This window comes from Canis lupus, chromosome 16 (genome assembly GCF_048164855.1).
Source record: "Canis lupus baileyi chromosome 16, mCanLup2.hap1, whole genome shotgun sequence".
In the NCBI taxonomy this organism is placed as follows: Eukaryota; Metazoa; Chordata; class Mammalia; order Carnivora; family Canidae; genus Canis; species Canis lupus.
In genome coordinates this window covers 18444137-18992393 of record NC_132853.1, presented here as the reverse complement: position 1 = coordinate 18992393, position 548257 = coordinate 18444137, and the positions used below count along the sequence as shown (strand labels likewise).

At 43.6% G+C, this 548257-nt stretch overlaps 13 protein-coding genes, 1 long non-coding RNA gene and 3 other non-coding genes across 26 annotated transcripts; 7 read left to right on the top strand and 10 right to left on the bottom strand.

Moving 5' to 3' along the window:
* The first annotated feature begins 10525 nt into the window (after positions 1-10525).
* LGALS9 (galectin 9) lies at positions 10526-29555 on the top strand. Of its 3 annotated transcripts, none has more exons than XM_072779374.1 (12): positions 10526-10714; positions 13721-13905; positions 17315-17406; positions 20494-20695; positions 22021-22131; positions 25117-25152; positions 25674-25724; positions 26322-26363; positions 26810-26898; positions 27027-27189; positions 28738-28884; positions 29389-29555. In XM_072779374.1, exons 2-11 carry the CDS (start codon positions 13867-13869, stop codon positions 28882-28884), a joined length of 972 nt encoding a protein of 323 aa, XP_072635475.1. In that variant the 5' UTR covers positions 10526-10714; positions 13721-13866; the 3' UTR covers positions 29389-29555. The 3 variants fall into 3 exon arrangements, with proteins under 3 accessions (XP_072635475.1, XP_072635474.1, XP_072635473.1); XM_072779372.1 differs by lacking the exon at positions 10526-10714 and adding an exon at positions 23428-23523 and having other exon boundaries at positions 13748-13905; XM_072779373.1 differs by lacking the exon at positions 10526-10714 and having other exon boundaries at positions 13676-13905.
* Positions 29556-30952: 1397 nt separating this feature from the next.
* NOS2 (nitric oxide synthase 2) lies at positions 30953-69598 on the bottom strand. Of its 2 annotated transcripts, XM_072779370.1 has the most exons (27): positions 69456-69598; positions 67896-68068; positions 61931-62015; positions 61038-61160; positions 59410-59558; positions 55851-56013; positions 54801-54892; positions 53672-53813; positions 53437-53576; positions 51584-51758; positions 51374-51475; positions 47530-47724; positions 46261-46343; positions 45720-45864; positions 44942-45046; positions 43518-43567; positions 42969-43143; positions 41606-41738; positions 40511-40589; positions 39173-39354; positions 37824-37987; positions 36373-36580; positions 34472-34559; positions 33925-34046; positions 33491-33639; positions 32159-32353; positions 30953-31572 (listed from the first exon to the last, which is right to left on the bottom strand). In XM_072779370.1, the coding sequence occupies exons 2-27, from the start codon at positions 68003-68005 to the stop codon at positions 31453-31455; spliced, it is 3474 nt and encodes a 1157-aa protein (XP_072635471.1). In that variant the 5' UTR covers positions 68006-68068; positions 69456-69598; the 3' UTR covers positions 30953-31452. The 2 variants fall into 2 exon arrangements, with proteins under 2 accessions (XP_072635471.1, XP_072635472.1); XM_072779371.1 differs by lacking the exons at positions 67896-68068; positions 69456-69598 and adding an exon at positions 64791-64915.
* A 53281-nt stretch (positions 69599-122879) lies between these two features.
* Positions 122880-122952, top strand: TRNAK-CUU (transfer RNA lysine (anticodon CUU)). The gene has a single exon. It is a non-coding gene; the product is annotated as a tRNA-Lys (tRNA).
* Positions 122953-129469: 6517 nt separating this feature from the next.
* On the bottom strand, positions 129470-146091 carry LYRM9 (LYR motif containing 9). 3 transcript variants are annotated; one of them, XM_072779369.1, is made up of 4 exons: positions 146011-146091; positions 133514-133657; positions 131843-131935; positions 129470-130905 (listed from the first exon to the last, which is right to left on the bottom strand). In XM_072779369.1, the coding sequence occupies exons 2-4, from the start codon at positions 133637-133639 to the stop codon at positions 130888-130890; spliced, it is 237 nt and encodes a 78-aa protein (XP_072635470.1). In that variant the 5' UTR covers positions 133640-133657; positions 146011-146091; the 3' UTR covers positions 129470-130887. The 3 variants fall into 3 exon arrangements, with proteins under 3 accessions (XP_072635470.1, XP_072635468.1, XP_072635469.1); XM_072779367.1 differs by having other exon boundaries at positions 129470-131101; positions 146011-146087; XM_072779368.1 differs by lacking the exon at positions 146011-146091 and adding an exon at positions 143112-143189.
* Positions 146092-188630: 42539 nt separating this feature from the next.
* LOC140606241 (uncharacterized) lies at positions 188631-208047 on the bottom strand. The gene is made up of 3 exons (XR_012008600.1): positions 206825-208047; positions 202407-202640; positions 188631-189054 (listed from the first exon to the last, which is right to left on the bottom strand). It is a non-coding gene; the product is annotated as an uncharacterized lncRNA (long non-coding RNA).
* Positions 208048-258573: 50526 nt separating this feature from the next.
* Positions 258574-417326, top strand: NLK (nemo like kinase). Its single transcript, XM_072779365.1, has 11 exons — positions 258574-260240; positions 349133-349262; positions 358215-358270; positions 387121-387227; positions 388666-388751; positions 392785-392994; positions 396916-397017; positions 404931-405017; positions 412125-412323; positions 413231-413324; positions 415535-417326. The coding sequence occupies exons 1-11, from the start codon at positions 259783-259785 to the stop codon at positions 415587-415589; spliced, it is 1584 nt and encodes a 527-aa protein (XP_072635466.1). The 5' UTR covers positions 258574-259782; the 3' UTR covers positions 415590-417326.
* Positions 347466-347568, bottom strand: LOC140607625 (U6 spliceosomal RNA). Its single transcript, XR_012009585.1, has one exon. It is a non-coding gene; the product is annotated as a U6 spliceosomal RNA (small nuclear RNA).
* LOC140607593 (U6 spliceosomal RNA) lies at positions 393787-393894 on the bottom strand. The gene has a single exon (XR_012009561.1). It is a non-coding gene; the product is annotated as a U6 spliceosomal RNA (small nuclear RNA).
* A 15674-nt stretch (positions 417327-433000) lies between the features above and the next one.
* On the top strand, positions 433001-441187 carry TMEM97 (transmembrane protein 97). The gene is made up of 3 exons (XM_072779360.1): positions 433001-433229; positions 438865-439009; positions 439863-441187. The coding sequence occupies exons 1-3, from the start codon at positions 433101-433103 to the stop codon at positions 440120-440122; spliced, it is 534 nt and encodes a 177-aa protein (XP_072635461.1). The 5' UTR covers positions 433001-433100; the 3' UTR covers positions 440123-441187.
* Positions 441188-441292: 105 nt separating this feature from the next.
* IFT20 (intraflagellar transport 20) lies at positions 441293-447989 on the bottom strand. Of its 4 annotated transcripts, XM_072779363.1 has the most exons (7): positions 447823-447947; positions 447076-447145; positions 444345-444575; positions 444055-444183; positions 442864-442949; positions 442207-442310; positions 441293-441722 (listed from the first exon to the last, which is right to left on the bottom strand). In XM_072779363.1, the coding sequence occupies exons 4-7, from the start codon at positions 444179-444181 to the stop codon at positions 441641-441643; spliced, it is 399 nt and encodes a 132-aa protein (XP_072635464.1). In that variant the 5' UTR covers positions 444182-444183; positions 444345-444575; positions 447076-447145; positions 447823-447947; the 3' UTR covers positions 441293-441640. The 4 variants fall into 4 exon arrangements, with proteins under 4 accessions (XP_072635464.1, XP_072635462.1, XP_072635465.1 ...); XM_072779361.1 differs by lacking the exon at positions 447076-447145 and having other exon boundaries at positions 447823-447985; XM_072779364.1 differs by lacking the exon at positions 447076-447145 and having other exon boundaries at positions 444345-444380; positions 447823-447946.
* Positions 447990-448169: 180 nt separating this feature from the next.
* On the top strand, positions 448170-458108 carry TNFAIP1 (TNF alpha induced protein 1). The gene is made up of 7 exons (XM_072779359.1): positions 448170-448309; positions 451145-451462; positions 452259-452428; positions 452842-452931; positions 453008-453060; positions 453871-454066; positions 455510-458108. The coding sequence occupies exons 2-7, from the start codon at positions 451258-451260 to the stop codon at positions 455744-455746; spliced, it is 951 nt and encodes a 316-aa protein (XP_072635460.1). The 5' UTR covers positions 448170-448309; positions 451145-451257; the 3' UTR covers positions 455747-458108.
* A 166-nt stretch (positions 458109-458274) lies between these two features.
* Positions 458275-467736, bottom strand: POLDIP2 (DNA polymerase delta interacting protein 2). The gene is made up of 11 exons (XM_072779358.1): positions 467515-467736; positions 466075-466156; positions 464736-464833; positions 463725-463821; positions 463491-463566; positions 462915-463022; positions 462330-462466; positions 461515-461541; positions 461181-461306; positions 459864-459943; positions 458275-459328 (listed from the first exon to the last, which is right to left on the bottom strand). The coding sequence occupies exons 1-11, from the start codon at positions 467673-467675 to the stop codon at positions 459214-459216; spliced, it is 1107 nt and encodes a 368-aa protein (XP_072635459.1). The 5' UTR covers positions 467676-467736; the 3' UTR covers positions 458275-459213.
* A 96-nt stretch (positions 467737-467832) lies between these two features.
* On the top strand, positions 467833-477402 carry VMA12 (vacuolar ATPase assembly factor VMA12). Of its 2 annotated transcripts, none has more exons than XM_072779356.1 (6): positions 467833-468092; positions 469555-469628; positions 469955-470044; positions 470765-470807; positions 471019-471131; positions 474649-477402. In XM_072779356.1, exons 1-6 carry the CDS (start codon positions 467882-467884, stop codon positions 474736-474738), a joined length of 621 nt encoding a protein of 206 aa, XP_072635457.1. In that variant the 5' UTR covers positions 467833-467881; the 3' UTR covers positions 474739-477402. The 2 variants fall into 2 exon arrangements, with proteins under 2 accessions (XP_072635457.1, XP_072635456.1); XM_072779355.1 differs by lacking the exon at positions 474649-477402 and adding an exon at positions 471439-472820 and having other exon boundaries at positions 467836-468092.
* Positions 475503-476400, bottom strand: SEBOX (SEBOX homeobox). The gene is made up of 2 exons (XM_072779357.1): positions 476144-476400; positions 475503-476010 (listed from the first exon to the last, which is right to left on the bottom strand). Exons 1-2 carry the CDS (start codon positions 476354-476356, stop codon positions 475633-475635), a joined length of 591 nt encoding a protein of 196 aa, XP_072635458.1. The 5' UTR covers positions 476357-476400; the 3' UTR covers positions 475503-475632.
* Positions 477403-478019: 617 nt separating the features above from the next.
* Positions 478020-481005, bottom strand: VTN (vitronectin). Its single transcript, XM_072779354.1, has 8 exons — positions 480790-481005; positions 480577-480696; positions 480177-480500; positions 479957-480096; positions 479543-479699; positions 479209-479361; positions 478453-478794; positions 478020-478216 (listed from the first exon to the last, which is right to left on the bottom strand). Exons 1-8 carry the CDS (start codon positions 480851-480853, stop codon positions 478104-478106), a joined length of 1413 nt encoding a protein of 470 aa, XP_072635455.1. The 5' UTR covers positions 480854-481005; the 3' UTR covers positions 478020-478103.
* A 1292-nt stretch (positions 481006-482297) lies between these two features.
* On the top strand, positions 482298-499582 carry SARM1 (sterile alpha and TIR motif containing 1). Its single transcript, XM_072779351.1, has 9 exons — positions 482298-483124; positions 488359-488977; positions 490119-490331; positions 490586-490677; positions 490768-491003; positions 493501-493603; positions 493680-493869; positions 499177-499298; positions 499381-499582. The coding sequence occupies exons 1-9, from the start codon at positions 482655-482657 to the stop codon at positions 499508-499510; spliced, it is 2175 nt and encodes a 724-aa protein (XP_072635452.1). The 5' UTR covers positions 482298-482654; the 3' UTR covers positions 499511-499582.
* A 3292-nt stretch (positions 499583-502874) lies between these two features.
* SLC46A1 (solute carrier family 46 member 1) lies at positions 502875-510237 on the bottom strand. Its single transcript, XM_072779352.1, has 5 exons — positions 509992-510237; positions 508583-509435; positions 505812-505895; positions 503993-504149; positions 502875-503471 (listed from the first exon to the last, which is right to left on the bottom strand). Exons 1-5 carry the CDS (start codon positions 510217-510219, stop codon positions 503414-503416), a joined length of 1380 nt encoding a protein of 459 aa, XP_072635453.1. The 5' UTR covers positions 510220-510237; the 3' UTR covers positions 502875-503413.
* Between the last annotated feature and the right edge of the window lie 38020 nt (positions 510238-548257).

Genomic DNA, 548257 nt, shown 5'->3' with positions numbered 1-548257 from the left:
GTTAGTAGCCTCCTCTCCCACCAGCGCCGATCCGCCTTTTACCACAGTCTCGGCCCCTTGCAGACTCAGAACTTCCCAGGAACAGCGTTTTACAGCTGGAGCTTAATAGCCTTCTCCCTCCACCCCTACCTCTTAAATAAACATAAATCTCATTTTAACCATTTAACTGTGTGGCACCTAAGGCCCACCCCAGAAATTGCACAATGTCGCTTTTGCGCTCTGTCGGCCACAGCAAGTTATGGGCCAACCCCAATTCAGGGGCAGGAAAGGAGACTCCATCTCTCGAGGGGAGGAAGAGCAGTCACATTGCAAGCGGCATGGATGCAGGGGAGCGTGACTTTTTGGGGGCCGTTCCTGTAAGACGCTATCAGAAGAGTAGCTCTAAAGACCTGGGCTCCAGGGCAGCCTGGGTGGCTCAGTGGTTTAGCGCCTCCTTCAACCCAGGGCCTGATCCTGGAGACCCGGGATCGAGTCCCACGTTGGGCTCCCTGCGTGGAGCCTGCTTCTCCCTCTGCCTGTGTCTCTGCCCCTCTCTCTCTGTCTCTCATGAATAAATAGATAAAATCTTTAAAAATAAATAAAGACCTGGGCTCCAGCCCTTAGGATATAAGCCTTCGGAGGGAACAAGGTTTCTGATGTGGATTAATCCTGGGAAGGGAAAGCTAGGCCCTCTCTTTTGCTCCCCAGAGCAGCTTGGAATGGGAGGGGATTGGTGAGGGTGGCCCCAGGACAACACACAAAGTCTCTTTTGTTCTGATCCAAAAGTCCACAGCACCTGTGAACAGCTGTCCCCATGCACGTGTTATGTGCCAGGCCCTGCTGTAAGCACTATGCACGATTAACTCACTTAATCCTCCTACGGCTCTACTCGGGAGGTACTACTACCGTCCCAGTCTTACAAATAAGAAAAGAAGCAGACCTGAAAGGTAAGTTGTGGGGTGAAGAGCCCTCAGCTGGTAGTGTCCTCTTTAATCAGGGCTGTCACAAGCCCAGCTAAAACCCGGGCTTCTAGTGCTTGGAGAAGAGAGACTGGACATCCAGGGATGCTGAGCAAGATTCAACCCTTTGGCTCAGGGCATGATCCTGGGGTCGGGATTGGGTCCCACATCGGGCTCCCCTCAGGGAGCCTGCTCCTCTCTCTGCCTATGTCTCTGCCTCTCTCTGTGTGTCTCATGAATGAATAAAGAAATAAAATATTTAAAAAAAAAAGTTTGAGTACGGAGATGGGCCAGGGCAATGTCTAATTTCCAAAGTGGTTGCGAGAGTTTCCTTCTTCCACCCCCATCCTTACCTTTAAATAAATAATAAAAAGATCGTCAGTCATTTCAGTAAGTTTCTAGTCTGGGAGGAAGGAACAGCATTGGAGGAGTAGACCAGCACAGGCTCATTCACCTTATCGAGTAGGAACTGAGTGTCTACTTAATCTTTCCCATCTTTCCCTCTTGAGCACAGTACTGGGCCGACACCCCTTGGGAATAGAGGTGGTCAGGGCCGAGGTGCAGGGAGCCTGGGCTCTGAATCTTACCCGGCCCCTCCTTTGTTGGGTGGATCGGGCAAGCCTTCCATGGCAATGTGGAAGAAAGCCCTGAGTCATAGAGGAAGGAGCCTGGGATTTGCCACATTTCTGGAACACTACCAACCATCAATGTCTGCACCTGGGCAAATTATGATGGTTGCTGGGAGGAGGCTGAGGACCAGCTGTGACATATGGAAAGAACTATAGGATATTAATTGGTAAGAACCACTGAATGACAGGGCTGCTAAAAATAATACCATGTTAGGCCATATTACTAGAGGTAGAGTGTCTAGAAACTAGAGGTGAAAGCTCCACATGGTTATATATTGTTCAGAGATTTTGGGTGCAGGATGTAGGTCTGGACACATACCAGGAGGCCAAGGTAAAGCAAGAGAACATCGCTACGTGCCTGTTGTGTGGTATATGTCTTCTCATTTCATAACAGGCACATTATGTGAAACAAGTATTACCCCCATCTACAGAAGGAGTAGGGGACCACTGAGGAGAAGTAACCATGGTTGGTCATCCAACCATCCGTCCAGCCTCATCCGACCATGAGGAAGCTTGGACTTGAATGATTTGAAGACAAGTTTGGCTGACTCTCAAAGTGTCTGGCTCTTGCTTTGACCCCTGGGTTCCTTTTTTTTTTTTTTTTTTTAGATTTTATTTATTTATTCATCACACACACACACTGAGACAGAGACAGAGACAGGCAGAGGGAGAAGCAGGCTCCATGCAGGGAGCCCGACGTGGGACTTGATCCCAGGTCTCCAGGATCAGGCCCTGGACTGAAAGCAGCACTAAACGGCTGAGCCACCCGGGCTGCCCCCGGGGTCCCTCTGTAAATTATGTTCCACTCCATGGGAATACCATGGGAAATACCATTTCACTCCATGTTAACTTTTTCCAAGGAAATCCCTGGATACAAAAGAGAATGGATTCATTGTTCCTGTCTGTTCAGCAGAGCAGCCTCCACCCCCTGTTCCCTGCTGCCCCCTCTGGAACAAGCCCTGGATGAGAGGGTGTTGACAGGACCCAAAGCAGCACCTGATGCTCTAGGCTTCCTCCTGCCCAGGCATGGAAAATATTGATCAAAAATGAAACCAGGAGGGACTGGGTGGCTCAGTCAGTTGGGCAGATAACTCTTGATTTCAGGTCAGGTCATAATCTCAGAGTCCTGGGATGGAGCCCCATGTCAGGCTCTATGCTCACCAGGGAGCCTGCTTGAGATTCTCTCCCTCTCCCTCTGTTCCCTCTCCCCATTCGCTCTCTCTCTCTCTCAAATAAATAAATCTTAAAAAAAAGAAAATGAAACCAGGAGACAGATTCTGGCAGAGGTCTCCTCATCCCTGGGAGCGAAAACACACAGCCACACGGGACCATGTTCCCCACAACAGATGTTGGGGCCCGTGAAAGGAAGCCCGTTCTATGAAAAGGCATCTGAAAAATGAGGCAGGGCGGTGCAGGGGTTAGCAGCACAGGCTTCATTGCTGCACTGCCTAGGCTGAATCCCAGCTGCGACACTTTCTGGCTGTGTGACCTTGGGCATGTTGCTTCACCTCTCTGTGCTTTCATCCCATGTGGACTAGACATAATTAATTGCACCTACTTCATAAAGCTAATGGAGGATTAAATGTAAGGCACCTAGGTCGGTGCTCAGCACATAATCAGCACTATACCAGTGTTAAATTACCTTAAAACTGAGGGGCACTTGAGTGGCTCAGTTGGTTAAGCATCTGCCTTTGGCTTGGGTCATGATCCCGGGGTCCTGGGATCAAGCCCTGTGTTGGGCTCCCTGCTCAACGGTGAATCTGCTTCTCTTTCTCCCTCTGTGATCTCTCTCTCACTCTCTCTCAAATAAATAAATAAAATCTTAAAAAGAAAAAAAGAAAAAAACCAAACCTGTCTCTGAGCACTTCCTTGTCTGTACCTATCAGGTCTTCCTTGAGCCCAGCGCCCAGGAGAGCCCAGCACTTGGTTATTGACCATGGCAGTCATTGTGTCTTCCAAACATTACCAGTCCCCAAGCCCTTCCAGAGTCTTACTGCTCCCCACCAAGAGGTGAGGTCTTCTCCTGCTCCTTGGACCTGGGTGGGACTTTGGGACTGCCTGGAGAAGTAGAATGTGGAGGAAATGGCTCTCTGAGGCTAGGTTATAAAGTCCATCTGGGGGTGCCTGGGTGGCTCAGTTGGTTGAGTGGCTGCCTTCAGCTCAGGTCATGATTCCCGGTCCTGGGATCGAGCCCCATATCAGGCTCCCTGCTTGATGGGCAGCCTGCTTCTCCCTCTCCCCTGCTTGTACACACACTCTCTCTCTCTCTCAAATAAATAAAACCTTTAAAAAATAATAAAATAAAAGGGATCCCTGGGTGGCGCAGCGGTTTGGCGCCTGCCTTTGGCCCAGGGCGCGATCCTGGAGACCCGGGATCGAATCCCACTTCGGGCTCCCGGTGCATGGAGCCTGCTTCTCCCTCTGCCTGTGTCTCTGCCTCTCTCTCTCTCTGTGTGACTATCATAAATAAATAAAAATTTAAAAAAATAAAATTAAAAAAAAAAGTCCATCTGGCTCCCACTCTGGGGCAGAGACGAGCTCTCCCCACCAGGCGCTGCTGGAGTTCAGATTTGTGAGCCAGGTGAATGTTGTCATTGTTTGAAGCTACTCAGTTTTTGTATAATTTCACGCAGCAGATCACTAAGACGTGGACTAGATTAAGCAGCGCTGGTGGCATCGACTCAGCAGGTCAGTAGCTGGTGGCTGGTCGCTCAGGCCATCTCTTCCAGGGACACCAAAATGGAGAGAGGGGCCACTGGGGGCGGCAGGAGGAGTGCCAGACCTGCAAGCCAGGGTGACCCAGTCTTTATTCTGGTTCGGCTGCTCATTACAGGTGTGGCACGGGGCACTTCTCTGATTCTTAGATTCCTTGATGATTCAGCACGGCAAGGCCTGACAGGAGCTTGACCAGAGGTGACAGATGTAAAATCCTTGGCCCACTGGTGTCCATAAACACTGGTTCCTTTTCTGGGGCGTTCCTGGTGAATGAAGAGGGACTTGGCTCCTGAAAGCAGCGTAGGGAAGGAGGGGAGCAGGGGAGCCACGGAGAGGAAAGGCATGGGTTGGGGCCAGGAGCTATAAACAAACCAGGTTTCATCTTCCTATGGCAAGTGCCGCTGGCTGCCAGCCCGACAGCTGTCTGTCTTCCCGGCAAGTTTAGGAGCAGAACCCAGAGGTGGGGTCACCGAGAAGCTTGGACTTCAGGGTTCTTCACTGCAGAGGCAATGGGTTTGCAGGGCCACAGGCGTGCATAACATTTGCAAGAGCTAAGATGTAACCAGAAAAAAAAAAAAAAAAAAAAGAGCTAAGATGTATTGAGTGAACTGATTAACACTATCGTCTCCTTCGCCTCTGACTTCTCCTCTATCATAAGGCCTCTTGGGTCAGGTAGTATCGGAGAGGCCATATGCATTTTGGGGATCGAACTAAGAGAGTTGTTGAGTTGGGCATATGTTTATTCTAGGTTGAATGGGATATATGTATGTGGTTCACAGACACTTCGGTGAATAATTCAGTGATTCCCAGCTGTCCCAGTTTAGGAATGGCTTCTGGAACCCTCCTCCTGCCCATTGTGCCAGACCACCTGGGTCCAGATAAAAAGTTGTGGGGCCAGAAACATATCCCAATGGAATGTGTCCCAGAGTACACACGCGGTGGACTTCAAGAAGTAGATGGTCTTCCTACTTCCTTTATGGAAAATGTGTCACATCTTCATCCCACAGAGAGAAGCAAAGAGTATGCAGCCAAAAAAGTAGGAAAGTATTATAGTGCCAGGAAATTAATGTTTTTAAAGATTTTATTTATTTATTCATGAGAGACACACACAGAGAGAGAGAGAGAGAGAGGCAGAGACACAGGCAGAGGGAGAAGCAGGCTCCATGCAGGGAGCCCGATGTGGGACTTGATCCCAGGACTCCAGGATCACAGCCCAGGCCGGAGTTGGCGCTAAACTGCTGAGCCACCCGGGCTGCCCACCAGGAAATTAAATTTAAAAAAATTTATTTTTCTAGATTTTATGATGTGCAGGGTATTTGTTGACTGCAATGGTTTCAATATTTGTGTCCCCCCAAAATTTGGGTGACCACCTTCACCCATTTTGCCCACCAGGAGTTCTTATTTATGGGAGTGGTGATGGTTTTCATTTATGGTGATGCCATGAAGTTTGCTTTTATTTATTTATCTTATTAATCTTTTTAAAAATTGTATTTATTTTTTTGAGAGAGAGAACATTGGGTGGGGGAAGAGGCAGAGGGAGAGGGAGAAGCAGGCTCCCTGCTTAGGGCTCCATCCTAGGACCCCAGCATCGTGACCTGGGCTCAAGGCAGATGTTTAACCAACTGAGCCACCCAGGCACCCCTGAAGTTTTCTTTTAAAAACAAATGCATATAAGTTGATTTACAGGAAATTGGCAAGTAAGATTAGTCACACAAGCACTAAAGGCAGAGCGGTGGTGTGTCTGGCTAATTTGTTGATATGATAAGATTACTTCTGCACATCTGGTACTGCATGATTGTTCACACGGGCCCCCAGTGATTCTCCGGTGCAGCATGCTCTTCGGCTCCTTATCCCCGCCGTCCATGGAAGGGATATCACCACTGCCTCAAGACTCAGTCCAGGGGCCACCCGCAAGTACGGTATGTGAACAAACAGAATTTCAGGAGTGCTTATTCCTTGCACTGACTTCGGTGCCTCACAAGCACCAGCTCACTTGGTCCTCACAACCTAATGAAATAAGGCCCCGTGATTAGCTTCATCTTATGGATGAGGAAACTGAGGCTGACAGAGTTCAAGTAACCTGCCTGGCCTCACTCAGCTGCTGTGCCCCGACCGCAGGCTGAATATGCTTCCTTCATTGTCCATCAGTGCATTTCACAACTTGCATCCCCACCAACCCTGATGATTTATGAACCGCTGGAGGGAAAGGACAACATCTCCTTGGTCTGTGGTCCCAGAGCCAAGCCCAGCGCTGGGCATGCAGCCTCAGTACACATCCTGTGCTAGTCTGTGCTTCTTCTATGGTGTGCCACCTCACCTGCCTCTGACATCAGAATCCTCTGGGCTCAGAGGTGGGCTCACCAGCAGGCCTAAGAGGCTCTGACTGCAAGGCCACTCCTTTGTGTGACCTGTGGGCAGGGCCCCAGCAGTGTGTTTATTTAGTCATCTATTTTAGTTAAGCGTGTGTTCTTTTTCCTTAAAGTGCCTCCCAGGCTTGTAATATGGGTTACCCAGCTCGGTGTGAGGGGTCTGTTGGAAATGCAGAATTCCAGACACCTCCAAACTACCCAATCCCAGGCCCTGGGAAAGATTCTGGGCTCACTAAAGTTTGAGTATCACCGTGCTGAACGTTTCCACCCTACGCCGGCGCTGGGGTTATTTGTTTCAGGGCTCCCGGAAGAGTCATTGTTGTATATATGTACCCTCCTTTTCCTGGAAAGCTGTGGATTCCAGTAGAAGTTCCTTGAGTTCTGAGTAGTTTTGATTCCTACTTCTTTTTTTTTTTTTTTTTTTATTAGAGAGAGAGTGCAAGCAGGGGGAGCGGCAGGCAGAAGGAGAGAGAGAAGCAGGCTCTCTGCCACGGAGCAGGGAGCCTGATGCAGGGACTTGATCCCATGACCCTGGCCCGAGATCATGACCTGAGCCAAAGGCAGACTCTTAACTGCCTAAGTCACCCATGGAACACAGTTTCGATTCCTTCTTATCAGACCAAGACCTGGGCATGCCAGTGAGCGTTTGGCTGGGGCCAGAGGGCAGAAGGGGGCCCAGGCGGGGGGAAGATGTCACCCTGTCCTGCCACCATCTGTCCCTACCCTACCTCATAGTCCCCTTCCCCTCCCAAGACAAGTGTGCTTCCCCTTCTCCATTCCTTCTGAACAAGTGGTCAGTTTTGACTTCTGCTCTGGGAAGGGGTGACTCAATCAGCAGCCCCTGTGGAGGAAGGTCAAGCCCGTGGTGGAGACAGAGCTCACCCCGGGTGTCCCCGAGTTACTCCAAGGAAGCCTGGCAGCCTTTCATTTGCCCTGTATATACCCCTGGCAGAAGAGCCCACTGGAGCCTGCAAGTCCTCACCGTAAGAGACTAGGAGGGAAAGTGTGGGCTGGAGGAGGATCGCCCCCCAGGCGGCAGGGAGTCGGCCAATGGAGGCTATTCTACACTCCACTGCGCTTCCCCTTGAGCTGCCCAGGCAGTGGCAGAGGCAGCCAGGCCTGCAGGTGGTCCCCGCAGGCTAGATCCCTGGAGGGGACCTCGGACTGCTTGGCGCCGGCTCTTCCCCAGGAATGCAGTAGCGGGCCCCCCTTATCCGCCCTTTCCGGGACTGTCTGGAAACAGCAGATCCTCCTTGCGACAAACTGCCAGGTCCGCAGGAGCCTGCGCCACCTCACTCCCCTCGCTCCACCTGGTCACGCGTGCATGTTAGCAGCTCACATCACAAGAAGAAGGGGGAGTGCAATAGAATATTTTGAGAGAGAGAGAGAGAGAAACCACATTCACATGACATTTATTACAGTATCGTTGTGATCGTTCCATTTTATTATTATTGTAATCTTTCACTGTGCCCAATGTATAAACGCGACTTTGCCATCTGTACATATGTAGAGGAAAAAGTGTAGTACACATACAAGAGCTGGTACATCCAGGGTTTCGGGCATCCCTCGGGGGTCCTGGGATGTATCCTCTGGCGGAAAAGTGGGGAGGGACACCGTATATGATGTCTTTCCTGCTGACATACCCCAGGGCCTGGTTTTTGTTTAAAAAAAAGCTTTTTAAAAATTTTGAAATACACATGGAGTTTCGTTCCTTGGGCCTCTCTCAAGCTAGTTTTTAGAAACTGAGGTTTACTTTGCACACAAGTGGAAAGAACAGAATGGAAATGTATAGTTCAGTGATTTCTGACAAGTACCTACACCCAAGTGGCCCATGATCTTGTTGAGACAGAGAGCATCTCTATCACCCCAGAAAGATCCCTCCTGCCCAACCCCAGTGGGGATGCAAGCACCACTATTTGCACTCCTTCATCATGGGCCACTCGTGTCTGTTGTAGAACTTCATAGAAATGGAAGCATTCATACATTTTGTGACTGCCTTCTTTTTCTCAGCATAATATCTTTGAGCCTTACCTATATTGTGTTTATCCGTAGTTTGTTTCATTCTATTACTGTATTTGTTGTGTGGCTATGCTACAGTGTGTTCATCTGTTTTTTGGTGGATACTTGGGCTATGTGTTAAGCTGCTATGAAATTCTTACATGGGTCTCATGGGTGTGGACATATGATTTTATTCACTCTGAAGTAAACACTGAGGAGTGGAATCTCTAGGTCATAAGGAAGGTATGCTTAACTTTGCAAGAAACTACCAGAACAATTTTCCAATGTGCTTTGCAGGAATTTGAATAGGATGTGGTTACTAGGAATCTGTAATTGTGGGAGCTGGGCAAGTAGTCTTCTATGCTCACTGTTACAGTCTGAAGTCAGCAGGACAGGCAGTCAGGAAGAGGACAGGGACACAAAGGGGTATGTGCAGAGCAAGGACAAAAATGGAGCCTGTGAGAATCAGTGGAACCCACGAGGTTGTGGAACACATTTTCTCTCACTGCCTTCAAGCCTCTCTCTTTGATGATGAGCATGTCCCGGGAGAAAAGCATGAGCCTTTGATCACACATCTGAGCAGAGTCAGAAGCAGGTGAAGGAGGAGATGCAGTGGTGCTGAATTCAGGCCCCGCCGCTACCCCACGCCAACAGGACAGCTAGCAGGTGAGCAATAACACCCACAAGTGGCAACCGTCTGGGTGTGGAAGCAACTCCAGTTCCTCCTTCCAAACTGCAAGCTAAACTTGTTTTGTGGCATCCAGAACTATGCAGAAAGAGAGAATATTCAAGAAACATAGTCCCAGCTTAACTAAGAGGTCTCAATTAAAACATACCACTCTGTGAAGGGGTTTCAGAGTGCATTTACCATAGTGGGCACTGAGAAATGTATAGAATTGTCAAATCACTCTATGGTACACCTGAAGCTAATACAACAGTGTATGTGAATTATGCCAGAATTAAAAAAATACATCACTCTAGGTCTTGCTTTTTTTTTTTTTTAAGATTTTATTTATTTATTCATGAAAGACACAGAGAGAAAGAGAGAGAGAGAGAGAGAGAGAGAGAGAGAAACAGGCAGAAGGAGAAGCAGGCTCTGTCCAGGGAGCCTGATGTGCGATTCGACCCCAGGATCCCGGGATCACAACCTGAGCCAAAGGCAGACGCTCAACCTCGGAACCACCCAGGAGCCCCTAGGTATTGCTTTTTTTATCCATCATCACAATCTCTGCCTTTGGTTTGGAGTGTCAAGTCCCTCACCATTTCATGTCATCATGGATTCAACTGGGTTTAGGTTGACTAGTTTGTTGCTGGTTTTCTATTTGTCCTGGCTGTGCTTTTCCCTCTTTTCCTGATTTTTCTTTTTGGATTAAAAGGTATCCTTTAAATTCCACGTTGTCTTTTCTACATTTTTATCTTCTCTTAGCTATCCTCTGTTTTATTTTTTTAGTAGTTGCCCTAGGATTTACAATACATATCATTCAGGAATGAATCCTAGGTCTGTCTGAATGCAAGCCACGGGCTTTTTCTCACCAAACTATCTGAGAAGCAGAACAGTGACCTGGCTAAGAGCATGGCCCCTGACAGGCAGGAAGGCAGAGAAGGAAAGATAAAAGGAACTCATTTAATTTATGTAAATATGTGGAAACAGTAGTTGCGAGCCAACATCCACGACAATCTGATCTTTTCATCACACACCAAAATTAAACAATGGTCCTTGGAAAGTTTTGAGGTTTGGCATGTGGTTCGAGTCAATCTTATCTAGATCATTAAGGACACGGTCTCCCTGGGGTCACTCTAGAGTGCAAGGTCAACCTTTGGTTGCACAAGAAAGGAGGAAGAAGCAAGTTGCAAGCTAGAGTTTTGTTAAGTTTCTGTTTTGTACAAGACACCTTCCTGAGTGCAAGACTGGAACATGAGTCCCTGACCCTCACCATTGCCGAAGCTTCTCTAGGCTTCACACGGAAGTTTGTGTGATTCTCCCAAACTACACATCTGATTGTGTCTGTTATCTGCTGAAGACCTTCTAGGCCGCTAAAGGGAGACCTGTCTACCCCGCATTGCGGTGAGTCCCACAGGCACCATGCGTCTGTGCGCCAGGAGATACGCACACCACCGTTGTTCACAGCAGCTGTAGAGATAAAGCTGAAAGCCACACAAATCTCCATCAGCAGAAGAACGAATGGATAAATTATGGTTTGCCCATACAAAGGCGCACCAGGCCGCAAAGAAAAGCTCCTACACGGCCTGTTCAGTGAGAGAAGCCAGACTCCAAAGGGCACGTGCCGTTGCCGTAAGATTTCATTTATGGGAGGTTCAAAAGCATGTCAGACGAGTTTATAGTGAGAGAAGTCAGAATGGTAGTTACTGTGGGGGAGGCGGGTACTGGCTGGGAGGAGCCATGAGGGAGCCCCTGGGGGCAAGAGTCCTCCCTCCTGATGCCCCTGGTAGTTACACGCATGCAGACATCTACCACCTTCTTCCCCTCTACACTAAGGACCGGTGCACTTTACTGTTTGTAGTTTCTACCTTGATTGAAAAATCAGCAACTTCTAAAGGCTCCTCATTGCTTGTGAAGTAAGGTCTGGACTCCGACCGGCCCTGCCTTTGTGGGCTCTGCCCTCCTCCACTCCCTCTCTTGCTCGCTGCCTCTGTCCTTTCCTAAACTTGGCCGAACTCAGCTCCAGGATTTCACCTTTGCTGCCTGGGAAGTTCTTTGGGGACCCTTCCTCCCCACAATCCCCGGCTGAGAGCCCACCTCTCCCCTTCAGTCCTGAGGAGACCGACAGAGTTCCCTGGGGACCTCCTGGCAGGTGCTGCATTGCTTTGGGGCCCTGGCTCTGCTCTGGCCCTGGCTCTCCTCTCCCTCCTCTGCCCTCCCCTACCCTAGCGTGAGATTCGGATTCCTTGTCAGCTGGTCTGGTCTCCCCTGGAAAGCCCTGGAGGCCCGCCCGCCCTTATCAGTCCAGCAGGAAGTGCTTTGGATTCGGCCCTGTGAGACCAAATGGAGCAGAGACCCCACAGTGATCATCAGTTCTTGGCCTGACAATACAGACCATCAGAGTCACATTCTTTTTTTTCTTTTTAAGATTTTATTTATTTATTCATGAGAGACAGACAGAGAGAGAGAGAGAGAGAGAGGCAGAGACACAGGCAGAGGGAGAATCAGGCCCCACGCAGGGAGCCCCATGTGGTTCTTGATCCCGGGACTCCAGGATCAGGCCCTGGGCCGAAGGCAGGCACCAAACAGCTGAGCCACCCAGGGATCCCCAGAGTCACATTCTAAAAAAATTTTTTATTTTATTGTTTTAAAGATTTTTATTTATTTATTCACGAGAGACACAGAGAGAGGGGGGCAGAAACATAGGCAGAGGGAGAAGCAGCAGGCTCCCTATGGGGAGCCTGTTGCAGGACTCGGTCCCAGGACCCTGGGTGGGATCACAACCTGAGCCAAAGGGAGACGCCCAACCACTGAGCCACCCAAGTGCCCCTAAAAAAATTCTTTTTTTTTTTTTTCCCTAAAAAAATTCTTAATTGTGGTAAAACACCCATAACATAAAACTTACTATCTTAGCCCTTTTAAAGTGTACAGTTTTTTCTAAAGTGTACAGTTTGAGGGCATCGAGTACTTCCCCACTGTTGTACTGCCATTGACTCACAACATTCTTCATCTCGCAAAACTGAAACTCCATAACCATTAAACAAATCCCCATTCCCCTTGACCCAACCCCTGTGCAACCACAATTCTACTTTCTTTTCCATAAATTTGACTGCTCTAGATACCTCATGTAAATGAACTTATATAGCGTTTGTTTTTTTGTGACTGGCTTCTTTCAACTCAGTGTAATGTCTTCAAGATTCATCCACCGTTGTAGCTTATGTCAAAATTTCCCCCCTTTTTAAGACTGCATAATATTCCATTCTATAGACACACAGACACACGCATTTTTTTTAAATTTTTATTTATTTATGATAGTCACACAGAGAGAGAGAGAGGCAGAGACACGGGCAGAGGGAGAAGCAGGCTCCATGCACCGGGAGCCTGATGTGGGATTCGATCCCGGGACTCCAGGATCGTGCCCTGGGCCAAAGGCAGAGGCCAAACCGCTGTGCCACCCAGGGATCCCGACACACACATTTTTAATCCGTGTATCCAACGATGGACACTTGGGTTGCTCCTATCTCTTGGCTATTATAAATAATGCTGCTATAAATATGGGTTTTAAATATCTCTTCGAGTCCCTGCTTTCAATCCTTTATGGCACATGTGAAGTGGTAATGCTGGATCATGAAAGAATTCTATGTTTAGGTTTTTTTTTTTTAAGGTTTTATTTATTTATTCATGAGAGACACAGAGAGAGGCAGAGACATAGGCAGAGGAAGAAGCAGGCTCCCCGTGGGGAGCCCCATGCAGGACTTGATCGCAGGACCCCAGGATCACACCCTGAGCCAAAGGCAGATGCTTAACCACTGAGCCACCTAAGTGCCCTCTATGTTTAGTTTTTTAAGGAACCACCAAACTGTTGTTGCTTTTGTCTCAGCCGATTCAGTGATGCTACAGGCTAGAAATACCTGGGGTGCTCACTGACCTCATACCACTTGTGGTGAGACCCCCTCAGATATTTCCTGCATTGGAGCCAGTGTTGTGGCTGGACCAGCCCTTTGGTTCTTCTTATGCCTACAAGGCACAACTCAGCAGCAACCATCGGGGACCTGTGAAAATTCGAGGTTTCTTACTCACAAGTCATAGGGGCTGCAGGGCACACAGGGGCTACACAGGGAGGCTGTAGGGAAAGAGAGAGAGAGAGAGAGAGAGAGAGCACACCAGCACAGACCTGAAGTTCTGCCTTTATCAGGGCCCTCTGGGGGTGGCTAGGAGGGAATGAGGGTGCAGGAAGAGAAATGCAGGCTCACTCATAGGATGTTTATCTAGGCTCCCTAAGGCTTTCTGAAAGGGGTGGAGCAAAGGAGAGAGGAGGGGAAAATTTCACTGGGGTGGGGAGTGTCCCTATCCTTGCCTGGGTCATACCTCCAGCCCCCCCTCAACACGCTACTTGCTTTCTTTTTCTAGACCCACTTCCTCCTGCCCCTGGCTCCTCCTCCTTGGGTCACTGCCAATTTGCTTTGGTTTCTATTTCCCTGGTAATAACTCCTCCCAGAGCAGAGGACCGGCTGGCTGGTGTGAAGAGCATTGGTGGCCACAGAGGTGGTGTGAAGATGGCCTTCAGCAGCTCCCAGCCTCCCTACCTGAGCCCGGTGAGTTCCGGGGCTGCCGGCAGGGGTGGTGCGGGCCCCAGGATGCACTGGGTCCCCAGAGAGGTAACTCTGGGGTGGCAGCAGGTGAAGAGGGCAGACGTCCCAAAGAGGGCACAAGTGGGCAAAGTTAAGTGAGGCAATCCTGACACAACCCCAAGCCGGTGTCCCCTGCTTCCCAGGGCTGGTGGGCTGGTGATCACCGGGGGTTGTGCCTTTGACTAATGCTTACCAAGCTCCCCTGGGAGCCTGTCCTTGGTGAGGGGAAATGGGGAGTGGGAGACAGGCATGAACGATAACTAGGAGAGTGACAGTTTGTACGAACAGGGAAATAAACCGGGTTCCTGAGGGAGGCTAACAGCCCAGCGGGGCAGTTCAGTGAGCTTACTTTGGAGACTGGGTCCAGCCATTGAATAGCTGGGTGGCCTCCGGCAAGTTACTTTGACCTCTCTGGGCCTCAATTTCCACATCTGTAAGATGGGGATCATCCTCAAGCTCACCTCCTAGGGTTAAGTAAGGATTTGAGAGGCAGCATGTCTCGAGTGTTTGAACAGTGCCTGGCACACTGGGGGTCCTTGGGAAGTGTTTTGTAGTATTAGGAGTCTGGAGGCAGCAGGGAAGACCTGAGGTTTCTGCTCCCTGAGAGGTAAGCTAAGGCAGAGGCAGGCCAAGGGAGTCTGTAGAGGGGCCATCTCAGGAGTGAGAAGGAAGTGGGCTGTTCCTGCAGCGTGTGGCTCAAAGGGCTGCCTTTCGGTTTTTGTTGTTGTTGGGATCAAGTCCCACATCGGGCTCCCTGCATGGAGCCTGCTTCTCCCTCTGCCTGTGTCTCTGCCTCTCTCTCTCTCTCTCTGTGTGTCTCTCATGAATAAATAAAATCTTTAAAAAAAATTAAAATAATAAAATAAAATAAAATAAAATGCCAATTAAAAAAACCAAAAACAAAAACATGTCACCTTGGGTTCCTTCTCCATCAGACAGAGAATCCCCAAGATCCTCCCAGGCCCTGACATTTAATTATTCTGCTGACTAGTTTTTACTTTCCGATCCTTGCATCCGAGATGTTCAAATCAGAAGGAAAATCCTCCTATGGGCAACAGTGAGCTAAAACAGGGCCTTGGAGTCCAGACAAGAAATAAGATGGTTGCAGCCACCACCACCCCGCCCCAGGCTCGGGAACACCTGCCCACCCTCATGGGCACCCTCTCCCAAACAGCCCACTGACATCCAGCTGTGGGAACCTTGCTTCCTCCAAAGTGGGGTGGGAAGGTCACACGGCCAGGCTGCCTGGGGAGTCTGGCCCCCATTCCTTGCCCATGGTGTCACCTGCCACCCGCCTCACCTGGTCAGCCTTATTAGAGGTCCAGGACAGAATCTGGAACCACAATTAGAACAAGACTCAATGTTTGGTCTGGGAAGCGTTTGGTGAGCCAGGAGAGGATTTCTGTGCTTCATCCTGAGAAGCAGCCTGTGGGGCACGAGTGCTAGAGTTTCAACCCCATGCTTTTGCTGACCAGGTAAGTGGCTTTGGGCAAACTACCAAATCTTCTGTGCCTCAGTTTCCTCTGTAAAAGTGCACTAATACTGGGTAATGAGGTAATAGGGGCAGGTTAAGTCACCAAAAGGGCAGCAGAACCTCTTGGTGGGGAGGGCAGCATCCTTTGGCTAAAAGTCTCCTGCTGCCTCCTGCTGGTGAGCCCCCTCTGCCAGCTGGGTCCTCTGGTGACACGGGGCTTCCAGATGGAGGCTGCCCACCCTCACACCTGTAGAGCCTGGCCGGAAGAGGAGGAAGAAGTCCTCAGGCTCCAGGCACAGCCAGGAGTAGAGGGATTAATTCATCCTGATGCAAGCAGTTGCCATTGTCAAAGGCCTGGACACCACTGGGGCTCTCATCTAATCCTCTCAAGAACACTGTCAGGCAGTGCTATTGTTCTGAGAAGGGACCTGGGGTGCAGACAGGTCAAGTGACTTGCCCAGTAGGAGAGCTGTTAGCACAAGGAACTGGTGGTGGTGGGGGGTGGCGAACCCATGTCTGTGGGACCGTAAATCCAAAAGTTCTCTCTCTTTCTCATAGAAGTGTGCGGTTGTGCATGTGCGTGCCCCCCCCCCCCCCTCACGTGCCCAAATTGCACCACAGCCTTGTCCTGCCAGAGTTAGAACAACACAAAATTGCTTTCTTACACTTCTGGGGGTCAGAAATTTAGAAGTATCAATAAAGCTTCAAAGGAAGATCTTGCCTTGCTTGCTTTTTCTAGCTTCCAGAGGCAGCTGGCTTACCTTGGCTGGGGGTCCCTTCTGCCATCTTTACAGCCAGCAGCTTCCTGCCTCTGTTGTCACATGTCCTACTACTTACTGACTGTTCTCCTGCTTCCCTCTCCGAGGACCTGGAGGCCCACCCAGATAATCCAGGATAACCTCCCCCTCTCAGGATCCTTTACTTAATCACACCTGTAAGTCCCCTTCGCCTTGTAAGGTGACATACAGCATCCACAAAGTCTGGGGATTGGAATGTGGATGTGGGGGGCAGTGGAGTCAGCCCCCCATTCCTCCTTGGAGTCAACCAGGGTTGTCAGTGTCTTTGAATCCATCCACACATATTTCATCTATAATAAGTTAAATGCATGTTTATAGCCTCCCCCACCCATTTTTTACATACAAATGGAATCATTTCATATCAGTTCTCAAAGAATTTCCTTCTTCCTCTTCTTTTTTTTGTGGAGGCTACATCAAATCCATTTTTTTAAAAGTTTTTTTTAAAGAATTTATTTATTTATTCATGAGAGACACACAGAGAGAGGCAGGCAGAGACGCAGGCAGAGGGAGAAGCAGGCTCCATGCAGGGAGCCCGACGCGGGACTCGATCCTGGGACTGAGGTGCTACCTGAGGTGGCTGGGAGGGCAAAGTCGTGGTCACCATAGTCCCGGGGGTGGGGTGGGCAGGAGCAGGGGAGGATGCCTTCTTCCTGGCCTTGTCACGAGCAGAAGGTTTATCCTCTAGAACACATTGGTGGTCTCTGTGGTCCCTTGGGCATTTCGAGTCTCTAGCCAGGGCCCTGGAGCTTTTGCTAGGAGCTTGGCCTGGGGTCTCCCACAGCCCCCATCACTACCCTGGCTTCTTCCCATCTCTGGGCTGTGGACATGCTACTTCCTCCTCTTAGAAACTGTCATTTCCTCTCAGATGCTCAAGGGAGGCCAGTGCCCCATCACAACTCTCGGAGCCCCAAAGTGTCCCCGGAACAATTGCAGAATGTCTGTGGAACTACCTGGACTCAAGTCTGCTTCCTCATAGGCCTGGAAGATCTGTGAGGCTGAGACGCCCTTGCACGGGCCTGACACACCCAGGCCTCGCTACAAGTGCTGACGAACAAGCAGGAGGAGGCAGGCCCACTGACTGACCTGCATTTTCTCCTTGCAGGGTGTCCCCTTCTCCGGGAAAATCCAGGGGGGTCTCCAGGACGGACTTAAAATCACAATCAATGGGACCATTCTTTACTGCAATGGAACCAGGTACCTGGAACTGTTTCTTTCCTCCAGACTCTGCTCTTAGCAAACCGTGGCGGCCATCAGCTCAGGTTGTTTCACCCAACACCCCCTGAGCTGCCTGTGCCCGGCCCGGTATCGCTTCTTTCATTTCCCATAACTGCCCGGAACCCTCATTTGGCTGATCTAGATTTATTTTAAACTTGTCATCAAGTGCATTTTGGTCTCTTTCAGTTTCAAGGTCTTTTCAGGGAAATGCTAAGTTGGTTCAAAATACAAACACCCCTCTCGTGCTCTTTCCCCCTCCCCCTTTTCAAGGGAGCATCTCCAGGAACAGGGAGGAGCTTGCCATCTCTGCAGAGGCTGGAGGCCCCTCTGAAGCTCATGCAGTCGCTGTAACGACTGCAGCGTCCAGGTGGCGTGAGGCAGTGGGGCTCTTGCCCAGTTTGCATGGGGTCTGTGTACCTGGGGGATACACAGAGGACACGTGGTCCTCTCTCTTGGAAGCCCTTCTCTTGGTCCTCTCTTTGATCACCTCCCAGGGGTCTGGGACCTCCTGGATCCCTTCACACCACTCCCAGGCCCAGCTGGGCACCTCGATTCTAGACAACTTCCTCCACTGTGGCTTTCCCTGCTGGGTGGATATGGCCATGCAGATCGTGGGTCTTCTCTGAGAGACCTCAGGGCCCCCAGGAGACTCTGAGGGGAGCGAGGCCAAGAGTTCCCTACTCCCTACCAGCAGGGGACTTGGGGACCTCGGCCTCTGAATGTCCCTTTCTCCCCCTGCCTCCCTCTCCTCCAGCACCAGGATGGCTTTCTACTCCCATCCTGTCCAACAGAGACCGGCCCCACCTCTCCCCCCCACCCCCGAAAAGTTCCTGCCCTCATCCTTCCCTGGGGGCAGGGATTTTCTAAGGTGGGGATTTGTTTTTGTTTTTGTTTTTGTTTTTTTTAATTTTTTTAAAATTTTTAAAATTTTTATTTATTTATGATAGTCACAGAGAGAGAGAGAGAGGCAGAGACATAAGCAGGCTCCATGCACCGGGAGCCCGATGTGGGATTCGATCCCGGGTCTCCAGGATCCCGCCCTGGGCCAAAGGCAGGTGCCAAACCGCTGCACCACCCAGGGATCCCCCCTGTTTTTGTGTTTTTTTTTATGATTTTATTTATTTGTTCATGAGAGACACAGAGAGAGAGGTGGAGACACAGGCAGGGAGAGAAGCAGACTCCCCATGGGGAGCCCGATGCAAGACTCGATCCCAGGACCCTGGGATCACGACCTGAGCTGAAGGCAGATGCTCAACTGCTGAGCCACCCAGGTGCCCCTAAGACAGGATTTTTCTAAGCTGGAGGGAAAAATACACCCAGAGACATTTCTTTCTTTCTTTTTTTTTAAGATTTATTTATTCATGAGAGACACACACACACAGAGAGGCAGAGACACAGGCAGAGGGAGAAGCAGGCTCCATGCAGGGAGCCTGACATGGGACTCGATCCCAGGTCTCCAGGATGAGGCCCTGGGCTGAAGGAGGCGCTAAACCACTGAGCCACCCGGGCTGCCCACCCAGAGACACTTCAGAAACAATATTCTCCATTTCCAGAAGAATACAGGCTTAGACTTGCTGCTTCCAGAGTCCCTGGCAGCCTCCTTTCCCAGAAGGAGGGCTGGCTGGGTTCAGGGCCATGGCAGTTTCCTGTGGGGCCTGCTGGCTCGGAGCTACCTGGTGTTGAGGACAATATCCAGAACTCACGTTCCTCTAGCAAGAAATCAAGCAGGCTCTGCAAGAATTTAATAGAATGTCTCCTAAGGCCCACCCCTGGGCTTGATGCTGTGGGGGCTGTGGATGACAGGAGAGCACTGGGCGGTAGCTGGGGAGACCAGAGTGACCCCGAGAAGCAGGTGGCAAATGAGGCTGGTGCTGAGTTCAGGGAAGGCTGGGGTAAGACAGAGGTGCCTGGGAGGAGAACCTCAGACTGGAACTTGTTTTAGGACCAGCAAACGTTTATTGTGCCCCTTTTGTGAGCCAGGCTCTTTGCAAAGTTCTTTGTTTTAATTCCTCACCTTAGAGCCATGGCTGTACCCAAAGGTGGTTTTGATGGTGAGGGGGCTTCCTCTGAGGAGAGATAGGAACAGGCTTTTACTTGGTTGGGGGCCTCCTGAACACCGCCTCACTAAGCATCCCCAGAGAAAAGAAGTCACTCAGCTCCCAGGGTATGGTGACCTGAGAGTAGTGTGGTTCAGGATGATCACAAATGACAAACAGTGCAGAGCTGGGGTCTGATCTGGGACCAGGCCTGCCTGCTGACTTCAGGGCCACCTCCCCACACATCATGCGTGAGACACAAGCCAACCTCCATTGAGAGACAGACAGACATATGGAAAGCTCTTATGCCTGGAGCTACTGTTTAATCGATGTTTCTCTATTAGTAACTCCCTTTGTAGGTATATTTCATCAATTTCACATGTTCTCCTTCTTCTTCCCCCATTTTTTAAAAAAGATATTATTTATTTATTTGAGAGAGAGATGACAAATGGGGGAGAGGTAGAGGGAGAAGCAGACTCCCTACTGAGCAGGGAGCCCGATGTGGGGCTCCATCCCAGGACCCTGGGACCATGACCTGAGCCGAAGGCGGACGCTTAACCAACAGAGCCACCCTGGTGCCCAATTTCACACATTCTTTAAATTTGTTTTCTTCTTTTGCAATTGAGCTGATGGAGACTGGCCTCCAAGTATCAAGTTGGCATGAAAGTCACTTGCTTCTGGGCACATTTCTTGACTTCCGTCTCTGATATAAATCTGAATCCATGTTCAAGCCCTATGCCTCTTGTTGCTAGTGTCAACATTTTTCTCTACCCATTTCCTATGTATTTTTGGAAAATCACACTGTAAGGGCAAATTGCAATCACTGCACAAAAACACAGGAAGTGCAAATTAGGTGACTAGGAAGGATAGCAACCAACCAAGGACAGTCCCAAACCTGCCATACAAGTTGCACGCAGGTCCAGGTCTACAGACTGACACAATCCCAAGTCAAAAGCTCAAAGGCACAAGGCTGCCCCCTCTGCGGGCGATAAACCAGGCTACAGAAGGCTGCCCGCTTTCCCTCTGCTAGGTTTGCTGTGAACTTTCATAGTGGCCACAGCGACAGTGACATCGCCTTCCACTTCAACCCTCGCTTTGAGGAGGGTGGATATGTGGTCTGTAACACGAAGCAGAAAGGATCCTGGGGGTCAGAGGAGAGGAAGATGCAGATGCCCTTCCAGATGGGGAATCCATTTGAGCTCTGCTTCATGGTGAACAGCTGCGATTTCAAGGTGAGCAGTGACCCCCCCCCCTTTCCTGCTGCCTACCTCCCAGCCCCATCGCATGTGGTGAATAGCCTTTTATAAAGCATGTGAGCCTTCACTTTTTAAAAAAGATTATACGTATGTATGTATTGAGAGAGTGCAAGCAGAGGGAGAGGGGGAGAGAGAATCTCAAGCCGACTCTGCTGAGCGAAAGAGCCTGATGCAGGGCTTGATCCTATGACCCTGAGACCGTGACCTGGGCCAAAATCAAGAGTTGGACTCTCAACCAACTGAGCCACCCAGGTGCCTCCTATAAAGCACCTGAGCTTTTAAGTAATCACACGTGCAGTGCCATTACCCAGCAGCACCTTCCCCTTGTAGGGGTGCTTCTGGGGTTACGGTCTCCTCACACACCTTCCCTTGCATCTACAGGTACACATATCGCTTCTTTTACTCAGGAAATAAGAACTAGATACATCACCATGGTGCTTTTTGGCCCTGCAGATCTTTAAAGTTCTAGTTAATCCTATTCCTTTGCTGTAGCCATTCCTCCACTGCAGGTCCGGGATAACACTTGTTTTTCAGTAATATTGTTGTAGCCTTTTCTTCTTTCTCTTGGATAGATTTATTTATTTATTTATTTATTTATTTATTTATTTATTTATTCATTCATTCATTCATTCATTCATCCATTCATTTATTCAATTGATTGAGAGAGAGAGAACACAAGCTGGGGAGAGAGAGAGGCAGACTCCCCGTTGAGCAGGGAGCCCGATGTGGGGCTTGATCCTAGGACCCTGAGATCATGACCTGAGCCGCTAAACTGACTGAACCACCCAGATGCCCCTATATTGTTCAGGCTTTATCCAGGTTCTAGGGATGGCTTAGTTTTGTTGTGCATTGCACTGGTAAACAGAGTAGTGTATCTGGGCTTGGGAGACAGGTGGGGGGTGGGGAGTATCCCCGTGTCTGTCCTCCATGTGGGGGTGGATGTGCCTCCCACTCAATGTACAAGCCAGGGTTGCCTCTCCTCTGCTCCCCATGAACATGTTTATGCATATTTAAATAAAACCTCAGGGAAGCTCAGATTAGAAAGAGAAACTGCAATAAACAACCATAAGAACCCAAAAAGTCAAGAAGAGCCAATTAGAGACTAGGTTCAGATACACTTTGGATCTTGTTGTTGTAAGGCCATGTTCTTACAACTGGCACAGCTCTGAAGGCTGGTGCCCCTGACCTCCCAGGGGACAGATGTGAAAACCAGACATAGGTCTTAATTCCTGGGAGCAGGGGCACAGATCTTCTGCCTTGGCCTGAGACCCCTCTTCTGGAATATGCATTTGTCTTGGCAGGTGACGGTGAACGGGAGCCATTTTACGCAGTATTCACATCGCGTGCCCTTCCACTATGTGGACACCCTCTCCATCACTGGGGCTGTGCAGCTGTCCTACATTAGCTTCCAGGTCAGATTGTCCACTTGGCACTTGTCTCAGAGGCCGAGTGTGGGGCCCCATCTAGCTATACTTCCTGTTGGGTGGGCCTGATGGTAACAGCCAATCTCCTACCCAGGTGATTCTGGGGATACCCGTCCAGCTCCCCTGTCTTGTCCTTCTGTGTTCCTGTCTTTGTCCAGAACAGTCGCCTCAGTCTCTCAGACTCCCAGGCCACTCCTCTCTCATTCTCTACTTCTACCACGGTCAGGAGGCCATGTGGATCCAGAAAGAATTTGGGAATCTAACGGAATCTAGCTCAAGTCTGCACATTGTCATCCACTGCAGGATCTGAGACAAGCGACTTTGCCTCCCCCAGCCTCAGTTCCCCCATCTGTGGAAGGGGCATAGTCACTGCTGCCCCAGTGGCAATATATGTCAGAGGTCACAAAACAGCCTGTATGGGCCCACGCCAGGCTCTATTTGACCTTCTCTGTGTTTTAACGTTTTTGAATGTGTTGCCAGCATCTAAAAGATCAGGAGAAGAAGTTTCTGCATTCTGGAGATGGCTGGTGGTACCAGCCACACCATCGTAGGAATGTACTTAATGCCACGGAGCCGTACACTTAAAATTGGTTGAGATTGGAAATTTTTAAAAAGATTTTATTTATTTATTCATGAGAGACAGAGGGAGAGAGAGAGAGAGGCAGAGACACAGGCAGAGGGAGAAGCAGGCTCCATGCAGGGAGCCCGATGTGGGACTCCATCCCGGGTCTCCAGGATCACACCCCGGGCTGAAGGCAGCCGCTCAACTGCTGAGCCACCCAGGGATCCCCCGAGATGGGAAATCTTATTTACCACAATTTAAAAAGAAAAAGTCAGGTGGTATCACATGGAAATCTGGATTTCTGGCCATTTTGAAAACCAGGAGGATGGGAGACACAGGACCTATGTTCCCACAGGGCTGTAGGAGGCTGGGTGGAGCTGCTGTCACCACTTTCAGTCTGTGCTCACTGAGATGAGAAAAGCACACAGTAGGCCTGCAACAGATGCAAGCTCCTTTCTGTTTTGTCCTAATCTCTCATATTCCCTCCTTACTGGGGGGAGAGAGCAGGGAAGGAGAGAGAGATGGAGGGGAGTAGGGGTGTGAGGAGAGAGCTCGTGGCCTGCTGTCCCTCGCTGGAACCTAATCCCTGCCTCTGGCCCTCCGTGTGATCCTGAGTGCCCTCCCCTCCCCTTCCTGCCAGGCTTCCTCCCTCTGGCCCAGGCGCCTGCCCTCTAACTCCACTAATGTTTCTCTTCACGCTGTGGTGCCTTTTGTTTTAACAGAACACCCGAGTTACCATTACCCAGCCTGCCTTCTCCACGATGCAGTTCCCCCAGACTGCCTGTTTCCCACCCAGGCCCAAGGGGCGAAAGCCAAAAGTGAGTTTGATGTGGAGGCCTTGGAGGCTGAGCACTCAGCAGGAAGGACAGAGGGTCCAAGAGGCTGGTTCCAGCAGGCAGGCCCCATCATGCCCACCCATAGCTGTCCTGTCTGCACCACACCACCTGGGCTGAGCTGAGGACCTGGGGGTTGGCCCTGGCTCTCTCTTCCCCTCCTTACCCCTGTGGTGCTCCCATGCCTCTCCATCCTCACACCACTGCCTTCCTCAGGCTAGGCCATCTGACCCCTGACTACAAAGACCATTGGTCTAGTTCCCCACCCACCCCACCCACTGAGACCCTGACCCTTGTACATCCAAATCTGATTGCATCCTCTCCCTGCTTAAACATCTTAAAGGCTCCATCCAAGGTCTTCTAGTAAAGCCTGGATTCCCCAGCAGGATGTGCAGAACCCCACCCAGCCCCCCCAGTCCTGCCCCAGCCCACCTCCTGGCCACACTCCCTCACTTGAGGCTTTCTTGGGCTACCATACTTTTGGCACCTGCAGTCCCAGTGCTGACAGCATTCTGCGCCACCCCTCCCCAACCCCCCAGCTGACCTTAACCAGCCCTTCAATGTTCTGCTTAAATGTCACTCTTTTGGAGCATCTTTGGTGCTTGGAACATCATCGGGTGCTCCCCCGTGACCCCGTGGACTTCGTCCATATCCGTGCTATGCCAGCTACCACATCCTGTTGTAACTGTGCTTACATGTCTGTCCCTGTCACTCGGCCCCTCCTCCCCCACACCCACAAGCCCCTTGTGGGCTGGGACTGTGGCTTGTTCATCTGTATCCCCCCACTTTGCACAGTGCCTGAGCAAGCAGCAGGGACTCCAGGAACGTGGGGTGTGGCGTGCACAGCCAGCAGAATGGGAGACTGGCCAGGGCAAGGATAGTCTGGTGGGGAGAGGGTCAGAACAAGAAGGGAAGCAGGGCCCAGCCCTTCCTGTGGCTACTGGAGGGGGGGGGTGGCTATAGGAAGGGGTGCCTCTCTACCCAGCTTTCCATGGTCCATCGAGGTCCCAAGGGGGCATGTGCTTTCTGCCGAGATGACTTCAGGGCTGGGCAAGCTTCGGGGAGTCTTTGCAGGGCAGTCCGACTTTGGTTCTGGCCTGGAGAGGACAGGGTGTGGCAGATATGATGAACCAGAACTGGGTAGCATTTGGGATCCTATCACTTGTACCTGGAGGGGCTCGGGCAAGTGGATTGGCCTCACTAGTGAAACAGGAGCTGAGGGTGCCTCCCCTGTGAGAGCGCTGGGGCCAGAGCCTGGGGCAGTGGGGCCTTCACGAGGGCCTCACCTGACTATAAGACTCGGCATTGGATTTCGTGGTTTTGCCTCTGGGAGCTGAGGGAGGCTGTGGTCTCTCCCTCTGGAGGAGCCAATGAGCATGTCCTCGCTCCCAACCAGAGCGTACCTGGGATGGACTGGGGGGGAGAGTCTGCAGCTACTGGCTCTGGAAAGCTTGATGGGGAGCAGGAAGTAGGCGAGCTGAGTCTGGGGAGGCCTTTTTTACCACGGTTCCTGCCAGCATCGCCCCCAGAATATAACAGCAACATTAACTGCCGTTTTGCTTTTCTCATCCCGGTCAGTCTCCAGGCGTCTGGCAGAGCAGCTCGGCTCCCATCGTGAGTTTCTCGAGTTCTCCTGGGATCCCTCTCATTTTGCTTCTCCCACGTGTTAGAAGGAGGAGGCAGGGCAGGCCCCGGGCCTCTCCCACTGTGTGTGGGGGTGGGGGGTGGGGGGAGTGGTTGGCCCTCATGAAGTGGGGAACAACCTGAATCGCCACCTTTCTGCTCAAGGCCCCGCCTTTCCATGAGCAGCCACAGGAGCCCGAGGCCCCACATTTACTTATTCCTCCCGGAAAGTGGGGCTGCGCTAGAGAAAGTCCCCTGAGAAGAAAGGTGGGCCACAGGCCACAAGTGCAGCCTATTTCTTCTCCAAGTAGAAGACACCTTTGCCCCCACCTCATCCCCTTGAGGAAGAAACTTGTACTTGCCAATTCTGGGGGCCTGGGGGGGTCGGTTGGGCTGGTTAGGGGCTCCAGGTGAATTCACCTCATAGGCTGTCTGTTAAGTGGTGCCCTCTGGTGGCAGGTGGTGGTCTTCATGCTGGTGAGAGCCCATTCAAATCTGGTTCTTTCTTCTAGACTCAAACAGTCATCCACACTGTGCAGACCACCCCCGGACAGCCGTTCCCTGTAAGTCTGAAAGCTCTGGTCAAATCACAGCCTGACCACGCTTCCTCTTCACCAAGGACTGAACTCTAGTCCCAGAGGCAGGAAGAAAGCAGAGTAGCAAGGAGGATGGGGGTATTTGGGGTTGGGCCTTCTGCTCAAGAGCCATGTGAGTAAAATTCCCCTTGGGACAATGGAGATTCTGGATCAGGGTGGATTTACCCAGTGGCCTAAGAAGCAGGTCCCCTAGGGACCAGCAAGAAAACCGGTCCTTCCGTCACCGAAAGGGGAGCGCAGTGGTCCTAGCATCTGAATGTGAGTGAAGCCCTGCATCCTGGGGACAAAGCCCTGGGATGTCACTGCTGGTCACAGGCTTCTGCTGCTGCTTCTCCTGCTGCCAGCATGAATCAGATGGGAGGCCAAACTGCCAGTAGAAGGGTTGAGGGGCAGGCAGGTGCCATGATGAGGTCAGGGAACATGGTAAGAAGTCCCACCAAGACTGACTTGGGAAGGAAGGTGAAAGGGAGAAGCCAAGGGCCACACGCTAGGGCGCCCCTGCTAGCAGGTGGGGGGCTGTGTGAGTGTGCATTCCCAAACTGAACTTCTGGTCTCTTTCAACAGAATCCTATCATCCCGCCCATGGCGTACCCCACCCCAACCTATGTAAGTGGTTTCTTGGAGAGGGCGGAGGCCTTGTCTGTGTCAGGCAGAGTGGGAGGTGATGGGTGGCTTACAACATGAGGGCAGTCCTTCTGTAAGCTGAAGTTCTGGAAACATCCAAATGAATTAAAAGGCTGTTGAAAGGAGTTGTCACCTTTAAAACTGTCCCTTCGACATAAGCATCTTAGAGGGCCTTCCCTTCTTGACCCAAGTATCCTTTTGTGTCCGACTGAAGTTCTTTTCATGACAGTTGAAGCCCGTTACTTTGAGGAATGCTGGAAAGTTTTCCTTTGGCATTTCCTGAACCAAGTAATGACATCATGGAATTCTTTCTTGAAAACATATTATTCACAGGTATGGCTGTCAAACTTAGTTGACAGTCCAAATTCACAGTAATTGGCACAAAGCTCCCTCCCCCCGCAGCTGACCTGCCCCTTTCCCCACAACAGCCGATGCCTTTCTTCACCTCCATCCCGGGTGGGTTGTACCCCTCCAAGAGCATCATCGTGTCAGGCACCGTCCTGCCCGGTGCCAAGAGGTAAGCCAGGGCTCTCAGGAACCCAAGGTCCCCCTGGTCATCCCCCTGGCTCTGGGCAGGTTGTGGGGGCAGGTAGGGGCTCAGGGCTCAGGGGGCAGAGGAGGTCCACTTGAGCTGTCCACCCCCAGGTTCCACATCAACCTGCGCTCTGGGAATGACATTGCCTTCCACCTGAACCCCCGCTTCAATGAGAACACCGTGGTCCGCAACACGCAGATCAACAACTCTTGGGGGTCTGAGGAGCGAAGCCTGCCCCGAAAAATGCCTTTTGTCCAAGGCCAGAGCTTCTCGGTAAGGGGCTGCAGCCTAGAGCTCAGATGGGCTCCAGGGGCCAACAGAATGAGGGAGCGGAGGGCGTCTGGGGGCCCCTCGAATCACATGAGAGCTGACACCTCTGGGGTGAGGGCTGGGCCCCGGAGAGAAAGTGCCCCACATATTCAGGAATATTCTATTCAGCAACTATTCTTGTTGTGCCCGTACTGTCCCACATAAGGTGGCTGGTGGTACCTCCTGCTTGCAAATGGGACAGATTCACCAGTGCAGGTTACTGGCCTGAGGCCCTTTAGTCCATAAGTACCAGGTGGGACCCAACCATGAGCTGTCATTCATTTATTCACTCATTCATTCAACAATCATGAACAGATCACTGGAAATAATAGGTCTGTGCAGAAAGCAAAACAGAATAAATAATGGGATCAAGTGAGCTCTGGGGCAGGGGACACCCCGCCTTAGATGGACAGCTCTCAGAGGAGGCCACAGTGTAAGCCAAGACCTCATGGACAGAAGCATCCCACCTTGCAAAGGCCCAAGGTGGGGGGCATTCCTGATGGGCAGCTATCATTGCAAAAGCAGTCATGGCCGGGCCTGTCTAGGGACAGGGAGGTGAGGGGCTTGTACGTAGGACAGGTGTGGGTGGTGTGGCTAGAGGCCTGATCACACAGAGCAGGTGTTCTTGACCTCGACTACACATGCAAATCACCTGAGGAGCTTCAGAAAGAAAAAGCAATGTTTGGCTGCACCCCTGCCTGAACGTCCGTATTTCTAGATATGCCCTAATGCTCCTCACCCAGCGTTGACAGTGATTAACGTAGGGCCTGGAGAGCCATGGAAAGAAGTCTGAATTTCAGTGCAATAAGTCAGTGTGTTTCAAGCCAGAGAGGAGCACACTTTGATCCACAGATAGCTGTGTGACTTGGGGCGAGTGACTTAACTGCTCTGTGCCTCAGTTTCCTCATCTAAAGGAAAAATGGGGCTAATGAGAGTATCAATCTCATAGAGGTAGAAGGATGAAATGAAATAATGTCTGTGACAGGCTTGGGACAGTGGCCGGGGCACAGTGTGCCACAAGTGTCAGCTGTCGTGATGTTTTAACATGTGGCTGTTGCCTCCTGGAGAATGAGGGGGGCGGGAAGGACAAGTCAGGAGGCTGCACTGCAGCTGTGCAGGTGTGAGGCATTGCCGTGTGCCGGCCACTGAGGACAGGGGTGGCCCAGGCCGGTGTTCTTGCCCCTAGAGGCTCGGAGTCAGTGGCAGAATGGGGGTGGGGTGGGGGACACCCGACCAGGAGGGCTCGAGGTGCGGGGAAGGCAGGGGAGACTCGCTGGGAGGGCGAGGCTGAAGGGCGAGCAGAGTTACCCACGTGGGCGAGGCGGGCTGGATGGGGTATATAACAGCACAGGTGACGTGTGGAGGGAAGTGTGTCTCCCCCAGTGGGCCTGACGGCAGGCGTGAGACCTGCTTGAATGTTTGAGGAAGGCAGGAAGGCGGAGGGAGGTGCGAGCCTGCGTCTAGGTCTGAGAACTTTCCGAGGGGAGTGCGAATGATGTGGCCTCTGCCCAGGTGTGGATCATGTGTGAGGGCCACTGCTTCAAGGTAGCTGTGGATGGTGAGCACCTGTTTGAGTACTACCACCGCCTGAAGAACCTGCTGGCCATCAACAACATGGAAGTGGCGGGCGACGTCCAACTGACCCACGTGCAGACATAGGTGGGGCTCCGCGGCCCTGGGGATGACACGGCTGGGGCATGCTGCTGTCTGGATCTGCTCATCACCTTCATGTTCCCCGTCCCCCTGTCCCTGTCCCTGCCTCAGTCCTTCCCAGCCTGCTGAAGGACTTGGGGCTTTTCTGGAGAGATGGTGTCCTTGTCTGGCTCTGCTTCCCGCTGTAGCCAGGCTGGAGGGGAGGAGGCACCTGGCGGGGCTGCACCTGGGCTTCCAGGCTTCCTCGGGCAGGGCAGCACCTGGGGCTCCAGCTGCCTAAATCCTACCATCTGGGGAGAGGAGGGTGGTCTCTGCAGGCTAAGCCCTACGTTCGGTCCCCTTGGCAGAAAGGGAGAGTCCTGGGCCTTCCCAAGCTCCCAGCCCAGGCCTCCACCCCATCTGCTGCTCAGTCACATCTCCCCCCAGTTAACTCCATCTTGGCCTCAAGCCACCAGCTGTTCATTCCACAGGGGAGGCGGTCTCCTACCTTCAACCTTTCCTTCCACCCAGGTCCAACCCTACCTGCTCCAGGAAAGATACCCCGATTCTCCACTGGTCTCCACCACCAGGACCTTTCTCAGCAGGGGGCGCTTCTCTTTCCCAGTCTTTCAAAGAAAGACAAATGCTTGTTGGCACATCCACATGGATCTTTGCAGCTATTAAATATGTTTAAGACATTTTGGAGTCTCTGGAATTGGGGAGGTTCTGGGCGAGGGCATTGGGAGGAAAGAGCATGAGCTTGCTTTGATGGTGTGGTCCTGACCTCCACACCTGCTCCCAGTGGTTCCCCACAAACCCCACACAGGTGGGAGAAAGCAGGCTGGGCTCAGACTTCCTGGGCTGGAATCTGTGATGCAAGAAAGCTTGGTAACAGGTAAACCCAGCAAATAGCCTCACACTTCTGAAAGGGACCAAAGGCTGGGCCAGAAGGCCAAATAGCGGGGCTGGCTTATCAGAGAAGCCTGTGTCCCAGTGGGAGGAGGTGGCAGGTGTGGTGTCAGGAGAAGCTGACTCAGGCTGACACCTGTTTGTGTTGTTCCACTGCGGGTCCTGGCGTTCAGGGTCAGGGTGTGGTGGGGAGAGTGACTCAGTGTGTGGGTTTCTACCAGCCCCTGGGCCAGAGCAGGAGGGGCTGGTTCTGGGTCCATGTGATGTCAACCCACCCTGCTAACTCCATCAAGAATCCAGTGCCTCAGGAACCAGGCCGGGGGCTCAGGGCATTGGCCTTGGACCAGCAGCACCTGAAGCCTGTCAGAAGGGCCGGATCCCAGGCGCTGCCACTGGGTTTCCAGAATCAGTCTGCCTTTGTAACGAGATCCCAGGCGGTCTGTGTGCATCTTGGAGGGGAAAAGCCCGGGTCTGGGTGACCGTGTTCTTGACCATACGGTTCAGATGTATTGCTGGGACTCTGGCCTGCCTCTCTCTCCCCTCGCCTCCCACCTCTGAGTAGGGGGAGGGGAGAAGTGGGCCAGGGAGCCGACGAAACAGAGGCCCAACCCAAGCTGTGGAGCCTGATTTTCCCAGACTGCTCACTTAGCCCCTGGCTGAGCTCCTTCCTTATTCTAAGAGAAGGAAACATGGCTTGGCCCCATAAGCCTTCCCCAGGGAACATATGTGTCCTTCACTCACTGTCAAGTCTTTGACACGTGGTCCGATCTCACCCACTTTGTCACCCAGGTGCCCAATTAGTATTGGCCCAACTCATGAAACAGGCAGCCCCAGAGCCAAACACTGTGACTTTCTACGATGGGATTGTGGTCAAGGCCTTCACTGGGGAGTCGGCATCACAGGCAGGACTGCACCTCTAGTACCCCCCCGAAGTAGGGTGTCCCCCGGGTGAGGCACAGTGCAGGCCTGGCGGGCAAGCCTGGCTTCCTCACCCCGCTTTCGGGCCTGCGGATATGCACAAAGTTCCACATGCTGCCCCATACCTGGTGGCCATTTCTGAGAAGCAGCCTGGCCAAGCTAGTATGTCCCTCTTGGGGGGGTTTGGGTCCAGGTGGTGCCATCCACCAATCCCTAACTCTGTCGAAAGGAGCTGCTTTCCCTACAAAACACCCACACACACATACAATGTGGTTAAAATAAAATGCATTTCATATAAATATCTCCATCAAGGAGTCATACAGGGAGGGCCCAAGTGGCCCTTAAGAGAAGACTGGGTTTTTGTTTTGTTTTGTTTTGTTTTAAATACAGAGTTATAAATAACTGTACACAGGGCAAATAAATACAGGGCAGGACGACATCGTCTCCTGCTGGTCACTCAAAGTGGTGCAATCAGATGAAAGTGCCATCCTTCTCACCCATCAGCTGGGCCTGGCACTGCAGATTTAGTCTTCAAGAGACCTGGAAGGCCCAACTCTCCATTACCTGGAAAGGGTGGGCTCAAGGGAGACAAGAGGTTCCACTCAGTCTGGGGTGCTATACAGTCCAGGTCAAGTATCGGGTGTGGTGGGGAAGCAGCTGGGGAGATAGATATGAGGCTCGGGGATGCAATTTCCTTCCATCTCCCCAGGCCCTGTGCCCTCGGATAATCGAGAGTTGGTTTCATCATTCAATTCTATGGCAGCAACTTTAACTTCTTCCGTGGGCTGCTGGAACTCTGGGATCGCTGGGCTGTTTTGCTGCACCATCTTTTTTCACCTCATAGGGAAACACAGCACCAAAGATATCTTCATGATAGCGCTTCTGGCTCTTTAAGGGAAAACAGAATCAGGGTGTCAGCTCTGCTGGTCCAGCCACTTCTTGTTCATTGGGTCCAGGCTAGGATGAGCCCCTGGGGCTCCCCCAGCTTCCTTATCACACGTATACCCACATACCATCTGCCTTCACAACTGTCACGCTTAGAGTGTACTTGAATCCCACTAGACTAACTCCCATCAGCACCTGAGCTGAGGTGAACCACCTGAACAGCTTGCCAAGCCTGCCTCATGCCTGTCCCACAAGATGCTCCAGGAAACATAGGCTCTGAGATAAATACATTTGGAAAATGCTGCATACTTTCTCCCAATCTTGAGGAGTCACGATGCACGGTAGCACGGTAGAGGCTCTGAGGAGTCTTGTCATAAAGCAACGTGTTGCCTTTGTTTAATTGAGCAAGCAGACCAGGATGGGACGGGCAGGCCTTCTAACAGCCCATCTAGCTCAGACATCCAGTCACCTCTAGGATTCCTTTGAGTTTCAGGACTAGAATGAGCCTGATTCCCCTAGATCTGACTCTCCCAGTCCTGACTCCCCTGTCTGTGTCCTTGAGCTGCAGCCCAAACACCAGCTGCCATACCTTAAGCTGGAAAAAATAGTCCTCAACTTGCTCTTCACTCAGGCTCAGCTTGGCAGCCACCAGGTGCTTCAGGGTATGGGCCACATCCCGGGCCATACGCACATCCCCACAGACATAAAGGTGGCCCTGCTCCTCATGGAGCATGCGGAGCACCTGGCTGGCCAGCTGCTGCCGCAGGATGTCTTGAACATAGACCTGAAAGCAGAGGAAATGGTGGGTCCAGGTCCCCGCTGCTGGGGTGAAGCTTGCAGTCAGGCCTGATGGCCAGGAGGGGGCTGTGGGGGGCACGATGGGCTGCAGGGTGAGTGCCGTCCCAGCCAGAACCTTGCCCAGGGATCAGGCTCAGGATGAGGAGTGCGCCGGCATCCTGCCCAGCCCAGCTAGAGATGAACGTTGGCCACCACCCTGGCCTCAAGAAGCTGACCATTCAGTGAAGCTCCTGCATTTACTTTGAATTTTACCATGCTTGAGAGAGGCATCAATCAAGCCACTCCCCCGCCCAGAGCTCTGAGGCCCACCTGTGTGCATCCCAGAAAGGGAGCCTCTTAGTGCAGACTGTTCATGGAAGCTCCACTGTAACTCAGAGCAGGGCACAGTGCGCTGGGCTCCCCAGTCACACAGAAGTCTAGGAGCCTCTGCTCTTGTTCCACACAAGACACCCAGTGACCCCAGCACTGGACACAAAACACTGGGTCTGGGAGGAGTCTGGAGAGAACAAATTCTCAAGGGCTGAGGTAACGGTCTGTTCTGACTCCTCGTGTTTCACGGAGCTAAGTGCTCCCGAGGGCAGCAGGGACCATGAGCGGGGCATGGTGTTTAAGCATGAAGCCAGCCTGGGCCACCTCTTCCCAGGCAGGTGTGCATCCCAGGTGTGCATCCCAGCCCCTAACTCGTAGCAAAGCTGGGCACTGGGACTAGCCCACCACGTGACCCTGTTTATTCCTGAATGGCTCAGGGCTCGTCTCTTCTCCTGGCAGAGCAAACACAATAGCCTCACAGCACTGCTCTGATGGTTGTGTAACTGCCTCTGTTTTAGAGCTAAGATGAAGGCTCAGAGAACAAGGGCTTTTGGGGAGCCGGAGTGCACCAGTCTGTGCTCTTTTTTTTCCCCAAATATTTTATTTATTTATTCATCAGAGACACAGAGAGAGGCAGAGACATAGGCAGAGGGAGAAGCAGGCTCCCTGCAGGGAGCCCGAGGTGGGACTGGATCCCAGGACCCTGGGATCAAGACCTGAGCCGAAGGCAGACGCTCAACCACTGAGCCACCCAGGTGCCCCCAATCTGTGCTTTTAAAGCTCCACCTGCTGCTCGGGCAGCTGCCATACTTACCTTGGGCTGGCCAGGCAGGCGAGAATAGGCTGTGTGCACCTCATGCAGCACCCCACTCTGGGCCATCTCCAACATCTCCTCCCGATACAGGTGGTCCTCATCTGGGCGGCGGCACCCAAACACCAGGGTCATGCGGCTGCCCCGGAGCCCTGCAAGACCCAGCAGGCTGCAGTTACCAGGGAGGCCACCAGAGGGCGGGCCACTGCTCCAGACCTGTCCAGCCAGATACCCCCAAGTGTCCTACCTAGTATTGTCCCCACTTTACAAATGTGGAAACCCAGGCCCAGAGTGTTCTGATCACTGGTCCATACAGGCTGAGGCAAATGGGAGAGCGGGCGGAGGCACAACTCTCCAGTCGCTGTAGTTCTACTCCCAGGGAGATGCCAGGCCACCTGGTGCTCCCTCCCCGCCTTTAGGGAAGCCCCTAACTGTACCTTTGTGCTTGATGTCATGGAGCCGCTGCTGCCAGAAACTGCGGAAGGGGGCGATGCCTGTGCCAGGTCCAATGAGGATGCAAGGACGGGAGGGATCCTCGGGGAGCTTGAAGTTGCCGGCACTGAGGGGGACAGATGGAGAGGCTCAGTTCTCAGACACCCTGGGATGGATGCACAGTTAGACGGGGACTGGGGAGCCGAAGGTGCAGGGGGAAGGGGCAGTGGTAGCGTGGTGGGGGTGGAGAAGACAATGAGCTCAAATTTGACTTCCCAAGTCCTGTAGGCTGTTTCATTTCCCCTGTCCAGGCACACCCTCACCTTGTCCTGGGCTCCTTTTGAAAAAAGGCTGAACCTCATTGTACTCTGGGCCCCCACCGCTGTCCTCTCTGTCCCTACTGGAGACCTTGCCATGCTCTATTGCCAGGGGATAGAATGGAGAGGCCCCGTGGGACCCCGATGCCTTCTTAAGGGCCTAGATCTCTCCTTTTCAAACCACTGCTCCCAGGGCCAGTGGTCCTACAATGGCTGGAGTGGAGAGGGTGCTTACCTTCGTACAAAGCAGGGTACTGGGTCTTGGGGCTTCAGGTTGCTGAGCCATGTGCTACAGACACCATGGTGCAAAGGACCTTGGCCATCTGCAAGGACAACACAGACTTGACCAACATCATCCCCCACCCTCCCAACCCTTGGGGGAATGAATTGTCCCAGAGGCTCCTCCCATGCCAGTGAGCCTCCTGCAAGTGCCCATTCAGGCACTCTGTGGGTTTTAGTGAGGGGGCAATTCTTCTCCTGGTTTTGTGGTTCTCCCTCTATGCAGCCAGAGTTGGGGAAAGCTGAAAGGCACCTTAAGAAGTGTGCCAGCCTCTTCTCTTGCCATTGCAGAAAATCTCAGAGAAGCAAAGTGATTCGCACCAGGCCACTCAGGCAGTAGTCAAATCAGATCACAGCTTAGCTTCCCTGACTCCTACTCCAACGTTCCTTCCAAGAGTTGCTCCAGGGACCCTCCCAGCCCACCACTCAGCTCTGGTGGCTGTAGCAAAGAGTGGCCCTGCAGGGTGGCCATAGTCACTGCCCCACAGTGTCTTCATGAGGTAAAGCCCTTGCTGGTATGAACCCTGAGTGGTAGCCAGCCTCTTGAGCATCCTGGTCTGCTCTGACACCTCTCTCCCTAGTGGCTCCTCCTGGGCCTGTGGAAACCCCAGCTTCCTCTGGGTTACATTCCCTTTCCAAAGGCCTGGCATTTAAAGCTATCCCAACCAACCTGAGAAGTCCCTTTTTCCCTCAGAATGGGATCTGGCTCTCATAAGATGTACCCACCCCAGTCCTGTCTGAGGACTGAGAGTTGGCCTGGGAAGATGTCCTCCAGCAGAGCAGACAAAGTCTCTGCCCAGGGTTTAGAAACTGTGTGATTGTGCTTTTCACCCAACTTTGCCAACATGGACAACGCTGCATTACAGAGGGCAGGGCAAGGGGACAGTCCATTCGGACGGGAGACAAGTGCAAGGAGAAGGGTTTTGGACCATCCAGGCTATGTTAGCCCATCCCCTAACCTCTGCCCTCAGAGCATCCTATGCTTTAGCACCTGCATAATGACAATTGTCTATTTCTACAAGTCTCTCTTCACTGCCCCATCTAGACGAGAAGCTCCATGAGGGCAGAAGCTACATGTACCACGTTTCCACACCCAACATCATGACAAGCGTAGAGAGGTATGAAATAAACCACTGCTGAGTGAGTGAGTGAGCAAGCAAGGCATAATCACCTCCATACCCAGCGTAGACTATAAGGAATACTAAGACCCACTGGGCTCCCACCAAGTATTGGGTGCTTTCTCCATTTGATCTCATTAAATCATCCCGGCAGTAGCAGGACAGCAGAGTGAAGCAGGGTGGTCCAGCAATCAGACTGTGTGGGTGTGAATTCCATTTCTCTACTTGCTAACAGTGTGACTCTGGGGTTTACCCTCTTTTTTTTTTAAGATTTTATTTATTTATTCATGAGAGACACACAGAGAGGGAGAGAGAGGCAGAGACACAGGCAGAGGGAGAAGCAGGCTCCATGCAGGGAGCCCGACGTGGGACTCAATCCCGGGTCCCCAGGATCAGGCCCTGGGCTGAAGGCGGCGCTAAGCCACTGAGCCACTCAGGCTGCCCCTGGGGCTTATCCTCTTTATGTCTCAGTTTCCTCACCTGTAAAATGCAAACAGTACCCATCTCGTGTGGTTACGGATAATACATCTACAGAGGGTCTGCTTGGCGCCTGGCTCATAGTAATCTCTCTATTATTACATAGTAATATCTCTATGATTACTATAACATGCCTGCTACTGCTATTAACCCTCTGGGAGGTAGGTTTTTAACTGATGAGGAAATCATAGCTCAGAGATGTTGAGCAGCTGCCCAGGAAGTAGCAGGATTGGACTGCTCCAAAGCCTCTGCCCAGCCTTACCTCGGGTGGGGTACACGAGCACAGCCACCGTGAGGTGGACCTCCATGGGTGTGCAGTCCCTGGAGGAGCTGATGGAGTAGTACCGCGGTTTCAGAATAGGGAGCTGGGAGAGCAGGAAGCCAGCAGACACCCGCAGGGATGGGAACTCCTCCAGCACCTCCAGGAAGGTGGGACTGTTGGTTAACTTCCACTTGTTGTATTCTGAGGGCTGAAAGCCAAAGGCAGTGTGAGCAACTCGTGGCATGTGCCCCACACGGAGGCAGGAGGCTGTCACAATCCAGCATTCATTCATTCGCTCATTCACTTCCTCAACAAACACTGCCAAGTGCCAGGCACTGTCCAGGGTGCTGACACGACCAAGCTGGAGAGAAAATGGTGTCCGTCCTGGAAGAACTCAGGCCAATGAGTAGTATTTACCTAATTCGTGTGCTTAGAACTCCACCGTCAGCCACCGGTGGGCAAGAGTCACACCTTTATTATAATCTAATTTTGGACAGGGCTTTGGAATCCTACAGACCTGGGTTCAAATCCTGACTGGGTGCCTTTATGGCTGTGGGATCTTGTCCCAATCAGTTAACCTTTGTCACATGAGGATAGTGTCGTCTCCCTCATGGGGACGTTGTGAGAATGAAATAAGAAAATGTGTGCTGAGTTAGTACAGTGTGGCCACAGGATAACGGCAGTGGAGGTGGCTAGAATCAAGTTAATTCGTGAAGATGATGGTAATAATACCATCCAGTGCCTTTTGCAGAGGCATAGGCCTAGAAATTTGCAGGTGAGTTCATGCATCCTCTCATTAACTTATTAACTCTATTACCCGTCTGTCTCTATGTCCTATGTGGGACCCCGATGCCTTCTTAAGGGCCACTTTTCCACCCATCCTCACCTTCCATCCTCCAACACTTCCTAAGTTCCAAGGTTATTCCAGGCTTGGGGAATATACAAAGACAAGACACCGTGCAGGGCAAGGAAAGTTCATCTGGGGCAGGAGACAAGTCCAAGGAGACAAGGTTCTGGACCTCCCAGGCTATGTTAGCCCATCCCCTATCCTCTGCCCTCAGAGCACCCTATGCTTCTTAGCACCTGCATAATGACAAATGTCTATTTCTACAAGTCTCTCTTCACTGCCCGTCTAGATGGGAAGGTCCGTGAGGGCAGAAGCTACATGCACTGCATTTCCTGGTAAGGCTGGGCAGAGCCTACATGGCTCTCCTTTTCTAGCTAATTTTTAATGAAGTGCACATTGGTGGCATCCCGCAGACACTCAGAAAATTTCAGTTCACTTAACACAACTGTGTCCTGGATATAGAATGGGAGAGGATACTGACTTCCCACCAGCTTTTGACAAGTTTCACTTTGGGAAGCTGAGTCGGATTCCCCCTTGGAGGTTAAAGACCAGCTCTGGGTTCTGGTGCCCCCTGACTCTGGGGCTCCACCAGCCCAACTTTTACCTGGCACAGGATCTCCAACCTCTGCCTCTCGGCCTCTTCTGTGGCCAGCTGTGCCAGCTTTCGGAGCAGCAGCTGGGTCGGGGGAGTGGTGATGTCCAGGAAGTAGGTGAGGGCCTGGCTGAGTGAGCACGGAGGCAGCCGCTTGTCTCTGACCCAGTAGCTTCCTGGACAGGGAAAGAAGGAGTCAGGAGATGGTGAAACAGCAAAACAAGTCTTTCCTGCAGGGGGATAAGCCTCTGGGGAAGATACCCTCTGCCTTTCAGCTGCAGGGGAGAGAAGACACTGAATTTCTGTCTCCAGGAATAGCAAAAGTGCTCCTCTACCCAATTCATGTGCAAGAAAGCAGTGCTCAGAGGTACGGTTGCTAGGGAAGGCTGATCAACAGCCCTCTGAAAGGCCCCCAAGTTGACATGATCCTAAAAATTACGCACCAGAGTTCGGTCCCTCTCTAGTTCAGACCTGAACTAGAGCAAAACACCTACAGGTGAACTACAGACTCACAGTGACTAAATTCACAAAAGACTGATGTATTCCCCCCGCCCCCCAGGCCAGTAATTCATTTAGAAAAAAGCCCATGACTGCAGTACACTGGGGCTATGCCAATAGGTACTGGGCAAGCAGCAAAGCAGCCCAAAGCGTCAAGTCCCAAGGAGTCCCAAGAGGCAGTATGCAGGGGGTCACGGTGTGGACAAAGAAATAAAGCCTTGAGAGGTTGACTCATATGCCAATGGTAATGCAGCTAGGAAGTAATGGATCAGGGACTTGAACCTTCAAAGCCCAATATTATTACACCGTTCCCACATTTCTCCATCATGTCATCAGGCAAACCATCAACACGTCTATTGCGAGGACTGAAGAGACAAGACATGTAAAATGCTGGCATCTAATAATTACGCAGGAAATACTAGCTGCTACTGTTGATGATGATGATGGTGACAAATACTCTTGCCTATCTGCCTCCTGTACTAGGTAGTGAGCTTTCTAAGTGCAGAAACTGAGTCTCATTCATTTTTGTAGCCCAGGGCGTGCCTTGTACATAGATGCAACTGACTAGTTAAAATTTCAATGGAAAAATAAATGAATCTATCAATTAACAAAAAAGTGGCCAGGTGAGCAAAAGGATGAAAGGAAAGAGACTCCCCAGCCTGTTGGGCTGGGCAGAGAGCCCTAGAGGAGCATCCCTTCTGTTCGCAAAGCTGTATTAGCCTGGGCTTGGGTGGTCCACCCACTCAGCAGGAAGGACAGGGTTAGGCGCCCACGGTGCAGGCATGGGACCAGCCCAAACAGCGGGGTTGGGAGGCTGCTAAGGAGGCAGGGCGGATGCTGGGGCCACCGTGCTAAGGTCTCACCCCTCTCGCTGAGGGTCTCCAGGTGCACAGGCTGGTGGGGTGCAGGGCTGTCTACTACTCGCTCCAAGATGCCTTGCACCAGGGCCAGCTGGTTGCCTGGGAAAACTCCGAGATGTTCTCCTGGCAGGTAGCTCAGCTCCTGGCTGTCCTCACAGGAGAGCTCGACCAGGAGAGTGGTGCGGCTGGAGAAGGGAAAAAGAAGCCTCTGGTGACGCCACCAGGATTTCCTCCAGAGCTCCCTGAGGGGCGGGCTGGCTTCCCCAGGAAATGTGCCCTCTTTCATCTTCCTGCTTAGTTCCGTGAACACAGGTCAGGTGACCAGCCCCCACTGAAGCTGGGGTGCTCAAGAGGGCCTGTGGCCAACCAGGCCTGGGGCTTCTCTGTGGAAAAAGGGTGGGCCGCAGCCTCCCGGTGCAGCACTCCCGAGCCCAGCCAGGCTTGACTACACCCTCCATCTAAAGAGAGCATCCCCCCTGGGAGATCAGTGGCCATTAGGACAAACCCTTCCTTGTCCCCAGCACAAATCTGGCTCTCATTAGAACAAAGCCGATTTTCTCTTTCTTTCTTTCTTTCTTTCTTTCTTTCTTTCTTTCTTTCTTTCTTTCTTTCTTTCTTTCTTCCTTCCTTCCTTCCTTCCTTCCTTCCTTCCTTCCTTCCTTCCTTCCTTCCTTCTTTCTTTCTTTCTTTCTTTCTTTCTTTCTTTCTTTCTTTCTTTCTTTCTTTTAAGATTTTATTTATTTATTCATGAGAGACACACAGAGAGAGAGGCAGAGACATAGGCAGAGGGAGAAGCAGGCTCCATGCAGGGAGCCCGAAGTGGGACTCAATCCCAGGCCTCCGGATCATGCCCCGAGCTGAAGGCAGACGCCCAACCACTGAGCCACTCAGGCATCCCCAAAGCTGGTTTTCCTAATGATTGGGGCAGGGGGACAGCACAAATGAACAAAACCCACAAGGAATGCATAACACCCATTTCTCCTGGTGGGGAAATGTCCTTACCTGCCAAAATTTTTCCTAAAAGTTCTTAAGAGCCAAATGGTTTGAGTTTCTCTTGCTCTCCACCTTTGGTGAAAGGGTTTAGTGACAAAGGGCAGGTGGTAAAGCAGGTGCCTAGTTCTCAAGCTGGAAAACCAGTGTATGGTTAATGGAGACCAAACTTAAAGGCACTGGAGGTCACAGGGGTTACCAGCCAAGCTGGTCCTACAGATGGCATCATCGCTAATGCTGTGTACACCTCTCTCCTTTCAAACACTGACTGGCTCTGGTCTTTTTTTGTTTTGTTTTGTCTTAAATTAAACCGGCAGAACATCACCCAAGCAGCCCGGTAGTCTCCCCTACCTGGATTTTGGACTCTGTAGATTCCGTTGTGATTTGAGCCTCAGGGTGAACACGTTCTTGGCATGCATTCTGCTGAGGGCTGTGGGAGACAGAGATGATGAAGTGAAAAAGTGGCTCTTAAGTGCTGGTGGGGGTAGCTTCCATGTGTCTGAGTCAGTTTTACCTGGACACTACCCTGGGGGTGTCCCTCTGTGACAGTAGTGGGGTTTTCTTTTTCCCTGCTGTGTTTCTGAATCACAAATAAAGACCCTTGGACTGACAGGGGTGTTTGTGACGCTGCTAGGTGCGGAGGAAATACACTAGGTGCCCAAATATGGGCATTTCTGAGCCATTCCCATGGCCTGGCATCCGCAGGAGAGCTTAGCTGAAGTCGGGCCTAGGCTAACCATGCAGGAAAACCACAATACTGCTGTACTCATGGTACAAGAAAAGAGGAATCACAGTGTCCAGAAGGAGAGTTTACCAACGGCAGCCTAGGGTTGCCTCTGCATGATGTTCTTTGCGATAGTTTACAATTCTTGGCTGCTGTCAGAGCTGGACAGCTGGGGCTCAAATCCCAGCTCAGCCATATGCTAGGAACTTGCTTCACTTCTGTGAGCTTCAGTTTCTTTATATTCTCCTTCTCCTTCTCCTTCTTTTTTTTTTTTTTTTTTTTTTAAAGTAATCCCTGTACCCAGTCTGGGGCTTGAACTCATGACCCAGAGCTGCTCCTACCAACTGAGCCAGCTGGGGGCCCTGGTCTTTGTGCCCTTCTTGCAAGATGAGTGTCAGGGCTCACTGAGAGTGGGCAGGCGAGGAGCCCAGCACAGTGCCTGGCACATAGGAGGCTCTCAGTTGGTGCTGGTTCCCTTTGTCTCTCCACCACCCTCCCAGGGCTTCCTCCTGAAACAGCCTCCCTCAGAGATGAAGCAAGCTCTCCAGTCTTGCATGCCAGCAGGCTCTTGGATACGAGATAGAGAGAGGCCTAGCAGCCCTAAGCCAGCTGTCTCTGTTCAGAGGGTCCTAGTGGTCTCCTGGACCATAGACCCCAGGGTCAGAGACCTCCACCCCAGCAGGAAGGGCAACCAGTCTCGTGTGGTGCGGCAAAGCAGGTACCTTTGTTGAGGTCCAGAGGCTGCGAGTCCTGCACGAGCCTGTATTGGTGTGGGTCCCAGGTCACATTGGAAGTGTAGAGCCTGGGGATCTGAATGCAGTGTTTGCCTCGCACATCAAACGTCTCACAGGCTGCCTGGAAGAGGATGGAGCAGGCCGGTGTTAACCACTGTCATTGTGGTTAACAAGGTCGATGTCATCATCGGCCACCATTTTGTAGGTCCTTACAAATCAGTAAAGTGCTTCCTGTAAAATTACTGAGCACATGGATCTGATAGAGCTGCTGCAAGGACTCAAAGAAGTGGCTGGACTTAGCACACAGTTGTTACTGCTATTAGTATGGATATTAATACAGTATCTCATTTTACCCGCATGCCTGAGCTCTGAGATTTGATTACTCCCATTCTCCAGGTGTGGAGTCATGTGGAGGTGGTGTGGGCCTGGGAACCAGGTCTGCCTTGACTCAAGCTGGTGTTCTAAGTACCACTGCTGGCTGAAATGGTCTGCTTACATGAGGAGGCTTTTATTATTATTATTTTTTTTAAATTTTTTTTATTTTATTTATGATAGTCACACAGAGAGTGAGAGAGAGAGAGAGAGGCAGAGACACAGGCAGAGGGAGAAGCAGGCTCCATGCACCGGGAGCCCGACGTGGGATTCGATCCCGGGTCTCCAGGATCGCGCCCTGGGCCAAAGGCAGGCGCCAAACCGCTGCGCCACTCAGGGATCCCTATTATTATTATTATTATTATTATTATTATTTTAAGATTTTATTGATTTATTTGAGAAGAATGAGTACAGGGAGGGGCAGAGGGAGAGGGAGAGAGAGAATCCCAAGCAGACTCCCTGCTGAGCACAGAGCCTGACAAGAGGCTCAATCCCATGACCCTGAGATCATGACCTGAGCTGAAATCAAGAGCCGGGCACTTAACTGAGCCACCTGGGGAACTCCAATGACAGTTAAATTAGGGGTGTCAGGCCATAGGAAGCAAAAGTCTACTGAGATTCTGACATGGATCCAAAGGACCCCACTGCATGGTCCCTGTCCCCAGGCTCTCTGTGGTTGGGAGGCTGAAACAGGGCAAAGTCATCAAGAGGTGACCTGGACAATTAGAGGGCGAATATCTTAAACTGAAAAAGCTCCCTGAGGGTGGGAGGCATCTCAGGGCTCTTCTCCCATCCAGGGACACATGTCTAAAGTAGGGTTCTGGGGGGCTGAGGGAGAACAGCGGTGATCTGAGCCTTCAGGCTGATGCCTACAGGACCCTGCAGGGGTCGTGCCACCCAGGATGCACAGATGTCCTGGGCATGAATGGGCTGTGGCATCCTTGTCCCTGTGGTGAGGCAGCTCCAGCTACAAACTGACCTTGAAGGTTTGCACGGCCCAGCAGCGGAAGGCTTCCTCCTGTCCACTGAGCTCATCCCCTTCCCCTATTGGGGCGAGCTGAGAGGCCCCCAGATGCGATAGCTTCTGGTCGATGTCATGAGCAAAGGCACAGAACTGAGGGTACATGCTGGAGCCGAGGCCAAACACGGCATACCTGCCCGAGGAGGACACACATACACAGAGACAGGAGTGAGCCCACCCATGCAAGCACTATGTAGCACCACCCACCCATGAGCCAGCCTCAGACACTTCCACTCCAGCTGGGCACAGCACCGGCCAGTGCACGCCATCTTCTGGTCCTCTCCAGCTCCCAAACCTTATCGCCAACTCCCATGAGTTGGTCTGCAGATCTGTGAGAGGGACTTGGTTTCCCTGGCCTGACTCTTAGTACACTCTGACGACAGGATCTCTCTGTGCCTGGACATCTTGGATAAGACCCCCCACCCTTATACACAACCAGTACCCTCCCCGGAACCCTTAGGTCCATCAGGCAAGGCTTGGACAAGTGGGAGTGGGGAGAAGCCTTACCTGAACTTGTTGGTAAGCTCTTTCAGCATGAAGAGAGATTTTTTTAGTTTCTAGAAAGAGAGAGAACCACGGAGTTCTTAGGAAAAGATTAAGAAAAGCACTGCTTTACTCTTCTTCTTCTGGTAGCCCATTTAAAAACTGGCCACATCTGGCAGAAGAAGGTTCAAGACCCACAAATGGAAGTCAGTTTCTGTGTAGGGACAGTTTCCTGGGGCTGAGGGAGAAGTTCAGCCTTAGCAACTCATGCAGGCCTGTCCCTTGGTGGGGGACTCAGAACAGCCCAGCCCCATCCAGCTCTGGCAGAGGGCAGGGCTGCCTTGCGGCAGGGCATCTTTAGAGGATCTCCTGATGGGGCATGAGCCCCTCTTCCTGTTTGGAACCTGCTAAGAATGATAATTGATCCCGCACTCCCTAAGATAACCCTGATTTCTGAGGAATGGAATGTGGAATGTGACCCAACAGAAAGAATGTCAAATCACATGGTAAGAAAGTATTCTCGGGGGCAGCCTGGGTGGCTCAGTGGTTTGGCGCTGCCTTCAGCCCAGGAAGTGATTCTGGAGACCCAGGATCGAGTCCCACATCGGGCTCCCTGCATGGAGCCTGCTTTTCCCTCTGCTTGTATCTCTGCTGCACACGCATGCTCTCGCGCTCGCGCTCTCTGTCTCTCATTAATAAATAAATAAAATCTTTTTTAAAAAAAAAAAAAAAAAAAGAAAGTATTCTCGGGCAGCCTGGGTGGCTCAGCGGTTTGGCGCTTGCCTTTGGCCCAGGGCGTGATCCTGGAGACCCGGGATCGAGTCCCACGTCGGGCTCCCTGCATGGAGCCTGCTCCTCCCTCTGCCTGTGTTTCTGCCTCTCTCTCTCTCTCTCTCTCTGTCTCTCATGAATAAATAAATTAAAAATCTTTAAAAAAAAAGTATTCTCTTTTCTGTAATTTTTTAATTTATTCCTGTTTCTACTATTTTTATCATCTTTATGAAAACTAGGGAGATCCTCAGCTTGGGGCTCTTGGAGCCCAAAGACCTCTAATACTTGCCTATTACTCATTTTAAAAAACAAAGCCCACTATGGCCAGACAATAGTAGTTAGCTCAAATTCAAGAACTTTGGCTCTCATAAGATTTATTTTGTCAGCTTTCCCTTTGTGAGTGATATAAAGTTTCCTTTAGACATAAATTTTTGAGTTTAAAAAGGTGAGTCAATTTACTTGAAAATATAAAATATGCCATTGGAAAGGCATCACGTACATATGGTGAGAATTACAAAGAAGGCAGGTAAACGCTGGCAGCCCAGAGTGATCTGAGCACTCATTTCCAAATGTCCTCCTTAGGACATGCTAAATCCCCAGATCCTTTCCTTGGCTCCCTTGGGGCCTGGCATCCCCCACAACCCTGCACCCAGACCACTGGGCCCCAGGCCACCCACCTCTCCATTGCCAGGGGAGTCTCCGTTCCCAAACGTGCTGGTCACCACCAACAGTAGCTGCTCCTCCTCCAGGTGGCTCAGCTTGTACTCGTCCATGCAGAGAACCTGCAAGGCCCCGGGGGTGGACATCAGCCCTGCGTTCCCAGGCCGAGGCCCTCTATGCCATCTCCAGATGCCCTGTGCTTCCTCCCCAACCCAGGAGACCCCTTATCACCTGTTTCCCCCCACCCTGCCCACGCCCAGCACCAGTGTGGTACAGGGGTGAGGGTTCTGTGAATCCCAGTCAAATAAACCTATATGAATACCTCGCTCCTCATCCTCCTACCCCACTCAAGCCCCAACACCAACACTTCCACAAGCCCTGGAGGGCTTGCCTTCAAAATCCTGCTAAGTCCCAAATGAAAACACTTCCACTGCTACTCTGAATTCGGAGTGTGTGGACGTATTTTCCACACAATATATATATATATATATATATATATATATATATATATATATATATATATAGAGAGAGAGAGAGAGAGAGAGAGAGAGAGAGAGACTCGGATTAGGAAAGTGTTTCTCAAACTGTGTTCCCATGCAACACCCTGGAAAATGTATTTACTATGTAAATCTGGGAATCCCTGGACCCAAATCTATCCTTCTATCCCAGATTTACAATGTACTTCAGAACATCCAAGGCTCTGGGACATTCAGGGGCAGAGCAACCACTTTAACTTTTGCCAACTTGTCTGTGCACAGGCAGAGAGAAAGGCCCACATCCAGCTGAGTTCACTACCTTGGGGTGGAAGGCGCAGCTGAACAAGGCCCCTAGGTCCCGGGCTAGCGTTTCTGACTTTCCCGTCTCTGTCGCAAAGAGGATTGTGACTCTGACTCGGGATGCCATGGTCTTGCGCATCAGCATGGAGGCAAAAAGCACAGCTCTGTGTGGACAGACAGACACACACTGTGCTGACTCCACCCTCCAGAGGAACACAGGGAGTAGGGGGAGCCCAGGAGAATGGGAGAGGGACAGAGTTCAAAGTGTGGCAGGACAAGGGAAAGGAATGCACATATCTTACCAGCCACTGATGCTGACCTGTGGCCCTTCTCTTTCCCTCCCCTGCCCGACCCACTACTCAGCCCCAGGGAAATAGAGGACAGGCAAGGTTGGGCTGATGGTGGCAGGTGGTCCCCCTTGGCGTCTGGACCTCTGCCAGCCAAACTCCGTAAAGATCATCATTTCGCTTTGTTCCCTGCCCGTCAAGGCCTAGAAGGGCAGGCTGCCTGGAAGGAAGGGCTGCTGCTCAGGTGTGTCAGCTCTGGCCATTCTCACTTACTTAACCAAGACTTTAAGTTGAATCTTTCTCCTCTGGGGTCTCCGCTTCTCATCCTGCCACACGTGGGTTTTCCAGGCCTCCACCTCCAGAAAAGAAGACAAATGTGAGGCAGGTGGGCCCTGGTTCAGCTCGGGCTTGGGGATATGAGGGAGCTAGAGGATCCTTCATGCCGTTTGTGAGGTGGGGGTCTCTGGATGCCCCATGGGGGAGGACAGGGGCTCTGTGTCCCTCAGAGTCACAGCTCCAGCTCCAGTAACCAGTTTAGAGCCTGCACACACCGGGATGGAGTCAGTTGGCTTATTTTCCACTAGTGTCTCCCCAGAAGGAAGAAGCCCCACTTCACTTTCATTTTTAGTGTCTAATCACTAGGCAGGCCATATGACGTAGAGTCCAAACCGGGTACCTTTGAGAGTAGAAGGAGTGTCTGTCTCTATGACAACAGACACAAATTGTCCCAGCAATCAGTCACCCTACTTAGTGTCAAAGTAAGGAACCTCTTGCCCAAATCTAACCAAAGTCCCTTTTAACAAAAAAATGAACTGGTTTCAACAGGTAGCAGTGATAGAAGGCATTCAGGGTTGGGCATACACCAATTCATAGGATCCATACCACCTCCTATAGTGGAGTTAATGCCCAGTGTTTTTAGAGTAAGAAGAGCGGGGCCTACACGGGTGAAAAGACCCACCCAAGATCATATGGCTAGGAAGTGGGAGAGTCGCCTGCAGGCATGTCTGACCCAGGAGCCAAGCTCTTCACCATTATGGGATATGATAGGTGACGGTCACAGTGATCAACCTCAGAAGCAGAAGCCCCATGACAGCAATGGGCCACTAAAGGTAGAATAAAAGGTATTTCCTTGGGGCACCTGGGTGGCTCAGTGGTTGAGTGTCTGCCTTTGGCCCAAGGTGTGATCCCAGAGTCCTGGGATCCAGTCCTGCATCAAGCTCCCTGCAGGGACCCTGCTTCTCCCTCTATGTCTCTGCCTCTCTCTGGGTTTCTCTCATGAACAAATAAATATATTAGGAAAAAAAAACCTATTTCCTTAAGTTCCATTCTCTGTGAAAATGGACAAACACTGTTCAGCCTCTAGGAGTGCAGCCTGCAAAGCATAGGCCTCTGTGTCCCTGACCCTCCCCTGTGTGTCTTGCATGAGTTAGCATGCATACGTGCACACATCTGCTCACGCACACACACCCACGCACACATCCAGTCACACTCTCTCCATCCCTGAGCTCCCAAGACAGAGAGGAGAGGAAAGCCCTCCCTTACCTGGTAGTAGTAGAAAGGGGACAGGACATAATTTAACATCTCCTGGTGGAACACAGGAGTGATGCTCCCAGAAATTGGGGGGACCAGCCAAATCCAGTCGGCAGGGCAGCCCCCTCGGGAGCGGTACTCGCTCTGCATGTACTTCATGAAGGACTCTGCAGCTGAGTGGTGATCCATGATGGTCACATTTTGCTTCTGAATTAGAAGGAGGCAAAGAAGGAGGGTTTGATGTAAGGGATGGGGGAGTCAGGAACATGGTCTGTCAGCTGCAGGGCTCCCAAGATGGGACTACGGAAAAGCCTGGCATCAGTAAAATGTAACAGCAATTGCCCCTGGCCACCGCCTTGCTGCTAAAAATAAATACCCAAGTGGAAGGCACTTTCTGGACCTCCAAAGGAGCCCCAGAAATCACTACAGCCATGCTCGACCCACAGATCACATGGTGGACCCCTTGGCTCTCTAGAGGCCGTGTCAGCTTTTCAGGCTACACCTACAAGTCTCCCCCAACTCCCCACAAATGGCTCCCTCTTGATGCTGATAAATCTAGCCACAGAGGCTTCTTGTCACTTGTTAGTAGAGATTTTCAGGAGTCACATCCCCAAGAATGTGGCTCTCGCAGCCAAGAAGGAACTAGACATCTCTGAAGAGGACTGAGCATCGGGATAACCACAGAGTATGGAAGACAAGTCACCATAATGTCCCACATCCTAAATTTAGAAGCCAAGGGGTCTGAGCCTTCCTGGAATGATCCAAAAGAAGCAGCCACACCCCTCACTGCCCAGAGCAACTCATCTAGTCAAGTGTTCAGTGTCATGATTCAAACCTTGGCCTCTTACTGGCCCTTTGAGCATGAGCTCTTAGCTCCTGAACTTCACTAAGCCTCAGTTTCCTCATTTGGAAGATATGAGGCTGCTCAAGGGCACAAGCAGAGCACAGAACATGCGCAATAAGCATTAGCTGCCATTCTTCTATCTGCTAGGCACTGCATAAAGCACAGGCATTATAGAGGTGAAAATGTGGCCCCCTTTCTGCATTAGATTATATTCTAAGGAGGGACGCCTGGGTGGCTCAGTGGTTGAGTATCTGCCTTTGACTCAGGTGTGGTCCTGGAGTCCTGGGATCAAGTTCCACATCGGGCTCCCTGCATGGGGCCTGCTTCTCTCTCTGCCTATGTCTCTGCCTCTCTCCCTCTGTGTCTCTCATGAATAAATAAATAAAATCTTAAAAAAAGATTATATTCTAAGGAGAGGAGGCAGAGGAAGTTGGCCTTCCATGTGGTCTGCTACAAGATGTAAAGGAGGAGAGTGCGGGTGCTGTTGGGAGCCAGAGGGGGCTGAGCTCAGGCAGAGGCCTGGAGGAGAGGCTGCTTCTAAGCGGAGGCAAGTCTTGGGGGATGGGCACAAGTTGAGTGGGGGATGGGCATTTCTGGAGGAGGACACTGCCTGAGTCAGGCTGGAGGCACAGGGGGAGCCCACCAATGGAGGGCTCAGGCGGCCTTCTGAAATCTTACACATATGCAAGCAGCTCCTGGGTACCAGACCAGTTTGATGCTCAGAAGCTGATGATGGTAATAATAAATAAGAAGAACAGCAAAATGAATACCTACAGAATATTCGCTATGGGCCAGGCAGCCCAGCTAAGTGTTTTGCACGCAGTTTCACTGAATTCTTACAATAACCTAGTGAGGGAGATCCTACTATTTATTCCCATTTTACAGACGAGGAAGTTTATCCTGAAGGAAGATGATGAGGAAGTCCTGGAGACTCTCAAGCAGTGGAGGGGGGTGTGTGGTCAGCAATGGCCAGGAGACAGCCGAGGATCCGCAGATTTTCTGGGACATATCTGCATCCTGCAGTGACGGGGCTGGTGCACAGAGCCCCAGGAGCCAGGATGTGCAGTCCATAGGCAGCAGGGTCCTTCTGAGCCAGGCCAGCCCCAGCCCCAGCCCCAGCCCTAAGGGGGGTCTTCCTTTTCCGCCCCAGACCCCCCCATCCCGCTTCAGAACAACAAACACAAGCTTGACCTGCCTGTAGGGTGACCAGCCCAGGGAAACTGTGATTGTAAATATTTACTGGATGTTTGTTCAATGTCAAGTCCCTGCCCCACTCCACAGGAGAAGGGTTTTTGTCTATTTTGCTCACCACTCACATGGCCAAGCCTTATGCCTGGCACATGCAAAATGTTCAATATACTTTGCTGAATGAATAAAGGACTGTCTTCCTAGCGGTTTGGCCTCCAGGGCATCTGCAAGCTTTGTGGAGACGGTTTCAGTCTTTAAGGTAACATCTTGGGCAGCCCCGGTGGCTCAGGGGTTTAGCGCCGCCTTCAGCCCAGGGCCTGATCCTGGAGACTCAGGATGGAGTCCCATGTCGGGCTCCCTGCATGGAGCCTGCTTCTCCCTCTGGCTGTATCTCTGCCTCTCTCTCTCTCTCTCTCTCTCTCTGTGTCTCTCATGAATAAATAAGTAAAATCTTTTAAAAAAAAAAAAAAGTAACATCTTCACATATCCCCTGCCTCCTTCCCAAAAGGAAGGGGAACATTTCTATGAATAAAAGCAGCGGACAGACCAAAAGGCTCAGCCCCACACAAGAGCTGACCTGTGTGTAGGCCAATGGAGAGGGTCCATTTGCTCAGCAGATGGAAGAGCAGCCTCTGCTCATGTGGACATGCACTCTCATTCATTCATTCAGTACATATTTTTTTTTCAGTATCTACAATGGCCAGACATTCCACTACACTCTAGAGACAGAGTAGTGAACAAAAGAGACAAGGCCTGGCCCTAACAGGCAAGAAGTAGATGTACTATGTACTGTCAGAAGCTAATAAGAATTATGGGGATGCCTAGGTGGCTCAGTGGTTTAGCGCCTGCCTTCAGCCCAGGGCCTGATCCTAGAGACCCAGGATCGAGTCCCACATTGGGCTCCCTGCGTGGAACCTGCTTCTCCCTCTGCCTGTGCCTCTGCCTCTGCCTCGTTCTCTCTCTGTGTCTCTCATGAATGAATAAATAAAATCTTTAAAAAAAGAATTATGAAAAAAAAAAGAATTATGAAGAAAAATACAGAGTTAAAGGAAGAAGAGAGAGGGATGGATTGGAGGTGGAGGTAAGGGTGCCATCTTCCATGGTGTGGTCAGGAAGAGCTACTCTACGGAGGTGACAGTAGAGACCTGGATGAAGGGAAGGAGGGGGTCAGGGGATGATTTGTAGGAAGGGTGTTCTAGGCAGAGGAAAAAGCAAGTGCAAAGGTCCTAAGGTGGGACCCATCATGGTGAGTTTGGCAAACACGAAGAATTCCAGAGTAGTAGAGGATAGACCACTGACTGGAGTGGCTGGAGGATAAGGAGGTGTAGTGAGACCTTTCAGTGGTTTACCTGTAAAGGGGAGCAGGAAAACAAGGTAGTAGCTGCTGGGAGACTTATTCAATTAGCTGCTCGTTTATTTCTTTGAGGTGGGGACCATTATAGCTATTGGTCACTGATAAAAATGACCCAACAGAGAGGAAGACATTGATGAGACAGAAAGGAGGTGGAATTTTCAGGAGTACAGTCCTTGAGAAAGTGAGAGGGATCAGGACTCAGTGCTCAAGCTCAAGGACCTGATGAGTTTTGAAAGTAAGGAGTCACCTGTTGCTAGAAGCATCCAAATTTATGCTAGAAGACCCAGCGTGAGTAGGATGGCTTATTTGTTTGCATCCCCAGCACCTGGCACAAACTAGGTACTCAATACTTGTGTGATGCTTGAAAAAAAATGGACAGTGCTGTCAGGGGAGAACCAAGCCTGAGATGAGTGGTTGGACCAGATAACCTTCTGACCAGCAAGTCTCCAGACCCACAGAACACAACGTACCTGGAAACTGTGGAGTACAGCGACATTGATCTCAATGACAGCCCGGTCCTTCCAGAGTGAGGCCAGCTTGTGTGTTTCCAGGCCCATCCTTCTGCCCACTTCCTGCAGAGGCAGAGTGATGGGGTGAGTTGGTCCTCAGGGTGCATTCCCCCACCCCCACTCCTGACAGGCCCACATCTGCAGCCAGCCCTCCTGGATGGGTCTCCTTACCTCCAGGATGTTGTAGCGCTGAACATCACAGAAGTCCCGGACCCCAATCTCCGTGCCCATGTACCAGCCGTTGAAGGGGCACCCTGGGAACTCAAGGCCACCCACCTCAAGCAGCATGTTGGCCACTGCAGGCAGGGCGTACCACTTCAGCTCCAGCTCCCGGAACCACTCATACCTGGCAGGGAGGCGGAACCAGCAATGATTGTGGCCTGTACTTTTTGCCCATACTCACCCCAACCCCCAACAAAAAAGGCTTCAGAAAGAGAGTCAACCAAGAAAACTCCTTTCCAAGTGTTGTTCTCTACATTCATCCAACCCGGAGAGATGAACTGGGCACAGTAGGTATCATTCATTCACTACACATTCATTTATTCACTCATTCCTGCAAACATATGTTAAGCACCAAGTACACGACAGACACTGTGCTAAATGCGGAGAACCCAATAGAACATAGCGGTTAAGGACTCTAGTGTCAGAAAACCCAGGTTCTGGTCTGCCTTACTGCTTGCCTGCTGTGTGGCCTTGGGATGTGAGTTAGCCTCTCTGAACCTCAGAAACCCCAGCAGTAAAACAGAGATACTACCATCAAACCCATGAGCTTACTATAAAGATAACGGTATCATTTATTTATAAATTCATTTATTCCAGAAATATTTATAATTGAGCGCCTACTATGTGCCAGGTACCCTTTTAGGTGTTAGGATGTATAGCTGAATAAGAAAAGCAAGATCCGGGACGCATGGCTCAGCTGTTGAGTGTCCGCCTTCAGCTCCGCATGATCCCGGGATCTGAGATTGGTCCTGCATAGGGCTCCTTGCAGGGAGCCTGCTTCTCCCTCTGCCTGTGTCTCTGCCTCTCTCTCTGTGTCTCTCATGAGTAAATAAATAAAATCTTAAAAAAAAAAAAAGGCAAGATCCCTATTCTCAAGGAGCTTACAGACTAGAGTCTAGATTCTAGACTATAAGCAAGTAGACAGATGAATAGAAAAATCAAAACAAGATGAGGTGGTAGACAGAGGATGAGAGTGTCTTCTCTAGACTGAGTGTTCAGAATAGAGGCCTATAGAGGGGGTTACATTTTTTTTTTAAAGATTTCATTTATTTATTTGAGAGAGTGACAGAGCAAGCATGAACAAAGTGGTGGGGGGGGATGGGCAAAGGGAGAGGGAGAAGCAGACTCCCCTCTGAGCAGGGAGCTGATGCGGGGCTTGATCCCAGGCCCCTGGGATCATGACCTGAGCCAAAGGCAGATGCTTAACCACCTGAGGGGGTTACATTAAGGAAATACCTCATTGTCAAGAAATGAATCCTTTACATTTCTGAGGAAAAGGTATGTCAGGTGGCGGGAACAGCAAGTGCAAAAGCCCTTAGGTTAGGACTGAGTTCAATGTATGCAGAGGATGAAAAGTCAAGTCCAACTCAATGCCTGCTACACAGTGAGTCTCAACAGATGGAAGTATTTTTGTGATTGTGACTGCTGCCCCAGAGCAGGGGCTGAACCAGATGAGCTCCAGAAGTCACTTCAGCCATATACTTTCACCACAGTCAGGAGAGGGGCAGCTAAGAGAGTTGGCAGGAAGACAAGAGGCCTGGGCTGCTCAGTGTGAGAATATTAGAGCCTTTTGAGGGCTCCTCTCCCAAGGCCACTGCTTTCCTAGTTCCTAGGGCCCCATATGTCTAAGCCTCTGCTTCCCCTTCATCATCAACATATCGTTTTAAGTCTGAGGCCCAAGACTCAAGCCCAGGATTCCTGTACAAGCATCAACAAGGCTTGAAAGCCAGCCCTTCTGGACACCATCTGCTCCTTAAGAGAGTACTAGAGCATGCATGTTACCTCACCCCTAGCCTGCTTACTTGGGATGTTCCATGGGTACCTCGAGCACAAGGTCAGGTGGGATTTCGAAGAACTCAGGGTCTTGGCCATCAGCCTGCAGCACCAGAGGCACCACATCAAAGCGGCCGTACTTGGGCTTCCAGCCCAGGTCGATGCACAGCTGAGGAAAAGATAAGTACAGTGAGTCTGGGCCTGACCCAGGCCCCTTGACCCCTCTGGCTTCACTCTGTCAGCCACCAAGGCTGGATCTCGCACCTGGGTGAACTCCACACTGGCAGGGTCCCCCAGGATGGTGCCATCGGGCATCTGGTAGCCAGCATAGCGGATGAGCTGGGCGTTCCAGACTCGGAAGTCATGCTTCCCATCAGTTCGTTGGGGGAACACGGTGATGGCCGACCTTCACCAAGACAAGAATAGTGCCATTTACTCCTCGGTTCAGGGGGAAGGGGGCTCCCAGTCCCCATAGGGCCCCTCTGCTTCCCATCTTCCTGCTCCCCATTCCTCTGCCCCCGTGCTAGCTTAACCAAACTCCTGTAACAACACAACATGCTAGGTTCTCATGGGCTTCTGTGTAACCTGCCCGCCTTCCTGACACACCCTCACTCTCCTTCTTCTCCTTCCGGCTCCTCCCCTTCCTTGAAGACCAATTCAAGGACACCCCCCCACCCTACCATCCCTTGATCATTCCCCATCCCTCAGGCAGGGTTAACTGCCTCAGCCTTTGCCCTTGCTGCACATTGCTCTCATGAAATTCAGTTAGCCGGACGCTTGTCTAGTGCCAGGCCTAGGTTCCCAGTGGGCTGGAGCAGTGTCCTAAGTCTTAGTCACTTCTGCATTGCTCCCGCCCCACTGCTATGCCTAGTCATGACTTGGGTTCCCCTTATGTAGGTGCTTGCTACATGTTTGCTAAACAAAAAAATGAATGAATGACCAAATGGGCATTTCAGTCCTATCAGCTCTGACCTCTTTGGTTAGGGGTAAGAGGAGGGAGGTGGGGGGTGGGTACTGATGAGCAGTGACTCTCTTGGTTCTAAGAAAAATGGAGGCTTGAGCAGCAAAACCAACCTCTTGTTCCTTCTAAAAAGTGGGGAGCCAGCTGACCTCGAGCAGTGAAGATGTTGCTTCTTAAAGATCCCCCACCCCCTCCAAATGGTTCCAAGTCAGAAGGAAACCAAGGACATGGGCTAGTAAGGGGGGCTAGGCTCATGGAGGCTAGCCTCAGTACTAGGGCAGCTTCTTCTCGCCGAAAAGGCCTGCATCTTTCTCTTCTCTCTTTCTCCCTGGCTTCTCCTGGAGAAGCCTCCCCTAAACCCATCTGCATCCTTTGGCTCAGACTCAGGGTCAGGGTGGGCCCCAGCCCCAGCCCTGGGAAAGGCACACTCACCTGATGTTGCCATTGTTGCTGGCATAACGCAGGTGCCTGCAGATGTGCTCAAACATTTCCTTGGCAGTGGAACAGCTCCGGGCATCAAAGACCTGCACACAGCCCACCCAGCCCAGGCCATCAAGGATTGTGAGGACAGAGGCCTTGGGGTTGATCAGAAGCTAAGTTACAAGGGACCGGGGGAGTGACCTGAACCCCCTATCCCACCCCAAACACCAAGTTTTCTCCTCTTTGCATCGCCACCTCCCACCTCAGGGTTGCCTCATCTAGCCTTTCTTCTGCTCTCCTGGGGGATCCCAGGCAACTCCTCTTGGAAGACCCCATCAAAACCCAAATCCCAAGAAAATCTGACTTTTGAACACAAGAATCATGATTCCCACTGCCCTAGCCTAGTGCCTCCACAATGTCAGCACCTTTTCCACGGGGCTCCTAGCACATTCTTTCTTCAGCCAGTGTTGGTTTCACTGGCATTTCTTATCAATTTTCCCACCCCAGCAATTTCCATATTGCCCAGCAGTGAATGATCCCCCAAGATAAAGACAACTAGGAGGCTAGGATAAAGAAAATGTTTCCTAGGAGCCAAGGATTCAAACAGACGAGGTAAACTCTCTCTCCTGTGGTTTCAACAGGTCATTTGGTTTTATGTCTGTTTAACTTAAGAGAAAAGACCGGATAGAAATCCTGTGCTGAAATCAGATTCTAGGGGCACCTGGGTGGCTCAGTGGTTGAGCATCTACCTTCGGCTCAGGTGGTGATCCCAGGGTCCTGGGATGGAGTCCCACATCAGGCCCCCCATAGGGAGCCTGCTTCTCCCTCTGCCTATGTCTCTGCCTCTTTCTCTGTGTCTCTCGTGAATAAATGAATTAAAAAAAAAATCTTGAAATCAGATTCTAGACTTCCAGGGGGAGCCCTATGAGCCCCTATGTCAAGTTCACAAATGTGAAGAGAGAACTTGGGGAGTCCCACCGGGCGACTCAGAGCCACATACTCAGCGCCTGCTCCCCGCCCCACCCCCAATTTCCTCTCCTGCCCAGGTCTAAGGAAGGCCACCTGGAGGTTGGACCACTGGATCCTCCCGATGCAGCGGGGAGCGTTGCGCCAGGCCTGCTTGGTGGCGAAGATGAGCTCATCCCCCGTCAGCTGATAGGTTCCTGTTGTTTCTATCTCCTTTGTTACTGCTTCCACCCTGGCCAGATGTTCCTCTATTTTTGCCCTGGGGGACAGGAAGACAGCAGGAAGATCAACAATGAGATGGCCTTAGATGGGGATTAATTCGATCCACAGAAGCAGGAACTGAGCTAGGATACCAGGAGGGCAAGATGTCCCTCACCGAGACTGTCCCCTCCAGGGTCAGCTTCATAGGTGTAAGACCGTGGCCCAGAATTCAGAAGGGCCCCAGGCCTGGCTTCGCGCTCTGCTGTCCCTGTCTTGAAATTCTTAATCATTTTTGAACAGGGAGCCCACATTTTCACTTTGCCACTGGGTCCAGTTACACTGGTCCTGTTCTCACTGGCATCCTTGTTTCCAGATACTTTTACTCCAGTCATAGTCATCTCAGCTTGGTAAGCATCAACAAGGAGTGCAACCTTTCTCAGATACCTGCACCACCTGGAGGAGTACCCATCAAGCCACAGCCGCATCCTGCTTCCCGGCCACCATCCTATGATCCAGAGATGAGCAGTCCCTCCCAGGAGTGCTCCCGTGTACCGAGGAATCATTATGAGCCAGGAACTGGGCAAAGCCACTCACAGTCCAGGTCTTGCCGAGTCTGTGAGGGTGGCATTTTTCTGCTCATTTTATAATCTGGAGTATGAAGGCTCTAGCAGGTTAAGTACTAGCCTGAGAACGTAAGTGTGATAAAGAGCAATCAGGATTTACATTCAGGTTGCCCTAATGCCAAGGCCAGGCTCTTAACCTTCCACCCTCCACCCTAGGGGATTGCAAGCGTAGAGATGTTGAGGGCCCACCCACGCTTTCCTGAGCTGGGATGGGTTTTCAGGACTCAGCCTGTAGGGCCGCAGGGCCTACCCAGGAAGGAGCCCTCCACAGCACGATCCAATATCGCAGGCCCCCTAGAATATGCTTTTTCTCAACCTCGGCATCGCTCAGCCACCAATCAATCCCAGGGGAGATTTCTAAAGTGTTTCTCCTCACCCCTCCCAGGCTACAAAAATATCTCCCAGGGTGGGGATTCAGAAAGGCTTTGAGACACACACACACACACATACACACACACACACACACACACACACGCCAACCTTGAAATTTCTAATCAACACCAAAGACAATTTGAAATGGCAACAATCAAAACTATTTAAGGAATGAACTCCTGATTAGGGAGAATGGCCGACTCTGAACAAAGTGGCCTTTCTGTGTATGAAGAGTGTCTTGACAACTCTTCCTTTATTAAAGAAAAAAGCTTGGAGACAAAACATTGGGGGCTCTTTATCTTCAAGGACACTCCTGGCATAAGGACCTGCTGGGTGAGATTGACGTTGCCACACTGGAAGCCCCCTCCCTTCCCACACAAAGCTTCTAAAGCTTCTAGCAAGACTCCTTGCTCTATGTCTATGCATAGAAACAGTACCAGTCACCAGAACAGAAGCCCTAAGCACAGTAGTAGTGTTAATGTGTGGCTATGTAAAGAAAGCATTATTTTTCACATTTCTCCCAATTCCTTTAGAGTTTTATATTTTACCACTGTTCCCATACAGTCACATTTCTGAGGCACTACAGACGTTATGATGCTTATGGTTCCAAAAAAAAAAAAAAAAAAAGAGAGAGAGTATTGCTTTTGGACTCAGTGAATGAATTTGAACAGAACATTCAGCAAGTTACAATTTCTAACTATAACAATCCTTCATTCGCTAACAATCAAAACTGCCAGCCGTCTGTGACTCTGGCTGCTAGCGTAGTTGTGGATGGACCGCCATTCATCCTTTGTACCCTCCAGGATCTCTTGACGGGTTCAAGGTATGGGGTTGGGACTTTCCCTTTGTGAGAAACAACTGTGTTTGAACAGCTACCAAGAACAACTGAGTTGCTTCCCTGGGCTAACACCCACCCAGTGCCTTCTAAATACCACCAGGACCTCCCAGGTCCAGAATGAAGTTGGAATCTTCTAGAACACAGGTTAAAAGCAGGGGCTCTGGTGCCAAACTGCCTGGGTTCAAATCCCACTGCAGGACTCCCAAACGTCTGACTTCAAGCAAATGATTTCATCTGTGGCCTTCAGTTCCCATAAACTGGGGGGTTCCTACAGTTATCTGTAAAATGTCTGTAAAATCACAATAATACTCATTTCCTAGAGTTGTGGTGAGCATTACTTATAAAGCACTTACGCACGGCCCGGGATGTACTTAGTGCTCAGTAAATGTCAGTGTTGATACGGTGGCCCAACGAGGCCCATCAAGAGAATTCCTAGACCCTGAAAGGCTCATTGGCCACTGGCAGGGCTCACAGCCCAAGACCTTGAACCTCCTAGTGGCGAAGCACTCCCATAGAGGCTGCAGTTACACAGCACATGTGGCAGCCAAGCCCCAGCAGGTTACTCAGCCTGGTTCTCTCTGAGAATCGCCGGAGGAGCTTTTTGGAGAGAACACAGAGGTCTTCCCACTCCACACTTCCTGAGATCCTGAGGCCCTTGGCCAAGGCACCCCAGCATCAGCATTTTACAAAGTCCTCAGGTGATTCTATGACAGCCAGGATTGAAATCAGTGGCCGTGGAAGATAAGGGCCTTTTTCATAGATGCCAGGCTCCTTCCAGCTCAGATATTTGTAGGGTCATGGTAGAGAGGATGTGGTATCACCAGGAACCACTCTTTCCACCATGGGGGTCCCAGGTGTGCTTCTATGATTCGTTTCATGCCGCAGAGTGCTGAGTGGCCTACACCATAAAAGCCACACTCCCCTCCCAGCCCATCAAACAGCAAATCCATTCTGTCAGCCATTCTGTCTCACAATCCCTTTGTGTATTTTTATTTTAAAGTTATAAATGGGCTTAAATTAATAATCACGTATTTTATGAAATCCAGGAACACAGAACTGCACAGAGTTCAATGCAAAGAGCATGCCCTGCTCTCTCCAAGACACGTGGCATGGATTCTAGCTGGGACTGGGCTTCCCTGTTCATGTGGAGGAGTGTCTGACCAGGTGGTCCCGAAAGTCCTTCCTGCCTCAAACATTTCCTAATAAAAGGGTGCACACCAGTTCACAGTCAAGGTCACTTTGTTCTGAACTTACATAATCCTCACAACAATCTTACGAGCTGGATTCTTTTCTCACCCTACTTTTACAGAGGAGGAAGTTGACATGCAGAGAAGATGAACAGATTTCCCAAGGATACAGGGTTAGTTACTGGCACAGCCAGGATTCAGTCAAACAGCTATACTCCTGATCCGCGCTTTTCACCACTATTGCTCTGCCTCTTTTTCTTATAATTATGAGAACCTATGCTGGGCTGGGGTCTCCCCCCTTGGAAAACTATGCTTGAGCCCTGGCTCCACTGTGGATCTGGGAAGGGAGAGAGCCTGGGGTCAGAGGGAAATGACTGGAGACAGGAGAGCTCAGGGAAACGGGGAGGCAGCGACCCAGTCCAAGTGAGACTTACTCTTTGAAGGAGCTGTAATACTGGTTGACAAATTCAATGGCTTGAGGTAGAAGCTCGTCTGGGGGGGTTGGCTTGTCCCTGGGTTCTCTGGTCAAACTTTTGGGGTTCATGATGGCTCCCAGACAAGACTTGGACTTGCAAGCGAGATCCTGGGAAGGGAGAGGCAAGTGGTGAGGGGGCTGCCTGGAACCCTCAGGAAGGTGTTGATGGGCGTCTTCCTTCCCGGCCAGCTCCTCTCCTAGCCATCTCTTTCTCCTCCAGCTGCTCCAGCTTCCTGCTGCCCCTCTCCACCCCTGTGTTACCTCCTCCTTGGGGCCCACCAGCCTTTCTCACCACCCACATCTCCTTTCCTCTATTGGCTGAGCCAAGGGGGTGTGAGCTGGGGTTATTCCCACCACCTTGGGCTCAGTCTCTGGCTCTGCTCCCTGGCCAGACTCAGACCCAGGGCAAAGTCAACAGCTCAATCCCGGGGAATATCTCAACTACCTTCTCATTTAAAGAGGCTGATGTGACTCGTGGGAACACAGTTTTGTACTTAGCCAAAATGAACCGAATGGAGAGGATACAAATCCTAAAGTTAGAAGATGGCACAGAAAAAATGCTGGAAGAATGTACATCCAAATGTTAATTGTGGTAATTTCTGGAAGGTATGGGAAATCCTTCTGTTTTCATGGTCTTGAAATTTTCATTTCCTTTCTACTTTATAATCAGAATGCATTCTATAGTTAGATTAAGACACTTAGAAGAAGGAAACTTGAAGGACTCTTATTCCAACTACTCACCGGCTGCTTGAACCCCTCTTCCATCTCCCTATCAAATTTGAATTCTTCTAGTGACAGGGAGCTCACTATCTACCGATGTTGCTCAGCCCAGCTTTGGGCAGTTCTTTTAGAAAATTCTCCCTGATTAGGGGCACCTGGATGGTTCAGCGTCTGTTAAGCGTCTGCCTTCTGCTCAGGTCATGATCTCAAAGTCCTGGGATCCAGCCCTGCATCAAGCTTCCTGCTCAGTGGCGAGTCTGCTTCCCCCTCTCCCCATGCCCCTCCCCACCCTGCTTGTTCTATCTCTCTCTCTCAAACAAAAATAAAATAAAATTGTAAAAAAAGAAAACTTTCCCTGATTAAAAGAAAAGGAGGGATGCCTGGGTGGCTCAGAGGTTAAGCGTCTGCCTTCAGCTCAGGGTGGGATTCTAGAGTCCTGGGATCGAGTCCCACGTCAGGCTCCCTGCATGGAGCCTGCATCTCCCTCTGCCTGTGTCTCTGCCTCTCTCCCTGTGTCTCTCATGAATAAGTAAATTTAAAAGAAAAAATTTAAAAAGAAAAGGAAAAAGGAAAAAAAATTCTCCCCATTACTATGCTGTCTCTGTAAAAAAGACTGCATTTCTTCCTGTAATCATTCATCCTGTCTCCTGGATTATCCAACACCCATTATGGGAACTAACAGGGAGCTGGCATTGTCTCCATCCTCTGTCATTTGTGTGGACCACTGGCTCCTGTTCCCACCACCCTGTGTCCAAGCAGATAACTGTCTGGCTTGCCCAGGGGTGTATCCATTTGATCTACTAAGGGCCCTAGTGGCTCCACCAGCTTGGGACGAAGGTGGTTCTCCCTGAGCTCCAGCCTTCTCACCCCTTTGGCCTTGTGGTGAAGTGTGTCTTGGAAGGTCATCCCGTTGCCCCAGTTTTTGATCCTCACATGCCGTGGGCAGGCCAGTGGGGGCGCAGCTGGCTTGATTGTGGATTCTGGAGACGTCTAAGAGGGGGAAACATCAAGGATTTACAAATGACTCTACCCCAGGACCCCACTTTGGCTTGGGGTGGGGGACTATGAGGGGACCCAGGTCAGGATGTCAGTCTGTGTCCCCCTCCTCCTTTCCCGGCAGCCTGGCCACCTGGGCCAGTGCCTGCTAAGAGCCCCAGGTGCCTGGGCCACGGGCCAGGCTTCTCTCCTCACCTAAGACCCTGCCAAATGTTCCCTCAGTGAAATTGCAACAGGAGGGACTGAGGTTAGATGCAAGAGAGGCTCTTGTCACAGCCAGTACTGCAGAGAGCAGAAATCAGGACTTCCCTGGAGTTATTTAAGAACATGGAATCCATCTTCTCTCCCACCTCCCACCCATTTCTCTGCCCACCTCTCCAGAATGATCCAAAGCTCTTAGGAAAGATGGGACCTTTGGGCTAGAAGCTGGGAGCTGGAACTGGGGTTCAGCTGCTGAGTCTGGGATTGTGTTAGGGTGTCTGTCCCCCGCCCCCCCGCCCCCCCCCCCCCCCGGCTCCATGAATGTCCGCCTTGCATCTGTGCCTGTAGCCTGCACAGGCAAGCCATCCAGGGCCCATAGCACCATAGAATCCACCACTCCTGCTCACCAGGGATCATCCCACTCTCCCAAGGCCCTTCCTCACTACCTGTACCCCTGAGGATCCCCACTCATTGCCCAGGCCTCAGCCTCCACTAGGCTGCTCAGCCTGCATCTGCCTGGGCAAGGAAGGAAGGGGCTTCCCACACCCTTGTGACTCACTGACCTTTACTGTCCCTGTGAGGGACTGGGGGGACTCATCCCGGTGCTTGCTGAGGCTGTGACACTTGGGGTCATCCTGTGTCACTAGACTGTGAAAGGAAACAGCCATCATGAGATAGAGTATCTAAGGGCAGAGAGGGATCTTGGAGTCCCCCTTGCCAACCCTCATTTGATGGATGAGGGAACCGAGGTTCAGAGGGTGGGAGTGAATTTCACAGTTGCCACACCAGGAGTATGTGTGTATGTGGTGGGGGAGGCAGCCCACCAGACCCAATCTCCCCACCATCATCACCCTCCCTCCTCCTCCTCCTCTTCTCTTGCCTTCCCCCTACAAAACGGAGAGCTAAGACAAAGTTAGCTGCCCAAATGGTGACCCATGGAAGCTCTGGGAAGATGCCCCCCCCCCAAGGCAACTACAAATGTGAGATGAGACTAAATACAGAGAAAATGGCTCCTTTAATCCCCCCACTCCAGGACAGCAGCAGGGCCCACTATCCACTTGTTTGGGGGGGACTTAGGCTTTTTTATTTAAAGTCCTTGACTTATATTGGTTTATTTACTTATTCTAATTTTTTTATTATTTATGGTAAATGTTAAGTGTACACAGTAGAAAAAATGGTATAATAAATCTCCACAGGCCCTTCACCCAGATTTAACTCCACTCAACAAGTATCAACCCATGGCCAGTTTTATTTCAACTCTACTCTCCCAGCATCTGCCATCATTTCAAAGCAAATCTGAGCTGTCAGGTCATCCCCGAAATATCTCAGTAAGGATATCTGGAAGTCAAGAACTCTTTTAAAAGATATGTTGCTTATATTTATTTCAAAATGACAGATGTAAAAAACTTTGCCTGTCCTTTGAAGGTGAAAAAGCCCAGTAGTCTGAAATCACTTAGGAACCACTCCCTCTGATTTGGGATTCCAGATTTGTTCTCCCAGCAGATGCTACAGAGAACAGCAAGCATGTGACCTTTCTAGGCTCCTTACACATGTGCACCCCCTTAATAGCAACCCCTACACATGCCTCCTCCTAGGGTGAATCACACTATAGGAGCACTTCGGTATGAAACCTTGTTGTGGTCCATGGTCCGTGCTCTTCTGGGTATTTCTGGGGTGGACACGCATGTGCGTACACATCCAAGGGGAAAGAAGTCAGAAAATATCATAAAGGTCTCTCATTTTCTACTTTATAGATATTTGGAATGTGAAGAATGAGTATTACTTTAATTAGTGGAAAAAGTATGACTGTATATTTAAATTAACATTATATAATTAACTACACACATTATATAGTAGCATTACATGATAATAACTACAAAGAGATAGTGTCTCTTTAAGAGAACCTAAGTATGTATCAGAACACAACTTCTATCTGAATGAAGTGACTCAAACCCTACCATCACCTCTCTGGGTCAGACTGGAGGCCCCACCAGAAAAAAGCTCAAAATCTGTTGAGTCGGAGCAGGTAAGCCACCTGAGCAATTCATCACGGGGCTTCTTAAAATGGAAGTTGTTTTGAGGCTGAAGTCCTCAGTGAGGCAATGCCTTACCGCTCTTCTGGATCTTTTGCCATCATTCCTTACCTTACCCCCACCTCCACCCTGCTGGTTCTTGCTTCCTTTCACTTGCCTGTGGCCACAGGACTGGAGAAATGGAGAAGCCTACTGGTCCACAGTAACATTTAGATGGAGAAACACCGTTTTTGTATACTTTACATAACTACTGCCCCCAAATATTAAAAAGCTACCTGAAAATCCACTATCTAGGGGGTCCATAGTCAGCCTGACCCCACTGCCTATGGCTGCACATTTATGTTGTATCAGTTTCTCCACTATCATCAATAATGCCTCAAACTGTTACTGTATACGGTCTGATGCTGTGTGTGTGTGTGTGTGTGTGTGTGTGTGTGTGAAGCACTGAAAATGCCAGTAAATATTAACAGTGGCTAGCGTGATGTGATGACAGCATAGGAGATGTGAATTTTCCTTTATAGGTTTCTGCATTTTTCAACTTTCACTATGACCATGCGCTCTTCATAATTAGGATTTTTTTTTTTTCATTTGAAAAAACCAATAAACAAAGCTATGCATGGTCCCCGGCCTCCCCCAGGTAGCTAATTTCTCTGGGCTGGCTGATGGGAGACTGGGTGGCCAGAAGCCAGGTGAGCATACTAAGGTTCTGGGTACTTGTTGCCCAATTATTGCACAGTCTGTCCAGACTCTCCTGCCATTTGGCTAACCCACAGCTATGCCCAGTCCTGTCTGGTCCTTCAAGGGAGCAGCAGACCCTTAGGAAGCTGCCATCAGAAGGAGCGCTGGAGTGTAGTGCTTAGACCCCGTAACTATCCATAGCCCCGGAGTTACTGAGGAGGGAGCTGCGGTCCGTGGCTTGTTTGGGGTAACGGGGGTCCTGACTTCCCTGGCAGCTCCCACTCCCCACCACCGCCCGCCGCTGCAAACACGGGGTGGGTGGGTGGAGCGCTCTGGGAAATGGGTCTAATTCGTAAAGCAAGGCCCTCTTTGCTCTCTTAATCCTATCGGTCCTAAAGTGTGCACAGCCCCCATGTTGAAACATCCACCATTCCTGGTCCTGCCCGCATAGACGCCTCTCAAGGGTGCACGCGGGACTTCCGTGGATCGTCTGTGGCTACTGCCCTGCAACCTCTTCTGCGTCCTAAAGGAGGGAAACGTGGCGTGGAAGCAAACCCTCATCGCAATCCGACGGAGCGAGCCCCCTAACGGCCTCCTACTTTCACGCGAAACCGAGGCCCGCGGCGGGTCAGCGCCGCGCCTGGGTCGGAGCCAAGGCCCGGGTGCGGAGCCGCCCGCCCCCTCCCAGGGCGGACCCGGCCGGCGGGAGTACCTGGCTCGCGGGGGCCTGCAGGCGGGCTGCGGCCGCAGGATCCCGCGGAGGAGGCGGCAGAGCCGGGGCCGGGCGGCCTCGCACGCAGCGCCCAGCCCCTCGCGCATGGCCCGGCCGCGGGCGCAGCTCCCAGGGCGCCCCCCGCCGCCGCCCGGCCCGGCCTTTTAGCGCCGCGCGACCCCGCAGCCCCGCCCCGGGGCGGAGCGAGCCCGGAGCAGCCCAGCCCGGCTCCGCCCCGCGCCCGCCGCCCAGCCCGGCCCCGCCGCGGCCCGCGGCCCGCCCCCGGCCCTCTGCCCCCGCGGCCGCGGCCAAGTCAGCCTCTGCGGCGGCCCCGCGCTCCCCGCCCGAGCAGGGGCCTGCACGGCCGGCGGGGCTCGTTCGTCCCTCGCGAAAGAACCCCAAAGGTTTTCGTGATGACTCCCAGGGCAGGGCAGGGCGCTTCTCGTTGAGAAAGCAAACTTTCCTGTTACTTCATCTGTCCCTTACTAAATCCAGGCAAAAAGGCAGTTTTGTATTGTTTTCTCTCTCTCTTGAGAAGGAAGCTGCGGGCTCCCCTGAGAGGCTAAGGATCTTGCCCCAGGCCACAGCTCCAGCCCTCTCATCCCATAGGCGGCCCCAAGACCTGTCTGTGAGTCTAGCAAAGAAGCCAAAGGAAGCACAGGGCTGGGGGTGACGTCTCGTGGGAGACCGGGCCGGCTGCTGGTGGTGAGGTCCCCTCGGGTCCCCTCCAGGGGGCTCGTCCTCGCAGGAGGCACGGAGTCAGCTGGTTTGCCCCAAGTCAACTTACAGCTCGAGTTTCTGAATGGTCCAAAGCCCCAAGTCGGGAATAACTAACTGTCAGTGCTATATGAAGTGTGGGATTCAGGGCTAAAGGCTTTAGGCCACACCGCGGGGGGCTAGGAGAGGAGAAGGATTCAGGATGATCTTGAAAGATGGGGGTTGGGGAATAGAGTGGGTCTGGAGGAGTAGACGGAGGACTGTGCTGAGTGTGGGGACCGGGGAACTGGGCCGGTAGGAGAGGCACCCCGTCTGGGAGAGCTGCTCACACAGAATGCCATAGCCAAGCCTCCGTGTGGTGACAGGCCATGGGGAGCCACTGCAGACTCTAGAGCAGGAGCGTGGCTTACTAGAAGTTGGAGTAAGAGGTCAGAGCAGTGTGAGGGGCTGCCGCCAAGCGGCGGAGAGAAGGGTGAACTTTCTGAGATCCTGAGAGGAGTAATAAAGCTATCAGTCCGCATTTTTGAGTCTGAAATGCCAGGAAGATACCTAGAGGCTATCCAAGCCTGCGTTCTCATCTCCCGGTCTCTAGGATGAGACCCACCACAGCTCAGCCTGCCTGGTTTCCAGTGCGCTCACCTCTATTTCCAGCCACACCTGTCTCGTTCCAGAATCTGCGGTGGCTCCCTGCCTCACCTCCTCTGTGGCAGCCCGCAAGCACAGTCATGCTTGCTTCTGTCTGTGAATCTTTGCCCCCCTCCTCGCCCCCTTCCTGGAATGCCTTTGCTACTTGTCTTCACCCCCTCCCCACATTCTACCCTCTCTTCAAGTCCACCGAGCCCACCTCACTCCTCAGAAGCCCTTCAAGGGGACCTCGCCTAACATTGCTCTGCCTCATCTTAGATGAGATGCCATTTACCGAGCATTTTCTCTCTGCCAGGCACGGGGCTATTTGTTGCTTGCAAAAACTCATTTCACGGGACCCTTGGGTGGCTCAGCGGTTTGGTGCCTGCCTTTGGCTCAGGGTGTGATCCTGGAGACCCGGGATCGGGTCCCACATCAGGCTCCCTGCATGGAGCCTGCTTCTCCCTCTGCCTGTGTCTCTGCCTCTCTCTCTCTCTGTCTCTCATGAATAAATAAATGAAATCTTAAAAAAAAAAAAAAAGAACTCATTTCATTCTTACCATGACCTCAGGAAATAGGCCTTCCTAACCCCTTTTTGCAGATGAGGAAACCGAGGCTCCGGTGCTAGGGGACTTGCCAAAGGTCACAGGGCTAGTAAGTGGCAAAGCCACCTGCTTATCTCCAAGTCCGTGCTTTTAACCTTGATGCTTTTCTGCGGCCTCTGGTGGGTGCGCTCCGGGTTGCCGTGCTGCCCACCGGAGTCCATGGGAAAGTGGCTCTGGGCTGTGAGACTAGGGGGCAGCGCTGTGCAGACTAGGGCTTTGTTCTGATTTATAGGATCGTGTTATTGCACACTGACTGGGAGTGGAGTGGGAGTGTGGATGGGGATCAATGACCATCAGTCATGTGACTCCGGGGAAGTCACTCTCCTCTTAGAGCTTCCATTTCCTCATCTGTAAAATGAGAGAATAACTCACACTTCACAGAGCCGCTGTGGGAATCAGTTGAGGTGCAATGCATGTGAAATGCCCTGTATAACCCTGGCACAGAGTTACTCAGTAACTCAGGGTGCCCGGTAAATGATAAGAGGCCCTAACATTAATGGAGCTATGCTCTGTGCGAGCACTCCACTGAGTGCTTTCTATGCACACTCTTGTTTCATCCTCAACAAGCTATGAAGCGTCCTCATACTATGGGTGTCCTCATACTATTGGTGTCCTCATACTATGAGTATCAGAGAGCTTAAGTTGCCCTAGGTCACACAGCTGGTGAGAGACAGCACAGGACCAGCAAGTGCAGCCCAGCACAAGGCTTGGATACCATCTGTCTAACATCCTGGAACTCTGTACCAGATCAATATTCAAAATATCCAGCAATTTGTGAGGCGTATGCAACAGTGAATTAGAACAAACATCAGCCAGGATGCCGCCCTGGTTCTAACCATTGGGCTCCACTGCCTCCCACTCTCAAGTCAGGTATTCCATATTCCTCTCCTATATTCTTCCCCCAGGGATTCCAGAATCCTTGAGGGACAGGACTGTGCCATGTCCCTTCCTTTTTCACATGGGGTCAGGTGCAACGAGGTGTCCACTAAAAAAGAATAGCTGTACTAAATTCCAACAGAGATATCCAAGAAACAACTGGTGAGAACAGATCTCCAGTAAGAAGCCAGATGCACGGAGAGGAATTCTGAGTTGGCAGCACGAAGCAGAACGTGGGAGCCCAGGGGACACAAGCAGCAAGTGGCAGCAGGCAAAAGCTTACCTGGAGGGGGCCTGGCTGGCTTTCCCCACGTTGTTGTTAATGTCTGTTTCCTCGGTCAAGTCGTACTTGTAGGATTTGGCCTTGAACAGAAACTGCCAGGGACAGGCCATCTCTATGGTTTTGCAAAGCAGTTGGCTTTTTTGGATTTAAACTCAGAGATTCTTCACTATGGGCTGACAAAAGAGAAGGTCAGAATGTTAGGAAGAGGGGCACCTGGGTGGCTCGGTGGTTGAGTCTGCCTTTGGCTCAAGTCATGATCCCAGGGTCCTGGGATCGAGTTCCTCATCAGGCTTTTTAAATAAAAAGCTTAGGAAGAGTTTGCAGAACTGGCCCTTCTCAATATGGCTAGGTTACTATAGAATCAGTACAAAAGCTGACATAAACAGTCTTTTTTTTTTTTTTTTTGACATAAACAGTCTTAAACACCCACTTCATCTGTGCTTGCAATTTCTGTTCTTATTTTGAGGTTGGATTTGGGGTTCCATGAACGTAGATTCTAATTTGACAAAAAATCTTTTGTCAAAGATTCTAATTTGACATAACGATCTAAAGGAAAAACACCAAACCCGTTGCTCAACGAGGACAAAGCAAATAACCTGTGAGCCTCCTTAATGGGAGCTGCTGGCCCTCTGACCCAGGCAAGGTGGGGAGGAGCCCACTTGTGTTAAACACGGGGCGCCTTTGCCTGGTTCTGCAAGGTCTTCCCAGTAGGCTAATTAGCAACTGTCATGTTATGCCTGTCATTGGAGAGAGCACTCAGGTTGTAGCTGCCTTTCTTTTAAGACTACAACTGTTGTCAACTCTCCCGCCTGCTCCCTTTTTATTACAGAGCGTGGAGTGGGAGGGATGGATAATTGTGAAATTGTTTGTGGAATTGTTTGTGAAAAGAATACACTCAACTCTCAACATTTGAGATCACCTCTTTAAGAAAAAAAAAAAAAAACAAAAAAACGGAAAAGGGACACTGACCAAAGTAGAGGCCAGGTCTGGTCTGGGCTTGCACCCACCATGCCTTCTCAATGGCAAAACTCTGCACTGGGAGGCAGTGTGTGATGTGGCCCTTGGAAGAAGCCGCCAAACCTCTAAGGTTCAAGTCCTGGCTCTACTAGTTATATGACCTGGACCAACTTATTTATCTGAGACTCATTTCTTCATCTGTGAAATGGGCTTAATAATATTCATCTTAACAGAATTTGTTTGCCAGGGTAGAGGTGTCCATTATAAGGACTGGACAAGATAATCTGGGTAAAAAATTCTTAGTGGGCTCCTCCCCGCTCTCCAATCTGAATTTTCCAACAGAGTTTTCCTTGAAATGTAGCAAATCCTGAAGGAAAAAAAATCTGAGCAAGATGCTCTTTTTAAGTGGCCGAACTTCACGTGGGGCATTTCTTAGATTTGCCACCAGAGATAAACTTCTCTGTAGGCCAAAAACTCCCAAATAGGGAATTGGGCCTTCCAATTGTCCAATTCCAAATAGGGAATCTGGACCTCCCAGAATTGCCTGGGCCTCCCCAAATAGGAAAAAGCAGTAGCTTACCCGTAAATCAAAGAAAAACTTACCTCGCAACTGGCCGCACTGCCTGTTGAAGAGGATGGACAAGCACACAGGAGGATACCTGTATCTCTAGGCCTTCAGAACCACCTCTAACTTTCCTGTCCTCTCACCAGGGGTGGCTGAGAGGTCTCAGACCAGCAACGCTGAGTTCTCTGGGGTCAGAGAGTCTCAGACTCAATCTATTGCAAAGTCATGAACACACAGGCTGCTAAAGAGGTATTTATACCCACCCCACATCATTCCAGGGAGCCGTTTTTGCATAAAGGTCTCTTTTTATTTTTCCAAAGGGAGTGTCCCGGGCTGGGTGTACAGTTTGCTAATTTATGACTGGGACTTCTGGCCTGGGGCTCCTGGCCAAGGGTGACCTGACCTTGTTGTTACATCACTCTGTGTGGTGCATCCTCAGTAGACCCACTGCTTCCTGATCCCAAGTCTGTGGTGGCGGCTCATCAGAGGGGGGCAGTGGTATCAAAAAGTCATTGCAGAGCCTGATTGCCTTGGCTCTAGGATCTAGGTACTTTTTCCCTCAGCAGGGAGCTCTCTGGCTAATTCCTGTCCAACCTCTTAGTTTTCCAGTTTGTGGCAGGAATCCAGGAAGCTGGGGAGTATTGACAGCATGGAACATACTGGAAAATGCCCAGGCTACAGAAGTCCAGTGATGCTGGGTGACGCCAGTATTCCAAACAGGTCACTGAAATATTCAGCTTGTGGTTTGAGCAAGGGAAGGAAAGCCACTGGCACAGAGAGACCTCTCAGATGTTGGTGTCACCGATGTCTCACCCTTCAGCTCTAAGTAAGCTATGGTAGGATGGCAGGTAGAATTATTTTCTACAGGAGAAATATTCCTGTTTTATGACAGAAATTCTTTTATAACTTATTTTATGGAAAATTATCATTCCTTATAATTCCATTTATTATGGAATGTATTATAGTACTTCATATACAGTATTCCTGTATGGTGCGAATTATTCCACTGTGACCTCACCATCCTATCACATCACTGTCGCCATCCATCCATCTCCTTCCTGGCCACCTCAAATTAAACGCATTGTTAAGATGGATCGAATTTGTGTAAGGTAAACTGAGCCACAAAAAGAACATGAAGAGAAGCTCAAAGATCTTTGTTGAATGAATGAATGAATGAATGAATGAATAATAGGAGTAGGCTGCAATGAGTTTCAGCATAGCAAGGCTATCCTCTTTTGGCCTTTAGCCAGTTCAGTTCAGGGAAACCAATCTGCTTGAGGAAAGACCGTGAGTCCTTGGGCTCAGGGAGTGCAAAGCTTCCAGAAAAGAATGTTGGATAATTCTGGTACAGAGTGATGCTTGCAATGATAGAGGGATGGTATGGTTGAAGTAGCCGAATCTACATTGTTCAGATAAGGTTCACAGGGGAGAGGACACCAGGACAGGGTTTTGAGGGATGGTTAGGAGTTTGCCTCACTCTAACCCCTGTTCCTTCTAACTGCTTTCAACATATTCTGGCTATTTTTGCGGCAAACACATGTATTAATTCCTTTAACTCCTCCAGCGATCTTATGAGATGGGTACTATTATTTGCCATTGATGGAATCCTCTAGAATTGCATCTAGCTGGTGTCAGAGCAGCTGATTGGTTTTGCTTCAGAAGATGCAGTTATTCAGTTATTTGGCCTGTCAAACATGTGACAGTTGGGCATTGGATGGATGGGCCAGGAAGCCCCAGTACATATGTGCCTTGCCTTTCCCTTGAGGGTGGAGCCCTGACTCCATCTCAGATGCTCTCATCCCTGACAAGGAGGACCCCTCCTAAATGCAGTTCCTGAGAGTGTCTCTGTGTCCTCATTGTCTTATTGTCAACTGACCTGTGCAAAGGCCCCCCTTTTCGCGACCCCCTGAAGGGTGTGGTGCTTATACCTGCCCAGCCGCCTGTATGCTCTTTGCTGCCTTCGATTCCTCCCACCTTAATAAAATCTTTTTTTTAAAAAAGCTATTAGCCCCACTTTATAGATGGGGAAATTGAGGCTCAGTGAAGTCAAATGACTTGTCCAGGATCACATAGGCAGTGCTGAGGCTAAAACCTGGCAGGCCCAGCTCACAGGCTGGAGTCCCCCTCTGCACTTCCTGCAACTGTCAGCCCCTGCAAAGGGCAGATCCAGGACAGACAGAGCTCCAGGGAAGCAAGGCTCCTGCTCCACACCCCACAGCCTGTTTTTTGTTTTTTAAAGATTTTATTTATTCCTGAGAGACACACACAGAGAGAGAGAGAGAGAGGCAGAGACACAGGCAGAGGGAGAAGCAAGCTCCTCCAGGGAGCCTGATGCAGGATTTGATCTTTGAACCCAGGGATCACGACCTGAGAGGAAGGGAGACACTCAACCACTCAGTCATCCAGGAGTCCCTTCCACTCATTATTTTAGTCAAGAGCTCCAGCAGCCCTCTGGGAAGAAGGTACTATTATTTTGCCAATTTGACAAGTAAAGAAACTAAAGTCCAGAAATGTTGAGCAACCAGCCCAACGTCACTCAGCTCATAAAAGGCAGAGCTGAGGCTTGTCGTAGATCTGAGATCAAGGTCTTGCTGAGTCCAGATGACTCCTCACCTTGTGTGCCCATGTGCATGTACCTGCCCATTTGGCTGCATGTAAGCACACCCCAGGGGCAAGGGGAGCAAATAGCAGGGAGTGGGAAACTGAGGCTGGCTCTGTACAATATGAGGCAGGTGCAGGGGCTCCCAGGAAGAGACAGAGGAGTCCCTGCCCCATGCCCCTGCTTCATAGAAGCCCCCACGGAGTCCTGTCAACAGATCTTTGAGGGAGCTACTCAAAGAGGAGGAATCTACAGCTTAAATAGGGAAAATGACCTGCCTGAGTTAGCCATGAAGTACGAGGCAGAGCTAGGATGTGAACCCAGAACGGTCAGACTCCAAAGGCAGGTTCCTCCTATGCCATGTGTTTATGGGCTGCCTTTAGGTAGGGCTCAGCATGATGGTGGGTGAACCCATGATCCCAAAAACACAGCCCTAGTCCTCCTTACTTCCAGAATATGCATAATAATAAGGGAAGGAAGGCCGCCCTTCTCTGTACCGCAAGTTCCACAAGGACAGGAAGACTCTGTCACGCTTATCTCTGAATTTCTGTGGTATACAGTAGGTGGTTGAACATTGCTTGCATGGAGGATCTGTGTGCTATGTGCACAGTGCTTTACCTGACCTGGTGACAACTCTGCAATCCAAGTGTCATTGTTCCCATTTTACAGGTGGGGTATCGAGGGTCAAAGGGGTGGCCCACTGTCTCAAGAACCATGGATCAAAACTGGATAGCCGGACTCTGCACTGGGTTTGGAGCCTGCTTAAGATTCTCACTCTCCCTTTCCTTCTACCATTACCTCCCTTCCCTCCAAAAAACACCCAAAACTGGAGAGCCAGAAATGCAGTCCTGCGTCCTCCCTGCACTGAAGCCAGGGAGCTGTCCCCTGGGGGACACTTTCCTGATCCCTATACTGCACAAAGTGCTGAGCTGTGCTACTCAGATGTGGAGGGCACAGGGCCTCCAGGGGCGGTGGGGACTTGATAAGGTTGCAATCCTTCAGGCAAGAGGGCGCTTGAAGGACAGAGGGATTTAGATGGGCTCTCAGGCCAGAGAAGAAGCCTCAACTTCCATCACTTTTTTTTTTTTAACCTCCATGACTTCTAAGTGAGAGTGATGATGTCCGTTCCCCCAATGGAGATGCTGTATCTCTCTGGACCCAGGGGATTCCCACCATTGTCCAGGAAGCTCCAGCTCAATACCCCTGGCACCCAGTGTCCCAGTAGGAATAAAGAAAGTAGCAAGGTGTCAGCATGTAGTCATTATGGTGAGACAGAGTTCTTTCAGGGAGATTGTGTCACTTGCTGTCCGAGTGGCCAGGAGGATTGGAAACAACTCTCAGCTTTAGCTGGGCCAGGTGGCCAGGCAGCTTCAGGCAAGTGCTGTCATTGCTGACTGCCCGGTGATGGCGCTTCTGCAAGGCCCTGAGACCATCGGGCTTCCCGTCCCCATGCGGTATACATGTGGCAGTGAGGCCAGACTGGACTATATGAACCTGGCCAAGTCCCCAACCTCAGGTTCTTTACCTGTAGTGAGAGCTTTTTTTGTACAATTTTCCTGAGGATAAAATGAGATCCTGTCTACCGTGTCAGGAACCAAAGAGATACTTAATAGTTCCCTTCCTAGCAGATGGGGAAGCTGAAGCCAAGAGTATCTCACTCCTAAGTCTCACAGCAATTTGTCTTGGCTTACCCCTTCTTCCAGTCCAGAAAGCTCCTGACCTCCCTTGAGCTCATCTGCCGCACCCCCACCCCGTTTCTCCCCAGGTCCTCTGGTACCATCCCCCTTTCAGATGGTGACGTGGCTGCTTATATATCTGGTCTCTCCCTTGAGTGTCTTATAATCTCAGCATTCTGCACACAGTAGGTGCTTGATAGATATCCTTACTGATGATGCTAAAGGCAAGCCTATATCTGGGTAAACCTGGGTTAAATGACTGGTCTCCCAAAGTGTGGTCAATGCCCTTAAGGCAATCCAGAAGGTGTTTGGGGTGGTACCTGGAATAACTTAAGTTAAAAAAAAAAAAGAATTGTTTTAAGGAAAAAATATTTCAGCAAATTATAGTGTAGGTGGTATGCAGGTGTGATAAGAATTATGAGGGTAGAACACAAATAACCGCAAGGAAAATATACGAGAGGGCAGGCAAGTTTGACTTCTCAGCAGTTGTATGTGTGTGTGCACGCGCCCACCAGAGACTCTTGGTGAATCACATGTCCTAGCAGAGCGTCCCCTCCCCTCACCCGTCAGAGGACAGCACTGGGGAAGAAGCTGTGTAAGGATCCTCTCAGCTCTGATACCCTAAGGCATCCAGCCTCAAACGGGCCCCTAGCCCCAGAGCCCCACGTCATTTGTCAACTGACCACTGGAGGGCGTGAGTCACACAAATTCCAGCCACTGGGTAGCCAAGGTCTCCCTGGCTGTGTACCGCCTTGAATGACTGGGAGATGACAGAAGCAGAGGGATTTTTCCTGGAAATGCCCAGGTGGTCACCTGGGGTGGATGGACCTAAGGTGGCCCAAATTTGGATGACTTTGCTTGCTGAGTCCCTGGAATGTGACTCATACTGGCTGGCACTGTGGGTCAGGACCTGACTAGCTTGTGGGGGGGTGGTCTAGCCAGGAATTTTCTTTAAGGGTTGGATTCCTTGTTGACACTTCCCAGAACATTTCTTTCTTTTCTGCCTTTCCATGCTGCTTCCTGGGTTGAGGATTAATATGTAAAGTGGCATCCAGGCAGCCCCAGAGGTATGGTACTTTAAGAGGCAAGGATTCACTTGCAAGTAGTATATTTGGAAAGTGCAGGGGACATTGGTAAGCAAATGGAGAAGGACAGGCAGTCATCAGGGGTACACTATTTTTTTTTAACATTTTATTAATTTATTCATGAGAGACACAGAGAGAGAGGCAGAGACCCAGGCAGAGGGAGAAGCCGGCTCCATCCAGGAAGCCCAATGTGGGACTCGATTCCGGGACCCTAGGATCATGCCCTGAGCCAAAGGCAGACACTCAACCACTGAGCCACCCAGGCATCCCAGGGGTACACTATTAAGCCAGTTACCACAACAGGCAACTGGAGCTTAACCTCACAGGGAAACATAAGATGTAATGTAGAGCCCAGGCCCCAGAGTGGTCCCACCTGAGGGGCAAGGCTGCTAGCTGTTGGCCTAGCAATTCCAGAGCATCACTGGTTGGGGCTGCTCCCAGGGAGATTTAACTCCCCAAGGCCTGTTGCAAGTAAGTGGCCTTCCTTGGTTCTGGAAAAGCTCTCAGACCCAGAGATGCAGATGCTGGCAGCCTGAATTCACAGGATGGGCTGGAATGACAAATGTGGGCAGAACACGGGCTGCATGCTACAGGTGGGTAAGGGCTAACCCGAATAGAGGAGGAAGAGAAGTGTTTGGTCACTTTCTCCCCAACCTCAGCCTCTGAGGATGTTGGATGCTGATCCAAGAAGGAGTTCTAAATGCCTTCCAATCAGCTAACTGCAGCCTCTTGGATCCTTCCCTGAAAAGCTGTCCATTTTTGGTTGGGCCATGTGAGCCCTCTGGGCCTCTGTTTTTTCAATTGTGATTCTCTGGAACCTTTACAGCTCTGATAATTTGGGCTTTCAGAGTCTCCCCACTTCATGGATGTCCTGTCTCTGGTGCTCTTAGGAGAGTCCCCTTCCTGACCAGAGTGCCCACCAAAAAGCAGAACAATAACTGGCACCCCCAACTCCAGACTCTGGCCACTTGGTGCACAAAGATGTTCAGAGCACCAATGCATACAAGATGGTCATCACTGAAGAAAGGCATGCTGGCCAAGCTTTAGGGTCCAGCTTTATGGTGGGCCACAATATAGTCAAAGAAAGGAAGTATATCAAGAATTTTTTATGACAAGGAATAATGCGTGTGGTATCCATAGAAAAACATCAGATTATATATAGTGCTCAATGATTCCCACCACATAAAATAAAGGCACCGGGGGGTAAAAATCTGTGAGACAAAAATACTAAAATATTAACAGCACTGGAAGTATGAGCAATAGTTATTTTCTTCTTTATGTTTCTCTGTACTTTCCATGTGGGCAGGGGGTGGGGAAGGCCAGGGGAACAGGTAGTTTGTTTGCTGTGTGTATGGGGAGGAGAGCCCACAGAGGAGACTGACATTCCCCCACTGGAAGGAATGCTTTGCTTCCTCCTGCCTGGCTGGCTGCTGAACTTACTAGGGAGACACCAGAGGGAAACTGGGCCTTCAGCATTCAATACCTATACTTCTGCTACCTCATCCTGGTCCCTCGGGGCCCTTCAGAACCCCTTTTACTTCATTGTATTGTCACTTCTAGAAGGTTCCCCGACCTTTGATTCCCATGCTCCCTGGGGTTCCCATCTAGCCCAACACAGATCCTACTATTTTAATTGTGGCTCAATCATCTGTCTCCTTTACTAGACACAAGCTCCCCAAAGCCATGTCTCACACACACATCTTTGTGGCAGTAGCACTGTGCCTGGCATATACTAGGTACTCAGTAAAAGTCATTTATTAAGGGACACCTGGGTGGCTCTGAGAGTGGTTGAGAGTCTGCCTTTAGCTCAGTGGGTGATCCCGGGGTCCTGGGATCGAGTCCCACATCAGTCTCCCCACGGGGAGCTGGCTTCTCTCTCTGCCTATGTCTCTGCCTCTTCTTTGTCTCTCATAAATAAATAAATAACATCTTTCTAAAAAATTCACCTTTTAAAATTGTACAGTGCAATGGTTTTTAGTATATTCACAAGGTTATGCAACCATCACCACTATTCAATTCCAGAACATTTCCATCACCCCAAAAGAAGCCCCATACCCATTAGCAGTCACTGCCCATTTTCTCCTGTCCCCAGCCATAGGCAACCACTAATCTGCCTTTTGTCTCAACGGATTTACTTATTCTTAATATTGTATATAAATGGAATTATGCAATATGCAGTCTTTTGGGCCCGGCTTATTTCACTTAGCATCACCTTGTCAAAGTTTATTCATGTTGTAGGTTGTATATTCTATTGTACGGACATACCAATTTTTTTATCCATTCGTTAATTGATGGCCATTTGGGTTGCTTTTACTGTTTGGATATTGTGAATAAAGTTGCTATGAACATTTATGTACAGGTTTTTGTGTGAACAGATGTTTTCAATTCTCTTGGGTATTACTTAAGAGTGGAATTGCTGGGTCACAGGGTAACTTCATGTTTCGCTTTTCTTTTTTTTTTTATGTTTAACTTTTTGAGGACCTGCCAGACTGTTTTCCAAAGTGGTTGCTCCATTTTATACTCCCACCAACAATGTGTTCTGATTTCTCCACATCCTCACCAACATTTGTTATTGCCTTTTTTTTTTTTTAAGATTTTATTTATTTATTCATGAGAGACACAGGCAGAGGGAGAAGCAGGCTCCATGCAGGGAGCCAGACATCAGACTCCATCCCGGGTCTCGAGGATCACGCCCTGGGCAGAAGGAGGTGCTAAACCTCTGAGCCACCCGGGCTGCCCATTGCCTGTCATTTTTTTTTATTATAGCTTCCAAGTGGGTGTGCTGTGGCCAATGGCCTTTGGATGGATGGATGGATGGATGGATGGATGGATGGTTGGATATGTAAAAGTGAATGCCAGTATCTGAGCTATGAGCTCTGGTTTTCGTAGGAGAGTGCTCCCCAGTCACTGGAGCCCACACCAAGTAGAGACAGACCAATCTGCAGCCAGCCCTACACTGTGGTTCCAGATACCCACTCTGCCTCAGTCCTAGGTAGTTCAAGACATCCAGGGGGCTTGGACTCCCCTAGGCCCCTGGAGAGGCTCTGAAGGACCCTTTTCTGGATGGGGCAATCTCTGGCACCCCCTTAGGCCTCAGTTTCCTCTTCTGTGAAGTAGAAATAATAAGCCTGCCCTGTGGGATGACAGTAGAATAAGGGAATGTTCACAAACTGCCTACAGAGGACGCAGTACATGGTGGGTGTTCCTTTTTTCCAGTTGGTTTTCACAGAGGTTTGTCCAGTATGTGCATAAATGTTGCTTCATTCATTAACTACTGGAAAGGAACTTGAAAAGAGGGGGCAATGGAAGCGGGGGAGGGAGAGAGACAGCTGAGAGGTTCATACACAGCAGGAAATTGCAGGGGGGGAGGAGCAGTGGTCAGGTCACCGAGTGGGTGGGAGTGGAAGACATTCCCGAGAGGATTAGCACTGGCCTTAGGAGGGGATTTCTTCCCAGCCATTTGTATCCTCAAGCACTCCTGTTTTCCGGATCCCTGAGCTGGGGTCCTTCTATTTAGGGCCTCCAAGGGGGTGGGGAGATGGGAGGGGGCACCTGAGAAGTGCTAAATCCAACTCAGCAAGGGGGGACCAATCTTCATAGATTCCAGGACCAACCTTAATAGACAAATAACGGCTTCTCAGCACCTCAAGCTACTCAGAGCCTCATAGCATGGAGGATTTTCAGGTCCAGTAGGAAAAAGAGGCTGTGTCTGTCTCTGGCTGAGACATTATAATGGGATAGGTCATTGTAAGAGCAATGACCTGTGTTTACTGTTGTAGATCACTGTAAGATGAGCTGTCTGGGTCCCCTAAGTAATTTGTTGGTTGGGGTAGTCAAAAGGTCAGGAGAGAAAGAAGAGAAGGATAAAATAAATCGCTGAAATGACTGGGTGGTGGCAGCCATTGCTCTGCCTGCCCCCCACCCTGGGGGGAGCACTAGAATTATGGGGGCCCGCAGAGGCTGCCACCACAACCCTGAGAGTCCCCATGAGGGAGGGCTTTTAGAGCCAGGCCCACTTCGGGGAGATTCTTGGCTCATCTGAGAGACTCCAGGTGAGCGAGTTCCCTGATCCAGGTAACATGGTGACAGTGGTGACACACCTCACAAGGCCACTGTGTAAGTCGCCAGATGACTTCCAGGACCCTCGTCAAGAAGAGAAAGTTGCATGTATTGGGGAGGAGGGAGAATAATGCTCTCTGTTTTACCAGAAGGGAAACCGAAGCATGGGGTGGCTTGCGAGAGGTGGAGAAAATGCAGAGAAACACAGCCAACTTTGTGATTGCAATTTTGTTCCAGGCCCTTGTTTTGTCTATAATTCCATATTAATTGTTTTGTCGTTAATACTTAACTCCTGGGGCTCCTGGGTGACTCAGTGGTTGAATGTCTGCCTTCGGGTCAGTGTATGATCCCGAAGTCCTGGGATCGAGTCCCACAGTGGGCTCCCCGCAGGGAGTCTGCTTCTCCCTCTCCCTCTGTCTCTGCCTCTCTCTCTGTGTCTCTCATGAATAAACAAATGAAATCTTTAAAGAAAAAATACTTCTATCTGGAGAGACTCCTTCTAGAAGCATCAGGACATCTGCCCTGGTGCAGCCACTTCTGAGAGGTTTTCTGGGCCTCAGTCTCCCTGCTGGGTACGTGACCCCTCCCAGTTGACTGGACAGGTGGGCCCCTCTCCCTGGGGCAGCCAGTGGCCCTGGAGGCAACCTGGTGGGCCCCTGCCTCAGAGGGTTTGAATTGGAGTTTCCAAGAGGAGCAGCAGTTGATAGCAGGGTAGATGTCCAAAAGACCCTCAGAGAGAAGACAGAGAAGTCACGGTGAGCAGCGCTCTGAGGTGAGGGAATGGAGGGGACATGACCCCAGCCAGGCCCTGTGGACAAACCCCAAGCCCCGAGGCAGATGGCATTTGGGGCGTGGGACTCCCCGCCAGGCTGCACGACGCCAGACCATGCCGTCCAGCCCAGCTTCCTTATTGCCTAGAGAATTCTACAATAAACTCATTCCCTGAACCTGTGGGAAGGACTTGCCTTGCTCTGGCTCTTTAACAGAGCCCAGTCCTCCTTAATGAGGACACTGCTGCTGCTTTATTGAGGGAGTCTCTTGTTCCGGGATAAAAATGAGAGCAACTGTTTCACCTGCGATTGAGGAAGAAGGGGAGCTAGACTACGATAAGGTGTCACACTGGAAAGTACCCTGATACTGCATTTTCCCAGGCTCTGAGGAAGCAGAGCTTGGCCGAAATTCCTGTGGAAGGATGGGGATTAAGGAGGGCACTTGTCGCCATGAGCACTGGGTGTTGTATGTAAGTGATGAATCACTGAACTGTACTCTTGAAACCAATACTGCACTGGATGCTAACTACCTAGAATTTATTATTTATTTATTTTTATTAAGATTTTATTTATTTATTTATTTATTTATTTATTTATTTATTTATTTATAAGGGACACACAGAGAGTGTCCCTTTTTTTTTTTTTTTTTTTTTTTTTGCAGAGAATAAAGTTTACTTCATTCCACCAAGGTGGAATTTCTTAAAAAATACATTCTGGTAGCTGCTTTCCTGCAGCCCCAAACCCTGTGGGTGTTGGAACACCCCCTACCCACAGCCTGGACCTTCATAATCAGCAGCCAAAGCAGGGAAGCTTCAGGATTCAGGGTCTCAGACATGTTATAAAGCCCCAGGCCAGGGATCCCTGGGTGGCGCAGCGGTTTGGCGCCTGCCTTTGGCCCAGGGCGCGATCCTGGAGATCCGGGATCGAATCCCATGTCAGGCTCCCGGTGCATGGAGCCTGCTTCTCCCTCTGCCTGTGTCTCTGCCTCTCTCTCTCTCACTGTGTGCCTATCATGAATAAATAAAAAATTAAAAAAAAAAAAAAAGCCCCAGGCCAGAGCCAAAACAGTTCTGATGACAGAGAGGGACACACAGAGAGAGGCAGAGACATAGGCAGAGGGAGAAGCAGGCTCCCTGTGAGGGAGCCCAATGCAGGACTCAATCCCTCGGGATCACCACCCCGGAATCACCACCTGAGCCAAAGGCAGACACTCAACCACTGAGCCACCCAGGCAGGCTCCTCAAATACCTTGAATTTAAATAAAAATTTAAAAGATAAAGAAATAAATTAATTTTTAAAATGTATAATACTATTCAGTTTTTCTTGGTTTATAGAAACATCTACGTTAACGTGAAAATAAGTAATTTAGGGGCGCCTGGATGGCTCAATCGGTTAAGTGTCTGCTTTTGGCTCAGGTCATGATCCCAGGGTCTGGGATCCAGCCCCTCATTGGGCTCCCTGCTGAGTGGGGAGTCTGCTTCTCCCTCTCCCTGATCATGCTCTCTCTCTGTCTGTCCCTATCTCTGTAATAAATAAATAAATAAATAAATAAATAAATAAATAAATAAATAAATAAAATCTTAAAACTAACAAAATGAGCTGCTACTTGGCTAAAGGATGGAGACACAGCCAACACCATTTTCTGTCAGCTAACATATATTTGGTCCTTACTATGTGCTAGACATGGTTCTTTTGATGTAGTAAATCCTACTCCCTCTAACAATCCTCTAAAGTATAGTGATAATGTTATTTCCATGTCACTATGGGAAAAGGTGCAAAGAGATTAATTGCCTTACTCACTCAGTTACCCTATCCCCCCAACCCAGCAACCTCAGTTTGTTTCCTATGATTAAAACTCTCTTATGGGGACACCTGGCTGGCTCAGTGGTTGAAGTGTCTGCCTTCAGCCCAGGGCGTGATCCTGGAGTCCCAGGATTGAGTCCCACATCAGTCTCCCTGCATGGAGTTTGCTTCTCTCTCTGCCTGTGTCTCTGCCTCTCTCTCTGTGTCTGTCATGAATAAATAAATAAAATCTTAAAAAAAAAAAAAAGAATCTTTTATGGTTTATCTCCCTTTCTGATTTCATCTTGTTTTATTTTTTCTTCCCTTCCCCTATGATCCTGTTTTGTTTCTTAAATTCCACACATGGGTAAGATCGTATAATAATTGTCTTTCTCAGGGATGACTCCCAGGTTTCTAGATGCTGTGACTGAGAGGCACAGATGCCACTTACTGAGGCACTGAAGACAGGAGGAGGAGCTGATTTAGGGGTGGGATTAGATCAGAAGCTCAAAGTTGGCCTCATTAAGGTTGAAATGCCTGTGGGACATGAAAGTGGAGATGAAGGAATGAATGCCGAATGAAAACATGTATACATGCATGAATGGTCAGCCCCAGCCAGGCAAGGGCATTCACAGTATAGGAAACACAGCTCTGGCCACATGTGGCAGGGAAGCTGTAAAGCTGAAGTGTGCCGTAGAAAAGATTCACAGAGGCTTATAACAGGCCAGAGCAGAGAGTCACAGAGACACACAGCATTTGGGGCAGGTTGTTTTCAATAATATTTATCAAGTGCCTGGAATCCAGCAATGGTTTCATCCATGAGGGGCTGCTGCTATCTCTACTGGAAAGACTCCTCTGAATCTAGGAGTAGGGTTTGGGGTGGAGACCACGTCCAGAACAGGGTCTTGCCATCCCAGCACCCTGGGAACAGGAGGCATTCCTCACCAGTCAGTGCAGGGGGCAGGTAGAGGAAGATGGAGGGATGGGGAAGAACGGGGAGGTTTCCACCCTCCTCAGGAGACAAAGGGCTCTCTTCATGATTTAATTAAAGTGCCCATCAAAGGCCTCAGAAGATAGGGATTAGTTGGGATGAAATAAAATTAGTTGGAGTGAACATATTAAAGTTTAATTTCATTCTGGGGGCATTAATGGGGTTCTAATATTAGAGAGACAATCAATCCATCACTAAATTCCCATCTGTCCTGTAATATTGGGGGCATTTCTGAAGATGTCCAAGTCCTGTTTTGAGAGGCCCGGAGAGCTCCCAGGGGGTGAACACATTTGTCCCTTGTCTCTCAGTGAGAGGAGAACTATAGGAAGAGGGAAGGAAGGGAGGAAAGAGCGAAGGTAGGAAAGAAGAGAGGGACGGAGGGAGAGATCTTTGGATTTAGAATATGCCTAACTTAGAGGTGAGCCAAAGCCTTGCATGGACAGCTTTTCCTCCAGATAACCCCATGACTCATTTCTTCTCCTCCTTGAAGACTTTGTTCATATGTCATCTCCTCATTGAGGCCAACCCTATCACCCTTACTTAAAATTATAGTTCCTCCCCCGACCCTCCTGCCCTGGACCTTAACTTCACATCCTATATTTATTTATTGTTTGTTCCGTGTTTTCCCCCACTGGAAAGAAGGCCCCATGAGAGTAGGAAATTTTGTCTGTGCTGTTCATTGATGTACGCCCAGACCCTAACACAGTGTCTATCTCCATAAAAATTTGTTGGGTGAATGTATTGATTAATATATCAGAGAATAAATTATTTGTTAACTACAAATGCTATTACTTTCCAAGGAGAGTGGACCTCAAGGATGGTCCTGGGCTAGTGGAGCCCACGGATCTGAAGGTGCTTTATCCTCAGGCACAGCTGCCCCTGCAGATTCCAGGTACTCAGAAATAAACCACAAGTCAGGGAATGAAATATTCTTCTAGCATCAATTTGGGAGCCAAGGCCTCATCCCCATATCCACTCCCTGGTGCTGTGCCTACCAGCCAAGTCTGAACCCCACATACTCCATAAACAGTGAGAAATAACAAGCACCCTTCAGCCCCATCTTCCAGGTATCAAAGCAAGGTATAAAAAGTGGCTTTCTTGTCTCTCGTAAATGGTAGAAGGGCTGCCCAGGTTCATGTAACCCAAGAGAAAGCCCTGGGGAGTGGTCGGGAAAGCTCTGGACAGCCGTCATCTGTCTGGAACATATTAGTCCGAAGTTTAACATCTGCAGAACCTGAGCCTGGGACACTCTTTCTCTTTCACTTACAGAAATAAATAGTTTTGGATCTCACAATATTCAGGAGTTTCCCTAGTTACTGCTATTGCCAGTACTAATTTACTTACTTAGTCGTTCATAGTTTGAAGCCTGTTTTCTTCCAGAAGCAATAACTTGGCCCAGGCAACATGAACAGTAGTGAAAACATTTTAAAATGTGAAACCAGGTTCTTTTTTTTTCCAAGCGTGGTTTCTTGGAAATCTCATTTTTCCTGCAACAGCTGAAAACTCTTGGCCGGGTGTGACATCCTTCTAAGCATTATGGAGACAAGGAATTTCACAGACAGAGAGAACCTGCCTTATCCACCTTAGTGTTGCCCAGAGTATCTAAACCCCCCACCTCTTTCATCTCTTCCTCCTGGAGCATAGTCTGGAGACCCACACTACACGCATTCAGAACCCTTTTTTAGACTAGAGCCCAACCTTAAAAGCAGGGCTCCTATCATGGATGGAAATGGTGGTCCTTTCACTACCTGGTACCGGAAAAATGGATTTCCTTATGCAGTATTATGAACTTTGACTCCTACCTCACATCAAACACAAAAATTGATTCAAAATGGATCACAGACCTAGCTGAGAAAGGTAAAACAACAAAACCTGGAAGAAAAGGTAGGAGAATATCTTCATGATCTTGGGATAGACAGAGATTGCTTAAACAGAACACAAAAAGTACTAACCAGAAAAGAAAAAAAATTGATAAATTGGACCTCATTAAAATTAAAACCTTCTAAAAAAATTTGAACTTTCTGTTCATCAAAAGACATTATTAAGAAAGTAAAAGAGCAAGCCGTAAACTAAAAGAAGATATCTGCTATATTGATATCTAACGAAGGACTTGTCTCCAAAATATATAATGAACTTCCACAAACAACAAGAAAAAGACAAACAATTCAATTTTTAGAAATAGTAGACAAGTTTTACTTCACAAAATGCCCAAGTGGCCAACAAGAATTTGAGAAAGTGCTCAACATTATTAGTCACAGGAAAATGCAAATTAAAATCCATAACACACCTATGCAAATAGATGTAACTAAAAAAACTGTAGGGGATCCCTGGGTGGCCCAGCGGTTTAGCGCGCAGCCTTCAGCCCAGGTCGTGGTCCTAGAGACCCGGATCGAGTCCCATGTTGTGCTCCCTGCATGGAGCCTGCTTCTCCCTCTGCCTGTGTCTCTGCCTCTCTCTCTCCCTGTCTCTCATGAATAAATGAATAAAATCTTTAAAAAAATAAAATAAATAAAAAAACTGTCAACACCAAGTGTTACTGAGGATGTGAAAAAACTTTACTGGTGAGTACAAATTGGTACAACTACATTGGAATATTGTTTGATGGTATCTACTAAAACTACAGGTATGCCAGTCTTATGATCTAACAATTCCACTGCTTCCAAGCCACAGAATGAGTGCATATGTTCACCAAAACACATGGCAACAGAATCATTGTATCCAAAAGTGGGTCACCCAGGTGCCTAAAACGGGAATGGATCACTAAATATGTTGAGATATATTCACATAATGAAATTTTATACAGCAAGGATCAACACACTATGCCTCACAGGCCAGCCTGTAGCCAATTTTGCATATTTGTATCCCTCATGGCTGCATTTGAGCTACAATGGCAGATCTGAGTAGTTACAGTAGAGAATGTATGGTCTGCATAGCTGAAAATATTTTATCTGGCCCCCCCTTTTTTTTAAAGATTTTATTTATTTATTAGAGATGGAGAAGGAGAGAGAGAGAGAGAGAGAGAGAGGCAGAGACACAGGCAGAGGGAGAGGGAGAAGCAGGCTCCATGCAGAGAGCCCGATGTGGGACTTGATGTGGGACTTGATGTGGGACTTGATGTGGGACTTGATGTGGGACTTGATCCCGGGTCTCCAAGATCACGCCCTGGGCCGAAGGTGGCGCTAAACCACTAAGCCACTGGGGCTGCCCTTATCTGGCCCTTTATAGAAACAGTTTGCTGACTCCTTGCACACAGCAATGATAAAGACTAATCTCTACTATACACACAAACATGGAGAAATCTCACAAACAAAATGCTGAGCAAAAGAAGCCAAACAAAGAGTGCACCCTGTACAATTCGATTTTGTATAAAGTTCAAAAACAGGCAAAATTGGGGGTCCCTGGGTGGCTCAGCGGTTTGACGCCTGCCTTTGACCCAGGGCGCTATCCTGGAGTCCCAAGATCGAGTCCCACGTCGGGCTCCCGGCATGGAGCCTGCTTCTCCCTCTGCCTGTGTCTCTGCCTCTCTTTGTGTGTGTCTATCATGAATAAATAAATAGATAGATAGATAAATAAATAAATAAATCTTAAAAAAAACAGGCAAAATTAATTTATGGTGATGGAGGTCAATATAGTAGTTACTTCTGGTCAGGGAGTTAAGAGGAAGGGGGCACAAGGGACTCCATGCTCTATCTCTTGAAGATGGTTGTGTTCCACAAGTGTGTAATTATGCAAAAACCCATCAAGCTTCTCATTTAGATTTTATGCACTTGACCACATATACTTTCCACCTCGGTTTTTATTTTTATTTTCTTATTTTTGTGCTTGCTTCGGCAGCACATTTACTAAAATATTTTATTTACTTATTTTTTTTTTAGAGAGGGCCAGAGTGTGTGAGCAGGGGAGGAGGGGCAGAGGGACAGAGAGAGAAAGAAAAATTTTTTAAAGATTTAAAAAATTTATTTGAAGAGAGTACATAAGAGAGCATGAGCAGCAGGAAGGGGAATGCAGAGGGAGAGAGAGAGAAGCAGACTCCTTGCTGAGCATGGAGCCCTATGCAGGGCTCCACCCCAGGATCCCAGGATCATGACCTGAGCCAAAGGTAGATGCTTCACCAACTGAGCCACCCAGCACCCCAGGAGAGAGGGAATTTTAAGCAGGCTCCCTGTTGAGCACAGAGCCCACCATGGGGCTCCATCTCATGACCCTGAGATCATGACCTGAGCAGAAATCAAGAGTCAGAGACTCAACCAACTGAGCTACCGAGGAGCACCTCTACCTCAATTTTTAAAAGGGAAAAAAAAATACTGGCCTCCATATATTTACCACAGGCAAAGCACAGTGGAGGGTATTTCTTCCTTTATCCCAGAGATTAGAGTTGACCATGGAGCAGCCACACAATGGCCCCTTTCTGAATGGGGTATGCCAAGAAGAGGACATTTTTACCCACAGGCCACCATGCTTAGTATAACTTGCTCCCATCAACCTGGCTCCAAATACCTGGGTCCAACTGATGGTCCCAAAGGCAGCCTCTACACCTGGCCTCAAACTTCAGTACACCTACCAATCACCTGAGAGCTTGTTAGAGATACTGATTCCTGACCCTTCCTCCCCCAATTTCCAGTTCATTTAGGTCTTGGATAGCATTGTCAATAAGCCCTGCTGGTGAATCTGACAAAGAAGATCCAGAGACCATACTCTAAGAGATGGATGAGAGGATGCAGAGGGGAAGGCAAGAGAGCTAAATGGCTCTGGCCGAGACAGGGAAGGAGAGCCTGAGCCAAAGAGGTGATGAATGAGGTTGAGGGAGCAGGGAGATGAGGTGATGATCATGGGCAAGGGGATTTGAGGGTCTTAATGAAGCTTGGCTGTGGTGGTGTATAGTGGAAAACCTCTTTCCTATCTCTCCATCAGTGTGTTGTAACCTACCCTTTTCTTACTAACATGCTATAACATGGCCACTTGCAACATGTGTTAAAGTGCTGAGTCCAGCTTTCCAGGATAAGAAAAGAGGCTATCGACAGAGACTCGGTCACAATCAGATTTGATAACCATACAGGAAAATGTTTATCACCCTCCTTCCAGCACTTGGGTCAGTCATTCCCATTAGACTCTCTGGTTTCCTTCATAAGGTTCAGAATTAAAGCTACTTCTCCCCACATTCAGGTAGGTGTCTGCATAGATGTGTATGTAGACAGATGTGTGGACCCCTACCTGACTGTCATGGGCAACATTACGCCATATGGATAAGAAGAGTCAGCATTACACAGATGACATGAAGTGAACTGATGAAAGTCCTCTTTGGCTATTAGCAGGAACACAACAAGTTCTTCAAATACTGATATGTAATAACCTCCAATTTTTACCTCCAAGGTAAATTTTTAAGTGTAAAAAAGCAAGATGTAATAGTATCACATGACTTGTGAAAAGCCAATGAGGGAGTGATACATCTGTATATGCTTTTATGTATTAAATATCTCAGGAAGAAATACAGGAAACTAGCACAATAGTTGCCTCTAGCAGGGACAACTGGGTGTGGGAGACAATCAAGGTTGAGAGGGAGACCATTTTTATTCTATACTCTTTAGTACAGTTTGATTTTTTTTTAACCTGGCATAAATTTTATTTTTAAAAATTTTTTTAATTAAGAAAGGAAAGGAGGAATAAAGGAAGAGAGGAAAGGGAGTAAGAAACAGAGAGAACCAAGGCAGACATTGGTTCTCAAAAAGCCAGTTCAGAGTTCAGAGCTATCTCAGAGCAAGAAGCAAGCACAGACTCTAGAAGTTTCCTGCTGACTACACTGTGATGCCCACAAGCAACAAGCCAAGTCTGTTCACCATGCCTAGGGCTGCCTCCTCCACTGCTTCACTCACAGGCTGTGGTAAGAATGTGTTGTCTTAAGGTTGTGCCCACACCCTGGGTGGAAACACTGTGCTGTGCCAACATGGAATTTCCAACAACAGTTCTTCCAGCACAGTGTAGCAACTCAGAGGACTTGAAGGCAGAAGCAGGAAGGATAAAGACCAGAAGAAGCAGAAGCTTGGCAAACATACTAAGATCTGTAAAAGGGCCCCCCAGTCAACTGTCAGAGAGGAAGAGCTCAGAGGCAGGATGGAGCAGTGCTTATAGCTGTAGGCCAAGCTATCTAGAATCAAATCTTGGCTCTTCCTCTTAGAGACTGTGAGACCCTCCAAAGCATAATTTCTCACATGTACAACAACAGAATATCCCATCTAGCGTATAGTGAGATTAAATGAATTGATGTATATAGTATTTAAATGGTGCTTGGCACAGAACAAACGCCAGGCAGATATTAGCTATTATGGCTCTTGTGTCTTATTTGAATTCTAATAGTACTCTATAAGGCAGGAAGGGATTATTGGACTATTTTACTTTGATACACAAAAGATTAAATAAATAGACTTCAAAAGGGTTAGATAGTGGAGTCGCTGATACTAAGCCTATGCACCTAACATTTAGATCAGGATATAATGCTTCCAGCTCTGGAAGGCTTCTTCATGCCCCTTTCTTGTCAATCTCCTGCTTCAGGAACTGCTATTCTGATTAGTTTTGCTTGTTCTTGAAATTCACGTAAGTGGAATGATAGGAGATGAATTACTTTATTTCTGACTTTCTTAGTTCGTTGTTATATCTATGATATTCGCTGTATTGTTGAAAGTAGCAGTAATTCATTCTTTTTCATTGTTATGTGAATTTATTTGATGGAATTTTGGGTTTTGTTGGCATTTTGTTGATACTCTTTATTATAATATCAATAAAAATACTTACTGTTAGTATCCAATTTTTTTGTTAGTATCCAATTTAATGGTGAAACATTGAACACTTTTCTTCTGAGTTTGGGAACACGAAAAAATGTTCACTATCACCACTTATATTCAACACTTTACCAGAAGTGCTAGCCAATGCAACAAGTCAAGAAAAAGAAACAAAAGAAGATTGGAAAGGAAGCTGTAAAGCTGTCATTTTTTTTTCCAGATTGCATGATTACATATATAGACAAGCCAAAAAATCCATTACTGGAACCAACAAGTGAATTTAGCAAAGTCACTAGCTAGAAGGTCAATATCAAACATCAATTTCTATATATTAGCAACATTGAAAAATAAGATCTTAAAAATACCATTTACCAACAATGTGTGTGTCTGTGTGTGTCTATATACATATCTGTGTGTGTGTGTGTGTGAGAGAGAGAGAGAGAGAGAAGAAGGGAATGATAAAGCAAATAACAAAATATCACTATTTAGGGAATCTGGAAGAAGAGTACATAGAACTCTTTATACTAACTTTGCAAAATTTCTTTAGGTCTGAAATGATTTTAAAATAAAAAGTCTAAAAAAGTAAATAAATAAAATAAAATAAAAAGTCTAGGGGGATCCCTGGGTGGCTCAGTGATTTAGCACCTGCCTTCGGCCCAGGGCATGATCCTGGAGACCCAGGATCCAGTCTCACATCGGGCTCCCTCCGTGGAGCCTGCTTCTCCCTCTGCCTGTGTCTCTACCTCTCTCAGTCTGTGTCTCTCATGAATAAATAATTAAAATCTTTAAAAATAAATAAAATAAAATAAAATAAAATAAAATAAAATAAAATAAAATAAAATATCTAGGGACACCTGGGTGGCTCAGCAGTTGAGGACCTGCCTTTGGCTCAGGGCACGATCCCATGGTCCCGAGATCGAGTCCCACATTGGGCTCCCTGCATGGAGCCTGCTTCTCCCTCTGACTACATCTCTGCCTCTCTCTGTGTGTCTTTCATGAATAAATAAATAAAATCTTGGGATGCCTGGGTGGCTCAGCAGTTGAGCATCTGCCTTTGGCCCAGGGCAAGATCCTGGGGTCCTGGGATGGAGTCCCGCATTCAGCTCCCTGCATGGAGCCTGCTTCTCTCTCTCTACCTGTGTCCCTGCCTTTCTCTCTGTGTGTCTCTCATGAATAAATAAATAAAATCTTAAAAAAAAGTCTAAAAATACAGTTATAATAGTATCAAAAAACACCAGATATCTAGGAATAAACCTATTAAAAGATGCGCAAGAGGCACACTAACACCATAAAAACATTGCTGAGAAATTAAAGAAGACATAAATAACTGGAGAGATACTATACTCATGCACTGGGAAACTCAATACTGCAAGATAGCATTGACTTAAAAATTCAATGCAGTCTCAAAATCCAGCAGGATTTTATTTTTAAAAGGTTTTATTATTTATTCATTAGAGACACAGAGACAGAGGCAAAGACAGAGGCAGAGGGAGAAGCCTGATGCGGAACTCAATCCCAGGACCCCAGGATTATGACCTGAGCCAAAGGCAGACGCTCAATCACTGAGCCACCCAGGTGCCCCTCCTGGCAGGATTTTAAAAATACAGATATACAGAGAACTCTGTATCTGTATTTTTACAGATACACGGAGAACTTAGAATAGCTAAGCCTGGAGGTTGGGAAACTGTAAAGGGCCAGATAGTAAATATTTCAGACCATTCAATCTCTGTCACAACTCATTTCTGTTTGTAACACAAAAGCGACCATTGACAATACATAGATAAATCAGTATGGCTGTGTTCCAATATAGATTTATTCACAAAAATAAGCAGTAGGCCAAATTTGCCCTGTGAGTCATAGTTTGCTGACCTGTGGCCAAGACAATCATGAAGAAGAAGAAAAGAAAGTTGGAAACTGAATTTACCGGATATCAAATTTACTAACTATAAAGCTAAATGTGGCATATGACTAAAGTAGACTTTGGCTCCAGTCAGACTCAGTTTGTGTGATATAACCTCTCTTAATGTTAGTTTCTAAAATGTCAAGAATATAATAGTAATAAAATGTAACCTCTCTTCCCTCTAAGTGGTTAATATCAACAGAGAGAAAGTACTCTTTAATGGGAAACTGCACAGCTCTATGTGTGACCTTGCCCCCTTCAATATTTTTAGTAAACTCTCTAGTAAAGACATAACACCTGCTTATATTGACCCAAACCTGAGAACAATGTCTAATATATTAGGAAAGAAAATTGAGGTTCATAGAGACTTTGATAAGAATGAAAGAATCAGGTAAAACCAACCAAAAAGGGGTGTCTAGGTGGATCAGTCGGTTAACACATTTGTCTTCTGCTCAAGTCCTGATCCCAGAGTCGTGGGTTTGAACTCTGCATCGGGGTCCCTGCTCAGTGGGGAGTCTGCTTTTCCCTCTCTCCCTCTGCCTGCTGCTCCCCCTGCTTATGCTCTATGAAATAAATAAATAAAATCATAAAAAAATAAAAGTTGAATGTTGGAAAAAGTACAATCTGGTGGATAAATTGTGAAGTCCAGCTTCAATTCAGAGAGATTAAAAGAGTTATATACCAAAGTGTTCATAATAGTCTTATTTATAACAGTGAAAACAACTGAAATGTCCAATAGCAAAATGGTTCAACAAATTATAAAATAGAATATTAAGGTACAATACACTCTAAATGAAGGAATTTTATATAGCCATTATTATTATCTTATATCGTCTCATTATGAAGTGAGGGTTTGAAAAATATGTAATGTCATAAAATATATGATCTGAGGTTTGCTTGGGTGGCTCAGTCGGTTAAGTGTCTGACTCTTGATCTCAGTACAAGTCTTGATCTTAGAGCCCTGAGTTTAAGCCCCACATTGGGCTCCATACGGGGCATGGAGCCCACTTTAAAAATATATATATACACACACACATATTTTATACATATACATACATATACACAAGTACATATGTGTATATATATGATCTGAATTTTGTTTTAAAAAATTAAAACATATAAGGGGCAGCCCAGGTGGCTCAGCGGTTTAGCGCCGCCTTCAGCCCAGGGCGTGATCCTGGGGTGCTGGGACCGAGTCCCACATCGGGCTCCCTGCATGGAGCCTGCTTCTCCCTCTACCTGTGTCTCTGCCTCTCTCTCTCTGTGTTTCTCATGAATAAATAAATAAAATCTTTTAAAAAAATTAAAACATATAAATAGACAAGAAGGTAGACTGAACACTAAACATGTTAATGATTGATTTTTCTTTTTACTTTTCTTCATTTCCCAAAATCTCTCCCTCTTTTATAATCAAGTTGGGGAAATAGCAATAAACACTGTTTTAACATATCCTTGGGTGTTTTTGCTGATCATAAGCCCAGGATGAGTCAACAGTGAGACAGACACGTCTGCCAAAAAACTAATACAACTCTCAGCTACGTGAAGGGAGCAGAATGTCCTGTAAATAGGAGGTGACAACTTTTGGTCTGAAGATGGCTCATTCTCATATGGAGCCTTGTGTCCAGGTCAGGAAACCACCTTTTTAAAGAACATTGGGACACTGGGGCAAGTCCAAAGAATAACGACCAAGGTCATGAAGAAGATTTATACCATGTATATTTATTCACTTATGAGTTCATAGTTCAACCTCATAGGCACTGTGGGTGAAATGGAAGAATTGTATCAAAATACGGTTGATATATCTACAGATCCTTACAGGGGCTATGATGACAGCGTACAATATTTAAAGACCTGTGGTGTAGAAAAGAGACCCAGAGATATAAAGGTTCAAGACAGGGCAACCCAGGTGGCTCAGCGGTTTAGTGCCGCCTTCAGCCCAAGACCTGATCCTGGGGACCTGGGATTGAGTCCCACGTTGGGTTCCCTGCATGGAGCCTGCTTCTCCCTCTACCTCTCTCATTCTCTCTCTCTCTCTCTCTCTCTCTCTGTCTCCCATAAATAAATAAATAAAATCTTTAAAAAAATTTTTTTAAACAAAAAAATAAAGGTTCAAGACATCCCAGGAAAGCATAACCAGTCAAATAATTTTCTATAAGGGCGCCAAGACCATTCAACAGGGAAAGGACAGTCTTTTCAACACATGGTGTTGGTAAAACTGGATATCCTCATGCAAAAAAATTGAAGTTGGGCCTTTTCTTTACATCATATTTTTTAATTGACTAAAAATGGACCAAAGAACTAAAACTTTAAAATTCTTAGAAGAAAAGATGGGGGGAAATCTTTGTAACATTGCCTTTGACAAAACTTTTTTGGAAATGACAGCAAAAGCACAAGCAACAAAAGAACAAAGAGATAAATTGGAATTGATCAAAATTTTAAAATTTTGTCCCCCAAAGGACTCTATCAACCAGAGTAAAAGGCAACCTATGGAATGGGAGAAAATATTTGCAAATCCTATATCTGATTTTATGGAGATAGATAGATAGATAGATAGATAGATAGATTATATGGGTACCTGTACCTCCTAATCTTTCCTGGACAATTTTAAAAGATTAATATCAAAAATATATATAACTCCAATAATTCAACAAAAACAAACCAAAAAAACAACCAAAAACAACCTATTTTATTTCATTTCATTTTATCTTATTTTATTTATTTTTTATTTTTTATTTTTTTAATTTTTTTTTATTTATTTATGATAGTCACACAGAGGGAGAGAGAGAGGCAGAGACACAGGCAGAGGGAAAAGCAGGCTCCATGCACCGGGAGCCCGACGTGGGATTCGATCCCGGGTCTCCAGGATCGCGCCCTGGGCCAAAGGCAGGCGCCAAACCGCTGCGCCACCCAGGGATCCCTCTTATTTTATTTTTTTTTTTAATTTTATTTATTTATTTGCAAGAGAAAGAGCATGTGAGCACAAGTGGGCAGAGAGGCAGAGGGAGAGAGAGAAACAGACTCCTCACTGAGCAGGAAGCCTGACAAGGGACTCTGGGATCATAACCTGAGCCAATGGCAGACACTTAACTGACTGAGCCACCCAGCTTGCCCCCATCTAACCTAATTTTAAAGATTGTATTTACTTATTTTATTTTAGAGAGAAAAAGAGAGAGCATAAGCAGGGGGAGATGGAGAGAATCCTCAAGCAGATCCCCTATTAAGCCTGGAGCCCAACATGCAGCCTGATGCCAGGCTTGATCTCATGGCCCTGAGATCATGACCTGAGCCAAAATCAAGAGTCAGAAGCTCAACGGACTGAGCCACCCAGGCACCCCTCCCCCACAACCCATTTTTAAAAAGGGCAAAGGACTAGAATTTACATTTCTCCAGAGAAGATATGCAATGGCCAATAAGCACATGAAAATATCACTAATCATTAGAGAAATGCAAATCAAAACCACAAAGAAATACCACTTCACACCCATTAGGATGATGCATATTTCAAACAAACAGAAAATAGTAAGTGTTGACGAGGATGTAGAGAAATGAGAACCCTTGCATATTGCTGGAAGGAATGTAAAATGGTGCAGCCACTGTAGGAAAGAGTATGTCAGTGTCTCAAAAAGATAAACAGAATTATCAGATCCACCCAGGCATCCCAATGTGATACTATTTTTAATCTATCATATTGGCAGGTATTTATTTAAAATATATTACAGAAGCCAATGTTGAGTAACAGCAGAAAAGAAACATTCTCACATGCCAGTTGTGGGTATGTAAAATCATACAATTTTCCTGGACAGCATTTTGGTAGTACGTATCAAATGCCTTAAAAATGCCCATACACTGAGCGCCTGGGTGGCTCAGTCAGTTAAGTGTTTTGACTCTTGATTTTGGCCAGGCCATGATCTCTGTGTTGTGGGATCGAGCCCTGCATCAGGCTCCGCACTCAGGGAGGAGTCTGCTTAGGATTCTTTCTCTCCCTCTCTCTCTGCTCCTCCCCCCCAACTACTTGGTTCATGTGTGTGCACGCTGTTTCTCGCTGTCTCTAAAAAACAAAAAATGTCCATACATTAGAGCTAACTTGAAAGTATTCTCACCAGCCAAAGATGGGACAATTTGAGCATCAAAAAGAACTGTTACAATGAATCGAAAGTCTTTCAATATTTTTTATAAATCCTTAAGTGGATAATGATACTTAAAAAAATTCATTATCTTGGAGGTGGAAGCAACAAAAATAACGAGCAACAACTCATTATTCTGCTAATTGATAAAGATTATCAAGCAGTTATCTTGCTTTTCTGGTAAGAAACGTTTACAGGCAACCAAATAAATGATAAGGATGAATACAAATAATCAGTGATAACAAATGTAAAAGGAATGTTATAATTAGAAAATCATCATTTTGTAACTCCGGTGAAATGATGGATCTAAGCAATAATCATCAATCTCCATTAAAATCATCAAGTGGAGGATTGATGAGAAACTCGATAGCAAATGAAACATTCTGACATCACCTGAATTCAATGATCTCTCTTAACATAAATTAAAGTGAGATCATAGACATTATGTTCTTTCGGATTTGATGCAACAGGTAATAGGAAGAGCTGCCTATGAAGTATAAAAAAAACTTTCAATATAATCAAATCAAATCTCTAGAGATAATTATTAGTTTAAGGGAAATACTGGGGATAAAGGAAACATTAAATGCTACCACAAAGAACAATTAGCTAAATCCAGATTGTGGAAAGGTTTACAGGAGAATTGACCCAGATTCTTTAACAAATAAATGGCATAAAAATAAAGGGACATCAAACCTACCAGAATAGCTAAAACCAAAAAGGACTGGGAATACCAAGTATGAGCAAGACATGGAACAACAGATTCTCATTATGTTGCTGGTGGGAATATAAATTGGTACAACTTTGGGAAACTGCCTGGCAGTATCTTTAAGGCTAAAAATATGATCTAGCAATTCCTATACACTTACCCAAAGAAATGAAATCATGCGAAAACCAAAACATGCATACAAAAAAACGTTTATGGAAGATTTTATTCATAGTTAAATGCTGGAAACAAACCAAATGCCTATCAATTGGAAAATAAATGTGTACAAATGGAATACAACACAGCATAAAAAGAATGAACTGCAGGTTTGCAACACAACATAAATGAATCTCACAGATATATTGAATGAAAGAAATCAGGCACAAGAGAGTACATACTACATGATTCCACTTATATGAAGTTCCAGAACAGGCAAAACTCACTGGTGACAATAGAACTCAGAATAGTGATTACCTCTAGAGGAGGGAACAGACAGGGAAAGGGCATAAAAAGAATCTATGGATAGGTCCTGTCATTCCTTAGAGAAATATTCAGTCTTAATTTGGGTGTTGGCTACATAGTTGTGTCTCTATGTAAAAAATCCTCATGCCATACACTTAAAATTGGTGTACTTTATGCACTCTCCTATTAATTTTTTTAAAAAATCCAATTTAGGATCCCATATTGCATTCGGTTGTGATATCTCTGAGACTTTTCCAATCCAAAATAGTTTTTCTGTCTTTTAAGACCCTTGATACTTTGGAAGAGTACTGATCAATTATCCAATTTTAGTTTGTCTGATGTTTTCTCATGATTAGATTGAAGTCATGCATTTTGGGCAAGAATAACACAAACATGCTGTTGTGTTCTCAGCGTCTCTTACTTTCTCCCATTTATAACTGTCTTAAATATTTTCTCTACATACATTGAGAACCACATTATAGTGTTGTAATTTTTTATTCAACTGTAAAACATAATTTGGAAAACTCAAAAGAAGTAAACTATTGTATGTACCCAGAGCTTTACTCCTCCCTTTGCTCTTTCTTCCTTTCTGATGTTCTTTGTTTACCATTTCCTTTTTTTATCCTAGAACTTCCTTTAGCCAGTTTTTAGGGTAGACAGAGTCTGGAGGCAAAGTCTCTTAGTTTTCCTTCCTCTGCAAATGTCTTGACTTATTGTTCAATCCTGAGGGATATTTTTTTTTTAAGATTTTATTTATTTATTCATGACAGACAGAGAGAGAGAGAGGCAGAGACACAGGCAGAGGAAGAAGCAGGTTCCTCAGAGAGAACCCGATGTGGGACTCCATCCCAGAACCCCAGGATCATGATCTGAGCCAAAGAAAGACACTTAACCACTGAGCCACCCAGGCGTCCCCTGAGGGATATTTTCTATGTCACTGGTATAGAATTCCAGATTGACAGTTCTTTTCTTTTGGCACTTGAAAATTTTTACACCACTTTCTTCTGGCCTCCATAGTTTCTGCTGAGAAATATACTGTCATTCAAACTGTTTTCTTCCTATAGGTAAGGTGTCATTCCTTTTTTTTTTTTTTAAGATTTTATTTATTCATTAATGAGAGACACAGAGAGAGAGAGAGAGGGGCAGAGGGAGAAGCAGACCCCATGCAGGGAGCCCAACGTGGGACTCGATCCCAGGTCTCCAGGATCATAACCCGGGCTGAAGGCGGCGCTAAACCGCTGAGCCACCCAGACTGCCTTAAGGTGTCATTTCTTTCTTGCTACTTTCAAGATTTTTATCTTTTGCTTAATTTTTTAGAAGTGTGAGTATAACATATCTTGGCGAATTTCTTTAGGATTATCTTGTTTGCTATTTTTTCAGCTTCTTGAATCTATGTCTTTTGCCAAATTTAAGACATTTTTGTCCATCATTTCTTCAAATTCACTTTAAGCTTCACTCTCTTTCTCCTCTTCTGGGACTCCAAAGACACAAACGTATCTTTTGTTATATAGTTTCATAGGTCCCGATGGCTCTTTTTTTTTTTCCTTCAATCGATTTCTCTTTATTGTTCAGATTTGGGAATTGCAATTGTTCTAACTTCCAGTTCACTGATTCTTTCTTCCATAATCTCTAATCTTTTTTTTTTTTTTTAAGATTTTATTTATTTATTCATGAGAGACACAGAGAGAGAGAGGCAGAGACACAGGCAAAGGGAGAAGCAGGCTCCATGCAGGGAGCCCAATGTGGGACTCAGTTCCGGGTCTCCAGGATCATGCCCTGGGCTGAAGGCGGTGCTAAACCGCTGAGCCACTGGGGATGCCTAGTAACCTCTAATCTTCTGTTAAGACCATCAGCTGAGTTTTAAATTTTTGGTTATTGTATTTTTCTGTTCTAAAATGTGTTTGATTCTTCTTTGATCTTCTGTTTCTTTGCTGAGATTTTATATTTTTTCATTTGTTTAAAGCATGTTTGTCATTGCTTGTTTAAGCACTTTCATGATGACTGCCTCAAAGCCCTTGTCACCTCTCAAGGTGATCTGTATCACCTTGCATTGGTGTCTGTTAATTTTTTTAAGATAGAGAGCATGCAGTGTGTAAGCTGGTAGGGAGGGGCATAGGGAGAGGGAGAAAAAGAGAACCTTAAGCAGACTGCTCACTGAGCGTGCTGCCCCAAACCTGGAGCTCATGACCTGAGCTGAAATCAAGAGTTGGATGTTTAACTGACTGAGCCATCCAGGTGCCCCTCTGTTAACCATCTTGTCTCATTCAAGTTGAGATATTCCTGGTTCATGGTGTGATAAGTGAGTTACAGTTGAATTTCAGACATTTTGGATATTATATTATGAAATTCTGAATTTTGTTTAAATCTGTTTTAGGAGGTCTTCCCTGAGGCAGCATCAAGCAGGGAAAAGAGGCACATTGCCTCATCGCTTCCAGGTGAGGGTAAAAATCCAGCTTCCTCACTTAGCTTCCACTGACACTCTGGGAGGTAGAGATAAGAGTGCCTTTTACCACTCATTGTGTGGTTTCCACTGATATCAGGGTGGGGAAGTGTTGTTATCACTGGGTGATAGAGAGAGTCTTGACTCTCCACTGGGCTTTCTCTGACACTACCTCAGTGGGGAGAGGGAAGTGATCCTTACGACAGACACCAAGTGTGGGGATCTAGACTCCCCATTCAGCCTTTGACAATGGAAGTAGAAATGGGGGCACAGTTCTTTCTGTGGTATTGCCTGGAGTAGAGCAGTTTTTCTCTAAAAGTTTTCTGTTTTGCTAGGTTGTCCCTTTCCCTGTACTTTGGCTGGAAATAGTAGACTTTTCTTAGGGTTTTTTTTTTTTTTTTTTTTCTTTTTCTGTGCTCATTGAGTGTTTCTAGGCTGTCTGCACCCAGGACATGGTCTGGAATATAGGATGCAAAAAGATGGGATGCCTGGATGGCTCAGTGGTTGAGCATCTGCCTTTGGCTCAGGGCATGATCCCATGGCCCTGGGATGGAGTCCCACATTGGGCTCCCTGCATGGAGCCTGCTTCTCTCTCTGCCTGTGTCTCTGCCTCTCTCTGTGTGTCTCTCATGAATAAATAAAATCTTAAAAAAAAAAAAATTCTAGTGCCCAGGTCCCTAGCTGATTGGTCTGCCTTCTTCTCTCTACCTCTTTGAGTCTTGTTATATTTGTTTTATATATCATGTCTAGGATATTTAGGTGTACTTAAAGTGGGAGGAATTGGGAAAAGTATGTCTACTTCATCTTGCCAAGAAGTAGAAATGCAACATCATTTTAAAATTGTATAAATCTGTGTATTTCAAAAGTGACAAGAAAATAGATTTTGCTCCACAGATGATATTACCACTGAAGTAAGTAAGAAAGGGTTTTATGGTTACCAAGAATGTTGTATTAAATAAAATATCTTCCTTTGAAGGTATCTACTTTTAAGGACATTTTGTTGGTCAGGAAATATTAGGAGGTGCAGGGAACACTATAACATCATTCAATTTTTTTTTAAAGATTTAATTTATTTATTTATTCATGAGAGACACACAGAAAGAGAGCAAAGACACAGGCAGAGAGAGAAGCAGGCTCCATGCAGGAAGCCCGACGCGGGACTCAATCCCAGGACCCCAGGATCAGGTCCTGAACCGAAGGCAGTTGCTCAACCACTGAGCCACCCAGGCGTCCCATCATTTAAATTTTCAATTGAACTTTTAATTTTGAGATCATTGTGGATTCACGTGCAGTTGTAAGGAACAACAATACAGAAAGATCCCACGTACCCTCTACTGGTTTCACCCCATGGTAACATATTGCAAAACTAGTACAAAATCTCAACCAGGACAGTGACATTGACACAGTCAATGTCATATAGAACATTTAAACCACCAGAGCAATCCCTCATGTTGCTCTTTTATTAACCATGTTCATATTCCCTCCTACCCCCATTCCCCTGTCCTTGGCCCTGGCAACCATTAATCTGTTCTCCATTTCTATAATTTTGTTATGTCAAGAGACTATATAAATGGAATCACACTGTATTTAACCCTTTAGGATTGGCCTTTTTTCACTCAGAATTATTCTCTGGAGCTATGTTCCAGTTGTTGGGCATATCAATAGTTCTTTTTACTTTTTTTAATTTAAAAAAAATTTTAAAGATTTTATTTGATTATTTATGAGAGAGAGAGAGAGAGAGAGAGAGAGGCAGAGGGAGAAACAGGCTCTATGCAGGGAGCCCGACGTGGGACTCGATCCCAGGACTCCAGGATCACGCCTGGGCCAAAGGCAGGTGCTAAACTGCTGAGCCACCTGGAAATCCCCAATTTTTAAAAATTTTTTAAATATTTTATTTAAATAAATTCATGAGAGACACAGAGAGATAGAGAGGCAGAGGGAGAAGCAGGCTCCATGCAGGGAGCCCAATGCAGGAATTGATCCTGGGACCCCAGGATCACACCCTGAGCCAAAGGCAGACGCTTTAACCACTGAGCCACCCAGGCATTCTGGTTCATTTCTTTTTATTGCTAAGTAGTGTTCCTCTGTGTGGATGTACCAGTTTGTTTGGCTCTTAACTCACTGAAGCGTGCAATTGCTGGGTTGTTTCCTAGTTGTATGTTTCATTTTTTAGGAAATGGACAGACTGTTTTTCAGCATGGCTGTACCCTACATCAATGTGTGGATGATCTAATTTCTCAGCATCTTTTCCAGCATTTGAAGTTGTAAACAATTTTTAATCTAGCTATTCCAATAGGTGTTTAGTGATATCGCACTGTGGCTTAAAATTTGCATTTCCCTAATGGCTGGTGATGTTGAACACTCTTTTCCATGTGCTCATTTGCCATCTGTAAATCTTCAGGAACATGTCCCTCACGTTTTTTTGTCCATGTTCTAACTGGATTTTTTTCCTGTTTTACAGATTGAGTTTGAGAGTTCTTTCTATATTCTAGATATTCCGTTATCAGATATGTCATTTGCAAATATTCTCTCCCAGTATGTAGCTTGTCTTTTTGTCATTATAACAGTTTCTATCACAGAGTACAGGTTTTTAATTTGATGAGATTCAATTTTTCCTTTTATAGACTGTGCTCTTGCTGTCTAGCTCTTAGTGGTGCTAGATCCCAAAGATGTTCCCCCTCCTTTTTTTTTCCTAAGAGGTTTAGTTTTACATTTTACATTTAAGCCCATGATCCATTTTAAGTTTTTTTTAAAAGATTTATTTATTTATTCATGAGAGACACACACACAGAGGTAGAGACATAGGCAGAGGGAGAAGCAGGCTCTTCGCAGGAGTCCAATGAGGGACAGGATTCTGATCCCGGATCCCAGGATCACAACCTGAACCAAAGGCAACTGCCCAACCACTGAGCCACCCAGACATCCCATTTTGAGTTAAGTTTTGCATAGAATACAAAGTTTGGAGGGAGGTTTATTTATTTATTTTTCCTAAAGATGCCCAATTTTCCTGGCACCATTTGGTGAAAAAGGCTATCCTTCATCTATGAATTGCTTTTGTCCCTTTGTCAAAAGCCATTTGGACTCATTTAAGCTTTTTCTTTGTGAGCCACCCAGGTTTCACCTGGGTGCCTGGTTTCACCAAGGTCTGGATGGGCAGTCTTTTTCTTAATGCGTTCCTTCTTAACTAAGTAACTTCAAGAGGAGTATTTTACAAGGAGCCTGAGAACCTTTTATAACAAATATGGCTTTCAAAGTTCCCTTATCATGAAGCAGACCAGGGAAGTCTCAGGAGGATGCTGACCACACTCTAGATGGAGAGTTGGACTAGAACAAGGGATAGCAGCTCAAGGAACGGGTCCCACCAAGGAGCCAGGGTAAAAAAAAATGGGCCCAAATACAGAAAGAGGTCAGAGCTGCAGGGAGAGAAGCCCAGAAGATGAAAGGCAAGAAGCCCAAGTCCCCTCAAAGTAGGGGACCTGGGGAATTTGGGGAGCCAGAGATGACCTGGGGAGATGGGGTTTAAAGGGCCTTTGTGGGCAGCCTTGGTGGCGCAGCAGTTTAGTGCCTCCTTCAGCCCAGGGCGTGATCCTGGAGACCCAGGACCCTGCGTGGAGCCTGCTTCTCCCTCTGCCTGTGTCTCTGCCTCTCTCTCTCTCTCTCTCTCTGTCTCTATGAATAAATAAAAAATAAAAAATCTTTAAAAAAAAAAAAAAGGGCCTTTGTGCCTAGGCAGTAACTGACCTAAGGAGCTCCAGTGTGCCAATCAGGGAGAGGCCATTCCTCCCTTGGGGCGCATGCAGCTGCACCAAGGTTTGGCAAGTGAAACAAAGCTGAGGAAAGGGCCTTGGTGACTAAGACATTGGTTGTGCTGACCCCAGCCAGCACTAACCCCTAGTGAGAGCCAGACTCTAGGTGATGACACTGTCACAGAGGTTCCTGACCTGGGGCCCAGGCTTCAGTGGGCCTGGGATTTATACAGCTATTGCATGGTGGTCTGAGATGCTGAGAAGGTTTGTTTCTGTTTCCCCAAAACTGAGACCAGAGCTGAGAACCACAGGGACTAGATATACCATATAGCAAGGTCCATGAGCCACCAGCTTAGAAGGAAACCACTGGCTTAGAAGAAAGCCACCTTCCTACCAGGCCAGCTGAGAAGTGACCATTGGAAGCACCAAAGCCGCACCCCCTTCTCCCCACCCTGGTCTCTATAAAGCTAGAGGATTGTGGGAGTCGGGATATGTCTTCTGGGGGAGGAGAATGTTTGGGAAAAGAAGTTATCCCATCTTTTCTCTCCCTGGGGGTAGAGGGGGAGAGTGGGACTTCTGACTAGTTTTCACAGGGACAAGGGCCAATAAAAATCTGTGGATATCTGCATGATGGGGAGACTGGCACCTCCTTGTTTATTCGGATGTCTGCAGAGCCACCATGCAGCCCTGAGGCTACTGGTCAAGAAAGTACAAAGATCACTCCCTCCAATCCCAGCTTCCTGCCAGGTTCTCTCCGCAGGCAGAGCTGGGGCTATGGAGGGTAAGATGAGCTGGAGGCGAGGAGGCAAGTGTTGCTGGGCACAGAGACATGAGCAATGGGTGCTTCCGGCCGGAAGTTGGCCTGAAGATTCCAGATCTCAAGGAACTGTCAAGGTCTGCCAAAGTCCCTTGACCTCATGGCACACCAAGGGTGTGTCGTCTGCTCAGGCAGGAAAAAGTACTTCATCACTGACGTTGTTTAGTATTATCTGTGCATAATGATGATAAATGATGCAAACTGACTTTTATCAGTCTAGTGATTGCTTTTAAATTCTCTGTGGTGTCCTCACCATACTCCTCGCCCTCCCCATGTGCCACTGGACATGGATGCTGACAATGGTCCCTTGTAGCAGAGCCCTTAGCAGGCACCTCCTCTGACTCAAACCAATCCAAAGATCGGTGAGGGAGTAACCAAGGGGGATGGAGGGGTCGAGCAAGAGCAGACATCTCCCACACACTGCAAACACGCACCCCTCAGAAGAAAAGGAGCCTCCTGGTAGCCTTGGAGGAGGAGGGAAGCTTGGATCTGAACACAAGACTGAAAGCTTTAAATGGACAGAACTTACATCGTTAATATTAAGATTTAATAACTTAAACAAGACCGATTTTTACTCTGGCTTTACTGAGGTACACTTGACAAATATAACTATATGATTTAAAGTGCACAAAACGAGACTGTTTCGATGAATACAAATGACTAAGGTGTTATGGAAACAGATTGAGACATCCTTTGGCCTGCTCGTCGACAGAGGCATACCTACAGAAAAGACGGTTGGTGAGCAGACAGAAAAAGAATGCCATTCCTTGTTAAAAAGTGAGTTGGCAATTCCTCAACTAAAGCAGTCCCATTGGAATTTCTTCTGTGCTAAAGCATATACACACTTTTCTGGAGAGAGGTTATAGGCTTTCAGCATATTCTCAAAGGGTTCCTGACCCAAAGAAGATTCAAGAGCATAAGGGACTCACTAGGCTGGCTACCGACCACCCAGACCATCACCTAAAACCACTCTTTCCGATGACATTTTCTTAGTAGCCTGTGTTCAGCAGACATCTTCCTACCACTGTGTGACCTTGGGCGAGTCCCTAAACTTCTCTGTTCCTAAAGTCCCTGATTTGTAAATAAGGATAACCACCCCCACCCACCTCACAAGGCTCTTGTGAAAGTGAAATAAGTAAATGTGCAGGAAGCTGGTACATTGTCATTGCTCCATAAGAGATGGCTGTTATTACTAACATTTTTACGAATGTATGTGCTGGACCTCTTGGGGGGAACCTAGAGAATTTCTGCATGGATATTTGGCTCCCTCATGAGTGGCTCAAGTAAGCAATACCCGTTTCTGAGAAGTGGTTTTTTTGTTGTTGTTCTGTTTTGTTTTGTTTTGTTTTTAGCAAAGCGAAAACTTAGAGCCCAAAACCAAGAAAAAAAATTAGCCAAATAGCTGAATCACTTGTCTCACCCAGACAGGGGAAACCCCATGCCGCCATGCTCAGAACTGATCCAGGTGCCTCAGAATGCACCCATTTACTAAACTGGGGAAGTTGGGGAGCTCTGTTCCTGTCCTTTGACTTGACAGTGGCTTACTGTCTGTCCCTCCAGTAAGGGGACAGCCCAGCCCCATTTCACAATGCCAACTCATGCCCTCTGCTGGTCGTAAACCAGCATACATCCTCGAAAGAAGACTTACTCCTCAACCCTGCCACTCACTTGGCACCCTGGAAGGAACCTATGCCTCCCAAGGGGTACACAGTTGGAATCTGAGCTGACCTCACTGAGCTGTCCCCCAAGTAGAAACGTCCTCATTAAAAGGGATGGAAGCAGGAGATGGAATGTCTGCATTTAACCCTGTACCTATCTCCTGTGAGCCATGTTGGTTATTAATCCCAGGGAAGCTCCCCTGGGAATGGCCTACAAGAGTGATAGTGGTCATTACTGTGCTAAACACTAATACTTGCAATGCAGATGTATGCAGTTGGTTGTAAAAGAACTAGCTGAGAGAAGACAAGAAAACTAGCTAATTGAATCTCTTGCAAGTGCTTCAGAAAAGCTGCCTTTTGTGTACAAAGTCAAACATTGGAACCAGGCCAGTTAGTCTTCTGGTTCAGAAGGGAGAGCTCAGGGCAAGGATATTTGCCCTTGAGCAGGAACCACTCTTACTACAGATGCCAGGTCTGGCTTTCTGCCACCATCCCAGGAAGTCCACACTCTAGGTGGAAATGCCAAAATGGGCACAGATTTTGGGAATTTCCAATAGCTGAAGCTCCTGCTCAGTCCACAAAGTCAGTGCTATTCTTTGTATCTCCTTTGGTCAAGACTCTCCTGGTTATTTCACTTTCTCTTTTGACACATCACATGGGGGCAAATACAGTATTGGGCCACCAGTGGGGGAAAAAAAGGCATGGGAGTTTCCTGGTGGTTTGCTGGAGCTCGCTTATTTGTATTACTTGTATCAGCTGTGTTTCTAAAATCCATCTTTCTGGAAGTCAACTCATTATGAACAACCATTATGAGCAGCCATTCTGGCATCCCTGAACCAAAGTTAAACATAAATGTGACATGGGATCAGGCATTGATGCGGGAGCTTGAATATGAGTTAACTGCTCTCCTCAAAAGAGTCATCATTGATCTGTGCTTTCATGATTTCATGGCAATGAGTTAGGGGCAAATTGGGCTAGGCAGGGCTATCTAGGGGGCCATGGAATCCTGCTCACAAAAGTCCCAAAAATGTGAAGATGAAAGGAAACCAGAGATAAATAAACCAGACCATCCTGTCCCAGATGCCAGAGGTGGGGTCTTGTTATAACAGTTACTTGTGACCAACAAAGAATTACCTGACCCTAAAAAGGAAGTAAGCCATTAAAGATGTTATCACTAGTCCTTACTCAATGGTGATATCAATAAATATGTTAAAAGATTTAGGTTCCCTGGTTAGCTTCCAATAAAAGACAGACCCTACAAGCCCTCAGTGGCAACCCCGTTGGGACACCTCTCACTTTTGAGAGCATTCTCTGTATCCTCACTTGATGAACTTCTATCCCTTTATTCATTCTTTGTCCACAAGATTCATTTTTGACTCCATGAGACAAGAACCAAGCTCTCCCATATCAGCAAAACCTAGACCATTTTCACTCCCGCAAAATCACAGATAAAGATGTCTCTGAGCAAGTGATCTAGAGTCCCTTGCATGAGGCTCTACAAAATCTGATTTTCCAACCATGTAATGCCAGGTGAATGTCTTCTCCAAACAAAATCATTTGTATTGGGCAGCCCTGGGGCAGGGGGCTCAGCGGTTTAGCGCCCCCTTCAGCCCAGGGTGTGGTCCTGGAAACCCGGGTTTGAGTCCCATGTCAAGCTCCCTGCATGGAATGGACCCTGCTTCTCCCTCTGCCTGTGTCTCTGCCTCTGTGTCTCTCATGAATAAATAAGTAAAGTCTTAAAAAAAAAAATCATTTGTAGCTGCTGCTCCTTTTCTTCTCCTTCAAATGATGGTAACACTCAAATGGCCTGGGATACCTGGGTGGCTCTGCCTTTGGCTCAGGGAGTGATCCCGGGTCTCCGGATGGAGCCGGCTTCTCCCTCTGCCTGTGTCTCTGCCTCTCTCTCCCTGTGTCTCTCATGAATATATAAATTAAATCTTAAAAAAAAAAAACAAACTCACATGGCCTACCTGCCGTTTTTTATTTTTGCCTTGAGTGGTAGGAAGCTCAGAGTTAAATTTCATGCTCAACCTATTTTATCTACACTCTGATTGAATATTTCCTACTTTGCCATAACCAGCTTCTAGTCTCTCTCTTGAAATTCTTCATTTCCACAGTATTTAAAATTATAAAGCCTCTCACGTCCTTTTTTTTTTTTTTTTAATACAGAGGTAGAAAAAAATTAATTAAACCTGACTTTGGGGCAGCCCTGGTGGCTCAGCAGTTTAGCGCCTGCCTTTGGCCCAGGGCACGATCCTGGAGTCCCGGGATCGAGTTCCACGTCGGGCTCCCTGCATGGAGCCTGCTTCTCCCTCTGCCTGTGTCTCTGCCTCTCTCCCTCTCTCTCTCTCTCTCTCTCTGTCTGTCTCTCATGAATAAATAAACAAAATATTAAAAAAAAAAAAAACTGACTTTGGGAGTAAGCTCCCAGGCCACTTAAAATAGAATTGAACACCTAATGTTCAGTGAGGCTTGGTGACTGCTATTGTTCAGAAATAATTGGCTCTGGGTGGGGTCTGTGTTACCAATTTGAATCTATTTTCTTGGAGCTGATTTGAATTGATTGGTGAGGCTGAGGGACAGTCACTTCCTATACTCTTTTGTTTGAAAGGATTGTGTTTTGCATCACAGCCCAGGGAGGCAGGCAGGTGCAGTGACTCAAAACAATCTTTTCTGCTCTTGGCAAAGCACTTCCCACAGCTACACACATCCATGTTCTTATCTCTCAGCCAAACCTTGCTACAACAAGTAGCAGCTTGGCAAAAATCTCAATAGAACAAAAGGTCTCCAAGCCCTGGGGATTAAAAGAGGTCCACTTATTAAAACAATTGTCAACTAACAAAGTAGCAGAACAGCTGAAATATTTGGACTGAGCTCAGGTTTGGCTACAGGGAGGTGCGATCGTTTCTGGTTCATGGAATGAGTAAACATGAAGTATATTCGCAGAATTGTCTTAGGGCCCCATTATTTACAAAACCAAGCAACTTCAATTCAATCAATTAGAATCCTCAGTTAATTGGACTCTTATCCACCTCATTCCTAAATGTAGGTGCTCTTACTTTTTAATATAAAAAGCTAAATTACAAGAAGTTACATTCATGTCTGAGGGGTAACTAAAGTACCAATGTTCAGGGAATGTCCTCGATTTAACTCAAGTTCTGAAATAGCTGTCTGTACCCATACTGCAGATGGCGTTGCTGTACGGAGCCCATAGGTGCTATAGCATCCTCAGTCCCTGTAAGAAAAAGTATCTTCTTTCAATTTAATTTTAACAAGGGTTCAAAAGTGTGTTGACCAAAATAGAGTAGGTTTCTGTTCAATTAAACCAGAAAGGGCAAGGGCAAGATGTCATAGCAATCTCCTCCAAGAGCACTTTGGCCAAGCAAGCTTTGCTAAAATGCTTCTTTTCCAAATGCCTCTCCTTGAGGCATTAAAAAAACAACTAGGGATGCCTGGGTGGCTCAGTGATTCTGGAGTCCCGGGATTGAGTCTCGCATCGGGCTCCCTGCATGGGGCCTGCTTCTCCCTCTGCCTGTGTCTCTGCCTCTCTCTCTCTCTCTCTCTCTCTCTCTCTCTGTGTGTGTGTGTGTGTCTCATGAATAAATAAATAAAATCTTTATGAAAACAACAACTAAAACAAAAACAAGGGACACTTGGGTGGCTCAGTAGTTGAGCGTCTGCCTTTGGCTCAGGGCGTGATCCTGGGGTCCTGGGATCAAGTCCCACATCTGGCTCCTTACATAGAACCTGCTTCTCCTCCCCCTGCCTGTATCTCTGCTTCTCTTTCTGTGTCTCTCATGAATAAAGAAATAAAATCTTTTTAAAAACAATAAAACAAAAACAAAACCCAGAAACCTCCTATGTGGCCTGAAGGGTTCAATTCCTTAAGGAAGTAATTGTGTCCTTCTGGTCAACAAAAGTTACTGAGTATCTATTCTGTGTTTGGATGAAGGCAGAGATATTCATGTAGCACTGCTCTTCATCCCCCCAGAAGACACAGGGGGGCTGATGGTCCCGAGGCTCCTGTGCAGCACCCAGCAGCCACTAGCAATCCACGGTGCCCAGAAGACACAAGCAGCTCTAATCTCCTACACCAATGCTCACTGTGTACCTACTATGTGCCAGGCTGGAAAAACAAACTGAGTAAGGTGCCGTTCTAGCAGAACTCACAGTTTAAAGGAACATGCAGACATACAGACTTCTATTATAGCAGGAATGTGCCATGACCAAGATGGGTGGTGGTGTGGTGTGAGCACCAACAGTGTGCAACAGTCCTGCCCAGCCTGTGCTGAGGGTCAGGAAAGCCTCTTGGAGGCAGACGCCAGATTCAGGCTTAAACACACCACAGCAAATATCTGAGGCGCACGGGCTCCAGAGGCAGGCAAGGTAGGTTCAAACCCTACCTCTACCATTTCCTAACCATGTGACCTTGGGCATGTTGTGTAGCCTAAGCTCTCATTTCCTCATCCAGAAAAAAATAGTAGCACCCACTGCACAGCATTGCTAGAGGATGAAATTTATAGAATCCACAAAGGCTCTGCACATAGTGAGAACTTGTAAACGTCAGTCATGCACTTGACAAGTATTTACTAAGGGCTCACTGTGTGCCAGGCACTGCAATAGGTGCTTGGGTTAGAATAGCATGCAAAACACGGAGAAATCCCTGCTTTCCTGACTATGTTGGTGTGAGGACTCAGATGAAAAGAAAACAAATCAGGAAGCGCATAGTTTGTTAGGAGGTGGTAAGTCCGTGAAGGAACACAAAGCAGGGCAAAGGGTTGGAAATGTGGAGGACTGCAGTTTTATTTTTTTATTTTTATTTTTTAAGATTTTATTTATTTATTCATAGACACACAGAGAGAGAGAGGCAGAGACACAGGGAGAGGGAGAAGCAGGCTCCATGCAGGGAGCCCGACGTGGGACTTGATCCCGGGTCTCCAGGATCACACCCCAGGCTGCAGGTGGCGCCGAACCGCTGCGCCACCAGGGAGGGCTGCAGTTTTAAATTGGGAGAGCAGGCAGGTTTTCACTGAGCTGGTGACAACTGAACAAGAAACTGGGAGGCAAGGGAGCAAATCATGCTGGGAGGGGAGGGGGAGCAACCAGGCCCACAGCAGGGATGGCCAGTGCAAAGGTGTTACGTGGGATGAGCCTGGCTATGTCAGGAAGGAGCAGGGAGGCCAGTGCAGTTGGAGCAGAGGGAGAGGGAGAGTACTCTCTAGAACAAGGTGTGAGAGGTCATGGGGGCCAAATCACATGGTGCCCATGGGCCATTTTATAAACACTGGCTTTTCTCTGAGAAATGCAAGAAGTCACTGGAGGGCCTTGCGCTGATGATCTGACTTACATTTTTAAAGAACCAAACTGGCCACTGCAGTCAAAAATAAATTATTGGGGAGGGTGACAAGGACCAAAGTGAGGAAATGAGGTAGGAGGACACTAAAATCATGCAGGTGACAGACGGTGGTGGCTCGGGTCAAGAGGGCAGTAGTGGAGGTGATGAGAAGTGGTCAGATTCTAGGTAGATTTTGAAAGTCAAGCTAACAAGATTTGCTAATGGACTGATTAGAGAAAGAGGAGGAACAAATGACCCCAAGGATTTGGGCCTGAGCACCCAGAAGGGTGAAGGTGCTTTTAGTGAGAAGGAGAACATGGTAGGTAGGTCAGGAGTGGAGAAACAAGGAGGTCAGATTTGAGAACCTCCTGAGTGGTGAGGAGGAAATGCCATCCAGGCAAGTATGGTGTGCTGGAAGGTAAGTGAAGAAGGTGAGGAGGGACTCACTCTGCCAAATGCTGCCATGGGTCAGCTAAGATGGGGAGTAAGAATTAAACTTAGCAACACAAAAATCATTGGTGACCTTGACAAGTGCACCACTAATTAGTGAAGGTCACAGGCACTGCACCAAGTACCTGGGATGTGGAAGATGCTGGAAGGAAAAGCAGGCTCTTCACTCCAGCTTCTCCTGCTGGCTGAAGAGTCACAGCAGGGAGCCTCACCCAGACCTGCAACACTGTAGATTCTGAGTGTCCCATTGCTGATACCAACTAGTCCATTCGTGTGAAAGCAGATAGGTAGCTGCTGGGAGTTCAAAAGCGGGATTCCAAGTTCCCAGCCAATTCACTGGCTCCTAGAACACATACTGAATACCAACCAACCAACCAACCAACCAACCAAAATAGCTCAGAAGCAAAGCAAAATAGTAGTGGAGAGACCTCAGCAGTGACTTCATGAAAGTGCCAGAGACCTAATCTCTGTTATATCCAGAAAGAAGCAATAAGAATCATTATGTAAGTTCCCTTAGGGGAGGGACTGCTCTGCTTCACAGCTGTACCCGGTGCCTGTCACCAAGCAGACACACAGTAAATATTTGCTTATTGACTAGCTGCCATACAACTTGCATGTTATCCCATCTAATAATCTCAGCACCCTGCAATATAACAGGTGCCAATAAGAGACATACGAGAAAGACAAACATTGGGCAGAGTGAGTTCTGATGAATGTGGCCAACACAGAGAAGCGCACACCATCTAATTCATTCTGAAGTTGTGATGGTACGGAACAGGGGCAAGAGGCTATCGAGTAACGACCACACCTATCAAGCTGTGTCTAAAGTCAGCTAGGTGCATTACCAGGTGGTTTACATGTATCTGTAACTCCATGACAATGCTCCAAGGTGGGTAATATGATTCCCCATTCTACAGATAAGGAAAATGAGGCTAAATGAGCTGAAGTAGCATATTCTAGACCAGTGCTGAATTCTGGCTATACCTCAGAGTATCTGGAAAAAATATAGTAAGACCTTGAAAGTAGGGATGCCTGGGTGGCTCAGTGGTTGAGCATCTGCCTTTGGCTCAGGGTGTGATCCCGTGATCCCGTCCTGAGATTGAGTTCTGCATCAGGCTCCCCTCAGGGAGCCTGCTTCTCCCTCTGCCTGTGTCTTTCATGAATAAATAAAATCTTAAAAAAAAAAAAAAAAAAAGACCATTAAAGTAGAAGACAAACTATCATGCAGGAAGAAGTAGAATAAAATTAACCCCTTCTGCTTATGCAATTACTGTGGCTGAAGACTGCGAGTGGGCATCAGTGTGCAACAAATAGAATATAGATTTTGGAGGTGGATAAATTTGTATTTGACCCAAATTCACCATTTCCTCATTGTTAAGCTCTGGGCATTTTTACCTTTTTTGAGTTTCAACGTCTCATCTATAAAATGAAGAGGTAATAGTTACTTGGAGGGTGTTGTATTAAATAAAATGAGATGATTTACATGATTATAGATATGCAATAAAATGATTTATTTTATACTATATTCTAATACTAGAATTATTGTTTCTATGCTTTGCTTGGGTAGTTTTCAGAGTGTTATTCCTGCTCAGCATCTCTTGGGAACTCGTTAGGAATGCAAGTTCTCTAGCCCTGTATCAGAACCTCTGGGCGTGGGGCCCAGCAATCTGTTTCCAGGAGTCCTCCAGGCCATGCCCTGTGCCCTCAATAGAACCACTGTTCTATCTCATCCTCTCAGGCTGCAAGAGAGCAGTGGAGAAAATCTGAGTAGCCAGGTAACTTGGTGAGATCACAAAGTTATTCACTGGAGATACCTTTCGAAGGTGAGTCTTGGGAGGAAGAGTGCTCTTACTGGGAATAATAATTACCAATAAAACACAGACTTTTGTCATTTTGTAGGGGGAAATAGGGGAGTCTGCATCTATGAGTCATACTGATGAGATTTAGAGACTCTTATAAGGGAGTATCCCTGTTCACGTTTCTCTACCCAAATCCACGCCTGAAGGCAAGTACTTTATATATCTTCCATTCACCCACAGGGAGGACAAATATGTTAACATGTATACATATGTGTTAAATAACCAGGCTCAAAGTAAATGGGACACACACTATCAAGGAAATCCTCCTAATGCACCCACAGTGTAATTCCAGGAGTAGGGGGACTTAGCATAACACAACTGTGGAAGAAGAGGGACACTTGGGTCTTTGTTCCATGGGCTTGCAGTAGGCTCAGTATTGTGGCCATTGAATCATACATAGTTCGATGTGGGGGGTGCTCTGATGTGTATATAGCATTTGCTGATTTCTGCAATGAAATTACTCTTACTATGGAAGATTTCAAGTTACTAATAGTTGAACAGCTTGCTTTACAAAGTGTCTAAATATTTGACCTTCAGCCCTAGAGCCCGGGGTGTGTCAGCCTCGTACACCACTGTGACTGTGACGTCTGCTGTGGGTGGGCTGAATTTTGACATGGCAGGTGTCATAGTATTTTATTTATAGTGCTTGTAAGTACCTTCAGAATATTTATGATAAATCTTATGAAGATTCAATTACACTCAATGTGGTTTTATGAACCCTGCCTTGTTCTCAGAAGACCAAATTTGCACAAATTTGACTTCTTTCAGTAAAAACAATTCTTAGAACTAGAATCTCATACAATGGCACCTTTTTTTTGACTAGTACTTGTGAAAATAGAATCACCAGTATTATATTGAGTTATGACATTGAATTGAATAGAAAGTTAATAATAATATTAAAAAGATTATAAGTAGCAATAAAGTCTTTCATTGATAATCTCTTCAGAAAAAAATAAATAATTATATATATTTATATTATATTTAAAAGTTATATAAATATTAAATAAGTTTTAAAAATTGACATTGGGGCACCTGGGTGGCTGAGTGGTTGAGCATCTGCCTTCGGCTCAGGGCATGATCTCAGGGTCCCAGGATCAAGACCACGTCAAGCTCCCTGCATGGAGTCTGCTTCTCCCTCTGCCTATGTCTCTGCCTCTCTCTGTGTATCTCTTATGAATAAATAAAATCTTTTTTAAAAATCGACATCATGGGCAGCCCAGGTGGCTCAGCGGTGTAGCGCAGCCTTCAGCCCAGGGCGTGATCCTGGAGATCCGGGATCGAGCCCCACATCGGGTTCCTTGCATGGAGCCTGCTTCTCCCTCTGCCTGTGTCTCTGCCGCGCTCTCTCTCTCTCTCTCTGTGTCTCTCATGAATAAATAAATAAAATCTTAAAATTGTATTTAAAAAAAATCGACATCATTTAAAATCATCAGGAGGTTTTTATTTATTCTAATGTTGCTATTTATTGGATCACAATCATCTGGAGACATTACATGACAATCATCAAAAGGAAGGGTGGGGAAAAGTAGGGAGAAGATGATGCCAGGCTATGGTCACAAAGGGTCCAAAGAGAGTAACAACTCAAAATTCCCTGCCCCTTGTTCCATATGCTCATGTACTTTTGGAAGTTCCCTGGAGGCTTTTCCTGTGAGCCCATGGTTGAATCCTCTCCTGCTGAGCCCAGGCTTCTTCACAGAGCTGTCATAGAGCACTACCATGGCACCAGACACCACCATCTCCTGTCATAGCCAAGACCTAGGGGCCCTAAGTACTAAAATTGCAGGGTTTTCTGGTGCAGAGGAAGGGAACTTCTCTTTGCATTAAACCCTCTTTGCATTAAACTCCTTTGAGAAGGGGTGCCTAAGCAGTCCAAGAGAGGTTGGACAGGTGTGCAAATTTGAGAGATCCTCCCCTCTTTCCCTGCCTCAGTCATTCTTATGGGCTCCTTTCTACCCATTCGTCATCCATGGCTATATCACCTTCTTCACTTAGAATAAGTTCTTGGGGAGGCTCCATCCTTCACGCAAATAGGGTTCGGGAAAGTCATCTTATTGGGTCTTTGGATGCATTTGGATTCCAGATGGTATCACCATTCAAGTCACAGTCAATAAATGCCAGTAGCAGCTGTTGATACCTAGGGGGCAAGCAAGGTGCCTCCAGAATCTAAAGAAGCCCCTCCAAGAGGCAAACCAGTCAAATCGACACTTAATAGAAGAGATTACCATCCCAAAGTAGGAGAAAGGAAGGGGAGAAAATGAACATTTCTTGAGGACTGACAATTTTTAAAATATTTCATATATTTTGGCATTGAGTGCTTACAACACTTTTGGAGGTGGGTATAATCACCCCTATTTTACAGATGAAGAAACAGAAGCTCAGAGAGATCATGTGACTCAGGTTTTGTTCTCAGATATTTGGCAAGCATTAATCAATTTTCTGTCTCCATAGTCTCACCATTTCCAAAATGTCAAATAAATGGAATCATTCAGCATGCAGACTTGAGTCTAGCTTCTTTCACTTAGCATAAGGCATTTGATGTCCATTCATGTTGTTGCAGTTCTCTTCTTTTTATTGTGAAGTAGTATTTCATTGTATGGATGTACCACAGTTTGTTTATATAGTCCTCAGTTGAGGACTATTTAGGTTGTTTCCAGTTTGGGGCAATTACAATAACACAGCTGCAATCATTCATGGACAGGTTTTGTGTGGTCATTTCTGTAGGACTGAGACTTCTGCATTATATGGTAGATGTATGTTAACTTTATAAGGAAGTGCTGAAGTGATTTCTAAAGTGGCTGTAGCATTTCTGCATTGTCATAGGCAAGGTATAAGAGTTCCAATTACCCTGCATCTTAGTCAGCAGTTGTATTATCCATATTTTTTTAATTCTTATTTATTTTATTTTTTAAGTAGGCTCCACACCCAATGAGGAGCCTGATGTGGGGACTCAATCCCAGGATTCTAGCCAAAGGCAGATGCTCAACCACTGAGCCACCCAGGTGCCCCTGGTTCCACCTTTTTAACCACCTGATGCATGGCGAACATAAACACGCTATTAAACACACTTGTGTGTTAAAAAAAAAAAAAAAAACCATACACTTTGCCAATGAGAGTGTAAATTGATCCAACTTTTACATAGGGCAAATTTTGCCATATTGGTTCAAAATTACAGGTATTTGCCTTTTCACTCATCAATTCCCTTCCAGGAACTTATCCCACAAATCGACTTGCCCATGCATGAAATGGCATTTGTCTGGGGTTATTCACTGCAGTGTTGTCTATAATAGCAGAAAAATGGAAGCACACCAGATGTCTCTCAACAGGAAATCACAGAAAAGTCGTGATGCCTCCACATGGTGGACTAAAACCAACCATAAAAAAGAATAATGAAGGCTTTTATGCAATTTTTTAAAAAATTCCAAGATTTATTATTAAGTTTTTAAAAATCAAGGTTCAAGAGAGAGTTTATAAATGACTAACATTTATGTGAATTAAAAAAAAACAGGCACAGGAAAAAAATATGTACAGTTTTCTGTGCATGGTATTTCTCTGGCAGGAGATATAAGAAATTGGCACTGGTGCTTGCTTCCAGGCCTTGGGTAGGCTAGTGGGTTGGAGGGGGACTTTTATAGTGTACTTCCTGAATTTTCAACCATGCAAATATCTTACCTATTCTAGAACTAAAAAAAATTACATGACAATTATTCATTGATTACATGAATTAGGAAACTAATTTGTTAAATAAATGCCTTCTGGTCAGTACTCCCCTATACTATTAGAGGGAAAGGATTGAGGGAGTCCTGGCCCGCAGCCCACTCCCTGATTCCAGCATGGTCCACAAGGGGAATACACCAACAGAGGAGTCCTTGGGCCTTGGGAGTGGGTAGTGGGATAAAAATGTTTATTTCATTCATTTGCCATCAGGGGCCCCCCTCTGTACCCCTGAAACCAGGGTCTTGTGGCCCCACAGAGTCACATTAATTTGGGGTTTTCTCAAGCTTGTATAATTAGGTTCTTTGCTGAAAAGCTGCACCATTAATCTCTAAAGTGGCAACTGGCCTCCAGAGATGCAATCTCCTCTCCACAGGAACTTTTATTCAAAAGCCTGATATTCAGTGCTTTCCTGCATAAGATAAGCAGCACAAAGTGAGTAAGGCCAGAAGGTCTTGAGCTCCCCAACTGGCACAACCCAAAGAGTTGGTCTGTGAGTTCTGATTAAATTCCAGCAGTTGACAGCGCAGGTACATGTCACTGACCACTCAATTTCAACGCCCCAGCTTGATAAGGAAGATGAAAGGGAGACCAATGGGTTCACCTCCAGGAGTTCCCTGTTTCTCTAGGCAGGGGAGGGGGGCTCCAGGTGCTAATGAAGGAAAGCAGCTGTGAGCTCTGCCCTGGAGTCCCCTCTGGCAGGTTAAGATTTGGAGGAGACAAGAGGATCAGGGAGGGGAAGAATCATGGGAGGAGCAACAAGAGAATGAGGACAAGGTGGAATGGGGATCTTGAACTCCCAGTCTCCATTTGTGATGTAATATGGTAATTTCTCTAACAACCCTACTGAGAGAGGATTACTGTCCTCTGCTCTATCCCATTCTACAGGTGAGGAAGCTGAGGCTCAGAAAGGTACTGTAACTTGCATAAGGTCTCACAACTAGCAAGTGCCCAGGTCAGGATATGAGCCTAGGCCTCTCTGATGCCATTCTCTTGCTTTTGGGGCGATTTTAATATATCAGAAGTACCCTCTTTTAAAATCAGAAATGAACTACCTTTAAAGATCTGTGCCATTTGAGGGTGCCAGGGTAACTTGGTTGAGTGTCCAACTCTTGATTTTGGCTCAGGTCATGATCTCAGGGTTGTGGGATCGAGCCCTGTGTTGGGCTCTGTGCTCAGCGGACAGTCTGCTTGTGATTTTCTCTCCCTCTCCCTGTGTCCCTCCCACCTTGCTTGCACTCTCTCTAAAATAAATAAATAGGGACACCTGGGTGGCTCAGCAGTTGAGCGTCTGCCATTCGCTCAGGGCGTGATCCCCAGTCCCGAGATCAAGTCCCACATCGAGGACTTGCACGGAGGCTCCCTGCATGGAGCCTGCTTCTCCCTCTGCCTGTGTCTCTGCCTCTCTCTGTGTGTCTCTTATGAATAAATAAATAAAATCTTTTTAAAAAATCTTAAAAACAAAAAACCTGTGCCATTTTTCTTTTCAATGTTGCATCTCAAAATGATATTTGGCATTTGTATATTATTTCTATTCCCAAAATTTCCTTCTCATCATGAGCTGATTAGGGGAATCTCAAGTCCTTCTGTTAGTCAAAGAGACAGAGAAGAGGCCAATGGCCTGCAGAACAACATGGCTAAGTTTTGTTGTGACTACTGCGACCCATACCTTGACTCTCTATCTGTGAGGAAGATACATTGCAGTGGTAGGACACAAAGAAAATGTGAAAGACTACTACCAGAAATGGATGGGAGAGCAGGCTTAGAGCCTGCTCAGCAAAACAACTGCAGCATTTCAACAAGGAAAGATACCACCTACTCCATTCTTTGCTCTTCCTCCTGAAGGGGAACAATCCTACCTCCTCCTACTCTTTCCAGTCCTCCTTGCCCTGATATGATGCCAGCATCCCAAGGGAAATAAAGGTAATAACAGTTTATCTGCCTTGTCACAATCCATAGGGGTGGATTAGAATGGGTCTTTATGTAAATTAATGTTTGTAAGGTGCTTAGAACAATAACTGGCAGAGTAAGCACAATATAAGTGTTTGCTATTACTATCATCCTCATCTTCATAGTGATCATCTACTACCTGCTTAGAATAACACATTCTAGCCACCTAATCCAGCTTTCTCAATCCCTTGAGATAAAGTCCCAAATCCATAGCGTAGCTCTGGCTAGGCTCTCCTAGTTCATCTCCTATGACTCACTCTTGTGATCTGAAACACCTGGACTTCCTTTAAGCTTACAAATATGCCAAGTTCTCTAGACCTTGGTCCTGTTGTATTAACCACTGAAATTCATCCTTCCATTCACAGCTGGAATCTTACTTCCTCTTCTTCCTTCCTTGTATCCATTCCTTACTCTCCCCAACAATATTAGTTTGAGTCTTCCTACCACACTCTCCTCTAGCATCCTTTGCTAATTATCCTAATGGCATATAATTACTTCTCTAATGTCTGTCTTCTCACTAGACGGTAAGCCTCCTGAGAATAGGAGCCCTATTTAAAGACGCTGTGGTATCCTTGGGGCCCAACAAAATGCTTTGAATGAGTAGGAGCTCAAAAAACTACCGAATTGCATTAAACTGAATCAAGATGGATTGAAAATGATGATGACATTGATGACAGTGAAAACAATGACCTTGAAGCTTAATATACTATTATTAACTATATATGCCATGACCTATTAAAAAGTAGGACCTAGAATCCAATCAATAATAAGGATGAAATAATAATAATAATAAAAGGATGAAGAACAGAGGAAACAGATAATAGAATTAATGCTTCTTTATGCGATAGCATCTACTACTATTGCTATCTGGAAAGAAGACAATAAATAAAGCTGAAAGGAAGAGATGGGGGTCCAGGCATCAGGGATCTACCTCAACAAGTAAGTTACTCATTCCTGATTGGTCAATCCAGAGGGTATTTAACTTTGCCCTGTGTGCAAGGATATTGCCTGGTACTTCTGGTGATGTCATTTGAGGACTTTTGAGAATGTTCTTGCCAATCCAAACAAATCTGAAATGACCACCAAGGGAAGTAAAGGTAATAAGAGCTTATCTGCCTTGTCACAGTGACCATTTCTGTCTACCAAGACCCAAGGTTCAACTCACTTCCAGTCAATAAGGACCTACCCAATCCCTCTCTCTGCCCACAACAGCTCACCAAGTAACTTCAGTTTCCATTATGAGCACTGGAGGGCTTGCCTCACAGGATCCATTAGGGCTTATCCATTCCTCTCAATTTTTAATACCAAGAGCTTTTGGGTCGCCTGGGTGGCTCAGCGATTGGGTGTCTGCCTTTGGCTCAGGGAGTGATCCCGGGATCCAGGATTGAGTCCCACGTCTGGCTCCTTGCATGGAGCCTGCTCCTCCCTCTGCCTATGTCTCTGCCTCTCTCTGTGTGTCTCTCATGAATGGGTAAAGTCTTTAAAAAAAAAAAAAAAAAAACAAGAGCTTTTTACCCCCCGTGGATTAGGGGCAAAGGGTCTCCTGACACTTCACTTAATGGAAAGTGAGAACCAAATGAGATAATGATCTATGATGGCTCTTTGAAAAAAACAAAACAAAACAAAAATTACATTCAAAGGTCACAATTTAATTTTGTTAATAATAGTGATTGTTTCTTGCTCTTTCCAATTAATTTTTTCTTTCCTATTTTTAGAAAATAAAAATTGCTGCTTCCTTCTCAGGAGCATGAGAATGCTATTTAATGAGCTTTTATTTTATTTTATTTTTAATTTTTATTTATCTATGATAGTCACAGAGAGAGAGAGAGAGGCAGAGACACCGGCAGAGGGAGAAGCAGGCTCCATGCCCGGGAGCCCGACGTGGGACTCAATCCTGGGTCTCCAGGATCGTGCCCTGGGCCAAAGGCAGGCGCCAAACCGCTGCGCCACCCAGGGATCCCTAATGAGCTTTTAAATGGCTGTTTAGGGCAGCCCCGGTGGCGCAGCGGTTTGGTGCCACCTGCAGCCTGGGGTGTGATCCTGGAGACCCGGGATCGGGTCCAGCATCAGGCTCCCTGCATGGAACTTGCTTCTCCCTCTGCCTCTCTCTCTGTGTGTCTATGAATAAATAAATAAAATCTTTAAAAAAAAAAAAACAAAATAAAAATAAATGGCTGTTTATTATGAATGCCCCCCAAATTTCTTCTTTTGCACATCCCTTTTGGATTAGAAATTCCTCAGAGGATTGGCTGATGGAATGGCCTTTTTGGTCTGACTCAGTGTGGATGATGAAGTTGAGTGACTGATCATTCTGACATGGACACATAACTTTCTACACCTGCATTTCTGCCTTCTGCTTCCCTGATCTAGCCCTCTCCCCCCAAATTTTTCCTGAGTTCATCCGCAGTGTCAGGAAAGGGGTTTCAGCACTCCATAATCTCTATCAACCTGCTCTAAAACTGCCTTATGTAAACATACAGTTTATAAAAAGCAGTACGATGGCTTTCCAAATGCAGCTTCAGACCACCCCTTAGCTGCTCCCTTTCCAACCAGACTGCTCTTCCGTGCCTATCAGGGAACTATTGAGAATGCAGGGGATCCCTGGGTGGCTCAGCGGTTTAGTGCCTGCCTTTGGCCCAGGGCACCATCCTGGAGACCCGGGATTGAGTCCTGTGTCGGGCTCCCTGCATGGAGCCTGCTTCTCCCTCCTTCTGTGTCTCTGCCTCTCTCTCTCTCTCTATGTCTATCATCAATCAATCAATCAATCAATCTTTAAAAAAAAGAGAGAGAGAATGCACAACCACCACTACGACCTGTAGCAGCCACCACATGGCTGAGTAACCCAGTTCAAGTTGGCAAAACTTGACTGAGTGTTGGAATCACACAGACCCAGTGTCCATTCTGGCTCTATCATTAATGTCTGTGAGAGCCTAGACCAATCCTTCACTTCTCTGAGCCGCAGTGTCCTCATCAGCAAATGGGAACAATGTCTCCTCCCACAGTTGCTGCCAGAATTTGAGATAATGTATACCAAGTACCTAGTTCCATATCAAGTGCCCACTAAATATATGTAGAAAGGGTAAATATTGAACAAGTGCAAAAAAGGTTCTAGAGAGGGCGGTATTCTTAGGGAGAGATCAGCGTTACCCATGGATAGAAGTCAAGAAAGGCTTTGTAAAGGAGACTTAAAGGAGCCTTGAAAGAGAGGTGAGGTGTTTGGCAGATGGGCCAAGGGGAGGGCACACCAGCAGGGGACTTGGAGCCCAAAACACTGGGCCCATGTGGGCAGATAACATGATGCAGCTGGAGCAAAGTAAGAGGAGGGAGGGAGCCCTGGGGTAGGAGCCCAGGACCAGGAAAGAGCTAGATCAGAAGGGCTTTGCAGGGTTGAATTGTCAAGTTGTAGGGGATGTAGCTGGCCCACAGCATAGCCAGATTCTTGTCAGTAAGAGCCCTGTCAGGATAAATGAAGTACAATAGTGATTGGAAAATGTAATATTGAATATCATATATTCAGACCCCACAACATAAGGGTCTTTGAGCTAATGGAGATCTTTGCACCATCTGAAAAGTAATTCCTAATCAGAGAGGACGGCAGAACAATGAGAATATGGGGGATAATGATGAGGCTGGTTTAGGAGAACTGAATCCCCCAGTTGCCTCTTTCCATACTGGTGCACTAATGACTCTGTGAATTTTGTAAGTACCATCTGGTCCCAGAGGCTTGGCTGGCAAGTCAAGTCACAAGTCATAAATAACAACCTGGAGATGCTCTCTATTCAACCCTTACTGTGTTCTTACTACACACAGGGCATTGCTTTTGACCTCGGGGGCTCCAAGATGATCAAGACACAGTCTCTGTCCCCAGAAATGTAATTTCAGGGCCCAGCCCAAACTGGTACCCACAGGCAGTGCTCAAAGATGAGCACAGGTTGACTGAGGCTGGACAGGGCCCCAGAAAACCCTAAGGTGGTTAACTATACTCTTGGAGAAACAGAGGAGCATGGGCCCCCAGAGGGTCTTCTTCACTATCCTGATGCCTAAAGGGTTTTCCTCTGGTATTAGGCCCATGCTTCATCTTATCCATTCTGAGGTGGCTGTCTTTTAAATAAACATGGAGGTTTTTTTTTTCACGAAGACATATTTGACAAATTCAGAAAAATAGAAGGAAGAAAAAATTACCCACAACTTCACTACCACTATTCATACTTCAGGGACTCTCCAGGTTGATTTTCTCTACATAGGCAAGTTTGTCTGATTGTTTCTTTGTTAAATGAACACACAGTACATGCAATTTGTGTACTACTTTTTCTTGGGAGCATCACATCATAGGCATTTTTCTTTTCATTAAAAATTCTTTGGGGAATTTTTATCCTGGGTGGCTCAGCAGTTTAGCGCCTGCCTTTGGCCCAGGGCGCAGTCCTGGAGTCCCGGATCGAGTCCTGCATCAGGCTCCCGGCATGGAGCCTGCTTCTCCCTCTGCCTGTGTCTCTGCCTCTCTCTCTCTCTATGTCTATCATGAATAAATAAATAAATAAATAAATAAATCTTTAAAAAAAAATTCTTTGGGGAGCCTGGCTGGCTCAGTCGGTAGAGCATGTGACTCTTGATCTCAGGGTCATGAGTTCAAGTCTCATGTTGGGTGTAAAGTTTACTATTTAAAAAAAAAATATATATATATATATATATATTTAATGGTCATCCCTTTAAGAGCCTATGCCATTGATCACATGGCTATGTCAGAGACCACTTGGACTGGTTTCTCTCAGTTTTCTCTTCTCAGTTACGATGGAAGGTTTTCGGGAAATATTAAAATGAGTTTGTTCCCTCTGATCAGTGTAAGAATATGGAGAGAAGTCAGTCTGCAAGCCCAAGTTCACCCCAACCACCAGTGCCAAGAGACTACATGCAATTAACAAGCACAGCAACTACATTTATTGAGTGCTAGCTGTGTACCAGGCTCTAGCTAAGTATGTTCCATGCAATAGCTCATTGGATCCTCACAACCACACAGGGAGACAGCTATGATTTTCATCTCTCTTACACAAATGACAAAATTGAGGCTTACTGAGGTTAAGTAACTTCTCCCAAAGTCACTTAGCTATTAGCCCATTCTCTACAGCATCAAGCCTCTTTTTCTGGATTGTGGTGGCCATATATGAGTCAGAGAGACACCTCAGTTCAGTGCTTTTGGTCACAGAAAACACCAAGAAGACTCTAGTGCTCTCCAACCCTTTTCATTCCCTGGCATACATAGAGAGTGGCAATGTCAGTAGGCACACTGGAATGACGGGTTGAGGTTGCATCAGGCAGAGGTGACAAGCTGAGGGCATTCCAGTTAAAAACGTAGTTAAACTATTTGTAATTTAAAGTCACTTCATTTTCCCAGGTCCTTTTGTGCCTCTGAGACTTCTAAGAGGGGGTGAGAATAAAATATTTTTCAAGTATAACTTAATGGCAACTGGTTATCATCTCTTTGCACCTTTGGGAGAGCAGCCTTCAACCAATAGAAAGGACTTAACTTGGGACGTATATGTTCTTGAGATGTGACCTTGGACTGTCTTAGCCTCTCTTGGGTTGATTCTCTGAAGAAAGGTGAGAACCACCCCACAGGATTACAAGCTGAGGGCAGGGGGGTAAAGAAAGAGAAGCCCAGTAGAAAAATTCAATTTCAGACACCACTGAAGGGAGAAGATAATTGTTCCTTTCAACCGAAACTAATCAAGAAGGTGAGTTTTCTAGAAATTGGTGATAGTTTAAGTGGTACCTTCCAGATACACTGAGATTTATTTGGTTTTCTCCTGGCATTTGATTTCTTCTTGGTACTTCTTTTTTTAAAGACTTTATTTGTTTATTCATGAGAGACACAGAGAGAGGCAGAGACACAGGCAGAGGGAGAAGCAGGCTCCATACAGGGAGCCCGACGTGGGACTCGATTCTGGCTCTCCAGGATCACGTCTTGGGCTGAAGGCGGTGCTAAACCGCTGAGCCACCGGGGCTGCCCACTCTTCTTGGTAGTTTTATTAAGCTAAAATTCACTTACCATACAACTCACACATTTAAAGTGTACAATTCAGTATACACTTTATTATTTTTTAAAAATTATTTATTTATTTATTCATAGAGACACAGAGAGAGAGAGAGAGAGAAGCAGAGATACAAGCAGAAGGAGAAGCAGGCTCGATGCAGGGAGCCCAGCGTGGGACTCGATCCGGGTCCCCAGGATCACACCCCTGGCCGCAAGCGGTGCTAAACCACTCCGCCACCAGAGCTGCCCTATTTTATTTTTTTTTAAAGTAGACTCCACACCCAGTGTGGAGCCCAACACGGGGCTTGAACTTGGATCCTGAGATTAAGACATGAGCTAAGATCATGAATCAGACACTTAACCAACTGAGCCACCTCGGCGCCCCCAATTCAGTCATTTTTAAGGTATTCATAGAGTTGTACAGCCATCACCCCAATCTAATTTTAAACTGTTTTCATTATTCCAAGAAGAAACCCTGTATCAATTGGCAGTCATTCCCATTCCTGCCGACACCTGCCCCTCTCAGCCCTGGGCTAATTTACTTCTTGTCTCCATAGATCCTCCTACCGCGGATATTTCATGTAAATGGAATCGTACAATATATCCTTGTCTTTTTGTGACCGGCTTCTTACACTTAGTACAGCGTTTTAAAGGTTCATCTGTCTTGCAAGGTGTATCAGTACTTCATGTTTTTTATTACCAAATAATATTCTACTGTATGACTATGTTATATTTCATTCATTCATTCATCAGTGGATGGACATTGGGTTGTCTGCCTTTTGGTGTGTGTGGCTATTATAAATAAAGCTATGAACATTTGTGTACAAGTTTTTTTCTGTGAACATATGTCATTCCCCTGGGATATATACATGGAATTGCTGGGTCTATGGTAACTCTATGTTTAACATTTTGAGAAACTTCAAAACAGTTTTCCAAAGCAGCTGCACCATTTTGCATTCCCACCAGCAGTGCATAAGGGTTGTGAGCTTCCTCAAGCAGTGGTTTCTGACATAGCCAAGTATACAAGGGAAAGACCTAGCATCGAAGCCAAAGAGAAATCAACACTGCAGCCAAAGCGAAGAACAGGATGAGAATGTTCATTTACCTTCATGCCTGGGGGCTAGAGGCTGAGGCGGACATGGCAAGTTGGCCCCTTGGACCTCTTCTCTTGGACCTCTTCTCTCTCCAGTTTGATTATAAAGATTTATGGTAATAGAAAGGTAACAATGTCAGAAAAAAAAAAAGTGTTTTCGAAGTGATTCGCCATTTTCCAGCCAGACTTATTAGCAACAAATGTTATGTATTTGTGTGTAAATGTGGGCTAATGTCTATAAATAGGAAAATTTTAGGGAAAAAAACTTTTTCCCTAAAAAAAGGTATAAAAGAGACTTCTGGATTCCCACGGGTCTTCATGAGTGCCTAAAATGAAATCTCTCCACACATTTCCAGAAACTTTTCAGATCAATAGGGGGAGCATATTAAACCACCTTAATCTCACCTAGATGGAGATATAGATGGAATTTTTGATACATAAGAGGTGCTCAGTATCTGAGGAATGAATGAATGAATGAATGAACGGCAACATTGCAGAGGAAATGAAACTATGAAGGATGATTAACATGACAGAGGACAGATCTAACCAGTTTCTCAGTCACTATTTCGGCAGAAAAAAGGTGTTCCATGAATAAAAAGCAGTTCGTTTAGCTCACATCTCAAATAATTGTGTGCTTTCCTCCAGACAACTGTCCTGCTTGTATGTGCAATACAGGTGATTTATGTGTGCTTTTCAGCTCATCGTACAGAATAGTTTTATACTCAAGGTTTGATTTAACAAAATTAGTAATTTTGCCATTCCATCAGGGACATTCATGAGTAAGCTGGTGGTGATAAGCCCTATCTTGATTCATGCTTAGGTACTAGCAGTTTTACTCATCATTGCTTTTGCACCATCAGTGTAAATGTTTGCAGAGTGGGAACGACGAAGTCTTAGTATTATTATGAAAGTAGTTTTGACTTTGAGGATCCTATGAGGGTGCTTGGGGGGATTCCCAAGAAGCCATGGACCACACTTGAAAATCACTGCTCTTGGGGATCCCTGAGTGGCTCAACGGTTTGGCCCCTGCCTTCGGCCCAGGGTGTGATCCTGGAATCCTGGGACCAAGTCCCACATTGGGCTCCCTGCATGGAGCCTGCTTCTTCCTCTGCCTGTCTCCGTCTCTCTCTCTCTCTCTCTCTCTGTCTCTCATGAATAAATAAATAAAATCTTAAAAAAAAAAAAAAAAAGAAAATCACTGCTCTAGATATAATCTGAGTAAAGAAGATACAAGGAGGATTTTCACCTACCTTCTTCTTGATACCATGTCTTTCTTAATTTGGTCTAAGACTGCATTCCTTTTTCAAGAAACCAGTGTCATCTGATTGGTTTGCATTCAGTAGTTAACATGAAAAAAATCTTGGAAGATGCGATGCTAGGGGGAGCAAAGAATATCTTCATAGCCATAATGCCCAAGCTCAGTCTTGACAGAGAAAAGATGTTTTTTAGGTTAATAAGGTAAGCTAAGAAGGGCACTGCAGACAGGAGGAGAGCATGGGCAAATACACATGGAATGAACAGGTTGGGAATGCTGGGAGAGTGAGGAAATCTATGTGCAAGGTGCAAGGTTGTCAGACGACATCAAGGACAGGGTGGGAGTGAGGTCAGCATTGGGGGTAGGAAACCCACATCAATTTGGCAATGGGATATGTAAGACTGCTAATTAGAGGTGCCTGCTTTGGGTTTGTGGCTAAAATTGGCAGGCATAGGGGCTAGTGGGCTCAACCAATCTCAAAGTTATGAACAGTCATCAGTTTCAGAGGTCTAATGAAGCTCGTCTTGTGCAACCATTGTTCAAAGCCCAAAGAGAATGAGGTAGCTCCCAGACGTTGGTGGGAAGAGAGTCGCTGTCTCCAGACATGCTATGACTTCATGGTATTGGCAGCACCCAGCAGCAGCTAAGAGATGGAGGTAGAGGTAGCTCTTAACCTGCTAAGGCACAATTCTTGAACTTTTGGTGTTTCCCTTGAACTACAATCACCCATCCCGTTGTTAACAAGGTCATTCCCTCACACTGAATCTGCCAAATTTCATCCCGTCATTCAACAAAGGTAGTTTGTTTTGTTTTGCCCTGAGTATTCATATTAATCCCCATCTGCTAGGGAAGCAAGATGGACAGGCGGACAGGTTCATTTCAGGAAATTGGGAGGAAGTTTGGGTCTTAATTCTTGACAACCTTTGCTTTGAGAGAAATCTTTTCTCTGCCTCAAAACAAACTTCCTGGAGGATGTCTGTGAGAGGTACCCAGGCCTGCCCACCGTACAATGAGGGTAAATGTTCCCACCTCCAAGTCAACACCTGAGCATCAGTGATAAGGAGAGCTCCCCCACGCCCCCACGCACAACCAGTACTTGGCCAAGAAATAATCAACCATCTCCCAGCCTCCACCATTATTAGATAACAATAAAAATCTAAATGAAAGAGAGACATCCATTTGCCTAGTATTATCATTCTTCCATTCAACAAAATATGTAGAATTCACTACTTGGAGAGCAGGCATACAGCTGGCCCAGAGGATTCTGGGTGCATGCTCCCTGCCCTAAAGGGGCTCACTCTCTGGTAGGGGAGTTACTTCTGTGAAGACATGATGACAGAACTATCTCTTTGATCCGTGATTTCTCAACCACATCAAATAGCATGGGCGTTCCTAAGCAAGTGGTGTGGTTTCGTACTTTGCTTAAACTGTCTCTGCCTGTAAGGCCCCTCCACCCCCAGCCCCACCCCCAAGCTATTGAAAACCACACACCCATGTTCCTCTTCTCTGCCAGCAGGTTTCTTTTTTTTTTTTTTTTTAATTTTTTTTTTTTTTTTTTTTAATTCACGATAGTCACACACACACAGAGAGAGAGAGGCAGAGACACAGGCAGAGGGAGAAGCAGGCTCCATGCACCGGGAGCCCGACGTGGGACTCGATCCCGGGTCTCCAGGATCGCGCCCTGGGCCAAAGGCAGGCGCCAAACCGCTGCACCACCCAGGGATCCCTGCCAGCAGGTTTCTCACCTGTCCTAGATTCCAACCGGAAGAGGGGAGAAGCCACAACCTTAAATCAGGTTCTGGAATTCTATTTTTACCTTCAACTGGACCTTTCATTACTGACTTGAGACTGTTTTGTGACTCAAGGCAACCATATCTTTGGGCTTTTTTAACCTAAGACTGGCCCCCAAATTTTGAGGGCTGAGCCAGTTTTAATCTAGGAAGAGGGGAAGTATGGAAATCTCCAGAAAAAATATAAAGAAATAATGAGAGGGGGAAAAAACTCTAATGATAACATTTTAGAAGCCATATTTATTCAACCTTCCAGCTACCCATACCTATCCATACCTTAGATTGGGAGTGCCTTCGTGTTTAGCACAGGGCTGTGCAGAAAGCCAATGATCGGTTAAGATGGGCATAGGCACAGGGGAGGGAAATGAAACTAGATGACAGAACAAGGCAACTGTACCCCGGAGCAACTGCTGGATGTGCAGGCTGGTCCAGGTAAGGAAAATGAGGATGACAGAGAAGGAACTCACCCAGTCCCAGCACTATCAAGTGACAGAGCTGGGACCTAAACTCAGATCTGTCTGGCTCTAGAGCTCACACTAAATGAGCCTCTAGCTCAATAAGCCTTCTCCTCTTTGGCTTGGAGGCTACTTTGTAACCCTTCATCTATATGCATTTAAGAGCTGGGGCCCTGGGTAACTGAGAGCCTACCAGAACACAGGATCCATGCAGGGATCAAGACACATTCCTGTCTACCAAGGGATGCCTCTCGCCCCGATTTCAAAAGGGTTAAACCACAGGCAGAGTGGGGCTGGCTCAGCTGTGCCACTGGCCAGAAAGCCCTTTGCTTCCCCCACCCTGGACGGGCAAATCTGCACTCAACAACTGTTGTCTGGTGGTGGGACCAGTGTCTGGTCATCCCCTCTGAAGAACAGTCCCTTCCTGGGCAGCTTTCTATAGGCTTGTCTCTAAATCTTCAATATCTAGTATGACGGCACACAGTAGGTGGCAACATGTGTTTGCGAAAATGAATGAGCATAACGTTCAAGACACCAGAGCTTTCAAAAACTGATATATTTACTTCATTACTTGCTGATCAGTGAAGTGCATACAGATGTCTCTGAGTAACTTTAAGTCATATAATTCATGGCAGGTCACAAACATGCTGGCTCATCCCTCTGGCTGAGAGTCCTTGGAGATATTCAAGTCCTAGTGCGACTTTTCTGCTTTTGGCTGCTCCTTTGCTGAAAAGGGGCTCAAACTGCCTGTGCTTCCATCTCCCCATCTGCAAAGCAGGGCTTCCTCGCTGTGGTAACTGGCCACAGCCATGCAGGCAGCTCCCTGAGCCAGCTTCTGTATGAAGCCCCTCGCACGCATGAGAGCTCCATAGTCCTCACTCCCACCCTGGCAGGTAGGTGTGGGCACCACTCCACAGGAGATGGGGAAACCAAGGCTGAAGTAGGCCAGGTAAGTTCCCAAAAGCAACTCCTATGGAATTGGGACACGATCCAGTCTGTCTCTCCACAGGGTTTCAGGCTCACCATAACTCACAGGAACGCTTGCTCCCCACCTCCCTCCTTGCTTGCTCCCGACCTCCATTTTTCCTCCCAAGATGGTGGCAAAGAAGGGAAGGGCCAGCAGAACAGACTGCAGGTTCACAAGAGGTCTGTGTGCTTTAGCGTCTGCTGTAGCTGCTCTGCCTTTCTTCCTTGTTCCATGCAGCCTGCATTTCACCAATTCATGGTCACAAGAAACTCCATAAAGGCAAGGACTGGACTTCAAGGAAGGACTTCCCACCAAGCCTAGAGGAGTGGCTGCTTGATGGACTGCTGGGCATGGTGGGACCCTGAAGTTCAGGGACACCAAGCAGGGCAGGACAAGATCACAAACAACCTGGGCCCGATGAGGAACATGCCAGAGAGATGCATGGAGCACCATAGTCCAGAGGAAGGAGTGGTGGAGGATGGCGCTCCCAGGGGGGACATTTACTTGCATTACCATGTATCACATCCTGCATGAAGCTCTTCAACATCATCATATTTAATCTTCACAAAGGAGGAATCTGAGCTCAAAGGCAAGACCCTTGAAAAGTTGCAGAACTGACATTCAAATCCAGACCCGACTGGTTCGAAAACCCACACCGTGTCCTCTCAGCACAGCCTGAGGGGATGCCCACTCTGGGTCTCAAAGGACAACATCCAGAATAAATGCATCACCTTCAGAGCAAAGTGACAAAACACAGTATCCCCAAGTCCACATGGCAACTGGCCAGAAAAGCAAATGTAAGGGATGCTGGGGAAAACAAACATGGCAAGAAGAGCCAGGTGAGCAATAGTCAGCTTCTCCTACTCCTGATTTCCTGCTCTAGGCCAACAGGCCAATGCATATTCCATAAGTGCCGCTGCTGAGTAGTTCTATAAGCGAGGTCTCTCAACGTCAATGTCTTCAGGGCAACTCGTTCTCTAGGCCCTAGAGCCTCAGTTTTGTTTTTTATACTGTAAGACAGAGATCATTAGAAGTGGGTGAGGGAAGCCAGTGGGGGAGGGAGGACCCAGAAAGTCCCAGGAACCATGTTCTTGCAGGTGTTAGCTGCTTCCTGCAGGGGCTTCTCAGAGGTAGCAGGGCAGGCACCAGACAGTCAGATCTCTAGCTGGCACTGGGACCCCCTTTCTTCTTTAATGTAAAAGGAATCTGACGGGGTAAGAGGGTGCACATAAGACAGACACGGAAGCATCAGAAGGGAACACAGGCATGTCATCCTATTCTTTAAGCCGAGTCTTAGTTCAAAGGAAAAAAAAAAATCTCAGATAGAGGAAGACCCTCAGAAGCCATTCAATCCAATCACTGACTTTTAAAAATGAACCCCGGACCTCACATCTGGAGATTCTGATTTAGAAGGATGGAGGGTGGGGCATGCTCCACCCAGCTGTCTAGGTTGTTCTAACACCAATGGATAAGGACCAGCAAATTAGTCTGTATTTCTGATCCTTCCCTTCCTCTACCAAAATAGATACTTGAATGTTTCCTCAAGAACCCTGCTTCAGTATGAAGAACCCTGGAAATGAGGAGCTCACTACACTCCAAGACAGCTTCCCTGTATGAGGTACCACAAGGCTGCTGCTAGTTCTGGCACTATTGCTTCCAGAAAGCCCTTTCTCTTCCTTCTTTCTGCTACCCCATCTCAGCTTCTTCAGCACTGTTTGCTTTTAGGGACTGAGAACTCCCCACCCCTGCAGAAAACAGACACAACCAGAAGGGCATCTGCCACCATGTCTGGGCTTCTGGAGGAGAGGAGCAGGGGGCTGGTGGCACTGGGTGCCTCTGCAGCACTGGTTGGGCTCAAGCGTGGGGCAGGGGTGACCCCTGGTGGCCACGGAGATTACAGCTGTCAATCCCCTAGCTGGCAGGTGGAGCTGGGAGCCAAGCACTTACTTTGTTCATGATCCAGTCTGCATCTTCTATGGCTCTTTTAATAATCTGCTGGATTCTCTCAGGATTGTCTTCATCTGAATGAACCCGGAAACTCTAGAAGTTTAAGCATAAAAAAAGATACAAGGCAAAATTCACAGGACCAGCATCTTCAGAGCCCCAGTCATAGGCCAGATACACTGTGGCTACTTTCCACTCAGCACGGTTCTTACCCCTCGAGAGACAGAACACTACCACCTACAGATGAGGATACAGAGGCTTGGATGCCCTAACTGGCCACTGTGCATAGCGCCAGCATTCAAATCCTGGTCCATTCAACTACACAGGCTGTCCTCATGCCAGCAGAGCAGCTACAAAATGGAAGACTGGTCCCCAAGTTACCCCAAATCAAGCTGGGCCCAAAGATTATCAGGCAGCAGGAGTCCAAGGAAACTTTCATATCTCAGTTTCATTTGCTCCTCTGAGGGAGCTGCTTGCACCAGGCTGCACAATAGGAAGGAACAGGGCTTCTCCAGGCCCATGCTGGAAGGCCAAGTAGATGGTGGGCAGTGGAGGTAGTGACTGGAAACTCTAGCCAGGCCCGGTGCTGAGCAATTTGGTGCCCTTTGACCAGATGTTCACCCTTGAGAAGGAACGTGAGATTCGGGCTCATTGGTGTGGCACCCAGGGCCCTTCACAAGGGTACCTGGCACCTCCTCTGTCCCCTCACTCTCAACCCCACAGGTCCTAGTTGTCTTTAGGAGCACCTCAAATGCTCACTCTCGGAAGTCCTCCCTGATGCCCTCAGACAGCTAGCTGCTCCCTCCTCCATGTTTTCACAGCCTGTCTATTGCTACACTTTTTTTTTCCTTTCCACATTATATTTATATTCATTTTAGTTTTTTATTTGGAAATAATTTCTCATCTACAGAAAAGTTGCAAGAATATGAACGAATTGGCTACCAGAATCACCAATTGTGAACATCTTACCATATTTGCTTTATCATTCTCTCCTTATGTGAGTTTGTACTCAATTATCTGGGAGCATTTAGAAGTTGCAGACATCATGCCCTTGACCCCCAAATGCTTCAGTGTTTTAATGAGGAGATGACATAACCCATTAATACAATACTATCATCTCATCTGCAGCCCATATTCAATTTCATGAATGTCTCCAACAATGTACTTTTTAATAACTTTTTTTTCTGGTCCAGAATCCAATGCACTCATTACATTTAGCAGTCACACTTCTTTACTCCTCTTGAAAGCAGAGCAGGGCTGCCTTTCTCTGAGCTTCATGACACTGACATGTTGGATGAGCAGAGGCCAACTATGTGGGAGATGATCCCTCCATCTGGATTTACCTGATGTTTTTTCATGAGTATATTCAGGCTGTGCATTATTGGCAGGTATGCCTGTCAAAATGATGTTTTGTCCTATACTCTATTTTAACTATCCATTTAGCTGCCTTATTTGAGTCCTGGCACCAAGCTGGTGGCTAGATCACATATCTTCTGTCTTCTGAGCAGAAATCAGAGTGGTTTTTGGTGGCCTTTTATCAGACTGCCATCCCTCCCCTCCACCACCACCCAAAACATTATCCTGCCCTCTGCCCCCACCCCTGGTCCCCAATGCTGAGGCAGGCCCCCTATTATAGGGTACCCCCACTCCTAGCCCTGTATACCCTGCTCCCACCTGCCTGACAGCATGCTTGTAATGCTCCTGGATGCCCTTGGTTGGCAGCTGCCGGCAACAGCGCAGCAGGTACCGGTAGAGCTGCAGTGGCCTCTGGACCAGCTCTGCTCCTGGGAGTGGGGCCATCTGCAAGACCCTCTGTCCCTGGAAAACACAAAGCATTACTTCTAAGGCAGCGAGCCAATCCTTGGCCCTGACCCCCACAACTCTGCAAGGCACATCAAATACAAGGTGGAGGCCAGGTCCCCTTTGTGCCACACCCCACACAGCACAGACCCCGGGCTCGGTAGGGCAGTCAGTCCTGCAGAAGTCTCAGTCCAGAGCTAGCCTGCCAGGACCAAAGACAAGATGCACAGTCTCATCCTCGCACCAACTTCCGGTGGTGGGTGAGGAGGTGTCAGGGACCCGCAGAGTAGGGGAGACTGGCAGGAAGACCCTGCACTGCAAGACAGAGAAACCAGCTGACTACCAGCAGCAGAGGAGAACCACCAGAGGTCTGGCTCCACCTTTCCCTAGACCCAGCCGGCCCATCCGAGCCCTGCATCCACGGGGTTGCAGGGATTGGGGGGTGGAGGGTGTTTACAGATGGGCATGTGATGGAAGTGGTCCAATCAGGGCACATCACTCCACCTCTGCAGGGGTCACAGGAAGTCCTCGTTCCTTCCCTCTAGACTTGCCCCTGAGGCGGTTTCCTCCTCTCTCATCTTGCCTCCTCTGGAAGCCTGAGACTGGAGCCACACAGCAGCAGGTGGTGCTAATAGTATGCGCGGAATCAAGTCTGAAGAATTCACTGGAACCCTACAACTATCCACCTGAAGGCAGTCCCACCTCTAGACTTTTCAGTGACCTGAGCCAATTAATACCCTTTGCCAAAGCAACTTGGGTTTGTTTTTTTGTCATTAGCAACCCAAAGAGTCCTAACTGATGGACATGGCTCCAGCTTTAAGGAAGAGTGCAAACAGGGCAAGGCCCCTACAGTTCTCCTGCCATGAATATCAGCCTGCTAGTCTGACGACTGTACTAAAGGCTCCCCCAAAGAAAAAATCCAGAAGGGAACCCCATACAATGGGGGCAAAGACCTTCCAGGGCCACCACAGAGGACATAACACCAAAGTCCCTACCTGATGGGCAGACTCCACTGGCAGGCTTCCCCAAACTATATAAAGTGCTAATCAAATATTGTAAAATGCTAGTCGTGTAACAGATGGTTACCATCTGCAGTCTTCAAAATTAACATTTGGAAAGAGCACAACTTTGTTTCGGTAGATAAAAACCCAAGCAATACTTAGAAACCAACCCAGCAAGTATGGGCGGGAGATTATTTTCAGCTCAATTATAATACTTAGTCATTCTCAGTAATAAGTAGCAGAGAATGCATGTGTGGGTCCACTCAGAAGAGTTAAACTAAAAATGTTTTAATTTAATTTAAAGTGTGGGTTTGCTATTAAGGGGCAATGAACTTCACAGCATCCTTGCTAAAATTGTAGTCAAACTCTGCCACCCCTAATGATTGCTTGGCATATCCTGCTCTTTGCACTTGACTTTAGCCCCTCCTAGGCTCCTCTGTGAAGGCACCTCTGTCTTCCCAGGCAACCAAACCAAAAGCATCACCAAGCCAACCCAGACTCCTCTTCCATGTCACTATCTCGCTAAGTCCTATCAAATTCTACCTCTGAATGCCCCTCAAATCTGCCCCCCCCCATTCCCACTGCACATCCTTGCTTCAGACTTATCAGAGCTCCCATAGACAACTACCAGAATTCCTAGCAGGTCTCCTTATCTTCCAATCTATTCATCACTCAACAGCCAATGAATCCTTCCAAAACTAAATCTCAGCATGGAATGTTTCCCTAAAACCCCAGATCTGATATCCACCCCTACCCTTGTAATTCATGACAACTTTCCCAAAATATAGGAAAAATATGAAATTATTTTAAGCAGTATATGGACCAATGTCTCTTTATTATAATGATTTTATATTTATTTTCATGTGTAATGAAAAAAAAATCCCAGAATTTCATACATATTGTGGCTTAAACGGTTTTTAAAAGGAATGGGCATAAAACTGATATTTTTAAATGTGTCAAGCAAATAAGAATGCAGTTGAAATGTGTATATGACATAAATCATGAAAGTGGTACTAAAGTTTGGACAGCACTGGCCTTTGGAACAAAGTCCATACTCCTTCCTCCAAGGCCCATGCCTACCCCTCATCACATCTCCCACCATTCACCTCAGAGTCCAAGCAACCAGAGCTCTGAGTGGCACACTCCATGACAGCCTGTATATGTATATATATATATATATATACATAATATATATATGTTATATTCTTATACATATATTATTTATAAGGAATTGGCTCACATGATTATTAAATCTGGCAAGTTTGAAATGTGCAGAGCAGATGTCCCAGTTGGAGTCAATGTTAAACCAGGGAAAGCCAATTCCCAGGCTGAAGGCCATCAGCCAGGAGAATCCTCTCTCACTTGGGGGACAGTCAGACTGTTGTTCTATTCGGGACTTCAAGTGTTTGGATAGGCCCACCCACATTAGGGAGGGCAATCTGCTTTACTCAGTCTCCTGATGTAGATGTTAATCTCATCCAGGGGTTCCTGGGTGGCACAGTAAGTTAGGCATCTGAGTCTTGGTTTTGGCTCTGGTCCTGATCGCAGGGTTGTGGGAAGGAGCCCCAGGTTGGACTCAGTGCTCAGTGTGGAGTCTGCTTAAAAGATTCTCTCTCAGGGCAGCTCTGGTGGCTCAACGGTTTAGCACTGCCTTCAGCCCAGGGTGTGATCCTGGAGACCCAGGATCGAGTCCCAAGTCAGGCTCCCTGCATGGAGCCTGCTTCTCCCTCTGCCTGTGTCTCTGCCTCTCTCTGTCTCTCATAAATAAATAAATAAATAAATAAATAAAATTAAAAAAAAAATTATCTCTCTCTCTCCCTCCACCCCTCGCTCCCACTCTTACTCTCAAATTAATTAATTAATTAATTTAAAACATATAAATGTTAACCTCATTCAAAAACAGACTCACATACACACCCAGAATAATGTCTAGCCAACATCTGAGCACCCTGTGGCCCAGTCAAGTCGACACATAAACCTAACCATGACAGTAGATGTTTAATATTCATGTGACCAATGAATCCTCCCACTCTTGCCTACAACCTGTTTCCTGCAGGTCTGATCCTTCAACACTCAACTGTTAGGTCTGGCACCGCCTCCTGAAAGTCTTCAGTGATCCACCATCCTTGCCACCGTGTTCAACGGGAGACCTATGGGTACCTCAAACACCCCTTGTGAACCCCCCATCACTCTAGTTTAGGCTTCATCATCTGTTACCTGCATTACTGGGAGGGTATGTACCTGCCCTCAGCCTCCTTCCAGCCATGTTCCATGGCCACCACAATGCCTTGTCTAATGCCCAACTAAAAATCTTTCCACAGCTGGACAAGACAGGATATTGTGAATTATTTTCAATTATTAATTTTCTGAGGTAGAATAACAATGTGTTGTGTGGGAGAACGTGATTCTTCAGAGATGCAAGTGGAAGGAAGTATTTAGAGGTGATGTTTCATCAAGTCTGCAACTCACTTTCCCATGGTTCCACAAAGAGAAGAAACGGGGTGAGAAAGACAAAGCAAATGTAGTGAAATGTTAAGATTGTGTTTAGATGGCAGGAAAAAGGGTAGACATTGTGCTGTTATTTCAACTTTTATATATTTTGAAATTTTTTGTGACAAAGTTATTTTAGGAAAAAAACCCTTCCATGGCTTTCCCAATTACCTAGGGGATCATATTAAACATACTAGGCTATACCAACTCCTAAAGCCTTACTTACCCACCAGATCCATCCCTCATCATTCCTCCACCTGCCAGGCACATTGATATACCACCTATGGTTCCTTTAGTAATAATAACAAATAATAAGCACTTACAATTATTACTCCAGCAGCCTTACTAAATGTGTATCATGTGAGATGACACGATTCTAAATGATCACATGAATTAACTTATTTTGATTTTCACAATTAATTCTTTTTTTTTAAGATTTTATTTATTTATTCATGAGAGACACAGAGAGAGAGACAGAGAGGCAGAGACATAGGCAGAAGGAGAAGCAGGCTCCAAGCAGGAAGCCTGATGTGGGACTCGATCCTGGAACTCCAGGATCATGTCCTGAGCCAAAAACAGATGCTCAACCGCTGAGTCACCCAGGCGACCCTTCACAATTAATTCTACAAGAAGGTACCATTATGTTCTCCTTTTATAGATAAAGAAATGGAGGCAAAAAGAAGGCAAGAAGTTTGTCCAAGGTCACATAGCTGTAAGTGCAGAAGCCAGGATTTCCACCTGGGAACTCTGGCTCCAGGGTCCAGGTGGGTGCTATTCTTCCTAACTGCACCCCCTTTCCCAATTTATTTTTAAGGGATGACTTCTTCCCGTTGAGTCTAGCCTCCTGAGACTGTTGTCCGTGGCTCCATCTCTCCTGGGCCATAAGAGACCAAGTGAGTACTTCCCACCTCTGGAAATGGGTTCTTGAGCAGGGTTACAAAGAGCCTGAAATGGGACACCTGGGTGGCTCAGCAGTTGAGTGTCTGCCTTCAGCCCAGGGAGTGATCCTGGAGTCCTGGGATCGAATCCTGCATCGGGCTTCCTGCATGGAGCCTGCTTCTCCCTCTGCCTGTGTCTCTGCCTCTCTCTCTCTCTCATGAATAAATAAAATAAATATTTTTTAAAAAAAGAGAGAGAGAGCTTGAAAATGAGTTCATGCACCCCAGCAATGGAGCGTCCTGATCAGCCTCTTCCTGCTCTAAACTGTCCTTGTAGCTCCTGCCTTCTGGTCTTCCAGAAACGTCTAGATTTCTGCCCAGTTTTCCAGCCTTCTCCCTTGATTCTGTGTGTCCCTAATACTCTTCCAGAATTTCTTTTTGGTTAAGTCTTTCTATCCCCACTTACTCCCTGCACAGAACTAGACTTTCTCCCTCATCTGTTGGCCCACAGCCTGTGGGGCCTGCTTAGGTCAGCAGGAATCGCCCCGGGCTCCAAGCGTTTGCCTCCCCATCCTCCCCACCGGCCGCATGAAACTCCCATGAGGGCAGGGCCTGTGTCACATTCCTCCATCTCTGTCCTCTCAGTGCCAGCACCATACAGCCTGGTACCAAGCACATTCTTCCATCAATACTTGCTGGCTGATGAACCTCAGAATCTAGGCCCTAAGTAGTCTTGCTCATCACCTCTGGCAGCAACACCCTCCCTTTACCACCCATCTATGCCAAGCCTTTCTGGTCACCTCAGCTTCCCTCCAGCTCACCTGCTAGAACTCCCTCCAGGCAACTGATGCCTCCAGCCTCATACAGCCTGGAGAGACCATCAGGCCAGAATATCCTCAAATCCCCTCCTCCATGAAATTTATCCTTGCCTGAGAGCTGACTGATGTGCTAAGCATGGTGCTAGACATTTTTACATCAACCCTCTGACAAAAAGAATTATCCCATTTTGCAGCTGTGGAAACTGAGGCTGATCATGAACACATGGCCAGGGAGTGGTGGGGCTGGGACGTGGACTCTAGCTCTCACTCCAGTGCTCCAACCTCCCTGAGTTCTTGAAGGAAAGGGGCCCTTCCTTTTCCTTGTCTCTGTTAGGCTCTCAGAGCCTCTCTCCTGGATTAATCCAACATCCTTCTGAAATGTCTCTTCTCTAGTCCCTCTCCTATGCTCAGCCACCATGAGCAACTAAAAACAAAAATCTCATCTTTGAGACCCTTGCTTGCTATCCTTTAATGGTGCACTCAGAACAAACTCTCAGCTCATCAGTGTGTGTGTGTAGTGCGTATAGTGGTGGTGGTGTGTGTATGCTTGTGGGGGGGGGGGGGTTCAAGGCTTTCCCCAGTCAACTGCCAAGCTCTATCCCATTTGCAACCAAATTCCAAATTCCCCATTCCTTTCAACGTCTCCCTGGCTCAGCCTCCTCAGCGCCTTTGTTACGTATAATGTCTAGCATGCAGTGGTCACTCAACAGAAGGGTGTCAAACTGAACCCTTCCTCCCTGACACCTTCCAGTCAACTTTCTTGCACCCTGAAGACCAAGTGGAACAGTGGAAGCACATGGGCCTCAGGTCATAACAAGACTGATGTGAGGATTAAGACAGCACACATGCCTGGCTCACAGCAGCAGCAGCTCACTAAAGAGGGGACCCTTCTCTACCCCCTGGAAAAGCAGCAAAAGGGAAAACAATACGTCATGATGCCTTTCAGTGCTTCTATCCAAGGCAAAAATGGCCTGCTGAGGGGTAGCTGCTCATGCAAACTGACCCTGGGAGAGGTTGTGGATTTCACTGATTTAGTTACCTCTGTGGACATCAAAGAAAAAAAAATACATCTTTTTTTCTTTGAAATCGAACTAAAAAGCAGGTGAAACTTATTTAGCTTTTTCTCAAATCAGAACTAAGCTCTGGTTATTCATCCTGTAGCCTCCAATGAATTAGGAAGTTATAAAAATACCTAAGGTGGCATGGCTTGACTCGTGGCAGGTGCTCAGTAAGAGGTGTTAACTGAATGAGCAGAAAAGTCATCCAAAGTAGGGACTCTTTTAAGACCAGAGCGCTGAAGGCGACCTTTTCCCATCCAGGGTAAAAGAAATCTCTTCTCCACATCTCTGGCAGGGAGTCACCCAGCTTTTCTCCCTTAACATGCTCCCTTGTGGCGGGGAGCTCATGACCTCCCAAGTCTGAGCTCTCCACTTCATTCAGCCAGAGCTGTCAGAGTCCCTTTGGCTCTGAGCTAAAATCTGCTCTGTAAACTTTACTGTCGGCCTGAGCTCTGCCCTCTGGGGCTTAAGTCTCCCTAGACAACCCCCACCCCTACCCCCCACCCCCGCCCTGCAACCAAATCCAATCTGTCACTGTTCAGTCAATGACCTCAGCCCTGGATTCTCTTCCAGGATCCCCACCCTAAACGCCTCTCCCAGGGCCTGCCCCGTCCCACTTATGCTCCTCTGGACATACACACACCCTCATTATCAATCTCACTCTCAGATGTATTGTCCAGTGGGAAAGCCACAGTTTTCCCATGTCCTGGCCAGCTCCATGGGTTCTGGAGCTCAGGTGGCAAGGTCACGTCCCCTACCTGGCAATTCAAGGAATGCCGCTCAGGCTGCATTCTCTGCTTGGGCGCCATGTGACCCTGGCACTCAGCTCAGGGGAATCTTTTTTCCATGAACTCTTTTAAATCTGTTTCCCATCTTGTATTTTGTTGGTTCAGTCCAGAGTCACCATCTGCCACCATATCTAGGGTACCTGACCCTGTCTGTTAGCCAGCTCAGCTCAATTCCATACAACAAAAGCACAGAAACAATCATATCCCAGGCACAAATGGGGTACAAAGAGAAAGACGTTAACTCCAGCAAGCCATGTCACTTACCCATCCAATGCCGTTCAGGGCGACTAGCATCTGTGTGTCTCTGGGCTCGGCCCTAAGACCAGAGATGAATGGCCTGACATGTTACCCAGTTGTCCTACCTTAAGCTTTCTTCACCACTGGTGCCATGTCTAACAGTCTACCGCTCAGGGAGTGATCAGCCTATGTGCCAGGTAGGTGTTGGGAACTTTTACATGTGTTACCTCACGTATCCTCACAACTATCTTATGAGGTATGTATCATTAGCCCCATTTTTATAGATGATAAGACTGGAGCTCTGAGAGGTTAAGTAACTTGCCAGAGACCACACAGGTATTAGACAGCAAGACCAAGAAAGAAACCACGGGTTGTTGGATTCCAAAGCCCCTGCCCCTACCTGCTTTTAACACTACCTGCTATGTCCATATTTGAGCCATCCACAAAATGCTGCGTGGATCAGGGCTAAGGACCCCACGGAGAACTCCCCTGGGGCTCATTCAGGACTAGGACTGCATTCATGAAAGCACTTGACTGTGCTATTATCCAGTACTTATTTTTCAACTTTCTCCATAAAACTTTGCTCCATCCTTTTCTGATACCAAGGACACCATCTATAGCTTCCTGCTGCATAAAGATGAAAAAAAAAAAGTCAAAAGGCTGATGTCAATTACACAGACAAAGAAAAGGGGGCAACTAAGGAAATGCTAAAAAAGCTCTTAGGAAAGCCAAAAGAGAATATAACAGAATAAAGGAAAAGAGTGATAATAAAGCCACAAAGGGAATTTCCTGGGAGCCAAGTGTTATCACTGGTACAGATGCTGAGAGGTAGGCCTATGGCCCCATTTAACCCCACTGTCTCTTTCCCTACCCTGTGCCCTGACATAGGGCACCTAAAAATAATTGGGGAAAAGTCATCTTTTTTAAAAAAAGAAAGAAAGAAAAGAATTGAACGATAGAACATGACCAGAAATTATGTCCTATTGAGCACTGATACAAGACTAAATTAAGCCTGCACAGGCCATTGTTTAAAAATGCAATTATTTCTCTGGATGGGGAAAGTCACAATATAGAAGCAGAGTGGGGGATCCCTGGGTGGCGCAGCGGTTTGGCTCCTGCCTTTGGCCCAGGGCGCCATCCTGGAGACCCGGGATCAAATCCCACGTCAGGGTCCCGGTGCATGGAGCCTGCTTCTCCCTCTGCCTGTGTCTCTGCCTCTCTCTCTCTCTGTGTGTGACTATCATAAATAAATAAAAATTAAAAAAAAAAATAGAAGCAGAGTGGTTCTGCTCCCCCAGCTCCGGGGCTCCAGCTTGCACATGCACGTTCTCCCAAGCTAGAAACGAGGCAGCAATCCACACTCCTCCAGTCCCTTCCCTTCACAGTCAAGGCTCTTAAGACGGACACTTCCCATGCCCCCCACCCCCCACCTTGACGCACCTGGCCAGTACCTGGGCTCCCAGCTTTGCAGCTTTATAACATTGCCTTGCTCTGAGGATCCAAACAGCACTCTCTCCAGCCCAACCCAAAGATACTTCCTAAAAAACACATCATGTCACTTCCCTTCTCCAAAACCTCTGTGAAGTGTTCTTGACTCACTGCCTTCTGAAATCTGGTTCCAACTTCTCTTGTCAAACTCATCTCCTGCTATCTATATGCCCCGCATTCTAAGTACATCCTGAACTTAGCAGGTAGGTTCATGGGCTATGGGATAAGGCGTTCAAATCCTGCCTCAATCACTGGCCAGCTGGGGGTCCTGGGGATGTTTCTCAACTTCCACCTGACCAGAGTCGGTTGCACATCTGTCAATGGGGCAACTAATAATATTTCCTACACACACACACACACACACACACAATTTCCTACACAGAATCGTTGTGAGGATTAAATAATGCTCCCAAATCTAACTTAACACGGTGTCCGGCACAGACAATGTGCTTAGTAACTATTGTTTAATAGCATCTCTGAAACTGCTGTGCTCTTTGAAGTCTCTCTTTCTCTCTTTCTCCAGATCCTTGCCTCAAGAATTCCTCTGGATCCTTAAAGATTTAGCTCCCATGTCACTTCCTCAAGGCTCACCCCCCATGCTGCCCATACTGCTCTAATAAGGTCTCACGTTGTGCTGTAATCATTTCTGTACCAGTGTGATGGAAGAGCACAGAGTGGATTTTGACAACAAACGGCCCTGGTTTAGGAGCTTACCTCTGTCATCTATAAGCCATGTGATCCTGGGCAACTTGTGTGACTTCTCTACATTCTGCCTCTTCTGTAAACTGAAGAACCAAATACGTACCTCCTGGGGAGGAAGGGGTTGTAGAGATCAAGCAAGCTAATATAAGTGCCTAGCACTGGGGCTGGCACATACTAGGTGCTTGAACATCTCTTACCCTTGCCTACTCCACCTGGCTATCTGTTCCTTGCTGACTATAAGCTCCTGGAAGGACAGACTGTGTTGTATTATAGGTACCCCGCCACGGTTAACTGTATCCAGAACATGACAGAAGCTCAATAAATGCGTGTTGATTGAGCTTCATGTACCGCAGAGGAGACTAAAACCAAGACAGTGCCTATCCTGATATCACAAAGCCGGCAGGTGGCAGAGCCAGGTCTCAAACTCAGGCTCTGAATCCCTGGCTCTGGATCCTCAGCTCTCTTCCCACACCTGCTGCCTCAAAGGCTAAGGAGCCACCCTGAATATCACATTTGTCAGTTCAACCACCCTGAGCCAGTTCACCAGTTTAGAGTGAATCTGGTGAGCTATCCGAGGCAAAGCAACCTGGAAAAATCAGACAAAAGGCAAACATGCTGGTCTCAGAGCAGAGCAACCAGCAATGTGGAGTCAAACTGCTTTGTGCCAATGGCCTTCCACACACAGGCCACAACATACCACTCTGGTTTGGGGGCAAAAGAAGGGAACCATTATACACCTGCCAGATGTCAGCCACTCAGCTGTGTACTTCATAGGGGCTATTTAATCTACAACCCTATTGCTTCCATTTTTTAAAAAGATTTTTTATTCATTTATTCATGAGAGAGAGAGAGAGAGGCAGAGACACAGGCAGAGGGAGAGGCAGGCTCCATGCAGGGAGCCCGATGCGGGACTCAATCCTAGGTCTCCAGGATCACGCCCTGGGCTGAAGGCAGCGCTAAACCACTGAGCCACGCGGGCTGCCCTATTGCTCCCATCCTACAGAGGATGAAAACTGAGGCTCCAGGTCACACAGAACTAGGTGAGAGCACAGCTGGGCTCTGTACTTAGGTCTGTACCCTCCTAACATGCTCTTTCTACACACATGCAGCTCTGATCTCTTGAGCTGAAAGCTCTGGATTTATCCTCTCATGCTCTCCCTCCCTCCCCTCCTCCCTTACCCAACTACTCTTCTAGGCCCCCACATTGCTCTGCCCTAAAGGAATCCAGGTCTCACCTAAGAGGACTTCTCTGACCACTCTGCAGTCCCTTCTATCTTTCTTCATGATACTCTTCACCACCCGACATAGATTTGTCTATATTCTCCCACTGGAATGTAAACTCCATAAAGCTGCGAGTTTTTTTGTTCATGGCTGTGTCCCTAGTACAGTACAGTGCCTGATACATGGTAGGCATGGGTGCACATGTATTAAAATAGTCATTAAGGACCAACAAGGTGCTAGGGGTAACAGAAGCAAACAGAAGCCCCTGACCCCATGTAACTTATACATTAACAGAAAATTAAAACTGATTATTTGGTTATAACTAATTACTACAAAGTAGAATTCAGGCACCAGAGACTAGCTCAGGGAGTCCCTCACCCAGTCAAGGGTCAGAGGTTTCTTGAGAAAAGGACATTAAATCTGAGGTCTGAAAGAGGAGCAGGATTTAGTGAATGGGTGGTGAAGGCAGAGAGCAGTTTGCAGGAAGGCCTAAGGGAGGAAGGGACTGCCAAGCCCACAGGAGCCCAGGGAGGGGGAGTCGAGGGGGAGCAGAACAAACAGGATGCTGGCCAGGAAGGCGGGGTCAGGTCCAGAAGAACCTTGGTAAGAGCTGAGGAGTTAAGATTAGTCCTAAGGTCCATCAACTCATGATGGATAAATAAAACATGGTACGTTCATACAATGGAATATAATTTCGTAATAAAAAGCAATGAAGTACTGACACAGGCTACAAAATGGCCAAACCTTGAAAACATTACTCTAAGTGTAAGAAGCCGTTCACAAAAGACCATATATTGTATGATTGCATTTCCAGGAAATGTGCAGAATGGGCAAAATCCATAAAGACCGCATGTAGATGAGGGGTTGCCCAGGGGGCCGGGGCATGGGAGATTGAGAGTGACAGCTAAAGGAGAGGTTTCTTTTGGGGACAATATGTTCTAAAATCGATTATGAGTATGGATGCACAACTCTGAATATACTGGAAGACATTTGATTGTGCACTTTGAATGAGTGGATCGGAAGCTGTGTAAAAAACGAAATGCGGGGGATCCCTGGGTGGCTCAGCAGTTTCGCGCCCGCCTTCAGCCGAGGGCCTGATCCTGGAGACCCGGGATCGAGTCCCGCATCGGGCTCCCTGCGTGGAGCCTGCTTCTCCCTCTGCCTGTGTCTCTGCCTCTCTCTCTCTCTCTGTGTGAATAAATAAATAAAATGTTAAAAAACAGAAACAAAAACGAAATGGTCCTGAGGACTAAGGGGTTTCGGACTCAGCGGGTCCTGAAGCGTTATGCAGACGCATCCATCAAAACGTGAAGGTTGCCGTGGGCAAGCTCGCTCGGGCAGGTGGACCCCGGCGGGCCCCGTCCGCTGTCAGGAATGCACCAGCCCAGGCTGAGCGCGGGGGGTGCGCCAGGCAGCGGGCATCTCTCAGGGGTGACGAGTCCCCTGGGCTCCCCGCGGCCCGCGGCCCGGGGCCTGCTCCGCTCCCCAGAGGCGTCCCGGAGCCGCGCGCCAGGGCACCCGGCCGGCCGGGCCACGAGCGCCAACAGCGGGGCCCAGCCGGAGGCCCCACGCCCCAGCCCGCCCCGCCGCCCCGCCGCCCCGCCGCCCCGCCGCCCGCGCGGCTCCGGCCCCCGCGCGCCCGCCCCTCCGCGCCTCCCCTCCCGCCCTCCGCCGGCGCCACGCGGCTCACCCGCCTCCACTGGGGAGCCACAACCCCGAATGCGGCGGCCGCGGCAGACACGAGTGCGCCTGCGCCCCGGCCCGGCCCCGCCCCCGCCCCGCCCCCGCCCGGCGACTGCTCGCCGAGCGCCCCCTGCCGGCCGCACGGGGCACTGGGGGCTGTTTATCAGGAAACCCTAGAGGCCCGACCCGCCGGGTGCCCCTTGCCTGACCCGACCCCACCCAGATGAAAAAGAAACCTGTCCCACGGACAGCCTTCTCTGCCTTGCACACTCGCGCTTCCTTCCGACTCCTGCTACCTCGCATGTAAGCTCGGAAGGCAGGCTCTCCCCATGTACCCGATTGTTGGGCCGCCGCTAGAACATTAGGGGGGCTCAAGATTCCTGAAAAGGCTTGCTGGAGGACTTTCCGTAAAGCACTTGGGTTGATGACAGGAATTGTATTTGTAAAGGAATCTGCGTTTTGAGTCATTTCATCAACTTACAGTCCCATAACACCTGTCAAAAGAATAAATATGACAGTAATAGGCATGCTTCTTTTCAGACCCGTCTATAATTATAATTGAGGAAAAGAATACAGAATTTAAACCCAGAGCTACTGCCAGTATCATTCTTTGAAAATGAAATAATGCTGTTTTATTAAATAGGCTCTCCCCGCTCTCTAATGTTTAAAGCTAAAGTGCTTCTCTGAATTGATTTAAATACAAGTTTTATATCCTCAAAGAAATAAAGATGAGTCTTTATCTCAAGACAAACCCCCTGTTCAATGATGCCGCTGATCCTCTGCTGTCTGAAAGAGAGTTGGGTTCTTAGTGGATAATATTGCTTCTGTTCACGTCTCACTTCTCTAGGGCTTTTTAAACCCATTTGTAATGAAAAGGCTGATTTCCTTACACAGACTGACTCTATGGGTAGCTGATTTAACAGGACATTCCTTTTTTTCTCTCTCTCTCTTTCTTTCTTCTTCTTTTTTTGAAAGGAAAATATTGCTCCCTGGTGGCACCTGAGAACTTATTTTTCTCCTATTCGACTAGGAAAAGGCAGGGGATGTTTCTTAACAGAAGTGAGGGTTTTTGTTTTGTTTTGTTTTTTTAGTTTCAGCTTTTCACTCTTGTTTTTTTGCTAACTCCCTTTATAGCTTTTTCTCCCTTGTTTTTGTTTTTTCGCTTCACCTCATATACTAGCCTTCACCTAACATACAAATCATAGGGGCGTTCCTCCTGAAATATCCTGATAATAGCCTCAACCTTCTCTTTATTTTCAATATGTAGACTTGGACCAAATATGTCTGAAAGATACGATTGTACCCTCATAAATCAGCCCTCTTAGTTACACACACAGAGTCAGGGGCACATCATTAGTGAAGATCCAATCAATACATCATTAAGCTTTTAAATCCCTTATTAGGAATAATCTGCAGTATCACCATCTATTCCTGTTTTCAGCCTTGGGATCACTTGATATTTTGAAGAAATTTCAGTCTGTTCTTTGGCCCCATTTCCCTTTTTGTTCCTAGATCACTGTGTTCCTGCATCAGAAACATTGTTCTAATACCTAGATCTCATAAAATATTTAAGATGCAAGCTGTTCACTTTACCTCAGAAAGACACTACCTTCAGAATTACTTGTGCCTCTTCTGTCTACAAACATACACGATTTTACAGTTCACAAAAATTCCTTATAAACATCCAAACAACAAGCAAAAGTTAATCCAGAGTTGACTAGGCTTGGACAAAAATTTTCAACTTTTCCAAAAATAATGGAAAACCTAGTTTTTCAAAAATAATTGGATTATAATACTTTGAACTTGACAGCAACCTTAGATTCTTGACAGCTTCAGTAGTAAAACTAAAGCATTCTTTCTTACCAGGCCAAACTCACTAAAAGAACGGCACCAGGCCCATAATCTAATGAAAATCCAAACATTCTTACTATGTCAATTTTCTTTACATTGAAATTTTAGTAGATGAACACCCTCATGTCGGACAGTGCACGATATTTTACAGATAAATGGAATTGAAAGACTTACTTGAGAAATTTGTCACTCGAGAGTTGACTGTCCAGGGGACATGTTCTCACAGGGGAGTTCATCGACTCTCCTGAGAAATACATCTCCACATTCTCTTGATTTCTGACATTATGTCATTTAACCCTAACAACTGCTGGTTTGTAACCAATATTTGTAGAAAAAGACACAAGTCCTGATGCTTCTTCCAGTTTAAACCTGTTTTTAGATTTCAAAGAGAAATGATAACATTTGCGTCCTCTGGTTAAATCGGGTTATTGTCTCAAAGGTTGACCATGTAAATAATTCAAATTAATTCATCACTGTACAATAGATTTAATAAGCATAATAAACACTTTGAAGAAAACACTTAGGACCCTAGATCTGCCCTTGCTTTCACTCCCATTATCTCAGATTTCCCTGTGAACAGAATGAGTGGTGCCGTGTTGTTCCCTTCTATTCAAAATATGCAAAGTTGCTACTTACCAGTTTGCTATTTGCATGTCTCAAATCCTGCCAGAGCACAGGGTGAGGGGCATGGTGACCGGTGAATGTGCCAAAAGGGGACACCAGGGCGAAAATGGGAAACCCAATGAACAGATAGATCTTCTCCACCCCAGGCTATTACAAAACATAACCCTCACCAACTACTGAAGATTTGTTTTTAAGATAACAAAAATATTGGGTATAAAAGGTTAGGTGAAATTGCAGATACCTAGTGTCTTTTTTTTCTTTAATTGCTGTGTTGAAGAAGAGGATGAGCAAGGATTTCAAGATTTTTGTAAAAAGGAATACAAGAGGGGCACCTGGGTGGCTCAATACGTGGAGTGTCTGACTCTTGATTTTGGCTCAGGTCATGATCTTGGGGTCAAGAGATTGAGCCCCACATCAAGCCAACATGGGGCTCTTTTTTTAAAAAAAAAAAAGATTTTATTTATTTATTCATGACAGACACAGAGAGAGGGAGAGACACAGGCAGAGGGAGAAGCAGGCTCCATGCAGGGAGCCCGACGTGGGACTTGATCCTGGGTCTCCAGGATCCAGCCCTGGGCTGAAGGCGGCACTGAGCCACCCAGGCTGCCCAACATGGGGCTCTTTGCTCAGTGGGAAGTCTGCTTGGGAGTCTCTCTCTCTCTCTGCCCCTCCCCTGCTCACTGTCTCTCGAATAAATAAATGAATCTTAAAAAAAAAAAGGAGTACAAGAGAGACGAGAGAACAGTAGTGACTATTTACAACATACCCTAGGAGAGTAATTTACAGCCTGGGTTTTAGCCTTCCTGGACCTCTGTCCTGTGTTACTTTCAGCAGCACCTAAATCTAAACTTGCTGACTGGCATATATCATTCAATAACTCCTGCTGTGTTCACAGTAATATATTCACAGTGGCCACATGTGAGAACACATTGATGATCGGATGTGTCATCTCTGAATATGAGTCTGAATATGAATTAAAGGGCCAAAGATAAGAGTTAAATGCCACAGTTAATAGAAATGTAGACTGTAAGATATGAACCACTTTATTAAATAGGATTATTTGGGAAGAGGAGAGGCAGAGAGCTGCAGAGGAAAAGGTGGGAGACGAAGAGAGAAAAACAGAACAGTGGATAATGATAAAAGGTAGAAGGCAGTTATCATTTCGATGCTGTCCCAAAGAGAAAGGCCTAAAAAAGTTAAGTGGGGCGTTGTTGATTAAGGAAAACCATTATTCATGTTGGCCAGGAAATAGGGTGTTCTGGCCAATCAAATATGTAGTGAATAGTTACCTTCCACTTTAGCGAACATTTATTGAGACTCTATCAGTGTAAAGCCCTGGGTCCCCACAGAGTCCTCCGGACCCCCTCTCTTCCACTCCCCTTCTCCTTTCCTTCTCTATTTCTTGTTGGGGGCAGATCCCATCTCGACACTGGCCTGTCTCTGCCTTCTCGGTATTCTCTCCATAGATGTGCCAAACTCCTTACCTGCAGGGTCTAACCTCTTAGGCTTCACTCCGTGGTTCCAGTCCCCTGCTGCAGCCTTTCTGACCCTCAAATGCACCATGTTCTTTCTTCCTGCTCCTCTTTTAGATCCCAACTTACAGGTCTCTCTCTCTCGACTTCCCTGATGCGCCTACTCCCACTTGACCATTGGTACTAATAATCCTTTTGCCCCAGAAGAGTAGCCTGTACTTGCCCCATGGCTTGCATCACAGTTTATAATGGTAGATACCTTATCTTGGATTTCCCCCGAAGAAGACTTCGAAGCTGTCAGTGAGGGTGGCAAAAATGACACAGAGTTGATGGGTTTTACTTTCAATTTATGATCTAAACTCAAAGGCATACTGGATGCTGCCCAGGTCTCTCAGAACTCCCACCCTCGCTCTCAGTGGATGACACCATCACTCAAGAGCTTCCTCTTCTTCTCAGCCTCTCTTCTTTCCTGGGGATTTGCCTTCTGCCTTTGAAATACCAATCCCTCTGCTGGTTCTTTGGACTCTATCCTCTCTGCCTTCCTAAAATCTTTGCTTCAACAGTTATCCCCTCTCTCCTGTTCCATTAATTTCCTTTTCTTCACCTGCTCATTCTAAGCGACATATCCATGGACCAGGAGCCCTGGCCTCATTGGGAGGTTGTTAGAAAGGCAGAATCTGGGGTGCCTGGGTGGCTCAGTTGGTTAAATCTGCCTTCAGCTCATGTCATGATCTCAGGGTCCTGGGACCGAGCCCCTATCAGGCTCCCTGCTCAGGGAGAGTCTGCTTCTCTCTCTCCTTTTGCCCCTCTCCTTGCTCATTCTCTCTCTTGTGTGTACACACACATTCTCTCAAATAAATAAATAAAAAGTCTTTTTTAAAAAGGCAGAATCTTCCACCCCAGAGCAGCAGAATCAGAATCTGGATTTTAATGAGATTCCAGATATATAGTTCCTAGGCATATTAAAATTTGAAAAGCACTGGGCTATTTCTCCACTCTTCATTAGAGCCAAATTTGTATCCATCCATTCAACAAATGTGCATAGAACATCTTCAAGGTACCAAGCAGACTTCCCACATTAGAATCATATATGTGTGATGCTCTAGGGGCAGAGAACAACAAAGGAAGAAAGAAGATATGATCAGGTCATAAGGAAGACCTTTGCAGAGAAATAAAATATGATTACATGACAGTCACCAAATGGTTACTTTAGATCATTCCAGAGAGGCAACACTTAGAGATCAAAATGACAAGAAGCCATCATTAGGGTTGTCTACACAGGTAATCCCACCTCCTCACTCATTCACCCATTCACTCTTCCGGAGGTACCTTTGGCTTCCACCTTCATGTCATGGAAACTGCTTTTCGCAAAATTTTGGATGTCTTCCATATTGTCACAAACAATGGCTCCTTCTCTGCCCTTAGTCTCCTCTGCTTCTCAACAACCTTTGGTTCCACTGACCACACCCTTCTTCTTGAAGCATTGTAAGATTAAGTTAGTCACCCAAGTAACCTTTTCCTTACCATATATTGTTCAATGTAGCTATTGTTGGGGGGGCGGGGGGATGAAAGACCTTTTTTGAGAAAGAAGAGAGGGCGGAGAAGAGAAGGTGAAGGAGACAAAAGATATCCCTTTTATTCCAGCATAAGCACAGAATTCCAAATCAGAAAAAAACAAAACAAAACCATTTTATTTTATGTTTCTAAAACCCTTTTGTTATGTCAGGTGTATCTGGAAGTGAGATAGATAGCTGCTTTGATCCAGCTCACAAAGGAAAAAGCTGGTTCAACATTCCTTCCACACCTGCCTCCCTGAGCCCTACATTAGCTCTCAGGGAATCTGAGTGGGAAGGAAGGGCTGGCAGGGACTCTGGGCTCTCTTGCAGGACCACCAGTCTAAACTCCAGGCTAATTCTGGAGGGCAGATTGCTGCAGCGAGGGGCATGGGGCGGGGGGTGCAAAGGTTGAGGAGGAGGAAGAAATCACTTGCTGGAAACTATATAACCTCACGCGGGAGGTGGATGGAAGTTATTATTAGCCTGCTGATGTACAGAAAGACCTAATGTAGCACAGGGAAGGTAGCTGAGGGTTGCTAGTGTCTAGCTTATCGAAGTGTGGATTCATAAAAACAGAGGACAGTCTGTGTACAATGTTTTCTACACACATATTGTCAAAACTCTTGACCTAAGTATTTACTTTTTATTACCAAATACCATCAAGCCTATTAGGAGCGTGCAGCCCTCATGGTGCTCAAGAACTACATGCTAAAGCTTAGCCTTAGCCTAGGGCAGAGAGGCTATTGCACATTGCTGTTGTACACGTGCACCATCAGAGTCATTTGACACTCTGACTTCATGGCCATCTCCCCAGGTGGATCCAGGCTCATCAACACTTGGCTCTCTGCTTATGAGGATATGGCCAACGGTAAAGAAAAACTCACAGGTTAGAAGATATTTATAGCTTCACATCCCTGCCCTGCCCCAAAAGCAGGGTACAGTAGTAAAATAAAAAAATATATATATTTTGTGACACATAGAAATTATATGATATTCCTATTTCAGTGTCCACAAGTAGAGTTTTATTGGATCACCCATTTGTTTACGTGTTGTCTATGGCTGTTTTTGTGCCACAATGGCAAAGCTGAGTTAGCTGGGACAGAGACCGCATGTCCCCCAAAGTCTAAAATATTTACTCTCTGGCCCTTTACCAAAAAAAGTTTGTCAGTCATGTCTACAGAAAGTGGTGTGGATTCTAGGTTCTGTGGAGTGGAGGCCTGTCCTATATTCACAGCATTATCTGTGGGGCTTTCTTTCATATTTTTCCTATAATGGCTGTAGCAAGCATCTTGTTCTTCATTTAAATTTCATGCTATCCCACCTCTGTGTTTTCTTCCCGCTGTTCCTCTTGTCTGGAAACCACACCTAGTACTCTCAGTTTGCTTTTATGCCAATTTTCCCCAACCTTCAAGCAGGCCTTCTTGAATCTCTCCGCTATGATTTATTTCTCCATCTTCTTTTGGCCATAATTCTTTCTGTACTGTCTCACGACATACCAGTTTCCTACTTTGCATTATAATTATTTATGCACATGTTTTATTCCCCCTCTAGACTATAAACTCCTTGAAGAATGCATTGGCTCATTATGAAATTAGCATTCTGAGAACCCTTATTTGCATCACACATAAGATCTCTTGTCTTCAGCAAAAAGAAGTATACTATGACACATATAATTGGCACTTATCACACAAATCAATGATAATAGGGAACAGGGGCAAGATGGTTAATTAAAACCCACAGCAAATTCCTCCAAAATTCATTTTGCCTTACCATTTTACCAACGTAATACATACTGGTTTGGATTAAATGTCCTTTCCACATACTTTGTAGATGTGTAACTGCATTGGCCACCATGCAGTTAGTGGGAGCGAAAAGATCAGAAGTGAATAATAATCCACCAACTGAAATCATCAGGCGTCCGGCAATGGAAAGCTTTCGGGGCATCCTTCCAGTGAAGGTTACGAGCCTCTGAACTTTCCACCCCCAGGGCTCCATAAAGATTTAAATTTGTGTATATGCCATTTGGAACTTAGACATGGAACAATAATCTTTTAGTATGGCCTGGATGCCCAAAAGAATAGATGAATCTAAAGCAAAAGAAAAAAAAAATAAAACAACCAAGTTCCCCACACATATGCTTGATTAGGCAGGCCAAATATTCTATTGCAAACATTAATTCAACAAGAAATGATAAGGCAATAAAATAAATATGAAGAGTAGCCCTGCTTGCCAAAGCAACATATGCGTTTGGGCTGATTCTCTGCACCCATGACTAGTGTACACAAATATTGTGTTAAACCTCTCCTCCTAATAGCCTCATTTCTCACATGCTCTTCAGAGGGAAAAATGTGATGCTAATTTAAGATGACTTATCCTGCTAAGCACATAAATAAAAAATAGTTCAGAATCCAGAACATGACAGAGCTCCCCTTTCACGTCTAATTAAGTACTTTTAATTGGCAATTCAATTGGCAGACTGTATGTTTTGTACTGGAAAGTGGAAGGCAGAACAGACCCCTAGTAAGATACAAAAGAGATGTGGGCCGCGTACAATTGCTTTACCGTATGTGATTCAGGAAAGTTATGTTAGGCATGGAAAAAAGGCAGCTATCTGTACATCTGGGGAGGAATTAGCAGCAAACAGGGCAAATGCTAGAGGATCTGATCATGATTATAAAATGTCATTTAGGAAGATATTTACATTGTTAATTAAGCAATGAAGCTGATAACCGCTACTCTGTAAATTGTGCTAATTACCCCAGTGCCTTGGAAGGTTCTCTAATCAGCCAGATCAATAGGTTCCTGGTTTATGCTAATAATGCAGAGTCATCCTCCTTCTGAAGTGCTCTGCTTACAGCATTCCGAACCCAGTCCAGCTCCCGCCCACTGTCCTGTGCTACAGGCAGCTAGCATTCATCTGTCTGCCCACATTACAGCGGTGAGGCTGATGTCTGCTCACCCCCAAGGCCCACAGCGAGAAAACAAGAATCCTACCATGCACTGTGTCTCCATCAATTGTTCAGGGGAGAGGACTGCCTGAGCCTTTGTGTTTCATGAGATTTTTATGTAGTCACAGCCCCATTCTCTTCCAACAATTAGAAAGACCACATGGCCCTGAGGGAGAAGGACTTCCTTCGAGGGAAGGAAGACCTAGATTCAAGTCTCCACTCTACCATTGACTTAATGGCACGACCTTGACAGGATATGCCAACTGTTTTTGATGAGCTTGCGTGTGTGGACCAAGAGGGTCAATCTGGTTCAACTATCAGGTGGACTTTCAGGGGTTTCTGTCTGTTTTTGTTTTTCACTGAATTGAGCAGTTGTTAGTATGAATAGACTGGGCTCTTGAGCCAGAAGAACTAAACTTTGTCATCAGCTTCTCCAGGACACCAGCATGGGAAGGGATCTGAGATATGTAATACAGGCAAAGACAGGGGGATCCCTGGGTGGCGCAGCGGTTTAAAGCCTGCCTTTGGCCCAGGGTGCGATCCTGGAGACCAGGGATCGAGTCCCACATCGGGCTCCTTGCATGGAGCCTGCTTCTCCCTCTGCCTGTGTCTCTGCCTCTCTCTCTCTCTCTCTGTGTGACTATCATAAATAAATAAAATTTTAAAAAAATACAGGCAAAGACAGTTTCATGTCAAGTGCTCTCATGTTCACCTGGCTCTTGGTCATCCAAAGGAATGGGGAGAGTGTGCATGAAGGAGACCCAGAGAGAATTCATTTACCTCATTGCAATTTACAATTTCCATCTCTTTCCTCCATCAAACCTCAAACAAAAAATCACCAGCTGGTAGCCAAGTGTCCTGGTTTGAAGATTAACTTATTTGCTTTCTCTCTCATTTCTTGGTAGGTGTCCAAATGAACAGTCAAAATCCCACCTGGAAGGTAAGAGGGTAGAAAAGAGAATTAGCCAACGGCTTGGGTAACTCATGGATTGATAGTCAGCCCCCAGGTAACTGAGCTGACTACCCAAGAGCCATGATGGCAGCCAAGAGAGGGCTTGGAGGTGGAAAGCCAAGGTGAGAGGGGCACACAGCACAATTAGGGTTGGAAACAGCTGGGATCCATTTCTTCACTTGAGAAATAGAACTCCTTCTGTGCATCTCTGCATGGGGCTCCTGAGCTTTCATCACCAGCTCCCCAGCCCCCGCAGGCAGAGCCTCTGTGTTCAAGGCCAGCTCCTGTGCTGGGCTTTGGGATGGAGCCAATTTGTTGAGTTGTTTCAGTGCTTTGATGTGTAAACTAATCATCCGTCATTGTGCTCTAATTAAACCTAAGTGGTGCAATGGATTTGCTGTCATAGAGGCCAGGGCCCTTCCTGGATTGGAGGAGGGAAGGGCAGTGTCCTCTGAAAGCAACCCTGCCCCAGGAGAGCCAGAGCAAGGAAATGCCAGATATGAATATAAAAGAGCTGGAAACCCTGTCCTGGTCCAGGAGGCTGGAGAAAATGTGACAAACCAGAAATCAGGACGGATCTATGCGTTTCTGATTTCCTGGGTGATGTTGCCCTCAGTGTGAGTGTCTAGACATAACAAGCTCAGGTCAAGTGGGTAATCACAAGGTGACCTTACAGTTTGCCATGGTAACAGACCTCACGGGGGCCAGCTGGCCCTGGCATCATCAAAATGTAACCCAGTTTCATAAGGCAAATGAGCAATTTCCACTTCGACACCTAAACCAGACAACCAGAATGTACAGGCAGGACAGTTTCAGGACTCTTTAGAAAATGCTGATTTCCATGACTAGGTTCCCTTTCCCTCCAAATATTTGCATTCTAACTCAAAAGAAGTGCTTCTAAATAATGAAGGGAAGAGTGAGTCCTCCTTATAAAGGAGAGCCAGAGGAAAGGGGGAGAAGATTGTGGTGGTATGGTTGACATTGTGACATGCATCCTGGGAGTAAAGCCACCTAGTCTCAGATCCAGCTTTCCCCTGGCTTAGGTGCATCACCAGAGAGGGCAAGCAAGAGGTTTATGGCTCTCACAGTTCCAACATTTTGTGAGTCCTCACTGTGGACAATGTTGATTTATTCGTGCCCTTGGCTTGATGCAATTGATAAATCCCACTCCATAGAGAGTGGGTAATGGCATAATGAAAAAGCTCTTCTCTTTTTCACCCATGTATTCATTCAGCACTATTGATTGGGCATGGAGGTACAAGGCATGTTTAAGATCAAGGCTGTGCAAGATACAGACGAAAGAGCTTATGCTCTCAGAGGACAGATAAGATGACCACACATGATTGGACAATTGCAAGTAATTCAATGGTAAATGTACCTTGGAAAGAAAAAAATAGGTTGAGCATATCATATGGAACGTACAATAGGGCAGTAGAGGAAAAGAATGTGGCAGACACTGCTAACTATCTCTGTCCTCCCCATGCCCCATATCTGATCTCTCCTTCTCTGGTAGTCTTAAATGGTGGCTCAGATTCCAGGCAGCCCGGGTGGCTCAGCGGAACTGGGTGGCTCAGCGGTTTAGCGCCACCATCAGCCCAGAGCGTGATCCTGGAGACTCAGGATCAAGTCCCACGTCGGGCTCCCTGCATGGAGCCTGCTTCTCTCTCTGCCTGTGTCTCTGCCTCTCTGTGTGTCTCTAATAAATAAATCTTGAAGGAAAAAAATAAAACAAAACAAAACAAAACAAAAAACCCTACCTTTCCCAGACAACCTTGTAGCTGGATCTGGCCCCACAACTAGGTCCTGAGAATGGGACCTAAATGGATGTGATGTGTTCTATTTTCAGGTTACATGTTTAAAAAGAAAGCAGCCTGCCTTCCCTTGCCTCTTCACCCCTTCCTGCTGTCTAGAATGCAGATGTGGCCGTGAGCCACCTGCAACCATGCAAATGAAAGTCACATACTCAGGGCAATAGAGCTACGAGCTATTAGGATCCTACACAGCCAGTACTCTGAAGGCACCACAGCAGTTTGGGTCACTTCCAGTGTTATTCTTTCATGGAAACAATACACTATGTTATTGAAATCACTGATATATTAACTTTTGCCACTTTAGGTGTATCCAAACCAAAACAGAATGATACAAACCAAATAACAAAGAGATGCCAAGGAGAGGAAACCAACATGAAAAATATTCAGTTAGTCCAAAAATATTTTTTATCAAGTACTCATTATGTGCCAGGCCCTGGTTTTTTTTTTGTTTGTTTGTTTGTTTTTTTTTTTTTTTTAAGACTTATTTGTTTATTCATGATAGACACAGAGAGAGAGGCAGAGACACAGGCAGAGGGAGAAGCAGGCTCCATGCAGGGAGCCCGATGCGGGACTCCATCCTGGGACTGACTCCAGGATCACACCCTGGGCCAAAGGCAGGTGCCAAAACGCTGAGCCACCCCGGGATCCCCTGGGCCCTGTTTTTTCTCCGGGGATTCACACATGGATGAAGTGAAGTCCCCCACCTCAAGAAGGGAACACACAAAACAATCATTAAATGTGGCAATAGCAGCAATAGACGCCTGGGTGGCTCAGTGGTTGAGCGTCTGCCTTCGACTCAGGGCATGATCCTGGAGTCCTGGGATCCAGTCCCACTTCGGGCTCCTCGCATGGTGCCTGCTTCTCCCTCTGTCTATGTCTCTACCTCTCTCTCTCTGTGTCTCTCATGAATAAATATATAAAGCCTTAAAAAAAAAAAAAAGAAAGAATCACAAGATGTCACAAGGAAGTGGGAAGTGGACACCTATTTCAGCCAAAAAGAGCCACACATTTCTTCAAGCTGGGCCTGGAAAAACTGGGTTGGGGTTTAGTGGTGGAAAGAGTGGAGGAAAGCCTGCTTAGCAAGAGGCTGCCTCCTTGCCTGGCTTATGTTGGTTCTTTACCTGGAATGGCTGCCTGGGAGGTTCTTTTCTCTCTCCAGGTCCTAACCAATCTCGCCCGTATGGTTTCGTGGAAGACTGCTGAGCCTCCTGCACCCTGATACAGAAGGAATATCTCCAGTGACTCTGCACCAAATTCTGTGCAAGGCCACATGTCAAGCATACTTGCATGCTTGACTTCTCTCCCCATTTAGATGAAACTCCTCCAGGGTTGGAATGATGTTTTCTGAAGTTCTGAGCATCCCACTCAGCACATGGCACAGAGCCTGGAGTTGGGAGCCCAGAGCCATGTAAAAAGAACTTGGACTTTGGACTGAAGCTGACACAGGTTCAAGTCCCAACTGACTATGTGGGACCTGGAGCAAATTACTTATCCCTCTGTGCCTCACCTTCCTCATACATGAAAATTGGAATAGCAGAATTGTTGTAGCTATTGAATAAGATAATGTTTGTAGAAGTATCTAGCCAATGTCTGGCACAAAGATAATCTCTTTTCCTTTTTAAAGTTAATATTTATTGGGGTGCCTGGCTGCCTCAGACAGTAGAGCATGTGACTCTCGATCGTGGGGTCTATGAGTTCAAGCCCCATATTGGACATAGAGATTACTTAAAAAATAAGCAAACAAATATTTTTCCAAAACCAATCCTTAACTCTGCACATTATATTATTTATTAGAAACTGCAATAAACGAGGACTCTGCTTGTTCACAATGACTACATGCTGGGGAGTTTGGAAGATTCCCATAGATAGAGCCTAAATTCAACTGGTTTAAATGTTATGATCATTGCTGGTGCTAATCCAGGGAGGTGTGTGTTGAACGTGTGAGAGGCAGAGGAGGGGAGTTTGCTGGTCATTCCTGGATCTCATTTACAAAGTTGATTATTTATTAAGCCTTTAACAGTTGTCGGATTGGACCTACAAAGCAAAGATTGTTGTCAGCAGCCCAAGCTGGGAAAACAGATCCTCCATGTCCTGCGTGCCTCCTGGAGGCACTTCTTTTGCACAGAAAGGAGATAAGGCATAGTATTTGCAATTGCCTGGCCTTGAGTTTTTGATCCCTTCTTCGACATAGTCTCCAATCACTCCCCCCACTCCCTGAAAAAAAGCCTATCCCTACCCTGGACTTCTCTGTGTCAATAAATGGCCACCACCATCACCCAGTTACCAAAGCCAGGAACCCAGAACTTGTCTTTAATTCTCCTTTCCCTCATTGCATGTATGTCCTTCAGGAAGTCCTGTCATTCTATCTTCAACCCATCTCTTGAATTCATTCTCTTCTCTCCATCCTACTGCCAACCTGCTTCAAGCCACTGTTGTCTGTTGTTTGGAGCCTTGATACTCAAAGAATGATCTGCAGACTGGCAGCATGGGCATCATTCCACAGCTTGTTAGAAATACAGAGTCTCAGGATACCTGGAAGGCTCAGTCAGTTAAGCATCTGCCTTCAGCTCAGGTCATGATCTCCAGGTCCTGGGATGGAGGCCCACATTGGACTCCCGACTCAGCAGGAAGTCTGCTTCTCCCTTTCCCTCTGCCTGCTGCTACCCGTTTATGCTTACTCTCTCTCTGTCTGTCAAGTGAATAAATAAAAAAAGTCTTCAAAAAAGAAAAGAAAAGAGGGGTGCCTGGGTGGCTCAGTGGGTTAAGCATTTGCCTTCAGCTCGGGTCACGATTCCAGGGTCCTGGGATCCAGCCCTGCATCAGGTTCTCTGCTCAGTGCGGAGCCTGCCTCTCCCTCTCCCTCTGCCTATCACTCTTCCTGCTTGTACTCTCTCTCTCTCTCTCTAATGGGTGAATAAAATCTTTTTTAAAAAAAGGGCAGCCCGGGTGGCTCAGCGGTTTAGCGCCACCTTCAGTCCAGGGCGTGATCCTGGAGACTCAGGATCAAGTCCCACATCCGGCTCCCTGCATGGAGCCTGCTCCTCCCTCTGCCTGTGTCTCTGGCTCTCTCTCTCTCTCTCTCTCTCTCTCTCTGTGTCTCTCAAGAATAAATAAATAAAATCTTTAAAAAAAAAAAGTTTTTTTTTTAAAAAAAGAAAGAAAAAAAAGAAATGTAGAGTCTCAGACCCTGACTTAAACCGAGGGAATTGGAATCTGCATTTTAATAAGATCCCCTGGTGATTCATTTGCACATTAAAGTTCAACAAGCACCCAAAATCCTGCAGGAGCCTAATTGGTCTCCCCCTCTTCCTGCCTACCTCCAATCCTTAGGGCTGGGATCAGATCTGCCAATTCCCACACCACTGGGCAGAACTATTTTACTCCACTCCTCCACATGGCACAAGATTGAGATTCTAATGTTTTACAGATTCTTTTTTTCTGCAAGACAAAGACAAGGTTTCTTGTTTCCTGCCTGGTTGCTGAGGGAAGGCATTTTAGGCTCTTGCATGAGGGCATAGGGGACCACTTTGAGGGTTTCAGTTTTAAGTCTCCTTTACAAGTAGGTCCAAGCCTTGTCCCTTGTCCTAGCACTAGCAGAAAAACTCTCACTCATATCCATTAGGGTTTCCTCCAACTCCATCTCACCTCCAACCAGCCAGAATCTACTCGGGCTCTGCCTACTGTGTGTTCAACCCCCCCCCCCCCTTTAATTCTCTGACCCAAGATTATTTAGTTTTCTTTCTATCAAACTCAGCTACATAGTTCAGTTAAGCTTTGTTTAACTTTGTTTTTTTTTTAAATGAAGGCATTTCTGTGTGTTTGTAGGGGGAAGGAGGAGTGAGGGGTCTCTATTGGCCCAATTTATTGTTACCAGCCAGAGCCAATTTTTATTTTATTTTTAGGATTTTATTTATTTATTCATGAGAGACACAGAGAGAAAGGCAGAGACAGAGGCAGAGGGAGAAGCAGGCTCCCCGTGGGGACTCGATCCTGGGACCCTGGCATCACAACCTGAGTAAAATGAAATGAAAGGTAGACACTCAACTGCTGAGCCACCCAGGTGCCCCCAGAGCCACCTATTAAAAACTGAGATCAGATCCTGTTTAAAAAGATCAGTGGTTTCTCTTCATGTTTAGGAAAAATCCAAAATCCTGAGTAGGTAGTCTGGCCCCTGCCTGCCTACTCAGCTCTTCTGCCATTTATGCCCAAACACACAGCCATCTTTTCCATATCCTGTATGCCCAGGGTTTTTCAGCCTCAGGGCCTTTGCACTACCTCTGCCTAGAAAGTTCTGCCCCCCTCCTCACACTGCTGCTCCCTCTGTCCATTAGGCTCCAGTTCAGATGTCCCCTCCTGAGAGAAGGCTGTTCACCCCCACTGCCCACCATGTTCATGCTCATGTGTCCTCCAAGTCACTCTGAGGTAATTGTTCATCACAACGTACAATTACCTTGTGTATTTTTGCATGTTTACTTGTCCTCTCTAGAATGTAAATTCCATGAGGTCTCAGCTAAGGTCAGCACCTCACAGGTGCTCATATTGGAGAAATGAAGTTGTGGAGTTATGATCTATAGCTGCATTATCCTATACAGTGACCACTAACCACACAGAGCTTCTGAACACTCAAAATGAGGTCAGTCGGAACTGAGTTGTGTGCTCAAATGCAAAACACACACTGGATTCAAAGGACTTCACGTGAAAAAAAGAATGCAAAATACCTCGATAATAAATTTGTATATATTTACATGTTGAAATGACACTATTTGGGATTATTATGTCAAATAAAATATATTTTTTAAATTAATTTCCACCTTCTTAAAAATAGAGGATTATAAATGATGTGTGTAGCTTACAATATCTTTCTATTGGACATTGCTGTCCTGAGAGTGAATGAAGTCCCTGGAACCCAAGGGGATGGCAGGTGTCATTTGAACTCGTATCTCATTTCTGTTTGTTCTAGTAATACTGGATGCCTCTGGAAATCCCGGTGGTTTGGGAAGCAATTCCTTTGGCACTGAGCGACATCTGAGACCTCTGAGCTCATTCTTGACTGTGTTGAGGGATGGGCCACTAGGCGGGGGTGGGGGTGGGAGTGGGGGTGGGGAGACAACCAGCCCCCTCAGGCTTTGTTCTTAATGCTACTCCAAAGTGCTGACGACACCCCTGCTGGGTCCAGCCTCCCGGGAAACAGTGGGGAACTGATTGACAGCCATTAAGAAAATGGAATCGAACATCTCAGATCAGGCATCAAGGCAGAATCTTTATCAAGCAAGCATCAGGCCTGTTGGCTCTCCAGCTAAGAGGAGGGCTTGCCTTGAGGACCTTCACTGCTTGTGATTGTGTGATAGTCTCCCATCCTATTTAATATTCCAGAATTAGAATTGTAAAAGAACATTATTGTGTAAATGCTTGCTATTCATTAGGCGTGTAGGCAAGTTAGTTAACCGCTGTGTCCCTCGGTTTTCTCTCATGTAAAGTAGTGATAATAATTGTACCTACCTCATAAAGCCTCATGGAGTTGTGAAGACGGGAGGTACACCAAGCAGTACCCTTAGAACAGTGTCCAGTACACCCTAAGTGTTTGATAGAGATTAGCTGCTGTTATCAGGATTGCTATTTATGTTTAATATGAAAACTTATTCAGAGCCGCCTGGGTGGCTTAGTCGGTTAAGCATCTGACTCTTGGTTTTGGCTCAGGTCATGATCTCAGGGTCCTGAGATGGAGCCCTGCATTGGGGCTCGGTGCTCAGTGCAGAGTCTGCTTGTCCCTCTCCCTCTGCTCCTCCTCCTGCTCTTTCTCTCTCTTAAATAAATAAATAAACAAAATCTTAAAAAAAAAAGAAAGAAAACTTATATACCGAGAACCCTTTCCTAAACCCCAAAATCCTAAGCTAAAACTGAGAAATGTGCTCTTTATCACCCCTACAAGCCCAAGAGCCATTTCTGGAGACTGGTGATGACCCTGTCCTGAAATATTTTGCAAAAAGGGATACAAATGCAGACTCTTTTGCTGCTGTAATGGTCATTTATCATTTTGGCTGTCACACATGCATTTCCCTTCTTAATAGTACCCCAATTTTTGGGGGGGGAATAAAGTTCCCCTTGTTTTCTGTAGGTGGTAATTCCTAGCACCCCTCCCTGAATAAGTGCAGTGCCTCTCTCTGTCCAAGTACAGACTGAGGCAAGCACGTGACCTAAGCTGCTCAGCTGGACAGATGTTCTCTTGAGCACTTTGCCCAAAGAAAGAGCTGGTTCGGGCAGCCCTGGTGGCCCAGCGGTTTAGCGCTGCTTTCGGCACCAGGGAGTGATCCAGGAGACCCAGGATCGAGTCCCACATCGGCCTCCCTAAAGGAGCCTGCTTCTCCCTCTGCCTGTGTCTCTGCCCCCCTCTCTCTCTCTCTCTCTCTCTCTCTCTCTGTGTCTGTCGTAAATAAATTAAAAATCTTAAAAAAAAAAAAAAAGAAAGAAAGAGCTGATTCCAGGTTAGTCTCTGCAGCCACAGAGGGCTCACCAGGCTGTCCCTGTGGGGAGACTAATGCTAGGGCTCTCATGATCCATCTACAGGGCACTTTTTCCTCTCAGCTGCCTGCCTCAACGATATTCTTCTAGTCCTTTCCTTTCTGGGTAACTTGATGAAAATCAGTTTCTGTTGCCACCAAAAGCCCATTGACAAAACCCTTCTTCCCTTTCCTCTCTCCCTGTTCCCCACCCCAAGCTTTCCTCCTGATGCCAGAATAGAGAGCAGAGCAGATGGTCAGAGGAACTGTACTTCTATCAGTTCTTTCGTCAGAGTTTGAGGGTGAGGGAGTGTTTGTTCCATGCTCTGCCGACAGCCTGAAATCACAGGTCTTCTCACCTGCAATTGAAGTGTTATGACTGGAGCGAAAGCATCCTTCACGGAAGTCAGCGTGTGGTGAGAGGGACCTGGGTTCAGGTCTCAGCTGCTACTTCCTGGTGATATGACCTTATGCAATTACTTAATTTCCCTGATCATCAGTTTCCTTACATGTCTATACACACACACGCGCACATGATTGTGCTGGCTGGTAAGGCTGGAAACTTAGGCAGGACTTAATGTTGGATCTTGAGGCAGCATTTCTTCTCTGGAAAACCTCAGGTTTTGCTCTTCAGCCTTTGACAGATTGGATGAGGCCCACCCATATTATTGAGAGTAATCTCCTTAATTTAACTGATTGTAGCCATTAACTACATCAACAAAATGCTCTCACAGCAACACCTGGATTAGTGTTTGGGTAAATAACTAGATACTGGAGCCTAACCAAGTTAATACATAAAAACCATCATAGGGATCATAATACAACTTTATATCCTTGAGGATTAAATAAGAAATACATAGAAATTACATAGCACAGTGCCTAACATTTAGTAGGTACTTTTCCTACTATTACAGGCAGGAAAGGATAACGTCATTCACACAATGTCCTATACACCAGGCTCTGTTCTAAACAATACAAATATTAACTCTTAATTTCATCGCCAGGCAACCCTAGGAATTAAGTAATGTTCTTTAAATGAGAAACTGGAGGTTCAGAGAGGCTAGGTAAGCTGCCCAAGGCCACACGGCTAGAATGTGGTAAGCCTGGATGCAGATAACCATCCCTTTGAATCAGGCTGCCCTTGAGCTGTCTCCCCAGGATATATAATCCAACTACACTCAAAATCCCAAGATAAAGTGTCCCTTGTCTTGTCATATAAGTAAAGCTCCACCTAATCCCACAAACATGGCCAGATTTAGCTGCCAATATGTTTTAGAAAAATATTTTAAGGTAGAGTATCATACCCTGCTGCCATCCTCCCTGCTTCGCTATCACCCCCTACCCACGATGACAAAAAGTCAACACCTTTCCATCTAAGAAAACTTGGCAGCAGTCCCCCCACACACAACGAATGGCTCCTTCTGCCCACTCCCGTCAGGAGCATCACATAACAAATGAACTTTCCAAACAAAGAAATGTCAAGTCAGAAATAAAATCACTGGTTAATTGTGGTTTTTTTGGAATGGATGACTATATAATATCCTAATCAAAAAGTTGGAATCACATTTGCATTTAGATAAAGGCTTGTTTCAAAAAAAGTGATGGCAATAAAAGAAGGCTCGAAATTATGGGTACTTCTCCCAAGGCCAGTCACCACTGACAGGGGCAGGCGGCCAGTGTTGTGCCCAAGATAGCGAATCCGAGAAACCACCAAGGAGCCGACGCAGATGCAAGTGCACGAGGGTTTATTTGCAAGCTCGAGCTTGGGTCCAAGTATACCCGACCCAGTGATGCAGGGACTTGGACCTCGAAGTGGGTTATGGCTGGGTTTTTTATAGGCTAGTCTAGGGGATTTTCAGAAGGGGTGAGGAATTTCTCAAGTTCTGTTTACATTCTGATATGAGGCTTTCAGGGGCATTGAGCTCTGTTCTCATTCTAATATGGGACTTTCTACCACGGGGATGGGCTCTGTTGTCTTTCTGACGTGGGATTCCCTGCCGAGGACATTGAGGACATTCTGCAGTTTTTCCCATAAAGTTCAGCTCTTATTCACAGGGCCCTAAGATGGCTGTACTTGTGCTAATGCTAAACGTTAGGTGGGACGGCCTTGATTTTTCTCGGCCTCCACAGCCAGTAGGTGTCAAGGTGCCAAATTTTGGTCAAGTCTAGGGTTTCAGGATTCCAGAACTTCAGGAATGCTGCCTTGTGTCCACAAGTTCTTTCAGGGGCCCCCCAATTCTACTTCCACTATGGCAATTAAGGGCCTTCAAGCAGCTCCCCTACCAATTTGCTGAAATCCTCTCTCATAGTAGATGTTACTTTGTGTTTTAAGGATGTTCTGGGAATTTATAAACTAATTTATATTAATATTAATTTGTATTACTCTTCAGTCAGATTGAGTGCCATGATAAAGATGTTTAAAATCTAGGGCCAAGGATCCCTGGGTGGCACAGCGGTTTGGCGCCTGCCTTTGGCCCAGGGCGCGATCCTTGAGACCCAGGATCAAACCCCACATCGGGATCCCGGTGCATGGAGCCTGCTTCTCCCTCTGCCTATGTCTCTACCTCTCTCTCTGTATGACTATCATAAGTAAATAAAATTTAAAAATAAATAAATAAATAAATAAAATAAAAATAATAAAATAAAATCTAGGGCCAAGGTGGTGGGGCACTTGGGTGGCTCAGTCAGTTGAACATCTGCCTTTGGCTCAGGTCATGATCTCAGGGTCCTGGGATCCAGCCCCAAGTTGGGCTCCCTGCTCAGCAGGGAGTCTATTTCTCTCTCTTCCTCTGATGCTCCGCTGCTGTGCTCTCTCTCTCTGTTAAATAAGTAAAATCTTGAAAAAGAATAAATGAAAATAAATAAAATCAAGGGCCAAAGAATTCTTAACTGTGACTGCTTTTATTTGGGCAGAAGACAATTCCATATGGCAGCTGTGGGATAGTGAATACACAGGAAGACATTCCTGGGTGTTCTTTCCTCTCAGATTAAGAAAGATCTCCCACAGACCATGGGCCATGCTTGGGTGCAACTGTGAAATATAGACATCTCATCTTTGTGCAGCTTCACATTTTCTATCTTTCCTTGTTCCTCCCTGATGTCAAGCTTTTTCTCTTCTCCCCAGAACCTGGACTCAGGAGCCCCAGATCTCAGTATTGGGATTTCTGGTTGGGCAAAGAGCTCCTCTACATGATGATTCCAAAGTTACTCTCCATTTTCAGACCAAGCACTGGAGATTCAGATTCCAGGCTGGCATGATCCTGGATCCTGAGAATTAATTTGGTAGAGCTTGAATGATCCTGGTTACACCCTGGGGTTTGGCTTTTCTCTTGTCTTTATCTGTCAATGTCAGTGTCAAATTAGGGAGAAAAATGAAATAGGACAAGCCAAGGGCAGCCTTTCTGGGAGTTATGCCAGGCTGGCAAGATAAGGCAATGTGCTGGCAGGAGGTCATGACCGGGTCAGATGACAGAGAAAGAGGTGTGTACAGGGAGAGAGATGGTGCTTTGAGTCCAGAGGACCAAGCTAAGGTCGGAGGTTGTGGAGGTAAACTGGAGTCAGCATTCAGAAATCCAAACTGGACAGGAAATGTGCGATCTAAGCATGAGCTCCAGGCCGGTCACAGAGAGAAACAATCACAATGCAACTGTGTTTTTTTCCGGGCCTGGGTTAGAGAAGAAATGGAGCATGTGGATCATAAGGGAACACATTTCTCTTGTTCTCCTCCCTGTCAGCGACTTCAGAGGCACAAGGCTCCTGCAAAGACAGTCCTATCCGCCCTCCAAAACACATCCAAGGGTCCAGGGGGTTTCTCAAGTGGTGGCCTCACAAATAATGATATGGCGACCATGAAACTCTGGGCTTGCCTCTCCAGCCTCCTTTCTGCAAGATTCCCTGGTGGGACCGCCACTGCCATCACAACGCAAGCACATGCTTCACCATCACCAGCCCCCAGAGGCAGAGCAAGCTGTCCCCCAGCACGGGCCATATGCCTGGCCCTCTGTGGTAACCTCTGCAGAGCCCACTAGCTCTCCTGGGCCAGACCAGTGCAGACCACACCTGCACTCCTGCCCCTCTCTGCTGGTGGGACCCTGTTCTGCACACAGCAGGACGGCTGGAGAATTGACACCTCTGCCAGCCGCTCCAGCACCTACCCTCTGCCAGGGACTGAAGATAGCGGTGTAAATACCCTGACCTCTTCAGGCCTAGAGCAAGAGAACTTGATGGTGTGTGTTGTTTTTTTGTTTTTAAAGATTTTATTTATTCATGAGAGACACAGACAGAGGCAAAGACACAGGCAGAGGGAGAAGCAGGCTCCCCAAGGGAAGCCAGATGCAGAACTCAATTCCAGGACCCTGGGACCATGAGCTGAGCCAAAGGAAGACAACCCCTGAGCCACCCAGGCATCCTGAAGGTACGTGTAGACTGGCTCCCAGAGTCAGTAATTCTCCTCCAGAGAATTACAGTTGACTTTTCCACAGTGGTAACTCAATTAATGCATCTTTCACTGACGACCTTCCCTTCCCAGTCCCATGTCCCCACATGTGTCCTGGCCTTTCTGAGACCCCTCCTGAAGAAAATCCTTGCACTAAATTGCTGGACTCAGGCTGTGCTTCTGGGTGAACCTATTGTAAGTCACCTAGCCTGTCTCCCTGCCCTGTCACTGTTGACATAGCAACCTGAGTGGCCCCTGATAACTTCCATCAGAGCAGATCACTGCCTTGCTCAAAACTTCCTAACAGTTTCTCCTTACATCTATAATGAAAATATGGAGACCAGCTAAGGAGCTACAAATATTCTGTGCCTTGATCCAGGTGATGGCTGCATGGACATACATGTATGTAAAAATGCATTGGGTGGCGCTTGTATACATATGAGATTTGTGTAAATTATGCCTTGATAGGGCAGCCCGGGTGGCTCAGTGGTTTAGCGCCGCCTTCAGTCCAGGGTGTGATCCTGGAGGCCCCGGATCGGATTGAGTCCTGCATCAGGCTCCCTGCATGGAGCCTGCTTCTCCCTCTGCCTGTGTCTCTGCCTCTCTCTCTCTCTCTCTCTGTGTCTCATGAGTAAATAAATAAAATCTTAAAAAAAAAAAATATGTGCCTTGATAAAAAAGTGAGAAGGGGGAAAAAAAAAGAAGAGAAAGAGGGCAATAGACTGAGAATAAGACTAGAATTTTCTTCTAAACCAGCTGAATTCCCACTTTAGGCCTAATTAATATCAGAGCTGCTATGGATATTTTGGCAAAGAAGAAAAAGCTGAAGCTGAAAAAAGGCTCTTACAAGTATTTATTAATTGCACAGGGAAAATGGTAACTTTATAGTGTTTAAAAAAACAACAACCACAAAAGCTAGTATCACCAACACAGAACCAACATCATGTGCCCCCTGATATGATGCACCAGAAAGACACAGTATCACTTCACTGAGGTTTCTGCTGAAAAAATGTGGAAGCTGAATCTAATCATGAGAAAACACCAGACAAGCACAAATTTAGGTACATTATACCACATAACTGGCCTTTAATCTTCAAAAATGTCAAAGTGAAAAATACAAAGAAAGGCCGAGGAGCTATTCCAGATTAAAGAGATGTGATAATTTAATGCAGCGAGTGATCCTGAAATGCATCATAGACCTGGGAACACATCTATAAAGGACATCATGGTGATAATTGGGAAAAACTTAAATATGAATTGCCAAGTAGATGACACTCTTGCAGCAATGTAAAATTTCTTGATTTTGATAACCACTGTGGTTATGTAGTTGTTCTAGGGAAACATACACTGAAATATGCAGGAGTGAAAGGGAAACTTGCTTTCTAATGGTTTAGGAAAGAATGCAGAGAGAAAACTAATGGGGCAGAATGAGGACAATTGGTGAATCTGGGTAAAGGTCATGTGGGAATCCTTCTACTAGTCTTGCAACATTTCTGTAAGTATTTTTGTTTGTTTGTTTGCTTGCTTACATTTCTGTAAATGTCACCAAAACACAAAGTGGAAATGACACCAAAACACAAAGTTATTGGGATGCCTGGGTGGCTCAGTGGTTGAGTGTCTACCGTCAGCTCTGGTTGTGATACTGAGTCCAGGGTCGAGTCCAGCATTGGGCTCCCTGCGAGGAGCCTGCTTCTCCCTCTCTCTCTCTCTTTCTCTCTCTCTGTGTCTTTCATGAATAAATAAATAGAATCTTTAAAACAAACAAAAAACCCCACAAAGTTATTCAAAAAATCTAAAGCAAAGCATGACGATTTAATGAACAAAGCAACATTTGTCTATATAAATGTAAAGACATCTTTTAAAGAAGGGGATCATGAATTATCTGTCCCTTTCCTTTACTTGTCATGGAAAGCAGAGGGCCAAGGCTGGTTTTGTGAAAGACCTAGGAAAGGGAACACCATTTCTACCCAGGGTAACGTGACTTTCCTGGCTTGAATCAGGAAATGAGAGAGGTACTCTTTTTTTTTTTTTAATATTTTATTTATTTATTCATGAAATAACCAGCGAGAGAGAGAGGGAGAGAGAGGGGCAGAGATACAGACAGAAGGAGAAGCAGGCTCCATGCAGGGAGCCTGATGTGGGACTTGATCCTGGGACTCCAAGATCATACCCTGGGCCAAAGGCAGGCACCAAACCACTGAGCCACCCAGGGATCCCCCGAGAGAGGTACTCTTGGACAAGCAAACAGAATACATTAGACAGCCGAAGGACCAGGCCCTCAGCTTCAGGGATTTCCTGGTGATCCTAATAATACATTACAAAATTTTCTTCAGGGATCCCTGGGTGGCGCAGCGGTTTGGCGCCTGCCTTTGGCCCAGGGCGCGATCCTGGAGACCCGGGATCGAATCCCACGTTGGGATCCCGGTGCATGGAGCCTGCTTCTCCCTCTGCCTATGTCTCTGCCTCTCTCTCTCTCTCTGTGACTATCATAAAAAAAAAAAAAAAAAAACCACACACACAAAATTTTTTTCAGTAATAATAGTGTAAAAAAAAATCTCTTCAGGAAAGGACTAGCTGAGACTAAGCTCTGTCCATTCTGAAGTAACAATATCTCAGAGTATTAAAGTTACACACCTCAGAGTTGGGTCTGGGTTCAAATGCTGACTCCAACATTTACCAGATAGATGGCCTTAAGAAAGCCCACTTGACCTCTGCTGGGCTCAATGTACTCACCCTTGAGCCAAAGTTTTCAATAGTATCTACCTCTTAGGCTGTTTTGAGAAATCAACAAGAGGATGAATGAAAGGCACTCAGTACTGTGGCTGGCACATAGAAAGTGTTTAGTATGTGGAAATAAAAATATAAAAAAATAATAATTCTGGGGCACCTGGGCCGTGCAGTTGGTTGAGTCCCTGACTCTTGGTTTTGGCTCAGGTCATGCTCTCAGGGTCATAAGATCGAGCCCTGAGTTGGGCTCCATGCTTGGCACAGAATCTGCTTGAGTTTCCCTCTCCCTCTCCCTCTGCCCCTCCCTCACTAAAACAAATAAATCTTTAAAAATACTACTACTACTAATAGTCCTAAGAGTCAGATGTGTTCACAAAGCTGGTTAGGGGCTGAAGAGTTTCCTAAGAGTAACTTATATTTATTGAATATTTACTCCATGCTTGCTATATGGAAGACTTGATTTCATTTAATTTTCACAACCATCCAATGAGATAAGCATTATTCCCATTTTACACATGAGAAAATAGGACCTAGAATGGTTAAGCCACTTGCTGAAAGTCACACAGCTAACAGAGTTAAGTCCGCTATAGAAAGTTAAGGCAACCTAGCTGGTTCAAAGACAAGGGGCAGAGGGGTGATATGAGCACAACCAAATATCTGTCTCTGAGATAAGCGGGCTCCAGGGTCAAGGGGCCTACACTGACTTTTGAAGAAAGTCAGCAAAAACTATTGCCTAAGATAACCCAGCCTGGGTTCTAGAAGCTTAGGCCACAACCAACAATGACTCAGAAATGGGTCCAGCTGCAGCAGGAAATGGTTTTCTTGGCACAGATATAACAGCTCTCAACACTGGGCCCTGGCAGCCTCAGTAGAGATGCTGGCGGGCATCAGCTGTCATGTATCTTCAGCTGGTATCAGCAGGAAACACCTGGTGACAAGCTGGAGTCCTACAGCAGGAACATGGAGCTGGGGTGGGAGGGTAGGACAAGAGGACCAGATTTAGGGACACATATTAACACCACTGCCAGGGACTCTCATCACAATGAGAGAGGACTCAACCACAGTTTGGATCTCCCCATGGCAAATGGCAGGAGACCAAGAAGTCTTATTGCTTGATAAGAGGATTGTATTTTTCACCCCTAGACCAAAGAGGCTGGACGATTGATTATAGTTCGCATATCAGAAAAGAGTTCTAATGCACACATTATGTTAGCCAGACAGTAGACAATAGCCAGGCCATTTATTTTCTTGTTTCTTACATTAGCGAAAGGTTTGGGGTTTGTTTGTCTAATAACAGTCTTCATTTAGATCTTTGCAAATAGCCTTGAATGAGAAATGTCCTTATGGGTATGGGAATATCCCAGACCTGGAACAGACTTTCTTAGGATAAGACTCACCCATTGAACCTCAAATACACTGACTCCTGCCTCTGCTGAGTGGGGGGAAAAATCCCACAGACTCTAAATTTTAAAGCAGGACTTTGCTGTTTTTAAGATCTGTAATGCAGGGAAAAAGAAAGAAAATGCTTCCCCACCAGGAAATGCTTTCAAAGACCATCAGATCAGCTTCTTAACACACTAATTTTACATGCAGGCTTTCTTCTTTATATACCTGGGTACACCTAAGACCTCCCCTTACACACACAAAGTTCCAGGAATTGCTTTGTGGTCCACAGGAGAGAGAGGCCTCACACTGGCAAAAAAAAAAAAAAAAAAAAAAAAAGATTCCAAAAAAGAAAACTGATAACTTGCATTTGCAAACAGATCAAATATGCATTTGAAAACTGGGAGAGTTGGAGTATTCTGAAGAAGAAAGGGGAGCATGATGCTGAAGATCTATAACGTGGTCATGATGGTGGGTCAGAGGGACAAAATACTCAGAATCATTTCTGTTGGTTTGGTTTTAACTGAATACGTGACATGACTGATTTTGGAGTAGTTGGTTTCCTCATCCTCTTCTGTAATTCTGCACAACCAAGGGTCCATTTGCAGCCTGGATCCTAGCAGAGAGTAACTCCTGGAGGGGGATTTGGGTGTAAGATGCGTCCCCCACCACACCCGATCTCCATGGCCATAATGCAGATGATGGCAAACACCACACAGTCTTCTGGTTGGGAGCAGAGTGCTGCAAACCCCACAGCCCCAGCTGGAGGGGGTACACAGAGGGAAACAGCCTTCCAGAGACAGGGACTGTTAGCAGCCCAGTTCTTGAAGTCTGAGCATTGAGCTAGTAAAGAACCAAATGCTTGGTACTCGGCTTTAATAATAAAGGTCAGGAAGGGAGAGGCCGGGACTCTGCTCAGACAGCTCAGGGCAAACCAGTGGGAACTCAGAAAGATTCTGGCTGACTAGGAACTGCTTCCATAGCCATTCCCAGGCCACGGGGACCACCATTCTTTAGAAGGGGGAGGTGGGGAGGTGCCTGCTGCAGGAGCCACTTCAAGGCTTGATCATTTACAGCCTATAAATATGTATTGCACTCTACATCTCAGTTTCATTTCAGAGTGTGGGCTCACTTACTCTTAACAAATCCTTTTGTCACTTTCAAAAAGTCTCAGCTTAGAGAAACCTTCTCCTATTACAAATGGGCACCCAGACCCACAGAACCATGCCTTCTAGGGTCAAGATGCTGGTAGTTAAAGAGGGCAAAACCCCCCATCTCTTATCTTACAGAATATTGTTTTAACACAACTAACTTCCATCACAGTGTGCCATGTACATGTATACCACATTTTTCTTATTTTCATTTTGTCACCGGTGTGTGTGTGTGTGTGTGTGTGTGTGTACCAGTTGGGAATCTTTCAGTAGCCAATGACAGAAAACCCAATTTAAACTGGCATAACCAATAAAGGGGTTTTATTAGTTCGTTTACTCAAAAAATGTTTATGGACAGCCTACTGTCAGTAGTGTCAGGAAACTGAGACATTTGGAGGTAGTATTAGCTTCAGGCAAAGCTTGATCCAGTGGCTTAAAATGTTTCATCAAGAGTTTGGTTTGTCTCTGTCTCTTGGCTCTGCCTTCCATCTGCTGGCTCTTAAGCTCCACAGGTTAGTTATTCCACTCCTACTTCTCATCCAGGAGCTCCTCACTAGGAGCCTCACATTACTCTGTCCTGTAGATGAGAGAGTCTCCCTTGGATATCTACTTCAGAATTCAGAGGACTCAGCCTCTGTGGCCAAGTACCTGTTTCCGATGGATCAGGGTGACTGGGGTTAAGATATGCTAATTAGCCTAAACTGTTAAAGATCCACCCTCTGGGCCACACTCACCCCAATCACCTGGAGGCGGGAGGTGAATTCCCCAAGAAAAAATAGGGATGCTGTTGACTAAGGAAGGGTGAATGAATACTAGAGAAGGAAGCAACAAATGGTCATCTCTGCATTCTATCCCTGTCCCAGTTACATGGCTGAGAGTGCAAACCAGAGCCAACAACCTGAGTTAGAATCCTGGCCCCAGGCTCATGCAATGTGTGACTTTGGGCAAGTTACTTAACCTCTCTGTGCCTCAGTTTCCTCACCTGTAAAATGAGGGTAATGCTACTACTTGTCTCATAGGAGCATGATGAGAATGATAGGAGTTAGCATTTGTAAAGCAGTTAGAAGAGTGGCATTTAGCAAGCACTTATACCCGTTCGTCAAATAAATGTGATCAGAACTAGTGCAGGAGTGTGCACCCAGCAGGTGGTCCAATAAATGCCTACAGAACGAATGGAGTGAGCGACAGAGCTGGCAGGAAGTCCCACTATCTCGATTTTCTCTCCCAGCCACTTCATCTTTTAGGGCTGGCCCTCCTACCCTGGGGTCTGTTGTTGAGAAGCTGTTTTCCCAGGCAAGTGGCAGCTGGGCAGAGATGGGTGCTCTCCACCCTTCATGATTAAGATGGCCCTGCCCTAGAAGACATCATTAGAGCAGCAGCCTTTCCTATAAACTGAAGAGAAATCTGTAGGGTGGATCCCGGGGGCCCATCGAAGCACTTCTGGAATAAATGATCTACATGTGTCACGATCATCTGTATGACGATTTAGGGCTGGTTTATCCCCAGCCTGTGACTTTTCACGCTTCTCAAGCTGTATAAAAATGAACTGTAATCAGGGTGATCTATAGATAGACAGCTCCTGTTTCTGAGCACTCTGAATGAGGGTGGGTGTGTTTATACATTTGCATAAAGCTGATGGATGTAGAGGGCTATGGTGTTTCACATTGCTTTTTTAAAGAGGGGATGGGGTAGTCTCTCAGAAGTAGAGCCAGAGAAGGAGGGGTGGAAACAAGGGAGGCAAAAATAGGGAAGAATCACAGCTTTTCCAAATGACAAGGAGAGAGAGTAAACACAAGATAAAGTTTATCAATGCTTCATCTGCAAGGGAAGAACAAGCTGATTTAACAACAACAAAAAAACCCCACTGACCAACAGGTGAATGTGAGGACAGAGGAAGGAGAGTACTATCTGATTTTCCTGTCTGCTCTTCCCTGCCCTTTTCCTGTATATACATTAGGGGAAGATGGAATCGGCTCTGTTTTCTATGTACAGGGATATTTAGATATGCAAATGAGCACAGCTTGTTAATGAGCCAAGGGTGATTACACTGCGGGGAGCTGCCAGCCCTGCTGAACAATAGGTGAAGGGACACCAGGTGTCTGCGAGGGGAGGATGGATTATTCTGAACACCTTCCCCGCCCCTGCCTCAATGTCACAGACCTGTCTGCAAAATCAAAGTGGTTCCTTCTAGCTTCCAGATTCTAAACCTAATAGGTTAAGATGAGAAGTGGGAGACCAGGTAAGACTTGGTGTCTCATCAGAGAGCTGCCCCAGAAGCTACTGAACTTGACTTGCGACAAGAAGGGAAGATGGGCAGCCTGTGAAACATGAAGCTTCCTCAGCCAGGAAGAACCGCCTGCCAGGTGTGGTGGAATTGGGGCAGGAGAAGCCGGTCCCCATGGAGTCTCTTTGGACAGCACTTGGCTAAAAGATGGTGATTGGGAATCCACCTGCTTTTCAGAAGTCAGGGCAAAATTTTACAGTGGGAAACAGGAAAAAAAAAAGAGTCTGCTTTGGATTTCTAGGGTGAGATGCTCAGCATTATTGAAAAGGGCATGGACTTTGTAATAAAACAGACCTGGGTTTGTTGATCCATTAGATCTGTTTTATCCATGGGCCCTGGCTGACTAGGTGCACAGCTGACCTTCCCCTATGGAGAATATGTGGCCTGTCCCATATTACTGTCCTGAAACCACTTGACGATTACCCAGCATAGGAGGCAATTACAGAAGAATCTTGTGAAAAACTTCTGTTGCTCATGTAGATGCTCAGCCTGGACATCCTGGTCAGGAGGAGTGGTACAAACCCAGCCAGCTCAACCAAGATCTGCAATGCATTTCCAACTGTTGTTGAACAACAGTGAGCAACAAAACAGGACACCACCATTTCCTGTCAGCCTCCCGATCTCCGTGACACCCAAATAAAGAAACATGGGCTTTTTTTTCCAAAGGTGAGAAGTCTCTGCTTGAACTTTTTTTTTTTTTTTTTAAGATTTTATTTATTTTTTTCGTGAGAGACACAGAGAGAGGCAGTGACAGAGGCAGAGGGAGAAGCAGGCTCCATGCAGGGAGCCCGATGTGGGACTCGATCCCGGGACTCCAGGATCATGCCCTGGGCCAAAGGCAGGTACTAAACCACTGAGCCACCCAGGCTGCCCCTTTTTTTTTTTTTTTTTTTTTTTTTAAGTAGGCTCCACACCCATTGTGGAGTCCAACACAGGGCTTCAACTCACAATCCCAAGATCAAGACCTGAGCTGAGATCAAGAGTAGGACACTTAACAAACTGAGCCACACAGGCACTCCTCTGCTTGAATTTTTATAGATCCATGAAAGGCTTGAAATGATATCAAAACAGTGCAAGTCTTTGTTAGGGCCTCTCAAATCCCCTACATCTGCCATGTGCCTTGATTGCTGCAGGATGAGGATATGTTCCTAACCTTCTATTAAGGACATCGACTTTGCACCATGTCACCACAGCATCACTCAGCCTTGTCTATAAATATGGATGCTATGCTAACAAGACTTATTGCTAATTTAATGGCAGTGGAGTACAGGCTTGCGTGCTGCACACATACACAGAGAATGGTATTGAAAACGGGAAAGATAATTAGAGTTTAATAAATGGTAATTTGCTCCTTGCTGCTGCGTATGTCAGGGGTTGAGAAGGGATGAAATAGAGCAGGGCCTTCCAGAAAGTGAAATTTAGATGGCGGCTCTACCATGACAGCTTCATTTTGATTCTAATGTTGCCTACGATTGAAGTTAATTCTCATTTACCTACAGATCCTCTTCCCTGAAAATACCCCCCTGTGGAACATGAGTAGAGAAAACAATTAGATCAGAAATATTTATCACTGGGATCAAATCTTAACTAGAGTTATAGAATGAAGAGGCCAGGGCTCCAGAGACAAAGTGAAGCTGGGGATTAAAACAATTATCTGGATTGTTCAGGAGGGGAAAAAAAAGAATCATTTTTGCTTAAATAAGTGTCTGAATTTTCTGAATAATTATTCCCACCCTTTATTTGATCCAGTGTTGAAGACCTGGCCAATGGACCCAGTAGCAAAGAATGGAAGCTGTGAGTAGCAGAGAGAGACAAATGGAGGCTGGTTAAGCCTGAACACCCCTGGCCTCTTAGAGCATGGTGGGCAGAGGCTGGGGCAGTCAGGAGCTGGAGGGTTCTTTGGAGAGGGTGGCAAGAAAGTAGGTAAAGCTAAAACCAAGGCCCAACAAATCAGAAATGTAGCCTGAAGGGGATTGGATTTGGTGTGGAAAGTCAGGAAGTTGGAAGACCAAGCAAAACAGATCAGAAGCTCTGTGTGTGTGTGTGTGTGTGTGTGTGTGTGTGTATGTGTGTGTGTTTAGGAAGGGTAAAACAACTGTCTACACCAGAGGTTCCCAAACCCAACTGTACATCACATTCACCTGCTGAGCTTTCAATACAGATTCTTGGGCTCCTCTGGTAGACCAAAAGAAGTGGAATTTCGGGGGCAGGGGTGGACTGCTGGTGCGTAGGTGGAAGATATGGTGTCATCTGATGGGGCCTGGAAGTCTTTCCTTTTCAAAGACAGCTACTATACTTAAATGTCCAATGATCCATCAGTTAAGATTCATTCATTGCCCACTTAGGTGTTCATTTGTTAAACATAAGTTTCCCTTGGAAGGCAACCCAAGTTTCCAAGCCTGCTATGGTAATTAAGAATAGCTAATTGTGGTGGACTTAAAATGCCACAAATCATTTTCTCCTTTCAAGAGCTGGAACTTAATTTCTCCCTCCTTGAGTGTGGGTTGGCCTTAGTGACTCACTTCTAATAGACAGAAAGAATATAGCAGAAGTGACGGTGTGAAGCTTTCAAAGCCAGGTCATAAAGGGCATTGTAGCTTCTTCCTTGTTCTCCCTTTTGGGTTGCTCACTCTTGGGGAAGCCAGCTGCCATGTAATGAGAACAGTCAAGCAGCCTATGAAGATGTCCATGTGGTGAGGAACTATGAGTTTCTACCCACAGCTATGTGGAGAAGCCATCTTGGAAGTAGACCCTCCAGCCTCAATCAAGCTTTCAGATGATGCTGCCCCAGTGGCCATCTGACTGCAACCTCATGAGAGACCCTGAACCAAAACAGCCCAGCTGAGCCCCTGCTGATACCTTCAGGAACAAAGTTATCTAATAAATATTTGTTGTCTTAAGTTGCTAAATTTGGGGGTAATTTGTTACTCAGCAATAAAGAATGCACCAATCAGGGCAGCCCCAGTGGCCCAGTGGTTTAGCGTCGCCTTCAGCCTGGGGTCTGATCCTGGAGACCGGAGATTGAGTCCCACGTCGGGCTCCCTGCATGGAGCCTGTTTCTCCCTCTGCCTGTGTCTCTGCCTCTTTCTCTGTGTGTCTGTCATGAATAAATAAATAAAATCTTAAAAAAAAAATACACCAATCATAGCTAGGATTTACATCTCTATATGTTCACCTACTTAAACCTCATAGCAATCCTATGATGTAGTTACTATTATTAGCATTTTAAAGATAAGGAGACCAAGATTTTTTTTTTTTTTTTTTTTTTTTTTTTTTTTTATGATAGTCACAGAGAGAGAGAGAGAGGCAGAGACACAGGCAGAGGGAGAAGCAGGCTCCATGCACCGGGAGCCCGATGTAGGATTCGATCCCAGGTCTCCAGGATTGCCCCCTGGGCCAAAGGCAGGCGCCAAACCGCTGCGCCACCCAGGGATCCCAAGATTTTCAAAGTTAAATGTAGGGGATACTGTTAGTTCCCTTTCCTGGGTAGATGTCCCCACTCCCCAAGCTGAAAGTGTTGGCTTCTAGGGAGCACCTGGGTGGCGTAGTTGATTAAGTGTACAACTCTTGGTTTTGGCTCAGATTGTAATTTCAGAGTCATGAGATCAAGCCCTGCATGAGGCTCCATCCTCAATACAGAATTTGCTTGAGACTCTCTCTCCCTTTCCTTCTGCCCCTCCCCCACCCTGCTCTCTAAAAAAAATAATAAAAAAAAATATCTTTTTTTGTTGGCTTTTAGTGACTCACAGCTTTTCTCCTCTCCAGAGAAATATACTTGGCTGAATAGGAATAGTCTCACCTAGCCTTTTTCTCTACTGTGACAACCATTAGTCAATGACTAACTGTTGTGGGATGGGACTCTATAATGTAGGACCAACTCTATGGCACAATTTATTATCCAGAGTTACCTGTGGGGTCAGGTGAAAAACTCTAGGTGGGATTGCATCCTTGCTTAGATTTGTCTGCCACCCCTCACCTGCCTCCTTCATCCCTTTTCTCCTAAGAGCACTCTCTCAATAAATCAAATGTACTGAAATCCTGTCCCAGGTTCTGCTTTGAGGGAACCCAACCTAAGGCAAATTACCAAATTAACTAATGGTAATTTGCTCAAAGTTAGGCAGCCTGGATTTGCACCTAGACTGGCTGACTCCAGAGTCCATGCTCTTTTTTTTTTTTTTTTTTTAGATTTTATTTATTTATTCATGAGAGACACAGATAGAGAGGCAGAGACACAGGCAGAGGGAGAAGCAAGCTCTCCCGGGAGAGACTGATGCGGGACTCAATTCCAGGACCCTGGGGATCACGACTTGAGTCAAAGGCAGACGTCGAACCACCGAGCCATCCAGGTGCCCCCTGAGTCCATGCTCTTGTTAACACCTCTGGTAGAACAACTAATACCAGTAGGTATCAAATTCTGGACCTCTATTCTACTACCAGACAAACGAGTTCAGTTTGGGTTTTTGGACATGCTAGTCCTGCCTACACAACTCACACAGATCACACTATATAAAAGCCAGCCGCCTGCCCCATCTCCACAGTCTTCATCTTTTACCACCACCACTCTTCCGCCCTTACCAGTCTGATTCTTACCCTTGCCATTAGTTTTAGCCTCCTCCTTTGGAAAGGATTTAAACTTTCCTTCCTGTAATGGGCTGAATTGTGTCCCCCACAAAAAGATATGTCCCAGTCTTAACCCCTGGCACCTGTGAATGTGACCTTACTTGAAAATAGAGTCTTTGCAAATGTGATTACGGTAAGGATATCAAGATAAGATCATCCTGGATTTAGGGTGGGCCCTAAATCCAAAAACTGGTGTCCTTATAAGATAAAGGATAGACTTGAAACAAAGGGACACAGGGAGAAAGCCTGTGAGCGCAGGCAGAGATTGGAGTCGAACATCTGTAAGACAAGAAAAAACAAGGGTTACCAGACCCACAGGAGCTCAGAGAGAAGCACAGAACAAATTCTCCCTCAGAACACCAGGAATCAGCCCTGTGGATCCCTTGATTCCAGTCTTCTGGCCTCCAGAACCATGAGAATAAGTTTCTGTTGTTTTAAGCACCCCCACCCCCTGGGTTGTGTCCATTTGTCATGGCAGCTACAGGAAGCAAACGTACATCCTTTCAGGGCTCCTGGTTCAACTCAGCCTGAACCTTAGCTACAGAGTGAGCACAAGGAATTATTTTTGTTTTAAAGATTTTATTTTTTTATTCATGAGAGACATAGAGAGAGGCAGAGACACAGGCAGAAGGAGAAGCAGACTTCTCACCGGGATCCTGATGTCGAACTACTCCAGGATCAAGTCCTGAGCTGAAGGCAGACGCTCAACCACGGAGCCATCCAGGCATACCAAGCACAAGGAATTACTAAAGCCACTTGGTCTACCAAGCACACGTTTATCTCACTTGGGTCTAACCATGACCTTGTGATGTTTCTTAGGAAGATGGTGCTATTACTCTTTCTTTCTTCCTTCCTTCCTTCCTTCCTTCCTTTCTTTCTTTTTTTCAGCAGCTCAGGAAAAAGGCTCAGGAAATTTACATGATTTGTCCAAGGTCCCCCAACTGGATGGCATAGAGGCTGGAATTTGGATCTCTAGATTCCAAATTCTGACCTCTTTAGTCCACAAGAGGATACTGGAAGGAGTACAGTGGACAGTGCTGCAGTCTGTCTGTTCACTGTTTACAATCCCTCACTTGAAAATGTAGTTACTGAGTGGGGGCAGGCAGGGAGGTGGGATCAAGCTTGCCACCCTTCTGCCTTGTGCAGAATTACAATAGACCTTTGAGAGCATCTAATATCTTCCATAAACTGTGGCAGCAAAGCCTAACTGAAACATTTAAGTGACCTCTTTAGATTTTTAATGATGCTATAAATACAATGCTGGTGTGATTTATACAACTATTAAAATAAATGCTTCCACTAAAATAAACATTGCTACCCTCAGCATATGTTTACTTGCATAACATAGGCACACGCTTACCTGAATATGCAAAACCTGAAGCCATGATGATAAAGGCAGGGAAAGGGGCCACACGCAGAGGAACAGGGTGTGTGTGTGTGTGTCTTAAGGAGTGTCTTCTTCTAAGGAGAGGTGGCCTTTCAGCCTTGAAGCCCTTGCCTCGCTTTTCAGTTTGGAGAAATGCCTCCATGGCCTGTTGCCCAGCTGCCACTCCATCCATGAATTTCAAATTATGCACAGAAAAGCACTTTTAAAAATGCTCTCCCTGACCTTTCCGCATGGTTCAGCTCACACGGAGAGCCTCACTTGGGTCTTTACCATTTCTCATGGCACAGAGATGTTCTGTAGGGCCCTGGACTGCCGGGAGGTTTGGGAGCAGGGGAGGGGCATGACCAGATTTGCTAATCCCATTTTGAAGGCATGAGCTATTGGGGCTCTGTCAAAGGAGACATGACCCCAGGGTCTGAATTTAATTCATCTTCAACATTCTTGAAGTTCTTGGATCTGCTATGTTTGTTCATTGTGTGAGATAGAACATTTGAGAAGAAATTAAATAGGTTGGAGATGATGCCCAGGGGTCATAGGACTCATTGAAGGAGCAAGGGGACAGGGTTTGCTCTTGCCTGTCTTGTTTACTGTGACATCCTCAGTGTTTACCTTGGGTGTCTGGCACACAGAACCTGCTGGAAATAGTGCAGAAGGGAGGGAGGCAGAGGGGAAAGAAGGGAGGAAGGAAAGAAGAGGCAAAGGAATTCTAGATAATCTAGAGCATGCGGAGACCCAGTTTCAAGCCCTGGTTCCATTACTTACTAGCTGAGTGGGCTTTAGGAAAATTCCTTAATTTCTCTGGATCTCCATTTCCTTATCCCAAATTGAGGATAACAACACCTTCCTCTTATGAGTCTTACACAATATATCTCATATTAAAATGTCTAGAACAGTGCCTGGCACAGATTAGACACTCCATTCTATGCATGTTTGTTGAATGAAAAAAAAGGAAGGAAGATGGAGGGAAGGAAGAAAAGAGACAGGGAGAAGAAGAGAAGGAGGAAAGGAAAGAAGGAAGGGAGGGAGGCAGGAAGTCTGGTTGTTTCCCTGTGGATAAATAGCCCTGGAGCTTGGGGGTGCACCGGGTACAGCACACAGAGCCAAGTCAATCACTTCTACGGCAAGTCAGTGGAGCATTGCCTGCCTCCTTATTTATGTGCCAGATTTTCATCATTTACCATGCACATTTAGGGAATTCATTCCCGGGGAAGTGCAGCCAGTAACATGCCAGCTAGTCAGACAACACAGATAAGAGCAGTTAAGGCTGTAATTCCTATCCCATTGACAGCCCTTCAACACAAAGAAAAATAATGATTTGACTGAAAGCTTCTATTCACAGTAACAATAAGTTACCAGGGACGACTTGGGTGCAGGGCAGGCGAGAGGTGGGCAGGAGGATCGTGGGGAGTCAGCCCCCACTCTTTGTGCCAGCTGTGAAATAGAAAGTCCAGTCAAGCTGTGCACCATGAGCCTGTTTAGATTTTAGGCGAATGATTTAATTTTTCCAGTTTGAGGGTGGGGGAGTGTAAGAGCTTACTTCTTTCTTCTATTTCACTCAATACCTTTGGAAACTTTATAGTTATGCCATTTGGAATACAGAATGTTTCAGCTGCTGTAGAAAACAGTCTGGTGGTTCCTCAGAAAGTTAAACACAGAATAGTTTATGACCTGGCAATTCCACTCCTGGCAAATAAACTCAAAGGAATTGAAAAGAGAGGGCACCTGGTGGCTCAGTGGTTGAGCATCTGCCTTTGGCTCAGGTTGTGACCTGGGGGCCTGGATCAAGCCTCACATGGAGCTCTCTGCTCAGCAGCAGGGAGTCTGCTTCTCCCTCTGCCCTTCTCCTCTGCTCGTGATCTTTCTTTTTCTCTCCCTCTTTCTCTCAAATAAATAAATACAATCTTTAAAAAAAAATTGAAAAGAGATACTCAAACAAGTACATGCACACACATTCATAGCAATACAATTCACAACAACCAAAAGGTGAAAAAGCTCCAATGTCCATCATCGGATGAATGGTTAAATACACTGTGGTATATCCATATAACGGAAAAGTATTTAGCTATGAAAAGGAATGAAGTACTTAGGCTACAATGCAGATGAATCTCCAAAGCATTATACTAAGTGAAAGGAGCTAGACACAAAAGACACAACTCCTTTTTTGGGAAATATATAAAATGAAATGAAATATCCAGAATAGGCAAATCTACTGAGACAGAGTGAAGATTGGTAGTTGCCAGGGGTTAGGGAAAGAGGTAATGGGGAGAAACTGCTTAATGGGAAAGCAGTTTTACCTTAGCATAGTGGAAATGTTTTGGAACTAGATAGAATTGTTGATTGTGCAACATCACACAAATACTAAATACCACTGAATTATTCACTTAATTTTTTATTTTTTAAAGATTTTATTTATTTATTTATGAGTGACAGAGAGAGAGGGGGGCAGAGACACACAGGCAGAGGGAGAAGCAGGTTCCATGCAGGGAGCCCGACATGGGTCTTGATCCTGGGTCTCCAGGATCACACCCTGGGCTGCAGGCGGCGCCAAACCGCTGCGCCACCAGGGCTGCCCGAATTATTCACTTTAGACTGGTTATTTTGAGATCCCTGGGTGGCTCAGCGCTTTAGCGCCTACCTTTGGCTCAGGGTGTGATCCTGGAGACCTGGGGTCGAATCCCACATCGGGCTCCTGGTGCATGGAACCTGCTTCTCCCTCTGCCTGTGTCTCTGTCTCTGTCTCTCTCTCTCTCTCTCTCTCTCTCTGTGACTATCATAAATAAATAAAAAAATAAAAAAAATAAACTGGTTATTTTATGTTATATGAATTTTACCTCAGTGAATTATTTATAATTAATTAATGTACTTATTTTAATATATGCACATGATAAAGAAAATTCCAATCTCATGGATGGGTGTAAATGAAAGATAGGTCTCCCTTCCATACCTGACCTTCAGATCTGACAATTTCTAGAGATTTTTATGTTCACTTCAGAGATATTTTAAGCTTTTGCAAGTATATATATAAAATGGAAGCACACTATACACACTGTTCTGCAGTGGCAAATTTTTTTTAAGATTTATTTATTTGAGCAAGAGAGAGAGAGAGAGCGAGTGTGTGCACACACGTGTATTGTGGGGTAGGGGCAGGAGAAGGAGAGAGAAACCTAAGCAGGCTCTGCGTTCACGTGGGGCTTCATCTCACAACCCTGATATCATGACCTAAGCCAAAAACGAGAGTCAAACACTTAACTGACTGGACCACCCAGGCATCCCTGCAGTGGAGAATTTTTTAAAATATAATTTCATGGGCCTTAACCCAGATCCAATCAGAATTTTCAAGGATGGGCACAGGATCTGTTTTTACAAAGCTTTCCAGGGGCTGTGAGTGTGCAAGCGGTTGGTGGGGATGGGGCTGGCCCAACTTGTAGCTTCACTGCCATTCCTGAGTTCCCAGGCCTCCTGCCTTCAGCTTGGTTGGCCTCCTGGGGTCTTCTTAGTGCTGGCAATGCATATGATCCCTGGCCCTCAGTTCTCCTCCTTAAATACTCCTCTGTGCTCACCATCTCCCTGAGACCACCTGCCACCCTTCCAAGGATTTGGCTCCCAGGGGTCCCAACCACTGTGGGCTGTGAGGCTCCAGATTCCTCAAGATCCAATCTGGCTCTGCCTGTTGGCTTTTCACAGGCCATCATCCAGGGTCAGCATCTTGGAGGCTAGATCTCTAGAACCTGATGGAATTCTCACCTTGACTCTGTTCCTACCGAATAGCTAAGACGAGAGACTCACAAGAGACTGACAAATCAGAATGTTAATGTGTTTCAAAAATGTCTACCATTCATTGAGCCCCTACTATGTGCCGGGTATGGGGTTAGGCATTTCTTACAATAGCTCCCTCAGGGTAGATCTTGTTAAATTTCATTTTATAGGAAAGGAAGGAAACTGCAGTCAAGGAGCTGGCAGGCTAAGAAGTGGGGAAGCCAGTCAACCCTAAAATCCATATTCTTTCTTCTAGTCCACTTTGCCACACGGTCCAAAGCCTGGCAGTCATGATGCCAGGAAATATGGGAAAAATGGGTCTAGTTAGGAATGGAAACAAATATGTCTGCATCTAGGAGAGCCCTTCCTGCTGGTGAGTCCCTGGGAACTAAATTATAATCTGAAAATGAGAGTCAAGGGAACAAAGCATCTAGAAGTATTGTCCACAAAGTTACAGACACAGTAATCTTGACCCACAAAGAACTCTCATCTCTACTGGACTTAATGTTGGCATTTCCCCATCACCGAGAACCCACCCCCCCTTACAGAATGTTAGGTAAAACCTGGCAGATTCCTGTTCTCTCTTCCATCTACGTACGGACTAGCCCAATCCATGGACCTAAGTTCAAATCGCAGCTCCTCCATTTATCAGTCACGTGACTTCAGACTTGAGATGTCTCACTTCCCCTCCACCGTCCAGGATGTCTCCTGCATAAAGATTGTGTATAAAGCTCTCGGGAGGGGTGGGGGTAGGGGGCTGGTGTTAGCTCCCTCCCCTCCTGCAGACACAGCGTTCCTCCAGGCTCTTTTCTTCTGCTACATTCCAGTCCTGAGGGCTGTCTCCGGTCATGTTTATGGGACTTGGGTAATTCTTAATCCTCTCTGTCCTGGCCCTCTCTCCCCTTTGCCCTCAATCCAAACAGGCATATGATCAGGTCCTGGCCCAGACGCAGGGTAGATATAAAAAGGACATTGTATCTGAGACAGGGAGCTTGGAGCTGCTTGGGGGTGGATTTCTACCTCCCACGGCTCACTAATAAGGCTTGGGGAGTCACATGGGGACACGTGACCCCCCCCCACCGGGGCCCAGATGGTCCCCCATCTCACTGCAGACTGGACAAGTTCTTTGGGACAACAAATCAGCTTCCCACTGCCTGATTCCCGGTTAGCCTCATGGCAGGCTTACCTGAATTCATAAATCAAACCCTCTTGTATTCCTAATGATCATCATTATTTCAAGGGATCCTTGGCCTTGGCTTATATTCACCAGACTGTATCTGCCTAAGATGTGGGGCAGAACTAATATCCATGGAACATTTACAACATGCTAAGTGAGTTATACATGAGTTATTTCATTTTGTCCTCAGAACAATCTTGGGAGGTGGGTTCTGTTTCTATCCCCAGCCCAAAGGCAATGACTAACATTTATACAGCACTAGGTAGCAGGGGTCATTCTCAGTGCTGCATGCTTATTAACTCATTCTATTGTCACTGCAGGCCTATAATGTAGATACTCCACATGACTCTCTTGACTGAGATTCAGAGAGGTTGAGCAAGTGGTCCAGGTCACACAGCCAAGCAAATGACGGAGCCTACGGTTCAAGTCCAAGCAGTCTGACTCCAGAGGCTCCCGACACTCTGCTGCACTGCCTCTTGTTTTTCTCAAAGCACGTCCCACATGCAGTTTCAGCAACCCACAGATACCATGACAGATCAATAGGGAGTGAGTCAGATGAGGCCTGGCTCAGCCACACAGGTTCCCGAGGTGCTGAAGGACAGACCATGCTGATTGATTTCTCGGCTGAGTCTTTAAATGTCAGCGTGTGCGTGACCATCTCAGACCTTGGGCACAGAAATAAAATGCAGAAGGAAAGGGCATTCTAATGCCAGGGATGAGAGGGAGTCTGGGCAACAACAGAGCAATGGCCTGGAGCACACATGTGTGCGGGCTGGTAGGCATCCTGTACCATGGGGACGGGCCCCTTGTAGGCAGTGGGGGATGGGGAGGAGAGTGGAGGGGGGGCACTGGTGAGAGCTGCACCCTTGACCTTGGGCTGCTGGGAAGCCATTTATAGCATGACACCAACCCAGGAGAGCTGGGTCTTAACCTGATTTAGCTCCTCTATCTGTATTGATTGGTCACTGTTAGGAACTGCTCACTTAGATCAGCCTGGCTGCCTGAGCACAGCTCGTCATCACAAATGCTGTGCACAAGAGCAAAGACAGCTCACCCTGCCTCCCACCCCCAGAATCCACCCAGACTCCCTCCTGCATGACCCTCTGGGCCTGCCCAGTTCAATCATTCACTGCTCTATGAGCCGGAGGGACAGACACACATGACAGAAATGGCTCCACCTACTCTCCTGCAGCCTGGAAGGAAAGACTGGCAGGATAAGGAGGAAACGGATACATATCTAACATGAGTTTCAGATGTGTTGTGTGCAATAAAGAAAATAAAATGGGGTGAGGTGAGAGGGACTGGGGGCTGTAGGGGGAGGAGAAGGCAGCCCAGGAAGGTCTCTTCAAGGAAGTGACATTTAAGCTGAATTCTGAGTGTTGGGGAAAATGGACTACTCTGAGATCTGAAGAGTTTTCAAGGCAGGGGAACAGCAGAGGCAAAGGCCCTGTGGCAGGAGCAGACTCAGTCTTTTTTGACTGGGAGAAGATCAGTGCTATGAACGGCAGAGAGGGAGGTGGTGAGTGAGGAAAGGAGGGTGGGAGCAGATACACTCCCAACCTGGGTGCTTTGTCCCTGTGGGATGGCTATCCTTCAAAAGTAACCCAAGTTCACCACCAGGACTTGACATTGATGGACCTTTCTCCTCCTCCCATCCATATTCCCAGATATGATTTTGGATAGGCCCTTTGCCTTTGTAATCTGGGTAAAGGGTTAGAGAAAGAAGATGACTCTTGCCCCACCATGCCTTAGAGAAAGATCCAAAATGGGAGGCTCAGAAAGGACCATGGGGAACTTCCCCACCACTTGCACATCCAGATCTGCCCTAGGTTCTGTCTGGGCCTCTGTTCCTGCTGGCCTAACATTGCCAATGACCCTGCCCTCATTCCACTTAGGGAAATCCTTCTCACTTGCCTAACATAAATGATTCTGACTCTGTGTAGCCTTCCTTTTTTTTTTTTTTTTTGAAGATTTTATTTATTTATTCATGAGAGACACAGAGAAAGAGAGGCAGAGACACAGGCAGAGGGAGAAGCAGGCTCCATGCCGGGAGCCTGATGTGGGACTCGATCCTAGAACCACGGGATCACGACCTGAGCCAAAGGCAGACGTTCAACCGCTAAGCCACCCAGGCGTCCCCGTGTAGCCTTTATTGACTCAAATCACATTTAACTGCTGGGCTGGGTTGGCTTTTGTTTTGGGGTTTTTTGTTTGTTTTGTTTTGTTTTGTTTTTACTGTTCAGCTGGCATTTGTTTGAAGGTCTATTTGATCTTTCATTTCCTTTTGTTTTATATTATAGCTTTCTGAATGCCTGTTTCTTCCATCACGCCACAAGATCTGTGAAGGGCAGGACTTCAGATGTCCTGGCTGTGAAGCTCTAGGTAAGACAGACTTTCCAGACCTCTGCTTCCTTTAATTCCTGCAAACCAAGATTTAATATCAGAAGTTTATTGGGAGTTGATTCCAGGAAGTGCCAGAAGGCAAATGGGGGAGTGAGACAAAGAAAGGAAGGAACCCCAAATAGGGTGCATTACCAAGCAATTTACTGAACTGGGCACCTGGAATTTAATCCTGTTGGGCAACCTGGTGAGACAAAGGAGAATATAAGTGCACAATTTGGCTGATCAGTCAGTACAGATACCTCAGTTCCACCCAGAGATTTGGAAATAATTGGTCTGGGTGTGGTCTGGGCATCAAAGGCTTTTTGTTTTATATTCCCCAGGCTATTGAATATACAGCAAAGTTCAAGATCACTAGTGTAGGGTGCACCTCAGAGCTGAGTTGGGGGGTGAAAAAAGTGAGATGTTAGCTACCAACTCTGTTCATTGTCAATTGAAGAGATATTTCCCAGCTTATTCTGTGAGTGGTCTTAGCATGCTCTCTTGGCCAGAAAAAAAAAAAATTAATTAGTTAAAACCAAACCCCCAAACTCACAGATGTTGGTAGTCAGCAGTCCCGGGTTCATGAGGGTGAATATGGGTAGGGTGTTGCCTGCCTGCATTGCTACATGCTTCATCTCTAAAATGGGGGTTCAAATAAAGTGAATTTTTTGAGAGGATTAGCAAATGTCTGCTCAGTACCTGGTACACAAGAGGCACTCAATAAACGTTGTTATTATGATCTCTGCTGTGGGTTATTGCCGTATTCCCTTCCGCACCCAGCCGGGGGATTTGCACAGAGCAGTTGCCCAGTATCGTAATTATCTCCCCTCTAAGACAGCAGTGCTGGAAATCTGAATCGATGGGGCTGCTGAGACACATCATTCAATCCAGCAGTTCCTGAGAATCTGAAATAGAGTCTTCCCCTAGATGATCTGATATTTTTAACCTTGGCAGCACACCGGAATCACCTGAGGATTTGACAAGAAAAATCCCTGTGCCTGGGTCCCACCCCCAGAGATTTCGGATTTAATTGGTCTGGGGTGAGGCCTGGGCATTCCAGATTTGTAACAGCTCCCCTGGAGACTTGAACATTGCAGACAAGGTGATTATTAACCAAGAGTGGGGGGTCAGGTGGAGGGTTGGGGGATGAGCAGGGATAGGATGGTGGCATAATTTTCCCCTCTGTTCCATCCAAAGCCTGTCCTCCACTGTGTCCTGGGGCTTTCAGAGACTCTGGTGTCTTGGAAAGAGGCGGGATTGGGATCCTGGTGGGGGTCCTCCTATCAAAGGGGGACTGTCCCCCTATCAAAGGGTGCTTGGCCGGGTCAGTTGGTAGAGCATGTGGCTCTTGATCTCCGGGGTCATGAGTTCAAGCCCCACATTGGGCATGGAGCTACTTAAAACAAAACAAAACAAAAAAGAAGGAATTGAAGTCATTAGGGAGAGAGATGGGAGAAACGATCTCAGAGCCTTCATGAGCTCCTTCCAGGCAGGGTGCTGGGCGCTGTACACACATGGTTAGTAAAAGCAGTCACAGCTCACCCATATGGGTTACCTGCTGTGTGTCAGGACTCTTCTAAGTGCTCATTTGCTGCTCTCATGATGCATAGCTTGTATCCCCATTCCACAAACAAGGAGATTTGGAGAGGAGGAGTGACTTGCCTGAGGTCACACAGGGGTGGCGCCGGACCACAGCCCAGTGAATGAGCTATCATACTGTCTTAATCAGACGTGGTAAAAAGCAAGGAGGCCACAATCACACCAAGGGGACAGAACAGTCTCTGAGTCCAATCCTGGCCTGCCCAATTCTGAAACTCTTCCTGGTCCCTTGCCCCAGCCTGTTCCCATGGCCCAATATTCCTTCTCTGGCTCCACTCTGGGCAAGTCTGGTCTCTCTTAATCATTTCCTCCCTATTGATGACCAGGCCCATTAAAGCAGACCCTGCCAGTAGCCCATGTAGCCTCACTGGGTCTCAGCCACAGCCAGGGCCTCCATCCCAACTGGTCCCTACATGGACTCCCACCGTCATCAAATCAGGCCCACTTAGCACAGAACGTACATCTCTAGCCCAACAAGGATGGTGCCTATTGGTAGGTCCCAGGGTGGCCTGATGTTCCTGCTGGGGTGTCTTACCACATTCCATCTCCAACATATTTTTAACCAGGGCTGTGGGGGCACCGGGAAAGATGTGTTTTGCTGGAGTGTGCACAGCCCAGCCAGTCTCAGGCACCCACCAGCTCCTCATACCCAACTGGGCAGATAATGCAGGACTCACCCTCTTTCCCCTCCCAGGCTCAGATCTATGTCCTTTTGAGAAAGTTCAGGAAGGCTGTGCTGCAATCTGGTAACACTGTTACCAATCTAAGGGCTTATAATGAACCAAATTATGCTGAATTAATTGGTTGTCATTAGCAGTGTCAGGGAGGGGGCTGGGGAGCAAGCAGCATCCACCAAGCTTGGGAAAAAGAGAGGCGGAGGCAGGACAGCCCACAATACAAAATGCGCTGCACAGCTTGTGCGAGAGAATTCCTTACTGTCAGCTCTTGCCAAAATAGCCAAGGCACCCACTCTTGCCTCTGACAGCACCTCTATTCTGAAACTGGATTCCCAGCCTTCGGCTTTGAACACTGCCTCCAGGTGCACCTGTCCTTGTTCACAAGAGCCACAACACAGCCTTGATGACAAGAATGAGGCTGTACCAGCCCCCCACTTCCCCAGTGAGCTTCAGGGTCAAATTACAAAGGAATCGGGAGGCCCCATCTCTTGGCCTAACATCCTCCTTCCTGCCTTGATGGAACAGGCAAGTGAGGAGTCCCCAAGTTAGTAATCACATCTAGTTAAGTGCTTGTAGGAAACAGAAAACAGAGGCTCAGAAGAACACACATGGTCTTGATCTTGAGATGGTGCAGAACAGCGCTGGCGTAGAGCCAAGAGCACCTGCCAGAGGCTACTCAAGCCCAGAGGTCTCATCCTGGCTCTGCTACTGATGAGCTATGTGGCCCTGGACCAGTCCTTCCCTTCTCTGATATTGAAATGACCAGTTGATGTGAATCTGGGGGTCTCAGACACTGAGAGGAGGCAGGGGTCTTGCAGCCATTACTGAGATGTAGGAATCTTCGTGTATGTCCTGCACACACGTTTGTGGGTGGGGAAAGGAAAGCCTCACACTCACATGTACTATTGTTTTTTCAAAGGAATATCGAATTGATGGTTATGAATAAAATAAAATTCCATTTTAAGGCAGTCGCTGAATTCACAGGAGTTTTTGGTCATTCTTTTCTTTTTTTTTAAGATTTTATGTATTTATTCTTTTTTTTTAAGTTTTTTTTTAAGCTTTTCACTTATTTATTTATTTCTAGAGACACACACACAGAGAGAGAGAGAGAGAGAGAGAGAGAGATGAGGCAGAGACACAGGCAGAGGGAGAAGCAGGCTCCATGCAGGGAGCCCAATGTGGGACTAGATCCGGGTTCTCCAGGATCACACCCCAGGCTGCAGGCAGTGCTAAACCGCTGCGCCACCGGGGCTGCCCTATGTGTTTATTCTTGAGAGACACAGAGAAAGAGGCAGAGACTCAGGCAGAGGAAGAAGCAGGCTCCCTGCAGGGAACTTGATGTGGGACTCGATCCCAGGACCCCAGGACCACGACCTGAGCCAAAGGCAGATGCTCAATCACTGAACCACCCAGGTGTCTCCATTATTTTCTTTTTTTTTTTTTTTTTAATTTTTATTTATTTATGATAGTCACACACAGAGACAGAGAGAGAGGCAGAGACACAGGCAGAGGGAGAAGCAGGCTCCATGCACCGGGAACCCGATGTGGGATTCGATCCCGGGTCTCCGGGATCGCGCCCTGGGCCAAAGGCAGGCGCCAAACCGCTGCGCCACCCAGGGATCCCTCCATTATTTTCTTTTTTGATGAGACTTTATCTTTTAAATTTCTTATTGTGGTAAAATATGCATGACATAAGACGATCTCAACCATTTAGAAGCGTACAGTCGAGTGGCATTAATGAAATACATTTGAGCTGTTGTGCAACCACCACCACCATCCATCTCCAAAACTTTTTCATCCTCCCAAACTTAAACTCTACCCATCAAACACTAACTCCCCATTATTCCCCTTCTACCCAACCCCTGGTAACCACTGGCTATTATTTTCTTCTTATTTTTTTTTTTAGGGGGGTAGGGGTTTAGAGGGAAAGGGAGAAAGAAAATCTCCAGCAAGCTCCACTCTCAGCATAATGCCCGGCACAGGGCTCGATCTCACAACCCTGAGACCATGACCTGAGCCAAAATCAAGAGTTGGATGCTTCACTGACTGAGCCACCCAGGCAACCCTGGTTATTATTTTCTTAATCAAAAGACACCCGGGAGGGGGCATCTGAGTAACTCAGTGGTTGAGTGTCTGCCTTCAGCTCTGGGCATGATCCTAGGGTCCTGGGATCGAGTTCTACATCAGGCTCCCCACAGGAGCCTGCTTCTCTCTCTGCCTATGTCTCTGCCTCTATGTCTCTCATGAATGAATAACTAAAGAATCTGAAAGAAAGAAAGAAAGAAAGAAAGAAAGAAAGAAAGAAAGAAAGAAAAGAAAGAAAGAAAGAAAGAAAGAAAGAAAGAAAGAAAGAGAAAAGAAAGAAAGAAAGAGAAAGAAAGGAAGGAAGAAAGAAAGACCCGAGAAATCAGAATAGTGGTTTCCTCACAGGCCTGGAAAGGGCACAGAGGAGCCTCGTGGGCAGCAGGAACTGTCCTATATCTTGATGTGCTGGCAGTTACAAGGGTGTGGACGTATGTAACATTCACTGAGCTATTCAATTACAAGTTATGCACTTTGCCGTACGCTTATTATACCCGAAATAACATAATTTTAAAAAGGGGGTGAGCCATGAGTTCAAATGGTTAAAATAACAACATCACAGGCAGGGAAGGGCCACATCTTTCCCCTGGTCAGGTTGTTAGGTGAGTGTATACCTTGCTTGTACAAACAGGGCAGGATTTGTCCTATCCTGAAATAATGCTAGGTAATGGACCATTTGTTTATTTATTTGTGAGAGAAAAATCATACCTTCTTTGAGCCAGGCCCTGTATAAGTCCCTGGAGATGCTGAGAGGGTCCCTAACCTCATGCAGCTGCATCAACCAATGCTATCTCCCTCACCCACCTCCGACATGAATGACCAGGTTCTGTGCCACCCCACCTAAAAGCTCCTGCTCAATCTCAGCTCACTTCCTCTCCTGTCCTCTCAGCAGAGGTCACCTTAAAGACTCTCTGAGGGCACATGGTGAAGCTCTGGCCAGATGATCATTAGTAGGGAGTAATCCTCTTTGCCAGGCAAAACAACCTCTACTCCTTCATAAACCTGTTACTCCTCAAACCCTCTGATCAAAGCACCTTGGTTTAACTCTAACTGGATGGTGTTGCAGTTTATCTGCTTTTGTGTCTTTGACCTGGAACTTCTGGAAGAAAGGGACTTGCTATATTCCATCGTGGTGTCGATTCTATTTATCCAGTGCCAAATATGTGCAGAGCGCAGAGCCTGGCACGTGGTAGATACTCACGAAGTTAATTGAATGGATCGGTGAGTTGGGTAGAGGAGTAGCAAGTCCAGAGTGGGTCCGAGGGTCACACAGCCATGACTGCAGGCGACACTCATGCCCAGACTCAGGCCCACCCTTCTTCTCTTGGCAGGCAGCAGCCACCCCATAAAACTTTTTGTCTATCCCTTTGAAGAGGTGGGTTTGATTTACATCAGCCATCACGCAGCAAAAATATGGGCCTTCAAACTTTTATTGCCTTTTTATTATTCCTGGTGACGCACAGAAATATCATCCAAAACATTAGCAATTACTTGAAGTTGCATGTTCTAGCAGTGTGGGGATGGGGGCTTTTCTAATTTGATAAGTCAGGGTGTTTCTATCAGGCAGGCCCAGGAGCCTCGGCAATACTGCAGCTGATTCAAAAGCAGAAATGATCTTTCAAGCCTCATTTTCATCTCCATCAGCACCCTATCAGACACCTTACGCCTGAGCCAATTCCCATCCATGTATAATTTATACATTTGATTTCAATAGATTAATCTCTGCCTCATTCACCAGGGGGTGGGGCAAGGAGAGCTCCCTCTTTTATTTTTCATGGTGAGTGATCATGTATTTTTCCATAGATTTCATTCTGCTCCTGCCTGGAGAATCATTTTTGTAAGACTAATCTCAAGCTTGCTTTCCTTAAGTTTTTAGGACTAGGTGGACTGGTGGCCACATATGTGGTTTTTTTCCAATTTCTGCAAGAGGTGGGTTCATCGCAGGCAGATCAGAGGGGAGACCACCCTGTCCCCTCCTGATGCTTAGAAATGACCACCTACTTTGGGGCTGGAAGATGGATGCTGGGAGAAGGCTGAAGCCACACTCACCCGGCACCAGGGAGCCCACTGACTTTTTTTTTTTTTTTAAGATTTTATTTATTCATGAGAGACAGAGAGAGAGAGACAGAGAGGCAGAGAGGCAGAGACACAGGCAGAGAGAGCAGGCTCCATGCAGGAAGCCCGACATGGGACTCGATCCTGGGTCTCCAGGATCACGCCCTGGGCTGAAGGCAGCGCTAAACCGCTGAGCCACGGGGCTGCCCAGCCCACTGACTTCTGAGGCGGGTGTTCGCTCCCACCCCCTAAGTTCCCAGGGCCCTCCTCAAGTAGCTTAAATAGGTCTCCTGGAAGAAGACCAGAACATCACCAGAGAAAGACTAAGTGCTATTTCCTAAGCCTAACAAATTCTCACAATGCCAGACTCTGTTGTTCTCCCCTTTCTCCAGTTTTCTGCCCTGTTGGCTACTGTGAGAATCTCACCCAATTTTGGAGTCCCAGGGTTCCAAGAACTACCTTGGCAGTGATAGAACCCCTCCCCACACCTCGGACCCAAAGCCTCTCCTCAAGGGACTTGTGCTTCTCTGTGCCCTAGCAACCTCATGCCTGGCAGTCCAGCCACAGCCTTCCTTCTAGACTTCTAGAAACTCTTCCTGGTGGGCCAGTGTGGCAGCTTGTATTCTCCAAGATGGCTGCCACAAGGTCTCCCATCCCACATGTCCTCACATTGCGACACTGATGATTCTCCCATCCGGAGACGTGGGCTAAGTTTCCTCCACTCGAATCCAGGCAGACATGTGACTGGGGCAGAAGTAATGTTCTGTTTCCACCTGGTTCTCTCGGAACCCAGCTGCCGTGTTGTGGGGAAGCCCAGACCACATGGAGAGGCTCCGTGCAGGTGGCTGGGTGACAGTCCCTGCTGAGATCCTAGCCGACAGCCAGCATCATGGCCTGTCACGTGAGCGAGGAAGCCTTTGAAATGTCTCCAGCTCCAGCTACCGTCTGACCCCAGGGATCCTTAACCAAAGCCGTATAGCTGAGGCCAGGTAGTCTATAGCACCATGAGAGATAATAATAAAATGTTGTTGTTTTCTGCTACTACTTACGGAGATGATTCATTTCAAAGCAATAGATAACTGAAATAGGCCTGGTGAGCAGAGCAAGTAAAGACAAAAGTGGGCCTCTGGCAGCTTTTCCACCTCCCCAGCTAAAAAAGATACCCCATCTTTATGCAAAATCACATGCACACGAGTGCTGGCAGCCTCTGGTCCTCCCTTAGCAGATGCTTGGAAAGGAGGACAAGGTTGGGGGGATCCCTGGGTGGCTCAGCAGTTTAGCGCTGCCTTTGGCCCAGGGCGTGATCCTGGAGTCCCGGGATCAAGTCCACGTCGGGCTCTCGGCATGGAGCCTGCTTCTCCCTCTGCCTGTGTCTCTGCCTCTCCCTCTCTCTCTCCTTGTCTATCATGAATAAATAAAAAAGGAGGACAAGATGGGGAAGAAAGAGAAACAATATCCATTTAGTGCTTGCCATATATGAGGAAAGTGACTTCTTGCCCATTATACAGATGAAGAAACTGATGTCCAGAGAAGTTAAGTGACTTGCGTGAGGTCACCCTGCTAACACGTGCGCTTTGTGAAGCGAGGTCTGCATAAGTAGCCTATGGTCTAACTAACACACATGTGGAGGAAAGAGATACTCAATACATATCAGTTGAATGAATGAATGAATGAATGAGTGAATGAATGAATGCATTCTGCTTGCCTTCTCTCTCTGGCCTTTCTCTTTCCTGGTGGCTCAGAAGGCAAGTTGAACAATCAGACAACCCACCTGATTTGCTTTTCCTAGGAAGGGGAAGAGAAGGGAGGACACGGGTGTGAGCTGAACCCAGGACCGCACTGTGGCTAGTCTCATGGAGACAGGCTGGCCTTCCTGCTGGGCAATGGTCACCATTCCGCCCTCCCTCTCTGGCCAGGGCCTCGGGGCTACCTCCTCTGGTCTCAGCTCTCTTGAAGGTTCAGCTACCTGCCTGGGTTCCTGGTTGTCCTGCCTGTGTGTGCAGTATCTGGTGTCAGTTCCTAGATGCAGGGCCAGCGGGCTTCTCTGTGCACCCTTATCCTCTCCAAGCACAGCTGGAATCAGAAATAACTTTCTCCAGTGCCACAGGCTTTTGAGAGGGCTGCAGGTCCTGTAGCTGCACTGCCTTTCCCTTGTTCATTTTTTATTTATCCCAATCATTTTTTCCAGAAAGGGGGAGAAGGCAAGCATGCAGAGGAAGCTACACTGACCAAGCACTGACCATGTCCAAGCACTGTATAATGTACACAAATCATCTCATTTGATTTTCATAATAAGGCTACAAGCTACATATTATCATCCTTATTTTACAGACAAAGAAAGCGAGGCTCAGAGAGGTTAAGTAATTTTCCTGAAGTCACATAGTTCTATGATTTGGAACTTGATTTCAAGCCCCATCAAGTCTGTATCTAAAGCTCTTTTCCTTTTTCCCAGGAATGAGAGTCCTCTTGCCCCCAAAGCAGATAGGACCATTATGGGACCAGGTGATAATCCCATCTCTGTCACCCACATATGGAGCTGGGGCAATAAACACTGGCAAAGATCACAAGGGCGATACTCAGTAAAATGAATCTGAGCTGGCCTGAGCTTCTTTGCTTCTGTCTGCAAGACAAGTGAAATTCAGGTATTTAGTTCTGGCCTGAACTCATCCCTCAGCCAACTACCACAACCTGCCACAACCCTGCCTCCCAGAGCTCAGACCAGGCCAGACGCCTCCCCCACGTAGCTGACCTAACCCACCACTGAACTCCATTTCTGCTGAATCCCATGGCGGCATAGAGGTTCAACACCTAGGCTCAGGAAGCTAAACAGCGTGGGTTCAAATCCTGGTTCTTAATACTAATATGACCTCTAGCAAGTTATTCAACCTGATCTTGGCTCAGTTTCTCCATTCGCACAATGGAGCTAATGAGGGAAAACTCACCCCTGAGGACTGTGAGTTAGCTCGTTGAAAAGGCTTATCACATAGGAAGTTGGTTACCAATGCTATTTCTGGTTTGATTTAAACGCTGCCTGAGCATACGTCCTCCACACCCAGAAAGAACACTTTCTAGGGCTTGCAGCATGCCATTCCAAAGCCCATATGAAACAGCCCTGCCGGCCCCCTCACCCCACCGATCGCCCATCAGAGAGCCAGCCAGGGACTGGCTGGGAGGCCTTTCCACATAAAGAAGGATGCTCTTTGAAATTGGCCAGGTGTGGCCTTCATAACTCACAAGCCAGCTGCACCCTTCTTTCCCTTCATGTGGCACAAACTGCTTCACCACATTCAGGCCTCACCTTGAACCCTCAGATCATTTCCTCCAATTGCCTGTGCCTGGCCTGGAGGCAGTGCCCCACGCAGAGAGCAGGAGAAACAGCTGCTCATTATTTTTGCCTCCTCCCCTCCATTAGGATATGAATCACTTCACAAGAGAGGACTCTACAGCCCGAGGGTGAAGTGGTGACCTCACTGCTCCGTTCACTAAGTTCCAGGCATCCCCAAAATGCCAGTGACCTTTTCGTTCCCTTTGATGAGTTGATGCCAGGCTTCAATGGCAGAGATTGTGCCCCCAGCCCCCAAGTTCAGGTGCAGAGCCATTCCAGCACATCAAGGGATTCTAAACTCTAAATGGCACAGGTTAGAGTTTATTGAGTGTGTTTGTGGCTTTTTCCCATCGGTACCCTGACCGGTAATAGCAAAGTCAAGTTGAAGCCAGGTTGGCCCAAGATGTAGAAGCAGAACACTAATTCTGTTAGGCTTCTCAACAGAGCCATCCCGAATCGCCAAGGTAACCCCACGCACCCTGTCCACCTGCCTCACGTGTATAGCAGCACACATTCATTCCCTGGTTCCTTCTGTCAGCTGACATGTATTTACCTCCTATATCAGAATTTTTAAAAAGATACTCACTGAGCTCCTGATTTGTAGCAGGTCAAGTGCTAAGTGATAAACAGGTACTGTCTCATTTGTTCCTCATAATTACCCTGTGAGGTAGGTAGTATTATTAAACCCATTTTATTGAGGTGGAAACTGAGGCTCGGCATGGTTAAGAAACTTGTCTAGATTTCACATCCAATGAACAAACAGCTGAGCCAGGATTTGTTTTGTTCTCTGTTTTTTTTTAAGATAGATTTATTTATTTATTTACCCATTCACTCACTCATTCATTCATTCATTCATTCATGAGAGACACACACACAGAGAGGCAGAGGCACAGGCCCAGGGAGAAGCAGGTTCCATGCAGGGAGCCCAATGTGGGATTCGATCCTGGGACTCCAGGATCATGCCCTGGGCCAAAGAAGGACACTCAACCACTGAGCCACCTAGGCATCCCATCTTTCTCTTGTTTTAATATCAAGAGGTCTGAGTTCCTGGACTTTTCTACAACATATTCATTAACTGTCATTGCGAGAAATGCCAAAGTTAAAGATGAATAGGCAAAGGGGAGCCTGGGTGGCTCAGTCAGTTGAGTGTCTGCCTTCAGCTCAGGTCATAACCTCAGGGTCTTGGAATCGAGTCCTGCATTGTGCTCCCTGCTCAGTGGGGAGCCTGCTCGCCCTCTGCCCCTCCCCCTGCTTGTACTCTCTTTCTTTCTGTCTCTCTTGCTCACTATCTCTCTCAAATAGCTAAATAAAATCTTCAAAAACAAATGAATGGGAAAAAATAATTTAAGATGCTGAAATCTTGCAATGGATACCTAGGTGGGTATTATGATATAATCATCCCTGTTATGGTTAACATTTTAAATTTTCATCATGTTTTAAATAAAAAAGTTAATAATTGAAAGAAAGAAAGAAAGAAAGAAAGAAAGAAAATACCAGGGACCCCTGGGTGACTCAGTGATGGGCATCTGCCTTCAGCTCAGATCATGACCCCAGGGTCCTGGGATCAAGTTCTACATCAGGCTCACTGCAGGGACCTGCTTCTCCCTCTGCCTGTGTCTCTGCCTCTCTCTCTGTATCTCTCATGAATAAATAAGTCAAAAATCTTAAAAAAAAAAAAAAAAAAGGAAAGAAAGAAAGAAAAATACCAAAGTTGAAAACCTAGAAAAAGTAGCCCCACCAATAGCTGTATTCAAAATCCACCATCCTGGTACCAGATCTGAGCACCTCAGCATGGTCACCTAGACTCAGTATCTGAGGAAAGCGTAAGCAGTGCTTCCCAAAGTCTGTCCTATGGAACTCCTACCCCAAGAGATGCTATACCATAACAAACAAACAGACAAAAATGCCAAAAAACTCAGTTCCATAATTAAACAGGTTTGAGAGACTCTATATACTCTAGTTCCTAAGGGTTTACTACACTCCTTAGCAAATTGTAAGTTTGAGAAGTTTTTCAGTAAAGAGATCTGTTTCCCTTTCTTTAACTCAGCACCTCTTCAATTTATATAATCCCAGAATCCTTTTATCCTTTTTAGGTTCCATGGAATCAGTGTTCAGTGGAACAGACTTTGGGAAATGCTGTTCTGGTATCTCCACCCTCGCCTGAATCAGACCAGGTTCATCTGCAGATCATCAGCCTGCCAGCTATAACCACCCACTCCTCGGGCAGTGCCAACGAGGCCAGCAGCACGTGGCCTGGGCCCGTGAAGCAGAGCTCCCGCTCCCACTACTAGCAGAGGGGCCCCCTGACTGCCTCTCAGACCCCTGGACTCCGGAGCCAGCGGCCAGCCCAGCCCACAGATGACCTCCCTTGACTTGATCCCCCGCCTTCAGGGAGAGCCTCCTGGACTCCCAGTGCCAGCCCTGTCACAACAGCCCCCGCAGCATGCATGCCTGATCCCTGCCTGAGAGGACCCGCCAGGAAGAAAGCCTGGGTGACAAGCTTGACCCACGAGGTAGGGACCCCCTGAGCAGCACTTGAGCAGAGCCCTGTGCTGGGGAATCAGCCTGTGTTTAAGCAGAGGCATCCGACAGCTTGCAGGACGAAGACACAAACAGCTCCCAAGCTCCAAACGCCTTCACAAACTTCCAGTGTGTGAAAGAACCCACCTGCCTCTCCAGCACCCCACCCACCAGGTGACACCGGCAGCAGCCACTGCCACCGCCTCCACCCCCGACAGCCAAAGTCATGCGAACACTACCAGCCTTTGCCGGTCGGCTCCTAAAGTTGGGGCCAGCATCACTGGTACATTCTGTCCAGCTCAGAGCTGAGGGCACAGGTCAAGGAATAGTGAGAATCCCAGGATGGGATGGTCTGGGGATGTGGGGTGTGTGAAATCAATATAGTTGTCTACTTCCTCATGAAATTTGCTTCTCCAAGACAAGCATCCTCTTTTTAAAGCATTGGGATTAGGGACGCCTGGGTGGCTCAGTGGTTGAGCGTCTGCCTTCAGTTCAGGGCCTGATCCTGGGGTCCTGGGATCGAGCTCCACATAGGACTCCCCACGGGGAGCCTGCTTCTCCCTCTGCCTATGTCTCTCTCTGTGTCTCTCATGAATAAAAAATAAAATCTTTAAAAAATAATAAAGAAAGAAAATAAAACAATGCTGATGGCTTCATGTGTGTATGTGTGGGTAGGGGAGGGAAGTCCAGAACACAGGAAGAAGCCAAAATGTAAGGGTTCTATTAGACAGCACTGCCTTTAAAAGGTCCATGTTTCCCATGATTGATAATGAACTTCGGCATCAATAAACTGCTCACCTTCTCCGCCTTACCCCCACTCCCAATGGGTCCCCCCACTGTGAAATTTATAGTGCCTCTCTTGGATTGCTACAGTCTACAGCATGCGTAGAACCGAAACAGCAGCTAGAGGGCAAGGCAATTAACCACTTCCCTAGGCTGAAGTTCCAGCCTCTTACTGCCTTGATAATTTACTTGGTAAAGTGGCAGGCACCTTGGCTCAGAGTCACTTTCCAAATCTATTTAAAAGTCCCCGAGTTCTGCTGAGTCTGATTTCACTCTCTGAACAGGACAAAAAACAATAAAGTCTTCAACAGTTCATTGTCTGGTGCTAAATATCACCCGTGATACTTACTTAAAAGCTTGTAATTACAATACAACTTGGTTTTCCTGCAGAGCTTCCATTCCTGGTATACTAGGAGACAGAATTAGTGGTTTTATTGTCTTAGCGCATCTTTGGAGCAGTGGGCCAAAGATTATATCACTGGGTGTCATCCCTTCTCCACCACGTCTTCTTATTTCTGCAGAGATCCTGCAGCCCTCAGACCCAGCCTCATGGTTCTCCTGGACGAGTTGTGGAGGTTCTGAGCTTTTGGGGAAAATACAAGAAATGGAAATGCTAAGACCAAAAGGAGCCAAAATTATATCACAATCTGTCCAATTCTGAACCAGTGATATTGTCTACCCTGACCTCTCCTTGCCCCCCACTGCATTTTCTCCTGCTTCTTATTCAGTGAACAGCTCCACCATCCACCACTGGCTCAAGTCACCAACTTGGCGGTCATCTGGGACTTACCCATTTCCCTTGCCACTATCCCCTTGCCAGATTCACCCAATCTCCTGAATCCTGTCAGGGCTATTGTTTCTTCTCAAGTTTACCTCTACCTTCTCTGTTCTGACCACCACCACTTTTCCTGGTTTAACAACAGGCTCCTACGCAATCTCCCTGCCTCCAGGCTTGCTCCCTTTTCTCTATTCTCCACACCACAGCCAGGATAATCTTTAACATAAAACCCAAAATAGATCAGGTCACTGCTCTGCTTAAAACCCCTCAGGAACTTCCTGCATTCACCAGGACAAAATTCAAATTCTGACCTTGGTACCTAATACCCCTCCTGTCGGCATCATGGTACCTAATACCCTTCCTGTTGGTGTCTGGGGCCACCTCTCCAGCTTCCTTTCTTGTACCCTCTCTCTCTCTTTTTTTTTTTCTCCAAAGATCTTATTTATTTATTCATGAGAGACACAAAAAGAGAGAGAGAGGCGGAGACATAGGCAGAGGAAGAAGCAGGCTCCACGCAGGAAGCCCGATGTGGGACTTGATCCCAGGTCTCCAGGATCACACCCTGGGCTGAAGGTGGCACTAAACCACTGAGCCACCAGGGCTGCCCTTGTACCCCTTCTCTTATCAAATATTAAACTATTGTAGTTCTCAGAACACATCATGCCTTTCATGCTTCTAGCTTTGGCACATACTGTTTCCACGTTCTGGAGCAAGTTTCCATCTTTCTCCCAGCTAAGTCCATTCCATTCTCCAAGACTCATCTCCTGCAGAACTTCCTCTGGAAAACTTTCTAGAGAGGTAAAAAGACCATCTTGCCTCCCTACTCTTCCCAAGTGTTCACATAAAATCATGCTGTTGTTGTTGTTTCTTAACCCTCTGGTATACGACACAAAGTGAGGCAGATCTCTGAGTAATGCCTGACCCATAGCATTCATCCTTCCTTTCCTCTACCATAAGGGAGCCCCACTTTGCTGTACTCACTCTCTCCGAAGAAGCTCCAAGCTTCAGGGAAAGCTGACCGCATCTGATTGGTCCAAGGGTAAATGCACTTCCTTTCACTAGAACTGGCTCAAGAATGTCACGTGACCTAGTTCTGACCAATGAAATATGCTATTTCTTGAAAGAAACAGAAAAGAGAGGGATCCCTGGGTGGCGCAGCGGTTTGGCGCCTGCCTTTGGCCCAGGGCGTGATCCTGGAGACCCAGGATCGAATCCCACATCGGGCTCCCGGTGCATGGAGCCTGCTTCTCCCTCTGCCTGTGTCTCTGCCTCTCTCTCTCTCTCTCTCTCTCTCTCTCTGTGACTATCATAAATAAATAAAAATTAAAAAAAAATCTTTAAAAAAAAAAAAAAGAAACAGAAAAGAGGTGCGAGATGTCCCTGCTTCTGCCTTCATATCAGATATATATTTGGTGTCAGGATCTCTTTGGCAGTTGGGTGAATTCTATGGACCCCTTCTTAGAATGATATTTTTATTTATGTATTTTTTAAATTAAAAAAAGATTTTATTTATTTATTCATGAGAGACAGAGAGGCAGAGACACAGGCAGAGGGAGAAGCAGGCTCCCTGCAGGGAGCCCAATGCAGGACTCAGTCCCAGGACCCTGGGATCACAACCTGAGCCAAAGGGAGACACCCAACCACTGAGCCACCCAGGTGCCACGGGAATGATATTTTTAGACATATCAAATAAACTATGTGCAAACAATTATAATGTCACACAACTATTAAAATATGAAAACATAAATACTTTTACTTTATTAACCAATAAAGTATTAACTAATTAATAAAGTATTAATACTTTATTAACACATTCCATATCAAGATCTAGTGGCAGGTCTAATAACTACTATAATTTCAAATTTTTAAGCATAAAATATATTTCATGATATATTCACAATTATAATGTTACTTAAAAATACATGTAACTTCTATTGGTGGCAAACTCATACTATTCTACTACTACTGTAGTTTGTTGCCTACATTCATAATCAAAGGAAATACCAAATTTTAGTTAGAGATTGGTTTTGTGATTCTTTTTCCTACTGAGGTTTGTGCATCCCTGAGTTTGTCCATGGAGCTCAGAAAATTCCTGCTCTGGACTTTTATACTCTCTGGTTGTGATGGCTGGAACCACTGCAGCCATTTTGCTAACGACCTAAGGATGAATTAGTATGGAGGTTAGCATAGCAAAAAGATGAAAGACTAGGTCAATGCTGATGCCGAGTCTCTAAACAACCAACCCCAGAGCCCATGGACTTCAGCTATGAAAAATGATAAAATTACATATTGTTTAAGCCCATTTGAGCCAGCATTTCCATTACTTTAGCTAATTTACAAAGTATAAAAAATATTTAACTTTATATCAGAGTCACTGTCATAGGACAGAATAAATTCGACATCTACACTATAATGAATACATTACATTTTAAAAAGGTAAATACTCAGAACTCCTCACTTTTCAATTATCTTACTACATTTTATTACTATGTATGCTCTTGAGGTTATTTACATCTATTGTGTCTGTGTGGTAGAAATACTACATGTAATGTAGTGCTACCATGGATCTCTTTCCAAATCCACATTCCATGACTTAAAGGTGGTAAATTGAAATCAGCCACAGTGGGAGTATCCATCATGGATACTGTTGATTGTAAGAACTTAAGAAAATGATGGTGAAATGTCAATAATGCAGACTCGATTTAAACACATGTAGTATCTCTACTTGCTACATTGTGACTGGCACAGAAAATTCAGGAAATGTTCTTTTAGAGCTCAAAAACTACTACTTGATTCAGCAAAGAAGTCACTATGTCATTAGTGAACAAATGAAGAGCCAATAGACATCGGTGGTGTTTCTCTCCTGTATTACTCCTTAACAGAAACGAAAATGTCAACCCATACTCACATTGGAATTATACTCACTTATTTAGTGACATGTGTGCCTTCTTTGCTGAATAGAATAGTAATCAAGCATTTATTCATAGTCTGATTTTGTCAAATCATGGTTGAATTGCAGCCATAGTTTAGCTATGGGCATAAGAGTTCAACAAAGGTCAGGCATCATGAGAATCAATTGCCTGTATGGGATTTACAATACTGCATTGTGTATCTTGTTATTTGTGAATTGTGTGTTACATTCCTTTTCTATCTATAAAATTTATAAAATTTTATAATAAACATATAAATTATATAAAGTTTATGACAAACATTTTTTTCTGGAGAGCTGTTTTTTTTTTTTTAAGATTTTATTTATTTTATTTATGAGAGATCCATAGAGAGAGGCAGGAGACATAGGCAGAGGGAAAAGCAGGTTCCCTACAAGGAGCCCAATGTGGGACTGGATCCCTGGACACGGGATCACACCCTAAGCTGAAAGCAGATGCTCAACCACTAAGCCACCCAGGTATCCTCCCAGAAAGCTGGTTTTTAAACATTTACTAGCACCCTATTTTAACCATCTTTGAATCCTGAATAGGGTGGGCCCTAGCTGATTATTAAGTTTATGATTCTGTCACACAGAGTAAGCAAAACTGGGTGAACAGCTCCCTTACAGAATTGTTTCACCAGGGGACTCCTGGGTGGTTCAGTGATTGAGCATCAGCCTTTGGCTCCGGGCATGATCCTGGGATCAGGGATCCAGTCTCGCATCGGGCTCCCTGCGTGGAGCCTGCTTCTCCCTCTGCCTGTGTCTCTGCCTCTGTGTGTGTGTCTCATGAATAAATAAATAAAATCTTAAAAAAAAAAAAAAAAGAATTGTTTCACCAGACTTATTTCTTTTGAATGTGCTGTCTGTAACAATAGTATCTTTCATACTTGTTGCAATTGTCCTTGAGTGGGGACACTGGCGCTTTCATCCTCATATGCATAGCTTGGTGCACTTGCCCTAACAGGGGGATGCCCTGAAAGTAACAAAACTTGTAGAACCGGAGCCACACCCAGCCTTCCAATAGTTGTCTTTTCCTGCAAGTTTACCATGACACACATACCAGACCACTCCCTGGAGAGTATTTCCATGATAACAGGACTGGGGAAGGGAGCTTCCTTCCTCACCAGAGGTCCAGGGCAGTGGGGCAGCATGCTAAGAGGATAGTCCAGAGGCAGGCAGTGCCACAGAAATAGGGCACTCTGGGCAGGGGTGACTGTTGTGCAACAGGAGGCACTGAGCTCCATCGGGAGCGAGGGTCTTTCCAGAGCTGGGGAGATAATGTCAGACCACCTGGACTTGTTCACCAATACCCTTGGGGACTCCCAGATATGTTAGAGAGGGAAAGCCTAGTCCTACAGTTACTCAGGTGGGACTACCCAGCAGCAACCTTCCAGTTTCACGACTCAAGAGACCTCATTTGTACATTTGTCAAGCTTCATTTTGCAGACAAGAGAGCCCATCTCAGGAGAGAGATGACTCAACCAAAGGAGTCACATGGTGAGTCAGAGTCCAGCACTGTGGATGTGTCTCTGTTTCATCCAGTCTGCTCTAGGCAAGAATTCTCCTTTAAATAAGCAATAGAAGCATCAGCTCCTTGCATAGAAACACATAGAGCCAGCTGGCATGTCTGTGAACCAGCAATTGTGCTTCTCCCAGACCATTTACAGCTTTGGAAGGAGAGTGCAGGGTGAGGGTGCTCCAGAAGCACGACGCCCAGGGCTTTTACACAACGGCCAAGCCGTCCCCACCTTGGCTCATCATCCACCTGATTCATCTGTGTCTGTGTCCGTCTGGCCCCCCAATACAATGCAAGTTCCCATATGCAGAGAACATGACATACATGAGCTATAGGGTCAGAACTGGTTTCAAATATCACTGTTGCCACTTACTAGCTGTGACACTGGGCAAGTCCAACATATCGATTAAAGTAAAGGTACAAAAATTCACTGAAGGCCTATAGAAGTCAGGATCTCTGTCGTTGTGGTTGAATCCCAATTCAAACAGGATTAAGCAAAAAAAGATAATTTACTGGCTCAGCCACCCCACTAATCCTGGAACAGATCTCGCAGACTTCGGATGGGGCCGGACCCAGAGGAAGGATTTCTTCAGGACCCACATTCACTCTCTCTGTCTCTGGCGTTCCCATTCTCTTCTTGGCTCTATTCTCCAACAGGCTCTTTACTCAGAGGAGGAAAGCGACGGCCCAAACTCCAGGCCCACCCACCGCGGGGCTCAGACCAGGTGGAAACGAGACTCCCTCTCTTCTCAGTAACGCCCACAGGAATCCTGGGAGTCGCTTGGATTGGACCGATCTCAGTCACGTGCTGGACCTCTGAGCCAATTACTGCGGCGAGATAAATCCAGAGCACTGATTGGCCACGCATGGGTCACATGCTCCTCCCCGAGGGGATGAAGCCCCGCCCAGAGCCCAGGTGCTACAAATGCTGTAGCGAGTAGAGAGAGTTCCTCAAAGAGAAACAGAGGACTGTTCCCGAAAGCGGGGGCAGTGGATTCTGGATCGCTGAAAAGATGGCATCAAATGCCCACTCTGGGGGCAGCCCGGGTGGCGCAGCGATTTAGCGCTGCCTTCAGCCCGGGACCTGATCCTGGAGACCTGGGATCGAGTCCCACATCGGGCTCCCTGCATGGAGCCTGCTTCTCCCTCTGCCTGTGTCTCTGCGTCTCTCTCTCAATCTCTGTGTCTCTCTCATGAATAAATAAATAAAATCTTAAACAACAGCAACAACCAAATGCGCACTCTGCCTACTCTCTGCCAGGCCCTTGTTTCATTATTTTCATCAAACTCCACAACAATGTAATTTAACCTTTCAGAACTGCAGTTTCCTCTTTTAAAATGAGAATAATGAGATCTAATAAGAAGAATAGCTACCGCTTATTTAGTACTTACTGTACCAGGCACTGGGCTAAGTGCTGTATGTATTCCAACTCACTTAATTATTTATGTCTTAAGATGGTTGTTAGACATAAATTAAAATAGATGACATAAAAGGTCTGAGGCATTGTACCTGGCTGTAATAGGTGCTAAATGCTTAAATGTATTTTATTTGTTTCAGCCACTCACTTCCTTCAGTATTAAGCATCTAATACGTAGTAGAGAAGTTGCATTAATGAATGAAAGTGGATTATTTCTGCATTTAATTATTTATATTTTACCTGGTTGCACAAAGGATGTGATATACAGGACATACATCCAGCAATATAGTGCAATTATATAGGGGAAAATGAAATCAGAACCAATGGAATATGGAACTGAGAATGGAATAACAAGATAAGTGGAAAAATAAAATGTATTCGTGGAGACCATGAAATTAGTTTTTGAATTTGTCTCTGAGTTTCCTGGTAAACAGAGAAAAGGGAAACTGCATTAATCGTAGTTCTACAATTCCAGGGTGCGGGGGTGGGAGGCAGAATGTCATTCCTCAGCAAAAAGAATTTAAAACAATTAATGCAGGCAGCCGGGGTGGCTCAGTGGTTTAGCGCCTGCCTTCAGCCCAGGGCGTGATCCTGGGGACCTGGGATTGAGTCCCACGTAGGGCTCCCTGCATGGAGCCTGCTTCTCCCTCTGCCCGTGTCTCTGCCTCTCTCCCTTTCTGTCTCTCATGAATAAATAAATAAATCTTTAAAAAAATAAAATAAAACAATTAATGCCTTTAAGATAAAGGAATTATAGGGCACCTGGGTGGCTCAGTGGTTGAGAGTCTGCCTTTGGCTCAGGTCAGGGTCCTGGGATCGAGTCCCACATCAGGATCCCCACAGGGAGCCTGCTTCTCCCTCTGCCTATGTTTCTGTCTCTCTGTGTGTCTCTCATAAAAAAATAAACAAAATCTTTAAAAAAAAGATAAGGGAATTATGGTCAGAGGCGGGACAGGTACAGAGACAGAGATAGATTGTGTTTGGGGGAAAGAACAGTGGCAACTCTAGCCCAGGAAGTAATTGGTGAGGCAGTATTTCACCTTTTGTGGGACAAATGCCTGAGGTACTTCTGATAACAAGATGAGATGCCACTTGTGGTCTCTGATAAGCACTCATCTCTTTCCGTATGGTGCCTCCCAAAGCCTTGGAAGGACTTTCCTGTGACATGAGTCCACGTTTAGAGAGGAAGTATAAGCCTTGTCTCTGGGAAGAGGCTGACCCTCTCCCAGGGCCTGCACTCTCTCCTCAAGAAGAGGCTCTGAATATGTTTCCCATGGAGGCGTGGGAGGAGAAATCAAGAGGTTCTCACCTAGCATCTCTCTTAGACCGGGCACTTCCTTTTGACTCCCAGGCTCTGGCCTGCAGCTGGGAGAGAGTTAATTGTGGTGACCCAAATCTGCAGTCCCATTTTCAGCATGCTGAAAATTACTTTTTAATCCTGGCTTTCAAGGCTTGCCTGGGGAGCCATCTGCTGCACCCTCCCCCACCTCGGGCACATGGGATTACTCCCACCTGCCCCGCCTAACTTGCTTTTGCGGGGCCTAATTCTGCTCCTGCCCATCCAGATAATAATAATTTGGAGGATGACAGTTTCATTTGTGGGGTGGGAAGAGAGCCTAGGTTTTAAAACAACAAAAACCCAGGTCTTCCAGCCCAGATTAAATAGGAAGCAATTTGAAAGGTCAGAATCCACAAACAATTTGCAGGTCTAGGATAATCAGACCTCCCAGACTCAGTGATGCGGTGCCATCTGCTGCAGGCTTCTGAGGCTGGGCAAACAGGGAGCTTGGGGTTTTTCTGGGCTCCAATACTTGGGCAAGAGTGGGTTACAAAGGGGGTGATGCACCCGTGTGGGTTCGTTCTACCCAAGGAAACAGCAGAAACCCCTAAACTCCCATTGGACAAGACTCCGAGATCATGGACCAATTTGTTAGACCACCTAATGTGTGTCTCAGGCTACAGCCTTAAGGACCTCACTAACCAGCGGAGGACAGAGATGAGTCAACAAAGAGGACCCAGTATGAGACCCAGTATAAACTGTGATGTGTGCTACAAATCCCCCGCTGAGGGAGCACCAACTCAAAATCTCAGTTGGGTGGGGTTTAAGATGAGCCTTGAATAGGAGTTCACCAGATCGACAGATGAGACCGGACATTCTGGGGAAAGGGAATCGCAGAGCCAGAGGTCTGAGAGGGGATGGTGCTTCTGAGGAGGATGCAGGGAAGGAGTTCTCATCTGCATGGCTGAGAGGGTTGATCGCTTGGGTACCACCCCTATGAAGGACAATCCGGCAATAATTTTTGAAATTTCAAATGCACATACCCAGAAATTCCACTTCCAAGAAAATTGTCTTGCAAACACACTCCCACATGTGCAAGGTGACGTACTCAACAAGGTTATTTAATGCAGCATTGTTTGTAATACTGAAAGGTTTGGAATGACCTAAATGCCCACCAACAGGAGACTGGTTAAGTATGGCCATACGAAGAATTCTCTGCAATGGAAGAAAGAATTAAGTAGTTCTTTTATGTTCTGGTATGAAATGATCTCCAAGAGTATGGTTAGGTGATTAAAAAAAAAAAAAAAAAACAAGGAATCAACCAAATGCAATGTGTAGACCTTGCCTGAATTTTGATTTGAACAAAGCATCATCTGTTAAAAACGAGGGAGAGAGAGGGACGCCTGGGTGGCTCAGTGGTTGAGTGTCTATCTTTGGCTCATGGCGTGAGCCCAGGGTCCTGGAATTGAGTCCTGCATCAGGCTCCCCTCAGGAAGCCTGCTTCTCCCTCTGCTTATGTTTCTGCCTCTCTTTCTCTGTCTCTCTCATGAATAAATAAATAAAATCTTTTTTTAAAAAGGGGAGAAGGGGGGACCATCAGGGAAATCTGAATGCTGACTGGATGGTTTATGGTATATATATGTTTTACATGTAATAGATATTGTGGTTATGTTTTCTTGTCATTTTAAAAGCAATATATGCTGATTTATTTAGAGAAGAAATTATATGATGTCTGGTATTGGCTTTAAAATAATCAAGGGTAGGGAGGCACCTCAGTGGTTCAGTTGGTTAAGCAGCTAACTCTTGGTTTCAGCTCAGGTCATGGTCTCAGGGTCCTGGGATCAAGCCCCAAGTAGGGCTCAACACTCAGTGAGAAGTCTGTTCAAAGATTCTCTCTATCCCTCTGCCTCTCCCCCTGCTCATACTTTCACTTGCCCTCTCAAATAAATAAATAAATCTTAAAAAAAATAATCGGGGGTAGGGTGGGGGTGTCGATAAAATAAGATTGGCCATGTGTGAAAACTCTTGAAGTGGGCTGATGGCTATATGGGGGTTCACACTATTTTCTCTACTTTTGCATATGTGTGATTTTTTTCTATAATAAAAAGTTTTTAGAAAGCAAGAAGCAGAGTAGTATATTTAATATGCTGCCACTTTAAGTAAAAAGAGCAGACCCTCACAAAATATTATATATGTGTGTATACATATATATGTATGTATATGTACGTATATGTATGTATATGTATATATACACACACAGATGTGTATTTATTGAATGAATGAATATCTTTTGGGGAATTATCAGACTATTTGGGAATAAAATTAGCTTAAAAATAATTATAGTATATTCTGAAAAATGTGAGGATATGAAGAAGGAAATGAATAACAGTAAGCCAGGAGAGGGGGTAGTTGAAGATTTCTCAAAAGGAGATGACATCTGTGCTATAGCCCAAAAGATGCCCAGGAGCTTGCCAGATGAGGAGTGTGAGGAGTCACACATTTTGAATTGAGGGAAAAGCAGGAGCAAAGGCAAGAAACTTGAAAGAATATGGCATGTTTAACTAAAAATACTATTTTTGTATAAAAATTACCAAAATCAATACTGTACTGTTGACTTATATATAGAAATTTAACAATAGCTCTTCAATTAAAAAGAGGTACGCACCCACAAGAAGAAAAAAAGGTAGAAACAATAGACCTGCCTCTTTGCTCCTATATGTGTAACAAGTCTCTAGAAGAAACACATGCAGCTGGTAAAATCAGTTGCCTCCAGGAAGGCGGACTCTGGCTGGAGGACCAGGCAGGAAGGAGAGACTTTTCAGTTTTCTTTTTTGCATTTTTTTAAACATAAGACTGTTTTGTGTATTTATGTATTATTTATTTATTATTAAGGAAGCTCTGCCCACAATGTGGGGCTTGAACTCACAACTGCAAGATCAAGAGTCACATGCTCTACTGACTGAGCCAGCCAGGCATCTGGCTTCTTTTGAATTTTGAGTCAAATGAAAGCCTTACCTAAGCTTTTAAGTTAAGTTTTTTAAAAACAAAATAAGATTTGGAATCAGAATTACCTGTTTAGCTTGGTCAAGTTATTTAGTCTCTACTTCTATGAACCTGTTTTCCATCTATGGGATGGGGACAATAACATTAGAATCTTCATCATGGCAGTGCTGTGTGATTAAATGAAATAACATACTAAATTAAATAATGTAATAAATGAAATTCTGCATGGAGAGCACCCTTCTGAACCCCTGTTGACATAAATGGCAAGGCCAGGACTCAACCCACGACGATTTTTTTTCTTTTTTAAAGATACTTTATTTATTTATTCATGAGAGACAGAGAGAGGCAGAGACACAGGCAGAGGGAGAAGCAGGCTCCATGCAGGGAGCCCGACGTGGTACTTTTTTTTTTAAATATTTTTTTTTCAATTTTTATTTATATATGATAGTCATAGAGAGAGAGAGAGAGGCAGAGACATAGGCCGAGGGAGAAGCAGGCTCCATGCACCGGGAGCCCGACGTGGGATTCGATCCCGGGTCTCCAGGATCGCGCCCTGGGCCAAAGGCAGGCGCCAAACCGCTGCGCCACCCAGGGATCCCCCGACGTGGTACTTGATCGGGAACTCTGGGATCACGCCCTGAGCGAAAGGCAGACACTCAACTGCTGAGCCACCCAGGCATTCCCCCGCTTTTTTTTTTTTTTAAGATTTTATTTATTTATTCATGAGAGACAAAGAGAGAGAGGCAGAACCCACGATGATTTGATTCCACAGGCCGTGCCCTTTCTGATCCAAAAGTTAATCACCCAATCAAGTTCAAGACAGCCTCCAGGTTGAAGATGGGAATGGGATCAGTAGGATCTCTGAAGTTTAGATGTTATGGTCTCATGGATCTTTATTATTCATGAGCCGCTCTGCCAGGGAGCATGTGCAGGTGCTCATCATCAACACTCCGGTATTTTCAGTGGCCTTGTCTCTCCTAGGAAGGATCACTGAAGGTCAAATGGATGAAAGGTGTAGTCTTGTCTATAGGACTAGGACCAAATCTTACTCTCTGAGAGATAAGTGGTTCTTCCCAGAGCTCCTCACAGAGTGCTGGTTCCAACAGTAGAGAACCCTGATCTGAAAGTCACGAGGTTTGACACCCAGGGTTGGGAGTTGAGGTTTGTCTTTATTGACAAAACATATAACATAAATCATATACCTTAACCTCACCAGGCCTCAGTTTTCTCATCTGCAAAATGGGAATAAAAATGCTTGCCCTAGCTACCTCTCGGGGTTGACGTGAATAGTTAATGGAAAGATATGTGTGAAATGACTTTTTGTAACTTAGACTTGAGGCTATTAGGATATTTCCCGATCCACTTTACCCACACATATTCTTTGGTCCACAGATATATATCTTCTATATAAGTTAAAAATGTGATCAAAGGTAAGTTGAAAACGCTGACCTTCCATTAGCAACTCGAAGCTGTCACTTTGAAGTTCCTGAAACTGTCCTCCTCTCCTCTGTCAAAAAGATTACAACACACACAGGTGGGTGGGAAGGATCCTGTGCCCCATAAATACACGTAGGCGATATCCATCTATTTCAAATGTCTGTCCTTGGTGAGAGCTGCAGCTGTCTTGATGTGGCTAAATGAAGTAGGGAAAAATCAGAAAAATGCAAATGAGATTCTTATTTTAGGCAAATCAATCTCAGCAATGCTCATATCTGATCAAGATTATCTTTAGGACGATCATTAGGATAATGGATTAATGCAAAAGTTTATTTTTGCCCTGTCTGTTCTCAGCCCTTGAGATCCTTCAAATCACATCTTGACTCTGCCAGACTCCCCCCACAAGCCCCTTACAAGCCAGTGTGGTAACAGTATCCCCAGCCTTAGTGCTGGAGGGGACCTTGGCAGTCACAGGGTCTAATCTAGCTCACCACAGGTCACCGGCACCGCACTGCCGTACTCACGTGACGTGAGCCAGCTGCAGCCTCCCTTGGACTGGAGGGTTTCCTTTGGGGAGCCCCAGAGAGGGGATGAGGAAGACTTTGGGGACTTTTTTCATGAGGAAGTCTTTGAGGGATAGTGCAGTGAGGAGGTTAAGGGCATGAGCTTGGAAATCAGGCAGTCCTGGTTGAATCCCAGCTGTCTTGCTTACTTCCTATGTGATCCTAGCTTCTATGAGACTCATTTTCCTCATTTGTAAAATGGGGATGACATCTATTTCATAGGATTGCAGTGTGATTTAAATGAGCATCATGTGTACAAAGCACTTTGTGACATGTCTGACATGGGGTAAAAGTAAGAGCTTTTCTTTTTTTTTTTTTTTTTTTTAAATTTTTTATTTATTTATGATAGTCATCACAGAGAGAGAGAGAGAGAGGCAGAGACACAGGCAGAGGGAGAAGCAGGCTCCATGCACCAGGAGCCCGACATGGGATTCGATCCTGGGTCTCCAGGATCGCGCCCTGGGCCAGAGGCAGGCGCCAAACCGCTGCGCCACCCAGGGATCCCGAGCTTTTCATATAAAGCTGAGCACTTCATATATATCGGCACTGTCTCACAATTTTTCTGTGCACTTATTTAACACCAGCAACAGCCTTACAGCATAGGTGTTACTAGTCCGCTCTTTAAAAAACACACACAAGGGGCACCTGGGAGGCTGAGTAGTTGAGCGTCTGCCTTCGGCTCAGGTTGTGATCCCGGGATCTTAGGGTCGAGTCCCACATCAGGCTCCCCACAGGGAACCTGCTCCTCCCTCTGCCTCTCTCTGTGTGTCTCTCACGAATAAATAAATAAAATCTTAAAAAAAATACATACATACCAAAAAAAGGAGGAAACTGAAGACCCTGAGAGGTCAAGGTACACGCAAAGTGGCAGAGTTAAGATTTGAACCCATGGCTCTAGAGCCCAAGCTCTCACTCCTACCATTCAGCTATCGCTAGCTCACTTTTTGAACTAGCAAAGATGGAGAAGGAGTCTTCCTGCCTGGCACAGAAGCTGTACTTGTAGTGAACCCTTCCAGAATTCTGTATAATGAGAAAAAGAGGGCACCAGGTCAAGAAGGAAGGGGCAGGTAAAGGAGAAGATAGAGGGAACACAGTGCTTTCACAATGCAATATGGAAAGAGAGAAAGAGAGAAAGAGAGAGAGAGAGAGGAGAGAAAGAGGCAGTGGCATCCCATCGGCAGGCAGCCACCTTCTGGTGTGGAAAGTCCATCACCTGGTCAGAGCCCCCAGCACTCCTGTCCTGAGCCTGAAGCTTTAGTTAAGGATCTCTCTCCCCTGCGTGGTAGGAAGGGGGCTGGAGAGACATCCTAGGTCTTTGTAGAGATGAAAGTCAAGGCACACTCCCAAAGCCTTTTTCATTTCAAGCATTAGATCACTTTGAACCAGAGCCACAATGGGACTGGAAAGTGGGAGTCAGACCGGAGAAAATGGTATTTGGAAATATCCTCCCTCTGAGTCCAAAAATGTCTGGCTATGGAAAAGCCCAGATTCTTAGGAGCAGCATAATGATTGAGACTAAAGACTCAGAACTCAGGCCTATTTCAGCTGTAACACTCACTAGATCCATGACCTTGGGAGACAGCTTAACTTGGGGGCTTGGTTTTCTTATCTCTGAAGTGGGGCTAACAATACCTTCCCATAGGGTTTTGAGGATTAAATATGAGAATTTGTACAGAGCCGAGATAGGGTCTGGCACAGAGCAAATGGTTAATAAATTGTAACCAGTTATTGTTACATGTGGTGGTTTAAAATTTCTGAAAGACCAAAATACTGAAACAAAACAAATGAACATGGGGGAAAGAAAAAGACAAACAAACCAAGAAACAGACTCTTAAGTATAGATGGAACAAACCGAGGGGGTCTGGCAGGGGATGAGGGAAATAGGTGATGGGGATTAAGGAGGGCACTTTCAATGAGCAGCGGGGGTTGTATGGAAGCAATGAATCACTAAATCCTACACTTGAAGCTAATATTGCACTTGTGTGTTAACTAGCTGGAATTTAAATAAAGATTTGGGGTACAGGGAAAAAAATAAAAGACAAAACTGCATACTCGGTTGACTGTGTGTGTCAAGTCGGGGGTGTGTACATACATACACATAAAATGCATTGATACACGTTTCCCCTGATATGGAACTGAAAACCAACACATGCTTGAATCAAAACGGGGCACGGTCTTCCTACTCCTCAGTCCAATGGGGCCTCGGCAAAACAGAGATTATTACCCCATTTTCCAGATCAGGAATCTAAGGGACTCAGCAGTATCTAAGAAGCTTGCTCAAGGATTCAAGGCTAATCCAATGTCCCTTCTACCCTTTTCTTAGCCTTCCTCAGAATTTATGCCCACCTCCCCCTCCCACGCAAATTCTTTTTCAAACAATAGGATATGGATTTCCCCTAAACCTCAGTCTGGTTATGGGGAGGAGGAGACATGTAAGAAGAGGGGAGACGACAAGGAAAGCAGAGGATGACAGAGGAGGGTGAGGTGAAGTTACTGAGACCCGGTCCCCTCCTCAAAGCCAGGGTAGCACCCTCCCCCCCTGCCTGCCCCACCCCCAGCCTCGCGTCTTCGCCGGCCTCCCTGCCTCTTCCTAAGGGCTTACAGGGATGCCGCGAAGGTTTTCCCCACAGCGGGGTCTCTGGGCTCCTGGGACCCTGGGGTGTCTTCTGAGCCTCTTGCCCACCCTGCTGCCAGCTCCGTGAATGCTGCCTGGCTCCGGGCTGTGAAGGGCGGGTGGTACAGAGGAGATTCCAGAAGGGAAGATTGGGTTGGGGGGTGCAGAAGCTGCACTCTGACGATGGAGGCAAAGGGAAGGTTCTGCAGAAAAGACATCATTGTGAGGACTGTAGGAAATAGGCTGTGCAAAGGGCCGGGCGCCGAGCCTGGCGCGCAGTAGGACTCTGCATGCAGAGGACGGTCCTCCCTGCCCCCAGGGAGCTCTTGGAGACCCCCACCTGCCAAAGCTGCGTGTCCATTTGTCTCACACACTCAGGCTTCACTCCATTACACTTGGAAATTTGGCTTCATTGATATGAAGGGGCTAATTACTACATGAAACATAATTACAAGACAGGAAATGGATTTATAGACACTGTCAGTGGGCGGGGCGGCGGCGGCTGGGGATGCTCTGTGCTCTACAGGGCTGGTCGCTGCGCTGCCCGCTGCCCGGGAGCAGGCTCCGCTTCCGCTGCTGGGAGTTCTCGCTTTACAGAAAAGTGTGCTTCGGGAGGGGTCCGCAGTGCCACAGATTTCTAGAAATCAAATCCAGTTTTCCCTCTGATTGTGTTACACAATTGGCGGTATGTTCCCACTGGATTCCGCAACGTAATAAACACCATTCTTAAGAATGGAGTCAGTCCAGGGACCCCTGGGTGGCTCGGTGGTTGAGCGTCTGCCTTTGGCTCAGGTCCTGGGATCGAGTTCCGCATCAGGCTCCTGGCAGGGAGCTCCCGCAGAGCTCCCCTCTGCCTATGTCTTTGCCTTTCTCTGTATGCCTCTCATGAATAAAAATAAAATAAATCTTAAAAAAAAAAAAAAAGAATGGAGTCAGTCTTAAAGGAATCACTTCAAGAGAAAAATGACAGTAAATGATAGACCTTAAAACTAGCAAAAAAGGGGATCCCTGGGTGGCACAGCAGTTTGGCGCCTGCCTTTGGCCCAGGGCGCGATCCCGGGGATCCGGGATCGAATCCCACATCGGGCTCCCGGTGCATGGAGCCTGCTTCTCCCTCTGCCTGTGTCTCTGCCTCTCTCTCTCTCTGTAACTATCATAAATAAATAAAAAAATTTTAAAAAAACTAGCAAAAAAGGAGAAGACTGTAGAAAATATACAGCAGCAGTGGCTGCTTTTCTCTGGGCGACATGAGCCCAGAGAAAGAGCCCTATGTGCAATGGGTTACTTGAGAAGTACGCTCTTTTCAAGTCCTTTATGGTGTAGTGGTTTTGGCTTTAAAATAATATATCTTAATTTATACACACACACATATGCACATGCACACGTGCAAATAAAAACAACAATAAACATAAGCCAAAAGGTCCATCCTTGTGGGTAATCAGATAGACCAATTAATTGTAGCTAATATTTATGGAGCACACTCTGCAAGCACTGGGCTTTGTGTATATTGATTGTCCATCTTCACAAAGTCCCCATGTAGAGGATTCAATCACCCCTAATTTACAGCTAAGGAACCAAGACTTATGGGAAAGCTCTGCCAGGGTGCCTGAGTTCACAGAGGTAAATGCCTGAGCAAGGGTTTGTGCACAGCCTGTCTGAATCCAGAGCCTGGTTTCTCAAGGAAAATGAGAGAATCCCCCAAATTAACAATGACGTACTTTCAAGAATCTCAAGAAATATCCCTCTCTGAGATCAAGCCTTTGACCCTTGATCACCTATCTTTAGGAAATAATCTTAAATATGAAACAGCTTTATTGCACAAAGATCATCTTTGCAGAATTCCTTATCTATAATAGGGAAGAAAATGGAAGTTAAATGATCAACAACAGGGGAAATGTTAAATAAATTATGGTACATCCATAAAATAGAGTATTAGTCAACCTTTAAACCTGATATTTATGAAGCGTTTATAACAACACAGGGAAATGTTTCTGTTATAGAGAATTTTTAAAAGCAAGATTCAAAAAATACATATGCATTACAATTTCTACAAGAAAGAGATGTCCAAAGGAAGACATACCAAATGTTAGTTAGGGTTTTTAAAGCATAATCATGACTATACGAAACAAGTTGCTGTCTTTTATGATAGCCCTTCATTGTTTGTATTCTTAACAGCCTTTCACAGGCTCTACCCACGATTGTAAGGCCTTTGTGGTGAGATCTTGCTTATCTTTCCTCACAGATGTCTGTCTAAAAAAACCACCATCATCATAATTTATTATTCCAATAACTGTAAGTTTTCACACAATGGGCTTCCCTTAAGCAGAAGATAATCTGTGCCAAAATTACCCCCATTGTCCTGGTTAATGACATCAGGTACACAGTAAGGACTTTTTAAAAAGACCAGAGAGCGGGATGCCTAAGGGGGCAGAGCTGCAGGTACCTATGAGTCTTCCCCACTCCTGAATCATCACGGATTCATTCATTCATGCAGTCAACAAACCATCATTGGTTGCCTACCTTCTGTCAGGCACCACGCTAGGTTCCGGGAATGTGGAAATAAAAAACATGGCAAATGGGCAGCCCGGGGAGGAGGGGGGGCGGGGGGGACTCAGCGGTTTAGCGCCACCTTCAGCGCAGGACCTGATCCTGGATTCCCTGGGTCGAGTCCCGCATCGGGCTCCCTGTGTGGAGCCTGCTTCTCCCTCTGCCTGTCTCTGCCTGTCTCTCTCTCTCTCTCTCTCTCTCTCTCTCTCTCTCAGTGTGTGTGTGTGTGTGTGTGTGTGTGTGTGTGTGATGAATAAATAAAATATTTTTTAAAAATGGCTAAAAGGGACACCTGGGTGGTTCAGCGGTTGAGCATCTGCCTTCGGCTCGGATCATGATCCTGGGGTCCTGGGATTGAGTCCCAGATCCAGCTCTCTCACAGGGAGCCTGCTTCTCCCTCTGCCTGTGTCTCTGCCTCTCTCTGTGTGTCTCTCATGAATAAATGAATAAAATCTTAAAAAAAAAATGGCAAAAAGTTTAAGTCATGTTTGCTTGAGGAGCCTCTCTGCTGCATGCCTAAGAAAATGGGAGGAAACTGAGGCCAAAATAAGTAACTGAGATGATAGCAAGTCATTGGCTGAAGACAGCACTAGAAACCAAGTCATCCAACACTTGGCATTTGCTCCTTTCTTGGTAGAAGGAGAAGGGGAACTGGGGAATATGAAGTCCTCTTGAGTCTGGGATGGCAGGTTTTTTGTAGTAATAATCAGTTCAATCAGTATTTTCTGGTACCTACAGTGGGATGAAGAGGACAGTAGCATGGGTGGCTTGTCTTCTACCAGCCAGGCCTGTGCCTAGGTACTCGTAGACTAGGACACCTTAGCCCCTGTCTTCTGAAGACAAAGGCCTATGGGTGGTCAATAGGCTTGGTCGCTCTAGAAGCTCCATGCTTTTTCAATCCAGGAGGACACTCCATACCCCCACTGCGCAGGGGTTTTCATGCTAGAGTAGAACGAGAATCAGACAGACTTGGGTCCTGCCCCCCTACTCCACCATTTGCTAGCTGTGTGACCTTGAACAATTTGTTTTTTCTAATTCAGGGTCCTCAGGATTGGGGTTGTGGCCTGAAGCCACAGCATCATTTTAATAATGATTAGCCTGCCTAATAGTTCGGGTTTTTCCCCAGGCCTAGTGAATTGGATTTCCAGAGAGGGACTCAGAAACTATATGTTTAATAAGCATCCCAAGTGGTCCTTATCGTAAGTGTTCAACAAGTGGTAGCTTTATAGAGTTGTAATTTACTTATCAATATCGATCATCAGTTTAACAGTGATGTCACTTTCCTTCAAGAACAATGTTTTACACCTGGATAATTAAAGGACTATTCTGAGATTTTTCTTTCTTTCTTTTTTTTTTTTTTTTTTTGAGATTTTTCTTAAACAGCCATCTTCCCCAAAGGTGAATTAAGGTCTCTAAATCCAGATATGAAAAATGATGATCTGTAAATTGCAAATGAGCACTTCCTCTGCTTCTACCTACTAATGTTTCAAACACTTTAGAGCCTGGCCATATATGGACATTATCATGTCAAGCATGATATATTGCATACAATATTTCGCCTTCATAATTACATTAAATTCATTTACAATTCAACACTTGTAAAATTTTCAAAATGTAGCAGACTTGGGAACACAATCTTTGTATATTTTGGGAAGTGGTCATATATGTTCTTATTACTCAGTTTATTCATCCTTTTAAGTCTTTACACCCAAGCATGACCAATCATGTCTATCCTTTATTATTATGGATTTTTTGCAATCTTTTCTACAAATACTCTAGTATCCTTTCTGAAACACCACTTCTCTTCTAATATTATCTGGTTTTCCAACTCGTTAGACTGATACTTTCTTCTCAGTGTAAAATTGCTGACATCAATGAGGTGTGAATTCACTCTCCTGGGTTTTGTTCCTGTATGAATTCTCTGGAGAACCGTGAGTCATGACTTCTAGATGAAAACCTTTGTCTATTTTTGCTCATTGATTTCTTAAAATAAGCTGTCTAGATGAGCTTCTTATGTCATATGAGGGTTGAGCTATATCTGAAAAGTTATCCCATGTTCAACAGACAACAGGGCTTTTTCACATGAATTCTCTTTAAGTTTTAATTCCTTTTTGAGGTAGTCTCTTGGTATCTCCAGTGGCCTTTTATTCATTTATTTGTTTTTCAGGGAGATACTCATCAAATTGTCCTCCACAACCCTGGTTTGGAAGACCCTGCTGGTTCCTACCACTTGCCTAGACCCCAGCATAAATAATCAAGGCAGGACTTCCAGTTTGGTCTCCTTCCAGGAATAATAGCAATATCAACTCTTCATGTACATTCTGCTAAAAGCTTTACCTACATTATTCCATTTAATCTTTAAAATAGGGATCCCTGGGTGGCTCAGCGGTTTAGCGCTGCCTTTGGCCCCGGGCCTGATCCTGGAGTCCCGGGATCGAGTCCCACGTCAGGCTCCCTGCATGGAGCCTGCTTCTCCCACAGCCTGTGTCTCTGCCTCTCTCTCTCTCATGAATAAATAAATAAATAAAATCTTTTTAAAAAAATCTTTAAAATGAAACTTCAAAGTGAACACTATTATAATCCCTATTTTGAATATTTAGTTCAGAGTGGTTTTTTTTTTCTTTTCAGAGTGGTTAAACAACTTCTTCAAGGTGACACAGCTAGTAAGTAGCAGAGCCTAGTCCTTTGGACGCTAATGGCAGTGCTTCCAATCTCTGTAGTGCTGCCTAAAATCCCTCTCACTTTGGTCGTGTCCCTTGTGACCTATTGGAAGTCCCAACCTTGCCAAGGGTAAACCCATAGTCTTTAAAACCTGCAGCCCACACTTGGCGCTAAGGCCTTGCCCAGCCCAGCTGGACTTGTACTACAAAGAAGCTACTCTCCAGCTTCTTCTCCACAGCCATTCTCTGATGGATGGATGATGAAATTACTTCTCGTTGCTCCAGGCACTCTCTTGCAACTCCAGTGCCCTCAACACACACCAGTATCCCAGTTCTAATTATCACCAGGCTGAGTGGACCCTGAAGGAGCTTCAAGGTAGAAGAGAACCAAATTAAAAGCCCAGGTGGCAAAGATGCTATATTATCCCTCTGTATAACAAATTATCCCCCAAAGTGTAGCAGTTTAAAACATTTATTATCTCATAGTCCCCAATTGGCTAGGAATCTGGATGTAGCTTAACTGGGTGCCTCTGGTTCAAGTTTTCTCATGAGATTACTTACAGTCAAGCTGTTGGCCAGGGGTGTGGTCTCATCTGAAGGCTCAACTGGAAAAAAGGAGTCCAAGCTCACTCACATGTTTGTTGGACTGAGCGTGTTGATTCTTCACCCTGCCACATGGACCTGTCCATAGGACTATTTACGTGGCAGCTTGCATCCTCTGACACAAGTGAGCTAAGTGAGAGAGCAAGGAGGAAGCCCATCTAAGGTCCAAGCCACAGTCTTTTTGTAACCTAATCTCAAAGTGCTCCATCACTTCTGATGAATTCTATTTGCTAGAAGCATGTCCTAGTCACCCAAGGGGAGGGGATTATGCAAGGGCATGAATACAGAAGATGGATATCACTGGAGTACTAGAAAGCATTAATGGAACTAATTCTTTACTGCCATCGGCCCTCAGAAAAAACATACACACTAACTCTATCTATCTTAATTTCTTCTCTAGATAGTAGCTTTTACAAACTCTTCTGACTGATTTTTGGAGTCTCCTACAACAAAACAGTATAATAGTTGACACCCGTCAATGTTTAGCATCTTTTAGATGCTGGGTCAAACATCTTAAACTTGAAAGATGCAGAAACTGAGGCTTTGAGAGGTGAAGTAACTTGTCCAAGATCACATAGCTTGTAAAGACCAGGCATATTATTTAAAAACAAAACCATCTTGGGATGCCTGGGTGGCTCAATGGTGGAGTGTCTGCCTTTGGCTCAGGTCGTGATCCTGGGATCCTGGGATCAAGTCTTGCATCAGGCTCCCCATGGGGAGATGGGGAGCCTGCTTCTTCCTCTGCCCATGTCCCTGCCTCTCCCTCTGTGTGTCTCATGAATAAATAAATAAGATCTTTTTTTTTTTTAGATTTTACTTATTTATTCATGAGAGACAGAGAGAGAGAGAGAGAGAGAGAGGCAGAGACATAGGCAGAGGGAGAAGCAGGCTCCACGCAGGGAAGGGAGCCTGACGGGGGACTTGATCCCGAGTCTCCAGGATCATGCCCTGGGCCAAAGGCAGGTGCCAAACCACTGAGCCAGCCAGGATCTCCTAAATAAGATCTTTTTTTAAAAAAAAATCTGACTCCAGAATTTTGTTCTCTTTACTATGCTAGTCTGTGCACACCCTTTATTTTCATTCCTGCTTTTTGTTTAAAAAAAAAGATTTTATTTATTTATTCATGAGAGACACAGAGAGAGAGGCAGAAACATAGACAGAGGGAGAATCAGACTCCTTGCAGGGAGTCCAATGTGGGACTTGATCCCCGGACCCTGAAATTATGTCCTGCGTTGAAGGCAGACACTCAACCACTGAGCTACCCAGGAGTCCCTATTTTTGTTTCTGTTTATTCCCACTTTATGGTGACTATGACTTCTACAATTTGGAAGAGGTGGAGGATACTTTAGGCAAAGGGAAGATGTTTCATTTTAGGGATCCTCCCAACCTATCTGTGAAAGGTAGAGGGGACACATTTGAAAAGTGAGTGCTGAGATTTGCAGGAAGTCCCACAGAAATTCCAAGTATAGTAATAGATTGAATATGGAAGAGAAAATTATCCATTGGAATCCCTTGCTAGAATGAAAATTCCTAGCCAAAAGTTGTCAGGCAAAACTCTTCCAGGCTCCTGAACTATGCTCCCACAAACTTAGATCCACTTGTGATCTCAGGGTCAGTGCTAAACAAACTGCTGATTGGTTGTTCCCTGTACCTCAGACATCATGCAAAGAGTTTTACCTACACTGGGTCATTTAACTCCTACAAATATTCCTGCTGATGTGCATACATCATCTTGAGGTGGCTCAGCTGGAAATGATCACTATAATAAGGGCAATGTGACTCTAGAAGTGACCCCAGTATAAACTAGATGGTTTCATTCTGCTCCCCCAGGGAACACATATGCACTTGATCACAAGGCAAAAGAGGAAGAATGGGTCAGGGAAAATCCATCTTGGACCTCATTCAGGCAGGCTCAGCCATACAGTGAGCTGGGACCACAGCCACATGCCTGGTGAGCAGCAGGCAGAAGTGTGAATGGACAGGGACCAAGCTGGGGAAGCTGAATCCCTGATTGCATCCTGGGATAATGACACAGCCAGATGCAAAATGAGCAGTTCATGCTCACCTGTGGTTTAGCTAGCACAGGCACAAAGGTTTCCCAATCTGTAGATTAGGGTGTGGCAGAAGGAATCCATGTGAAATCAGGCTTCCTGGCTCCATGTAACTTTCTCTTCACAGCAAAAATCAGGCCAGAAGGACTTAGTATCCCTCTTCCCCATCCTGGAAATAGAGCTTCCAAGAATGAAGTAGGGTACTAGGACCCCAACCAAAAAAGCTTGATTTAAGGCAGTGCTTGCATTCCCAGAAAGAGCTAGAGTCCTCTGCAGGTCCCTCAGGCAGAAGGTGAGTCATCATAACAGTACCAGCATGGTGGGGTTGGGGGTGGAAGGATGGGAAAGAGAGAAAAGAAAGGGAAGGCAATGGAAAGTTTATTTTGCTAAGAATTCAGGAATCTAAGGTTCCAAGCATGTCATATCCAGATCTTCATTAGTAAGACTAATTCCAGACTCCATTGGCCATTGGGTTGAGACAGCAGATGGAGGAAAACCCTTGACTAGAACGATAGGTTTAAAAGTTCAGAGGAATTGGAACTTCACATAGAAAGCATCAGTGACTAATTCAAAGGAATGAGGGTTGAAGGGGTGGTCAGGACCTTATGACTCTTGCAGGAAAAGCCATTCAAAGCTCTTGTCTCTGTACTTGCATCTCAAGATATCAAGATAAGAAACCATGATCTCAGTAACCAAGAAAGTAACCAAGAAAACAGAGAAAAAAATGGGGATCTTGCCTTCCAGTTGTCACTTTGCCACTACTTGTTTTGCAATTCTGGTCAGGTCACTTATCTTCTCTTATCCTTGATTTTCCTGTGAGGAATGAGCCCCTAGACCATAGACCCCATGGGGACAAGGATCTTGTCTGAAGTAATTACTCCTGTGCATATCAAAGAAAACAGAGTACCCTACACAGTGATAGCTTAATGAATATGTGCAAATTAATTAATTAATTAATGATGTCAAAAGGTTGTGAAAATCAAACATGATAGTTGAATATTATAAGTCACAGAGACCTAATTCTACAGAATTGTAACTACATCAAGGTCTGAACATCAAAAATAGACTAAAGCATGCTTACAGTCAGAATACTACCCTTCTCCCCTCTCTCTTTGTGTCTAAAGCAAGAATCTCAGCTTCAAGATGGTATGGCCTTGAATTACCTGTTGTTCACTTGGTGACTTTCTTATCTTTTTTGTTTTCATACCAAGTCTACTACAACTTAACTTTTCTTCATCTCAAGTGTTTGATGGCCATGCTAGAATCCAAGTTGTCCAATCTGATGTATAGCATGTAGATAACTTGAAGATCTTTGAAGCATAGTGGTAGTCTTAAGAGTGGCAAAACAAACAAACAAACAAACAAACAAAAAAACCCTGGAATTGAGGGCAAGATTAGTGATGCCATCCCTTGTGAGGAATGTGAAAGAACATAAGGGCCAGAAAGGCAACCATTGGATGTTTTTCCTCTTACTCTTCATTGTAGGGTAGGGGTTTTTATGGGACACAGGAGACCGAACAGGGAAGAAATGGAAAAGATAGTGGCAAAATCTTATCTGTAGAATCCTTGTAAAGTCTTTTCATCAATGAACTTGAGGTGTCATATCATTCATTCTTCTGTGGCTTCTTGGCTTCATGGAGTTAATAAATTTCCCTTATCTCTGCAAGCTGAATTAATTCTTCTGTATGACCTAAAAGTCCTTGTCTAAAGAGGAAAGATTCCTTATACAAACAATGGAGATAAGGAATAGAAGGTTTATGGAAGCTGTGAAGCAGCGTGTCTGAATGCATGCATGATCCATAGACTACCTGCGCCAGATCACCTAAGGTACTTGTGAAAACTTAGATGCTATGCCTTCACCCTAGCCCTACTGAATCAGACTCTCTGGGGAAGAAGAAGGAGGAAGAGTAGAAAAGCTGTCCAGTACCCCCTTGGTAGAAAGATGGGAAGAGAGTCAGGGAATAACCGTATATGATGACATTCCAGCCAGGTAGAGTGTTATCCATGGCAGACTAACTGGAGATGCAAGACCATTCTCGAGACCACTGAAAAAGTAGAAATGCTGCAGTCTATCTTTAAATTATAGGAAGAAAGAAAAAAGAAAGAAAGAAAGAAAGAAAGAAAGAAAGAAAGAAAGAAAGAAAGAAAGAGAAAGAAAGAAAGAAAGAAAGAAAGAAAGAAAGAAAGAAAGAAAGAAAGAAAAAGAAGAAAGAAGAAAGAAAGAAAGAAAGAAAGAAAGAAAGAAAGAAAGAAAGAAAAGAAAGAAAGAAAAGACCAAACAACAACAACAACAAAAACAGAAGCAGAGCTGAAAGCAAAAGATTAAACCAGTGGGTCAGGAACTTAAAAGATTCTTTCATTAGTCAAGAACAGGAGCAAATTGAAGGCCTAGATGAACACTGATAACAGAAAGGGACTTAATTTTTTTTTTTTCCAGAAAGGGGCTTCTTATCTGCCATGTTAGTGTGGTTCATGGGTGGGTCTGCCTAGCCTAAAGGTTTTTCTTCAATTGTTGCAATTTTTGCACACCCAGGAGGAATGTCCTGGTCCACCATTTCCCCTGCTGTCACCTTCCATGACTCTAACTCAAATTTGCTGAGATTGACAGAGCTGCCAGAGGAGACAGCCTGGCTGTCTGGTATGTGTAGTTAAAAATAATCTTTAGAGTTTTCTAAGCTGGCTTCTGAATATCTATGGCTCTAATTGGTGGGTGATCTTCATGCTGTTATATGAATTTGAAAACTATTGTTTCCAGAATGCAGTGTTGCCCTGACTGATATCTGCCAAGCATCTCCATACTGTCCCTGTCACGTGCTGGCCCCAGCCCCACATAATCTGTCACCTCCAGGGGCCACAATCAATACGTTGATCCACTGGATTCCAAGTCTTCTCTTGCTTACCAAAAGATACCTAAAAAAGCCATTTGAACTTGAAAGAAAACAAGGGGGCTTTATTGCAGCTTCTTATTTTATTTGTTTCTTCTCTGGGATTTCTTTGTTTCAGCCACCTCAGAGGGCAGGTACAACAAAATGACAGAAATGAAAACACTGAGCCACATTAAAATGCTCTACCAGCAACTGCCAAATTCTGAGCATTTGGAGAATAAGCTGATGGAAAGTACAGCTGTCCCTCTACTAGCAACAGGGTGTGTAGGCTCAGATTGATGGTTTTGGACTTAAGCCCAGGAGTTTAATGATAATGATAATGATGATGATAATAATTATTATAATAATAACTAACATTTATTGAGTGCTTTCTACGTGCCAGCACAGTACTACACACTGTGTGTACCTATCTGTATCTATATCTATCTGTATGAAAAAAAATCTTATTTAATTCTTAATAGAGTCCTATGATGTAGGTAATATTATTACCCCCATTTTACAGAGAAGGAAACTGAGACACTGAAAGTTTCAATGGCTTGAACAGAAACCCAACTCAAACTAGTTTAATCCAAAAAAAAGAGATTTGTTGGCTCATATAACTCAGAAGGATGGGGTGGAATGGAGTGGGGTTAGAGATAGCTTCAGGCACATCTGGATTCAGGGGCTCAAATAATGTCTCTGATGTACTTTGCCACTTTCTCTTGGTCAATCCCTCAGCTCTGCTTCCCTGTCCATATTGACTTCATTTTTTGCTGTTTTAGTTGAACATCCAGGTGACCACAGGCAATTCCAGGCTACATTCAGAATCCATGAGGCTATGCTTGTGAGTAGGCAAAGAACTGATGAACTTAGGAGGACTTGCCCCTTTGATTTTTCTTCTCATAGTTGCCAGACCCACGAACCCAATCATGTCACTCCTTTCCTTAACACTCATCCTTGCCCCTCCATTGTCACTACAGGATTATCAAATCTCCTTAGCATAAACCTAGGGCCTCCCATGATCTGGTTTCTGTGTTTCACCTCCCATGACCCTCCCACAGATACCCTATGTCCCTGGTAGGCCACAGTACTGACACCTCCTGAATGTTCTTTCACACCTTCATGCTTTTGTTCCTGTTGTTTCCTTGGCCTGCAGTATCCTATCCTCACTTCTGATTCCTCCTGGAAAATGCTTATTTATCCTTGAAGATTTAAATAGCCTCTGAACAGCGGACTCTATGATTGGGTAGGAATTCCCACTCCTGGTTCAGACTCCTTTCTTAGCATCACCCACCAGGACTACAGGCAGACTATAATAGATTTACTACCAAAAGAACCCACTCCATGAATTGAACCATGGCCAGGTTACTGACAGTGACTGTCAGGGTAACTTGTGGGTCCCAGGAGCCCAGCAACAGTGGAGAGGATGAGCAAGTGATGTGGTCAGGATAGCAATAATTATAAGGAACACAGAACCTGTGGCTTTGAATTCTCACAGTAAAATCATGGATCTTTCCATCTTCTTCTTCTCCTAAAAGCTATCCTCTTCTTTTCCTCCACCATCTGCCTGCTCCAACCACAGCCCCAAGAGAATCCCTGAAGGGTTCACTGGCCATCTTCACTACAGAGATGTGAGGACTTATGCAGAGGACCCTGGCTGAGAGGCCAAGGTCAGAGACTTGAGTCCCAAGAACTCAGGAACTGGGGCAACCAGAGCAAAGTCATGCATTCTTTTTCTTTCATCGTAAATGAAAGGCCAGTGTAATAATAACAACAATAATAACAATAATCCTTTTCATTTTCAATGTGCTTTTATATCCATTATTCCAAGAGGTATGTGGCATGCACCCATCTTACAGATGAAGAAGCTGTGTCTCAAGAGGGTAAGAAATTGCCCAAAGGCCACTCAGCTAATTATAAAGGATCCAGAACCAGGAGTTGGTCTCCCGCTTTGGGATCTTGGCACCCCTGTTAATTGCCATCACCAATGGTTACCCAGCAAGTGTGATTCCCAGTCTCTCAGTGGAGGACAGGGGAGCTCAGATTCAGAATATAGAGTTCCCAAATGTCAACATTTTAGCTTTAACAAATTTATTTGAAAACACATTTCTTCAAAATGATTTATTCCTAAACAAACAGTTAAAGCAGGGTGGGGGGTGAGGCAGTTGTCAAAGAATGAATTGAACAGACGGGATAACAGACAGGTTAAGAGGAATAATTAGGGGTTTTTTTCTTGTTATTCAACAGCTTCTTTTTCAGGCCTGTCAATCACTGTTTATCACACTTGAAGCAAAACAATGTTTTTTTTGTTTTGTTTTGTTTTTTCATTTCCCTTCTCTGAGGCCAGGAGGACCTACTGGGGAGATAGTTGCTAACAGTGAAGTTGGACCAGCATGACATACAGGCTGGAACTAGGGTGGCTTAGAAGTGTTTACAGCAGCATGGAAACCAGGATGTCCTTGCCAATGGGAATAGTCCTTACTAGTAGATACACCTGGCAAGAAGGGGGAGCAGATGGTTTCCAAGCCCCTATGGTGGGCTGGCATCTTTATTTTAACTTATCAACAACCCTGCCAAAATGACACTCTTAACCCCATTTCACAGGTGAAGATGCTGAGGCTCAGAGATATTAAAAAGCACATATGAAAATAAAATGCACAGCTAAATGCAACAAAATTCAGTGTTAAACAGAACTGCATCATGGTTCCAGAAGAAATGTCTATTTTTGCAATGAAGATGAGTGTGGAGCCAGGGAACGCTGTGGTTCAAGGAAGTTCCTGTCCTTCTGGGACCCTGGGGCCTAAGCCAGAGCAACCAGCCTGATTCTAAATAAGGCAAGAAACAGAGGAAGAGCAAGTACTTAACTCAGGGGCAGAGGGCTGGAAAGGGGACTCACTCCTGGAAGAATAGATACTTAACCTAGTTAGTGGCACAACCACATTCCAAATCCCACCCAATGAAGCCCTTGGCCTATGGATGGAGTTCAGACATAGACCCACCTTGGAAAAACTGAACATGATAGGGGAAGAGAATGGAAAGTGTAAAGGGAGCATAGAGGTGAGAATCTGACCCAGGAGGAGGAGGGAAGACTTCCTAGAGAAAGGGAAAATTCAGCTGAGTGGTGAAAAAAAAGCGAAAGAAGAAAATTCCCAGCCTCCAAGCAGAAAAGACAATAAGCAAAGGTATACATGCCAGAAACTCAAGAAGTGGGGAGAAAACTATGATTAGATGTAATGTGAATGTTAAACTTGAAGCAAGAAGTGGCCATTAATAAGGCAATAGCTGATAATAGCTAATTTCTATAGAATGCTTACCACATGCCAGATACTTCTAAGAGCTTTACATATATTATTCATTCATTCACTCTACAAATATTTATTGAGAACTCCAGGGTTGGCTACATGATGTGTGAGGCTCAGTACAGTGTGAAAATGTGGAAAGCCTTGTTCAATAGCAAGAAAAAACTTCTTACTTTCTTCTGCAGTCTCTCTTTCCACTAGTCATGGTACTTTACATTTGGTTTTTAATGTTGCATTCCTGGAGCACAGAGATACTGGCAGGGCAAGTATAAAACATCACAGGTGCCCAGTGCCTTGCCCTGGGACTTGGACCAGAGGCATACATATACCTGACTCTGATCTTCCCTGTGCCCATACTGAAGTCTCCTCGGAGACATAGAGTGGCAGTGCTTGCTGGGTAAGGGCAGAGGAACAGGTAGTTGAGATCCCATCTCAAAGAAGTGGGGAATGATAGGGGCAGGATCACATGTAACCTGAACTCCAAACCCTGGAGTGTGCTCCACCGTTCCATCATACTACTTTTAGATACAGATTCAGGGGATCCCTGGGTGACACAGCGGTTTGGCGCCTGCCTTTGGCCCAGGGAATGATCCCTGAGACCCGGGATCGAATTCCACATCAGGCTCCTCGTGCATGGAGCCTGCTTCTCTCTCTGCCTGTGTCTCTGCCTCTCTCTCTCTGTGACTATCATAAATAAATAAAAAAATTTAAAAAATCCATATTTAGATACAGATTCAAAGATAAAATTATTAAGAATTTCAAGATGGTGACTACAAAGCATTAACCTGCAAAAATGGGGGTCTCCATTCCCTTTTTAAAAAGATTTTATTTATTTATTTATTTTTAACTTTTTTATTTATTTATGATAGTCACAGAGAGAGAGAGAGAGAGAGAGAGAGGCAGAGACACAGGCAGAGGGAGAAGCAGGCTCCATGCACCGGGAGCCCGACGTGGGATTCAATCCTGGGTCTCCAGGATCGCGCCCTGGGCCAAAGGCAGGCGCCAAACCGCTGCGCCACCCAGGGATCCCGATTTTATTTATTTAATAGAGAGAGAGTATGAACAATGGGGAAGGGCAGAGGGAGAGGGGAGACTCAGCAGGGAGTCTGATGCAGGCCTTTATCCCTGGGATCATGACATGAGCTGAAGGCAGATGCTTAACCAACTGAACCACACAGGCACCCAAAGGGTCCCAATTCTAAAATTGGACCCTGTACAAGTGCTCCAGTTGTGTTCCCATGAAGCTGTTCTTGGAATACTGCCATGTGTGAGGTTCTATTCCTGACTATAGGAAAAACCATTGAACAAAGCAAACAAATAACAATTCCACCTGGGGGTAGCAAGCCAACAAAACAAATGAGGCAAATAGATAGTGATAAGTAAGATGTGGAAAGCAATGTAGGAAGAGGCCATAACAGTGCTAGGATAAGTGTAGTTTTTAAAAGAGACGTCAGGCATAGGCTCATTAAGAAGGTGACTTGGGCAAAAATTTGAAGGTAAGAGGTACGAGTGTAAGAAGGAGAAGATTTCCAAGCAAACAAAACAGCAGATACAAAGGCCTTAAAGCAAGAGTGTTCTTGGCTTATTCAGGGAAGCCAGTGTGGTTAGAACTGGGCAAATGAGGGGAAGCTGGTAAGGGATGAGATCAGAGAAGAAGTAAGGATTGCATACCATGCAAGTCCTTGTAGACCATTGTAAGGACATGGCTCAGACTTTGAGTATGATGGGGACTTTTGGAGGGTTTTAAAGAGAGAAGTGATATGATCTAATGTATTCTAAAAGGATCACTGTGGCTTATATATGAAGAAGAGATGACTGAATTGACTGAGTCTCAAATATTTAGAGGTATCAATGCGAGTGAAAGTTTATGATAAGGACCAGGAAGACAGCATGAACCAGAGACTATTGCAGTAATCTACGAGAAAGATGATAGTATCTTGGGCTAGAGTAATAGCAGAGTGATAGCACTGAAGGGCATGAGAAATTATTGGATCTTAGATATATTTTGAAGGGAAAATCAACCCATTTCCTCATAAATTAAATATGGAGTGTGAGAGAAAAGGAGGACTCCAAAGTTATTCCAAGAATTTTAGCCAGGGCCATTGAAGGGATGTTGCCATCAACTAAGATGGGGGGAAAATTTGGATAAAACTGGTATTAGGAGAAGAGTGTTTTTTTTTAAGATTTAATTTATTTATTCATGAGAGACACACACACACACAGAGAGAGAGAGAGAAAGAGAGAGAGAGGCAGAGACACAGGCAGAGGGAGAAGCAGGCTCCATGCAGGGAGCCTGACGTGGGACTCGATCCCGGGACTCCAGGATCAGGTCCTGGGCTGAAGGCGGTGCTAAACCACTGAGCCACCCAGGCTGCCCAAGAACAGTGTTTTGAGAAGGAAAGGTTTATCCTTAAAGTTAGATGCTGCTGGTGCATCAGTATGAGGAATGAGAAGTAACCTTTGAGTGTATCAACATAGAGTTCATTGGTGACCTCACCAATAGTTGATTCAATGGTGTCATAGGGGTTATGAAATCCTTAGTAGTGTAGGTTTAGAAGAAAATGAAAGTGGACCAACTCATCATTATGAAAATTAGTTTTAGAAAGAAGGAAAATCAAGTATTTCTTCTTTTTTCTCAGGATAACCAAATAGTTTATGAGAAGAATTTTCTTATAACAGAAGTATTCAGCTAGCAAATAAGGAAGGAATAATAGAATATCATTATTTTGCAGACTGATGAATAAATAGATCTTAACAGTGTTCACCATTGGCATTATAAAAAGATATGTACTCCTGAATAAAAAGGACCTTGAATGTGATTAAGCCTCTAGATCTAACTATCAATTTACAAAAACCATAGGAAGAGAAGAATCCATTTAGCAACACCACAGGAAGGCAATCAGGAAAATCCAGTCTATGGAAAACTCTACAGGAAAAATGGTTAGTTTCTTTAACAAAAACATTTCAAAAATGAAAAAAAAAAAGAGATGGAGGGAGAAACTTATACATTAAAAGAGATTTAAGGGTAAATCAACAAATTACAGTGAATGACCCTTATTTAGATCTTAAACAAACTGGGAGAAAAAAGCATGACATTTGAAATGATTGAACATTTGAATAGTGGTTGGATATTTGATTATATTAAGCAATTGCTGGGTTTTTTTTTTTTTTTTTGGATGTGATAAAGTACTGAAGTTTCTGGTAAAGAGTTTTTACCTATTAAAGGTACATAATGAAATATCTACAGATGAAATAATCTGTCTGAGATTTGCTGCAAGGTAATCTAGAAGAAGGGGTGGTAGATAAAACAACATTTGCCATAAACTAATAATTATTTAAAATAGGGTGATGGATCCATGGGGATATATTAAACCATTTTATTTTCTGTATATGTTTGAAATTTTGTACAAAAATGTTTGTGAAAAATAGAAATCTAAAGGAAAGAAAGAAACTGAGACTATGGGTATAGATATTTCTTTCAAGGAGTTTTGCTATAAAGGAGACTAGAGAAATAAGGCAATGACTGGCACTATTCTATTTAATCCTTAATAACAGCTTTTTGAAGGAGGTGCCATTATTATCAGCCCTATTTTACAGACACAGATATGGGAAATTAAGTAACTTGTGCAGGGATACACAGTAAACGGCAGAGCTGGGATTCAAACCACAGTAGTCTGGTTTCAAAGCTTTCACTTTTAGCCACTATGCTCACTAGATTAAATGTAAGGGATTAACATAGTCAGCTTTGCATTTTTTAAAAGATATTTATTTATTTATTTATTTATTTATTTATTTATTTATTTATTTATTCATGGGAGGCAGAGACATAGGCAGAGGGAGAAGCAGGCTCCATGCAGGGAGCCTGATGTGGGACTCGATCCAGGGTCCCCAGGATCACAACCTGGGCCAAAGGCGGCACTAAACTGCTGAGCCACCCGGGCTGCCCAGCTTTGTGTTTTTTAAACATCTCGTTGGTAGCTATAAGTGATAGGTTTCTAGTTGAGGGAAAAGATGAGCGTTATTTTTACCAAGTGTCCCTATCAGAAAGAAAAGAGGCAATGGAGTTAGCATGGTGCCTTCAGATTCTGGCCTGAATGCCTGCCTCCTAAATTTAATTTCCCAGGCTCACTCTCCTTTCCATGTAATAGGCATGGTTCCACTTAGGTCTTGATGTCAGCCCTAGGTAAATGTCAGCTGGTAAAAGGATACAAGCTTGGAAGTAAGACAAATTCATATGCAAAGACTAGATTTCAAGTAGAGGGACACACCACTTATTACTGTGTGGCATTGGGTAAATTTACTCAACCTTTCTGAGTCTTGGTTTCCCCAGTTGAACATGAGAATAATGATAATTGTCTCTTAAAGGTAAAATGAGTGATTGGAAGTAAAGAACCTGCCAGAAGCAATTAGGTGCTCAACAAATATCAGTTCTATTCCCTTTCCCCTTATGAGATTCTTGGGACGTGTTATGCCCCAAGCCTTTGTGGTATTTGTGGGTTAATTTCTACATTTGGGCAGAGCAAAGGCCATCAGGCTTTGACAGCCTTATCTGATCCAGTTGCATTCTATCCTGATCTGGTATAGAATGCATCCCAGATCAGAATATCCATCCCCATATCCCCGTAAATTCACTAGGTAAGGCTCTCTTAGGACTGCAAGACTGTTCCACATAAATTGTTTCTGCCTGTAGCTTCACAATGGGTTCCCTGCTGGGGGTATCAGCACCAAAGGCATGGACAGCTCCTTCCTCAGGCCTTCCTTCCTTTAATTCCAGAACCTGGCCTCTGCCCGTGGTTCTGATCAGGATTTCCCTGCTTTGTTGCCCTCTTGCCACAGCTTTAAGCACTCAAATTAGAGTCCATAGATTTAGCATTTAGTAATACCAAAAAGTACCTGGTTCCAAACAAACCAGATTAACTAATATCTTCCCAAAATTGCTCAAATAGACAAACTTTCTAAACCTGTACCACTGTTTAACTGTTTAGGAAATATTGCATAGTTATCCATTGAGGCTATTCTGACATAAAACTTATGTTTTGCAAACAATATAACTTTTAAAAGTTTTTAAAATGATCTCCTACAGGTTCAAATTAATGTCTTTCATAGTTGCATTTTCTGTGGCTTTGTTGTCCATGTGTTAAGAAAATGCTTGTATAGCTGCCTTAGCTTTTCACAAATTATTGAGGGATTAAGGGCACATCTGGGGGGACTTGGTATTCTAGACTTGCATTGAGAGTATACTGCTTAAATAATTCTTTTCTCTCTTCTCCCCCAGAGACAGGCATGGACTACAGAAAGAAAAAAAATAGTAACTGTTGCCATAGGGAATAGGTTTGTTTTGTTTAAAGGAACTCAACTGAATGATACATACATACATTAACAAAAAAAGTAGAAACTTAAATGTTGATATATAAAACTAAAATGTTAAATGCTCCATGTTGTCTTCAAGCCTCCTTAAGTTGAGGTTTTTCTTCTCTTCGCCCGAGTGCTGAGCTGATATCAGCACTCTGGTATTAGGGTGCTTGGAGAAGGAGGCCTGATAAAGGCTTCTTGAGAGTACTCAGATGATCCCACTTCTGGAAGGTGAGCCAGCATTTACTGTGTTACTGCCGCATACCCAAATCTCAGTCAGATGCTTTATCCATATTATCTCAACAAGTCCTTATAGCAACTCTGGAAGGTAAGTGTTAGTATCCCCATTTCATAGATGTGGATGGAACTTAAGGCTGAGGATGGGTCATAATTTACTCAAGACCATGCTGTTTGCAAATGGCAAAGGCAAGATTCAAACAGTTCAGTCTTAACACCAGAATATACTACCTACCTATGACTTCAGAGACTCCAAGAAGGCAAAAGGCTCTGATGGCATAATAGGGGCTGAGCATGGAGTTGATGGTTCCAGGATGAATGTGGGAGGTTCAGGGGCATCCTTCACATCTGTGAGCCAGTGTCTTTCAAAAGTTTATCTTAGAAGCACAAGCTGGTGCTAGGATGACTGCAGCAGATTCACTTTTTGGACATGTTAAAAGTACAAATATATGGTCCTCATTTCCAAAGATTCTAATTCAATAGGTGTGGAATAGAGCCCAGGAATTTTAGTTTTAAAAGATTTCTAGGGGGGATTCTGAAACACAGATTTAGGAACCACTTCTCCCGGCAACCTTAAAAGCCTCAGGCTTTCCTTTTCTGCCTTTGGTTATAAAACACTATTCAAGGGACTCAGAGCCAAGGCACTACAAGGAACTACAATTCTCATGGAAATGGTCACACAGCACTTAAAGACTGGTCAGGACAGTGATTCTCAATCAGAAGGCCATGGGTCAAAACCAGGGACATGTCCTTAACACCGACATATTCATTTCATCTGAGAGCTACTGCCTATCCAATGAGCCTAGAAATGAACTTATTGGAAGGAAGAGATAACCATTTCCTCAGGGATTAATGTTAACCTCTTCTGCACTATTACAGAGCAACCACTATATTCTTCACCATCTGGTATGTCTTCCAGAAGGGCTTCTAATTAATCTCTGGGGAACTTTCCATGTGTTTCCCCCATTACAACACGAGGGGGTTTGCACTTGGAGACTCCTCTTAGGCTTTTCTATATAGGAGACTGGTGCTTCCTTTTCATTTTTGAGTGTTCTGGGAACATTGCCTGCTGCCTGCACACCAAAGGAGGTCTGAGTTCAAATAGATATAATAGTACATCTATATTCTATGTGAGTAGTGGGGACTAAGGTCAACAGTCTAAAGGGAGATGCTGCTTCTCAGTGCCAGTCAATCCTTGTTATACAGAAATGCAGGCTCAGTATTACCTGATTAGGATGTAGGAAAAATAAGGCCAGAAATAGGGATTTCTAAAAGTTGGTTGGAATTAAAATTTAAAAATATCAAGTGCATAAACAAAGGATTTCTGTAGACCACATCTCCACATCTGGCCAATTTACAAACCAAACGCAGCAGAAGACAACTACTTCTTGATTTTTGGTTAGCTTGAGAGCAGGCTGCCACACATGGCCATGTCTGCCAAAGGAATCAATTCCATTTTGGAAGCTGTAATTCTAAAGCTCTTAGTCACTGCTGTGTTGATTTGGCCACCTGTCAGGATGAAGCTCTTAGGGTAGCCTTTGGTTTTAGGGAGAGGAGGGAGAAGGGCTGGGACAGAGTCACTTCTTACTACCACCAAACATGCTCTGGTAGATTGTGCTGAAGCATCTTACTGACATGCTAATAGACTTAAAATGCCACTGCTAAAGACCACTCATCTCTTACTGTTGTCCAGACTCAAAAAATCAAATGGCCAACTCAAAGCTGTTAGAATTCAAACAATTATACTGATTCCTTTTCCTCCTTCACATATTGCAAATCTCCCATGGAAAAGAATCACTTCCATTGACAAGCACCACCTTCTATAGCTGGAACAATTTGAAACTGGCATTACAATCTGCTTATCTTGCCAACCCAGATGCCAAGTGAGTTGGGGTATTTGACCATTTGTAAAGAATATTTAATCTGCTTCTTTACCTTCTACCATCACAAAATGACTGTGAATTCATTCATTTTCCTTCACTTTCTAAAACCCTTTAGTCAGTCTTTTCTGTCACAAAGAAGTTGTGGTGGTGGGGAATCAGTCATCAGAAGAAAAATATTCCTCTTGCCTTGCAACTCCCACTTCCACCAGTCCTCTTCTTTCCCACTCTCTGGTGGGTGAGAACTCTGGTGGATAAATGCTTTTCCTGAGAAAGAAAGCCTCAACTAGGTGGGTGGTTCTGAGACAAAAATAGTGGCAAAGACCTGGCTGATGGAGAAGTATCCAAGGAAGTTTTGTGGGATCTTCCTGTCTCTTCAAAAGCAGCTGGGCTCTGGAATTGCAGATTAAAGGTATAGTTCCTTTGCTAAAAGTGTCTGTGTGTCTCAAGTTCCCAGCACAATCAGTGGCTCCCTTGAAATATATGAGAGTTCCCACAAAGATGGAGAAGAAAGAAAAAGATTTTCAGAATCACCTCTGGAGCTTATCCAAAATATTCATTTTTATTCTCTTGATCCACCCTAACCCCCTGGTCTATCAGAGTTGTTAATAGGTATAATGTCAATCATGTAAAGTTCAGAAAATCTCCCTAAGTGACTTTGTTTTTTTTTTTTTTTTTTTTCCCTAAGTGACTTTGATTCACTTCTCTTTCCACTCCCACAATATCTTCACCTCTGGATTTATTTTTTTAAAAAGATTTTATTTATTTATTCATGAGATACACAGACTGAGAGAGAGGCAGAGAAACAGGCAGAGGGAGAAGCAGGCTCCATGCAGGGAGTCCAACATGGGACTCGATCCTGGGTCTCCAGGATCACGCCCTGGGCCGAAGGCAGGCGCCAAATCGCTGAGCCACCCAGGGATCCCCTCACCTCTGGATTTAATTGAAAATCATTGAATTGAGAATTGCCCAGATTCTTGGGTTACTTTGAGAGTATTGTGGCTACATGGAGTCTATAAATGAGGTGTCCATTAACATACACACACACACAACTTGGACCTTAAATAATATAATGGATGGGATTAGACATATGCATAATCACCTGAAAGACCAGGGTGACTCCTTTGCATAACTAAAGACATTAACAAGCCTAAAGAATGTGTGAAAGTGAACAGGTGAGTAACACTGAGGTAAGAGAAAGTTGGTCAGTTGGAGAACATAGACAAAAGAACATGAAGCAAGAGGTTGGTAGTGCCCATCCCCAAGGGAGCCTCGAACAATCAGATCTGAAGCATCATGAACCATTGGCAAAACCACCTCTGCCATGAGGAGAATAGATCAGGCCACCTGAGACTGGTATTAGTTATTGGTAGGCATCCTCTAATCTATTATCTGTGGGGCTAATTTCTTGTTTGTTCAAGCAACCCTCTGACCTCCTCTCTTATAGGGAGAGAGGGTGCTAGTTTATATTTCTGGTTCCTGAGACAGTACGCTTTCATGGTAAATGGCTTTTGGTGAATCATGATCTGGCATCCCATGAAGCTTGATCCTAAGGCCCTGCCTGACATGGCTCAAACTGCCTCTTCAACCTAATCTAAAACCACTAAAGATGATACAATATGACTTCTTTTTTTAAAAGGACTATTCTCTTTTTTTTTAAAAAGTGAAATTCACATAACATAAAATGAACTATGTTAAAGTGAACAGTTGAGTATAATGTAGTACATTCATAATGTTGTGCAACCACCATCTCTATCTTCCAAAACATTTTTATCCCCCAAAAGGAAACCCTGTACCCATTAAACAGTTGTTCCCTACTCTCTCTTCCCCCAGACCCTGGCAATTACAATCTTCATTCAGTCTCTGTTTTTCCTATTCTGACTATTTTATATTAATGAAATCATGTAGGGTGCCTGGTTAGCTCAGTCGGTAGAGTGTGCAACTCTTGATCTCAGGGTCATGAGTTCAAGGCCCACACTGCACATGCGTCCTACTTAAATAAATAAACAAATGAATGAAAATAAATGAAATCATGCAATATATGATCTCTGTGCCTGGCTTCTTTCATTTGGCATAATGTTTTCAAGATTTATTCACATTATAACACATATTAGTACTTTGTCCACTTTTATGGCTGAATGTTACTTTCCATGCTACAATTTGTTTATCTACTCACTGATAGACATTTGATGTTTCCACCTTTTGGCTACTGTGAATGTACCCCTATGAACATTTATGTATGTGCATTTATTCAAGTATTAGTTTTCAATTTGTGTATATACCTAGGAATGGAATTTCTGGGTCAAATAATCCTATGTTTAACTTTTTGAGAAACTACCAAACTGCTTGCAACAGTGACTTAAACCATTTTTACATTTCCATCAGCAATGTAAGAGAGTTCCAATTTCTCCACATCTTTGTCAACCCTTGTTATTATCTGTCTTTTTTATTATAGCTATCCTAGCAGGTGTGAAGTGGTACCTACTGAGGTTTTGATTTGCATTTCTCTAATGACTAGTGCTATTGAACATCTTCTCATGTGTTTGCTGAATATATATATATATATACAAATACATGTATGTATATATTCTTCAGAGAAATGTCAATCTATTGCATAACTTAACAAATACCAAGAAAGAAAAGAAAAAGACTCAGTGCTTCTCAATAATAGTTAAGGGACACCTGGGTGGCTCAGCAGTTGAGCACCTGCTCAGGGCATGATCCACAGTCTCAGGATCGAGTCCCACATCAGGCTCCCTGCCTGGAGCCTGCTTCTCCCTCTGCCTATGTCTCTGCCTTTCTCTCTGTGTGTCTTTCATGAATAAATAAATAAAATCTTTAAAAAAAAGAATAGTTAATATTTATTGAGTGCAAACTATGTGCCCGGTACTGTGCAAAAGGCTTTACAGCACCTCATCTATTGCTCACAGCAGATGTAACATCACAAAGGCCTGAAGCATTGTGTTTTCAGTGCGAGGGTCACATGCTTTGGAATGTAAGTTTGTGCATATAGCCAAAGGGAAACGCTGAGATGGGTACATTCATTTATTTAAGTGAATATATCTCAATGTTATTTAAAAAAAAAAAAAGAGTGCAGACTTGTGCCAGCATAAATAAAGCCTTGGAGAATCATGCAGTTGGGTAAATGAGTACCTGCAAGTTAAAAAATCCACCAGGCAATAAAATGTACTGAGCCCTATTATACACATATTTGTGAGAGTGAACACAAGACAGAGGATATGGACTTAGCTGGGTAGAGTTGGAACAAAAATGCAGATGGGTTATCAGCAAGCCCTGGAAGTCTGTCCATTTGTAGTCTCTCTCTCCCACTAGTAATCTCAAGGGTTCACAGAAGGCCCTGTACAACTGAGTATGGTTTGTAAAGGCTTCTAAATAGCACTGTCCTAAAAAATTTCAAAAGCCAACCCATAGTGATCTATCTTACAATGGTGGCTCCAAAGGGTTTTGCTAAGGAAGGCAAGAAGCTATGTCAAAAGGACACAGACCTGTGTTCCACCCTGTGTGTGGGCTGCACTTGGTGACTTGCACTCAGAGAGTCTGATGTGGCAGAAGGGGTGTAGGGAGTAACTTCACAATGGGGAAATGGGCAAACACTACCTTAGCCAGGTGACTGGTCAACATCAACAGTGATATGTCATCTTGATACTATGTGTTCTTGATATATGATGAGAATGACACTTTACCTCAATGTTAAGTTTTTCCTACCAAAAACCCATAGCTCCAGTTTAACACTGAGAAAAATATCAGACAAACACAAATTGAAGGACACTCTACAAAATAACTTACCAGTACCCCTCAAAACATTCAAGGTCACCAAGAACAAGAAAAGTCTGAGAAATTGTCACAGACAAGAGGAGGCTAATAGATATGACACCAAAACATTTTCTTTTAGTGATAATTGTTCTGTGTTTCAAGTGTTTACATTTCTTTAGTGAGAGGGACTCTAATATAGTGGTTAAAAGTAAGAGCTATAGTGTTAGCTGGCCCTGGGTGTGAATAGTAGTTCCCTCTACTTATTAACTATAAGAACTTGGTCAACTTAAACTCTTTGAGCCTCAGTTTACTCATCTGAAAACAGAAATAAAATTATAATACCAACCTCATAGAATTGTCATGATGCTCAAATTAGTAAAGGCTTGTGACATGCTTGGCATCAGGTCTGGCATATAGTAAACAATAATATGAGTTATTTTTGAATTCATCTTTATTTATTTTAGTAAATGGTATTATGTAGGGATTTAACTTTTCTTTTTACCCTACTTTTTAAAAAAGATTCTATTTATTATTCATAAGAGACACGGAGAGAGAGAGAGGCAGAGACATAGGCAGAGAGAGAAGCAGCCTCCATGCAGGGAGCCTGATGTGGGACTCCATCCTAGGACTCCAGGATCACGCCCTGGGCTGAAGGGAGGCGCTCAACCACTGAGCAACCCAAGTGTCCCTTTTACCCTACATTTTTAATCAATCTGTCCCAGCATTTTCTGAATGATCCACCCTTCCTAATTGATCAGAAAATGCCACTTTCATTGACTATTACTTATACAAACTTTTATTTGTTAGGGGTTTTTCTGTTTCATTGATTTGTCTGTTTATTCTTGCACAATTAGCATACTACTTTATTTTGTAGCCTTGTATAGATTTGTAATATGTTTTACAAATACAAGTAGTACAAGTACTCCCATGGTATCATTCTTCATAATTTGTTTGTTTTTATTCAAAATTCATTGAACAACTTCCATGTGGAACACTTTCATAAGCTTAGTGAAAGGGGTACTGGAATTAGATCAGAGTTCCCGCAATGTGTGTGGAGGGAAAGAGAGAGAGAGAGAGAGAGAGAGAGAGAGAGAGAGAGATTCTTTCATTAGCCACTTAAAAGCATTTCGTGAGTGTTAGTTTCATGCCAGGCACAGTGTTTGGTTTTGGAAATACAGGCTGAGTAAGACATGGACTCAGCTCTCAAGGAGCATTCAGTGTTAGGGTCAGAGACAAGAAAACCTATGATTCTAGTACTGAAAGGTTTTAGAGAATGCTATGGGAACAGAGAAGTAGGTTATCTTAATGAAGAAGCAACAATTGATAAGACTTTTGAAGGATTAAACTGTGATGGTAAAGCAGAGGGAAAGTGGGGGGTGGGGAGGGACTGAAGGGGCGGGCTGCCTAGTGAAGGGGAACAGAATGAGTGAAGGCATGTCAGTTTGTGAAAAAGGACAACCAGCTCAATATGGCTGGAGGGGATGAGGAAGGTAGAGGGGGATGGACTAGAATGTACTTGTACGTACACATAAAATAACTCCAGGATATTTAAAGGGCAACTTCACTGCCTAAGTTCTAGCTGATGTCCTTTCTTCTCCCTGAAGCTTTTTAGCATGTTCCATTCTACCAAGATCTTGTCAATCCAGATCACTGAGGAAGAATCCTGTGATACTTTGTGACATCTCTGTTCATTTTTTTAAAAAGATTTTATTTATTTATTCATGAGAGACAGAGAGAGAGAGAGAGAGAGGCAGAGACACAGGCAGAGGGAGAAGCAGGCTCCATGCAGGGAGCCTGACGTGGGACTAGATCCCAGGTTTCCAGGATCACACCCTGGGCTGAAGGCGACTCTAAACCGCTGAGCCACCTGGGCTGCCCATCTCTGTACATTTTCATTTAATTTCTATTCCTGAGCCTTGAAAGCAGCTTCTAAATATATTAACTTATCAGGCATTCCTCTAGAAATTGGAGTATAGAAGTGAATAAAACAAAAACTCTCATGGAGTTTATAGTTTTAGTAGAGGGAGAAAGATAACAAATAAACAAGTAAATATGGAGTTTGTTGGATGGCAGTAAAGGATACTTTGGAGGGAAATAAATCAGGATGAGGGGGATAAGCTGTCTATTGTGATAGTTGACACTGTATTATAATTATCTGTACCTCCTTCTTCCCCACTAGATAATTTTTTTAAGATTTATTTATTGGGGTGCCTGGGTGGCTCTGTAGGTTAAGCATCTACTTTAGATTCAGGTCATGATCCCAGGGTCCTGAGATTGAGCCCCACGTCGAGCTCCCTGCTCAGCGGGGAGCCTGCTTCTCTTCCTCACTGCTGGTGTCTCTCTCCCTATCTCTCAAATAAAAATATAAAATCTTTTAAAAAATTATTTTTTTATTTGAGGGGGGAGGGGTGGCGGGAGAGGGAGAAAGAATCTTTAGCAGACTATGCACTAAGCACAGCAGAGCCCATAAGGGTGCAGGATCTCACAACCCTGAGGTCGTGACCTGGGCCAAAAAGAAGAGTTGGCCCTCAATTGACTGGGCCACCCAGGTACCCCTTGATAGAGAATTTTTTGATGGCATACATTTGATTTTATTAATCCCTATAGCTCACTGGTCCAGTACCTGGAATAGAGCATGTGTTAAATAAAAATAGAGGAATGGTTTAGGTTAAACCTGGGTGAGACTCCCTTGTTCAAATCTAGTCTCTGTCACTTATTATGACTTTGGGTAAGGTACTTAGTTCTCTATGTTTTAGTTTCCTTGTCTTAAAAATGGAGATAATGATAGTATATCCTCATAGGGTTGTCAGGAAGATTAAATAAAGTAATATATTAAACACTTAAAATACTTCCCCTGCATAGGTAGCCTGAATAAATAACTTTATTTATTATTAAACTCTTTTAATAGATTATTATTAAACTCTTTATTATTAAAGAACCTACTATAATCTGAATATATTCTAATAGTATGGACTTTAGAGCAATTAAAATAATTTGCTAGTTGAAAAATCTGGTCATGCTTGGATAGGTCTTCAGGTGAACCTTCTGAATTTATACCAGCATATCCTTGCAGTCCAAATAAGGTTTGAGAAGTTTACCCAGAATATGAAGTTATGAGCAGCTCATGGCTCTAGCTGTCCTACTGCAAACTTTAGACTCCACTTTGCATCCAGCATCTCACCAGAGCTGAGCCTCTCTGCCTAGTTTGGGGACATGGCGTTAAAAATAAAATTATCCAGATTTATTTGGTGATAACGTGTTCTGACAGTATTTAGCCTACAGGCCATGTACATTTTCAGCATCCCTTCTCAGTAAAGAGATTGCCTGGAGCTATATCATGTGTCTAGAAATATTGCCTTCTCAATTGTCAACAAAGTAAAAGGGAGTCATTTCTTAAATTTGTCTGGGACGCTGTAGTTTGCAAAGCACCCTCCTATCCATTATCATTCAATCCACAGGCAAACACTCCAGAGAGACAAGGCAGGGTGATCATTTTCACTTAGCAGCTATGGAAACGGAGGCTTATAAGGTTAAGCCTCAGCCAAGTTGGCTGAGCTTCTTCTCACTCATGATTTAGTCTCTAATGCCCTACACCAGGCTTCCCACAAATCCTGGGTTCCGTCCCAATATTCAACATGTAGATATGGATCCTTTCTCTTGCTGTTTATCCATTTTATATTTGTTTCAACTTGTCCTATATATCCCCCTGTTTAGAGCCACAATATTGACAATGGTGCTTTTTTCAGGTCAAGTGAAGTTGACCTCAATCCACTAGAGCATCAGAGGCCCTCTGCTCCAGTCTCTTGCATTTCTGTCACTGGGGCTGACACCCTCTAGTTGGAGGATGGAGGCTAGAATTCTGAAATGACTCCAAGCAGGTCCATAGTTGCCCTAAGTAATAATGACAATAGACAATCTATTACCATAGCACAAATCTAAGCATACTGAGGTTATATATTCTCTGTTAATTCTCAGGCCAGGAACATCTTTTTCATCACTAGTATCTGATAGTTTAAGTTTGCAAACGTATTTTACCAAATAATGGTAATGAATAACCATCATCATAAAATAACAATATAGGGACATTTTCACACCAAAAAGATAGGAGAGATAAAATCTCAGAATAAGGGACAATGCATTTAGCTTCATGAAGAACTCACAAATCATCCTTATATTTCTTGTTCTACAGAGGTCTGTGTAGACACTTAATCAGGCTCTTGCTCTAAGGCTGGCATTTGGAATCACTGCTCTGGGAATTATAACATCGTTTTTACACTTTTTGTCCTAGTATCCTTAACTCCTGCTGTGTTCAAAGCTGGAGAACTCCAGGCCTAAGAAGATGTGTGTGTGAACTAACAAAGTTTCTCTGTACATCTGAACTGGAGCCAAGATTTATGAATCATTCTTTCTGGATATACTATTAAAAGCATTGAACGTGATATAATTAGGCATCATTTGGAACAGTGCATTTGTTTTTGTAGTGTTTGGGATAACATGTTAATCCCAGGAAGTCTTAGTCTGGGAATAATTATGGAATCTGCAGTCAGCAGAGGGAAGTACCTAGTTGGATGTCACATGTTACTGTGACCCATAGGGTTGTCATCCACTGATGAGATCTTGACCTTTCTATGTGACCAGTACCCATTAAAAAAAAACCTATTGTGAAATTTGGGCAGATGTTATAAATGTCATTATTAAGTAAAAAACATGTTACAAATATAAGGCAAGAGATAGAAGGAGGGTAATAATATCTTTTTAGTGTCTACTATGTGTCAGATACATGCAAGCAAACCAAATATCATTCACAATAAGCTTGAAAATCTACTTAGTTATCATTGTTTAACAAGTGAGGAAACTGAAGTGAAAGACAAAGAATTTAAATAGGTCACATCACTGTAAAATGGAAGAGTTTCAAGCCTGTTCAACTCCAAAACTATGCTTTCTATATCACAATGCTAAAGAAAACAGAACCAAGACCCAATACCTTTTAGAGTAGTGAAATGTAAACAAAAATACTTGGAACTAAAAATACTTGCAGGTTAAAACTAAAGAAGAGTGTCTTAAACTTCACAAAAATTATCTATTAAAAACCAACCAATAACATCATACTTAATGCTGAAACACTGGATGGTAGAACACTATTTCCTAAGATTGGGAACAAGGCAAAGAAGTTTGCTTTCATCATTTCTATTCAAGAGTCCATTGGAGGTCCTAGCCAGTGCAATAAGACAAGAAAAGGAAACAAAAGGCTTAAATATTGAAAAAGAAGAGATAAAATATCTTTTTAAAAATATATTTTATTTATTTATTTGTTTGTTTGTTTATTTATTTATTTATTTATTTCAGAGAGAGAGAGAGTACAAGCAGGGGGAGGGGCAGAAGGAGAGGGAGAAGCTCCTTAGCAGGGAGTCACATATGAGGCTTGATCGAGGGACCCTGGGATCATGATCTGAGTCAAAGGCATAGATGCTTAACTAACTGAGCCATCAGGCACTGAGATAAAATTTCTTTTTCTTTTCTTTCTTTTTTTTTTTTAAGATTTTATTTATTTATTCAGGAGAAACACACAGAGAGAGAGAGAAAGAGAGAGGCAGAGACATAGGCAGAAGGAGAAGCAGGCTCCATGCAGAGAGCCTGATGTGGGACTCGATTCTGGGACTCCAGGATCACACCCTGGGCTGAAGCAGCGTTAAACCGCTGAGCCACCCAGGGATCCCCTGAGATAAAATTTTTTATGTATAGAGTAATAAGATTAGAAAATCTTCAAAATCTAGGGAAAAAAAGCTAATAGAACTAATAAATGAATTTAGCAAGGCCACAGAATATAGTGTCACTATAAAAAAAATCTATTGTAGGGGCACCTGGGTGGCTCAGTTGGTTAAGTGTCTGACTTCCCCTCTGGTCACAATGTCGGGGTCCTGAGATTGAGCCCTGGGGCAGGCTTCCTGCTCAGCAGGGAGTATCCTTGTTTTTCTCCTCTTCTCCTGCCCCTCCCTTTGCTTGTGCTATCTTTGTCTCTCTCTCAAATAAATAAATAAAATATTAAAAATAAAAAATATTATATTTCTATATACCAGCAATGAAGCAGTGAAAAATGAAATTTAAAAGCCACTTATAATAACATTAAAAATCTTAAAATACTTCAGATAAATTTGACATAACATGTTCAAGATCTATGCATTGAAAAGTATTTAAAAATATGCTCAGGGGAATCAAAGAAAACCTAATTAAATGGAGAAATATACTGTATTTATAAGTTGGAAGATTCAGTGCTGTCAAGATGTCAATTCTTCTTAGATTGATCTCAATCTGGACTCGTGAAATAGCAATCACAGATTTGTTCATGCCTTGTTTGTAAAAGCTAAAACATGTGAGCAACTTAAACGGGACATTATTTAATAAAGTAAGGCAGACCCTGTCAGCATTTTACCCATATAACCTGGGACTTACCATATCTCTGTATGCTGGCAGACTTCCAACTGCTAGCACCTATGTATACTGACTGAGGACTTTCTCTGGCCACCAGGGCTCTCTCTGCCCAGGTACATGGTAAGCCTTGGGAGTTAATACTTCTCAGAAGCAGCCCGCAACCAATGGTAGATGGGGGGATTAATAGATAAATATTCCAGCTCTCTTTAGATAGAGGGCTCTATACATGCATATTATATATTGGCTCCTGGAGTTCCTCAGTGCACTTGAACTCTGGTTATCTACAGTGATGACTTGCTTAATGAAACACCCTTTACTGGCTTCCTTTCTCTCCCTTGTCTTACTTTCCCACTTCCCTATTGGTAGTTTCTGGGATCACCTCTCACTTGAAGTACTTGTACTTGAATTCTTATCTTAGGGTCTCCTTTCGAATTCAGCATTTTGGGTTTTGTTTGGTTTGGTTTGGTTGGTTGATGGGTTTTGTTTGTTTTAAAGATTTCTTTATTTATTTCAGAGAGAGTAAGAGTGAGCATGAGCAGGAGGGGCAGCAGGAGAGGGAGAAAGAATCTCAAGCAGACTCTGGAAGCACCAAGCACAGAGCCTGACGTGGGGCTTGATCTAATGATCCTGGGATTTGGACCTGAACAGAAATCAAGAGTCAGTCACTTAACTGACTGCACCCCCCAGATGCCTCCGAATCCAGCATTTTGAAAGAACAATTAACAGATTATTATGGAAAGATCACCAAAAACATACTGTCAAGTAAAAATGCATGTTATAAAAACCATAAGTGCAATATAATAACATGTATTTTAAAACATATCAAAGCCCCCATATATTTCCAAATGTGTGTGCAGGTGAATACACACAAAACAGTTTAGTTTGGATGCACATGTAACCTATAATAGTGATTACCTCTGAGGAGAGTAGGACAGGATGAAAGAGTCAAGTGAGATTTTCACTTAAATAGCAAATTTTGAGTTTTTTTTTTTAAGATTTTATTTATTTATTTATTTATTTATTTATTTATTTATTTATTTATTTATTTATTTATAGAGACACACAGAGAGAATGAGAGGCAGAGACACAGGCAGAGGGAGAAGCAGGCTCCATGCAGAGAGCCTGACGTGGGACTCGATCCAGGGTCTCCAGGATCATGCCCCGGGTTGCAGGCAGCTCCAAACCGCTGCGCCAGTGGGGCTGCCCAAACTTTGAGATTTTTAAAACAAAAATCTACTTGTGAATTATTTGTGTTTTTAAAAGTAAGTTTAGGGACACCTGGGTGGCTCAGCGATTGAGTGCCTGCCTTCAGCCCAGGACGTGATCCTGGAGTCCCAGGATTGAGTCCCACATCAGGCTCCTTGCATGGAGGCTGCTTCTCTCCCTGCTTATATCTCTGCCTCTCTCTCTCTCTCTCTCTCTCTCTGTGTCTCTCATGAATAATAAAATCTTTTTTTTTTAAGTAAGTTTAACATAATTTATAACATGATGGACAGATTCACTTTACTTCAGCTAAGAACCAACACTAGGGACAGGGGGAGTGGGCAGAAAGAGGAACACAGTCTCCACCCTTAGGGAGCTTCCAGAGCTTCAGACAGGTAAACATTTGTGATGCTGTGTGATAGATAGCATGACAGAAATAAGCAGAAGGGACTGCAGGAACCCAGAGATGGGGCCAGCCATAGGAAGAAAATGTGGAGGTTTAGGTACACTTCAACTGAAACGACTAGGGTTCAATCAGCACAGATGAAGGCATAACAATTAAGAATTAAACCAAGTGCTTGCCACCTGGTCAGAATAAAGCTGTTTTTAACAGAAGGGTCATGATATCCTTAGAGGGGTGTCCTGGAGCAGGAATTTATTAGTGTTTCCAGGGCCACCAGGAATTTCCAGTTACATTGGCACAATGACCCCGGCTCATCTGCTCTCCTACCAGCCTCCCCTCCCTGCTCATACTGCCAGCCATCCCATGCTCTGAGACCATGACCACTTAGCAACCTTCTGCTGGTGATCTAGTTTCCCGTGAATGCTTGCCTAGTGGAAGAGAATGTACTCACTTGAGGAGGCAAGTATTATCATCTAGCTGCATCTGTCACTCAAAGGCAATCAAGTACCCTGTTTCTTGCTTCTGGACATTCGTTATGAGGCCCCTTAGCTCAGAAGTTCCACGTTTTGCTGAACATAAAAATCTACCGGGAAGTTTATAAAATCCTGATGCCCAGATCACACACTATACCAATTAGATAGGATGGGTGCCAGGAAGTGGTTAGCTGCTACCTGGCTCAGAAGACCCTATCTTGTCTATCTCTGCCCAACTCCAGCTTCAGTGAAGTCATATTGGGAGCTTAAAATCAACTGTGGTGAAAGTTTTCACACCATGGAAATGGGCTATAGATAAGAGCATCCTCCCTTCCTCCCTCCCTCCCTCCCTCCCTCCCTTCCTTCCTTCCTTCCTCCCTCCCTCCCTCCCTCTCTTTCTTTTTCTTTCCTCTTGCCAGTTGTTACAGATTTACCAGCACATCACTGAAGCCAGGCATCAGTAGTTTGTAAAGATGCCTACCTAGGTGGTTCCAATGTGCAGCAAGATTTGGGTAGCACTCTTAGTCTTTCCCTACACTGTGCTCAGTGAAGTCTCAGGGAACTTGTTTTCACCTGCTAACTCTAGGAATGTCTACTTAAGGCTCAGCCCTCTTTCTAACCTGGGACCAGTGTCTTTGGGAACTTCCCAAGACGGCAACCTTTATTCTGTTCTGGAGGCTGAGCTCTGTAAATTGATGTGTTAGGGGTGTATAGGTGGAAGTTTTGTGTGGGGCTCATTATTGCCTTTTAGAGAAAACTATCTTGTTTTATTTGGAGTCCAAGTTGAAAAGGGATCCAAGGCATATTTCCTGTACAACATTATGAAACATGACTTATTTTATTGTATGTCCAATGCATGTGAGTTATACTTTTCTCCATTGACTTAAGAAGTCAAAGGAATAAAGGGCGCATAAAATGTTAAACATAATCATTTAAAAATATATTTAAAAAGTTTATTTAAAAATCAATTTTAAGATAAAATACTCATTACTGACTCATTTGGGAAGGGGAAAAGTGTTGGACATTGCCTGGCTATCCTGGACAGAGATGTGGGTCAGGGCTAAGGTTTGGTCATGGAGTATGGAGATGGGACAAATATTCCATCCAGGGGCAGAGGGAAGTAAGATAAAGCCAAAGTCCTTGGATATATGCAAAGGATATTCTGTGGAGCTTAAGTTATGTTGTTGAGTTGAATGGAGACCCAGCTGCAGGGAAAGAACATCCTAGACCTACAGATGAGGGCCTGGGCAACACATGAACTTGAATTTGGCTGGCCTTCCCCAGTCCCTAGCTTGTTACCATTCCCCATCTTACTCTTAGTTGCTATTGGTTACTGACACCATACTGTGGTCCAGACTGATTGTTCCACTGTCCTGTCTGGCTTCCCTTGCTATGTCTCCCTGCTGTTGATTGTGAACATGGTCTATGTCCCACAGTACCATCAAATGCTCAAAGGTTTACAGCCTTGCTCACACTCTCTTTTATCAGGCCTCTGGCTTTACTTCGGCACTGACAGCTGTATGCCTTGTCACAAGGCTGATAAAGGGCTACAGGAAAATAGATGAGAGGAAACACGAGAAGTGATTTACAATTTATTAAGTATCACATCCCATCCTCAAACCCCAACTCCCCAAACTGAAGAGCACTTGAAATGGAGACACCAGAAAAAAAAATTTGACCAGTCAACAATACATAGGGGTGGGAAGGAAGCTATTGAGTGGTTACTCTGTCTCAGGTACTGTGCTAGGTATTTTGTTGTGTTAACATATGAACATATTAAATCCTCTCAATATACTTTCAAAGTAGGTATTACTTTATACTTCAAGTAGGTATTACTACCCCCTTTTCACAGATGAAGTAAGTGAAGCTCACAAGTGTTAGGTACACGAAGTCACACAGCTGAGAAATTTTTCACAGGTTCACCTGTTTCAAATAAATGTTGCAGACATTGGATGTCTAAGTTCTTCAGGGAAGGGAGACATGCAGAGGGCCTAGGATAAGAGAAAGGCTTCAAAAAAAATCTGAGGTTCCAGGAGCAGAGCCTTGAAAAGTAAGTAGAACTTGGGTAGAAGAAGTAGAAGGATGTTCATGGCATATGGAAAGGAGGAAGAGCATGGAGAAGGTATGTGTGCTGAAAGGCCAGGTCCTACCTGTGTGCCACTGGGGGGGTTGGATAACAAATGTTGAAAAGGTATCATGGACTCAGTGATGGAGGCCTTTGGCTACTAGAGTCCTGAGCAGAAGCATTTCTGCCTATTCTTCCCTGTACTTCATAGCATCACTTCCTTGGCCATTCCCTCCAACTGTGTGGGGCAGTGGGAAGACTATGCCCCAGGGAGCTGGCCACTCCCTAACTTCGTGAGGTTTGGGTAATTTCCTTTGGCTTCCTGACTCTATTTCATTTGCAAAATGGAGTGTAGTGATGATTTATCACACGAGATAACACAAGTTGAAGCACCCAGCTCTGCTGAATGTGAGTTTCTCCCACTGTAGTCCTTTAACACCACCCCCCACCTCTCGGCCTGGCCCAAGTTCTACAAAGTCTCCACAGACAACTCATGGTGGGGAGCCAGTTCTTGGAAGAAAGGGAAGATCACCTCCCACTTCCTGCACATTCTATTCCTGCTTATGCATTCTGATGTCCTGCTTGCTTTTTTAGGCTCTAAGTGCTATCCTGCTGACTCACTTCCGACTTCTCGTTCATCATACTCAGCTCCTGAAAATGGAACAGAATGGAAAGGGCCGGATATTGTACTGTCTGGTGATGTGTTTAAGGGGAATTGGGTGTCTGTCAGGCCAGCTCCACGTGGATGGAGTGCTGGGGACATGAACTGAGCAGTGTCCAAAGTGTATTTCTCATCTGACACTAAGGACACTTTGCTTTGGATAGTAATACTAATAATAACCACCACTCTCAGTGTCACTGATGAGGAGCTAGGCAGGCGCCAGGCTATGTGCTTTCCATGATTGTCAATTTAAATCACCACAACTGTAGAAGTCAAGGATCTTCTCTATTTTATAAGCAAGGAAATTCAGACTAAGATAAGTTAAGGAACTTGCCCAAGATCACACAACAAATAGGAGAGAGCAGGGAGTCAAACCCATAATCTAGGTCTGTGCTATCTAATATGGTAGCCACTAGCCACATGAGGTTATTGAGCACTTGAAATGTGAGTAGTGTGACTGAGGAAATAGAATTTTTAATTCAATTGAGATGTGCTGTAAATGAAAAATATACATCAGATTTTGAAGACTTAGTATCAGAATATTTATACATATGTACAATTTTTTACACTGATTACATGTTTAACATGACCATATTTGGGTATATTGTCAAATATATATTTGTATATATTGTTCTCTGCTGAGCAGGGAGCCTGATGTGGATCATGACTTGAGCCAAAGGCAGGCACTTAACCAACTGATCCACCCAGGCACCCCACTGCTAGAATATTTAAAATTTCATATGTGGCTCTCATATTTCTATCAGAGAGCTAATCTAAACCATGAACATTAAATAAGTAAGCCAGTGATTTCTCAATGTGTTCTTTAAAGATTTATTTATTTATTTGAGAGAGAGAGAGAGAGAGAGAGAGAGAATGTACATGCAAGCTGGGGAGGGGGGAAAGAGAGAGGGAAATAGAGTCGTAGGCAGACACTGTGCTGACTGTGGAGCTAGACGCAGGGCTTGATCTCAGGATGCAGAGATCATGACCTGAGATAAAATCAAGAGTTAGATGCTTAACTGATTGGAATGCCTGGGTGGCTCAGTGGTTGAGCGTCTGCCTTTGGTTCAGAGTGTGATCCTGGTCCAGGGATGGAATCCCACAATGGGTTTCCTGTGAGGAGCCAGCTTCTCCCTCTGCCTATGTCTCTGTCTCTCTCTCTGTGTCTCCCATGAATTAATAAATAAAATCTTAAAAAAAAAAAAAAGATGCTTAACTGAGCCTCCCAGTTGCCCCAGATTTCTCAATATTTTTGATATAATTTTTTGAGCATAAATCCCTAATTATATTTTTGTTTATAAGTTATATACATTACACTCTCTGTATATTACAAACCATTGACAAAATAGACATTTTCTTTTTTTTTTAATATTTTTATTTAAATAAATAAAATAAAAATAAGAGAGCCTGATGTGGGACTCAATCCCGGGTCTCCAGGATCACGCCCTGGCTGCAGGCAGCGCTAAACCGCTGTGCCACCAGGGCTGCCCCAAAATAGACATTTTCAAAGATGAAATAGGGGCACCTGGTGGCTCAGTCAGTTAGGAGACTGACTCTTGGTTTTGGCTCAGGTCATGATCACCAGTTGTGAGTGCAGTTTGCTTCAGATTCTCCCCCCCTCTGCCCTTCTCCTTGGATAGGCACATGAGCATACTCTCTCTCTCTCACTCTCAAATAAATAAATAAAGTCTTAGGAAAAAAATGATGAAATAAAAAATAGGCAGAAATAGAAGTTGTACTAATTTCCTCCTGGTGCCTAATGGCTCCCTTTGGCCATTAAGGGTGTACTCATATCATTTTGGGAACCCCTGAATCAGACTTAGAGCTCCTTAATGGTAGAGACTCTGTTAGGTCAGGTATCTTACCTCCCCTATTGTTGAACCTAGCATCATGCCTAGATATAGTTGGTGCTCAATAAATGTTTGTGGCAGGAATAAACAGTTCCTATCACACAATCATTTCTGGTAGATTGAATCTATTTCCTTATTTCACATGTATTGAGTACTTTCTAGGTGCTGAAAAGTAAACAAAGTTTAAGACTCAGCCCTTTTATTCTAGGCCAATGCTTTTCAAATTTTAGTGTGTGTAAAAATCCCCTGGAGGGCTTATTAAACAGATTCCTGCCCATGAGACTCTGATTCAGTAGATCTGGGGTAAAACCTGAGACTTTGCATTTCTAATAAGCTTCTAAGAAACTATACTTTGGAGGACACTGATATGCATGGGGAAACTGGAAGCACATCTTAGATATCATGTGAAGATGGAGGTTAGGAAATAAAATTAACATATTTTGAACTTTTACTACTTCAAGAACTTTTGAATACATTACCTCATTTAATCCTCAACTCAACTTGATGAGGCACACTTTATTATCTCCATTTTAAGTGGAGGCAACTGAGACTGAGGAAGGTTATATTTAAAGGGCTTAAGTCCCAGAACTAATAAACGGCAGAGCTTGGATTGGTATCTACCTCTCCTGCACTCAATAACTCATGCAGCTCCTTATTAAGTATCTCCACCTTTTAGACACTGCCCCAGGAACTGGGAATACAACATAGAGTGCGACAGATAAGTTTTTTTAATTAATTAATTAATTAATTTACTTATTTTCTGTTTATTTATTCATAAGAGACAGAGAGAGAGGTACAGACACAGGCAGAGGGAGAAGCAGGCTCCATGCAGGAAGCCGGATGGGGGACTCGATCCCCGGAGGGGATCATGCCCTGAGCCAAAGGCAGACACTCTACTGCTGAGCCAGTTAGGCGTCCCATGTGGCAGATACGTTTTAGATCCTGGTCAAACTCAGTAAACAATTAAAATATAGAGTTCTCAGCGCTATGAGAGAGGCAGTGCAATGGAAATACATAACAGAGATACATACTCTACAACAGAATTAGGAAAAATTTTCCAGAAAAAAAAAGATAAAATTTACGTGAAAGGTAAAATTCATCTGAACGATAAATTAGAGGAGTGGATAGGGAGTGTTTGGTGCCAAAGATAAGCATGAAGGCCTGGAAGCCACAAACCATTTGTGGAACTGAAAGTTCAGAATGTATGAAGTATAGAGGGTGGAGGTGATAGATAAGGTCATTGAGCAATATGAGAAACAGATCAAGCGGATCTATTATTGACTTTTTTCAAAAGTCCACACGATCAGACTTGTGTTTTTAAAAGGTTGCTATACTCCCAGTGGAGGATGGAATAGAGGTGTGTTAGCCTTCAGGCAGGGAGATGTGCTAAAGATGGTAGTGACATAAATTAGGGTAATATTGTGGTAACTAGGGAGGAAGGAGGGTGTTTAGAAGTGGTTTAAAATGTCCAAGACTTGACGATTGATTAGAAGGGAAGGAGTGGGCAGACAGACATCAAAGATGATCTCCAGAGTTCTGAGTGAAGTTTTCCTAAGGATAACATTACGTGAGCTTATCATTTGGTATTTTAAAATAAAGTTCAAGTAAGTGAGGTTATGTGATAGTGGAAGATGCTATTTCAGTGAGATTTCAGTAACGAAACATGCAAGAGAAAATTACGATCTCCGTGGTTAAGTTTATCATCTTTGTTGCTTTAATTGGCATCGAGAGCCTTCTCGCCCCTTGAGAGTGTAGTGGTGAATGCTGGAGACCGCACCTCTTTTTGCCAAGATGAGGATTAGCCATGGAGGACCAGCCATAGGCTGTGAACTAGGAGTCTACTGAGTTTCTTCTGTGATTGTCTTGTTGGGTAACCTTGGAACTGAGTTTCTGAAGTTTGACATCCCTTTTTGCTTTCTCTATTTCTTCTCCACACTTGATGACTTAGAAACGGATAGGACATGGCTCTTATCAATGGACCAGCGACATTGGGACTCCGCCTTCTTCCTCGAAGTCCCGCCTACCTCTCTTTAGACCACACCCCTTTCACTTGGCCCCACCCCCGAAGAGGTCGTCGCTGATACGACAGCGAATTCTCCACAATCTTGACCTATAGGAGACCTGGAGGGTGGGACCGAGATCAATCTTTTTTCCATTTGTCAAGTCAAGTGTCTATCTGGCCCCAGTCCCATCCCACTTCGTCTTCAAGCCAAGGATTGGTTGCCTCTGTTCTTGGTCCCCGGTTCATGATTGGTTCTTTTATTCCACCCTCTCTTCCAGCTTTTGCGGGCGGGATTAGCACGCAGCTTCCTGCTCCTGCCAAAAAAAATAAAAGAAGAAAAAGAAAAGAGGAGAGAGGCGAAAGAAAATGTCACGGAGATCTTTGGGTTTTAATTCGCTTTCAGTCTTGTCGGTCAGGCCCAACTCTGCCTTTTGATTGGTCTTTCTATCTGCCCATCCCGGGTCGGGGGCGGGATTTCCCCAGGAGACCCACACCTTGTTGCCACTGGCCGAGCAGTGCGCCTGTCTGAAGCTCCGGGCTCAGGATTGGAGGCAGACGCAGACAGGTGGGCGTGGATTGGCTAGGGCAGCCGGTCAGTGTGAGGCGGGGGCGGGGCCTCGGTGGCTGGTTGCGCGTGTCCGCCGCTGGCTCCGCTCTATCCGGCTTTGCTAGGGGAGGTGAGTCCGGCCGCGGCGGCACCGGCGGCTGAGGAGGCGGCGGCTGAGGAGAAAGCGGCCGGCAGCGACTGAGGAGAAAGCGGCCGCGGGGACGGGAAGCCGGGTGGGGGGGAGGGGGGGAGACGGAGCAGCCTTGAGCCCTGCGGGGGCCGTCGCGCGGGGGGACCCACCCGCTCTCCCCCCCAACCCTCCTCAGCAGAAGGGCTCAGCAGCCAGCGGCGGGGGCAGGAGTCAGCCCGCTTCCGACTGCACCCCGCCCGCCTCCCGGGGCTCCTATTCTTCGGCCCCGGGACCCTAACCTCCTCCCGGGGCGGTTCCCCGTCTGGGCGTCCGAGTGCTGCCCACCTCTCTTTCATTCCTCCCTGCACCTCCTTACCTTCACTTTGCCCCGGTTCTCTTTCTCCTCTCCGTCCTGCCCTGTCGCCTCCTCTGCTCACCCTATCCCTCCCGCCTCCTTCCCTGGCTCTTCTCTGTTCTGGAAAGTTTAGTGCCCCCCTCCAATCAGGTCAGCCCGACTAGGAGTAGGGGGAGATGTAGGAAGGCCCGAGAATCCGAGGGGGGGGAAGCTGGTTTCCCTGAAAATTTCCCCCCACCTTTTTGGGGTGGTTGGAATTCTTTTCAGTTGTGTTTTTGAGGAGGTGGTAGGTGTTTAGAAAAGGATGTGGGAATGGAAGGGGTAGATGAGTCAACCCTCTTACAAGATTCCAAGGGTGGCGTGTTACCTGATCCTTTTCGTGTGTGGAGTTCAGGGGGTCGGGAGGTTTGGCCTTTATTCCCACATTCAAAGTTGGAACCTCCCCCCAATTAAGGATGGAGTTTTAGTACCCACTTGTGGCAGGAAACCTGGGGGGAAGGGGTCCCTTTTTCCTTTTCCCTTTTCTTTTTCTTTTTCCTTTTCTTTCTTTTTTTCTTTTTTCTGTTTTTCTTTTCTTTTTTTTTCTTTTTTTTTTTTTTTTTTGGCAATCCACACCCTTCTACACACGCTCACCCCAAAACCAAACACCAAGATCCTCTAACTTGTTTGGATTGACTGATGAAGACATAAAGCCAGTTCCGCTCCATGTTTTTTGAGGTGGAGTGAGTGGTTTTTCTTCATTTTTAAATGGCCAAATGACAGCTTGACCCAGTTTGCTTTCCAATCAAAGGGCATTTTTTTGAATGTCTCTTTGTGGCGCAAGAGCCAACGCAAAAATGATGGCGGCTTATAATGGCGGTACATCTGCAGCAGCAGCAGGTCACCACCACCACCATCACCACCACCTTCCACACCTCCCTCCTCCTCACCTTCACCACCACCACCACCCTCAACACCATCTTCATCCGGGGTCGGCTGCGGCTGTACACCCCGTACAGCAGCATACCTCTTCGGCAGCTGCCGCAGCCGCAGCAGCGGCCGCAGCTGCAGCCATGTTAAACCCTGGGCAACAACAGCCATATTTCCCATCACCCGCACCGGGTCAGGCTCCTGGACCAGCTGCAGCAGCCCCAGCTCAGGTACAGGCTGCCGCAGCTGCTACAGTTAAGGCGCACCACCATCAACACTCGCATCATCCACAACAGCAGCTGGATATTGAGCCGGATAGACCTATTGGATATGGAGCCTTTGGTGTTGTCTGGTGAGTATCAAAAGAAGAACACAACTTCTCCTGATTTCTTCTCACGGTTGTGATTGGGCGAGTCATCTGTCATGCGTTCTCCATGTTGACCCAAGTGGAGCAACTCAACTGGAGGAAGCCACCCTCACCCAGAGAGGCCCAGGCCCAGTGTGTTGGCTGGCTGGGTTTATGCTTTTGAGGCCTGGACCATTTTGGTAGAACACCCTCAGACGACTCACACACGTTTGCTGTCTACCAAACTTTTTGTTTAGAACCTCAGCAAGCCACCAAATGTAGGACCAATAGATGGATGTATGAAACGTGTATTCATACAGACCTTGGTCATCTCTTAGGTTTGATTTAGTTTGAGTCAGTTGCCTAATTGCAGCAGATGTCATGTCACGGATGACCCAAACTCGAGTCCTTAACAATAGTCTTGTCATTGGGTCATACTCTTCATAGCTACTTTGCTCTCCTTTTTTGCCTTTTCATTCCTTAATTTGTGATCCTGATCTCCAGAAGGAAGATAGGGTTCATACTTGAACCAGTTAAGTCGTTGCTTAAGTGGTTTATTTTAAACCATAAAGCTACAGTTGGGAAGTATGTAGCTTTAGCTTTTTGATAAGAATGCATTAAATATAGCATCACACATGAGTACCACAAATGAGGTCAGTAGACTGTAGCTATGCCATGGCCCACATTCAGTGTAATGTTTTAGTGTCATATAATGTTATTTAGTGCCTCTTAGGTTGCTGTTATCCCTTGGTTGGTTACTATAGTAGTATACTTTTTAAATATATGAAACTGCTCCACTTTTGCTAGTGCTAGGGTATTTTAAAAAGTCTGAGCACTTCTTAAATGCCACATTTTGTCTATTTGCTTTTCTTAGGAAGATTAGTAGTTTATAATAGAATGAATTTATCATCCTAGGTCCTGTTGCTAAAACAACTAGAATGAACTGAATTTTTTTTTCAAGGGTTAAGTATTCTGGTGTGGACAAATGAATTGATGTTTTCAGTGCATTCAAAAATAGATTCTTGTTAATGTCTAGAAAAGCCCCTATCACCACAGGAAAATGAATTCTTTGGAACTAGCCTGGTAAATGTCTCCTTTTGTCATTGTTTTTCAGGCTATAATTGATGTAAGTGTCATGTTTGCATTCTATCTGGACATCTTTATATTTCATATATTATTATCTAAGCTACAAAGTGATCTGTTTTTTTGTTTTTTTGTTTTTTTTAAACTAGTCGGCTCTAGTGTTTTCTCGGCTAGCTCTCCAAGGAGGTTGCTGCTGCAGTGCTCCCTCTAAGGTGTATGGGATTCCTGGTGGGAAAGAGTGTAGCTGATAATGGTGCCTCTTCAGTCACTCCGCTCAGGGACCTGTCTGTTCCTGCCTTCGTCTCTTCCATATCCTGTCCCCAGGGATTGCACTGTGAACTTCCATTCCTGCCTAACCCTTGAGGATTTCAAGGCTTGGGGCTTACTTAGTGGGTGTGGACAGGAAAAAGGTTGTTCCTTGCTTTAAATTTTGTCATCTACTTAGAATTTGTTTGGATTTTCTTAGACCTGGATGCCCTCTCTCATTTTAGTGCTTTACATACTACACTAAGAACTAGAACTACTGAAGGGGAGGTGGATTGCAGCACTCCTGACTATATTGTAAAACTGTTCTACATTTCTCTCAAATGGTGATATGACTTGTAGAAGTTTTCACTTCAAGTCAGTGCTAAAGGAAAAGATTTTTTGACTTAAATCCATTCTAGATTCTTTAATTGATTGACCCCTTCTAGATTCTTTAATTGATGACCCCATCAGAGTTCATTCCTTGTACTTCAAGTGTACTTCCTTCTGTATACCATCTTCCGTTGTACGCTAGTTGTTTTGGGTTTGCTTTGTCTGACTACATATTTGTAAGCCACTTGAGGGTATGGACTGTGTTACCAGAGTACACCTTTTTCTCCCCAGCACTTAGCACAATGCTGTGGACTCCTTGCTGCTTGATGACTTGATCTGGTCAGGCTGTTCTTTTTTCTTTAACCAAGTTTTTCTGGTTAGCTGCATTGAGTGTTTTTAATCAGTTGTTACAGGTGAAGTACAATTCAGTATGAAAAAAAGGAAGAGTTCCAGGTGTGTGTTTTAGTATGCAAATGCTTTTCTATTTTTATATTTACATATTGATGACTTGCTGTCTGAATTGCTTATTATATTTGGAATTTAACTGCTATATGACCTGTTAAAACTAGAGATTTGAATACCAAAACCAGACTGAATTGCACTAGTGTTCTAAAATCCAAGCTAAAGATATTAGTGAGGTTTTTTACGTTTTAACTAGCTGAACCAGAATTTTTTTTTAATTTAGAGAACACCTACTAATGAACCTGAAACTATTTTCTAAAATGATTAAAATGGGACATAAAAATATTTTCCCAGTGATACATCATTCGATTAAAACATATGACTACTTGGGCATCATAAGATTCACTTAGATTCTTGTATTTATTTAATGCATTTTGCAGGTATTTTTCTTTTGGCATACTGCACAAAAGGAAACTGTATTTACTCTCATGTCTGTTTCTGGACATGCACCCATAATTACTAACTGATGGCTGAAAACATTGCATGTAATTTTGAGAGATACTGTTTTTTCTCTGTGTAGACACGGAGAGATATTTGTAGAAGTGGTATAGCATTTTACCAGTCAGATTTATCATTAAACAATTTAGTTGATCAGCCTTGATTTATCTCTCTGCTGCATTTAACTAGTGGAATAACTTATCAATATTGGACAGTTGTGTAAAAGTAGTGAATTACCTATTAGCTTGCTGGTAAAGATGGTGCTTTGACAGTTCAATTAAGGTTTCATTAACAACTGTCTGCTGTGCTTTATCTCAAAGTAAGGGTTCTGGTTTACCTGGTAAATATGATCATGGGGTAGCCTGAGATACATTCATTCCAGTGATAGAATATTGTTCATGGGTTATCAAAGCATCATATATAATTTGAGCCTTCTTTATCAGATGCCAAGGCTTCAAATGCCCATATGGACATTTTCATATTGCAAAACCAAAACATAAAACAACCCACAAACAGAAACCTCAGTCATTTGGTGAGGATAATATCAATCTCTATTTGTTCGTAGTTCACATTTGCCAGAGGAAAGTGAATATGCAGTGCTTAAAAATGTGACAATCTTGGGACAAAGAATAATACAGTATAAGGCTTCCAGGGGCTCATGAAGTGCATATTTTTTAAAGTTGGAGGAAGTTGACCACACGAGAGAGGTTTGAGGCCTGCTAATAAACTCAGGCAGTTTTGACATGGACAATCTGAAATATTGATTGGATTAATGGCACATAATGCCACCTTGATAATGAATCTGGGAAAAGCTTCTACTTAGAATATTAGTGTTTTGGTTTTTAATTTATCTGATTAATTGAAAGATCAAAGATCCTGGGATTCATTTGATCTGTTGCCTTTGTATTCCAAGTAAAGTTGGAGAACTTTGAATTTTATTATTCTAATACCTTTAGCCCATTACTTTTATGTCAGTGTCTCAAAACCTAAGTATCACTGTAGTGATACTTTAGTTACTTACTAGTTGAGTCAGCTTAATAAATTGTTTAACCTCTCCATTCCTCATTGTAAAATGAGGATGATAACAGCACCTCTCCTAGGATTGGTATGAGGATTAAATGAGGTAATCCTTGTAAACCAATGATTATACTGTCTAGCATATAATAAACATTCAATAAATGTTAGCTGTTTTTATTGTAGTTATTGTTGATAGAAAAAACCTGTTGTGTTAATGTATGCAGAAGTGGCTTCATGTATGGCCAGATTTATCAGGTGAAACCAACAACCTGCAGACTGTTTTTGGAGGCATGACTTCTAATACCGTAAAGTGCCCCCTTAGTTATGCTGTGTGCTATATATCTGCTATTAATAATTAAAAACAAACATTAAAATATATAAAATACATGTTTATATGGACTTGGCAGGTGTTCTAGTCAGTTCATCTACACAGTTTTAGAAAGTGTTGTGGATTTACATAGTGGGAAGGAAATTAACTTTTTCTTCTCAGAATGTAACAAATGAAGGACATCCTTATCATCAAAGTTCAGCTTTAGTGAAAACTCGTTTACTTGTGTTTGGATGAAAGAGTGAGAATTGCTAAAGAAGATCCCAGTGAGGTGGGGGAAATATGTGTGATTTAATGAAAAATTATTCAGTGTAAATCCTCATGCGTGGCAGATATCATCTAGCTTGCTCATCTTGTGAAAATTAGAGGCATCATTTTTTTTCTAATGTTTTCGCTGGACCTTTTCCTCCTCAAATAGCTGATTTTAATTTGGAAAAATGGAGAATGCTTTTGGGATATGTTTGGGGAAAATCCTAGAGTTAGTTGCATCAGAAAGAGTAGTATACTGGAGTATATTCTATTAACTATGTTTTACAGGTTAAGAATTTGTAGTTTTGAGAAGTTTCTCTATCAGCCAAGATTAACTGCCACAGCTGGATTCTTGGGGCGGGGCGATGGGGGTGCTGCTTTGTGAGAAGAGCTTTGAAGACGGCAGAGCCTGCACCATAAAAAGGAAACGGTTGCTCTTCTAGACATAACAAAGCATCCGTGTGAAACTGGAAATGTGGAAATCTATATTGTTAATTTTAACTACAGACAGACTTTTAGAAACTGCAGGTTCATGGTCATAAAGTAGAGAAGGCAAAGAGAGAGAATAAAAGTAACACAATCTAATGATATTGAACTGGTTTCTTGGTGATACAAACTCCATAGCCTTTAACATTGGAAGTCATTTTGTACTTAGGCTCCTGACAAAATTTTTCCAAATTATATTAAAAAACCAAAAATAGAGGTGCCTGGGTGGCTCAATGGGTTAAGCGTCTATTCAGGTCATGATCTCAGGGTCCTGGGATCAAGCCAGTGTAGGGCTCCCTGCTCAACGGGAAGCCTGCTTCTACCTCTCTCCCTTTCCCCTGGGAAGCCTGCTTCTACCTCTCTCCCTTCCCCCTGCTCGTGCTTGCTCTTTCTCTCTCTTTCAAATAAATAAGTAAAATTTTTAAAAAATAAAAATAAAATCACAATACAGCAAAAGAACTCATTCACAATACAACAAAAGAAACTCTTTATTCTTGGGCAGAAGTTTTATGTCATACTATTGATTATTAGAAGGAAAGAAGATAAATATTTTTTATTAAGAAAAAACATTTTAGAAAGAATTGCCTTTTCAGACAAGCTAAAACGACAACATCCCTCAAAATTACATGCAACTTTTTTTAGTCATTACTTAGTACCGCTGGTGCATGTCCTGAAAAAAAGATGGGAGCAGATAATGTTACCTTTTAAATGTTTGCTAGTAGAAGAATATTTGCAAAATGTATTAACTGAATATATGTTTGAATGTAAGTTCTAAGGTTTCTGGGGCTTTACCCTCAAAGCATGAGCAATTATAGAAATGTTATTTCATGATATTAAGGCTGTCCTCTAATAGGAGTATTGGAATATTTCATTATCTTCACAACTTGGCATATTAGAGTTTTCACTGACTTCTGTATTGTAGAATGACTATTCTTGGTGATTTTTATTAGATTTGGTGATGGCTTAGCAGTTCAAGAATCAACTGTTTATGTAATGTATGTTTCTTTCTTATGCCAATCTGATTTCTTTGATGGAAATTGTCAAGGCCAAAGTAACTTTTCCATTTGTCATCCAGCCAAACAGAAGTCATTGGGTAGAAGCTCTTTCATTATAAAGTTCTATTTGGGTTTTATTTATGAATCCATGTGCATCCATAATACTCCAGTGAATTATTTGTTGATTAGGTCATCTAATATAGCTTGTCAGTTTGATCCAATTGTTGCTTAGGGGTAACACAGAGAGTGCCTGAGGCAACAGTTGTAATACTGTCAATAAGCCTGTGACATGTCCTCATAGACTTAGGTGGTAGTTCTAAGGTACCTAGCTAAGAGACATTAGAAAGAATTCTAGTACTCTGGAATTAGGAAAAGGAAACTAAGGAAAAAATGTTGAGTTGCACTTTAACAGTTAATTATAATGGTGTGAGTAGAGGGAGTGTGTATAGTGATATCTGTCATTGATTATGATTGGCAGTCTTTACACCTAGCTTCATACCTGTGTTTTGAATTGCTTTGGCTGATTGAATCATATCTACTATCAGACAGAAGAAGGTTTTGATGTTGTTAGAACTCACTAGTCAGTGTATTTTTATTTTCAACCTGCTATAGTCCAGCACTATTGTATGCACTAATGAGGATATTTAGTTCTATAAATAATTTTACAAACTCTGTCAAGCTTTTGTTATTACCTGTTCTGTACTTGTACTGGCATATAAAGATGTTTAAGTCATGATAATTGCCCTAAAGTAGCTTATAGTTAAGTAAACAGTATGCAAAATAATATATCCCTGCTTTCAGGGAGTCTTGATCTGGAGTTAAACTAATTTTAAAATAAAAATATAAGGATATATTTTCACTTGTTCTTTAACAATACTTATTTATTGGTTATTGATTATTTCCAGGCCCTGTGCTAGATGAGAGGGAATTTTTTTTTTTTTTTTTTTTTTTTGAGAGGGAATTTAAGAAAGATATAATCTGGTGCAGGAAAGAGAAAGAGACTTGTAGTGGGATAATTATTATCCATTTGCCATCAATGCAATAGTAGCAGGTACATAGTAGTAGATATGATTCAATAGAGATATTCCCTGGATATTATGAGAACATAAAGGAGAGATTTCTCTGGAAGGTATGAATGCTTTCTAGAAGAGGTAATACCTGAACTGAGTTTTAAGAATGAGAGCTAATGGGGAAGAACATTCTAGATGGATGGACTCAGATGCAAGAGACTATAGGGCTGGAGTTGCTGAAAGTTAAGTGTAGTGGAGAGGGTGGGAGGTGATAGCGTGGAGGCACAAACTAAAGCTGGACCCTGAAGTTGGAGTGTCCAGCTGAAGAGACCACTGGTACTGGGAGAGGGGCAAAATCTTACACTTTTAATGAATAAAGCACATATATACCTATACCGATGTATAGCATATCTATGGTATTAAAATTTCACAGGGAGTGTAGTTGCGGGGAAAAATGTTTAAAAAGGGTCCTTGGAGGGGGTAATAATGAAAAAAGTTGAAACACTGGGATTAGCAACCATTGAAAGTTTTTAAGAGAGTGACTTGTTCAGAGAGATAAATATATAGATGTTAAAGAGAAATGTGGAGGTAGTTGAGGTCTGAGCCTTAGGGAATGTTCTCAGTTGTAGGTGGAAGAAATTGTTGGAGGCAGAACTAAAGGGCAGTCAGATAGGAAAATATATTCATAGTGATTGACAACGGATGCATGGCAGAAGATTGTTAGGAAGATGGGAGTGATCTTTGGTACAGATAAAAAAAAGTCAGAAAATGAGAGGGGAAAAAAGGCCATTGAATTTAGCAGGTAGATCTAATGATGGCATTTGAGAGAATAATTGTGTGATTTTTTTTCTCTCTGATATGTAAATATATGTGTGTGTGTGTGTGTATTTGATTCTAAAGAATGTCTTAAGTATTAGTAGCATGTTGTTTTATTATTAATAAAATTCTCCCAAATCCTAAGTTTTTATTTCTAGTTTAATAAGCCAGAGAACTTGGTGTTTATCGTGTTCAAGGTGCCATTTCCTTGGAAAGAATTTTTTTTAATGACGAGGTAATAGAGTACTCAACTTGTTAGGAGATGAGGTTCTGGTCCTACCTTGCTGCCAACAAGACCTTGATAAAATTATTTAAGTTTTCTGGGTCTTGGTTTCCCTATTTATAAAACTTTGTGTTTCCTAAGTTTCTGTTATAAAATTGCATTGATATTTATAAAGCATTATAGCTTTAACTTGTGGTCAAGTCTGTTAGTGACCATATGACATCTTTTTGCAGGATTACAGATGTTGAATAGCTTCTAAAATGTTTAAAGGAAGAATGAGATCATGTAACCCTATTCCAATATGGTGACTTTCATAGAATTTTCAAATGTGGGATCAGATTTTAAATGTGTAGTTTGTCTAAGATTTATTTTCTTCTATTGACTTAGTGGTAAGGATTATACATATTTAGTTATGAAGAACCTGCATATTTGCAAATGGGCAATCAATTCCTTCCTAAGTGTAAATTTGATACTATTTTTCTGGTAATACTTTACCCTTTACTGTTTTAGATATATTTTCTTTCCTAAATATTTGGAGTGATTTAAAAAATTTTAAAGTTTAATATTAAATATTTTGTCTGTGTGTGTGTGTGTGCGTGTAATCAAATAAGATGATCTGGGGGCCAGTGCTTACATTAGCCAAGTTGATTTACAATTTTTTTTAAAAAGATTATTTATTTATTTATTCATGAAAGACACAGAGGAGAGAGAGAGGCAGAGACACAGGCAGAAGGAGAAGCAGGTTCCATGCAGGGAGCCTGATGTGGGACTGGGTCCTGGGACTCCAGGATCATTCCCCTGGGCCAAAGGCAGGCACTAAACCACTGAGCCACCCAGGGATTCCCCCAATGTTTTGTTTTTAAGAATCAATCTATCTATCTATCTTTCTTTCTTTCTTTCTTTCTTTCTTTCTTTCTTTCTCTCTCTCTCTCTCCTTCCTTCCTCCCTTCCTTCCTTCCTTCCTTCCTTCCTTCCTTCCTTCCTTCCTTCCTTCCTTCCTTTCTTTTCTTTCTTCCTTTCTTCCTTTCTTTTCTTTTCTTTCTTCTTTTTTAGGAATTGCTTTTAAATTCTGAATTTGGGTAGGGAATTCACTAGTTTGCAGATCGACCTCCCACAAAATGAGCTGTGTCACAGCTTTAAGGATGTAGTTGTTTAGGGCATGCAATGCCCAGAGATAGAGCAGGAGTGTGACTTCCTAAAGCCCTTCCACAATTGGAAGGGAGCATTTTCATAGAAGCCCTCAGCTGACCAGCAGCACTGCCCAGTAGATATATAAGCCACATATGTGACTTTAAGTTTTCTAGTGGCCACATTAAAGAATGTGAAAGGAAACAGGTGAAATTAGTTTTAGTAATATATTTTTATTTACCTGCATTTATCCAAAATGTTGTCATTTCAGCATGTTATTACTATAAAAATTATTTTTTAATAAAAATTATTAATTAGGTATTTTACATTCTTTTTTTCCCCCCCATACAAAGTGTACTACCTTATTGTCCAGCACAGTACTAGAGTCTCTTTGGCCTCTATTGGGTTGTATACTGATTTCTGAACCAATCATGTCAGTAGAGATAGGATTGCTCTGGACCTAGGCGTGGAGATAGAGATGGAGTCTGTTATAAGTGGTAAGGATGAATTCCCCCAACAGATACTGGGAAGGCAGTCATTAATTACCAAGAACGCATTCATCTTACTTATATCAGACTCAGAAGATCTTGACTGGGTGCATTTATAGAACAAAGTGGAATGATGTTCTCTATAGAGAAGTTGTCCTATCTGCCCTGAATTATTTGGAGTATTTTCCTTTTCTTTTCTGAAGCCTTGTTTGCCTAAGGTACCAGAAGATAAAATTGGTACCTGATCCTTGCCATGTTTGCTTTCCTTCCCAGTTAGATCAGATATACTCCATTGATTTCTTTTCCTCTCTCAATGTTGTGGTTTTGCTATCTAGATAAAGTTCTCAGTCTTGTTTTCAATTTCAGTAGTATAGGGCTCAGTATTGTCATGCAGCAAACTCCTTACAGGGAAATGGACAACACAGAAACTTTTGGTTTATCCATTCCTTGACCTAAAATTCTTGCTCTGAGCTACAGAGAAAAGGTGAAGAGAGACATTTGAACAAATAGATAAAATTAGTCATTTGACCCAGATTGCAGCTATTTTTTTTTGTCTGCATAGATAAAAACCATCCTCCAATTTACATAAGCAGGTGATTTTTTCTTACATGCTTATTTCCTTAATGTACTATGGCAGAGAGCTGCAGATTTGCAAATTGTGTAAGTAAATTGAAATAAACCAGGTGACTTGGTTTCACTTTATTATTTTACCAGTACAGAAGTACCCAAAGGGTGCAATTATCGAGTGATTATCTCATTGCACATCTAAGTTAACAGGCAGCCTGGTGCAAAGTTTTTTTCCCTCTCTTTCTTCTTCACTTCCCTCTCATTTTAGTTTTTTAAAATAGGAAACTATTGATTTCTATATTTATCTTTACATGGCTAAAATCTGTAGTAATACAGATATGGGGAAATTTGAGCTTTATTCAGAGTAATCCAGAAGCCATAAAAATTGGCAAGTAATGTAGGTAATGTGCAGAAAAAGGGACACATGTATACTTGGTTTGGGTTTGAATTGCCTGAGAAAGAATTAGGTGAGAACTTCAACCACGTTTAATTGGTTGGCTTTCTCTGTTTTCCTTTTCCCAGGTTCTTCATGTTGCAGTCATTGGGGTTATTTTGAAATTAACTGGGTGGGTATTAAAGCCAGTGTTCAGAATAAATAGTATGTATATTCTTTGGAAAATCAAAATAATTAATTACAATACACTTTAAAGTACCATTTCTATATGTTAGACATTAGAAAGGTACAACAGTTAGTTTAAGGGGCTCTTTTCCCAGAAGATTCATGAGGACAGACTCAAAGTGCCTTCTTTGTAGTAAAACAATGGTTTTCGACAATATTTTCAAGCAATAAATTCCAATATTAACCTTAGCAATTAATGCTATTTAATTCCTCAGATGTTATAGTAGTATTTACCTAGTGATATGTATGAAGATTAAATTACACTCCTTTTAGCTTTGAAGTTATGAATCATAATTTTAAGCTAGCAAATTAAAAGTTTAGCCAGTCTTTTTATCTTAGCACTTACATATTATTTCTTTTCAGTTTAAAGAAAAGTAGTTCAGAAGAACTTTGAGAACAAAAGCAGTTAAAGAATGACCAGAGAAGGACAAAAGTTAAGTACAAAGGGACTTTATGGGTTAGTGATTAGAGCCAGTAGTACTGGATGATTATGGACTGGATTTAAATATATTTTTTAAATATATTTTTTTATTGAAGTTCTATTTGCTAACATATACTATGACACCCAGTGCTCATCCTGTCAAGTGCCCTCCTCAGTACCCATCACCCCGTCACACCTCTCCCCCACTGCCTCCCCTTCCACTACCCTTACTCGTTTCGCAGTTAGGAGTCTCTTATGTTTTGTCACCCTCTCTAATTTTTCCCCACTCATTTTCCCTCCGTTACCCTATAATCCCTTTCACTATTTCTTACATTCACTGTATGAGTGAATCTTGACTGCCTTCTCACTAGCTGTGGGCTATTTAACCTCTTTGTGCCTCAGGGCTGTAATGTGTAAAATGGCGATAGTAATAGTATATTTATTTCATAAGGGTTATTGTATGGATTAAAGAATCAATGTATATGTAAAGTCATAGCACTGTGCCTGGCCCTATGTATGTGTTGACTCTTATAAAATTACCAGTTTGAGTAAAAAATTTAGTATCTCCTTAAAGCTTACTAATTGAGGATAAATAACCCAACAGCTTTTGTCTGACTCTTGATAGGTATCAGATAGGTGACTATCGCAGAGATTTTTTTTTTTTTTTTACCGATTAGCTCCAATGGTTTTTGAAAAATCATTCAAATTGTAGAATGCCTTCCAAATGTAAAATTCCCTTTAACACATAAAAGGAGGGTTTTCCTTTCTCTTTAACTCCCTCCTCCCACTCTATTATCAAAGTAATAATATATTTATGGTAGGACTCTTGAAAAATAGAGAAAAGTTATAACCTACAACTCAGAGATAGCCACTGATAGCATTTGATGAATTTTTTTTTTCTAGTTTTGTCTCTGGAATGTGTGTATGTGTAATGAGTTGAGATCATGATTGCATTGGGTATTTACATTTTTGTATCTTGTTTGTTTCACTAACAGCACAAAGATATTTATTTATTTGTTTGTTTATTTATTTATTTATTGGGCTAATTTTTTCATTTTCACAAGCCTAGAGCTCTATCTTGAAAGGAATTAGAGTTGGAAGATACTTTAGAATGCATCCAGTGTAATTGCCTCATTTTATAAATGGGAAAATTGAGAACCCAGGGAAGCTAAGAGATTTGTTCAAGGTCACACAGCTGGTTAGAGGCTGAGCCAGAACCTTTTGCTCTTTTGCTGTTTTACCAGTAATACCTGTTCAACTAATGTGCATTGAAACTGGAGGAAGTGTTCTTATAAAAGCAAAACAAAACAAATAAACAAAAACTCTGAATGAAACCAGGAATAGTGCATCTTAAAAAAAAAAATGTACTCAGTTGCTTTTTGTGTGCCATGACTCTAAGGTTTCTGGTAAAAGTTTAACGTCATAAACTGCAAGGCTTTTGGTGGAAAACTCAATCTTTTCACATTATGTATAATTGTGTTGTGTATCTGCTTTGAGAATATCATGCACTATTTTATTTTTTGAAAAATCTTAAACCTCAGAAAATACGAAAGAATTGAACAGTGATGTCCCCATAAAACCATTCTTCTGGAGTAACATTTTGTGACTTTTGCTTTATCTAGTTGGAGGCTATTTCTATAGAATTTGCTGTGGTTGGGTTAATGGTCACTGCATTAACTTGCTGTTCCATGTAGTAAGTTTTGTCAGCTCTCCAACTAGAAAAAGAACTGGAAGTTTTCAAACTGGTGACTTTTGGAATGCTATTTATTCTCCTAATACTTAAAAGAAAATTCAGTGTGAATCAAATGTGTAACGGGAAACACATACCAGTCAAAACTAGGCTTCAGGCAGAATAGAAATATTCCATTCTGCAAAGTTTTTCTTTTTTGTGGTATTCATCTCAGGTTGGGAGTAAAGAAGCATTTTCAAAATAACATAATTTCTGGTTTCACAATTTTGTTCAGGGGACATAACGAGGATATTTACATTGTTGAAGCTAAATTTTAAGTTACTGTAGGTTTTTTTTTTTTTTAAATTATCCTGTTAGTTACATGAGCTGATGATGCTGTGATTTGAGTCACCCAATTCACTGCTCTGTATTTTTCAGTACCAAATAATTCCTTTGTTAAACTCATTTTCATTAAATGAGCCATTGTTTCCCAAAGGGTAATGATTATTTCTATGTATAGCACAAATCCCTAAGAAATAGATTTCAAAGTCTAAAATATTAGTTAATGATTGGAAGTGGTTGAAATCATTGCTCTGTGTATATCAAGGCACAACTGTGTCTATGAAAGGAGCAGCTGTTGTGTTTGCTCCCTAGGCTATAATATGAGATATTATGCTTACTGGAAACCAACTGACAAGTCTTTAAAAGTGAAATCTTTTCGGTTTATGTGCAAAAGGGTTTTATTGAGTCTAGCATGCTATTATATTACATAGTTTCATAACATAAACACCTAGAATGAGGTAGCTGGAATTCAAATCTGAATGGCTTGTGACAGGTAAGGAAATACATAGACAGCAGATATTGATTTACTTGATACAGCTGATGTCAGTATCTGCAAAGAAATTGTTGACTTCTTAAAGTACCTCAGCAGTAAAGACATTAAAATAGGGACACTGTGATGGTTACCTGGTATAGATGCTGAAGATCTGGTTATCAACATGTATCAGCTTATCTCTGTAGGGAGGCAAACTTTAACTAGTTTTTAATACCTTGATTTTTTTTCTTTTAAAGTATATGCTTGTTTCCTAGACAAAATCAAAATCATTTTCTGTCCTTCTTTCCCTCTCAATGCTAATAAAAGCAAATACTTATAACCACTTACGACACATTCTTTATCCACTGATACACGGAAAATGATGAGAGTTTTGGAAAATTATGAGGGTTTTGAAGGCTGGGACCATGTCTTATTTGTATCTCCAGAGCCGAATATGGTCCTGGGTGTGTATTTATTGTTTGTTGTTAATGGAGAAAGTTCCTAGTGCGAAGTTTGACATGATGATGACTATCAAAGAAGAGTGCTATCATTGGCCCTTGCATTATGTAGATCCCCACTTCCTCATGCACTGTAGGAATTTTTATGAGGGAACACTTAGAATGGTATTCAGACTGTTCTATGATAGTGATTTTGTTTTATGGGGTTTGGAATTTTTTTTTTTTTTTTTTAGAGTAAAGAGCCCTAATCTAAAAGTAGTTTACAGTAACCAACTATCCCCCAAATAGTCCTTGTTTTGCTACTGCTTTCTATAATCTACATTTTTTTTTAGGGCAAAGAGGGGCAGTGTGGGGGGAGAGGGAGAATCTTAAGCAGGCTCCATGTCTAGTGCATAGCCCAGTATGGGGCTCAATCTCATGACCCCAAGATTGTGACCTGAGCAGGAATCAAGAGTCAGATGCTTAACTGACTGAGCCACCCAAGTACCCCTATGTAATCTACTTTTAAGTTAAGAATGCTGTTGAGTTGTTTAGGAAAAAATACATTCTCAATGCAGAGCCATGATCTCATGTTAGAATAATAGAAACTATGTCTAAAGTCTCATCTCCTACATACCAAAGCCATCCCTGATTCTAGCACAGAAAAAAAAAGTACATTGAATTCTATCTCCACATTCTGTTATATAAACTTGTGAATAAATGACAGATTAGTATGTGCTAGCCATCCTCTTTAAAATAATAAGAATGGCTTATTTCAGTAGTGTACTGCTATATGTTTTGCAGGATCTCTGAAAGATAAAATAGTCCTGGTTTTTAGGGCTTGCCATATTCTGGTGGTGTAAATATTCCTGTAGTGGCCAATTGCAAGCTACCATCGTGAAGTCACCAAACGCTTGAAGTAGAAAAAGAAACATAGTAGCACAACATTATAAAGTATTTTTACTCTACAGATAAACTAGGTGTTAACCTTAAGAATATAAATCATGGGGATTCCTGGGTGGCGCAGTGGTTTGGCGCCTGCCTTTGGCCCACGGCGCGATTCTGGAGGCCCCGGGATCGAGTCCCACGTCAGGCTCCCGGTGCATGGAGCCTGCTTCTCCCTCTGCCTATGTCTCTGCCTCTCTCTCTCTCTCTGTATGACTATCATAAATAAATAAAAAAAAAATAAAAATAATTAAAAAAAAGAATATAAATCATATTAAAATAATTAGGAAGTGATGATATCTGAGTATTTAGTTTTAGTAATCATTTACTTTTTTGTAAGTTTATATAATTTAATTTTTAATAATGCTTATGTTTCACAGCTTGCAAAATACTAGAAAATGTTATAATCTCTCAGGAGCCAGTATGAACCAGCTCTAACACACCATTGGTTTATTAAATCTTGCTTGAGAGGTTTAGCTAGTGGTGGAGAGAGATGAAGTAGGATCCATATTTGTAATGTACAAAAAGTCCCAAGTGGATTAGAGATTTAAATGTAGGGACACCTGGGTGGCTCAGTGGTTGAGCATCTGCCTTTGGCTCAGGGTGTGATCCCAGAGTCCCGGGATTGAGTCCCACATTGAGCTCCCTGCATGGAGCCTGCTTCTCCCTCTGCCTGTGTCTCTGCCTCTCTCTCTCTGTATCTCTCATGAATAAATAAATAAATAAAATCTTTTTAAAAAAAAGATTTAAAGGTAAAAAATAAAGCCAAAAATAAGAAAATATGCATAAGTATTTTTATCATCTTTAATACATAAAGAACTCTTAAAATCGGGGGATCCTTGGGTGGCTCAGCGGTTTGGCACCTGCCTTTGGCCCGGGGCGTGATCCTGGGGTCCCGGGATCGAGTCCTGAGTTGGGCTCCCGGCGTGGAGCCTGCTTCTCCCTCCTCCTGTGTCTCTGCCTCTCTCTCTCTCTCTCTCTCTCATAAATAAATAAAACTTAAAAAAAAGAAAAAACTCTTAAAATCAATAAGAAGTAAGGGTGAATAACTGGAAGGAGCCTCGGTGTCCATCGAAAGATGAATGGATAAAGAAGATGTAGTTTATGTATACAATGGAATATTACTCAGCCATTAGAAATGACAAATACCACCATTTGCTTCGATGTGGATGGAACTGGAGGGTATTATGCTGAGTGAAATAAGTCAGTTGGAGAAGGACAAACATTATATGGTCTCATTCATTTGGGGAATATAAAAAATAGTGAAAGAGAATAATGGGGAAAGGAGAAAAAATGAGAAATATCAGAAAGGGAGACAGAACATGAGAGACTCCTAACTCTGGGAAATGAACTAGGGGGGGTGGAAAGGGAGGTGGGCAGGGGGGTGGGGGTGACTGGGTGATGGGCACTGAGGGGGGCGCACTTGATGGGATGAGCACTGGGTATTATTCTATATGTTGGCAAATTGAACACCAATAAAAAATTTATAAAGGAAAGAAAGAAAGAAAGAAAGAAAGAAAGAAAGAAAGAAAGAAAGAAAGAAAAGAAAGACAAGAAAGACCTAACTAAAAATAGGCAAAAGCTAGAGAACGGGCTATTCAGGAAGAAATAAAATTTATTTTTAAATATTTTATTATTCATGAGAGAGAGAGACATAGGCAGAAGGAGAGGCAGGCTCCCTGATGCGGGACTGGATCCCAGGAGCACCCCCCCCCAATCACGCCCTAAGCGGAAGGCAGATGCTCAAACGCTGAGCCACCCAGGTGTCCCCCCATTTAAAAACATTTTTTAAAAAGATTTATTTATTTATGATAGACCTAGAGAGAAAGAGAGAGAGAGAGGCAGAGACATAGGAGGAGGGAGAAGCAGGCTCCATGCTGGGAGCCCGAGGCGGGACTCGATCCCGGGACTCCAGGATTGTGCCCTGGGCCAAAGGCAGGCGCTAAACCGCTGAGCCACCCAGGGATCCCCTTAAAAACATTTTTAAAAGATTCTTACTTTCATTCGCAAAGAAATACAGAAATAGGATACCACTTTTAACCTGCTAGGTTGACTTTTTAAAGATTTTATTTATTTATTTGAGAGAGAGAGAGCACGGGCAAGGGGAAGGGGCAGAGGGAGAATGACAAGCAGACTCCCTACTAAGCCCGAAGTGCGGCTTGATCCCAGGACCCCAAGATCATGACCTGAGCTAAAGTCAAACACTTAACCAACTGAGCCACCCAGGCTTCCCACTAGTTTGACATTTGGAAAAAAGTGATGACTCCTTCAGTTGCAGATGTAGTGAAACAGACACTCTGAAACTTATGATGATAGTGTATATGGATAGAGACTTTCTAGGAGAACAGTTTCTCAAAATTTACACCCTTTGACTAGAGATGTCATTGAGTTTATAGATGCAAAGAGGAATTTTGGAGTGATTATCTTTGAAAGATACAATTTATTGAGTGAAAATCAGTGTCAAAGATTGTCCCCTTAAATATTAAAAAAAAATTACTCCTACGTTCCTGGAAAGTCTGGAAGGGTATCTACCAATAGTGCTTATTTCAGTGAGGTGAGAGTATAACAGATTTGCACTTTGAAGTTTATAGTAACTTCTACTTTAAAGAAAGACTCTTCTTTATTATAAAGTATAGCCCTAAGGAGGTATGATAGTATCCCTCTTTTAGAGAGGGAGCTGCAGCTCAGAGAGGTCTTAAGTGACTTGGCTAAGACTTCAAAGCTAATTAAGAGATACAGAAAAGATATGTGATGGAGGTGATTAAGAATAATAAAGTATCCCCAACCCAGCCTAAGAAATAGAACATAAAACCAACACTGTGAAGCTGTGCATAAACACCTCCCCATTCCATCTCTCTGCCTTACCTGCCCCACCAAGAAGAAACTACTGTCCTGAATTTTGTTTTTTACTTGCCTAAAAGAAATGGATTTCTTGATGACAGTCACATATCATATAATTCACCCATTTAAAGTGTACAATTAAAAAATGTACAATTTAATGGTTCTTAGTATATTCACAGAGTAAATTTTCATTTTAGAACATTTTCATCACCACCAAAATAAACCTATCCATTAGCAAATCACTCTCTGTTCCCCATGCTCCTGGCAACCATTAATGTTTGTTTCTATAGATTTGCCTATATTAGACATTTCATAAAATAGAATCATTTGATATGTGTGGTCTTTGTGGCAGGTTTCTTTCACTTACCATAATGTTCTCAAGGTTCATCCCTTTTTATGCCCAAATAATAACCCATTGTTTGGATATATTACATTTTGTTTATCCAGTTGGATATTAGGGTTATTTCCACTTTTTGGCTATTTTGAACAGTATTATTTATGAACATTCACATATAAGTTTTAAGTGAACATATGTTTTCATTTCTCTTGGGGGTGTATACCTGTGAGTGGAATTGCTGAGTCACTTAGCATCTAGTAACTATGTTTAACTTTTTGAGGAATCACTAAACTGTGTTCCACAGTGTCTGAACCATTTTACAGTACCACCAACAATGTAAAAGGGTTCCAATTTCTTCACATCCCTGTCAACACTGTCTTCTTGATTATAGACATTTTAGAGTGAAGTGGTACTTCATTGTGGTTTTGATTTGTAATTCCCATTAATATGATATTGAGCATCTTTTTGTGTGCTCGTTGTATGTTGTCTTTGAAGAAATATCTATTCAAGTCCTTTGACCATTTTTAAATTGGGTTGTCTTTTTGTTTTTAAGTGCTTTTCTTATCAGATACATGATTTGCAAATATGTTCACCCATTCTTTAGTTTGTCTTTTCACTTTCTTGGTCGTTGGTGTCATATCTGAGAAGGTTTTACCTAACTCAGAATCATCAAGATTTACACCTATATTTTCTTCAAAGAGTTTTATAGTTTTAGCTTTTTTTTTTTTTTTTTTAAGATTGTATTTATTCATTCATGTGACACACACACACAGAGGCAGAGACATAGGCAGAGGGAGAAGCAGGCTCCTGAGGGGAGCCTGATGTGGGACTTGATCTCAGGACCCCAGGATCATGACCTGAGCCGAAGGCAAATGCTCAACCACTGAACCACCTAGATGCCCCTATAGTTTTAGCTCTTATATTTAGGTCTGTGATCTCTTTTAATTTTTTGTATATTGTGAGGTATGGGTGCAGTATCACTCTTTTACATGTGGCTATCCAGTTGTCTCTTCACTATTTGTTGGAAGAATTATTATTATTTCCCAATTGAATGGCCTTGGCACCCATGTTAAATCTTTTGGGCTTAAATGTAAGAGTTTATTTCCAGTTTCTGGATTCTGGAAATTTTATTCCATTGATTTATAAATTTATCCTTATGCCACTCCAACCCTGTTGATCACTATAACATTGTAGTAAGTGTAAAATTGGGAAATGTGAGTCTTCCAACTTTGTTCTTTTTTAAGATCATTTTCGTTATTTTGGGTCCCTTGCATTTTCATATGAATTTTAGGATTAGCTTATCATTTTCTTTAAAAAAAAAGCCAGCTGGGATTTTGATAGGAAATTAAATTGAATTTATAAATCAGTTTGGGGAGTATTGTCTTCTTAACAGTATTAAGTGTTCCAATCCATGAACATGGGATGTTTTCCCATTTAGATCTTCAATTTCTTTCAACAATTTTGTAGTTTTAGAGTATGTTTTACACATCTTGAATTTATTTCCATGTATTTTATTGTTTTTAACAATATTGTAATTGGGATTGTTTTCTAAATTTCATTTTTGGATTAGTCATTGCTTGTGTATATAGTAGATTTTTGTATATTGATCTTGCTCTGCACCCTGATTGACTTGTTTTATTATCTTATTTTTTTTTATTTTAAATAGACTTAATTTTTCTTAGAGCAGTTTTAGGTTTACAGCAAAATTGAGTAGAAAGTACAGAGGGTTCCCATAAACGCACTGATCCTGGGCGTATGCAGTGTCCCTCACTACGAACATCCTGAACCAGAGTGATAACATTTTTTACAATCAATGAACCTACATTGACACATCATTATTATCCAAAGTGCATAGATTACATTAGGATTTTACTCTTGGTGTTCTGCATTCTATGGGTTTTGACAAATGTATAATGACATTGTATCCTACGGAATAATTTTGCTGCCTAAAAATTTTCTGTGATGTATTTATTTATTCCTCTCCCCTAACCTCTGACAACCATTTATCTTTTTATTGTCTCCATAGTTTTCCCTTTTCATGTCATATAATTGAAATTAAAGTGTATGTAGCTTTTTCAGATTGGCTTCTTTTACTTAGTAATATGCATTTAAGTTTCCTCCAGATTTATTTATGACTTTATAGCTCATTTCTTTTTAGTGCTGAAAAATACCCTGTTGTCTGGATGTACTACAGTTTATCTATTCACCTACTGAAGAGTGTGTTGGTTACCTCCAAGTTTCTGCAATTGTGGTTAAAGTGCTATAAACATTTATGTGCGGGTTTTTATGTAGACATAAGTTTTCAGCTCCTTTCATTAAATACTAAGGAGATTGATTGCTGGATTGTATGGTAAGAGCATGTTGAGTTTGGTAAAAAAAAAAAAAAAAAAAATTGACAATCTGTTTTTTAAAGTGGCTGGACTATTTTGAATACATTCTCACCAGCAATGAATGAGAGTTCCTGTTGCTCCATGTCCTTGTCAGCAGTTAATGTTGTTGGTGTTCTCGACTTTGGCCATTCTAAGCAGTGTGCACTGGTATCTTCTATTTGCATTTCCCTGATGACATGGTTGTGGAGCATCGTTTCTTTTCTTTTCTTTTCTTTTCTTTTTTTTTTTTTAAGATTTTATTTATTTACTCATGAGAGACACACACACACAGAGGCAGAGACATAGGCAGAGAGAGAAGCAGGCTCCATGGCGGGGAGCCCCATGTGGGACTCCATCCCAGGACTCCAGGATCAGGCTCTGGGCCAAAGGCAGACGCTTAACCTCTGAGCCACCCAGGCATCCCTGGAGCATCTTTTCATATGCTTATTTGCTATCTGTATCTTCTTTGGTGAGGTGTCTGTTAAGGTCTTTGGCCCTTTGGTTTTCATATTTTGAGAGTTTTTTTGTAGATTTTAAGTTAACAATCCTTTATTAGATATGTCTTGCAAATATTTTTTCCTTGTTTGTGTCTTGTCTTCTCATTATCTTGATACCTTATTTTTAAAGAATATTGAGGTAAAACATGCATGCTATTAAATTCTCCCATTTAAAGTTCATTGAATTTTAGTGAATTTTTACAATTACAATACAAATTATGCATCCATTATGAGTTTTTTTTTTAATTTTTATTTATTTATGATAGTCACACAGAGAGAGAGAGAGGCAGAGACATAGGCAGAGACACAGGCAGAGGGAGAAGCAGGCTCCATGCACCGGGAGCCTGACGTGGGATTTGATCCCGGGTCTCCAGGATCACGCCCTGGGCCAAAGACAGGCGCTAAACCGCTGCGCCACCCAGGGATCCCCATTATGAGTTTTAAAACAGTTCTATCACTCCCCCCACCGCCCCAAAATTCACTAAGCAATATATTTAGTTTTGCTTATTTGGGGAGTTTATACAAATGGTAAACAGATTTTTAGAGTACTTGGAGCTCCTTACAGAAAAGTATAAATACAGAATGCAGTAACTTTAAACTTGGGGCCCTTTTTCTAATTAACAAATGTGATAAAGAGTTGAGATGAGTTTGTTTTTCTTCATCAACAGTTTAGTGGATCTTTGAGGGAACAGATGAATCAGGATTTATACAGAATCTGTATATTTTAGAGCATGGTTGCCCCATTTATTCAAGCTCCTCAAAGCGGAGGAAATGCCAAACTAGGTTAAATATAAAAATGGTTTTTTGAGGCATATCTTTAAATTTTTCTGTAGCTAACTTTTTATGGTGTCCATGATATCTTCAAAGATAGCATAAGTCTCACCACCTTTTAGCTTTAGCAATAAAAATCATTCTTTTCTATTACAATAAACTTAGTTGGGTTTCTTACTTAAACTAATGATTCTGTTGTTTTTTGAATATGAGTTTTGAGGAATTTGATTTTAGGGATAACCCCTGAATTTCAATACTGAGCAGCTGCTATTACTTAACAGCTGCATCCTCAGATAATTTGATTCTTTGCAGAATGCTGTGAGAACATGGTTTATATGAGATGGTGGGAGGAACGGTTAGTTTTACAGACTTCCCCCGTTAGACAAGTTGCTGAGAGTTAAAGGTTGAAGTACTAGTTTTTCCAGTTTCAATGTTTTACCATTCTGTAATTCCATGAGGTATTTGTGAAAGGAGTTCATAATCTTATCCTAAGAAAATTGAAAAAAAGACATTTAAAAAAATGACTTTGCACAATCCCAGAGATGATTTTTCTGTTGCCTTAGTTATCATTCAACAGTGCTAGTGACAAAAGTAGCACCAACTAATTTGGGTTGTATTTCAATATCACTTGAGTTCCTAACTTGAATTTGAGAGTAATATAAGTTGTCACATGGCTTGTGGGGTCTCTGTGGAAGTGTTTAATGAGACCCATTCTTCCTCAAAACCAGAAATGTGGCTTATTTCCATGGAAGCTCTATTTTGTGGTTGTAGAAGTAGAAGAGATACAAAATTCATTTTGTCCAGTATATTCATGTGGTGTTCTAGTAATTGATGATTCCTTCCTTCATTTTTTTCTATACAGGGGTATAGACTGGATTTCTCAAATTATTATAAAATCAATTTTTTAGAAAATAATGTCATGTAATTTAGTGTGCAAGATTGGAAACGTGATGCCCGTTGAAACTGCATAAATTAGAATAGGGTATTCAAACTCCAGAGAGAGAGAAAACAATTATAGATGAGGCAGGTCTTAACATTTTTTTCTTAGAATCCCTGTGGTAGTAACTACATAGTCCTCATTTAGTGGCTTTAATTCTGAGTGTTACTGTCCTTTTGCCCTTCTGCTCAAAAGAGTTCTGTATCTAATACTAACTTTATGCCCATTTCCTTTCATTTCATTCTCTTTCACTAAATGTTAATACCATTATTAAGCTTCTTTTAGCACTTAAAAAGTGAGGGTGAATGAAGATTCTCAAAGAGAATTTCCAGATTAAAAGAAAAATCCTTACCTAACTAAAATCAAAACCTGCAATTGGGGATGCCTGGGTGGCTCAATGGTTGAGTATCTGCCTTCGCTCACGGCGCATCCCAGGATCCTGGGATAGAGTCCCACATCAGGCAGCTTCTCCCTCTGCCCATGTCTCTGCCTCTCTCTCCTCTCTCTGTGTCTCTCATGAATAAATAAATGAAACCTAAGAAACAAACAAACCTGAAATTGTACAGTGTTTTACGTAAACATTCTTAAATTTGCTAAAACATACTGTGATGCCTTTGGATAGTGATGAAAAGTTTAATATTAAAGATGTGTGTAGTATAATTAGCACAGGAAACTATGAAATAAATGCTTTCAGCAAAAGTTATTAAATTATGATGGATTGACAACTGTTTTCTCACTAAGATAATAACCATGTCACCCCTTACCTTTTTTGTTATGTTCTCAGTTGAGTAGCACAACTGGAATAATTTATCCCTAAATAAACATAATGGGTAATATTAGTGTCTGAAGAGAACATACTTCAGTTATAAAGCTTGATATATACCCTCCAAGAGGAAAAAATAAATTTGAAGATGACTTATGTAAATACACCATTTTTTCCTCAGTCTACTCATTTTCTTATTTGATGTCTCAGGATTTGGGTTGTAAAACCAAAATATTTTATTGTATCTTTCCTATTAAACTGTGTTCTTTTAAAAGTATTTGCTAAAATGCTCTCCTGAAAGGGGAGATAACTTTATAATATGAAAGTCCTTTTGTGTTTTGTCTGTATTTGTCTGTATAAAGAAAGTTCCTAATTCTTTCTCCAGAGATGTTGTTTGTAGAGTCAACTTGTGGAAGATTTATCCCTTCACTCTCATAAAAGTTCAATTAGTAATGTGGAACATCTTACTCCCTGCTCTTTTCTGGAGCTTTTATGACAAATAGGGGGTTCATAGAAAGGAATCATGATATAATGAGAAACCTTGAGAGGTGCATTTGGAGACAAATAAATAATTAAAAACTGAATGAAATGAGAAGGAGTGATTATTTACCTGTTGAGAAACTACAAGCCTTGAGAAAAGTTGAGGTAAAATAATGTTTTATGGAAAACCCTATCAAAATAATGGGTCTGTTCTTTAACCTTTTAAATAGTTTAAATAACTGATTTCAGTTAAGTAGTTGGGCGAATGTACAGATTTAAGATGTCAAAAATTTTTTTAAGATGTCAAAAATAATTTTCTGAACACAAATATAAGACTGCAACATTTTTATTGCTAACTTTGACAATAACATAGAAAGTTTATCAGATTTCCAAATCAACAGGAGCTAGAAAAGACAGCTAACATAGTAGATGACAAGTATTCAGGGAGAGTACTCTAAGAATGATAGGCAGAAATTGACAAGTAGAAATTTAGGAGGGTTAAAAGTAAAAGTCTGAAGTAATCTTTTTTTTTTTTTTTAAGATTTTATTTATTTATTCATGACAGAGAGAGAGAGAGAGACAGGCAGGCAGAGGGAGAAGCAGGCTCCGAGAGAGAGAGAGAGAGAGAGAGAGAGAGAGAGAGAGAGAGAGACAGGCAGAGGGAGAAGCAGGCTCCGTGCAGGGAGCCGGGTCTCCAGGATCACACCCCCTGACAGCACTAAAGGCGGCACTAAACCGCTGGGCCACCCGGGCTGCCCTATCTCTTTTTTTTTTTTTTAAGGTTTATTTATTTATTTATTTATTCGTCAGAGACAGAGAGAGAGAGACAGAGAGACTGGAACAGAGACTAAAGGGGGATGTTTTAGGTTTCACCCTGCGATATCAATCCCAGCATTCTGCTACTTACTGGCCATGTGACTTTAAGCAAGTTGCTTTAGCTCTTTGAGTCTCTCAGTTCCATCTTCTGTAAAACAGGAATTATAATGGTACCTTTCTCGTGTTCTTTGAAAATTAAATGAGATAATATATGTAAAATGCTTAATATAATGCTTACCCGAAGTAAACAATAAAAGCTGTTTCTGTGGTTATCTCTTACTGTTTATCATCTCTTTTTAAGGAGGAAGGTAGAGTGATTATGGTACCTAGTCTAATTGGTGAGCCCAAGAAAACTTCCCTGACAAAATTACTACCTTGAAGAAGCTTGTACTCTTTGTAAACAAATTGCAGTTAAGATATGCATACAGATAGGCACAGGATGCATACTGGGGGAAGATAAGGAGGGATACCCAGGTCCTCAGTTTGTACAATTCCAAGGGGACATTTCTTACAACATTATATTATAAATGGTAGTCCCTGTGTATTTTTTTGTAGTAGTCCAAATTAGGGGAGGGACATCTGAGTTAAATTTTGATGGCAAAGGTCAAGGGATGACCAACAGAGGGAATTTCACGTACAGAGTAATGGGGACATGTGAGACCCTGTACGTTTGGGGACCTGGAATTACTTCATTATGACTAAAGTTAAAAGATGAGGGCACCTATGTGGCTCTGTGGTTGAGTGTCTGCCTTTGGTCATGGTCCCTGGGTCCTGGGATTGAGTCCCCCATCAGGCTCCCTAAGGGGAACCTGCCGCTCCCTCTGCATATGTCTCTGCCTCTCTCTGTGTCTCTCATGAATGAATGAATAGAATCTTTAAAAAAGGAAGGAAAAAAAAAAGATGAGATGGGGTGGATGAAAGTGATTGTTAAGAGATGAGATTAAGAAGGACCTTGTTATTTTAATGTTTTCAGATTTTATCTGAATCTAGGAGGCTATTGGATAAGTTAAACAGAGGATTAAATGATCAGGTTTATTTTTATAATGTCCTCAGCAGTACCTGATAGTACTGAGGGGGAATGGTTTGCCATAGGGACAGGTCCAGAGACTAGGGGAAGGCAAGTATAGTAGTCTAGGTCAGTGCTACTCCTAGTATGGACCACACACTTTATTATGGTCTGGGAGTGGTGAAAGTACCTTTTTCCTTACTTGCTTAAGGCTCATCCCTAGTCATTTAGAAACTTGGTGGCAACTTGAGGTAGTTCAAAGTTGATAATCTGCTGAACTTTGAGTGTTCTTTAGCAGGTCTTACACTTGTCTCAAGACAGCCCCTTTTCTCTACTCCCACAACAGCTGTTTCAAACCTCTGTCACTCTCAAGTTCCTACTCCAGCTCTTCCTCACTTTCCACAGATGGCTTCATCCTCTATTTCATATAGAAAATAAAGCTAAAGGATGCAGGAACAGGATAACTTCCTGTTCCACCTACAGACAAATATGCGTGTCAATGTTATTCAGCTTTTCTCTACTTTTCAAGTTGTCTCTAGATCCTATTCTCCCATTTTTTTTTCCAGGGCCTTTTTTCCTTTTATTATCTTTTTATTTAGGTTTTCAACCTCTGCCTCGCTGTAGTATCTTTACTGATAGCCTATAAACGTGCTCAAGGCTCACCCCTAAATTCAATCTTTATTGTCCTTTAGATTACCAACCTAACTTCTCGCTTTCCTTTTCATAGCCATGCTTCTTGAAAGATTAGTTTTCAGTTATTGTCTCCACTTCTCATTTTCTCCCAATCCACTGTATGCTCCTTTCTTGTACATGCTGTACAGCTCAAACTGCTCTGACAAACTAGCAAGTAGGTACAAAATCCAGTGAGCACATTTCAGCCCTATGATTTATGATTTATTAACCTAATGGGTAATGATTTTGAGTATCTATCTTATTTACCATCTCTTTATACTTTTTGGTAAAGTATCTGTTCAAGTCTTTGCTCATTTTTTTTTTCTTTGCTCATTTTTAAGTTGGGTTGTTTATTTTCTTAATACTGGGTTTTGAATAGTCTTTATATATTTTGGACATACGTCCTCTTTTAGGTATGTGATTTGCAAATATTTTTCTCTTATTCTCTATTTCTTTTTTAAAAGAATTCTCTCAACAGTGTCTTTCATAATATAAACATTTTAATTTTGGCGAAGTTCAGTTGATTAATTTTTTTTAATGGATCCTGCTTTTGGTATCCTATGTACAAATCATGATTTCTTCTGCGTTTTCTTCTATTTTAGTATATGTGCTGCCGAAGCGAGCACATCCTACGTTTTCTTCTAAAAGTTGCATAGTTTTATGGTTTATGTTGAGATCAACAATTCATGTGTGAGTTAATTTTTGTATAAGTTGTAATGTTTAGGCTGAGCTGCCTTTTTTTTTTTTTTTTTTAATATATGGCTATCTAGTTTTTCCAACACCATTTGTTGAAAAGCAGATCCTCTTTTTCCATTGATTTGATTTTGTACCTTTTAAAAAAATCTACTGGCTGTATTTGTGTAGATCTCATTTCTTCTTTAACTGATAGATTTTTTAGAAGTGTGTTTTTAATTTTAAAAATTGATACTTATTTTTAATTTACTACCTTGTAACATTTTGTTATGATTTGAATATGTGGTCTGCATTATATCATTTTATTTGAATTTGTTGAGATTTATCTTATGGCTTAGTATGTGATCACTCTTTGTAAATATTCTTTGTGTCTGAAACATGTTTCTTCTACAGTAATTTAGTGTAATGTTTTGTATATGTTTGTTAAAGTTTGCTAATTGTTATTTAAATGTTATTGCTTTATGTAATTAAATATTTATGCAATTAAACTTTTTATATGCATAATCTTTCAGTTGGTAAGTACTGATAAATGTATTGTTAAAATCTTACTCTGGTGAATTTTTATTCTTTGAGTTCTATCACTTTGCTTTTATGTTTTGAAGCTTTTATTATGTACAAGTTTAGAATTTATATCCATATTGAACCTCTAAACATGTATTCACCCTTATCTCTAAAAATTCCTTTCCCACAAAGTTTATCTTTTAATAATGCAGCTACCACTTTATTTTTAATTAATTTCTGTTGTAATTATAATTTACATGCAACAGAACATACTTACATAGTTTGATGAGTTCTTTTTTTTATTATTATTATTTTTTATTTACGATAGTCACACAGAGAGAGAGAGAGAGAGAGAGGCAGAGACATAGGCAGAGGGAGAAGCAGGCTCCATGCACCGGGAGCCCAACGTGGGATTCGATCCCGGGTCTCCAGGATCGTGCCCTGAGCCAAAGGCAGGTGCCAAACCGCTGCGCCACCCAGGGATCCCCAGTTTGATGAGTTCTGACAAGTAAGCAAGCATCACCCCAGTGAAGATACAGATCATTTCAGTACCCCCAGGAAGTTCCCTACTATGTGCTGTTTTCCTCCCGACCTAGGCAACAACTTTTTTTGTTGCTATCACCTTTGATGAATAAGGAAAAACTTACTCTTATATTTTATTTTATTTTATTTTATTTTATTCATTTATTTTTAAAGATTTTATTTATTTATTCATGAGAGACACAGAGAGGCAGACAGAGGCAGAGGGAGAAGCAGGCTCCATGCAGGGAGCCCAATGTGGGACTCATCCCGGAACTCCAGGATCACGCCCTGAGTGAAAGGCATACACGCTCAATTGCTGAGCCACCCAGTCGTCCCATTCTTACAGTTTATATAGTTGGAATCATACTATATGTACTCTTTTGTGCCAGTCTTATTTCACTCTTCATGTTTTTATAATTCATCCATGTTGCTTGTCTGAACCCAAAGTATTTGCCTTTGCTTTTTTTCCTAGAAATTATATACTTTTAGTTTTTATATTTCATCTCAATTATTGTATATGGAATAACATAAATATTTGAAGGCTTTTTATTTTTTAAAACTGATAAGCAGGTCTTACAGTACTTTTTGTTGAAAAGACTTTCTTTTTCTTATTGAATTGCCTTTCTCTGCAGTGGAAAGTCATATGATTGTGTAATATAGTATAGTCTGTATTTCTATTCTGCTTCATTGGCCTTTTTCTGTTTTTTTTTTTTTCTTATAAATTTATTTTTTATTAGAGTTCAATTTGCCAACATATAGAAAAACATCCAGTGCTCATCCCGTCAAGTGCCCACCTCAGTGCCTGTCACCCAGTCACCCCCACCCCCCGCCCACCTCCCCTTCTTTTTCTGTTCTTATGTTAATGCCATACGGTCTTGATTATTGTAGCTTTAGAGCAGGATTTCTTAACCTCAGCACTATTGACATGTATATATCATATTGTTGTGAAGGCTCTCTATATATTATAGGATGTTTAGCAGCATCCCTGGCTTCTGCCCATTAGGTGCTAGTAGCATCCCTCTAGTTCTAACAACCAAAAATGTCTCCAGAGAATGCTAAGTGTTCCTTAGGGGACAAAATCACCCTCAGTTAGAACCACTTCTTTAAAGTAACTCTTGAAGTCAGAGAGTGAAAGTCCTCCAACTTTCATGGTCTCATTCAGGATTATTTAGCTATTCTAGAACCTTTGCATTTCCATACCATTATAGAATTAATTTGTCAATTACTGTTTAAAAATCTGTTGGGGTGTTGATTAGGCGATGTCGAATATATAGATCAAATAGAAGAGAATTAACATCTTAACAAAATTGAGATTTAATCCATGAATATGGTATGTCTCCACTTATTTTTGTCTTTAATTTCTCTTGGCAGTGTTTTTGTTTTCATTTATAGGTCTTACGCACGTTTTATTAAATTTGCTCCTAAGTATTTAATATTTTCTGGTGGTATTGGAAATGGTATTTTTATTTTAAAATTCACTCTTTAATCTCATTGACTAGTTGTAGGCCCTCTTGCCCTGTTCACAACTTTATATTCAGTTAAGGCACTGTGGTATTTGAAGGGGATCTCTTTCACTCGTCCTATTGCTTCATCCTACTGAAGGCCTTATGGAAAAAATTGTCAGAAAAGGTACAGATGTTGGGTCTGCAAATCCTCAAGTTTCTAGTCAATCAAACCAATCCACTTTCAGCAAATAAAACTTTGTTGTTTTCTCCTTAGCCACCTTTGTGGTCAGTTTGCTTCTCTCAGTATCTCAGAGTGCAAGGGGCTTTGGATGTTTTCTCTCTTAGCAGGGACTTATCTTGCTGGAATATATTTACTTTCTTTGAATTCTTAACTTTCATATATACAACCAACCAGGAAACTATGATCTTGCTTTTTCTTTTGTATTTGTCTCTGGTAAAGCAACATATATTTAAATTTTTTATCTAGACAGACATTTAATCCATTTACATTGAGCATGAGTAGTGATCTTTTTAAATTTATTTCTACCATCTTACATTTTCCATCTGTCCTGCTTTTCTTTCTTTCTTTCTTTCTTTTCTTTTCTTCTTCTTTCGATTATTTATTTATTTATTCATAGAGACACACAGAGAGAGAGAGAGAGAGGCAGAGACACAGGCAGAGGAAGAAGCAGGCTCCATGCAGGAAGCCTGACATGGGATTCGATCCCGGGTCTCCAGGATCACGCCCTGGGCTGCAGGCGGCGCTAAACCACTGGGCCACCGGGGCTGCCCCAGTCCTGCTTTTCTTATTTTTGTATTTCTTCACTTGATTTTGAATTGCTTGAGATTTCCTATCCCCTTTCTCTAATAAGTTTCATCTTTTTTCTTTTCTTTTTTTTTCAGTTGTAGAAATTTTGTTTTATTTTTTTAAAGATTTTATTTATCTGGGAGAGAGCAAGTAGAGAGAGCACGAGTGGGGGTAGAGCAGAGGAAGGGAGAAGCAGACTTTCTGCCTCCACCGAGCAGGGAGCATTGAGCAGGAAGCATCTTGAGGCCAGATTCCAGGACCCTGAGATCTTGACCTGAGCTAAAGGCAGACACTTAACCAACTGAGTTACCCAGGTGCCCCTGTTATAGAAATTTTAAAATGCATGTTTTTTTTTTTTTTTAATTTATTTATGATAGTCACACAGAGAGAGAGAGAGAGGCAGAGACACAGGCAGAGGGAGAAGCAGAAGCAGGCTCCATGCACCGGGAGCCTGATGTGGGTGGGATTCAATCCCGGGTCTCCAGGATCGCGCCCTGGGCCAAAGGCAGGCGCCAAACCGCTGCGCCACCCAGGGATCCCAAAATGCATGCTTAAAGTCCCTAGGCAGTAATACTGTTTTCAGATTTGGTCTTTTTTTTTTTTTTTTTTTTTTTTTTTTAAGTATTTTTAAGTAATCTCTATACCCAACATGGGATTCAAACTTATACCAAGATTAAGAGTTGTAGGCTCTACCAACTGAACCATCCAGGCACCCCAGAATCTGGTCAATTTTAATAGTCTCCTATTCCTATATCATACTTTTCTCCCTATCTTATTTCTTCCTATTAAAAATACTGATTTCACATTATGCATCTAATCATTCTTTTATCTATAGTCTTTGTTGGCCTAATTCTATAGTTTGCTATTCTTTAGCTCAGATTCATAGATGATTCTTGTGATTTCTTTAAATTATGAACATATGGCCTTTGGAACTTTTTTGTAATTTTTTTTGAGGCTAAGAATCAGATCTTTTTTCAGAGATAATTTGAGTGTCTAGGGGTATCACCTACTTTTAAGTAAATTTTTGACCTTAGTTTTTTAGGTCATACAACTAGTCTGAATTGTAGCACCACAAGGGTACAGACGTGTGGTTAATAATTCTTAGTGAAGACATGTTTCTGTTTAATTGCTCTACCATGAACCAAAGCCGATAAAAACCCTATTCCCATCATTTGCCTCTGCAGAATGAGTTTTTTCCTATTTTACAGTCTAAGGATGCAGCTTTTGGGGAGTCTTGGCATTAGACAGGTATTAATCCATTCTGTCTCCATGGTAGGCCTCAAGGTAGTCTTCTCATGTCAAACAGTAGTCTATTAAAACCTATACTTTTGTCCCCCATTAAAACCTATACTTTTGTCCCCCCCAAAACTCTAGTTCTAGTGTTCCTCACTTTTATGGATTTATGCTTCTTTGTTTCTGCTCTCAAGACTTCCTTTGCTTCCCTCCCAAAGTTAGCCATATATTTAAAAGCATGTCTATTTTAAAATAGATTTTATCCAGCATTCTAGATATATTTTTCACCCTGATTTCCTATTATCCTATATACCAGTCTATCTTTGAGAGTTACCTGTATTTGTTTTTGAAGTACGACAAGCAACAAGGTATCATATAAGGTGAAAAATAAAGTTCACATTCAGCAATGCCTTTCCCTACTTCTATGGTGGCAAAGGCATCCTACGCTTTTCACTCACTTCAGATGTTCTTTTTTTCTCTAGATATTCTTTCTTTCTGGCTCAACTCCCATCTTCATCTATACCCCAGACAGAATGAATTAATCTCTTACATTTGTTTCCATCCTGCTTTATATATATATATATATCTTTCTTAAAAGGGGAGATACCCTGTATACATGAAGAAAGAGACTGGATTTTATTTATTTCTATGTCCCTAGCATGTATTAGGCATTCCCTAAAGTTTATTGAATTGAGTTTTCAAAATCTTTGTAACTTAATTTACTGTTTATTTTTAGGAAATAACTTTTTAAGCAGTTATAGTTTATTTAACATATTGGAGATAAAATAATTTTATCTGGTGTTTGCTAAATTGCTTGGGCTAATTATATTTAAGGAAAGATTAAAGTGTGATTAAAATGTTATCTGTCTTACAATCTCCAGAGGGACTGGGATGGTATGGTTTTGGAACAAATGGATATTTAGATCCCAATTCTAATTTCTGGTTTATCTTATAATTATGGAATATGTAGGGGTGTTGGGCTGGCTTAGTTGGAGGATCATGCAACTCTTGATCTTGGGGTCATGAGTTTGAGCCCCATGTTGAGTGTGAAGATGACTAAAAACAAAAACAAAACCCACGAAAAAACCAAAAACTTAAAAAAATGGAAGCAGCCTTTGTGTCTGAAACATCAAAGGGAATTTTGCCTTTGGGGCACTATTTTAAAAAAAAGAAAAAAAAGGAAGTTTTCTAAATGACTTTGATTACTTTGAGGGGTTTGGGATGGGCATGTATGATGTTATTTTGTTGCCTGAATTTAATTCTCTTTTTCTATGGAAAATTACATGGTCATTTTGTGGTTATTATAAACTCATCCTATAATAAGAAAAGCAAGTAGGTGTCCATTGGAGCAGCTGATTTTATAAACACATATCCCTTCTCCTTAGTATTCATTCTAATATTTGAAGATGTATAGATGAGGAAAAGTAGTAGTAGTGTGAAAAAAAAGAGATGGGAAGAACACATAGAGAACAGAGACAGGTTGGGCATAAGACCAGCTAGAAGAGAAGTTGTGATGACTTAACAATAGAGGAAGCACAGGTCAGAGAGGGCAACAGGAAGTGCCAGTACCAGAGGTTGGAGAGTGGACAGCAAGGTGGCTCATGTTGCCCAAAGGAATGGGTTTTCATGTAAATGTTTTTTTTAATAGCCACTTTTTGTTTTAACATCTCTACAATCAAGATGTTTCTTACCATCAGTCATAACCCATAGATTAATAAGCAGCATGTTTGCTTTTCTTTTTGGTGGTACATAAAATACTGGCACGTTTACCATTAGTGGCGTCTTACAGTTAATGAAATAGAATATGACTTTACATTGCTTATAAGGAGGAATATTGGCTGTATTAACCTGTTTACATTATATGATCTGGCAGTCAACGCAGTTTTTTAAAACATTCAGAAACAGACTGGCAGTATTAAACTGACTCAGACAGCTGGCTCTTGGTATTATTTCACTAGAAATCTCTATCCAAGGTGATTTATGTGAAATGAGCAACTTCTGCAAAATGTCCACCGCTAAACAGACTGCATTTATAATTGCCAGATATTCCGAATTGAGTGTAAGTAATCACTAGACAAATGAAGGTAATAACCTTTCCCATCCTTGTTGTTAGGGGCTGTTTCCTTGCAGCAGCTAATTGTTCTTTATTAGGCAAGAAAAACTTGTGTTGTAACTTCTTATTGACATTGCTTAGATAATAACATCTTTACACAATTTGTGCCTCAAGTTCATTTCTGTATTTTATTGTTGAATTTCTTTGGAATTTTGACATGAACTGTTGAGCCCATGGACTTACTTTTCTTGTTTGACAGAATTGGGCATTTGAGCAAAAATTCCTCAATTCAACAACTGTTAAGTTTTCCTCTTTTGCTTTGGCTGTTATAAAGCTCATAGCCAACTGTGCAGCCTTCTTGGTTAAGGAATGTAGAATAATTTAGCTTTGTTTTGCATAGAGACAACCTTCAGCCCCCTTCATCCTCACTTCAAAACTTTCCTACCTTTTTTTCACCTTCCCCAGACTTATTTCCTCTTTTTTTTTTTTTTTTTTTTAATCCTATACCGTATGTTTCTTAGGTACCTCTCATTTGTTTTGGAATGGGTGGGATATAAATATCCCACCAAAAGGCTAAAAACAAAATCCAGCTTTTATTTTTTATTTTTATTTTTATTTTTTTTATTTTTTTTTTTATTTTTTTTTATTTTTATTTTTTTTTTACTTATGACAGTCACAAAGAGAGAGAGAGGCAGAGACACAGGCAGAGAGAGAAACAGGCTCCATGCACCGGGAGCCCGACGTGGGATTCGATCCCGGGTCTCCAGGATCGCACCCTGGGCCAAAGGCAGGCGCCAAACCGCTGCGCCACCCAGGGATCCCCTATTTTTATTTTTTTTAAGAATTTATTTATTTATTCATCAGAGACACACAGAGAGAGAGAGAGAGAGAGAGAGAGAGAGAGAGAGGCAGAGACACAGGCAGAGGGAGAAGCAGGCTCCATGCAGGGAGCTTGATGTGGGACTTGATCCTGGGTCTCCAGGATCACACCCCCTGGCTGAAGGCGGTGCTAAACCACTGAGCCACCCGGGCTGCCCCCAAATCCAGCTGTTAAAACGTTTTTTCCATATGGTCAAATAGCAGATTGAAACAGGTGAAGCGGAAAGTCCATTACTGTTTTCCTTTCCTTATATGTGTATTGAATGGGATGAGTTGTTTTGGGGAAAAGAGAATTTTGTTTTTGCTGAACATTTGTGATGGTTCTAGTTTTTGGGGGCTAAAAGGGATGGTGAATTCTTTCAAGTTATTTCTAATTAGAGGGTGGATTTTTAGAGAAATGATAAACATTTGAATGACTTTTAAAGTTAGTTACTATTGATTAGCTGAAATAATGTGAGAGAGCTGTATACTTTTCTAGGAAAGGTGCTTTTCTCATGGCATTTTGCCTGAGAATGGAAAAGGTAGGGAAGTACCCATGTTTCTATACATCTGTGGGTATGTGTTTTAAATTGAGTTAATTATGTGAATAAAATACAGAGACCCTTTAGTTTCTAAAACAGTGGAAGGAAAGAAATGGGGATGGACAGGGTTAGCTGTCATTGGTGTCTACATTGTATTCAAACATTTGTTGTCTCTTTCACCAAATTGAGTCTAAAGAGGTAATTGGACTCCTCTTATGGTTGGCATATTTTGCTCTTTCTCCCTATTCCGCCTTTAAAGTAACAGTGTAGCATGAAATATTGAGAATTATAGACAAAGGTATACATAAAATTATATTAATCTAATGCTTTGTGTCATGCCAATTCTCTTATTTTAATATTTGCTCTCGGTGCTTTCTGTTATTTGTACTCACATCCCCTTTCCTCCCTTCTCCCGTTCTTATCTTGTTTTGCTATGTGCTTCTCTTTCTATATTGGATATAGACCTTCTTTCCCTTTCTTCCCCTGTTTGCCAACCCTTGGGGATAAAAGTCATTCCAGAGAATTGTCTTGGAATACTGAAATTATAACTATTTCTAAGCCTATTAGGCATTGTAAATTAATCTGAAACATTAATCTAGAGATTAAAATAAGGCATCTTGATCAATTCGATGCAGAGAATACTATTATATTAAACCTTCATTAATATGGAGGGAATTAATAAAATGTTCGGAAACTTAAGCTGCTTCTTGTCAGTGATGTGCTATTCATTCATACTAGAGATGACAAATGAATTCCAGATATTCATGTTTTATAACACTAACCTTACATTACTATCATAGTCTCTTTCCTATAAGCTTTGAAAGATTCCTTTTAACAAATATAAATTCACAGAAAATTCCAGTCTTCCTCAAGCATTTTATAATTCAGACTGTAGAACAGAATTCTTAAAAGGTGTTCATTCTACCTTAAAGTGTATGTTGTTATTTAAACACTGAACAGAATAAGCAAATAAAATGGCATTGAATGAAGCTTATTAATGCCTCTATTCAGTCAGCTAAAATTATGAAAGAGTACTGCTTCAATCTGTTTCTGTACATTATTTTTTTCTTCCTGGAAGCTGTATGTCATTATTGTTGTTAAAGAAAGCTGAATGGGAGTTTAGATCATTGCCTATCTAAAAGAAGAAAATTAAAATTTATTTATTAGATTATTTCTTGACATACCTTTTTTCAAGCACTGAAATAAAAATGTCTGTAAAATCTTTGAATATATTATAAAATAGATCACGTTATTTTAAAAAGTTAATGGACTTTATTTTTTAGAGCATTTTTTTTTAGATTCACAGCAAAATAAGTTAAAAGTACAGTTCCCAGCTATCTCTCTCACCTTCCCCTTCAGTCTGCCCACCATCAGTATATCATACCATTGTGGAACATTTGTAACAGTTGATGAACCAACATTGGCTCATTATCATCCAAAGTCCACAGTTTACATTAGAGTTCACTCTTTGCATTGTGTATTCTGTGGGTTTTTGCCAAATATGTAATGACATATCCAGGCTTAAAGTATCATACAGTGTAGTTTCACTGCCCTCCCCCCCGCATTCTTCATCCTTCTCCCCAAACTGATAATCACTGATCTTTTTACTGTCCGTAGTTGTGCATTTTCCCAAATGTCATATAGTTGAACTCATGTAATATGCAGCCTTGTCATATTGTCTTTTTTTACTTAATAATATGCATTTAAGGTTCTTCCTTGGTTTTTTGCTGCTTGATAGCTCATTTCTTTTTAGTGTTGAGTATTATTCCTTTTTAGGGATTTAGCATAGTTTATTCACCTGCTGAAAAACATAATGGTTGCTTCCAAATTTGAGCAAAATGAATAAAGTTTCTGTAAACATTCATGTGCAGGTTCTTATATTGGTCATAAGTTTTCAGCTCATTTGGGTAAATGTCAAGAAGTGTGACTGCTGGATTATATGACCATGTTACTATTTTTTAGAAAATAAATTCTATAGAACAAATAAAACCCCCATAAAAATCTTCCCCTGGCTAGCAAAATTAAACCTGGTCCAGGAAATTGTTGAAGACTCTTCTGAGGATCATTTCAGTTGTGGTGCTAGTAAATTTTATCACTGCTGTTATTTCCTTATGCCAGTATTACTGCAGTGTTCTTATAGTTAATCTCCTTATAGCTGGTTTCACCCACTTTCCATTTTATTTTGTCCTTATTTGCAGGTTTCATGGAAGATTAAAAGAGATTGTGCACCTAGTACAGGGCCAGAGTAGTCATAGAATATTTGATGTAGCGCCCTTTCTACCCCATTTCCTCAGGTTTTTTTTTTTTTTTTCCTTTTTTTTTCCCCCCTCAGTTGTTTTTAATAAAGTTCATCCATAGGGGTGCCTAGGTGGCTCAGTGGTTGAGTGCCTGCCTTTGGCCCAGGCCATGATCCCAAGGTCCTGGGATCAAGTCCCCCATCAGGCTCCCTGCACCTATGTCTCTGCCTCTCTCAGTCTCTCATGAGTAAATAAATAAAATCTTAAAAAAAAAAAAAAAAGGTCATCCGTAGCCTTAGCATGCCATTAAAGAACCCCTAAAAACCAACTTCAGCCTCTCTTCCTAGATTTATTGTACTATTATGAATTCTTTTCTTTTTATCTTTTTTGTTGTTTATTGTAAAAAAATGACATAAAATTTACCCTTTTAGCTGTTTTTAAGTGTATAATACAATAGTGTTAACTGTATGCACATTGTTGTTTTAACAGATCTCTAGGACTTTTTTTTTAAGATTTTATTTTTTTATTCATGAGAGAGAGAGAATGGGAAAGATATAGGCAGAGGAAAAAAACAGGATCCCTGTGGGGAACCTGATGCAGGACTTGATCCCGGGACCCTGGGATCACGGCCTGAACCCTGAGCTGAAGGCTGACCTCTGAGCCACCCAGGTATCCCTAGAACTTTTCATCTTGCAAATCTGTAACTCTATATCCACTGAACAACTTCTCACCTCCTACCCTTCTAACCCCTACTATCCATTTTCTACTATGTTTCTGAGTTTGACTACTTTAGATAGCTTATATAAGTGGAGTTATGCAGTATTTATTTTTGTGACTGGCTTGTTTCCCTTAGCATAATGCCCTCAAGGTTCATTCATGTTGTGGCATATGATAGGTTCTCCTTTTGAAACTTTTTTACATATATATATGTGTAAGGAGTATTATGTATATACATATTTTCTTGTATCTGTTCTGTTGATGAATCTTCCATCTCTTGACTATTATGAATAATGTTTCAATGAACATGGGTGTGCATATAGCTCTTTGAGATCCTGTTTTCAGTTCTTTGGATATATACCAAGAAGTGGGATTGCTGGATCATATGATAATTCTATTTTAAATTTTTTGCGGTACCTCCCTACTGTTTTCCATAGCAGCTGCATCATTTTACATTCCCAGCAACAATGCACAAGGTTTCCAGTTTCTCCACATCCTCACCAGTACTTGTTTTATTTGTTTTGTTTTGTTTTTTTTATAGTGGCCATCCTGGTGTAAGGTAGTATCTCCTTGTGGTTTTGATTTACATTTCCTGAATTATTAGACTGTTGATTGAATATCTTTTCATATGCTTGTTGTCCATTTGTGTATCTTTTTTGGAGAAATGTCTGTTCAACTCCTTTGCCCATTTTTTTTTTTTAATTTTTATTTATTTATGATAGTCACAGAGAGAGAGAGAGAGAGGCAGAGACACAGGCAGAGGGAGAAGCAGGCTCCATGCACCGGGAGCCTGATGTGGGACTCGATCCCGGGTCTCCAGGATCACGCCCTGGGCCAAAGGCAGGCGCTAAACGGCTGCGCCACCCAGGGATCCCCCTTTGCCCATTTTTTAATCAAGTTTTTTCGTTGTTGAATTGTAGGAATTTTAAAAATATATTTGTGATATTAATCTCTTATCAGATGTTTGGTTTGCAAATATTTTCTCCCATTCTGTAAATTGACTTTTCACTCTACTGATTGTTTCCTTTGCTGTGCAGTTTTAAGTTTGGTATTGTTTCATTCATCTTTTTTTACTTTTATCACCTGTGGTTTTGATGTCATCTGAGAAATCATTGCCAAATCCAGTAATGAAGGTTTTTCCCTTGTGTTTTCTTCTAGGAGTTTTATAGTTCCAGGTCTTATATTTAGGTTTTTAATACATTTTGGGTTAATTTTTGTGTATGGTATATGGATGTCCAGTCTTCACAATATAATGGATTATACTATGACCTTTAGGTCAACAGCTTCAGAAAATCTGTGAATCCCTGAAATTGTGTGCAATACTGTGTGTGTGTGTGTGTGTGTGTGTGTGTGACTTTTTAAGAAGAGGATCCATTAACTTTGATCAGATTTCGAAGTGATCCCCTCTACTCTCAAGGCTAGGACTATGAAAGTCTAAAAGAGGTAATAATCTAAATGTAAATTTGTCATTGAGCCTGGCTACGGAAAATTGTGGTTATCATTGGAACATAGCACACTTAAGAATGCAAGGTGTGTTCAGGCTACTAATGAAGTGGAGAGCCTTAGTGAGAAGCAGGATGGGACCAGTATCAAGTGTAGCCATCTGTAGGCACTTTAGTTTTTCAGTTAGTTTATAGTATCATGGACCTGGTTGGCATCATATCTGTTCTTGTCAAATATTCTGAATTTTTTTTGAAAACAGAAAACCAAACATTCGAATACAAACCACAAAGAACTGGAGGAAAGTCTCTTCCACTGTGGGGCAAGGTTAAAAAAAGCTTATCTTTGAGCTTTATCCTGAGGCTTCTTTTTTTAATCCTTCACATAGACCATTATATATATATATATAATATATATATAATGGGGGAGCAAATGTATGTGGGTTTTATGTTGGTTTGAAAGTTACCTGTTTGGGATGCCTGGGTGGCTCAGTGGTTGAGTGTCTGCCTTCAGCTCAGGTCGCAATCCGGGGGCCCTGGGATAAGTCCTACATCAAGCTCATGGTAGGGAGCCTCCTCCCTCTGCCTATGTCTCTGCCTCTCATGAATTTAAGAAAAAAAGAAAGTTACTTGTTAATCAGGTTTGCATTTGATGGATGCTTCCAAGCAAATTCACTCTTTAGAAGCATTGTTAGAAATACTTTATTACCCCCATCCCCACCCCCACGTATCACTGAAAACTTGTCATCTACACAAGGGAAAGCTTCCTTCTGCCCTCAAATTCATGCTTTTTTTTTTTTTTTTTTTTAAGTAACTCTTTATATAGTAATGTTGCATCTACAACACATTAGAACTGGCTTTTTCTGACAGGCTCAGCCAAAGAAAATAGTTTTCTGTGCAGTCTTGTATCTTAAAAACATTATTGGCTATTAAAAAGGGTGGTTGGGGGGAAGAGTGCTAGCATAGCATACAAAATGCATTTGAAATACCTGAATTATAAGAATATATTTTGGCAAAATGCATCCTTACAAGTCCCAGATGCCTTATTATGAGTTTCTGTTAATATATTCATCTAACAGTTGAATTTTGTCTTTTAACAGTTCCTTTTGTCTGAAACCAGGATGCCTCCCTGTCCTTGTGAATAGGAGTCTGGGAAAAGGGAAATGTGTACAATCCCCTGTGTTTCCTGTAGCTCTTCTTTTTGTAGAATCAGTTTGGATTGTGAGATGAAATTGAAAAGTGGAATTTAATGTTGACCTCAAAAGTTGATAGTCCAAAAGGCTATTTATCTTGACGAAAGCCTGTCAGTTGTTGAATTGAGTAGAGTGCTTTTGGCTGTAAAAGCTTTAAAATGTAAACATTGAGGAAATAGCATGTTTGTAATGACTAAGTAACATAACATATGCAGGTGCACATCTTAAGATTTTCTAATTTATCCTAAAAGTTACACCTAAGCAGTCATCTATAAGGGAAATTTTAATTGTTAGAATGGGTTATACTGTGTAGTTTAATGCCAAAGTTCCTTTTGTGGCTCTTCTTAAAAAGTATTTTGCTGGGACGCCGGAGGGGCTCAGTGGTTAAGTGTCTGCCTTCAGCTCAGGGCATGATCCTGGAGTCCCGGGATGGAGTCCCACATCAGGCTCCCTGTATGGAGCCTGCTTCTCCCTCTGCCTATGTCTCTGCCTCTCTCTCTGTGTGTGTCTCTCATGAGTAAATAAATACTTTTTTTTAAAAAAGATTTTATTTTGGTCGATCATAAAAATGGTGTTCGGAGGACTATTTGAAATAATAGACCACATGGTTTAGAAATAAGCAGAGGGCAGCCCAGGTGGCTCAGTGGTTTAGCGCCGCCTCTGGCCCAGGGCGTGATCCTGGAGACCCAGGATCGAGTTCCACATCGGGCTCCCTGCATGGACTCTGCTTTTCCCTCTGCCTGTGTCTCTGCCTCTCTCTCTCTGTGTCACTCATGAATAAATAAATAAAATCTTTTTTTTTTTTTAAAGAAATAAGCATAGGAAAAGAACGTCCTTATGTTGTATATCACACCTACCTTTCCTCACAGTATTATTTCTATACCATCCCTTGGAGCTGTTTGATAGGTAGAAACTTGTCTTGTGTGAAGTCTTCCATCTATTTTCAGAGTTACTTGCACCAATGAAGAGGCTTGATTTATAGAATCTAATTGTATTTGTTTAATTACTAGATTGAAAAGTTCGTGATGTCAGGATGGGTGTCTGTTCCCTTTGTGTATGTTGATAGTGCCTAACAGCGCCTTATAGGTGATTTGTAAATACTTGTTGAATTAATAAATTAACATATTATCCTTTTTTGGATAATACCCCTAAACATGAATTTATGTTTGAAGATTTTAATTAAGCAAATTTTTTTTGGAATAGAAAAAAATTGATTTTTTTGTGATATTGATAGGAATTTACCTTAATATCACATTCAGAAAGGAAAAGGTTGCAGTTCTAGATTATTACATAAATATGAAACACAGAGTCTGAGCCTTTGTAGTGAATATTAACCAGGGATGTGCATTAGATGTCCACTTCCCAGCCCAGACTTGCTAAATCCTAATCTCTGGAAGTAGAGACATCCATTTTTTTTTAAATAAAAAAATTTTTTTTAAGTTTTAAAAAGATTTTATTTATTTATTTTACAGAGAGAGCACAAGCAAGGGGATCAGCAGGCAGAGGGAGAGGGAGAAGTAGGATCCCTGCTGAGCAGGGAGCCTGATGTGAGGCTTGATCCCAGTATCCTGGGATCATGACCTGAGCTGAAGGCAGATGCTTAACTGACTGAGCCACCCAGGTGCCCTTAAAGCTCTTTAAAAAGCTCTATCAGAAACTCTAACATATTGTTATTGTTTGAGGGTTCCTTTTTTGATGGTTTTATAACAATTAAATATTGCATTGTGTGGCACAGATTTTCAAATATTTAGAATTTGAAAAAAGTCATGAGCACAATAATTGCTTTAAATCTTACTGGCTATTTAGTAGATATTATGTCAGTTTTCTAGAGGTGGGACTTCATATTACCATATAACCATGAAAATTCTTTGTATGACCTTTAAGTAATATACAGATATGAGGAGAGTATAGAGAAGTAGCAACAGAGAAGAGATTTAGGATGTGTTAAGTGGTCCCTAGATTTTTCCCTCAGTTGATAGCGTTTTTGAGAACTGCTTATTGCACAATGCCTAGCACAAAATAATGTGGACAGAATGAATTGTATTATGACACAGTAGGTTGAGATGGTATAGAAGATCCATTAGGCCAGTATTTGAGAAGATTAAAGCCCACTGAGGTTACATATAGTGGGTTTAGCTCTGGACACAGAAGCAGCATCCTGGCTCATATCTAAGTTTTGCATTTAGTAGTTCTGTGACTATGAGCACCTTCTTTAATACCTAAGAGTATTGTTTTCTCATCTGTAAAATAAAGATAAAATAACCCTTACATGGTTATCATAATGATTGAATGAGATCCTGTATTTTAAAAAGTTTGACAAATGATAGGTATCAGTAAATGTTGCAGCATGCCTTCACTAGCTCATAAGGATGCTTAAATAAGAAAATATTGTTTTGTTAAATGTCTAACCCAAAGTCTGAAAGCTGCTGAGTGATAGAGCTAGTAATAGATAGAACCCAGCCACTTAACTGCCAGTCCCAAAAAGAGGCATTGATGGAGCATAAAGTCTTCTAGGTTTTGAATCGTCTGGGCTGTGAATTGTCAATAAGACTATAAGTTCTGTATCATTGCATTTTATTATATTTTGCAGTATTGTGCATGCTGGATAAATCAATTTCACTGCACTGAAGTTCAGTATATGGGGTGCCTGGCTGGCTCAATCAGTGGAACATGTGACTCTTGATCTCAGGGTTCTGAGTTCGAGCCCCATGTTGGGTGAAGAGTTTACTTAAAAATAAAATCCTTTTTAATAAAAAGTTCAGTGTATGATTAATCAAAAATGTAGCTAGGAAAATTATTTTATTTCAACTATTCAACATTTTTATTTGATTAAGAAGGATCATATGTTTTATGTTTCTTTGCATTGACACTATTCTGTTAGCAAATTTTCTCATACTCATAGAATATGTTTTTAGAGCACATAAGATTCAGAATACTAAAGTATTGCCTTAGAAAATTACTACTGCTTTCTTATAGAATGGATGTATTAATTGGTTTACTGAGTTAGTTGGCAACCACAGCAAGTATCTCTTCTGATACTCTGAAAATACTGAAATTGCTATTTTCTTTGCTAAACCTGATATAGTTTTTTAAAGTTACTATAGTCTTTTTTTAAATTAATGTGTAGTTTTTTAAAAGAATAAGTAAGAATTTACATGTCTCAACACTCAAAAAAGATACAGAAGTTTACACAATTTTCCTTCATCTATCTCCCCAGTCACCCAATTACCCCACTTAGAGGCAATTACCCCTCTTAGAGGCAATGTTTCTAGTTTCCTTTTAAGGATCCTTCCTGAAAAATAACACAATAATTCCATCTATATTTCACTGGACAAAATTGGATCACCTGGACACACTGGCTGCAGAAGAGAAGGAAAATAATCTTATAGCTGAATGCATTGCTCCTTTGAAAAAAGATGCAGTTCTGTTTCTTAGGAAAAGGAGAACATCATGGTATTGGATGGCAGACAGCCAGGAGTCTTTGCCTAAGATTGTTCTGATTTTTTTTTTTTTTTAAGATTCTATTTACTTATTCATGAGAGACAGAGAGGCAGAGAAAGGAGAAGTAGGCTCCATGCAAGGAGCCCAATATGGGACTCTATCCCAGATCTCCAGGATCACTCCCTGAGCCGAAGGCAGAGACGCTCAACCGCTGAGCCACTCAGGCGTCCCAATATTGTTCTGATTTACATTCACCAACAATGTAAGAGTTTGCGGTATTGTTGTTTTGTTATTTTTTAAAGTAACTGTGTATAATTGAATTAGTATAAGCTAAAGAACTTAAGTTTTTTGCCTTAACTTTAGAATCAAATTCCAGCATAAAGTGTGACTGATGGAAGTTAGGAAGACCTTGGTTATACTTTCACCTCATTTAAAAATAGGAGTTAAGTCAATATTGAGTATAACTGCAAGGAAAATACTTCTTATAAGGATTATGAGAATGGGATCCCTGGGTGGCGCAGTGGTTTAGCGCCTGCCTTTGGCCCAGGGCGCGATCCTGGAGACCCGGGATCGAATCCCACGTCAGGCTCCCGGTGCATGGAGCCTGCTTCTCCCTCTGCCTGTGTCTCTGCCTTTCTCTCTCTCTCTCTGTGACTATCATAAATAAATAAAAATTTAAAAAAAAAAAAAAAAAAGCTATCTTTAAAAAAAAAAAAAAAGGATTATGAGTGAATCTTTTACTCTTAGGCAAAATAAGTGAATTTTCACAGAGACAGAAAATATAATCTTACATTTATGTATATGAAGGTTATTGTTGGAGGCACCTGGGTGGCTCAGTGGTCGTGATCCCGGGGTCCTGGGATCAAATCCCACATCGGGCTCCCTGCAGGGAGCCTGCTTCTCCCTCTGCCTATGTCTCTGTCTCTCTCTGTCTCTCTCATGAATAAATAAATAAAATCTTAAAAAAAAAAGAAAAGAAAAGTTATTGTCTCATTTCTAGCTTGCCTTGAGTTTATAACTTCAAAAATTATCTGGGTTGATTTTTTTTTTTTAAACTTTGTATAGGCTGCCCTATATGTACCAAATGAGAGATAGTTCAGGAAATATGGGTCAGAGATGAATTAGAGCTCTCTAGGTATTAACAAGTGGTGTTTTATACTGTATCTTCAATATCAAAGATACCACAGAAATCCTAATCATTTACCATTATTGTTGTATATAGAGTTGTAAATCAGAAAAGAAGACCATTCATGGTCTCATGTATGGTAATATTTCAGCTAATGGAAGTCATAGGTGAGGCTATGGCAGGGAAACAATTTGGGCAAAGGGCATATAGGCTTGGGAGTAGCTATTGCCTTGTTTGGTAGCCTCAAAGAATATATGTAGTAGAGAAGAAGAGAGGCAAAAGTAGAAACAGATTGGGTTTTGAGTGTTAGGATAATTATGAAACGTGTATTTTATTCAATTTTGTTTGTTCAGAGTTTTTAAAAAAGAAAATGATTTTTTTGCATTAGATGAAAGTATTAGGTAAGTGGTTAGACTGGATGATCCCTGAGATGCCTTTTATTTAGTACTATGAATTTATAACCAGTGATGGGGCTGGACTATAGACATGTCACATCTGTGATGTCAGTTTTAGTTATCAGTCATAAGGTTTATAGCTTAATACAGTAAATGAGGTCACCGAGGAGGAAAGGTTAGAATACTCTGAGAATGAATGTCCACATCAAGGGAGTGGTTTCTCCTCCGCCTTTCTCCTTTTTTTTCCCCATTGAATGTAATTTTAAGGAGTCTGGGTGGCTTTGTCTTAAAGTTTACTGAGATTTGCTACTTGTGTCCGTGTGTTTTAGCATGCTATTCTGCTTTGTTTTCTGTTCATTAGTTGGATCTAGAGGCTTGATCCCTTTTGTGTTTGTTTCTTTTTTCTTCTTTTCACAATTGAGCATGACTGCTTTACCTAGGTAGTTGTGTATAGTTAAGAGGTGCATAATATTGGGTTATCTCACCTTTTGTGATAATAGTAGACATTGATGATTCGTGCTTATATCCATTGATTTGCTAAGGTTTGCAAAATGGTGATATTCTATTATTCCCTCTTCATTTATTAGCTGAAGTATTTCTTATAAAGTGAAACCCTGTCTTCTCTTTGATTGCCTGTTGATTGATGTAGTTTGTTATTGAAAAGGTAGAATAAATGCATAATTTGTTCCCTTTATCTGTTTTAAAAAATGATGAGTTGGTTTACTAGCATCCTCCAGCGGTGACCAATTAATATTATTAATTTATGGATTTAAACATATTTGATATCTTCATTTCACTGCAGTTAATTGTCTTTACTGTTGTACAAATTATACTCTCTTGGCACTGGGCTCCTGAGTCCTTTTTTTTTTTTTTTTTTTTTTTAATTTTTATTTATTTATGATAGTCACAGAGAGAGAGAGAGAGGCGCAGAGACACAGGCAGAGGGAGAAGCAGGCTCCATGCACCGGGAGCCCGATGTGGGATTCGATCCCAGGTCTCCAGGATCGCGCCCTGGGCCAAAGGCAGGCGCCAAACCGCTGCGCCACCCAGGGATCCCTCCTGAGTCCTTTCAACATAAACCTAGTAGTCTAGTAATCTAGATATGATAAAATGTTGCAAACTTAATCCCATATATTTCTCCAGAGTTCCCTGGGTAATAGAGGTACTCATTCCTTTTGGATTAGTTGTTTCTAAGTCTCACTCTTTCAGTGGACAAATCTTTTTAAAGTAAAAAGTATCAGGAGGTCATACTGACACTTCAAATTGAAATTATGAACTCTGATCTTAGACTTTATCTCCTTTCTCACATTGAGAATCCTGTTTTCAGTGACAACATAAATGACAGAAGTAAAACATCACAGAAATATGCATTTATTTCATTCCACAGTACATGCGCAGAACTCAGCATACCAGTGCTGACAATGTGATTAATGAAAACAGGTGAAGATTTTTATCAGCTTTATTGAGATAAAATTGACAAATAAAATTGTAATATATTTAAAATATACAACATGATGATTTGATTTATGTATACATTGTGAAAGGATTCCCACAATTGAGTAACACATTCATCACCTCATACACCTCCCCCCCCTTTTTTTTTTGTAAAAACACTTAAGCTTCTTAGCAAATTTCAGTCATACAATACAGAATTATCAAGTGCGTCATCATGTAGTACATTAGATCCTCAGAATTATTCATCTTATAACAGAAAGTTTGTACTGTTTTAGAAAACAGATTACAATAACAAACAGCTTTTTAAAAAAATTGAAGTATAGTTGATGCACAGTTAAATTAGTTTCAGGTGTACAGTATAATGATTTGATAACTCTATACATTATGCTATGCTCACCAAAAGTGTAGCTACCATCTATCACCTTACAGTATGCTATTACAATACCATTGACTATATTCCCTAATGCTGTACCTTTTACCCTGTGACTTATTTGTTCCATAACTGGAAGCTACTCTCCTTTACCCATTTTGCCCAAAACTCCACTCCTTTCCCCTGTGGCAACCATCAGTCTGTTGTCTGTTTCTGTATTTTGTATGTTTGTTTATTCATTTGTTTTTAAGATTCCACATATAATTCCACATGTGGTATTTATCTTTCTCTGACTCATTTCACTTAGTGTAGTACCCTCTAGGTTGATCCATGTTGCAAATGGGAAAAGCATTCTCTCTGGCTCTCTCTATCTTCTGGCTGACTGACATTCCACATTCCATGGATATATATATATATATATATATATATATATATATATATATATATATATCCGCGCCACATCTTCTTTATCGCAGTTTGCTTCCATATCTTGGTTATTCTAAATAATGCCATAATAAACATAAGGGTGCATATATCTTTTGGTTTAGTGTTTTCATTTCTTTGGATAAATACCCAGTAGTGGAATTACTGGATCATATGGTATTTCTGTTTTAGTTTTTTTTAAGAATTGCCATAGTGTTTTCCACTCCGTAGTGGCTGCAGCAATTTACATTCCCACCAACGGTGCACAAGAGTTTGTTTTTCTCCACTTCCTTGCCAATACTTAAGAATTTGTCTTTCTAGCCATTCTGACAGGTTTAAACAGCTTTATTAAAGTATAATTAATATACAGTGAACTATACTTATTTAAATTGTACAATGTAAGATTGATATATGTATACATTCATGAAACTATCAGCCCAATTGAGATTGTGAACATGCTCATCACCACAAAGATTCCTTTGTCTCTTTTTAATCCTTCCCTTCTTTTAAACTTTATTTATTTATTTATTTATGATAGTCACAGAGAGAGAGAGAGAGGCAGAGACACAGGCAGAGGGAGAAGCAGGCTCCATGCACCGAGAGCCCAATGTGGGATTCGATCCCGGGTCTCCAGGATCGCGCCCTGGGCCAAAGGCAGGCGCTAAACCACTGCGCCACCCAGGGATCCCTAATCCTTCCCTTCTGTGGCTTATTACCTCCACCCACCATGTCTAGGGTTTTGTTCATTATAGAGTGGTTTGTATTTTTTAGAATTTAATGTAAATGGAATCTTTCCAACTAACTTATTTCACTTGACCTTTTTATTTTGATATATATCCATATTATTTTACAAATCAATAATTAGTTTTTATTGCTTGGTAGTAATCTATGTAGGGATTTACCACAGTTTTGAGGAATTTCTGTTTGGGGGCTATTACAGGTAAAGCTGCTATGGACATCCATTATTTGTATGGAGATATGTTTTCATTTCATCCATGAGTGAATGGCTAGGTAATATGTTAAGTGTATATATAACTTTTTAAGTTAAACTGGTTTTCAAAATGTTTTGCCATTTTGCATTTCCATCCATGTGTGAGTTCTAGTTCCTCTACATTCTTCTGATCCTTAGTGTCATGTAAATTTTAGATATTTTAATATGGTATCTTACTGTAGTTTTTAAGAGGTTTTTATTCTCAATACAAATCCTTTATCAACTGTGTGGTTTTCAAATAAGTTCTTTCAGTTGGTGACTTAATCTTTTTATTCCCTTAACAATGTCTTTTGAAGAGAAGTTCTTAATTTTGATGACTTCTGGTGTATCAACTTTTCATTTGGATTATGAGTATTTTTTATTACTCCATTTTATCTTTTTTGCTTTTTACCTGGAAATTTATGCTTTGTTATTTTAGAGATTATAGCATACACCTTTAACTTAATACAGTGTGTTCCTTCAGTTGAGGCTATACTACTTAATGGATAGCATAAGAACCTTATATCGTCTATTTCTGTTTCTCCCCTTCTGATCTTGGTGGTGTTATTTTATGTTTTAAATCCCACACTACATTGTTATTTTGCTTTAAATAGTTGATTTCTTTCAAGGAGATTTAAGTAATAACAAGTCTTTACCCATGTTACTATTCTGTGCTCTTCATTCCTTTGTGTAGATCCAAGTTTTTTTCATCTGGTATCATTTTCCTTCTGCTTATGGACTTATTTGACCATTTACAGTACACTGGTGATGAATACTTTGTTTTTGCATATCTGAAAGAGCCTATCTCATCTTCAGTTTTGAGAATTATTTTTTTTATTTTTGTTGAATATGGAATTCTAGAGTGACAATTTTTTCATTTAAATACTTAAAAAGGGGATCCCTGGGTGGCGCAGCGGTTTAGCGCCTGCCTTTGGCCCAGGGCGCGATCCTGGAGACCCGGGATCGAATCCCACGTCGGGCTCCTGGTGCATGGAGCCTGCTTATCCCTCTGCCTATGTCTCTGCCTCTCTCTCTCTCTCTCTCTCTGTGTGACTATCATAAATAAATAAAAATTTAAAATAAATAAATAAATACTTATAAAGATGTTACTCTGTTGTCTTCTAGATTGCATTGTTTTCAGTAAGAAATATACTATGATCCTTATCTTTGTTCTTCTGTTTATAATGTCTTTATTCTTTTTTTTTTTTTAAGATTTTATTTATTCATGAGAGACACCGAGAGAGAGGCAGAGACGTAGGCAGAGGGAGAAGCAGGCTCCATGCAGGGAACCCGATGTGGGACTCAATCCCATGACCACAGGATCATGCCCTGAGCCAAAGGCAGATGTTCAACCACTGAGCCACCCAGGCATCCCTATAATGTCTTTATTCTCTTTTTTTTTATTTTTATTTTTTTATTATTTATTTATGATAGTCACAGAGAGAGAGAGAGAGAGGCAGAGACATAGGCAGAGAGAGAAGCAGGCTCCATGTACCGGGAGCCCGATGTAGGATTCGATCCCGGGTCTCCAGGATCACGCCCTGGGCCAAAGGCAGGCGCCAAACCACTGTGCCACCCAGGGATCCCTATAATGTCTTTATTCTTAAATTCTAACATACCATACAGCAATGTTAACTGTAGTTATCTTGTTATACGTTACATCTCTAGTACTTACTTAATCATATGGATGAGATTTATGTGGTAGCAGTTAATTTTACATTTAATAAAATGAAGCCATAGAAGCTATAAGAACTATACAGACCTTACATTTCAGTAATCTGCTAAATAAGTTATTCCCATAGATATAAGAACTGTTTTCTAATAGTCTCCTTTAAAAAGTAGACCAAAATTTTCATAATACTCTATAAAATGAGACTATCTGTTCTAATTATACTCTATAAATAAGACTATCCATTTCTTTTCTTGTTGATTTTAGTTTGAAGTATGCCAGAAGACATAAGTTTTATGGCATTTAATCCAAGTAAAACAGATCATATTGGATATGTCCTCTTCTCAGCTTCATTTTCAGTAATATGGTTGTTATATATTTTCCAAAATAAAAAGCCTTTGACATGGTGGCATCGGATTTCTTTTCTTTTTTGACAACTAGCCTGTCTTCTATGTCCTGCATGTCATTTTATCATTTTTTAAAATGTTGGCAGGTAGGCACTCCTTGTTGAACAAGAAAGACCTAGAAATCATTATAACTAACAATATACAAGATTTTCTTAAATGTGTTGCCAAAGAGCAAAACCTCTTTGTATTGGTGACATATAGCACCTGCACAGCGGCTTTTTCTTATTTCTAAAGTAAAATGTCTCTTTGTCAGGACCAACTTTTCTTTGGCGTCATGCTTCTGGTTTCAACACATTAAGATTGGTGTATTGCTCATAGCTTAGGAAAACACAAAAAAGGAATGAAGGAGAATAGAGGGTAAGAGAATGGGTAGGCTTCTCAGCATTTTTGTCTTCAAAAGACTTTTAGATCATTGAAATGCAACATTTAGCATGTTAACTGTTTCAGAAAACTTAATGGATATACATGTTTCTTGACAACAAATAACAGATCTAGAACATTTTTTATCACTCCATTTTATCAGTATATGGTAATTCTTCCATTTGTGTGATACTTCTTCTCTTTTTTTTTTTTTTTTTTCTCTTCTTCTCTTTGGAGGAAGCTATAGTTTGCATGGGAATCTTCTTGTTCCCATTAACTACATAAATATTTTTGGAACGTTATCTTAGGATTTCTTATACCTTTATTAAGGTTACTCTATCCTAGAGCTCAGTGACAATATTTTTTAAAACTTGTTTTCTAACCAGGTTTATATGAATAAAGCCCTCCCTTTCAACAAACACCTCCTGTGTAACAAGTGGCAAGGAGATAGAAGTGAAAGGAAACAGACTGTCCTGTCCTTGTATAGAAAATGGCTTTTATTATATATGTAATTTTTGTCGTATTCTTAAAGTTTTCCTTAACTAGATTTCTGAGAAATACTCTCCCTCAACGAATGAATAATAGCTGGCTGGGAAGGGAGTTGAGGGGAAGAGGGGACATATATTAATGAAACAAAGAACTTTGGTTTCTTTGAGATATTCTTGTGACCAGATGCTTGAAAAATATACAATGGGTTTCTTAAATATAGTTCTGGCTCTGAAATACATACATACTTAATGAAACCAAAATTGAGCACTCCTAAAGTAGGCTGATCTATATATAATAGAATAGCATTTCTAAAAGTAGAACTTTTGTGGGCGGTCCCCATTAACTCTCCCTCCATGTCCTCACTGCATATTCTCCTTAACTCACTCCATAGACATGCCAAAAGGAGCGATTTATAACAAAAAGGAGAATTCTCTGCAATGTAACTGTAGTCAAAGGGGTCCTTAGAAGGTATAAAGGGACAGCTTTGTAATTGCTGCTTCATAGAACTTCAGAGTTCAGAGGGAGCAGCCTGGTATAGAAAAAAGAGCATATACCATAGAGTCCAGCTGACTGTAATCCAGTCCCAGTTCTCCCATTTATTCTCTGTGACCCAAGGCAAATTTGTTAACTTCTCTGTGTATCAATTTTCCTTTTTGAAAAATGAAGATAACAATCTTCCCCATGAAAATTGCACATCAAAGGCTCTCACTATTCATTTATTTCATTTGTTCAGCTAATTTATTGATGTTGTACTAGACTCTTTAATGGTGTCTGCTGGTGTTAATAATTGATGAACATTGTGTCAGGCTTTTTTCAGCTGTTAGACTGCCTAAGTCAGGATACAGTCTGCATTAGAACACATTAGATTTTCAACCCAGCATCTCTAAAAAGGGAATGACAAGAAAGATTGCAAAAAAATGGCTATTGCTCAGTAACAAGGGTAGCAGAAAGGAACTGTAATCTTTTACTAGAATATGATAGATTCACAAGTTTTGGCAGTAGCAGTTATATGCTCATCAGATGTACTTAATAACTTCTGAACAAGCAAAATGACTTATTTTTGTTTATGTGTGGTGAAATTAAACTCTCTGAAAAGGCTATAATTTTTTACAGCTTCCTTAAGATTTGCTATATAGGGAATGGTTAGATTCTTTATTCAGATTTCTGAGCAGAAGCACCACCAAAACAAAGCCAAAAGTAGTTTCAAATCCAAGTAGCTTGAAAGTTGATGTTAGATTGTTTCTGTCCTAGGAACCTTAAAAAAAAAAAAAGGAACATATTTCTGTAAGGCTGCCTTTCTTTTTTGCACCTTCAAAATTACTATTATGGATATATTTATAAATAGTGCATTATTAACCCAACTATGACCACTTGTCCTTTGCTGACCAAGTTCAAAGCTTGTATACCAGGGAAAGGAAGTAGTTTTGGGAGAGATGAGGGAAGTTCTTGACAAAGGAACTACTACTGGTTTATGTCTGTGGTAGTAAGGTCAGTGATGAAAGATTAAATGACTGGAAAGGATTATTTTAAACAGTGCATCTCCTAGGAGTATGTTTGAGGAGCAAATTAAAATGTTTATGATATAGGAAGGGAAGGAGATAAGGTAAAAAAGGTAATATTTTTATATAATGAAAATGAGCATCTGGTGGTAAAGGTTGGTATATGAGCTTGGTCTCTTGGATTATAAAATATAAAAGTTCAACTCAAACTAGCAAAAAAGAGTTGTTGGCTCACATAACTGGACTTCAAGATAAAAGTAGATCTAGCCTTATGTATATGTGAAATTTAAGACTTGAATATTATCTTGTATTCTTGTTTCTTTTCTCTTTCTCTGCAAATTGTGTTTATTTTCTTGAATTATATTTTCCACATGGACAAGGCAAGATCAGTACACATTCTTATAGGTTATCTTCTTCTTCTACTTCTTCTTCTTTGAGAGAGAGAGAGAGAGAGAGAGAGACCTAGAGGGAGGGGACAGAGGGAGAGGAAGAGAGAGAATCTTAAGCACGTACCACACTCAGCACGGAGCCAGGCGCGGGGCTTGATCTCATGACCCTAGGATCATGACCTGAGCCAAAACTAAGAGTTTAGTTTAAAACTAAGATGTTTAATGACTGAGGCACCCAGCACCCTAGTCTTCTATCTTCTCTTTAACCAAAGAGGAAAGGAGATCTTTCCCAGCTTCATTTTAAAATTTGCAAAGAAGTCTTTTTGTGTAATAGAGGATGAATGGATCTGTTTATCAGAATAAGATGAGAAAAAAACTTTGGGAAGGTGCAGATAACCATTAGCCATCTTAGGTGGAAATTGTTGCTACATGTGCTAGGTAAAGATGGTTTTCAAGGGAGAAGAGACTGTGTGTTATGTATAGTGGGATTACATGTTAACACCACACTGTTAACACTACTGTTGCTGCCTCTCTGTCCTAGTCCTCCTGTTTGATCTCTTGTCTCTTCTCTAAGCAGTGCAGTACCCCTATCAAATTGGGAGGGTAGTCAACTTGGACAGTGGCCTGGACCTAGGGAAGAGTTTGTTGACCATTCTACCTGGCAGTGTATCTCATTCATGCCATTCCTAAATCACATTAGTAGCTTCTACATGTGATAGAATTTCTTTACTTTTTTCCCCCTAGACTATAACTCACATAGTTGTGGAAGAAATTTAGAGTTCTTTGGAAGAGATCCATCTCTATCCAAGTTTTCACTCAGGGATCCTACTACTAAAGATTGTAGTATAACTATGTACTCTAATCTTCAGAGGCTTTATTATAAAGCAAAATGGCAGTAATACTCACTTTCTTGATCAGGATGTAAAGTATCATATGATTACAAATTTTTTGTAATTAAAATAAGTATAGTTGAAGTGATTATTTCATTAGGCACTCCCATTACATAAGTTACATTTAAAAATTACATCAATAGTGTAGCTAGATGACATATTCTAGGATTTTCTAAAATAGAAAAGTCATCTTTCCTTCAAGTATGCTCCTGTTCTTTTTTCTTGGTTGTGTGTTCTAACTCTTGCACTTGTCTTAAAATCAGAAAACCAAAATGGAGAATTTAACCTTTCCAAAATTCCTCATTTGTTTCTCCATCAAGTCTCTCATGAATGAAGTATAGTCGCATGTTTACAATAATGCCTTACTTATTAGTAATATTCAAGACATTGTCAGCACTAGCATTCTTTTATAAGTCAAGAATATGCTTCCTTTGAAAAAGTTGAAAAAGAATGATAGGGCAGCCCAGGTGGCTCAGCAGTTTAGTTCCACCTTCAGCCCTGGGCATGATCCTGGGGACCTGGAATCGAGTCCCATATAGGGCTCCCTGCATGGAACCTGCTTCTCCCTCTGCCTGTGTCTCTGCCTCTCTCTCTCTCTCTCTTCTCTCAGTCTCTCATGAATAAATAAACTCTTTAAAAAATAAAAAGAATGAGAGCTAACTCATTACAGAAGAATCTAGTTTATTTTTTTATTATTTTTTTAAAGATTATTCATGACAGAAGCGAGAAAGGCAGAGACACAGGCAGAGGGAGAAACAGACTCCACGTAAAGAGCCCGATGGTAGGACTCGATCCTGGCATTCCAAGATCACGCCCTGAGCCGAAGGCAGACACTCAACCGCTGAGCCACCCAGGCATCCCCAGAAGAATCTAGTTTAAACAGCATTCTGGACTTACACTGACTCACTAAAAATAGGAATTAGTTTTTGAAGAAGGTGACAAAAAGTATAAGTCCTTGATTCTACTATGTAAAATTATAATTTTACACATGAGACAAGAGTACAACATAGTTTACTTTTAGTGTAGTTTACATAATTAAACCTAGAAAATGCAGGCTGACCAAAACTTTGCAGAACTGTTATTATTGTGACTCAGTTGGTATAGACGTTGGGTTTTTGAAAATGTAGTGTTCTTAAATATTTTAAATCCTCCTAATCTGAGTATAGCCTTAGATCTCTAGCCCTAAGAGGATATAATCAATGGAGTATTAAAGGAGGAGAAAATGTCTATCAGTCATTGCATTTGGACTAAGAATGTCATCTGAACTTCAGTATTGGAATCCTGACACCTGGGCTTCAAAAGAGAAACTTTCAATTGGCCATTGATATAAATTGGTAAAAAGCTTACGTAGATCTTGAAGACACTTCCCTAGTTCCCCATTCCAACCTCTAGTTCCAAACAGCAGAGAGAAGAGGAAGGAGAATGTTGAAACATTTTCATTTTCTTCAGTAAAGAAATGAGACCCTAATAAAACTGTATTTTTTACAAATCAGAGGGAAACTGAGTCAGGGAACCTGTTTAAGAAATCTCTTACTATTGGAAGATAAAGAATCATTTTCTTTTCAGCTAGAAAATAAGAGGTGCATCTTCTCCCAGCAGTTGCTTTGTAGAATACATAAGTGAGACACTGTGGGGTCTAAACCGCAGTAGGATGGAGCCTTTCCCTTGTTTCATGCTTTGTATTATCTGGCCATGTCTTATATGTTGCAGCACCACATCTCATCACCAGTATCTCCAGCCAGACTTGATGGTAGTTTTCTTTTCTATCTAATGTGATTTTGCTTGGGCCAATTGCTTGTATTTCAGTTTGGTCTGGGCTGTAATTTAACTTTAAAATGAGGCACCAATGTACAAGGACCATACTACAAGTTATTTTCATTGTGTAACTTCTGAAGACAACTGCACAGAAGAATGTGCAGATAGCAAAATATTTACTTGATAATGAAAAATTGTCTATTCTCTTAAGTGTTATTTCCTTTATTAAGATTTAATAAATGAGTTACATTTCATATGTGTATGTATATATTTAACTTGTTTGGGGTTTTTAAAAAAAGATTTTATTTATTTATTTGAGAGAGAGCACAGCGGGGGATAGGGACAGAGGGAGAAGCAGACTCCCTGCTGAGTGAAGCGCAATCCCAGGACGTTGGGATCAGGACCTGAGCCAAAGGCAGATGCTTAACCCACTGAGCCAACCCAGGTGCCCTTGTATTTCACTTTGAATTGGCATTAAACAAGAAAACTCAAATCTCTCTTTCTTTCTTTAAGTCAGTTTACAAGCATTTTACATAGGTTTTTTTTTACTCTCTTTGAATTAAGATTTGCTTAATTGCAGGGTAAATTTGTTAAGACTTGTTACTGCTTGTTAGGTGGAGAAGCAGCAGTTGTATTTCATTTTTATAAATGAATTATCCTTACTTGATTTATATATATTAATGTAGTTGGATTGGAAAACATTATTAAAGTAGGCACAATAAACTAGTAGTATATTGTTTTGTCCTGTTTGAAATTACCTGTGGTTGTGGGACCATCAGACATCTTCTTACCTGATGCTGATATGGTTATAATGACAGATGCTCATACATTTTCACTGTCTTCAATTAAGATAATTGATTTTAAATTTTAGCAGCTAGAAAACCATTGAGGATATATCACTTTTCAGTTGTGATTCCTGCTTTTGTTAGTCTCTTTGACAGATTGAATTTCCATTTTATTTATAGTGAATGTTCCCTAGGTTTGAATTCATCAGGATTTAATAAGGATCCTAGTTCTTTTTTTAAAAGTTGAATATTTACAGACTCGTTCACAAAGGTTTATTTCTTGGCACTTTGCATTTGCCAATTCTGTAGTTTTTGAAAGCATTGACAGATTTTTAATAGAGTACTCTTCCTTAGAACTAGAAATGACCTAACTAATTGCACACTCAGCCATTATCTTCCTTTTGTAGATAAGGAACCAAGGCCCAAATAATACCTAGAAAGTATATACTAGAACCTTCTGTTACTCCTTTATCACAGAGCAGACTGTCAGTAAATTATTGAAATAACTTACTAAATTTATGGGTCAGAGCTCTTTTGAAATAGTTGCTCATGTCAGATCTTTTGTGATAATACTATTTTGTGGTAATACTGAATCTAGAAGTTTTTTTTTTTTTTTCATTAGTCATCATAAGAATTAAACAGAAAATAAAGCCTCAAATGTCAAAGTGATGTAAAACAGGGCAGGAGTGATTAATTCTTTTTCTTCCAATGATAGAAATCTAACTTATGGTAGTTATTAGTTATTTGTTTGTATCATAACTTGTACAAGTGGAGGGTAAACGTGAAAGGAACCGACCAGCATAGAATGCATTAAAGGGGAAAAATACCAATATTGAGTACATCCTCATACATAAGTAAGGACATATGTTTGCAACTAATGACTAAAATTCTACCCCTGAAACTAATAATATACTATATGTTAACTAATTGAATTTAAATAAATTTTTTTAAAAAGACACATATATATCATTGTTCTCATTATTTTAATTTGATGGACATTTAATTATTTAACCAATCATCTATTGTTAGACATGAGGGCTTTTTCCTAGTTATTTTTCACCATTATGAAAAACTTCCCAATACCATTTTTGTATATAGTCTTACTTAGTCTGATTGTTTCTATAGTAAAAATTCCTGGAAATAGAACTGCTGGGTCAGAAAGTCCACTCATCTTTCAAGAGTTTAGGTATACAATGCCAGGTTACTCTATAGAAATGTACTAATTAGTAGCGTAATTTTTGCTAAGTCTGTGGAGAAAAAATAATCTAGCTCATGGTTTCAATGTTAATGTCATTCCTTTTATTGTTGAAGTGTAGAGCACCATTTCCTTTTTTAGTTTTTTAAAAATTAGAATTACATTGGGGCACCTGTGTGGCTCAGTTGGTTCAGCATCTGCCTTCAGCTCAGGTCATGATCTCAGGTCCTGAGATGGAGGTTGGCATTGGGCTCCCTGCTTAGTGGGGAGTATGCTTCTGCCTCTGCCCCTCCCCTCTGCTTGTGCTCCCTCTGTCTCTGTCTCTCTTTCTCTCAAATAAATAGGTAAAAATCTTTAAAAAAAAAAAACTTTATTTACATACAATAAAATTCATGCATTTTAATTGCACAGTTTGATGAATTTGGGTAATTATATACAACTGTGCAACCACCACTCCAGTCAAAAAACAGAATGGGTCTCCAACCCTAAGATGTTTCTTCCTATGCCTTTCCAGTCAGTCCCCATCTGTAACCCCATCTGTAACCATTGATCTGCTTTCTGTCACTGTCGTCTTGTCTTTTCTAGAGTTTCAAATAAATGAAATCATACAGTCCGTGGTCTTTTGTTTTTAGCTTCTTTTAGCTGAATGTTTTGAGATTCATCCACATTGTTTTGTTGAATAATACTTCACTTGTTTGTAACATTGCGTTGTGTTCTATAATATGGATGCACTAAAGTGTATTTAACTGGGCATTTGGATTGCATATTTTTGGCTATTTTATGAATCATGCTGCTATGAACTTCTGCGTGTAAGTCTTTACATGGATATTATTTTTTCATTGCTTTTGGATAAACACCTAGAAGTAGAATTGCTGGGTCACATGAAGTATATGCGTAAGTCTTTAAGATTCTGCCATACTGTTTCCCAAAGGGTCTGCACACTTTACATTCCCGTCAGCAGTGTATGAGAGCTCAAGTTGCTCCCCGTCCTCACTAGCACTAATGGTCAGTCTTTTTTTCCTCTAGAGCTTACATCTTACCAGAATAGAGGAATACTCATAATTACAGTATAGTGTGATTAGTACCCAAAATGTCAATCTTTCTAAATGTTAGCCATTCTAGTGGGTGTGTAGTGGAATGTCACTGTAGTTTTAATTTGCATTTCTTAAAATATTTTTTCATGGGCTTATTCTCTGTCTGCATATCTTCTTTTGTAAAGTGTGCCCATCTTTAATTGGATTATTAATCTTACTATTGAGTTGAAGGAGATATATATATATATATTCTGGATACAAGTCTTTTCTTAGATGTTTTAAAAAATATTTTCTCCCATTTTGGTGGCTTGCCTTTTCATTTTGTTACTGGTTTCTTTGGAAGAGCAAAAGTTTTTAACCTTGAGGTGAGTGATGGAATCCATTTTATCTTTTTTTCTTTTATAGCTTGTGCTTCTTTTTTTTTTTTTTTTAAGATTTATTTATTTATTTATTCAGAGAGAGCGAAAGAGAGGCAGAGACACAGGCAGAGAGAGAAGCAGGCTCCATGCAGGAAGCCCGACGTGGGACTCGATCTGGGGTCTCCAGGATCACACCCTGGGCTGCAGGCGGCCCTAAACCGCTGCGCCACCGGGACTGCCCAGCTTGTGCTTCTTTGTATCCTAGGACATCTCTGCCTAACCCAAAGTCACAAAAATTTTTTATTTTTCTCTCTTGAAAGCGAATAGTTTTGCTGTTATATTTAGGTCTAGGATCAACTTTGAATTAATTGTCTCTATAGTGTGAGATATGGGTCATGGTTTGTTCTCCATGTGGTTATCTCATTGTTCCAGCACCACTGGTTGAAAAAACTTTAACTCTATTACCTTGGCCTCTTTGTTCAAAATCAGTTGATATGTAAGTTTGAGTCTATTTTTGGACTTGACTCTTGTTTTATGTCTGTATCTCTTTTTTTTTTTAATTTTTTAAAATTTTTATTTGTTTATGATAGTCACAGAGAGAGAGAGGCAAAGACATAGGCAGAGGGAGAAGCAGGCTCCATGCACCGGGAGCCCGATGTGGGATTCGATCCCGGGTCTCCAGGATCCCGCCCTGGGCCAAAGGCAGGTGCCAAACCTCTGCGCCACCCAGGGATCCCTATGTCTGTATCTCTATCATTATGCCAATGCCACATTATCTTGATTTGTGTAACTTTGTAATAAGTCCTGTAATCAGGTAGTGTAAGTCCTTCAACTTTGTTCTTCAAAAAACTGTTTTGCATATTCTAGGTCTTCTGTTTTTTCGTATGAATTTTTATTTTTTATTTTTTTTAAATTTTATTTATTTATTCATGAGAATATACAGAGAGGAGAGAGAGGCAGAGACACAGGCAGAGGGAGAGGGAGAAGCAGGCTCCATGCAGGGAGCCTGACGTGGGACTCGATCCCGGGTGTCCAGGATCACACCCTGGGCTGCAGGCAGTGCTAAACCGCTGAGCCACCAGGGCTGCCCATCGTATGAATTTTTAAGTCAGTTGTTGATTTAATAAAGCCTGTAGGACTTTGATTGGAATTGCATTGATTTTTTTTTTAAAGATTTATTTTTTTATTTGTTTTTATTTATGAGTAAGCATGGTGGGGGGGTAGAGCAGACTGCATTGAGTGAGAAACCTGACACAGGGCTTGATCTCAGGACTCTGAGATCATGACCTGATCTAAAACCAAGAGTCAGTCACTTTACCAACTGAGCCATCCAGGCACCCTCTAAAGATAAATTTTGGAAGGCTTGCTCTTTGAATAATATTAAGTTTTTGGAACCAATGAACGTGAAACCGTGGACATGATATTTCTCTTTATTTAGCTTGTCTGTAATTTCTCTTCATAATGTTTTGTAGTTATCAGTATATAGATCTTGCACATCTTTCATTAAATTTATTCTTAAGTATATGATTTTTTAATTCTATTTTATTGTACATTGGGGTTTTTTAATTTTTATCTTCTAATTGCTATGGCTAGTATATAGAGATAAATTGAATTTTGTATAATTAACTTTATATCCTGGAACTTTGCTACATTAACTTATTAATTCTGGTAGTTTTGTTGAAGGTTCCTTACAGTTTTCTATATGCATGATCACAGAATTTTTCTTCTTAAATTTTCATCCATATGCCTTTTATTTCTTTTTCCCCTATTGCATTGGCTAGGTACTCTAATATCTTGTTAAATAGAAATGGTGTGAGTGGGCATCCTTGCCTTGTTCCTGATGTTAGAAAGCACAGAACCTTTCATCATTGAGTATGATTTTAGCTGTCAGTTTTCATCTGGTTGAGGAAGTTATCTGCCTTTAATCATGAAAAGCGTATTGAATTTTGTCAAATGCTTTTTCTGCATTTATTCAAATGATTGTGCTTATTTTCTCTTTTATTCCAGTCTAACAAATTGCATTGATTTTCAGAAGTTAAACCAACCTTGCATTCCAGGGTTAAGCCCCACTTGATGGTGATGACTTTTCCTTTGTATAAATCATTGGATTCAATTTTGTTAACATTTGCTAACATTTTGTTGATTTTTGCAACCTATGACCTTGAGACCAACCTATGACATTGGTCTGTAATTCTCTTTTCTTGTGATGTCTGTGTCTGCTTTGGTATTAAGACAATACTGACCTTATAAGATGGATTAAGTATTGTTCCCTTCTCTTTTATTTTCTGAAAGAGTTTGTAGAATTCTGTTATTTTCTTAAACATTTGATAGAATATACCAGGGGAGCCATCTGTGTTTTCAGTTTTCCTTAAGGGAAGTTTTAAATTATGAATGCAATTTATTGATGTAGAGTTTCTTCTTGGGTCACTTTTGTTTTTTTCTGTCTTTCAAGGAATTTGCTCATCTCGGTTGCTAAATTTATGAGCATAAAGATTTTTTTTTTAAGTTTTATTTATTTATGATAGAGAGGCAGAGACACAGGAGGAGGGAGAAGCAGGCTCCATGGCCAGGAGCCCCACGCGGGACTCAATCCCAGGACTCCAGGATTGCACCCTGGGCCAAAGGCAGACACTAAACTGCTGAGCCACCCAGGGATCCCTGAGCATAAAGATTTTTATAATATTCCCTTACACTTTTAATAGCTACAGGATCTGTGGTGATGATACCCTTATTCATTCTTGATACTGATAAATTGTGGCCTCTTTTACTCTTTTTTTCTCCCTTGATCAATATTGCTAGGGAATTGGTAGTTTTATCAGTCTTTTTAAAGAACCACCTTCTGGTTTAATTGTTTTTTTGTTGTTGTTTTGTTTTTTAGATTTCATTTGCTGTTCCTTTTCTAGCTTTTTACAAAAGATTTGTTTATTTTAGAAAGAGAATGTGTGTGTATACTTGAGTTTGGGGAGAGGGGACACAAGGAGAGGGAGAGAATCTCAAGCAGACTCCCCACTGAGCATGGAGTCCATCCTAGGGTGTGATCTCACCACCCATGAGATCCATGACCTGAGCCAGAATCGCAAGTTAGATGCTTAACTGACTGAGCCACCCAGGTATCCCTCCTTTTCTAAAGCTTAGCTTCCCTCCCCTCCCCTCCCCTCCCCTCCCCTCTCCTCCCTCCCTCCCTCCCTCCCTCCCTTCCTTCCTTCCTTTCTTCTTTCTTTTTTTCTAACTTAGCTTCTTAAGGTAAAAATTCAGTATTGAGTTTGGATCTCTTTTTCTAATACAGTCATTCAAAGTACTAATTTACCTGCAAATACTATTTTAGCTACATACCAAATACTGCTTTGTGGTATTTTCATTATTTTTCAGTTCAAAATATTTTCAGATTTCTCTTGTGATTTCTCTTTGATTCACTGATTATTTAAAAGTATGTTAATTTCCAAATATTTGTGTTTTTCTCTTGATCTTAGTGTTACAGATTTCTAATTTAATTGCATTGTAGCCAAGGAATATTTTTTATATAAGATTATAATCTTTTTTAATTTATTGAAACTTGTTTTACGGGTCAGAATATTGTCTGTCCTGGTAAACATAGCATATGCTCTTGAAAAGAATATCTATTCTGCTATTGTTAGGTGTGATGTTCTATAAATACAATTAAGGAAAAGCCAGATATGTCCTTTTTTTTTTTTTTTAATTGGAGAAAGAGAACACATGTGTATGCTTGAGTGAACACGAGCCAGAAGAGGGGTAGAGGTAGGAGAGAGAGAATCTCAAGCAGACTCTGCACTAAGTGTGGAGCCTGATGTGGGACTGGATCTCACAACCCTGAGATCATGACCTGAGCTGAAACCAAGAGTCAGATGCTTAACTGACTGAGCCACCCAGGCATCCCCAGATATGTCTTTTTTGATGTTTTGTCTAGCTGTTCTGCCAGTTAATAAGAGAGGTTATAATCACAGCTCTAATTGTGAAATTGTCTACTTTTCTCTTTATTTCTGTAAATTTAGCTTCATTTATTTTGAAGTTATGTTATTGGGCACATGCACACTTAGGATTGTTATATCCCCCGATGAAAAGAACTTTAATGTATATAAAATGTCTCTTTTTATATCCTATATAAATTTTGTCTTGGAATCTATTTTATATAATATTAATATAACCATTCCAGACTTCTTATGCTTATTGTTTACATGGTGTATCCTTTTTCATTCATTTACTTTTAACCTTTCTTTTTTTTTTTTTTTAATTTTTATTTATTTATGACAGTAAGAGAGAGAGAGAGAGAGAGAGAGAGAGAGGCAGAGACAGGCAGAGGGAGAAGCAGGCTCCATGCACCGGGAGCCCGATGTGGGATTCGATCCCGGGTCTCCAGGATCGCGTCCTGGGCCAAAGGCAGGCGCCAAACTGCTGCGCCACCCAGGGATCCCCTTTTAACCTTTCTTGATGGTTAAATTGTGTCTTATAGACAGCATATGATTGGGTATTATTTTATTATCCATTCTGGCAGTCTTTACCTTTTAATTGGATTTTTAGTTCATTAATGTTTAATATGGTAAGGTTTAGGTTTACTATTTTATTATTTGTTTTCTATCATCTCTTGGTTTTTTTGTTTTTATGCTCCTTTTTGCCTGCCCCTCACTTTGGGATCATTAGAACTATATTTTTAGAATTCTATTTCAAATTTTCCTTTTGCCTTTTTGGCTTTACTTATTTGCATTGTTTTTTTTTAGTAATTGCACCGGGGATAGCAGTGTACATCCTTACTTCTTCACAGCTCTCATCTACAATTAATGTATTACTTGTCTCAAAATATCAAAATCTTGCAACATCGTAGTTCCCAAAACATCTCCTCCTTTCTGGCCTAGTTGTTACATGTAATGCAGTACGAGCCCCACAGAGTCATTTATCAGGTTTTCTCAAAAATTTTGTTAGTCTTAATTGTAATTTTGTTAAGTTTACAGATGAATCAGTAATCTACATGCTAATAATATTTTCCCACTTAATTATGGCTGTGTAATCCCACTTGAGAATTTAGGGCTAAAAACAACATGCTCATGAATCTACAGTCTGCAGACTCAATGGGGATAGTTAGTTGCTGCTTCATTTGGTGTCAGCTTCCTTCCTCAGTGTAAATGGTGGCTAGACTGGAATAGCTAGAGCTCCTCCGGTACCTTCAGCATGGTGGCTACAGGAGAGCCAGACCTCTTAGATGGTAGCTCAGCTCCAAAAGTCAAAAGAGAATTTTGACTGGCTTATGTTTGGGAAAATTTCAGCATTTGAATAACATTGTTTGTCACAAGCTTCCCCCAGATTCAAGGGAAGAAGATAGGCCCATCTCTCATGAGAGGAATGATGAGTTGCTGAAGATTTCATTTGTTTTTTTTTTTTTTAATATTTTATTTTATTTTTTTAAAGATTTATTTATTTATTCATGAGAAACAGAGGGGAGAGAGAGAGAGAGAGAGAGAGAGAGAGAGAGAGAGAGAGAGGCAGAGACACAGGCAGAGGGAGAAGCAGGCTCCATGCAAGGAGCCTGATGTGGGACTTGATCCCGGGTCTCCAGGATCACACCCTGGGCTGCAGGCAGCGCTAAACCGCTGTGCCACTGGGGCTGCCCAGACTTCATTTGTAATGTGGAATTGGTGGCTGTTTTTGGAAGATAAAGTCTGTCACCCCCTTCTCTTTCAGGAAGGCGGTTAATACTGTTTATTCAAGTGGTCTTTTGTATTTTTCAGTAAATTGTTATGTTTTTATATATCTATATTCATCTATTACCTATCTGTCCTTCATCCCTTATTAGGTTTTTTTCTGTGTATTTTGGATCATTGAGGATCTTTTTTCATAATATTATTTTCATCTTTAGTATGATTTTGACATTGAAAAAAGGCTGTCTTAGCAAAGCAAGGTAGTAGAATATTTCTGATGTTATATAAATTTATTTTACCCTCATGTGCTATACTAACTCTCTAGAGGACTTTTAAGAATTGCCATTTGGAAAGGAAATAGAACTTTCGGCTTCTGGTCCAGCATCAGGGAACTTAGAAGTTACCATTCCATCCTAAACAATGGTGAATTGGAGTGAATTTTATTTTGTAATGTGTGATTCCTACTCTGTTTCTTGCAAATTTATATATAGTATTAAAAACGTGTGAGAGAAATGCTTCTCGGCCTTTTGGCTAAGATCAAGTATAAAAATGTGTGAGAAGAGTGACAAGGATGAGTCCTGTAGGTAGCTCTCTGGAAGGGAAAAAAGTTTAGTAAACCAGCCACTATTGAGATTATGCAATCACATGCCTTTTTAGTGTGAATTAAAATCTTTTCGCACTCAACTTTCTAAGATTATGCTTTGCTCCTTCTTCTGAACTATAGAACTTTTCTGAGGTTACCTTTTATTCCAATGTTGCTTGAATAACAACGAAATACACATTAACACAAAGATGTCTCGGTGAGTCAGTTGTGGGGTTCCTCTAAGCCTGTGCTGGCGATGTCTCTCTTGCTTGGAGAGCTCTGTGATAGCATCCATCTCTGCAGGAGTGAACTTGGGGGTTAGCATCACAGCGTCATAATCAAATTCTTCATCAAGTGAGAAGGGCTGAACTTCATCTCCGAGTGTCTCTTCCATTTGTTTGTCCGGTCCTCTCACAGCAGGTCCAGGCTTTACCCCAGAGAGAGGCAGAGACACAGGCAGAGGGAGAAGCAGGCTTCCTGCAGGGAGCCTGATCTTAGATTCAATTCCAGGACCCGGGATCACACTTTGAGCCAGAGGCAGACGCTCAACCACTAAGCCACCCAGGTGTCCCACTTGGAAGAATTTTCTGACCATTTTACCTGCTGGGTTTTTGACTCATAGGTTTTTCACATTGTATATTCTTATTCTATTTTTCTTATCAGTTGTAGTTGCTACTTAAATTAGTGAAAAACTTCAGAATTCCTTTTCAACTTGAAATTCTTTGTTGATCCTTTGTCTGTTGATAAATATGTTTCCTGCCTGGTGTTGACTTCATTACATTGTTCACCAAAACTACTGCATTCTCTAAGAACAGACAGGGATTTTGAGAAAGTGTCTTAGGATATAAGTATGTAAAGCTGCCTTTCCCCCCCCCTTAATGGAACTTTTCCAATCAGTGGGAGACAGGGGCTAGGTTTTGGTTACCTTTATTAGACATTCGTAAGTGATAGTTTTCAGACAAACTTTTCTGGCAAACAAACTTGGCATTTCTCATCCTCATGACTTTGATGGGTAGTTTTGTCTTTCCTGAAGTAAAACTAACAACAAGCAGAGCAAGGCTTTCAAGGAGAGATTCAGGATCCATGTGGAAGTAATTTGCATTTATTTGGTAGGAGGTAGTAGTAATAGTCCTGAAATCTTTTTACATGGAACCCTGTGGGTTTAGGAAAGCCTCTCTTTTTCCCTGAGATGGTATTTTGGATTTAAGTGGCAAAAGAAAAGCAAAGAACAATTTGATGCTGCCCTAGTTCTAAATCCATTTTATGGTTTTCTTATGGTTAGCTTCTCTCAACTCCCACTACTGAAACTATTGCACCATTGAATTCCACTTTAGTTCTGTTTGAATTTAATCACTTTCCACTTTTCTGGTGGTTTTATTAGGTGTTCATCTCCTCTGAATGCCAGGTAGTAGACCATTTTTTTGTATTCAACCACATTTTGCCTGTCTCAGATTGCTACCTTGAATCTTCACCTTGGTTCAAGGTTTTCTGTCTTAGCTGAAGGGAAAGGAAATAGGCACCTCCTTTCACCCAATGCAACCTTTCAAATTCATATCCCAAAGGAGGATTGAAAATCCTCCTACCGTGTAATATACACTTGAAATTCTAGCTGTGGTATAACAGGTGGCTTCTCTAACATGGCTAATGAGCTGTAGCTGACGCAAATGCGTCCCTTCTTACCTGAGATTTTATAGTTCGCAATTATATAAATCTCCATATTATATTAACCTATAAATATATTTTAAAGTGGTAATATAGCATTCTTAAATGTGTATTTGATCCAAAGGCTGGTTTGCTTCAGATCTAAACCTGGGATGATGTTTTTATCTCTTTTCCTCCAGCTAGCTGTCTTTTCAAGTGGGAGAAAATATGGATTACCCTTCAAAGGGTTGCAGGTGTCATTTGCTGGTGAAAAATGGATTTGAGAAAAAGTGAGGTCTCAGTCATCAGATACATCCCTGCCAGCTGTTTAAGCAGCCAAATCCTCCCCTTACCTACCCCTTCTTAAGTGAGGTATGAAGAAGATCTGGTAATTTACCTGTAGATGGACGATAGAAGAAAGCCCTTATTATTTCTTACCAGCAACATTTAAGCCCACCTCTGTTTCCTCATGTGGGTCTGGGGTAGACATCATTAGCTAATTATGATCACTTTGCTTATTTAGAGCTATTTTGCTACCTTCATCATGCCAACAGGCTTTAGTGCAGAGAGCCAAGGTTGTGTAGAGCCCTGTGTTAGAACACCAACGTATGAAAAAGTTTGGTGTTCCTATTGTCGGTGATTTACTTGATTTCCTTTATTGTTCTGCATACAATAATTAAAAATCAGAGGTAGAATAAATTATAACATTTGCCATTGCATTTTTCCAAATATGTTTCCCAAAATTTATCCTTTATCTGAAGTGTTCATATTGTGGTTAACCTAGCATGAAGTATGTAGAATGATGATTTGTGCACCTCCCTGTACTTAGTTTATTGAAAACATACCTCAAACAAGATTAATTTCTTAACTCTTAGTTTTTAGAATATTTTTGCAGGGCAGCCCCGGTGGCTCAGCGGTTTAGTGCCACCTTCAGCCCAGGGTGTGATCCTGGAAACCTGGGAACGAGTCCCACATCGGGCTTCCTGCATGGAGCCTACTTCTCCCTCTGCCTGTGTCTCTGCCTCTCTCTCTCTCTGTCTCTCTGTCTCTCTCTGTGTGTCTCTCATGAATAAATAAATAAAATCTTAAAAAAAAAAGAATGTTTTTGCATATTCAGAAATTATCCTTAACTAATAAAATAGCATGCTTTTTTTTTTTTTAAGATTTTATTTATTTATTCATGAGAGACACAGGCAGAGGGAGAAGCAGGCTCCATGCAAGGAGCCCGATGTGGGACTTGATCCTGTGTCTCCAAGATCACGCCCTGGGCCGAAGGTGGCACTAAACCACTGAGCCACCCGGGCTGCCCCTCATGCTTTGTTTATATGGGCAAAATACTGTTTTCCTTTACATTACTATTGTAAAATAATTACCAATTCATATTTAATGAAAATACATATTTATCCCAAAATTTCATTTGTAAAATTGGGATATATCTTATACACTGTGCTGCTTATATGCCAGCAGATGTATTCCAGATTATATAACAGGAAAACATGGGGGAAGAAAGCTAATAAATGTAAGAACTATACACCAAGAACACTTGAGCAAAAGACAATATCTCACCATCAGAATTTCAATTCAAATGAACCAAAAATTCCTAATAAAATAAATTTTTGAAATAAATGAAAATAGGCAAATACTTTATTTAAATTTGAATACTTTCAGCATAAATACTCAGCATTTCTTCATAAATACTTTCAGCATAAGTTTTCTATACAGCATCCTCAGATCATGGTTCAGTGAGATTACAAATGAGTAGCAAAACAGCATATTTTCAAATAGATAAAAAGGGAACTATGTATTACAAAAAGCTATACTACTAAAAAGACATAAGAAAAAACCCTCATCACCAATTATTCAACTTTAAAGCTGGCAAAGCTATAGTTTTATTCAGCTCTATATGCCTATTTCAACAAGGAAAAATACAATGGACTAGTTAATCCCCAAAAGACCTACAAAAACAGTAATAATGAAAATTAAGTTGAGAACTATTGAAATGGTTGATTTTTTTGGGAAAAACTTAGAAACTAGACTATAAAAAATTAGAACAGTACACTTAATACTTTGAATAAGTCAGTTGCAGTAGGAAACACAAGAAAATTTGTTGGGATCACTGTTGAATATTTTTCAGCAGATAACTGTATCATGTAATAGCTACTAAATGCTGAAAGATACTGGTTTATTTTGTGAGGCAGATAGATATGGTACCTGATATGGCCAGAGCATAAAAATGAAAACCAATCTTGTTGATGAACACAGATGAAAAAATTCTAAATAAAATAATGAAATAGAATGCATATTAAAAGGTATTCAACATTTAAAAAAAAATTCACCACAATCAAGTAAAACTTAATGTAGAAACTTAAGGTTGCTTCTGTGTGAGGAAAACTATTAAGATAATCCATGTAATTATTAGGAGAAACAGTAAAATCAATTAAACCAACATTCACTGACCTAGGATAGAGAAGAGAAAGTATTATTCTAAGCAATGGGAAGTTTCAAAGATAAATATAGTAGAGTCCTTGCTCTCAGGGACTTACAATCCAGTAAATTTAAAAACAAAGTTAGTGTAATTCATGATGTCACCGTAATATTTTTAAATATTCTAAAAATATTTTATAAAAGTTAACATCCATTTCTGACAACTCTGAAAAACATAAAGGAAATAGATTTACCCTATTAAAAAGGTTTCCCTATATATTTGTAACTAAAAGTCAACATTAACCAAAATGAAAAAGTAGAGGCATCAGCAAAATAATGCTGTTATTGAATGTCAGCAAATATACAAGGAAAACAAGGTATAGATACATGCAAGAAGGAAATTAAGTTATAGCAATGTAAATGATAGTTATAGACCTAGAAAATCTCAAGAATTCAATGGCATAACAATTGAATCTAGGAAAGTTGCAAATTGTAAATTGAAAGTTATGTTACTGTATTTTAACAATAGATTATATGACAATAAATGTAAACTTACAGTGGTACAAATTAAATACTTTAGCTTAATGTATGTGAAAAATAAATCTTTAATGGCAAGCAGAAAAGAAGTTTGAATAAATAGGGAGTTATATCCTGGCTAAAGGGAAGGCCAAATGTACTGAAATTCTGTGTTTACTATATTAGTATATTTAATATTTAACCAAATAAGATACATATTTTAAAGGCTTGCCACTAGCATCACCTGGAAGCTTGTTATAAATGCAGAATCTCAATTCCCCACCCCAGGCATAGTGAATCAATTTACATTTTAAGATTTTAAGAATTACAGGTGATTCTTATGTACATTAAAATTATAAATACACTGTTTAAAGCAATAGTTCTTGAATCTTGTTAAAAGTCAAAGTCAGCTAGGAGCTCTTTAAAATACAAATTTTTAGGGGTGCTTGGGTGGCTCAGGTGGTTAAAGCATCTGCCTCCAGGTCAGGTCATGATCTCAGGGTCCTAGGATCAAGCCCCACATAGGGCTCCCTGCTCAGCAGGGAATCTGCTTTTCCCTCTCCCTCTATCCACCCCCCCCCCCCACACACACACACTCATACTCTTTCTCTCTCAAATAAATAAATAAAATATTTTTTTAAAAAATACAAATTTTTAGGCCTGCCACAAGTTTAATGAAATAGAGTTGCTTTGGCTTTTGTGTTTCTTTTTCTAAAGCCCACCAGTTGATTATGATATGCTAAATTTGATGGTAGCTGCTTTAAAGAATTTGATAAAGTGGCAATGAAGTGTATATGAAAAAGTTGTAAGACATTGGCTGAAAAATAAGCCATAGAACAAAATAGCAGTTTTGAAAATTGATTCATGGATTATATTACTATAAACCAATACCTCATTGTATACATTATAAGAGTTAAAACATTGATATTAAAAGAAAAAAGAGAAAGACAATTTTTTCTATTTCTTTGAATAAGTGATTAATATGTAATCTATGTGGATAAATGGAAAAACTGTAAATATGAAGGAAAGAAACTATACAACATAAAATTATTCAGAATAGGGCCTAGAATATTGTAAACTGTTTATACTCTGAGGTGACGATTTGTTTTTGTTCTAACAGCCTCCGTGAGGCATAATTTACATACCATAAAGTTCACCCGTTATGAATATGACACTCCCCCGTTATCCACAGGGGAAATGGTATGTTCCAATAGATGCCTGAAACTACAGATTGTACCAAATCATATATGTATGTAAAGATTTATTTATTATAGAGAGAGTGAGGGTGCACATGTGGGTGGCACCTGAGGAGGGGCAGAGGGAGAGAGAGGGAGAATCCTCAAGCAGACCCCCCTGCTGAGCACAGAGCCTAATAGGAGGCTTGATCCCAGGGCTCTGAAATCATGACCTGAGCCGAAATCAAGAGTTGGCTGCCCAAACTGAGCCACCCAGGTGCCCCCCAAATCTTCTATATATTGTTTTTTCCTATACATAAATGCTTATGATATTGCTAGGTATTTATGATAAGGTTTAAATGTTTTTAGCTTTTTTAAAAGTTTTAATTTAAATTCTAGTTTACATGCAGTGTAATACTAGTTTCAGGTAATAGAGTTTAATTTATAAATTAGGCATAGCAAGAGATTAACAGTAATAAGGAAAATGGAACAATTACAACAATATACTGTTAATACTTATGTCAATGTGGTCTCTCCCCTTCTTTCAAAATATTGTACTGTATTCATCCTTCTTGTGTTGAAAAATGTTGATGATTGATGAACATAGGCATTGTGACGTAGCATTAAGCTATTGTATTGACCTTTTGACATTTTGTCAGAGGAGGGGTCGTCTGTTTCCAGATAGCAGTTGACCACGGGTAAGTGAAATTGTAGATAAAGGGGGAGTACTATAATAATTCAGTGACTTTTAGTAAATTTCACTATTGTGCATTTATCACCCTAACCCAATTTTAGGACATTTCATCATCCTAAGAGAGACTTAACCCTTTACAGTCAATCCCGCATTCCATTCCCACACCTAAACAGCCACTGAAATGCTTTGTCTCTATGAATTTGTCTTTTCCAAAAATTTTTTGTAAATGGCCAGCTTTTTATTTCATTGATTTTTCTTGATTTGTAATGTGATTGTTTCCATTCTCATTTTGCTTTCTTTGGGTTTAATTTGCTCTTTTTCCAGTATTCTTCACATATGCTCTTTTTCCAGTATACATTACTGAGTGGAGTCCTTTATTTCTGTTATAGCTGTTTAAAGGTGTAATTTTTCCCTCTAAGCAAGGCATCCAATAAATTTTATGTATTATGTTTTAATTTTCATTCAGTTTGAAATATTTTCTAATATCCCTTGTGATTTCTGTTTTGAACCATTTGTCAATAGAGAAATGTTTTAATGTCCTAATATTTCTTAATTTTATTTCTATTATTTGTAATTCTGTTGTGGGCTGAAAAAAAAACATAGTTGGACTCATTTCAATCCCTTCCATTTATTGAGACTTGTTTTTTGGTCTTTTCTAGAGCAGGTTCTAAGTGTGCTTGAAGAAAAATAAGTATTCTATTCTCATTAGGTATAGTATTCTATAAATGTCACTGAGGTCAACTTAGTTAATATTATTATATTTGTTTCTATCCTTGCTTAATTTGTGTCTAGTTGTTCTGGTTTTGAGAGTGGAATATTAAAACCTCCAAATGTAATTGTTGAATTATCTGTTTCTTCTTTTCTGTCAAGTTTTGCTTTGTGAATTTTTGGGTTCTATTTTTAAACATGTATAGATTGATAATTGTTCTATCTTCTGATATTGACTATTTTACTATTATGAAATGTCCCTTATTGTCTGCAGTAATACTTCTTATCTTAAAATCTTTCCTGCCTTTTTTTTTTCCCCTGCCTTTTATTAATATACCTTCTCCAGCTCTCTGATGGCCACTATTTGTATGGTATATCTTTTCTATTCTTGAACTTATAACCTATTTCTATTTCTGAATATAAAGTGTTTTGTTGATAACATGTAGTTTGTATTTTGCTTTTTAAAAATTGAGACAATCTCTGTCTTTTGATTGAAGTGTTTAGTCCATTTACATTTAGTGTAATTAATAATCTGTATATGTTATAAACCTAACAACAGGGGCACCTGGGTGGCTCAGTGGTTGAGCATCTGCCTTTGGTTCAGGGGGCTCAGGTCATGATCCTGGGGTCTTGGAATCGAGTCCTGCATTGGGCTTCCCACAGGGAGCCTGCTTCTCCCTCTGTTTGTATCTCTGCCTCTCTCTGTGTGTCTCTCATGAATAAATAAATAAAATCTTTAAAACAAAACAAAACAAAAAAACCCAACAGCATATTCTTCTAGCCTACAAGAGACTTACTTCAGACATAAAGACACCTGCAGACTGGAAGTGAAGGGATGGAGAAACATTTATTATGCAAATAGAAATTAAAAGAAGCCAGAGTTGCAATACTTTGGTCAGACAAAATAGACTTTAAAACAAAGGCTGTAACAAGGGACAAAGAAGGACATTATATAATCATAAACAGTACAATCCAACAAGAAGATCTAACAATTATAAATATTTATGCACCCAACATGGGAGCACCCAGATACATAAAGCAATTAATAACAAATAAAAGAAATAATGGATAGTATGGATAATAGTAGGGGACTTTAACGCCCACTTATATCAATGGATAGATCATCCATGTAGAAAATAAACAAGGAGACAGTGGCTTTGAATGACACATTCAACCAGATGGGTCTAACAGATATATTCAGAACATTCATTCTAAAACAGCAGAATACACATGGAACATTCTCCAGAATAGATCATGCATTTTTTTAAAAGTTTTTTTTTATTTACTTATTCATGATAGACATAGAGAGAGAGAGAGAGGCAGAGACACAGGCAGAGGGAGAAGCAGGCTCCATGCCAGGAGCCCGACATGGGACTCGATCCTGGGTCTCCAGGATCAGGCCCTGGGCCAAAGGCAGGCGCTAAACCGCTGAGCCACCCAGGGATTCCCGAATAGATCATGTATTAAGCCACAAAACAAATCTCAACAAATTCAAAAAAGACTGAAGTCATACCATATATCTTTTCTGACCATACTATGAAACTAGAAATCAGCCACAAGAAAAAACCTGGAAAGCACACAAATATATGAAAGTTGAATAATGTGCTACTAAACAATGAATGTGATCAACCAAGAAATCAAAGACAATATAAAAAAATACATGGAGACAAATGAAAATGAAAACAAAATAGTCCAAAAGTCCTTGGGAAACAGCAAAATCTGTTCTTGGAATTTTATAGAAATACAGGCCTACACCTCAAGAAGCAAGAAAAATCCCAAATAAACATCTTAACCTTACATCTAAGGGAAGTAGAAAAAGAACAACAGGCAAAACTCAAAACCAGTAGAAGGCAGGAAATAATAAAGATCAGAGCAGAAATAAAATAGAAGCTAAGAAAAACCCCCCAAAAAAACAAAAATCAAAAACAAAAACCAATAGAACAGATCCATGAAATGGGGAGCTGGTTTTTTGAAACCATCAACAATATCAATAAACCTTCAGCCAGATTCATCCAAAAAAAAAAAAAAAGAGAGAGAGAGAGAGAGAGAGAGAGTGAGGACTCAAAATCAGAAATGAAAGGGGAAATATAACGAGTGACACCACAGAAATATAAAAAGATTGTAAGAAAATATTATGCAAAATTATATGCCAACAAATTGGACAACCTAGAAAAAATGGATAAATTCCTAGAAACACATAACCTCCCAAAACTGAATTAGGAAGAAATAGAAAATAAGTACAGACTGATCACCCACAATAAAATTGAATCAGTAAGCAAAAAAAGTTCCAGCAAACAAAAGTCCAGGGCTACAGGGCTACAGGTAAATTCTACCAAACATTTATTTTATTTTTATTATTATTTTAAAAAAATTTCTTCATGAGAGACACAGGCCTAGACATAGGCAGAGGGAGAAGCAGGCTCCCTGCGGGGAGCCCAGTGCAGGACTCCGGGAACATGCCCCGAGCCAAAAGCAGACACTCAACCATTGAACCACCCAGGTGTCCCCTCTACCAAATACTTAAAGAGGACTTAATACCTATTCTTTTTAACTATTCCAAAAAATCAAAGAGGAAGGAAAACTTCCTAATTCATTCTTTCTATGAAGCCAGCATTACTCTGATACCAAAACCAGATAAAGACACTGTAAAAAGAGAGAAAATTACAAGCCAATATCCCTGATGAACATAGAAGCAGAAATTGTTAAAATATTGGCAAACTGAATCCAACAATACATGAAAAAACCCATTCATCACCATCAAGTGAGAATTATTACTGGAATACAAGGGTGGTTCAGTGTTCGCAATCAGACTGATACATCACATCAACAAAAACTGTGATCATTTCAGTAGATAGAGAAAAAGCATTTGACAGAAGTACAGTAGCCATTCATGATAAAAACCCTCAACAAAGTAAGACTAGAGGGAATATACCTCAACAAAATAAAAGCTATATATCAAAAACCCACACCAACATCACGATGAGATGCATTTTCTCTGAGGTCAGGTACAAGACAGCAATGTCCACTCTCACCACTGTTATTTAACATTGTGCTGGAGGTTCTAGCTACAGCAGTCAGAAAAGAGGAAGGAATAAAAGACATCCAAATTGGTAAGGAAGAAGTAAAACTTACACTATTTACAGACGTGATACTATATATAGAAAACCCTAAAGACTTCACCAAAAAAACTAATGGAACTGATAAATGAATTCAGTAAGGTTGCAGGATACAAAATCATGGTACAGAAATCTATGACATTTTTATATACCAATAACAAAGCAACAGAAAGAAATGAAGAAAGCAGTCCCTCTTACAATTTTACTTAAAGATAATAAAATACCTCGGAATAAACTTAACTAAGGAGATGAAAGACTTGTACTCTGGAAACTATAAAACATTGATTAAAGATATTGAAGAGAACACAAGTGGAAAGATATTCCATACTGATGTATTGGAAGAACAAATACTGCTAAAGTGTTGGTACTACTCAGAGCAATCAACAGATTTAATGTAATCCCTACCAAAATACTAACAACATTTTTCACAGAACTGGAACAATCCTAACATTTGTATGGAACCACAGAAAACCCCAAGTAGCCAAAACAATCTTGAAAAAGAAAAACAAATCTGGAGGTATCACAATTCCAGATTTTAAGTTATACTACAAAGCTGTAGTAATCAAAACAGTATGGTACTGGCACAAAAACAGGTATATAAGTCAGTGGACTAGAAGAGAAAGCCCAGAAATAAACCCACATTTATGTGGTCAATTAATCTTTGACAAAGGAGTAAAGAGTATGCAATTAGAAAAAGACAGCCTTTTCTAACAAATGGTGTTGGGAGAACTGGACCACTGGCCTATACCACACACAAAGAAATTCAGAGTGGAGTAAGGACCTAAATGTGAGACCTGAAACTATAAAAATCCTAGAAGAGAGTACAGCCAGTAATTTCTCTGACATTGGACATATCAACTCTTTTCTAGATGTGTCTCCTGAGGCAAGGGAAACAAAAGCAAAGATAAACTATTGGGACTACATCAAAATAAAAAGCTTCTGCACAACAAAGGAAACAACAAAACTAAAAGACAACTAACCTGAATGGGAGAAGATATTTATTTGCAAATGACATTTCTGGTAAAGGATTAGTATCTAGTTAGTATCTAAAATATACATGGTGGCAGTACAAACGGATGCAGCCTCTGTGGAAAGCAGTATGGAGGTTCCACAAAGTGTTAACAATGGAACTACCCTATGATTCAGTAATCACACTGCTGGATATTTACCAAAAAAATATAAAAGCACTAATTAAAAGGGATACATGCACTCCTATGTTTATAGGAACATTATTTATAATAGCCAAATTATGAAAGCAGCCCAAGTGTCCATTAATAGATGAATGGATAAAGAAAATGCAGTATGTGTATATTATGACTAATTCTTTTTTATGGCTGAAATAGTATTCCATATATGTGTGTGTGTGTGTGTGTGTGTATATATATGTAATTTTCAGCCATAAAAAATTAAATTTTGTCATTTGCAACAACACAAGTAGATATAGAGAGTATCATACTAAGTGAAATAATAAGTCAGTTGGAGAAAGACAAATACCATATGATTTCATTCATATGTGGAATTTAAGAAACAAGCAAAGGAGGGGGGCAGGAGGGAGAGAAAAACAAACCAAGAAACATACTCGACTATAGATAACCTAGTTACCTGAAGAGAGGTGGGTAAAATAGGTGATGAGGATTAAAGAATACTCCTATTATACTGAGCACTAAGTAATGTATAGAATTTTTTTTAAAAGATTTATTTATTTATTTATTTATTTATTTATTTATTTATTTATTTATTTATTTATGATAGACATAGAGGCAGAGACACAGGAGGAGGGAAGAGCAGGCTCCACCCTGGGAGCCTGACGTGGGACTTGATCCCGGGACTCCAGGATTGCGCCCTGGGCCAAAGGCAGGCGCCAAACCACTGAGCCACCCAGGGATCCCCTGTATAGAATTTTTTAAATCATTGTATTATTGTACACTGAAACTAATATAGTACACATAACTAATATAACTAATATACAATTCCAGTATAGTTAACATATATAAAAATAAAATAAAAATATATGTAATCTTCTGCCCACATATTTGCCATTTTTCATTTTTCTTTTTTTCCTGTGGATTTGAGTTACCATCTGGGGTTATTTCCTCTAAGGCAAATCTGCTGACAACAAATTCTGTCCATCATTACGTATTTTGGAATGCTTTCATTTTGCCTTTATTTTTGAAGGATAGGGTCTTTTTGTTGTTGAATATAGAGTTTTTGCCTGCCTATCACCACCCCTGCAAATATGGCATTCTTCTGCCTCCTGACCTCCATTGCATCTGATGGGAAATCAGTCAACAATTTTATTGTTTATTCTCATTATTTTCAAGAGTTTCTTTGACTTGATCTATCTTTGACCCTGAGATGTCCACGTGCAAGACTCCTGTGTCTATCTTATATGGGATTTTTGAGCATTGGGGATCGTATATTTTTATCAGATTTGGGAAATTTTAAACTGTTATGTCTTCAAATACTTTTTTCTGTCCCTTTCTCACCTTTTCTTCTGGTACTCCCATTAGGTGTTATGCTGGTACACTCAGAGTTCTTGCATAGCTCTCTGAGGCTCTGTTCATTTTTCTTCAGACTTTCCTCCCTGTTCTTGAGATTGTATAATTTCTATTGATTGAGCTTTTCAGTTTACTGATTTTTATTCTATTTCATATCCACTATTAGGCCAATCTACAGAGTTTTTCATTTCTAGGATTGTACTTTTCAAGTCTAGAATTTGATTTCTTTTTTTCTTAGTTTTCATATTGTGTATCCTATTTGTTGTCATTGTCACCGTTAAAAAAAATTCTTTAAAAAATAATTTCCTTTAATTCTTTGAACATATTTATAATAGTTGCTTTTGAAGTGTTACTGAATGCAACATCTGGGCTCACTCAGAAACTATTTTTTTTTTTTCCCAGAAACTATTTCTATTGACTGCTTCTTCCCCTGAGTATGAGTCACATTTTACTGTTTACATATCTTGTAATTTTTTTGTTTAAAACTGGACATATTTAATAATGTAATAGCTCTGGATCTGATTTCTCCCCAGCCTCCCTGCCACCTGAAGGTCGTCATTATTGACATGTTGTTGTTGTTGTATGTGTTTGCTTATATTTAAGTAACTTGACTTAATGTGCATAATCTTTCTGTGTCCATTCAGTACAACTGCTCAAATTGCTCAGGTTTTTAAAAATTATTATTTTAATTTTTAGCCCAGCCCTTTTGGAGTTCCCCTTTGTGTCTGTATCGCTTGGTGGTCAGCCAGTGATTGGTTAAAGGTTGTGCTCAAACATCTTGAGCCAGTGAGGCTTCTATCCTTTCTGACTATGTTAGGGAGCTCATCTAATTTGCAACTATGCCCCAGCTTTTATTTTCTGCTGAGCCTCTCAGTTCTTCTCTTCACATGTGGGAAGCCTCTCAGTCAGCCACGGGTGTGTACAGAGCTTAGGCCCTCTCAGGTCAGCTCTGAGTATATAAGCAGCCTCCAGTTAGCCAGGAATCTATGGGAGTTTACCTAGCCCCACTGTGGCTCTCATTTCCAGAATCTCCTTGTTAAATTCCTGGATTTATGTTGCTCTATCCCACTTCCCAACTAGGATAGCAACCTCAGACTGGCAGAGCTGTAGGCTTTCTCTTTTCTTCTCCAGTTGAGTTTAATGCTTTTATAGTCAGTGCTCCTGAGTGTAGGGTTTGCATCCTCCCCTTCAGATCACATCAGCAACCTTAGGCAAGTGAAGCTGCTGATTTTCATGGCCAACTACTGCATGGACTGTGCTTAGGTGGGGGTAAGGAGCAGCCAAGCAATAACATCACTCACTTTCATTGTTCTTACCCAAAGTTCCACAGTTTTTCATAAACACTTTTGAATGTATTGTTTGACTTGGGTTGTTTTCTGGAGTCCTGAAATGGTTGTTTTTGACATTTTTGTCCAGTTTTATAGTTGTTTTGAGGGGAAAGGTTTTGCTGACCTCTTCAGCTTGCCACAGCTGGAAGTCCTGCCTCCTGCTTTGTATTTGCAGCATTTTGGGTTTTGGTTATTTTTAAAAGGCTAACTAATTAAAAAAACCTGAAGCATTGTAGCTGCTTCAGCACTTTGCTTTACAATGGAAGAAGTTAGGAGATTGTGATTAGATTAGGGGTGGGACTATAGTTCTGCTTTAATTCTGCTGACAGCACTCTCCTGTGGAATGTTTCTTATAGCATATTCCTGTGTAATGATGAAGAAAACGTTTATTTTTTTTGAAGTAAGCAAATTCCTTTGGAATTCTACCAAAACATAAGGAAGATATTATGTATACTCACTACAAAATAAATCAGTGGCACAAGGAAGTATATGACAAAATTCATTGGTTTGGTATGGATGTGTATTTTTTACAAAAAAAAAAATAATAAAAAGAATTGTCCTCTTTAAAATTACTCATTATACAAATTTCAACCTGATGTGTGTTTTTATCCTCAAAATTTTAACTGAGAAATTTGTCCTTTTAGTTCTATAATAACACAATACAGAAATGTACACAAAATAAGATATATAGCTCAGTGATTTATCACAAAGAACACACACCTCTATAGCTACCATTCAAGTGAGAAATAGCATCACTAGCACACAGAAGTCCCTTCTGGCCCTCCCGCACACACACCCCCACCTTGTATCGCTTCCTCCAAGATAACTACTAACCTTAACTTTTATGGTAAGTACTTCTTTTATGAATAGTTTCTGTCTCCTAAGCATACATCCCTAAACATTAGAGTTCAACTTTGCTTATATTTTTAATATTATGGAAGTGAAATCTTACATTATTTGTGACTGATTTCTTTCGTTCAGAAATTAGGTGTATGAGATTCATCTGTGTTGCTGCATGTAGCAGTAGTTCAATCCCTGTAGGGTTTTTCAATTATATGAATATACAACAATCTGTTAATCTGTTCTACTGTTTATGGATGTTTGGATTGTTTCCCGTTTTAAGGGTACTAAAAATATTGCTGCGAACACATTTGTATGTTTAGTGATGGGTGTGCACATTCCTTTGGGGTATATACTTGGAGTCAAATTGCTGGGTCACATTGTATTCATATATTCATTTTAGTATATAAAGCCAATCTGTTTTTCATAATGATTTTACCAATTTACATTCCTACTAGCAGTCTATAAGAATTGCCATTGTACCACATCTTCACTAAAAATTTGGTATTGTCCACCTTTTATTATTAGCCATTCTGAGAGTTATATAATCATTCTCATTATGGTTTTAATTTTCATTTTCCAAATGACTAATAAGGTTAAGCTCCTTTTCATATGTTTAGTGGGTGTCTGGCTTATCCTTTTTTTGTAAAATGCCTGTTCAAACCCTTTTTAAAAATTGATTTGTATGAATTCTGCACATGTCCAGATAAACACTTTGTTGCTTATATGTGTGTTACAAACATCTTCTGAGTGACTTGCATTTTTACTCTTAACAATACACAGATAATGAACAGATGTTCTTGATTTTAAAGTAGTCAAATTTTTTTTTACATTATGATTTGTGCTTTTTGTGTACTGTTGAAGAAATCTTTCCCTGCCCTGATATCTTGAAGGTATTCTACTACATATTATCTTCTAAAAGCTGTACAATTTTGCTTTACACATTAATATCTACAATCCACCTGGAATTTGTGTATGGAGTGAAGTAGGGGTGAAGATTCATTCTGTTTTACCCTATGTATATCTAGTTGTTCCATACCATACATTAAAAAGAATGTTGTATCTGTCAGGGTCCAATGAGGAGAAAGAAACTACACATTTTAAAGTTGCGGAGGTGGGCAGCCTGGGTGGCTCGGCGGTTTAGTGCCGCCTTCAGCCCAGGGTGTGATCCTGGAGACCCAGGATTGAGTCCCACATCAGGCTCCCTGCATGGAGCCTGCTTCTCCCTCGGCCTATGTCTCTGCCTCTCTCTGTCTCTCTCTCACTCATGAATAAATAAATAAATAAAATATTTTTTAAATAATAAAAGTTGTGGGGGTAGAAGGGAATGCTAATTAGCTGTAAAGTTGTTTGTAAAGTTTAAAGTTGTAGTTAGACAAGAATAGAAAACTAAGGTATCGTGAAAGTAACAGCTACCTCTAGCTATGGCTAGAGGAATATCATGGAAGAAGTTGGAATTATTAAGACTTAGAACCCCATGTAGCAGGAATTCAGATATCTAAGGAGAGGTTACAGACTCACTAGTGCTGGTGTCTGAGGTGGAGGATACAGTGAGGCTGGTTCTGCAAGTGGGAAAGCTATAAACTGGGTTCAGCTGCAATTATAGAAAGGCATTGCCACTGCTGGGAGTGAAGAAGTATTGCTAGGGTGACACAGAAACAAGAGACAGACAGAAAGCCCACAGGAAGGGGCAAGTCCCCTTTTCCTCTGGCCTTGTAGTCTGCTCTAAAGCCGCGTATTAGCAGAGCCTAACATGGAGCTAGTTGGCAAAACCAAAATATGGTTTGCAGAGTCCCGATATTATAGAGTTGTGTTTAGACAGATAGGTTTGAAGCTGTGAGACAATAGCGTATGGCACAGACTACCTGTCTACAAAGACACCTTTATGATTAGTCACGTGTCTGTATATGTGAGAATGTTTTGGGGTCATATTTCTGTTTCATTGATCTTGCTCCAAAATTGCATTATCTAAACTATTTTAGCTTTATGTTAGGTTTTCATATATGGTAGAGCAATTTTTTCCCACCTTCTTCAAGGGTATCTCAGCAGTTCTTGGCATATTTGCATTTCCATAAAGACTTTAGAACTGATTTGTATAGATCCACAAAAAGAAAATCTTTTGGGGGTTTTGGCTGGAATTTCACTGAATCTGTATAAATCAGTTTGGGTGGGGAGAATTGAAATTTTTATACTATTGAGTTTTCTAGTCCATGAATATGGTATGTCTCTCCGTTCATTTACATCTTTAATTTCTCTTGCTAATGTTTTTTAGTCTTTTTATGTAGAAATCTTGCTTACTTAGCTTTTGTTAACTTTAATCCCAGATACTGGATGTTTTTTTATATTATAAATAGTATCTTTAATTTTTTTTATTTCAATGTTTTTATTTTGACAAGTTTCTTCATTCTTTAATAGTTTTACTTCATTATACCAACCACCAGATTCAATTATTATCAACATTTGCTTCATTTGTTTCAACAATCCTTGATAAAGTATTTTAAGGCAAATCTTAAATCTCATGTCATTTCACCTGTGGATAAACTTAAGTATATATACATTCCTAAAAAATAGGGACATTTGATTTATAACCATAATTCGAAGCCATATTCAAATTTTTCTTTTTATTTCAAAAATTACATTTTACTGGTATGTTGGTTCGTATGCTCAGTTTGCTTTTAACAGCATATTAGGACTTATATTTTAAGTAATTATTAAAATATTAGCCACTAAAATATTGAATAATACGTAATTAAAAACGATTTTTTTTCGAATCATGTGAACTTTGCATTTCTGAATTCATTGTAATTTTTCGATATCATCAAAACCATGTGTTATAAACCTACTGTGTAAACAAACCCATTCTTTTCTTTCATTTGGTATCTTCTATATTTATAAACCTAATGTGCAACAAAAATTTCCATTCTTTAAAGGAAATCTTTATATTTCTCAGTTTTCCTTTTCCTAAGCACATATCTTTTAAGAAGTCATCATTGGGATTAAAAGCACATTTTTATGTGACATAGTTTTGATTTGGTTATCTTTTATAACTTTTTTGCCACAAATTGATAAATGTAAAAAGGAGGCACAGTTTTGATTTTTTTCCTTTGTGGCATTGTACAGAAACCTGTCTTTCATTGCAGGTGGTTCTCCTTCCCATACAATATTCATGGATCTGTTTCTAGGAGAGGACTGTGGCTAGTGGGCCATGAAAACTTCCTATACTTGGCAGGCTAGGCTGTGTCATGTTCACTTTCCAACATGAGAAAATTCCTACTGAAAAGACAGTGTGGCAACTTTCCTGCAGGCAAGTCCTACTCCTCACAAAGATACTTGACAGTGAGGAGTAAGAATCTCTATGTCTTTCCCAGCATCTGCAGCAAGAATGGAGCTAATTATTAATTCATGGTCTAAAGAACAAAAAAGTGTTCTTGAGTCAATAATAATTAGTATAAAAGGATTTTGCACTTATGTTTTAACTTAATTATGATTATTGATGGGGAGTTGGGGTCTTAAAAGTTAGATCTTATCCATTGGTAACAAGTATTTGAAAATGAATATGACAACCTGCTATTGGATAATTTGTGTCTTATTTCTCCTCCCTTATCAGGACCCTTAATTATCTCACTACAGATCAAAATGGATGGCCCATGGATGCCTCACCTGCCGGGATCATTGTTATTTATACTTGTTTGATCACAGAATTAGAGGATGTTTAAGCTCATATGTAACTCTTTCAATTAAATGTATATGTTTTGCTTTTTCTGATCAATAGTGGAATGTTAGGATATTAGAAAAAGAATGAACCATTTCACTGCTTTGGTTTAGCTGTTATATAGGGTCTTTTCTCCTTATAATATCAGATTAACAAATTTAAGTATCAGTTTAGTAGAAGTATCTTGAAAAAAAGGAAAATGATCTCTTTCTTATGTATAAAGCTAACTCAGCAAATACCAAATTTGGATAAATAAAAGAAAAACCAAATATCAGAAAACCCTAACTGATGGAACAAAGTATCTAACTATGAAAGATGAGAATCTTTTTTCATGCATTTTTGGGTGGAGGCAAGGAAGCCTAGAAGGTTTATTCCTCTGAATAATGCGCAACTCTTTAAATTATGTCAAAGTACACAAACTGTAGCCTGTTAAAATTTTGGTTAGGAAGACCAAAGAGATGTAAAAATAAATTCCTTATTTTTTAACCTATAGTGTCCCTGAACATATAACAGGGACTAAGATACAAATAAGATATATAAATATTTTTTTTAGACTCGTTTGTTGTCAGAAATTTCACCTCATAGTTTGCAGTTGTTTTCTCAAGCTGACTTAATACAAGTAAAAATAACTTTTAAAGAAATGAATGCAAAGGCAATAATCTAAATATTTAGAATCTAGTTAGGAGGTTCTGTTACTGAGATACATACTGTATTGGTACAGTTGACGTAGTAATTGTAGTGTGTATAGCAAAAAAAAAAAAAAATAGAAGATTGCTGATTATAAGTTTATGTGAATAGAAGAACCTGATTTTCTCAATCCGAGTGAAACATTCTCATTATAAATTATTTATTTGCTTTGAATAAAAACCCGTAGCAGAAACATGAACTTAAAAACTACTAAACCATGTAGGGAAAAAATTCTATGTGTAAAATGAATGAAGAACATATAATTTCTTGGAGATTCTTGTTTAGTTGTTAAACTTAAAGTTATACTATAATTTAAAGCTGTTGTAATATTAGGTTCTAGTGCCTAAGAATGTATCCCCAATAAGCTTCATTCGTGTTTCATTCCAATCCTTCTACTTGTCTGTAATTTAAGCAGATTTGTGGCAAGTAGTCAGAGTTTCCTGGGATTAAGAAAGCTCTACAACAAAACAACCACACCAGATCTAAAAAGGTTCCTATTTTGGTTTTGCACTCTTTTGGCTGACTATATTTCTCTGAAGAATGGCTTGTGGATTCTTCTGGCTGTTTTAAAAAAAGTTAAACTGGTATTCTCAGTATTAGAGAAGGATTGATATTCTTCAGGCAGATGTAAGAAAGGGTTCTTTTTTACAACACTTAGAACTGTATTTTTAATATAGTTTACAGAATCAAATATTGATTTAAAAGTTACGAAGTAAATATTTATTTTAGTGTAACTTGATTGCTCATGAAGATAATGAGGTGAAATGACAGATGCACAGTTTTATGTAGCGCTTCCAGTATTTAGTAGAGAAAGTAACTGACCAGTAAGTGAACCATTGATCACGGGATGGCTCCTTTTTTTCTAAAACGAGGCAAGTTGCCCTAAATGTTGTTTATTATTTCTACAGCTGGAGCTTCATTAACAAGTACAGTTGGAATAACCAGGGTATTGCTGTCGCAGAGGAACTAAGCACAGCAAGCCTTTCAGTAACAAAGAAAATAAAAGAATTCCTGTGTAACAGGCTTCCACACTTATCTGTGTTCTGTGGTACTGTTTGTGCTGAACTAAAGCATCTGCTACCTCAGGTTAAGAGAGAACAAACTCAACATGGCGTGAAATTACTGCACAGCCATTCACATTCATTAGAGTTATATTGTTACCAGCCACAGGAATGACTGGCTTTTGCATGAATAATAAAATGCTGCTTTTGAATTTTACCTTAAAACATTGCAAGGCTCAGTACTAACCTTGAGCCAGGAGTGGGTTTATCTTAGAGCAGTTCTCCTCACTACAGTAGAGTCAAGACCAATAAGAAGTTAGAAGTTAAAAAAAAAAAAGAAAAGTTAGAAGTTAGGAAGTATTGCTGTATGAGGCCTGGGGGAAGGGCCTTGTGTTAAATCAACTTACTCATTTTTAAAATGAACATTTATTGTGTAGACTAGCTGTTTGAAGACGTTAAAATTAAGCCAGCATTTGGCAAACATCAGTAATAGTTGACTCAGGAAGAATCATCAGTGGATGCTAAAGGTTATGGGTCAGAGTTTGATGAGGAATAGAACAGTTACACAGTTATCAAGGGAAAAAATAGTAATTTTGCAATGTGGTAACGTGACCGACACTTCATCAAGTTATCAAAGTTAATCACCAGAAATGGGGAAAATTCATGTGCCTCCTAGTAAGTTGCAATGAGAAGGCATCACTTATGCGTTATTCCCGTTAAAAATGCATAACCTGAATCTAATCATGAGAAAACACCACACAAACCCAAAATGAGGAGCAGTCTACAAATAAGTAGCCTATACTCTTCAAAAATGGCAATGTCATGAAAGACAAAAGATGCTAAATAACTATTCTGCATTAAGGAAGACTCAAGAAAAACAAAAGGAAGACTCAAGAGACATTGACAACTAAACACAATGTGTGATTCACAATGTGTGGTTCAAATTTTCCTTCCTTGCTTTTTCATTTCATTGACATTTTTGTCTTCTAGTATTTAGTTATAGAAGTGGTGTATTAAACAGAAAAAATATTTTTAACAATCTGAATATAATACTATACCGAGTTTCCTGCCTGTTTTACTTAACCTAGTTTATGTGAATTTTTTAGGTAGTGTTGTGGATTTGGGTTAGGATTTGATTTTGTTTTGTTTTTAATATGGGACACTTCACAAATTACATGTCATCTTTGGACAGGGGCCATGCTAATCTTTGTTATGTTCATAATCTATGTTATGTGTTGCCAAAATGAGCACTGGGTAGGTGTTTTTTAAGCAGTAATCACTAATGTTAGGTTTCTTAGTTGAATTACAGTTTAAGCCACTGAACATCTAAAAATTACAATTCTTGTTTTACCAAATTTTGAGTCCATGGAAGAATAGAGTTCTCGTATTGTTTATATACTGGAATGGACCATTTAGGAGTTTCACAAGCACTTAGGAAAAGAAGTAGTGATCACAAAGATGAATTTATAAAGAAGTTTGGTATAGTTTTTAGACAGGTTAGTAGATAATAGGAATGCTTCGTTTTCAGGAAGGCAACTTGATGAGTGATTTCTTGTGGACAAGATGAAGAAATAAACTGATATAATATATAACTGATATAAGTAATACTATATTAAATAAGTAATGAATGAATAATAATTTGATGCCAGACTCATGGGTGGTTTCTAGTATTGTAACTGTTGCAGAGATCTATTCTGTCCTGTTCTAAATTTTAATAACGTGGATAAAGTCATTGATGACCTTTAGAACAGACTTTTAAATGACACAGATCTGGGAGGGGTAACCAAAGCATTGGATGACTGAACCTAGAACTGATAGATGGTAGGCAGGAATCAACAAAATAAATTTGACAGGAATAAATTCTACAGGGACAACCAGTCATAGGTGATGGGTGGAAAGGAAACCAGCTTTCTTTAAGATAATTCATGAATAATCACTTGCAAAATGGTCAGTTGGTCGTATTTAACAAATTTAGTGCTTTGTTTCCTTTAACTGATTTAATATGTATCATTTGGGTCCAGTCAGAAAAATGGAAACCATACTAGTATGTCAAACAGGGAAATTTAATACAAGAAATTGGTTAAAAAGGTATTAGAAGACTAAAAGATTAAAAAGTGGTGGGGGGACACTGAACATTAAAGAAATTACAGAAAAAAATAAAGAAAGAAATTACAGGAGGCAACTGACACACCAAGAGCCTTGTAAGAAGCAAAAGGGAAGAGGTCTTCATAACCCAGAAGCTACAGCCCTAAGCTGGCACTCAGGACTTCTGAGGAGGAGACACTGTTCAGCTACTAGTGGGATTGAAATTCATATTACTAAAAGATGTTCATTTATGTAAGAAGCCAAAATAATAAAACTGTTTTCTCCATGTTGAACTAAATGTAATGGTATCTGAATGAACATCTTTTCCATCTTGAATGTGGTTCTGAACATGAAGCATGAAACTAATTTGACTTTAGCTGTATTAATCTATACTTCCCCACTCATCTTTAAAATGGCTTTATCATTAAGAACCCTCCTACCTGAGATGTTTTGCTAAGTGACCTCTCAGAAAGTATTTATAGAAATTTAGAGGAGGATTAAAAAAAATAGGATGGCAATTAAGTGGAATGGGCTAAACGTTCTCTTTGATTTTAAGTGTATAATTGTTTTAAATATTCTTTCTCACTGATACCTTAAGCATTGTTAAGTAGATTGAGTAGTCTAAGATAAAGATAATTGTCCTGCTCTGAAACATTGAAGAACAAAGTTTAGAATTGATTTCTCTCTCTCTTGTTTTTTTTTCCTTCTCCCCCAAATATTGCTTCTTTAGGTCAGTAACAGATCCAAGAGATGGAAAGAGAGTAGCACTCAAAAAGATGCCCAACGTCTTCCAGAATCTGGTCTCTTGCAAAAGGGTCTTCCGGGAATTGAAGATGTTGTGTTTTTTTAAACATGATAATGTAAGTCTAATTGGGTATTTGGGATAGGCTATTTCTTACGCATGCTTAATTGTGTTAGTAGAGAGCAAAAGAGTTAAAAAGGAAATGTGCAAATTATTAAGTTTGGGAACCTGAGACAAATTAAACTTTTTTGTGAACAACGAGCAAGTTTAAGTGAATTCTAAGATGTGTTGATCAACAGATAAATAATATTAATTGATGTAAAGCAAATGTTAATACTTAGCTGAGGAACAATACTACTATTTAACATAAAAAGAGTATAATATGTAGAATGAATGACTTAAGTGGAAATAATTGGTCCCTGATTTTAAATGCTTTATTCTTAACCTTTAATATTTTTAATCAGAGATTACTTTAAAGATGTAGGAAAACCGTTTCTTCTCTTAAGAAACAGTATAGCTGTTAAAGTAACATAGGTTAGCTTATTAATGACTATGTTTAGAGATGTCAAGACTCATGGGTAAATAGAATCATAGTGATTTGAGATATAGCTTCTCTTCAATCCTTAATTAAATGTTTGATACATGTAAAATTTGCCTAGGAATGTTAGCATTGGACTCTTGCGTTTTCGATTTCATGTGAAAAGAAAACCTGCCCACGTTCTGCATTTGATACTCAACCTATGTTATTTTAATTGTTAAAATAAAAACTTTTCAGAAATGTAATGATTCCTCATGAATCTGCTTCCTTTGCACAGGAACCTTTAGAACTTTGGCCAAAGTGTAGGTCTCACTTTAAGAAGAAATTTGTAGAAGTTTGAGGTATTTGATAAAACTAGGAATATCAAACAGATAATGTTTACTTGAAACTCCTTGCTTTGACATATTTCATTTTATTGATAACTCCTCTTGACATCCATTTTCCTTAACTTTTTAAAAAAGTTATTACGGTCTTTCAGTCCATTGGAACTGGCTAAAAATGTGTTTGTTTCAGTGACTTTGAAAAGACCACTCGAGTTGCTATTTTATGACTAGTCGCTCAATTTTGTAAGTGATTTAGGATGATGTCTAGTGCTTGCTTAGTTATTTATTTCTTAGATGTGCGTACCACCCCAACATTAAAGAGGACAAACGTTATTTACATTGTTAGAGACTCAAGTAAAGGGATCTATGGTGAAGAAATTTTTTGAAAGAGGCATTAGAAATTTGCTTACTAAAGATTTCAATGGTTTATTATATTCAGACCTATCTTGGCTTCTTTTATAAAGGAGGGATGGTGTAATAGGCTGCTATCTATATATATTGGTATCATTGCTCGTGACTTGTTTCTATGGAGTAACTATAGGTATAGGTAGTTACAAAGATAGTGTCAGTGAGTAGTGTAAAAAAGAAACAAACTAAATTCTTGAAAATCATACCTATCAAAACACAGCAATGAATTAGAGCTCCTGAGCTCTGTCATAAGTGAGCGCTTGTGACTTCTGTGGGAATATTCAAAAGTGAGACGTTAGAGATGAAGATAATATGGTGCCACTATTTTATATATCATGAATTTAGCTATACTCTGAGATCTACAGATGCATCTCAGGACCACAAACCTGGTATGTATGGAATACCATTCTTAAGTAGCAACTGGTATTTGATGTAATTAAGGCAACAAATGTCTATTCATTGTGTCCTGTATAGAGGCAGTGCTAGGTCATGTGGAGGTTACAAAAAAGGTTTAAAATGTCCTTGAGGGATCATGTATTTAACACTTGTTACTCTATGTCAGAATGTATGCTAGGTGCTTTCCATACATTAATTCATATAATCCTTAAAAATCTTGTCAGATAGGGCTTATTATCCTTACTTTGCAGAGGAGGAAACCAAAGCTTTGAGTTAAGTAACTTGCCTAAAGTCAGGGTGGCACAAGACTGGAGTCTGTCTTGCTTCAGAGACCATGTTCGTTAATTCAATAAACACTTATTCTACACATCCTATATTCCTAAACTACATTAGCTTCTAGGGCTTTGTATCCTTAAAGAGTTTAGTAATGTAATGAATACTATGATTACAGTGCTCTGGGAGGACTGCCTGCATGGTTAAGCATTAATGCAAGATAGTCTGTGTTCTGTACATGGAAAAAGCTGGGGAACCAAACCTAGAAGTATATTATAATCACCCAAGGTGATCCTTAAAAGGCCAGATTCATAGGTCTCATCCCAGACCCACTAAATTGGAATCTCTGGGGTTGAGGCCCAAGGATCTCTAATTTCTAAAGCTCAGATGAATACTGCCACACAAGTGCCGTAATATGACGGAAAAGATAAATTGTTGTGGACTTTAGAAGCCCAAAGATGCTTTTAAACATGGAGGAGGTAAACTTTAAGATGAGCCTTTTGAGATTAAGATTTGATTGAAAGAAGGAGAAGAAAAGAATGTCATGATGAAAATGGCATTTAGAAAGATTAACCTGGTCATTGTAGGAAGGTTGAATTTTAATTTGGATGCTTTTAATGTGTCAGAGAATATCTACAAAGCCCTGGGAGGCTTTGGATTTTCTTTTGAATGGAACTTTCAAAGTCACAGCATAAGGGCTGTGTGTGGCTGGCTTAGTCGGCAGAGCATGTGACTCTTGATCCCAGGATGGTGAGTTCAAGCCCCACATTGAGTATATACAGCTTGCGTTTTCAAAAAAGTCACTGTATCAAATTCATTGATTTTAGTTGATCTGACTGATTGAAATATACACACACACTTTTTTTTTCTTTAAAGGACGTTTGGTTCATCATCTTAAGGATAGATTCACCTTGATGTAGTAACTTAGGAAAACAGTAATGGTTTTAACCTTCTATAGGTTGTTGTTGGCTAGGCTTATCACTAGAGTCTAGTCAAAATCTGAGCTATTTTAAAATCTGGCAAAAATATTCTCTACTTCACCCACCTGTGCACTTGTGCATGCATTTATACACACATGTAACAGTCATATTATCTGTCATATTATCATCATGGAAAAGGCATGATTTTTTTTCAGTTTTGTACTCTTTTGAATCTCTGATAAAAGCTCTGATAAAAGCTAAGCTCTTTTGGAAGGATGCACATACACACAATATTCATGTCATGTTAGACTTTTACTAGTCCTCTAAAACCCACTTGGAACCGAACCCCCTTAGGGTCCACTAATTCATACAAAGATCCCCTGCAATACAAATCTGGGGCTTTTTCTTGCTCTTAGGCAATAGCACTAAGTGTGCAGTAAGCAGTCAGTCTATTTGAAGAATGAGTAAGTAAATGAAAGTGAGAGAAAAAGGAAATCTCTGAGTCTGGAATGATAACCTCAATGATCTCTCTCTTGGAGTTACTTTTTCCAATCTTTTAATTCTGAAATATACTCTAGGAGAATAGAGAAGACAAAGAGGAGGTAGGAGAGGCAAAGAAAAATGATTCACTTTCCTTTGTATAGTCTGACATAACTCAGGGCCTTGAGTTCATAAGTAGGATAAAGAATCCTACCGATTTGGTGCCAATAGGACCCTTCCCTGAATGCAGACATACTGTTTAGCTGCAGACATTATTAATGCTAATGTTTCTGCTGCTAAGGAGTGTGAAAAGGCAAAGGATGCTGTAGACTAGATTGCTTTTCAATAAATTTGGTTTTGCTGACTCTCTGCCTAAAATTTGTGATACTGGGCAGATTCTTGGTGTATTTAAAATAACACATTCTTGTGTTCATGACTTGGAAAACTCTATTTGGTTAATATGTATGTTCTCTCCAAGTTGAGCTCTATATTCAGTGTAATCCCAGTCAAAAACCCAGCAGTGTTTGTATGTATGTGTGTGAGGAAATTGGCAAACATTCTAAAGTTTATGGACACGGAAGAGACGTAAAATACCCGAGACAGTCTTGAAGAAACAAAGTCTCTTTCACAACAGATATATAAATTAACTCAAAAATAGATTGTAGACTTAAATGTAAAAGGTAAAATGATAAAGCTTCTGTAATAAAACATAGGAAAATATCTTTAAGACTTTGAGATAAGCAAAGAATTCATTAAGAGCATTAGCCATTTTTTAAAATTGATTGATTGATTGAGGCAGGGAACACAGCCAGAGGGAGAGGGAATCTTAAGCAGGCTACACATTCAGTATGAAGCCTGATGCAGGGCTCAAACTCAGGACCCTGAGATCATGACCTGAGCCAAAATCAAGTTTACCTGACTGAGCCACCCTGGTACCCCAAGCATTAACCATTTAAAAAAAAAAAATTTGAAACTGGACAGCATTAACATTAAGAGCTAATGCTCATCAAGTTAAGAGAATGGAAGGACAGACCTCAGACATATATTCAACAAAAAACTTGTTTCCAGAACATATTATGTGATAGACAATTATAAATATTTAGCATCTGAGGAAGACCATTAGAAGTATTTTACTTGACATTTTTCTAATTATAAATTCTGTATCTAAACATCATATATCTTACAAATACCTTCTACAAATTAAGAACTTTTGCCCATTAGTAAAAGACTTAGGAATTTGACAAAAGAGGATAACCAAAGAGCTAATAAGCATATGACAAAGTGCTCGAAGTCATTAGTTGTCAGAGAAAAGTAAACTAAAAGCATAATGAGATACTAATATACCCACCAGAATGGCTAAAATCAAAAAGATTGACAATACCTGCTGTTGACAAGAATGCAAATCAACTGAAGTTCTTCACATTGCTGGTAAGAGTGTAAATTTGTAAAACTACTTAAGAAAACTGGCAGTTTTTACTAAAGGTAAATACATACCTACCCATCAGTCCAGCAGTTCTGTTCCTCAGTATACTCAAGACAAATCATATATCCATCAAAAGACATGTACAAGAGTGTTCATATCTGCTTTTTCATAATACCTAGAAATTGGAAACAACCCAAATGTCGGCCAGTAGTACTCTGCATAAGTACATTGTGTTACATTCCGTTCACATACTACACCAATAAAAAGGATGAACCACTGATCCACACGTCAACAAGGTTGAATCTCATAGGCATAACAGTAAAGGAAAAAAGATATACACAAAAGACATAATTCTTTGTGATTCAATTCAATAAAAATTTCAAGGACAGGCAAAACGAATCTGTTGGAAATAAAAATAGTGGTGACCTCTGAGCAGGGATGGGTTTTGACCAGAAAGGGATGAGGGGGCCTTCTAGGATGTTGAAATATTTAACTTCTTGATGCAGATTCTAACCACGGAGTAAAAATCCATCATACTATCTACTTTGTGTAAAATTAATCAAAATATACACTTAGGATTGGCATACTTTATTTTATAACTCTATTGAAAATGATTGTAATTACATAGTCTCTACTTTAAAGAACTTAAAATCTATTGGGGATTAAGAATGGGGAAGGGGTAGCTCCTTTGCTAAACATGGGATTTAACTTGCCTTTATGAACAGTTAAATTTCTAGTATTTATATTTAGGATTAAGATTATTTACAGTAGTTTTATTGGTAAAGGGCTAAGAAAAAAAGCCACTATGCATTGTATAACCAATTTATAGTGAATCTTAACATCACAGAAGTTTTTCTGTTAACTTTAACAGAAGTTAAAATTCTAAAAAAAAAAGCGCATAATCGGCTTTTGTCCAGTTCTTAAAAGATTAGAGAAATGTGCTGAGACACTGTTTGGTTATGACCATTATTTACAGAAGTGTTTTACTTCATTTTTTTAATTAGACAAGTCTGCTTGCTTTTTTTTTTTTTTTTTTTTTTTTTTTTTGAGATCCTTTGAAGAGTTGGTGGTTGGGCAGCCCCGGTGTCGCAGCGGTTTGGCGCCGCCTGCAGCCTGGGGTGTGATCCTGGGGACCTGGGATCGAGTCCCATGTCGGGCTCCCTGCATGGAGCCTGCTTCTCCCTCTGCCTGTGTCTCTGCCTCTCAGTCTCTCTCTCTCTCTCTCTCTCTCTTCTTTCTCTTCTCTCTCTTCTCTCTCTCTCTGAACAAAATAAATAAATCTTAAAAAAAAAAAAAAGAGTTGGTGATATTTTAGGTTACTCTGACTCCTTACAAGTCAAAGTCTTTACAAGAGTCTCCTATTTACATCATAAGGCTAATCTCACACACTTTATTCCCACAAATAATAGTGGGGTTATAGAAGGACTCAGGCTATTTAAATGGGGATTCAGGCATGAAGTCTAGAGTTTGAAACTGGTACTATTCCTTCTCACTTATTTACATTACTTCTGAGATTCCTGGATCATTTCTACTGATCTAAAAGCACTGTTTTTGCCCCCCTAGAAACACTGTGGAATGCCATCCTCTGATAAACATTTTGAGATAAAATAACAGTAATATAAAATAACAGGCGTTTTAAAAATTCTAAGCAAAAAAAAAATTTTTTTGAAGCAGAGTTTAAAATATTGTACCTTTAAAGCTAACAATCACAGCTAAATGCTTTAGTGCAAATGTCTGACCCTGTTTTATATGCCTTTTCCACAAAAAGCCTCATCAAATCTGGAATAAGAAAGCCTCATTCTTCTCCATCAAGGTTTAAAATGTATGGTTGTCACTTTCTCTAGATAACCTCTAATTATAGCAGATAGATTTGAAGTGTAAAATAGCTTTGTCTAATGGACGCTGTCACTCATTGCATTCTGGTTTCCCCCAAGACAGGATGTATGTTGTTCAGATACAGAGTTGAGAGTCCGAAAGATGTCAAGTAAAACACTAATTTCTGCCTCCCTCAAACATCAAATATTCATGTTAAAAATTGTTCTATCGCATAATGAGAAATGAACTTGCGTGAATTTGTGACACTAGATAATTATAGGGTTTTTAATTTGTAGGAATGAAATAATTTAACTTTTGTATGATAAAAATTATTTTTTGAAGAAACTGAAAGATATGTTACCTTTCCTTTATACCAAGATTCTACATATGAACATTTTAATTCAGAAAGAAAAGATCAAGATTCTTTATAAAACATCTAAACTATTTTCAAACTTTTATGTGTAACTGGCTTTAAAGTGAGTAAAGGCTTTTTCATTACAGATTTTAGCTTAATTTAGAACTTTAAAGTGACAAATGCTTGGCTAAAAAAATGAGCAGGGTTTCTTCCACATGTAAATTGCAAGGGGAAAAAAAAGAGAAATCGATAGGTTATAACTTAAAACACAGATCAACCATAATATGTAAATCTTATTTAGCTCCTGATGTAAACTAAAAAACTTATAAAAAGGAAAGAAAATTGGAAGTTTGAGACCTAGATATTTGATAGTATTAAAAAACATAAAATTTTTAATTTGATAGCTATATTTTTTAAGGTTTTTTTGCATTTGAGGTGAGCTTTTTAAAATCTCTTTTCAACTTTTTTTTACATTTTTAAATTTAATTTGCCAACATATAGCATAACACCCAGTGCTCATCCCATCAAGTGCCCTCCTCAGTGCCCATCACCCAAGTTACCCCATCCCCCCCACCCACTTCCCTTTCCACAACCTCTTTGTTTCCCAGAATTAGGAGTCTCTCATGGTTTGTCTCCCTCTCTAATTTTTCCCACTTAGTTCCTCTCCTTTGCCTTATAATCCCTTCCACTATTTATATTTTTTAAAAGTTTTTAATCTTTGGGGTGCCTGAGTGGCTCAGTTGGTTAAGTGTCTGACCCTTGATCTCAGCTAAGGTCTTGATCTCAGGGTTATGAGTTCAAGCCCCATGTTTTCATCTTTTAGCAATACTTACTGATGTATGGCTGAAATAAGTCTGGTATTTGCTTCAGAATTATATAGATAGAGTGGAGGTATAGATGCCATAACATGGCCATATGTAGGTTACTAAGACTGGGTATTGATTACATGAACATTCCTGATACTATTCTGTCTACTTTTACATGTTTGAAATTTTCCATAATAAAATTTTTTTTCTTGAAAACTTGGCTAAAGATAGAAAATTTGAACATGTACCACACAGTTTATTTATTTCCTATTAAATAACTTCTTCCATATTCTTTGAGCCTCAGATTTCTCATTAGTTAGATTATATTCAAATTTTTAAGTGTGACATCATAGATGGAACTTAAAAGAATAGCTGGACAGCTGGTAGGGGAAGTAGGCCTATTTATTATGTTTCAAAGGCAGAAGTGACTTTGTTAGTATGCTACTTTTATAAAGGACTTGAATTTCAGATGCCTTAAAGTCTTTCTACCCTGGTGACTGACTTCTTTTTTTGTACTTGGAATAAAATCCAAAATGCTTAACAAAATTTGAAGAGATTTTTATGTGATATATCTCCTGCCTTCCTCTTCTATTTTATCCCAGTCTGTTTTCCTCCCACCCTCTATGTTCCATAAGCACTGGCATTTATGTTTCTAGAATTTGCCTGGTTTCTTCTTGCTTCTGTGCCTTTACATTACCTACTCATATCCTGACCAACTCCTATTCAGCCTTCACCTCCTAGTGTTACTTCAGGGAAACTTTTTGTCCCCATTCCTCTTGACTTTTACCCTTCAGATAATATGTGTCATAATTATATTATTGTGTGACTGTTGGCTTGTTTGTTTAATACCTTCCTCTCTACTAATTATGAAAGCAGGATGGTATCACTTTTGTTTATCAGTATAACCAGAGAGCCTACCACATTGCCTGCCAGGTAGAATGTACTTAGTAAACATTCTAAGTACATAGAGGAAGGAGTAAAGGAATGAATGGTAGGTGTGTCTCCTCATGCTCTTAGAGCAACACTGATTGTTAAAAATAGGGCAATTCTTTTCAACACACTTTCCGTGCAGGTGTCTGGTAGCATGTAGTAGAACCCAATTGCCCCTCTCATTTTAGTTTAGATAGAATGGTCTTTTACATAGTAAGTTTACAAATCCATCTGAATGCTTAGGACTGTTTCCTGACTGATAAATTTAGTTGACCTCAGTGGGCAATTGTAACTAAGCCTTATTAGCTCATTAAAGAATTTATAGTATTTACTTGCATTTATGTCTTATTTTGCTTCCTTTTTAGTTCTCTGAATTTGACTTTTTTTTTTTTCCTTTTCTTAGGTACTCTCTGCCCTTGACATACTCCAACCTCCACACATTGACTATTTTGAAGAAATGTATCCTAACCAGGGAATGTGAAAGAAGGGGACAATTTTTTGTTAATTTATTCTTCTAGCACCTTTTGGGTTTTATGCTTTAAGGTGTATAAAATCTCATCCTTGCAGAAGTGGTTGAGTACCTGGAACCAGGTAATTTTGAAATCCCAAGTATCTGACAGCAGTGTTATCAATATATCCTGAATTGTGATACCATAAAACAGAACTTTGGAGGTCATATTTTACTTAATCTCCACACAGCCTTATGAGATAGGTTATTTCCATCCCCATTTTACAGATGAACACAGTGAGGCAGCTATGTTGTATGAAACTCAAGAAAGTACTCTTGTTGCTATATACCAGCTGCCTATCAGTTAAGAGGTCTAATACTGCCCCTTTTTTCTACCACTTGAGTAAGGTGAAAATTAAAGAGATAATGTAAGTCGAATCCCGAGTTCTTTGGAATAATGGTGGTGGTGATGGTGCTGGTAAGAGTCATTACTTATGTAAGTTTTTATCAGCTACCAGGCACAATTCTAAGTTATTTACACATAGGAGTTTATTTAATCCCTATAGCAGTCATCTGGGAAAGACACTATGATTATTCCCGTTTTACAGAAGAGGAAATTGAGGCACAAAAGATTAAAAAAAAAAAAAAAAAAAACTTGACCAAGATCACAGAGCTAGTAAGTATTGAGATTGAGATTCAATTCCAGACGGTTTGATGCTATGGTCTTTATTTCAACTCCTATCTATGTGATTCTTTCAGGATAGAGGCTTTAACATTATATTACTACTGTTAATGTGTAAGCATAGTATGGTAGCTATCATGGATAATAATGAACTGTAAAATAATGCCTGGTATTTGTTCCTGGGACTGTGCATGAAAATAAAAATTGGGACATAGGTTAGCCCTAGGCAAAGCATTACCATTTACCATTCTGCATTTAACTAGGTAAAACTTTAAATGAAAGACAGGGAGTCCTAAATCATTGAATTTGGTGAGCTCATGACAGTATAGTTTATTTACTCTAGGCTTTTAATTAACACTAGGACTATGACTTAGAATGGAAACCTGTATAAAAGCAAGATACTTTTTCTGACTTAGCAGTGAGATAAAAATCTCATTCTTACACAGGTGGTAGGTAATTCTATACTACACAATTATCTTTGATAATTCTCTTTCCCTAAGGGAAAGAGAATGGCGAAGCTGACTGGGGAATTGGGAAATGTTATAAGGTAATAGAACTGTCACTGATCAACACTGCTGGGATGTTGTGATCTGATAAGCCTAAAGCTCTTGAATGCTGTAATCCTTGGTGCTATTTTAACCCATGCATCTTTTATGGAATTAATAAAGTCTTATCTCAGTGTACTTGGGGTTCTCCAACCCTGCACTTTCCAGAGAAAGGATGTGTCTTGACCAGATTTTGGCTGATAAGAGTATCTTTGTATACCTGAGATCTTGGGCCTAGTCAGGTGGTTCTTGACATATGCTTTGTTTTTTAAAAGCACAGAATTACCCTGAGGATAGAAGAATTGAGAAAGTTCTTTTCTCCCAGATCAGAAGTAACAACTGAGGAGAAAGCATTGATGATTCCATTCCAAAGACTCCCTAAAGATTCCTCAGGGCCTCGTTGAAGAAGGGAAGTAGTGGTAGTGGGGCCATACTTACATCATTTATCAGAAGTTGCTTCCTACACCTGGCCAAGTCACCTTTATCCTTTTAGTTGGCCAAAAAAGAACCTACATATTAGAAGGTATTCCTATGGATGTGTAATGCTATTTCTACGTGTTTGGAAATGAGGTTGCTGACAACAAACCTTGAAATTAGAAGAAATCTTCTTTATTAAATAAGAATTTTATTGTATTATAGGTTGTGTTGGAGTCCCCAAGATCACCCTCAGGTAAATTGCTGAAAGAACTCACAAGATCCAGGAAAGGTGTTCTATCATGGCTTTAGTTTATTACAACAAAATGATACAGATTGAATCAGCAAAGGAAAAAGGTACATAAGGCAAAGTCCAGGAGAAACCAGGTGCAAAGTTCCACTTGGCTTCCTGGTAGAATTGCACAGATCTTGCTTAATTCTCCCAGCAACAGTGTATGATAACACAGACAAATGTTGTCAACCAGGGAAGCTCACCTGAGCCTTAGTGTCCAGGGTTTTTATTGGAGGTTAATCAGGTAGGCCTAGAGCACTTACATGACTGACCTTAGCTACTCAGTAAGCAGCCCTCCTCTTTCCCCACCCAGAGGTTAAACTAATACAGCTGGCCCACTGCCCCAAGCATACAAACACTGGTGTCACCATAAATCATATTGTTAGCATAAACTGTCTGATGTGACCAAAGCCCCAGGTATACTATGATACTCTTATGAGGCAGAACATTGCAAGGGCTCAAAGATTATTTCCCAGGAGTTGGTCCTAAGCCAGTCCTAAAGACTCTTGGAATATGTGGGGTTTGGGCAGCCTAGAGCTACTGAGTTGACCCCTGCATGTAGGCCATCTATGAGGAAAGAAAGTTTTCAAATAATTAATTGGTGAATATGGATATATTTAAATAACTGCCAGATATATTTAGATTCTCTTCACTGGGTACTTAGCTAATTCATAATATTCATTTTCTGTCTTAGAGTTCAAGCATGAATTGTTTATATCAGGCATTAATTTTGTATACTTGGGTTTGTCATTCCTTTAAAAACTGTGCTTCTAAAAGCTAGGAGTTCTCAATCACTTAGTATTTACCATAATTGGAGTCTGAGAGATCCTTGATTGATTATTATTTCAAATATTTGCAAAGAGAAAGTTAGCATAGTTATGGTTTAAAACCACGAATGAAAAAAACTAAATAAATAAATAAATAAAACCACGAATGACATAAGTGGTATAGTACCTGTTGGTGGCTGATTTCAGCCCATTTTGTTAGTTAGCATAATGTTTCTATGCAATTCCACTCCCCAGGATTGTTTGTGAATGTTTAATTAAAAGTCTTTGCCATAAAATATTTGTGGAACCATCTGATATATCATTTACATAAATGTTTTACTCTCTTATTTAGTTTTTTTACCTTCCAGTTAAAAAATTGACACCTGTTGCTTTCATAGTAATTAGCTACAGAAGAGTCTTTCAAACCTAAACCTCAACTATTCTTGTTTTCTGTTGTATAATTTTTAGCTATATATAAAATCATGCACAGAAAAAGGGTGTTTTCCAGGGGTGGGGCTACTTGGAAAACATTGAATCCTTTTAACATAAAAAGGAATTATTCCTATAGCTGCCCCAGGATTATAAAGACTTTGTTGGGAGGCATGGTTTAGCTTGGAGTATAGGATACAAAAAATTTGTGTTTTAGAATAGCTATTAAATGGAAATGTAAGAAATGCCTTAATTACATACAAGCTCTGCCTTTGGTGATTCTTTTAATATCCTAAATAGAAAGTTTTCTATGTCCTGTACTTTTTAATACAGATAAATTTGTTGTAGCCAATGCAAAAAAAATTTTTCCCTCAGTTTCCCTCTGAGAAATAAGAAAACTTACTATCAAAATATAAAAATATTGAAGATTAATAATACCTCAAGTTAGTATTTGATTTTCAACTTAATGTATTATTCATCTGTGTCAGCAGCTCCATCTGTAGTATCTCAAAAACATGGCATATACACATTACTCATGGTTTTAGACTGTGGCTTTTTTTTTTTTAATTGGAAGACTGTTGCGTCTTTGCAGATTTTAGAACGGATAATATTTTGAGTTTTAAATGTTTAATCATGGAATTATACTTTGAAGAAACTTCGAGGTCTGAGGCTGTCATTTTAGGTAAGTTCTAAGTATGTTGCTATGCATCTAATGGATGTTCTAATATTTACTTAGCTGATAAAAGAATCAGTTTTTAGAGTCAAGAATATATATTTATCTTATTATTTGTTAAAGGAAAGAAATAATTTTAAGTAACCTTCCATTATACATACAGTACCATATCACTGCACTTTTTTCTAAGATTAAAAATTTGTGCTGTTATATTCTATATATAACTGTTAGTACAGAAACATTTTAAGATCTCTCTACATGGACTTAACAGTTAATATCATTTTAGAAAACCTGAAGTCTTTGAATTTTTGATGTAATCATATATACAATTGGAGTATAAGCATATAGTATCATACAGTTAATCATACATTTTTCCCTGAAGCTGTAATAAAATGATTGCATCAGTGCCCACCAAAAGTTTGGCTTGAGTTTTCAGACCATGCATGTTTAGATAGCTCCTTAAGCAGCTTTTAAAAAAACTATCTAGATTATGACTGTTTATAAATCTACCTATAGGGTACAACAGATTTAGCAGGAGTCCAATATGGAAGGAGCAATAATCTACCATGATCTCTGTATCTTGTAACTTTTCTATTTTCATATTTTTAAAATCTGATGTATCAACCTGGAAAATATATTCTGTAGGAAAAATTATGTATTTTTTTTTCTTAACCCATCAAGGTATTTTTTTTAAGACTTTATTTATTCATGAGAGACACAGAGAGAGAGAAAGAGAGGCAGAGACACAAGCAGAGGGAGAAGCAGAGTCCATGCAGGGAGCCTAATGTGGGACTCGATCCCAGGACTCCAGGATCACACCCTGGGCCAAAGGCAGGCACTCAACCGATGAGCCACCCAGGCATCCCCCCAAATTATGTATGTTTTTAACTGAACTTTTAGCTGTTAGAGGATCACATTATCCGTTTTGCACTTTGAGTTTCTGTTTGGAAAACTGTATGAAAACACTTTGGCACTTAGTTACTTTGAGCCTACTGAAATTTGACCCAAGAGAAACCAGTTGTAATTATATGATTGGAAATCATTTATCATGCTTTAGTCAGGATTCTGAATTCTGCACATAAACATGCCTTTTCCCAGAAAGTACAGGATACCTGATGGATTGGAAATAAAAATTTGACTTGCCTTGGGAAAAGTTTACTTTTGACTTGAAACATAATCTTAGAGTTTTATGGAGAAGAATATGGATAGTACAAGTTTTCTGTGCTAGAAGCAATTACAGCCTAAAACCCAGTTGAAATGAGAAGTCTAATGGGCGACCATGTGTCTGGTTTGTCAGGGCCCCTGGATTTTACCTGATGGTCCTGTATAATTAATAAGTTCCTCCTTTTACTTTCAGAAGTGTCCTTATTCAGATAATAGGTTTGGCCTTTGTAGGCATTGTTAAATGGGGAATCTCTTGTCAAAAAGGCAGTAGGGGAACCTCCATGCCTATTTTGACCAGTTAGCATCCTTGGTGAGCAGTAATGTAGTTTGGGGTTCCTCAGATGTAGTCATTTAATTTTAACTGATAGTATTTGTATACTGTATTTTATAGAAACATTTTGTAATTTAAAGAATACACAATACATGATACCCTGGTGCTATGAAATAGCTCTATAACCCTCAGGGAATTTTCTAGGAGTCTGTGAATTGCAAAGAACAAACCAAATGAAATATGTATATATATATGTAAGTGCACTCTTACTCCCAATCAGACAGTACCAGTAAGGACCAGAAATCTACATCCTAGGACCTTTGAGGATTCCCTTATTGTTAGAATTTCCTCTTCATTTATTCTGTAAACTTAAGCATCAACTATGTGCCTAGAACCAGAATTTGTTTTTCTATTATGCTTATTGTTGTATTCCCAACTATTAGAATAGTGCCTAACATATAGTAAGTGCCACATAAATGTTTGCTAAATGAAGGAATAAGATAGTGTCTTCCCTTCAATTTGTAATCTAGCAGGGGATACAATCATATAAATAATAATTATAATATAGATTGGGAAGCATAGCAATATAAAAGAATTAGCCTATTCTGAGAGCATTGGGGGTATGATTTTCACTCATTCCCATTTTAGTGTCCAAGCTGGATTACTTGAAAAGCATTTGATGACTTGAAACAAAAACTTGCTTACCCACTGTCTTACCAATTCTGGCTCCTTACCCCTGAAGCCTAGACAGAAACAGAGAAAGACAAAACAAAGGAAAAGGTACCAGAAAAATCCAGCTGAATTCCTGACTTTAATTGTCACTTATGTAGTATCTGGTCTGCCTTATTTATTCGTTCAGCCAAACATTTAGCAATACTTTGTACATAACATTATACTAATCTCTGTGGAAGATACAAAGACAAATTGTTCATTTGTTTAGTTTTTTTTTTTTTTTTTTTTTTTGGCATTTAATGTACCAAGCACTGTTCTAAATACCTGACTCTTATCTCCATTTTACAGATGAAGAAACTATAGCTCAAAGAGGTAAATAACTCATCCAAATTCACTAAGAAATGACACAGCTGATCCAGGGAACCAGGAGTGCTCTTAATTCCCTGCTCTCTATTAGTGCTTTTCCTTAGAGTCTATGGAGTGAGATAAGATGTAAAGAAATAATCATCATATATGGTAGAAAGTGCCAAAAGAATATGGGCAGGTGGTATGGAACTTTATTATTTTTTTAAAATATTTATTTATTTATTCATGAAAGACACACACACGGTGGGGGGGGTGGGGCAGAGACACAAGCAGAGGGAGAAGCGGCTTCATGCAGGGAGCCCAATGTGGGACTTGATCCCGGGACTCCAGAATCACACTTTGGCCTGAAGGCAGGTGCTAAACCACTGAGCCACCCAGGGATCCCGGTATGGAACTTTAAAAGAAAGAATTTTTCAGGCAGAATTTAAAAACAGTAAGACTTCATGAAGAAAATGGCATTTCAGATGAGGGTTGAAGGATGAGAAGAATTTGGATAGGTAGCATTGAGGAGGGTGGATATTCATTCCAGATGGAGAGACTTAAGTATCAGGAGCATCTTTTAGGGAATGACAAATCATCCAGTTGGCTAGAGTTTAGCATCATGTATAATGATGGGGCAAATCATGGGGAGGGGACCTTGAATGTTAAACTAAGAAAATTTATGTTTATTCAGTAGGAATTTGAAGGCACAATGAAAGATTTTTTAATGAGAATGACAAGACTGGAAATGTCCTTTATAAGTTTAAAAAAAACTTATAAATTTAACTCTTTTTATTTATTTTGTTTTGTTTTAACAAAGTTTCTATTTGGGATGATGAGAAAGTTCTAGAATTAGTGGTGATAGTTACACAACATTGTGAATGTACATAATGCCACTGAATTGTACATGTAAAAATGGTAAATTTTATGTTATGGGTAGAGGCCACTTTTAGACGACAGACTTGAGTAATGGAAACTTGCTCAAGGTAAAAAGGCCCACAGTGACCACCTGGCTGAATACATACAGACCCATCAGGCAACCCAGCTCAAAAAATCCATAGTCCCTAACTGACCAATGGGCTACTTACAACCAGGTGCAATTACCCAAAAGGAGAAAATTCCATAGTCTCCATACCTCCTCACTTCCTACTTTAAGTACAGCTCCCATTCACTGCCTCTTTGCAGACAGTCTTTGCTGTCCTGTCCCTCCACCACTTTGCAGTGTATTCAATAAACTTCTGTCTCCCGTGTTCTGCCTTGGGTGAATCCTTTCATTCCCCGCGCCACCGGCTTCCACCTGATCATCGTCCCACATTTGGGAGCCTGCATCTGATGGAGTGGGACACCACATTATGTATATTTTACCACAATTAAAAAAGAAAAAAAAAACCCTTAAAAAGGTCGCAACTCTTAGGGCTGAGAGGCAGCTACTGTTGTGTAGACCAAGAAAGTTGAACAGAAGGATTTTTTAAAAATATTTATTTATTTATTCAGAAAGAGAGAGAGGCAGAGACACAGGCAGAGGGAGAAGCAGGCTCCATGCAGGAAGCCCTATGTGGGACTCAATCAGGGTGTCCAGGATCACACCCCGGGCTGCAGGCAGCGCTAAACTGCTGCGCCACCGGGGCTCCCTGAACAGAAGGATTCTTGGCAATTGATTGGGACCTCTTTAGCCATGTACTCAACAACTGGGCTTTAATATTGATGGTTGGTTGCGTATTCATAGAGGCCTGGCAAGAAAATGAAAAACCAGGAGGAACGTCCCTAGAACGTCACAGAATGGCTGGCCACATTGACAGAGAAGTTGACATCAGAAGAGGAATTGGTGTACTCCGAGAAAGGAGAGGCAAGATCCAAAGACAGATGTTGGGGTGTTAGCAATCAACAGGTTCAGCAGGAGTAATAGTGTGGTTAGAATGTGGAGATTGTATTCCAAGAAAGGAATTTGTAGTTAGAACAAGTTGTTGCTTCAAGAGAGAAAGTAGAGCCATGCTTTAAGGTAGATGGATGGAGTAAATAAAGTCCTTAGGGTTCAGATGGTTGAGAAATTGAGGGGTAGAGATTCTCTGCCCTGATTGCACATTAAAATAACTTAAGGAGCTTTAAAAAAAAAAAAGTTCAAACCCTACATTTTTATTTAATTGGTTTGAGTTTGGTTCTCAGCATCAGTAAGTATTTTTGAAAAGCTCTCCCCAGTGATCTGAATGTGCTCCTCCAGGTTGGGATCCACTAGGCTAAAGCACCAGAATAATTATCAGCATGAATGTTGAAGGTACAGTGACTACGTGAGGAACTTTAAATGTGCACATGTGAACCAGCTGTTTGTGTCACCTAGCTAAGATCTGGATTGTTATAAAAGCTGCTAGAAAAGACAAGGATAAGAAACTATGGAATTAATTTCTGGTATGGTTTTCTTTCTTTCTTTTTTTTTTTTTTTAAAGGGGAAGTCTTTGAGCAATAGCGCTGGGACCAACCATAGCCTGGAAAATGGGGGAGATGGAAGCAGCTTACTCTGTCTCCACTTGTTAGGTCTTTACATGTGGACTGCTTTCAGAATCATGTTTGTGCTCTTCATATATTCATCATAAATGCTTTTTGATGACCAAATTAACTGTGATTGATCTACCAATCTTTAAAAACTTCAGGACATAATTCATCTTCTGTTTAATCTTTAAGAAAGTTAGAATATATTCTATTTTAGGAAAAAAGTTCCAACTTTATTTTCATTCTGACACAACAGTGGAAAGGATTTAAAGTGAAGTATCAGAAGTTTAAGGCTATGTGTCTTTGACTTGGAGCCTTGAACTAATCACCCAAAATATCTGTTTCATATATTCTTTCAATTTTTAAACCTGACTAAAAGAGATAATTGATTTATGTCCAGTTCCATTCATTTAGCTGATTTTCCAGAGTGAGCATGAGCTAGGAATCAAGAATGTGCTGTTCCCTCAGGTAATTTCAGCTCCCATAGGCTTCCCTAGTGAGAGAATTTCACCAAACTGAGCATGATGCTTTGAGAGGTAGTTTTATATTGTATGACCCCTTAACAAGAGCCAGCTGCTTCATATGGGGTTCAGTCAAAAGAAAGCAGCACTGTTTCAACACCAGAGAACACAGTACTGTTGAATTTAATGTTTGACACATTGGTCTCCAACATGACATCTTCCCAGATAATTTTTTGTGATAGTGTTCATTTTATGCCCTAACTTTAGAACTTTACCCTCGAAACAGAGGTAGTAGTAGGGTAGTATGATGTGTAATGACCATTGCTGTTATCCTTACAGGGTTCATGGTTCAATTGGGGATGATTGATGATTTTCAGATAATTAGAATACTAGGGTAATCTGTTTAACACTAGAGAATTAACCAAATTTTCTAAGCAGAAAAAACCTCTGCCTTTCTCTCCTTCCCAAGAAACTAGTTTGGAAGACTTACCTGATGCTTAAAGATTTCATAGAATAAAACATTTTCTCTAGTCCTTCTCTTATAGGAGCCATACAAGATCAATGATCTATTAGTGGGATAAATCTATTTTTAGTATTTCCAGTTGAATTTTTATTTTCCCACAAAGTTTTAGGCAGTATCTGATTTCATGTTTGTGAATCCGTGTAACTCCCTCTGCATAGCTGTTATAATAGTGTGGAACAGTGCTAATAGGTGGCACATCTAAGTGTATATTAGATCATTCATTACATAAATGTTAGAAAGTGGGCATCTGAACAGATGAATAAGGCACTATATCAGATCTTCTACCTTTTTATAAAGATATAATTGACATATAGTAAATCTATCTTGTCAGAGAAGCAGACCCCTTTAATTGGACCACCATTTTATTTCATCTCTTCACTGCCATAAAAAGTACTGACTTCTCTGATATACCTCTCCTAGTTTCTTTCTTCTTAGAGATTTTTGTTCTCTGTATATTTTGAATCCTCCCTGCCCTCCATAACTGTTTTTTAATAACTTTGACTTTTAAAATCTTTAACCAAAAATGAATTTCATTAGTAATGGGTAACACTGGGTAGGTAAGGAAGCATCTGTAGCTTCACATTGAGAGGCTTGTCTTCCCTTCAGAATGCTGTTTGTGGTTGTTTATACCACTGATAGCAATCTGCTCTCAGGTTTTAATGACATCATTCTTGCAGCTTTACAATAGATCAGACTGGAATAAATTGCTCTCAAATTCTGTTGGGCAGAAGGATATTTGAAACCAGATTGTCTGGACACGAAGTAAGTTTTTTAGACCTGTTAAGAAAGGTTGGTGGGTCTAATGTGAAAGCTCATTGTCCTTAGAAAGCATTAAGATTTGTTGTAATAGCAGTAAGAAGCATGATGCAGTTTATATGATACATGCATTTATCTTCTGAATGGATTAAGAAGTGATTGAAGAATTTGCCCTTTCTCTTCATGAATTAAAAAACTGGAAAAGTAAAATGTTTCTAATCTAGGAGAAGGCTCTTCTTTCAGATATCTTTTTTTTTTTTTTAATGTTCAGAAAAAATGACTATTCCAGTCATTTCTTTTGGCTTCTATATCTTGGCTCTTAATCTCTTATTTTTGTGTGTATGTGCATTTACTTTGGAGGGTTATGATGGAAAATTAGTAAATCACCAAGCCCTACTATCTATATTTGACACAAACCAAGTTTGCCTCTTCAGGGTACTTTGGAAAGAAGAGAGCTGAGGTTTGAAATAACCTCTTTTTCTCTAGGATGCTCTTTCTGTTTTATTCCTATGTGTTTATAGCCTTAGTGACAAGGACTCAGCCAATAGAAAGAACCCTCTGGGCTATTGACAGTATGTAGAACAAAGTATGTAGTATGTATCTTTCCAGTGATTTCCCCTTTTTTCTGGTGATAGAATTGATTTTTAATTAGTTTTAAATTGCAAATTGAAGATAGTTTTTAATTTTTAAATTTTTGACATTCTATACACAACAGATTAATTACCTTAAAAAGAAAAGGAATTTGTCATTGCCTGGGAAAGATTGTTGTATTCAAACATTTTAACAACGTGACCTTTTATTCCATTGATTTCTATAGAGAAGCACAGGCATGCTTCAGAAAAGGTCAGTGATTCTAATTGAAGCACACAGATTTTTTTTTTTTTTTTTTTCTAGTTGCAAAGGCGCCCATGCTTTTTGTTGCAAACAAGATGATGAGATTTAGGGCTGACCATTTGTTACAGGAGAAAGCAATTCTCTGTGATGCATTGCTGTTTTTCTTCCACATGGAAAGCATTGTTTGAAATCAACAATATCCATAAACTAGATTTTCATTATCCGTGCTATTTAATGCCCTCATTTTTATTTCAGAGGCAGTTACATTCTGAGATCTAGGTTGAATTTTCCTCCTCTATGGACCTGATTTTGGGGGGCGGGGGGAATGTGAATCTATTAAGTCTCACATATTTATGGTTGTGAGATTTTCTTCTTTCAAATAGGAATGGCAAGGTTTCAGAATGAATGCTTAATGTGAATTTAAGCATGTTTTCACTGTCATTCTTGGACTTTTCATATAAGAGAATTCTTGGCTAGAGGAGCTAGACAGGACTAACTACATACTATAATTTATTAAGCCACAAATTCACTGTGTCCTTTTGGAAAAATCACCTGACTCGTGTTTGTTCTATGTATCACAAAGATGAAGACTTAAAAAAGGAAGGGGGGGAGGATTGTAGAACCTTTGACCAATATGATGCCTACTTGATAAATATTTAATGTTGCAAGATTTCTTTTTGGTCTGGCTTAGTGTTGATTTTTGTCCAATATGCAATGGAAAAAAAAGAATGATCCAGTTTTCATTATCTGAAATCAATAAAGACTGTTTAGGGATTAAAATTGTATTTTCAGAGCTTTCTGTCCATATTCATTATGTAGGAAATAATTTGACACAATAAATTCTCCATTTTCTTCTCCCAGTCCAGCTAAACCAGTTAAATACCCTTATTTTGCTTTCTGAAAGCTTTTAACATATCATTAATAATTTTTCATACAAAATCAGTTGCTCATTGCACATAAAACATTAAATGTGTTCTCAGACTTGAGTTCAATTGAGCAGGCAGGTCAAATCACTAGTTTTGAACTGCAGATGGTGAGAGTTTTTGAACCTGATAGGTAGTCTTTTTACATAAGACCATATCACAAATTTTCATTTATATACAATGTGAGCTGTCCAGGATGATTAGCTATTAAAGTTTTCGTTTAGCAGTGTTTTTTTTACGACATTAGTACATTTTTATTAGTAAACATTAATTCCTAACAGCTTATAAATTCCCCCAGTGTTTATTGATAGTAGAAGCTGTGTAATGAATTGGTTTTATTCTTTCTCTTTTGTCTAAGAGGTGGGAACATTCTAAGTCATAGACTGGCAGGCCTGAATATGGGAATGTGGAATGTTGACTTTCTCCTATATTTTTGTTATATTAGGAAACTATTGAGTGTCTCCATTTCTTCTCCTACAATGCTTTGATGGCTCCCTCAGTACTAAATACTAGAGCCTAAGTTGATATTCTTGATTTTAAAGCACTCTATAATCAGTACCCTTCTCATCCTTCTGCCTGCCATACTCTCATCATCCCTTAGTTCTGCTGCCCGACAGTAATGGTCTTGAGTTTAATGACTTGCTATCACATCATGAAACAAGAACAGAGGTCCTTATCCTCTGTTTATTTCAAAATCCTTATGATTAGTTCAGGGCCTACCTAGTCAGCATTCTGCTAGCTTGATGTAATAGAAACAATCTGTTGTTTAAAAAAAAAAAAAAAAAATCTGTTGTAGTGGCAAGGAGCGTGGAGTCTGGAGCCAAACTACCTAGATTTGGATTCCAGCTTTACTTCTTACTACCTGTGTGACTTTGTGATCTTATTGCCTGTAACCTCTCTGTACCTCAATTTCCTGGTTAATAAAATGAGAATAATAATGGACCTATCTCATAGAGTTATTTTAAAGATTAAATTGGTATAGATTGACAGACTGAGAACTGTAAGGGAAGGCCTTATAGAGGAGATAGAACTTATAGAAGCTGAAAGATGGTAGGAATTCCTGTGAATTTTCTGATGCAAACAAAATGTGTCAAGCCAACTACCAACAGATGGCATTAGCAAGTACTCATCACAAACAAATGGACTTTCATAATGGCCTACCATTAACAAACATAGCCTGTCTTTATAGAGGATTCTTATTTTTAAATAAGCTGTGAATTGTTAATGACCAATGGGTTGTTAACCTCAGTACCTCATGTTTTACCTGGTCTCCTTTTCCCAGAAAAATGTATTCAGCGTACACCTCACTGACACCTCCAAGACTTCCATTCAGACTGAATCCACATTATGTGTTTCTTAGTGCTTTTTCCAGTACCTCTCCCAAACCTTTCTTGTTAATTAGAAAGATATGACAATTTCCTCCTTTAGCCCACGTCCCAAGAACCATTCCCTTTCTTCTGCCCCATGGTTACGTCTCCTAGTAGTGCCCCTGCCTGCCTGCATTCAGTTTACCCAGGCTCTAGTGTATTAGCAAATCATGAGGTTGTTTTAAAGAACTGTTTAAACTTCCAACTCACAGCTGGCATTTTTTCCCCCTGCTTTGAAGAGAATCGCTATAGATAGAGCCAACTTATTCACACCAGCTCTTTGAAACACCTGTGTTCCAGGTGAAGCAAAAAAAAAAAAAAGAAAGAAAGAAAGAAAGAAAGAAAGAAAAAAAGAAAGCTTGAATCTAGTCTTTTCACCTCTCCATTAAAAAATAAATAGGTCTCTAAAACTTCCCAGCTGTGGGAATGAAATGCTGTCAGGCCTCCCAACTATTAGAGGGTAATATTGGATGACAACAAAGCCACACCTAATTTGAGCTGTTGAAAAGCCTCATAACCCCATTATCATTCTCCTGAACTGCTTAACCTTCTGATTATTAGCCTCTTGACACATTTAATTCAAGTGTGAGAATTTAGGGAGACTCATAGGACCATTTATTTGATATTTTTGTATATCCCACTGTTCTGACTTAATTTGTATTTTTTTTAAGGTTGGTAGATTCTAGGAGGCATGTCTTATGTGGAGACCCAGAGGTTTCAGAAGCCACTAAATATATCAAACCTGCCTTAATTGGAGGATGTGGGGAAGCAGTGGGGCTTTTAGCCACTTCATAGACCAGCTGAGTCTCTGCTACCAACTCAATTTATTTGAGAGCAGTACTTCAGGGAACTTCATAGAGTTACAGCACAGTAGCACAAATCTGTATTTTAGCCAGATACAATTTATTTATGTACTACTTACTATATTTGCTCTCTGCATACTATATGAATGCCATTATTAAGTATTGAGAGCACTGATTTGTGCAGTTGGTAATGGATTTAATAATTGCATGTTTAATTGATAGTCTTTCCCTCTTATTGATACATCACTTATAAAGGTGGCAGGAGAACCAAATGGTAGAAAATAGAATTAGGTTGAAGTGGCTTTTTTCCAGAGGAAATATGTTATGCATGAGCTGAGCAGTTTTGTTTTGCATGTGTATGTTTTTACTGTTTTGGATATGTGGAATACTAATCAGTTACTAATTTTTACTACCCTGAGCTCAAGACAGAAAACCCATTAGGTTACTAGAAGCCCTTTACCAAAGCCAGGGTCCCTGTGTGGAGGTTCTCAAAAGTCTCACAGAGATTAGCACTTTTATAATTGCTCCCTTGAGTTTCCAATCTGTCCAAAACCAACCCTGCGTCTCTCTCAAAAATAATATGCCCTATAGAAAACTTTTTTTGGTCTGAAAAGGTTTTTATGTCCTCATATGAAGGAATGTGACTATCGTTGACATACTGTTTGGTGCCAAAAACCCACAAGACCCCATTTAATAAGTGACTAAAAATTTCCTCTTGAGCGGTGATATCCTTTAGAGGTTGCCTTGATCTTTCCTTTTACGATCAGTAACTAAAAAGATCTTTTTAAACTGGTTGCCTATTTTGTGTTTTTGTTTTTTAAGATTTTATTTATTTATTCATGAGAGACAGAGAGGTAGAGATATTGGCAGAGGTAGAAGCAAGCTCCCTACAGGGAGCCTCATGTAGGACTCAAACCCAGGACCCTGGGATCACGACCTGAGCCAAAGGCAAACGCTCAACCACTGAGCCACCCAAGTGCCCCTATTTTTTGTTGTTGTTGTTGTTGTTGTTGTTGTTGTTGTTGTTTGTATTTGCATTCTTTTGGCCTTCAGGGAGGGGGAAATGTTGGAAAGAATAAGAACACAGTCATACATTTTGGCAAAGGCATAGACTCTGATATTGGGCATTCCTGAGTTCATATCCTTATTTCCCCTCCTCCCATTTGCTTTTGACCTTCCCTGAGTTACATGTTACTCTTCCCAGTTTTTTCAGTGATAAATGGAGATATTTTTCTTTGAAGGACTGTTCCAGTAATAAGTGAATTAGTGTATATAGTACATTTGGCACCATGCCTAGCTTATTGATACTTAATAAATTTAGTACCCTTCCTCCCTCCCATCACAATGATGATGATAGTAGCTACCAAGTAGTTCTTGTTCCCTATGTGCCAGGCATTTATATGTGATTCACATACAACATCCAAAACCTGGCAGTAACCCTGTGTGGTAGATATCATTTGTGCCTATTTTATAAATGGAGAAACAAAGAGAAGTTATTTAATTTGCCCAATGTAATCAAGCTAGTAAGTAGCAGTTGAGATTTTAACCTGGTATTTCATTCCAAAGCCTACACCACACTGCCTCCCACTGCCTAAATTCGTTAAACTCCTCATTTTAAAAACCATCCACTTGGTCTTCTCTCTTCTGAATTAGAATTATTTCCTTAGCCATGTTCCCTGAAGTTTACTTTATCCTTTGAAAGAGAGCACAAGTTAAGAACAAAGGCCAGGATCTTGTATTTGTTCTGCTGCATACTAGCTATGATCTTTGGTTGGTTCCTTTACCTCTCCTAACTCTTCACTTGTTTGTATAATGGAGCAATGATAGGACTTATTTCTTGCAGTAGTTAGTAGTAAGTACATGAGGCTAAATAAATTTAAAGCTGGATGGTTAGTCTATAGAAAACTCTCAATAAATATCAGCACTTTTTTCCTCAATATTTTTCTTTTCCAGTCAAGCTTCTGTGGCCATATATAGTACATTAAAATCTTTTTGCTTTCTTATTTTCTCTACTTGATTTTTACATATCAATCTCCGACTTTTCTAACCTCTTGAATGTTGTCTTGCCTTCATCTATCTTTTTTCACTATTTTGTCATTGAGTTGGCATGCACTGTACACCCACTTGGTGCCCAGTCAGTATTTATGGATGCTAATGATGATGGTTACACAAAGATGCTGCTGGCACCAGCCCTGCAGCCTCTGAGGCTGCTTTGAATAATCATGACTTCCTAAGAACAGAAAAAGAGTCAATCATCTTACTCATAATTAAAGGTCAGAATCTGGTGTCAGCATTTGTTTCTGTGGTGATTGTGTAACTTTTTCTGCAGAATTACCTTTGACAGTCGGAGTAGTCAGGTTTTCTGGCATGAAGCTGATTATCATACACTCTTACGTTACTTCCTAAAATAGATGCAGTGTCATAGAGGTGAGTTAAGCAAATATTGATCATAGTACAGATTTGTTTTAATTGGAATAGGGGGTCAGAGGAAGCTTACCATTGAGAGTATGTTGGGCTGCCAGGCTCTAGATTAGTTTCCTAGCCTTTCCCATAATCATTTTTGCATCAAAGAAAATTGTGCAAAACTGATTTTAATCCTAAATACTTCTTTCTCTGCCTCTCTGGTATCTTTAATATATTCCCACCTCATTTCTTTGATCCTTAGAAGAGTCATTTGCTTTTTTCCTGCTTCCATCTCTGTCCTTCATTTTTTTTTAAGATTTTATTTATTTATTCATGAGAGACAGAGAGGCAAAGACATAGAGAGAGAAGCAGGCTCCCCGCAGGAAGCCTGACGTGGGACTTGATCCCCAGACCAGGATCACACCCTGAGCCAAAGACAGACACTCAACTGCTGAGCCACCCAGGGGTCCCTCTGTCTGTCCTTCATGAACACATTTTCATTCTCAGCAACTTTTGTGAAAATCTAGTCTAGCAGGATGCCCTGCATATTATATTTCGGCACTATGCATTAAAAACTGCTAATGACACTGATGTGCATTATTCTAAAGAATGTTAAGATGTTAAGGTTGAATTTATAACTCACTAATGGTGATGTGCTTCCCTAATTTCAATATCTAGGGTTTTTTTTAATAAAAGGGGAAAAATGAAAAAAAAATTTTAAAAATTTTTGTGCAAAAAAATAGGAAGATTGTGACCAAGAGTAAAACCAACAAAAAAATCTGTTTATGGCAGATTTCATTTAGTAGAAAATACAGATTATTTCTTACCATATCTAATGATTCCCAGATTTATATTCTCAATTTAGACCTCTTACCAAAAGCCTGTCCTATAATTCCAGCAATCTCGAGTGAAGACTCTTTGTTTTCCTTCCCATTTTCTTGTCAAAGGCTGCTAGCCCAACCCTCTACCCCCACACAATATGTTAGCTGGGGGTTCCTATTATTTTTATATTTATATATTTATGAATACATAATTGAATATATACTAACGTATATACACATGCTGATTTTTAAAATTCTCATCTATTTAAAGAAGTTAATAATGAACATGTAGCTATTCAAGAAGCTATTTCAAGTAAGCATATATGATTCATAGGTACAAGGAAATGTTTATTGAGTATCAATTTTAGCTTAATTTGACTAAAAGGAAAGAGGAGTAAGATTTGAATGAAGTGAAATATTCAGGAGGTAGAAAGAGATGGAGGCAAAGAATGCGAGGTAGAAAAACTCACCTCTATGAGATTTTTTAACTTCTGTCTTATTTTTCTGTTGATGGCAAAAGGAGAATCATTATTTAACCTGTAAGCCTGACATTCTGCACCCCCAGTCTAGATCTGTTACAAGGGAACCTGTCTTAAAAATAGCATATTGGAGGCTCATATACTTTTCAGCAAACTGAGATAATCCTTTAGCAAATTGTGGGGTTATTTCTTACTTGAGGTTGTGGCCTTCTAGTGACAGAACTAAGACTAATTCAGGTGCTAGAAGAAATGAATAAGAGTACTTGTGTGGATTTGGGCAATTATTTCAGACATCTTCGGATTCAGTTCCTTCCAAAAGGAAAGACAAACTCAAAAAGAGAACAATTAGTTCTTTATAATAGCCTGTGACTTGTGAGAATTCTTTGAGATAATTCAAAGTGCTTAGAATGTGCCTGGTGCCTAGTAAGAACTCAGTAAGTGTTAATTGCTTTTATTTTTATTATTTCTCCTGTGTTTAAAAAAATTTTTTTAGGTGAACCATTTTAAGGAAGTCAAATGTATGTAAGTGTTTTTACAGATAGAGGTAAATTGCCAATTAGAATGTGCATCTAATTTAGAAATTCAGTAGGAGCTGAAGAAATCTTGATGGTTTTCTCACATTTTTTTTTAAGATTTTATTTTTAAGGAGTCTTTACATCCAATGCGGGGCTCGAACTTAAAACCCCAAGATCAAGAGCCACATGCTCTACCAACTAAGCCAGCCAGATGCCTGGATTTTCTCACATGTTTAAAGGTCTAAATCTCTGTAGTTATTAGAATTTAGTAGTCCTAAGGATTTAGCAATTTCTCTCTTTAAGGACATCTCTTGGTTGTGCTATTTTGTTTGTCTTATTTCTATTGGCTATGCGATGGCAAGTCTGGCATATTCAATTGCAGAACAGTGCCTACGGGGCTTTATGCGATTAACAGCCATGGCATTGTTGTAATCTTTGAGTAAATCTATTGTAATTGCTTAATTGTCCATCTCCCTTGTTAGGCTATAAAGCTAGTGAAGGCAGTGACATTCTTGCACACCATTGCACTTTTCAGTGCCTAGAACAGTATCTGGCACATGCTCCTGGTCAGAATATTTGTTGAAGAATAGAGTGACTTCCCGTTTGAAAACCCAGGGCAAGAGAGAGGTCCTAAAAGATGAATTATGTATTGTAGTATTGAATCTCTGATTTTTGTTTAAAACCTAGTTTTGGGGACACCTGGGTGGCTCAGCGGTTAAGCATCTGCCTTTGGCTCAGGGCGTGATCCTGGAATCCTGGGATCAAGTCCCATTTCGGGCTCCCTGAGTGGAGCCTGCTTCTCCCTCTGCCTATGTCTCTGCCTCTCTCTCGGTGTCTCTGGTGAATAAATAAATAAAATATTTAAATAAAGAAAAGAAAAGAAACTTGGTTTTGTATCATGCAAGTAATGGCATTCTCATGAATTTCATTTTCTCTCTTAATAGTAAATAAAGTGAGGGAAATTTCATGGAAAAGGTCAGACTGCAGAATCATTACAACCTAGGTTTGAATCCAAGCTCTGTGTCCACAGCTTAAGCTCTCCCAGCCTTGGTGTGCTCATCTCTTAAATAGGAATAGTTTCAAATTAGCTATTATGATAACTAAATGAGGTGACATATAAAATGGTACATAGAAGCTTCAACAAAAAGTTAGATTCCTTTCTCCTTTTTTTCTCCTCATAGCACATAATTTAAAGCAATTTGGGGGCACCTGGCTGGTTCAGTCGGTGGACATGCAACTCGATCTCAGGGTTGTAAATTCAAGCCCCACACTGGGTGTAGAGATTACTTAAAAATAAAATCTTAAAATGTAATTCAGCTTTTCTTTATTTCAGAGTGATCTGCATACTCTGATGATATTTGGGTAAGAAATAGGAATAGGCCGGCTCCTATGGGAAACATGTTTGTGGGGTAGAGAGTGCACTGAACTAGGAATTGGGAAACCAAAGGTAGTTCTAGCTTTTTTCAGACTAGGAATATGACCTGGGGTAAACCACATAACCGTCCTGGTCTGAGTTTGTTTCTATTAAGTGATATCCCCCAGTGTCTAATAATATTTGAGAAAGCAGCAAAAGGACTGTTTTCTACCCCATTAAAAATAAGCTCCTAAAATGTCAACATTAGCAACAATAACAAGATCCACAACAGGATGCTCTTTTAAACAACGCAGAAACACTGTTGTTTGTCTTGGGCACTTGAGGCATCAAAGCTGCCCCCCACTCTTGAATTTATAATTGTTAATTTGCATCATTCATTTTTTTGAAGCAAATCAGTACATTTGGAAATCCATATTTCGTGGAGCTACTTAACTAATTGCTGCAATCAGCAGCAATTTATTTTATAACAGGGCTGTTCAAATCACTCTGAGGTTGGCATACCGTACAGTGTTTTTTATGATCATATTTTCAATGACAAGTTTTAATAGGGGAAAATGGTTAATCTGTTAAAAACTCTCCTGAAAACCGTAACTTTAATCCTATATTTTCTCTTTAGCCAAAGGTAACTTAAAAGGCCATAGCAAAGTCATTGACCTAGTGGATACACCAGCTGTTGGAGAGGCATCCCATTTAGAAGAACCAAGAGAGGGAAAGCATACCCTGTTTTCCCTCTTGTTTAGAGACCCTCATTAAATTACTCAGAAACAATAATCAGATATCTGCTGTTCAAGTTAATGGCACCTCTGAGTCCCTGTCAAGAGAGCTTTATTTAATGCGCAACAGACCTGGAGTGATGCAGGTGCTTTTTCAGGCCCTCATTTAATTTAAGCTGCTTTAGTTGGCATGGCAACTAGTTGAGACATCTGGGAGACATTATGCTGGGGATTGAGACTTCAGAGGATTTATGCTGGAGCAAAGCAGAAACCTTATCATAAAGTGGTGTGTGTTGCTTCTAAATTTCTGAAGTTGTACTGTTAAATCTTCAAATTCAAGAATTCTTTGTACAGAGAAATCAAGTTTTTAAAGGTTGGCCTATTTGTTGGCTTGTTTCCTATGAAGAAAAACTCCTTTATGTGGAGTGAAAAATGTATCTCCCCTGAAGAATTTACTTTGCTAAACTAAAGGTTGATAAAACTTACTCTCTGCAGATTCGCCGTTTTAATCACATTATAAAAATAATACATTTAACATTTTTCAGTCTTTTGTGTTTAAAATATTTTAGAAGAGAAGAAAGTATCTCTGCACAGAGGTAATAAGCAAAATGGTTAAGGTGGACAAAGCTCTGTATGGTTTTGCCCTAGACTTTCTGGTTAATTTAAGGGTTTATCAACCTATGCCCATTCTTTTTTATATATATATATATATTGGTTTTATTTTAATTCCAATATAGGTAAAATACTGTGCTATATTAGTTTCAGGTATGCAATATAGAGATTCAGTAATTCTCTGCATCACTTAGTGCTCTATCCCCATTCTTTTAAGTCAGCTTGTCATCATCTTAACCAAAGGTATGAAAGTAGCACTCTCCTTTCTTAAGTATTGTAACAGACAGTTGAATAAAAGGTTTTTCAGGTTCACAGATCCTGAGGACAGTGACATGGTAATGTAGTCATTTGTGTTTAGCCCGGGGAATACCGCCGGTTTATATTTTATGAAAAATTATGCACATATGTATGTGGTTTTGGTAGAAAAGAAATGCCTTTACCATTTGAAATCATGCTTTATATTCATTTTGAATGCCTTGCTTTTCATTTTGATACCTGATACACTTTGCTCCGTGTTAGGGTTGAACCATATGAAATTATTATTTTTGTTGGTCAGTAATAGTCCAGTATTACCAGTTCAAATCCAATAGATTTAGGGTGAATAACACCCTTATCTGGAAATATATGTTTTGAAATGCTAAATGAAATGTAGGAATTTTTTTCTGAAATGAATAATTATTTGTAAAAGATCTGGTTATAGAATCTTAGCCATTCCAGCCAGCCAATGTTTTCCTTCTCCCCTTTCTTTCTTTTTTTTTTTTTCCTTCTCCCCTTTCTTGGAAAAGGTAGTCTCTGTTAGAAGAAAGCATATGACGTTATTTCATACTTACTCTCTGTTTTTGGCTTCTGTATCGTTTATACATTTTATAAGTCAAAGCAAGATTTTTCATGTGCCAGCAATATGAATTCAACCTGATAACTTGAAAATTAAGATGTTTTCTCTCTGCTACTTGCATGCGTACCAACTGTCACTACTAACAGTAAGGATTCTGGCATCATAATTTGGCTGCCCGTTTGTAGATATTAAAGGCAGAATAGAATATAACCTGCTCTTCACTTCCATGCAACTTTTCAATCCTTGCAGGAACAAAAAGTTCTCAGATTCAGCAGACATGACTGACATCCCAGATAAATACATTTATACTGTCTTTGGGAATTTTTTTTTTCCTGAGTAAAATCTCAAGTTGACAACACTTAATACAGTGATGGCAGTTGTAAAGTTTTTCTGTTTGTGTTGTTGTTGTTTATTCATAATATTTCTGTGTTTTAGTCCCTTGAGATTTCTGGAGCCAACTCAAGAATTTTGGGAGTTCTGATTAAGGCTTAATGGTACAAGTAGAAATTTTTTTTCCTGTCTCTATGATTAAGATTTCCTAGTGGGTAAAAAAATTTTAATTTTATGTACAGGAAAGAAATAGTAGGACTCAGATCTTTTTCTATCCTTCAAAAAACTAAAGCTTTATTTCCTGGAAGCAGCATGAGTGAGCTATGGGGTCTTTGAACCCTTCTCTAACTCATACAGAACCCTGGCAGCCTGGCCCATGCCTTCTAAGACAGAAGTTTGGAAAACTCTTCTCCAGAGAAATGGATTAACTTAAGAGAAAGCATCTATTCATAATTGAGGATCCCTCATGAAACAAAACTATAAAGCACTAAGCCATCCCACAGAGCTACATTATAGTCACATAGTAATAAGCTAAGCATCCAGTGATAGGGATTGCTTAAGTCATGACATATTCCATAAAACAATACTATTTAAATTATATAAAAGAGATATATACCATGGAAAGGTGTTCACAAGTTATTTTAAATGGGAAAAAAAAGTATATGTAGTATGTTCTATTTCAACACTATAATTATGCTTAAGGAATGTATTAGGAAATAATCAAATTCACATAAATATATGGATAGAGATATGTTTATCTCAGATTTATTTAAAGTAAGAAAATTAGAAATAACTTGGATTTTCAACAATGATAGATTGGTTAAATGAATTCTGTATGGTAGAACACTATGGTCACAAAATTTCTGCTTATTAGAATATTTAATAACAGGAGAAAATGCTTATATTTTATTAAGTTAAGAAAACAGGTAGCAACGCCACGTATACGTCATAATCCCAATTTTAAATATACATATACATATGTATGTACAACATTTTCACAAAAATGTTACAGGTTCATTCAAAGAGGTAGAATTCTGGGTAATTATCCTATTCCTTGGCTTTTTTGTATTTCCCTAGTTTTCTACAGTGTTTTGTTTTGTTTTGGGTTTTTTTTTAATACTTTTTTGGAAATTTTCAAAAATACAGAAAAGTAGAGACAATATAATAACTCATTTACCTAATACACAGATTCAACAATTGTTCATCATTTTGCCAATCTCATGTCCTCTCTCCCTTTTTATTGGGAAGGCTGGAGTTATTTTAAAGTAGATCTCAAACATCAAATTATTTTACCTATAAATACTTGAATATGCATTTCTAACTGATAAGGACTTAAAAAACCTAATGATTGTCATTATCATACCTAGTAAAATTAGCTAATTCCTTACTATTCCCTGATTTCCTCAAAGATCTCTTTTTTAATCAAGTTTGTTTAAATCGGGTTCTAAACAAAGTCCATATATTGCATTTGGTTATTACATCTTTTAAGACTCTTATTCCAAACATCCCTACTTTCCCTTCCTCTTAAATACCCATCCTACTTTTTTGTCATTTATTGGAGAGATTTTCTTAAGGAATGATCCACATTGTGTGTTTAGCTGATTGCTTCTTCATGGCATCTCTTGTTCTTTTATTCCCCATATTTCTAGTAAACTGGTAATTAGAGCTAGAGGATTAATTATATTGAGGTTTGTTTTTTGTTTTCTGAGGCGATGGGGCAAAGGGAATTTTAAGCAGGCTCAATGCCCAGTGCTGAGCCCAACACAGAGCTAGACATGGGAATCCATCATGACCCTGAGATCGTGACCCAAGCTGAAATCAAGAATTGGATGCCTAACCAATTGAGCCACCTAGGTGCCCCTATATTAAGGTTTTGTTTTGTTTTGTTTAAGATATGAATATTTTCCGGGCAGTGGTGTGAATATCACAGACACATGATGTCTTCACACATTAAGTGTTGCTAAGGTTGAGTGGTCAATTGAGGTAATGCTGATCGGTCTCATCCCTTTCATCCCTTAGCTTCTATAAAAACACAGTGAACATTTAGTATATTTTATTACAGCTTTTAAAATTATAACTCAAAGGAAGATAAAATCCAACCATTGAAACAGTCCTCAACATAGTCAAGTCCAGTTTTACTTCTGTATAACCTTAGGTTACCTGCCTTCTGTTAACCTTAATTTCCTCATTTATAATTGGGAATACCACCTCCTTCCCTGTAGGGTTGCCATGAAAACTAAATGAGTTGATATTTTTAAAATACTTAGGGTGCTGGTTTACCTAGTAGGTACTCAGTATGTATTAGTTCATTCACTCAACGGATGTTTACAGGAGACTTAACTGCATGCAGGCATTTGTTTCTGAGCTTTTGAGATAGACTTGGAAACAAAACAGACAACAACCCTTGCCCTCATGGGGCAGAGTTGGGGAGACAAACAATAAACACTGTAAGTAAATTACATAGGATAAGTACTAAAGGAAAAAAGAAAAAGAGCTGTGCGTGGGGGGTAGTTTTTGTATAAGGCATGCAAGATGTAATATTAGAGTGGTCAGGATAGGCCTCATTCAAAAGATAAGATTTGAGCAAAAACACAAAGGAAGTAAGAGAGAAAAACACACTCCAGGCAGAGGGAGTAGCTAAAGCAAAGGCCTAAGGTCAGAGTATATCTAGCATATTTAAAGAATAGCAAAAGTGATAGGAGAAAAGGTCAGAGAAGTAAGGAGATCAGATCATTTATGGCCATATGAGAACATTTTAAGGACTTTGGCTTTGACTATAAATGAAATGGGAAACTTTTGCAGAAGAGTGACCTAATCTGGCTTTTATTCAAAAAGATGTCCTGTGAAATGCAGCCAAAAAATAAGATAAATTGAAGAATGGAAAGAGCCATGGATAAACATGTACTAAAGCAAATATTGCAAAATGTTAAGTGTAAAATCTAGGGTGTGTGTGTGTGTATGGATGATCACTTTAATTCTTTCAGGTTTTCCACATGTTTAAAAATTTTTGTAAGAAAAAAGGTTAAGCCATTAAGAAAAAAAAAATATAAATCTAACCCTGGTAATAATATAGTAATTTAACTTAGATGTATTATTTTATAGAATGATTCTAGCATATCACCAAAGACTGTCCTTAGGAAATTCTACATGTAAAATCTCATGTCCTCACTAACCTTCATTATGGAGTAGAATGTAATTCTTCAGAAAGTCCATTAATAAAACCTAAAATAAAAGTAACCTAAGAATATAAAAACATTAAAAATAATATTTTCTATATCATAAAGTAACTATCAATATGTAGACAAAATAGAAATGTAACAGTCAAAAATTTATTCTGGCTGCTATGTTTTAGAAATCTAGAAATACAGAAATCTAGTCTTGGGCCAAGGGAGGTAACAGTGGCCATGATAAGTAGTCTTAATTCTGTGGCTAAATTTTGAAAGAACCAACAAGATTCTCTAATGAATGGATTGGAGGTAGAGTAAGAGAGAAAAAGAGAAATCTAGAATGACTCCAGGGTTTGTAGTTTGTGGTATAAGCAGCTTGCTGGAAAAATAGGTTTGCTGTGGCAATGCCTACAACTAGAATAAGTGATTTGGTGGGGGAAGGATGGAGAATACATGTTTGGACAGTTTTGAGATGTCAATTAGACATCCAGAGAAGATGATGAGTATACAAATTGATTAACAAGGCTGGATTTAAGGAAACAAGATTGACTAGAGATAAAAGTTGGGAGTCATCTGCATATATGTTGTTTAAAGTCTTGGGATTGGATTCAATTACCCAAGAAAGTGAGTGTGGAAAGACAAGAGGACCACACCTTGGGGCATTTCAACATTACGTGGTTGGAAAAGAGAAACAACAAAGGAGGATTGAGAAGGAACAACCAGTGAGAGAGAAGAAAAGCCAACAGTTGGGTATTCTAGAAGCCATTTGAAGAAAATGTTTCACGGAGGGCGTTTTGACTGTGTGTCAGGTGTTATCATTATTAATTCTCCTCTCTCAAGTTGTTACTACTTACTTTTGCTAAAACGTTAAATTAGAAGAGTTTTTAAATCATTCTATCATTCTCCCCAGATTATGACCCCAGATTATGACTACAAGAGTCTTTAAAGCTCATAAAAGTAAAATCCAAAGTATAATAGCACTTTTGAAAATTTTAAGTTTTGAAAGCAAACCCCTTCTCATCTTTAGTTTTATATGCCTAGCATTTACCCTTACAGCGAGAATGTAAATGCTAAAATAAGAGTCCTGGGACCCTCTTAGTTCATTTATAGTTCATGCTAAGCACCCTACAACTACAGCTGCCCCTACGATGGCCTATCTTCTAGGATTAGCTATGGGACAATACTGATGTAAAAGGTGTTTTATAGGCTGTCAGATGAGTTGTCCTTTCAAAAGATTCCATGATATCATTCTGGAAGAAGAAAGTTAGGATCAGAAGAACTGTGTAAGAAAGGAGAATAACCCTGCAGCCCAATAACATCTCTGCTTTGTTGCTTTGCCTTTCCCTGCTTTCAGTTGTACAGGGCTAGGGGAGTTTTAGTGTTTTAACTCAGAACATGAAACTAACTTTCACAAGGTGTCAAAAGAATTTGAAGCCTGGTGGACATCTTGTAAAGTTAAGAGTACTCTCCCCTTGTTTTAAGGAAGGTTAAATTTAAATCACAAAATTCACCCAAACTTGTAATGAGTCCTTTGTGGGCAGGGTAAGGCATGAATTTGCCCTATTCTAGGTATAGCAAAAGAGTTACCTTCATAAGAGTTCTGAATTCCACATCTCATTGCTCCCTAGGCTCCGGCCTTTGATCATCTCCATGTGTAATATGAACAAAACCCTGAGTGTATAAAAGTACAAAGCCTAGGAATCTTAAAACTTAATAAGGGAGGGATAAATGTAAAAAAAGAAAAAGTTAAAAAAAGAATTAAGATGGTAGATAGACTTGGGTTTGAACTAATCATTTTGCACATTTCTAGGAGTACTGTTCTTTATAAAGTAACTTAAACCCCATAGTTGATGGGTAGGTTGTCATACTTTTCATTGGTGCCATGGTGGCTTAGTGTGAGACCACCAACCCTCTCTTGCTTGGATTCAAAGGATGCTCCAGTAACATGTCTGAATACACCCTGAGACTATTTAGTCTTCACATTCTTCCTGGTCCGGTTGTCATTTAAAATGTTTATCCTTTTTGAGAAGATATTTCCCGATGACATATCCAATTCAGGATTAATATTCAATAAATATAAAGAACTTATGCAACTGAACATCCAAAAAACAAATAATTCAATTAAAAATGAGCAGAAGACATAAACAGACATTCCTCCAAAGAAGACATACAGATGGCCAACAGACACATGAAAAGATTCTCAACATCACTTGTCATCAGGGAAATACAAATCAAAACTACAATGCAATATCAACTCACAGGTCAGAATGGCTAAAATAAAAAACAGAAGAAATAACAAGTGTTGATGTGTAGAGAAAGGAACTCTGTTACGCTCTTGGTGGGAATGCAAACTGGTGCAGCCACTCTGGAAACAGTTTGGAGGTTCCTCAAAAAGTTAAAAATAGAACTGCCTTGGATCTAGTATCACTACTGGGTATTTACCCCCAAAATACAAAAACACTAATTCAAAAGAGATATATGCACCCCTATGTTTATTGCAGCATTATTTACAATATCCAAATTACGGAAGCAGCCCAAGTACCTATTGCTGGATGAATGGATAAAGATGTGGTACATATATACGCAATGGAATATAAAAAGAATGAAATCTTAACATTTGCAACAACCATGGATGGATCTAGGGAATATAATGCTAAGCAAAATAACTCAGTTGGAGAAAGACGAATACCATGATTTCACTCGTACATGGAATTTAAGAAACAAAGGAAAAACAGACTTAACTATAGAGAACAGTTACCAGAGGGGAAGTGATGGGGGAGGGTGGGTGAAATAGATGAAGGGGATTAAGAGTGCATCTATCATGATGAACACTGAATACTGTATAGAATTGTTGAATCACTGTATTGTAATCAGCGTATTGTACACCTGAAACTGAATACTGTATGTTAACTACCCTAGAATTAAACATTTAATTTCAAAAATATTTACCCTTATTTTTCTTTTATAATGCTAATTATAGAGAAGTCAATTTATTTTTGTTAACTTTTACATGGTAAATTCTTTAATTTTGGCGATTTTTTATCTTGTAAGGGCTGGAATTTTCACTTCTGTCATACTGTCTAGAACCTTCCTTTCCCTAAGCTTTTTCCAGCTCTAAGAATGGAAGTTATCCTTTAGACCTAGTGCCTACTTTGAGGGTATTGGGGGCTGAATTCTCGAAACTCTCCTTAACTTAAAACCTCAAGATATGTTGTCACAGAATTGATGCAGAGTGACCTACATAAAATTATCGTCTCTCCTCAACCACTCAGCTCAGATCATGTCAAAGTTTTTCTTTATCAGATTTTGCGAGGTAAGCTTTTCTTTGTGAAGAAAAAGGTGGTGTCACTGTATAAGTGAAATGTTTTACTTTTCATTTGAACTTTAATCTGACCTTTCAAGGCTTTCTTCTTCCCTAAAGACTTTTCTCTTTTGACCAAGGAATATTTATTTGATGTTAAGAGGTTTTTAAGGTGTCCAAATGGTTCTTATTTTCACTGATAGAAGAGAGACCTCTAATTCATTACTCCATTAAGTAGGTCAATCTAGGGAGGTAAATAAGCAGGATAGTTTGTGGAACCCTGTGGTCTGTCACAAAGTTTCTAGTAAGCAGCTTTTAGTAAAAATATATGGCTGGCATCAGGTGACTACATTGAAAAGTAACTGTGTTCCCTATTGATGACATTTATTCTTCAACTGTGGGCAAAATGTATACCTGAGTCCAACTCTAGAAAAAGAAAATGACTCTTAAAGCCAAAGTATTGAGATTGAGAAACATCCAGCTAAATAATTCTCCAGACTGGTTCATTAAAGAGACTTGATAGAGAGGCAGTTTGAGCCGACATTGCTGGAGCTTCTTCTGGCCATCATTTTACCATTACAAATGGAGAATTGTTTAAAGCTGAAACAGCTTTCTTACCTAGTAAAATACTCTCCCTGCTCCACTCCCATACCAAGATTCATAGAATTCAGTTATTCTTTATAGAGGTTAAAAAGCATCTGCCAACAGAATGAAAACACACAATATTAAAACTAGGATGTTCACCTTCCATTGATTTGTTGATATTCTGTGGTGGGGGACAGAATGAAGATACTGGATATTGAATTTTTTTTTACACTGTAACAATATATATATGATTTGCTGTGTTTTATTCAAAAGACTCAGCCTTGAAGCTGTAGCCTTTTTCTACCAGTGCTAAAACTCAGTCTTTTAAGATGTCAAAAATATTTTAAAGGCACTGATTACTCTCTTGTATCTCAGGGGTGGTGAATACTACTGACAACCCTGTGCAGGTTGCTGAATTTAGTCTTATCCATGAAAATCTGCCTTGGGAAGGGCTCCCTATCGGGTAATGAGAATTATTTTTGTTGGAGCATGCCCAGAATCACAGGTTGAGAGTACCCATAGCAGAACTCCAGTAGCCACCCACATTTATAAGCCATTCAAGGATATTGGTATGATCAACTTTAATTCCAGTGCCTGAAAAGCTTATCTATATTTAAACCTAATTCATCTTTTGAGTTACAGGCATTATTTATAGGTTGTGCAAACCTTTGATGACACTTATCTTACTGTTGCAAAATTATAGTTTTTCGAGGTGGGACTAAGTCAAGCTTTTCATAATGGTTATTATGCTGTTATTTAGAGAACAATCTTATATCCTATATTCTCTGTTTCTCTTGTTTCCCCCAAATCATTGGTTGACTGAAAAGAATTAAATGTCTGCAATTAAATCCATTTGTTATTTCAGGTTTGAAATATCTCCATTCAGCTGGCATTTTACATCGAGACATTAAGCCAGGGAATCTCCTTGTGAACAGCAACTGTGTTCTAAAGGTAGTTTTCAGTTTATTCAAATATCTGGGAAAAATTTAGAATGCCAAGTCAGTTTTAAGAACAAGGTGTTTTTGTGAAAGAGTTAAATTTATTTTCATCACTTTACCAAAAATTAAAGAACCAAGTTTTCTCTAGCAAAATTGCTAGTCATGGCCATAGTAGCCAATTTGTAGTCTTGACTCATGGTTTCTTCATGATAGTTTGCATGTTTTAGAAACACTGAAATTGGAATTATGATGTGACCAGAAAGAAGGTAGAGAAGGTGATTTCTTTTTTGATTCCATTGCTAAAGGAAGTATATATCAAAAGATATACTAGAAGACCAATAAGTTATTTATATGAGTATAAATGAAGTATGAATTTTAACACCATCTGTGTTGTGGTTTGTTGTGTGTGTGTTGTTGCTTTTGTTTTTTTTTTTAAGATTTTATTTATTTATTAATGAGAGACACAAGAGAGGCAGAGACATAGGCAGAGGGAGAAGCAGGCTTCTCACAGGGAGCCTGATGCAGGACCCCAGGATCACGACCTGAGCCAAAGGCAGATGCTCAACCACTGAGCCACCCAGGCATCCCTGTTGTGTGTGTTGGAGGGGGGGGTTGTTTGTTTGTTTGTTTGGGGTATTTTTAGATTTTATTTATTTATTTGAGAGCGCACAAGAAGTGTCAGTGAGAAGTGGGAGATGCAGGCTCCCTGCTCCACAGGGCTCTATCCCAACCCTGGGATCATGACCTGAGATGTAAGGCAGACACTTAAGCTCCTGCGCCACCCAGGCACCCCAAGATTGTCTATATTTTTACACAGCTAACATTCTTATACCCTGTGTGACTGAGATAGCAAAGTAGAAACACTTAAAAGTGAAAATAGCCAGAAAAGCGTCAGATGTATTTGACAATATATAGTGGCCAGTCCCTCTACTGCCTTTGAAGAGGAATTACAGGATTTAATTACAAAATCTCAAAGCCATCAATTTCAATTTTTACTTTCCCTTAGTATTTCCACCCACCCACCCAAACCTCTGCTCATTGTTTTTTGTTAGAGTGGCACACAAATCACAAAATCCACATATGTGCATTTATAGATGTTTTCGTGGAACTCCTAGTGAGAGGCCCACCATATTTTCCCTATCATAGAAATTAGAGATAAGGGCTGCCCTAGGGCTTTGTCATTTCTGTGTAAGCAAATTTAAATTTCCATTTATTTTATGAGTGGCTACAGTATTACATGGTGCTTCAGTCTATTGTAAATATTCTTAACGTTCCAACTGATGTATTTGAAAAAAATCGGTGTTTATTCTGTTTTAATAAATAAAGTTTATTGATGTTTATGTTTAAATAAATAAATATTTATTTGAGAGAAAGAGAGCGCACAGTGGTGAGGGGCAGACGGAGAGAGAGAGTTCCAAGCAGACTCCATGCTGAGCACAGAGCATGACACAGAGTTCAGTCTCACAACCCTGAGATCATGTCCTGAACCGAAACCAAGAGTTGGATGCTTAACCAACTGTGCCACCCAGGCACCCCAAGAAAACTGGGTTTTAGGTGTTGCCTGCTTTATAAGTTATCAAGCTGTCATTGTTACTTAGCTTGATGGCAGTTAAGCTAAATATTAAAAGCAAGTATATAAATAAGATCATTTTGTATTTTAAATGCTTTCTTTAAACTCTGGGCAAATTTTCTTTAAAAGCTGGTATGTTATACTGTGAAAAAAATTCTCCATTATAGCCTTGAAGAACTGTTCCTGATTTAACCCTAGAAAGATATTTTTTTTAAACTATCGTTCAAGGGATGCCTGGGTGGCCCAGCAGTTGAGCGTCTGCCTTCGATTCAGGGCATGATCCCCGGAGTCCCAGAATGGAGTCCCACATCAGGCTCCCTGTGTGGAACCTGCTTCTCCCTCTGCCTGTGTCTTTGCCTCTGTCTCTCGGTGTCTCATGAATAAATAAATAAAATCTTTAAAAAAATTTTTTTAAGTAAAAATAAAACTATCTTTCATATTTTCCCTGAAAACAACTAATGTTGTAGTTCACTCTCTTTCCACAGAGAAATTAATTGTTCCCAGTATCCACTAAAGTAAATACTCCTTCTATAGGTCATTGAATTCATTTCCCTGCTACCTTTCCACTTTTTAAAGAGAGCAACAACCTATCCGCATAACATTCATTTTAATTTTTAAAAAATTAAAAACCTTAGGAGTTCTTTATTCTGTTCAGACCAAATCAGCTTTATGTGCAGTTTAAGTCAGTTTCTTCTTATTTTGGTTTTTGGTTGGAGAACTTCACAAAGCATTTTATTTAGAACCCGTCATGCTTGATGCCATTATCTACTTGAAGTTTGTGTTTTCAAATTGTCTGTTATGGTATTGTAACTTATAGTTATACAAATGAGTAACTAGAGAAAAATGTCATTTATGAATAAACAATACACAGCTCAGGATAAATTGAAATTGTGTCCACTCCTTTGACTTGTCTTAGCAGCCTACTTTTAAAACCCAGAATGGAGTGCCAAGCTACAGACACTAATTCTTTCTTCTCAAATGTACAAATCCATCGAAAACAATTATGATAAAACATTTTTAAAAATTAGTATCCTTTCATATTGTGAATATATTTTGTTTCCTATTAAGCACAAAATGGTTAATTTTGTTGGATATCTCATTATCTTTTTGGTTATCTGATCATATCAGCTTCTTACTTTGGGTTTAGCTTCTCTTCCAGATAAATTGCCAAAAATGAATCCAGACAGACTGATGTTTTTAAAAACAAAGGACTTGCTTTAGAACAGAAAACATTTTCTGTCCGGTGGGTGGTTGGTTTTTGTTTGTTTGTTTTTTGTTTTTTTACTATAAACACAAGAAAGATATAGGAAAATGGATTTAAGTTCTCTGGTTTTATTTTGTATTAAAAGGTATCGTAAAATGTCAGGCCCACGGAAGAGAGTTTTAAAATACGTGTTGTTTGAACATTAGCCTTTGGGAGAATTTGCTAAGCAACTTATAGGGCTTTTTTTTTTTTTTTTTCTTTTTAGGATGGCTTTCAAAGATTTTTTAAGTTGTCAGACCCTTTTTTCAAATAAAATCTTATGCTAGGACTTCAATTTAGAAAACAATGTTATTTCATTATTTATAATATTGACTCATGAAGTTAATCATTGAGAGTGCTGGGGCTTAGAAAGCCATTGCTCTCCTATCTTAACCCCAGTGTTCCCACCTTTTGTTTTGATAGCCCAGTATTAAGAAAATCTTAATTCCTGAAAATAAGCAGAAGTTGCTTTTGGTTGTGCCGCTGCTGTCCACTAACAGCTCACGTTGCAACCTCAGCATACTTTTCAATTGAACAGAAATAACAAGAAAAGATTTATTCCTGTGTCTGCATATAAATTAACCAATCTTTCTCATTTACTATTGTGTTACCAGGTTCTAACATACTATGCAGAACATAAGAGGCATTCAGTTAAACATTTACACCATGAAGAAATGAATGAACCTAGTAGCATTGGTATTCTACAGTGTGCTACATTTTAACATACACATTTGTGAATAGTATTTTAAATAGAGAGGAACATGTGAAGTTTAGGATTCAGTTTGAAACCCATAGATTTAAGGAAATTTTATTATGTTTCCCATAAAGACAGTGAACATAGCTCGAGGTCTTCAATATAGGCCCCATTTTTATTTCCTTATAATACCTTTCTTGATAAGCCTTGAAAATAGTTTGGTTTATACATTAAACCTAGAAATATGCATTGAGCTGTCTTTTTGGTTTAGTTATCAATTGAAAACAGATTAAAGGTCAGAAGAATATTATTAAGATACATCATTTTGTATAAAAATAAGGAAGTTTTAGATTTTTATCCCTCTTATGCAAATAAGATCAAATTATATATTGACACAAATATACTCTACCTGTGTCATTGAAAACTTTTTGAAGTTCAGAGATATATCAAGATTTTGATTTTTTGCTTATTTTGTTTTACTTCACATTTGTAAATATATTTGTCTCTATAACAATATTTTGATAATCCTTTCTATTTAGATTTGTGATTTTGGATTGGCCAGAGTGGAGGAATTAGATGAATCCCGTCATATGACTCAGGAAGTTGTTACTCAGTATTATCGGGCTCCAGAAATCCTGATGGGCAGTCGTCATTACAGCAATGCTATTGACATCTGGTCTGTCGGATGTATCTTTGCAGAACTACTAGGACGAAGAATACTGTTTCAGGCACAAAGTCCCATTCAGCAGGTATGATTTTACTTTAGGCTCTCATAGCTTTCAATTCTATTATAGCTTTAAAGGAAAAAACGTCTTGCACACATGTCTTGGGCTTATTCGTTGTACTGTCTAAATTGCTTTCAGCAAATTGAGGTTCATTTAAAATTCAGAAAGTTAGGAAGTTGAAGATTACAGAGAGATTCATTTTGTAACTTACGAACCTATTAGAGGGGGTGTTGACTTTATTACATGCACTGATGCATAGCAGCCGACTCTGCTGTAACAATTTGCACAGGTGTAATCTTTCATAGTTAGAGGGCCTCTGTTCTTTATGACTGAATGGGTCAGGCTTGAAAATGTATTTGATTGCTTAATGTACTTTGTGCTTTGAACATAAATTTTGAGTGTTGATTTCCTTAAATCTGAACATTTAGGAACATTTCTAACCATTATTTTTGGGCTAACATATTTAAATATAGCAGAGAACATTAGAAGCTTATTAAAATGTAGCTTTAGGAAACCATTCATGATGCTTTATCTGCCCGAAGAGCTAATTCATTACCCCACATATTTTCTTTTTCTTTTTAATAAATTAATTTTGTATTGGTGTTCAATTTACCAACATACAGAATAACACCCAGTGCTCATCCCGTCAAGTGCCCCCCTCAGTGCCCGTCACCCATTCACCCCCACCCCCGCCCTCCTCCCCTTCCACCACCCCTAGTTCGTTTCCCAGAGTTAGGAGTCTTTATGTTCTGTCTCCCTTTCTGATATTTCCCACACATTTCTTCTCCCTTCCCTTATATTCCCTTTCACTATTATAAAAATATGGAACGCTTCACGAATTTGCGTGTCATCCTTGCGCAAGGGGCCATGCTAATCTTCTCTGTATCGTTCCAATTTTAGTATATGTGCTACCGAAGCGAGCACCCCCACATATTTTCTTGGGATAATTTCTAAGTATTTATTTTCTATCCATAAATCTTAACAGTAGTGTTTGCATGAGAATAATGTAACAATGTGCTCAAGCTGCAGAATCAAATTCGTAGATTCAAATCCTAGCTCTGCCACTTACTATCTATTAATTCTTAAGCAAATTAAACCATTTTGAGGATTGTTGTGCAGATCAAATGAAATAATAAAGACAAAAATGAGGCCTGGCACTTAGTAAGCACTCAGCAAATATTAGTAACTGTGATAGTGGTGATATGCCAGGATGCTAGGGATGCAGTGGTGACGAAGACAAAGTTCCTGCCTTTGTGAAACTTTCACATAAGACAAAATAAATATGTACACAAGTAAATATAAATCCAAATAATGATAAATTCTGTGAAGAAAAATTGAACCAGGTTAGGGATAGGGAATGATGATTGAAGAGAGCAGTGCTAAAGGATTCTCTGAGAGGATGATATGTAAGGAGTGACTCAAGTGAAATGAAGGAGCGAGATACTTGGTATGTTTCAGGAAAAGGGACAACCAACATAAGTAAGCCTCTGAGGCAAGAGCAGGTGTGGCCTTTGGAGGGATGGCATGATCAAGGGGGAGATTATAAGAGACAAGATCAGAGAGAGAGAGAGAGAGAGAGCGCGCACGCGCATGCCTGACTGTGGTGACCAGATGCAGACTTTGGATTTTATTCTGTCCAAAGTATAATGGAAAGCTGTATGAAGGTTTTGACCAAGGAAGTGTTAAGATTTGATCACATTTTAAAAGATCACCCTGACTACTGTGTATCTTTGTAAATAATTCATGTACTTGACCCAAAATGGAATTAGTTCTTTTATATCCATCTACAAAGAATTAATTGATACATTAGAAACTGTATTGCTATGATCAGCATTTGAAATTATTTCTCTGCTATACTCTATTTTTATCAAGTTTACATCTTAAAAATTTATCTTAGTGACAAAAAATTATCATATATAATTTTAATGTTGGGTACTATTTTTTTTTTAAGATTTTATTTATTCATGACAGAGAGAGAGAGAGACAGGCAGAGGGAGAAGCAGGCTCTGCAGGGAGCCCAACGTGAGACTGGATCCTGGGTCTCCAGGATCACACTCCAGGCTGAAGGCGGCGCTAAACCACTGGGCCACCGGGGCTGCCCCAGTGTTGGGTACTATTAGCAGTATCCACTTTACTATTCAGTTTCTTTAGAAAGTAGATTTTAATGGACTTGCCTATAAGACCCATCATGTCTGGACACAAGAGGCTGCCATACAGAAAAGTTTAAATAAAAGTTAAGGGGTTTTTCAGGATGCCTGGATGGCTCAGTCAATTGAGTATCTGTCTTGATTTGGCTCAGGTTATGAACTCAGTTCCTGAGATCAGCCCTACATCAGTCTCCTTGCTTAGCAGGGAGTCTGCTTAAGATTCTCCCTCTCCTTCTCCCTCTGCCCCAGCCTCGCTCTCAGTCGCTCTCTCTCAAATAAACAAATCTTAAAAAAAAAAAAAAAAAAAAAAAAAGTTAAGGGGTTGTTCAAATCCTGTATATTGAATTAAGGATCTTGAGTTGCTGCTGAAAAAAAACGTGTGTGTGTGTGTGTGTGTGTGTGTGTGTGTATACACACATATGTATGTATATATTTTATATATATATATAAAGTATGAAACAACTGGCATAGGATTCAGATATCTTATTTTCTAGAGAAATGCATACATAAGTCTGAGCTTGCCAGTCTGATGTAGCCACTAACAGAGAATGCATATCTTTCTAAGTTGCATAGGATTCAGAATGCATATCTTTCTATCATCAGTATATTTTAGGATGAGAAATCAAGGATCTAAAGTGCTAAAAGAATCTATAACTTCTAAATGGAAGTAGTTATTTCTGTAGCATTTTTTTCTGTATCTTTGAGAAATAAAAACCCTAGGAACTATAGTTCCTAGCAGACTTCATAAAAATGTTTCTCACTCATGGATCTTACCCATTTTAGACAATTTTCTGAATGTTTCCATTGGTTTTCATAAGCCAGTCATTTTCTTCTGCCTTGAGGGTAGTTGTTAGAAGTCTAAAAGTATCACCAACACACTTGCCCCAAAAAGCTTTGTATGAGATCTTCTTTGGAAAACAAGCTACTTGATCATCTCCATTATCCTGGAGGACAGGGATCCTTATCTAAACTTCATAGTTTTGATTAAGTGCAGAAAATAGTACTTTGTATCTGGCAATCCCAGTACTAGGAAAAGAAGTATTCTGTAGGTAAGAATTTTCCATCCTGGAGGAATCCAAATGACATGTTACTGCTAAATAGGTTATGAAGTTAGAGCAGTTTTCACACCACAGAAAATTGTGAAGGTGGCTTCCTACCTACCAAGACTCATGAGAAAACCATTTTCTGTCGTGCTCAGCTGACTAAATGTGGCCTTATGCAGTGTCAATATTCCTAAGGACTGCCATTTTCTATCAGTGTAAGAGATTTCTAGCACAACTAGAATGTAAATGTGTCCTGGCCCAAACATCAATTGCTTAGCTTTCGTTTCAGATGTGAATGTTCAGACTATTTACTAAGTCACAGCTGCTTGGTTTATGGATTAGCCCCTTGATGAGCCTAAATCCATCTGAAGCATGAGAATCAATTCATTAACGTTTGAAAACAACAGTCGGTAACCATGAGCAAAAGAGCAGTTCACCTCTTCAGGGATCACAGATACTGTCTAATCAAGACCCAGGCCAGGTAGATGCAGACTCCTGAGTTACTGTAGCCTTAGAATGCGCTGCTTGCCAGAGTGTATTTTATTTCTGTCATGTGGATTCCTAATAAAAACATTTTCCTGGCTTCTTTAAGTCTGCAAAGTGAAAGTAGGGGCTTCTACCAGTTCATGGTAACTCACCTTAAGGGCTTGTTTTTCCTCACACTTTTGGTCCTCATCTCCAAGAGTGGTGATGTAAGAGTGATGGAAAGTGGTTTCTATGAGCTCTTACTATCTGTGTTTCATGTTTCTTTGCAGCTGGATTTGATTACGGATCTTTTGGGCACACCATCGCTGGAAGCAATGAGGACAGCTTGTGAAGGCGCTAAGGCGCACATACTCAGGGGCCCTCATAAACAGGTAAATGAGAGGGCGGGGCTTGAAACTGGTAACCACCTGGACAGGACTTCTCTTCCAACAGAATGACTTGAGACTTTTTAAATAAAAACATTAATTACAGGTTTTATTTAGTTTTTATGTCATGGTCATAAATAAAATGTTAGATATTTGTCAAACCAAATAAAATATCATCATTCCCAGTGCTGTGGGAGAAAGTAAATACTTCTGTAGCACAGCTGCTAAGAAATGACTCCTGGCTTTTTGTCTCCTGGTTTTTGATGTGTCTAGGAAAAGTTACTGGGGATGGAGCTTTCACTTCAGTGCCGTGTATATCAAAATGTCTTTTCTAAATACTGAGCCAACACTTGGTTTCTCAGAATATGAAGCTGTTTCTGTTGCATTCTTGCCACTAACACAGAATCAGATGTGAATGCTCATAGAAAAGAAGTATGAAGTGAGATAGCCAGATTTACACTGAACAGTATTGCTTGTAACCAGAGAAAAACAAGATGGCTTTTATCTCCACTTGTTGGTTTAGCAGCATTTTTTAGAAGCACTTTTCCTAATCTCTTTTGGACAGAACAGCTTAATGATGTGAAGAGTAAACAAGGGAAATAGTTTTCCTAAAAATGACAAACTGAAACAGAAAAGAGAAAGATTGAACAGGAAGACTCAGCAACTGATTTTCTTGGGCCCTGTCTTGTTTTTTTTTTTTTTTTTAATTAGGCATTTAGATGATCTGATTGATTTCAATGGCCAAATGACAGACCAAATTTGACACTGTTCTCAAATTACCAGCCAGACATTTAGGTGAGGCCTTGTCTTCCCCTTTTCTCTGTAATTCCAGTGTGACTCCAGAGCTTCCGTTTTCATACTGTATAGGTAAAGTGTGTTCTCTTCTAAAACCAGCCCAAACTAGAAAAATAGAGATGTACATGCTGATATTTTAAATAACCCCCTGCCAGTTACCTCCTTCTGTTGCATTTAGTTTATAAACTATGAAATAATTTGAGGCCCCAACTCTCTTAGAAGAGCACACAGTAAGTCTTAACCTAGAGGAAGGTTCTGTATTAATGGAGAGAACTCAAAAGATCTGTTATGTTCTATTTTTTGGCCATTATCAGGAATATTAAAGTAATTTATCAATACTTCATTGTAAATGTGTCCTTGTAACTAGCAAAATAACTTTCCTCTTTTACTGATCTTAGGTCAGTAAATCTTTCCTGGCTAAAGGTAGCCAGTAATGAAATGTGATTAAGATCACATACCCTGGTGCCACCCTTCCATCTCTAGAGGAATTTTAACTATTGCTAATGGTTGCCAGCTAATTAATCCTTTGTGTCAGAGCTGCTAAACTACAACCGAGAGAGCAAGGCTTCCTAAGGATTTCCTGCCTGCCTTCTAGAACAGCTCAAAAATGTAACATACTACACCAAAGGTAACTATGCTCTCCTTTGAATATTCTTGGCAGTGAGTCCTTTTCCTACTAGAAATTTTAAAAATCTATTAGTCATAAAAACCTAGAACTTTCAATTAAATAAAAAAATAGTAAGTATCATATTATTATCTAAAACAAAGGAGGGAAGAAAGGAAAATTTAAAGTCCTATATTTATTTAACTAGTTAAAAATAGGTTAAGATGTTAAACAGAATTTTTTCCTATACATTTTTACGTGAATCCGACTCTTAACAGTAATGCCTCTTTGAATTTATTTTGCTTATCGTTAAATTTAGTGATGGTCTTAAGAGAGCACCACAGTAAAAGTTAGGGGTAGACCTGGCTAGCCTTGCTATTGTAATATTTTGGTTTGAAGAGAAAGACTGGTGGAGTGGAAACAAATTAGCCAACCATTTTTCCCTCAAAGTCTAGATATAGATACAGTTTGCACAAGACTTTAAAGTCTTAACTTTAGATGCTTTTAATCAATGCTAGAAATTGTCTCCTGAGTCAGATGTTCATGGTCTTTGAACACTAAGCCCAGGTAGATTTGTATAGAGTAAGTTACATCTACCATATATAATTGAATGTAAATGAACTTAGCATAATCGTTGGTTCCGGTTTTCCCCCAGTATGGAAATTCAGGGTTTCATCTACATTTGCTAGTTGATCTTTATACAACACTTCTCTCTAGAAGTTAGCAGACCCTTGAAGCTCTTTACTTAAAGCCATGAGTCAGACTCTACTTTTCCCCTTCCCACTCTCTAAATTTGGTCCAAAGTCTAGTATATACACTATAGCTTGTGTAGTTCTGTACATCATGACTATTCTGCAAAGGGCATAGTTCTTAGCACCCCACACCAGATATATACTCTGTTTATATTTCTTTGGTCTGTAGTGATGAAGAGTACAGGCTGTGGTGGCAGTCTCAGGCTCACCACAGGGCACAGCATGTTGACGGTGTCCCAGGAGTTGTATGCTACAGTTTTCAGACAGACTGAATATGAAACCTGCCTCAACCGGTAACTCACTTTAGAATAGTATCTGACATTCTAAACACTTGATAAATATTAACAATTAAAGTTATCACCCTAAAATTTTTAGATACAGCTTGTGATGATTTTTTTTTTACTAACAATATTATGATCAAGTGGAGTTTGTCCCAGGGATTCAAAGATGTTTCACCTACAGAAAATCTACTAATATGTTTTTACATTTTAAGTGAGAAAAATCACGATTATCTCAATTGATGCAGAAAGGGCCTTAGGTAGGTTTGGCCCTTTTTATGCATTACCATGATAAAAGTTCTTTACAAAAAAACTATAGATAAATTTATAGAAAAGTACATGAACAAGGCAGAATGAGCTGTATTAACACATTACTAATTACATGAGATAAAAATGCATGCACAAGAAAAAGCCTGTAACTTTTAGAAAGGACTCTGAATTCTCAATGAAGCTGCTTAGACTATTGGAGGTCCTTGCAGGGCAAGTTATACTTTATGGTACTTATTCTAAATTACTTGATATAGGAGTTAGATGAACTATATTTAAACTCATGAGGAATACTTCTAAAATTTCAATAAAAGTTTTTGAGTTTGGACTATAAAAAAGAAAAACAAGCCTTTTTCAAGTAGTTCCCACTTAAGTAGCTACTCAAAGTTAGATGGAAATAACCATTCTTTACTACTAACAATAATTAGAAGTTTGCTATACACTAGCCACTGTCCCAACCACTTCTTACGCATTAGTTCATTAAATCCTCATAGCACTATAATGTACCGTTTGTTCCTTTTTACAAACAGGAAATGAAGGATTACAGCACACTGCCTGACAATACACCTTCACAGCAGATTTTTTTTTATTAGTTTCATTTGTATATATGCAAGTAATATGCAAGTACATGTAAAATAAAAATTTTAACAGTTTGTCATCCTTCACTACCCCAGGCTATCCCTGTCACCTCTGGATTAATTTGAGAGTAACTTCCCAGACATGTTTTTCTAAGCATTTATTTATACATATTTGTACAAACAGAAATATGTACTATTATTTGTTGGGACTTCTTAAAAAATATAACCATACATATACAAAAGGAGAATCAAATTAGCTATTATATAGTTATTATATATATTATTATTATATAGTCACAGATTACTGTCTCAAATTAATTTTCTTATGTGGTTGATTAATATACTTCCATACACTCTATCAGTCAGGACTCTTCAGTGAAGTTCAATTAAAACTGGCTTAAGCAAAAAAGGGAACTTACTGGCTCATGGAACTTTTTATATGAAGTTGTTGGTCTACAGCTAACGCAGGCCTAGCTAGATTCAAGTAGTCAAGTGATGTTCTGAGCCAGGAATCTGATTTTCTCTGTTCTGTTTTCCTGTGTGTTCACAGGATTCATTTTCAGACAGGCTTTCTTTTCCCCTGTGTGTTTGTAAAAATGGAACCAGCAGTCCAGGCCTACATTCTACTAGCATATCAGTCCTTCAGGAAAGAGCTTTCTCAAACAGATCTAGAGAAAATATGTGGAAGGTCTCTGATTCAGTTATAAATATGTTTGGTTATGAGCAATAAAAAATCTTGCTTCCAGTGGTTTAAAGAAATAGGGGTTCATTTTTTTTCTCATATCAAGAAAGTCCAGAGGTAAGCAGCCTGAAGCTGGTACAGCAGCTCAATTATGTCATCAAGGACCTAATTTTTTTTCTTTCTTTCTGCTCTGCCATATGTAGAATATTGATTTCATACCCCCTTGCTTATTTCCTCCTGGCTACAAAATAGCTATAGCTTGGAATCCTATTCACATTCAAAGCAAGAAAACAGAGGAAAGAAAGAACACTAGTGGTGTCTGTCCCTTTTATCAGGAAAGGCTATTTTCCCAGAAGCCTGCCTAGCAAATTTCTGCTTATATGTCCTTGTCTAGAACTGTGTAATATGTAACCTCCCAGATGTAAGACAAGCTTTAAAAAAATGAGTGTTTTCTAACCTCTATGATAAAGGTGGGTATAGGAGAAGAGGATGGGGGGGTATGTGTTGGATTAGCCAGCCCATTGGCTCTCCCCTGTTTAAGAACATGTGTCTTTCCCAGAGCCAGTCAAGGTGTTCAGGGGAATATTTCATTCGATTGGCCAGGCCTGGGTCAGGTGCCCATTCTTGGAGTTAGATTGCAATCAGGCTTGGCTTGATTTATGAGTAAAAAGGGAGTGGTTCCCCAAAAGTCAAGGAATGCTCAGTAGACAAAAACACTGTTCGGTATTTTTTATTTGTTGTTTCTTTTCTACAACTCAGAATCTTGGATGAATGCAATCTTAGCTGCCATGGCCCAAGTATCTTTTAAAGTAGATACTTGTTGGGGCACCTAGGTGGCTCAGTTGGTAGAGCTGCTGACTCTTGATTTCAGCTCAGGGTCGTGGGATTGAGCCCTATGTCAGGCTCTGTGCTCAACTCAGAGTCTGCTTGAGATTCTCTCTCTCCCTCTCCCCTTGCTTGTTCTCTTTCTAAAATAAATAAAATCTTTAAAAGAAAAAAAAAAAGTAGATACTTGTTGGGGCACTGACCTGTTGGTAAGATTGAAAAGTCTATTGTCAGCCCTTAGTCTTTTGTTCGTCTAAAGTTTAGATTTTCCTTTTTTCTCAGATTGTTCCTGACCAGTCATGACAGAAATACATGTAATATGTTCACTAGAGTGAAAATAGTTCTATCTCCTGACAGGAACCATGTCTTACATTTAATAGATTATGTTAGAGTTCATTCAGTTCAAACCAATTATTTTTCAGGTCGGGATTTCTTTTATATAACCCCGGAGTGCTCACTATACAGTGCACTGTGCATTGTGCATTCTTAACTAATGTTGCTGACTGATGATCACAGCTTCTTTGCCACTAGCTGAAAATTTACAGGACAGGACTTAAAGAGCTGAGCCAGCCAAGCCAACTCTATTGTGGTGACGAGCACTCTGCACTTGGCTTCTGATGACTGTGACATAATCAGTTAGGACCCCTCACCTTTCATGTGTCCAGAAGCTCATCCTTGCTTCATTTCACTAATAGTCATTAGTCATTAATGGAGTACTCTTTAACCCTTCCTGTCCTCGTGATTAAACACTGGCACCCACTCACTCCTAAGTGGCTTATAAACTTGCAGAACAAACAGAAAATGGACTGGTGTGTCTTAAAGGGGAAAAAGTAACGTGTATGGGAATGCCTGGGTGTCTCAGCAGTTGAGCATCTGCCTTCGGCTCATGGCATGATCCTGGGATCCCAGAATCGAGTCCCACCTAGGGCTCCCTACATGGAGCCTGCTTCTCCTGCCTGTGTCTCTGCCTCTGTGTGTGTGTGTGTGTGTCTCATGAATAAATAAATAAAATCTTAAAAAAAAAAAAAAGTAATGTGTGTGAATGTTGGGGGAAATGACAAAAACTTTCTCCCAAATGAAATATTTAGGGCATATTTCTAAGCATTCTGGTTTTTTTTTTTTATTCAAATTGATTCTGTTGTACTCCATGAAAAATATAAACTTCTTGTCTAGTTCTAATACCCTGTGCCCAACTGGTTTCAACCATAATGGCTGGTGAATTCAAGGGGAAGAAAATCCAGCATCTCTAGTATTGCATCTTTCCTGTGGAGCCTGTGCTATAACTAAATTATTAGCTCCTTCTGGAGAGGTATTGGCATAACTGACTGACTTCTTTTTCTCTGACCCCTTTCTTAACATGCATATAAACACAGAAAAGGAGAAAACACATAAGATAGCTGCTCCAGGCTGTGGTGAAACTTGGCCTTAATTTTAATGTGTTTCTTAGGGTATAATTCTACAAAGAAATATGAGATGGGAGAGGGTATAAAATTTCAGGTTGCATTAACATTCAGTCATTTGATTTTCACAAGCTCCTCATGTATCCAGTCATCCTCAAGTCTCAACAAAATTTGCCTTCTAATTTGTTCTCTATTCTCCATCCTCTAAGACTGTTTGTTCATATGTTTTCCTTGCCCATCTGAGACCTGATATTCATCTTTATTGCTCCAACACCTAGCCCAAACCCTGGCATTTGGTGGATGATAGATGATTAGCAATGCTTTGGATCAGTAGGCTGCTCTGTGCCAGTACAGTCTAATAAATGAAGTTTAAGCTGAAGTTCTAGTGACTTACCTGAGTCTAACGTTGGCAAAGTTAGAATTGGAACCCACCTGTTCTAGTACTTATCCCAGTATTCCTGTCCCTAAGCTATAACACACCTCCACCAGAAAAATAGGATTAAAGGTTGAATTCACTTAGAAAATGGAAAGGAGGGGTGCCTGGCTGGCTCAGTCAATGGACCATGCAACTCTTGACCTAGGTTTGTGGGTTTGAGCCCCACGTTGATGTAGAGATTACTAAAAAATAAAATCTTAATTAAAAAAAAAAAAGTCAAAAGGGAAGAATTGCTTATGGTGAGATATTTTAGTCAGTAAGAATAGGCTGGAATTTGGCTGCCAACCTGCATAAGCCATTGAAAAAGACCAGCTATTTGCAGTCAAACCAAGAATCAGAATCTTTCAAAACTATAAATTACTTCATTTTACACAGTAAATAAATTCTTATAGAAAATATGTAAATTAAAAAAAAGAAAATATATAAATTAAGTTGTAAATTAAAACCTCTTGCCTTCACTCTCCACACGTCACTCCTTATCTTGACTAATATAGATCATTTCGAGGCTACCATAGACTTAAGTATTTTTAACAAGAAATACTTCTCTATCTGCAAACAAATATTTGAGTGCCAATTATAAATGGGTTCTGTGCACATAATGCTTTTTATCTGTTATAATCCTATCTAGTTTCATATAATTTTAGAACTAAAGTAAATTTCAAAGATCATTTAGTTCAACCACCTTGTTCTGTGCTAAAGGATATTAGGATTCCGACATGTTTATTTATCTAATTAGTGAATTAGAACCCTCATCTCATGGCATCTCTGTCCTTGATCCTGCAGAAAACTTCTGTGAGGTGAATAATTATCTCCTGATGACTTTGAGATGGCTTGCTGCTATTCTTATTGGATTTTATTATGTGGCTTTGTTGAAAGTAGGCAGACATGTAAGACATAGTTTACATGCTTCCTTTGCACAGTTTACATGCTTAACTTTGCATGTGGCTGTGGCTTTATATATTTTTGCCTCCCATGTCCAGGCATGTTTAGTTTCCCTTCTTGCCAGAGCATTTATGGTTTAAGGCTAACAGGAGTACCATATTTACAGGATTAGTTTTCATTTTTTGTAGGCTCCTTTGTGTGCTAACCTACAATAGGTAATCCTGCAATATAAAATATGCCATTGGAAGTCAGTGACAGTTGTTGCTTCTGAAGATTGGTTAATGAGGGGAATACTCATTCCTTTTGAGGTTAGACATATGTGCACATGTTTTTTGAGCTGGGTACTTACCTTGTAATAAATTGGCTGTATTCCATATCTTCACAGAAACTCACATATTTTAATCCTTTATTTTTTTACAGCCATCTCTTCCTGTACTTTATACCCTGTCTAGCCAGGCTACACATGAAGCTGTTCATCTCCTTTGCAGGATGTTGGTCTTTGATCCAGTAAGTAGTATTTATTTTTATTTTTTTTTAATGAATTAAAAATACATGTGTTCTAAGAAAAACATCCTGGCTTTAAATAAATGAGCAATATAAAGAAGGACTTTTCAAAGATAAACTTCAATCCCCAGTTTCATATGTATCATCGTGCTCACTTGCTCACTCATTGCACAGAAGTTTGATTTCTAACACATAGATATGTAGGTGAAGAGAGATAGGGAACTGTACCATCCTTATTTATCTCAGGATTTGAAAAAGGAGTTTGACACCAAGGTAAATCAGGAGAAAAGAATTTTAACATTCTTGGAGGGATCCCTGGGTGGCGCAGCGGTTTGGCGCCTGCCTTTGGCCCAGGGCGCGATCCTGGGGACCCGGGATCAAATCCCACGTCAGGCTCCCGGTGCATGGAGCCTGCTTCTCCCTCTGCCTGTGTCTCTGCCTCTCTCTCTTTCTCTCTGTATGTCTATCATAAATAAATAAAAAATTAAAAAAAAAAAAAAACATTCTTGGAAAAGAATGTGTCCATTATATTGTATAAGAAGCTGTTTTTACTCTTTTGGTGATTGAGATAGTAGCTTTATCAAATGCCATTTCTAGACTTGACTCTTCTGGGACAAAGTTCAGGTCTTCATTTATCTACTTATCCAAAGAATATTTATTATTCATCTCTGTGCTGGTAACTATTACCAAAGAAGACTCAAAAATGACAACATTTAGAAAAGAACATCTTACTTGCCAAGAGTATAAGGAAGTCCTCAAGGACAAAACACAATAGGTACTTAAAGGGGGAAAAAAACCCACAAAAGTACCATTTGTGATGTTTACATTGGTATGTTCATAATGAGAAAACAGCTACATCTCAAGGGACAGAGTGAATTTTTTGTTCATTTGGTGTTTACTTTTTGGCTTCCATTTGTTTATTTTGGTATGTGAGGTGCCTCATGATATAGGAAACAAAGCAGAGTGGCACTTCTCGTTTCCACACTCCCTCCTTGTGGTCAAGTTCCTATCATTAAGGATAGTTTCCACCATATAACCTGTTCAGTGAGCTAGTGACTTAGGTCGTTAGTTTGATTTTTTTGTTTTATTTGGCAAGTTTATCTACATAGCTAAACTATATATACAACAGGAGATGTTAATACATAATGACCTTTTACATATGTTTTATATATCTTTTGTGGTTAACAAAACTAGAACCACATGAACTTCAGTCTTCCAAGGTCATTTCTGTCTACCTCTAGAGGATGTTATAAAGGCCCTGAGGTTAAATTTTACTTTTATGTGTTAGAAATATGTTACACTCTTTATTCTGTTTAGATTAGGAACCAAGAACCATATGATTCACCTGTACCAGGTTTTACTTCCAATACTTGAAGCTGTAAAGTGTCCTATTTCTCTGAGATCACATGATTATTAATGATCCTGACCTGACAGGAGCTCATAATCTTTACAACCCTAAGACTGGAATTTTGTAAGCCATATGGTGGATACCAAGCATGTTTTCCTGAGACGCCTTTTAGACATCAGTTCTATACATGAAATGTAGTCCTTTTTCCTAAAGAGTGAGGTTGTCACACCTAATTAAAATGAAACTTTTAGTATGCTTATAGTTATACATTAGATTAATCTCTAAGAAGGAGATAAGATTTATCTGGTAAAAAAGGATAGATTCTTATTGGACCTATGTAAATAACTACATGGTCATTTAAGAATTTTTTAAAAAGAATTTGTTAAGCCACCCCATGTAATATTTACCTATTTTTATCATTGCCTTATAGAACAAAGCCAATTGATATATATTATTTGTTTACAGAATCATTTTTAAATGGGCCTGATGCTTTATTATGACTGATATAAGGATTCTTTCCAATTCGGAGGGATTTTGAGATCTATTTCAGTTAGAAATAGATACCATTTTTAAAGAATGTTTCATTCTGACTTTAATCTATTAAATTGAGGGCTAGCAAGAAGAAAGAAATGAGGTTTTTAAAAAGTATCCATTAAAAATAGAACATTAACCATAATTAAATCAGTTTATTTAGTCCAGTTAGTCTGAGATAATTATCTAAGTACTTTTTTTATCTTAGGTTAAACAGTCTACTGCCACGTGTCTGCTCCTAGACTGACACATTCCTAAAAATCCTGACTCAGTTACTTGATGTAGTCTAGGTGATAGCTGTCTGTGGTGATAATATCAGCTATACCCATATGTTTATATCCTGAATTCAGTAGTCAGAAGTATCTGGTGTTAACAGTCCCCTACTGGGGTTCTTGTGATGTTTCTCATGGAAAACTTAATTCCTTAGCTTGAAGTAGAAGCCTTTAGGCAAATGTAAGGAGAAGACAGAAACCACTAGAGGATAAGGTTAAAGGTCTCTGTCTCTTTATTACAATAATATCAACAGTATTGGAAAGGATGGGGTGTAGTAAATAGTCTATAAAGATGTAATTAACTATTAACTCAAATAGTGAAGGCATTAAACAAACCTCCAGAGACATTAATTTATCTAAATGCAATAAACAGTTACAAGCAATATTTTTAAAAAATAATTATTATTCGGAATTTAGATAAAATTATTCACTTTTTTCTCTTGCCAGACACATAACTGTTACCTTGCATACCCATCTTCCTATTATCACATACTCTTCTACACTCTTTACAAAAATACATATTACGTTGACCCAAAGAAATTTGCACAGCTTTTTTAACCCCTTTCTTTTTTTTTTTTTTTTTTTTTTAAGATTTTATTTATATATTCATGAGGGACACAGAGAGAGAGAGACACAGACACAGGGAGAAGCAGGCTCCATGCAGGGAGCCCGACATGGGACTCGATCCTGGGTCTCCAGGATCACAACCTGGGCCGAAGGCAGCACTAAACTGCTGAGCCACCCGGGCTGCCCCTTTTTTAACTCTTTATTGATGGCTCCTCTATAATGTATTAATGAAGAGCCTTTGTATATTAAAATTAAATTGTTCATATATTCAAACATGGTTTATTAACTCAAATTAATTATTACTAAGGTCTTAATGTTAACTAAGAATCGGATTAAAATTTAAGTTGGCAAATTAAGTCCTTATGATTTGTAGCATTCTAAAAACTAATTTCTTTTTAGCACATTACCTATTATCATTCATCTAATGTAGTTGAACACATAATTTTACAATTCTGTAATCTTATACAAAGGGATATTAGTTTATCTGGCCAGCAAAATCAGTAGGGAAAAAAATCAAATTCAAGACGATAAGGCTTTTTGTGAGAAAACAAACCCAAAACTTCTAGAATGCTGTAGTGGCATTACTTGTACGTGGCAGTAAGATCAGGAAGAAAACAGAGATATTTATAATTTTATGACTATTGGCTTGGACTGATTTGTTCAAAGAGTCACCTTGCATAGAAATATCACATGACCTTTTTATCTTATACAATTATATACCAGATATTAAAAGTTTTAAGTTAAGAGAAACATTTTGCTTCTTACTCTATAACTTACTAACCAAGAGTACCTTTTTAATTTACAGTTTAAAGCTTTAATCTTATCTTTGAGTTATAGCTTTTTTTTTTAAAGGTTTTATTTATTTACTTACTTACTTACTTACTTACTTACTTACTTATTTGAGAGAGAAAAAGAGAGCAGAGAGGAGCAGAGGAAGAAGGACAAGCAGGCTCCATGATGAGCGTAGAGCCTGAAGCAAGGCTTGATCCCACAACCCTGAGATCATGACCTGAGCCTAAATCAAGTCAGAAGCTTAACTGACTGAGCCACCCAGGCGCCCCTTTGATTTATAACTTTAGCAAGAAAAAAATTTTCAGTAGCCCACCTATTTAATAAATAAGGAGAATAATGTTTTAAAAATCTCTTCATTTCTTCATATGTGTCTTTAATATGTTGAGATTGGTTCTAAAAGCCAGTTGGAATAGGAGTTTGCCACATTTACTTTTTTTTTTTTTTTAATTTTTTTTTTTTTTTTTTTTTTTAATTTTTTTTTTTTTTTTTTTTTTTATTTATTTATGATAGTCACACAGAGAGAGAGAGAGAGAGAGAGGCAGAGACATAGGCAGAAGGAGAAGCAGGCTCCATGCACCGGGAGCCCGACGTGGGATTCGATCCCGGGTCTCCAGGATCGCACCCTGGGCCAAAGGCAGGCGCCAAACCGCTGCGCCACCCAGGGATCCCCACATTTACTTTTTAAGAGATCTCAGGGATCCCTGGGTGGCGCAGCGGTTTGGTGCCTGCCTTTGGCCCAGGGTGCGATCCTGGAGACCCTGGATTGAATCCCACATAGGGCTCCCAGTGCATGGAGCCTGCTTCTCCCTCTGCCTATGTCTCTGCCTCTCTCTCTCTCTGTGACTATCATAAATTTAAAAAAAATTTTTTTTAAATAAATAAAATTAAGAGATCTCATAACATGATATATTAACTCCCCTCAGAAATATACAAAGTACATCAATGTGTTTGCTTAGAAATATTTTTTATTGGGATGCCTGGATGGCTTAGTGGTTGAGCATCTGCCTTTGGCTCAGGTCATGATCCAGGGTCCTGGGGTCAAGTCCCACATCAGGGTCCCACAAGGAGCCTACTTCTCCTCTGCCTGTCTTTCTGTATATCTCATAAATAAATAAATAAATAAATAAATAAATAAATAAATAAATAAATAAATAAATTTTTTAAAAAAGAAATAGGGGGTCCCTGGGTGGCTGTGGTTTGGCACCTGTCTTCAGCTCCAGGGCGTGATCCTGGAGACCTGGGATCGAGTCCCACATTGGGCTCCCTGCATGGAGCCTGCTTCTCCTCTGTCTGTCTCTGCCTCTCTCTCTCGGTGTCTCTCATGAATAAATAAATAAAATATTTTTAAAAATATATTTTTATTTGTAAAAAGGGAAGTTTTATCAACTCTTCAAAACTAAAAGAGCCAACTCTGATAACAAAATCTAGGGTAGAAATAAGCATCCACTTCTATTATAAATGTTGATAAGTTAAGGTATATATACAATAGGTAATTAAGAATATATATGATATGGGATGCCTGGGTAGGTTAGTCAGTTGACCATCTGACTCTTGGTTTCAGCTCAGGTCATAATCTCAGGGTCTTAGGATCTAGCCCCCGTCAGGCTCCCTGCTCAGGTGGAGAGTCTGCTTGTCTCCTGCTCTCTCTGCCCTTCCCCTCACTCACATGTGCACATTCTCTCTCTCTCTCTCTCTCTCTCTCAAATCAATCAATCATTTGGGGGGGGGCAGTATAGGACATAATTAAGCACCACTAGATTCTTCCAAAGAACATTATTGAAAATCGAATAATTTTGTGATATCTTTCTCAATTTAGTAAGGCAGTCTTTCTTTTAAGTGTTCATACCCTTTACAAAATGACAGTCTCCTTTCTTTACCCTTGTTTCAGAAGTTCTAAAGAGACGTTAATTTGTTTAGAGAAATGAAAGTTGATCATTGCATGGTAGGGATTTGATTTACTTTTTGTTCAAAGGTTTCCCTTAGGTAAGACACTTTAGAGGACCCCATGTTGGTGCACACAGAACATACAAACACAGAGCATCCTATCAGTAGTTGGGATAATACCAAAATCTTTTCAACCCTGTATTCTGAAATTTCAGGATATATCAGAATCCACAGACAAAAAAATTAACAGGGAATCCAGATTCCAGCTGCTCATGGCAACTGAGAGAGAGACCCAATTTCTGACATCTGCCACCTGACAGAAATGACTTAATGGTCAGATGATAAAATTAAAACTCAGATTTAACCACTGCTGCCACCAAGTGTGTTCACGATTGACCATGCTCAATCAGAAACAGAAATAGACTTGGCCAGGAACCAGTTGTAGTGTGCAAAAGCCAAGGAACTCAGTCCCTCACATGAGACTGGCCAGAGGCACTGAGGCCTTCAAGGGACCCAGTCCCAGGAAAAGGGTACTGTCAGCCAGCTTGTTTCTTTTGGTTCTGGTAATAGATCTTGATCCCAGTGGAACCTCCGGGAATAGCTGGACCCATTTAGAAAAAAAAGAAGAAACTTACTTGCTGAGAGTACCAGCAAGTCAGGCTTCAGAAGGGCTGGATCACCAGATATACCATATGAAAGGTAGTGAAAGACACAAAATCAAGGTTGTCAACTTTACATTCTTCTGTTTGTGGTAGATAAACAGCAACTGTCTTTTGTGATTATCATATCCTGAAAAGTTATGACTTGCCTTTTAACATCAGCATAAAAATCAGAGATATAAGTGTTTTTAGGGAAATCAGGTTCACGGAAAATATTTAACATTTTGTTATTTGGGGTGCCAGAACCAGTCAGGATGACCCAGTTAGTTTTGATTTGAGTACCAAATGGTTTTCTTGGTTTTTGTGTTATGTGAAGTGCTTGATTATACTCAAAATGAGGTAGAGTGTTCATTTTTCTCTGACTCTGTACTAAGTCCATCCTTAAATACTTTAAAATGTACCTACATGTCCACAGAGCTAAAAAAGAGGAATTTTTCTTAATGGAGAAATGAGTTTATGATTTATGTAAATCTGAAACTTCATTAAGTATTCTGATCTAAAGTGCTAGAAAACCACAGGCCACTGGTATTCAGATGGTGCTAGCCACCACAACATGGCATTCAGACCTTGTCTGCTGCCCAACCCTAGCACTTTCCCCATAGGCTTTTGCCCTAAGTTCATTTGGCATTCTAAGAGAATAAAAGTTTCAGGCAGCTTTGTAAAATTGCCACTGTGATCACATCTCTACCAAATGCTGAAACATATTTAGAAAATATAACTGTTATTTAAAATGTAAACTTATCCCCTTCGAAGCATTGCATATTTAAATGTCATGGTATTTGCCACTTTTGACCATGCATCTAACTATTTCAAGGTAGGAACTCTAGGATCTTAGCAGAGTGCTTTCTGGTGGTATATGGTGGTTGGTTGTCCTGAGTTATATACTCCCTGCTGCTATGTCACCTGCCTATACATTCGCTCATTCCTCTTTATACAAGATGTATTATAAATTAAGGATAAGCTATGAAGAGCAGTTACTGTGTCTTATGAAAGATCCTGTGTGGACAGTCGTGTTTATCTGTAGTGTTGATGTCCTGGTCTCCAAATTTGATTTCAGTCCAAAAGAATATCCGCTAAGGATGCCTTAGCCCACCCCTACCTAGATGAAGGGCGACTACGATATCACACGTGTATGTGTAAATGTTGCTTTTCCACCTCTACTGGAAGAGTTTATACCAGTGACTTTGAGCCCATCACCAATCCCAAATTTGATGACACTTTTGAGAAGAACCTCAGTTCTGTTCGACAGGTTAAAGGTGAGTATCTTTTTTGGCCCTTGGCCAGGCAGAATGAATAATAACATTTTCCATTATGTGGCCATGAAAAGCTGAGTCTGGATGGTGACCAAAGTTCCTCCATACGTTTATTTTACAACCTTGTGTATAGCTGTTTGTCCAGGGCATATATGCCAAGAAAGCTATGTGTGTTATAAAAACACTGATTTCATATTACATTCAGTGGTAGGTCAGGCAGAGGAGCTTTCCAAACTGACTTACTTAGTAAGTGTGACTCAAAGTAGATAATATGTATTCACTCAGTGTGATTTCACTGAAACATATTGGACTGTCTTATATAACATGCAAATTTTAAAAAGAATAAACATCCAGTGAGGGAATCATTCTTTGAATGATCACAAGAGAGGGGAATTTCTGATAGTCTACTCATAAAATTTCCTGACATGATCTCCTATTGGGGTAGGTTAAGGACATCCAAAATTCTGAATGATTTTAGACATTTTAGAAGAGAGTAGTCCCCAAGATAAACAGCCTAGAATTGTGTACCTATACACGAGCTGTGGTTTTTTTAAGTGATTTTCGAAAGGGTAATAATTACCAACAATTTAGAAGATTCATTCATAATGCCAACCCTGTGGAATCATTCAAGTTTATAGACCATTTTACTCCTCCCACAGATGGGGTTTCAAACCCATATAACACCACTTGGTCGATGGGGTGAAATGGGGAGGTTGCCTCTGTTTAGCAGGCACTGTCATTTTGATTTCAGGAAAGTTCCACTGGATCCTGCCTGATACATGATCTGTACGTTTGATCTTAACTAAACCAGTGGGAAATGCTGTTCAGAATGCTGGCCAGTTAGCCAAGAATCCACTGCTCCCATGCCTGCAGATTGTCAAGAATTATATGATGTTTGTTTTCTCCACAGAGATTATTCACCAATTCATTTTGGAACAGCAGAAAGGAAACAGAGTGCCTCTCTGCATCAACCCGCAGTCTGCTGCTTTTAAGAGCTTTATTAGGTAACTATATGTATATAATTCTTACTTTGTTATTGAAAGGGTGCCATTGTGATTTGGTTGTTCAGCATATTTGTTTTTATTTAGATTAGATAATACAGATAAAAAGATAAATATAGATAAAACTTCTTTTACAAGTTTTGGTTTTAGTCAAAAGCAAATTAAAAATGTACGCATTCATTTTTACACTGATGCCAATTTAGTGGTTGATTTGGGGTGGTGCTTTGGCAGTTGTGTTCACAGATGATCACCGTACGGCAGCATGGCAGCCACTGCCCTCAAGTTAAACATGGTCCTCTTGGTTCCTACTACCATCCCCACCACCTTAATAATAACTACAAGCAAGATTATTTTATAGGTATAGTGCTGGTGTGTCCTATCTAGAGTTTTCATAGCTGCTTTGGAACCCAGCAAGCCTCATTTGCTTGTGTCTCTCTCTGTCCTTTCCTTCTCAATGTCTTTTTCCCTAATTCCTTGCATCAATTAAAGCCCAGTAAGGAGAAAGAAACCACACCCATGAATGTGAAGAGGGAAAAGTTTTTTTTTAAGATTTTATTTATTTATGCATGAGACACATAGAGAGCGAGAGGCAGAGACACAGGCAGAAGGAGAAGCAGGCTCCATGCAGGGAGCCTGATGTAGGACTCGATCCTGGGTCTCCAGGATCACGCCCTGGGCTAAAGGCGGCACTAAACCACTGAGCCACCGGGGCTGCCCTGAAGAGGGAAAATTTAATAGAAGCATTAACTAGAAAAGATGGTTAACTTCTAAAAGGTATATAAGAAGATTCTGGAGGGTCCCAAAGTAACAAAGGCAGAAGGCAGGTACTCCCTTTAGACTGAGGAAGAGTGAACAAGGAGGAAATTAAAAATTTGGAGGAGACCCCTCCACTCAAGCCTAATAAAATTTGGACCACTTAGTAGAAGATATGGCTGCCACAAGAACACACACAGTTTGAGGGTGCTGAAGATGCTTTTCAAAAGGTGTGGGTGGAATTGGTCTATCAGAGAAGCCTGCTGGGTCCCAGAGAAACTTGCCAGAAAATTTGGGTAGAACAAAACTGGGCCTTCCACATTAAAAAATCCGACACCAGAACCAGGAAGGAAAGCTGCTTAGGAAGCCTTGGCCTTGCAGTATCCTTCCACCACAAGCCAAGTAGCAAAGGATAACTGTGAGTAAGTGTCTGGCTCCAGTATAACAAAGCAGGACAGAGAAGGGTGGATTTAGATATCTGAAAGGCCACACTCTTCCTCCTTTCTTCCCCACCTGCCTTTCTGCCTCTCCCTTTTCTCTCTTCCCCTTGCTTCCCTTTTAATTGGCCTTAACATGGTGTTGAAATTGATTAAATTTATTGAATCCATTTTTCACGAATTTTTGTTTAGAACTTTTTAAATCAGGGTGACTTTCATTTCTTCCTTGTATTTTTCTGTGGAAAGAAGGAATTAGGTTGTATGTTTATTCCTCTGTGGTTTAAAATTACTTTATTATTTTCCCCTAAGAGTCAGTGACCCGGGAAATCATGTGTTTTAATACCTTTCAGGTGTAAGTTATTCATTATCCCAGGCCCCAAGGAAGCAAAGTGGTTACACACACATCCTCAAGTTTATAATCTAGTTAACAAAATTAGATACGTGAAATAACTGAGAAAATTGATCTATGGATAACAAATGCTAAATGATTATTCATTACTACTGAGTTCATACTTGATAAAAGAGTGCTTATAAGGCTCATTCACATAGGTTTCCACTTAAAGTCATTGTGTTTTGAGAGGCTACTTTTAAATGGATAATTCTGCATCCTGTAAGATTATTTTCTGGTTGATTGTAGACATTATTACTTCCTTTATATTACAAAGTAGGCACAGTGGAAGGCACTTTGCCTACATTATCTCATGTATTCATCACAATGTCCTATGAGGTGGATGGCAGGCATTATCCCTTTCCAAAAGAGGAAAGATGAGGGAGGGCATTTCCTTGATGTCCCACAAGTAAATGACACATCGTCCTCAAGCCCATCACTGTTGCCTTGCTTATAGATACAGATTCTTGAATGAACAATTTGGAACAAATACAGCTTTAGAGAAGTTAAATAAAATCCAGAAATGGACTTTATAATTTTTTTAAAGGAAGAGAGGAAAATACACAGCATTGACTCTCCCTTTTGCCTTTTGTGGTGTCAATAGCTGGTTTCACCATATTTCCATTTTCTTCCAGTTCCACTGTTGCCCAGCCGTCTGAGATGCCCCCATCTCCTCTGGTGTGGGAGTGACGGTGGAAGATAATGTACTACTGAAGATGTAATGTAGCTTTCCACTGGAGTCTGGGATTTGCAATTCTGGAGGTTAATCATGCTTGTACTGTAATTTTACTAATGAAGTTTTAAATTAACAACCACTACTTGTATGATATGAATAATATTTAGAAATGTTACTAGACTTTTAATCTTGTAAAGTGGTTGTGCTTTTAGAAGAAAAATATTTTACCCAGAGTTGCACATGTTTTATGAATTTAGTGCAGCTGTTATGGCTCACCTCAGAACAAAAGAGAATTGAACCAAATTTGGGATTTTGGGGTTTTGTGTTTTTGTTTTGTTTTTCTTTTTTTAAAATGAAGTGAGATTGTTCACACACATATACACACACATAAAGGACAGTCATACATTTTGATATTTGAGCCATTCCTGAAAATTTGGGGTTTTCTAAAATGAAAGAATCTAGAAACCTTGCCTGCGACCAATCATGGAGCCACATGAGCTGATCGTGGCTGCACCTGGGGGGGTGGGGGGTGGGGCATGCCACCTAATGATCAAGCCCTATAATTAGCTTCTCATTAGAGCCGTGACGGTGATGTGTGCTGTCTAAAATCCAATGTTGTGGGTAGAGAGAATGAGTTTGTGACTAGGAGAGACGAAACTTCTGTTTTCCTTACCCAGTATAAATATATATATATATATTTAATCTATTTTTATTAGAAGTTTTTCTGCTCTTTCTTACATAAAGAAACCCCGAAGCATGCATCTTTCATGTGTGTAAATAATTCATTTCTGGGCTAATTTCAAAAGAATCCCAACATTGCTGTATAGAGAGAGAACTAGCTTGCACATTTTAGGTCTGTGAAATTTTGTGAGACTTTTCCTGCACTGGACAGTAAAAAAAATAAATAAATAAAGACAAAAACAAATTTTTAAAAATTTTAAAGCCACAAAAAAGGCACATAGGGAATTATGTCAAATGTGTTTGTGTCCTTAGGCAAAGCTGTGGGAGTCTTGAAATGTCACAGTAGTAAATAACTTATTACTTTTTGACAAATTCTTTTTTCTGTTGGAACACTGAATTCTTCTGTGCATATGTATATATGAATACAAAATTGAAGGCCTCTACCTCCTGGAGTTATACAACTTGGCTTGTTTACCTCCACATGCTGATGATGACTATTTTTTTTTTTTAAGTTCAATGTGGAGACTTGAAACTTGAATGTCCCTTCCAACTTTTATATTAAAAATAAAAAGACAAGAAAATTGAAGATTGTTTTTCACCTGTACAAGGAATACTAATGGATCGTCTTAAAATTGGTCTAGGAAAAAACCTTGTTGTGTGTTATGGACAATTAACTGTTAAAGTTATTGTAAGTTATCTGTATTTAGCAGAGTATTTTCATCTTGAGTGATCTGAGCTGAATTTGAAGACTATTAATAAGTTATGTTTGGAAGTTTTAACTTCAATGAAGTAATTATTTGCTGTGAAAGAAACAAACATTGAATTACTAAACAAAGATGGTGCAATATCTTTGTTTTTTTTTTATGAGGCTCCTGAGAATCAACCCAACTGAAGCATTTCAATTCACTTGAATGAGAAACGTGTTTAGTATCAAAAGAGCCCAAGAAGACACTGGTGTGAAAGGTACAATCTCAGAGGTTGGTCAATTACCGTGGCACACTTACTGGTCACTTTGTACAATGTAGATTTGAAGTACAGTGGTGAAAACATTAAATGTGACATTCGAAAAAGATGTGTCATCTGTTTTCTTTCAATTCTTTTCCTTTGTTTTCTCTTTAGTATAGCTTTTATTCCTGATTTTGCAGTTTTAAGACATTTCCTATTCATATTTCTATTTTGATCTTTGAGGAAATTAGTTGTGGTTTTTAAAAATCTTACCAGGATCTTTACATTGCCAAAAATATATCAAAAACTTAATATTTAAAGACATTATGAGTCAAATATATATAATTTGAAAGTCTTTTCAGACCTTAGAGTCTAATCCAGTGGTTTAAAAGCCTTTTTTTTCTTTTTGAGCAAAGAACTCTATTTTCATGTGAAACCAAATTTCAATACATTGGAGTCCAAAACATTAAATACATAAACTGGATGAAGCAGACTGCTGAGGACTTGACCTTACCCTTCCCTTCTTTTCTGCCTCCTTCCCCCGGCAGCCCAAAGGTAATTCCAGTGAAGGACAAAGTCCCAACTGGGTGGTAGTATAATTATGACCTGACCCCAGACTACCTAACTTTGGAATACTTCCCTGTGGTAGATAAGGCAACATGACTCTTGAGTTTGTAGATGGCATGTATTTCCCCTGTCTTTTCTTGATTTAGCAAAATGGATTTTTTTTCCTGACATGGAGGGAACTGACTGTTCTAACTCGTATAAATTAATACACTTACACATATTAGTTTGTACATCCAATAAACTTTTGAATACCTAACTGAATACAAGAATTACTTACTATCAATAAGCTTGAATAAGGAAACTAGTTGTCATTACTTACAAGAGAACAATATGAATTGCACATATAACAGTTTGAAACAAATTCTTCACAAATATTAGAGAAAATATATTGACCTGTTCCCACTGGAACCTGTTCAGCTAACCAAGGATGTGTGTCTCGTTTTTTGTTTTTTGTTTTTTTTTAATTTAAAATTGTTGGTAATTGCAAAAATGTGGAATTTCTACAGTCAGTGGAATCAGTATGGACAGATAAGTTAGGGCTCTAATCAGCTCCAATTTGTTTGCAGTTTAGGTATAAGAACCCAGAAGATGGAGGTAATTTCTTGTGATAGTTCATAAAGTTTGGAATTTTGTTTTTCTTATATGCTAAATCATTTAAAATACTACTTTTATATTAAAAATATATTAAATAATAGAATACAACATTTGCATGAATTTTGAAATAAAGGCCCCTTTTGGGGGAGCTATTCCTACTGTGCTCTAAGTAGTGTCTAAACACCATGGGTAGTAAATGAGCACTTTGAGTCTTCTCTCCACCTCTCCTTCCTTAAAGACTCTTTCCTTGTCTTCCGTAATACCACTCTGTTTTTCTCCCTTCTTGGGGGCCTATATAGGCTCCTTTTTCTGCTCAATCCTCATAATGTTGTGCTCCCTCGGCTAGGGATAAATCCTGGCTTCTAAAGCCACAGGTTTTTGATGTGGCTACTTGGTAGAGTCACCTGGAGAACTATCAGAAATTCTAGTGCCTAGGCTACCCCCAGACCAATTAAATCAGATTCTCTCTAGAGGCAAGTCAGGCATCAGTTTTATGTTTTGTTTTTTTGTGAGATTTTTTTTTTTTAATTCTCCAGTTGATTCCAATGTGCAGCTAAGATTACAATCCACTGTTGACTACTCTCATCTTGTGACCTCATCTGCCCTCATGGCCTCAATGAGTGTAAGAGAATGAACCCAAATCTCTTACCTATATACCCAGATTTTTCTGCTAGGTCCCTATTAGAAATTTCCACTTGGTTATCTTCTAGGCATTTCAGACATGTCAAAAATGAAATTAAGGGACGCCTGGGTGGCTCAGCGGTTGAGCATCTGCCTTCCAATCAGGGCTTGATCCCAGTCCGGGAATCGATTCCCAAATTGGGCTCCCTGCAAGGAGGCTGCTTCTCCCTCTGCCTATGTCTCTGCCTCTCCCTGTGTGTCTCTCATGAATAAATAAGATCTTTTTAATAAAAAAAAATTAAATTAATGTTTCTCACACAACTTTATTATTATTCTCACTTTTCCATACTGGTTCTCTTTTCCCCCATCCTAGACTAGGGCCATCCTTAGCAATTCATGAGGAATTGTGGAAGAAAAAGGAATTTGTATGTTTGGGGGCAAGAGGACAGAGTTGTGAGCTGGCCCAGGCTATAGCACCCTCTTCACATTAAGTTAGGACCTGTGCCAGGATGGTACTCTTGATTTAACTTTTTTCTGGAAGAGGAGGTAGAAGACAATGGCTCAAGTTACAGTGTTCCATCTGCTTCCTTCCCCTCAATCCTGGGCCTGGACTTCACCATCCACCCCATTATTTAAGCCAGAAGTCAGAGTCTTCCTCACTCCCATCTTTCCTCCAGAATTCATGCACATTTTGCATTCCATTCTTTAATATTCTTTTTATGTTCTAAATGGTATGCCATAAAATAAAAATAAGTTTCTTAGTTAATGAGTTAGAGGCTAGTGACTCTAACTTTCCATTTTGGAAATCAGGGCTGAATTGAAGAAACTGATAATACTTGCTGAACTTAACATCCTGTTTCTTCTCTCAAGATTAAAGTAGTTTAAGAATCAAACCCATAAGTGGTGACATTTTTCCTACACTTTTTTTTACATATGTGTCAGGTGTACAGCTCTATACTTTGACATCTGTATACACTACGAAGTGATCATCAGCAAAAGTTAAGTTTACCATCAATTACCAAACGGTTGCTCCTCTTCACCCATTTTGTCCACCCCCCGCCCAACCTTCTCTAACCATTAGTCTGTTCTCTGTATCTATGAGTTTGGTTTGGTTTGGTGGTTTTTAGATCCCACATGAGTGAAATTATATGGCATTCGTCTTCATCTGACTTCTTTTGCTTAGCGTAATAAATACATGCAAGGTCCATCCATTGCAAGATTTCGCTTTTTTAATTGGCTGAGTAATATTCCATTGCATAAATATATCACATCCTCTTTACCCATCTATTGATGGACACATAGGTTGTTTTTATATCTTGGCATTTTGTAAACAATGCTGCAATGAACATAGGAATACCTATATCTTTTCAAATTCATGTTTTCATATTTGTCAGATAAATACCTAGAACTGGAATAGCTAGGTCATATGGTAGTTCTTAATTTTTTGAGAACTCTCCATAGTGTTTTCATAGTAGTTGCACCAATTTGCAATCCCAAACATACAAGGGTTTCCTTTTCTCCACATCCATTACAACACTTATTTTTGTTGTTTTGAGAACAGTAGCCATTCTGATAGATTTGAGGTGATATCACATTGCGATGTTGATTTGCATTTCCCTAACAACTAGTGATGTTGAACATCTTTTCAGGTGCCTGTTGGCCACCTGTATGTGTTCTCCAAAGAAATGTTTAATCAGATCCTGTGCCAGTTTTTTAATTGTGTTGTTTTTCTGTTGAGTTGTATGAGTTCCTTGTATATTTCCGCTAATAACCCCTTATCACATAAATGGTTTGCAAATACCTTCTATTTAGTAGGTTGCCATTTTGTTTTGATAATGGTTTCTGTTGCTGTGCAGAAGCTTTTTAGTTTATTTTTGCTTTAGTTTCCCTTGTCTTTGGAATCTGATCCACAAAAATGCTGCTAAAACCAATGTCAGGGAGTTTACTATCTGTGTTTTCTTGGAATTTTATGGTTTCATGTCTTATATTCAAGTCTGTAATCCATTTTTAGTTCATTTTTGTGTATAGTGTAAGATAGTGGTCTAGTTTCATTCTTTTGCACATGGCTGTCCAGCTTCCCCAGCACCATTTCTTGAAGAAACTATCCTTTCTCCATTGTATTTCTTGGCTCCTTTGTCACAGATTAATTGTCCATGTATGTGTGGGTTTATTCTGGGCTCTCAATTATGTTTCATTGATCTGTGTGTCTGTTTCTGCACCAGTACCATACTGTTTTGATTACTATAGCTTTGTAGTATAGTTTTTTTTTTAAGATTTTATTTATTTATGAGAGACAGAGAGAGAGAGAGAGAGAGAGGCAGAGACAGAGGCAGAGGCAGAGGGAGGAGCAGGCTCTCTACAGGAGCCCAATGTGGGACTTGATCCCAGACCCCAGGATCATGCCCTGAGTCAAAGGCAGACGCTCAACCGCTGAGCCACCCAGGTCTCCCTGTAGTATAGTTTTAAATCAGGGAGCCTGATATGTACAGTTTTATTGTTCCTTCTCAAGATTGTTTTGGCTATTCAGGATCTTTTGTGGTTCCATACACGTTTTAGAATTATTTTGGATAACTTTTATTTCTTGAATAAAAGTGAAGTATGCCATTGGAATTTTGATAGGTATTGCATTGAATCTGTAGATTGCTTTGGGTATTATGGACATTTTAACAATATTAAGTCTTCCAGTCTACAAACACAAAATATCTTTCCATCTGTATACTCTTAGTTTCTTTCTTTCATCAGCATCTTATAGTTTTGTTGTTTTTTTAAAGATTTTATTTATTATTCATAAGAGACAGAGAGAGAGAAACACAGACAGAGGGAGAAGCAGACTCCTCACAGGGAGTCTGATGTGGAACTTAAACCCTGGACCGGGATCACGCCTTGAGCCGAGGCAGATGCTCAACCACTGAGCTACCCAGGCATCCCAGCATCTTATAGTTTTCAGTATACAAGTCTTCTACTTCCTTGGTTTAATTTATTTCTAGGTAATTTATTCTTTTTGGTGCAATTGTAAATGGTTCGGACTTTAAATTTTTTTTTTTAAGTAATCTCTACACCCAATGCAGGGCTCAAATTTACAACCCCAAGATCATGAGTCACATGCTCTACTGACTGAGCCAGCCAGGCATCCCAGTATTGTTTTCTTAATTTCTCAGTTGTCATGTTACTGGTGTATAAAAATGCCACAGATACCTGTATATTGATTTTATAACCTCCAACTGTACTGAATTAATAGTTCTAATTGTATTTTGGTAGTTTTTATTTATAGATATAGATATATAGACAGATAGGGATATATAGATATAGAGAAAGTCAGTCATGTGTGCAGATACTGGCAGTTACACTTCTTTCCTTTCCAATTTGGATAACTTTTATTTCTTTTTCTTACCTAATTTCCATGGCTAGGACTTCCAATACTATGTTGAATAAAAGTGGCATCCTTGTCTTATTCCTGATCTTAGAGGAAAAGTTTTCAGCTTTTCACCATTGAATATGATTTTTTTTTCATTGAGTCTGATTTTAATATAGGATTCTCATATATGACCCTTATGAGATATGTTCCTTCTATTCCCACTTCATTGAGAGTCTTTATAAATGGATGTTGAATTTTATAAAATGCTTTTTCCACATCTATTGAAATGATCATATGATTTTTCTTTTATTTTGTTCATGTGAAGTTATCACATTGATTTGTAGGTGTCGAACCATCCTTGCATCCCTGAAATAAATCCCACTTGATCATGGTATATAATCGTTTTAAAGTATTTTTGGACTTGGATTGCTAATATTGTGTTGAGGATTTTTGCATCCATGTTCATCAAATATATTGATCTGTAATTTTTTACGGGTGTCCTTGCCTGGTTTTAGTATAAGGGTAATGCTGGCCTTGAAAAATGTGTTAGGAGCTTTCCCTCATCTTTGGTTCTTTTTTGAAGAGTTTGAGCAAGGTCAGTATTAAATCTTTGAGTAAAAAAAAAAAAAAAAAAAAACTTTGAGTGTGTGGCAGAAATCTCTAGTGAAGCTGCCTGGTCCTGGACTTCTGTTTGTTGAGAGATTTTTTCATTACTGCTCCATCCTCCTTACTACTAATCAGTCTATTCACATTTTCAATTTATTCATGATTCAATCTTGGAAGATTGTATGTTTCTAGGAATTTATCCATTTTTTTTAGGTTGTCTAGCTTGTTGGTATATAATTGTTTTCCCTACTTTTTTTTTAAGATTTATTTATTTATTTGCATGAGAGAAAGCACAAACCAGGGGGAAAGGCAGAGGGAGAGGGAGAAGTAGACTCCCCACTGAGCAGGGAGCCTGATGCAGGGCTCTGTCCCAGGACCCTGGGATCATGACCTGAGCCAAAGGCAAATGCTTAACCAACTGAGCCACCCAGGCATCCCTGCTTTCCCTACATTTTTAGGTGACTTTATCAGTAAATGAACGAGGCCCAGAATCTTGGAAAGAAGTAGTAAATTGCTATTGGTAGAACTTTAAACAAGTAGACCTTCTTGCTGGGAGGTCAGCATCTATGTTAGGTAGCAGACTTCAGAGGTCTCTGATCCAGTGGTCAGTTTCCTCATGTGTCAGGGAAATATTCATCAAAGATCTCTAAAGAGGGGGCAGCCTGGGTGGCTCAGCGGTTTAGCGCCGCCTTCAGCCCAGGGCATGATCCTGGAGACCGAGGATCGAGTCCCACATCGAGCTCCCTGCATGGAGCCTGCTTCTCCCTCTGCCTGTGTCTCTGCCTCTCCCTCTTTCTTGCTGTGTGTTTCTCATGAATGAATAAATAAATAAAATCTCAATTAAAAAAAAAGATCTCGGGATCCCTGGGTGGCGCAGCGGTTTGGCGCCTGCCTTTGGCCCAGGGCGCGATCCTGGAGACCCGGGATCGAATCCCACGTCGGGCTCCCGGTGCATGGAGCCTGCTTCTCCCTCTGCCTGTGTCTCTGCCTCTCTCTCTCTCTCTATGTGACTATCATAAATAAATAAAATTTAAAAAAAAAAAAAAAAGATCTCTAAAGAAGAGTTTTTTTTTTTTTTTAAGATTTTATTTATTTATTCACTAGAGACAGAGAGAGGTGGACACAGGCAGAGGGAGAAGCAAGCTCCATGCAGGGAGCCCGATGTGGGACTCGATCCCAGGTCTCCAGGATCACGCACCGGGCCAAAGGCGGCGCTCAACCGCTGAGCCACCCGGGCTACCCAGATGAGTTTATTTTTATTTTTATTTTGATAATAACACTAATTTTCAGAGCTCATCATCCTCACAGCCAACTTACCTTCATCCAGTTCTTAATTGTAGCAACTATATCATAATTTTTAGAATGAACAGCTTTAGAATCTTTCAGAATGCTTATCCTTAAGAAAAATCTTGTACAGACAATATTGCAGGTTCCTTTTAAAAATATTAGAGTGTGTGTGTGTTAGTATTGCATTCACATGGCACAATCTACAAAAGGACAGTGAAAAGGGAATCATTTTCCCTAAAGCCAAACCACCATTTCTAGTTTCTGTGGATCATTCCAGAGACACTCTGCATAATCAAGCTTATATATTTTTATAGGAATGATAGCATAATCTGCACACTGTCTTCCACCTCCCTTTTTCCATGTGATATATGTGAAAGATTGTTCCACATGAATACCTACAGAGCTAATGCTTCTAATTTGAGCCACATTTTTTATTATGAAGGTAAACAATGAATAACTTGAATTAATGATCCCGTATCCATGTTTTTATCCTTTGTCACAACATTGTTTTCCATGAGGACAAATAATTCAAGGTAGAACTAACCCAATTTTCTCCCAGGTAAGCCATTGTGCATGTATGTAGTAGTACATGTTTTTTACATCATTTCTTATTTTATTACAGATTCTTTTTTTTTAAGATTTTATTTATTCATTCATGAAAGACACACACAGAGAGAGGCAGAGACACAGAGAGAGAAGCAGGCTCCGTGCAGGGAGCCCCATGCAGGACTCAATCCTGGGACTCCGGGATCATGCCCTGAGCCAAAGGCAGGCACTCAACTGCTGAGCCACCCAGGTGTCCCTATTACAGATTCTCTTAAACGACATATTCAAGCCACATTTTTTGTAAACAAACCATTTTCCATCTCCCTAAACACACTGGGAAAATCTAGAGGCATTTAGTTGACAGGTTCAGATGTGTCTCTGTCTACTCATCTCTGTACTTTTTTTCATCTATCCTATTTGCCAAAACTCATGTCATTCAAGAGTTCTTCAGTTACTTTACCAACAAGGGCCTTGAAAATCAACATGTCTTCACATACATCATCATACATATGGCAAATAAACGCCAATTGAATGACCACATATTTAATATCCATGCTCTCAGCTAACTCAAGAATCAGGGGAAGTTGAGTTTTGCAACTAGTTTTGTTCATATGTCTTTTTAAGTACAGCAAAAATGTTTTTATTTCCAGCAATACAGATGATTTGATATTCTAAAAAACTATGAAACAAACACCTAAGAATCCTTGATGAAATATAACAATAAGTAGCCAAACTTCTAGAAAGAAGGGAAATCTTTAAGGACCAAAACCAGAGAACACTAGAGCCATTGCTTCCCTAAGGTCATTTGCCAACTGGTAAAAAATATAGCAGCTAATATTAAAGCTAATATTTATCAACTGATTATAATATGTCAGGCCCTGCTTGAAGTACCATACAAATATTAATTGTACAACAACCCCATAATGTGGGTACTATTATTAGTCCCATCTTTCAGTGGAAGACACAGACTCGAACATATTAGAACCTTGACTAGTAATACTACACGGGGGAGACAGGAGACATGACCCTGAGCAAGAAATGGAATTAAAATTTAGATTCCCACATATAGCTGAAATATTCAATGAGCTATTCCTTCAGTTAAAGGAAAAAAACAAAGTCCAGCCTGTCACAAGGAAATGTATCTGTTACAACCTTAGCTGTTGGTGGGAAAGAAGTCTTCCACAAGAATACTAAACCATACTTAGTTTACCCATACTCATCATTTAGAGTTCAGATTTATGCTACAATCAAAGCCTGGGAAATGCAAATCAAAATACTAAAGTGGCTCCCAGCTAATAGTGCCCTGGAGTGCCTGGCAAAAGCAAACATAGATAAAACACACCAAAATATGAGCTCACAACCCCAAATTACAAAACATAAAGAAATAAGCGACTATATAGGAGAGACCATTAAAAACTAAGTACTGGGGCAGCCCAGGTGGCTCAGCAGTTTAGTGCCACCTTCAGCCTGGGCCCTGATCCTGGAGACCCGGGATCAAGTCCCACGTCGGCTCCCTGCGTGGAGCCTGCTTCTCCCTCTGCCTGTGTCTCTGCCTCTCTCTCTCTCTGTGTCTCTCATGAATGAATGAATAAGATCTTAATAAATAAATAATAAGTAAATAAATAAATACTAAGTACTAAAGATATGGAAGTACTGAATGCAAAATACAAAATGATTATGCTTTAAAATTTTTAGAGAAATGAAGGTATAATATTGTACTTTACAGGTTGGGGGGGGGGCGCCTGGGTGAGTCAATCAGTTAAGTATCTGACTCTTGATTTCAGCTCAGGTAAGGATCTCAGGGTTATTAGATTGAGCCCAACATCAGGCTTTGCTCTGGGTATGGAGCCTGCTTAATATCCTCTACCACTCCCAACCCACTCTCTCCTCTTAAAAAAAAAAAAAGAAGGCCAAGCTAGAAAGAAAAGTCATTGAACCATGACCAGGCAAATTTGAAAATTAATAAATTTATGCAAATGAAAAAAATCATTGAAAAAATATAGAATGAATCAGTTAAACAGTTCGATTGAACACTGCCAAAGGAAAAACTAAAACTTGTGAAAGATTACGAAGAATACATTACCTATTATATAGCAGAAACACACAAATATGCACAGGAGATAATAAAAAACATTAAGAGACTTGAGGGATATAGTGAAAAAGATCAAATCCATATAAAATGAGAGTTCAAAAAAAAAATGGGAGTTCCAAAGATAACAGAAGAGAGTAAAAATTAAATAGATGAAAATTTTCTAGATTTTGTCATAATAGGGAATCTTTGGATTTAGGAAGAACACAAATCATAAGCAGGATATATAATGTGTAGTGAAATGGCAGGATGACAAAGCAGTCCTATATATAACAGAGAAAAATTGCCTAAAAGGATTAACATTGAAAACGACTTCTCAACAGCAACAACTGAAGCTAGAAGACAACAGAATGAAATTCAAAGTTTTAAGAAGAAATGTTAACCTAAAATTATAAACTGTCATTTAGTGCAAAGACTTAAAGATATTTTCAAAACACAAATTCAGTTTGCTATGAATAGATCATCACCAAAGGATGTACTTCAAGAAGAAGAAGGAACGCCTGGGTGGCTCAATGTTTGAGCATCTGCCTTCTTATCAGGGCGTGATCCTGGAGACCGGGGATCTAGTCCCATGTCGGGCTCCCTGCATGGAGCCTGCTTCTCCCTCTGCCTGTGTCTCTGCCTGTGCGTGTGTGTGTGTGTGTCTCTCATGAATAAATAAATAAAATCATAAAAAGAAAAAAAAAAAAGCAGATCTCCAATGCAAGAATTGATGAACATGTAGGGAAAACTAAGCAAATGCAGATTGCATAAAGCAATAATAATAATGTCTAGTTGGGAAGGGGATAAAATCAGACCGGGATTCTCTAAACTAGGATACACACACCTGTGGAGGTAAATGAGACTCTTGGAGTTGCAGAGGCACATCTGTTTTTTTAAGAGAGTCAGCTTCAAATTGTTCCTACCATCCTCATTATCCCATGTGACCACCACCTCCCCCTTCACAATTACCATTCTCCTGCTTTACAAAAGAAACATACTTCTTAGACCATAATTACTACTGTGGCACAATGACCCTGTGTGTAAAAAGCTTGGTCGCTAAGTAAAAGGGACAATATGAAAGTTTTTGTTTATAAAGCCCCCACCTCTTTCATCTCCCTGCTGCCAAATAATACATCAATCCTGAGAGAGAACTTCTTGAAAGTAAAGCAGAGAGCATTACTAAGAAATATTGAGACTAGCAGAATTTTCGTTCACTCAGGCAACAAATTCATACCACAGCTCTGTCTTAAAATTCAGAAGTGCGAGGGTTTTTTATGGAAACATGTATAAAATGAAGCCAGACTTTTTCTAACAGAAATTAAATTTTGACTGCTTGGTTTGCCAATAAGGACTTTTCAATCAATTCGTATGGTAGTCATTTTTTCCATAATTAGAATTAGCTGGAATCCGCAGCTACCAAGTTCTGACAAAAATAGGCAAAAGATTTAAAAATTATCAAAAAATATTGTACAAATGTTGGCGAGAATGTGAGAAGTTGGAACCCTTGTACATGGCTGATGGGAGTGTAAAATGGCGCAGCCGCTATGGAAAAGTATGGCAGTTCCTAAAATTATAATTATTTTTTGATCCAGCAGTCCCATTTCTGGGTATATACCTAAAAGAATTATAAGCAGGGACTTAAACAGATATTTGAATGCCAATGTTCATAGCACTAATTCACAATAGCCATAAGGTGGAAACTGCCCAAATGTCCATCCATGGATGCATGGATAAACAAAATGTGTATTTATATATTTTTATATATGCATATACACCATGGAATATTATTCAGGCTTTAAAGGAAATGCTGATACATATACACAAATGAGCCTTGAACACATGTGACATGAAAGAAACCAGACACAAAAGAAAAATATTGTATAATTCTATTTATATGAGGTACCTAGAATAGTCCAATTCATAGAAGGTAGTATAATGGTTACCAGTGGAGAATGGACAGTTAATGTTTTATAGGTATGGAACCTCAGATTGAGATGATGAAAAAGTTCTGGACATGGGTAATGGTGCTGGCTGCACAACAATGTGAATGTACTTAATGCCACTGAACTGTATAGTTAAAATGTTTAAAATGGTAAATTGTGTGCATATTTTACCACAATATACACTACATATGTAAAGCTGTGATGTCCCAGAAATAGAAGTTTATTCATTAGATAATTTGTCTCTTTTCTAAGTAATAATTTATTTTAGATCCTTAAAATGATTTTAATTGTAAATTTAAGGCTTCACTTCTGGACTCTCAATTCCATTCTACAGTGTCTTGATTATTGTTGCTTTACAGTAAGTTTTGAAATCAGGAAGAGTGAGTGGAGTCCTCCAACTTTGTTCATTTTCAAGACTGGCTCTTCTGAGTCCCCTGCATTTCCATACGAATTTAATTTTTTTTAATTTTTAAAAAAGATTTTATTTATTCATGAGAGAGAGAGAGAGAGAGAGAGAGGCAGACACATAGGCAGAAGGAGAAGCAGGCTCTCCACAGAGAACCCCATGCGGGACTGGATCCCAGGACACCAGGATCATGCCAAGCTGAAGGCAGACGCTCGACTGCCAAGCCACTCACATATTCCATATTTTTAAAAAATTTTAAAAGATTTAAAAATCTTTATTTACTTGAGAGAACGAGTAAGAGAGGGCACAAGCAGGGTGAGGGGCAGAGGGAGAAGGGGGTGTCTGCTGGGCTCAATCCTGGGACTCTCTGGGATCATGACCTGAGCCAAAGGCAGATGCTTAGCCCACACTAAGCCACCCAGGGGCCCCTCCGTATGAATTTTAGAAACAATTTGTTAATTTCTGCAGAGGCCAGCTAAGATTTTGATAAGGATTACACTGACTCTTGTAGATCAGTTTGGGGAATTTGTCATGTTAACCATATTAAACCTTTCAATCCATGAACGTGGGATGTCACCATTTATTTAGCTCTTCTGTTCTTTCAAGGTTTTGTAATGTTCTATTACAAGTCTTGTACTTCCTTTATTAAATTTATTTCCAAGTAGTTATTTTTTATGGAATTGTCTTGATTTCATTTTCAGATTGTTCATTACTAATATATAAAAATACAATTAATTTTTGTGTATTGATACTTATCCCACAACCTGGCTGAACTCATTGATTAGTTCTAATAATTTTTTTACATAAAATTTATTATAAAATTTATTATTTGGATTTTATAATAAAGTTTAACGTTCTCTGGAAAAAACACTGTAATCCAAAAATTTTATATAAAACCTTTTCTGGTTCCCCCCCCCCGCCCCGGGGATAAAACAGAATAATGAAAAGTTTCCAGTTATTTTTTTTATTTCCAAACAGGAAAGCAGCAGGTCCCTCCTAGCACCTCAGCTGTGATTCCAATGGAAGGATTCCACTTCCACCACCAGGGCGGCCACTGCTGGGCTAATGGTGTTTGTCTCATCACAATGCAAATAATTTTCCAAAGGTGCTAAATATTGCCTCATCTCAGAAAGACAAGGAAACTGTTCAGAGCCTCCTCCCCCCTTTATAAAATCAGTCTTTCACTTACCCTTTGCTTTGGGCGGGGGAACCTGCTGGTGGATCAGCCCCGTCCTCCCTCCTCCCCAGGGCCATTTGCCTCCTACCACTTATCTGACCTCAAGTGAAGAGCCGGCAGTTCCCCCACTAAAGGAATTTCAAACATAAGGCAGCAACTGCCCAGAGATTTTTTTTCGGGTAGAAAATCCTGGTAGGGAAAGTGCTTGGCTTTGAAAGTCTTTATCTACAGATAACAAACTTGGCTGGGTGAGAGGTTTTCTGAGGAATGGTCACATTAGCAGCTGTATGCTTACACGTTCCCTGGGCAAATCCCGGCTTAGGGGCCCCACGTGCTGCTCCCCCCACCCCCACCCCCGCCAGCAAGCAGTGTTAATCAGCATGGAGTACAGCTTAGGAGGGGCGGCCTGGTCCCCAAAGCCACTGTTGGGGCTGGGCTCCTCCGGGCAAGCTGTGTGGGAGTGCTCCACCTGCCCCGGCCAGCCCTGGGCCACCAGCACTCGGGGTCCGACAGCTTCTGTCACCCCTGCCCTTCATCCTGCACACCACGAAGAACCTTCACCCTCACCTTCACCTCCTCCACCCCCTCCCGCCCCATGCCCTCCTTCCCTAGGGCTCTGTCCTTCTGTCCCACCTCCTCTCCAGGGCCCAAACCCCTGCACACCCTCAGCCTTCTCCTGTGGCAGGACCTGATACCAGGCACCGGCCCTCCCAGGTCTCGGTATCCCCACAGCCCTCACCAGGGGAGGCTGTTCATTTGTTCACACACCCCAAGCTCAGGGTCAGGAGGTGGGCTCACCAGCCTCCCTGCTCCCCAAGGCTACCAGCACACCGTTTCCCCTCCACCCTGTGAAGTTTAAGCCATGCCTCAGCCTAAGCCCACCTTCCCTGGGTTACTCCCCGGTGGTCGTCCCCACCCATCCACCCCACGCCCTGGTTCTCTGGCCCTTGACCCCATCTCCAAACACCTACCCCCTCCTCTCCATTTCAGCCACACCTTCCCATGCACAGAATTTCTTGTGACACCAGGAATTCCAACCCTGTGCCCCCCTGTCCTCATCTCCCCGCCTTCAGGCCCACTCCCGCAGGAACTCCCACCACACCAGCCCTGCCTCCTCACATCCACTCCCTCACATCCATTCCCAGGCTGTAGCCCTCAGGCCCCCTCGGCCTCCTCCCCTACCTATTCTGGAGCACATGCTCCGTCTCATCAACCCCTCCTGTCCAATGTCTCAAAACTGCCACTCTCCCTGAACCCCAAACCCAGATTAAGTCAAGCCCTTTTTCCTGAACCAGACCCCACAGTGCAGAAAAGCACACAGCCTAGGAGACCGGGCCCCCAGATCAATGGCCACCTACTTCGGCTGGGCCCTCTACACTGCCACCAATTTCTCTGTCCCAGTCCCCACAGGCCCACTCTGACCTCACCTTAATCCTTCCATTCTCTCCAGCAACTTGGGGGCCTTGAACCACATTTCCTGCTCTCTTCTATAATGTCAACCTCTCCCCGTGACCCAGAAACTTCCAACAGCATCTAAACAAGTGAAAGTGTCCCAGTCTCTCTCATCTGAGAAAGAAGCCCTCTGTGGGGCACATCTCCCTCAAGCTCCTGCCCCATCCTCTCCTTTCCTCCTAACCAGATGTCTGCACTCCCTGCCCTGCTGTCACCTGGCCCCTGCCTCCACATGCCACAAGTGCTCTCAGAGGGCCACTGCAGGGCCATTCGGTGCTGCTCTGACCCAAGTGATCACACACACACCGTGTTTCCATGGCATCACATTCCTGTTGTGCACCTGTGCCTCGGCGCCCTCCTCACACCACCCTTGAGGATGGAGCTCCTCCAGGACCTCTTACGGGGCCCCTCTGCTCTCAACACTTCCACTCCCATCAAACGCTGATGCCACACAAATCTACACCCCCAGACAGGTTCATCCAACTGCCTCCTAGACTTCTCCACTCAGAGGCAGCAGACACTGCTCAGTGTCAACACAGCCAGAAACAGATTACCTTTCTCTTCAACTCACTTCTCCTGTATCCCACTCCTCAGTGAATGATTCAGTTAAAGACCCATATTTGCAGAATGAATAAATCCTCCCGCATTCTTCGGGGCCAACCAAGACCTGTCCATCCTCTTACTATATCCCTGTGTTTCTTGTTTAATTGACGCTGGCTGCCTCCCAGGCAACCCCTGGGAGGCTGCGCGACCCCTCGGTTCCGACGGGACAGGGATCCTGCCGGTGTCCCCACGGCCCTGAACGCCCCGCACACGGGAGCCGCTCAGTCGGCGTTACGGGCTTGCGGTGAATGGACGAAGTGCGAGCGAAAGGGAGCGCAGCGCGCGGCGCACTCGGCGGCCGGAGGGGCGGCGGGCGGCAGCGCGGGGCACGCCAGCTCAGTCTGCACGCCGCGCGCCCAGGAGCCGGCCCACGCTGCGGGCGAGGAGCCCCGCCCCCGGCCCACGCGGCGCCCCCCGGCGGCCAATGGAAATGGCCTGCGGGGCGCCGCCTCGACACGCTATAGACGGACGAGCCAATGGGAGCGCTCGGCGACGAGCACCGCTCCCGCCGCGGCTTCGCAGCCAGCCAATGGGAGAGGCCGGCGTAGCGCTCCAGGGGGCGGAGCGGGCGGCCGGGCGCCGGGTGCCGTCGCTGGGCGGGCTCGGGCCCGCTTCCCACGTCTGCGGCCGGGGCCAGCGCGTCCTCGGCTCCTGCCCGGCGCAGCAAACGGATGATGGGGTCTCCGGGCGCCCGGCGCGGCCTGGAGTGGCTGCTGGGCCTCTACTTCCTCTCCCACATCCCCATCACGCTGCTCATGGACCTGCAGGTGGTGCTGCCGCGCGAACTCTACTCAGTCGAGGTGAGGGCGACGTCGGTCTTGACCTCCGGCCGTCGAGGTTGGGGCCCCTGCGCGCGCTGCGGTGTGCCATGGCGCTAAGACCCCCCCCCCCCGGGCCTGATTCTGCCCCCCTTTCCCTCCCGCCTCTCCTTGGGCCTCGCTTAGGTCCTGCCGTGCCCCAGGCCGTCCTTACCTTCAACTCCATGTCTTGCTTGGGGTTTTCTTTGCCCCCGACGCTCACCTCAGCTGCTGGGGGCAGACGCTTTGGTCCTTTGGGAAAGTTAGTTCTTCCCTGGGCGTGCATAAGGCTCCCCGCCACCCCCCGCCCCGGTCAGTTGTCAGTATTTGACGGAAGTAGCCTGGATGAACCAACGTCTCAGTCACGCGCTGCATTTGTGTGTTCCTCGAAAGAGCCCTAATACCGTCTAATTCCAAAGAAATAGTGCGAGTAGAATTAGACCCGTACAAAGGGCATTCACAGATCGTCATTACTCCAATAGCAGGATCCAGCGGCTTCCAAAGCTCCTAAGTAACTTAAAGACATCTTTTTAAAGTAGCCTTTTTTGTTAGGTTTGAACAAGAATGATCACCTGAATAGAGAGGCGAAAAGCTCCTTTTCCTGGTTGTTGATGAGTATTCTTTACCCCAAACTTTGCTTTAATGCTTTTCATCCCTTCAGAGCTACCGTTTTATTTTCCCTGGTCTTTTCATGTCAGGACCCCGAACGTCCTTCCACGGAATCCCTGTCCTCAGTTCTGTGCTCCTCCAAAATGCAGAACTGCGAGCAAGACTGAGCTGTCTACTTAAAAACTTGATTTTGCCTGTTTTTCTTTAGCTTTCTCTCTGTAGAGCAGGAGTTCTTCAATCAAAAGTCCATGAACCCCCGATGGAGTATATGCGAAACTGTGCCTTATATTTTCTGGGAGGAGAGTCTGTAGCGTCCATTAACTTTTCTACCGGTCTGACCCTCCCAGAAATGCCACTGCTCAAGAGTACCCCACGCCATAGTCTTTTTGTTTGCTTCTCGATCCAAGCATGACTGGGAAGACCTCTGACTTACCTTTTCTTGGGAAAAATGTAGTAGTGTGTGACAAGAGCATGGGACTCTGCAGGTGCAGCCTGGGGACCTGGTTCTTTCAAGAACTGCTATGGTATTGTGGGCAAGTCAGGGCTCTGTAGCCTCACCAGCCAAGTAAGAGAGCTGGGTTACAAGGTCAGACATGCAAGGCCCATGCAAGTTTCCTGGTGCCACTGTAACAAAATGCCAGAAACACAGTGGCTTAAAACATTTGTTCCCTCCCTTTGGCGGTCAGGAGTGCAGAACGAATCTTGCACGGCTGGTTCCTTGAAGGTTCTTCGGTAGAATCTGTTCCTCGCCTCTTGCAGTTGGTGGTGGCTGACAGCGTTCCCTGGCTTGCGGCCATATCACTAAGTCTCTGCTTCTGTCATCAGTTTGCTGCCTTTTTCTCTATAATCCAGTCTCTTTTATAGAGGTACACTCAATCTAGAGGAACACTTAGGACTACACTTAGAGTCAACCAGGTGGCCAGCATAACCTCCCCATCTCAAGACCCTTAAACGCATCTGCAAAGTCTCTCCTGCTATATAAGGTTACTGGCAGATTCCAGGGATGAGGACGGGATATCTCTGGGGACCATCATTCAGCCTGCGGCGTAAGCCCAGGTAGCACATACCCTTTCTCAGCAGGTCGCCACAGCTCCACACCCTCCACACCCTCCACACCCTCCACACCAGCCATTAGTTGCCAGGAAGAAAGGAGAGCCTTGTCTGGCTTACAGAGGCTGCATGGCCAGCAAAACTCAGGCAGGCCGCCTGTTTACAGTCTTCAGTGTTACAAATCCTTTTAATACTGGGCACCTGGCACGCCTGGGTGGCTCAGCGGTTTAGCGCCTGCCTTTGGCCCAGGGCGCGATCCTGGAGACCTGGGATCGAGTCCCCACATCGGGCTCCCTGCATGGAGCCTGCTTCTCTCTGCCTGTGTCTCTGCCTCTCTCTCTGTGTCTCTGATGAATAAATAAATAAAATCTTAAAAAAAAAATACTGTGCAATGTTACTCCAGGTATTCCAGCTGGCACTTTATCTTTTCTGAATGTCCCAATTCCTATAGGTCCTTGCTCGCCACTCACAAAATATAATTAAAATGTGTCCAGCATCATAAAGACCCCTTTAAGCTTATATATTTGATTTGTTTAAGTTTTATCACCTTTATTAATGTTGACTTATTATTAAAAGGTGAAGGGCCATTGCAAGCAGGATCTGGCCAGAAATTGTGTGCGTGTGTGTGGGTATCTGATGCTGTTTGAAGGTGTTAGCAACACAGAGGCATTCTATTTTGGAAGGGCTGTCTCTTCACTCTTGTTGCTTTGGAGTAGAGATTTATGGTTTTGTTGTTTCTTTGTGGGTAAATAATAAAATCCTTGAGTTATTATCAGACTCTTTCAAAAAATGCCAAATCTTAACATCTGTTGTGTTTTTCTTCCCTGAATAGAATGAATTTCCCTAGAACTAAAAAGTTTATGGAGATCCAGTAATGGTTTGGCTAAAATTTGCCAGTTAAACATCTTCCTTGGTTTGAACCGATCAACACTGGGAAGAACTCTTACTATGAAACAGTAAGAATTTTAGTTTTACTTAGAACATGGAGAGGATGGGGAAGCATTTTGTAGTATCATTTGCAGCTGGGCAGCATTGCATCTCTTAAAGACAGGTGAGCATCTATGTGTGAAATCAGTCTGTGCTTTTTCTTTCTTTTTTTTCTTTTCCCATAGATAGAGCATAAGTGGGGAGGGGCAGAGGAAGAGAATCTTAAGCAGGCTCCACACCCATTGAGGAGTCCAATTCGGGGCTCGATCTTACAACCCTGAGATCATAACCTGAGCCAAAGTCAAGAGTTGGACACTTAACCAACTGAGCCACCCAGGCGCCCCTCTGCCCTCATTCCAAGGTAGAAAAGTGCAAGATTGTTTAGTAGCAACTCTTGGTTTAGAAATCCTTGTGCATAGGGCCAGGTACATAAGTTGCATGGATAACAGTGGTAAGTTAAGTCAGATGTGAGTCCGGTATAATCCTTTTCTTGGATCTTACCTAATAAGGATACTTATGAAAGACCAGTTGCATGTTGAGATTTTTTTTTTTAAGATTTTACTTATTTATTCATGAGAGACAGGCAGCGGGAGAAGCAGGCTTCCCACGGGGAGCCCAATGTGGGACTCGATCCCAGGACCCCGGGATCACAACCTGAGCCAAAGCCAGATACTCAACCACTGAGCCACCCAAGTGCCCCTACTTGCTGAGATTTTAATAGGATGAAATTTGCATTTCTCTGAATATGTGTTATTTACGTTCCATTAAGTAATCATAACATTTCCTGTGTGCGTGCCATTGTTGTAAAGACCATGTACATTAATTCATTTTATCTTACCAATAGTGAGAGGTAAGTACCGTAACAAGTTCAGTGAGATTAAGTTCTTTGCTCAGAGCCAAGAATTGCAGCCCCTAGGTCCCATACTCTTCATTTGGCGAGGGACCTGTGATTTGCCTTCCATCTGCCCTTGATCCATGCCCTGTTCTGGCTTCATGTGGCTATTATGTGACTGTGGGCAGGTGTTTGGATCATAATTGATTACTACAAGAGCTAGCTGATTAGATTAAGTTTTACTAATTTTTTTTTTTTTTTTAAAGATTTTATTTGGGCAGCCCGGGTGGCTCAGCGGGTTTAGCGCCACCTTCAGCCCCAGGGTGTGATCCTGGAGACCCGGGATCGAATCCCACATCGGGCTCCCGGTGCATGGAGCCTGCTTCTCCTTCTGCCTGTGTCTCTGCCTCTCTCTCTGTGTGACTATCATAAATAAATAAAAATTAAAAAAAAAAAAAAACTAAAAAGTTATATTTAAAAAAAAAAGATTTTATTTATTTATTTATGAGACAGAGAGAAGCAGAGACACAGGCAGAGGGAGAAGCAGGCTCCATGCAGGGAGCCCGATATGGGACTTGATCTTGGAACTCCAGGATCATGCCCTGAGCTGAAGGCAGACTCTCAACCCCTGAGCCACCCAGGCATCCCAAATTTTACTAATTTCATCTTGCAGCCCTTAGAAGTGACCATGCTGTTAGAGCTGTCCAGATTTATGAAATAGGTAGATCTGAGCAGTTGTATACAAATTGAATAGAAAATGAAATTCAAACAAACCAGAATGCCTTTTAAATTCTAGGGTAAATCTTCAAAGCAGGTCATTCCCACCAATATTTCTTTAAGAAAATCTAGAAAGCGAGAAAGGATCTTAACCATTTGGTTCAAGTTGCTTGTTTTACAGATGATGAAACAGAGTCCAGGAGAGTTGCAGGGACTTAACCTTTATGAGTATTTTCTACCCCATTACTTCCCCTAAAAAGTGCCTAGAAGGAAGCTAAGGATATGGCCGTGGATTTCAATTTCAGATCAAGTACAAATTTGATTATCACTTGGTCAGTAAACTGGCTATCTAGCCAGAGCCTTTCTGAAATTAATATCGTGCTAACAGAATGTTTGTTTCTGGATATTTGCTTAAAGCTTACTTTCAGCAGTGGGGCCTCTATTTCACAATAGTGAGCCTTTATCTTTTGATTAAAAATTAACAGGAAAAATTATCTTTGGGTTTTCCATTGCAAGCTAAATTCTTAACATTGGAAGTTACCTTTATTTATCATAATATCGAGACACATACTTGGCTTTGGAGGCAGGTATGTTAAGACAGGATGTGCAATGCCACAATCTGCAGTAGTCCGTATAGTGTGGGGAACCCTACGCTTTGGACCATTAGAAAGGGCTCAGAATGGGCAATCTCAGACCTTCCTGCTGCTTTTGTCTGCCAGGAGCCACGTCCTCACGGATCTGCATCTTGTGATTTAACAGTGTAATTAGTAGGAGGGTGGGCCCCAAGCTGGAACTAAGACTGCTGACCCTCCTGCCAGTGACATGGCCTAGCAGCTCTGTAATTTGTGGTTTGGACAGTTTGTTCTACAAATATCCCACTGGGCTCCTAAAAGAAAACTTCAGAACTATGGTAGTTAAGAATGAGGAGGAGCAAAAAAAAAAAAAAAAAAAAAGAATGAGGAGGAGCTTGAGATTTAGGGATTAAATTGTCTAAAATTGCATCTTTATAGAGGTCAGATCTCCCTTCCAACCCCACTCCCTACATACGCGCGCGCGCGCGCGCAAGACAAACTCAGTTCATTTCTGTATGTGAGGCCATCTGGCCCTCGGAGCTTTATGTGCAGCCGCTGTTGTTCAAGGCCAGATGGCAGGATGCTTCTCACAACTGTGCTTTACCAAGAATGAGTGTTGACAGATACGGGCCTCTGTGTGTTCATTCCGCAAACTAAGAAGCTACCAATGCTAGGCATTGTTGCTCTTGGTAGTGGGCACCACCCCGGGATATGTGTTGTCACCGAGTCATGGTGCCAGCTAGCACGGGTCACTGTCAGAGCTGGGGAAAGCGGCCCGGAGGAGGGAAGACTGGAGTCAGAGCTGGTGAGTTTCTGTGAAGTGACCATCTAGGCTGCCCTGGGGCTGAGTAATGGTCTCCTCCCGCGGGGTGGAGCTGCTAGCATGTCACGCCAGGCAGCTGTACTCAGCATGATCTTTCTGTCTCCTCAGTTGACAAACCTGCTGAAGTGGTACACTACGGAGTTCAAAGACCCTCTGCTGCAGGCTCCTCCGACGTGGTTTAAGTCCTTCCTGTTTTGCGAGCTTGTGTTCCAGCTGCCTTTCTTTCCCATGGCAACATATGCCTTCTTAAGAGGTTGGTGACTGGTGGGGAAATCACATTTTTGCCCTGAAGTTAGGTCCCAGGAGTCTTTTGGGAAAGTGTCTCAGAGAAGGGGAGTGGTCTGTGTCATTGGTGTGAGGGTGACCCTGGCTGGGGTGGGAACGGCCTGGAGAGATCTCGGGCAGGGACGTGGATGCGGCTCCAGCTGGAGCCTGCTCAGCTGGGCTGTACAGCTGCCTCAGTCAACTGGAAATCTCTCGTACACCCAAGGCTGCTTACAGATTGAACCTGTCGCTTTTGGGGGGAAGGGGGGGCGGGTATTTTTACTTTATGCCCCTGCAGAATTTTTTTCTTATCATTGGCTTTTCTGATGTGGGTAGCACCACACTGGCTTTTAAGCAGTAGCATCAAGCTCACCCCTCAAGGGCATAACTTCTCATTTGTTCTCACAGTGTTCCCCTGTGACTACTGCTTCTAGAAAGACGGTGGCCATGTTCCTGTCCGTGATCACTAAGCTCCTACAGCGTATTTCCCCTCGGAGTCCCCAACTCCATGTCTTGGCAGAATCTGTTGGTCTTCTCACCTGTAGATAATTACTTAGCAGATGCTGTCGGCACCCCCTCCCCACCCCACTAAATCGTCATGGCCATTTTACTGCCCTAGAGTTTTTCCTGCAGTAAATTCTGACCCCCGCCCTTGGTTCTCTGGCACTCAGTGTGCTAGAGCCCCAACCCTGTGCTCGGCAGTATTATAACACTTCCAGTTTTCCATGTGTTTGCACTTAGAAGGGAGGTGGAAGCGTTCAGCTGAAGGGAGCAGAGGTGGGGAATATTGCGCCCCTGGAGTCACAAACAGACCTAATGCTTCTCTCTTCCTCCCACTTTAGGAGGCTGCAGGTGGATCCGCACCCCTGCAATCATTTACTCCGTTCACACCATGACCACTCTAATTCCAATTCTCTCCACGCTTCTATTTGAGGATTTCTCCAAAGCCAGTGGCTTCAAAGGACAAGGACCTAAGACTTTCCGTGAACGACTAACCCTCGTATCTGTCTATGCCCCCTACCTTCTCATCCCTCTTATGCTTCTGCTTTTCATGTTGCGGAGCCCCTACTATAAGTATGAGGAGAAAAGAAAGAAAAAATGAAATAATGACTGGCCCAGCAGGGAGATGCCCAGAGGGCAGTTTCCTGTTGGACCCAGTCTGAGGAAAACCTCTCAGAACCCATGTCTTCAGCAGCATTTGAAACATACCAGCAACACATAAGAGCAAGATTCTGGCAGGAGCCAGAGTCAAAACCTCCCTTTCTGAGGATACTGGCGAACACAGACCAGTCACCTGAGCACGGACACAGGGGTGTGGGCTAGGCTATCCGGAAGTGGTGCCAAATACCTCATCATGTGCCCAAGTTCCATTGTGAGCATGACCAGACCAGATACTGGATAAACTTCCAAGAAATGTGGCCTGCTTGGCATGTTCATGAGTCACTTGACCCATAAGGCACATGTGATTAAACCCTTAATTCCTGATTCTCTACAGCATATCCTTTATCAGTGAAATGAAGGGTGGCATGTTTCAGGCCATTTTTAAGTTTGATTTATGCCTCTTTTAATATTAAAAACTATCATGGGGTTGGTTGGTTTTATTGTTTTATTTTTTTTTTGCCTCCACCCTTGGTTGGGGAAAAGGTTCTGCAAGAGGTTCAAACTTGGTTTTACTCAAGGGTCAGGTTCGGCCTGACTTTCAGAAATGGGTTAAGCTGGAAAGTTTTGTTTCTGTCTCAAACAGGTCATCCCAGAAAAGATTTTTTTTTTTTAAATCTCCTAATTCATCCTCTTTCCAAACCTTAGTCTTGTTTTTACAGACCACCTGACATAAGTCCCTTCACTCTGAGGTCTGGTGTCTCAAACCTGATGTGGAAGTGCGCTTCCTATTGGATCACTTCACCCTTCCTTATACTTTCATCATCCTTCCTAGCTTGTTCACCAAGTGGCTTGGAACACCACTTCATTGGTGTTCCTTAGCTTTCTTTAAATTTATACTCACGGCCAACTCAAAAAATCAAACACTTGTGAACACACATGGAAAATAGTAACTGGTCCTGTTTGGTTGCCCTTTTTTGTCTGTTTTGCTCACAAGCCATACTGGTCTGATTGTTGGGAGTATCATCTGACTCATATGTCTGGTCCAAATAAAGGTACCTGCTGACCACTGCCTGGTTTGTTTTATGGACTATTAAGGGGCTAACATGCAGGATTCTTTCAAGGTGTTAAATATACACTTCAAGGGCACCAGGAAAAGAGATAGATCAAGCCATTTGAAAACAATAATTTATTGCTCTTCCTTTCCAAAGCTATGTGAATTTACAAAAAAAGAAGAAAAAGAAAAAAGGATCAGAGTGTACAGACTGCTCAGTTCAGGCTAAGAATGCCAAGAAGCGAGAGCCTGGACCACCATGGCTACTAGGTGTTCACCAGCAGATGCACATGGCCATCTGCAATAAGCTCCCCCATATTGGTTTACTGCCTTCAGAGATGCTGTGTTCCTTACACACCATCTCTCAGGACAAACGTGGGTCATTAGTCAAGTCACTGGAACGGCACAGAGGTTTTTTGGGTTTTGTTTTGTTTTTTTGCCCTCCTGCTATAAAATGAAACTTTCAGTTCATTTCTGAAAAATAAATTGGTCAATAAATTCATTTTGTTCTGCTTCTACTTTACACAAAGCTTCATATTCAACCCGATACCTGAAAAACAAAATTGTGAGAAGCCCTAAGAATGGATGAAATCAACCATGGATTTAATTCTACAGAAAAATATAACTGATTTGAACAATGTCAAGACATGGTGTGAGTTCACAGTGATGTTAGGATAAGAAAGAACAAAGGAAAAAAAAAAAAAGAAGAACAAAGAGGCAAAGCCCAACCTAGGGCCACCCTTAAGAAGTCTCCAGCCCTGCCCAAGAGGTTCTTTCCTTTCAGAGAACCAGCCAACTCCACAGACAATTGCTACCTGAGCTTTCAAGCTCTCAAACTAGTAGAGGTGGTTTTTTACTAACAAATTTTCTATTCTCATCAAATGTAATTTTATTTTTTAAATCTTCAAATCAGGATGACAAATGAGATACTATTCTGGGAGGACAATGATGAAAGGTAAGAGGTGACCAATCATGAAGGAAAAGTAGAATTGCAGTTGAGTAAAGAACTTGCTTTATACATCATAACTTCTTACCTTTCAAGCTGCATTTTCTTTTCTGCTATTAGTGCTTGGAGTTGCTGCTGTTGGGCTTCTCTTTGTTTTGCTATAGATTTGAGCAAGTTCCGAGCACCAATGGCCTAGAAAAACAGTATTATCAAAGGTCATGGCTTCATTAATATCATCTTCAGCATTAAGTCCTCGGCCAAGGAAGGGCCACTTGACTATCTCAGCCCCCAGCCAGCAAGACAGTCAAGCCCCAGAGCTTCGGGAATGAGGAGGAATGACTGATCCCAAAGTGCCTGATAAGACCCAGGCTGCAGTCTCCGGGGCATGTCTACAAGTATCCCTGAGTCTGGCACACAAGTGGTCAGTGGCCCATTTGGTGTGCCATTTTGCCTTGTGTCCTTTGCCAAGTCCTCGGTACCACGTATGCCTTCATTGCTTCAACTTACAAAATAAGCATAAAACCAACTATCTCAGTGTTGTGAAGATTAAAGAAAAGAATAACAAAGTGTACTAGCATGTAAGAGTTCAATAAGAGGGTAACTGGACTTGTTACTTAAAATCCTGTTATAAATAAATAAAAATCCCACAGCCCCCACCCCACCTCCAAGAAAAAGTCAAGATGGTAGGAGGAGAAGCCAGTGAACCATGTCCCAGGCCAAGATTTAGAAGACATGCTGATCTTACCTTCATCTTTTCATTTTCTGCTTCTTTTGCAAGTTGGTCAACAAGCTCAATTAAACCACCAACTATTTTCTGAAACTGGCCAATTTCTTTTAAGGAAAGAACAGAAAATAAAATGTTTTATTTTCTCCATGTGTTCCCCTGTGGCAAGAGGGCAGGGCTAACTGCCCCTTCTAACTTGTGTCAAAACAGTTTGGTGCCTGTTGGCCTAAAGTCTTCTGCCCTTGATCTAAATCCAGAGAAGGGTGCTCAGGTACCCAGGACTCGACCAGGGTGTACTTGGACCTTGAGTCCCAACTGAGCCAGCCAGTGACTGTTAACCTCAGGTAGGAGGCTCCTGATGGGCCCATCCTCTGCATAGACTCCATCCCGCTTTCCCAGGAGTGATGGGAAGCACAAAGGGCCATGTTCACAATAGGACTGACTGAGGACATGAAGAGAGCCTCTTGCCTAGCCACAGATAAAGCACTAGATTTCAGTTCATGGTAGTTGGAGGGGGTGGGGGGAGGGTTGCCAACTGTGACCAGAGCTAATAACTCAAAGCATTTAAGTGCCTAATCTCCCATTTGCTTTTTTCAATGTCCTTGGGTGTGGTGGGATCTCATTCTACTGAGATCCTGAACTAGGACCCAGGAAGAAAGGACAATACGCAGTGAGAAAACTGGCAGTGGAGCTCATGCTGCCTTTCACCAGTCGAGCTCTCTACAGACTATGGAGTGCCCAGAAGGCTCAGAAATCCCTGCTCTTCAACCAACAACAGAAATCCCTGCTTCAGCTAGAGCTGCTCTGTATTCACTGCCACTGGGCTTGCTTGCCTGGATATCAACCAAAAAAAATGACTTCGTTGAGTCTGTTGAGCCTCCAAGAAATCCAATCCAATCATGAGTACATAACTATTTCCCCACCCCAAGCCAGCCACAGTTCTGCCCCCCATGAAGTTCAAGCAAAAAAATCAAGGATGAGATACCCTCTCTCCATTTCACCATTGGTTTTCATTGGTGCTCTGTGTCTGACTACATGAGAACATTAGCAAGGAGACAAGGCGATTGGTTTCTGGGAATTCACAAAGGCCTGACACAACTTCCAGGGAGCCACTAGCTCCATTCTGGCAGAGACAAGAACTGCGAGTGGGGGTGGGGCCAGCCAGAACAGCTCCGAGCCAAGTGGCACCATGTCTCCCTGAGTGACACTCACTGTCCACAAAGTCCTTGCACTCCTCCTTGAGCTCTATGGTCTGCTGGGTGACCTCAGGGTCCAACACGCGCAGCTTGTTCAGTTCATCAAAGTGCAGCCCTGCTTCACCCAGGATGTCCTTGGCCATAGCTGTGAAGAAACCAGCCTCAGTCCCTGATCACTTCCCAGCCACCCTAGGAAATGCCTGCATCCAGCCCAGGCCCACTCCCACTCCCAGACACCAGTGCCAAAAACCCAGATTTTCCTCCAAAGGCTCCCCTTCCCTCTGCCTCCATCTCTCTGAGCCTCACCTGTTTCCCTTCCGGCTTCCCTAGAGAAGAGAAGCTCTGTGATAGTGGCAGCCAGGAGGAAGTGTCATAGGAGCAAGGGTCAGGAAAGAATAAAGTCCAGGTGGCTTGTCACTGGCATCGTTCATTCAACACACATTTCTTGAGTGCCTACTACATGCCAACACTGCTAGATGCTGGGGGTACAAAGATGAGCGCAACATGGTGCCCGCCCGGGAGGAGTACATAGTTTAGCTGGAGGAAGACAGACATGGAAACTGAGAAAGTATACTGTGTTAAGTGCTTTTACAGAAATATCACTGTTGCAGGAGAACAGAACAGTTAACAAGGTGAGGGAGTAACATTTGAACTAAATTCTGAGAAGCCATAAGCATATTTATCCCCAATTATGTACCCAAAAAGACGTGAAAGATCTTTTCCAGCACAGTACTAGCATAACACCAAAAGCAAGTAAAAGAGGAAATCTGCGTGAATTAAAAATCAGAGTTAAAAAATAAGCCAGGAATAAGAACATTACCCACAATGTATGCCACAGGCTATGGCATGCTGGCCTGCACTAGAACCAAGGTCCGTTCCATCGCTTTATAGCAGAAAACACAAAAAGGAATGAAATATCAGCAAGAACGTATCAAGTGAGGAGGCTACGGAAAGGCTTTCCAAGCAGAGAAAACAGCCTGGACAAGAACGTGAAGTCACCAAACAGGCTAGATCTAAAAGTTGAAAGCGCCGAGGGCAGAGCTGAAAAAGTCGGCTGGAGCCAGACCAGGAAGACCCTGTGTGCCCAGCTAAGGAGTCTGGATTTCTTTCTGTAGGCAGGAGAACCGGCAGATTTATCTTTTCCCTTCCCAGGCCACCCTGCATCCCTGGTCCAAAAGATGCCTCCATTCTGGGAAGAAAACACTGAAAACTCACATTCATCCTGGCAAACACACACACACACACTATATATATATATATATATTTAGGTTTTATTTATTCACAAGAGACACAGAGAGACAGAGACACAGGCAGAGGGAGAAGCAGGCTTCCTGAGGGGAACCTGATGCGGGACTCGATCCCAGGACCCTGGGATCACCACCCAAGCCAACGGCAGATGCCCAACCACTGAGTCACCCAGGCGTCCCCAATGCACACAAATTAAAAAGCACACTCCCTGTCCAAAAAGGGAGGCAATTCCCAAACGCCAGGTGTTCCAAGGGCTACCACCAGCTGGCCCTGCGCCAGCACTTTCCTCTGCTCTCACCTTCCCTAGTTATTTTCCTTCCAGCTTCCTGAGAGAAGTTCTGTTCCACATGGGGTTGTTATGGGAGTAACTTCCCAGAGCAAGTAGACCATAGGAGGAGCAGTGGTTAAAAAAGAATTGTGTCCCGGGCTGCCAGAACTGATTTTCAAGACAGCCAAAAATCCAGATTTATATATGAAATCTGATATTTATTTATTTATTTATTTATTTATTTATTTTTGAAATCTGATTTTTAAAGGTAAATACTGAATTCAAAACTTTAAAGGAAAAACCACATCCAACACTGTGGGCCAACTAATGCATGTCTATAGATTGTGTATGACTGGGACACAGAGTCTCTGGCCTACTGGAATCCACTGAAGGAAATAGGCTAGCATCTGAAACATTTTAATCATCTCAAGCTTCCTTTTAATTGGGCTTTTTTTTAAATATAACACACAGTAATATATTAATTTCAGGTGTACAATATAAAGATTCAACAATTCTATATTCTCAGTGTGCATCAGGATAAGTGTATTCTTTTTTAATAAATTTATTTTTTTATTGGTGTTCAATTAATTGGGCTTTTTAAAAAAAGATCTGCCTTCCTGGGACCTGCCTGAGTGGCTCAGTGGTTGAGCGTCTGCCTTCAGCTCAGCTCGTGATCCCAGGCTCTCGGGATCGAGTCCCACATCGGGCTCCCCTGCAGGGAGCCTGCTTCTCCCTCTGCCTATATCTCTGCCTCTCTCTGTCTCTCATGAATAAATAAATTAAATCTTTTATTAAAAATCTGCCTTCCTGTTGTTCTATTACATTTACACACAGAGTTTGAGCATTTAACACCTACCAGGTGATTAATCAGACCAACTGCTCTAGAAAGCTTCCAGTAATCTTAGGTAGCAAATATCTACCTCCACTTCCACTCCCTGCCCTGAGAGGATGCATTTATTCAGAAACACCTACTGAGTCCCTGCTCTGCAGACAGAGTGGTGAAGAAAATGCTTTAGTTTCTGATCTCTGGACAGACAGTAAACAACCACAAACTGTGAGGACAGTATGAGGAAAAGCACACGGTGCCATATGAAGCTGCAGCAAGAGGACAGAATTCATATGGGGCAGGGAATGTCTCAACAAAAGCTTCTGAAAACATGACACTTAAGCTGAGACCTAAAGAATGTCCAAAAGTTTGCCAAGTGAAGCAGGGAGGAGGCATTCCAGGCAGAAGGAAAAGCATGTGTCAAAATCTTGAGGCTAAAAGAAATGTAATGCATTCCAGGAACCATAAGGCTAAAACCCAGTGAACAAGGGGGCATGTGGAAGAGGTAACTCTAGATGAGGAGGCCTGAGCGTTCATGGAGAGCTCTGAAAGCCACAGTTATGAACGTGGGTTTTATCATAAGGGTAGTGGGCAGCCAGCAAATTCTCAGCAGGAAAGGCAGACATATGTGTCTTTTACAACCATCACTCTGACCCAGGGTGGAGGAGGGAACAAGAGAGTGGGGCTACACATACCTTGTTCATCGCTGTAACCCTAGCATCTAGCAGGGTGCCTGCACTCAGTAAATGTCTGTGGAATGAATGACTGGAAACAGAAAAGGCTATTACAGTACCCAAGGCTTGGAAGAAAAGCGTCCCCATTTGCGATGTTACATAAGCTGATGTAATTAGTAAAGCCCCGACTGAATGTAGGAGTCTGGGATGAGGGAAGGAAAGAGGCAGGCAAGATTCCCCTGTATCTGGCTCGAGCGCCAACTTTTAAGTTCGGTGGGCAGAGCTGAATGAGACGGATAAGACCGGATAAGGAGGGCAGGGAGAGGGTTCACAGCCGACTATCAGATTCCCTCCCAACTCCCACCACACGTGCGTGTCTGAGCATCTGAGGAACACCGGGCACCAGAGCCGCGCGGGGCTCCCCGAAGACGGCGGCGGCGGCGACACTCTCCGCCTCCCTGGCTCTCCCAGACCCATTCCCGGCCCCGCCGGCAGGCGCCATTCGCGGGATAGTCGGCAAGGGGCGCCGGGCACACAGGTAGGAAGACCTGGGTGATGGAGCTGGCTGTCCACACTACGGAAACGCCTCGAACTTCTGGGCCGCGGTTTCGTCACAGGGCCGCTGCGAGCATCCACGCAAAGCTCCAGGCCCCAGCTGGAGTCTCACCGCTCGCAAAGACGCGCGCGGAATCCCCACGTTTCTTTCCGCCTGTCAGGTTCAGTCGCCCCGGGTCCGCCCGCGTCCCCCGGCCCGGAGTCGCTGCCTACCTGGCAACCCCGTAGCGGCGGCGCGCTACCGCCCGAGCTGTTTCCTGCAGGCAGCCTCTCTCCCCGGGCAGCAGCAGCCGGTGCCTCGCCCGCCGGCCTCAGCCGCTGCCACGGCTACTGTTTACCCGTAACGTCATTACCTGACTGCGGAAGTACTTACCCCGCCCAACCCGCAGAGCCTGCTGGGAAAAGGGCCTGTGGGGAGGGACGGCTGCCTACAAGATCCAGAGGCCTTTGCGGCGGAAAGGCTGCCGGAAGTAGCCGAACGCCAACAGCGGAATTCTCCCAGGGGCCCCTCCCTCTCCCGTGATTGGGTGCTGGGCATGGCGGCGGGGCGGGCGGGGCTGGGCCGCGGCTCAGGGCGGAGTCCGCGGGCGGAGGATGTGAGCTCACGGCCCGGGATTGCTGGCGGGCAGGCGGCCACAGCCCCGGGCGGCACGGGGTCGGCTTGCAACCCAGCTGAGAGGAGACGTGCCCCCCGGGAACGGTGAGAGGCGGGGTGCGGATGCCCTGGGGGACAGGATGGACGGGCCGCGGGCTGGAGCAGGAGCAGGGGCAGGAGCCCCACCCGGGGCTGGGGAGAAGGCGTGGGACGGCGGAGGGGAGATGGAGAGCGCAAGTCCTCCACTGGGGTGCGTGTCAGAATCGGTCGGCTTCTCGGTGTGAGGAGGGGTGCGGCCCGGGGAAGACTCCACCGACCACGGAGAGGTTGGGTCTCGCTAATCTTTCCAGACCTTTGGGACGAAACCTAAGATTTACACCTCGGATTTCTGCTGGATCCGCCTCCTCTACCCAAGATTGGCCACCCGCCCCCCACCCACCCCACCGAGTGTCATGGACCCATGGGTCCGTCTTCTAGGACCCCGCCTTCTTCCACGGCCGTGGTTGTGGTCCTGCCCTTCATTCTGCTTAGGTTCCCATTAGCCTCACTGAGGGAGACTCGGATACGCCCTCAGCCCCAGGCATCCCCAAATACCCACACACAAAGTCCGGAAGGAACTGCAGTGAGGCTATCAGTGGAAACTTCATTCTCTCTGGAATTACTTTCTGGGGCGTCACCTGCCAAAGATTCCTGGAGCCCATTGGCCCGGGAGGAATCTGAGCGGTCGGCATCTGAGCTGACGTCATCCAGGGGCTCAAAGCAATTGCTTTGTAGGCTCTGTTGGCCACCCCCTAGCCTTTGAGTTCCTTTACTTTGGCGGAACATATGTTTGCTTTCTTTGATCCTGGGGAAATCGGGGCTAGACTCAAAATGCATAGGGGACTTGCTAAAACCTGTTAAGGAGTGGATTTACTCCATTGGGGTGGGTGGGGGAAGGTGAGGTGATTTCATACTATCACGTGTTACTTAGGGATTGGACAATCTGCTGGTGAGGTTCATCTCCTCCGTACTCCATCCTTGAGGCAAGTGAGTCTCCAGGACAAGCCACCAAAGAAATTTGGCATTTCAGAAAGCAGCCGCTCTGGTCCTTCCTTGGACAGTCTTCCTAGAGGGCTACCTAAATCTTTTCAGGGACAATTTCAGTCTAACAAACTGAAATAGATTAAATACTTTCAGATGTGCATGACATTGTGCTAATCACTGTTTGGGATAGTAGAGCAGTAAACTTGGGGAAGCCGGTGCACTGCTTCTGGATCACACTTGCAGGAGGTGATGTGCAACAGTAAACTTTTGCATACTGTGATGACTGCTGAGGCAATCACACCTTTTTTTCTGTCTGCATTACCAACACTGCAGGCCAGGCGTCCATCAGTTGCCTAGACTGCTGCTTCCTTTACTCTTCCTGCTTGCTCTCGTGCACCATTACAGTCCATTCTCTACAGGGCAGGCAGAGTGATCTTTTCAAAATGCAAATAACTCAGGACCTATCACTCCCCTGCTTAAAACCCGCCAATCGATTACCATTGCAATTAATCTAAAATGCAAACTCTCTAATGTGAACTGGCCCGTGCATTACCTGATTTTACATCAAGCCAACTACCCTCTTCTTTCTAAGTACTGGACATCTTGGCCTTCTTTCTGTTCCTGAAATTTGTGTCTGATTGAGAAACTTTGCACTTACTCTTCCATCTGTTTAGAACACTCTTTCAGACTTCAGCTGGAATGTCACCTTCCCAAAGAGGGCTTCCTGTGCCCCCATCCGTCTTCGTACTTCTCCCTAGTCATTCTCTTATCCCTAGTTTATTTATTGCATCTTACCTTCTGGAACTGCTTACTTAAAGGTAAGGTTGGTATCTATCTCTCTGTTCCTACTGCTTAACATAGTAGGCACTCAGTCTTGTTTTACTGCTGAATGAATTAAATGAAGTAATGTATATATTGTCTACACACTACCTAGACCATGGTAAACATGCAGCAAATGTTTGCTCTTTTTTTTTCAGTGAATGAATTTTAGTGATTCCTTAGAAAACCAAGATGTATATATAGTATAGAATCTAGCTCCTGAGGGGTGACCTGGCTTTTCCCTCCTCTGCTTTCCTCACTCCTCCTTCCTGTGAATGCCTATCTGTGTTTCAGTTTCCAAATCACTTAAAAGTTGTTTTTAGATTTATCATCTGGTCTTTTCCAGCCTTGTGGGTAGGGAAGAAAGGAAGGGATAGGGCTGGGCCCTATCCTTTCAGGAAAAAGAAGTAAAAATAGCCATCCTGTAGTTGTTCTAGCCTGAAAAATGGTGACAGTTTCAGGAACTTGGGACAGGGCGGGGATCAAGAGAGGTGAAGGTGAGGAAACCGCTGGGACCTGGGTAACTCTGCCGGGAACATTGACCAGTACCCTCCACCCCAGCTCATACCATGCTCTCCTGGAGCTGCTTTTACTTTACTTTCTGAAGCCACACTGTGGGTGGTGCTCAAAGTAAGCACTGGCGCAAGCTGCTTTGGAGCTTGGAATCTTTAGAAAGGAAGTGCATCCTGTCCCTCTGGCTCCTGGGACTCTCCTGCACTGGCAGAAGTCTTGGGTCCTAGGAATCTTGGGAAGAAAATATGTGGCTCCCCAGGGTAAAGACTTCTGCTGCCCCATCTGCTCCTCAAACCATCTCAGACTAGCTCCAAGGGTTTACTTGTCCTCTGTGCTGCCTTGACCTGTGCCGAGGCTCAAGGAGGCTGGCGAGATGATGGGCAGGCTCTGGAAGACTGTGCTGGTTCACAGTACCATAAAGAGGAGCAGGAATGCCTCCTTTTGCTGTTGCCTGGGGCCTTAGCCTCTGCCAGGGAGTCTTTTGCTTGTCAAGGAGAGAATGAGTACATAGTCCCTGCCTGTCCCCTCTCAGCTGAGGGCTCTTCACTGCTAACTCCTGTCTGCTCTCCTGTCTCCTGCTTACAGTGCTGAGAGTATGAGGCTCTGGCCTCCGCTGGCCACTTACTCGTGATCCTTCCACCACGGCGGAGCCTTCCAAGCCAACCTCCTGCCGTGTGGTGATCTACCTGCAGCGGGAGATGTCAGGAGATACCTGTCTGTGCCCAGCCTCAGGAGCCAAGCCCAAGCTGAGCGGCTTCAAGGGAGGAGGCTTGGGCAACAAATATGTCCAGCTCAATGTGGGGGGCTCACTGTACTACACCACCGTGCGGGCCCTAACCCGGCATGACACCATGCTCAAGGCCATGTTCAGCGGGCGCATGGAGGTGCTGACTGACAAAGAAGGTGAGGCACGGGGTCTCATTGGGCCAGCTGAGGAGGGAAGGAAAGAGTTCCTGAGGAAGTGCTTTGGGGTAGGGCTTAAGCCTGGCAGATCTAGACTCCGGATTCTCTTTTCCTATTACTCGGTACAGGACTCTTTCACCTGGAATCCTTGGTAGAGTTTCAGAATTCTTTGAAGTTGTACATAGAATGGTGTGTGCTTCCACATTTTCCAGGGAGAAGATCCATACTTTTTTTTTTTTTTTTTTTTTTTTTTTATGATAGTCACAGAGAGAGAGAGAGAGAGGCAGAGACATAGGCAGAGGGAGAAGCAGGCTCCATGCACCGGGAGCCCGATGTGGGATTCAATCCCGGGTCTCCAGGATTGCGCCCTGGGCCAAAGGCAGGCGCCAAACCGCTGTGCCACCCAGGGATCCCAGATCCATACTTTTTAAACATGCACAGAGGACTAGATTCTCATAAGAACCACCCCTGCAGTGACTGGGCAGTGCACAGAAGGCAGGCAGGGCCTGGTGGTTCCTGTGTTGCCAGGAGGTGGGCCTGAGTGCTCCTGAGCTTAGAACTCTCTGGGCTGCCACAGAGGCTGGAGGACCTCTGCCTTCCACAGTATGTGCCATCTTTGGTTGAAAAGAACAGCCACAGACCTAAGAGGTGGTGTGCCCACTTCTGTTACCCTGTGCCATGGGCTCTATGCTTATATGCTGCTTACCCCCTGCCACCAGGCTCGTCAAGTGGCCTTTGCCTGCTGCTTGGTATCTGGGAGCAAAGAGTAACTGTCCGGGGCTGTCTGAATCCCTAGGTTGGATCCTCATAGACCGATGTGGAAAGCACTTCGGCACCATTCTGAATTACCTCCGAGATGACACCATCATCCTCCCACAAAACCGGCAAGAAATCAAGGAACTGATGGCTGAAGCAAAGTATTACCTCATTCAGGGGCTGGTGAACATGTGCCAGACTGCTCTGCAGGTATGGGAATAAAACGGGGTTAGGTCGAGGAGGTTGGGAGCTGGTGCCACCCTTAGCGACATAAAGGTCCAATTCCTGAAAGGTTGTGTGACAGATATGGTTGGTGAGTCCAAACCTAGTTAGGTACACCAGCTGTTGGCCAGGCCAGGGACACTGGCAGCCAGTCAGTTTGTATGGTGATGGACTCAGACAGTATGACTATGCCCAGCTTCCAGTTTCTGTGTCGTGATATCCGGATTTTAGGTTTTCTGGAAATGGGGTTCCGCTTGCCAGCTGACAGTTTTTGTTGCCAGGTGCCTCAACAGGCAGAGGGTGGCTTTGACAGAGGGGTCTGACAGCTCCTGGGGAAAGCCTGGCTTGGCCTGGCAAGTAGGCGATCTCAAAAAAGGTTCTCAGCTGTGTGTGTCCCCCAGGACAAGAAGGACTCCTACCAGCCTGTGTGCAACATCCCCATCATCACGTCCCTGAAAGAGGAAGAGAGGCTCATCGAATCCTCCACCAAGGTACTGGGACCTCTGAGGGCTACGGGCAGGGGAGGACGGGACCTTGGCCTGGCCCTCATGCTCTCCTCCCTCCCAGCCCGTGGTGAAGCTGCTGTACAATAGAAGCAACAACAAATATTCTTATACCAGGTAGGGTGGGCATCTGGGGGCTGAGGGCTTGGGGGCCGGGCTTGGGGAAGGGCTGAAGAAGGAGCTAGAAGGGCTAGGCAGCCAGCGACAGGGCAGCTCACCCAAGAGAAGCCACCTGCACTCCTGGCACCATTGACAAGGTCTGGGTCTCAGGCAGGAAGAACAGAGAGAGAAGGGAAATTAGGGCAGAGGCATTTGGAACTTGCTGCAGGGCCCTGGCTGTGATATAGATGAGAACAAATCGGAACACACACACAACACCCCCCCCATCCCACCCCACCCCCACCCAACATGTCCTGTCAGGCGGCGTGCCAGGTGTTTTCCCAGCATTATCTTATGAGGTGGAGGAGGGACGCCGGGAAGCCCGTGGCTAGGACTCCTCCTAAGCCAGTGTTCATGCTTCAGAGCTGGGCCAGTTTCTCCCTTGCCCGCCAGTGTCCTCTGAGCTAGCCACAGGTATATGCCGAAGGCCGCAGGCTCAGTGAGTCCCCGTGGACAGACATGTAGCCAGCATCCCCCTACAGCAAGGGAACGAATCCTCTTGCTACTTCTCTTCCTTTGGAGCCTAATGAAAGGAGGCCTCCCTCCCTCAGTTCTCTCTGCTTTAACTTCAAACCAACTCCCCGCCTCTTCCTCACAGGCCCCCAAACCCAGAGGGTGCCTGCGACCCTTCTTCCTGCCCCCTCTGGCATCTCAACTTTTCCTCAGTTCTGCATGACAGGGAGGAGGAGGGAGGGAGGCACCCAGCTAGCACCCTCCCTCGTGCTGAAACCTCACTCCCAGGCCTGCTGGCCTTCATGGGTTTTTCAGCAACTCCGACGACCACTTGCTGAAAAACATCGAGCTGTTTGACAAGCTCTCCCTGCGCTTCAACGGCCGCGTGCTCTTCATCAAGGACGTCATTGGCGATGAGATCTGCTGCTGGTCCTTCTACGGCCAGGGTCGCAAGCTGGCAGAGGTGTGCTGCACCTCCATTGTGTATGCCACGGAGAAGAAGCAGACCAAGGTGTGGGGGCTTCCCTCTGCGCAGGTCGAAACACCCCAGTGTAGCCCCAGCTGTGCCTTTTACCACAGGGAGTGAAAGGGCATTCGGTTTACTCTGTTTTCCCCAGATTCACATGATGGTGCTGGGCAAGGACAAAGCCAGTTCAAGGAGTTCAGGGAATGGCTTGGGAATCCTTTGTCAGCTGAGAGGTGGGGGCTGTTGACCAGCAAGGAACAGTGTGGTGCAGTGGAAAGGACTGGGTCTTTGGAGCTGGCCCAATTCAGGTCTGAATTCTGGTTCTACCATTTACCAGTTTTCTGACTTCATCCAAGCTATTTAAACCAGCTGGACCTCAATTTCCTCACCTGCAAACATGGGCATGACGGTATCCAGTTAATGAAACTATTAGGGAAATGACGTGCTTCCTAGGAGCAACAGTGCAGGGTCTGATCTCTCTGGCTCCTGCCAGTTGGGTGTTCCTGGTCAATCAGCTTAACCTCTGCAGTTAACAACACCGCGCCAGGTACATGTGAAGGGTTTGACAGGTGATAGTTAACACAAACTCAGCAAACCCTGACCTCCCAGACTGCGAGCAGTCAGGTCCTTCCCAGAGAGAAGCTGTCCGCTGTGTGTATAATGGAGGCAGCAAAGGCCTTTGCTGGGCTAGAAGGGCAGCTCACTCGGGAGAGTTGCGTGTGAGGGGCTTGAAGCAGCCAAGCTTGTATAGCACATGCTCAGCCCCCAGGCCCCCGAAATGCCTCGAGCTGGGCAGTCTGAGGGTTGGGGTAGGACAGCTTACAGGAGGTGGCTCTGCTTCCTTCTGCTGTTTTGTGGGTGGGGACTCCCGTGTATCCGTATCAACAGAGTCAGGGTTCAGGGACAGGTCTCATGCGGGCAGTTACACTGCAGAAGTGACAGCAGCACCTGTCACCTTCCTTAGTGTTTTCTTTTTCATGAACTTTTTGACTCCTAACACCCCACCTGTGAGACAGGCAGGGCTAGAGCATTGTCCCCATTGACAGATGAGGGAGCGGAAGCTCAAGGTAGGCTAGAATTCAGGCACCTTTCATGTAATGTTCACAACAGCTCTCTGAAGTAGATACTAGCCTTGATTTTACACAGGTGGAAACTGAGGCATAGCAAGGCTAAGCCCAAGGTCCCACAGCTAGTAAGGGGTGGAGCTGTACTTAAGCCTACGTCTGACCACAGAGCCAAGGCCCTAAGCTCCGCACGTAGTAGTTCATCAGTCTGGGATCAGGTGGGGTGTGGGGCATGTGCCCTGTGGCATTCTTATGGCCACAGAGTACAGCTCCTCAAGTCTCCTTCAGAGAGCCCTCCCTGCCCTCATGAGACAGAAAGCTCTATGAAGAGGAACTCATAGAGCCAGCAGAGTCATGGGCCCTGACAGGTTGCTGCCTTTCTGGGATGAGACGCCACTCAGTCCTCCTGTCTTCCTTATCCCAGGTGGAATTCCCAGAGGCCCGAATCTATGAGGAGACACTCAACGTCCTACTGTATGAGACCCCCCGAGTCCCTGACAACTCCTTATTGGAGGCCACAAGCCGAAGCCGCAGCCAGGCTTCTCCCAGTGAAGATGAGGAGACCTTTGAACTGCGGGACCGGGTCCGCCGTATCCATGTCAAGCGCTATAGCACTTATGATGACCGGCAGCTTGGCCACCAGTCTACCCATCGCGACTGACAAGACCCTCAGGGAGTCAGGACACCCTGTCTCCCCTCCTATGGAACCCCGCCCCATTGGCCACCCCCCACGCTGGCGCTGGCTGGGTTTCTGCTCCAGCACCCAGAGGCATGACAGGAAGGCAAAGGGCCCGGCCCAAGCAGGAGAGGGACCAAATTCATTTGCCCTGCTCCCTGAGCACTTCACGATGACCATATCCTGGACCCTTTGCTCACCTTTCCTGACAGGGAGCTGCTTCTGCCCCTGGGGCAAATGGACTGACCTGCCCACCACCTATGAGAACAATCTTCTCAACTCTTTGCTGAGTGTCCTTTTGCTCCACTGAAGGGCTGCCTTGAGGCCTCTGAGGAACAGGCTCGTTCTGGTGCTGTGGAGGCCCAGTTTCTTACAGAAGGTGGGGCTCCTTTTTCCCTGACGTGTTTAAGCACAGGCTTCATGATTTTGGTTTTTAAAAAATTATCTAGGAAATGAATAGTTTTAGGTCTAACAATGAGGGGACTGGGTATATGTGCTACCCCTCTAGGGGTAGGTCCCCTCTTGGCCTTTCTTGATGCCTTTGGGGTCGGTTTCTTTAAAGCACTTTGTACTTTTATTCAGGAGATTTGTATTCTGCCCTGATCCCCATCATCTTTTTCTGACTCTAACCCCTCTTCCCTGCAGAATCAGTCTGAGAGGGGCTAGAGAAGCAATAAAACAAAGAACTAGCTTTGGCTTTGCTGAGCTGGCCAGGCAGCTGTTTCAGATAGCACACGGGAAGGAAGGGCATTTACGCTGGGAACTGTGGTCCTAGTAATGCTCACGAGAAAGAACACTTTAAGGTCATATAACTGACTCCTAGCGCCTTACATGATTGCTAGGTTCTCTTGCCCTCAGCTCCAAGGCATGCTTTGCTTTACTTACTAGAAAGCCAAAGAGCCATAATGGGGCCAGGAGCATGAGGCCCAGAAGGCAAGCTGTGGAGCCTGTGGGTACTGCGCTCGATGCCCATCAGCCGAGGATGGGGAACCCAAGCTCTGCATTCCCAGCAGCCCTGTGCAGAAGTGGCATGTGCTTGGCCATTGGCTAGTTACCTCCTGCCCGCCCCGTACTATTGGTTTTGTGTCCTGGCTGGGATGGTGGTTCTGCCCAGCCTTGGGTCTGAACGCAGGGTGATGTGAGCAGCCTAAGTCCTTTGAAAGGCTGGGTCATGTGGCCACGGAGCTGCTGAGCCCCAACTCTTGGGCAAAGGAGCAAGTTCCTCCTTGGGGCTTTTTTTCCACTATCTTCTGTTTGGCTTGGCCCTTACCTGAATTATTTTCCAAAGGAATGCCATCAGGGAGAGAGCTGCTCAGCCAGCCTAGCAAGACCCCATAGCCACTGAGTGGTAGCCACTGGGCAGGAGCACAGGTTATCAGGGCCCTCTCCTGACTATGGTCACTGTAGCTAAGTGGCCTGCTTGTGGCTGACCCACTGGAGCCTCTGGGCAAATGCCAGGCCATGGTTCAGACACCCACAAGGACCTGAAATGACATCATGGGGCAAGGGAACCGTGACTAACCTGGCATTTTATGCTCATCACAGCCTTGAATATGTAGACTTTCAGGTGAGGCACCCTGCTCATCAGCTCCAAACACTTCTTCCAGCCCTCACTGGAGTAACAAGATGAAGACAAATCCATTTCTTTGGCCAGATTCCGACTTTGGCTTTGTGGCTTTCCCACAGAGACTGGAATGCTCCTGGCCCAGGCTGAGGGTCTATTTCCTCAGCCCTGGCTCTCTAGCCCTCCGGCCCTCCCTCCTGAGGCCTGCTGATACTCAAAGCCTTGGCTCCCCACTGAGGTATTTTAATGCTTGTCCTTTGACCTCCCCTGCCCTGCAGCCTCTTTGCAGCTTTGACATTTAGATCCTCAGCTGTCTCAGTGGTGATTAGTCTTTCTTCCTGAGAAAGCACAGTAATCCTGGACTGATCAAAGTATCTCCCTGGTCTTAAGAAAAATACTAACATTGCAACCACTGAAGTAATCTTAACTTCTTTACTCAGACTTTGTGGCATATGGGTTTGGGGAATTTTCTTTGTGCCTCTCAGCCCCATTCGGAAAGCAGCTCTTGGCTGTGTGAATTTTTCAATTCGGAGCCCCTGGGGGGTGGGGGGGAGCAAACAAAAAGTGTGGATGAAGGTCAAACTTTGTCGGTTTCTGAGAAAACTAGAAGCCCGCTGTTCATCACATGGGTTTTATTCTTATCTCACCCACGTCTGCCTAAAGGATGGCCCAACTCCTGCCACCGAGAGAACTGCTTTGCCACTTAACTGCAATCCTTTGTTGCTCACCACAGGTGATGGAAACAAACACTAATTTCTAATAAAATTGTGTTACATTGCGGTAGTACAGAGTCGTGCTTGCAGTGATTAGAGCTGGGTCAGCTCACTGCTATGGACACAGTTGGATTTCCCATTCACCACCTTGTGTTCTCCCGGAATCATAAATCCTATTGCACTCAGTTGCCCTGCAACCCGGGCTCCCCCTGGTGGAGGATTAAGGACGACACTAATGAGGGCTGGAACTGAGATTTAATATTAAGAATAAAACGACCTCTTTAACAATCACTATGGTAGTAGGGAAGCAGGAATCCTAAGACTCGGGAAAATGCAGCACATTTCACCTCTGGCTCTTGGAGATCTGCAATCAGCTCAGAAAGTAGCTTGGCTCAGTCACCGTCCATACGTAACTAAAGCTCCTTGGCTGAGTTTCTGCATTTGCGATGTGGAGGCCTGACAGGCTCAGGGCTGGCAAGCTATTCCAGGGAACTTGAAGGGCTTGCCTCACTCCTTCCCAGGCCCAGTGAGGCCAACGATGTCAATGGTTAGCCAGTGCTGAGAGCCTGAGCCTGCTGCTGGCCTCCTGCTCTGCACTTAGCAGAGGATAAAGAACGAGTCCAGTCTAGCCCCCAACCAACTGGCTGAGAGGCATGATGACCCCAGGAGACATCCAGCCAAGCCCCAGCCTCAGGAGAGAAAGAAACAGATACATACTCTAGTAGATGGGGCAGTTTCCTGGAAAGGCAGCAAAGGAAAGCAACCAAGGGCCCCAACTACACCAAAAAGGGAGCCTGAGACCCCGGGGGGGCAGAAATGGCGAGGGTGGCCAAGTGTGCACTGGTTTATTGACCAAACCTCATATTCCAAACAACTTGTGTGACAGGCCAGGAAACCCCAGGCCTGTGGCAGCTGAACATAGAATTCCTGGTGGAAAGCTTTACTGGAACACAGTGTAGCCAGGGCTTACAGGGGAGGCCAGCCTTGGAGGAGTCCTACACAGGTCTTCTGGAGAAAACGATTACACCCACGCACTGAAAAAGAACCCCACAATCAAATGGCGCAAATGATAAAAAGACCCACTGTGGCCCATGGTGGAGAGAGAGTTCTGCAGCAATTGTGGGATGAGAGCTGTTCTTCAGGGGCTGAGCCTAGGCACTCAGGCCTCAGCTGGCCTACCAGTGAAGGCCTGAAGGTGGGGTTTTCTCATCTTTATTGCTTTCCAGGGAGAAGGGAGGGATCCGGACATCAAAGTGGGAGCCATCAGGCCTCTCAAAGCGGAATGTGCCCCTGTGGGTTAGAGAGAAGCTGGGTTAGAGGGAGCGAGGGCTGAGGCCTTACTGAGGCTCTTGAGAGCCATAGGCCCTCCATTCCAGAACTGAACACAGTGGATGAGGCAGGACGGGCTCTCTCTGGCCCAGCTCATGTCAGAATAATGCTGGTCCAGAAACCTAAGAGCCCTTTCTGGCCCTACATGAAAAGAAGAAACGCAGCTGTCCTGATTCTGGCCCTTAGATCATACTGCATAAGCTACCCAACTATACTATCAGGTTAAAGAGTGAACCACCGGGAAAAAAACCAACTCCATGGGCAACTCAGTGCAGCATCAAACCACCAGACCTCTTAGGCCTAAGTCCTCAGTCTGTGAAATTACAGGGAACTAGAAAACAGGTAGAAAAAAATTAGACAAGTCCCATGCAACAATCAAGAGCAAATAAGGCTGCATCTCAAGATGTTAACCACAAACTATGAGCTCTCACTTTTCTGACCTGCGGCTGTGTCTGCGGGGTTGAGGTAGCCCTGTCCCCTGCCCGTACTCACTTACCACATGTGCCCGCTGGAAGCTTGCAGGGAGACGTGGCTGCTATACTGGAATGCGGGCTGCTCCTTGGATAACACTGGTTCCTGTAAGGGTTCAGGCAAAATCGGTAAGGCCAGACAAGCTCCCTGTACCCCAGGCCACATGCTGACTGCCAGAGCATCAGGAGGATGCCCCTTAGGCCTCCCACAGTGACTGCCTGCCAGTACCACCTCCCACGGCATAGCCATTGACCTGGGCCTTTTATTCTGATTCTGGGAAAGAGAACCTCAGACTTAACATCTGTGAGCATGGAGCAAAGATGCTAGGCATAGGACCTCCTCGGTAAATAGCCCTTCCAGAGTCCATTCACTGAGTGCCTAGATGCCAGGCACCACGGTGGTGCTCTGTAACCTCTGCTGACTTAAACCTCCTAGTAATTACAAGGTAATAGGTGTGACCCCCATTTTATCAGGAAAAAAACTGAGGGATCCCTGGGTGGCTCAGTGGTTTAGCGCCTGCCTTTGGCCCAGGGCGTGATCCTGGAGTCCCAGGATCAAGTACCACATTGGACTCCCTGCATGGAGCCTGCTTCTTCCTCTGCCCGTGTCTCTACCTCTCTCTCTCTCTGTGTGTCTCTCATGAATAAATAAAATATTTTTAAAAAAAAAAGGAAAAAAACAGATTTTTTGTTAAACTGGCCCACAGTTATGTGGTGAGTAAACCACACATAGCTGGCATTCAAAACCAGACTATCTCACTCCAAAGCCCTATTCTCAATATCCTACCCTGCTTCCCAACTCCCTGCTAACATGGAAAAATGGATGTTAAATGTGGCCCCTGGCCATTTCTTGTGACTTTATTTCTCAAGAGACAGAGTTGGGTAGTGCAGGATTTGCAAAATCAGATCTCTGTGGACTAGCAGAGGATGCAAGTATGTAAAGAGGCAGAAGAATGACAACCAGAAGCGATGGGATGAGTGGGGACCTGGGGGAGCCCCACTGAAGGGCACTCAAAATCATATTTTTAGTAAGGCTCTGTGCTGGCAATAAGACCTCTACATAAGCTTTGATGTCAGACTCCCTTGGATTCAAATCCAGGTCCTTCCACTACCAGCCACACGACCATGGGCCAGTTATTCATTTCACAACCTCTCTCTTCATCTGTGAATCAGGTTGTAAGAAAACTATCTCATGGTGGTGTTTGTAAGGTGTCACCCAAAACAGCCCAACACATTCACACACTGCCTCTGTCCCTAGCCACAGAGGAGGAGAGCAGGCACTCAGCCCCCAGGCCTGCTGGGAAGGAATAGAAAGTAGGCATTATTGGCCCGATGATGCTTACCCTGCCCACCACTCCTCGGCCTCTCACTGTCTCCAAGGTGCCAGATAAACTGAATATCCTCCAGTGTCGCTCCCGGAGCTGCACCACATCACTATCAAGGTTCTCTAAGCGGATACAGTAGCGCCACTGTGAGGAGTGGAGGAGAGAGTTCACAGCTGAAAAAGAACACCTCGGGCCACCCCACCCAGTATTCTAGGAAAGCAAAAGGCAATAAAGACAGACAACCTGCAGTGCACAGCCCCACCCCCTCACCCTGCGCCAGAGGCAAACTCCAACCCCACCACCACCCTCCTAAGCAGTTCCCCCAATCCTATCCCCCCAAGCACACACTCACCCAGTAGACATGGGAATTCTGGGCTTCCTGGGGAAAAAAACAAAGAATTTAAGTCCCAGAGGGCAGAAACCTCTGTTCCAATCAACAGTTCTCCAACTGAGTAGGTGTGTTCCAGGAAGGTTACAGAGACAGAACAATGCTGTTATGTGTGGGATGGAGAGTGGACTACAGCCAACAAACCCAAGAGAAGGCAGCCTCCCCTGGCCTCGTCCCTGGCCTCCCTCCTCCTTATCCTATCAAGATCACCAACAGAGCTGGGTGCCAACGGAAGTCAGCCACAAGGCCCTTCCCTTTCTCCCCAGTCATCCAGCTAGCTGCTTCCCCCAACTCCTGCAATCACTGCTGGCCCAGGCCACTGCCCTCCTCATCGGCCCTTCCATAACCCAACACCATGACAATACTTGATGTGGTAACCTCTCCCACTACCATGAGCTCCTGTAAGGCAGGGACACGGTTTCATTTTTATTTGAAGCTCACAGCCAGGCAAGAAATAGTTCAATAAACATCTGACTAATGCATATAAAGTGTGAAGATCAGCCTATAGAGATTTAAACAAGTATGTGTATACTCTTCATAAACAGGAATCCCCAGAACCAGAACAGAAGGAAGAGTCAGCCTGGAGGACTCCATCCCAGAACTTGAGGATTTACCTGCTGCTCTAGGTCCCAGTGTCTGCCCCATATGTGCAGCCCTGGGAAGCAGAACCACGGGGCACACAGTTTAAATCTGGAACCCACTCCAGCAGTCACACTGGGAACAGCACAGAAAACCTGGGGGCCTACCCCTGGGGGAAGGGGCCCAGGCCAGGTACACACCCTCATGCCCATGTAGAAGGGGATGACAGTGACACGAATGTTCTCTGTTGTCTCCCGGTGAACATCAGAGAGCTCCAGCCAGGGGTGGTTCTTCTCTTGCCAGGCCCGTAGTGTCTCCCGGGCCACAAAAGGGGGTGCTGAGGCAAGAAAGGACTAATCAGTCAGGCCCAATCCCAGGGGTTCTCCAACTGCCCCTCCTAGAGAATACTCCCCAAGGCTGGCTGGGGAAACGAGGGACCCAAACATGAAGCAAATGCACAGTCTGGAAGAAGGCACGAGGCCACCAAGAATAAACCCTGAGGAGTTATGTGACATCCTAGGAAGAGAAATGGGCTAGGAGTGAGGAGCTCGGGTTTTCTGACCCTATTGTAACCCTGACCTTGCCACTCACTAGCAACCTTGAGTCCCTTCCATCCCTGAGCCTCAGCTTCCATGTCTATGAGGAAGAGATAACAGCCACCCACCCGATAGGTCTAATGGGACGTCGAATAAGGTTGTGGATAGGGAGCTTTGAAGTTACTTCTATAACACTATCTTTGAAGAAAGGGCCCTCTTGCTCCAGCTTCCCTTCTTGAGAGAACTCACCTTTTGTCTGGTCATACAAAAGAAATCTTTCAAACAGCTCATGCTGGATGGGAACCTGATCGGTAGAGGTATAGGGGAGGATGTCTTCGTGGCTGACATAGTCCAGGCCTGGCACAGGGAGGAAAAGAGGCAGTGAAACTCACACAGGAAAAAGGGAGGAACAAGGCTGAGAAGAAACACAATTCCAGGGGGATCCCTGGGTGGCTCAGCTGTTTAGCGCCTGCCTTTGGCCCAGGGCACGATCCTGGAGTCCCAGGATCGGGTCCCGCATCGGGCTCCCGGCGTGGAGCCTGCTTCTCCCTCTGTCTGTGTCTCTGCCTCTCTATGTCTATCATGAATGATGGATAAATCTTTAAAAAAAAAAAAGAAAAAAGAAAAAGGAAAAGGAAAAGGAAAAGGAAAGGAAGAAAGAAAGAAAAAGAAACACAATTCCTGGCCTTGTCTCAAGGTTGGATGAGCCTGGTACCATCACTCTCAGCTTGTCTCATCCCTCCTAGCAGATTAGAGGCATCAGAATCTTCTCATTGAGACCCACCAGACCTCATCAATAGGCATATTCAGATGCTCACTACTCACCTGGGATGGCGTAAAGGGCCCGGCTGTCATCATGGTTAGCCAAGAAAGTCACAGCTTCTGTCTGAGATCTCTGAGACTAAGGCAAGAAGCAAGTCAGAGATTTTCTTAGTCACTATCCAGTCCTGAGAACGTGGGCCCAGTGCTGATCCAGGCTCTCTGGGACCATCCTCCCTCTCTCTGTTCAGGCCTTTCACATGGAGAGAAACCCCCGGCCCAGCCATCTTGCTTACTTACTATATGTGGACAGTCTCGGGCATCAATCAGCACCTGATAGTAAGTGTGAGTTTTGCCTTTCACCTCCTTAGAACCATGGCCAGCAGGATTCTCTGCTCTACAGGGTAAGAGAAGAAGCCCAATATCACACCAAAAGAAACAGAAGTAGTGCCTGCCCTCGCTCCCTCCCACCTCCTTACCCCCAACAGACTAGTTAATGCCGGCTCTGAAGGGGTTTCAGCAGCAGCTGGGTATCTGCTCAGCAACACCCAGGCTCAGCCCCTCCCCAACCAGAGGCCAGTAAGGGAATGCGGAGGGCCCATGGCTCAAAGTCACCATTTGTCTTACTCGCTGGCTGCTTCTTGGAAGAAGGGGACCATGCTGAGAAAGTCAAATTGCCCTTGGCCTTGGCTCCATCCATGGAGCCGCAAGCACCCCACTCTTCTCACATCCATGGGGATGTCTATAATTACTTAATGGAACTAGGCCTTTTTTTTTTTAATTTTTTTAAAGGATTTTATTTATTTATTCATGAGAGACACAGAAAGAGAGAGAGGCAGAGACACAGGCAGAGGGAGAAGCAGGCTCCATGCAGGGAGCCCAACGTGGGACTCGATCCTGGGTCTCCAGGATCAGGCCCTGGGCTGAAGGTGGCACTAAACCGCTGAGCCACCGGGGCTGCCCCGGCCTTTTCTTTTTTAATGTACTTGTGTAAGAGATCGAAAGAAAGGTTCTAACTGAACAACAAAAAAATCAAGAAAATTAGTCCCTCAATGCTTTTTGGGTGACTTATAATGCAAATAGAGAACAGCTTGGGAAAGCATCCTGGGGAGGCCTACAGGGACCCTCTGACTTAAGACTGTCCCTGGCACTCAGCACTTTTATCTCCATGGTGTCAGGGAAGTACCCTGGGACTACTTCCATGGCCCAGGAGAATGTTGAATTCACCCCAGGGACCCTAATTACGTATGTTGACCATGAGTCAGGCCTCCTCCTGGGGGTACTGCGAGGTGCAATGACAGGGGTACTTACTTCTCCGGAGCTGCAGAAGCCACATCCCGGTCATATAGTCTGGCCTGCCAGGGAAACAGGACGACACCTCGGTAGCCAAAAACACTATGAAGGAAGAGCTAGGAGGAAAGAGAGCCTCAGTGAGGAAGCAGTCCACGTCCACAAGTCCTTCCAGGTGGGACTCAGACCGCTAAGCGGCACAGGTGGCTACAATCCCAGCACAAGATCTTGCCAATCTTTCCCTTGAACTCTGTGATCTACCCTCACCAGCTTCAGAACACTCTTACCTCCTCTTTACCTGGCTGACTTCTATTGATCCTTTAGACCATAGCTTAGAGCTCTAGGAAGCCTTCCCTGACCTCCCCTCCACTTAGCATAATGCTTAGCCACAGACTCCATCTAGACTTCCTCTCTAGACTGCCAGCGCTACGAAGGCATTGCTTTCTGAGTCAAGTTCAATGCACAACACCTGGTCCATTGCAGGCATTCAAGCGGGAAGTTGAGTAAACAAAAAGTCCTTACTTACAAGGGGCCTAAATCTATCTCAGTGGATCTCGCACAAAGCTGATAACGAAAACAAGAACCTCACACCCACAGCTTATATTATACTGCAATCAGTTCAACTATGACAAAGAATCAAGAGTTTGTTTTTCTTTTTTTCTTTCTTTCTTTTATTTTCTTTAGAGAGGGAGGAAGGGGAGGGAGAGAGACAATCTATAGCAGGCTCCACACCTAGGCCAGAGTCAGACGTGGGGCTCGGTCCCAGGACCCTGAGATCATGCCCTGAGCCAAAATCTAGAGTTGGACATTTAACTGTTTGAGCCTCCCAGTCACCCCCAAAGGTTTGCTTTTCTTTCTTTTTTTTTTTTTTTAAAGATTTTATTTATTTATTCATGAGAGATACACAGAAAGAGGCAGAGACACAGGCAGAGGGAGAAGCAGGCTCCCTGTGAGGAGCCCATTGTGGAACTCAATCATGGGACTCTGGGACCACGCCCTGAGCTGAAGGCAGACGCTCACAACCACTGAGCCACCCAGGCATCCAAAGCTTTGCTTTTCTGAAAGCTCCCTTCACTGGCTTCCCACCTTCCACTAAATTATAGGATTCAACAATCTGGCTCTCTCCTTCCTTTGGTTCAAATTATCTCTGTCCACGCTAACTTAGAAAGAGAACCCTTTGATACATGAAAAGGATTCAGATCCAGGAAAACAGAAACCCCATCTTAAAAAATCTGTGATTCTGGTCTGGCACTGAACACCAAGGCAGAAAACTATAACATTCGAGCCTATGACCGAAGCTGACCCTTTCAAGATGCAGGGCATATCCTGAAAATGAAAAATGACCCAGCCCAGCACTCACCTGCCCGGTCTCATATTTTCCATTCTGTTTTGGCACCTCAAATACACCAACCGTCTCCAAAACTTTGCCCTCTGGTCGGTTTCTGGTTAGGAAGGAAAAGAACAAGCAACTGAAAGGCTGAGGAGGTAATGGTACCTAGCCCATCAGAAAAAGCTACTAGGATACCGAGGGGCCAGGCAGTGACAGCAGAGAAAGGCCCAAGCCGTGGGGCAGGTGAAGCAGGGAAGGGTCCTGCCAAACCACCACTCCAGATCCCGTCTTTTCCTCTTTGAGATCTAGCCACAGGCCCTGCCTCGGTTTCTGTGTTATGTCTGACGGCTCCCACATCACTTTCTTCTCTCTTCACTCTCAGCATTCCTCATATCATGCCCTCGCACCCTGCTTATTTGTACCTCTTGCCTGTTTCTTTCCTGACCTCCCACAGCATTTTAACCGCCCTTCCCACCTTGCATTTCTGTTATTTGTGCCCATGTCTCATCTCCACTAGAGACCGTAGGTTCTCTGGGAGCAATGCCTGCGTCTGATGAGCCTGTGTTCCCCCTCAGAGCCAAGTGTGTAAAACATTTGTTCTAATTCCATCTCTGTCTATGCCCAGAAACTGCAGCCTTCACCCTGCCCTTGAAGGGCTTAACCATTATCACCATACGTCCTACTGCACTCCCCGCATTGCACCTAGTAGTCTTTCAATCTAGTTTTTGTTCAGATTTACATCAAATTTCCCTCGGGTCTTAAGGTGCAAATACTTATCATCCATCTTTCCCCAACACCAGTGTCTAATTTCAGCCCCCCCCAAAAAGGTCAGTTCTCTCAGTGGTCTCTCTGGACAGGGCTGCTCTTTCTAGGGGTCCTTCCAAGGTCTGCTATTCTTAGCCTTTTGGAGATGTGAACCGTATGCTCCCCCTCACTTGATCCTCCAGGCCGTCTGACCTGCCTGTCCCATCGCTAGAGGCCATGCTCACACCATCCCGTGACCTCAAGCCCCCTCCCCGGGTCACACACTAAGAACCAGTCTCCCCAAGGTCACGCTGAAACCTGGGCCCTACGCAGGGCCCTCCTAAAAGTCCTGTTTCCCACTTCGAGCATCTTTCTGAGGGAGGCCTTGTCCTAACCCGGGGCTGGGGTTCATGTCAGAGCCCTAAAGTCTAATTAAAAGGCTGCCCACTAGCAACAGCGCCCGAGATCCCCATCTGGGGAGGCAGGATTCGCTCTGGGAGGGTTACTAGCTCCCGCTCGGGGCCAGCCCGGCGTAACCCGGGGCTCTGGGCCGCGCTCCCTTCTCTGTTCCTGGCGCACGTCCCAGGCAGGGCGGGTCGGCTGCCGCCGGGACCCTCTCCCGGGTCGCACCCCAGTCACCCTCGGCCGGCCGAGCCTCCCGGCCTCCTCGCTGGCCGGAACACGCTCCCCGGGCTCCGGGGACGGGCCCCGCGCTCAGTCCCTCACCGGGACGAGAGGTGCCTCCGCGTCGTCGCTGCCGCCGCTGGCGGGAAGGCCCCAGCTCCACCTGCCACACAGAGTGGCCTCGGCCCCCGAGCCCCGGTTAGCGAGCGGGCCCACCAGCGGCTGCCCACGGCCAGGGCCCGCCGGGCCACGCAGCCCGCCATGTCCCGCGGAGCGCCCGCTCGGCGGCCGACACTGGGCCCAAGCCGCGGCCGCGGGCCTTCTGCCCCCGCCCCACACTGCCCCGCGCCGCGTCCCCGCCCCCTCGGCCCCCGCCGGGCTCAGCCCGCCCCGCGAGCCGCAGGCTCCTTCCGGCGCGCCGTGGGCGGAAGTCCCGGCCCCGCGTCACCTGACCCTAAGTCCGGCAGACATGGCGTCCTGCCTGCGTGCGGGTGGTCGGCTGGTGCGCGCTTTGGCTCCCGGTGGGGAGCTGGAGCCAGAGCAGCTGCCCCGGAAGCTGCGTGCAGAACTTGAAGCCGTGCTGGGGGAGAAGCACAAGGACGGTGATTTTCCCAGTGGCCCCTCGCGCCTGGTTCCCTTCCGCCTGATCCGAGATCTGCATCAGTACCTGAGAGAGACGGGTGAGCCCCAGTCTCCAGCCCGGACTCACCTCCCTTTTTCCAGAGTCTTCTCCCACCTCTGGCATCGTTACGAGGGGGAAAAAATGCCATCACTCTCCGTCACCCGCGGAACGGTCATCTAACCAACCCAAGAGTCACCTCATAAACCGTAGGGCAATACACTCCCTTAACAGCTTCCGTGGATGGGGCTTTCTCGGGATGGCCGAGAATTTTCTTGTGCCGTTTCTGCTCTCTTGAGAGTCTCCCCTTCACTACGCAGCCCACTCCGGGCCGCCTGACCTTTGAGGAGGTCTAGTTTTAAACCAGTACCGCCGCACAAGTTCAATTTCTTAAAAGCCACATTAGAAAATGACGTAGGACAGTGAGCTTGTCCTGTTTGGGAATCTGAATTTCTTTCCATCTCAAAAGCAAGCCAAATCTGATAGGGTTTTTTATTTTTCTCTTTTTCTTGTTTTTTTTTTTTTTTTTCTTCCACGTAGGATGATGGAAAGCCGTATTGAAAGACCTGATCTGGGAGTAGCATCTGAGTGCTAGTCCTAGCTCTGCCACAAAGTCCTCTTGGAGAATTCATTTCTCTTCCTTGGGTCTCAGTTCCCTTAACTGTAAAGGAAGGGAATAGGACAAACTAGTTTGTAAGGTCTTTTGCCAGAGTTAACATAGCCTATCCAGAGGTACAAAGGGTAGACCACTCAACTATTAGAACTAAAACATACTTGTTGACAAAGATACTTAATTCATTACTTTGTACTATGACAAGTCTAAAGATGCTTTCCTTCTTTACTTACCTACACACAAAAACTTTGATATTTTATATCATTCAGTTCAAAGACATTCCTAAAGTCCTTTGTAACTTCATATTTGACCCATGGACCATTTTAAAATGTATTTCTAAATGTTTAAACATATGGAAAACTTATCATTATGCCTGTTATTGATTTCAGATTCAATTGCATTATGAACAGAGAACATACTCTGTGATGATTTCAATTCATTGAAATCTGTTGAGACTTGTTTTACAACCCAGCATACGGTCAATTAGAATAAATGTTACATGTATGTTTGAAAAAAAAAAAAAGAACTAAAACATACCTTAATGATCATCTAGTACACTGTTCTCTGAGCATTTACCATCACTGTGACTTAAATCTATTCAGGGCAGTTCTATTGTGGCCACAGCATGACTTAATCTAAAGGTGAACTTAAGTGGCTTACGTGTTAGCTGTGACGTGAGCAAGATAATTGAGAGCTAACACTTAAAGTCAGCTATGTGCACTAAGAGATATTTATGTGGAATTGTTCTTGATTCTTCTCAGTTGAAAATGAGCTTCGAAATGAATTAAAATAGGAATAGCCATGTTTTATTTTGATAGGAAAAAGCAGAAAGGCCAGGCCCTTTTCTGATCTTAATTCTTCAAGCTCAATTCTATGGGTCATTATGTTTGTGGAAATCTTTTCTTCCTAGGTTCCACACTATACCTTCATGAGCTCCTAGAAGGCAGTGAAATCTATCTCCCAGAGGTTGTGAAGCCTCCTCGGGTATGTAAAAGATATATTTGTGAGAAGGGGTGTTGACTAAATTAGACTTATTCACAGTACATTCAGATTTATGAAACAGCCTTTGGGCTCAAAAGTTAGTCTTTTAAATCCCTGAGGGCTGGGGTGGGGAAACTGGATATCATCCTCCCGGCTTGACAGCTTGGAAAGTAGATCCAAAAAAAAACAGGTTCCAAAGCAGAGGAGGCAGAACTAGTACATGGGTCTCTTGGCACCCTTAGCAGTGCTTTGCCCCCTGAAACCAATGATTGTGGCATGGTTTTCTAGCAAGCTGGGAATATTCTTCTCCTTTGATTTTTCTGCCTCAGAACCCAGAACTAGTTGCCCGTTTGGAGAAGATTAAGATACAGCTGGCCAATGAGGAATATAAGCGGATCACATACAATGTCACCTGTCAGGTAAGGGCCTGTTCTTCAATACAAGGACTGAGTAGCCCCTGCAAGCAGAGCCCTGCACTGGGAAGAGGTACAGAAGGGAAAAAAATATCATAGAAGCTTGGTTTTTATACCCATCAGGGACCATAGAAGTTCTGTGCTGCATACAAACCTAATATTCCCACCTCAATTTACTGAGACTCAGGGCTCAGGTGGTGACTGATTCTTAAAAGTTGTAGAGCTAGGGGATCCCTGGGTGGCGCAGCAGTTTGGCGCCTGCCTTTGGCCCAGGGCGCGATCCTGGAGACCCGGGATCGAATCCCACATCGGGCTCCCGGTGCATGGAGCCTGCTTCTCCCTCTGCCTGTGTCTCTGCCTCTCTCTCTCTCACTGTGTGCCTATCATAAATAAATAAAAAAAATTAAAAAAAAAAAAAAAGTTGTAGAGCTAGAGATAAGCCTTAGAGCCTTTCTTCTGACAGGGCTCCCTGTCATTCTGTGGCATGTTCCTGCCCTAGAGCAGAAGAGGAATGGGTGGGTACTGGGAACCTATGTCCTTTCTCTGAAATGTTTGATCTGTGATCCACAAAAAAAATCCAGCTGGTCCCAGACAACAGAATCCATGGAGAAGGCAGAGTTAATGTTTTGGGAAATAAAGAGAGCAGAGCCCGGATTGACAAATGATTACTCTGGACTGCCTCTGAGCTGCTTCCATTTGGAATCATTTGTGTTTTCTTTTCCCCAGGATTCAAGGCATGGTGGGACTCTTAGTGACCTGGGAAAGCAAGGTGAAGTACTGGGAAATCACCCTGTAAGCCTCTCCCCTGGGAGGGGTTGGTCACAGCCCTTCTTCCCACTCCAGTGTCCTGGGTTTAAACCTGAGCTATTCAGGCTTGACATATGAGGGAAACCCAATTGATAGGGGAGGTAGCCCTGATATAAGAGGGCCTTGTGGAGGATGCTGACCTAAAGGTTTCTTCCTTGGCTTCTTCCCTGAAGTGAGGTCAGTGAAAGCGCTGGTCATCACCATCTTCAACTTTATTGTCACGGTGGCAGCTGCCTTCGTCTGCACTTACCTTGGAAGTCAATATATCTTCACAGAAATGGCCTCAGTAAGTAGGCACTGGGCAGGGCAAGGTGCCCCGGGTGGGAGTGTTGGTGGGAGAGGGAGGACATATGTGAAGGTGCCTTGAACAAGTTAGATGTTAAATATTTATGCAGCGAACAAGAGGAACATTTGAGCTGCCCAGCAGTCGTGGGTACCTCAAAAGAGAATCCAGATCCTCTTTTCTTCTCTTCCTCCCAACTTATGGGCTGGGTTTTCTTCCCTTCCCCCCATCCTTTCTAGAAGTGCTGGAGGCTGCAGAGCTGGATGCTGGCCTGCATCCCCTAAGCCTGGTTCTCTCTCTCTCTCCCCAGCGAGTACTAGCTGCATTGATCGTGGCCTCCGTGGTGGGCCTGGCCGAGCTGTATGTCATGGTGCGGGCGATGGAAGGCGAGTTGGGAGAGCTTTAACTCATGGTTCATTGTCAAAGTCTGGAGCAGGTTTTGGGGGACTTTAGGCTCCCAGCTGCCTGACTCAGAGTCAACCTATCAGGCTCTTTGTCCATAACTCCGGTTAGTCAGAGAGCTGTACCAAGGCTGTTCCTGCCGGAGCCCTGTCCTCTGTCAGTTTCCAGAGGGGCAGGAAAAGAGACTCAGACAACAAATGAAAAGAACTGCTCTTTCAGTTCCTTCTCCTGAACCCAGTGCCCATCTGCCTTCTCTAGTCCATCTCGGCACTGCCAAAGCTGGTTTTTTTTGTTTTTTTTGTTTTTTTTTTTTCTATCAGGAGTAAATGGAATCCAGGTCTTCCCAAAGTAGACCATACTGTCTTGAACCTCCCCAGGTACACAAATCAATGGTCATCCTTGCTCCAAAGATGCTTCACACAGACCTGTAATTTAGATCAGTAACCTCCAAAAAAGCAGAAAGGATTCCTTTCCTCTAGTTTGTTTGGGAAGAGGAACTGATCACAGGTCATTAAATAAGAGAAGGACAGGTTGGTACAAGGATGGTGAAATTGGGAACTAAGATGCCACATTTCCAGAATCTTAGTTTCGGTCTTCATCCTCTCCTGGCCTTTTTCAGATTTTCTATATGCTTTTACCTGTCTCTTCCACTCACCAACCCTCCTCAAACTTCTCACCTTTCCATCACCCTTTGCTCTGCCTCCAAAAATGAAAACAATTCAGATGGCAAAACAGTATGTCTGCTTTTAATTGAAAATCTCTTGTGCTTGTATATGTTGGTGGGAAGAGTATCCCTACTGTGGATTATCTCAGCTGATAAAGGGAGATGTTCTTTGTAGATATGGACTGTTTCCAGATTTAACTGTATATATGAATATGAATAAGCATACACATGAATATGTATATGTAACATTACAAATACGTGTACGTATTATCCGTTAGCCTAATGGGGGAGGTTTTATGTAGGTTATTAAAATGTCTGAGTTTAGGGGAGTGCGAAAAAATAGTTTGTTAAGTGTGCACAGCTGAGTAATTGCTTTATGTGATTACTTTTGGTCTTTGTAACAATCCTGGAGGTTGGAAGAGGAAATGGCTTTAGGCCCCTTTTCCCAAAGACAAAACTGAGGCTGAGAAAGATCAGATGATCTTTCCTTCTCTGTTCTGAAGTCTGAAATTCTGTGTAATGTTAAACTTCTAAGAACTTAGATTAGTAGGCATACTGATAGAATCTGTGTAAAGGTACTTAAAAACTATCAGCAATAGTTATTTATCCAATAAATATTTACTGTATCCCCTGTATTCTTATTTCAAATCTTGTGACAACACAGAAGCCCAAAGATTCCTCAGTTCTTTTTTTTTTTTTTTTTTTTAAGATTTTATTTATTTATTCATGAGAGACACACCGAGAGAGAGAGATTGAGGCAGAGGGAGAAGCAGACTCCATTCAGGGAGCCCGATGTGGGACTCAATCCCAGGACCCCAGGATCATGCCCTGAGCCAAAGGCAGACACTCAACTGCTGAGCCACCCAGGCGTCCCAAGATTCCTTAGTTCTGATAATTGTTCATTGTTTTTGTTTTTGTTTTTTTTAAGATTTTATTTATCCTTGAGGGACACAAAGAGAGAGACAGAGACATAGGCAGAGGGAGAATCAGGCTCCATGCAGGGAGCCCCACATGGGACTCGATCCCAGGACCCCAGGATCACGCCCTGAACTGAGCCACCCAGGTATCCCTCAGTGTCTCTTTGTAATGGTATACTCCTTTCCGTTTGTTCACAGTATGAAATCCTGTGGTCTTTGGTCTTCCTCCCCCACCCCCACCCCCTCACCCCCAGGATACTCTTCTGTTTTTAGAAATTACATACTCAGGGGACACCTGGGTAGCTCAGTTAGTTAAGCATCTGAATCATGATTTCGGTTCAGGTCATGATCTCATGGGTTGTGAAATTGAGCCCCAAATCAGGCACCACATTCAGCAGGGAGTCTACCTGAGTCTCTCCCTCCCTCTCCCTCTGCCCTGGCCCTGCTCACTTTCTGTCTCTCTCTAAAACAAATAAATCGTTTTAAAAAGAAAGAAAGAAATTACATGCTTGTTGGTTCAGTAGACATTTGTTCTAGTGTTTGTCAGTTTCTGCTTGATACATAACCAGCCTGAACTTCTCTAGACAGCACATGAGAGAGAGGAAAGCTTTCATTCCTTCTGTTCCACCATAGATCACTTTGTTGAGAAATCTTAGAATTTCTATTGTTGGTTGAAAGAAATGTCAACTGTGAGAAGAAGTGCAGGTGGCATTTTATAATGTCTGTAGCAACCCAGACCATTTAAGACCGAGTTTAAAAGCCACACTGAATTTTTGTGGAGATTCATGGCTATACTACTTGCTCCTATAGCCTTAAGCTTTCACACACACCCAGATAACTGGATTGGAAGGTTGGAAGACTTGTAAATGTTAGATAAAGAGCAGGCCTCTCGAACAGCTTCTGACCCGAGGCATCCTCTCCCCTGACCCTAGAATGGGGTCCTTACCTGATCCCAAGCCTCTACTCACAAGCCAGTGGGCTTCTGTGGCATTGAACACTTATTGAGAGCTCCTTTATGAGCCGAGTACTATGCCAGCTTCTGGAGATCAAGAGGTAGAAGACCTAGTTCCTGCCAAGGAAATCTTTCCTGTGCAGTGTTTTCCATGTGCAGGGGCTAAGTTGGAGATAGCAATCAGGCGGTCTGTTCTCCGGTTCTTGTTGCAGAGAACTCTGCTCCCAGCCACTTCCTCTATCTCTCAATGCTCCATATTTTTTTCCAGCGCAGTCTGGGCCTGGTGCTTCCCAGGGCAAAAGGGGGGTGCTTGGCAGGAGGCCAAAGGAACAAGAAGTTTGGGGTCTTCCCAGTCTCCTAGCCTATTGTATGGCAACTCAGGTGAATTGAGAGCTTTTATAATATGTCACAGCACGTGAAGCCTTTCACTTAATACTGCTTCTTATTCCCATAATGGAAAGAAGACAAATATTATCACCCCCTTTTTGCAGGCTCATATGCTTTCAGAGAGTTGCAAGGTTACGTAGCAAAGCCAGGATTCGAATACCCTAGACTGATTGCAAACTACATGCTTTTTTGGAGCAGAGCAACTCCAGAAGTGGAGGCAGCTGGAGCGTCCTGGAACCAGTGGGAAGAAAGAGCAGAAGGTGCCAGCAGAGCCTCCCATCTCTCTAGGGCCTGTCAGCCAGAGCCCTAAGCCCTTCAATTAACCATCCTTCTAACTAATCCCAGTAGAATCCTGGGTAATGCCTCCCACCCAGGATCTGTGTGGAACCTGGCCCTATTTAGGGATTAGGTGATGGAGATACATTTCAAAAGCAAACGGCGCTTGTCCTTATTCGTTTGCAGCACACAACAATCCAGATTAAGGTATAGAGTTTGGGTTTTATTTGGAGATTAGTTGGTAATACAGATGATGGTGATACAAAAACCCAATGTTGCCAGAGTGCATACCCCAACCCCCTGCTAAATCTGTCAGGTTGTCTCCACAGCCTCAGGTCAGAGGGCAACCAATCTGATCTTTGTGAAAATTAAATGAACACAAGCCCCGGGCTCCTCTTTCTACTTTATTCCTTTGATAGGACTTTCTCTTCAGATCCATGGTTCTGATTAATTTGTCCAGGTGGGAATAGTTCAGAAGAGGGGAGCTGGTTCCTAACAGTCTGGAATGAGTTTCAGTCCTCTCCTCACCTAACTCAGCAGTTAGCCAATGGCCTGAAAATGAGGAGGGGCTGCCTATTCTTTAGAGGAAGGAGGTATTGTCAGCTGGGGTAAGAAGAACTGGTGGCCAAGCCTGGCCTGAGAGATTGAAAACAGGGCCTTTACCTCATTTCTCTGAAGGTACCATTTGCCACGGCAACGGGCAGGGCTCTGGGTGCTAAAGCCCAGCCCTGGTGACTCTGGGCTGGCCTGGAAGACGGGAGGGATCCCTGAGCTAACCTTCCTTCCGATAAGAGAACTTCCTTGTGTAAAAGGAGGGGCAGGGGACCTATCTCTGATATGTTCAGTCCTAAGGGGCAGGGAGGGCTGCAGAGCCAGAGGAGTGGTCTCACAAGTTCTAGACTTAGATTAGGAGTGGTCCAGGTTGGTGACAATGGCCGAGGCATAGATGAGGTCCGATAAGCTGCCCAGTGAGGTCTGGGTAGTGGCTCGCTCTGAAGAAAGGTGGACCCCTGATGCTCCAGCTGGTCCCCATGGGGCTACAGCTTTAGCCCCTGCCCAGCTTTGCCCTGGACCCAAGCCAGGAGCTGGGCAGGAAGCTTGTCGACACATTGAGGCACACAGAGGCGTGTTGGAGGGCGGATGCTGGCCTAGTGTTGGGGGCTCCTGGGACTGCTGGAGGGTATCTGGAAGAGAATGGGCTCTCTGGGTGTGTTCAGGCCTGGGGCTTAGGCCTCCTGCCTTCCTATTCTTGATTCTCTTGGCCCGGCGGTTCTGGAACCACACCTGGTAAGGGAAAAAGGAATCTCTTTGGGCTCCAGCTCGCCCTCCCCCGGCTACCAGGAAAGCAAAACCTGGAAGCAGGATACTCAGAGAAAGGGGGCTGAGCGAGAGTACCGCCACCCTGAGGGAAGCTCACCTGTATCTTGTCCTCAGGAAGGCAGGTGACCCGAGCCAGGTGCTCACGGGTGCCAATGTCAGGGTAGGGCCATGCTGCAAACACCCGTTCCAGCTCCAGCAGCTGCCCTCTGCTGAAGGTGGTCCGCTTTCTCCGGTGGGAACCCAGCCCACTGGCATGGCCTGTAGGCCAGAGTAGGGGGGTCAAGCCAGGACTCCCTGTGAGAGCCTCCATTCCAGACTCAAAACCCCCCAGCAGGCCCTGAAGCCCCTACTCCGCTCCCCCCCGCTTCAGCCTTCCCCCATCACACCTTCCCCACGTTCTCCCCCTGCCCCCCTGTCCCCACCAGATCACCTGTTGAGGGTGCATCCACAGGGCTGGCCATGAAGCTGGCAGAGAATGAGGAGCCAGAAAGCCATGCCAAGGCTGTGCCCACGCCACACCCCTCCTCGTGGGTTTTATCCTGCTCAGAGGGCTGGCCCCGCCTCCAGGAGGAGAGACGTTTCAGGTCCAGCTGGAGGGGAGCAGAGCCATCCCAGAGGAAAAGGGAGACCAGGGGCAATCTTGGGGCTTGGGTGGTATAAATGGGGCAAAACTTTCATGGCCCCTGCCCCTCCAGAGCTTCATAAAGGAAGCTGGCCTGAGTCCCCACTCTTTACACTGCAAACTGGCAGCCTGTGTCTGAAATCCTGTATTTTGTGAAGATCTTCCCCGGACTTGTTCCAGGAAGCCAAAACAATTCCTCTCTCGAATGCTCTCGTGCTTTACCTGCGCCTTCTGGAGCCCTTAGTGCCCTAGTGCTGGCTGCCTGCAGGGGAGAACAGGCGGAGTCCTGTGCCACAGCTGAAGGGCAGGCTGGTGAAGCTGGGCAGGATAAGGATGGTGACAAGGGAATGGCAGGTGAACTGAAACCACCTTGCCCTCAGCAGGGCTGGGGAGCAGACATTACCACCAGCTTGGCCCCAGGTCGGCTTTAGAGATCTGTCTGCATCTTACCCTTCCTCCATGGCCCCTTGAAAGCCCATATGGGCTCCTTAGAGTCCACGATCCTAGAACCAGAAGAGGTTCCACAGGTACAATCAAGGTGTTCTAAGATTAGGGATCCCTGGGTGGCGCAGCGGTTTGGTGCCTGCCTTTGGCCCAGGGCGCGATCCTGGACACCCAGGATCGAATCCCACGTCGGGCTCCCGGTGCATGGAGCCTGCTTCTCCCTCTGCCTGTGTCTCTGCCTCTCTTTCTCTCTGTAACTATCATAAATAAATAAAAATTAAAAAAAAAAAGGTGTTCTAAGATTAGATGTTTGTACCGAATATTCATCCTTGTAAGTCTTCTGAGTTACTTTTCTAAGAAATGGGTACATATGAATTTCCTTTGAGTTCTTGTCCTTCCTTCTCATAACCTCAGTGCTCCACACCCCAGACCCAAGATGGAGGCCTCAAAGAAAAGCTCATCCTTGGGGTAGGTTTGGGGGAGCACACCAATTCCCTAGGCTAACCACACTGCAGGCTCAGGATGGGCAGAAAAGCTGAACTAAAACCCCACCCCCTCTGCCCCTTCTCTCTCCTCCAAGACCTTAGTCAAGTCCAAGAGGCGAAACAAGCCCAGGGCAGGGAGGGGCACTTGGTAGCAGCTCCTGTCATCATCAGTGGGGTTCAAGCTCCTGTTAATGTTGGTAGGTTGGTAGGGGCTGCTTAGCTCAAGAGGCAGGCTAGTATTCATGAGGCCCTCCCCAGCCCAAAGCTTTTTGGATTCACAGAGATGGCCTGAGCCCAACATGGACTGGACACAAGGATGCTCTCCTCCCCCAAGATATCATGACAGCTCAGCCTCCCCTCCTTTTCCCAAGCAGATCCCAGTCTCCTGCCTGTCCATCCCAGTCAGGACAGTAGCCTTAAACTCAGGGGCATAGAATCTTTATTGGGCTGGGAGAAAGAGGTTGAGGAGGAAGCAGTGGAGGGATCAGCTGTGTAGGCTCAGATTCCTACTGGGGGCTGGGGGCTGAGCAGCCTAGCCAGTACTGGGCGATGGAGCGTGGGTAAGGAGGGCTCACAGTGTCCACTCGCCGTGTGCGAAGGTTGACTCGGTAGTACTTGTCTGGAAGAGAGGTCAGGAGAGAGTGTGTGAGGGCCAGCCTGGCCCTGCCCATTCCTGCCCTAAGAAAGAAGACCCAGGTCTCTCCTGGAAGGGTAGATGAACATCCAAAATGCAGCTAAGGGCTCACATCCTGGCTTTCTGGAGTCACCACCCAAGGGCCATGTTCAGCCCATGAGGATCAGGGACAGGAGGGAAGACCAGCTAGACCAGCTACAGGGGATGGCAGAGGCTCCCACCTTCTGAGAAGAAGTAAACACTTTGGATGGGCTCACAGGTGGCCGGCACAAGCCAGTCCATGTCGTAGTCATCATAGTTGTAGGTGTCTAGGCCACTCTCCTCACTGGAGAACCAGGACAGCCAGGCTGAGCGGGATTGCCGCTGGGAGGTCCGGCTACGGCCTCGGCCACGGTTACGGCGTGAACGGTAGCGTTTACGGTTGCGCCGCTTAGGATTCAGCTTCTTGACCCAGGATCGGGGTGCCGACCCTGAGATGTAGATGCGGCCAGCCATGGCCGCGTCCACCTGCCTAGGCAAACCAGGCCAGTCCTGGCTGATGAACCCGGGCTCTCCAGCACCACCTGTGGCAGAGAATGGGTTAATGAGTCTTGGGAACATGTAGAGTTCATCTGGTGCCCAATGATGGGCTGTGCCTTGCCGAAGGACACAGCAAGCTCATGGCAGAGCACAGTGCCCAGGCCCTCTGACTCCCTCTTTGGTGCTCTTTCTCCTGGCCCTCCTTCACCTCATCCCTCCCCACTTGGCCTCAGCCACAGCCCCTCCTCCTGCTAGCTGTGCCCTTGGCTGTGCTAGGCAAAGTCCGAGGTGTGGGATTGGGTGGACCTCCCCCCAAAAGTCAACAGAAACAAAGTCTGGCCTGAGTAAACAGCTTTTGATCTGTAGCTCTGCAATCACAGCCCCCTCTGGCCAGCTGTGCCCTGCCCCTACCTGGGGGATCCCAGTGGGAGAAAGTGAGATTTGCCCTCCTTCCATACCAGAGGGTCTGTTCCAGAAGAGAAGCTCAAAGAAGGTCTCCCAGCTGTCCCTCTGCAGCAGGGCAAAGTGTTCAAACACGGTGGACAGGGAGCTGCCCTCACACTCCTCCTGACTGGGCTGCTGCTGGAACTCATACTCCCAGTACTGTCTCCCTGAGCGGGGAAGTGGGATGGGGGAAGGCATGTGAGCAAGGCTGGAAAGGCAGCCCCAACCTGCTGAAGATAGGAGTTCCTGGCAGGGGGTGAGCACAATTCCACTCTGCCCCTCCAGAAGTGTGCAGGCAAACCTAGACGGCCCCACTGCCTGCCTTTCTCCCACCCACTCCCTTCATACCCTTGAAGAAGTAGACCCGCTCCCGGCCACTGTAGCTGCGAGCAGGGAGAGCAAAGGCTGCGTCCACGTTGTCCGGAATGCCCTTGAAGCCTTCAGAGATGTTGCGGGGGTAATCTGGGTCCAGAACACCATCCTCGAAGCGCCAGTACTGACTACCCTAAGGGGCAGGGAAGGAGGAGGGAGTGCGGAGGTGGCTGGCTGGGCACAGGCAGAGTGCCCCACCCAAGGCAGCAGTCCCAATTCTAGGCTTGTCACCGGGGACCCAGAGCCTCGGGCTTCCCCATCCTCAAGAGGCCCAGCCAGGGCCCACAGGCCAGGATCCAGCCTTCTTGCCCACCCTAGTCCTGGGCACAGCAGCCCTCAACCCCTGCCTAGATACCCGTGACCCTGACCCACATCCCCTGGCCCTGGTACCTTGAAGAGATAGGTCTTCCCCTGACAGTTGATGCGGGTGAAGGCTGCATCAATGGGGCCCTCAATGCCCCAGACATCTCGGATAAGCTTGGGGTACCCAGGTCTCACTGCCTTTTCATCCAGCTCATAACAGTACTGCCCTAGAGTGCAGGAGGCTGTGTGAGGGAGGGGATGTTCCGGGGGCAGACCCTGACCCACCAAGACTTGCCCCTGGAATCACCTCGGAAGGCAAAGAGGGAGCCATTCTTGAGGTCAGTGAAGGCGTCAAAGGGTTTCCCACTACATAGCTCCTCCTCTGCTGCGGACTCAGAGATGTCTTGATCAGGGGCCTCAAGCACTAAGGTCCCCTGCCCGGGTCCTGGAGCCTCTTCCTCAGGGATCAGAATAGGTACCTGGGCAGGAAACTTTTCAGACTGGGCCTGTAGGCCAGGGCTCAGGGTGGTACTCTCCAGCTGTGTGAGGACGCTCTGTTCTCTGGTCCCCTCATGATCGTCAATGACCCCATACTCATCTTCTGGCAGAGCGAATACATCCCCACGAGTCACTGCAGGAAGAGTGGGTGGTGGTGAGTCTCCAGCTGCAGAGGGGACCCCAGGCCCACCCAACCCTTCTGGACGCACCTTGGGGTTTGCACTCGGCCACGTAGTCCTCGCAGCAGCTCTGGTAGTAAGAGCAGAGCTCGTCACACTGACACTTCCTGTCAGCATTGAAGCCCTCTGTGCAGCGGCCCTTGCATGATTCTGTGGGGAGGAGGTGTCAGTTGGCATGGCCAAGCCCAGACCACCATTGCCCACCCTTCACTGGCCCAAATAGTCACCAGCGCCCTCTTGTACCTTGGTCAGCCAGAACAACCCATGCCAGCAGGGCTAGCACCAGCAGGGGCCTGGGGAATGCCATGGTAGGGCTGCTAGCTTCTAGCCCTGAACTGGGCTCTATGCGGTCTCCACTGCGATGCCTGAGGAAGGGAGGGAAGAGGTGTGGACAGGGAGGGAGGGAACCAGAAAGAGGAGCTGCCTTGTCTGCTGCTCTGTTTGCTCAATCTCTGGCCCAGCCCCCAGTACCCTGGACCCCAGAGGTTGCTGCTGCACTACAAAGGGTCACATTCCTGGAACTCTGGGCCTGGGAGAACTGTGAACAGGATCCTTGCCAAGCTCAATCTCATCCCAGGAGGGGAATAGCACAGCGGGTCTGAAGGACAGAAGGAAGGGCCACTGTGCCACTCACAGGCTGTGTGACCATGGGCACACTGCTTTACCTGCCTTGGCTTTCTTTTTGGTAAGGAGAGATTAATACCTGCCTTGTGTCCTGTTTTTGGGGGTGGGGGTGTTTACACAAGCTAAAGCAGACAAAATGCCTGGTGCCTGGAATAGCGCCAACTTCATTCTCCATAAATGGTTATTTGTCTGTGATCTGTTTGATCAGGTGCATCCCTGACTGAGTGTCTCACCCACCCATTGTGTATTTAGGGTGGTAAAAGGGGGGGTGAAGGAATGCTGGTGAGCACTCTGGGGGATTTTTATTTTTAATCATAAAAAAAACAGATTTTCATGTTTAGGTTCTACTCTTGGGTGCATTGTTTTTCCCAAGCTGGGCCTCACAGAGCAGCAAATTGGATGAATGGTAACCGTTTGGACTGGATTTGATTCCTTGGTCTCTCACTAATTCACTGCTCCTTGGCAGGCACTGCTCCCTGTCTCCACTTTCACTCTCCCTGTGGTAAAGAACAGCCTCCTTCTCCACACTTTTAGACTCTTGAAGATAAGCATCCCTCTTTCCAGAAAATACCCCTGGCACAGAAGGCCTGATTCTGCACCCACTGTCAAGGGTCCATGGGCCTCCTGAAATCCTGCCACCACCTGGAAGAAAATGATTCTCAGAGTTTCCAACTGAGTCTTTCTGTTCCATAATCAGAGAAGGGTGTGTGACTTTGGGCTACGTCTTTTCTAGGAGCTTTAGTCAGTTCAGCTGTTAAATGGGAACACAAATACCGACCCTGTAGGCCTGTCATAAGGCTTGAGAAAGAGGCATAAAGGGTCTGGAGAGTTGTACCGCATCGTTATTAGGATCACTTTAACTAACCACTGTTAGGGGAGGGGGCCCGCTCCACTGTGTCGCCTTCACGTTGCAGTGTCACGGGGTTTGGGGGTGGCAGGGGAAGGAGGCGGTCGTCGGCTCGGCACCCTCTCCCCCGAGTGGCCTCCCCCTCCCTTCCGCTCTCCGTCCCCTCCCCTCCCTCCCTCCCTCTCCCCCATCCCCTAAGCAGGGCGTGGGCGTGGCTGAGGACAGGCCTGGGGGCGAGGCGGGGCGGGGCGGGGGGTCCCACGTGACCGAGAGGCGGGGTGTCAGCTCCCCTGCGGCTTCTCAGGGGCGGGGCTGCTGCAGATCCACACTGGGCCGGAGCCCGGCTTTGTTCTTCTCACAGGCGCCTGGGTCCATCCCTCGCAGCCCCCTCGCTCCTCCGCCCACCCCCTGCCTCCGGGCCGCTTCCCTTTACCCAAAAGCTCCGTCCGGGATCCTGCCCTCGCCCCTCCCCCCAACTTCTGGCCGGCGCCCTGCCCGGTGGGCCGCCTCCTCTCCCTCCCTGCCTCCTGCACCATCTTTTCCCTGGTCCTCTGTCCTGCCCCCCTTTGCCCAAGTCCCGGGTCGCCCGCCGGGTCCCGCCCCCCGGACCCGGGATGTCCCCCGCAGCCCCGCGCCCATGGTCCTGACGCTGCTCCTTTCCGCCTACAAGCTGTGCCGCTTCTTCACCATGTCGGGCCCGCGGCCGGGCGCTGAGCGGCTAGCGGTGCCGGGGCCGGACGGGGGCGGCGGCGCGGGCCCGTGGTGGGCCGCGGGCGGCCGGGGGCCCCGCGAGGTGTCGCCCGGCGCGGCCGCTGAGGTGCAGGGCGCCCTGGAGCGCGCGATGCCGGAGCTGCAGCAGGCGCTGTCCGCGCTGAAGCAGGCGGGGGGCGCGCGGGCCGTGGGCGCCGGCCTGGCCGAGGTCTTCCAGCTGGTGGAGGAGGCCTGGCTGCTGCCGGCCGTGGGCCGGGAGGTAGCCCAGGGTCTGTGCGATGCCATCCGCCTGGACGGCGGCCTGGACCTGCTGCTGCGACTGCTGCAGGCGCCGGAGCTGGAGACGCGCGTGCAGGCCGCCCGCCTGCTGGAGCAGATCCTGGTGGCCGAGAACCGGTGAGGTCCTGGTGCTCACGGGCTGAGGGGAGAGCGGGGGTGCTGCGGGGGCAGCAGGGGCGGTCGGCAGCCTGGGTCTCTCCTGCGACTCGCACTGTGCGCTTTCGCGCCTCACCTCATCAAATCCCAAATCCCTATACTACACCCCTGTTGGGGATCAGCGTGTCCATTTTACAAGTGAGGAAAACAAGGCTTGGGAAAGTTTCATGACTTGCCCAGAGTCACAGCACAGTGAACTGGTGGTGCAGCCAGGATTCACTCCCAGAGCTGGTGGGGGTAAGTAATTAGGGGGAGGAAGAATGTAGCAGGACAGGAATTTGTCCCTGGTTATGAGGATGGACCCGGGATCCTACTGCCAATGGCCCCTAAACCCACAGACCACCTCCGCACAGGCCTGGGTGCCCTTCCAAGCTACCTTTTCTCTGCCACTGAGAAAGGAAGAGAACACAATGCTTAGGAAATGGGACAGGAGGAGGGGCAATGATCACTGAAATGAGTGCTGACCTGAGGGTTACTTGCCCCTTTGTGTCACCCTCAGTCCACCTCCTGCTTCCTCCTCCTTCATTTTGGCCCAGGTTACAGGCCAGACATGATCTCATTCTGCAGCTACTAATGGGGAATGGAAGGTTTTCAGTGGGATGAATGGGTGAGAGAAGAGGAATCAGGTGAGGAGCTAGGCAGGAGCCAGAGTATGTGTTCTCTGTCCCTTCCCCACATAGTGCCAAGATGGAGTAAGGGGGTGGGGTCCAACTGGGGCCTGGCTGCCCCTCTCTTGCCTGCCTTTTGAGATCTCCCCTGAAATATGAGGACCCTTGCCTTCACTTTCTCTCATCTCTGATGCCAGAGCAGACCAAACTCTCACAAGTCTCGTGCTGAATTCTCTGGCCCCTTAGGTTTAGAAGGGTTTGGGAAGGGTCACTTTCAATTCATGCTTCTCTCACAAGTATGGGCATGGGTGAGGGATGCTTTTCTTGCCATTTTCAAGTATTAAAAAATAGCCTTGTGTGTGGTGGAAATGATACAACTGTCAAAAATGCATGAATGAGGCTGTTTCAATTCAGAGAGCAAGTTAGGGTTCTGCTTGCCCAGCAAGTCATTAATCTCCCATCTAACATCAATCATCAGACATTTGCAGGGCTGGCAAACAGAGTGGGCCCTCACTGGAAGCAGTGGGCACAGGGTGGCGGTGGACTCTGTAGGCCTGGTATGTAGGGCGTGGCAGTTAGAGTGCTTGGAGAAGGGGTGCAGCCAACACCCCCGGAAGAGGAGGGCTGCAGGTTGCAAACCGCACTGATATTTTTCAAAGTTGAAAATAGCAATACTCAGCTGATTTAGAATTACTGAGGAAAGAGTCACAGTAACAATTGTCCCCGGCCTCATGAAACAATGTGCTGAAACAAGTGACAGCACTTCAGGACCAAGGACAGAGCCCAGCAAGTCCCGTGGCCATCAAAATTTTTCTGAAGGCAAATCTCCTCTCCCTCTGGCCAAGGCTGGAAGGGAGAGAAGGGAGGTCACACACTGAGAATTCGTGTTTATGAAATCTTGCCCTTCCTTCATCAGCCAATCTCATCTTAAAGAAAGTTCCTCCTCCGTGCACCCACTCCTTTTCCCATTTCCTTCCTCCCAGGGTGCTACTACTACACCCTCTGCCCAGGAGCCTAGGTCACAGCATCCCTCACCCCCAAATGCCAAGAGAAGTCCAACAGGGTAGGACCCTTGAACTTGGTCTCATGACACCCAGTGAGGGCCCCATGAAACTACTAGCCTTTGAAATTTACAGCCCAGCCCCATCAGGAGACCATAATTAGGTTAAATGGTTTAACTCAGATTAAATGGCTTTCCCAAAAATACACAGTGAATAAGTGGAGGAAACATATTAAAAACAAACAAACACCGGAAAGCTATTGCATGTAAATTCAAAACGTGCAAAGGTACAAAAAAAGATACACACTTAAGAATTATTTTTTCCTACCCAGACCCCCTCCCCGGATGCAAACCAGCAAAACAGGTTTCTTGCACAGTGTGTCCTTCCAGAGAAATTCTATGCATACAAGGATTTTACACATAAATGTGTAATATATATATATATATATATATATATATATATATATTTGTGTGTATAATTTCCCCTCTCCTTCGGAGCTGGGATTTGAACCCAGATTCATAGCCTCTGAGGCTGCAGAACCTGGGAGCTGAGTTTATAGTTCTCAAAACAAGCACACAGTTCAATTTCTGTGAATGTGCCAAGTACATAGGGAAAGGGGATGGCTGGGGGTGAAGAGACTTAGAGTAAGTCCTCTTAAAAAACAAAAACAGGGGCACCTGGATGGCTCAGCTGGTTAAGTGTCTGCCTTTGGCTCAGATTGTGATCCCAGGGTTGTAGGACTGAGTCCCACATCAGGTTCCCTCGCAGGGAGCCTGCTTCTCCCTCTGCCTATGTCTCTACCTCTCTCTGTGTGTCTCTCATGAATAAATAAAATTTTTAAAATCTTAAAAACAAAACAAATAAATACAGACAGGTGCAGGTTCAGACTCCAGCTATGCCTCTTACCAGCCGTGTAACTCTGAGCATGTCGTGTAACCTCTCTGAGCTTTGGCTTTCTTGTTGGTAAAAGAAACAAGTGAGTGATTAGAACCCATCTGTTCTTTTGGGAATGACTTTGGGGAAGCTCAGTGATCGGCTCAGGCAAAGTTGTGCCATGTTATGGGGTCACCTGGGACCTGCAGTAGACACAAAATCACAAGCACTGTGGTCACTGTGATGCTCACTGGGCAGGGACTCCATGACTGGCTGAGTCTCTTAACTCTTTGGGAGTAATGTTAGCTATGGAGGACATCATTTGTGGAGGTCAGGAAGACAGAAAACTTTCACCTCTGCCTGAAGTGAGGCAATTCTCCTGCCTGCTCTGCTGGCATCCAGGGTCCCTCCCTTGGACCTTTCCCCCCTATAGCAGTCAGAGTGTTTCCTAAAACCCTTTCAAGAGCAGGTCACTCCCCTTCCTGAAGCCTCTCAATGGCTCCTCATTTGCCATCAAGATAAAGTACAACTGCCTGGAGAGGGCTCAGAAGGCCCTTGGGACCCTTTCCATACTCTCCCCTTGAACCTCCACCTCAACTCATACTCTCCACCTCTCCACCTCCACCTAGAAATAGCTTCATTTCAGCATGGCTAAGGTGGGGACAGGTCCCCAAGTGCAACCAGCTCTCAGATATCTCCAAACCTTTGCATACATCTGTGCCTAGAATACAATCTCCACAATCTCCCCTTCTCCTCTTCATTAATGTCCCATCATCTTTCCAAATTAATGCCATAGGCACCCTTTCAATATAATTAATGTGTATTTCCTATATCTGTGTCCTAGTAAAATCTTTATTCTTATTTTGTGTGTATGTATTTTTAATTCACACAAATGGTGCTGTGTTATATAGTACATTCCAGTTCATACTTTCACCCACTCAGATTTACGTGTTTAAGATTCTTCATGTAAAAAAAAAAAAAAAAGATTCTGCATGTGCTATGATATCATCTGTTCAGTCACTTGTAACTGTTCCATAGTCCTCCAGAGTGGGTGCTTGCCCATGTTACCTCTCCACTCTCCCAGGCTTGACAGCAGACTGCCACCGTCTTCCCCCACCGCAAACAACCCTGCAATGAACAGCCTTTTCCACATCCTTTTGTGGATCTGTGACAATTTTGTTGGGATGCAAACTCAAAAGCCCCAGTTTCTGGCTCATAGGGTCCATATCTCTTTAACTTTACCCACACGTCCCAGTCTCCTTTCCAAATTGACTACCCCAGGCATGTACCCTCCACCCACAGAGCTTCGGGGTGTTCATGGCCCCACACCTCGCCAACCTTCTTCTTTTTTTCTTTTTAAGAGTTTATTTATTTATTCATGAGAGGCACACAGAGAGAGGCAGAGACATAGGCAGAGAGAGAAGCAGGATCCTTGCAGTCCAATGCAAGACTCAATCCCAGGACCCGGGATCACACCCTGAGCCAAAGGCAGATGTTCAGCCACTGAGCCACCCAGGTGTCCCACCTTGCCAACCTTCTATGTTACCCAGATTCTGCTTTTTGCCTATCCAATAGGTGTAAAGTGATAGCTGATTTAATTCTCACTTCTCCGATTACTGATGAGTTAGAGCATCTCTTTATTTAACATTTTCAATTTCCTCTTTTGTAAATTGCCATTTATATCCTTTGCCATTCCCTATTGAATTTGCTGCCTTTTTCTTGTTGATTTGAATATGTATGTGTTCTATATATGAATCCTTGTTGATTTTTATATTTTTCTTCGTTGGTTTTAAACATTGCAAATATCTCTGGCTGGCTGTCCATTCCTCAAACATGGCAAGCTCACCAGCCCTCAGGGCTTTTGTTCTTGCTGTTTGTTCTGCCTTTTATGCTCTCCTCCCAGACACTTGTAGGCAGGAGTCTCTTGATATTGAACTCTCAGATGTTACCTCCTCCATCCAGGCACTGTCCATTACATCACCTGGGTTTGCTAGCATTATAGCCATATCACTCTTGTTCTGGTCACTCGTTGTTCACATGCTTATTGTCTCCACATTAGCTGTGTATACGTTCAGGCACCTGTACTCACTGTTCAGCTTCAGCCCCCAGCACAGTGTCTGGCACACAGTAGTTCCTCAATAAAAATCTGTTGAGTGAATAAACGCACCCCAATCACACAGCATGGACTGAAGAGAGGTTTGAGGGCAAGGCTAAGGGTGGTGTACTTCAAAGTGATACTTCAAATGATGAAAAGAAGTTAACATTTAGTGAGTCTTCTCCATCTGCCAGGCACTGTGGGGAACACTTTACATGGATTATCCCGTTCTTTCTCATAATGACCCTATGGGGATAGGTATTCCTTTTATTTATGAGATGCAGAACTGAGGTAGAAAAATAAAGGAAGGCATTCAAGGTCCTACAGCTTTCTAGAAAAAAAACCAGGACCCAGGGGATCTTCTCCAGAGTTAGGATTCTTAACCACAACACACACTGTGGGGAGGAGGCAGCAATAAGGGAGGAAACAGGTGTGGCCAGGTTGGAGCATCCTTATAATCAGAGAAATCTGGTCCTTCCAGAAGGAGGATAATGCTCTCCGTCATGTCCTATATGACACTAGTGAGGCCAGAGAGGTCAAATGACCGGGGCGGGGGTGTGAGCCAACTTCCCGAGGACACCGCCACTGCATCGTCCCTGTCCCATTTTCTTTCTGCAGGGACCGCGTGGCGCGCATCGGGTTGGGCGTGATCCTGAACTTGGCAAAAGAGCGCGAGCCGGTGGAGCTGGCGCGGAGCGTTGCAGGCATCTTGGAGCACATGTTCAAGCACTCGGAGGAGACGTGCCAGCGGCTGGTGTCGGCCGGAGGCCTGGACGCGGTGCTGTACTGGTGCCGCCGCACGGACCCCGCGCTGCTCCGCCACTGCGCGCTGGCGCTGGGCAACTGCGCGCTGCACGGGGGCCAGGCGGCGCAGCGGCGCATGGTGGAGAAGCGCGCCGCAGAGTGGCTCTTCCCGCTCGCCTTCTCCAAAGAGGACGAGCTGCTGCGGCTGCACGCCTGCCTGGCGGTGGCGGTGCTGGCAACCAACAAGGAGGTGGAGCGCGAGGTGGAGCGCTCGGGCACGCTGGCGCTTGTGGAGCCGCTCGTGGCCTCCCTGGACCCCGGCCGCTTTGCTCGCTGCCTGGTGGATGCCAGTGACACCAGGCAGGGCCGCGGGCCCGACGACCTGCAGCGCCTCGTGCCGCTACTCGACTCGTCCCGCATGGAGGCGCAGTGCATCGGGGCTTTCTATCTCTGTGCTGAGGCTGCCATCAAGAGCTTGCAGGGCAAGACCAAGGTGGGTGTGCGGTCAGGCGGGGACGGGGGGGGGGGGGGGGGGGGTTAGACAGCGTCTGGGAAGGCTTCCCAGAGGAAGTGGCATTCAACTGGGACTTGAAGTACACATAAGGGTTAGGTGAAGCACGGAGAAGGATGAGAGACCAGTCACTGACCTTGAAGGCAAGACCAAGGGTTTTAAGCAGGGAACACGAGTGTTACAAAGATTACCGTGGCTACCATGGGGAGATGGAATTAGCAAGGGTGACGGTGGAGGCAAGGGGGCCAGATAGGAGGCCACGGCAGGGGGACAGTTGGGAAGGTGGGCTGGAGCATGACAGCCGAAGAAGAGAAAAGCAGATGGATCCCAGGGGTGTTGAACAAACAGAATTAGGATTTGGTGGGTGGTTGGATGAAGAAAAGGGAAGAGCTGGGCAGCCCAGGTGGCTCAGCGGTTTAGTGCCGCCTTCAGCCCAGGGCATGATCCTGGAGACCAGGGATTGAGACGAGACCCATGTCGGGCTCCCTGCATGGAGCCTGCTTCTCCCTCTGCCTGTGTCTCTGCCTCTTTCTCTCTCTGTGTCTCTCATGAATAAACAAATAAAATCTTAAAAAAAAAAAAAAAAGACTTCAGCTTAACATTTAGTGGACATTGCATTATCAACTAACAGTGGCATTTAGAGTACAAGGCCTAATTGGAGGTATGAGCCAAGCTGTGGGTAAATCAAACCAGGCTGCATGGAGGGGGTGCTAATCAACTTGGATTCCACTAGGATTCCCACAAGCAGGCTGGTGAACTAAAGGTCTGGGAACACCATGACTGGGCCCAGAGGTAAGAGAGCCTTGGTGGGTGGGTGTCGGCCAAGTGTGGGCTGGAGAAAGGGGGGGTGAGCTGAGAATGGTGGGCAGGGGGTGCACTGTGCCAGGCCAGGCTCAGAGTTCATCCTAGGGAGATGGAAGCTGTTAGAGGCAGGCATGAGGTCCAGAGTTGAGCTAGTTTCAGGAGGGGAATTCGCAGAGCTACCTGACTTACTGGGTGACGGCAGGGCTAAGGCTGATGATAGGAGTTTCCGCGCTGAGAAGAGGCGGGGGGAGGGACTGGGCACGTTTGGGGATGGCTGTGAGCTGGTGGCCCCAGACACCCCCTCTCCGCCCCTCCCTAGGTATTCAGCGACATCGGAGCCATCCAGAGCCTGAAACGCCTGGTTTCCTACTCCACCAATGGCACCACGTCGGCGCTGGCCAAGCGCGCGCTGCGCCTGCTGGGCGAGGAGGTGCCGCGGCCCATCCTGCCCTGCGTGGCCAGCTGGAAGGAGGCCGAGGTCCAGACGTGGCTCCAGCAGATCGGCTTCTCCCACTACTGCGAGAGCTTCCGGGTAAAGCTGCGCGTCCCGGGGGCGTGCGGCCGCTAGGGGCGCCCTGCGCAAGACAACAGCGCCCCCTTGCGGCCCCCACGCCCGCGGCGCCGCGCGTGGCTTGGGGGATGGGAGCCTGGCCTCAGCCGCTTTCTGGGTCGCTCGGCTCTAACCTGGGTCCCGTCGCCATCTCCAGTTCCCTTCCCTTGCATCTTATGCTTGGGCTCCAAGGGCTGAAGGGGAGAGCCCTTCCTCACATCCGACCCCTCCCCCAGGAGCAGCAGGTAGATGGTGACCTGCTTCTGCGGCTCACGGAGGAGGAGCTCCAGACCGACCTGGGCATGAAATCAGGCATCACCCGCAAAAGGTAAGGAGCCTCCTGCCCGCCAGCCCTGGCCCTCTGCCCCTGGTCAGTCCCAGGTCGGGACCTCAGCGTCCTTCTTTCCCCCCGTGGTAGATTCTTTAGGGAGCTCACGGAGCTCAAGACCTTCGCCAGCTACGCCACGTGCGACCGCAGCAACCTGGCTGACTGGCTGGGCAGCCTGGACCCGCGCTTCCGCCAGTATACGTACGGCCTGGTCAGCTGCGGCCTGGACCGCTCCCTGCTGCACCGCGTGTCCGAGCAGCAGCTGCTGGAGGACTGCGGCATCCGCCTGGGCGTGCACCGCGCCCGCATCCTCTCGGCCGCCAGAGGTCAGCCTGCCCAGCCGGGACCCCACCCCTAGTCTAGCCCCAGCCCTGGGGGGACTTCCGAGCCTCGCTGCGGTCGGTTTGAGCACAGACGCTGTGCCAGACTGGATTCTGAGGATGCAAAGATGAGTATGTTGCCCTCAAGAAGTTCCCAGTCTGAGCTGAGGAGGAGGGTGGAAGTGAGGCAGGTACATGAACACGTAGTTGACCACGGCAGGAGGCACCCCCAGGATTCCAGTGCCAGCTGACAGGAAGCGCAGCTTCCCTGTCACCCAGGTCTGGGCATTTACAGGATGCCCAACCAGGTCTTGAAGGATGTATTGGGGAGGGGCGTGCAGCAGGAAGAGCAACCAGACAAAAGGAGCAGTAAGTATATGCAGATGTGGAGGTGAGGCAGCCAGGAGGGGATAGGGGTGGGAAGACACCTAGGGGTGGGGGGCTTGTGCGATTAGCCAGCAGCTTACAAAGTATGGATTCTGGAAGTGCTTTAGGGAGGTCACCAGGGTGGAATGGATTCTAGGGCTCTAGCAACCATTTTTATTTACTAACTTATTTTAATTTGCTAATTTACTATTTAGCTAATGTTTGTCATCAATTACTATATGAATTAAGTTTTAAACATTATCTCATTAATATTTATATCCATTCTATGCAGTGGGTGTTAATTTTTTAAATCAACTTTAAATTTATTTTATTTTATTATTTTATTATTTATTTACTTTGAGACAGGTGAAAGCAAACGAGAAGGGAGGAGCAGAGAGAGAGAGAGAGAAATTTAAGCAGCCTCCATATCCATCCTGGAGTTTGACTCAGGGCTCACTCAGTCTCATGACTCTGAGATCATGACCTGAGCGGAAATCAAGAGTTGGACACTTAACTGAGCCACCCAGGCACCCCTCTATACTTATACTCTACTTTTTTTTTTAATTTTTTTATTTATTTATGATAGTCACAGAGAGAGAGAGAGAGAGAGAGAGGCAGAGACACAGGCAGAGGGAGAAGCAGGCTCCATGCACCGGGAGCCCGATGTGGGATTCGATCCCGGGTCTCCAGGATCGCGCCCTGGGCCAAAGGCAGGCGCTAAACCGCTGCGCCACCCAGGGATCCCTATACTCTACTTTTTGAAAATGTTTAAGTAATAAAAGAGGTATAACTTAACTTAAAAGTGTCTCATATGAAGAGTTTTGAAAAATGCATACGTGTGTAACTGCCATCATAATCCCAGATAAAGAATATTTCCATCAAGGGTGTTAATTTTAAGCATGATGAAACTAAGTTTTAAGAATTTAAATACATTTCCCAAAGTTATGCCTTGGGAGATCCCAAATACATATCCCAAATCCATTAAATAACAGAACTGGGATTTGAAACTCTGTCTTCCTGCTTCATAAATAGACAAATGCTATCTGTGAGTGTTAAGTCTGAAGATTATATGAGGATGGTCTTTTCATTCATCCATTCATTCAACAAGTTCAAAGCAGATCAGCTTTTATTATTTTCACATTGCAGCTCCCAATAAAACCTCAGTATTTCATTTTTTAAAATCAGGGAGGTCCTGGGGCACCTGGGTGGCTCAATTGGTTAAGTGTCTAACTCTCGGTTTTGCCACAGGTCGTGATCTCGCAGGCCTGAGTTTGAGCCCCGTGTTGGGCTTTGCGCTCAGCTCAGAGTCTGCTTCAGATTCTCTCTCCATCCTGCTCACTCTCTTTCTCTCTCTCAAATAAATAAAATCTAAATAAATAAATAAATGAAAACCAGGGAGGTCTTACTGCAAAAAGAGCTTACAAATCCCTTGTATAGGAAGTAGAGGGAGCCATGTACATTTTTAAAGTGGAAACAGGGATCCACTGAGACTTGGATTTTAGAAAGACCCCTCTGGTTGCTGTGCAAACAGATTGGACTGGTCAAGTATGGATTTGGGGAGATCACGGAGAAGGCTGAGTCGGGGGTCTGGACATAGGGAGGGTCCTAGGGCTGGAGTTCAGAATGTTTAGTAGGAAGAATCCAGAGCATGGAGTCAGGTGTCGTGAAGGTCTGTCTGTTCTTTTCACTGCTATATCCCAAGCACAAAGGATAGTGCCTGGCACACGGTAAATACTTCGTAAATATTTGTTGAATGGATGAATGGATGAATGAAAGGTAGGGGTTTAGGACAATATCCAGGTTCCAACTGTGGTAGGAACTGGGAAGGAAGTGGCCAAGGGAGGATTTGGGATATGTTGGGTTTATAGTGTCCCCATGCAGGTTTGGAGCTCTGGAGAGAGGGCTGGAGGTGCAGATACATGTCCCTAAAACACAATGCCTGCCTCCTGAAAGGGACCCACCAATAGTAGGCAGTCTTCCTGTAGGCCCAGCTCTCTATCTCAATGACCCTATTTCAAACAAGCCACCCTGCCTGGGCTGGACTGGGCTAAGAAGGCTGAGTGGGCAGAGAATGATGTACCTGAGGGTGAGTGATGAGGAGGGGTGACCCTTACCACACTGTCACCTTCTGCTTCAGAAATGCTACACTCTCCGCTGCCCTGCACTGGCTGTAAGCCCAGTGGGGACATCCCAGATGTCTTCATCAGCTACCGCCGGAACTCGGGTTCCCAGCTGGCCAGGTAAGAAGGGACAGGCAGGCGGGCAGCCTGGGAGCTAGGGGCCAGGCCAGGGCAGTGACACAGGACCTCTTCTCAGCCTCCTAAAGGTACACCTGCAGCTGCACGGCTTCAGTGTCTTCATTGATGTGGAGAAGCTGGAAGCAGGCAAGTTCGAGGACAAACTCATCCAGAGTGTCATGGGTGCCCGCAACTTCGTGCTGGTACTGTCAGCTGGGGCACTGGACAAATGCAAGCAGGACCATGACTGCAAGGACTGGGTGCACAAGGTAGGTGCTGGCCTCTGTGGTCCCATTCCTCCTCATCTGCACTCCCCAGCAACCTCTGTGGCCCAGCTGCAAGGCAGGAGCCACAGCTCGGACTGTAACTGGTCTTTAGTGGGTCAGTAAGGCTCTCACGATTCTCATTCAGAAAACGGGGATAACTTGCCTGTCTTATTCACCTTGTGGGATTGTTGTGAGGGCTCAAGAAGGAGGAAAATGTTTTGGCAAATAACCTCTGTGGGGGAAGAGGGGCAAGAGAGCCTAGTGACTGGCACAGTAGAATCTCAAAGGATGCAAAGCTGTGAGTTTGAATCCTGGCTCTGGTCTTAGGTAAGTTATGCAATCAAGATGAGCTTCATGTTTGTTACTGTGAAGTGGGACGCCTATTGTCCCTAACCTCCTAGGATGTTGTTACAAAAATTAAAAAGAGCTGAAATTTGTCAAGTCCTTAGCAGAATGCCTAGTTCTGTAGTAATTGCTCTATAATGGCAGCAATTATTATTGGAATTATTATGAGTGCTTACCACTGTTTAATTAATGCCATTGGATCTTCAGTGCCTGGCACACAGTAGAAACTTACCAAATACTCGTAGAATGGACAGATGGATGGATGGATGGATGGATCCATATCACATCTACAGTTTATTAATTATTAGTGAGTAGGGGTTGAGCTGAGGGCTACAACAGTCATCTAAGATGGAGCCTTTGTCCCGAAGGAGCTAAGGAGACAAGAATAGGCCCAGAAAGGCTAGATCATATATGCATTGGTGTCAATGCTGAGCTAGGTAGGTAAAGCTCTTACTTGCCATAGGAGTACGGAGAAGGGAGAGAATATTCAGGGCTGGAATAACCAGGGAAGGCTTCATGAAGGAGGCAGAACATGAGAAGATTCTTAAGAATTTAGGTAAGTGGAAGAGAAGGCATCCCAGGCAGGGCAACTGCATGAGCAAAGAACAAAGTGGGGATGAGGAAGGTGCATCATTAGTAATTTCTTTTAGATGAAAAAACTGAGGCTCAGAGACGTAGAACACTTTTTCCCATGGCCACGCTGGCGTAGAAATCGGAAAAGCTAGGCTGTGAACTCCATCTTTCTGATTCCAAAGCCCATGCTCTTTCCCAGCACCTGACCGCGTTCCATGGCACAGATCTGAGGGACTTTGAGGGCACGTGGGAGGATAGGATTCAGCTAACACCAGAAATGATCGTCTGCATCTCTTCCCACCTCCACGTTTAATGATGTCATGTTGGTAGCTTGAAATCAGCCCTGGTGGGAGTATTTACACAAAGGAAATTGATAAATACTACAAATTAGGGTTTTATTTGTTTGGTTGTGTCTCTCCCCCCTGCCCCGCCCCTGATTGTTATTTGTTAAACATTTGCCAGCATACCACTGGCTGGATAAGAACTATGGAACCAGGGGTGCCTGGGTGGTTCAGTCATGTAAGCATCTGACTTGATTTCGGCTCAGGTCGTGATCTCAGAGTTGTGAGACGGAGCCCCAAGTCGGGCTCTGCACTGAATATGGAGCCTGCTTAAGATTCTCTCCCTTGGGGATCCCTGGGTGGCTCAGCGGTTTGGTGCCTGCCTTTGGCCCGGGGCGCGATCCTGGAGTCCCGGGATCAAGTCCCGCATCGGGCTCCTGGCATGGAGCCTGTTTCTCCCTCTGCCTGTGTCTCTGCCTCTCTCTCTCTCTCTGTCTATCATGAATAAATAAATAAACAAATCTTTTTTTTTAAACAAATCTTTAAAAATAAAAAGATTCTCTCCCTCTTCCTCAGCCCCTCCTTCCCACTCTCTCCCCTTCTAAAAAACTATAGAACCAGTTTGCAGAGTGTCTAAAAGCTGGGAGAACACTTGTGTTTAAAGCCCTGGGAAAAGGGATCCCGCAAGGGCAGTGAGGCCAGGACAGCAGGTGTAGGGAGAAGGTTCTGACACCAGAGTGCATCCATCCTGACAGTGGGGAGGAGGATCAGGCCCTGGAAGCCATGTTTTTAGGGGCTGAGTACTGGGCTTGGTTGGTGTTGGGCCAAAGAGACATCTGAAGGATCATGGTTGGTGGCTCAGAGCAGGTGGCAGGATAAACAGAGGGGTATCTGAGCTCCATATGAGATCAGACCTTGCTGTGTTCACTCCGTATCCCTGATGGCTACAACCATGCATGGCAGGAAGTAGGCTCTTGAAGAGTTTATGGAATACTTAAACCATGATCAATCAAACAGATGAAGCTGAGATAACTGGGGAAACCATACGTGTCCACCAGGTTTACCAGGTCAGAACACTTGACTGCAATCAAGTGTTTGTTCTTAACCTGCAGGATGACCTTGAATAAGCCATTCTTCCTCTCTTGGCCAGACTCTGAATCTGTGCAATGAGCAGTGTGCTGTCTTTGGTTCTGTGTAATTCTGGGTAAGACAAATGTCTAAAGGCTCTCAGATAAATTTCTGCAGGGTCAGAATTCATACCAGTTCCCAGCAGAGAGGCAGAGGGTGTGGTTGAAAGAGCCCTGGACTTGGAATCTGAAGGCATGATTCAGAAAACTGGCCCCTCCTGGGCTGGGCATTTGTGACCTGGTGGCAAGCCCCTTCCCCTCTCTGGGGTTCCTTCTTCTCATTCGTAAAATGAGAGGTTCCCTAAAAGCTAATCAAGATTGAAGTTATACAGGTTCTTTCCCCAGTAAGGCTCTGCTCCACAAGGGTGCTTGATACCCATCCCTGTCCCAGTGTACTGCATCGAGGCAGGAGGCAGGTGGGGTGGCAAGAACCTTTGCCTTGGACCAGTCCCAGAGGTTCCATCAGCCTTCCTTGGATGGTGTTAGTGCTTAATTGCCTCTGGTTTTAAAACTCCTTCCCCTGAAGCCACATTTAGTGGGTAATCAATATGGGAAACCACAAGTGAACTGCACTCAAGAAAGTCCAATCCCTGAGGCTTTTTTCCTCTTTGAAGGAAAAAACATTCAATAGGCACTTACCAGAGCACCCATTAATAGTAAGTAATATCGTCAGAACAACCTTGTAAGCGAGGTTTATTATCCCCCTTTACAGAGGAGGAAATAATAACACCTATTAGTTATTATTAAGCACACACTACATGCTGGGCACTGCTCTAACCACTTGCCACAGGACATAGCAGGTATCTCCCCAACAGAAGAGAAAACAGAAGCTGTGAGGGCCTGTTTGCCTCAGGCCACAAAGCCTATGTCAGAGTTGATGTGAACCCCAATCTCATGATTCTAGAGTGCAGCCCCTAACTGCTATGCTATATTTTCTCTCTCATTTATTCATCCACCCATCCATCCATCTATTCATTCATTCCAACCATCCAGCCATGCATTAAGTATTTGGCAAGGACTATGGGCAAGGCTTTGTGAAAGATGCTGAGATACAAGATAGGTAAAAACCAGACATGATCCCTTATGTCTGGTGAAGACAGATATTAAGTAAATTGTTCATTGCTTAAGTTTGCCACTGTAGCATGTGCTGAAGAGTTTATGAGAGCCTATAATAGGGAGATCATGCCTGGTCAGAGAAGGGAGGAGAGACTTCCTGGGAAAGTATGGCTTAAGCTCCAATTAGAGAAATGAGTAGGCATTAGTTAGGTGAGGAGGCAGGGAAAAGAGCATGTGCACAGGGCTTGTGTAGGGAAGGAGGATGGCAAATCTAAGGGCCTGAAAGGTCTGTGATCCGGAGAACGGTGCAGGGGTGGAGTGTAGAGAAGGAGTTGTGGCCAACCACTCAGAGCCTTCAAACCACAATAAGGAGTTTTAATTTTATTCTAAGAGCCATGTAAAGTCTTGAAGAGTTTTAAGTAGGGGGTGACATGATCAGATTTGCATTTTGTATGGAACAGCCAGGTGAAGGGGCAATGTGGAGAACAAGTTAGAGGGAGCACAATGGAGGAGAGACCTGGTAGGAACAAAGATGGAGGGTTGGAGCAGCACAGTGGCAGGATGGAAGAAGAGAAAAAGTGGGTAGATTTGAGAAACAAGGACAATTGGTGGGGCTGGTGATGGATCAGTTTGGATGGAGAGGATGAGGTTTTTCTTCTGATACCAAATTGTGTTTTTCCCAACACCAACAACCAATTCTCCAATTTGCCAACACCAACTGGGTGTCCCACAATTCAGTTCTTTTTTAAAAAATGCTTTTAGATTTATTTATTTGAGGGAGAGTGTGAGTGTGAGCAGAGGGAGGGGCAGAGGGAGAAGCAGACTCCTCGCTGAGCAGGGAGCCTGACACGGGGCTCAATCTCACAACCTTGAGATCATGACCTGAGCTGAAACCAACAGTACGACGCTTAACCTCAGACACCCTCAGTTCAGTTCTGATACTGACTTACGAAGAGCAAGTATCAGACTCCAGAGGGTTTTGTGGTTTTTTTTTTAAAGATTTTTCATTTTTTCACGAAAGACAGAAAGAAGCGAGACACAGGCAGAGGGAGAGAAGTAGGCTCCCTGCGAGGAGCTCGATGCGGGGCTCAATCCCAGATCCCAGGATCACGCCCTGAGCCAAAGGCAGATGCTCAACCGCTGAGCCGTCCAGGTGTCCCAGACTCCAAAGGGTTAAGGGCTCAATCCCACATGTCTGCCCTCACTTCAGTTGAAAGCCCTAGGTTCCCAGGCTACCCGCACTTCTGACTTGGCTACCAGTTCAGGAGCTCCCATGATATACAGATCCCTCCCCCGCCAGTTCAATAATTTGCTAGAATGACATGCAGAACTCAGAACACATTTAACTATTACTGGTTTATTGTCGAGCATGTAACTCAGAAACATTTGAATGTAAAAGATGCATAGGGCAAGGTATGGGGTGTGGGGGGCACAGGCAGGAAGGCACAGAGCTCCCATGCCCTCTCCAGCCACCCTCCCAACACCTAGATGTGCTCACCAACCCACCCCCTCCTTGGGAGATTTTATGGAGGTTTCGTTATGGAGGCATGATTTAGTCATTGGCCACTGGTGAGTGAACTCCCTCTCCAGCCCCTCTCCCATCCTGGAAGGAGTGCATCTGTGAATGTATGAGGGGTACTTAAAAGTTCCAACCTTTTCATCATGGCTTGGCCTTCCTGGCAACCAGCCCCCACCTGGAAGCTACCTGGGCACCCCCATCCCCAACCTCCAGTCATCCAGAAATTCCCTGTTTCAGGAGCTCTATGCCAAGGACCTGGGGCAAAGATCAAATATTTGGTTATTACACCACAAGGAGTAAGGAGAAGTCAAGGTGGACTTCAGCACCAACACCCCTCCCAATGTCTGCCTGGCCCCAGGGTCCCTAGATCGGAACCCATGTCTCATCCTCTCCTCTTTTCTTTCTGCAGGAGATTGTGACTGCTTTGAGCTGCGGCAAGAACATTGTGCCGGTCATCGATGGCTTCGAGTGGCCAGAGCCCGAGGACCTGCCTGAGGACATGCAGGCTGTGCTCACCTTCAACGGCATCAAGTGAGGAGAGGGGTGGGTACACAGCCCTCAGCCAGCAGCATCCTCTGCTGGCCCCCTAACCCACCAGCCTCTGTGCCCACAGGTGGTCCCATGAGTACCAGGAGGCCACAATTGAGAAGATCATCCGCTTCCTGCAGGGCCGCTCCTCCCGGGACTCATCTGCAGGCTCTGACACCAGTTTGGAGGGTGCTGTACTCATGGGCCCAACTTAACCAGTCCTTGGTTCCCAAGGCCTGTTGTGACCCCCATTTCCATCGTCCTTCCCGAAGAAGCAGCTCCTCAAACTGGTCTCTCTCAACTGCAACAGCCTGGGCCCTTCTCAGAAAATGGCTGTCACTCTGCCCCCACCCTCATGGCCCACCTCAAACCCAGCCTCCTCGGTGTCTGGAAAGGGAAGGGAAGGCAGGCATTGAGGGTGGTAAGGGCCAGACCTCCCTAGTCTCTGCCACCAGGTTCTCTATCTCAGGTGTGGGAGAGACTCTGGAGGTTGAGACTACACACACTATACCCACCTACCTCGTGCCCGCCCTGTCAGCAGCCAGCTTGGCTAGGGGGAAGGCAGGCAGCCTCTGACAAGAGTTAGGGCAATGCCCACCCCCCTGGGCTAAGCAAAGGGCTGAGGCCTAGCAGCCAGCTGGAGGTGGGGGTTCAGTGATGGCTCTCCACCTAGATGGTGCCTGGCTTCTGGGATCACCACTTCCTGCCACCCCGTGGCCTTGACCTATAACCACTCACTGTCCTTAGCTGGTCTGGTCCCAAGTCCCCTCCCAGCCTTCCCGAGGTGCAGTCCTCTTACCACACCCGGGGTCAGGGTGGGGCTAAGCCAGCCCTCACTCTGGCTGGTCTGCAGCTGTGGTCAGCTTTGCTGCACTCACTGGTGCAAGGGAGCTGCCTGCTTGGGTCTGGGCCTGCTTGGGTCTCGCCAGGCAGCTAGCTACCCTACCCATGCCTTGTTGCTGTGCCTCAGTCCCTGCTGGCCAGGCTCAGCTGGCTCCCCCAGCCAACCCCTCCCTACCCACCTGCTCAGGGGATGGCCAGGAGAGGCAGCCCCTGCCTCGTGGCACAGCAGTCGGCTGGACAGCCTGTAGCAACACGGGAAGAGGCGGTACTCTGAAGAAGGGTGGGGGGCTCATTGGAATCCCCTGGGAATTTTCCTAAAACTGCATTCAGGAGACCTGGGCAGGGCCTAGGTTTCTGCATTTCTCACAAAATCCCAGGTGAGTGGATGCAGATGGTTAAGGAATGACACTTCAACTAGCGAGGCTCTAAAACACAAATCCCTCACAAATCTTTGCCATTTCCCCCGACATCCCACACCATAGTTTCTGCCATCACCTGAGCAACCCAACCCATATTTTCTCCATTTTACAGAGAAGGAACTGAATGACATGACATTTCAGTAGAGTCAGCCCCAGGATCCAGACCCGGCCTTCTGGTGCTCAGTCCACTGCCTGTCCTGAGAATCCTCCTGGAGGCTGTGCCCTGGGCAGGGCTGTCACTCTACTGACAGCTCGCTTCTCCTCTGCCCCAAGGGTCTGGCAGTGGGGGACAGGTTTTCACACACAAAATAGGCTGGCCCAAAAGCTATGCAGAAGTAAAGCAAGAACATCCCTCTGCCCCTTTCTCCACTAGGTGGGAGAGCAAGAAGGTCTCCTCCTTCCAGTAAACCCGGGCTTCAGCTAACAGGATCAGCTGGAACCCTCCCTTACCTCCCCTCCTCACACCTCAGGCTGGCTCGGCTTTCAGAGCCACCCCCCACAAGTGCTAGCCAGGTCACTCGTAGCTCTTGAGCCACATCATCAGAGGATCAGAGGTCTCACTCCAGGCTTGGGACTCCTTTTCTGCTCCCTATCCTGCCGAAGATACACTTTAGCCCATCCTGGCCCCCGCCACTCTTGACCCTGCTTCCTTCATGCCACAACAGTGCCCACCAGTGCCAGGCCCTGGATGTGGTGGTGACTGAAGTGGCCTAGACACTGCCCTCATAGAGCAGAGAAAGTAACAATACAATGGGATGAGTACCCTCCAGGGGAAGCTTTCTCTTTGTCCCTGATCAGTCTCACTCCCTCGTGAGGCGCCCCAGGCAGCATTCTGGGAGGTTGCCAGGCCATGTCTTCTGTTCATACACCTTCTCTTGCTGCCCCTTCCTGCCTCTGGGGAATCAGAGCCCAGCCTCCAACCTCACCAGAGCAGCCGAGGTGATGGGGTGATGGCCCTCACCTCAGCCGGGCCAGTGTGCCATGACAGACTGCCCAGGTTATAGCCAGGGCAGGCACCTTAACCATCACCTTGCACCCAGGCCTGGCCCCACAGGGCTGGTCCTGAACCTGAGCTGAGAAACAGCCTTTCCCCACAAAGCCTGCTCAGACATTGGTCTGCTGGGTCAGGGTTTTCTACTTGGCTGGGGTGTAGATGCTGCTTCTAGTGAGGGCTGTCAGCTAGGTCCCTACCTACCTCACCTCGCCCATCCCCCGGGACCAAGGACTGCTCAGGGATACTCCGAGATCAAGAAGTCCAGCTCCAACTCATTCCTTCTCCCCTGCCCAGGAAGAGAGGCATCTCATTCTAAAATGTATGAGGTGAGAAGGGGCTCAGAACATCATCTAACCCAGTGTTTCCTAACTTGTCCACCTGTGACCAGACAATTCATGGGCGCTGTTTATCTAGCCCTTCATAGAAGGGCTTGCTCAAGGTCACAAGCAAGCCAGAGGCAGTGCCTAGAGTATAGCCCAGGCCTGAGGCCAGCCCAGAAACTTTCCCTGACTCCTCACTGCCTCATGCTGAGACAAGACAGTGGAAGGCCCTCTCCTTGCTTTGGTCTCCCAATGACAGAGACATTGACCCTGGTCTGCCCTGCACCACTCCATTTCACTGGTGTGATTTTCAGGGCAGGTGAGAGGAGGGTAGCCAGGAGCCGAACCCTGTTGGCCAATTCATGTTTGCAGTCAAGTGCCACCTGACTTGGGTCTCTGTGGGGGCTTACAGCCCTCATCAAAGCAGGTGCCTAAATACTGATTCCAGTTCTTTTTTGTTTGTTTTGTTTGTTTTTTTTTTGTTTTTCTGATTCCAGTTCTGCCTTTCAGCTGGTGGGCCAGGCTTTCCCAACACCCTGGAGAAGGGCCCTTGAATCAGTCAGGCCCATCTCCAGGTTCCCATTGACCTAAAGATGCACAAAAGATGGTCTCAGCACACAGCCCTGCCGAAATATGTGGCAATTGGAGTGCTAGAGAGTTGAGTAGTAACAGACTGATCCTGCTTGGGCTAGTGTAGCTGGGTAGACCAGTAAGGTGCCTTCGGGGAACGGATCTCTGACTGACCCTCAGGAATGGCCTCTGCCCTAAATCTCTCCGCTGGCCAGATGCCAGCCTGGCAACCCCACAGCACCACCCTCTCTCCTAGCCCAGTAGCTCAGAAGAGAATGAGCAGTCAGATGCCCAGCATCATCCCATGGTAGTTCTGGGGGCTGCTGCCCAGCCCAGAAGCTTACTGCTATCTGACCTATAGTGGGCAGACTGGGAACAGGAAAGCAGGGGGCCCCATAGCCCAATGCCTCGGGGGCCAGAAGGTTCACTTCAGTGTGATTATATGAATTTATTGTGATTGGCACTGCTAAGCCCAGAGGATGGATTTCCCAGCCAGAGACAGCAGCACCTCTCTCCAGAGGGCACCCAGCCCCTCCCATAGCCTTCCCCCCAGAACCATATCCATCACTGAGGAGTGACTGGTGGCTGCACACCAGAAACAACCCTGTGAGCTGGGCAGTCTGGGTTGAAGCTATCAACCCTTCTGCTTCAACTGGTCCCTGAGGTGCCCTTCCAACAGGACCTCTCCTCTCCCGTGAAGGGTTCTACGTGACTGATGGTATAAAGGGTAAATGGACCCCTGTTTCACAATGGCGCCCCCACTGTCTCCTGGAGTAGGACTGTCTGCATTATAATTCTAGATTAGAGTCTTAGGCTGGCACAGCTGTCTGGTTTGACCACTTTGTCCAAGGTAGACACTTGCCCTTGGAAAGGAGGTGCCCATGCTGCTGCGGGTTGGGATCCAGATGTATACTTTCAGATGGTTAGTGTTCACTTTGTTCCCTTTGCCCTCTGTCCTCCAGGCCAGGCCGATCAGGGGCTCTGAGGAAACTGCTGGAATTCGGGATGAGGATTAGCCTTTTCCAGCACCCTGTGAAAGACCAGAAAAAGGGTTTGGATTTGATCTGGGGAGACATCCTCAACTCTTAGAGATGTGACACAGGCTTTACTGGGTGGGCTGGGACAGGTATTCCCTCCCAAAGCTGAGAGGCGGAAGACAAGGCAATGTCCAGACACAGAGGGCTCTGGAAAGAAACTCTGAAGGCTACGGGGGAGGAAGTCAGGCTAGCCTCTGGCCTAGCCATAACTAGTAGGGGAAGCTCTCCCTGGCTTCCCTTTAGCATATTTCTGCCACCAGACTTCCATGTGCAAAACAGGAATAGAGGAGGGGAGCTAAGGGAGAGAACACAGCCTTGCCAGCAAACAATGTTAGCCAGAGCCTTCCCCCGGCCCCTCTGCCTTGTCCTTGGGGAATGGTTCCCAGATGATTAGGCAGCCGTCCCTCAAGGGCAGAATCAGGGGGAATGGTTCCAGGAATGACTTGGGAGGAGAAGAAAGCAGAAAACTTTGGGATAAAGGATATTATAAGCATGGGTCAGAGCCCTGCATTACCCAATCAGAATGGCCGGGATGAAGAGGAGGCCAGCTCCCAGGAGGAAGGGGAACCCCTTCATGAAGTTCAAGGTGGCTGGGTAGAGTGAGTTGAAGATGCCAGAAGCCATCAGCATGGCCAAGCTATTGATGCAGGCCACCGAAGAAAAAAGAGCACCTGTAAAGACATAAACATCACACTTTGGGGTCTGAAAGACCTAGACTCAATCCCAGAACCCCTAGCTTGCAGCTGTGTTACCTGGGGCAAGTCACTTGGACTTGGAGTCTCACCTTCCTCAATGATAAATCCTACATCGTGTGTTGTGATAAGGATTCAATGACGTCATGCTTGGAAAGCAGTTGGCACAGAGGGGCTACAAAACTAATGGCTGTTATTAAATCTGTGTATTAAAAGTATATGTGATATCTTCTACCAAAAGCCCAGTATAATGGGTTTTGGTTTATCCCTTTTTGGAATCATCTCCTTTCTGGGATTAATTATAGGGTTAATTCCCATTAACTCATTATCCCAGATAATAAGTTCAAACACTTATCTATGTGATCACTCAGTAAGTTGCTTATCCTTCTGGGTTTCTATCCCCCTTCTATTAAACAAGGATAATACCTATTTCATAGATTGATAGCAAGATTAAATTCACATGGAAAGCATCCATCGCAGGCCCTGGCCACCTGGAGGTAGTAAGGGCTGCTCTTTTCTCCTGTTCCCCTTGGCATCTCTGGGTACAGTGAAAATGCTAGACAAAAAGCTTACTGAGTGAATGAATGAAGGTACATGGGTTCTGGGGGGCAAGGGAACGAACCCTTAGTTACATATAGCACCAGATCCTCCTTCCAGGGCAGATGGGGAAAAGTGGATGAGCTAGATATTTCCAGACTAGGATATAAAAGACCCAAAGGTCCGAGAAGCTACTCCTTAGAGATATGCCAATAGAACTCAAATTTCGCAAAATGAGCAACACCCCAAAAGAAGTTGAGTTTGAACTCTGTCAGAGCGTCAGAGCTAGACAGAGCTCTTGTCAAGAGCAAACCACTCGGGCAGCCCCGGTGGCGCAGCGGTTTAGTGCCACCTGCATTGCAGGTGGTGTGATCCTGGAGACCGGGGATCGAGTCCCACGGTGTGATCCTGGAGACCAGGGATCGAGTCCCACGTCTGCTTCCTGCGTGGAGCCTGCTTCTCCCTCTGCCTCTTTCTGAATAAATAAATACATAAATCTTAAAAAAAAAAAAAAAAAAAAGCAAACCATTCATGTTACAGAGGAACAAACAGGTACAGAGACAGAAAGGGACCTACTCAAGATCACACAGCCAGTGGGTGACACAGCCAGAACCCAAAACCATATCCCCAGACCTGCTGCTCTTAAAAACAGCTGGGTTTGCATCCTAGCTCCACCACTTACTGAGTGACCTTGGGTGACCTGATTTAACCTTCTGGGTCCCTGCTTCTTCATTGGTCACTTTGGGACAAGAAAATATCTAATGGTTGTTGCTTCCTCTGTGCTCTGCCACGAAACTGCCATCACCACATCTTTCTTACAGATGGAAAAGCTGAGGTCCGGAGAGAGTAAATCCCTGTGCTCAGGTTACCCAAAAGAACAAGTGTGCTCTGCTGACTGCAAATTCCAACCCTGTGATCTGAAAATCCAAGGCACTACGGTCCTCTGCCAGCCCTTGGCAATTTGACAGAAGTGCGTTGGTCTTGGCTACTAACTTCTCCAGGGTGGGAGGAAGGTAAACTGCCTCCCAACTCACAGCTGCCCTCTGCCCAGGTCAGGCAACACTGGGTATGAAGAACCAGATGGAGGCTGATCCTGGCACTCACCCTGCTCTGACTTGCCCACCAGCTTGGAGAGCTTGGCCCGGATGATGGGTGTAGTGACTAATGACAGGAACAGGAGCCCATACCCTGCAGAGAAAGAAACAAGAAAATGGAGTCAGGGGGAGGGATGCCTGAGCACCCTACATCGCAGAGCTCTTATACATATATACCCCATGGGGGACTTAGGTCGGACACAGGAAGAACTTCCTTATTGGTGAAGGAGTCCACCTTTCTCAAGGCTTGACCTACCTGCTACCTCTTTCATGGATGAATGCTTATTCCCCACCAATTATGTTCTTGTCAGAACAGCTCCCATAGTCCCAGCAGGCATCACCCACCCACCTTGCACGGAGAAGGTAGATGGCCTGGCACAGAAAACAAGCATGGGCTTTAGAGTCAGCCCGGAGTTCTAAACCTGACTCCGTTGCTTACTGTGTGGCCCTGGACATGACTGCTGTCTGTAAAAGCATAACAAAGCCTTCATCACAGGATGGTTCTGGGGTATAGGAGACTGAATAATGGCCCTCCTAAGATCAGGCCATAATCCCTGGAATTTGTAAATGTTCTTATTTGGAAAATGGATCTTTGAAGATGTGATTAAGTTAAGGATCTTGGGGGGGGAAAAAAAAAAAAAAAAGATGGGCAGCCCAGGTGACTCAGCATTTAGCGCCACCTTCAGCCCAAGGCGTGATCCTGGAAACCCGGGATCAAGTCCCACATCAGGCTCCCTGCATGGAGCCTGCTTCTCCCTCTGCCTGTGCCTCTGCCTCTCTCTCTCCCTCTGTGTCTCTCATGAATAAATAAATAAAATCTTAAAAAAAAAGTTAAGGATCCTGTGATGAGGTGATTTTCCTGAATACCAGATAGGCCCTAAAAGCAATCACACGAATCCTTAGAAGAGGGAAATGGAGGGAGATGTGAAAGACAAAACAGAGAAGGCACATAGAAGAGGAAAGGCCATGTCAGAGGCAGAGATTCAGGTGACGCAGCCACAAGTCATGGAATGCCGGCGGCCACCCAAAACCAGAAAAGGTGAGGAAAATTCCCTCCCAGAGCCTCCAAAGGGAGTGTGGCCCTGCTGACCCCTTGACTTCTGGCCTCCAGGACTGTGACAGAATAAATTTCCATTGTTTTAAGGCATCCCGGTTGTGATAATTTGTTACAATGGCACTAAGAAATGAGTACATGAGGTAAGTCTGAGGAAAGCACAAAATTAATGCAAGTTCCTTTTCCCTTTGCATTTGTTACTCACAGGCTTACAATGTTTCTTTTGTAACAATTTCTCTCCCTTGTGTGACTATTGCCTTCTAGAGGATGGTAGATCCTCCCAAGTGGGTATATGAGGCCACTCAGGGCCCCTTCAGGTGTCAGGCCCTCAAAAACCACTCTGCTGAGGCTCCTCAGAGTAATGACAGTGTCTTCATCATCTCTGCACCCCTGAGGGCATTGAGCCCAGCGGCGAGGCCATGGGAGATGCTGTGGGCAGGAGAGGAAGGTACTTGGTCCCCTTCAGCCTCACTCTCCAGGCAAGCAGCCAAGTTACGAAATCCGCAATTACTGATGAACTGACTTTGTAAACAACATATTTTAGGACTCTATCAAAATTAATCTGTCCCTTTAAAAAAAGTTAACTTCCTCATTCCTAGCCACCCCTCTCCCACCAAAAGGAGGATGGGAAGGAAGAGGGGCAGGAGGAAAGAGAAGAGGGAGATGTGGAAGGAGGGGGGGGAGGAAGAGAAGTGAGGGGGAGGAGGAAGGGGAGGAGGGAGAAGAGATGGGAGGGAGAGAAGGGGATGAAGAAGAGGAAGGGGCACCTGGGTGGCTCAGTGGTTGAGTGTCTGTCTCCGGTTCAGGGTGTGATCCTGGGGTCCTGGGCTGGAATCCCACATCAGGCTCCCCATGGGGAGCCTGCTTCTCCCTCTCCCTATGTCTCTGCCTCTCTGTTTTTCTCATGAATAAATTTTGTAAAATCTTGAAGAAGAAGAAGAAGAAGAAGAAGAAGAAGAAGAAGAAGAGGAGGAGGAGGAGGAGGAGGAGGAGGAGGAGGAGGAGGAGGAGGAGGAGGAAGAAGAAGAAGAAGAAGAAGAAGAAGAAGAAGAAGAAGAAGAAGAAGAAGAAGAAGAGGAGGAAGAAGAGGAAGAAGAAGAAGCTGACCACGGATATTTGTGGTAGGGAAGGATATTTGTGGTAGGGCCTGTGATTCTTTTTTTTTTTTTTTTTAAAGATTTTATTTATTATGAGAGACACAGAGAGAAGGCAGAGACCCAGGCAGAGAGAAAAGCAGGCTCCATGCAGGGAGCCTGATGTGGGACTCAATCTGAACCCTAGGATCATGCCCTGAGCTGAAGGCTGATGCTCAGCCGCTGAGCAACCCAGGTGTCCCAGGCCTGTGATTCTTATCAGAGAAGTGAGTATTAAGGTATTAGTGGCATGGACTTTGTTTAAGAACACCATAAATATTGGCTGTGGGAGGCCAATGAGTGAAGTGATTAGCGTATGAGCCATACTTTTGTCTGCTGCTCTATCTTACTAATGATGTTTATAGTTGACAATGTGAATTAATTACAGAGGCTACTGAAGGTCTATCTCTTCCATTTAACAAAGATGGCATATTTTTATGAAGTTTCTTAGTTGTCTATCCTCCAGTGCAGGCAAGGAGCCTAACAATGTTTCTAGACACAGGCAGGAACCACGTTTAGTGGCAGTGAGTGCCTGACCCCCAATTTTCACCCAGCACCTTTGGGGCAAACTGTCCCTGAGCCGGCACATTTTACCTGTAAACATGAGAGGTGTGATGGTAGCGAATGCAAAGACCACCATCCCCAGAATGTTGAAGGCCAGGCCAATCTCGGCCACCCAGGTATCAGCCAGGCAGTGCTGCAAAAGCCGCAGGCCCACTAGGCTGGTGAGGTACGGGAGGTGCTGAGCTGCTGAACCATAGCCGACCAGCCTGGAGTCCCAGCAGAGGGGTTTGCTCAGCTCATAGAGGGTCAGGATGTCCTGAGCCCCAAAGTGCACAGTGATTACCATGAAGATGGCCAGTGAATACAGGGCTAAATGCTTCCTGGACTTCTCTGGGGCCGGAGTCATGTATAGCCAGACAATGGATCGGTGGTGACGGAGCGTGAAGAGCCGGGCAGGTGTCGGCTCCTTCACTGTCTCACCAAAGCATAATGCTGCATAGAAAGTCATGACTATCAACACGGCCAAGGCCAGCCAGAAGGGATTGGCATAACCCTGGGCCCGGAGCCAGTGGCCCCCCAGGAGGCTTGCCAGCATCCCTGCCACCCCGATGCATGCTTCCAGCAGGGCCATTCGCAAGGTGCGGCTGCGGTTGGAGCTGACATCTGCCACAGAGGCAAAGCTTGCTGCCAGAAGGCCATTGAAGTCCCCAAGGAGAGCACAAAGGATGCGGCCCAGCACGAAGTAGCCGACGTGGAGCTGCAGCTGGACGACGAAGATGGACACCACTGCCTGTAGCAACAGGCCCAGGGAGGCCAGCACCAGGAGGGGGCGGCGGCCCACGCAGTCACTCCAGGCACCCAGCAGGGTGGATGAGAAGAGCCCCACCAGGAAGCCGCCCAGGTTCATGTAGAGGGTCCAGTGGGAGGTAAGGGTCTCCACTTCCTGTGGGGACATGAATCTTACCAGGTGCTGTTCCTCACTATGGGTTGCCCACCCCGCAAACCGTCACTATCCTAGGAAATAATAGGGATGGGGGCTCTCTTTGGAGCCTCAGAGAATCTTCGTAAAACTCTCAAAACCTGACCCTGGGGTACAGGGACTGGACCACGGCCCCATTCCCTGACCTTTACTCCTTTCTATTAACCCTCACGGCCCTGCTTTAACCTAGGGGATCCCTGGGTAGCTCAGCGGTTTGGTGCCTGCCTTTGGCCTGGGGCGCGATCCTGGAGTCCCGGGATCGAGTCCCGCATCGGGCTCCCTGCGTGGAGCCTGCTTCTCCCTCTGCCTGTGTCTCTGCCTCTGTCTGTCTATCAGGAATAAATAAATAAAATCTTAAAAAAAAAAAAAACAACTATGGGAACTGGACGGTCCGGGAACCAACTTCGCTCTGCCCCGCCCACTACCCCAAACCAGCAGGCCCCGCCCCCCGGCGCCCCCACCCCCCGCCCTCCAGCTCCGGGCCCACCGCCCGCCCGCTGCGTGCTCCTCCCGCCGCTACCTTCATGACCGGGTCGGCGCTGTGGTTGCTGCAGCTGCCCCTGTCGCGGGTGCCATTGTAGCCGAGCTCGGCACTGAAGCGGTGCCACAAGTATTGCGTGGTGAGCGGGCCCTGCAGGACCAAAGCGAAGTTGGCCAGGAAGACGAGGGGCTCCACGGGGCCGCGGCACAGCGCGGCAGCCGAGCGGCGGACGCGGGCCTCGCCCGGGGGGCTCGGGCGCCCCTCCATGCGCGTGCGCGTCGGGGCCGGCGCGAGGACGGAGGGCTGGGATTTCTGCGCCTGCGCCCGGCGTCCCTTTTTTTAAAAAGAAGTCGGCGGGGGCGGGGCCGCCGTCCCCTCCCGCTGGCCCCGCCCGCTCGGGACAGGGGAGCGCGGGGGAGCGGCCCCACCCCCTGGCTCGCTGAGCTGCCTCGCCCGCGTCCGTGCAAGGATACCGCCCTGCCGCTCTCCTTTCCAGGCCCAGAAACGCTCCAAACGATAACAAAAATGTCAATAATTAACACTTATTGATCACTTGCTGGGCGTTGGGCGCTACTAAACCACGTGCGTTATCCTCCCAACAGCCTCGTGGCTAGCCATTATTAAAGGGTCACAGTCTACGGATGAGCAAATAAGGACGTGGGCATTCGAGGTGGAGGCAGGAGAACGCTTGACCTGTGATGCCTGTGCTGGCTCTGGGCGCTGCAGCAGAGGCAACTCAGTGGCGGAGTGCCCCTCAAGCTCTCGAAGAGTTGCTGTGGAAGGAGAGTGTCTAGTACATTCTAAATGCTGTTATTGTCATTTATAGGCTGTCACTGGCTCCACTCCTGCCATACGATCTTTTCCTGGGAAACCGGTCTCGTTTCAGAGGCTCAGGACTGGAGCTGCCGTTGGAGGAGCAGAGGAGGAGAAGCTGATGGAGGGCCTAGGAGGCCATTGGGTGCGGCCCTCTGCTCCCGGGTGCTCCTACTGTAGGAATTGGGCCAGAAGGCAGTCAAACGTCCTGTCTGGGCATGTTTCATTGCCCGTAAAAGAGAAAAGCATTACTTGCCTTTCCCCTTTATCATTTACTCAGCCCATTTCTTGAGCGCCCCTTATATGTCAGGGATCATGCTGGGGGTGCTCCAAGAACACAGTGGTGAAGGAAACACACAAAGCCTTTACCAGGCCCTGTAGTTTTTAGAATGGTGGGGACACACATCAAAGAATCCAGTGAGTCTCTGCAAGAGTTCATCTGTGGAAAAAGCTTTAAAGGAGAGAACCTGTGGGACTCCAAGGCTGCTCACTCGGGGGCCTGGCCAGGTCTAGGAGGGTCAGGGCCAAAAAAGGCCACCTTCCCAGATAGTAGTGCAACTGAATGGATTTCTGGAGGCAAGCTCTGTGCCATTATTCATAGGCCCTAATTTTGGGGTGGTAGGGGCTCCATTTCTGGCTACCATGACTGTGTGTGGGCTTGCTGCTTGCTTATTAACCATCCCACACCTTGCCTGAGCCAGAAAGGGTCCCAAGCTCACAAAAGGTAGATGCTGGCTACTGGTAGCCTGAATGAGGCCTGTACCTTAACAGAACCATTACTACCCTGTGGTCATCCTCAAGGTAGGAAATTCCACATTAAACATACAAGCCCCCAGATTGTCTCCCTCCACTCCCCACTACCTACACAAAAGCTTGGCCCAGTTATGTCAGCTGTGGGAAGGGGAGGATTCCTATCTGAAATTGTATTGTTATTCCCTGAAGAACTAAGAATGAGAGACGTAATGCCAAGTTTCTCAGCTGAGAATGGGACAGCATGTAGCCCATTCCAGAGCTGGAACCTGTGGTGCTCACTAGGTCAGACGTGGCGGCAGCGGCTTCTTCTTCTTCTTTTTCTTCTTCCTCTTCTTTTTCTTCTTCTTTTAATTTATTTATTTGAGAGAGAGAGAGAGAAAGAGAGCATGAGCAGGGTGAGGGGCAGATGGAGAGGGAGAGAGAATCCCAAGCAGACTCCCTGCTCAGATCATGACCCTAAGATCACGACTTGACTGAAATTCAGAGTTGAATGCTTAACCAACTGAGCCACCCTGGTGCCCCTAGACCAGAAACCTCTTTTAACTCCTTTAAAACCTAGCTACAGTCAGATCACTGATCTGTACAAAACCATCCAGTGGTTTCCATTTCTTTCAGTGAAAGCCAAATCATTAAGAGGGCCCTAAGACTGTATGCCCTCTCTGACCCTTTCCCTACACTATCATTTTTGTTCCTTTGCTCTAGCTATCCTGGCCTCTTTGTTCCTTCAATTGGTCCAGCAGACTCTTGCCCCAGGGTCTTTCATTTGTTCTTTTGCCTACCTGAAATGCTCTTCTACCAGATATCGATCTGACTGGCTTCCTCACTTTATTCTTACCTCTTGCTAAAATGTCACCTGACCCTTCTAGATATAAAAGCAACTCTCTTCCCCCATCTCCTGACACTCCCTAAACCCTTACCTCATTTATTATTTCCATAGTATTTTCACTATCTCAATTATTATAACTTTGGTTTCTTTAGGTCCATCTCTCCTTACTAGAAATGATAGCAGTGGCTTTATTTTCTTTGCTACTGTATCCCCAGTACCTCCAATCATGCCCAGTATGGGGTGGATGCTCAGAAGGTGTTAGTTGAATGAATAAATGAATCCCTCAAGCAGAGAAGAGCCCCAGCACCCATGGAGAGGGTTGCCAGTGTCAAGCTACACTGTGGAGTCCAGAGTCCAAGAATCTATACCTAAAAGGAAGTCTAGAGAGCATATCTTTGCCTACCTACTTCTTATTTTTTTATTTTCTTTTATTTTTAAAGATTTTATTTATTTATTCATGACAGAGAGAGGCAGGCTCCTCACAGGGAGTCTCACGCAGGACTCGATCCGGGGATCGGGATCACGCCCTGAGCCAAAGGCTGCTGAGCCACCTAGGTGTCCCAACCTACCTACCTTTTAAAAGATGAAGAGGGGCCCCTGAGTGGTGCAGTCAGCTAAGCATCAGACATTTGGTTTCAGCTTAGGTCGTGATTTCAGCCCCACATGGGGCTCCACGCTCCAAGCATCAGACATTTGGTTTCAGCTTAGGTCGTGATTTCAGCCCCACATGGGGCTCCACGCTCTGCATGGAATCTACTTAACACTCTCTCTTCCTCTCCCATTGCCCCTCCTCACTCTCAAAAAAACAAATCTTTTTTTTTTTTTTTAACAAATCTTTAAAAATAAATAAATACACGGGGTACCTGGGTGGCTCAGTGGTTGAGTGTCCCTCTGCCTGTCTCTGCTTCTCTCTGTGTGTCTCTCATGAATAAATAAATAAAATCTTTTAAAAAGTTTTTAAAATACATCAATAAATAAATAAATAAAGAGGTAATTGAGGTCCAGAGTGAGAGGTGACTTACCCAGAGGGAGATAAAAATTCCTGCCCTTTCAATCCCTTAAAGGAAAGAAGTGATCGCAAAGGAAGAGCTATGTAGGACTTGATTCCATCAGAATTAAAATCCTAAATTAAAAGGCAAAAAGAAAATAAAATATTCCTTTTAAACATGACAAAGCGTTAATATTTTAAGTATATTTGATGACAACTTAAGATCTCTCCCTCATCCATCAAAGAGCTGGATAAAAACCAAGCAGTGCCTGGGTGGCTCAGTCGGTTAAGTGTCTGTCTTTGGCTCAGGTCATGGTCTCAGGGTCCTGGGAATCTGGCCCCATGTCAGGCTTCCTCCTCAGTGGGAAGTCTGCTTCTCTGACTCCCTCTTCCCCCACCCCCCCAACTCATGTTGTCTCTCTCAAATAAATAAAACCTTTAAAAAATGTAAAAAAAAAAAAAAAAAAGGCACAGAGAGCTTGTAACAGAACCACATGTGAAATACACAAGCTCTTCTCCAGCTTTTGAATAATGAAGGAAATGCTGCGCCTTTGCTTTTGTTTTTTGTGGCCAACACATTAGCAGATATTTAGTTTTAAATGAGAACACCCAAAATTGGTAAGGCTTGTGTGAAGCAAACACAGCTGAGGGAGTATAAATATACCGTTTCAAGAAACAGTTGCCTAACATTGCATCAAATTCTCTAGTTTTTTTGAGGCTCTATCCTAAGGAAATAATCTGACGGACTACAACAAAAAAGCCTCATGGGTCAAGACATTCTCCATAACATTATTGACAATCGTAAAAAAATTGTAAACAATATACTTGTCCAACAAGCAGTGATTGAAGAGTAAATTATGATAGATTCATTCAATGGCTATTGACCATTACGATGATATAACCAAAGAGATTGTAATACTGTAGAAAACTGCTTATGTCATTTTTAAAAAGATTTTATTTATTTACTCATGAGAGACACAGAGGCAGAGATATAGGCAGAGGGAGAAGCAGGTTCCCTATGGGGAGCCTGATGCAGGACTCAATCCCAGGGCCCCAGGATCATGACCTGAGCCAAAGGCAGACACTCAACCACTGAGCCATCCAGGTGCCCCTATGTCATCATATTTATGTGGAAAAACTAGAGGACTTTTTGTCCATATGGTATGGTCATCGGTATAGAAAAGTATGCTAAGTAAAGACAAGAAGACACTGCACCAAAATATTAACAGATGTTCTCTCTGAGTGGAGAGGCGATGAGGTTATATTTTCTTCTCTTCTTTCTCTTATTTATTTATTTATTTAGTTAGTTAGTTAGTTAGTTAGTTAGTTATTTAAAATTATTTATTTATTTATCCGTGAGAGACATAGAGAGGGAGAGGCAGAGACACAGGCAAAGGGAGAAGCAGGCTCCATGCAGGGAACCTTATGTGGGACTCGATCCCAGACCCCAGGATCACTCTCTGAACCTAAGGCAAATGCTCAATCGCTGAGCCACCCAGGCATCCCTCTTCTTTCTCTTTTTAAAATATTGTCAACTCTTCTGAAATAGATATGTATTTTAATCATGGAAAATATGACATTTCTAAAAATCTGATGATGTTCCTCTACTTTGAAATCATTCTGGCTCAGTTGCCAAAGATCAGTTTCATGCCCGTTAGCATTCTGAAGCATCAATGGGAGCTGCCTTTCACTGAACCAGGCACTGTGTGAGGTCGATCCATACACTATCTTATTCAATCCTCAACACAATCTTAAGAGGTAGGTGCTATTATCATTTTTACAGATGACATATCTGTTGCTTAGAGAAATGCAGGAAAGAGGTCCTTCCCACTCCAAGTATAGATTTTCTCCTCCTTACACCCATTCCAAGGCTTTCTGAATCTCAAGCCTTAGTATATGTTAGTCCCTTTGCCAGGAATGCCTTTTCCACCTTGCTTGGCCTATTCAAGTCCTCTTCATCCTTCAAGACTCACTTCTGTGTCACACTTCTAGGTGGAATGAGTCATTGCTTCATATGTGTTTCCACAAAACCATATTCATACATTGAACCCTGGTTTTATATGTAACCTGTCAATAAATATGTGTTCATAGTTTTGCCTACTCCTAGCCCCTACCCATATTTGACTTGAGGACAGAGATAGCACATTATTCATCCCTGCATCTCCTAGCAACAGGCCCAGCATGGAATAAGATGAAATGTTGAATAAGTTTCTTGGCGTGCACCAACTCCAATTGATTGCAGCTACTTGGATTGCTGCATAGATGGGCTGTTTCTCTGGCTTGGTGGGAAGGAGTCCTGTGATCCATACGTTATGTCTGCCATGGGCTCAGGAATGAAAAATTTGCCATTAATGACAGTGTCATCCAACCCTGGAGTGTGTGCTCAGAAGGTTTTGTTGAGAAGCTTTGGAGAAGTTCTTGGAAGCTGCAGTACTTTCTTCACTCCCATTCAGGTAATGCATGTAAGAGGACTGTCTTATGACCACAGTGAAAGAGATTATTGCAACAGGGATTCCTCGTTCAAGTGGCAGTCTGGGGGTGGCTGCATGGTTCAGTCAGTTGAACATCTGATTCTTGATCTCACTTCAGGTCTTGATCCCAGGATCATGCGTTCAAGCCCCATGTTGGACTCCATGCTGGGTATGGAGCCTACTTAAAACAAAAACAAAAACAAAAACAAAAACAAAAACAAATCAATGGCAATCTCTCACAGCTTCCACCCAAAGCCTGTACTTCCTTTCTACAAGTAAGCAACCACAGCTTCCAAAAAGCTATTTATGTTTTTGGATATTAACAGGAAATGCAGAGAGAGCATAAGGGGAAAGCCATTTCCCTGTTTTGAGTTGTGTTTCTCACATGCCAATTCTAAAATTCAAAGTAGCATCCATGTCACAGCTACAGGCGTCCCTAGCGCTGAAGTGGAAGCGTCTGTTATATCTCTCTCACCTTCAGACTTTGGCCAAGTGCCTTTCTGGCCTCTGTTTCCTCATCTGGGAAGTCATTTCTGGCCTCTGTTTCCTTCTCTGGGAAAATTGAAATAATAAGATCTACCTATGGGGTGGTTATTAGGATCAAATTAGAAAATGTGTGGCTGTGTCCAGGTGCCAGAGATGGTGGTTTCTATTGAGATGAGCATGATGGTGAAGAGGGATTTTACCAGAAAGAAGTGAGACTGTTGCAGGTGAGGGGACTAGCTAAGCCTTAGAGAGGAATGCTGGCCAGAGTCCAGAGAAGTGTAGGACTGGAGAGGCAGCTCCCCAACCACTTACTGCACAGGAGAGATTCCCCAAACCACTTCTTGTCTTGGGGCTCCTACTTTTGATCTCCTTTTATTTTTTATTCAAAAAATTTATGTATGTATGTATGAGAGAGAGAGAGAGAGAGAGCATGTACATGCGTGCACACACACAGAGACGTGCATGAGTGGAGGGGAGGGACAGAGGGAGAGGGAGAGAGAATCCACAAGCAGATTCCCCACTGAGTGCCAGTGGGGGCTCGATGCTGGGCTTGATCCCAGGACCCTGAGATCATGACCTGAGCCAAAATCCAGAGCATGCTACTCAACCTACTGAACCGCCCAGGCGCCCTCAACACTTTGTTCTTGACAGAACATTCACGTCTCTCCATCCCTCCCTGTATTCATTTAGCATCTACAACTTGCCAGGACCATGCTAGGAGCTGGGGTTACAGGCAAGAGTTTATCCAGTCCCCTCCCTGGAGGAGTTCCCATGCCAGTGGAAGGTGCACCACAAATCCTAAATTGCAGTAATAAAAGCATGCAGCAGCATAAATCAGTCCAGAGCTTCCTCAAGAGGAAGTCAAAGAAGGATTAACAGCAGAGGAGCTGAAATTCAAAGCAGGAAATGATAAAGAGGAGTCACCAGAAGAACAGAGAGAGGAAATGAAGAAGGGTTTTCTATATTGTGGATAAGGCAGATCCATCTAATTATGCATGAATAGCACAATTAAATAGCATTATATTGTGTGTATGTGTGTTAAAACATGAAATTTGTTAAATGTAAATGTTTTTACTATAAAAACCTGTCTTGGCAAGTGCTCATTTTTTTTTAAACCAATTTATTTATTTATTTATTTTTGTTTAATAGAGAGAACACAGTAGGGAAAGAGAGCAGACTCCTCCCTGGGCAGGGACCCTGACGTGGGCTCCATGCCAGCACCCTGGGATCAAGACCTGAGCTTAACCCACTGAGCCACCCAGGTACCCTGCAAGTGTTCATTTTTAATTTGCCTGGGACCTCAAATAAGGGAAGTTGTCCCAGGCCTCTTGACCTCTGAGAGACTGTGCAGGCACTCCTCATGGCTGACATCGTCTAGGGGCAATAATAGGGTAATATCTAGGGTTCTCAGGAAGGACGTCTTTTGGCCAGGCCTCCTTCCACTCCCAGGCTCAGAACCCCAGCACCGATGGTCTGGAGCACCAGTTTTTCTAAGTGCATCAGAGAACTAAACGCAAACAAGGCTGGGCACAAATCAAAAGGCTGTGCCCAGACTGTATGGCCACATGCCTCATCTAGAGCTGCCCATTCCCAGTACAGGGAAATGGGCAATGGAATTACTGAGCACTGAGTGTCTGTGGCTCGCTCTTCCCTTCCTCGGTGGTGTTCATATACCCTATTGTCTTCTGCTGACCAACGACCACATAAACATGTTCTTTTTATAGATGTGTCAGTCATGCTGATTAAGTAAAAACTGACTTCCATTTAGGGAACTGCTCTGGACTAGCCGTTTTACACATACGGTCTCTTAGCCTCGTTACAGCTCAGGGAAATATTTGAGTTGGTGTCTGTGGACTCCTGAGCCTCCACACCCACACCTTCTATTCACAGACACAGAGCCTGTAGGCTAGATAGGGATATGGTTTTGTTTGATTCACATGGTGTTCTTAACAAATTAGTTGGTTCACAGAGTATATTTTTAATTTTGAATTAGTTGCCAACATTTAACAGTTGGAAAATTTCACACGAAAACCCAGATAAAAAAAAAAAAAAGAAAGAAAGAAAGAAAACCCAGATTTCTGGATTCTCTTGAAAAACTCAGAGAATGATGCCTGGGTGGCTCAGCGGTTGAGCGCCTACCCTCGGCTCAGGGCGTGATCCCGGAGTCCGGGATGGAGTCCCACATTGGGCTCCTTGTGGGGAGTCTGCTTCTCACTCTGTCTGTGTCTCTGCCTCTCTTTCTATGTGTGTGTGTGTGTGTGTGTGTGTGTGTGTCTCATGAAAAAATAATTAAAATCTTTTTTAAAAAGTAAAGAAAACTCAGAAATTGTGGCAGCATTCACACAAGCATATACTTTTGGGGTAGAGCACTCATCCTTCTGTTCACCATCACCCCACCACTCACCTTGACTCAGAGGAAGGACACCTACCTGGCTTAGGGGCTCTGCTGTTGTCTGGGAATGGGATCCCAAAGTTTCTTTCTTTCTTTTTTTAAAATATTTTATTTATTCATGAGAGACACAGAAAGAGAGGCATAGACATAGGCAGAAGGAGAAGCAGGCTTCCTGCAGGGAGGTTGTAGGACTCCATCCCAGGACCATGACCTAAGCCAAAGGCAGACACTCAACCACTGAGCCACCTAGGTGCCCCAGGATCCCAAAGTTTCTATAGGGTCTACACGGAGGCTTTCTGAGCATAAAGCAGACGAGTCACTGACACTATGCCAAGCGGCTATTCTAAGGGTCTGAAAACATTCTGTTGCCTTCCATCTTTAGGTTAATTTAATTAGCTGTAAGGCCATGTTCCTGGCAAGCCCACTACCAGCTTACTATCTGGTAATGTTATGGAGAGAGAGTGTGAGGCCAGAGAAGTCAGTGGGGACCAGATGATGCCTCTAAGGAGTTTGGATCTTACTGAGATTGAGGTGTCTGTGTGGCACCCTGGTGGAGGGGTTCTCATGGGCAGCTATACCCAGATTCACAAAGGGCAGGGCTGAGAGCCAATCTCATTTGTTTTACAGAGCCAAGGGAGTGAACAGACCATCCTGAGAGGACACAAGTGACAAAGAGCCCGGGTCAGTGGGGAACACAGCCACTTCAGAGGAGTTGGGAGAAGACAGAGGGGCAGGAGGAGGAGAAGAGAAGACCGTTAAGGGAGCCAAGAGAAGAGAATCTATAGGTAAGATTGATGACATGCTGGTTATTAAGGAGACATTCAAGGAATTAGTGGCAATTAGGGGTCAGTGCTGGGCACTCCGGAAGTTCTAGCAGCTGAGATAAGAGAAGGGAAGGATAGAAATCAGATTGCAGGGATGCCTGGGTGGCTCAATGGTTGAGCATCTGCCTTTGGCTCAGGGTGTGATCCCGGGGTCCTGGGATCGAGTTCCGCATCGGGCTCTCTGCATGGAGCCTGCTTCTCCCTCTGCCTGTGTCTCTGCCTCTCTCTCTGTCTCTCATGAATGAGTAAGTAAAATCTTAAAAAAAAATAAAACAAATTTCAGACATTGTGATGTTCTGTCATTTCTAAAATAGATATTTTCTCACATAAGCACAATGTTATTATCACCCTTAAAAATGTAACAATTTTTCGACATGATTTAATACTGGGTATTCAATAATTTTTGCCAAAAATGTCTTTGTATGACTGATGTGTTTGAATTAGACTTCAGACAAGCCCACACAATGCATTTTAAGGGCAGGCCATGGTTCTTAAACCTCTTTTGTTCTGGAACAGTCTCTCCACTCTCCACTGTTCCCTGTGTCTGCCTTTACTGACTTGTAAAAAAATACTCATAAAAATTTGTATAATAGGGATCCCTGTGTGGCTCGGCAGTTTGGCGCCTGCCTTTGGCCCAGGGCGCGATCCTGGAGTCCTGGGATCGAGTCCCGCATCCGGCTCCTGGCACGGAGCCTGCTTCTCCCTCTGCCTGTGTCTCTGCCTCTCTCTCTCTCTCTGTCTATCATGAATAAATAAATAAAATCTTTTCTAAAATTTATATAATAAATAGGGGTATTTATGGCACTTGTGGGCACCAGGAATGGATTCCACCCTAAGACATGTAAATCTATTTCTCAACTTTTGCTACCTTAACTGCCACTATAGGTAAGAAATGAGGCACTGCTTGTGGTAGGAAAGTGTATCAATAGAAAAGAGTGGCCCAAAATAGGATGGGAGAAATGTCCAGAAAAGGAGATCAAAGGGAAAGATGAAATTTGATAAATTATCCATTCCAGGGTGAGAGGTGTTGAGTCCAGCATTCACTTCCCCAGCAGCATGGATGCATTAGTGGACAGCAGTCCTCACCAGCAAGCTGCTCGTGGTTGTCATAAATAGCCTTACAGTGTCCCCACACACCCACACCCACACTTTCCTTCTCCTTCTCCCCTGGTGACCTCAATGACCCTTCCAGCCTCTAGGATGAGTGGGTAGAGGTACCCAGTGAGTGGCACATGAACTCTGCCCCTCTGGGAAGATCTATTTAGGTTTTCAGAATTTTGATTTTCTACTGGGAATTAACACATCAGTGCTTGAAACTTTGAGCCAGTCCCCTATGGGTTTCATCACTGTATGGCAGCCTCTGAAAACTAGATAGTCAGGCTGTTCTGACAAAGTGGCATTTGTTTGCCCAAGGTTCTGTTGCCATGGCCAGGGTGGCTCTTTGGAAGACCACCTGCCACCCTCATGACTAAATGTCTCACCCAGTGGACAGGCCTTCTGTGACCTCATCTTTTCCTAACCTCCCCCGTATGCTGCTATCCCAGCAGCCCTCCAACGATTCCTTCCCTGTCCCCACTGCTGTTCCACCAGCCCAGACCCCTTCTCTCTTCAGACTATTCCAACCAACTCCTGACCTGTCTTGTATATTCTAGTCTTGCTCTTTTTCCAGATCTTTTCCACAGTGATTTTGTTAAAAATGCAAAGCTCATTTGGTTGCTTCCCTCCTTAAAAAACTTCAATGAGGGGCACCTGGGTGGCTCAGTCAGTTGAGCATCTGCCTTTGGCTCAGGTCATCATCCCAGGGTCCTGGGATCAAGCCCTGCATCGGGCTCTCTACTCAGCAGGGAGTCTGCTTCTCTGTCTCCCTCTGCCTGCTGCTCCCCCTGCTTGTGTTCTCTCTCTCTCTCTCTCTCTCTCTCTGTCAAGTAAATAAAGTCTTAAAAAAAAAAAAAAAAACCTCCAATGATTCCCTTGGCATGACATCTGAAGTTCTCTGATCTGATGCCAACTCCCTCACAGTCCCTACACCATGCAAGACACCATACCCGTTCCCCATACAGCCCTGGCACCAGCTACTGCCATTGCCTTGAAGACCCCTCTCCTATGCCCACCCCACCTGCCAGAGTATCTGGCACATCTTTCTAGACTCATCTTTCTAGACTCATCTCAGATACTCTCTCCTCCAGGAGGCCCACGCCTCATCTAGAGCAGGCACTACCACAGAGCCCTGTACCCCCTGCCATTGGGTTACTAGACTGTTAGTTCTCTGAAGCAGAATATGTCTTGCCTTATCTAGCAGTGCCTGACATGCCAGGAATTTTCATTGGATGACTGAAAAAAGTGACATTTTAAGATTGCATGCCTTCTTGGCTCTGGGCTGAACAACTCAGCTTCTTTCACTTCTCCTCTGACGGATGTCCAGATCCCTCCCTGTAGTGGCCTTTCTTACAGGAACAGAGCACTCTGCAGGGTGCTGCACAAGCATCACCTGGCTTGTCCAAGTTCTATGACCCATTACTGAAGCCATAATTGTGGGGAGAAAGGGCATTCTCACTGCCTTGCTGGCTTCTGCTGTGTTGTTCTTGGGAATCCCCAAGCTCTCACCTCACACTCCACTCCTGGGTCTACTTCCACCTTCTGGCACATATGCAGGTGGTTTTAGACGCATTGTCAGGCTCATACAAGTATCCCATACATATGATGTCACCTTGTTAGATTCAGCCCCTCTGTGTCACTTAGCATTCTCTAGTTGCAAGGAAAAGAAATAAATTCTGGCTGTCTTTTTTGTTGTTGTTGTTGAAGATTTTCTATTTTATTTCATTTATTTGAGAGAGAGCAAGCAAGTACCAGCAGGGGGAAGCAGCAGAGGTAGAGGGGGAAGCAGACTCCCCGCAGAGCAGGGGGCCCCACGCGGGGCTGGATCCCAGGACCCTGAGATCAGGACCCAAGGTGACCCCACAGAGCCACCCAGGCACCCTCTGGCTATCTTTTGAAAATGAATTTGTTTGAAGTTCCTGGAAGGGTAACAGAATGCTGAACAGCCAGGTCACAATTAGGACAAGAAGCAGGACAGTTGTGGGAATCCTACCAGCAGGAACCATCAGACACACTGTAAGGAGAAATCAGCTATAACCCTTTTCTATCACTCTCAAGATTCCAGTTCACAGGAAATAGGCTGACTGGCCTGGCTGGGTCATGTGCCCACGCTTGGCAAGGAGTGAGGCACCTTGATTCTTCCATGGCTGCATCTAGTGGGGCAGGCAAAGCAAGATGCTGTTATCAGAAGGTGAGTTGATTGCTAGTCGGAAAACACTGATCTCCATGCTGCTGGCCTTTTGTTATAACTTGTACAAATAAAAAATAAAATAAAATAAAATAAAAATTAAAAACCTTGTACAAATGCTAGAGATCAAGGAAGCCAGGATGAGGAAGAGTCCGTGCAATGTTCAAAGGGTAACCTTGGGTCAGGCTTCAGCAGGTCCACCCAAGGCGCTATTCTGAGTAACTCAACACTGTGGTAGGTGGTCCCATGAGGAGCTGGGCAGCCGGTGTGGCTCCAGGGCACCAGTCTGTTCAGAGCCAACAGCACCAAAGGACAGGCTAGGACTTATGGAGTGTGCATAGGCTCAGTGCTCACCACCCCACACTTAGCACCAGGGACCAGCAGCAAGACAATTCCAACCTCCATGGCCTAGGAGGTTTTCCTCTTTCTGGGAACTGAGAGCCTTAGCTGCCTCCTTCCTTTCCTTGGGTCTTGCTTCTTCTTCCTTTTTTTTTTTTTTTTTTAACATTTTATTTATTTATTCATGAGACACAGAGAGAGAGAGGCAGAGACACAAGCAGAAGGAGAAGCAGGCTCCACGCAGGGAGCCCGACGTGGGACTCGATCCTGGGACTCCAGTATTATGCCCTGGGCTGAAGGCAGACGCTAAACCGCTGAGCCACCCAGGTGTCCCTGGGTCTTGCTTCTAATGGATTATTTTCTCTGTCCCATCTGCTCTTGCTTGCTTCCTGGTGGCCATGTCTGGTATGACATGCTCTCCAGTCTCAAAGAAAAAGTCCCCAACCTACAGGGACCTAGCTCTACATCTTGAAAGTAAATCCAGCAGATTAGGCAAGCATTTTCAAAAACAAAACAAAACAAAACAAAACAAAACAAACCATCAAGACAGAGGTTTTTTTCCAGTGGGTTAATTTATGTAATGACAGTCCTATAAAGATATGTATGAACAATTACATCCAGCAAGCCACAGTTTAGTCACCTATACTGAAATAAGAAGTGCATGACCCTAGGACTATCCTGGAATGTTGCAACTGTCAGAGAGACCAGCCCTCTTGGCTCTGTGGGGCTTTACACTGGGATGAATGGTATACACTGCTGACATGTTAGCCAGTCAACACATCACACTCTTCTACAGAAACTTCCTTCTCAGCACACACACCCCATTTCTCAGGCTTCCTTGATCACACAACTCCTCTTGCCTCCTCCAGACCTGACTGCCAGTATTTCTCCTCCGGATTCCATCAGCCTTTGATCCATCAACCTGCCATTTTCAGCCTTCATATATTAGGCATGCCCGGAGGTTAGGCTACACCTCATTGTCAAAGAGAAGAAAAAAAAAAGGAAGAGGAGGAAGAAATGGAGGAGGAGAAGAAGAAACACATTTCATAAAAGAGCATGTTTGAATGTCTGATAAACATGAAAAAGAATTGCACAACTTCATTTGTCATCAGGGAAGCACAAATTGAAGCCACAATGTGGTATCACTACAGACCTGACTTGCTCAAAGGAAAAAGAAGATAAATATCAAGTCTTGACTAGAGTAGCCAACTATCTGGAAACAATTCAAATATGCATCAGTAGAAAAGAGATGTTATGGGTATTCACACAAGGGAATATAAAATAGCAAGAAGTACAGCTACACCTCACCACATAACACTGAAGGAAAGAAATCAGATGTGAATGAATACACACTGTGAGTCCACCACGTAGCCTACAAAGAGCCCATAGGACAAATCTATTTCATTAACTGTCCCAACAGTGATTACACTTGGCAGGGTGACAGCAGGAGGTGGTAACTGGGAGGCAGTTTGAGGGCAGCTGTGAGGAGCTGCTAACGTCCCTTGAGGTGAGTGCTAGTTACATGGGTTCGCTCCCCAGCAAGTCATCTAGCTGAACATTTGGTTTGTGCACTTTTCCGTTCGGATATTTTATCTCAAGAGAAAAAAAATTTAATCCTTTTTCCTCTATTACTTTGCAGCTGCCCTGATGTTTCTCCATTTCTGCCTCCCAAACCCCTCCTACCCTGTTCTCCTTGACACCAGTCACCCACTCAGGGTCTTTTCTTTCCTTCTCTCTTTTCAACCACCCCCATCTTATTTCCCTTTGCCCGCTCCCAGACAACCTCACATCATTCATACAAAACTCTCCACTCCACCTCCTTGTGTCACTCATTGATTTCTCCAGTTTTCAAACTGAGACCAGGAGCTGGAGGGAAGAAAAATACTCATAGGGTAAGTCCTTCAGGGACAAGGAGAGAAGGGAAGAACCTGCAGATAATTTTAACATTCTGATAACTTGTGCCCTTTTAACAAACAAGGAGTCATGTTCTGGTGTTTCACCCCTTTGTTAAGGCCTTTCTACCAGTTGCCTTTTGTTTTGTTTTAAGAAAAGAGTTATCGGTTCACTGCAGTCTAATGTAGGGGTAGCATGCATCAGGCATGACTTGATCCAGAGGCTCACAGACATCTTCAGGACAAAGTATCTCTCCGTCTTAGTTTTGTTTTCCTCTGTGCTGATTTCATTCATGCAGGATTTACACACCTGATAGTAGCAGCCCCCAGCTTAGATCCTGCCCTCTCAGCCTACCCCTGGCAGAAATAGAACTCCCCTTCCAACAAAAGTTGCTTTTAGCAAAAGTCATCATTAGTGGTGGGTTATAGACTTGTGAATTCACCTCCTCGTTTAAATGTATTTTTAATTCCAAAATCAATACCAGGCACTTTCACCATGCTTTCAAGGTCATTTGTAGGCATATGTGGAGACAAAAATTTTAGGTCACCCAATGCACTGCTTTTCAGCTAAGGTCCAAGAAGTCAACACTCTGCCTTCTTGCTTTAGCTCATCCTGTAGCAAGTGCCCCTTTTGCAGTCTATTTAGTGCCATGTTTTTGGCATTGTTGTGCCGATTTCACTATTTTAAATGGCCCCCGAGGATAACACTGGAGTACTGTCTCGTGTTCCTAAGTTCAATCAGGCTGCCTGTAATGTACTTTAGGGAGAAAACGCATGCGTTAGATAAGCCTCCTTCATGCATGAGTTATAGTGCTGTCAGTTGTGTGTTCAACCTTAACGAATTGATAATGTATTAAATAGGATGTTTAAACAGAAACATATAAATCGAGGTATATATATATATATATATATATATATATATATATACACAAATATACATACCATGGATTGGTTGAAGAATATATGAGCAGAGGCTTACAGAAACCTAATCTTTTATTTCTCCTGGGAGCAAGGGTTCCACATTTGCTTATTTGATGTTTCCGCCAACTTTATAGAACATAATGATCACAGATAATGAGAACTGACTGTACTAGCATTAAGTGTCATTAGCCTGGCTGGAGTAGTGTGCTGTGAACAAATCACCTGAGCAGGAGGAGGGAACATCTGAATGGCTAGGCCTGCATCATCCTTAGATCTGTCTGTCCAGTGGAGATTACTTCAACCCCACTGCAGAAACTGAATGGGAGAAGACAAGTTCCCCAAAAGGAATCAAAAGGAGAGGAACGGAAACTAGGCCAACAAAAGACAAATGCCCACTACTCCCAGCCTCTGCTCTGAATCCTGTCTTACTTTATAGACAGCAAATTACATTAAATGATTGGGTAAGAAGTGGGACTGAAATGGGTATGAATCTGTTAGTAGCAATAGACACTGATGTTAGCTAACTTAAACAGAAATGCTTCAGGATGTCATTGAGGAATCCAGAGAACTGGCTGCGAGACTAGAAAACCAGGCTTGGAAAAAAAAATTTTTTTTCAGGCTTGGAAAATTATCAGAAACCACAGCCATGGCTTGCCCATGAACTGTCTGGTTGGGAACCAGCTAGTCACTACTGTGGGCAGGATGTTGATAGACAGGGACCTTGCTGTTAAATACCACTGCTGGACATTGACCCCATGGATGGAAATATACTCTGCTTCTCTTATCACCAGACATAAAACTGCAAGCATGGCAGATGCTATAAACTTGATTTACTCAGTGCCATTCCAACCTGTTTCTATCTTGCCTTCCTGTATCGTAGAGGCCAGAGGAGTCTGCACTTTCTAAACTCCCATGCAACTGCAGTGATCTAGTCTCCTTCCAGCATAGGAGAGTGTTAGAGGCCAGGAGTCTAGAAATTCACAGTGGTTCAGCTATCCTCTACTTTGGGGGTAGCTAGAGATGAGGCTCCGCGCTCCAAACTTCCCATCGGCACGCAAAGCGCTATCACCTTTAAAAATTTTCTTTAGCCATATATTCTCGTATGCCTCTACCCTTTCCTATTTACTTCAAATAAATAAATACATATATTTGCTTTGTTTTCCTTCTTTATAAAAGTAAACCAAATTCAGAGGACTGGCTAAACATTGATCTGTGCTGATTAGAGGTTAAGGAACCCAGAGAAGAGAATAACATTTGAAGTCTGCCATAGGTCTAATCTGGATTCTGGGAACAGAGTTTAAAGAGAATGAAAAGAGATAATTTTTGAAGAGGTATGGGCTGAGAAATTCCCAGAATTCAGAAGGACTCAAATCATCAGATTCATGATAAGTTCAATTTAGAATAAATGATCCCCAAAGCAAGTTTGGGATGGAAGAAGAAGTTGAATGTCAATAACAGGCAAGAAAATGTGTAAATCTTGGGGCAGCCTGGGTGGCTCAGCGGTTTATCGCCCCCTTCAGCCCAGGGCATGATCCTGGAGACCTGGGATTGAGTCCCACGTCGGGCTCCCTGCATGCAGCCTGCTTCTCCCTCTGCCTGTGTCTCTGCGTCTCTCTCCCTCTCTCTCTGTCTCTCATTAATAAATAAATAAAGTCTTTAAAAAAAAAAGAAAATGTGTAAATCAAAGTGAGCATTAACTGTATGTACAAAGCAATATGATGACAATGCTTAATTTGGGAGAGAGGCTATAAAAAAACCCCCACACAAATCAAATAACAAAAGACAATCACATGTAAGATAGGGAATGATTGGTGTTCAGGATAATGATAGAGATACTGAATAATTCTAGATTGTAAATAAAGGATGCATATTAAATGGTTCACATTCTAAAAAAGGGAAATCAGAGTTTATAACTTCCACATGAAAGAGGGGAGAAGAGGGGTTGATTTTGAAAAGTGACTTACTTCCAGTTTAAAATGCAGATTCAACATACATGACTAATCTCACCTACACCAAAGTCCCATTAGAAGAATAATCATTATATCTTAAAAGATAATTTACTTTTTAAAAGGAAAGAAGTAGAGAGGAATTAGAGAGGAGGGAATAACAGTAGCAACACTCACAAGACAGTCAGCATATGGACCAGGTGACTTAACTGAAGAGAGAAGCAGACTTCTGAGATAGCATGGAAGCAACCATATTTTCATTACGGAATCCTCAAAATTGCAACTAACCAGAAGCTGCAATTATATCTGGAATTAGAGAGAGGGTGGGAAGGAAATTTAAAATAAGGAGGATTGGGTGGAAGCTGAGAAGTCAGTACAACCCCAGCAGATGAATGGGGGATTATTCTTAGTCAAGGAACAATGAAGGGTCTTTGCATGGGGGAGGTCTACCAGCCCAGTTGAGGATTGCACTGAAAGGTGGAATTAGGTATTATATCTACTAACTATCTATACATGCTGAAAGCTGACACCTCCATGCCTCCCCCCAACTGGGCTCCCAGAATGCTAGAAGTGAAACCTACATCTTCTACCAGAAGATTAGAAGAATCTTTTCTGAGTAATTGGAACAGCCAAAGAGGAGAGATCTAAAGATAGAGACACCTGGGATTTCCAAACAAATAACCAATCCAGGTCACCCCAGCAAAACTTATGGTTCACTGAGAGCATCCAATTTGCTCTTTGTTTCCCCACTCTTAATTATAGCCAAATATATCTGAGATCATTAGCATCCAAGAAAAGCCTCTAACACTGATCATAGATACTAAAGCAAACAGAAAAAAAAAAAAAAAAAAAGACTCAGAAGAAATAGAAACTATGCAGGGAAAAGAACAATTTTTTAAACCCCAATCATTGGGCTTCTGAGTGACCCAATTAAATGTCTGCCTTTGGCTCAGGTCATGATCCCGGGGTCCTGGGATCAAGCCCCACGTTGAGCTCCCTGCTCAGCGAAGAGTCTGCTTCTCCCTCCTTCTCTGCCTGCCACTCTGCCTTCTCTCTCTCTCTCTCTCTCGATGTCAAATAAATAAATAAAATCTTAAAAAAAAAAAATCCCATCCATTGGGGCAGCCCGGGTGGCTCAGCGGTTTAGTGCCACTTTCAGCTCAGGGCCGATCCTGGAGACCCGTGATCAAGTCCCACATCGGGATCCCTGCATGCAGCCTGCTTCTCCCTCTGCCTGTGTCTCTGCCTCTCTCTCTCTCTCTCTCTTTCTCTCTCTCTCTCTGTGTCTAATGAATAAATAAATAAAATCTTTTAAAAAAATCCTAACCATTAATATCATCAGACATACGAGAAGATACCGAGTCTGTGAAACAGGAACAGGATGCAATCCAGAAAAAAACAAAAAACAAAAACAAAAAACCCAACAACATTAAGAAAACAAGAAACATGAGAATAGAAAAGTGCAAGAGGAAATTGTGGAAAACCCCAAGATCCTAAGTCAAAAAGGAAAACAAAACCCAGAAAATATGAAAGAAAAGATAATAAACTTGGAGAGACTGCAACCCCCCAAATCAAATAACCCAAAACAGAAAATAGAGATTAAAACATCAGTAAATTGTTCAGAAAATGTCTCAGAATTGGAGGATGTTTGCGTATAGATTGACAAAGCTCACTGAATGTCCGCACAATTGTTGAAAATAGCCCCAAATAATCCAAGTACGTTATTGTCACATTTTGAGTCTTAGAGACAAAGAGATGACCTACAAGTTTCCAATGAGAAAAAAAAAAAACCTACAATTTTCATAAGAAGATCAGAAATCAGAATGACTTTGGGGCACCTGGCTGGCTCAGTTGGTAGGGCATGTGACTCAAGTTTTAGCCCCACCTTGGGTGTACAGTTTATCAAAAAAAAAACATCAAAATGATTTTAAATTTCTCAAAAGTGTCCCTCGAAGCAAGAATGGAGAAATGACTTCAAAATTCTAAAGGAAAATTATTTCCTACCTAGAATTCCAGTGTGAAGGTACAACCAGGCACTTTCAGGTATGCAAGTTCAAAAAGTTTACTTCACATATCCTTTCTCAACAAGCCATCAGAAGTTGTCCTCTACCAAAATGAGGGTGTAAATTAAGAGGCAAGAAATGGATACATGAATAGGAGATTCAACACAGAAGAGGAGGGAAGGAAATCTCCAGAATGATGATACAGGGAGATCCCAGAATGACAGTTGTTCCCTGGATATAAAGGGCCACCCCTCCGCATTGGAGCAGTGTGACTCATGAAGCATTCCTATTGAGGTTGGTCATGATCATGCCCTCTGCTGGCAAATGCACTTTCCACTGAAAGAAGGAAGTAAATCAAAGAGGAAGGCTTAAGACCCAACTCAAGAGAAAGACAAAGGAAACACCAAGAAAACAACAAAAGAAGTCCCAGGACGATAGCTGTGCAGCAGTGCTGGAGAACAACTAGCCTAGACTAAAGGAGATTGGAGGTCTTCAGGATGGAGGAGAATGAAGAGCTCCAAGAAATGATGTGAAAGCGATTTATCACCGAATGTGAATAGCCTTTGGGAAAACTGCTAAGAAGAGGCTTTTAGGGATGCCTGAGTGGCTCAGTATCGGGCGTCTGCCTTTGGCTTAGGTCTTGATCCCGGGGTCCTGGGATCAAGTTTCGCATTGGGCTCCCCGCAGGGAGCTCTTCTTACTCCGCCTGTGTCTCTGCCCTCTCTGTCTGTGTCTCTCATGAATAAATAAATCAAATCTTAAAAAAAAAATAAAAAAGAGGCTTTTAGATGGCATGAGAAGGGCTAACAATGTGTACATAGAAAACTATGCCAACAATGCAATTATTAGCTTTAATAAAAACAAAGGAATCATAATCATCATACACTGCAACGCCTGTCTACGAATATCTGAGTAAGTGTTGTAATGTAAATACTGAATACTGGTTCAAGTTTAAATTGAATCAGGGGTGCCTGGGTGGCTCAGTCTGTTAAGCATCATCAGGTCATGATCCTGGGGTTCTGGGGTCCTGGGGATCCAGTCCAGCATTGGGCTCCCTGATCAGCGGGGAGGCTGCTTCTCCCATTCCTTCTGCTTGTGCTCTCTCTCCCTCTCAAGTGAATAAAATCTTTTTAAAAATTATAATATAATCACATTTGATTTGAGAGAGCTAAATCTTCCCCGTATAGTTATAGTGAAATCATTCTCTAATCGGAAGCTGATAGATAACATTCAAAATTGATGAATAGGAGAAATTAGGTGGCTCAGTTGGTTAAGCATCTGCCTTCAGCTCAGGTCATGATCCTGGGGTCCTGGGATTGAGCCTGCATCAGGCTCCCTGCTCAGCGGGTTGCCTACTTTTCCCTCTCCTGCCACTCCCTTTGCTTGTTCTCTCTCTCTCTCAAATAAATAAAATATTTAAAAAAACAAAATTGAGGAATAAAATATAGATGTATGCATTCCGTTTAGAAACAGAGATTATATTGGGGCAGCCCTGGTGGCTCAGCAGTTGAGTGCCTGCTCAGGGAGTGATCCTGGAGACCCGGGATCAAGTTCCACGTCAGGCTCCCTGCATGGAGCCTGCTTCTCCCTCTGCCTGTGTCTCTGCCTCTCTCTCTCTCTATGTCTCATGAATAAATAAATAAAATCTTAAAAAAAAAAAAACACAAATTAACTTAGAAACTCCATTCAATCCTAAAGAAAGCAGGAAAATATAAAATCAGCATAGAAAAATCAAGAAAAATGTAATTGCAAAAATAATATAATAGGAATATTTCCAAGTAAAAATTTTTAAGGATTTATTTATTTATGTGAGGGAAAGAGCAGGGAAGGGGCAGAGGGAGAGAATCTTTCAAGCAGACTCCCCGCTGAGCACAGAACCCCTCTTAGGCTTCATCCCAAGACCCATGAGTTCATGACCTGTGCCAAGCCCAAGAGTTGCACACTTAACCAACTGAGCTACCCAAGCACCCCAGTATATTTCTAAAATACGAAAAAAAAAATAAATAAATAAAATAAAATAAAATACGTTTGCCATTCTGATATCATTGTGTCTGGCATGAAGCCAGGTGCATATAATAAAAAATATTAGCTAAATGAAAAAATAAATAAATAAAATATGTTTGCACCTAATAACAGATTCAAAATATATGAAGAAAAAATATGTATAAAAAACTAAAGGTGGAAATACACAAATCCACAACCATAGTTGGAGTTTTTATACCACTTTCTCAGTAATTGATTAGAACAAGCAGATGTTAGGGGAGCCTGGGTGGCTCAGTAGTTGAGCATCTGCCTTCAGCTCAGGTTGTGATCTTGAGGTTCTGGGATCAAGTCCCGCATTGGGCTCCTCAAGGAGAGCCTGCCTCTCCCTCTGCCTATGTTTCTGCCTCTCTCTCTCTGTCTCTCATGAATAAATAAAATATTATGAAAAAGATTCATATATATATATATATGATTTGGTTTTTATTGTAGAGCACACATATCAGGGCAAAGTGCTGCACACACAACTACAAATCATTTTGGGAAAAAAGCTGTAAAAAAAATAAAACTGCAACTGCTTTAGTTATGCAGTCTCGACTTGAATCCATGCTGGCAAAGGAGTTCTGGCCCCTGAGAGGGGCTTCTTGAGGGCTGCCCCAGATTTCTGCAGCCTCAGTCCTAGGCCTCTGTGAGTCAAAGCCCCTCTGGGGTGGTGGCAGCCCAGAGACTGGGAGGGAAGCATCTCAAGTTATTTTTATTTTTTTAAGTAATCTCTATACCCAACGTGGGGCTCAAACTCACAACCCTGAGATTAAGAGTTGCATGCTCTTTTGACGGAGACAGCCAGGCAGCCCTTCGCAAGACTTTTTAAAACAAGGGCAAGTGAAACCAAGATGGCCCTCCCAGGAAGATACGTAACTTTAGGGGCCTATATTGGAAGACAAAAGGGTTTATCTTCAGCTAGCTCTTAAACTAGGAAATTAGAAAAAGAACAATGAAAAAAATCCAAAGGAAAGAAGAAATGCCTCCATCAGAGAACACAGAGTGATTGTACTGAATTTTAAGTGAGACTGTCACCTGGACTTCTGTCACCTGGACTATACACCTTCTTTGGTGTAGGCTTTTACACCACCAAATGATCCAGCAAAAGGTGGGATTGCAATATTAGCTTAAACTATTGATTCTATTTTCCAAAGAAAAATGGGTTGTTGTTGTTGTTGTTGTACAATAAGAGCAAAAAGAACCATCTGGAATACAGAGGAATGTCTAGAAGATGCCTCCTAAGACTGCATGAAAGAGATTCTGGTGTTTACCCTTCAGTGTAATTCGTGTAAACTGTGATGTCTGTGCCCAGGAATTGTGGCACTGAGATCTTTGCTCGAGGAGTCTTTTGGTCTGGGTTGAGTTTTGTTACTGGTGGTAGAGTCTCTAAGCCTGACCTCTGGCTGTCCCAGGGACTTATCGAAGCCTTTACTAATTCTTTTCTGCTAAATTATTTCTGCTAAAACTAGCTAATTAAGAACCCTAACAGGGCAGCCCCCCGTGGCTCAGCCTTTAGCACCGCCTTTGGTCCAGGGCCTGATCCCTGGAGACCCAGGATCAAGTCCCGCGTCGGGCTCCCTGCATGGAGCCTGGTTCTCCCTCTGCCTATGTCTCTGCCTCTGTGTGTCTCTCATAAATAAATAAAATCTTAAAAGAAAAGAACCCTGATACACAGAGTTGTTGTTGTTGTTGTTGATTACAAAAACAGGATCATCTTGCTGTGTTCATTTCATAGTAGATCGTGAAAGTTTTTCTGTGTTCATTCACATAGGTCATTCTTTTTAATGGCTGCATAGTATTGTATGGATACTTCATAATTTATATATATAATCATTAGCCATTAAAAATAAAGTTTCAGGGGACCCCTGGGTGGCGCAGCGCCTGCCTTTGGCCCAGGGCCTGATTCTGGAGTCCCGGGATCGAGTCCCACATGGGGCTCCCGGCATGGAGCCTGCTTATCCCTCCTCCTGTGTCTCTGCCTCTCTGTCTCTATGTCTATCATGAATAAATAAATCTTTAAAAAAAATAAAATAAAAATAAAGTTTCAGTGAATGTTCTTGTACAAAAACGTTTGGACACTTGAATAATTCTGTAGGATCGGGATCCCTGGGTGGCTCAGCGGTTTAGCGCCTGCCTTTGGCCCAGGGTGCGATCCTGGAGTCTCAGGATCGAGTCCAGCGTCGGGCTCCCGACATGGAGCCTGCTTCTCCCTCTGCCTGTGTCTCTGCCTCTCTCTCTCTCTCTCTCTCTCTCAATGTCTATCATGAATAAATAAATAAATCTTAAAAAAAATTCTGTAGGATCAATTTCGTAGGAGGAAGATTGCCGAGTCAAAGGGATTTGTGTTAAAAATTTGGATGGGGGCACCTGGGTGGCTCAGTGGTTGAGTGTCTGACTTTGGCTTGGGTTGTGCTCCTGGGGTTCTGGGATCAAGTCCCACATTAGACTCCCCGCAGGAAGCCTGCTCCTCCCTCTGCCTGTGTCTCTGCCTCTCTCTGCCTCTCATGAATAAATAAATGAAATCTTAAAAAAAAAAAGAAATTTGGATGGTTACTGATATATTATGCCCAGACAAGTTGGTTGTACCACTTGAAATTCCCACTCCTCACTTTCACCAATTCTTTACAAAATTTTCTAATCTGATGGGCAAATGTTGCTTTATTTGACTATTTATTTGCTCACTGCTGAATTTTAGTTTTTTATGTTTATTGGCCATTTGCTTTCTTCTGCAAATTGCTGGGCCTTTTTCTTAGTGATTTGTAGCAGTTCAAAATAATTTTATATAGAGCACCTGGGTGGTTCAGTCAGTTAACCACTCAACTCTTGATTTTGGCTCAGGTCATGATCTCAGGATCATGGGATTGAGTCTCCCCACCCCCAACCTCCCTGAAGGGCTCTGTGCTGGGTATAGAACCTGCCTAAGATTCTCTCTCTCCCTCTCCCTCCATCCCTCCTCACACCCGTGTGCAGTTTCTCTCTCTCTCTCAGAAAACAAAACAAAACAAAACAAAACAAAACAAACACCACACACTTTTATATAGCAACTGATGTTTGTTATGGATGTTCCATATATTTTTCTCCTCAGCTAGTCACTGTCTCCCCTTGTTTATAGTCTTTATTTTTTTTAAAGATTGATTGATGATTGATTGATTGATTGATTGATTCATGAGAGACACAGAGAGAGGCAAAGACATAGACAGAGGGAAAAGCAGGCTCCCTAAGGGGAGCCCGATGTAGGACTTGATCCCAGGACCCCAGGACCATGACCTGAACCAAAGGCAGATGCTCAACCACTGACCCACCCAGGTGCCCCTGTTTACAGTCTTTAGCCTTAGAGAATTTTAAGTGTTTGTTATTAATACTTCAAGTCTTGAGTTTGTTTACTTTGTTTCAAAAAGAATTTGGAGGGCTTATAAGAATGTTTGTCATTGGGATCCCTGGGTGGCGCAGCGGTTTGGCGCCTGCCTTTGGCCCAGGGCGCGATCCTGGAGACCCAGGATCGAATTCCACATCAGGATCCCGGTGCATGGAGCCTGCTTCTCCCTCTGCCTGTGTCTCTGCCTCTCTCTCTCTCTCTCTCTGTTACTATCATAAATAAATAAAAATTAAAAAAAAAAAAAAAAGAATGTTTGGCATTAAAAAAAAAAAAAAAAAAAAAAGAGGGCAGCCCCGGTGGCGCAGTGGTTTAGCGCCGCCTGCAGCCCAGGGCGTGTTCCTGGAGACCCCGCATCGAGTCCCGCGTGGGGCTTCCTGCATGGAGCCTGCTTGTCCCTCTGCCTGTGTCTCTGCCTGTGTCTCTGCCAGTCTCTCTCTCTCTCTCTCTCTCTCTCTCTCTCTCTCTCTCATTCTGAATGAATAAATAAATCTTTAAAAAAAAAGTAAAAAAAAAAAAAGAATGTATGTCATAGGCTAAAAATGGAGAATAAGATCAGGCCAAGGTGACAACAGGTGGAATACAAAGCTAGGACTGCCAGACAACTCAACAGCCACAAATGCCGGTGGTTGGTGTTAGCACAAGTCCAGGCATGCTCCCGGAGGCAACTTTGTCAGGGAGCTGTGCTTGAGGCTGACACTGTGGGGCATGTCCCCACCTCCCGGTTACTTCTCTCTCCAGTTAGATGGAGAAGCTGACTGGCTCTCTCTGCCTCCATTAACCCACCCTGGAGCTGCCCTGGGTGTGCACTTCTGTGGTGGCTCCTGCCTCTGCCTGTGCCTCTGCAAAGTGACTCCACTACCTGGGGTGATGGCCTGTCACAGGAATCGCCCAGTTCTTGTATGGGCCCCTGGAGTACATAGAGGGGAACACAACACGGAAACTCAATCCTGAAGAAAGTAAGTCTGGGGTGGGCGAGGGGGGGCATCCCGTCTAACCCAGCACAGAGCTGCTTGTCTGGCAAGCCTGGCTCATCCTGCTTGAGTGGGCTGGTCAATTCTAACAGCAGAGGGGCCCAGGGAGCCCCAGCACCAGGGCCAGTCTAAGGCCCTCCTAGGGCCAGGACTTATTTCCCCGTCTCACTTGACATCATCTATTAAGATGTGCATCCCAGAGTAAACAAACTTTATGCAATGAATTGAATTGCCCTGACAGGTTACTTTTGGAAAAACATATAATTAATTATTAGGTTGTCAATTTTTTAATAAAAGATTTTATTTATTTATTTGAGAGAGAGAGAGAGAGAGCAGGGGCAGAGGGAGAGGGAGAAGCAGAGTCCCTGCAGAGCAGGGAGCCCGATGTAGGGCCGGAGACAAGGACCCTGGGATCATGACCTGAGCTGAAAGCTGATGGTTAACCATCTCAGCCACCCAGGTGCCCCTTAAGTTTTTAATTTTTATTTTACAATTTGATTTTTTTAATGTGGTGCCACTGTAAATTTATTTTCAGGTCTCAAGTGTTCTCATAGACTGTTGAGCTCTAGGTCCAAGGCCCTTCAGATAAGCTCTCCCACCCTGCAGGGCTTACCACCACTCCCCTTTAGTTTACATTACTAGAGATCCCCTTCCCAGTCTCCAGCTACTGCTGGGAATTGAACTCCTCTCACCACGGGGATTTACCACCTGGGGCTTCAATGGACTCATTGAAAGGAGGAAGCTTGGGAAGAAAAATAAGGAAACTCTGACTCTCTGTGCCTCCAACCCCAAAGAGATCTTGGGCTGCAAGTAGAATCCTAACAATTCAAAAGGCTCTTTAGGAGGCTGGCAAGGCAAGGACTGGTGAATCCAAATTTGAATGAGGCACTTCTTTGACTGGTAGAGCTGGGTAAAGTGCTGTGAAATATTCCCTGACCTACTAAATGTGGGTCCTAGAAACCTTAGCATGGTTTCTAATGCATATTTATTTTTGTCACTGTTAATTAGTCTGTCTCCATCAAACTGTAGACTCTATGAAGACAAGGGATTCCCCCCCCCCCCCCCCCCCCCCCGCTCCCCTCCACTGCCCAGCGGGGTGCCTGACACAAAATAAGTGCTCAGTAGATATTTGCTGAGCAAATGAAAGTTGAAGGGATATATTCTGTCCACATGAAATTTTGCTAGATTCTCAGTGAGAAAGCCCCAGGCCTAAATATCACAGGAACACACCTGGAATCAAAGTTAGGCTTTTTAACTTGACAGAAAAGGAACATAGACACCATAGAGAACTATAGCACATGGTACTAAGAGATAGTTAGGATGAGCTTGTTATAGGATTCAGGGTTGTGCTGGGCAATTTCGGAGAGTATTTAAGGAATCAAAAGTTTGTTCTGGGACGACTGGGTGGCTCAGCGGTTGGGTACCTCCCTTTGGCCCAGGGCGTTATTCTAGAGTCCCTGGATTGAGTCCCACATCGGGCTCCCTGCGTGGAGCCTACTTCTCCTTCTGCTTATGTCTCTGCCTCTATCTGTGTGTCTCTCATGAATAAATACATAAAATCTTTAAAAAAAAAAAAGTTTGTTCTGGGTTGTGCTGACAAGAAACAAGAGCAATGTGATGATTGAGCATCTTAATAATTTTTGTCTAGGATTTAGGAGGAGCAAAGCAGGACTTGAGTTGTCATGGGTAATGAAGCAGCCATCACTTGAGCTGGGAGAGAAGGACGTTTGGTCGCTTCCGACCAAATGCATAATGTACTTAATGTTTCTCATGGTCGCAGAGTGACCTCATGTGATGTTGGTCTTCTGTGAAATCATTTACGTTCATCAGGGAACATAGTAACCTGTTGCTTGTCAAGCCAATAGAGTGACCAGCCATCTCAGTTTGCCTGAGACTGAGGACTTACCCAGGACTCAGGACCTTCAGTGCTAAAATTGGAAGAGTCACTGGCCAACTGAGACAATTGGTTACCCTATAGGCCAGCTAACCAACTGTCAGGGTTTTTTCTTTCTCACTAGGTACAATGATACTTCATGGAAAACTTGACAAAACCCCCTGCCCAGTCACTGGAATATATACCTGTAGACATACATCCTGACATCACATGCATGCATCCATCACATACACATACCTTTATAAACACATTCATGTAAGCGCATATTACAAATACATACACACTGTACTCATTGTGCACATTATATATACATAAATGATGAAGTTTTGGAATATAGGTGAGCTTTGGTGGGGTGAGGTCCAGAGCCGATGATCAAGAAAGAATTCTTGAGATGTCTTTGGTGCAAAATGGTGGTTTTGCATGGACAGGACCTGTGGGCAGGAAGAGTGGCTGCCCTGGGCCTGTGAGGGGTGGCTGATTGTATACCTGGGAGTTGGGAGTGTTTGAGGATAGCATACTTTCTGAGGAATTTTGGAAGCAAGGTTTCCAGGACCTTGAGGGGGCCAGCTATTGTTGGGAAAAGGTCACTTATTACTGCCTAATAAAACCTGAATCATGAGACCCTTCAGATGTGTATCAGTGGGCCATGTGCTTGGGGGATGATTGCCAACATGTATCTTGGGTGGAAGGTAGAGATGAAGGAAGTTTCTAAAGGATTTTTATATGTTAAAGTGGACTTACAGGATCCTGGGCGTTGGGCTAAGATTGCCTTTTGCCCTTATTAAAGTATGAACATAGAGGCAACTGAGTCTGTAGAGGAATGTCCCTTTGCCTGTTTCAAGGACTTGTCAATGGGCTGCCCTGGGCTTACGCTCTGTCCTCGGCTAGCCCTGTGTTCTCCCATCACACATATGTATCACAGACTATCACAGATCCTGTATAATACAAATATGTGTATCTAAACACTCATATAAGTACACACACACCCAAACACGAGCATGCACATTTAGGCCATTGAAGAGATCGGGAAGACACAGAGGGGATCAGTGAGTGGACTTGTGTGGTTGGAGCTGGGATTGCAAAGGGAACTTGAGGCAGGTTATGGAGGGAGGACTTTCAATAGCAAATAACAAGAATATTGTACTGCATGGAAAGAGACCTGGATTTGGAGTTGGATCGTCCTGAAATTAAATCACAGCTCTGCCATTTACTAGCTGTGTGACCTAGAGCAACTGAGCTAACTTCCCTGTGCCTCAGTTTGTATTGTAGGTGCATAAGTCACAGCTGTTGTTATTATGAGGTGTAAGTGAGGACTAAAAGTGTTTGAACAGAAACTTGACCTCTGAGAACAGGAAGTGGTGTTTCAGGAAAAACCCTTCATATAGACCAATATTATCGTCATCATCCCCTCTGAGGTCAGGAAATCAAGACCCAAAGGAATGAAAACTGTTGGCCCCAGGCAGGGCGTGCAAAGATGATGCTTGCACAGTAGGACAGATGGTAGGACGGTAGGACTTGTGCAACAAATGTAAGCCACGTGAGCCAGCCCTGGGAGCCAGCCCCTATCAGGAAACCCAGCTTGTTGGGACTGCCTACTGTCAGCTGTATTGCGCCAGGGAGCTGTCCTGCAGCATTCCTGAGGACTTTGAGGCCCATTTGCTTGTTATGCAAAGCAGGGCCAGAGTCTGCCAAAGGGCCATTGTTCTGGCCCCTGGCCATCATCAGTGGCACCCAATGTCTCCAAGAGACCTAAAACCTTACACTTTCCTCTTAGCTGGGCATGGGTGCCAAGTCCCCCAGCTGCCTTTCAGGAGCAGACAGGAGGGACTGCAGGCCTGGTGAAAAGAATACTGAGCTGAGAAATCCAATTGAAAGATCTAGATTCAAGTCCTAACTTGGCTACTTACTAGCTGTGAGGTCTTGGGCCAGTCATTTCCCTTTGCTGAGGCCTGAGTTTGCCCCTCTGTTCAATGATAATGATAATAACAACCACAAGCAGCATGCGGATGTTTAGCCTGCGAGGGCATCCCCACCAACTCCATCTGAGAGCCCAGCAGGAAGCAGAGGCTTAAGAGGAAAGAAAGGAAGAAGGTAATCTTTGCCTCAGAACCTCCTGGGTGCCACACATCCTCTCACATAAACACCACACCAGTGGTTCCAGGCAGGTTTTTCTTGTGCTCATTTTACAGATGAGGCAACCGAGAGACTCACAAGGACCAGGCACTGTGATTGGAAGCTGGGTCCAGCACCACAGCCCCTCTTCCCACCCGCAGAAGCTGCTTTCTAGGCTTTGAAGAGCCTCGGTGTCCATCGAAAGATGAGTGGATAAAGAAGATGTGGTTTATGTATACAATGGAATATTACTCAGCCATTAGAAATGACAAATACCCACCATTTGCTTCAACGTGGATGGAACTGGAGGGTATTATGCTGAGTGAAGTAAGTCAGTCGGAGAAGGACAAACATTATATGTTCTCATTCATTTGGGGGATATAAATAATAGTGAAAGGGAATATAAGGGAAGGGAGAAGAAATGTGTGGGAAATATCAGAAAGGGAGACAGATCGTAAAGACTCCTAACTCTGGGAAACGAACTAGGGGTGGTAGAAGGGGAGGAGGGTGGAGGGTGGGAGTGAATGGGTGGCGGGCATTGGAGGTTATTCTGTATGTTGGTAAATTGAACACCAATAAAAAATAAATAAAATAAATAAATAAAATAAAAAAAGAAAAAAGAAAAAAAAAAAGAAAGAAAAGCCAAGGATTGTTTCTCAAGGGAGGGAAGATCGCATCTCCCCCGGAGGACCAATCAGGCCTCTCCTTCTGGGCAGCCTTCCAGCCCATCTCCTAGTCAGAGAGTTCTATGATCCAAACAAACACTGTGACCAGCTCTATAGCCTTATCACCACTCCCCACCCAGAACAATCTGATTAAAGATTGCTGTCATCAGTGAAAGGTTTTTCATAAAAAGTCTTTGCTTTCCACAAACACAGCTTCCTTGCCAGACAGAACACACTCCCCACTTTCCACCCTTCAAAGGTCAGGACAGGAGGGAAACTTTGTCACTGTCACAGCCGGGGGAGGCTTGTCAGGCAAAGTCCTGCTACACTTATCAACCAGGAATGATCTCTTGAGCAAACGAACTGAAGTCAAACCCAGAGAGAACATTAATTCCTTGATCTTGAGACTCAAGCGACCCCGGAGAAGAGTCCATTACTCAGTACTAGCTACCAAGAAATAAGAGCGGCTGCCATTTATTGAGCACCCAGCCCGGTCGGCCTCTTTGCACACTGGTTGCCTTCTAGCTCTTCCCACAACCCAGCAAGGTAAATTCAAGTGTTCTCTTCTGGTTACATTCCCAGTTCCTTTTCTGCTTTATACGGAGAGAACTGAAGCTCAGAGAGGCTGTTCTCAGAGGCCCAGGATCGTGTATGTACTAAACTTACAAAGCCAGGATTCAAACCTGGCTTTTTTTATTTCTTTTTTTTTTTTTTTTATTTATGATAGTCACAGAGAGAGAGGCAGAGACATAGGCAGAGGGAGAAGCAGGGTTCACGCATCCACCCAGGAATCCTTGATTTCCAAACCTCTGCCATACTCCTCTGTTAAGTGTTTGATGAATGAATGAATGAATGAATGAATGAATACTGGATGGATAATGAATGGAAGGGATCAGGTTCAGAGACCCAAAGATTGGAAACTCATATTTACCTTACCATCTCCTCCTGGGTCTGTGGCCTCCGTACAATATTGAGATAGGTGAAATCAGGTTAAAATAAGGGGCAGCCGGGTGGCTCAGCGGTTTAGCACCTGCCTTCAGCCCGGGGCATGATCCTGGAGACCAGAGATCGAGTCCCACATCAGGCTCTCTGCATGGACTCTGCTTCTCCCTCTGCCTGTGTCTCTGACTCTCTCTCTGTGTCTCTCATGAATAACTAAATAAAATCTTTTTAAAAATAATAATAAAATAAAATAAATGTCAAAAGAAAGTATAAAATAGAAAACAGAGAAGCCTCAAAAGAGCTGGGTATATGTATCTAAGGACACAATCAATAGAGTGAAAAGGCAACCTATGGAATGAAAGAAAAATATTTGCACATCATATACCTGACAAGGGGTTAATATCCAGAATAAATAAAGGACTCCAACAACCCAGCAATAACAAAAACAAATAACTTGTTTTAAAAATGGGGAATGGGGCGCACCTGGGTGGCTCAGTGGGTTAAGCGTCTGCCTTTGGTTTGGATCATGGTCCCAGCGTCCTGGGATTGAGCCCCCTCAACTCTCCAACCCTTGCAGGAGCTCCCTGCTCAGTGGGAGTCTGCTTATCTCTCTGGCCCTCTGCCTGCTCATGCCTGTGCACACACACACACACTCTCTCTCTCTGAAATAAAGTTTTTTTAAAAAACAAAAAATAAATAAAAATGGGGAAAGGGTCAATAGACATTTCTCCAAAACATATAAATGGTCAACAAACATATGAAAAGATATTCAACATCCCTCATTAGGGAAATAGTGAAATGCAAATTTAAACCCCAAAGAGAGATATCACCTCATACCCATTAGGATGGCTGCATTAAAACGGACAAGCAAAAAAAAAAACCTCACAAAAGCAGAAAATAAAAAATGTTGGCAAGAATGTAGTGAAATTGGAAACCTCGAGCACTGTTGATGGGAACGTAAAATGGTGCAGCCACTATGGAAAACAGTATAGAATTTCCTCAAAAAACTAAAAATAGAATTATCATCTGATCTAGCAATCCCATCTCTGGGTATATAGCCAAAAGAATTGAAATCAATTTTGAAGTGTTATGTCGTACCAGCATTATTCACAATAGCCAAAAGGTGGAAGCAACTCAACTGTCCCTGGATGAACAGATAAATAAAATGTAAAATGTGTTGTAAGCATACAATGGAATACTAGCCTTAAAGAGGAAGGGAATTCTGATGCGTGCTGTAACGTGGATGAATCTGAGGACATTCTGCTAAGTGAAATAAGGCAGTCACAAAAAGACAAATATGTATGATTTCACTTATATGAAGTGTCAGGAGTGGACCTGGAGGGGGTGGCCTGGCTGACTCAGTCAGTAGAGCATGTGGTTCTCGATCTTGGGGTCATGAGTTCGAGCCCCACGTTGGGCATGGAGCCTACTTTAAAAAAAAAAAAAAGTAGAATCTATAGAACCAGAAAGTAAAATGGTGGTTGCCAGACCCTGGGATAAGGGGGGTTGGAAGTTATTGCTTAATGGGTATAAAGTTTCAGTTTTGTAATGAAAAAGTTCCGGAGAGTGGTTGCAAAACAATGTGATTATACTTAACAGCACTGGCCTGTACACATAAAAATGATTAAGATGATAAATTTCATGTTCTGTATATATTTTTTAAAGATTTTATTTATGTATTCATGAGACACACACAGAGAGAGAGAGAGAGAGAAAGAGAGAGAGAGAGGCAGAGACACAGGCAGAGGGAGAAGCAGGCTCCATGCAGGGAGCCTGACATGGGACTGGATCCCGGGTCTCCCGGATCAGGCCCTGAGCTGAAGGCAGGCGCTAAACAGCTGAGCCACCCAGGCTGCCCTGTTATGTATATTTTATCACAATTTTTAAAAAGAGCTAGGCATGGAAACTCAGAGGAAAAGGGGACAGGCTTGGTGCTCAGTAATGCAGGGAGGAGGTTCTCAGGCTGACTATATCTAAATGAGTCTCAGGGCCCTATTAGCATCAGAACATTCCCTGGACTCTTGCCCAGGCTCAGCCTCCAGAGTAGGTGGGCAGGAGCAGCACTGGAAGGGTTATTCCCTATCTCCTCTTCACAATCTTGATGGTTGTGAAAACCCATTCACTTCTTTGCGTTATTACCTGACCAGTGGCCCCCATTGTCCTATCTAAAGATCCAGAGACCAGCTCCAGAACATGATGGAAAGAGGGTTTAACTCTCTGGCATGAACTTATAAATTATCATATAGACACCCTGATCACCCACCCATCCATCTATCCAGCCAGCCAGCCATCCACTCATTCATCCTTTCAACATGTATTTGTTGGGTATTAGCTCAAGAGGCTGAAGAGCTATAGAGGGACAGCCATACAGAATGGACTCTACCCTCACAGAACTTATAGTCTAGTGGAGGAGTATGAAATGCAGTATCATACGTGCTGTGATGGGGTCTTCTAGAGCACTTAGCAGGGGACCTGTTCTAGCTGGTGGTAAACGTTCACAAAGGAAGTTCACTCTTCGGCTGAGACTTGAAAGATAAACAAGATTCAACCAGCAACATGGGCAGAGGAAGGCAAGGAGAGTATACCTAAGAGAAGCAAGTGCATAGGCACTTCCTGGAGATTTTGGTAAATTCAGGGTCAGCTGAGAATCTGGAAAGAGTCGAGTCAGGGCAGGAGCAAAAAAGTCGAGTCAGGGCTGAGGCAAAAAAGAAAGCAAGTGAGAAAGGGAAACTAAAGGGCCCGGTGAAAAACTGCTTTTTTGACTCCTTTTTGTGCTTCTAGTCTTCCTAGGACCTGCACACCCCACCTTATGCATGCCTTATTGCACAGATAATGTCTGTGAAGGAGTTAATGATTTCTTTGAAGTCTTTCAGCACAATGGATAATATCTAAGGAATGACCTGACTGGGTGGTCCTTCATGAACGTTTTCTAAAACCACTGACTCATCAAGACCCTTGGTTCCAGGGCATAAGTGACTTATGGAGAACACCTAAAAACTCTCATCTTTCTTCATGGATTATTACTTGAGAAGACACGTGCACCAGATCACTGTCCTTAATAAAAACCCCAGACCCCAAGCAAAGACAAGACTCACTCTCCTTCCTCTTGGGTCCCCCTGACTCTCTGTCTCTATCTATACTTTCTCTGTATCTTTAATAAACTGTCTCACTTTCTCTTGGCTCATATTTCTTTTCTTTTCTTTTCTTTTCTTTTCTTTTCTTTTCTTTTCTTTTCTTTTCTTTCTTTTCTTTTCTTTTCTTTTCCTTTCTTTTCTTTCTTTTGCTGATCTTCTCTGTATCGTTCCAATTTTAGTATATGTGCTGCCGAAGCGAGCATTTACATTTAATTTCTATCCTGCGCAAAGCCAAGGACATTCTTGGCTGGTTCTGCGGGACCTTCTCTGCATTCTCAAAGTTGGCCAGCCTGTATCACGAGGATGGAGTCTTATAGGGTAATTTAAGCACCTTTTGAGCAGCCCGCAAGGTGCTATGGGGCGATATGAACATAGAAAAGATAAAATGGGCATGCTCAGTTGGAAAGGCAGTGGATGACAAGGGTCCCTGGAGTCAGATACTGGGTCCAGGATTTTCAGAGCTCTGAGCAAGATGCCTGCCCCCTGACTCAGTGTAGCCTCCCTCCTGCCTCTGGGCAGGCTAGACACCCAAGAGGAACACTTCCAGTGCCAGGACACATATCACCTTCCATGGGGGCCCTTGAAAAAGCCGCAGTGTGCCTTCCTACCATGCTACCCAGGGTCCTTTCTGTCCATGAGAACGCTAACACCCTATTCTTCAAAGATCTGATGGCCACCCCACACCCTGTCTTCTCTCCTTTAGGCCAGGCAGCCCCAGGTCTTACAAATCATTTCTGGTGCTCCCTACCATGTCCAGCCTTTCCCGCCTTTCTAGGACCACTTGGATCGTGCCTCTGCAGACTCCAAGCCTCACCTGCTCAACCCCGGTTGCCTCAGGGGCCTTTGTCCAAATGCCTGCCCCTGTATCTAGGTCCGAACTTCCTAAAATCCACCTTTGCACCCCAGCCCCAGCCTTGGCTCTTTTGCCAGCTTATCTGCCTCTTGATTCTGAGGATAGGCCTGTTCTTGTAAGTCAGGGACAGTCTCCTGTCCAGCTGAGAACTCAGCTGTTCTCAGGTGGCCCTCTCCAGTAAGGTGAATGGTCAAAGTGCAGGGTAGGTGTTTTGCGGTCAGGACTCCTCCCTGAGATAATGCAGAGGACTGTCACAGGAAGGACGCAGCAAAGGCTAAAGAAGGACAGACACAGCATCCTGCCATGGGTTGTTTACAGTCCACTAGGAGCCATAGAACAAAACAAAACAAAACAACAACAACCCAAACACAGTTATTTGCAACATTCATTGAAGGAAAGGGTGGGGGGGGCAAAGTGAGCAAGCCTGAGGGAGGGGCACCCTGGCTGTGACCGCCAGGTGGGAGGGAAAGTCCTCATAATGTAAGTGCTGACTGGAGACTGCCCGCTGGTTTCAGAACTCTGCCTTTAATGTTTCCTTTTTATTTTATCTTTTTAATTTTTATTTATTTATGATAGTCACAGAGAGAGAGAGAGAGAGAGAGAGGCAGGCTCCATGCACTGGGAGCCCGACGTGGGATTCGATCCCGGGTCTCCAGGATCTCGCCCTGGGCCAAAGGCAGGCGCCAAACCGCTGCGCCACCCAGGGATCCCAGGACTCTGCCTTTAAGATGAATTGATCAGGGATCCCTGGGTGGCACAGCGGTGCTGCCATTGGTCCTCAAAAGAGGTTCAGCAAGGTTTCCAGGGGTCTATGACTTTGAAGGGAGTTGCAAGTGTGAAGCCTGGTGGGGAAGGCATCTCAGTGAAAGTAGCTCCCTAACTTGGAAATATTGAGTTTTGTCCCAGCGTCATCACAGGGACCCACAGCATGGAGGCATGGAGGGCTGGGCAGAGAGCACACACAGTCTCGGATATGAATCTAGATTCTCTCTTGGTTACTCGCAGGTGACCCCGGGTAAGTGACTTGACTGCTCTGAGCCCACATCATAGCTTGGTATGGACAGCTGGGTAAACTGGGATACAGGCTACACACATACTGGATGTCTTCCTTCTGCAGGAGTCCCAGCCCTGCATCCCTTGGGGCTCCTCTCTAGCCTCAGGCCACAGAAGAGGCCACCCCTGAGTTGAGACAGAATTCAGGTATTGTCTTGAGTATCTGAAACCCTTTGTTTATATCCCTGTGCCTCCTGTGGCTCCTTGCCTTGCCCTAAGCAGGTGGCAGGTCGGCTGAGTAGGAGGGGAGGAGTCATAACCTGCACAGGGGTGTAGGGGCGGCCAGTCTGTCCTGTCTTACTGTAGCTTCCACCCGCCTGGCCCCACGACCCAACTCCATCCATAGCTCTCTGCTCTCCCTGCAGAGGACACTGGGGGGTCTCTCTCACACAGATCTCCCTGGCTCCAGGAGTATCTCGTTGGCATAGCAGCCCAGACCATGCTATTGCTCACCCCGGAAATGTGGTTATTGGCTCTCCATCCTACTTCCCACACACTCATACTCCAACCACAGAGAACCTTCTGTTCTTTAAACTCCACCACGGTTCCGCATCCTTGCCCAGGCTGCATTTCCATCCTGAAACACTCTCCAGGCACTCACCGATCATCAACAGAATCATGGAAATATGGATGGAGCTTCTCCTGTGTGTAGTATGGGGTGGGCAAGGGTGAGGGCACCAAGAGGCAGAGGCTCTGGGTAGACAGACAGACACCAGCAATTCCTTACAACCCACAACCTGCCCCCTCCAACACAAACACCTCTACCCTCAGGCCTTAGCTTGCTCCTCTCTCTGCTAGTGATCCTCCCTTCAGCATCTGGTGACCAAATTAGACTCAGCTTCCAAGGTTTAGCTCACATGCTACCTTCTCTGGGAGCCCTTGCCCCATGCTCCTCGTTCTCTCCTTTTACCTGGTGCCCTTAGGTGGGTTTAGACCTCCTCGGGGCACTCAGAAAGCATGTTTGAACTCTGGCTGGCTCTGTGTCCTGGGGCTTCAGTTGTCCTGGCTGTGAAACGGAATAGTTCCACCTAATTCTTAGCATGTTTATACAGAGTAAATGAAATAGTACACTAACCAACTTGTTACAAATGTTCAGTGTTACCAGCAGCATATTGATTTCTGCATCCTTAGCACTGAACACAGTGCTGAGTCTATACTTGGTGCCAAATGCTTGTTTGCTGACTGCGATGAGTGAAGGGATGGATGGACGATGTATGAATACAGAAATCTTTGCTGGTTTTGTATGGCAGCTTGGGGTAGGGGTGGGTGGGGAACCAGAAAGAACATTAAGAAACTAACCTTTAAAAAATAAAATAAAATAAAATAAAAATAAAAAAGAAACTAAT

Coding starts and splice junctions, on each gene's coding strand:
- LGALS9 (XM_072779372.1), top strand. CDS start 13,867: ATGGCCTTCAGCAGCTCCCAGCCTCCCTACCTGAGCCCG. Junction 13,906..17,314: donor AGCCTCCCTACCTGAGCCCG/GTGAGTTCCGGG, acceptor TTCTCCTTGCAG/GGTGTCCCCTTCTCCGGGAA. Junction 20,696..22,020: donor TGAACAGCTGCGATTTCAAG/GTGAGCAGTGAC, acceptor TTGTCTTGGCAG/GTGACGGTGAACGGGAGCCA.
- NOS2 (XM_072779370.1), bottom strand. CDS start 68,005: ATGGCCTGTCCCTGGCAGTTTCTGTTCAAGGCCAAATCCTACAAGTAC. Junction 51,759..53,436: donor GTACCCATGGAACATCCCAA/GTAAGCAGGCTA, acceptor CCTCCCTGCCAG/GTATGAGTGGTTCCGGGAGC. Junction 34,560..36,372: donor GCTCGTGTACCCCACCCGAG/GTAAGGCTGGGC, acceptor TTGTCCTTGCAG/ATGGCCAAGGTCCTTTGCAC.
- LYRM9 (XM_072779367.1), bottom strand. CDS start 133,639: ATGGCCCCACTCCCAGGAGCAGAGCTGGTCCAGAGGCCACTGCAGCTC. Junction 131,936..133,513: donor ACAAGCATGCTGTCAGGCAG/GTGGGAGCAGGG, acceptor TTAAACTTCTAG/AGTTTCCGGGTTCATTCAGA. Junction 131,102..131,842: donor CAGACTGGATCATGAACAAA/GTAAGTGCTTGG, acceptor TTACCCCGTCAG/ATTCCTTTTACATTAAAGAA.
- NLK (XM_072779365.1), top strand. CDS start 259,783: ATGTCTCTTTGTGGCGCAAGAGCCAACGCAAAAATGATGGCGGCTTAT. Junction 387,228..388,665: donor TCTTTATCAGATTTTGCGAG/GTAAGCTTTTCT, acceptor TTGTTATTTCAG/GTTTGAAATATCTCCATTCA. Junction 413,325..415,534: donor GCTTTTAAGAGCTTTATTAG/GTAACTATATGT, acceptor ATTTTCTTCCAG/TTCCACTGTTGCCCAGCCGT.
- TMEM97 (XM_072779360.1), top strand. CDS start 433,101: ATGATGGGGTCTCCGGGCGCCCGGCGCGGCCTGGAGTGGCTGCTGGGC. Junction 433,230..438,864: donor GCGAACTCTACTCAGTCGAG/GTGAGGGCGACG, acceptor CTGTCTCCTCAG/TTGACAAACCTGCTGAAGTG. Junction 439,010..439,862: donor AACATATGCCTTCTTAAGAG/GTTGGTGACTGG, acceptor CTCCCACTTTAG/GAGGCTGCAGGTGGATCCGC.
- IFT20 (XM_072779362.1), bottom strand. CDS start 444,181: ATGGCCAAGGACATCCTGGGTGAAGCAGGGCTGCACTTTGATGAACTG. Junction 442,950..444,054: donor GTGCAAGGACTTTGTGGACA/GTGAGTGTCACT, acceptor TTTCCTTAAAAG/AAATTGGCCAGTTTCAGAAA. Junction 442,311..442,863: donor CAGAAAATGAAAAGATGAAG/GTAAGATCAGCA, acceptor CTGTTTTTCTAG/GCCATTGGTGCTCGGAACTT.
- TNFAIP1 (XM_072779359.1), top strand. CDS start 451,258: ATGTCAGGAGATACCTGTCTGTGCCCAGCCTCAGGAGCCAAGCCCAAG. Junction 451,463..452,258: donor GGTGCTGACTGACAAAGAAG/GTGAGGCACGGG, acceptor CTGAATCCCTAG/GTTGGATCCTCATAGACCGA. Junction 452,429..452,841: donor TGTGCCAGACTGCTCTGCAG/GTATGGGAATAA, acceptor TGTGTCCCCCAG/GACAAGAAGGACTCCTACCA.
- POLDIP2 (XM_072779358.1), bottom strand. CDS start 467,675: ATGGCGGGCTGCGTGGCCCGGCGGGCCCTGGCCGTGGGCAGCCGCTGG. Junction 463,822..464,735: donor GCTTCTGCAGCTCCGGAGAA/GTAAGTACCCCT, acceptor CTTACCCTGTAG/AGCAGAGAATCCTGCTGGCC. Junction 461,542..462,329: donor CCTTCTACATGGGCATGAGG/GTGTGTACCTGG, acceptor TTTTTTCCCCAG/GAAGCCCAGAATTCCCATGT.
- VMA12 (XM_072779355.1), top strand. CDS start 467,882: ATGGCGTCCTGCCTGCGTGCGGGTGGTCGGCTGGTGCGCGCTTTGGCT. Junction 468,093..469,554: donor TCAGTACCTGAGAGAGACGG/GTGAGCCCCAGT, acceptor TTTTCTTCCTAG/GTTCCACACTATACCTTCAT. Junction 470,808..471,018: donor TAGTGACCTGGGAAAGCAAG/GTGAAGTACTGG, acceptor TCTTCCCTGAAG/TGAGGTCAGTGAAAGCGCTG.
- SEBOX (XM_072779357.1), bottom strand. CDS start 476,356: ATGGAGGCTCTCACAGGGAGTCCTGGCTTGACCCCCCTACTCTGGCCT. Junction 476,011..476,143: donor TTCCTGAGGACAAGATACAG/GTGAGCTTCCCT, acceptor TTCCCTTACCAG/GTGTGGTTCCAGAACCGCCG.
- VTN (XM_072779354.1), bottom strand. CDS start 480,853: ATGGCATTCCCCAGGCCCCTGCTGGTGCTAGCCCTGCTGGCATGGGTT. Junction 480,697..480,789: donor GGTTGTTCTGGCTGACCAAG/GTACAAGAGGGC, acceptor TCCTCCCCACAG/AATCATGCAAGGGCCGCTGC. Junction 478,217..478,452: donor TGTTTACTTCTTCTCAGAAG/GTGGGAGCCTCT, acceptor CCTCTCTTCCAG/ACAAGTACTACCGAGTCAAC.
- SARM1 (XM_072779351.1), top strand. CDS start 482,655: ATGGTCCTGACGCTGCTCCTTTCCGCCTACAAGCTGTGCCGCTTCTTC. Junction 490,332..490,585: donor ACTACTGCGAGAGCTTCCGG/GTAAAGCTGCGC, acceptor CCCCTCCCCCAG/GAGCAGCAGGTAGATGGTGA. Junction 493,604..493,679: donor TCGGGTTCCCAGCTGGCCAG/GTAAGAAGGGAC, acceptor ACCTCTTCTCAG/CCTCCTAAAGGTACACCTGC.
- SLC46A1 (XM_072779352.1), bottom strand. CDS start 510,219: ATGGAGGGGCGCCCGAGCCCCCCGGGCGAGGCCCGCGTCCGCCGCTCG. Junction 509,436..509,991: donor GCGCCGACCCGGTCATGAAG/GTAGCGGCGGGA, acceptor ATGTCCCCACAG/GAAGTGGAGACCCTTACCTC. Junction 504,150..505,811: donor GGTGGGCAAGTCAGAGCAGG/GTGAGTGCCAGG, acceptor ATGTCTTTACAG/GTGCTCTTTTTTCTTCGGTG.